The following is a 536,527-nucleotide window of genomic DNA, read 5'->3' on the forward strand; positions in this document are numbered from 1 at the left end:
CTTGTGCAAGATCCTTAGCTAGTGTAAATGATCATCTCCATTGACTTCAATGGATCTATACCAGTTTACACCAGTAGAGAATCTGGCCCCTTACATCCTAACTCCTTACTCTTTCTGTAACCGCCCTGGAATTCTACATGTATTATCATTCGGGTTAGGCTGTAAACATTTACTAGTTGAATTAAAACAACAGTTTTCGACTCACTGAAGCTGTCAGTGATGGTTTAGTGAAAAAGATCCTGAAAAAAAAATGGGTAGGAAATATTTTAACAGTAAATCTTCCTGTCTAGGCAGATTTTGCAGAAACCCATTGCATCCTCTTGCTTACTAGGTTAACTTGTTTTTCAAGAAAGTGGGATATTTTATCCATGGGCGGGGGGAAAAATTCACCTTCTAAAATAAAAGTAAGAAAGGAAATGTAACAATCTGGAGTAGCACAGCAGGCTCAGCAAATGCAGTGTTTATAAAATATAAAATAGCATCAGAATAATCATTTCTGTTGCTAATGAGCTCTGAAGGTAAGAGAATAGTTAATGTATTCATCTGGGACTTAGACCTGTAAATATTTTATGATTTTCAGGGATTGGGAAGCAAACTACCATAAAGCTTGTACCCAGATAGAAAGTAATTTTGATCAGCCAAGGCCTTTGGGTTTTGCAGATGCAGCAACTCAGCCACAATCCTTCTGGCAGGGGAAAAGAACTGCTTACTGGACTCACTATACAGTGTCTGGGGACTTACAACTTAGTCTTTGTGGCCTCCTGGGGTTCTATCACAATTTGGCATCTCCCCCTCTCCAGGGAAAATGAAAGTCCTGTAGTATAACCAATATTTTGCTAACTTGTATTTATCTGCAGAAATTCTGTTATAAATCTAAATTAAGGACAGTTGTGGATGGATCTGTGTGTAAATTGGCAGATAGTAACTATTTTTAGGAAATATTAGTGATATGGGCAGACATTTTTTGTATGTGAATCATTGTAATACTTGGGAGTCTGGAACACTGATTTCTTTTCCCATGGAAACTTCGGGCCCTAAAGTATTTAAATAGCTGAAATAATGTTCAAATATGAAAATTCTTCTGTGCATGTGGTGGTTACTCATTGCTCATGACTTACAAAGCACAGTTAATTTTTCCATTATTACCAGGGTCAAACAGGACTACTGGGTGGGAGAGAGTTCCAGGTTGGCATTGGTGTCCACATTGCCGCTGCCTGTAAACAGGTGATACTTCCAGGCACTAACAGTAAATATCTCAGATATTGCCGTCGTTTCCTGTTCTAAATGTGAGACAGTGACTACAGTTTCTCCAATACCACCAGTATGGAATTATTTATGAATACTGACCTTTTAATAGTGACAATTGTATTTCACAAGAAACGAATCACACACAAAAAGGAAATTACAATAGACCAGAACAGATTGAGTATTTAGGTCCTAAATCTGCAGGGGGAACCACACCAGCATTTGCACATGCAGATCCATTTCACGATTGGAAGTGTAATGATCTCACTTACGTTCCACCTAGATCGTGCTCTACAGCAAGCCCAGCTCTGGGAGGTGGAGTAAGTGTAGCAAAACCACCTAGAGTGAAAGACAGGAAATAGTTTTCTCTTTCTATCTCTAATAGCTTCCTCTTAATTGATCCAGCAGCTCTCTTGTTAATAGGTCACTTCAATCAATCCATCTATTCTTCCCCTTTGGGAACTTTCCTCCATACTTGGCTACCAAGGTAGTACTTCGGAAGAGGTAAAGGATTTTAAGCCCAACAAACATTGTGTGGGCTCTGTGTATTCCACAAACACTGGTTTGTCTTTTTTCTTTCATATTAGGATGATGGTAGAACATCAGCTTCACACATTACATCTTTCCAATCACTACTTATGGTGAGTGGTCTATTTACCTAATGCCCTGAGAAATGGAGATTCTACATTCTGTTTTCCTCTTGGCTCAAAAGGGGTGGTTTTTGTTTTTTTGGTGTAGTCCATCTTTCCCTCTATGGAAAACTAGAGTAACAATTAAGAAAATATCTTGAGCAGCAAATCTGTTCAGGATATAGTAAAATATAGTAGAAATAATTTTACTTGTCTGAAAATAGGGTACAGATTACAATGCACTAAATATTAATTACTAGATATTTCACTGAACTCTCCAAATAAAAGGTATTTGTTTTACTGTAAGATCTCTTCTGAATCATGTTTGATAGTGATTGTTTAAAAAGTCAAGATGCTAAAAGTAAGGATCAATAATCTATCTTGGATTACTCTGAATTGCACACAAATATCTAACATAATTAACTTGTATGGCTAGAGTAGCTTAACACACGCACCTGACAGCAGCTGTCTTTTTGCAAGAGACAGACTGGGGATGAAGAAGACAGAGTCAAATCAGTCCTAACATAAGCAGATGCCAATGCATGATTTCCCAGTGGTGTGTAACCATTTTTGCTACCACAGAAACCTGCTCGCCATCCTCAGGTTCCGTCTAGACAGAAATAGAGGAAGAGCTTCACCTGTGAAGCACCTTCCCTGAAGCTACCCATTTGAGTCCCTCTGAGTGTTTGCTTAGGGCTTGAGGTAAGTCCTCCCCGTTAGGAATCATTTTATTCATGATCCTATGTTGGTGATATACATTTGAGGGGAAATAAATATACGCTTTTCCCTTCTTTTCTTGATCTTGTTGCTGTATAAGGGTCGGGCGAAGGAGAAGAAATGCCACCATGCTGGTCTCAGTTTCAGCTGACCATAGAGGAATTTCTTTTATCCACCATGCTGTGGATTCTGATTCTGGTTGTGTTGGGTGTCGAGATGCAAGTTGTCTTGTGGCTTCTCTGTAAGTCTCTTGTGCCTGATCCAAAACACATTTACTTCAATGGGCTTTGGATCCAGCCATTAGTTAAAGGAGATGCTCATATTTCATCCCTAAAATGGAACTTGTGGAAAGCATTAGAGGGTCTATAGGAGAGTGCAAGATCTATTGCAAAGAGTAAAGAGAGCAAGAAAGCCTAATGAGAATCCTGTGACACTTTTTCAGTCAAAGAATTTGCATAGCTTTCTACTAGGAAAAATAGGACATGTGGGATGATATTTTTGGATTTAAAAATTGTAGTATGCAGTGATAATGTAAGAAAGAAAAGACCACGATGGACGCTGTCTGTACATTTAGCACTTTAGTGGAAACCTGATTTCATGAGTACAAACTTGAATAAAACCATAACACCATAACCTACAGCGAACAACCAAAAAGCATCCAACAACTCCCTCCAATCCTCACCTTTTCTCACTTTTATTGACCATGTTTCCCATATTGTCTCTGTGGAGTCTCACTACTTATAAAATACTTTTATGTGTCAAGTCCAATATATAAGGCATCTCTTTCATTTTAGTACACCTTTAGCGATTTGTTTGTTTAGGGCAATGTGAAAAGGAAATAACGTCTTACATTTATTTAGTGCTTTTCATCCCAAATGTTCTTAGAGAGTTTTACAAACCATACATAGGGATTCCACTGAAATGGAGCCACCTGTGGGCTGAACCCCAGAAAATGTATAATAATAGCTTAGATAGGAAGTGAAAAATACCGTATTGATTTGAAATGGTAGAAGACACTTAGCTGGGCAGTGTGAAACTAGGTATACTGAAATATGGCTAGGGCACTAGGCAACTCATCTCTTGTGGGATCTTTTTTTGACTGGAAGCAGTCAGTACCTCATTCCAAACCTGTTACCTTGTGTGCCTAGATGTTCTGCTAAGGCATTGGTTCAATGCTACTGACTCAGAATGAGGAGAAGTACCTATATAATCACAGTAACTATCTGGCAGCACTCTGGGGCCCTGAATCTCCATTAGTTGCATGTTAGTTAGTCATTTACACTTGAGAAAACTAAATGTAAAGCACTACCAGGTCAGAATGGTGGCATTTTACACCCAGGTGTAAACAGCCACACAAGGTGCAAGGCAGTGGAGAATCAAGTCCAGCCTGTTCCATAGGTCTCAGAATCAAGTACCAAGCTAACTTGACCCTGTTTAACTTGTAAGAGCTGCCTAGGTCAGAGCACAAAGCGGTATACATTCAGACAATATTATTAAAATAATCATTTTTTTAAATATGGGAAACAACTTGAAATGTTATAGCTATAAATCTCTAATCCGCGATTAAGGGTTTTCATTTCAAAGCAATTAAATTAACCATAAGAATATCAATTGCAAAGACATAAAAGAATAAACAACTCATTCTAGTCCATTTCCCAAATAGACTCAAAGCTGGTCAGCATTGCTGTGAGTTAATTTTGTTAAACTTTAACTGGAAGCAGTGCTTACTAAAAGTCAGCTGAAATCATTTAGGGAAATTAAAGTGCTGACAAGCTAATAATGACTATTCTGGTTGTTAAATAGGATTGACTTGGATTTAGCATTAGGAGGTAGGTGATAAATGTCTGGATTTGCAGCTGAAGAATATTTTATTAGAATGACAGCTTCTGGAATCCGGCTGCATCAGAGCATTCAGATGTGGACTAATTACAGCCACGTGAAAAAATCAGTAACCAATGAGAGAGACACTTACTTAGAACACAATATAGTTCTTAGGTACATTCTTCTTCATACTTTAGCAATTACAGATTGCCTTTTATCGCTGCTGGCATTCCTGTGATTCCTCAGCAGCCAAGAGTTATCCATTCTGTTACAGTTTATTTGTTCTGTTTAATCCCCTTGATGCAGTGGATTCTGTACAATTATTATTTAAAATTAATATGCAGTCCAGTGAAGAGAAACACGTTTATAGTGGTTTGAAAGAATTTGCCTGATTAGTCTTGTTAAGCTTTCATCATAAAATCATTTGGATTAATAATGCACTGGCATTCTAGAATTCACATCTGTTCCAACAATAATACATGAGGCAGCACTGTATATCTAGGATACAAAAATCACAGAAAGCTGGGAACAAAATGTATTCTACATAGAAAATCAAAAAGCTGGTGAATATTCAAGGTTTCTTTTTTGTCCAGTTAATTTCTGCAGCTGGGTTATCCTTTCTGTATTGCCAGACAGATGGATTCTGTAGAGGGACTACCCCAATGCAAGAATGAATGTGTGCATGGAACCAAAGTAACACTTTGGCTTTGGATGCCAAAGTCTGAAAGTTTCAAATGTCTTGAGACTGAGATCAGCACTGAAAGAGAGAGGGGAAAATGAGGAGATGGTATTTATTGGATGTGAAAGTTACAGGGTCTGCCATTATGTGTACAGAACCCATATTGAAGTTGGAGTTTTGTGTGCTGATCTGTTACAGGATTGGGTAGTTGACCTTGTTAGTAGCAGCAAAAGCTGTTGCACAAGTTACTTAACCTTTGAGCATAATGGGGACGTTGATCAGAGTCCTAAATGAATGTGGCTGAAGACAGTCTTCCTCACTATGCCTTCTAGGACAGGGAAGGACAAATGATTGAACACTATGGGGGCAAAGTCTGGTGTTCTCTGAAAGGCGCTATATGGAAGTTCATAGAAAAAAGTGACTAGATTATAGCATGTCTGTTGGACTAATAAAGCACAGAAGAGGGACTTAAGAATGAAATAAGAATCTTAACTCCAGATTTTTACCTTCCTCAGTTTGCAGTGTCAATGTTTTTTTAATGTAGCTGTTTGTATTTAATTATGAAACAGTACAATGTGTCCTAAGAAAACCTATGACAAGTTATATGGTAGCCCTGCTTTATAATGTGTCCTTTTCTTGAAGAGACTGTATACTAGTCTTTTCTCATTTAGGTCTCTACAATTCCACAGTCAAAATTCTGAAACCTCTGACACCTTAGTCACCTGCCTTCTCACATGTATGCTTTCATTATCTAGGAAAGCTTGGTCACTGAGTGCACCAAGCAGATATAATGAAAGATAATGGGATGAAATTAAGAGAGGGAAAATTTGGGCTGATTATAAGAAAAATGATTTATTGACAGCGAGAGGTATTAAGCTGTGGAACAAACTCTCAAGGGAGGTGGTGAAAGTTACATCACTTGTGGTATTCTAAAAGTTAGATGGGATAAATAACTAGAAAACACATTGTCAGGCAGAGGCAACATGTAACTGTTGGTAATGGGGGGGGGCACATATTTTGAACCCATTCCTCACAAAAAAATAAATGAAAATCCTGGCAGACATCTGGCAGGGCACATGACCCCGTGTGACCTCCTCCCTTCCACCTCACCTCTGCTGTCGGGAAGAATCCTGAACTCTCAGAATATTTTCCCTATATGAGTCTAATTTTTCTCTTTCTTAGTCATCCACTTCATCACCCCAAATCTCGGTTTCTCATGGGCTTTTATATAGCCTCTCTGGTATTGGTTTCTATCTATCTAGGTACTTACATGGTATGCATCACCCTAATACTGAATACCTCCCACGCGTTTGTGGATTTATCCTCACTACACCCCTGTGAGTTAGGGAATTACTATCCTTTTATATCCTCTCCCTCAAGCATGCACACATACTAAACCTACCTGCAAATGGGCAGCTAATGTGGGTCTGAATCCTATAGGGATTTAGAACCTAAGACCCTGAGCTCCAAAAGCTTTTTTCCTGACTTCTAACCACTAGAGGGCAAAACTGCCATATATAGACCTGCTCCTACATTCAGAAAGGGATATGCTTTCAGCTCATAAATACTTGGTATCTATCCCATTCCAGCAGGCACAAACTAAACAGCACCAAGCTTTACACACACCTGTGCCCACTGCATGTGTTGGAGCCCTCTGCTTCTCCTGGGACTTGAAGCAGGGATTGTTGGATTGAAAATAGACACTCAAGCACTAGAGCTAAAGGAAAATTTTCTGCAAGGCAGTTCAAATATGTTGGTTGGTGTTTATGTGAAAATTCTTTGTTGGGACTGTCTTGCTCCTGTATCAGATATAGACTGACTGCAGAGCTTACTTCTGAGCAAGACACACACCAATGTGTTCATCACAAGACCTTTAATGCACTGCTAGGTATGGCTGAGGTTAGCTTAAATAAGGTATGTTACACACACAGCCCCCTGGTGGATGAACAATGTAATACAGGCAAAGAGTCCTGTGGGACCTTATAGATTAACAGACGTATTGGAGCATAAGCGTAATACCCACTTCGTCAGATGCATGTAGTGGAAATTTCCAGAGGCAGGTATAAATATGCAAGCAAGAATCAGGCTAGGGATAATGAGGTTAGTTCAATCAGATAATACAGTTTAGCATTCCATTACATCTCCCCCTTTAAGTTCTACATTCCTACTATTAAGTACCTTTGAATTGTACTGGTTTTCTCATTACGTGACCCGAATGTGTAACAGTTTGGTCATCTGGCTGTCTGTTAGTTGCAACAACTGGCCATGGTCAGTTTGGAATCTGAGTTGTCGTCATCTTGTTCTGCATCCACCATCTGTAGAATTTGTTTTGTTGATTGTTCTTTCTGAGGAACAAACTGTGGATGTCAACGGTTTCTGTGGAACTCTGCACTGACCATCTCAATCACGTATGATTGAGGCACTGAATTCTTTTTCTTTACAACAGCTGGTGTTGTCCATCCTTTTTCTCCATCCAATTTGTCATGAACACAGAACCAGGTTCTAGACCTGAAAGCTCTCTGAGTGACTTCCGTTGTAAAAGAATCCATAAGCTCTTTTACCCTTTTTTATCCAATTGGGCTACTCTCTCCATGTCTGGCCACTTTGGAGATAGTCTTTTCCAAAACGGGATCAGTAGTTCTGAGCTGTCTCCCCATTACGAGTTGTGCTGGACTGTATCCAGTAGTTGCTACTGGTCTTCATCTGTAGCTCAGAAAAGCAAGGAATGGATCTTTGTGCTATAGGATTTTTGTGGCTGTCTATACAGCTCTCTCAACCCTCTCCATTCACTTGTGGGTAATGCGGGCTGCTAATAATATTAAAATTATATTTCATTCAGAATGATTTAAATTCTGCTGGAGTGGACTGTGGTCCGTTGTCCATCACTAGATGTTCTGGAATACCAGAGTGAGCAAAAATGCACTTCAGTATCTCTATTTCACTGTGACATGTTATGTCTTTCAAGTACATTATTTCCATGTAGCCAGAAAAATAGTCCACTATGACCAAGTAAGGATGTTCTCTCAATTGGCATAAATCTGCAGCTAGTTTCTTCCAAGGTCTGTCTGGTAGGGGTGTTTGGTGTGGTTCAGCATTCTCTCTTAAATTGATTTGTATGGGATCTCCTTTCAAAAGTCCAGTATCCTCAAATCCGCAATCAAATTCTTCACCTTTCTCATTAGTCTCATCATGGCTGCCACACTGCGGCTGAGAAAGTTGTTGGTCTGTGTTCCTTTGATCACATGCATTCTGAATTCAAAGCTTTTGTCTTTGTAAGTTGTTTCTGTAGTGAACTGGCCTATGCAGTTCAGGATATTTCCAAGGCTAGTCAGAACTGTGTTAGGTGACATCAGCTCTGGGAGGGATTGAAGGTGATTGTATGTCCCTTCTGAGATGATTGTGACATCAGCTCCTGAGTCAATTTTAAAGTCAACAGTCTTGCCATGAATATTCAATTTCACTCTTCAGGCAGATTGTGACATCACAAACAATAGCTCCCAAAAATAATAGCTCTTGATTGTCTGTAATATGTCAACTCCCTGATGGTTTTGGTGTGGCAAGCAGCAGCAAAATGTTCATATTTTGTGCATTTATTATACGCTTTTCCTCTGGCTGGAGATGCATCGTCTCTTGGGATATGACTTTTTCAACACCTTGTGAGTATAGGCTGGAATGTGTCCCTTTTAGTCGCAGGGGTCTTATGATAATGACTTTTTAGAGTCATGCTGAGTCTTTCTACTGCTTCTAAGCTAGTTTCTTGTTTTTTTAAGTTTGGCAAGTTGCTCTTGGTTTTGCTGTCTCACCAGCTCAGATTGCTTTGCTATTTGAATAGCTGAGTCTACGGTTAAGTCTGTGTTCAGTGGTGGCTGCTGTGAAAGATTTTTTTATCTGTTTACCCAATAAGCAGTGTCTCTGATATTTTCATGTTCTGCAATGCCAAAATCAGTTTTCAGCCAATGTATGCAGCGCTCTTATAAAACATCCAGCATGTTCTCCTTGTTCTTGAATTATCTGGTGGAAACATGCTCTTTCTTAAACCACATTTCTCTGAAGTACAAAGTATGCTTCAAACATAGCTCAGAATCCTTTCATAATCATCTTAGCGACTGTCTTCAGTAAAGTCAAAGGATTTAAAGATATGTTCTGCTTACTTCCCCACAGCATGAATTAAAGAAGATACCTGTATATCTCCAGTTTCTTTGTGGAGCTTGTTTGCAATTGAAATCTTGCAAAATACTGCTTCCAATCTGTCCATTGTGAAGTTTTGTCATAACTGACAGGTTTCAGAGTAACAGCCATGTTAGTCTATATTCACAAAAAGAAAAGGAGTACTTGTGGCACCTTAGAGACTAACCAATTTATTTGAGCATAAGCTTTCGTGAGCTACAGCTCACTTCAGCGGATGCATACTGTGGAAAGTGTAGAAGATCTTTTATACACACAAGGCACCTTGTGTGTATAAAAGATCTTCTACACTTTCCACAGTATGCATCCGCTGAAGTGAGCTGTAGCTCACGAAAGCTTATGCTCAAATAAATTGGTTAGTCTCTAAGGTGCCACAAGTACTCCTTTTCTTTTTGTCATAACTGAAGTTCTCTGGGGCAGTGGAGGGGGATGTTGATGAGATCCTGCAATCTTTGTTGCTTTGTTTCTTCTGTTTCTGTTCTCCGCTGGCACTAGTTTACTTCTGACACCATATCATGCTCATGTCTATGACTACAGAGCTTACTTCTGAGCAAGATAGACACCAGATGTGTTCATCATAAAATCCTTTAATGCACTGACAAGTATGGCTAAGGTTAGCATAAATAAGGTATGGTATATACAGTGCTACCTTCTGGTGGAACAGTATAATACATGTTAGCATTCCGTTAGAGGGAGTGTAGAAGATTCTCTGATACAAAACCAGTAACTCCTAATCTGAACTAAGAAAATTTCCAATTCCTGTCACTGATATCTTTTTCCAGGCTTCTAATGAACAGAGAGCAAAGAGCTTTGATAAGGTAAATGCATTCTCAAGAACCAGACAGCAAGTAATAAAACAAGCATGTGCGGGAAATGTTCTCAGATATCACAGTCTAAAGTCCCTTAGAAAGAAAAGGAGTAGTTGTGCAAGTGAGCTGTAGCTCACAAAAGCTTATGCTCAGATAAATTGGTTAGTCTCTAAGGTGCCACAAGTACTCCTTTTCTTTTTGCGAATACAGACTAACACGGCTGCTACTCTGAAAAAAGTCCCTTGGGTATCTCTCAAAGGCAACACTCATTTGAATATGAAAAGTACAATACCTCGTTAAACAGATAATCAGGTATCCCTTTCTCAGAACTTGAGGGGACAGCTATGTATCTTTAACAATGAGATCTTTTATCTCATTCACTATTTATCAGGTGATAGCAAAACTGAAGTGTTTTAAACATTGACTAAAAATTCCCTTTCTTTTCCACTGCTCAGATTTTACTCCCCTGGTACTTCTAATTTCTGTATGGAGCAGCATGAGCTGCTCCACAGCTAATGGATAAACCCAGTTTTAAATTCCTTCCCATAACTTCCCCCCAAATAAACCAATTCCTCTGAAATTTCACATGCTGCAGCTTATCCCTGGAACTTCTGGGAATTTTTGTAACGGAGTTTGGAAGATAGAGGTGTTTGCGAAACTTACCTCAGTTCACTTTTGAAAAATTTTCTAATTCTTTTTGGCATTTTGGTTTACAAAATAACTTGACCTATAAATTCCAAACTTGCTTTGCATTGGTGTTGCTTCGAAGAAATTCCTTTCGGTAGTGGAGATTTTGGGGGAGCTAATGGATAAATTACAAAGATGTTCAGTAGAAAAAGCTTGTGATACCCCACACCGAGGGAAGGTGGGAAAGGATTAATTAGAAGCTCATTAAAGCATAGACACTAAGTTTTGTTCTGCTTCATGGGATATTTTATACAGAATGAGTTTGCATATTAATAAATGGTTTGACTATTACCATAAGTTTATGCTTATGGGTAACACCTCCTGTTGTAAACGGTAGAGGGGGCTGGACATGAAGCTGCAGAAAACGGGCAGTTCTGTTGGGGTTGACGGTTGGTTGGGTACTAAAGGGTGTTGCTGTGACTGGGGGAGGAGGTAATTTAATGCGTGGGCAATTCAGGCTGTTGATGGTGCTGGTGGTATAGGAGGAGCTGGGATTGGGGTGACGGATTTTTCCTAAAAGTGGGAGGCCATGAGGCCCAACCGCCTCCATGGCCCTGCCCCCTGGCCAAACCAGAAGCCAGAGCTAGATCGGGGAGCCCCGGTCCCTCCGACCTCCCAGGGTGGGGGGCCATAGAGCAGCCCCCAGCCCATGTCCCTTCCCCACCCGAGCCCCTTGCCCAGGGCAAGTGGAGGATCCGCGGCTCCCCACAGCTGCCCAGACGGCTCTTACTATGGCTCAGCTGCACCTTTTCGGCCCCCAAGGTCCCATCCCCAGGTCAGGGTAAGAGCTGGGTAGGCACATGGGCCAGGGATGCTCTCAGGCCCCCACACCGCAGGCTGGTGGAGGGTCTGTGGCTTCCCCAGCTGCCTGAGCTCCCTGGGCCATTCTTACCTGGGCTGAGCTCCAGCTTCTGGCCTGGGTGGGGGATGGGGGGCAGGGCCTCTGGGAAAGAGGAGGGGCAGGGGGCCGGGCCCGTGGCGAAAAGTGGGAGTACTGTGCCCCCCTGCCACCATTCCCTGCGCCCCTTGCTGGGATTCATGTGGGGTAACAGGATACCCGTGTCGGAGAGGGTGCTGGGACTTTTAGGACTTGGCTGAGACTGGGTTGGTATGGGGCCCTTCACCTAGTGGAGGTGGGGGTAGTGATAGGCTATCCTGCTGTGCCAACTTCTCTGCAGGAATTACTTCGGGGAAGTTCTATGGCCTGTGTTCTGTAGGAGGTCAGGCAAGATGATGGAAATGGTCCCTTCTGGCCTTGGAATTTATGAATCACTTCACCCCCTTTCAGCTGCCTGGTCCTGGTCCAACAGGGGCACAGCAAAAGAGGTGGTGTCTGACCGCCTACTTATCAGATGCCACAGCAAAAGGCAGAAATTCAGACAAATGGCTCTAGCCTTGCCACAGCACAGCTGGCTGTCAATCCATTTGAGATGGAGGGATATGTAACAGAGCTGCCAAATGTGCTTGTGTGACACTCAGCAGACTTATTAAAGCAGAGCTATAAAAAGGAGCCAGTGAAATGCTGAGGAAAGGGCCTCAGAAGGCAAAAGGAAGAGGAGGCACTTGCCTATCTCTGCAAGAAAAGAGGAAGGATTTTATTCATACCATCATTATTGTTTCTAACTGTACCTGCACAACTTGAAATTGCAGATTTTTTTTTTTCGCAGACCTAGGAGAAGACAGTTTTTTCAGTTTTGATAATTATTTTATTCATCATGCTATGCAATTATTATGCAGGCATTACAGTACTCTGTAAATCCAAGATCTGTATTGTTTGTTTGTTTGTTTGACCCGTCTAGTAAAACAGAATCTTGCAATTGTTTGGACTAATTCACTACTGACAGAAGCATATACAGTTCCATTGCAGTCAGTGCCCCTCCACCCAATAGTATTACCAGTGAATTTGCCACATTTAAAAAAATAAAATGTAACAAATAAGTTTCATGACTGTAGATTAATTTAAATTGCCAGGTAAAAATTCCCAAATGGGCAATTAAGGGAGAAACCTTTCCATCAACATCAAAAATTGATGGCATTTGCTAGAAAGACACCTTGCTGGGAAATCTGAATGATTCCACAGTGCAAGTCTGTAACAGATAAACTAATGAGCCTGTCACATTTTCAGTGTAACTGCACCTGTATTCTCCCCCAATCCCCATGGACCTGCAAGGGCATCCACTTAAAGGTTTCTGGCTCCCAGTCATCCCCTCTCTTGGGCAGAGATCCACATTTCACTCTCTCCTAACTGGGGGTTTTAAAGCTGCACAGCTCACTGGATGACACTGTGATATCAAGCCAGACTGCCTACAAGACCAGCTTAGAATCGTAGAAATGTAGGACTGGAAAGGACCTCAATAGGTCATCTAGTCCAATCCTCTACATTGAGGTAGGACTAAGTATCATCTAGACCATCCCTGACAAAGTTTGCTTTGCTTTCCGAAGGCTATGACCAGTGTATTGCTCGTAGTTATAAACTACCACACATCCCTTCTAAGCGAGCACATTTATTCTTAAGATAAAATCATTACAGAGAAAACATTAACAAACAACAAAACAAAGAACCTACATGCATCCTAGAAAGTGTACCAGAGGTCACCCCCTATTCCAGCTCGGGGCTCTGGTAGGTTTCAGTCCTTCAAAACCCACAATTGGTTTTTTCCCTTGTTTACAAGTTCATACATCTTAGAACCAGAACCCCCAAATGGGCAGATCAGGGATTTCTTTGTACAGCTTAGACCTTTAATCTTGGCCTTCTGTAACAGGTACTCAGTGTTGGGTGTTTGCATAACCCAAGTTGGGTAATTTGCATCAACTTCTCCCTAAGGATTCCCTAGGAAATCTACTTAACACTCATTGTCCCCAAAGCCCCCCTTGTCTGGCACATTTTCAATATAGTCTTTTGGACTCCCAGGTCTCACATCTGTAACATCTCCCTCCTAGAGAGGTTACATTCAATCCAGTCCCTTGATGATAGATAAACCTAATACAATTAGGTCTTTCAAGGATATTACAGGAAATTGCCATATCTGTCACATCTCCCCCCTGAAGAAGTGGGTATAACTAGGTTGCTTGACTGGCATCAGAATTTCTTATTTCAGCTACGTGTAGCGCCCCCTCTCCACCTGGTTACCTCCTTTAATGCCAATCTTCTTACAGGTTTTGATGGACAGGCTGGGTTCTTTGGGATCCCGCCACCCACTCAGCAGGGTGTATCTTCTTTCTTTTTTTCCTATGAAATTATTTGGCGGTGCCTCCACCCCCCTCGCTCCTTCCTGGCAGGGTCACCAGGGCAGCTTGGGCGGAAAATTCTAACGACAGAGTAATCCCCAATTACTTGCCAGATAGTTGGAGACTTCCAAGAAATAACACAAACACATAAAAATATATTCAACACAATAATTATATTAAACAGGAGACAAATACAACGTAACAGGGTAAAACACTATTTTTAGAGTCACCTGTGCCCACACTGCAAATACCTGTGACTTGATGTAGCAAATGTAAAATTAGTGTCCCGTTGGTAAGCGTACTTTGCTGGGGCCCTTTATGACCTACAACCACAAAATTCTTCTCTGCAGTGGTTTAGCAGCGTGGCTGACTGGATTCAGTACAGCCCAAAGGACTCACAAGGGGGAGAAGGTGGTAAATCCATCCACAGGTGTAACATGCAGCAGGTTGTAAAATCCTCAAACCCTTACTCCCTGGCTTGAGGACACAGTTCAGGGAGTAGGGGGTCCCCAGAACAAATTCCCTGACTAACTAACTAACTGATGGTGCACTCACAAACTCCATGAATGATCCTCAGGTTCGAAGATGACTCTGGACTCCTCAGTCACTGCAGAGGGGCTGCTCTCTGCTGGCAGGGATCCTCCTCAGGCAGGAATCCAGCTGCGTCGGTCCCAGGATTTCCCCTCACCACAAAGGGGTGCAGGGCTCAAGGTGTAGGTTACACAACTACACTAACATCCAAACGGTCGCCTCCCAGCCCAGCCTCCAGTCACACATTCAGCAGGCGGCTTCCCTGGACTTGCAGACAGAGCAGAGCTGACCACCTGGTGACTGGTCTCACCTAGGGAGCTGGAGGGCGAACTCAGCCTGGCTGGGAAGTTTCCCAGCAAATGCTACAAATTGGGAATCATCAGTGGGGAAGGAAAAAACCCAGCTGAGGGATCTTCTGTCAGGTCCCTAGAGGCCTGTTCTCAGGGGGAGCCCTACATGCAGGCCTGGGACTCACCAGCTCTTCACATAGCCAGTCCTCCCCTTTTCCTGGCTGGCTCCAGACTCACTCCCAAATGGCTTCTCCCTGGGAGGGCCTCTCACTCCCTATTGGTTGCTGGGCGGACTCTGAGTCTGCCTTGGCTCCCCCTCCCTCCCAGGACAGTGTGTCTCTCCCTGAGCTGCCAGCAGACAAAGTCCCAGGAATCTATGTAATCTGCTTGGGGGTTACATATGCTTATGTGGCTCTCTCCTGTTCACTGGCCTAGTATTAGGTTGTTCAAGATAGGGAAAGTCTGCCTTGTGACTTTTTGCACAACTTTGGCAAACTGGGCCTGAAGCTCCTCAATGTGCTTTCTGTTGTGTGTCAGTGTGTGTTCACCTCAGACTAGACCCATTCAGACAAACCACCAGGGACAAGGTTTTATTCTGTAAAGAAACATAGAACGCGTTTACAATCCAGCAGCCTCCTCTCTGCTTTCCTGCCTCGTGCTCCCAGCTCAGTCAGCTCTCAGACTTCTTGCTGGGAGGGCAGAGGGTAGGTCCTGGCAGGAACCAGGAAATTCTCCCAACGTGCCGTAGTTTGTAGTGCACAGCTTGCCATTCCCAAGGCTGCTGTTGAAGCACACTGGAGCTTGGGCTACATATATAATAAACATTCTGCTAGCACGCCAGCATACATCCTTCAGAAACCCCTACAGAGCAGTTCAGCAACTACCCTGTATAATTTCTCCTGGTAGAACCAATGGACTAACCTCTCGCAAACCCTCTTGTACTGTTGTTCACCCCAAATCTTTGTCTGTGAACTTGAGACTTGGTTCTTTCACTCCCACCGCCCTCCGGTTCCTAGGGAGTATGTGTAGTGTCCCTTTGTCACTCAAGGGGTCAGCTGCCCCAACAGTGGTTTGAGGGTCTCCCAGCCCCACTCAAAAAACAAGAAACAAGGCAGGGCTGGCTCCTTGTGAAGCAGCTCATAACCATGTGCTGCTTTTAACATCAGAGGGGGCAAGTAAGGGAGATTCTTCAAGCTTTCCCCATGGCCAAATTTCTTTCTCTTCCCCATCTCCTCAGAGGTTGGGGCCTGGGGATTCTGGTTTCTTAACTTCAGCTTCTCTGAGGGGAGTGGGAGGATGTTGATCCTTCACCGTACTGGGGTGGCCCTTTGATCCACACATACTGAATCAAGGCCCACAGCATTTCTTCTCCCACCAGTCTCAGGCAGTTGTAGACTGGGAGGAGACATTCCCATTTCTTCCTGGCTGTAGTTACTGCTATCCTCTCCCAAGCAGCTGCCGTAGACTGTACTTGGGCGTTCCTCACCTTATGGAGGGTGTTCTAGTTTTGGCAGAGCACCGCAACTGTCTCATTGTCTCTACTTTTGGCTGGAGACACTGCCATCACCCTGCTCTGTATTGCGTTTGGTTCCCTGTTCAGGGTAGGCAGAGAGTTTATTTCCCTGGCCTGGGCTTCAGGACTCAGAGAATTTCCCTTCAAGTCAGGAGGCCCATCTGTGTGCTACATATTCCACTCAATCTGGTGCAAAGTACTAATTTTATTCCATCACTATTAAAACAACAAGAAGATCATAAAGCTGTTTTAAGTAACTCCACAGACCAGAATAGAAACATTATACATAGTCTCTTCACTATGCTGCTAGTTCTAACACTTCTTTGGATGTTCCTTCACACTCTAATTGCCCAGCTGAAAGTGCTCTCATTATAAATTTGTTTATAACACTCAAAATGTTTGGATGCTGAGGGTTATGTATAAAGAGAAGGCAGGATAGTTTAAAAGCTTGTAGTAGTATTTTCTTTCCCCCCTAAGAGCCGCCCCAGAACTCAGCACACTTCTAGGGCCAGATTTTAACCTCTAATATGATGCACATTATTTTGTAACGTGAAAAACTTTGTACTGTGCTTTCATGCACAAACACAGTAACAGATTGTTTCTGGTTTTGCATGCCACTCACTGGAGATTAGAATTTGACTCTGATGCTATGAATGATCATGCAGTCATATCAACTTCCAAGGGCATACTTTGCTCATGTAATTTTCATTGACATCAATTCAAGTTCTATGTACAAACCAAGTGTAGAACATGTCCCGTAATATGTAAGATGTATTCAGTTTCTCTGTCTCCAGTTATTCTCAACATAGTACGAACAAACACACTTATTATAGTGTATACACACACTTCAGTGGAGAATGAGAGAGAAAACAGACCATTGTTCTTAATCCCTCAAGTAACCCCACCTATGGATAAGGTAGTGACACTAATTACTGATATAAATAGTAAACAGAGCAGAGTAACATCAATACAGTAAAATAAAGCCAATCGGTTTTGCTAGTCCAACATCATAGATGAGTTTTAATGTTACATACCATGGGCCACACTAACATGGGCTTACTACCCAAAGAAGTGTGTTTTGTTTTTTTTAAATTTTACTCACTGTCAGTGGGTGACTGGCTCCTTTCTGGGTCGATGGGGCCAGCCAGCCAGCCACACCGGTGCCATAATTAATTAGTTGCTTTCCAGCCTGAGGGTGGGGGCGAGGTAATAGTTTAATGGACATCTGAACCTCATAAAAGGACTGAGACACCTCCGTCTGAGAAGAACCACAGGGAATGGGCAGGTTTCTGTGGAAGTCCCTGAGCCAGGGTCTATAGGAGGTGAGTTTCTCCAGGGGAACCAGCTTGGGAGTCAAGTGCTCTGTCCCAGAGCCAGAAAATTCTCCAGGGTAACCCAAAAAGGGGCTAGGAACAGGGCCCAGATATCAGGCTGAAGAGAAGCCCTGAAGGGCAGAAGAATATTTTTTCCATTGGGACTTATTTGTCCTTTTTGCTACCCCAAAAGGAATTAGGTTTGTTTGTGATTTGTCCAGAAGGCTAAACCACATCTTCACCACAGACTAATGTGAAAAGCCAAGGAGACCCCTCTCGAGGAAAAAGAACTGAGGCAGGGAGTGCCAGCAGTGCCATACTCAACCAGCAGGGGATTCTATGGGGCAGCCAGGCCTTATGACACCCTCTAATAATCCCTGTGCTTTGCTGTGTCATTACGTTGTGAATTCTGTGCGGGGAAAGAAACCTCCTTTTAAAATGCAAATTGAATAGTTTATAGGTTCAAATGAAATGCATTCACTCCAGATCCAATAATAGGATGACACTTCTGTTGCGTGATCAGTGAAATACAGACAGTTGTAATAATATCATGATCATATTTAATGTCAAAGCTTCCATTCAAAGACTGCCACCCAACTAACCATATAATGTGATATATACATGGAGCTAAATGTCTCTGGTGTGACTGTCATTTCCATTGTGTGTACTTTAGTCCCTTTCAGATCAGTTGTGCTGTTGTATATTAAACTGTTTATGACCCCAGGTTTTGTATTCCATTGTTTTGGTTTACATTGCACTTTCTAAACTTCCATAAGAGTTTGTCTTGTTCCACAGATTTCACTTAAACAGCAGCTACTAAAGTTAGACATTTGAAAATCAGCAGGTTCAGATAACTTGCATTCAGGTGTTTTAAAAGTGCTGGCTGTGGAGCTAGCTGGACTCATTGATTTTTCAATAAGTCTTGGAATGCTGGGGAAGTTCCAGAGGACTGGAAGAAAGTTAATGTTTGTGCCAGTATTTAAAAGGGTAAGTGAGAGGATCTGGTTAATTATAGGCTTGTCAGTCTGACATTGATCCCAAACAAGATAGTGGAGCGACTGATAAGGGACTCAATTATTAAAGAATTAAAGGAGGGTAAAATAGTTAATGACAATCAATATGGGTTTATGGAAAATAGATCCTGTCAAACTAATTTGATATCTTTTTTTGTGTGTGGGGGGGTGATATTACAAGTTTGGTTGATAAAGGTAATAGTGTTGATCTAATATTCTTAGATTTCTGTAAGGCATTTGACTAGGTACCACATGACATTTTGATTTAAATGAAACCTCCTTAACATGGCACATTAAGTGGATTAAAAGCTGGCTAACTGATAGGTCTCAGAATGTAATTGTAAACAGGGAATTGTCGCTGAACAGGTGGGTGTGTTTCTGGTATGGTCCCACAGGGAGCAGTTCGTAGCCTTATGCTATTTAACATTTTTATTAATGACATGGAAGAAAACATAAAATCATCACTGATAAAGTTTTCAGATGACAAAAATTGTGGGAATGGTAAATAATGAAGGGGACAGGTCACAAATACAGACTGATCTAGGTCGCTTGATAAGCTGAGTGCAAGCAAACAATATGCATTTAAGAAGGCCAATGGCATTTTGGGATGTATAAGTAGGGGCATAGCGAGCAGATCGAGGGATGTGATCGTCCCCCTCTATTCGACATCGGTGAGGCCTCATCTGGAGTACTGTGTCCAGTTTTGGGCCCCACACTACAAGAAGGATGTGGATAAATTGGAGAGAGTCCAGCGAAGGGCAACGAAAATGATTAGGGGTCTGGAACACATGAGTTATGAGGAGAGGCTGAGGGAACTGGGATTGTTTAGTCTGCAGAAGAGAAGAATGAGGGGGGATTTGATAGCTGCTTTCAACTACCTGAGAGGTAGTTCCAGAGAGGATGGTTCTAGACTATTCTCAGTGGTGGAAGAGGACAGGACAAGGAGTAATGGTCTGAAGTTGCAGTGGGGGTGGTTTAGGTTGGATATTAGGAAAAACTTTTTCACTAGGAGGGTGGTGAAACACTGGAATGCGTTGCCTAGGGAGGTGGTGGAATCTCCTTCCTTAGAAGTTTTTAAGGTCAGGCTTGACAAAGCCCTGGCTGGGATGATTTAATTGGGGATGGGTCCTGCTTTTGAGCAGGGGGTTGGACTAGATGACCTCCTGAGGTCCCTTCCAACCCTGATATTCTATGATTCTATGATTCTATGTCTAAATGTATACATCTAGGAACAAAGAAAGGAAGCCATACTTGCAGGATAGGAAACTGTATCCTGGGAAGTTGAGACCCCGAAAAAGATTTGGGGATTGTAGTGGATAATCTGCTGAACACGAACTCCTAGTGTGATGCTGTGGCCAAAAGGGTTAATGAGATCCCTGGAGGCATAAACCAGGTGTCTTGAGTAGGGATAGAGAGGTTATTTTACCTCTGTATGCGCTACTGCAACTGCTGCTGGAATACTGTGCCCCGTTCTGATGTCAACAGTTCAAAAAGGATGTTGATAAATTGGAGAGGGTTCAGAGAAGAGCCGCAAGAATGATTAAAGGATTAGAAAACCTGCCTTATTGTGATTGAACTCCTTGAGTGTATCTATTTTGTTTATTAAATAAAAGGGTAGGCGTGACTTGATTACAGTCTATAAATAGCTGCATGAGAAATAAATATTTAATAATGGAGTCATCAATCTAGCATGATCCAATGCCTGAAAGTTGAAGCTAGACAAATTCAAACTGGAAATAACTTCCCAAGGGTTGTGGTGGATTCTCCATCATTGACCATTTTAAAATCAAGATTGAATGTTATGCTAAAAACTCTGCTCCAGGCATTATTTGGGGAACTTCTCTGGCCTGTATTATACAGGAAATCAGACTAGATGATCTGAATGGTCCCTTCTGGCCTTGGAATCTGTGAATGCTTCACTTTTTTTGTATTAGTCATTACAGATGCCTCCTGACTTCTCTATTGTTAAATGAAATTCTGTTCTTCTGTACTTATCTGTTTTGCTTGTTTCTTCCATTCTCTTCTGTCGTTATGGTCTCATATTTAAACTTTATCTTAAGCCCGATCTCCAATAGTGGACTTGCAAATGGGACTAGCTCCATGGTTCTACAGCTCCTCTATGTTTACTGAAACATTGATTTTCTTCAAGTATGTGTAGTTGGGGGAAAATGTATATCCCTTTACACAATGCAGAACCAGTAATAAAGGAGCCCCCTGCCAACCTACAACAAAGAGCTGGTGCCCAGAGAGGAATATCGTTGAGTGAAACAGAAACATATACTTCTTAGTCTAAGGCAAAGGAAAGCTTGGTTCTCTGAATTGTGGCACTAAAGCCACCACACATAGAGCCTAAATACTTTCCAACCAACTTGCAAGCAAAGATCCAAAAGAAATCTCCCTCCTTCAACATGCTGTGGAGAAACTGAGGGAATATTACACAACCTACCTGTCACGGCATTTTCAAATAGTAGTGAACACACAGCATGATTCTTTTAAAATAAAATACAAGAGGCGAAATGTAAATCAGTGGGAGTTTTGCCATTGATCTCAGTGGAGCCACATTTTCACCCAGATCTCTTTCATGCAGAAAATAGCTAATTTTCATTTTGGTAAATATATTATCTTCAATCTTTAGAAGAAGAAAAAAAAGTGTGGATGGTATGTGCCATTTTACAAATGTAACTTCATTTTCCATTCTTATGCAGCAGGGATGTGCTTCTTGTGACAGACAGATAACAAGAGATGTTCGCTTTGCATGTTATGTGTTTCAAGCTTCTTTTATACCTCATTCTGTAAAACTTGAAGGAAACATGATGAGCTGCATTTACACGGAGAGTTGATGAAGAAGCGGGGTGGTGCTTTGGTACTGTAATTATAAGCTTTCTCCAGCTCGAGTACCTAGCTGTGTGTGTGTGTTTGTTTTAAGATTAACAATTAAAAGCAATATAAAGAAATGCCTTGTTGGGACTGCAGATGCTATTTCATGTATTATTTTTGGATGGCAACCCCATATAGTGTCTGTCTTATGGCTTGTAAGTAGGTCCTTACAGGTGGAAAAAAAGTCTCAGGTGTTGTGCCAGGCTATTAGTACTGGCAACCTATTAATACAGGCTATTAGTATTGGCAACCCCATATAGTGTCTGTCTCATGGCTTGTAAGTAGGTCCTTACAGGGGAAAAAAAAGTCTCAGGTGTTGTGCCAGGCTATTAGTACTGTGCAGGAGCGGGGAAGACTACAGTGGTATTTTGGAGGAACTATGGATACTTAGAGTGGTGAGGGCCCCAAAAAAGGCTGATGCATTCTCAGGGCTGAGCGTCATTGGGGTTGAGTGACCAGCAAAGTTTTTAAGCTATTGTTGATCATGAAGAAACGTTACAAAGGCAGGTATAAAGGTCTGGGATTAAGCAAACGATGTGAACAGCAAACAGTGGAGTTACTAGAAGAAATTCCAAGAGACAGAAGCTCATTCATGACATGACAGATTCTATGAAGCCAAGTGTTATCTTTGAAGTAATAACATCAACTGGGAACAGAATGACCAACGTGGTTGAATTGTGGAAGTTGTCTGTCTCTCTTTCTGAACTAAGATAAGAAGGTCTAATATATGAAGTGAAAGTTGGTTTTCTTTCTAGAGGGGAAGATGCAGGGGTTCAGACAGCAATCAAAATCACTGAGGAAAAACCAAAGCTAAACAGATGGAATAAGAAGGAAGACATCATAAATCACCAATGCTTTCTTCTCTATCTGATTTTAAATAATTTTATGTGTATTTCCAACAATCAAAGCAAGACAAGTCGTGTTCTGCAACAGAAGAGGTGACATATTTAATATACAAAAATGTATATACAAATGCAAGGAATATGGGAGTTAAACTAGAAATCACACTAAATGATGGATATTATGATCTAGTAAGTGTCACTGAGACCTGATGCAATGTGTCTCGTGAATTGCAATGTCAATATAGATGGTACAATCCATACAGGAGAGACAAAATGCGAAAAGGTGATGAGTTGGCACTATGCCATTTATCCTACAGATCTACAATGCCACTGAGGTACAAAGAAGAGAGGAGGCGTGTCTGTCATTGATGCTTCAGGGCCAGGATGGAGAAATGAACATCCTTCTGAAATGGTCTGATTGTCCACTTTTGCCATAACTGCTCCCTCACACACACCCACACACAAAAGCTTGAAGTATTGAATAGTTATTCAAAAATGCATATGAAGTTAGACAAATAGCTAGTAAATGCACACTGAAGAACCACACGCACAGGCAAAGAGATGGAGTAGATGATTTCCATCTCTGGACTGTAAGATCTAAAGAAAACAGAGTGAACAATGAAAAGTGATTGCTTGGTTTGGTTCAAAAGTTGATGGCAGCCTGACCAATATATGATGGAAGATTGGATTTTTTATGTCAGCCAAACCCTGTATACCTCCTGATCTCTATATGCTTACTAATATGATAAAGAGGGCTGAACAATTTTAAATTTAAACCTTCTCGGTTGTGCTTAGCGAAAATTAGTTTTAGAGTATTTACACTCTTAGTACTGTACTCAGATAGGGGTGAAGTGACTGAGGAGACTGGAGTTGAGACTGAGAAGTTGAAATAATGACTGACAGGTGTTCAATTATTACAGGTTTCAGAGTAGCAGCCATGTTAGTCTGTATTCGCAAAAAGAAAAGGAGTACTTGTGGCACCTTAGAGACTAACAAATTTATTTGAGCATAAGCTTTCGTGAGCTACAGCTCACTTCATCGGATGCATTTAGTGGAAAATACAGTGGGGAGATTTATATACACAGAGAACATGAAACAATGGGTGTTACCATACACACTGTAAGGAGAGTGATCACTTAAGATGAGCTAATACCAGCAGGAGAGTAGGGGTGGGGGGGGAGAAAACCTTTTGTAGTGATAATCAAGGTGGGCCATTTCCAGCAGTTGACAAGAACGTCTGAGGAACAGTGGGGGGGAATAGTTTTACTTTGTGTAATGACCCATCCACTCCCAGTCTCTATTCAAGCCTAAATTAATTGTATCCAGTTTGCAAATTAATTCCAATTCAGCAGTCTCTCGTTGGAGTCTGTTTTTGAAGTTTTTTTGTTGAAGAATTGTCACTTTTAGGTACAGGGATTCACACTGTATAAAGAAGAAAAATGCCCATATTTTCCATGATGGGACAAGGCTATTTCCTCTGCATACAATAACAGACACTCAACTACTCCCTAGTGAGGCCACATTTTTATTTTCTGAAGTTTGCTGCAAGAGAACATTGAAGTGTGGTCTTTGTGGACTCTCAGCAGACATCAAAAGGAATGATCATGTTCTGTGCATCCAGTACTTTCCCACTCAGTGTTTTTGAAATCTATTTGATAAGCAGTAACTATAAGTAAAAGTGAATAGTTAAGGATATAGTTAATCTAAATAGTCTGGTCTAATGCTGTTTTTATATATGCTGGGAAAGCTTTTTGGTTTTATGTTTCCTTTATATAAAACAGTGTTGTGTTATTCGGTCACAAAAGTGTCATGAATAAGACCTCTCAATGGTACTTATCTGGCCCCCATCACTTTAGAAACTGAGCACCTCACAATATTCTTGTGAGGAAGAGAAGAACTATTTTCCCCATGTGACCGGGGTTTCTCAATTAGGGCAAACGGCAAAGAATAGGGCAGAAAATCCCCAAAGCTGGTGGATATTCCAATACTTAGATTTACCAAGCCAGCACAAAACAGCTTCTACAATACCTTACCAGTTGCACAGAATCCAAAACACAGTTCCCTTTTAGTAACCCAGCCTTGATTTTCCACCCAGACACACAAGTCAAATATGATGAAGATTACTGAAAATCTTATTAATTATATAAGAAAGTTCTACCAATCCCAAAGGATTGGACACATTACCTCCCAATTTAATGAATATTTCAGATTTTACCCAAATACACTCCTATAGCCAATTCTTATTAACTAAACTAAAATTTATTAAAAAAGAAAGAGAGAGTATTGGTTAAAAGATCAGTATACATACAGACATGAGTAAAGATCTGAGATCAGTTTCATAGTAGAGATGGTGAGCTTTGGAGTTACAAGAGTTCTAAAATTAGTCCATAGATTCAGTCCAATGTTCATATCCAGGGTGATCCAGGTGGGACAGGAGATCTCAGTCTTACGACTCAAGCTTCCTCTGCATGAAGCATCGAGCAGATCTGAGATTAAAGGATCAGGTCCCAAGAGTCTTTTTGTACAGTTTTCTGGCAGGCTATGATAGCCTTTTCACAGCAGGTGTTCCTTGGATGAAGAATAGCAGCTTTGAAGTAAAACTACCTATTCTCTGGGCATGCCCAAGTAACTAGTTGCATTCATCAGCATAAGGTAATTATTCATTAAGCAGTTTATAGACAGTTTACCACAAACCTTGAAGTGAAATATAGACAGTGACATTATCACACCCATGTTTCATCTAAACGTTAATATTCCCTTTTGTTCTCTAAATCAATAGCTATAGTAATAGACAGGAACTGTTTGTTTACATGGCTAACATCTAACAAGATATAAGTAAACACATACAGTTAGTATCACCTCTAATTTTCTAACAATACAGGTTTGCATTTCAAAGTTCTAGCCTATCTAACATAGTAAATATGGCAGGCGACCAGCTTGGCTTAATGGTGAAATCCTAGCGGATCTTAAACATAAAAAAGAAGCTTACAAGAAGTGGAAGGTTGGACATATGACCAGGGAAGAGTATAAAAATATTGCTCGGGCATGTAGGAATGATATCAGGAGGGCCAAATCGCACCTGGAGCTGCAGCTAGCAAGAGATGTTAAGAGTAACAAGAAGGGTTTCTTCAGGTATGTTGGCAACAAGAAGAAAGCCAAGGAAAGTGTGGGCCCCTTACTGAATGAGGGAGGCAACCTAGTGACAGAGGATGTGGAAAAAGCTAATGTACTCAATGCTTTTTTTGCCTCTGTTTTCACTAACAAGGTCAGCTCCCAGACTGCTGCGCTGGGCATCACAAAATGGGGAAGAGATGGCCAGCCCTCTGTGGAGATAGAGGTGGTTAGGGACTATTTAGAAAAGCTGGACGCGCACAAGTCCATGGGGCCGGATGAGTTGCATCCGAGAGTGCTGAAGCAATTGGCGGCTGTGATTGCAGAGCCATTGGCCATTATCTTTGAAAACTCGTGGCGAACCGGGGAAGTCCCGGATGACTGGAAAAAGGCTAATGTAGTGCCAATCTTTAAAAAAGGGAAGAAGGAGGATCCTGGGAACTACAGGCCAGTCAGCCTCACCTCAATCCCTGGAAAAATCATGGAGCAGGTCCTCAAAGAATCAATCCTGAAGCACTTGCATGAGAGGAAAGTGATCAGGAACAGCCAGCATGGATTCACCAAGGGAAGGTCATGCCTGACTAATCTAATCGCCTTTTATGATGAGATTACTGGTTCTGTGGATGAAGGGAAAGCAGTGGATGTATTGTTTCTTGACTTTAGCAAAGCTTTTGACACGGTCTCCCACAGTATTCTTGTCAGCAAGTTAAGGAAGTATGGGCTGGATGAATGCACTATAAGGTGGGTAGAAAGCTGGCTAGATTGTCGGGCTCAACGGGTAGTGATCAATGGCTCCATGTCTAGTTGACAGCCGGTATCAAGTGGAGTGCCCCAGGGGTCGGTCCTGGGGCCGGTTTTGTTCAATATCTTCATAAATGATCTGGAGGATGGTGTGGATTGCACTCTCAGCAAATTTGCGGATGATACTAAACTGGGAGGAGTGGTAGATACGCTGGAGGGGAGGGATAGGATACAGAAGGACCTAGACAAATTGGAGGATTGGGCCAAAAGAAATCTGATGAGGTTCAACAAGGATAAGTGCAGGGTCCTGCACTTAGGACGGAAGAACCCAATGCACAGCTACAGACTAGGGACCGAATGGCTAGGCAGCAGTTCTGCGGAAAAGGACCTAGGGGTGACAGTGGACGAGAAGCTGGATATGAGCCTGCAGTGTGCCCTTGTTGCCAAGAAGGCCAATGGCATTTTGGGATGTATAAGTAGGGGCATAGCGAGCAGATCGAGGGACGTGATCGTTTCCCTCTATTCGACATTGGTGAGGCCTCATCTGGAGTACTGTGTCCAGTTTTGGGCCCCACACTACAAGAAGGATGTGGATAAATTGGAGAGAGTCCAGCGAAGGGCAACAAAAATGATTAGGGGTCTGGAACACATGACTTATGAGGAGAGGCTGAGGGAGCTGGGATTGTTTAGCCTGCAGAAGAGAAGAATGAGGGGGGATTTGATAGCTGCTTTCAACTACCTGAAAGGGGGTTCCAAAGAGGATGGCTCTAGACTGTTCTCAATGGTAGCAGATGACAGAACGAGGAGTAATGGTCTCAAGTTGCAGTGGGGGAGGTTTAGATTGGATATTAGGAAAAACTTTTTCACTAACAGGGTGGTGAAACACTGGAATGCGTTACCTAGGGAGGTGGTAGAATCTCCTTCCTTAGAGGTTTTTAAGATCAGGCTTGACAAAGCCCTGGCTGGGATGATTTAACTGGGAATTGGTTCTGCTTCAAGCAGGGGGTTGGACTAGATGACCTTCTGAGGTCCCTTCCAACCCTGATATTCTATGATTCTATGATTCTATGAATTACCATTTACATACTTTTCTAACATGTCTCTAAAGGTTGAATCTGGGTCAATTAGCCGGCTAGCTGCTTAACCCTTTCTGGCCAGGTGTCAAATCCCATTTACAGATGGGGAGCAGAGGCAATAAGTGACTAACACAAGGAGGCTGTGCAGACAAGGGAACTGAACCCAGGGCTTCTATCTGCTCGGCCAGTGTCCTGACCATGGGACTGTCCTTTCTCTCTGAGGAAGACCCAGAACCAGCATAATGCACACCCATCCACTCCTGCTAGGTTTCTCAGGCAAGTTAGTAATACCTTATAGTTGACTGTGTCAAATGCTGCTGATAGCAGAATGAAGATGAATGCTGGTCCTTTATATGGATTAGAGATGAGATTCTCCATACACCTGGCCAGCCCAGACTCGGTGCTATAGCTTAGACTGAAACATAACTGTGCCATGTAAGGTATTAGGAGAGGTTAGATGTTGCAGACAGCATCTCACTTTGCTCCAGAATGATAGGTTAGACACCAGAGAGAAGGTGGGTGAGATAATATCTTTTATTGGACCAACTTCTATTGATGAGAGAGAAAGAGAGAGAAGCTTTTATGCCACACGGAGCTCTTCTTCGGGTCACCTAATGTCCTGGGACCGACCAGGCTACAACTACACTGCATACAACAGGTTAAACACCAGTCAGAAACTGGCAGATGGGTTACATCAAAAGGTGTTTTTTAGAGTGCTAGATGAGATATTCTGGGCTTAAGTTGACAAGGAGTTTCGGACGGTAACTGAAGGATAACGCTGTGTCTCCATAAGGATAACACTGAATCTGAAACTTAGGGGGAGGAATTTAGGAAGGCGAAATGTAATTATTCACAGTGGATTAGGTTAGATCACTGAGGTTAATATTAGAACATTTTCAGGCAAATAGTTTATTTGTCAAAAAATGCAATTTCATTTAACCTGAAACTTCTCATGAATTTGTGTCAAATTTGCCAAATACTTTCAGCTCCAAAGATAAAATTCAGGTGCCTTCCAGAAGGTGGCTTAGACACCATTCAGCAAGCGGTGGTGATGCTGCTGCTGCACCCTCCTGTGACCAACAGCCCAGAGGTTAAGGCACTCGCCTGGATGGTGAGAGACCAGCATTTAAGTTCCTGTGTTGGAGCAAGAATTTGAACCCAGATCTCCCACATCCAGGCAAATGTCCTTACAACCTGGCTATTCTGTGATAGGACTTTTGCATTAATTTAGATAGAATATGGGCCAAAGTGTCAAAGGTGTTAACAAAACCCAGTCACTGTCCACCTTTAAACAGTGTTAAACAAGGTTTGGTAGACAGAGATCTCAGTGTGCTTAGTACCGTGACAAACACATCATTAAAAATCCCGTTAACCTTTTATTAAAGATACAGAAAAGAAGGAAAAACAGTTAAAGCATTTGAAATGCAATGTATTAAGGCTTTCATTTTAACAGCATCACTTGTCCCCTTGCCCTTTTAGATGGAGAGAGTTTTTAGAAGGATACCGCCCTCATTCTTGTTTGACAGTCTCTTAGGTAGTATCAAAGATGGTAAAAGCTGTCCTTTTGGGGGAAAAGAGAAGAAGTTAGTTGAGATGGGTTGGAGCTGCTGCTGCTGTTAAAGTCCGATCAAATTTCCTAAAATAAAACAAACATACACAACATGGGAGAGAAAAGAATAATAAACATAGAAAGTGTGGCTTCTGCCGCTGGTCTTGACTTCTGGAGAAACAGAGGCCTGGCACAAGACCAAGACCTGGCAAACTTGTACCAGCATTGGGCTGTTTAGGGCATTACTTTTAGCTGCCTCTGCAGGATTGCAGCAGTTGCTGCAAAATATAAAATCTTGGCTGGCTTACCCAGGCTCTTATTAGACAGAAGGAAAAAGAAGAGAGATCAGAAAGAGAAGAAATAAGGTAGGGGGGAAAAAGGACGCTTCTTGGGGGTGGAATGACAGTCTCACTTTCTAGGTGGTGTTCAGGATTCATCCATTGCTGGTGGAAGTGGCAGTGGCAGCTGGCTCCTTCTTTTTCTGGCCTGGTTTGGTCAGGACATCTCTCAGGAATCCGATTGTGATAAAGACTGTCCAGGGTTCTCACTCTGGATCCCTGGGTCCCAGGAGATGGGGTAGGGGAAGTGGGGGCAGCAGCCATGATGGTTAAGATCGCTCTTTCCCCTTTCAGTCAGCCATTGTTGCCAGTAGCCAGCTTTTCCCCTCTGCTTGTGTTGTTATAGGTTATTGTGGCACTTTGTGAACTGGTCATCCTCTTTTTACAGTAGAACTCACAAATAGGGTAAATTTGTAGGCCCAATTATTGCAACAGGTCTCTCTCAATCTCTTCTCTTGAGATTGTTCCATTTTGTATGAAATACTTAAATATTCATTGGGCCAGTGAAAGAGTGTGAGAGAGACTCTCTAGCCTGGTGGTTTGGGCACTTTCCTGAAGGGGACAAGGGACACCTGGTTTCCAGTCCCTGCTGTAATGACTATTTAATTGTTTATACAAAATAGAACAGCTTTAGCAGAAGAATTGAGAGACCTCCTGTCAAGGTTCCTTCCCCACTCTGAACTCTAGGGTACAGATGTGGGGACCTGCATGAAAACCTCCTAAACTTATTTTTACCAGCTTAGGTTAAAACTTCCCCAAGGTACAAACTATTTTACCTTTTGCCCTTGTACTTTATCGCTGCCACCACCAAATGTCTAACAGATATATAACTGGGAAAGAGCCCGTTTAGAAATGTCTTTCCCCCCAAAATCCTCCCAAACCTTACACCCCCTTTCCTGGGGAAGGTTTGATAAAATCCTCACCAATTTGCATAAGTGAACACAGACCCAAACCCTTGGATTTTAAGAACAATGAAAAAGCAATCAGATTCTTAAAAGAAGAATTTTAATAGAAAAAAAGTAAAAAGAATCACCTCTGTAAAATCAGGATGGTAAATACCTTACAGGGTAATCAGATTCAAAACATAGAGAATCCCTCTAGGCAAAACCTTAAGTTACAAAAAGACCACAAAAACAGGAATCTACATTCCATTCAGCACAGCTTATTTTCTCAGCCATTTAAAGAAAACAGAATCTAACACATATCTAGCTAGATTACTTACTAAGTTCTAAGACTCCATTCCTTTCCTGTTCCCGGCAAACGCATCACACAGACAGAGAGAGAGGCTTTGTTTCTCCCTCCCCCCAGCTTTTGAAAGTATCTTGTCTCTCATTGGTCATTTTGGTCAGGTGCCAGCGAGGTTATCCTAGCTTCTTAACCCTTTACAGGTGAAAGGGTTTTTCCTCTGGCCAGGAGGGATTTTAAAGGTGTTTACCCTTCCCTTTATATTTTATATAATATATTTTATATTTTAAAGGTGTATACCCTTCCCCACTGAAGAATACCCTACAGCTCACAGATTAGAGCTTTCACCTCTAACATTGTTTAAATCCCTGCTCTGCCACATTTGAAGCAGTAACTTGAACTTGGGTCTCCAACATCCCAGGTTAGTGCCTTAACTGTGGGAGGGGCATTGACAGTTCCTCCCCCTGTTCCATGAAAGCCCAAAATCAAAACATTTTTGTTTTGGAATTGAACAAAATGTTTCATTTGACCCAAAACTAATTTTGTTTTCTTTTCTTTACTTTTGCTGAAAAAGTCAAAACATTTTATTTTCGGATTGATCTGAAGCAAAATCTCTCTGTTTTTTTCAGTTCATCCAGTGAACTGTTAACCTCTGAGGACAGGACAATAAGCAATGAGCTTAAATAGCACCAAGGGCAGTTTAGGTTGGACATTAGGGAAAACTTCCTAACTGTCAGGATGGTTAAGCACTGGAATAAATTGCCTAGAGAGGTTGTGGAATCTCTGTCATTGGAGATTTTTAAGAACAGGTTAGACAAACACCTGTCAGGGATGGTCTGGATAATACTTAGTGCTGCTATGAGTGCAGGGGACTGGACTGGAAGACTCTCGAGATCCCTTTCAGTCCTATAATTTTACGAAGCAAAAATGATTATTTGCACAGTTCTAGTTAATATCTCCTACTCAGGGTTATTAAGGATCACTCTTTGTGAAACTGCTCAGGTTTTGTTTTAAGTCTCCTCCAAAAGATGACCCACTCTAACAACATAGTTGCCCCTAACAACACTCTGGGTTGTTTATTCAGTTCAGGATCTTAGAAAAGTGCAGCACACAGATACCTGTTCCAGCCAGGGAGACCCAGCTTAGCTAGTGGAGTCTAATGAGGTCACAGCCCACAGTGTTATAGCTCCAGTAATTGCTGAATAAATAAATCACTAATAACTCTCCAATGTTATAGCGTCAACTTTCTTCATGTAGAAAAACACTGTCTCTCCCTAAGTATGAGATTTTCCAATATCAGTATTAAACTTCCACTATTATTAGGACTACTATATGCCCAAGTTGCAAAATTAACACCTTGTAATTATCTTGTACATTTCATGTCATTCACTGCCAGCATTCTGAATATAAAGAACAATGTGCAAACCCACAAGTATTTTCAAATGACAAAGCCATTATCAGTGCTAAACTCTGTTATCAGCCAGTAGCCAAATGTTTCAGCAGATGCAACCAAATGCGATTAAAGTTTCGAGACCAGAAACATTTAGATGCAAAAAGAACTTTTGCATAAACAGTTTTGCCTGAAAACATTATCTCCCAGTGCATGTACCATAATTTTTCCATCTGTTTACTATTCATCTGAGGAAAGCAAAAACTAGAATATTGTAAAATTATAGTTATCTGATTAATTTATTTTTCAGTTACTGGGTTTTCTTCTAGGTGGGAGATAGAAATTCACTTTTTATTGTGAATGTGGATAATTGTGGGCTCCAGAATATTCCCTGAAATTCAATGGCTGCTTATTTTTTCTTTTCTCTGATTTGAGATTATATTATATAAACACAAATAGCCTAACAATGGATATTCTTTCTATGTGGTTAAATATGGCTGGTTTAGCTACATTCTTAAAATGGCTGGCTGCATTTCAGTGAGACTATGCATTTGCTTTGAAGTGTCCTGTTGTGCCATTTAATTAACTTGTGTCATGTGAAATATGTGAACTAAGAGATTTACTATAAATTCTGAAATCCCAGAGGACATGAGTATGGATGTGTTTCTGTCATGCTCCATTCCCAATATGAGCACAAGTGTTTTTGAGACTGTATTAGAGGAACTTCATTAAATGAGGAAAATCAGTAGGGAAATACTTAGCAAAGTGAGAGAGAAGCTTTATTATAATACAAGCTAGTACACTGCCACTTATTCTTCAGTGCATCCCAGTGAACATAACAGCTACAAATCAGTGATAGGAAATAGATGATGTTTAATATATCTGATGGTGGTCTTCTCGTCCCACAAATCTATACCATCGAACAACTCTGGTGCCCTTGGAACTGAAGCAATTTAAAAAAAAATATTTAGAGTATCTTTCTGGAACGTTGGCAAGTAGTTTATTGGGAATTTTTGTTGGTCAGTTTTGTTATTTGCTAGACTAGGCATTAAATTACAGCATAGTATTTTATTAGATACCCAGAGGCCTTTGGGCATGGAAACCTATAACGTAAACATAATAAATTTCACCAGAGTTTCACCAGTGAGTACATTCAGCCTAACTGTTTTCTTAACTCTCACTGTTACTCCAGATCTCAGGGTTAACATCTGAGGGGTAAATAATGCAAATTTGCTTATTTGTCACATGACTTTTGTAGCCAGTTATGAGACAATATTTTTTCTTCTACATAAACATAGAAAGTGGAGATGGAAGGAACTACAGCTCAACTGTGTTGTGTTAAATGATTAAGTGCCTCATGGATGTATAGAAGGAATGTGTGTTAAGTGTGTGCCTCGTGTGCTTCCTACAGGGATGAGAAGTCCATGTTCTGCCTCTGCAAAATTAAATTATTAACCTCAAATATTCAGTCTCCTGTAATGTACTGAAGGAACCACCCGTTAATATTTAGAAAACCAAAACATTCTTCTGTGTGGTAGTGCATGGAGCTGGAGTTGTAGAACAGATGGTCTTAGGCAAGTGTTGCGTTTATTAATGCAGGTATTGTACCTGCAGAATAAGGACAGTTAGAGGATATGCTGCCCAGGTGCCCAGAACTGTGTGTATTATTCTGTGAGAGGTCCCACCAGTGCTACATGGATAGGAGCTGTCTTTTTTCTGGTCTGGAATCTGATGTCCTTGCATATGCAGCCCAAATTCGCATAGGATTTTTGCCATCGTATTGTATTCTGAGCATATATTTAGTTCATTGTTACAGTGAAGTCTTTCAACATTGCTCCCCTCCCTCTGAAAATTTCTCACCTGTCATTTTTTTTTATTGCCTACAAAGTCTGTATAATGTAGCATTCTCCTATTATCTTTGTTATCTCTTCACCTTGTGGGATACAAGCTCCTTATGCACCAGCTCCTTGTGCGCTGAACCACCATTGCATCATCATCTCCTTTGCTTGCCTCGTGCCTTTTACACCCGGAACATCTTCATGTCCTCATTCATCAACATGCATTCTTTCTTCCTTCAAATTCCATTTTAAAATTCACCTCTTCAGTTGATCCATCCTTCCCTTTTCTTATTGTTCAGGTCATGTCTGTGCTTGGAGCGGAGTGTGTGATTCCCAGCTTGCATAGACATACTCACTCTAGCTCTCATCAAGCTAGTGCGCTAAAAATAGTAGTGTAGTGTAGCCATGATAGCATGGACAGCAGCAAGTGGCACTGCAGGCTAGCTATGCAGAGTACCAACCTGAGTGGGTTTGTACTCTGCACACCCCTGGCTCCAAGTGTAGATATAGCCTTAATACCCTGTAGACCCTGAGCTAGACTAGCGGCTATATGTTTCTTGTCTTGAATGTATGTATTCTTACTTAGATTGTAAGAATTTCGGGTCAGGGAACATGTCTCATCTGTTTTGTAAAGTGCAGAGTAAATTCCCAGATATATGTTTTATTTTCATAATTTCCCCAAAAATATTTTTTCTTTTATTTTTCCTAACTGAATTTCATTTTGTTACATGCTGCCCGTACACCCTGCTCTTAGAGAAGGACTCACAGATCTATTTAGTGAGATTGTTTCCACAGTTACAGAATGTGTTTGAAGAACTACCTGGTTTGTTGAAAGGTATGGCTCAATAGTTTGCCGGTCTCAGAATGGTAGCGACAACATAAGGGTGCTGCTTGTACAAAATGTAACCATTAGCATGGCATTGGTAATGAAAACCATCTGTGGAATTTTTGTCTAATGGTAGGAAGCACTCTGCTAATAATGTAGGACAAGGAGAGGCACAGAGTGGATGCTATCCCCGAGAGTTGGTGGAATGGAGACTTCTTCTCTTTTCAGATAAAAATCAGTGTGAGAATTAGGTCACACATGCCTCTTTAGTTGAAGTAAAAATAAATGTGGGACATAGAATGCAATTCTATTATGTGTGTATTAACCTATTGGGCTTGAGATGGTTTAGAGTGAGTTTCTGTGTTTGTACTGAAGAAACAGATTTTCTGCTGAGGGATTTCTTCTTCGGTTATCTTTTGGCCTCAGTCACTGATGGCTCTTGAAAAACAAAAGCAAAACAAGATTTTTGTGTAGCTGATCTTAAATGGTTGAGAGCTTAATTGCATTGGTTTTTGCGATCTCTCAGAAATTATACACAATCCATATCTACCACAAAGTTCCTTAAATGGTTCTGTGCTGCCCACCATCCTGGTCCCTAGTATGGGGTGAACTAGTACTGTGATGTAGGAAAGTAGGATTGTGACCAGAGTGCTGCTTTGCTCTGGCTAGTGTTGGGTGGTGGATGGCCCATTGGGAGCCAATAAGAACATAAATTAGAGCAGCCTGTCATGAGGCACTGAGGTCCAAACCTGGCGGTACCACCTAGTAGCAATGGTCTGGGCTGTAACACCCAGTGGTGAGAACCCATGGCCGGGGTAGGGGAACCCAGGACCTCCCTATTCCACCAGCTTCCAAACCAGGGCACAATAGTTCAAATATGTGGCCTGGAGCAGATGCCCTTAGGCCTGTTCCCTGGGCCACTTCCTACCCCAGCTTCGGTTCCTCTGTCTGCACAATTGATCAGTTTCTGGATTCTCCCTGGAGTTCTTTCTGATCACACTCCAGCAGGTCTTCCTCTCTCAGCCACGGCCCATCATTCCCTGCCTTCGTAGAGTGAAGGGCCTGTGGCGGTTCGGCAGTGGGGTCTTGTGCATGGAGCCCCAATGCTTCTTTGCAGGAGCTTTCAGTGCATGACTTCTCCCCTGCTCTGTCTGCCCAGACTGAATTAAGCTGCTCCCTTTTGAGCCCAGCCTCCAATGGGAGAATGCCCAGCAGGTGCGACTGGGCAGGGCCTTCTGGGCCCAGAGCTGGTGTCTCTAACCTCACTTCACCATTCTGGGACTTGTACACCCCATCACACACCTCTAATTTACAGTCTGGGCTGAGAATCCAGGGCATTCAAAGGTTGCTTGAAGCCATCTTTTTTCCTTCCTTCCCACCCATTCCCATGCTGACTGAAGATACGGAGAATTGAGGGGTATGTGTGTGTGGTTTCAAATTATGCATATACTATCTAATTGGCAGATGAATATATATTATGTAACTGCTAATCACATTAGAGAGACAAGGTGGGTGAGGTAATATCTTTTATTGGACAGACTTCTGTTGGTGAGAGAGTCTCTAAAATCCTGGGACCAGCATGGCTACAACTCTGCATACAATCATATTAGGAAGATGAAAATAAAATAGAATAAAAAGAACTAGGAATCCATAAGAGGTGAAAAGAAAAAGTGGTTGGCAGATGTATTACTGGCAAGGCAGGAAAGAAGAGGAGAGAAGGAATGGAAAACAGGCTGACAAGCGAGGACCTGCTGGCTTGCTTGTTTTTGGACGATCATTATTCCTGTGGGGCGCATCTGTGTTATGAAACTACCTTGTAGCAGCTCCCAGGATGAGGAGAATAGATCCAGATTGCCTCATATTAAACACATATTGCACAGCCACATTTAATTTGATGTTTGTCTCTTTCAGTTTTCAAATTTAAATACAATCCTAGTGACATAAGGTAAAATCCTTTCTTCTTCCATATGTGTGGAGGGGGGAGGGAGGCTTAAATTCAACAGAGCCTCTGTGATTTCAGTTTGCACGGTGTGAAAGTCTATTTGGGGCACAGTCCATCCCTTGCGGTGGTCATGGAGCAATGGTTTGCAGTGGCTCTCTGCAGCAGCACAAAGGGGATGTTAGGGGCTGGGTTGGGGCAGGACAAGGTAAGGAGAGGATGCAGCTGTGTGGATCGAATGGCTAAATCTCCTAAAGAGGGGTCAGAAAATAATGTTCTGGGAAGGATTCTTTCTTCCCTGTTCTCCATGGAGATACCCAGCACTTAATCTATATGCTTGGGTCTTGCTTATGCTGTGGGTCAAGGACTTGGCAAATTGATCATGTTAAAGTCTTTCTTGTGGCCTGACGAGTCATCTCAGTGAATGGAATTTTGTTTGTTTGTTAAGTGAATGATATTTATTTTTTGTAATGAGGAAACCATTTCAAACTGTATGCTAGCAATGTACCTAGCAGCTTAAAATGCACTATGTTGCTCTGCAGTGTCTAATAGATGGTTTAAAAACAATAAATCATAAAATAAACTGTCTTGTATTTTTTTTAGAAAGTTAATAATTACTATGAATGATACTGAAATTATGCAAGAAGAAGTGAAAGGCAGTCTTCTAATGGAAGTTATGGGGCTTGATTCTGATCTCCATTACAATGGTGTAAATCTAGAGCCAGTGGTATCAATTAAATTACTCTGGGTTTGCACTGACATAACTGAGATCACAATCAAGCCCCATGGGTTCTAATCCTAGTGAGTCTCTATAATCTCTTCCCTGGCATCATGTTGTAAGGAATCAATTGCATTATCAAAATTGTTCAGCTTTTAGATTGTGCTGATATAGTCCGGTTGAACTGTCACATCTACCTCCTAGATGAAGAAAATGTTAAAAGTCCTCTATTGTATAACACACAACTCCAGTGGAGAGCCAATAAATTTTAGTGTAAAAAGGAAAGACCAAGTATTTTGGTTCCAGAAAAGTAGCTGTGTGAAAGTACAACACAGAAGAATTAGTCACTAATAAAAAATGTATTGCCTTTATGATGTACTTAAAGCTACATAAATAGTCTTTGATTGCACACAGCTGGAGAGCTATATATAAAGAGAGCAATAAACATGATACTGTACCAGTGAAATGACTGAGTGAATTAATATAGTTTATATAAAATTTGTACCTAGTTCTGTTGTGTTCCTCTTCCTCCACTTTTTGTATGTTTTATCATAGAATGGTAAGACTGGAAGGGACATCCAGAGGTCATGATTCTAATCCAGTCCCCTGCACTCATGGCAGGACTATATTATCTAGACCATCCCTGACAAGTGTTTGTCTAACCTGATCTTAAGAATCTCCAATGATGGAAATTCCAGAACTTCCCTAGGCAATTTATTTCAGTGCTTAACCACCTTGGCAGTTAGGAAAAACTTCCTAATATCCAACCTAAACAGCCTTTGCTGCAATTTAAGCCCATTGCTACTTGTCCTATCCTCAGAGGTTAAGTAGAACAATTTTTCTCCCTCCTCCTTGTAACAGCCTTTTATGTACTTTAAAAACTGTTATGTCCCCTCTATTTTCTCTTCTCCAGACTAAACAAACCCAGTTTTTTCAATCCTCCTTCATAGGCCATGTTTTCTAGACCTTTAATAATTTTTGTTGCTCTTCTCTGGACTTTCTCCAATTTGTCCACATCTTTCCTGAAACGTGGCACCCAGAACTGGACACTATATTCCAGTTGAGGCCTAATCAGTGCAGAATAGAGTGGAAGAATTACCCTATATACTCCTTCATAAGCCGAATATTTTTGTTAAAAAAGTGACGCATCAAAGAACGGGGGTCGGCTTATAAATGGGTCTACACCAAAATTTGATGATTTTAAACTCTATGGAATCATTGAATTGAATACCTAATACATTGTCATTTTGTTTACATGGAGCTTCTGCAGGCATGGAGTCCTTCGGCTCCCTGTGGCCGCGGTTCGCTGTTCCCAGCCAGAGGGAGCTGCGGGAAGTGGCACATTCCCATTGGCTGGGAACGGCGAACTGCGGCCACAGGGAGCTGAGGGACTCCATGCCTGCAGAAGCTCCACGTAAACAAAACATCCAGGCCCGCTAGTGGCTTACCCTAATGGGCCAGGATCCAAAGTTTGCCAACCCCTGAAATATAGGGTCGGCTTATGAAAGGGTCATACAGTTTTTGCTATTTTTACCTATCCATCTTGGGGGGTCGGCTTATAAATGAATGGGCTAATGAACGAGTATATACAATACTTCTCTTGTCTTGCTTACAACACTCCTGTTAATACAAATCTAAGACTGAAATTTGTAAGGCCATTTTTTCTTTGTGAATAAGAGTGCTTAGCACAATGAGACCTCTAACAGACATTCTAATAGAAATAATAAATAATAATTATCCCTTCTTACATTTTATATTATCAATTTCCATTCTTCCTGTATAGCGTTCTGAAGAGTTAAATAAAGAGAGCAGTAGTGTGATGTTAAGGTCCATATTAAGATATCTCCTACCCAAACCTGGATATTTTAAGAAAGATGTGGATAAATTGGAGAAAGTCCAGAGGAGATCAACAAAAATAAGAGGTTTGGAAAAAATATCCAAGAGGAAAGGCTGAAAGAATTGGGCATGCTTAGTCTGGAGAAGAGAGGAATGAGTGGGGACGTAAGTCTTCAAATATGTGGAAGGTTGTTAAGAAGATTGTTAGAGAATGAGCAGGCTGACCGAAAGGTGTATTGAGTAAACGAGCTTCTTTATTGCGATACTTGTTCCCCTCGATCCAATTGTCGAGTAAGCACTGAGCTAATCACATCACACTCTTTTATCTAAGTTAATATGTAAATACTTACTTTTACTACAATACCCCCTAAACCTTAGAGTAATATGAACACTCATACAATGAATATTAATAGCTATATGCTGAATATATTTATTCCCACCCCTGTTTACTGTTTACAGCATTAAGCATATTCTACAGACATTTTTACCTTGAAGATACATTTCTCTGCAGCAATTGCAGCCACAAATTTCCTTGAGCAGCAGTTCACAGGTAAGGGAGGAAGGGGCCATGACCCCAATGTCGTTTATGTAGCTGGGAAAGGAAGGGAGGGGGCGATAACGCTTCTTTACACAAAGGATATTGTTTAGACACCCACATTCCTTATGCAGCTGCAACGCTTATCAATCCTTAACAAGCAGAAGGGAAGGGACAGGGATGGCACTTTATCTATCAAGCGCAGTAACTGTACCTGCCCGGGTTCTACTCCCTAATACCATATCAGCACATCAGCAGTTTCCCCAGTTTTTACTTAACCCTTACATATCCCAATAAGGATGGTGATCAATTGTTCTCCATATCCACTGAGAGAAGACCAAGAAGGACTCAGTTAATCATCAGCAAGAGAGATTAAGGTTAGATATTAGAAAAACTTTCTAACTAAAAGGATAGTTAAGTATGGGAATAGGCTTCCAAGGGAGGTTATGGAATCCCCATCACTGGGAGGTTTTTAAGAACAGGTAGACAAACATTTGTCAGGGATGGTCTAGGGTACACAATCCTGCTTCAGTGTGGAGGAGATGGATAGATGATCTCTTGAAGTCCCTTCCAGCCCTGCATTTCTATAATTCTATATTCAATGTGCTGATAATTCCAAACTGTATGTCAGTATGACAACTGACCATGTATCACCTAACCTAGTGTAAAACCCATCTGTAATCCTGGACTTTTGTGGAAAGGGGATTATTTTTGGACTTTAGTTGTACAAATTCTATTATATTTTGGGTTGATACCATTAGTTTTGATTTAATTTTATTTGAATTTATATTTTGTGCAGCGTTTTATGGTTTTAATATTTCAAAAGTATGCAAATAATGGTAGCTTATTCAATTTTTAAAATAAATAAATAAATAAATAATGGAAAATATTTCCAGCTTCTCCTGTTCTCATTCCCAGTGATAAGAGAATTAGGCTCATTTGTAATTTGTATTGAATTATTACACAAAAAGCATTTCTCACAAATCTACCACTGTTTAAAAACAGAACTTTTAAAAATGAATAACACCAGTTCATTGGTTTCTGGATCCCAAAATCCTCCAAAGGTGATTAAAAAAATCAATATAATATCCTTGAACTGGAAATTTTAAATTAGGATTTGGATTTTAGTTGAAAGATATACAAAATTATACATAGACAGCTCTCCATTGACTAAGTGTCTGAGATTATATATTGTGCCTGGGTTTTCAGCTAATGTAGAAAATATTGCTGTTAGGAGTTATATACGTGATGCCTTTTATTCTGACACAAGTATGCAAATAGCTTGGGTCCAAATCCTGCATGCCCCCTTCCACAGGTTGTCTGAATAGACATACCTGGGACATTGGAGCTGGATGGGAAACTACTTTCCTGTCCCATGAAAAAAATTGAGATTTAATTGTTTCCACGAAGTGAAACAGTTCTAACAGGAAAGACAGAGAGAACCACCCCGGAATTCCCAATAGCCTGGTGGTGAGGGCACACACCTGGAATGTGGGAGACCCCGGTATAAGTCCCTGATCAAACCTTTGGGCTATTGCCTATTCTGGGGTAGTCTTTTGGCCAGAAATTCCATTCTGGACCCAAGAAGCTATTTCTCGACAAAATTTCACTGAAACAGATATGTTCCTGAGAAAAGTTTGTTTCAATGAGTTGGCATTTGCTGACAATAACAGTTTCATCAAAAAATTTCTGACCGACTGTACTGGACAGCTAGCATAGATACTATTTATTGCTCATACATACCTGTTGTTCTATTTCCAGATGATACTGATGTACACATTGGGATTGAGAATCAGGCCCTTACAGTTTTGGTCTAGACGGCAATTCTTTGCATAAGCTTATCAGAAACAAGTGCACATTTCATGAGCACTGTATATTCTATAATGGAAGAAAACAACAAACGTAGCCTCCTCATAGTCAATGGGGAGCTATCTGCCTCTGTGTGGTTTTTACATATCTCTCAGCTAAATCAGTTACATTAATGCAAATTCTGTCAGTTGGGGATATCCTATAGATTTGGGAGTCTTTGGATCTATATGTAAATGAATGGATTATATTGCCCCAGATATATGGCTGGTCATCTGGTGACAGAAATTAGTAGATATTCTTTATTTTCTAAAGATTACAAGTCAAATTCAATACACATTTACTGATATTTGTTTGGAATACTCTGGACTTTATTAAACTGCTTTTAGAACACCATATGTGAAATAACACACCTGACTGGAAATTGCTTATACAAGCCATGCAGGGTGACTGCTGCATTTGATGGAGAAGTGAAGTGAAAGGCAAACATACTCTGGTTTTTAGGAGGCAAATCACATTCAAGATGATATCCCATGCCTTTCACTTCACTGAGATATGCCACAAAATACTGCAGTCCCAACTCTCAAATTCTGCCATACGAGTTTTTCAGGTAATATTGTGCTATGTATTGTGTAATATATGGTTGCAATGTGAGTGGAAAAATGATAGCCAAATATTATATATTTCTTTGTCATAGATGTGCTGGATATGCTGTTTGGACTCCATAGTTTGAGGCAAAAATGTTGCTTATTTCTGATATTTTAGTTGCTATGTTTTATGTTGATCTAACCCATCATGTAAAGAAATAGCTAGGAAGGCCATTCTGGATTGGACAGTAAGTAATAGACCTAAACTTAAGAAGAAATGCTTATTTGGTTTAAAATTTGCTTGAAAATGACTATTTATCAGACCCAAGATATGGAATCCCCAAATACAGCCAGATCTGGACACGCACATTTGGCAAAATAATGAGATTAATGTGTTGGCACCAGGAATTGTTGGTCCTCTGGATAAATTCATTCTTCATTAAGCAAGTCAAAATGCAACATCAAAAAATGATGATATTTCATGGGACATAGATAATATTTGGGACCCTTTAAATCCTCCAGGCCAGAAAACAGAATCTCTTCACTGAAACGGTGAAGATAAGAGAATATTATGTGTGGCAACTGATAATCTACTTTTCCCACTTATTGCTTTTCACACTTTGATCAGCCTGGTGTATACTTCTGTTAAAAGGTTTTTTTCTTTGCTGGTTGCCTTCTCACTCCCCAAGAGGTAGGGAAAGAATAGGGCTGGATGGAAGGAGTAAATGGGAGGCAGTATGGAATTTGAGAAATGAGGTGTGTTCCAGCAGCACTTTGAGATCATAAATTTATTTCAAATGTTTTCTCAGAGTAACAATAAAAAAGAAAGCACAGCTGAGGACAGGTGTGCAATGTGGACTGAATGTTGATTTTTCTGTGCTTGCCCGCAAAATGTCCCTTTATTCTAGCCTGCTTTGAATATCAAACTGTATTTCTCAGGGAGAATATTCCCACCTTGGGGCATAATACATTAAACCAGGGGTTGGCAAACTTTTTGGCCTGAGGGCCACATCAGGGTTTCCAAATTGTATGGAGGGCTGGGTAGGGAAGACTGTGCCTCCCCAAACAGCCTGGCCCCCGCCCCTATCTGCCCCCTTCCACTTCCCACCCCCTGACTGCGCCCCTCAGAACCCTCAACCCATCCAACCCCCCTACTCCTTGTCCCCTGACTGCATCCTCCCAGGACCCCTGCCACTATCCAACTCCCCCATCCCCTGACAGGCCCCCCGGGACTCCCATGCCTATCCACCCCCCCAGAACCTCTGCCCCATCCAACCTCCCCTTACCCCCTAACCGCCCCCCGGGACCCCAACCCCTATCCAACCACCCCTGCTCCCTGTCCCGACTGCCCCGACCCCTATCCACACCCTCACCTCCGACAGCTCCCCTGGGACTCCCACGCCTATCCAACCGCCCCCTGCTCCCTGTCCCCTGACTGCGCCCCCCCCCCCCCCCAAAACCTCCGCCCCATCCAAGCCCCCTTACAATGCTGCTCGGAGCAGCAGGAGCTTAGAATCATAGAATATCAGGGTTGGAAGGGCCCTCAGGAGGTCATCTAGTCCAACCCCCTGCTCAAAGCAGGACCAGTCCCCAACTAAATCATCCCAGCCAGGGCTTTGTCAAGCCTGACCTTAAAAACCTCAAAGGAAGGAGGTTCCACCACCTCCCTAGGTAACCCATTCCAGTGCTTCACCACCCTCTTAGTGAAAAAGTTTTTCCTAATATCCAACCTAAACCTCCCGCAAACGGAGCCAGCCTCGCTGCGCACGCCGCTAGACAGGAGCAGCGGGCCAGAGCACTGGCGGTGCAGTGCACTGAGGCTGCGGGGAATGGGGAACAGCGGGGGAGGGGTTGGGGGCTAGCCTCCCCAGCCGGTAGCTCAGGGACCAGGCAGGACAGGCCCATGGGCCGGATGTGGCTGGCGGGCTGTAGTTTGCTCACCTCTGCATTAAATATTTGCAAACCACTGATGCCTGGAATGGAGTGCTGCTTAATATCATTAATTCCAGATTTCCAAGACCATGTGTTCCTCCCTCCACATCTCCTGTGTTGCTCCACTCACATCTCCATAGCAATGGTTCTGGAGAAGAGTGTGGGTAAAAGAAGGAGCTGCTCTGATGGGGTTCATTTTTCAAGGGTAGTATGTATGCCACAGGGAAGCTTTCATCATTGCAAGCTGCCTCTATCAACTTGTCATTTCTTTTATGGGCACCATCTTGTGTACATACTAAGCCTGCAGGGGCCCGATGCATTGGCTGTCACAGGACCCCGCCAGTTCCTTTGTCTTGGTTTTTCTTGAACACTAGAGGGATATCCTGACCTGTTGCTTGCACATGAAGGAAGAGAAACATACTGGTACAGCACACAACATGATCTAGCCCTAAATGTAAAGTGCATATTATACGTCTCTCCATTGGTTCAGAGTGAGACATATTTTAAAATAAGAGCCACTCTTATTTATTATTTTTCACTTTTATGTTAATATTTAAAATAATGTTAACCCCTACCTGGGCTTTCCATGGGGGCAACGAAATAAAATCCTGATAAAACCAAGAACTCAGCATTTTGAAATCACAGGTGAGCAATGATTATTATTCCAATGATAAAGAGGATCTGATGGCTGTAGGAGAGGAACAATGTCTCTGATGTGGCAGCAATCCTAAAATAGGGTAATGTAGAAGTTAGATCTGGAACAGACATACGTTATTGGATAGAGAGCCTATTCCCCTCCCACTGTAGGATATTGAGCCCCAGTAAAGGATTTATAAAATAATAACCTGATAATAGATACTTGTTCTGGATACTACACTTTCATGATCTGGAAAATGTACCGGATGCCTTCTAGCCACAGAACCATCACCATTAGCAAAATGTAGTCTATTTTTAAATGATTTTCAGAGTGAAAACGGAGAATCCCTTTCATCTTGACTGTGTTTCATGCTTTGTATTAAATAAGCTAATGTATGTGCTGCAGGCAGCTGTCTGTTTAGAAGCACCTGACTTGTAAGAGCTTACTTTGTCTCGCAAACTCAATAAAACAGTTAACATCGCCCTATCTTGTGTATAATTCTTCAGTTTAGCCAGATAGTGAACACTCTCCAGAATGGACCAAATTATGAAGATTTGGGATATAAATATGCTCATTAGGTCTAATTCTTCTTCATATGCTTAACACTACATATTCTCCTCTATATGACCTTTTGGGCTGTATCTGGTAGTATTTTAATAATTAAAGGGCCAGATTCTTCCACCCTTACATTCAGTAGTACCTCACTCCACAAGTATTTTCATTAAAATCAGTGGGACAACTTGCAGGCACTATGCAGTTTGAGTAAGGGTAGCAGAGTCTGACCATGAAGTAGCTGTACCTCAATCATAAGAAGTGAATGAAATGTCTAGGAGAAGACTTGTCTCCTCTAGGACCTTAATACATGTCTAGCAGCTATATTGACCGTGGCTAATATTTTCAAAGGCACCTAAGGGAGTTAGGCCCCTTTGATAATCCGAGCCCGCATGACTTTCTACATATCTTAGTAACTAGATTTTCCTTGGAAGTTCAGTAGGTTTAAAAAAGAGAAATCTGGATGCTTGCAACTCATCATTTCATGTAAAAACTTAATTGTAATTTTCTCCTTACAATTTTTCACTCACTACTGTAGAATACTGTAAAGAGAAAAGTAACAATAAGATACAGTAATGGTAGGAAAGAATGATAATGACATGAGGTGTGAATTAAAATGATCAAGGGTTCTGTGTCAGAGCACAGCAATAAAAAAAGAAAAGACATTCCCCAAAAAGTCTCAGTCTGAGGGAGATAAAGTATTGGTGTTAGAGATGCAGCTTTGGGGCTGTTGAAGCTTTCATCTAAAACAAAGTGTGGAAGAAGGGAAGGTGGCTGGCTGACTTTCCCTTTCTTCACAGATTCTTATAAAGTTTTTACAGGTGCCCAAACCAATTCTCACTACCTTCTAGACACTAAGATTGGTTGGCTTGTTGTTTTTTTCTTTGCCATTGTAAATTTGAAGGAGAGTTTTACAGAAGAGTCTCTTATTGGCCACCTTGAAAGACAGGGACTGAAGGTATGATATACAGAATAGAACTAGGTTCATATACCACTCATCACCATGGCTTCTGAGCAGCTTCCAGTAGTGCATCAAGTGATGGAACTAACATCCGTCATGTGTGGTTCATTCTCTCTCATCCACATCTCCTGGTAGATGTACTTTTCCCTGAAATTATGTTTCTGACAGTATTCCACTATCTCTACATTTCCTAAATTCAAGGCTATCCTAATTTTATCCCAAGTCTTCTGTGCCAGTCTGGTGGTGATACTGAATAAGGTGTGACAAAGTTCCTCCTCTATCTTGGTGGGTCTTGTGCTTATTGGCGGATTTGCTCGCCTTGGAGCTTCACGGCAGCCCTCAGCTTGGCCGTTTTCGTGAACCCACAGTCCAGGTCAACTCCTCCTATGTCTGACCAGGAGTTGGGAGGTTTGGGGGGAACCTGGGCCCGCCCTCTACTCCGGGTTCCAGCCCAGGGCCCTGTGGAATGCAGCTGTCTAGAGTGCCTCCTGGAACAGCTGTGCGATAGCTACAACTCCCTGGGCTACTTCCCCATGGCCTCCTCCCAACACCTTCTTTATCCTCACCATAGGACCTTCCTCCTGGTGTCTGATAATGCTTGTACTCCTCAGTCCTCCAACAGTATGCGTTCTCACTCTCAGCTCCTAGCGCCTCTTGCTTCCCGCTCCTTCCACGCACACCACAAACTGAAGTGAGCTCCTTTTTAAACCCAGGTGCCCTGATTAGCCTGCCTTAATTGATTCTAGCAGCTTCTTGATTGGCTGCAGGTGTTCTAATCAGCCTGTCTTAATTGTCTCCAGAAGGTTCCTGATTGTTCTGAAATCTTCCCTGTTACCTTACCCAGGGAAAAGGGACCTACTTAACCTGGGGCTAATATATCTGCCTTCTGTTACTCTCCTGTAGCAATCCGGCCCGACCCTGTCACAAAGGGTAGAATTGTAGAAGGTGGCAGAGTTTAAAGCTTTATTTAACTTCCTGTTTCAATTTTTTATTTGAAACAGAGTTGGGGTAAATTTAGGCTGTATTGTGTCAACTTTTCAGCAGTACTCCCCATTGATTTCAAGTGGAGAGTTCTACTTAGAGATTGATAGTATAATATCACTCTGAATTTGGGATATTCCATATTCATATGAAATGAATGATATAACCAGTAATACTTTTGTAAAATATTTTTATATCAAAGTTCATTATACATATACTATTAGACTTTAAAGTTCCAAGTAACATTATATATTCTGAAAAAAACGAACAGCTGAAAATCAATTTCTCCTTCACATACCTGCCAAGACCTGATTTGAGAAGTGAATGTTTTATGCCACTAACATCTCCACCCCTTGAGCTGTGATCTGGTATGTGCCCGGTGCCACCCTTCTTGTGCCATGCACCATCCACTAGATATATAGTGCCAACCTGTGGGGCAACCTGTGGGGATTTTTGCAGGGAAGTGCAGCTCTTTTTATATTAGCCTGCTGATTGGCTGCTTCCCACACAGCTGCTCTAGGCAGTTTGGAGGATCTCCCTACTGCCCTTTTTCTGGGGAGGAGCGTGGCAGGGCCACAAGGCCTCCAGCAGTGGGCCTCAGGGCCTAGTCCACCCCATCACAGGGACCCTCAGAGCTTTTCTTTTCCTTCCTGTGGGTTCCCCTGGGGAAGGCCATCACCTTACCCACAGTTCTGAATAAAGAGTGGCATTTCTGAGCAATCTTCTGCTGGTGTCTGGCATCCTGAAAATTTGCATAATCATTGACATCAGCAATAAAGTAGTACAGTTTAAGAAAATTGTGAACCAGTTATCTACATCAGAAGATTAACACAAACTAGATGTATACACATTACAGTTAAACGCTAATGATTTGCATTAATGCTGAAACAGCTTATGACAGAATTTGATTTGTAATTTTTTCTTAGGATTCCCATACTTCTGGTATGAGAAATGGTGTCATTTTTCACCAAAATGTTTATCAGCAGAAAACATGCCCAGCAGTTATCAAAGCACAACATATTAAAATGTTGGAAGGAGGACAAGTCTGGTCCAGGAAGGCTCCATCAAACCCTATAGCCCTCCCCTCCACTTCCTCAACTGACACTGTCCCACATACAGGCCTAGATTCTTCTCCTTGTTGTATTTTTCTTCTTGAGAGAGAGGAAAAGACTGGCAGCCTATTATCCCTCAGGGGTGGATGTTCTTACTCTCTCAGGGAGGGCCAGGAACCTGCTGCTAGCCCCACCCTTTATAAAGCATTGTTTCTCTTTGTGGGGCAAGCTGCTGGCCCACTCATGCTTTCTGTGGATGTCCTCAAAAAGTAGCATGACCCAGTCCCTCTGCTGGGTTCCACTCATTTGTCATTTTAAACATAAGAACATAAGAATGGCCATACTGGGTCAGACCAAAGGTCTATCCAGCCCAGTATCCTGTCTACCAACAGTGGCCAATGCCAGGTGCCCCAGAGGGAATGAACCTAACAGGTAATGATCAAGTGATCTCTCTTCTGCCATCCATCTCCACCCTTTGACAAACAGAGGCTAGCGACACCATTCCTTACCCATCCTGGCTAATAGCCATTAATGGACTTAACCTCCATGAATTTATCCAGTTCTCTTTTAAACCCTGTTATAGTCCTAGCCTTCACAACCTCCTCAGGCAAGGAGTTCCACAGGTTGACTGTGCGCTGAGTGAAGAAGAACTTCCTTTTATTTGTTTTTTTAACCTGCTACCCATTAATTTCATTTGTGGCCCCTAGTTCTTATATTATGGGAACAAGTAAATAACTTTTCCTTATTCACTTTCTCCACACCACTCATGATTTTATATACCTCTATCATATCTCCTCTTAGTCTCTTGTCCAAGCTGAAAAGTCCTAGCCTCTTTAATCTCTCCTCATATGGGACCCATTCCAAACCCTTAATCATTTTAGTTGCCCTTTTATGAACCTTTTCTAATGCCAGTATATCTTTTTTGAGATGAGGGGACCACATCTGTACACAGTATTCAAGATGTGGGCATACCATGGATTTATATAAGGGCAATAAGATATTTTCCGTCTTATTCTCTATCCCCTTTTTTAATGATTCCCATTTGCTTTTTTGACTGCCGCTGCACACTGCGTGGATGTCTTCAGAAAACTATCCACGATAACTCCAAGATCTTTCTCCTGATTAGTTGTAGCTAAATTAGCCCCCCATCATATTGTATGTATAGTTGAAGTTATTTTTTCCAATGTGCATTACTTTACAATTATCCACATTAAATTTCATTTGCCATTTTGTTACCCAATCACTTAGTTTTGTGAGATCTTTTTGAAGTTCTTCACAGTCTGCTTTGCTCTTAACCATCTTGAGCAGTTTGGTATCGTCTGCAAACTTTGCCATCTCACTGTTTACCCCTTTCTCCAGATCATTTATGAATAAATTGAATAGGATTGGTCCCATGACTGACCCTTGGGGAACACCACTAGTTAGCCCTCTCCATTCTGAAAATTTACCATTTATTCCTACCCTTTGTTCCCTGTCTTTTAATTAGTTCTCAATCCATGAAAGGATCTTCCCTCTTATCCCATGACAACTTAATTTACGTAAGAGCCTTTGGTGAGAGACCTTGTCAAAGGCTTTCTGGAAATCTAAGTACACTTTTACAGTTTTAAAAGGCATTCTGTAACCTGTATCCCAAAGCTCATCCACAGTACTGTGAAATCCCTTCGCACAAGGATAGCAGATCCAGCCTTGGGATCTCAAATCCTCTCCCCCATTCTGAATTAACAATGGAGTCACCTGAGTGGAAGGTATGAGCTCTAGCGGGACAGACTTAAATCAATGGACAGCCTGGCAACTCCTGAAAAAGGACATCCTGAAGCCAGAAAGGATAGCAGGGTCTTCTGAAGAGCAGAAAGATTCACTAAAAAGGACAGTACATTTCTGGTTTCTCCTTATGCAAGAAGAGAACATAGCAGATAACATGCGAGGACTGCAAGGACCACTTTAGATAATCTATCTCTAGTCAGGAGAGGACACGGAATCTGAATGAACCTCAAAAAATGGTTTGTTTGGTTTGAGATCTTTCTCCTACTGATTTCATTAGTTTTCTCATCCCTCTCAGAAATGCCAGTGTTGTTGATTAAAAACGTTGTGGTATAATCTCTTCGTCGAATGCCTTTGTGGACCCTCTTGGTGCGCTGTGAATGTTAATTTACAGCAGAACATTTTTCACAATATGTGTAACAAATAAAAATGGCTTGTTTTTGTTTAAAAGTTTGATCAATGAAAAAAGAATAAAAAGGACTGCACTTTGAATTTTGGTTTCCCTCGAACATCTGTCTCTGCTGCAAGACCTAATTTAATGTGCTGTTTCTGAAGTGCCTCCCAAAGTTGCAAATTAATAAAGGTTGAGAATAACCCTGATTGATGATTACAGAATGCACTGTGAGGCTGGAAGATCGATAGCACTTTACTACCTACTAAAGAAGCTGTTTATTTAAATTGTTACTTCTTATGACATATACCAGTAGATAAACAGTGTGTAACTTAGTAAATTTTGTGTGACTGAATGCTTTGTGACTTGTCCCTTCAGTTCATTTTTATGCCATTCATTTCTGAATTTATTCCACAGTAAACACAGATACTGCCATTCCATAATTTTAAAAAGAATTATGTCTCTTCAACTGAGAGAATCTGTGTGTGTTACATGAATTGCCTATCAAATTTTCATTGTTTTAGTCAATTGAAATTGAAAGTGATAAGTACTTGTTTTCAGTTGGGAAAGTATTGTAAATTCACATAGTAATTCTTCCGTCTAGAAACCCTACTATCTGTTTTACAAAAGATCATAAAGAAACTTTATGCCTGTGCTCCAAATTTTCACCCCTTTCAGAAGTATTTGTGCTCATGATAAAAAAATCACAATTTTTCATATATCAAAACTATTTATTGTACGTGATCTTTTTTCTGTTCCTGTACCAATGGCTGCAGCCCAGCCTCAGTTTGCCTCCACAGCTGCTTATTGTGAAAACTGCCCTCTCTTTTCCGAGAGAGGAGAGCACTTTCTCCTGGAAAAGTGGGCACACAATTGTAAGCAGAGTCTGGCTGAGCTCTCCCCTGATATCTAGTGGTGAGCTGTGGAAAAAGACTTCAGAAGGTGATCTCATTTGCATGGAAACACCCACCCTGCCTATATGCTCAGCATGATGGGACTGCTTGCCCAAATGGTCACTTGTGGCTGGTGTTGGATCCCCAGTCTCTTTGTTATTGGGACAGGAGTAATAAAGGATTGCTGTCCTCGTTGTGTGACCCGAGGGCAGCAGAACTGTACCTGGAATACCCCAATGGAGGGACTCACCCTCAGCTGAACATCACTTGTTAGGCAGGGGACATGGGTTCCAAAGCCCAATGAGTTTAGAGAGGGTGTGGCTTCTGTTTAAGGATCCTAGACACTATTTGACCCTTCCTTGGTATAATAAAAGAGCTAATTTAGACTCACTTGAGAGTCTTGTTACATGCTGCAGAGCTGAAATCACTGATGCCTTGGTCTAAGTTGTAGACCTACTTTGGGACAGTGTCTCTATTGCAAGAGACTGTACAGGGTGCACCATCAGTGAGGCTCCCCCACCAACAACTGAAATCACTGAGAGCTGTGTTAAGTGTGGGGAGGGCCATGAAGACATCTTGGTGAGTGGGCAGCTGGTGGAAAGATGTGGCAAGCGGTTATCAGGGTGGCTGGTAGAGAGGTGCGACCAGCAGTGCGGCTTGGGTAGAGATGTGGCAAGCGGCCTGCAGAGAAGCTGGTGGAGAGGGCCAGAGCAGTGCAGCATATAAGATGCCTCTTTCCACCCCCACCTTCCACACAGGATGGGAGGTGAACTCTGCAGATGAACCTCTGAAGTCTGGGGCTGCACTGGCCAAGGACAGCAACTGTGAGTGGGGTACAGATAAGGGACAGGCACGTTAAAGGGACTTTTGAGTTGCTGGACTTAAGACCCTGAGGGGAAAAGGACACTACCCAACTTACTTGGGGGTGGGTCTTTTGCTCACGGTTTGTGTTTATGAACCCTAGTTTCAGCATTTTCCCAAATTAATGCTGAGTTAATTCCCTCCTTTTATTAAAAGTTTTTGCTACACTCAGACTCTGTGCTTGCAAGAGGGGAAGTATTGCCTCTTAGAGGTGCCCAAAGGGTGGTGTATGATTGTCCCAGGTCATTGGGTGGGGCTTGAGCGGTTTTATATTGTATTGTTGAAAAGGAACCCCTATGTACTGAACCCGGCCCTTGTTGCTGCTGGCTTCACGTGGCAGAAGGGTTCCACAATGCTGGTCTCAGTCCGGTCCCCTGCCTAGATGTGGAATGTGGCATAGGAGTGACATTGGGATGTGCTTCTGGACTGGGGTGGGGGGGTGGGGTGTGGATGTCTCCTAAGCTGACTGATGTCATGGAAGATATGTCACATTTAAAGAGACCCTGTAGCCCAAATAATATTTTTTGCCTGATAGCTCTGAAAGGGAAATCTGTGAGGGGGAGAGTCTTGGCCCACTGAGCTAATGATTCCCACCACCACCAATTGTAATGACAAATGTGGCTTATAGGGAGGAAAAAATGCACAGGATTTCTCTCATTTTCTAACTAGCTCTGCTGTCTATTTTGTTCTCCATATATTTTGTTTCTTTCAGTGACTAATCATTATGGCACTCTGCTCTACACTTTACCACAGGGGTTCCCAAACTTTGCTGGTATGACACCATTTTAATGCATTATTTCCTCCTGGCACCTCAGACAGCATGGAGGACACATTTCTGTAGAGGAAAATGGTATCCTCCACACGGTGTGACCTTGCATGCGCTATATGTGTGGCATTGTCTGCACAGCATGACTTCATACGTAAAAGGCATGCAAGGTCATGCTGTGTGGAGGATGTCATATTGTAGAGCAAAATGGTGTCTTCCCTGCATTGTGTCCTCGCATGCATCATACATGCATGGTTATGCTGTGTGGAGCAAAATGGTGTCTTCGACACACTAGTCTTCACCAGGGTCACTTGGGGTCATGACCAACAGTTGGGGAACTGCTGCTCTCTCCTTCTAGGTTCCAACTGATGGATCCAATGGTCTCAAGTTTATTAATTAGTGAGATCAGTTTCTAATGGCCATCTCAGCTAGGCTGAATAGCTGTTTACTCTGATCAGCTTAATCTGATTGTGATGGGTTGGACCCCCCCGTTCCGGAGTGTCACTTGATGTGCTGGAGTCCCACTGAGCCTACCTGTTCCACCAGCCTGGGCTCCCTCACCCTGTTTCACTGTGCTAGGCCCTCAAGGCTTCTCCAGCACACACACAGGAAGGGACATACCCAGCTGCAAATGGTCACAGAGACACTGAGTTCAGCTCTGTGTGGAAAGAATAAGCTGGGGATTGCCCAGCATTCAAGTGCACACTGCCTTTGGGATGCAAACCCAAAATTATATTATCTTGCATAGAGATCTATAAATTATATTATCTTATGTAGAGATCTATTCAGCAAAAGCTCATAAAAATTGCCCCCTCCCTCAATCCAGACAAAGATATGCACAGCTTTTTGGCAACTCCCTCCCCTAGTTATGAATTGCACAAACTGGATTTTGGAATAAACAAGAAACAAGTTTATTAACTATACAAGGTAAATTTTAAGTGACTAAAAGAGATAGCAAACAGAACAAAGCAGATTACGGAGCAAATAAAACAACATGTGCAAACTAGGCTGGACACATTAAAGAAATAGGTTACAAAAAGTAATTTCTCACCCTAAATGTTGTTTTAATCAGGTTGCAGAGATTCTTGACGGTAAACTGCACTGCTTGCAGCTTAAATCTCCAGGAATTCCTTTTACAGGCTGATCTGTTTCACCTGGACTCAGCCCCCTGCCCACCCCAGGTTAGTTCCCGTGTTTATTCAGGTGTTTTCAGCAGTCTTCCTTCTTGGATGGGGAGGCAATGGAGAAGAGCCTTGATTAATTCACTGCCCACCCTTAAATAGAATTTACATATGGCCAGAACTTTTTGTTTTCCCAGTCTGGCCCCCACCACCTCTTTTAATGGAAAAACACTAGAAGCCCAAGATGGAGGGCCGGGGGAGGGTCTAGTATCAGGTGACACGATCACATGATCCTGCAGTGTCAAAGCAGCAACCCAGGAAGCTTCTCAGGAAGGTAGGAGATTAGTATCTTCAAAGTCTTATTGTTCTTCCTAATGGCCCATTCAGACTGATTGCTTACTGGCTGGTGGATGTTTTCCAGATGCAAACACTTTTGCAATTGTTACAGATCTTATATGCCTAACTTCAGATACAGCAAAGATACATGCATACAAATAGGATAATCGTATTTAGTAAATCATAACCTTTCTAATGATACCTCACATGGCCCCTTTTTCATAAAATACATCTGTTATGCCATTTTCATATCGTAAATATATTTCTATGAAGAATATGGGGCGTAGTATGACACTGATGGCTTTTGAAAATTGCCCTCTGTAGAGACATTTGGTAAGAGCTGAATTCTCCAGCAGTCACTGTGTCTAGTACTGAAACTGAACATGGAGAAGAGAAACACTTTCCTGCAAATTAGTGTGCACTTTTCAGCACCTTTGGGCTATTAGACATGACCATGGAGAGACACCTCCCTTGAGGCCTGAGATTGACTGTGAGCATATGTGAGGGTAGCAGTGGGAGGGGGAGGGATAGCTCAGTGGTTTGAGCATTGGCCTGCTAAACTAAGGGTTGTGAGTTCAATCCTTGAGGGGGCTATTTAGGGATCTGGGGCAAAAATAAGGGTTGGTACTTAGTTCTGCTGTGAAGGCAGGGGACTGGACTCAATGACCTTTCAAGGTCCCTTCCAGCTCTATGAGACAGGTATATCTCCATATTAAAAAGTTAGGCCCCAAGGGACAGATTCCTTTCTTATTACATCTGTGTATGTGAAGTAAGTGGAATTACTTAGGATTTACCCTGGTTTAACTGATTCAGAAAACCTCCTGAAAGAAATAGGAATGTCACTCATAATGTTAACCTGCCTTTGCTTCTTCTGCTTACTATGTGAACTCCCACTTCAGCTTGTATTTTCACAAAGTGGCAATCACCCAAAGGGTCTATCGCAATCATAACCCAATCTTCCAGGTCAACACAGACAATTAATTGCTTAGCGCTTCTCACTTCAATGCCTATTTCTGATGTGCAAAAGCTTTATAGTGATAATGGCAAATAACTCCAGTGTGTTATCCCTGCCTCACAGAACTGACTAATCGGTTTTAGCATTTTGATATCATTAATACACTATACCCCTGGTCAAAAGTAGTGCAAATCATTGCTGTGAGCAATAAAAGAGAGGATTTGAAGGAGAAAAATAATGGAGGAAATATAACTTCTTTTGCATATCAGAGAAATCAATTTGATTTTGCAACTGGAGTATTAATGCATCTGTATGTTGTAGAGTATAGTGCAAGTCATTCTTATGCAGTAATAAGCATTTCTGTCTTGAACAGAAGGTGGGATTTTTGTTGTATCCAAAAACACTTCAATACAAAACATGAAGAGCTTTTTCTTTTCTTTTTTCCTCTCTAGAAAGTCTTTACTTGTGCTTATCTCAATTTTTCCACTGCATGGCTTGACTGAATATTTTTCACATTTCCATGTTTTCTTACTTTTGGGCTAACCAAAAAAGTTAGTTATAAAAAGATTATGCTGTCGACCCTGGTGTGCACAAGGGGTTATTTCTTCTAAAATTTAAAAAATCTTGAACTTCAGGTTCACAAAATAAATGAGCAAAGGAGCAGTTTTTAATGATCAACTCACTGATTGCTTCACTGCTTGAATTGCTCTCTGCTCTCACAAAGAAAACAAACCACACAAAAATATGGCTAATAGTGACAGGATATGTTATGTTAACTGTAACATGCATATTGTTCAAAGGGGAGTTCCAATTATCAAATACTAATGCCCCTCAATATTTTCTTGCAATTAGTATATTATCAGAACTAGTGAATGTTTGGTGTGGAGAACTCATGGCTTACTTTCATTCTCCACAGTCAGGGAACTATAGTTGAAAAATGTGAGCTGCTGTCTAAAAAATTAACTAAGGTTAATTATGTATGAGGTTGTGATTACATTCATGGTGGGAAACATAACAAATATTGATGATAGGATGATTAAACAAGATGCGAGAGAATGAACCACACATATCAGATGTTAGTCGTGTCACAATGCACTTTTGGAAGGCTCTCAGGCCTACAACGACGAAGATGGTATAAGAATCTCTATAAAGTAGTATAGAATTTGCTTCCACTTGTGTACCATGTACCTATCTTGGATTTTCACTTAATTTTCATGAATGAGGAACATAATTATGCCATTGCATGAGGGATTCTGCCTCCCAAATCAACAAACTGAAGATACAATGTGCAACCCCTCACCCCCACCAATGGTCTGCTGCAAACTCGGGGCAGAGTATTACGACTCTAGTCCTGAGTGATTGAAATATTATGATGTGGAATGTGTGGTTCTGAGACAAGAATACCATACATAGATCTTTTCCTTATTCGGATTGGTATGTTTGGGATTACGGAAGCCCCTTTAAGGTTTTAAGACTAGAAAATTGTTTGGGATTTGAACACAACTATGTGGAAATGAGTTAGCTGACAAAATGCTGACTATAACTGGTTAGTGGAGATTAGGCCAAATTGTGTCAGCGAATTGTAGTTAAAACCTGCTGAGGTTATACTGATTCAAAGTATCATGATTTGTTTTCTTCTACACTGGCTGGTCAGACATGATCATCAGCACTGGGTCAGCAAATGTAACTCTAAGTTTGTCGTGTTCAGACATGACTCAGTTTTCAGGTGAAGACAAGCCCTAAGATGGTATTGACTCATAAGGATCCCATTTAAGGGGTCACCTCTGATTGCTCATGTGGCTAAGAGATGTATAAAAGGGCTTACAGTTGGTATTGCTGTTGGCCCTTGATGAAAGCCCATAAGGCCCAAATGTCTGATTTTTTTTTTAAATGAATTGGTTTCCTACCTCTCCCCCCTCCCCGCCCACTGTCTCTCTCTACCTCATTTCCTACCAAGGAATGCAGTCTCCACTAGAGGTAGTGCAAAACCAACTTGCTCTGTCATTTTTAAATTTTTCCTCCTGGGGAAACTTTTATGCCAAATTTTAGCTTGGAACAAATATTTACAACAGAGATGTAGATCACTGCAAACCAGGGTTTGAAATGGTAATTGTTACACAGCTTCAACTGTAACGGTGCTTTTGGCTCCTCTATTGTTTTATCACCAACAGCATCGAGCTTCCTAATGAATTAACGATGGAGCTGTGTAAATGTTCTAGAATTCCTTGATGGGCTACGTTGAATGCCATATACTCTACTCCATTTTATTTTGAAAATCCCATTCTCCTGTTTACTTCCAAACCCCTTGATCTAGCTAGGGGATAAAGAGATGTCATATATAACAGAAGATTCATTATCGTATTCCAGTATCCGTATTTCATATCTGGGCAAATATATGGAGCCAGAGCCGGATTTAGGAGCAGGTGACTGCCTGGGGTGCTGGGCCTGGGGGTGCCAGATTTAGGGTGCTGTTTTTGTTGTTATTGATAAAAGGGAAAACAGAATGTTTTTGAAATAAAATGTTTCAGGTATTCTGTATGTGGATTAATTTTTCACTACCCTTCTAGAATGCTCTGGACCTTTGTAGAATCTTGGGAAATCTTCCAGATTTTCTGAGGAACTACATTTTCCTCGAACCTCCTAGAATGTTGTCATTCATGCCCTCGCAGGTATATAAGGGCAGGGCATCACCAGTCAGTCAGTGAGATATAAGAATGAACTGAAGTGAAGTGAGCCCTGCTATGATATCATGAACCTTTGTTTTATTGTGAAAGTGTACTTGCGTTTTAAGACTTGAAGAGTGTAAATAGCAGCTAATAAAGAACATATTTAATGAGATGCCAGAGTTATCTGTCGAACCCCTCTCTATGCAACAATCTAAAAGAAATACTGTTACTTCTTTTGCCATGCTTAACATGCAGTGTGGATGACTTTCTAACACTGCAGAACATGGACTTTGGCTCTCCCAAACACTGTCTGTTTTTTCCCGCATAGAAAATAAAAGATGCCCCTGAAGATGCCTTCAGGAGCTCAGTATAGGAAGCGAAAAGCTCAATTGCATCTATTTGCAGCAAGGGGCAAATCTGATGGGAAAATATCTGAAACAGAACAACATAGACCGGGTTTAGGCAGTAGCAGTTGTCCCAGTGCAGAAGAAATTAAGGACTTTTTAAAATTAGAAAGTTTCTATAAGCTTAGAGGAAACAATTTTTATTTGCTTATATATGGCATGACGAGATACAGATTTACAGATCCTAGCATGCAAATTTATCATTTTATGTGACAGGGATAAATCATGCATGCAAATTGTGCATAAAAGTCGTGAAAAGGGCTACAAATGCAATAAAAATAAGGTATTCAAAAGTTTAACAAATAGGGCGTGTAACAGGGTGCAGCTGGGTCCCTCTTTGCTTCCAACCCTGCTGCGCCCACAAGCCAGCCAAAGACCTCTGCGTTGGTGTAATCACCTGTGCTCTTTATTTATCTTTTACTTTCCCACCACCTTATAGCTACCAACAGCTTCAGTCTTACAGCCCCAGGGACTGCTAGCTCCTGCAGCCAGCAGGAAAGAGCTCCCACTCCCTCTAAATCTCTGGTTCCTCCCTTTTCTGGCTTCCTTCCTGCCAGCCTTTATGTAGCCCCTGGCTAACGAGGCTGGCAACAGTTCTCCGTTTGCCACTCAGGCCTGTGCTTACTCAGACAGCTCCAATTCCCCTTTCTTGATTGGAGTGGGCAGGACAGAGGCCTGCACCCTGTCACATACGTCCCCCCTTATGAACCACCAGGTTCGTCCTTCCTCATCCTCTCCGCCCACTACTGGGGGGATTCAGCCGGGGGAGTCTCTCCCCTTCTTCTTGGTGATCCTTGGCATCATTTTCATGGGGTTCCTTCATCCCCCACCTGCAGAAAGTACACTGTGTACTCATGGGGACAGGAGATATTGTCTGGTGGCCCAGGTGCCCCTAGAAGTGGGGCAGATTTAAATGGAAGCAGGTTGGGGTAGTAGAGGGGTTACCGTACCCCATTGTGTACGGACTGGGGCCCTCTCACTGGAGGGAAAAGGAAAGGTTCCCCGAAGAAAGGGGCAGAGATCCCTTGACTGAGAAGCCCTGGGGAGGAAGACGAGCAGGGTCCTCAGGGAAATGAACACAGAAACCCCAGAAAAAGAGCCCCGATAGGGTAGGAAGAGGGGAAGGAGGTGCGGGGGAGATGGCCAGCCCAAGCCCCTTAGTGGGAGAAAAGGAGCAACTGGAGCTCCCCACAATGCAGCTCCTGGAGGAGGAGAAGCGGACCCTGCTTGGTGGCTTTGGAGAACCTGAGGCCCGGTGTGTCCTAGAGAAGGTCGGGATTGACCCCGACTCCCTACCGGAAGAAAAGGGGATAAAGGAGAAGGGATGCACTCAGCTTTCCTCAAGTATCACTAGACCAGGGGTTCTCAAACTGGGGGTCATGACCCCTCAGGGGGTTGCGAAGTTATTACCTGGGGGGGTTGCGAGCTGTCAGCCTCCACCCCAAACCCCGCTTCACCTCCAGCATTTATAATAGTTTTAAATATTTTAAGTGTTTTTAATTTATAAGGGGGGTTCGCACTCAGAGGCTTGCTGTGTGAAAGGGGTCACCATTACAAAAGTTTGAGAACCATTGCACTAGACAATCATGGCATGTCTGGTGTATAGTAAAATTTCATACTTGTGAGAACATTCATTATTATGCGAGAATTTTTTTTTAAACCTTAGCACCTTAATAAATTGAATGTGATCAAACAAACAGAACAGTAACCAGAAAATAAGCTTTTAGGGTTAAAAAGACTGTGCACAATTATATTTGTGAGACATCTTTAGCCTGCTATTTTTTTAAAGCAAATATTTGAGTTATGTTTGAAAGTGAATTGCTTCTTCGGATTTTTGAAACATATTGTAAGGGGTTTGGATGCCTGTGAGAATTAAATCACATTTAAAACTTTCAGCACCCAAATCTTGCATTGAATAATATAAAGTATAATGAAATGTTTGACATTTCCTCCAGTGCTGAACCAGCATGATTTTAGCTGACTATCTTTCCTGGCCATCTGGTAAAATAGTGTGAAGGAACTTTACAGGGACTAATTATTTTCTAGATTAATATTGCTGACAAGCACTCCATGGTGTGGTATGAGTGTTTCTGGGGTTTTATGGTATTAGAAATGTCATTAATTATTATGCCTATGATTGCTGTGATTCTGTGTGTTGGCATTCTGCCCCAACATCACCATCTGTGTACAACATTCCTATATTACAGGATATACTATGTAATTTACTTCAGTTTTCTATGGATGTTATTACATTTACAGATCTCAGAAGCTAGATTCTTTCCAAATTCTGTTTGATTGTGGATTTTTTTTCTTTTGAGTATAATGACTGGACAAAAAAACCTTTGCTTTTTTTTTTAAACTTTCCCCTCATAAATTGTGAACGTCTAATAGTTTCTTAACGATAAAGTACTTTTTCTGCATTGGCTGCTTTCAAATGTAGCAATAGAAATTGAGTAATAAAATCTCAGGCATCAGATGATTTCTCTATTTGTGTATAACACATACTGTAACTAACATGGTTTTTATTTGTACAGAAATTAAAATGCTATACTTTATGTACTATGCTGTAATGTAAATACAGAAAATCACTTGTTCTATTTGCTGTTTCAATATTTATGATATGAATAGAGAAGTAGCAGTAATTTGACAAAACACAACAAAATTAATCCTTTTCTGTCAGGGCTTTCATTAAAATGAGGATGGAAATTATGCTAAATCAAAATACAAAAGAATATTTTAAAGTTGTAAACTGATTTTGCTTTCATTAGTTTTGCATACTGCACATTTCTCATTATTTTCTTTCCAAAACACAAACATGGTATAATTCCAAACTTAGTCAAAGACTCAAGAAATCATTGTTCTTTTATGTATAAATTTGTAAAGCCCTCATTAAGAATAATTTCAGTAGTAACATGCCAATAGGTTTTCTTTGACCTTCTCTGTTGTTTACTATAGCTTCAAGGTCTTTTGACACCTAAGGTGTAGAAAAACAGTCTGATGTAGCAAACTCCTGCAGGTTCTTCTGTTGTTAAAACAGATGCCTTGCCTTATGTACTGTACAATGGGACATTCACCCAGTGGAGCAACATACAAATTCAAAAGAGAGATATCCACTGGGTAAAAGAAAATCTCAAGTGAAGATGAGGGGAGGGAAGGGCAGTCACATGGTACTTCAGCAGAGAAAAGACACACATTGACGAGTTCATATAGTGCCAGGGATCGTAAATCAAGAAACCAATTTAAAGATGGGGAACTTGGGATGGGTGAATTAAAGATGTTTAAGAATGTGTACATATGGCAACAAATGGGAGAATGACTTGGGTTTGGGAGGGGCAGGGCAAAAATGTTCAAAGCTTGGTGGGAAAAAATGATAAAAGTTGCCAGAGAACGCCCAGCAATATTTTGTAAAATATAAAGGTATAAGACAAGGGCGTTCTCTTGGCCATGACAATCCCTAACCCATTTTGCCCACTGAGAAGTTTCTCCACCAATCTAGGCAGCTGCATGGGACAGGTTCAAGCAACAAAAGATGGACTTGAGAACAAACTACTCCACCCAGGGAAATGAGATAAATGTATCACATTCCCAAATTTCAGATCCTGGTTAGGTCTTTTAGATCTCTGTTGGAGCTCCTGAAGATTATGTAGGCAGGAGGTTCTCCTTCAGCTTTTGGGCAGTTAAGAGAAAACAGCTATATTACTTGCTGAACCTGCATTAATCATACAGTATCCTATTCTGACATTCATAAAAAGGGCTCGCTTCCTCTCAATGAGAGATACAGTAAAGCCACTGCGGTTGTTCATTATTTATATTACAGTAGCACGTAGAGATCAGGGCTCCATTGTGCAGGGTGCTATACAGAGACATAGCAAGAGACAGCCCTTGACCCCAAAAGGATAAATCTAAACTGACACAATAGACAAAAGGTAAGAGAATGTAGGGCAGTGGGGAACTCTCCATAACTGAAAAAGGGGCTTAGTATGTACCCACAGCATTCATCTGGATTTGATCTTATTTTTGGATCAGCTGTTTATTGGAGGACATCCAGAGGCCAATGCAGATCAAATGAATTCAGGACACCACTTGAGCTGAAGCACGGCATTGAGTTCAGTGGGGCTATGCTGATATACGCCAGCTGAGGATCTGGCCCAAACCGTTATTGAACACATTCACAGATTTGTTTTTCTCCTGTTTAACAAAAGACTCTTGTGTTGCTTGTGGAGAAGTTTCCAGGGCAGGCCCTGGCCTCTCAGAAAGAGGCTTGGCTAATTCTGTTTTTCTACAAGCACTCCAGAAATACTTTCTCACTGTAACTTCAGAGAATACATGGAGAAAAATCTATAAAACTTCTCAGGATGTTCTTCCATTTCCCAAATGGCTCCTGTCACACCTGACCCCTGAAGTCCCTAGAGAGTAACTGGATTAGATTGATTTTTAATGTTGGATATTTCCAAGTGGGTCATACGGCTGCCTTATGTAATTAAAATACACTGTTGGCAATAGCTAGCTCATTTACTAAAACGTGTATGAACTAGATTCTGAAACCTTTACTCGTGGTGAGTAGTATCTTACTCCTGGAACCCGCCCATTGAAATCAGAGGGGCTACTTGTGGTATAAGGTACTGTTCATTGTGAGTAAGGATGTTTCACTTTAGCTCAATATTAATAAATATCTCTATTGGGTGTGTTTTCTTCTCCAGTTTTCTCTCTTTAAATCAGTTGCTTTGTCTTGGGTGTGGTTTCTGTATCAATTTTAAAGGGGACAGAAGAGAGGAAAACATGCTCTATTTTTGCAAGAAAGAGAGTATGATATTTTTGGAGTATATGGACATGTTTGCTTAAATACAGACTCACTTTGTTTTGGGAAAGAGGCAAAATATCTACCTTAAAAACATAAATCAGCTTACAAAGGAGCTACATATAAACTGTACGAGAACTAGGTTCTGTAATGGAAGTAATTTTGGCCCTGATCCTGTATCAGGAGCTGCTAGTGTGGGGTCTAAATGAGACTGTATAGAGGGAAAAAGTCTGCACTAGTGGATCTGAATGCTGAGTTAGGGCCTTCAGAACCAGGTAATGTGGAAAATGGTAGAATTTCTCTTCACAGACCTTGAAAAGCACTAACTAATACAATACCCCTCTTTTGGATCCTTTTGTAAATGAGACAGAAATGTTGTGACCTCCTGAATGCCACAGAGAATCAATCAGGATTAGAACTCAGAATTCCTAGCTCCCAGTCATGTGTTCAGATGCCAGGTTATGTCTTGCTTTCAATATTCTTCAAAACAAAACAAAACAACCCAAAACCCAACAATAAAAGTTAGAACCATGAAAGTAATGGAAATAAATTATTTCATATTTTCCTTTGTCCTTCTACATGAGAACATCCTAGATTTGCATTATAACCAGGAGGAATTTTCAGAACAGCTACATTGCTTATCAGGAGGAATCTATATCATTTCTGTAAGGCACAGCCATTGCTGTTCAACTCATTTGCATTTGTGGTTCTCAAAAATTATCATATCATAATTAAGTTTATAGAAAAGGAAGAATAGTTTTTGATTTTATGCAGAGTTTTCTGACCCAGTGAGGTTACTTGTTCTGGGAGATGAAACTGGCAAATGAGAACCTTTTTTTTTTTTAACCCTTCTGATGGATAATGCCTGTAAAAAAGGTGTATGCACTACCAGTGACAAAAATGAGATGATGATTGGGTAGTTAGAATAGCATGGCAGAATCCAGGCTAAACAATCACACACTTAATTCATATATTAAAGAGCTTAGCACAACCCACCTGTGATCAAACATTTCCTTGGACAAGCCAGACTTTGGCACCCCATAACTGGTGCCAGCAGGGTCAGATCAAAGAAAGCTGCTTCTGAGTCAGTGGCACATGCAGGAGGAAATGTGTTTTGCTGGGGAGGCAGAATGGCATAATGGAGGTAGCCTTATTTAGTTGAGGGGTTAGTCTGGTTATGCCCCTAGTTGGGTCCATTGGCAACGCCCTGGCAGGCAGCAACAGGCTGCCACTGATTCTGAGTGAGACAAAGAGAAGAGAGGATTAAGAGATGGCAAGGAAAGGAGAAGAATTTGCTCTAGGTTTAGATTCTCAGATGTGGGTGGGAGGTGGTAGCTCATGGGCATCCTGTCTTGGAAGAACTTCGAAAAACAGACGCAACTTGGAACCAGTTAGTTGCCAAAGGAAACATGAAATCACTCCTTATCCTTCCTTTCTCTCTCCCCTCCACATCCCCAGTTTTCCTACTGTCTGTCACTTAAATTGTGCTTCTTTCTTATTCCTTCTGTTTCCCAAGCCTGAATTGGGGTTTTTGGAAGCAACAGTTCTGTCTGAGATAGACAAGAGACACTTTTTTCCCACCCAGGGTGTATTTGCTATTACTTTTTCTCTTGTCTATACTGCCTTCCTGTGTCTTTTCTCCTAACCTTATTGTATTTTTCCATTGCTAATCACCACATTTTCTCCCTGCCTTTTAAGTTTTTATCTCCTATAATCTGTTAACTCTTCTCTTCCTTCCTCATGTGTTGGTGTTTCCCCATCTTTCCTCCCCTTCTTGTCTCTGCAAAATTCTTCAGCTCTCTGGTATGTTGTCATGTCGTAGACACTATGCTATCTGCAGACTGAGGTTATTTAATGGAGTGTTTCCTCTTTCTCTGCAGACAGATCCCTTCAGTGTAATGTGAGACACATCAGAAGAGCATAACCAAGAATGGCCCCAACCATATTGCTTACCTGTTCCTGAAGCTCAACATAAAAACTAGAATTGGTCAAATAAATAGTATAATACGTGAACATTTTCAAAAGAAACATTATTGTTCCTTAGAAATTTGAAATGATTTTTTGTGGTAGTTTTTTAAATGACATTTTTCAAAATGTACCTGCTTTTTAAAAAATGTCACTTGATTTGGCAGAAAAAAACAACAACCCTCTCTCACTTTTTTACTCCCCTCCATTTTTCCAGGGGGGAAAAAATAAAAAGAGGGAGTGTCTTTCAATGAAAATTTTTGAAATCTTTTGAAAGATTTTGTTTTAGTGAGTAAAAAAAAAAAAAAACCCAACAACCCTAGACAACCACAAAAAAGTTTTGACAGAAAAATTTTCACCAGCTCTAATAAACATTAATTCCCGATTCCATTGAAGTCCATGGGAATCTTGCCATTATCTTTAGTGAGGCTCGGATTTCACCCAGAGGGTGAAAGTGTGCAGTATTTTATACGTCATGCCGTTCAATTGAAATAAATGCTATTGATTAAGAGCCAGGTGTTGCCCAGGTGTTGTATTACCTTGGTTGTGGTTCTAGGTCTCAACCTTATGCAAGACATAGGGCAATAGAGCCATCCCTGTTCTCTGAGAAATTCTACTGATAATATTTATTTCATTAGGAACAGCAAGTATAATACACATGTATTTTCTATAGCATTTTTTCCTATAAGCTGGATTCCAAAATGTTTTATGGAGTTAAATAAGAGAGTTATAAATTTAAGTATTAAACAATGGAGAGAGAATGAAGAGACTAGAGGAAGAGTGTTCCAGGAGTTAGGAGTGGTAGAGGAACCAGGTTGTGGCACTTGCTTGAGCTTTAGTAAGTAACTTTCCCTATCACTAATCGGAGTGAATGGGCAGCTTCTTTACTTGATAGTCTCAACTCAGGAATAAATTAGATCTTCCACAGGACTCTGAATATTTAAGTGTTCTCAATGCACCGGGTTCACATCAGGCTTATTTAAGTCTCAGTTAAACCTTAACTTGATCAGGCCCTCTGCACAGAGGTGACTTTTACCATATTTGTTTTTTCTGGTGTGTGACTGGTCGCGTGGTGTTTTTGCTTCTTAATTGGATGACTGGAACTCTTAAAATGAGAAGTTGGGAAATCAAAGATTTCAGTGGGATCTCTGTGTCAAGATCTCTCATAACTGCATAAGTGGCTGCATGCAAGTGTATGAATATAATGGATTAGAAATGAGCATGAATTGACTTGATATAGGCTAAACAAACCTGAGGACAAAGATTCATTCCCATGCATTTTAAACTGGTGGGAATGCAAAATGTCTGAAGATAAATTTAGTTATAATTCCACCAGAAAGGAGGAGGAGGAGTTTCTTTGAGCGCCATCTTTTTCCTGCAATTTTAATGCATATTGTCATAAATATAAAGGGAAGGGTAGACCCCTTTGAAATCGCTCCTGGCCAGGGGAAAGCTCCTCTCACCTGTAAAGGGTTAAGAAGCTAAAGGTAACCTCGCTGGCACCTGACCAAAATGACCAATGAGGAGACAAGATACTTTCAAAAGCTGGGAGGAGGGAGAGAAACAAAGGGTCTGTGTCTGTCTGTAGTCGTCTTTGCCAGGGATAGACCAGGAATGGAGTCTTAGAACTTTTAGTAAGTAATCTAGCTCGGTATGTGTTAGATTATGATTTCTTTAAATGGCTGAGAAAAGAATTGTGCTGAATAGAATAACTATTTCTGTCTGTGTATCTTTTTTGTAACTTAAGGTTTTGCCTAGAGGGGTTCTCTATGTTTTTGAATCTAATTACCCTGTAAGATATCTACCATCCTGATTTTACAGGGGGGATTTCTTTATTTCTATTTACTTCTATTTTTTATTAAAAGTCTTCTTGTAAAAAACTGAATGCTTTTTCATTGTTCTCAGATCCAAGGGTTTGGGTCTGTGGTCACCTATGCAAATTGGTGAGGCTTTTTATCCAACATTTCCCAGGAAAGGGGGGGTGCAAGTGTTGGGAGGATTGTTCGTTGTTCTTAAGATCCAAGGGTCTGGGTCTGTAGTCACCTACGCAAATTGGTGAGGCTTTTTACCAAACCTTGTCCAGGAAGTGGGGTGCAGGGTTTTGGGAAGTATTTTGGGGGAAAAGACGCGTCCAAACAGCTCTTCCCCAGTAACCAGTATTAGTTTGGTGGTGGTAGCGGCCAGTCCAAGGACAACGGGGGGAATATTTTGTACCTTGGGGAAGTTTTTGACCTAAGCTGGTAAAGATAAGCTTAGGAGGTTTTTCATGCAGGTCCCCACATCTGTACCCTAGAGTTCAGAGTGGGGGAGGAACCTTGACACATATAAATTCAGGTATCTGTTTCACTGTGTGATCTTTGTTCCGTTTTTATAAATTTTAACATCAAATTATGGGTGGCTAGCCAACCTGTCTTTGGGACTGCTCTATTTTGTGTTCCAGCAGTGTTTGAGATAGGGCCCTTTTATGCTAGGCACTCTACAAATGTGTAATACAAGATGGTCCTTGCTGCACAGCATTTACAGTCTCCATAATCAAGACAGACCGAACAGTGGTAGGGGAAACAGAGAGATGAAGTGTCTTGACCAAGGTTACACAGCAGACCAGTGACAGAACTGGGAATAGAAATCTGGTTTCCTGACTCCGGGTCTAGAGCCCTAATCATGCTCCCTGCTATAAAATACCTTCTTTATACCTTTGTGCATCTGACGAAGTGGGTATTCACCCACGAAAGCTTATGCTCCAATATGTCTGTTAGTCTATAAGGTGCCACAGGACTCTTTGCCACTTCTTTATAGGGCGGAGCAATAATTATTTTCCATGCTCAGCAAGCTGTTTGGAATTGAGTCTTGTGCTTTAACAGAGAATATTCTTGCTAAATCCTAGGGCCAGAGAGAGAACAGCCGAGGAATGTAGCTAAGAACCATGAAGAACACAGTATGCAAAACTTTGGTCTTTGACACACTGTTGCAGAAGTAACAGTGCAGTAATTTACTTTCACTGCATGTTAAGGGTGTGGATTTAATTTTCAGACAGTGCAGAATAGGTCAGATAAGAGCTTCAGTGTCTCAATCTACCTGATTCCTTATGCACTCAGAAGCAGAAGAATTTTTGCCCACTGCTGCAAAATATAATACTGGCTAGTAGTTTTCAATTAATAAAGAGGATATATGCTGGAGGGACTTTGTTACCTCTAGTTGATGCTTTGCACATTCCCTAGGGGTAAGATAAAATAATTTTGCTTGACTTGTGCTCTGAATAGAACATTAGAAAGCAAGAATGTAAGATAGGAGAGAGAGAAGATGAAAGCTGAGACATTATTAGGTATACATGTATTACAGAGGAAGCAATGAAAACCCAGATAGATTTTTACAAGGATTCAGGACCTGCAGAAATATGCCCCACCACTTGTAAAATCCTGATTATGCATTATATCATATTATGGCTATGCCCTCTAGCATTATTATAGTGAAGGGTCTATCACTGTCTCCCTTTTGAAACCCTGTTATCAGTTGTTTAAAACTAATTCATAAAAGATTAGCTCTGGGTCGAAATTTATGATGTAGTCTCTCAGCCCTGAACATTTATTTTATTTTAAAAAATGGGTTGGCATTTTAACTTACAAACGTTCAAACAAAAGAAAAGAGCCTTTTCGAATGGCTACTTGCCACATTTTAAGTTAGTGTGTATATAGCACTTCACATGTTTAAACTGCTACACAAGCAAGAGCTGTTTTGAAAAGCTGTCCATAATTCAGTGCGGTGAAAGAAAAGTGAAAAGACAAAGGTATTTTGAATAGAAGCATGGCTACTGATCATATGCAGTGACTTCTGTTATCAAGCATTTCAAGTAGGATTGCCAACTTTCTACTTGCACAAAACCGAATACCCTTGCCCTGCCCTGTCCCTCCTCTGAGGCCCCGCCCCTTCTCGGAGGCACTGCCCCTGCTCACTCTGTTCCCACCTCCCTCTGTCGCTCGTTCTCCCCACCCTCACTCACTCGCCCATTTTCACCAGGCTGGCTCAGGAGGCCGGGGTATGGGAGGGGGTGAGGGCTCCAGCTGGGGGTGCAGGCTCTGGGGTGAACATAAGAGTGGCCATACTGGGTCAGACCAAAGGTCCATCTAGCCTAGTATCCAGTCTTCCAAGAGTGGCCAATGCCAAGTGCCCCAGAGGGGATGAACAGAACAGGTAATCATCAAGTGATCCATCCCCTGTCGCCCATTGCCAGCTTCTGGGGTGGGACCAGAAATGAGGAGTTCAGAGTGTGGGAAGGGGCTCCAGGCTGAGGCATTGGGTTGGGATGCGAGAGGGGGTGAAGGCTCCGGCTGGAGATGTGGGGCCAGGGATGAGGGGGATGAGGTAGATGAGGCTTTCTTCTGGCAGCTCACAGAAGCTACTAGATCGCATGCCCTGATTCTCATGGGTGACTTTAATTTTCCTGATATCTGCTGGGAGAGCAATACTGCGGTGCATAGACAATCCAGGAAGTTTTTGGAAAGCGTAGGGGACAATTTCCTGGTGCAAGTGCTAGAGGAGCCAACTAGGGGGGGCGCTTTTCTTGACCTGCTGCTCACAAACCGGGTAGAATTAGTGGGGGAAGCAAAAGTGGATGGGAATCTGGGAGGCAGTGACCATGAGTTGGTTGAGTTCAGGATCCTGACGCAGGGAAGAAAGGTAAGCAGCAGGATACGGACCCTGGACTTCAGGAAAGCAGACTTCGACTCCCTCAGGGAACGGATGGCCAGGATCCCCTGGGGGACTAACTTGAAGGGGAAAGGAGTCCAGGAGAGCTGGCTGTATTTCAAGGAATCCCTGTTGAGGTTACAGGGACAAACCATCCCGATGAGTCGAAAGAATAGTAAATATGGCAGGCGTCCGGCTTGGCTTAACGGTGAAATCCTAGCGGATCTTAAACATAAAAAAGAAGCTTACAAGAAGTGGAAGGTTGGACATATGACCAGGGAAGAGTATAAAAATATTGCTCGGGCATGTAGGAATGAAATCAGGAGGGCCAAATCGCACCTGGAGCTGCAGCTAGCGAGAGATGTCAAGAGTAACAAGAAGGGTTTCTTCAGGTATGTTGGCAACAAGAAGAAAGCCAAGGAAAGTGTGGGACCCTTACTGAATGAGGGAGGCAACCTAGTGACAGAGGATGTGGAAAAAGCTAATGTACTCAATGCTTTTTTTGCCTCTGTTTTCACTAACAAGGACAGCTCCCAGACTGCTACGCTGGGCATCACAAAATGGGGAAGAGATGGCCAGCCCTCTGTGGAGATAGAGGTGGTTAGGGACTATTTAGAAAAGCTGGACGTGCACAAGTCCATGGGGCCGGACGAGTTGCATCCGAGAGTGCTGAAGGAATTGGCGGCTGTGATTGCAGAGCCATTGGCCATTATCTTTGAAAACTCGTGGCGAACCGGGGAAGTCCCGGATGACTGGAAAAAGGCTAATGTAGTGCCAATCTTTAAAAAAGGGAAGAAGGAGGATCCTGGGAACTACAGGCCAGTCAGCCTCACCTCAGTCCCTGGAAAAATCATGGAGCAGGTCCTCAAAGAATCAATCTTGAAGTACTTGCATGAAAGGAAAGTGATCAGGAACAGCCAGCATGGATTCACCAAGGGAAGGTCATGCCTGACTAATCTAATCGCCTTTTATCATGAGATTACCGGTTCTGTGGATGAAGGGAAAGCAGTGGATGTATTGTTTCTTGACTTTAGCAAAGCTTTTGACACGGTCTCCCACAGTATTCTTGTCAGCAAGTTAAGGAAGTATGGGCTGGATGAATGCACTATAGGGTGGGTAGAAAGCTGGCTAGATTGTCGGGCTCAACGGGTAGTGATCAATGGCTCCATGTCTAGTTGGCAGCCGGTGTCAAGTGGAGTGCCCCAGGGGTCGGTCCTGGGGCCGGTTTTGTTCAATATCTTCATAAATGATCTGGAGGATGGTGTGGATTGCACTCTCAGCAAATTTGCGGACGATACTAAATTGGGAGGAGTGGTAGATACGCTGGAGGGGAGGGATAGGATACAGAAGGACCTAGACAAATTGGAGGATTGGGCCAAAAGAAATCTGATGAGGTTCAATAAGGATAAGTGCAGGGTCCTGCACTTAGGACGGAAGAATCCAATGCACCGCTACAGACTAGGGACCGAATGGCTAGGCAGCAGTTCTGCGGAAAAGGACCTAGGGGTGACAGTGGACGAGAAGCTGGATATGAGTCAGCAGTGTGCCCTTGTTGCCAAGAAGGCCAATGGCATTTTGGGATGTATACGTAGGGGCATAGCGAGCAGATCGAGGGACGTGATCGTCCCCCTCTATTCGACATTGGTGAGGCCTCATCTGGAGTACTGTGTCCAGTTTTGGGCCCCACACTACAAGAAGGATGTGGATAAATTGGAGAGAGTCCAGCGAAGGGCAACAAAAATGATTAGGGGTCTAGAACACATGACTTATGAGGAGAGGCTGAGGGAGCTGGGATTGTTTAGCCTGCAGAAGAGAAGAATGAGGGGGGATTTGATAGCTGCTTTCAACTACCTGAAAGGGGGTTCCAAAGAGGATGGCTCTAGACTGTTCTCAATGGTAGCAGATGACAGAACGAGGAGTAATGGCTTCAAGTTGCAGTGGGGGAGGTTTAGATTGGATATTAGGAAAAACTTTTTCACTAAGAGGGTGGTGAAACACTGGAATGCGTTGCCTAGGGAGGTGGTGGAATCTCCTTCCTTGGAAGTTTTTAAGGTCAGGCTTGACAAAGCCCTGGCTGGGATGATTTAACTGGGAATTGGTCCTGCTTCAAGCAGGGGGTTGGACTAGATGACCTTCAGGGGTCCCTTCCAACCCTGATATTCTATGATTCTATGATTCTATGATGAGGGGTTTGGGGTGTAGGAGGATGCTCCGGGCTGGGACTGAGGGGTTCAGAGAACAGGAGGTGGCTCCAGGCTGGGGCAGGGGGTTGGGGTGCTGGGGGTGGGATGAGGGGTTTGGGGTACAGGAGGGTGCTCTGGGCAGGGACTGAGGGGTTTGGAGTGCGGGCGGGGGATCAGAGCTGGGACAGGGGGTTGGGGGTGTAGGCTCTGGGGTGAGGCTGGGGATGAGGGGTTTGGGGTGCAAGAAGGTGCTCCAGGCTGGGATCAAGGGGTTTGGAGGGTGGGACGGGGATTAGGGCTGGGGCAGGGGGTTGGGGCGCAGGAGGGGGTCAGGGGTGCAGACTCCCAGCAGCACTTATCTCAAGCAGCTCCCGGAAGCAGCGGCATGTCCCCCCTCCAACTCCTATGTGATGGTGCGGTCAGATGGCTCTGCACGCTGCGCCACCCCTGCAGCTCCCATTGACCATGGTTCCCAGCCAATGGGAGCTGCGGGGGCAGCACTGGGGCAGGGGGCAGCGTGCAGAGCCCCCTGGCTGCCCCATACATAGGAGCTGGAGGCAGGACATGCCTGCTGCTTCCCTGCGCAGTGTCGCCAACTGGACAGTCAACGGCCCGGTCAGCAGTGCTGACCGGAGCCATCAGGATCCCTTTTCTACCAGGTGTTCTGGTCAAACACTGGACATCTGATCACCCTAATTTCAAGATGGATTCTTACTATGTAGATTTCAAGTGTGTATGTTAATTGCACTGAGCCCATTTGCTAGAATGGTTTCAGAGTAACAGCCGTGTTAGTCTGTATTCGCAAAAAGAAAAGGAGTACTTGTGGCACCTTAGAGACTAACCAATTTATTTGAGCAAGTGAGCTGTAGCTCACGAAAGCTTATGCTCAAATAAATGGGTTAGTCTCTAAGGTGCCACAAGTACTCCTTTTCCATTTGCTAGAAATAACTCTGGAGCAGCTGTTCTGACATGTTTTATCAACAGTGTACATATTTGTGCAATAGACAATAGATTCCTCATGTTAACAAGTTCCTAAATACACATTTACAATAAGGACTTTGACATCTCCTCAAATCAGATACGACTACAACACTGTTACCAAGGGGTTTTGGCATCTATTACTTGGCAACCGTTTTTATTGGAAGAAAAATAATTAACGTACAAAGCACAGAGAAGCTATCTATTAAAATGTCCACTTAGTGTTTGTTCTAAACCCAACATTAACACATTAGCTGATTGAGTCCTTGTGAAGCAGTCTAATATAATGGTATAACTGCTTCCTGCAGTCCCCATTGGCCTGGAACGGCAAACTGCAGCCAGTGGGAGCTGTGATAGGCTGAACTTGCAGAAGCTGTAGGGAAACAAACTGTCCCGGCTCACCAGCAGATTTCCCTGATGGGCCACGTGCCAAAGGTTGCCGATCCCTGATCTAGTCTATTCCCTGTGGCCAGGACAGAGTTGTTGCTTACAGTACAGTTTCCAGTACTTTCTCTTAAGCAGTTTTGAATGATTCCAGCAATAGATTTGAACTTGCTCCTATTCAAGGCAATGAAAAACTCCCATTGACTTTGGTGGGCCAAGACAGAGCCCTAATAGAGAAAAAAAATGTTTCCTGATATTAATTTAGCCTAAGTCTTCCTCTGCTCATTTCTATCCCATTCCTACTGTGAACACCCTCTTGGAAAACTCTGAACAGATATGCTCCCTCCATGCTGTACAGTGGGTGGGTATTATGGTCCTGATCCTGTAGATACTTAGGCACGTGCTTAACTTTACTGCTTATATCCCCCTGTAATTATAATTTAGCCAAGTTATACACATTTAGTTCTTTTTCTGTTTCTTCACAACATACGTTAACACCTCCAGCCTTTTAATAATTTCTGTTGCTCTTCTCTTTATGTCCTCTAATTTGTTGCCGAGTTTCTGGTATATGAAGTGCTCAGAACCACACACCTAATTCTAGGCAAAAGTCTTATCTGTATCAATATAAGAGACTTTTACCTTCTTGGTCAGTGATGTGATGCTTCTATGTCTGAAGCGCGAAATAACAAAGGTTAGGAATAAATACTCAGTTTTCTGAATGGAGAGAGGTAAATAGTGGTGTCCCCCAGGGGTCTGTACTGGGACCAGTGCTGTTCAACATATTCATAAATGACCTGGAAAAAGGGGTAAACAGTGAGGTGGCAAAATTTGCAGATGATACAAAACTATTCAAGATAATTAAGTCCAAAGCAGGCTGCAAAGAGTTACAAAAGGATCTCACAAAACTGGGTGACTGGGCAACAAAATGGCAGATGAAATTCGATGTTGATAAATGTAAAGTACTGCACATTGGAAAACATAATCCCAACTATACATATAAAATGATGGGGTCTAAATTAGCTTTTGTCAATCAAGAAATCTGATCTTGGAGTCATTGTGGATAGTTCTCTGAAAACATCCACTCGATGTGCTGCGGCAGTCAAAAAAGCTAACAGAATGTTGGGAATCATTAAGAAAGGGCTAAATAATAAGACAGAAAATATCATATTGCTTCTATATAAATCCATGGTACATCCACATCTTGAATACTGTGTGTAGATGTGGTTGCCCATCTCAAAAAAGATCTATTGGAATTGGAAAAGGTACAGAAAAGGTCAACAAAAATGATTAGGAGTCTGAAACAGCTTCCATATGAGAGGAGATTAATAAGACTGGGACTTTTCAGCTTGGAAAAGAGACGACTAATGGAGGATATGATAGAGGTCTATAAAATCATGACTAGTGTGGAGAAAGTAGATAAGGAAGTGTTATTTACTCCTTCTCATAAAACAAGAACTAGGGGTCACCAAATGAAATTAATAGGCAGCAGGTTTAAAACAAACAAAAGAAAGTTTTTCTTCACACAGCACACAGTCAACCTGTGGGACTCTCTGCCAGAGGATGTTATGAAGGCCAAGATTATAAGAGAGTTCAAAAAAGAACTAGATAAATTTATGGAAGATCGGTCCATCAATGGCTATTAGCCATGATGGGCAGGGGTGCAAAACCATGAACTGAATATCCCTAGCCTCTGTTTTCCAGAAGCTGGGAATGGGCGACAGGGGATGGATCACTTGATGATTATCTGTTCTGGTCATTCCCTCTGAAGCATCTGGCATTGGCCACTATCAGAAGACAGAATACTGGGCTGGATGGACCATTTGTCAGACCCAGTATGGCCGTTCTTATGAAACCTTATTAATACATTTTATTGCCAGAAGGGACCACTGCGATCATCTATTCTGACTTCCAGCATAACACAGGCCATACGACTTGTGTGATCATCTTTATTTAATTTGATTGACACATCTTTAAGAAGTGCCTCTCCAAATGCTTTTGATAACTGTTAAAAAACTCAGTTAAAATAATTTAAAACAATATAGTAGATAAAAATATCAGCATACAGCCTATTTCTGCCATATTTCATTTGCAACTCATACCGTATTTGAAGTTCATTATGATCCTGAGGTCTTTTTTCACACCACTTTCTTCCAGACAGCTACAGTGTCTTTCCAATTAAGTCCAAAATTAAGGTGCACATGGATCATTATTTGATTGTGGTGCATGCATTGGGTGCATTGTGGGCAGAGTGACCAGATGTCCCGATTTTATAGGGACAGTCCCGATATTTGGGGCTTTTTCTTATATAGGCTCCTATTACCCCCCCACCCCCATCACGATTTTTCACACTTGCTATCTGGTCAGCCTAATTGTGGGACATGAGTCTGAAGGCTAAGTAGCTTCAACCAGCTGAGAAGGCACAAATAGCCAAGTAAATGATGACCCTGATGTAGCTTCATTGTTACTAGAGTAATTCAAAAATATGACAGAACCCTTTGAGAGTTAACAATAGATTATTTTTTGAAAAATAAATGAAGTAATCCCATGGAATTTCCATAAGCCAAACTTGCACTGACATCAATGGGAATGTTGTCTGTCGGGGACAGGCCCAAGGACCTTTTGACTATCACTGTGTTGGAAAATAGTTCAGAGAGAAAAAAAATGAACAAATTAAAACTGTTAAGAAGGATGTTGGGGCCCCTCTGCGATGCAACAGATGCACAAAATGGGGAAGTTATGGAAGGAATTGGGTAGATAACAGACTTTTGTCTTCTGTTTTGGGGTCCAGTGCACCACTAGTCAAGGTGGCTCTGAGAAAGACAATGGTGTGATGGTGGAGGTGGCCAGAGGGGACAGATGCTCTGCTGTAGAGCTAGACCAGTGTATAGTTACTGAAGCTGCATATACTATCCCAGCCATGCATTTCTTATTGTGTTGATCATGGCTATGTTCATTTCTGTGTAGTTACATACTTATTCAGATTAATATTTTCTCAAATGCTTTGCAAAGGATTGAAATTATAGTTATTGGAGATGGTTGTGATTTTTGTTTTTTGTTTTTTTCCCTTTTGAAAATTGCCTTCAGGCTTGCTTTATTCCATTTGGCTGGTGCTTCTGGGATTTTCTGATTGCTTTTTTCCCCCTCCCCTCAGAAATAATTGCTGCCAGTTTGGTGAGTTACCATTTTCTTGAGAGTGCGGAAGGCACGGTTCTAATGGAGGTATGCCACTGTATAATTGAAGTAACACAATGATGAATCCGGCCCAGTAGTTTTATGCTGATACTGCTATTAAGTGTTCCCTTATACAATGTACTGACAAGATCATTCATTCGCCTAATTCCTCCTCTTGTTAAAGACTAATTTTAAAAAACATCGGAGAATTGATTTTGAACCAGAGTTGTTTTTCTGTCTCTTCATTTCAGAATCATAGCTCAATTTTTATGGCTTGTTTTCTCTCTAGAGTTTCATATACTCCTGATGTGTTCATAAAGCTATTCTTATACCTCTGAAGACCATGAGCTACTATTAACATATATTGCTTTTTCTGCTGCTCTTATCTTTTCTCTGCAATACTTACCTGACTCTGGATGTTCTTCCTTGATTCCCTCTGCAGTTATCCACTTCCTGCTGTTTTCTTTTGTATTTTTTAACCCATAGGCCTTGGACCAGGTCCTCCTGGGGTCACAGTGACCATTTCTTGTTCCTTATGCTTTTCTACTGTAAGGTTGTGTAGAATGACTATGTTGTTTTTTCAGGATGCTTGAAATCGTACTTTCAAAGTTCAAATTGAAGTAGATATGAGTACAGTCACTTGTAATGAAAGCTGTCCAGAGGACCCCAGAGAAAGGAATGGCAAATGGTGATGTATTGAGTTGTGGAGAGAGATAGAGTAGGGTGGCCAGGGACTGATAGGGCCACTTTTATGTAACACCTTCAGTATTCACTATAAGGCGATTAACAGCAAATTAATTAGGGCAGCAAATTAAATAGGACAGCCCAAATCTGGCAAGTATGTTACTGTCTGAATTTAAAAGAGAGATGCGTATATAGGGAAAAAACCCAAAGCTCCTCTTTTTTTTTTTTAAATGGATTATAGGCCAAGCATGCTAGTGCACATGTAACCCTTCTGCCAGGCCAAGTTGATAGCAGCAAGGGCCGGGTTCAGTACACAGGCGTTCCCTCTCATCAAAGCAAATGCAAAACTGGCTCGAGCCCCCATCCAGTGACCTGGGAAAATCTTACACACCCCCTGGGTGCCTCAAAGAGGCAATACTTCCCCTCTCGCAAGCACAGAGTCTCGGTGTAGCAGAGAATCTTTAATAACATGAGGTAAACGACATCAGCATTAAATTGGGGAAACACCACAACTAGTGTTCATTAACCAAACCATGAGCAAAGACCCACCCCAGAAAATTGGGCCACATCCTTTCCCTCGGGTTCTTGAGTCCCAGAACCCAAACGTCTCTTGAGTCCAGCAATCCACAAATCACCCAAAGTCCAAAAAGTCCAGCCCCAGAGTTCAAAAGTTCATCTGCATAGTGTTACTCCCCAGTCTGGCTAAAATGTGCCTGTGTGTGGGGGAAAGAGGTAAGGGGCACCTTACGTGTCCTGAAGCTGACTGCCCCACAGGGCTCTGCTCTGCTACGCTGTCTCACGAACGGCTCTGCTCCACCACGACCGGCTCCGCTCTGCACAGCTCGCCGTCTCACGAACAGCTCTGCTTAGCTCGCCGTCTCACGAACACACCGCTGTCTCACGACCGGCTCTGCTCTGCACAGCTCGCTGTCTCACGAACAGCTCTGCTCAGCTCGCCATCTCATGAACACACCACTGTCTCACAAACGGCTCCGCTCTACCACGACTGTCTCCGCTCTGCACAGCTCGCCGTCTCACGAACAGCTCTGCTCAGCTCGCCGTCTCATGAACACACCGCTGTCTCACGAACAGCTCCGCTCCACCACGACCAGCTCCGCTTTGCACAGCTCGCCGTCTCACAAACAGCTCTGCTCACCTCGCCGTCTCACGAACACTCCACCAGCCTATCCACGAACAGCACCGCTGCATTCTAGATCTTCCGGCTCCCCACTACTTGACACAGTGCTCAGTGATTTCAGCTCTCAGTGATTTCAGCTCATAGTAGTGGGAGCCTTAGTGCTGGTGCACCATAAGGCCAAAGTGAATGCAGCACAGTACCTGTAGCAAGACTCTTAATAGACTCAAAATTAGCTCTGACATTCCACAGTGGAGAGAGACAGAGGTGCAATTGGTGCTTCAGGACCTCACAAAGGGGCCCACACCACCAGATACTAATACCTGTCTCAAGTCTCTCCCCATTCACAGAGTTTTGGAACCCATGTCCCTTGCCTAGCGACTGCTACTCAGTTGATGGTGAGTCCCTCCATCATAACAAAAGGCCAAGCACAGTTCCCATAATCAGGGTAATAACAATTTATTCTTCCCGTCCCAATAACACAGCACTGGGGATCCCACAACAGCTCTGACATTCCACAGTGGAGAGAGACAGAGGTGCAATTGGTGCCTCAGGGCCTCACAAAGGGGCCCACACCACCAGGTACTAATACCTGTCTCAAATCTCTCTCCATTCACAGAGAATTGGAACCCATGTCCCTTGCCTAGCGAGTGCTACTCAGTTGATGGTGAGTCCCTCCATCATAACAAAAGGCCAAGTACAGTTCCAAGCACAGTTTCCATAATCAGGGTAATAACAATTTATTCTTCCCGCCCCAATAACAGAGACACTGGGGATCCCACAACAGCCAAAGTGACCATTTGGGCAGTTATGGCCTCATTCTAGGCGGGGTGGGTGTGCCTATGCAAATGAGATCAGCCCCTGAAGTTCTTTTCCACAACTTGCCACACCTCACCACCAGATGTCAGGGTGGAGCCCATCCCGACTCTGCTTACACACAAGGCAATAACAGGGTTTGGAGCTCTTCTCTCCTGCAAACTTGCCAACGGAAGGTTTTGTACTGGCTGCACCGTTGGGTTCAGAGGAGCCATGGCAACTGCCATGTGGATAAAGGATTCTGAAGTGCACAACTGCAGATTTGCTATTGGATAGTAGGCATCACTACATATTTAAATTTGGTGCATAATACATCATTTTATCAAGGGGAGACACTACTGTGGTGCCACCTTACTAAACTCCTTGTCTGGTGCCTAAACCTGGCCCAGACAAACTTTGGCTAACATCCTTGCATCAGAGAGGTTTCTGATTTCAGTGTCATCATTTAGGATATCAGTCACTACAGGAACTTAGAAGGGTTTTAATCTTTTTTACAGTATTTATACAGAACCCATTTCAACTTAAAACAGTAGGAGTAGTTCTGTTCCAGCAATAACCCTGAAAAATTCTACTGTACTAAAACACAAGAGCAAGATCACAATCTATAGATTCCCATCGGATAACCCTAACACTGTACAGACCGTATCTTAACATACACAAATTGAGTATATTATGAAACTTTTAATCAGATCAATGGTAGCAGGTTTGTAGTTCAGTAGGCAGTTTTTTCCACCCATATGGTGGAAATGCCCCAAAGTTATAGTGTGGTTCTAGTCTGAAAAGTGACTACAGAAATTATACATTCAAGCACAGCACATCTGGTCCCTGTGTGTATTCAAAGTCATATCTACTTACTTTTGTGATAAAAAAGTAAGTTTTTTTTAGCTGTCCTTTTAAAAAAAAACAACCTCTGTTAGCCCAGCAGAGCTGAGAGTGAGCTATGGATTCTATTCCTATTTATATGTCATCAGTGGGATTATTTATGGAGTTCTAAATAGTTAGACCTGTGTAAACATATTGAAGGCATTGGGACGGCACATATTTTCCATAGGACATAATTTTCTGACAAAGACATGGCACAGGTGTAACTGAGGGAATAATTTGGCCTGCAGAAATATTGTTATTGTTGGTGGTGATGTATGAGAGTAGAGCCAATCAGAAAAATGCAAATTAGTTGCAACTGAAATATTTAGCACAAGAGGTTTGACTTTGACAAACTTCGAACCCTATCCAGGGGATTTTGTTGAGCCTTGAAGCTGCTCTTTCAAGCTATCGGCTCCCTATCACTCCTCTAGGTGGGCTACCCAGGAGCCAAGTTTTCTTGGACTTCCAGGCTCTCCGGGTCCCTGCCAGGTGGGCTGCCATGAAGATGGGGACCCTGAATGGCAGTGGTGAAACTGACCAGCCTAGTCATACTACTCTGGCTGTTTCACCTGCTGTTCCTTGTGGGCAGCAGTGAAACTGACAACTATGTCAATTCAGTCAGCAGCTACTAAGGCTTCCAGGGTTTCTGGCTCCCTGTACCATGCCAGATGGGCAGCCAGGGATCCTGGCAAGCATATTTCATTTTGGAAACACTATATTCTGCAGGATTTTAGTTCAGCAAAAAATTGAGGGTTTTTTGTAATAATTTGGGATGAAAAATATATTTCTGAAAATTCAAAAATTTCCACAGAACTAAAAATCAATTTCCCACTGAGCTCTAATGAGGAAGAAGGAACTCAGTGTAATGTTCAAATTTCAGGTTCAATATACAGTTCTGGTATTTAGAGCTCAGTTCAGATAAAATAGAAGTGATGTTAGTACTATGAAGGAAGCAATCAGAAACTATAGTGAGGATTATCTCTTCCCCTTTCATCAGAGGCGCATACCTGCTGGTTTTATATGAGCTGGTGTAACCCACAGGTCAGTGTGCATTACATGTCCCACTCTGTGCCTGAGCCACGGAGGCATTCAATCTGAAACTCCTCATTTTAACAGAGTGGGGCTGCTGGCAGGCTGTTTTTCATGCAGGGCTGAGTCTTTGGAATTCACTTCCCCACTTTGCCGGAAATAGCCAGAATCTGTTGAGTTTAGGGGCATGCTGCAAAACTCCTATCTTTTCCCAACTTTTGAGAGAGGAGATAAGAATCTCAGGCCAGAAGAAGTGGATTGTTGGAATATTTTGGGCTGGGGTCAGTGACTTGAATGGGGTGTAATTTTCTCCTCTTTGGGGAGGGACTCGACAAGACTGCTGGTTTGCATTTGTGGTGTTTAAGTTGATTTGTATCTCTAATGTCAGAGATACCTTGAGCTTTTGTACAGGTGATTTTTAGGTGAAATTGAAATAATCAAATAAAAAAAAAGAGTGTAAATGTATTTAATCTTCCCACTAGAATCCATGTATTCTTGTTGTTGTAAAGTTTGTATGGAAGAAAAAACTGAAATGAGAATGGTTTTTATTTTGTCTATAAGAATTAGAAATGGTAGGAGGTTAGAAAATGTTAAAGGCACATAAAGAATATCTGCTTGTTTCCCTGTTTTGTGAAAAGGAGAATGCAATTATGTGACAGACAAATTTCAGAAAATGGCTTTAAGATATACATTTTTCTAAGCAGAACAAACATAATTGCTTACAGAGAAGTGATCATTGTGATCTATTTCCCTTGTAGTATTTTCAAGATTAATTAAACAGCAGACTTGTGATGCATTATCTGTGCTTGATATTTCTGAATGACAAGGTTTGGGTTCTGACCTCTGTGATCCTTAATGAGGATTTTCTTTCTTCTCATCCTTGATAGGCCCAAAATCACCCAAACCTGCTTGGGCAAGTGTCACAGGGTCACTCACCACACTGGCACCTCCTGCTGAGTGTTTTGAGAATTAGCTCAGTTCCAGAGAGTGCGCCCTCAGGCAGTGGTAGCTCTCCCATCTTTGCCTCCTCCTGTAGACCCGTTGCAGTTCCATTCTTTCGGCGTCTGCTTCATGGCACAGCCCTCTGGCCATGTCACCATCTGGTTTCCCCCCCTTCCAGGGGACTTCTCCAACAAGATTCCAGCCACTCCTCACAGCAGCTTGGCAGTCCACAGCCGGGCTGCTCCTTCAGCCGCTAGTGGGGAAGGGAGGGAGGCACCGGGCCCGCCCACTACTCTGGGCCCTGGCCAGGGACCCTGCAAACAGTAGCTTCCCGCTGCCTCTTCCTTCCGCTCACTGTCTCTATTCCCCGGGCTACTTCCCCGCAGCCTCGGTTCCTTCTGCCTCTGGCTCCAGCTCCTTTGCCCTCTTCCCAGGGCCTCGAGCCTGCAAGTCCTGGCAGCCCATCAGGATCTCTCCCAAACTCCCCAGGTCCCTGCTAGCACCTGCCCTTCCCTGCAGCCGATACTTGCTCTCATCTGCAGCTTCTTTTATATGAGCCAGCTGGGCCCTGATTGGCTGGTCCAACGGCTGCCCTAATTGTCTACAGCTGCCGCCGTAATTGGCTGTTTCCTCTGCAGCCACTCCTTTGGCTGCCTGCCGCTCAGCCTCCCTAGGCTGGTTTTAACCCTCTCATGGCCAGTGCTGGGCAGGTGCCCCGTCACACCAAGAAAGAGGGGAGGGACTGGATGTTACTTCTTCTGACACACATCAGTTCAGCTTCTTGTTCAGTCACAGGGGTTCCAATGGAACAACACAAAGAGTTCCTTGTTCCCTAATAGCTGAAATTGCTGCTGGTTCTTACTGGGCCTGGGAATCTAACCCATATCCCTTGTAAGATATGGTGATGGAGCATTAACTAAAGAATCAACGAACTGACCTCACTATGCCAGTCAAAGTGGGTTGTTTTAATTTATGGAATCAGGGTCCCATAATTAAGATTGTAATCTAGATTTAACCACTATTTTCATCTCACCCCTTCCCTCCAATTTGTTAAATAAAAACTTTTGACCATTGAGTCTCAGTTCAAGGATAAACAGGTTTTAGAAATTTAGAGCAAATTATCTCCGCTTATTCTGAATTACAGGTTAGTGGAAATGTACGGTATTTTTGACCATGTGTGTGTGTCGTGGTTCTTGTATTTTTTTAACTTATTAACTGGTTCAACATGTCTGCAGTGATATTTTTGATTATTTGACAGTTAACCTAAATTAGCATAGATTCTATAGTGTTAACATTTTCAAACCTGGATGCCTAAAATTAGGCTTCTAAATCCCCACTTAGGGACTGTGACAGGGTCAGGCCAGATGGCTATATGAGAGTAATAGAAGGCAGATATATTAGCCCCAGGCTAAGTAGGTCCCTTTTCCCTGGGTAAGGTAACAGGGAAGTTTCCAGAACAATCAGGAACCTTCTGGAGACAATTAAGACAGGCTGATTAGAACACCTGCAGCCAATCAAGAAGCTGCTAGAATCAATTAAGGCAGGCTAATCAGGGCACCTGGGTTTTAAAAAGGAGCTCACTTCAGTTTGTGGTGTGCGTGTGAGGAGCTGGGAGCAAGAGGGCACTAGGACTGAGAGTGAGAACGTGGACTGTTGGAGGGCTGAGGTATACAAGCATTATCAGGCACCAGGAGGAAGGTCCTATGGTGAGGATAAAGAAGGTGTTGGGAGGAGGCCATGGGGAAGTAGCCCAGGGAGTTGTAGCTGTCGCACAGCTGTTCCAGGAGGCACTCTAGACAGCTGCATTCCACAGGGCCCTGGGCTGGAACCCGGAGTAGAGAGCGGGCCCGGGTTCCCCCCAAATCCTCCCCAACTCCTGGTCAGACACAGGAGGAGTCGACCTGGACTATGAATTCAGAAAAACGGCCAAGCTGAGGGCTGCCGTGAAGCTCCAAGGCGAGCAAATCTGCCAATAAGCACAAGACCCACCAAGGTAGAGCAGGAACTTTGTCACAACTGGTGTTAGCAGTGGGATCTGGTGCCCACAGCACGGCAGAAGAAGGAGGGTGTTGGGGGGGGGGGGGAAGAAAAAAAAGGGAAGAGGGTCTATTTTTATTTTTTTCACCACAATGCGGGAGGTAATTCGGGCACTGATACAAGCCACAGCTGCCCAGCAGGAGGCTACTCGTGTCCAGGCAGCCGCCCAACAGGAGGCTGTGCTGCTGCAGCAAGAGACTAATCGCCTGCTGATGGACCAGGCTGCTCAAGACCGGGCTATGTTGTGGGAACTGGTAAACCAGGTAAAGGCCCTTACAGAGCTGAACCGCGGTCATGATGGGATGCAGATCATGCGGGCCAGCAACTGGCTGCAGAAAATGACGCTGGAGGAGGATGTAGAGGCATACCTCCTGGCCTTTGAGAGACAGCCCTGCGGGAGGCTTGGCCCCGAGAACAGTGGTCTGGCATCCTTACTCCATTCCTGTGTGGGGAGGCCCAGAAGGCCTACTATGATTTGCCTGAAGAGGCTGCGGCAGACTACCCCCAGCTGAAAGCAAAGATCCTGGCCAGATCTGGGGTAACGACCGCAGTGCGGGCCCAGCGATATCATGAGTGGAGGAACCAGGAAAATAAAACCTCGCAGTCCCAATTATATGACCTCATCCATCTCGCACGAAAGTGGTTATGAACTGAGTCCCGGAGTCCAGAGGAGATACTAGAGGTTCTGGTCATCGACTGATACATGAGAGGACTACCGCCAGACCTTCGCGCTTGGGCAAGCCAGAACGAACCTTCCACCTATGATGAGGTTATCGTGCTGGTAGAAAGGCGAAGGACGGCGAGGGAGCTGACCCAACCAGTTAAGGAAGAAGCACCCCGGGTTAAACTAGCAGCACCAGGCCCTAGAGCTCCGGTGACTGGGCCACCAGGAGAGCCCAGGTGGGAAAAGAGAGGGCTGAAGGCCCACCAGAAGCCACAAAGAGTCGGAGCACTGAGGGGGAAGAGGATCATGATGTTAGACTACACAAACCAAGAGACCGGGGAATGCCTAGGGCTCCATACAGATGTTACGCCTGCGAGGAGTGGGAACACATATCTGCACAGTGTCCCAATGCCGAGGAGCCTATGCAGTGTAACCTGGGGAACTGGGCAGACCCATGCTCCCTAATCCACCTTGTGGGGGGTCTCACTAACCCCACATATGTATACTAGACCAGTGAAACTAAATGGGAGACCACAGCACTGGTTGATTCGGGGAGTGCTATCACGCTTGTCTCGGGGAAGCTCGTGAAGCGTAGTCAGCTGCTGTGGGCCAAGCGTACGGGGATAAAATGCGTCCATGGGACAGTTGGTTATTACCCCATCATCCCAGTAAAAATCGAGATTCAGGGGAACACTACTGAGGTAGCAGCAGATGTAGTCCCTAAACTCCCATACACAGTGCTCATAGGGAGGGACTTCCCAGGGTTTGGAGACTTACTCCCGGTAGGGGAATTGGAGAAAGGGGGAAGCCCTGAAAGTAGTGAGGTATCCACAGTAGACTGTCAACCCCCAACCTTCTCTGAAATATCCCCAGATTTGTTCTCCACTCCCAGACAGCGTAGAAAGACGAAAAGGGAAAGAAGGGCAGCTAAGGCCTTGGGAACCCAAATACTGTCCCAAAGCCAGAGGGTCGCTCTCGTAGGTAGGTGGACCTGAGAAGTTGCCCAACCCTGTAGTGTTGAGCGGGGGGGGGGATATGTGACAGGGTCAGGCCAGATGGCTACAGGAGAGTAATAGAAGGCAGATATATTAGCCCCAGGCTAAGTAGGTCCCTTTTCCCTAGGGAAGGTTCCAGAACAATCAGGAACCTTCTGGAGACAATTAAGACAGGATAATTAGAACACCTGCAGCCAATCAAGAAGCTGCTAGAATCAATTAAGGCAGGCTAATCAGGGCACCTGGGTTTTAAAAAGGAGCTCACTTCAGTTTGTGGTTTCAGAGTAGTAGCCGTGTTAGTCTGTATTCGCAAAAAGAAAAGGAGTACTAGTGGCACCTTAAGAGACTAACCAATTTATTTGAGCATAAGTTTTCATGAGCTACAGCTCACTTCATCAGATGAGGTTTGTGATGTGCGTGTGAGGAGCTGGGAGCAAGAGGCACTAGGAGCTGAGAGTGAGAACGTGGACTGTTGGAGGACTGAGATGTACAAGCATTATCAGGCACCAGGAGGAAGGTCCTATGGTGAGGATAAAGAAGGTGTTGGGAGGAGGCCATGGGGAAGTAGCCCAGGGAGTTGTAGCTGTCGCACAGCTGTTCCAGGAGGCACTCTAGACAGCTGCATTCCACAGGGCCCTGGGCTGGTACCCGGAGTAGAGAGCGGGCCCGGGTTCCCCCCAAATCCTCCCCAACTCCTGGTCAGACACAGGAGGAGTCGACCTGGACTGTGAATTCAGAAAAACGGCCAAGTTGAGGGCTGCCGTGAAGCTCCAAGGTGAGCAAATCTGCCAATAAGCGCAAGACCCACCAAGGTAGAGCAGGAACTTTGTCGCAGGACCGATATAAGAGTTCACATATTTTCAGAAGTGCTGAGCACGTTTACCTGCCATTGACTTCAGCAGGATTCAGAAATTGGTGCTGAAGATAGTTTACCCTTGGCTACACTTGCAGTTAAACTGAATTCAGCATTAGTTGTAACTGCATTATCAGCAATGGGTAAACTTGTTAAAATAGACAGGGTTTATGAGTTTCTCATTCTTGCTTCTTAGAAAGCAAAATTCCAAACTTATACGTGCTTAAATTTTGCAACTATATACATTTTCCCCCTTTCTCAGCTGTTTTGCACGAGGGGAATAATTTAGCAATCTTAACAAAATGCATCACTTTTGAAATGTTACACACTTCACAGGTTATGTACAGGTTTGGTACTGTAGAACAATAGATTAAGTAGAAAAGTGAATGGGGGCCCAAAATATCTGATCTTCAGGTGTTAGTAGATTTTATGATAATCCATAGTTTGTGTTTTGTGAGGTGCGTTATATTGATCTGTTCATCTTGCTTTTTATAGAATGGAATGAAGTTGAGAAAGCTGCAGAAAAAGCCCAATAATCAACTTCTAGTGTTTACCTTTTCTCAGAAATCTTCCCTCAACCATCCATGCATCCATTGATCTATTTTAGGATTTTATACTTCTGCCCATTTCTGGAGTGTCTGACCAACTTCTATGTAAAATCTATAGCAATAGTGAAGTCTCTTGTGGATTTCATGGAGTGTCTGGCTCATCTCCCTTTTTAGAGTAAACATTCCGCTTTGGGTATTTTTTATTGTTTGAGGGGTTTGACTTCTTTTTTGCAGGTTGGTTGATTTGTTACAGTTTAAAATATTTGGGTAGAGGTATGGGTAGACGGAGACTCAATGTTGAGAGTATCCTTCTTGCTGTGGTAAAAGGGCTCTAATGAGGAGAGATTTTCAGCATTTCCTAAAGACTCTGGATTAGTGTAATCTCCTCTGGAAGTTTGTTCCATAGCAAGATCCCCTTGATGGAGATGCTTTGTCCCCTGGTCTCCTGTGCATTATCCTGCGCTTTGTGACCAAGACCTTAAACTGGTATTTGAAATTGAGTGGGGGCCAGCAGAGAGACTTGAGCATGGTGCTTATATGCTCCTGGGAGCCAAGACTATGGAGGAAACAGGTGGCTGCATTCTGTACCAGCAGGAGACTGTGCATTGTCTTTACATTCAATATCAGATACAGTGAATCAGAGTAATCAAGCCTGGAGGTGACAAATAAGCAAAGTTTCCTGGAGAGCTGGAGATGAAAGAAGGCATTTTTAGACATTGATGCTATGTGGTCATCCAGTCTTAATGAGGAGTCACACCAGACTGAAGGCCTCACACTGCTTTGACTAATGGGGTCTGTACATCTGTGCAGACAGTATCTCAGCTGGTTTTTTGAAGTGTTTCCCCCTTGCAACTGTAATCCACTCACCTTCTGGATGTGGTGTGCTGTCTGATCTAGTGGCACCGAGACCACTTAGAGAGATAAAATGAGTCTGCTCTACAGCCTTCACGAATAGCCAGTTGGCTTTTGGCTCATGCGGTAGAGGCTCATGCACTAAGCTCCAAAGCCCCAGGTTCGATCCCGCCTGCCAACAACCAGGGTCTGTCAGTGTTACAAGTGGGGGCTCGTCTGGGATTTCAGCTGGGAAGACTCTGAAGATTGGGACGCGCTTTCTCAGCTAGGGGAAGTATGTAACCCACACACCTTCTGGGTGTGGTGCTCTGTCCCATCTAGTAGCACTGAGACCACTTAAAGAGAGAGATAAAATGAGTCTGCTCTACAGCCTTAGCTAATAGCCAATTGGCTTTTGGTTCATGCACTAAGCTCTGGAGTTCCTCGGTTCGATCCTGCCCACCGTTGACAGGGGTCTGTCAGCGTTACACAACCAGCATCAGTTCAGTCTTGCCTGGGTTCAGCTTGAGCCAGCAGGTCTTTATCCAAGGAGGTATTCTGACATCTCAGTTGTGATGGTGCTTGCATCAGCTGAGAATGGGCTAGATAGTTGTGTTGTCTGCATATTGTTGTCAGCTGTACCCATGCTATTTCACTAGCTCTCTCAATGGTCTCATGAGATCAGTGAAGAGAAGCAGATATAATATCAATCCATGTATGATGGTACAGGTGAGGAACTTAAGAGAGGAGCAGTTACCCATTACCATTGTGAGTTCTGCTGGAGAGGAATCATTGGAGCCACTGTAGCGCTTGTTCCATCTACTCCTTCTATGTCATCCAGGCAGGCTAGCAAAACCTTGTGATTTATTGCATCAAGAGCTGTAGTGAGATCCAGCAATGTGAGCATGGAGACAGTGCCTGTGTCTATGGCCATAATGGATTCCTCTTTAAGAGCCTGTAGTTCTGACCCTATGCTTTGCCCTGGTCTGAACTCTGATTGTAACGCACCCGAAATGCTGGCTGATGTCACATTTGTTGGAGCTTGGAAGCTACTAGTACACCTCACTATTCTTTCTTTCTCTACTCCCTACTGCCCTTTAAAGTTCCAGTTCTATTCTCTTTTAGAAAAGTGTGGGGGGGGGGGAGGGCGGGGGGGAATCATTCTACATATATTTAGCATCTCCCTCTAAAAGAAATTCCTTGTCGACTCTTGCTTTTACCATTTTCATATTACTAATTTGGTCTATCTAAATGTGATCAACATTACTTCCTTTATCCGGCTCAAGCTCCTGCCCTCTTTTTACACTTTCTATGTTGCCCTGGCTGCTTGTGGCTATGTGCTACTGTCCTCATTGGTCAGGAACAGTTTGCTGGAATCTCACGTTGCTGACTTGGCTTCACTTCTACTTACCCACTTGCTCTTTTTACCCTTTGGACTGACAATATGCACTCATCTAGCTCTGTATCTCTCCACAGCGGTAAATCCTGGGTTGTCCTGGGTTTTAGTCCTTAACTTGTACTGTATTAAATGGAAAGCTTCAGTTTTCTGATAGTATGCACAAATTCCAATATGTTTAAACAAGCAACCTAATCTGAAACTAAAATAAAAATGAAACTTGTTCAAGAGTAGTTTAAATGATAATCTAATTAGCTTTGTGGTTGACTTTATTCAGAAGATCAGAGACATATGGCTTTTTGGAACCTTATTAATAGGATTGTTTATATTGCACTATGTGAAGTTCTCCAACTGTGAATTTTTTAAAAATTAGGGTTGGAAGTACACAATTATTATGACTTATGCCTTATAGAAACTTGTTTGATGCTAATTATTAAAATAATTTGTCAGTTTTGATAATCAGGATCTTTAATCCTAAAGCCTACATTCTTTTGAAATAACAGAAAGCAGGATTCTTTCCACATAATGTCCTTGGGGATTACAGACTGACAGGTAATAAATTATTAGGTTAGCTCTTCACATTTTTGTTTAAAATATGCTGGTTTTGAAAAGCATTCATAACGTAACTTATGAAAAAAATGTTTGATATATTTTCTCAGAAGTTTTTTGATCTGAGATCTGTTCTCATGTAAAATGCACTGAACCCCAAAGTGTAACTGGGGAAATGTTATTTGAGATATAGAGGGCTTGTTGCCCTCTACACTGCTGTTGCCTCTTCTATGGTATGGTAAGTTGTAGTCCTGTTCCCTAGAAAGCTGTACACTCACAACTCCCATTAGTCAGCCAGACTTGCATGTGGTAGTGGCCATTTCCTCTCAGGAACAGACCTGTGAAATCAGTTACCCCCTTATTGAAAAGGGGTCTCTGGCTGTGAAACATGCATAGTATTGCCAGCCCCAAAAGTTCAAAACTTCTGAGTCAGACGCCCAAAACCATGAGGTTTTAAAAAATATTGTATTTTGGTTTTTGAACCCCCTTCTGCCCATCCCCAGCGTGTGACCATTAGCATTGCCTACTCTCCCAAATTTACTGAGTAAGTTGATTTTGGCTCTCACTACAGGAGCTCTCACGTCCCCATCTGCCAGTCTCCTGCCCAGCAATTAACTTTGCTCCCCAAACCTCCAAATCCTCCCCCACATCTGTTCTATTGGTGTCAGTCCAGGTTTTCCAATGATTGCCCTTTTTTTTTTTTTTTTTTGAGGTAGCTGTCCCAGGACATTAAAAGTGAATTAACTCCTGTTTTTTGTCCGTTGAGTCACCTCTTGGGCTGCTGCTGGGGTGGGGGACTCTCATCTTTCTCCTCCTCGTGCTGCTGCTCCTCCACGCTACTGGCTGCTATGCAGTTGCCGCAAAGAAGCCATTCAGCGGAAGCAGCTGCTTCCTACCTGGCCAACAAGCTTCTCAGAGCAGTAAAAAGAGCTCAAGGAAATAGCCCCACAGTGCCTTGCTTCTCGCCATAGTGGCAGCTATTCCCGCTCAGCAGGGCCCTGATCCACACCCATGAGCCACCTCCTATCTTCCCCTGCACCTTCCCAGCTCAGGGATATCCTGATTTTTGTACTTCAAAGGTGGCAATCCTACAGTCTCCCTAGCCCTATCTGCTCAGCCCCTATTGGTTGTGCCACACCCTCCCTTCCCCTGCCACATTTCTGATCCTCCTGGAGCTCTTCAGCCCCTCTCCAGACCTGGGGGCTACAGTAGAGTCTCCTCTCCCCCTTCCAGTCTGGAGGGGCAGCTCCAGGGGCTCTTCACCCCTTCTCTGCCCCCTTCCCAGGCCAGGTGTTGCAGGCAGCGGGGGGAGGATCAGAGGAGGCGTCTGATTGCTCACAGGAAGGGAGGGAGAAGAGGGAGTGAGCTGTCGGGCCCTGTGCTCCCCCTGCCACCTCCCCTCCTGTGAGAAAGATGGTGTCTCAGGGGAGCAGGAGGGAGTTCTGTCGCTTTATGCAGCAGCCTGGATTGGCTGTTGTATCCCCCGGAGGTGGGCTAGTGGGATAGGCAGCCAGTCAGAGGAGGTCCCATCCCCCTCTGGCAGGTCTGAAATTGGCTAGAGGGTGGGAGCATCTCACCTTGTCATAAGACAAGCTCCAACCCTGGCCAACCTGCTGTCACTCCTGAAAAAATCCCTAGAGTTAGCAGTTCTGAAGGCAACATAATCCCTTTGCTATCCCTCCTGTGCTAGGGCCCCCTTTCTCCCTGCCACCACATGCCATGCACAAGGAAGTTAAACTGTATCAAAATGCTTCTAGTGGGGCAAGTGCTGTTGGTTTTTTACTCAAAAAGGAAAGTGAATTGTAAACTGATCATGCACCCCTTAAATGGACAGAAGCAATGAGAGATCGTAGTGCTGTTACCCAGGGTTTCTGAACCCAGAGCTCTTGGTAACTTTTACTCTTGATGAAGTGGTGGCAGGAAATAAATCACTAGAGACACAGACATTCAACCGATAGATGGCTTGCACAAACAGCACAATACAAGAGTGCTTTCACTGAAAGCTGTACTTTTAGTCTCAAGCACTTATACACCTCCACATAGGGTTGCCAACCCTGACTGAAGCTATTCTGGGAGATTTTTCCCCCCAACATCATGTAATGTCCTTTTCTTAAAATATCCTATTAAAATGTCCCGGATTCCTTTCAATAGTCGCCGGGAAATCTATGCTGATTCTGGAGACTCCAGGCCAATCCTGGAGGGTTGGCAACCCTATCTCCACAACATATTAGTAAAACACCCCCCCAAAAATCTCAGATTTGTATTTACCCAAAGTCTTGAAGAGATCTCGAGTGGATAACTGCAAACGTCCAGTGGCCGGTCTTCTGTCTGCAGGGGACCTTGAGAGGTGTTCAGGTGTCCATAGAGCTCAGATTTCTCCCTCTTTTTATACCCAATTTGTTACTATTACATAGCTTGTTCATCAAAACAAAAAAACCCAGACAAACTGCTGAGCAGAAACTAAGTTAAGTGTGGAGATTTCCAGCTTGTCAGGCAGAGAGTATTCCATCAGTTAACCAGCTGTATAGCAATAGTTAACTATTGTCAGACTTTCAATCTTGCAAAACCGCATGCTTGGGAAAAACAACTCAAGTCAGGAGGGCAGAGGATCATGTTTACTCCTCGAGGTCACTCACTTCCCTCTCCCCTCCTGGTCTGTTAGTTGTGCTAAGGTTTCAGAAGGGCCTTCTTTTAGCTGCTTTCAGCAATAAGCATAACAATTAGTACTGCAGCAACTGGCAGTGGTTTAAACACATTGCTTGGTTCCGGGATATCAAAAATCTGCTCCTACAGTGCCTGCTGGCACAAGATTCTTCAGTTCTGTTCTTTCATGGTGAGTCACAGGTTGTGTAAGGCGCACCGAGATGCTGAGCTTCCCTTCCCCCCCATTGTGGGGTGGGAAGAGTGTGGCTCTCCTGCATTTAATTTTGGCTATTCTTTCAGGAATGCCGTGTGTGACAAGTTGAAGAAATCCCCATTGATTTCCAGCAAACTGGGAATTAATTCACTTCCTAGGTATTCCCTTGAAGCTTAAGGTAGAGAAATAAAATGGAAGGAGGCTGAAGGCTTTTTGGCTTTTTCTGTTTGGGTTCTTTTATTGTATAGGAATTGGGTAGAATCCCTATAAATAGTCAGTGAGCCCTCTGGTGGTGCTCTCTGTGGTCTTAGAAACATGCCAGAGCAGTGGTGTATGTATAGAACTCAGCCTTGCACGTTGCATGTAGTTAGTAAAGATGGTTATTTGACCTCCACTGTGCCATGTGTCTGCTTCATATTACATTTGTTGTGTAAAGAGCGAAAGACACAGCAGTTGGCAGCGAGCATGGGATACTGATCCAGGAATACAGTGGAACAGAGCGTGCCTGCGGAGGCCTGGTACAACTGAAAAGCCCTCCAGCCACTGGGACTGTGAGAACACTGCTGATTTAGGGAGAAAGAAGGCTTAAAGTATGCATCTGTGTAGGGCAAATGGATTTTGGACTTCGATAGCTCAACAGAAAATTGGCTCACCTATACAGAGAGGCCAGAACGTTATATAGTAGGTCATTAGATCACCTAGTCTGACCTCCAGTATAACACAAACATTACATTTTACCCAGCTACCCTATAATAGGGCCCACTGATGTTAGTGAGTCTAAAGCATTTCAGTCCTCAGGAGACAACTGTTCAGTGCCACAGGCAGAGAACAGGAGACCGAGGAGCCATCAATGCCTGAATCCCCTGCAATGTCAGAGGATTCATTAAGTGAGATATGCCCAGATGATCCTAGCAGGTGATCCATGTGCCATGCAGAGGATGGTGAAATCCCGCCAGTGTCCCTGCTAATATGATCTGGGGGAAATTCCTTCCTGGTGCTGAATCTGGTGATTAGTTTGACCCTGAGCATGTGAGCGAGATACAAAGGGTTGCCAACTTTCTAGCTGCACAAAAGCTAACACCCTAGCCCCGCCCCTTCCCGAGACCCTGCCCCTGCCCCAAGGTCCCACCCCCACTCACTACATTTCCTCTCTCTCTGTGGCTTGCTCTCCTTCACCCTCACTCACTTTTACTGGGCTGGGGCAGGGGGTTGGGTTGTGGCAGGGGGTGAGGACTCTAACTGGGGGTGCAGGCTGGGTGGTGGAACCAGAAATGTGGGGTTCAGGGAGCAGGAGGGGGCTCTGGGATGGGGCAGGGAGTTGAGATGCAGGAGAGGGTGAGGACTCCGGCTGGGGTCGACAGTTTTGGGGTGCAGGAGGGGGCTCCAGGAGGGGGCTCCAGGCTGGGGCTGAGGGATTTGGAGTGGAGGAGGGGGCTGTGGGTTGAGGCAGGGGCTTGGGGTGCAGGAGGGGGTGAGGGCTCTGGGGTAGGGCCAGGGATGAGGGGTTCAGGGTGTGGGAGGGGGCTCTGGGCTGGGGCAGGGGGTTGGGTTGCAGTGTGGGTGACAGCTCTGGGCTGGGGGTGCACGCTCTGGGGTGGGGCTGGGGATGAGGGGTTTGCAGTACAGGAGGGGGCTCTGGGTTGAGGGGGCTCAGGGCTGGGGGTGGGGGTTGGTGCTCAGGGTTGGGGCATGGGCTTACCTCGCGTGGCTCCCGGTCAGTGGTGCAGTGCGGGGGACTAAGGCAGGATCCCTGCCTGTCCTGGCACTGCGCTGCACGCACCCCAAAAGCAGCCAGCAGGTCCGGGGCCTAGGCGGGGGGGCCAGGGAGGCTCCATGCGCTTCTCTCACCCGCAGGCAGTCCCCCCCCCACCAGCAGTGCATGGAGCCTTGTGGCCCTCCCGTCTAGGAGCTGAATCTGCTGGCTGCTTCCGGGGCGCAGCGTGGTGCCAGCCAGGACAGGTTGGGACTAGCCTGCCTTAGTGCCGCAGCACTGCCGACCGGACTTTTAACAGCCCGGGTGACCGTGCTGACCTGAGCTGCCAGGGTCCCTGTTCGACTGGGTATTCCAGTGGAAAAACAGACACCTGGTCACCCTAGAGCGGAGGTGGACAAACTACGGCCCGTGGGCCTGATCCTGCCTGGCCCCTGAGCTCCCGGCCAGGGAGGCTAGCCCCTGGCCCCTCCCCCGCTGTCTCCCCTCTCCCATGGCATGCCGCTGCATGGGCAGCGCTCTGGCCCGCTGCTCCTTTCGGGCAGCGCAGCTGGCTCCGGCATGGTAAGGGGGCAGGGAGCAGGGGGGTTGGATAAGGGGCAGGGTGTCCCGAGGGGCAGTCAGGGGACAGGGAGCAGGGGTGGTTGGATGGGGTGGAGATTCTGGGGGCGGTGGCAGTCAGGGGACGGGGAGCAGCGGGAGTTGGATAGGGGATGGGGTCCCGGAGGTGGTTAGGGGCCGGGGTATGGATAGGGGTCGTGGCAGTTAGGGGACAGGGAGCGGGGGGGGGGGCGGGGGGAGTTGGATAGGGGGTGGAGTCCCAGGGGGCGGTTAGGGGCGGGGGGTCCTGGGAGGGGGTGGTCAGGGGTCAAGGAGCAGGGGGGATTGGATGGGTCAGGGGTTCTGAGGGGGGCGGGAAGTCGGAGGGGGTGGATAGGGTGCGGGGGCCAGGCTGTTTGGGGAGGCACAGCCTTCCCTACCCGGCCCTCCATATAGTTGCACAACCCCAATGTGGCCCTCGGGCCAAAAAGTTTGCCCACCCCTGCCCTAGAGACACACCAGCCAGGCATCTGAGAGAGGGGATTCTTTGTACCACCTCAGAGCCCTAATCCACCGTCTGGTGTCCTGTCTCCAGCCATGGCCAATCTGTGATACTTTGGAGAAAGGTAGGGAAAAAACTCCAGAATACATCTGGCCAATTGTGCATGATAGAATGAGATAAATAAATATATCACAATGAGAGAAAAGTGGCAGTTTTGCTTAGTGTCATGGGGGCTAAAACCTGTAACCTGGGGCATGGCTCCTATTAACCAGCAGACAAAGCATTTGCTGAGATTGTGGAAATGCTACAAAAATCACCTGTCCCTAGAGCCACTAGTGCTTGCAGAATGTTTATGCTTTTATAAACAGAATCCAAAAGAAAATTCAACATTTCTGAATGTGGCTGAATTAAGGAAATTAACAGAACATTGCCAGTTTAGAGAGAATTTAAATGATGCATTAAGAGATATATTGGTATGTGGTATGCAAAGTGAAACAATCCAAAACCAGCTATTGACAAGATTAATCTGACCCCACAATGTGCACTAAAATTTGCTGTATCAAGGAAGACAGCTACTAAAGATGTCAGGGAGCAGCATCATTATGTAATCTGTGCAACAAATACACGAGGCGTCATGCAGGAAGCACGACCTGTGCAACACTCCAACACTGCATGCTTTCATTGTGGGAAACAGTCTCACAATGCAAATGGAGGGCAAATCTTGTAAAAACGGCAACAAACAGGTACACACCGAAAATGTGCGGGGTAGTGCAGCAAGTACAACCGCTACCTCTGGAGGGCAATTCCAGAAGATTTCAGATTCAGCAGCTTGCAGATAAATGACAACAGGAAGTCGATCTGTGCACCTGTTTAAATTAAAGGCCAGGACTATGTTACGAAGGGTTTTGTCAGCAAAACTATATCTGATGGGGTGTGAAAAAACACACCCCTTTGGCCAACATAGCTATGCCAGCAAAACCCCCATTGTGGCTACCCTTTTTTTTTTTTTTTGCTTGGGCAGTTGCACTCTCGGAGCTTGGGGTGGCAAATTTTTTGCTTGGGGCAGCAAAAAACCTAGAGCCCGCCAGCCCTGGTTCTTGTAAATCAGAAATCAGAAAGAGCTGTCAGCATAAGCTCTAGGTACTGTACTGTAGCAGCCAATGCATTTTTAGCATCAATTTAACATCATAAATATTTAGTTGATAGAATTGCAGTGCTGGTGATGAGGGAATATTTATGATATTCTATGCTCAGGAAATAGTTTTTATTAGAGCTGGTCAACAATTGCAACCAGCTTCTGGTTTTATTTCTTTGCTTCTAGCTTTTATTTCTTGTAATGTTTCTTGAGCATTCCTCTGTGGCCCTCAAGATTATCGATGCTCTGTTTTTGGTCTCTTATTAAAAACAGAAAAAGCCCCAATAATATGGTGAGGCTTTATCTTTTTTTCTTTTATGTAGCGCCTTCTGAGAATACAGCCAACACATGCCGCCAGTGTTATTCCTAACGTGCCTGTTTTACAATAACAAAGGGAAAAATTGCTACTGTTGTTTCAAATGGACTGTCACCTTCCTGGTCTAGCTGACCCTATTCTGTTAAAAAGGTCCATGTGGTATTATTGTCCCCACAGTGTGTGGTAAGACATAAATCCTCCAGTTCTGCCTTCACTTTCTTCCTTGTGTTGCACGTGGTAGGTTGGAATCAGCTGGTAAGAATGAAGTTTAGGAGAGGCCAGGGCATGTGAGATTAGGGACCTTGTTATAGCTTGAAAGAAATCCTTAGTTAGCTTGATGACCACCTACTGGATTATGGTGACCATATGAGATTTTATAGTGACCAGATTTTATATTTTATTTATTTAAAGTATATTTTTCCTCAGTTATTTTGCCTTGTTTTTAGCTGATCGTTATTTTCTGCTGCTTTTCACTTGGGGTTATGATTTCAAATCTCACTCTCTCATTTTTTAATGTTCTAAAGTAAATTGTTTCTCTCCCCACCCACTGTATTTTTCTTTTTCTCAAATCTTTTTCCCCACCCCTTTTGTTTAATTGTGGTTATGTCCTCTGTGTTCAATCTTTAAAATAATTCCATGCATGGAATCTCCCTTTCAGGTCAGTGGGAATTCGGAGTTTGGATTTGTAATAGCTACATGTTCACAAGCAATCATCATTGTCCTGTGGTTATATACAGAGGTAAACTTTCTTGAAGTCAGACATCTGGGAGGGAAATGGAGGTTGCTGAAACTAACAAAATTACTTAGCAGCGTCTCAGGCTTTTCAGAACTTTTCTCTTCCCTATAGGAACTGCCGGTAATCATAGATTGATGGCTTGTCTTATTCTGCCCACCAGCTTCTCTATTTTGCTTTGTATACTTTGTTCACAGCATACTGAAATTGTATCCTGCCATGATTTCAAGAGCTGTAACATAACGTGAGTTTCCACGCCCACAAATTCAGAAGAAACATTTTCTACCTTGCTTCATATTGTAATATGAGACTTTTACCCACATTGAGACTTTTGTGTATTAAGTCCAATCTTTAAATCTTTCAGTCCTACTCCTTATCTGGGATCTGCACGGCACTGCTTCTAGGGGATGTGATGCCACTGTCTTTGGTATCTAATGTCAGTAGTTTAGGTTTAAAAGGTTGCCTTTTAGGAATTGTTAAGACCTTCCAGAGCTGCAAGAAGTGATGTAAGCTATGTGTGTGTGACCAGTTGCTAACAAGTTGATTTAGAAAGAACTCAGACACATTTATCTCCTTCCTCACTTCCCTCTTGATATTTGTTTCATCCTAATGACTCCCAAACAGCTTATTGAAGCTAGGGTTAGACATGCCACTTAGGGGAAGCTAGGCAGCTCAATCCCCAGTGACATAATTTATTCACATAGAAGTTATCTATATTAGAATGATCAGATGCAGTAGGTGCCTACATTTAATACAAAACTATAAATCATACACTCAAATATATCTGTCATAGTCACCTAAAATATTTATTGTGCTGACTCAAACAAAAAAAATGTTTTAGATTCCTTATCATAGAAGCCTGAATAAACAGTATATTTATTAATCAACATATGGATTCTTATCTCTATTTTATGCATTGGTTCTGCAGAAAACCTACAGCTTTGAGCATATTTTAAGTCAGAGTGGAGCCTTAAGATTTATTCCAGCACCACCGCCGCATTCTTCTGAGTCGATAATCCTGACAGCTATATTTACACTGCATAAGTTTTGATTGTTGAAACAGGGATCATATGGCATAAATCCAACTATTGGTCTATCTAATCAAAGAATGTATGTCATGCTTACAAGATTGGGGACTGTATCTTGAACAACAGTGGCTCTGAAAAGGACATAGGGGTCACGGTGGACAACCGTTTGAACAGGAGTTGATGGTGCAATACTGTGGCTAAACGAGCTAACACATACCTGGGATGTATAAATAGGAGAATATTGGGTAGGAGTAAGGAAGTGGCATTAGTTCTGTATATGGTGTTAGTGAGACCATTACTGGGTGAAATCCTTGTCCCACTGAAGTCAAATGGGAGTCTTGCCATTGATTTCAGTGAAGGCAGGATTTCACTTACTGTGTCTAAATCTAGTGTCCACACATTGAAAAGGATGTTGTAAAACTGGGAAGAGTTCAGAAAAGAGTCATGAGAATGAGTCAGGGTCTGCTTTATAGTGAAAGACTAAAGAATGAATCTCCATCCTTAGAGGTTTTTAAGGCCCGGCTTGACAAAGCCCTGGCTGGGATGATTTAGTGGGTGTTGGTCTTACTTTGAGCAGGGGATTGGACTAGATGACCTCCTGAGGACTCTTCCAACCGTAATATTCTATTTTTAGATTCTATGATTCTAAGCTCAAGCTATGTAGTTTATTAAAGAGAAGGTTAAGAGGTGACTTGATCACCATATATAGGTTCTCTGTGGGGAGAAGATATCTGATACTAAAAGTTTCTTCAACTTAGCCGATGAAGGCATAAAAAAGATCCAATGGCTGGATATTAAAACTAGACAAATTCAAACTAGAAGTAAGGTACACATTTTTAACAGTGAGGGTTATTAACCACTGAAGCAACTTACCAAAAGGATATAGTGGGTTCTCCAATCCTTGGAAGTCTTTAAATCAAGAATGGATGTCTTTCTAAAAGAGATGCTCCAAGTGAGACAGAAGTGATGGATTTGGAATCACTGGCTGAGATTCTCTGACCTATGTTATGCAGAAGGTCAGACTATATGATCTTAGAATCTAGAGGTAGATTGGGTACCTCCCTTGGGAAGTGGCCAACACCTGATGCTGTAAATTAATCAGTGATCAGTTTGTGCCCCAAAACTTGACTTTTGACTACCTCATTTTAGCTCTGAAATGTTCCACTGTAGTGAATGCTCCAGGATAAGCACATGTTCTGTGAAGTGTTTCTAATTTTTTTTTCAAATTTACCTTCCATCAGTTTCATTGAGTGCCCACTTGTATTCACATCATGGAGCAGTGTAAAGAGGGGGTACTAACTAGTGTTTACCTTATCCACCACAATCTTAAATACCTCACTTATTTCCCTTCTAACATTTTGTAAGACATTTATTTAAAAACTATCAACAGGCTACACTAATCGAATTGCACATTTAAAAATGTGTACGATCTAATTGTGCAAGCGGCTTTATTTATTTATTTATTTGTGCTGCTGTAGTGCCTAGATTGTTCTCCCTTGGGCCGAGAATCCATAGGTGGGGAAGGGACAAGGAGTTAGTGGCCCAAGGCCAGAGGGGTCCATCAGCCTTGTGCTATTGAGGAAGAGTATATAACGCAACGTTGGGAATATTGAGTCTTAGCCTTTACCTTCGCAGTGGGGATCCTGTTTAAGGGGGCTCCTTACAGCTGCTGCTAGCTTCAGAGGTACTGTCAGTGTAGCTCCACTGGAGTTCTGCTGCAGGATGCGCCCGAGACCCAGAGGTATGAGGCCTCCGTGTGAATGTACTTGGTCTCCTTTTGGTTCTGGGGATTCATCAGATCCTGGGGATTTCATGGAATTCAGGGGTGGACCCTGCTGCTTGTTGTCTGGGTGGGAGCCCCTCCCTCGGGTGAGCTGACAGAATAACTGGGGAGAATTTCAGTGAGGGAATATCAGAGATTTCCTCCTATTAGTTTCCCTGCAGGAGTGTGTGGGGGGAGAGTGACATTCCCTAGTGATGTCATCCCTACTAATCTGCAGAGAACATGATAAAGTTTTTTTTAAACTAACTTAAATTATTGCAAAATATCTGACACCAAGATCACGCACTACTAAAAAAATAAATAAATAAATTTTATTGTCCTTGTCAGTTTCGCTTTCAGTTTGAGGGAAATACAGTTCTATTTGAAGAACAAAGCCTGAGCACATCTCTTCAGTTTAGTCAGATTGGTCGACTTTCCACTACAGGGAAACCATATGCCCAATAAAATTAATTATGTGCATTCCACATGCTAAGCAAATACAAGTTTTCTTTATTGACTAAGAGGTGAATATATATGGCTTTTGTTTTTTATTTGGTTGAAAAATTGTATTTGGCAAGCACAGTACAAATTTGAGAAAAATATTTCCTTGCGTGTACTTGAAAAGTGTTTTGCATTACTGGTGAGAGTAAAGTGACAAAGAAGAGGTTGGGGTTTTTGTTTTGTTTGTTTGTTTTCTTGTTAAAATACTATTTTGTTCATACATTCTATACAAAAGTAATGGAGCAGAATGCAAATCAGCCTATGACAATAGCATTGCTCCCCTCCCTCCACCCGCTGCCCCCCCCCCCCCAAAAGGCATGGAACACTGAAAACTGAGCACCTGTTCTGAGTAAGCATAGTTCATACCTTTGATTCTGACCATATAAATAAATAAGTCAAATAGTGACTCATAGCATTAACTTGGGTTACGTACCTGGGAACTGTAATTTTTATGATAATCTTCTCTTTATTCTCCCTAACCCCAGGAGGAATGGTGAGGAAAGGAAACCCATTGCTTCATATCAGTTCTGGTTTTCGTTCCTTCTCAGCAATTACACAATGAAAATAAGATTCTGCTAGATAGCCTCTCTATTAATTTCTTTATTAGAGCAATTGTATTATGTATAGTGTTTGAGGTTTTTTGGAGGTGGCAAGATGGAATTAGGAAGAGGGAAGGGATGTTGGGTAGAGGCTGAATTTGAGTTTTCCCATCCTTTTCTAAGCCCTGATGCTCTCCTTGCTGTTCTTTTTGTTTTAAAATCCCTTACCTTTGATGCCATGCACCCTAACCATTGACTGTCTACCAGAGAACCCGAGGGTCGCCATTTAGCAACATGAATCATCCCCTATAGGTTGAGAGTTTAGCCTTCACAATTAATTTGTAAATTCTGGTACTGTAATTCTGCAAAATATTTTAATTGGAGAAAGTCCAAATTTTAAATAAAACCTTTAAATATCTACAATCAGTTCAATAATTTAATCTCTGGGAGTAAGGGCAGAACATAACATTAATTTAAAATTCATATCCTAAAGTGCTCCAAGGATAAGATGTATAATAACACGGTTCTGTGATATTGAAATGGAGGTCTGATATAATGTTCTGTTTCATGAATTAATGTAATTAGTTAATGTTTGTTCTAGAGGGGGAACTGAGCCGGAAGCTGGAATCCAAACCCAACCGTGTGTCTGTCTGTGTGTGTGTGCACACGTGCACAAATCTGGACTTGAACTCTGATCTGAAAGTTAGGATCAGGGCCTTTTTGTATAATGGGCTGAACTGGAACCTTGAGTCTAGAGGGATTTTGAAATTCCATCCTAAACTTGCATCCAGATGTTATAGATAGAGCCTATCTCCAAAATGGGCTGATCCAGTACCTCCTAACTGGAATCTCAATATCTTAGGGTATTAAGGTGGTGGTTTCAAATCTGGGTCTCAGTTTTTCAGCTTTGGCTCATTTCTAGTTTTCGAAATGCACATATTTACTACATGTTAAACATTATTCATATTAATAATTACTTTTGAATTACTTGAGATAAAATGTGAGGACACAAGAGTAGAAAGCTGTCTTCCTGCCATTGCAGTTGACAGAGGATGCCTGCTCCCTTTGAGCACCCTACAAAAAGTCAGGGAGGGCCTGCTTTGATGGCTGTAACATAGCTTACATCTGTACTGTGAACGAAGGGTGTGATTTCCAGCTCGTGTAGACATATTTGTACTAGCTCAGATCTGAGCTAATATGCCAGAAGTAGTGGCCATGGTAGCGGCAGCACGGCTTAGCCATGCCAACTACAAACCTGCCTGACTGGTGGGAACGCACTTGGCACAGCTAAGCCGTGCCTCCACTGCAGCTACCCATGCCACCACGGCTGCTATTTATGCTCACGCCAGCTCTTGTTGAGCTAGCATGGGTATGTGCCTGCAAGCATGGAAGCCCATCCCTAGCTCCTAGAGTAGAGAGAGCCTTAGCGTGTGTATCACTGCCATCCGGGGAAGGGAGGGAAGCCAAGTAAACTTTTCCTGATGTTGCCAGAATTTTGTTCCTCAGGACTTGTGTACACTAGAAAGTGTTGTCATTTTAACTATACTGGGATGGTTAAGTGGCATAACTCTCTCAGTTATATCCGTATACAAGTGCTTATACCAGTGTAGCTTTTTTCTGTATGGGAAGCGAAGAAAGCTATGGTATAATTACATCCACACTAGTGCTTATATGGGTATAACACACACACATCACGCCCCTTTCCAACATAGTTATGATGATACACCTTTTCTGGCATACCCCAAGCCATGGTCTACAAATATTTGTTATTAGCAATAATTGAAAATGTACATAAAGTGTTATGAGACATTAATCTGTGGATGCAACAGTGAGTATTGCTGGTGACATCATTTGAGTTAACAACATGTGTGAGGTTTTTTTAAGCCCCGTGACCTAATGTAACTTTTTTTTCTTCCCTTATAGGTTAAATGGACTAACTGGCTCTCATTCTGAGGGAACCTAATGTCTATATCTTGCTTTAAATAAATCTCTACTGTATGTCAAAAAGATTTCTCAAGTCAGGAAGCTGCTGTGAAAGCCATTGAAGCAGCATAAAAATGTGAATCTAACAAGACTACAAACAGCTTGAGAAAGAATTTTCTACTGATCAGTTTGTAATTTAAATCCTTAACTGAAGCATGCATAATAGCTAAACTGGTTGAAGAGAGAGCTTGCTCCTTAAATAGGACTGTCAAAAAAGCAGTCACCTGAAATTTCAAAATGAGTGCCTCACTGATACCAAGTGAGCCATGTTACACCCAGCTGCAGGACAACAGAAATGAAATAAAAAATAACAATGAAAGCATAATAAGTATGGGAGATACAAATGCCAACCAAATTATGACAAAGGTCAGAAGCACTGAAGGGGAGGTCAAGAGATGTGATTTGACAGCTGATCCTGGAAGTGTGCATACTGGTGGGTCAGAGAACATTACGCAGTTGGATACAGAGCAGAATAAACTTCTGGTCTTTAAGGAATCTCAGATTTGTGACATCAATGCACAAAAATTTAGGTTGCCTCCCACCATAAACAAGGAATTGGATAAAGATTACAGGACTGATGAAGTTAAGGATACTTCAAAGAAAATTCGAATTAGCCGAGGAAAAAGTCTGTCTAATTTGAAGAGCAGTGCAAATGACACCAGTTCAGGGGTTCTTTCAAAAGATGATGATGAATTTACCCGGCATATTTCTAAGGATAAAATGATCAGGACCATGGAAGCTGAAGGAATAAAAAGGCTTTCTTTGGGAAGATCAAGTAAATTTTCTACTAAAACAGAAGCATTTTCAAAAGAACGTGTGTCGTGTAAACGTTCGCTTTCTGCATCACTGGATTCCATTGATACATCACATCATTTGATTGGTGATACTGAGAAATCACAGAAAACACCAGTGGATCATTTTCTAGGTATGGTTTTTCATCCACTTGACAATACCTCAGAGGAAAATACAGTGTTTTATTCAAAGCCATCTACCTCAGAAAACAAGAAAGTAAATATTCCGGAGATCCAAATGGATGTGGAAGATGTACCAAATGTTAACAGTAAAAGCACACTGCATCCTACTCATGTAGATCTAAATTTAAGTGGTAAGCCCAGTGAAGTCTCTAGTAAGTCAGAAGCACAATTAGGTCAGGGTGATAAGAGTAAAAAACTGGAGCTAAAAAATCCACCACTTGTACCATCTAAGAATATTTGTCAACAAAAAATTGAGAGAATTATGTTGGTAGAATTTCTAGGATGTCAAAGAGAAGAAAGTACATTGGTACAAGAGAAGAAAGGATGTGGAGCTGAAGTGTCCAAAATGCAAGCTCCCCAGTTTCAAGACTTTTGTAGTAAAGTAGGGGATCCGCTCTTAAACCAAGTGGTAGCCTATGCTGAGGACAGACTACTAAGTGGTAATAACACCTGCCCTGGGTTAGGAAGAGGAAGTAGTAATGATGAAAACAGGGCAGCTAATCAAGGTCGTCAGGAATACATAACAGACAAAGAAATTGGATCTGTATTTCCTCTTAGTGATGATAGCAAATCCAGTGGCAAACTGACACCTACAAGAAATAGAAACTTACTTGAAGCTGGTACAAGTTGCATTCAGACAGTTGGTGGGCATATATCTTTTCTACACAACGTTAGTCTTCCTTACAGCAAAACCATGAAAGTTAATGAGAATAAACTGATGCTAGTCAAAGGGAACACTGAAAACACCACAATGTCTGCCTCTGATCTCTCAGATCAACACAGAGTGCTTAGTACAGAAACAATGTCAAATGAACAGCCAAACAACCAGAATAATGATGTGGAAACCACAAGCTTTTCAGTTCAGAATAAAAAGACAGCTATTGCAAAGAAATATCTTTCAGATGAAGCATCAGAGAGTTATAAAATTTCAGCAAGGGCTGATGCCTTTTTCTGTGTCCCAACTTCCTTGCACCCAGTGGCAACTGTGAATGTTAATAATCAGCCCACAATTTCAAACAGCAATTTAAAGGATCTTTATTCACTTCATGTTGACAAGCTGTCACCCTCCTCAGTCCTATCTCCCATTGACAGTACCCAGTTGTTAAACATATCCCCTAAAGTGCCTATCAAGACTGCTGCCAACAGTGGAATCCCCAAACCAATCCTTGTCCATTCCAAGGGCTCCCTTACAGCCAAAGGTGATGTGGAGAGTGACGGCAGTGAAAAGCCTGAAGAAAACATCGAGATAAAACCTGCCATACCCAAACCCAAACACGTGAGACCTAAGATCATCACTTACATTAGAAGAAATCCTCAGTCTATAGACCATCTTGACCCTTCCTTTGCCTCAACTGAGCTGCCCTATGGTCCCCCTGTGTGCGGTATGCCCATGGCAAAAGAACAGCAGATACTGAGTGGTGGGGACATTAAACCATCTAACATTCTGTATGACAAATTTAAACCCGACTTGCAAAAGCCAAGAATCTATGGTTCAGGACTCGTGGTATCTGGCATTAAACCCCCAGGGCATCATTTTGGTCAAATGAGTGAAAAGTTTTTACAGGAGGTAAGGAGATAACCACCTCTTTTGTATACCTATTGACGTTTGTTTGTTTGCTTGTTTCTTTGAGGAAAATAGCAGAGATTGGCTGTAAAACCTGAAAACAGTAAATCAATACTGGGATATATGTGGGCATTGTAAACAAATTTTCTTAACTGTTTCGACGAATAGTCTGTTGCTGGAAGCTGTCATTGTACTGTCACAGTGCTTCCCAGAGGCACACAGTCACCCCCTAATATTAGAAAGCTATAAATGGGAACATTGGAGAGAGAGAAAGGCCTGTCTCTTAACTCCATTGACATACATGGGTCTAGGCAAGCCTTTTGAAGAGACAGCTGAAGAAAATGGTCACTATTTGCTGGTAAACAGGGGCTTTTCCTCCTCCAGAGGAAGGGTGGCAGGTATGTCCAAGAGCTCTGGACTGTTGACATGCAGTAGGACTATAAGAGTTTGCCTCTCATTTGGATGAACTGAAAAACAGGGCCTTTCAAAGCTGCTGTAAGACAATTTATAATGTTTAGTAAAATGTTTATGTCTTGGTTCATTTTGCAGTGGACGGGTATATTAACCATTCTCTCAAAATAACAGAATTTTCATTTCCCCAGCTGTTTCTCAATGTAGTCAGAGGATAACTGAATTCCCTATGGCCCATTCAGTACCGCCTTGCCAAGATGTCTGCTTCCAGTTTGGTCACTCTGGGCAAGATCATGGTTCACCTTCTACCCCCATTGTCAGTTACAGACTGCTTCTGTGCCACTACGCCCCCTCCAGTGCAGAAGGGCAGGGGAGTGGGCAAGCAGGGGTCACAGTTGAGTCCCTGGTTAGTTTGTGGGACAGCTACTTACTGCCCCTTACTTGGGACTTGTGGTACATTATGATACAGTCGTTACATGGTCACATACTATTTTTTCCACATTCCCCCACACACACTCCCAGTGCACAGGATGAAAGGTGCTCACTGTCTGAGCAGCTATTCAGTATTTTGTTTTATACTCATTGTTCACTGTGTGGCCCTGGCCTTATTAACCACGTACAATTCAAACCCCTCTTTGAAGATGGAATTATTAATTTCTAATGAGTTTGTTGGTGGCACCCATCACCATGGTATCTGAGTGCTTCACAAATATTAATTTATTTTTGTAATACTCTCTGTCAAGTAAGGTGGTATTTTTTATTCCCATTTTACAGATGGGGAACTGAGGCACAGAAATTAAGGCCTAAGTATCCACTAGTTTCAGGTGCTGTAACAGGGCGGTCTGTCCAGCTAAGGACAGTGGGCCCTGGGGCCAGCCAACCCTGTTCTAGAACATGGCACCTTTAATTCAGTTATTCAGGAAGAATCAGCAGACCAAGCTGGGAAGGGGGGCCAAATGCCAGAATCAGGTGACCACCTCCTGAGCATTATGAAGGACCACTGTTAGCTCAGTGGAGGGGAAGGCCAAGAGTCAGGAGAGATGACTCTGAGGGGGTAGAACCAGAATCTTGATGGGCCAGGGAGGCCTTCCAGGTTTAAAGTACAGCCCCAGGAAAGAAGGGCTGTGGATACACTGTTCACAGGGGAAAGGAATTTTAGCTGAGGATTAGAGCTGAAAAGACTTGAGGAAAAAGACTTTTCAGAGAGGCCAGGCTGGTACGTAGGAAGAAGCTCTAAGAAGGAAAGGTAGAATGAGCTAGAGTTTGAATTACGTAGCATATAGCCCAGTAGTTTAGGGTTCCCAGGGTCAAGAAGCCACAGTAGAGGTTAGGTGTGTGTTCTCCCAATGCTGTCACCCTATGAGGGGATGCAGCTACTCTTGCTAGTAAGGGGAGAGAAAGGGACTGACCAGAGCCCAGGAGGGCTGGAAGCTGAGCCCAAGAGAAGGGCCAAAGACTGTGGTATGGAACAGTCAGACCCTGTGGAGAAGGGCTCTGCCTGGCACAGGTCCGGAGTGGAAATCTGATGTTGGTGTTTTACTTTGGCCTTTTGTTACCTTGGAAGGGGTTGCATTATGTAGCCTAGCCCTAAGGCTAAGTCACCTCTATAACTGAACCTTGCTGAAGGCGTAAAGAACTAATGGAGACAAAGGGAAATCAAGGCAGGGTGACTGCAGTGCCACACCATGGGGATGGGTTCTGGTAGTGCTGCCTGTCAAATTTCAAGTCCTTGCTCCAAAGCATGGAGGCCAATAGAACCTCTCAATGAAAGGGCTATAAGAATCTTATTTTACATGGGTCATATAATATAATTTTCCCTTGTATGCAGTGTAGTTGTAGCCATGTCGGTCCCACCTTTTATTGTCTCTCAGCAACAGAAGTAGGTCCAATAAAAGATATTACCTCACCCACCTTGTCTCCATAATTTTCCCTTATCTCATTCTCAGAAAAGGTTGAACGAAATAAATAAATAAATAAATCGCCAGAGCGCAGACACCCAACAAGGAAAAGCTTGTCCTGAACGTAAAGTTTATTAAATGTAAAGATTGTAAAGTCTTATAATGGAAAATGCTGGGCAATCTTAACTGTAGGTATTGCTACCAGTTCTGTTTAGAATTAGCCGTATTGTGGAAGTTTCAGTTGCTAATTTGCACTTAACTGCTGACTTTTCAAGTGATGGAGGCTTTCTTCAGCACATTGGTTTATACATAGAGTGAGTAGGAGATATTTATTGCATACCATGCATGTGAAATCAGAAGTCTAAAATTACAGGAGTTGGGAGCTTTAACAGGATATATCAGTTCATTCTTTAAAAGCCCCAAACAGCTAATGCAGAATACTATAGGCCAAAATGAGCCTTGTAATCAGGTACAACTCCACTGAAGCCAATCAAATTACACCCTATCTACATTTGTCCCAAAGTACAAACCATAAAAACGGACTCAATCCACAAACAGCAATTTTGTCTCATTCAGAATAGAGCGATTGTGTGTGGATTTTTTTTTTAAACAAACATATTTACTGTATTTGCTGAGAAATGATCAGGCAAGTCCTCCTGGATTCCATCAGAGGATTCATTTTAAATTTGTGATAATCTTTTCATGTTAGGGGGTAACCATACAGCAAGTGTGAAAAATTGGGACGGGGTTGGGGGGTAATAGGAATCTATATAAGAAAAATACCCCAAAATCGGGACTGTCCCTATAAAATTGGGACATCTGGTCACCTTATTTCATGTCTGCAGCCCTGCTGTCTTACCTATAGAGCACTGTCAATAAAGATAACACAAGTAGTTTGAAGCCTTGGCAAAACTAACTCAGCTTATTAAAAATGCATGGTCTCTGTATTCAAAGAATTTCTCTGTTCCTTCTGTTTAGGAATTTGTTGTTGGTCTATTCACTGCCAGTTATAAACAAAATGATAGGAAGTGTATAATGCAATCTGACTGAAATATGCTGATATGAGGAGAAAAGGTAACTAAATCTTATCCAGGAAAAAAATCTCACACCTAAAAGCTTCAGTAAAACTACTACATTGATTAATTTTGAAAAATTAAGATAATTTACTTTTCATACAAGTTAGGCATCAGGAATCAGACATATGTAATGAAAACCTGAATTCTAAAATAGAAAAGTAGGTCATATAAATATAATACAAAGAAAGAAGAATGTTACTGAAGATTTAATGGTGGAAAACGAAGCTACATTTATGGTGAAAAATGTAGAGCAAAGACAAAATGCTCAGGCCTGGTGTACACTAGGAAATTAGGTCGGTATAACTGCATTGCTCCGGGGTGTGAAAAATCCACACCCCGTGAGTGACTCAGTTAAACTGACCTAACCCCTGGTATAGACAGCGCTAGGTCGACAGGAGAATTCTCCCTTCAGTGAGGTGAATTATGCTGACAGAAGAACCCCCTCCTGTTGGCTAGGTTGTTCCTTTGCTGAAGTGCTACAGCAGTGCAGCTGCAGCGTTTTACGTGTGGACAAGCCCTAAATATCTACAGTATCTGTCTTATCAGAATTTCAGTATAAAATATGCAAAACCCTAAAAGATTCTAAACTGATTCTGTAATAGTTTAAGGCCAAACTTATGTATTTTGGAATGTTAAAGATGTGCTTATGAATCTGCTAGGATCAAAGCTCCTATAGTCACTGTTAAAGTGCATCCTCTAAATGCTTATAATTGCTGAAAAGATATGGGCTTGCCATATTAAATACATTGTAATTTACAGCAGAATTAATTAATCAGTAGATATTCTTCTGCATATGTGATGGCCTGAGGCTATTTTTGATTAATTTTTAAAATAAATTTAGCCCTGATTTCCAAGCCACTCCCCCCCCCTCAAATAACCCCAAACCCCTAACTGGGACACACTGGAAAATATTAAAGGGTCCTTAACAGAGAATTATGATTTATATTTTAAAAAAAAAAGTCTACAAAAGTTGGACTCCAACCCAGAGTGCTAATCGGGTCAATAGTGTAAATGTGTCTTAGCAAACTGTGGAGAAGTGAACACCCATAGGTATGTGACATCGCTGTCTTCTTTTATCCCAAGTCATGGAAAGCAGCCACAGCCTGAAGAGGTGGACTCAGGGCAGGTCTACACTTCAAGCGTTGCAGCTGTAGTGCTTAGTGAAGACGCTACCTAAGCTGACGGGACTCACGGGAGAACTTCTCCCATCAGCTTAGGTACTCCACTTCCCTGAGAGTTGGTAGCTATGCCAACAGGAGAAGTCCTCCCATTCACATAGCACTCTCTACACTGGGAGTTTGGTTGGTATTACTACGTCGCTCACGGGGTGGATTTCAGTTAAACTGACATAAGTTTGTAGTGTAGACCAAGCTTCAGCGTGTGTGGAGCTAAGCACATATATAGGTCTTTGCAGGTTCACGGCCTTTATGTGGAGAATTTGCTCTGCTGTTGTTTGTGGGGCTGTGCCTTTCATCAGGATTCAGACAACAGCCCGTTTATTTGGGACATGAATCCTGAAAGTTTATATGAATCCTGAAAGGTTCATATGAATCCTAAAGGTTCATGAATTGGACCACACATTTGTCAAAAATGTTTCCCTCTTTTAAGAAGCTTCAGTTTCAGGGAGCAGAAACAGCACCATGTGATTTAGGTTACCTACTACATACCGACAGGTTTCAGAGTAACAGCCGTGTTAGTCTGTATTCGCAAAAAGAAAAGGAGGACTTGTGGCACCTTAGAGACTAACCAATTTATTTGAGCATGAGCTTTCGTGAGCTACAGCTCACTTCATCAGATGAAGTGAGCTGTAGCTCACGAAAGCTCATGCTCAAATAAATTGGTTAGTCTCTAAGGTGCCACAAGTCCTCCTTTTCTTTTTGCTACTACATACCATGAATAATGAATAACAAAAGCCAAAGTGAACAGTTTGTGATTAGCCTGTATGGTAATGTGATTCATACCAAACTATCTGGCAAATGCTTATGAATAGCAAATAAATTCATAGGACTCAGGGTCATTCTGTGAACAAATAAGGCCAAGTTTCTTTGTATACCTTCATCACAATGAATGTGAACATATTAATCTCAAATGAGATTATTTTTCTGATGAAATTAGCTAAAAGTACTTTTAACTTTGTTTATAATTGTTTCATTCATCATGGTGTAAAAATTAAATTCTCCACATTCCTGTAATAAAAGACAACTTGCTCATCCAAGAAACTTTGCTCGAGATGAGTATCTTTTTTAAAAAAATAGAGCTCTGGTTTATCTTCCAATAAGGAGTATTTTAAATAACATCCAAAAAAATTCCCTTTACTCATTTTCTTGGCACATCATTCTCCATGGTCAAGGAGATTTACCTTTCAGGTGTTAATAGTGTCACTTCATTTTCACTACTTGAGGCTTTTTCTGAGAGCAAGGGTCAGTGGTGTGTTGCATTTGGCTGGGTTGTGAATGAAATTTTTATTCCATGGCTAATGATCAATGTGATCAAACCATCACATTTCGAATCTCCTCCCATGCTGATCTCAAAGCAGCAACCACAAAGAGTAGAAATTAGTCATAGTCTTTACAAGCAAATGTAAGCTCCTGGATGTGTGAGTACACTGCAGTGATATCTGTTTCATTTGTTTCTCTATAGGTTGGGAAAAGGCCTATGAAAGAAGAATTCTGTTCTCCGCCATATACCCACTATGAGGTATCCCCAAGTTTTTATCGATCTGCCATGATACTTAAACCACAGTTAGGACTGGGTGCGGTTTCCAGGTTGCCCTCTGCAAAAAGTAGGATTTTGATTGCAAGTCAAAGGTCCTCAGATAGCTGCCTCCATCAACCAGGACAAATAACAAATGCGTCCAGCCTTTATCATCCTGAGGCTTCAGGTAAACTATAAACACTTCCTTTCTTTTAACTATAATCAGTAATTATTTTTTCAGACAGGCATATGACAAAATGAGCAATACCTTGGCCTGATACCAGAAAGCTCTAATATCACTCTACAAGATGCCTTTATCCAGTCTGAGGTAAGACTCTGCTGACTAAGGAGCCTGGGGCTTGTAGGAAGGTTACTGGGTCTCTTGCCAAGGAGGAAGGATCAGTTTAGTACCAGTCATTACAGTGCTTGTGTACTTGATCCTCCTCCTCCCTGTAGGTGTCTGAAATGTCTTATCCGCAATAGTCAGAGGTAGGTTACCTTTGCTGTTGTACCAGGGAAGTTAATTGAACACTTTTTGCCCCATCACAAAAGTCCTTTTTAGAATTTACTATCTCATTCCACCCCCTCCCCCATAACACTGTGTTCTGTTCTGATGTGCATCACAGTATTAAAATATGCTGGCAGAGAAGTGAAATTTACTACAGTCCTGATCTTCTGAAGGCCTGGCAAGGACCTCTTCTGTGCCAGAACATTGAACACAGCGCAAGATCAAGCAGACTAATATGAAGGGGGAGGGAGAGAACAATAGAAGAATGTGAGGGAAAGAGTCAAACACAGCAGGACAGAAATAGAGAATGAGAATCCTCCTCCTCATCATCAGACCTTACACAATTTATCCATAATGGCTTTCATCCTGAAGGATATCAAAGATTGTTAGAATGTGTATATATAAGATCTGGTTCACAGACCACTGAAATGCAGCCTTCTCTGGAGTGGAACATGGTAGCCACTTAACAGCATACCATACTACATAGAAATGCAGGACAAGAAGTAAAGCTGCAGTTAAAAACTCCCGAAGGTATTTAGGTAGGCAGAATGGAATATGACCCCAACATAGTGCTTAACACCGCCTCTGCCCTTGAAAAGAGTGCCGTTCGATAGTTAAAAGCACAAGTTGTCTGGATCTTAGTTTTGCATCTCATCAGAAAGTCAGTACCTCCAGCAGCACAGTGCCTCCTATTGCCATCTTGGTGAAATTGGTGCTGTATTGCCTCAGTACCTGGATTTTTTTCTCTGTGGTCCTATTTGCAAATATTGGCCAAACCCGTCTCTGCATAACTTCTGAGAATTTACAAGATCACAGAATAAGGTAGTAAAGCTGTAAGTGACACAAGAATATAGGGGGACCCGTGTGGAGGGCTAGGAAGCTAGAAACAATACTGACACTGAGTGGAGATGTAAGAGCTTGAAGGAAGGGAAGGATGAGACAGTCCTTAAAAGGTGGAAACTCAGAGACAATGTAAGTTTATGGGAGAGGAAAACACAGAGAATGGGCATGCTAACATATTTAGTCACTTATCTGATGGTTCAAATGAATGATTTTTATTCACCCTCTTCATAAATAAAATGATTTTATTCACTCTGTACTTTTCATTTTGCAGTCTCTGCTTTTGCCAGTCCATTTCTTTGTTCATTCAAGGACATGCTGTCTTCCATGTATTAGACTTGTCTAGATTATGCATTGTGTCTTACTTCATTAAAGTGGTTAGGTAGCCATGTTGGTCCCAGAATATAAGAGAGAGAAGGTAGGTGAGGTAGACATCAAAAAACATGGACTTTAACAGGGACACTGATTTTATGGCTCATTACAACAGTTTGTACCACACCACATTGCCTGCTACCTTTAATTGCCCAATTAAACAATCTGTGCATAACAATCTAATGCCCAGTTGCCCACTTCATGCAAGTGACTGGCTCCAACACGATATGCCTTCTGCTTAACAATCTATCCCAACTTGTGTTTAGCTCAGACACTCTGGATTGAGCCTCCTCCTCTAGACTGGAAGAAGAGCTCTGTGGAGCTCAAAAGCTTGTACTTTCTACCACAAAAGTTGGTCTGATAAAATATTTTACCTCACCTACCCCATGTCTTACTGTATGGAACACCATCTGGAAATCCAAGCAGTATCTGTCTGTGCCTTGCCTCTGTTTCTTTTCTGTAATGTCATCTTAAAGTTTCTAATTGACGAGATTTATCCCTTATGAAACAGTTGGCCATTAATTATCAAGTCATATTTTTCTAGTTATTTTGTGATCTCATCACTGATTATCTCTAGGATCTTGTCTGCCATCAAGGCCAGATTTAATTCCTTCGCTCCCCATAGCTTCCTTCTTAAAGAATTTCATTACGTTTGCATCTCTCCAGCCCATTGTTATCTCACCAATTTCAAAGGTACTATTAAAAATAACTCTTGTTGGACTGCTTACGGTCTGTTGTGTCATCTCCCTCTGTATCTTGATGTGTAACTCATCTGACCTTGGCATTCCATCTGTTTTTTATTGATTTTTAAATTACACAAAACTTGTTCTGGAATGATTGCCTAATGCCTTGAGTTTTTCATTGTGTTGCCCCAGACACGTTATTTCCATTTCTGTCATCTCACCTCCAATTTCCCTTATGAACAGTGAGATGAAGAACTTGTTTAATTTTTCTGCCATATCTTGTTCCTGTGTTGTTAAGTTCTTTCCACTGTTCTCTGGTGATTCACTGGCTTTCCTTACTGATCTATTCTTTTTATTTGTTACAAGTATCTTCTATTGTTTTCCTTTACTTCCTGGGCAATCCCTCTTTTATTTGCAGTATTTTCTTTCCTTAATACCCATGCAGTATTGGTTAGTATTTTTCTTTGTCATCTTTATAGTTTGTATCCTTAAGTCTTATACAACCCATTTTTCCCTTTGACAGCTTTTTGACTTCTTAAGCCATCTTTATCCGTCTTTTTTTTTTTGAACCGTGTCTCTGAAAAAGGAATATATTGCTTATGAAATATGCCAGAGTGACAGCATTGGAAAATGATGTCCTTTAACCGTGGAACAGGCATAATATAAGCAGTGGCAGTGTAAGCTTCCGCACAGGTTTCTAGCAATATGTTTCGCTCTCTAGAACAAACTGAGGTTCAGTCTACCATTCGTGCCTATTCTACCCTTTGCTTCAATGATTAGACTGCCAATGAAAGTATCAATTCGGAATAATTGTGAAAGTGATTCTTGTCTTGTGGACACCTCTCTATTAGAATCCGTTCTGAAACAAATATCTTCTTTCATCTAAACCGCAAGCCATCATATATAAAAATTGTTTCAATTTACTTGATGGCACATATGATTTGGTAATTTGATACAGAGCTTTTACCTCTCAGTCATTTCTTAGGATCCAGCTCAGGTGAACAGTTGCTGAACCCCATTATTTTCTGATAGCCATTGAACGATTCATGTGAAATGAGCATTTGGAGTGAGTACAGTTCTCACAACTGCCTGTTTGGCTGGCTGGCTTCATTGTCACTGTGCCTCAGTGAATCACAGCTGAGAATACCAAATTCAGGACACACTGCGGAGAAAGAGGGTCCCCCAAACTGGTGGTTATTCTATCATTAGATTAGACCAAACCCAGAACAAAAGTGAACTTGTGTGTCACCACACTGGTTAACTAGAAGTCAAAACCACAGTCTCCTTGAGATTCCAGCCCTTGGCTCACCACCCAGACACTGGACTTTATGATGAGTGGTTACTGAAAACCAGTTTCATCAGAATTAGGCTCCTTCTAATCCAAGGGATCAGCCACTTAGCCAGGTCAATCTGTAACTCAGGTTTTACCCAATAATCACACTGATACCAATCGTTTAGTAACTAAAAACTAAAAAAGGTTTAATTATAAAAGAAAAGTAGAGAGAATTATAAGTGGTTAATAGATCATATACATACAAGTGATTGCGAAGTCCTTATGTCAGGTTTGAAGCAGTTATGGAATAAACTGCAAGCTTGCAAAATTCTCTCTGGAAATGTCAGGAAAACAGATTTCAGTCCTTATTCCTTATTTAGAGTTTAGTTGTTAGAAAACCAGTCCAGGGAAATGAAGCAGGAAAAGAAGTCAAAGGGACCCCTGAAACATCTCCATTTTATATCCTCTGCCATGTGCATGGAATTTTAATGTCCCAAACAAAGCCTACAGCCCAGATACACAGAAAATTACTAGCCCAAGATGGATTCCAGGGTCACATGAGTATATCACCTGCCATTTAGGGTGTCCAAATGTCTGGATTTCGACCAGAACGCCTGGTTGAAAAGGGACCATGGCGGCTCTGGTCAGCACCGCCAACCATTAAAACTCCAGTTGGCCGGGCTGTGGGGCTAAGGCAGGCTAGTCCCTACCTATCCTGGCTCCACTCTGTGCCCCGGAAGCGGCCAGCAGGTCCAACTCCTAGGTGGGAGGGGCCTCATGGGGCTCCATGCATTGCCCCCCCCCCTGAGCCCCGGCTCCATACTCCCATTGGCCGTACTCCGTACTCCCAATGGGAGCTGTGGGGGCGGTGCCTGCGGGCGAGAGCAATGCGCAGATCTGCTTGCTGTGCCTCTGCCTAAGAGCTGGACCTGCTGGCCACTTTAGGGGTTCAGTGCAGTCTGCTGTGCCAGGACAGGCAGGAAGCCTGCCTTAGCCCCCCCACTGCACCACTGACCGGGAGTCTCTGGAGATAAGCCCGTGCCCCAACCGTGAGCACCAATCCCTTTCCCCAGCCCTGAGGCCCTCCGAAACCCAAAGCCCCCTCCTGTATCCTAAACCCCTCATCCCCGGCCCCACCCCAGAGCCTTCACCCCCAGACGGAGCCCTCAACCCCCCTGCACCCCAACTCCCTGCCCCAGCCCAGAACCCCCTCCCACCCCCTGAATCCCTCTTCCCCACCCCCAACCTGGAGCCCCCTCCTGCACCCCAAACCCCTAATCCCTGGCCCCACCCCAGAGCCCACACCCCCAGACAGAGCCCTCACCCCCTCCCACACCCCAACCCCCTGCCTCAACCCATAGGCCTCTCCCACACCCTGAATCCCTCATCCCCACAGCCCCCGCCGAGAGCCCGCACCCCCAGCCAGAGCCCTTGCTCTCTCTCACACCCTAACCCTCTACCCCAGTCCGGAGCCTCCTCCTGCACCCTGAGCCCCTCATTTCAGGCCCTACCCCAGAACCCGCACCCCCAGTTAGAGCTGTCATCCACTCCTGCACCCCAACCCCTTGCCCCAGCCCAGTGAAAGGGAGTGAGTGAGGGTGGGGAAGAGCGAGCCACTGAGGAATGGGGAATGTAGTGAGCGAGGACAGGGCTGTGGAGAAAGGGTGGGGTGGGGGTGTGGCCCTGGGGAAGGGGCGTGGCTAGGGTGTTCAGTTTTGTGGGATTAGAAAATTGGCAACCCTAATATCCGTACATGCTCTGATGACTCACAGAGGCAGCGATCCCATATTCTTCCTGAGGCATCCACAGGAAAGTCATACTGGGTGGGATGAATTTCTTAAAAGGCCCATTGTGAGCTGACTGTCCTTAGTAGGCAATCAACACATAGTTCGTTGGCCCTAATACAAATTCTCTGTGGGGGGTGTTACCCAGAAATAGAACACATATGTAAGATACCAATCCATAGCCAATATTCCTAACTTCAGATACAAAGATGATACATGCATATGAACAGGATAATCATAGTTAGCAAATCATAACTTTTCCATTCACACCTTACATGACTTACTTTGTACAAGATTTGTTGCGACTAGGTAACAGTGGTAGCCTTAATAATACAAATGGTCATATTCAATCCTACAGCATCACTTTAGTGGAGAAGACAAGGAAGGAATGGGCCTGGAACTACTGTCTCAGATCCAGAAGGGTTAAGGCACATTGGCGAAGCAAGATTGGGAAGCTTGCACTGTTGCTGTATGTGTACTGTGAAAAAATAGAGAACTTCGTTGTCTAAGCCTGTCAAGCTGGCACTTTCGCATATGCTGAATCCACTAAAATTTACTCTACCCAGTCTATGTAAATGGTTGCGTTTAGCTCTCACTTTTGCACTGGGAGCGAGGAGTGGAATTCCATTTTGTTTATAATTTTTGAAGCATTGGTTTATGATTTGAAATGAAAAGAGCAATCTAGCAGAACCCATCCCATCCAGAGAACTGAGTATGACATACAGATCTGATAGAGTAATATCAGTATTTGCTTTGTTTGAATCTAACTGTTTTATGGTCAGAACAAACCTATTATGTTTCCAGGAATTTGACACCTTTTATCTCTTGCTGTCAACTTATTTCCCTTAATTTGACAGGCTGTTGTGGTGTTATGTTAAATTATTTCCTTTTATCTGCCTTATTGTTTTGTGTGTGGTATTAGAGCAACAGGATGAACTATAGCTTAGATAAACATAATATAATCAAATGAAACACACAAAACAAAGCCCTTTCCTTGATATAAATGAAGGCAATGTTTTGTTCTTAAAAGTGCACATTTATAGGTTTACTAGATTAAAGCATAATCAGCTGTGGTATCATAAGTGCTTTCCCTTGCTAGGCTACCATTACTACAAGCAAGAAACGTTAGTGAGCACCCACTTGAGGGCTGATCTTGAGCCCTTAGTGCGACAAGCCTTTCACGGATTTCAGTTTTGCAGGATTAGGTGTTCGAGTGGTGGAAATGGAAGGAACTAGCCGGTTCCACAGTGTGATGTTACTACTACATGAATCTGCCTTGCCACAGTACAGGAGCCAGGGCAGAACCAGTGCCTTGTAATGGAGATCTTATTCCTCTCCGCTCTGCCTTCCCTAGCACAGCAAGTCGTTTAACCAGCGTTGGTGTTGCTGTGGCACTGAGTATTTCGGCTCTCAGACAATAACAATAATGAAGACAGTGCTGTCTCTAAAGCAGTTGAGCATTAAATCCCTGAACGCCTGCTATCAGACAAGCCACAGAGCAATGCATTAAGGATCTTGTTAGTTTCAAGCAGTTATAGTCTTCATTGGATTACTGCACTCCAGTAAGGCAGTGTTGTGGAGGGGAAATCTAATAATGAATGGTTCTGTGTATAATGCTGGTAAACATCCCATGATGAGGCTAAAAATGTGATTGAGTTGATTACAGTTCTGTATCTGTTATATATTCAGTCCATGGTGCACTTCTGCATGTGTTATACTGTCATTTTCGTATTTAGTGGTACTGTTCTTTAGAAACGCTTAAATGGATGACTAACTTTAAGAAGAGGATATAAAGTGGGCAGGCAAGGAGTAAGAAAGTGTTATTGTTATGGGGAAAAGTGTTCAACGCTATAGGAGGTATAGTAAGTCAATGAGTTGTGATGTATTCAAAGGAAGTTGGGTGTCATTCTCTCTCTCTCAGAGCTTAACACTCATTTATTGTGCATAAATTTTCCTTACCTCTTCTACAAGAGCCATCAAGTGTTGAACAGGTATTTAATAACACTTTACACTATGTCTGTAATGTATAAGTTGTTAATATGCTTTCCTCTGTTATGAAGACTTTTTGGAGCAAATATGGTAATGTTTGTGTGAAGTGGCTGATTTTGATTGGCAGACTATCTGACTTTGAAAAGTAAAATAGTGATCCCTTGACCATCTTTTCAATTAAATTAAATGTCTGCTACTTTTCCCTGATGCTTATGAATATTTTTTCCTTGTGGAGTGTGAGTTAATTAAATTCTCCCCCTTTTAATTTAGGACGTTTACCATTTAGGATTTTGTGGCAATCTTGAACCAACTCCACACAATGGAAATTGAATCAAAGCAAAATCTGTTACTAATAAAAGGATACTCAAAGCACTTATACTTTTCTCTCTGTTAATGAGTTGGGGCCTAATCCTGACAAGTGCTCAGCACCCCCAGCTAGGTGCTAAGAGTTCCCAAGTCCCACTGGAGATGTATTTTTTTCTTCCAAAAGATAGAAACAGGACTGTATTTTTCTCTCCCACACATGCACACACACACACACACACACACACACATGTAAAGTACATCACTAGTGCCACTATGTCTCTGCAGCTTTCTCCTTCCGTGTCATCTTTATTTTTTATGTTGTCACTCAGGGCTACTGAATATCAAATGAGATTTGAAGATAAGAATTGCACTTTGAAGTTGCTTCCTGTAATTTTGTATTTATGCTATTCAGGCTTCAATTTCATTCATTTGAACTGCAATCTGATAAACCTGGGTCTGGGGGCAGATCTGAGCTGTTGAGCTTCTTAGTTTTTTGAAGAGAGAGATCACACACTCAGAATTCAAGGAGGAATATGTGACACTGCTCTGTTCTGTATCTCCTAGTTACTCCGGCGTAATGATTCTGAACGGCACTGCCTACTTTTTCAGCGGGCGGAATGGTGATTTGTATGTTTTTGTGGAGATTTAGAAGTGTCTCAATATGACCTATCTCTTCAGAAGAATTATATGAAGGACAATTATTGCCACCTTAGAAACCTAGCTCTATTCTCCCTCCCCTCTCTCAGCTAATAGTGCCTGTTTAAAGTAAACAACCTGCAGTAATGTTTTACATGCCACATTCTCTGGGTGTCTCCATTGTTCTGTGTCACGTAATTCTACACCTGGTGCCACAGACATTGTCAGTAACAGTATTGAAATACATTGCATCGATCTGTATTTTTGTACAGTGCAAGGAAAATGCTAAAGTGATTATTAAATACTAAGTGCTTATGTACCGCTTCGATCTCACCCTAGCGTAGAAAATCTGACTGGATGCATTTCCATGGGGAGTTAGGAAACAGAGAGGACTTAACATAATTCCATAATCAGTGTGTAAATGAAATGAAAAGGTGTGAAGGTGAAAGTGGATAATGAAAAAGGAGAAACGTGGAATGAGACAAGAGTGAAAAAAGCAGGTGAGTTAGAGGCAGCCCTTAGTTAAGAAGGGAGGGAGTAGAGGCAGTTGGAAATGGAGAGAGCTATCCATTGTGTGACATAATTGTAAGTGGACTATAGCCATTCTCCAAAATACATTCTAGCCATCTTCTTGAGGATTTCCATTCAGTTAACTCCTAAGGCAGTTTCTCATGAGACTTTGCTTAATATCAACAAGCTTCTGGACACAGTGAGTGTGGAAATCTGTGATCCAGAACAGGCTCCAGGAATAGAATATAGGATCATAGAAATGTAGTACTGGAAGGGACCTTGAGAGGTCTTTTAGTCCAGTCCCACCTCCTTGTAACAACCTTTTATGTCTTTGAAAACTATCATGTGTAACCCTCCCCCCCCCGCCCGCACCCAGTCTTCTCTTTTCCAGACTAAACAAACCCAATTTTTAAAATTTTCCCTTGTAGGTCATGTTTTCTAGACTTTTAATCATGTTTGTTTCTCTTCTCTGGACTTTCTCCAGTTTGTCCACATCTTTCCTGAAATGTGATGCCCAGAACTGGACACAATACTCCAGTTGATGCCAAATCAGTGCAGGGTAGAGTAGAAGAATTACTTCTCATTTCTTGCTTACAACACTCTTGCTAAAACATCCCAGAATGATGTTCACTTTCTTTAGGGCTATCGATTAATCGCAGCTAACTCATGCGATTAACTAAAAAAAAAATTAATCGTGATTAAAAAAATTAATCGTTATTAATCTCACTTTTAATTGCACTGTTAAATAATAGAATAACAATTGAAATTTATTAAATATTTTGGGTGTTTTTCTACATTTTCAAATATATTGATTTTAATTACAACACAGAATACAAAGTGTACAGTGCTCACTTTATATTATTTTTATTACAAATATTTGTACTGTAAAAATGATAAACAAAAGAAATTGTATTTTTCAATTCACCTCATACAAGTACTGTAGTGCAGTCTCTATCATGAAAGTACAATTTACAAATACAGGTTTTTTTTTGTTACATAACTGCACTCAAAAACAAAACAATGTAAAACTTAGAGCCTACAAGTCCACTCAGTCCTACTTCTTGTTCAGCTAATCGCTAAGAGAAATAAGTTTGTTTACATTTACGGGAGATAATGCTGCTCACTTCTTAATTACAATGTCATCTGAAAGTGAGAACACACGTTTGCATGGCTCGGTTGTAGCTGGCGTCGCAAGATATTTAAGTGCCAGATGCGCTAAAGATTCATATGTCCCTTTATGCTTCAACCACCATTCCAGAGAACATGCTTCCATGTTGATGACTCTTGTTAAAAAAATGCACTAATTAAATTTGTGACTGAACTCACTGGGGGGAGAATTGTATGTCTGCTGCTCTGTTTTACCTGCATTCTGCCATATATTTCATGTTATAGCAGTCTTGGATGATGACTCAGTACATGTTGTTCATTTTAAGAACACCTTCACTGCAGATGTGACAAAACGCAGAGAAAGTACCAATGTGAGATTTCTAAAAATAGCTATAGCACTCAACCCAAGGTTTAAGAATCTGAAGTGCCTTCTAAAAATCTGAGAATGTCGAGGTCTGGACTATGCTTTCAGAAGTCTTAAAGGAACAACACTCCGATGTGGAAACTACAGAACCCAAACCACCAAAAAAGAAAATCAACCTTCTGCTGGTGGCATCTGACTCAGATGATGAAAATGAACATGCATCGGTCTGCACTGCTTTGGAATGTTATTGAGCGAAACCTGTCATCAGCATGGACACGTCTTCTGGAATGGTGGTTGAAGCATGAAGTGACATATGAATCTTTAGTGCATCTGGCATGTAAATATCTTGTGACGCGAGCTACAACAGCGCCATGTGATCACCTGTTCTCACTTTCAGGTGACACTGTAAACAAGAATCACAGCATTATCTCCTGCAAAAGTAAACAAACTTGTTTGTCTGAGCGATTGGCTGAACAAGAAGTAGGACTGAGTGGACATGTAGGCTCTAAAGTTTTCCATTGTTTTATTTTTGAATGCAGTTATTTTTTGTACATAATTCTACATTTGTAAGTTCAACTTTCATGATAAAGAGGATGCATTATAGTACTTGTATTAGGTGAATTGAAAAATACTATTTCTTTTATTACAATGTAATAAAATGTACAAATGTACAATGTAATGTTTGTAATAAAAATAAATGTAAAGTGAGCACTGTACACTTTGTATTCTGTGTTGTAATTAAAATCAATATATTTGAAAATGTCAAAAAGACCCAAAATATTTAAATAAATGGTATTCTATTGTTTAACATCATGATTAATTGCACAATTAATCACAATTAATTTTTTTAATCAACCGATTAATCATGATTAATTTTTTTCAGCGCTTGACAGCCCTACTTTTTTTACAACGGTGTTACACTGTTAACTCATATTTAGCTTGTGATCCACTATGACCCTCAGATCCCTTTCTTCAGTACTCCTTCCTAGGCAGCCATTTCCCATTTTGTATGTGTGCAACTGATTGTTTCTTCCTAAGTGGAGTTCTTTTCACTTATCCTTATTCAATTTCATCCTATTTACTTCAGACCATTTCTCCAGTTTGTCCAGATCATTTTGAATTTTAATCCTATCCTCCAAAGCACTTGCAACCCCTCCCAGCATGGTATAGTCCACAAGCTTTATAAGTGTACCCTCTATGCCATTATCTAAATCATTGATGAAGATACTGAAAAAAGTCAGACCCAGAACTGATCCCTGCAGGATCCCACTCGTTATGCCCTTCCAGCTTGACTGTGAAACACGCATAACTACTCTCTGGGAACGGTTTTCCAACCAGTTATGCACCCATCTTATAATGCTCCAGGTAGGTTTTATTTCCCTAGGTTGTTTATGAGAAGGTCATGCGAGTATCAAAAATCTTACTAAAGTCATGATATACCACATCTACCACTTCCCCCCCCATCCACAAGGCTCGTTACCCTGTCAAAGAAAGCTATTAGGTTGGGTTAACATGATTTGTTCTTGACAAATCCATGCTGACTTATCACCTTATTAACTTCTAGGTGTCTGCAAACTGATTGCTTAACTATTTGCTCCATTATCTTTCCAGGTACTGAAGTTGAATTGACTGGTCTGTAATTCCCCAGGTTGTCCTTATTTCCCTCTTTATAGATTGGCGCTATATTTACCCTTTTTCAGTCCTCTGGAATCTCTCCTGTCTTCCATGACTTTTCAAAGACAATCACTAATGGCTCAGAATCTCCTCAGTCAGCTCCTTGAGTATTCTAGGATGTATTTTATCAGGCCCTGGTGACTTGAAGACATTAACTTGTCTAAGTAATCTTTAACTTGTTCTTTCCCTATTTTAGCTTCTGATCCTGCCTCATTTTTACTGGTATTTAATAAATTAGATGTCCAATTGATACTGAACTTCCTGGTGAAAATCGAAACAAAAAGTTCTTCATCACTATGATGGGTGGGTTCGGAGTAGGGGTGGAGTACTGCCTGCTGCCAAAAGTAACCAGCAGCGTCCTCCCTGTGACAGAGCCATATCCCCGTTCCCCAGGGGCATGACAGCAATCCTCTCTAGCTCTCTATCCCATAGCTATCCCACCTGCTTCCTGAGGGATTCCACCAGGAGACACCTTTCACGCTGGACGGTCCTCCCATAGCCTGGATTTGCAGAGAGGCCCAGTCTCTGCAAAGCCACACCAGGAGATGGATAGAGGCATCCATGATTAGCTTCTCTGTCTGGATACAGGTATAGGTGGAGGAGACAGGAGCAGTGTTGGCACTGGCAATGTGGCCCTTCCTAACCATAGCGATTCTATGTTAGTTAACAGCTGACCTTCCTTCCAAAGTAATTCTTTTCATCTAACATGTTAATTCCTGATATTTTTGAGAGAGAGAAGGATTTTAGTGCTAGCTGGAGGGCGAAATGATGAGGAAGAGCAAGAAGTGTGGGAGGGCGGGGGAGCTGAGTGCTTAGAGGATTGGGAATGGAGACTGGTTGACCATCCACCTGTCTCTCAGTATTGTTCTGCTCTTCTGTCAGTTTTCTTATTGAAAGGACAAAGGCAGAGCTGGGGACCAGCTATTCCCTTCACCACAGGAAGGTAGTGGCAGCCATTTTTACTTTCACTTGCTTGTTAGAGCTGGGCACAGTGCCTTGCGGGAGCACACAAGCAGAGGTGGCTGTCTCTCTTGCTGAATATGACGAAATGCCAAGCAGAGTCCCCGCTACATGGAGAGTCCATCTTGTATCAGAGCAGCCGCAACTGGAGGAAGGAAAAGCAGTGTCGACAGACAACTAAGTGGCCTTACCTTTTTCCGGGTGGTATTGCGTTCTCAGTCTGAGGTCAGGGAGTCTCATGGGGAGTGTTATATTATCTGCACTGGCAGCTCCAGCTGAACCTTCCTGATCTGTATACTTCAGTAAATCGCAAACATGGAAATCCAATGTGGATTTGTAATCTAAGTGCAAATTAACAAAGTTCTTCTGTGCAGTGAAAATTTCCTAAGGGAGGCCAATTGGGTTTTGTAGACTGGATTGTTCAGGAGCAGTAACATAGTTGAGGGCAAATGCAGGTAAACAGAGTTTACCCCTTTCTCATTCGGGAAACATGATGTTTGCCACTGCCCAGCCTGGAACAGCAGAAAGGTCAGTTTACCCATTCAATTTTTTTACCATTACACCACTGCTCAGCAGATTGCGAGACACATAGCTTTTTTGACTGGGTCACTGGTTCAAATCCGACCCAGGTTTATTTGATAACTTGTTTCCATTGGCTGGTTGCCATTAATTGATGGTCAGTCCAGTGACTATTGTTTTAATTTTGGAAGCCAAACAGTCCTGGGCCTGGCTAGTACTTGGGTGGGAGAACACCTGGGAATCCAAGGTACTGCATGCAGTCCAGTGACTCTTGTTCATGTACAAGTAGCAAAACATCTTAAGATCCATTTTAAGGTTTTTACTCAGATAAAAACTCCTGGTGACCATAGCAGGAAAATTATCAATCCTTGATTGGAACAATTGTTGGAAGTTCCAGAAGAGATCGAAGATTGAATTACCTTCTGTGTTCATCCAAAATATGCATGCGGCATCATTGATTGCTGTGTGACCTGGGACAGCTCACTTCACCTCTGCCTCAGTTTCTCCATATTTAACATGGGGGTAACCATTAGAGCTAGCTGTAGAACGTCAGTTCCATTTTGTGACCACTTTCAAGTTTTTGACCGTTTTTCCCCCCTCAATGGAATGAAAAAAAAACCTTGAATATTTTCATGAAAATGGAATTGTGTTGAATTTTCAGTTTTTGAAATACAAAACCTGAGGTTTTCATTTCAGTAGGAGGTGTTTGAAAAGAGAGTAAGAGTATGTCTGCCCTGCAAACAATCAGCTGCAGCACTGAAGCTACTCCTCTCTAGCATAGACACTTACTATGAGGATGGAAGAGGGTTTTCCATCACTGTAGTAAATCCATCCACTCAAGCCTATGTCAACAGAAGAACATTTTTGTCGACCGACCGTTGTCTATTCCAGAGCTTAGGTTGGCTTAACTATGTCTTTCAGGGGTGTAAATTTTTCACACCACTGAGTGACATAGCTAGGTTGACCTAAGGTGCAGCCCAGCTGCCTGTGTGTGTTGGGTGAGGAGGTTTGGCTACTGGCCTGGGATGTAGAAAATCCAATTTCAAGTCCCTGTTGAGGGAAAATGGTATCTTTGGGGGAAAATGTGTCACAAAAAACAAAAACTTGAAGGGTCCTGAATTTCAAGGAGGGTTTGAGTTGTTGAGCTACAGATCCCTTTTATGCATACCGAAATGTACTCAGCCATTTTCTTTTACTTATTGTTTGTTTTAGCTGAAACATTTTCAGATTTCACAGAGAGCTCACTTGAAAGTTATTGTTTAGTTATTTGCATCTATGGAGATGTAGTTTACATGCTGCACGAATGCTTACAAAATGATTGCTTGGTAGTTTCCTTGAGGCTTCTAAGGCACGTCTGTCTTGCGTTACCAATGACCACCTGTAAACGCTTTCTCGTTCCCAGATAGAAACAGCTGAAGTCTCACAGAAACTGACTCATGTAATGTACAGGCAACAATTCTTAATTCTATAATTAGCTTCAAGCAGGTAGACAGCTGGAAAATTTTTTGCCAGTTTTTGTTAGCTTATTTTGGCAGATTTTTATTAAAAGGAAAGCTGCTCATTAAAGTAACTTAATTCTTCTTGGAGTGCTTGCATGTGTCCGTTCCACTTCAGGTGTCTGCACACCAGTGCGTTGGAGCCGGAGAACTTTTTCCCATAGAGGTTCCCATCAGAGAAACATCTTTGTGCTGCCAGCCAAGAATAAACAGAATCCAGGGCTTCTCTCCATGGCACTGTGTTACAAGATCTCCATCAAGGCACTGTTCTCTACCCGCTACCATCTTTGGTACCAATATTGGTACCTAACAAAGTATGGATGCTGTCCCTTTCCGTGTCTGACCCTCCTGCTCTAAATGCTGGGTTTCAGAGTAATTCTCACTCTTTACTAGACCAACTAATATTTAATTAAAGTGAAAAAACTTCAGTAAGAGAGATTGAGGAAGATCTACCTCCCATAGTCCAGTGGTTAAGGTACTCAACCAAGAGGTGGTTCAAATCTCTTGTCCTCATCAGGCAAAGAGGGGATTTGAACTAGATGTTTCCCGTGTCCCACATGAGTACCCTAACCGCTGGGCTAAAGGGAGGCCCTCCTCTAGCTGTTTTGCAGCCTCTGAGTTAGGCAGCCTCTGAGCACACTACTGGATTGGGCCTTGCATGTGACTAAGGTGGAGGAACATTTGTCTTCCCCTGTTCGTGGATCACTAGCAGAGATAAGCAAACACTTGCAATCCAAATTTAGGTACCTGTCTGTGAGAGATGGGACGTAGCACACACCCCTCTTGTTGGCATCTCCCATTGGCTAACTTAGGTAGCTCCTTTTGTGGAGTGCAATCTAAGGAATCTGTCTTTCCCCTATTCGTTGTATAGGGAGACAAACTCTTTGTGAATTGCTGTAATTTTCTAGGCATGTAAAGGTTAGATGTTGTGATGTAGTGTCACAAGGCCTAAATCCCTTTGTGAATCCAAGCCTTAGTACTTGAACTGTAAGGCAAGAAAGTTGTGCTTGAAAGCTATTTATGTTTTACCTGTAACAGTCATCATTTGTTCATTGGCTTACAGGAAATGAGTTGGTGATTGCATTCCTGAACCCATTACTCAAATGTCCACATTGCAGAGGCCCATTTGTTTTGCCTGGCCTTTGAAATATTGGCCAATGCATGAAGGTCTTAGTATTTGTATGGATTGCTGCTGTTTACAAAACCAAATACACATTTCAATTTTAAATAACTGGTGGGGTGCATGGAGCCTGTGTTTTGGGCACTTTTTAGTGTTCTTAATTGAAAGAGAATAAATAAAAACAACCAACATGATTTGCATTCATTGCCAACCTTGTTGGCAGTGACAGGAAAATATCAAGACCCAGTTCTCCAGTGCCTTGTCCCTTGTGTAGTCATTTCCATGTAAAGTGAGTGTAAAGTCCCACATGTTGTGTGAGTGAAGAATTCACGTTTGGTAGTTGTAACAGGGTAGTCTGCCCTTTAAGGGTCAGGGGCCCTGGGGCCTGCTAGCCCTGGGCAGATATAAGCCCCATCTGGAAAGGGGTCAAGTAATTATAAAAGCCGGTAAGTGGCTCAGTTGAGAGAGGAGTTGCAGGAGGGAGAGGGTTCCTGCAGTAGACCCTGAAACGGAAGGGTGGGGTGGGATGTGGTGTGTCCACCTTTTAGCACTGAGAGAGACGAGGAGAAAAGCCTTGGGGAGTTGTAGTCCATGCTGGGAAGAAGAACTGTGTTGTTTAGATATTTTTTTTTTTGGCTGAAGTTTTATGTTTGAAGAATAAAACAGACTTGGGACATGGCAGCAAGTCCTTCATGGGCTGGGGAGGCAGGCCAGCACCTAGAGAGGTGTCTCAAGCTCATTTTACACAGGTCTAAATGGCACCTACACATGATGCAAGGCAGGGGAAAATCAGACTCAAAGGATTTAATGGTCAAAAGAGACCAAATTATCCCCTCAGTTTCTAGGGGTGGTCCCTCCAGGTCATGGTCATAGCACCATGGAGGAACAGTGTAGGTAAGCTAGTACCTGAGGGCCCCCCCCCGTTTTTTCCCCAGTTTTTTTCCTTTGTTTAAGTCAAGTAATAGTTGTTGCCACATGTCAGATCAAACACTAGAAAATGCATGAAAGAATTTGTGCTGTATTTTTGTGTAATAATTCGGAGGCAAAAAGATGAGAAAGTAGAGCTCACGTAAAATACACTTGTTAACAAAATAATGCAGAAGTGTAAAAGCAAAAATCTTTTTTGTGCATGTGTGCCCATTGTCATCTGATGGCCTGTGAAAAACTTTACACTCAAACACCTGGCTTCTTAAATGTTAGTACTTATCTAAGATCCTGAGAAGTTATTAAATGTTTTTCTAAGTACAGTTATAAGGGATTACCATGTAAATCCCATTGTTGGCTTAGTGGATAATCTTTTACTCTTATGTCAAGTACTTTAAAGGAAAATCATTTAAAAAAACCGATTGGGGATTTTTTTGCATTTCTGTTACATATATTGTTTTCTTTTAAAAAATATCTGGTTAGTATTATTGTGCTGAAATTCGCAAGTATATGTCAAATTCCAGTATTATTTAAAACTATTTTTCTGTTCAGACAGATAGTTACTTTCGTTTTCCGTAGAGTCTTGTCAAACAGTAATCCCTAATTAAACATAATAAGGCTATGACCTACATAATTTACGGTGGATTTAAATATTGTGATAATACGAATGCTGTATTTGTTTCTATGCAGTTAATTCCCATTTCCCCTATACAATTATGAATATACACTTAATTTGAAATATTCTTCAATTCTAATGTGTAAATTGTTTTCACAAAGTGGGGAGAGGAGTTTGACTGAATAAACGTATAACCTTGCTGGCTTTTAAACATCCCACTACTTTGTTGAAGAACTTCCAGGGCAGATGAAAGTAGGGATAGGTTTAAAAAAAGCATAACTTTCTTACCCCCATGCAGACTCTGAATCTTTCCACATTTCTAGAACCCAATTTTTCAGAAAGTTTTGGAAAATTTTGGTTTTTATTTATTTTTTCTTCTTTGTCACTTTTGTACGCCTTTGCACACCTGGATTCCAACAGGGATGGAAACCCAGAAGTGCCAAAATATCAGGAGAGAACTGCAGTATTCCTAACTGGAGGAAAGAAATAGCAGAAAACTCAGAAGAAAACCTGTTCTTGCAAGCCTTCTAACAAAATTTTGTGTACTAAAGGGGCTTGCATAGTTTAGATCTAATTGGGCTAAGCATCTAGACTTTTTGTGCTTTTCAAACAAAACTCAAACTCCAAACCTTTGGAGGATCATATATCCCTAGTTGAAGATAATTTGGGAAAGTTATGAAATGATATTCCTGAGTTGTCTAGAAAAGTCTGGCTGAGCCATAGCAGTTAACAATAAGGTCAGAGGTAGAGTGGAGAAGAATGGTCAGTTAACGGCTATCAGAGGTACTATAGGTAGATCTGGTGGCAATTTCTATTGCTGAGGTTGCCTAATATTTTCCATTTTAAACTCTAGTTTTCAGTAGTTTATAACTTAGCCAAACATCATCTGCTTCGGTTGAACTTCTGTAGCAGGGAGGAGTCTGACAGTAGAAGTGGTGAATGTGGGATATTAAGGGTGAAGGTGTACTAACTAAGCATACCTTAAGTGTAGGTCACACTTATACAATGGTAGGAACAAAGAATGTAGGCCATACTTACAGGGTGGGGGAAGCAGCAACTCTGAAAAAGCTTTGGCCGTCATGGTGAATAATCAGCTGAACATGAGCTCCCAGTGTGATGTTGTGGCCAAAAGGGCTAATTCAATCCTTGGATGCATAAACAGGGGACTCTTGAGTAGTAGAGAAGTTATTTTACTTCTGTATTTGTCACTGGTACAACCGCTGCTGGAATCCTGTGTCCAGTTCTGGTGTCTATAGTTAAAGAAGGTTGTTGATATATTGGAGATGTTCAGAGAATAGCCATGAGAATGATTAAAGGACTAGAACACTTGCCTTATAGTGATAGACTGAAAGAGCTCAATCTCGTTAGCTTGACAAAGAGAAGGTTAAGGGGTGAGTTGATTACAGTCTATAAGTACCTACATGGGAATAAATACTTAATAAGGGGCCCCTCAATCTAAGAAAGAAAGATATAACACGATCCAATGGCTGGAAGTTGAACCTAGACAAATTCAGACTGGAAATAAGGCATAACTTTTTACCAATTAATGTAATTAACCATTGGAACAACTTCCTAAGGGTTATGGTGGATTCTCCATCACTGGCCATTTTTAATTCAGGATTTGATATTTTTCTGAAAGATAATTATTTTGGAACCGTCTCTGGCCTGTGTTATAGGAGGTCAGAATAAATTATCACAATGATCCTTTCTGGTCTTGGAATCTGATGTGGACATTTCCTTTCTTTTAAGAGTTTAAGTGGGTGGGTGATTTCATTTAGCAACTTTATCTGGTTTTTACAGAATCCTTTTCTTTGTGGGAATACAGCTTTATGCTGCCATTTTTGAAACAATCGTTCTACCATTCCAAAATCATTCATATATATATAATTTTTTTAGCTTGCAGAACTAAAATAGGATTTAACGGTGGAAAGTAATACAATAACTCACTTATAAAAGATTTTATTTGCTTGTTAGTCCATTAGTTGGATGGATTTTTGACTTCATACATTCCGATTCTCAATGTATTTCACCTTTTGCAATCCATTGTGAACTGTACCTGTAATTGTTTTAAATGTATATTTGGCTGAGGAAAGGCGAAGATACCCATGCAGTTTAGGCAGCTTTTAATACTCATGTTCATTTTCATATTACATTAATTTATTGATTTATTTTAAGTACTCTGCGACATGTCCTGGTTTCCTAGTTTTAATACCAAATTGTTTCTTCTTTCAGTTGATCTAAAAAAAGGCCCGTGCCCAAATGCTGCAAAATCCAGTCTCCCCAAGCCATGTCAATCTGGACTTCGTCCTCCTGGCTATTCACGCTTGCCAGCAGCTAAGTTGGCAGCATTTGGTTTTGTCAGGAGCTCGAGTGTATCCTCTGTCTCAAGCAACCAGTCAAATGACAGCGTTCAGAGTGATCAAAGCAGAACAACCAACCGTAAGTCAGAGAAAAAATGTTCTGTATTTTAATATTAAAAAGATGTATCCCAAATATGCTCAAAAGGGAGCCTGGATGGAAGGGTTAGTTTAATCCTCGTGACAACTTAACAGTCTCTTCTGTTCCATAAGGTTGGGGGTTTAGAATTCTGATTTTTCCCATTTGAAAATGTTTAATAAATAATGGTGGATGAATAATTACTAGAGATAAATTGCATAGAGGGGATTGCTCTCCCTGTTGAAGAGGAAATTGCTTTAAAGGATGCACTTAATTCATTTTTGTACTCTACTTTTACTTACTTGGAGAATTTTCCTTCTTTAGTAAATAAATACAATAGATGTATTTGGTCAGCACATTGCAATCATGGACAACAGGCATTTTAGGGGGGGAATTATATGAACTGAATAGTATATTCTTTCTCATTTACTATTTTTCTGCACATCTCTTAATGTGTTGTGTGCTAACCTAGGTTTAGAAAGTTAATCAAATAATGCGAGGGGTACAAAATAGGATCAGAATTGGTTTCTTAGCTGTGGTCTCTTCTCCAGTCTTGGAAAGATCTCTTGGCTGAAATGTCATCTCAAATCCTATTTTCTGCAGCTAATGTTAATTTTATTAAGTACTAAATAATGCAAGCTGGAGTGTGCACTCCTTGTGAAATGCACACATACCATGGGCTCAGAACATAAACGGAGATTGAGGATTTTTAATGCAAGTTTTTCTTTGAAGACTGGTTTCAGCCTGAACCATGTCAATTTCAAAGCAACTATTATCAGTCTTGAAGTGGTTCAAATTGAATGTGCCAGATTGCATAAAATTCCAGCGGCTTTAGGATGCTGTTGGGTCCTAAATCTTTTAGATTTTATATTACCGTAATTTTTAAATAAACTACATTAAATTAAAACAAAAATACACAAAAAATCCTCAGGATTTCTTCTTCTTTGCACTTTTTTATATGGGGTCATTGAAATGCAGGCGATTAATGCATCTAATGAGTTCTGACACACACAATGGTTTTGAAAGCTAAACGTATGTTAGAATCCTTATTACACTGTTGGACTCTTCTTTATTCTTACCTGTCTCATACCTGTCTTTTGTTCTGAAAATTTTTTGTCCCCTCCCTCCCCCCAATTTTGTGTGTTCATAAAATTTGTCTTTTTTCAGGTACTAAGGCCTTTGTAGGGGGGCAAAAAAACTCATGTCACCACTTGTTTAATCCAAGCTACCGTATTTTGGCTAGAAACTGTGTGTGTACAGATGTAATACAACCTTAGTAGATATTGTTGATACCTATAATTCCAACCTCTTCTATTAGAATATTTTAATTTTAGTAAATTCTCTGAGTAAGATTCTCAACTCCAAAATCCAGAGTCTGTTGATTTCAGTGCAGTTACTCTCGATTTACACTGATGCAAATGTGATCAGAATCTAGCCTTGTGTGTATTCCAAGGATTACAAAACCTCATAAACTTTGGAAGAAGTATATAGTCATATGAAAGCCAGGCAGCTGAGTCCAAGTTTTGGTGAGTTTGAAATACAGAAATAGTTTAGTTTGTATGTAGTGATGGACCCGGTCCACAACATCTGGGTCCAAGTTTCCAACACCACAGTTTTTGTGGAGATGTTTGGATCAGAGATTTTGATTCAGGCCACTTGATTAAAGATTGTAACCATTTGTACAAGTCAAACTTAGATTCATGTTAGGATTTCTGAACAACTCTGAAGTTTGTGTGTTTGGAATTGGGGTTTTGGCTGGACCCATCTGTAACTATTGGTGGTTACCTATCACATACTGAGTTTGTGATTTATGAGCAGGACCAAAAATAGAACCTTATCAGCTGCTGTGTCTGCCAGGGCCATGCTGTTGCCCACAATCAGACCACCAGATCACTTTTTGCATTTAAGAAGTGTAAAGAACAGTCTTCTCCTCATTTTAATACATGGAAAAATCCTTTTCTTGAAGGACAGAGAGGTGATTTCGTATTGCCGTAAACATCTTCCAAGCGCTGTGTCTGTACATGAGATGTATAGTAACCAGGAGATTTCTGGACTAGAAGCAAAGCCTATTTTTATTTTGTCTTCAACCCAATATGGATAATTAATCCTTCTCTCCCTATCCCTTAAACTTGGTCAGATGGATTTATTTCTAAATAACTAATAGGAGATATTGCATTTTATTTTCTGACTGTTGAATAATTAACTGTAATATAAATATTATCAAACTGAAACTCCCAACTCCTCCTGAATATACTCTGTAGATCAAGGAAAGTTGAACCAATGGTATCACACCTAGTGTACTCGAATTAGACTAATGTTTGTTCTGTTCCAGTGAGGTTTGTATTCCACCAAGGTCACCGAGGTACCTGAGCATCTATCGCATGGAACAAAATAGAAGGGGCGGGGAGGAAACTATCTAACAAATCTTAACAGGATAAATGATTTATTTTCCCTTGCTGTCCATTGGAAGAGTGGTTTTATTTAATATAAATAGCTGATTCTATAACTTCTAAATTGGATCATAAGATGTAACTAAATCCGATTCATTTGCTGAGCAGGGGGCAGGGTAAATTTTGAATATTTATATCCTGCCTCAGTGGGGTGCAGAGTGCTAAATGATGAATCTTTATAAATCTTTAAAGATAACATGATTTCCTATTCTAGCAGCACCACTGTGTATCAGGAAAACAGAATATTATTGAAACCGCCTTGGCAGTCCAAATATACAGTAAATTGAGGGACATATAGTTGTGGATCTGATCTATGTCATAGTGAAACAAACAAACACAAGCAAATGGTAAAATATTGCTTCTGCAAGCAGATATCTGTAATTGCAGAGTGGGGGGACATATAGTAAAGGACGATATTAGATCCAGATGATCTTTTCCTCAGGTGTTCCTGTCTCTTTTTTCTCTACTCTTGGATGGTTCAAGATGCTAGTTCTTGCAGTGGTACATAATGGTCATATTACTTTCCAAAGCAACTATACTGCTGTTTAGTTTTGGCAAATTAATATGGATTCATTAAATACCGTCTACACAGATAAATGGCTTTGAATTATGGTTGTCTAAGGAGATAGGTAACATTCCTTATTTGGAGAAATTTATTAATGAGGTTGTGGTGAGGCAGCTCTGGGATTACACCAAATTCTCAACTTTTCTTGACCATCCTGAAGGCTTTAAGCGTGGGTATGGCACAGATCCTGTTCTGGTTTCCTTGGTCTACAGTCTCATTATGGCAATGGATAAAGATTGCATGCTTGCTGATTCTCGTACAGAGAATTACATTTGAGTTGCTGTGTTTTTCACTTAGAGAGGACCCAGTGAGGTGATTTCTTGTTTGTTGTGAGTAGAGTGAATAATAGATTGACTTTTTTTTTTTTTTTTAGTACTGTCAGGGAACCAAAAAGATTAGGGAAAATACTTGGTTTGGTTCAGAAAATGTTTGTGATTTGTCAGCCAATTGGAAAAGTCCACATCTTCTCTGCCTGGTTCAGAGGAGGGATTTGAATCCACAACTCCCAGGCGAGTGCCTTAGTCTCCAGGCTGTAGAGTCGTTCTCATTGCTGTTGGTCATTGGCACAATGCGTATTTAAATATTTATAAAACATGCAGCAGTTTCAACAGGAGAAATTGAGAGCGACCCATCCCAGAATAGCCAATGGCCTTGTGGTTAGAGCCCTGGCAGTGAGGAGACCAGAATTTTAGGACCTGCTCCAGAGTGGGGAATCAAACCTGGTCTCCCCCATGCCTGGCAAGCGTCCTACCCTTTGGGATATAGGTTATAAAAGGTCGCACGCACACATAGTTTGCTGGTCCTGAAAAACTTTTCCTTGGGCACAATTGTCAGCTCAAATTCACAAATAGTTTTGGGTCAGCCGACATTGCAGTTTTTGGTAAATAAACTCTTTGGCCAAAAAAAAATCACCCAGCTCTAGCTTTAGTTGTGAGGTCTTTCCCGTGTGGGGTACCACAGCGTTCTATTCTCTCCCCCCTCTGGTGCAGCATGTAAGTTAGGCTGCTATGGGAGATCGTGTGAGAGCTTAGATTGCATTACCCTCAGTAGCTGATGACATTGCTCCCTGGGGCAGATCGAGTTGTAGGGGAGCAGCTCCAGTGTATGCCAGTGGAGGAGCAGGCATGGTGGAGTTATGCTTCCTCATGATCCTGCCGGCTTCTCTGCTGGGGACAGAGAAATGGCTGGAATCAGAGGGGGTAATGGATGTTGAATATAAGAGGCTTGGGGAGGCTAAGCTTCCCCAAATAAGGCTGACCATGCAGGAGGGCAAATGGTACAGATGCGGCGTGGGTCACCTCTCTTTGGAGGTGCACCGGCCCACCACCTTTGGAGCGCTGGAAGCGAAGATCCCTAGAAGTGTGGGGAGGCACTGCCCACTCGGCCTCTTCCCCCATGGTGCCATCCCACCAGCTGCTCGCTTCTCTCTGTGGAGAGGAGCAAGTGGTGGGCAAGGGGGGTCCTCGTGGGAAGAGGGGGAGAGGGGCAGGCAAATGGGGGGGGGGGTCTCGGGGGAGGGAGCAGAGTGGGGGAGGGGCTTGCATGTAAGTCTCCACAAATGGAAGACTCATGTGCCGCCTGTGGGGGAGGTAAAGTCTCTTCACCAGCTTTCTATTGGCAGGAAGTTTCCTTGCACAGGGCAATTCTGCACTGGCCATCTCTGGCCCTTTTAAATCCACTTTGTGCTGCTTACGGGCAAAGTGGATCAAGCACACTGGTGAATCTGGCCCCAGGTCTCCATTAAATCAAACTTGGATGGTGCGATCACACAGCTTTCCCAGTGGCTGGCTGAGACTGGAGCTTGGGTGGGAGCTAGCAGCTATCTGAAGCTCATTCTGGGCAAGACTGAGTTGTTGCTGATTTTGGTGCAACTTCTATCCAGGTTGACTGGGGAAGCTGAGGACTGCAGACAGATCAGGGAGCCACAATACTCTGGTTAGAATGTTCTGCCATGTTCAAATAAAGTTAGTTTAATTGTTAAAGACAAACTCTCTGTGCCTTACTGAGAACAACACAGCTGATGGGTTGGGAAAAACAAGCAGAAGAATGCAGAAAATGATATCTGTCATAAGAACATAAGAATGGCCATACTGGGTCAGACCAAAGGTCCATCAAGCCCAGTATCCTGTCCTCTGACAGTGGCCAATGGCAGGTGCCCCAAAGGGAATGAATAGACAGGTAGTCATCAAGTGATCCATCCCCTCTCGCCCATTCTCAGCTTCTGGCAAACAGAGGCTGGGGACAACATTCCTGCCCATCCTGGCTAATAGCCATTGATGGACCTATCTTCCATGAATCTATCTAGCTCCCTTTTGAACCCTGTTATAGTATTGACCTTCACAACACCCTCTGGCAAGGAGTTCCAGAGGTTGACAGTGCGTTGCGTGAAAAAATACTTTCTTGTGTTTGTTTTAAATCTGCTACCTGTTAATTTCATTTGGTGGCCCCTTGTTCTCGTATTATGAGGAGTAAATAACACTTCCTTATGTACTTTTTCTATACCACTCACAATTTTACAGACCTCTATCATATCCCCCCTTAGTCGCCTCTTTTCCAAGCTAAAAAGTCTGTTTTATTAATCTCTCCTCGTACAGAAGCCGTTCTATACCCCTAATAATTTTTGTTGCCCTTTTCTGAACCTTTTCCAATTCCAATATATCTTTTTTGAGATGGGGCGACCACATCTGCATGCAGTATTCAAGATGTGGGGGTACCATGGATTTATATAAAGGCAATATGATATTTTCTGTCTTATTATCCATCCCTTTCTTGATGATTCCTGACATTTTGTTCGCTTTTTTGACTGCCACTGCACATTGAGTGGATAATTTCATTAGAGTTTACTGGTTTGGCCATCTTCTGTAACTCAGATTTGCTATTTGTGCCTCACTGACTGCTCATCTCTACTTGACAAGGAGGTTGCAACCTTCCCTGTTAGATACAGAGTTCCCACACCAGGGTTATCCAAGTGTTCGTCACCTCCAGGTTGGATTACCACAATGCACTCATCACAGAAGACCAGCTGGAGTCTTCTGCTGGGATAGAATGCGGTTGCTCAATTAAGTCCCAATACTGTAGTGAGATGCTCACAGGCAGACTCCTGCAGTTATACAGAGCCCCACTGAAATGAGTGGGTCTCTGTGGGGGTGTGAGGCCTGTCTTTGAGCACACCTGCAAGATCAGAACCCATATTAGTGTTTCATGCAGGGAACATGTTATCTCTGTGCTATCTAGTCTGCAAGGGTTTCAGATTAGTTTCTGGATGCAGTTAAGATGTTAGTTTTATTCTCCGAGGCCTGGGTATTTTAGGCTAGACTTATAGTCTAAGCGTGTGATTCCCCTGCTCGTGTGCACATACTGACACTAGGTCTCACAGAGCTAATGAGTATAAATAGCAGTGTAGCTGCGATAACATGGGTAGTGGCATGGCTGAGCCATGCCGAGTACAAACCCACTTAAAACCGATGGGTATGTACTTGGGAAGCCTCTGCTGCTACTTGTGCTACTGTGACTACACTGCTATTCGTACTCCCACTAGCTGGATGAGAGGTAGGGCAAGTATGTGTCACAAGCTGGAAAGTCCCACCCTAGCTCATAGTCTAGTCAAAGCCTTAGAGACCACCTCTCTTCTCACAAGAACCCAATTATGCATGAATAAATAAAAACATATTAGATCAGCGTACTCAGACATCTGGCAGACCCTACATTGTTATTTCTAAGATCTGGGGAAGATGTTGGGTGCAATCAGTATCTCACGACCCCCTTGGTCCTGAATTTGTTCACCTTCGAGGCGTGTTGCAAGATCAGCTCATATGCTTACCCTTTTCCTTGGAGGCTGGATGGAGTAGGGAGGGTCTCAATTGAGTTGAGCCATTCTTTCAGAGCTGATTTTGATCATTATGTCCATCTGGATTATTATTGTTGTACTGTAGACTGGATGGCTCCTCCATTTTTTTCCACTCTATAAGAACTGAAGGCCAGAAATAATGGGTGGGCTGAGGTGAGAATGATGGTTTTCTTTATGAAAACCAAAACTGGCATTTTTATATTTATTTTGGTGCTTGACACAAGTTTTTGACTCAGTGTCTGGGATGTTGTATAGGATTAAGTGCAGTGTCCTGTTCCATATTTGTTTATGAAACAATAGTGAGTCAATACATAAAATTCCTGCACCAAAATATTAGTGTTCACTCAGATGCAGTGGACACTGTGTCCAATAATGCTGTACTTTAGTTGTCAGTAAAAATGTGTTTTGTTATAGTGGAACAAACTGTTAAGAATTCTGCTTTCACGGAAGCATGCTTTTAACAACTGGGACAATATAAAACAATTTTAGCATTAAATGTGTGCAATTTGTTGTGGTTTAAGTGTGCTTAATTGTGCAATTAATATTGCAAAACTTGACCTCTAATTTTTTACAATAGATACCTGGTTGCAAAAATGTAAAAGGCCACATCTTTGTGGGTGGAGCAGAATGTTGACTTCCATTAACAGAAGCATTTATTTCTATAAACAATGTAATGCACAATACATTCTAAGTAGATACCGTAGAACCTCATAAATTTACACATGCTAGGAAACACAGATTTATTTCCAAATTCTGCATACTAGTGACTAAGCAGACAACTTCAGAGAAACTTCGCACTCAGGAGGAGGAGGAAACATTTCTCTGGCAGATTGATTTAAAAAAAAAAGGTGTTTTGTTGCTCTGGGGTTTTGGACTGTTAGAACAAGTCATAGGGAGATGGCTTAGTAAGCAAGTGAGATGGTCAAAGGTACACCATATATTAATTAATCACATATTTTTGCAATTTACCACAGGATTCTACAACTTATCACATGGATACTCTGAGTGCATTTGCCCCCCACACACACACACACAGAGGGGTGTGTGTGTGTGTAAAACAAGGTTATAAAGAAATGTGTTAGGCAACCATATGTTGGCTTCAGTGTGGTTACTCATAAATCACACAAGTGTCATAGGGATATCCGGTCCATAAACACACTATGGAGGCACTAGCTGTGACTCTGTAGTAAAGGTTGATTTGTGTTTTGTCTGAGCAGCTTTGTTCTATATGAAGAAGACAGTGCATCATCCCCAAGTTTACAATATTTACTGTGAGTATAGAATGAATTTTCTGAGAAGTTTCAAGTACATATGTTCATCAGTTTAAGTTAAAATTAAGTAAAACTGGGTCCTGTAAGATATATAGCAGTTGTTAGACGTTTCTCGGGAATGATCTCTCTGTGTTTGGATGTATTAAGTTTAAACGTACCTCTGTATTTCCTGGGTTTTTAATACTTGTTTTGGGTTTAACTGCAACAATCTCATGACTGTTTTTGTATTTTCTTTTCTACCCTTAAGTTACAGATCTGTACTCTCAACATTAATTCCAGTTTAACCTAGTGGAGGTTTTTTATCTGGGAAGATAGGTAAGACTTAACAATGACTTTGAAGTTCAGCACTTAATTGCCATTGTACCTTTGAAAGAAGATGTTTAGGATGGAATGGGCATGTCAGCAACAGTAGCAGAATTAGCTTTACATTATAGGGGGAGATTTTCAAGCACCACTTTTTGCTCAAAATTAACCATGAGCTACAAATTTATGCTTGCTTTCAGCCCCGCTGCTTAATATTATGAGGGTTTGAATAAATGTGATGAGCCATTTTCCTTTAATTGAGCATGGGTTTTGAAAGGATTTTTTCACACTGTAGGAAAATTATTAAAATGTTGTGTATACCCAGAATTGGTGAGAATACAGAAGTTAAAATGTGCCATGTGTTTAATTTTCATATTGGGAGATTGAGAATTTTGCCAAGTAAGAGGAAGAGTTGGTTGAGAAATAAAGACGTAATAAGGTAGTGGCTGAAGTCAGTGAGGGTTGCATCTGAGTAGGACTGAGTCCTGCAACAGTTGTGAAATGACTGTTTCTTTCAGAATTTAAGATTTTCAGTTCTTTAGCTCCTCCCATATCTACCTCTCACGTAATTTGTCTTAGTTTTTGACGCTGAATTCCATACAGTATGCTAAAGTTTTCTGTTTGTCGTGTAATTTCTAATTTATACACTTCTATAGTTTATTATATAGCAATATTACAATGTTTGTGATTTTGTTTCAGTTGTATGTGTTATAAGCGTAATTCTCATAATTCTTGGCTTTAATGTTATCTGTGTTGCTTGCATCGGTATTTCTCCTGGTTCATTTAATATAACGTTGATTTAATTTATTTTGTATATTTAATCCAAAGGGATTCCAAAGTGCTGTAAGTACTATACAGAAAACACTTCGCCAAACAGTGTAATACAGCCTCAATTGGGGAGAAATGCAAAAAAGGAAACATTGTTTAGGATGGTATGAATGAGATAACTGGGATGAATTCAAGACATGGAAAATGTAGGTTTTAAATCAGGGAAATACTTGTTAGTCATAAAATCTATTAGTAAAAATAATCTTCCAAGTCAAGTGGTGAAAGCCTTATTGCTTAAGATTGTTAAAATAGAATAACAGCGTAGTGTAAGAAGCAGTTCTCTCTTGGCAAGGGAATTGACTAGAAAAGATAGCACTATTCAGTCTCTACCCAACATTCTAGGAATTAAAGAATTCCTTTAATGTGGGGCAGAGAAAGGAAAGGGTGATGGGTGCTGTTAGAGAGCTTATTCCTTCTCTCTCCCACTTCCCTGGTCCTTCTCGCATGAACAGAGAGCAACAATATCTGAAGTCCAAAGGTGCAAACAATTCGATGTTTATTGGGGTGAACTTCCAGCAAGCATGATTCCAGTTTCCTTCCTTAGTGTCCTCCTTCCCAGCTCTGATACCACAGAGCCTTACACCTATGTTCTTGTTCCCATTCCTGCCCTTAGCCAAACATGATTCCAATTTCCTTACCCCCATTCCCTGTTCCCATCTCCCCCTTTAGCAAAACATGATTCCAATTTCCTTACCCACATTCCCTGTTCCCATTTTCCCCACACACACCCACCCACTCACTTCCTGATTGACTGCAGGCTATATAGTAAAACTTGAGTTCTGCTTTGCTATACCTTAACCAATCATTTTCCTGAAATTTAACTAACCAATCCTAACGTATTGTAACATGATTATGTAACCAATTATATCCCACCACCTTAATTAGTTTACACCCAGCAAAATTAATTATACAGCAGATAGGAACAATCACAGAACCAGACAGAGATTATATAGACAAACAATAGCAAAGTGGAAACTATAATGACAAGACAATACAGAAGTGAGGATTTCACATCCCAGCTATTGATAAGTGAGTTCTTGCCAGACGACAGGATGCTATCAAACTAAGTTTCCTTTTACATTTTCTAGGCACTTCTCTTTCTCTGGAGGCGATAGGCATTATCAGGACAGGATTGTATTCCTAACAGCCCAATAGCACCTTCTTTCAATGTGACTAGTTTGGAATGTGAGGATGTGACTGTTCGCTTCCTAGCTTATGGCTGCCTCTGCTGCTTAGCCAAAGGCCTTAGCCTAAGCACAGGGACTCAGACTGTCACAGTAAGAGAAGGCCCTTACACCAGCAGACAGTGATTTTGATTCTTTCTTTTATACCTCTATAACTAGCCAAGTGATAAGAATACACCTAAATTCTTAGAGTATAGGCCTTTACAGACAGGCCTGAATATCTATATCCTAACAGGTTTCAGAGTAACAGCCGTGTTAGTCTGTATTCGCAAAAAGAAAAGGAGTACTTGTGGCACCTTAGAGACTAACCAATTTATTTGAGCATGAGCTTTCGTGAGCTACAGCTCACTTCATCGGATGCATACCGTGGAAACTGCAGCAGACTTTATATACACACAGAGAATATGAAACAATACCTCCTCCCACCCCACTGTCCTGCTGGCAATAGCTTATCTAAAGTGATCATCAAGTTGGGCCATTTCCAGCACAAATCCAGGTTTTCTCACCCTCCACCCCCGCACACAAATTCACTCTCCTGCTGGTGATAGCCCATCCAAAGTGACAACTCTCTACACAATGTGCATGATAATCAAGTTGGGCCATTTCCTGCACAAATCCAGGTTCTCTCACCCCCCCACCCCCATACACACACAAACTCACTCTCCTGCTGGTAATAGCTCATCCAAACTGACCACTCTCCAAGTATAAATCCAAGTTAAACCAGAACATCTGGGGGGGGGGGGTAGGAAAAACCAAGGGGAAATAGGCTACCTTGCATCCTAACAGGTGCTTCTATAAGCTTCACTAATAATATTTCAGGTCAGCAAATGTTTGATGGTTAAAATTGTTGAAATAGGAAACTCTTCAGTATAATTTTATTTTGGTTTTATCATCTCTTACAACCTACACATTTCACCACACAGCTTCACACTTTTTTGGCCTTTCTTTGCTTGCTTTATTAATATTGGATTTCCATAAGATTAAGCAAAGGTGTCAGAGTAATCAAACATAAGCAGGTGAGTGGAGAGAAGGAGAAATTAGAGTGGACACAGAAATCTTGAATCAACTGCTGATTGCTTCTAGAGAGGTAGAAACATCAGAAGTGTAACTTGGTGCCATGAAATACTCACTCATCTAAAATATGTAATTGTGTAAATCCAGAATGTTTTTTATCTATGAAAAGAATATCTCTGTATATTTTTGTGTATATGTCTTTCTGTTGATTTTTCCAGCCCCCAAATCCAGCTCTTTTTCCTTTCCACTTGTCTTTTTCCCCCTGACTTGAATACTGTGATGTGTCCTCTAGGAGGAAGTACGTTTTCAACTGCATTAGACAGAAATTGTATTAGGCCAGTGTTTCCCAAAGTGTGGGTCACATCCCTTAAGGAGGCACACAAAACAAACCAGGGGAAAACAGGGTCCAGAAAGGCCTCTCAGCCATTCTCCGGAGTCTCAGCTTTCATTAAAAACAAAAAAGTCTAAACCTTCAAAGCATGAAATAACTGATGCAGCATTGTCTGCCTAAGCATGTAGAGAAGCTGAACCAGTAGCTCTGAGGTGTGAGCTGTCCCATTCCTTTTGATGAGCACTGCTAAATCAGGTGCCAGTGATAATATCTTGAAACAAAAAGACTCTTCTGGGGCTTTTTTTAATTTTTTTGGTTGGTTAGTTTTGTTTTTCTTTTGGAGTTACAAAGCTAAATCAGCCTTATCATGTAACCATGGTTTCAATCTTAGCAGTCTCCCATTAGTAAACCAGGTTTCAGAGTAACAGCCGTGTTAGTCTGTATTCGCAAAAAGAAAAGGAGTACTTGTGGCACCTTAGAGACTAACCAATTTATTTGAGCATGAGCTTTCGTGAGCTACAGCTCACTTCATTGGATGCATACCGTGGAAACTGCAGCAGACTTTATATATACACAGAGAATATGAAACAATACCTCCTTAAGCTATTACCAGCAGGACAGTGGGGTGGGAGGAGGTATTGTTTCATATTCTCTGTGTATATATAAAGTCTGCTGCAGTTTCCACGGTATGCATCCGATGAAGTGAGCTGTAGCTCACGAAAGCTCATGCTCAAATAAATTGGTTAGTCTCTAAGGTGCCACAAGTACTCCTTTTCTTTTTATTAGTAAACCACACACCCTGGCAGGGCTGGGCCAAAGACCCTGGTCCTATAGCTCCACAAACAATGCTTTTGCACCCCCCTCTCTCTCTTGCTCACAGCCACATATAGGTCAACCTTTAGAAAGTGTTCACCAGTTGTGGGTGCCTCCGTTTTGGAGTGTCTAAATAGCGTGTCTACTGATTTTCAGAGATGGAACTCTCATTAACTTCAGCTGGAGCTCTGGTGCGGGGTCTGAAATTCAGGCCTGTAGGTGTCCAAAATTAGGCGCACACAAATTGAATGATCCTGAAATGAAAGCCACTGTTGAAAATATAGGCAGTAATGTCCTAGCCTGCACCCACTGAAGTCAATAGCAAAAAAACTTGGTAAAATTGTATGGCCTATGTTGAGTAGGAGGTCAGACTAGATCAGGGGAGGCCAACCTGAGCCTGGGACGGAGCCAGAATTTATTGATGTACATTGCCAAAGAGCCTCGGTAATACGTCGGCACCCCCACCCTCCATCAGCTCCCCCCTCCACTCCCAGTGCCTCCCACCTACCGGCAGCCCCACCAATCAGCACCTCCCCCTTCCTCCCCACACCTCCCGATCAGCTGTTTCGTGGCGTGCAGGGGGCTCTGGGAGGGAGGAGTGAGGGCACTGCAGGCTCAGGGGAGGGGGCAGGAAGGGGTGGAGAGGGGGCAGGGCCCGTGGCAGAGCCGGGGGTTGAGCAGTGAGCCCCCCCCGGCACATTGGAAAGTTGGCGTCTGTAGCTCCAGCCCCGGAGTTGGTGCCTGTACGAGGAGCCGCATGTTAACTTCTGGAGAGCCCCATGTGGCTCCGGAGCCACAGGCTGGCCACCCCTGGACTAGAGGATCAGGGTGGTGCCTTCTGGCTTTAAGGTATATGCCTCTATGAGTGCGCAATCAAACCAAACACTGTCAGTGACAAAAATCATTATGAACTGTGCTGTATTCCTATATATTTTCTTCAAATATAGCTGATGAATAAACATTCAAGGAGATTTAACAGTCCAGAATAGAAAATTTGCCATAGTTGTTTTTTGAGTTAGAGGGAAGCAAAGAAATGCCAGAGAAGTCAAAAATTCAAAGCAGAATAATTTTTAAAATGACGTTTAACTGAAAATGACTTTGATCCAATTTCTTTAAACTTTGTAGAAACTTTCTCCTTTGCCTTCCCAGTAACTCTGGCAATTTTCAGACTAACTGAATTTTGCAAGCTAAAGTTACAGCTAAAATTGCTAAAGTTACAGTAATGGAAGCTGGTTGCAACCCTAACAGGCTGCTACCTCTCTGTCATGTTCCATGTTGATGAAACACATGTTTATTATATGTAGCTTCCCTGTAATGGCAGCAAACTATTGTTTTAAATCACCCAGCACATTTTTCTCAAACAGAACAGGAAACGAAAAAAGCTTTCCCTGCTCTGTATTGGCCAGGAAGAGGAAAGAATAAAATAAAAAGTTAGACATGCTGTTGATCATCTCATTAAGATTATATAGTTAGCATCTGCTGTGGACAACCAAACCTTTGAAGTTTGTCACATGTAGAAATAAAGCACTATGTTCCGTACTAGTAATAACTACATTAAAAAGCCCAAATGATATTGCTCTATGTTCTTGATAGACCTCATTTAGCCCACAGTTATCTGAAAACAGCACTGGCCTCCTTGTACTACATGGTTCACAACTGGTTAAATTAAATCTTACGCCCTTGCAAAATGAATATGGATGATGAGCACAAACAAACAGGGATTTGAAAAATGTGTGTACAATGTCTCTTCTTTTTAAGGAGGGGAAGAGACTGCTTAGTGTAGGGGAACCTTGCTAAATTAGTGAAGGTATGGATTTATAATAGAGCAAAAAAAAGCAAACTTCAAAGCAATTCCAGTCTTTGATCCCCTTATGACTGCCTGTAATAGACTTTTGAATTCTGATTTTGTAACAACAATAGTGAGTATAGCCAAAAAACTCTACATCTTGAACAAACTTTTCCAGCATTATAGGGTGGGTTGGCATCTCCCTTATGATGATTTTCCATCATGTTTGACAAGTCCAAAGAGCATAAAATTAAGGTCAGACCAGTAGCCTCTCCATTTGTTCTTGAGGTTCTCTGCAGTAAAATGCAGAAATCGCATCACTTGATAGTGTCAAAAGTCTGTTAGTTGTGATTTGAGAATGGAGATTGCAGCTTTAACAGCTGCTCTTTCAAGCTTGCTGTTTGGACGTTTTCTAGAGTCTGATCTAAGACTGCATGATGCTGTAAAGAGTTAACAATTTGGTCAATTTCTGCACTGCATTAGGTGCAAGACCACAAGCCATCAATTTCTGCCAGAAATTCTGGTGTCTCAAGATAATTTAGGTGTTAATCAGATGCTGGTTGAGGTCTAAAATAAGTCAAAACAGTAGTGGCAGAAAAAATGACAAATGGAGACCCGCTGACAAAAAACCATAAACCTGAATAAAATAGAAACAGTTGCACATTATTTTCCTTCTGAGTAGCGGTTATAGGAAACGGAGGTAATTGACACACTAGACATCTACAGCACAGCCATCAGCTGCTAACAACCATTTACTCTGCTCCCTTGGATGTGAGGCTGAAAAATGGTAACATGCCTCCCATGCAGTTAGCCTTAATGTGTACCTGTGGTGTCAATATCATTACAGGAAAAGTTGACCGCTGTTAGACTTGTTTGCAAATTACAGTCAAGACTGGACTCCTTTTCTCATGGCAACAATAAGTAAATTAACCAGGATTATGTGGAGTGAATAGGAGTCTGAGTTCTTAATTTACATAGAATAACATCTCATAGGCTGCTGATGTGTTTTCATATCCTTTATCTCAAGTTATCATTCTTTGCAGAAAAGGCTACATTTTCAGAAGCTTGCAAAAAATTGAGCCGCCAGTGTCGGTGAATAAATATCTCAAAGCATAGGCGCATGTTGGGATTTGCATAAGCACATTGCAGTATGTATGCATAAACTTCAATTAAAAGTGTGCATCGTGGAATTTCTGCACATACCCAGTGTGCTTGCATATTTGTAATTACATTTCAGAGTGGCCCTCAATAGTCTCATCTTCAAAAGCAGCTTCTAATTTTGGAAGCCCAGCTTGAGACCTCTAGGGTCTGATTTTCAGAGCTGCTGAGCACCCAAAGTACCCTCTGACTGCAGCTGGAATAGTGGGTGCTCAGCAGTGGCCACTGCACTCGACTCAACTCCACAATGCAGCTCTGCAGCTGCTCACTGGACTTGGTCTGGGGGGAAGGTCCAGGCTCCAGTCTGGCTGCTGGTGTTTTGAGCACCTGGCGAAGGATTTACTCCAAAAACAGCTGCAATTGATTATTAGAAAAAAAAGTCAGGCAAATAGACTCCTAATAACACCAATGCAGCACTTCAGTGCTCCTCCATACCCCGTGAAAGAGGGTTTAGAATACTTGGGTGCATGTACAGTGCACACAATTTACCTCCCTCCTAATCCTGAGAGAGAGAAATCGGGCACTGGCTGATGGGCTATGTTCTGCTTCAGTAATTTATTACTACCAAACACAAAAACATTAATTCTCCATGCTGCTCCCTACTGCAACAATACAGAAACAGAGCAGCTTGCTCCAGTACTTCTGCTCGCCTTCATAGCAACACCAAGGTATTTCTCCCCCAGTACATGGAATCGTTTCTCCTTTTTCATTGTTTTTAAGGCACACAAATTCCAATACACAGACCTATATTTTTTTTAACTATCGAAAAAGAAAGAAGAAAATAGGATTTTAATTGACAAATATGAATTGGAAGTTATTTTTTTTCAATGTAACTGTCAGACTGCAGGGTGTTTCCTTCAGGCGCTTTGCATGTCAGAAGTTTTGTGTGTGTGTGTGTGTGTGTGAGGATTGCCCTGGTAACTTATTTTACTCAATGGTTAAAAAAAGAAAAAATATTTGAATCAAAATCCCACATGTTTTTTGAGTAAGCATTAGGGCTACAGCACCTTCCACCTAGCCATTTCAGGAAAGGTGGGTAAAGCAAAACTGAATGAGGGTGGGTCTTGAATAGAGCACGTGTTGTTCGCAACATCACATGATAGACCAGCAAAGAGAAACCCTTAGTTGCTTTCCTAGTACTGCTACAAACATATGGATATGGGTGGAGATTGAACAAAATCAATTTTAAGTGTTTCGCTGGGATTTCTTGTGCTAAAGGGATGAAAGAATTAATCGAGAACAAGTAGGGTTGCCAACTTTCCAGTTGCAGAAAACCGAACACCCTTGCCCTGCCCCTTCTCCGAGCCCCTGCCCCCAGTTCACTCTATTCCCCCTCCCTCCATTGCTCACTGTCCCCCATCCTTGCTCACTCGCTCATTGTTACCAGGCTGTGCACGGGGTTGGGGTGCGGGAGAGGGTGAGGGCTCCAGCTGGGGGTGTGCACTCCGGGGTGGGGCCAGAAATGAGGGATTTCGAGTGTGGGAGGGGGCTTCGGGCTGGGGCAGGGGGATAGGGTGTAGGAGGGGGTATGGGCTCTGGGCTGAGGGTGCGGGCTCTGGGGTGGGGCCAGAAATGAGGGGTTCAGGGTGCGGAGGGGGGGCTCGGGCTGGGGTAGGGGTAGGGGGCTGGGGTGCGGTGGGGTGAGGTTTCTGGTTGAGGGTGCGGACTCTGGTGTGGGGCTGGAGATGAGGGGTTTGGGGTTCAGGAGGGGGCTCTGGGCTGGGACTGAGGGGTTTGGAGAGCGGGAGGGGTTGCAGGCTCTGGAAGGGTGTTTGGGTGCAGGAGGGGGCTTAGGGTTGGGGCGGGGGGTTGGGGCGCAGGAGGCGGTGTGAGGTGTGGGCCCCAGCTCTGCGCAGTGCGCACTGCCCTGTCCACAGGCACCACCCCCACAGCTCTCATTGGCTGTGGTTCCCGGTGCTGGTGCTCAGGGCAGGAGCAGTGCACGGAGCCCCCATGGCCAAGCCTCTGCCTAGAATCCAGAGGGAAATACCAGCTGCTTCCGGGAGCCGCGCGGAACTGGGTAGGGAGCCCGCCTTAGCCCTGCTGTGCTGCTGACCGGACTTTTAACTGCCTGGTCAGCTCTGCTGACCAGAGCCGCCAGGGTCCCTTTTTGACCAGCCGTTCCGGTCGAAAACTGGATGCCTGGCAACCCCAAGAACAGCGAAAATATTTTATATAATGCATTCATCATTTATTGTAAAACCTTATGATGTATCCCCAGCACAGACCCAATAATGATAGGGAATGATGTGAAAATGAATTTGTAATCTGCAAAAAAGGGGCCTTCCCATTAAACAATATTGCAAAACTATTCTTTAATCAGAAATTTTATTTTGAAACACTTGAAGTGTCTTGGGATAAAACAACCCTGCTCTGATATGTTCCAGTGTTTACTAAATACTTATGTAGTATGGACAGCCCTCAAAGGAATTTTAATTATCTCCTAAGTACACAATAGCTGTTTAGAATTAAGGTATTTATCACTTGTTATAACAGCTTGTAAATGTAGATACAAAACAGACTTGCACACTGTGCAGTGTATGTGAAAGTAAAAACAAGAGAGGTGGTGCTGTGGCTCTCTGTAGGCCTTCCAAACAGATCAATAACGAATGCACGTTTAAAATGTTTAATGCACAACTAAAAGTAAATTCAAATCTACAAGTAAGATGCATAAAAATAAAAATAGTACATATCCCCACCCCCACCCCAGTATACTAGTCATATGTATTCTAGTCATACCAATATCCTGATCCAGGAGCAGCCAGAGTAGCTAGCCCTCTAAATTAGACCTGTATTAGTAATAAATACACTGCCAGAACTCTAGAAGCACATTGGAGCTTGGATCCTTGTGCCAAAAGAAACACTTATGGAAAAGGTGTGCATTATTTAGTGCAGGACTGTTATCTATATGTTGTCTGAACCAGTGTCCACCATATGATAAAAGGCCAAATTAAAAGACAAAAACCCCTCCAGGTACAAAGGCATAATATAGCTATAGGAAAAGTCACAGTAGAAAAGAGCTAGCTATTGAATCAATCAAACTAGACACAATATAATTTCGTACTAATTTGGTCTTTCTTCCCCAGTTCAGAGCTCACTGGCTAAACATGTTAATTTTCCTAAACATCTTCTAAAACAATAATTCATGCAAGTGTAACTTATTTTTAAAACAAAATGATTCTTGTATGAATCCTACCACAGGGAGTTGGTTGAGTTATCTGTAACCATGTCTTGTTTAACCTGATGATTTAAATAGTTAATCTTTTCCTAACATGGATGCTTTTCCAGCTGTCACAGGCCAAATTCTGCTCTCAGTTACTATATACTGGGGTAAATGCTCTCCCCAGTTGAGCTGGGAGGCAAGAGGGATACTACCAGACAGCCCCACCCCTGGCCTTTGATGAACACTGGAAAGTGTCTGGAGGAGGGGGAGGTGCTTCTCTGCCTCCTATTGGTTGGCATGGGGGGGAATAGTGGAGGTGATTGGCTCCAGTGAGAGCAGAATTTGATCTCACATCTTTACATGACTGAACTGTTCTTTTTCTAACTGATTTTTTTGTTTGTTTTTGTTTTTGCATGTGGAATATCTTGGACTAGAATTTGTTTTAGGAAAGTCAGAAAAATTAATTTTGATACCACTTTGAATTGCTACATTAGCCAGTGCCTCCCATCTGCTGGCAGCCCTGCCAATCAACTCCTCCCTGTCCTTCCCCGTGCCTCCCACCCACTGCGATCACCTGTTCCGCGGCGTGCAGGAGGTGGGGGAGGAGGAGCAGGGAGGGGGATGGAACTGAGTGGGATGAGGCGGAGTGGGGGCAGGAAGGGGCGGGGTGAGGGCTTGGAAGAAGGGATGGGGTTGGGGTAAGATGGGGGTGGGGGTTTGGGGAAGGGGTCAGGTAGGGGCGGGGCCTGGGGCAGAGTGTGGGGGGTTGAGCACCGGGGCTTGCCCCTTTTACAGATTCAGAAGCCCGGTCCTTTTACAGAAGTTTGGTCCTTTTACAGATTCAATGGGTGAAGGCTGCCATTCTGATCCAGGTCAAAGAGGGCTCATCTGGGACTAAATGGGGTATAAATACTCCCTCCCTTCTTCTGGTCAGATGTGAGAGCCGTGTGCTTCTTCCCCACGTACCCCTCACCAGGTCCAGTCACTTTATGCTCCTTCCTGTTCTGTCCTGGTAAACTTTCTCCTTCCTTCCCTCCTGCTACTGGCAGCTGGACAAGGATCCACCACATATAGTTGCAGTGATTACATTGCGATAGGCACTGTACAAACACATAGTGAGAGGCAGTCCCTGGCCCAGATGGAGTAGAGACCCATTACTTGAATTTTACCCATGGTTCAAGGTTAAGCCTGCTAATATTAAACAAAACTGCACATTGACAATGAAATCTAAAATGCAGGAAGATGGTGCCTTGCCAAGCAATTTAGAAAAGAAATTAAAAACTAAGCTACTACAGTCTGTAGTACATTTTACCATGTTGTATATATATTATATATACATTCCTGACTCTCAAGTGGTTTTGTGTTTACACCACACAGTTACAGTGGGTAGAAATTATATTTAAATTCAACATCTCTTTAACATTAGCCTAAAAACTTGAGGGGAAAATAAAAATTAACAATAGATTTGCTACAGTTGGCAGCAGTCTTCTGTTGCTCAGCAACCTTAAATGCTGCTTAGTGGATTTTCAAACTAACTGTTCAAGCACAGATGCATTTTAACAAGGATAGCATAAGAAACTACATTATATCGCGCACATTGAGCTGATAGATGTTTTAACTTTCTCTTCTATTCTTACAGATTTGTGCCTGCAGTTAAATAATTGTTTATAGTTAATCGAAGAGAATGGATCAAAGAGGATAGAAAAGTTCCTGACCAATGTTAGACTCTTTTCATATGGATTAAATAGAAAAATGCAGAAAGCAATTAAGGGACCAAATCTGAAAACACTTACAGTACCAGTCTGTACTGCTTACTATCTCAAATAGTTTCATTAACTGACTTCAGTGGGACTGTTGAGTGTAGTGCACATTAGCAAGGTTGGGCCCTAACATAACGCTCTTGCACCAGCTTGGAAATCCATATCATGTGGTGTGCTTACAGAGCAATATGTTCCCACTATATTTACATTTGGGAAGCCCAGTAATATTACGTACTACTTCTCTAGCAGTTGTCATTTAAATGCATATGGCAAACATTACTTTTGTTTCGTAGTACCCATGTGTGGTAAGTACATCTTATCCCAGGTTTTGCAGAAGGGAAAATTGAGGTACAAAGAGACTAATGCCGTGTTTTTCAAAACCTTGCATGGAAGCAAATAACCGTTTAGGAGCCCATTTTCAGGCACAAATTGGGATTGGGTATACATGGAATTTTTAAAAATTGTTCTTGTTTGGGGTAGAGTGCCCTGACCACTCCAGGTCTCTTGTGTTCCATAGAGCCAGGTTTGGGATGTAGTAGTAGGGATGAGAGCTCTAAGAACATCAACAGAATCTGATCAGGGATTGCAGAGACTGACTTGTAAGTAAAGCTTAAAGAGCTGGCTTGGCTAAGTGACGACTGAGGCGGTCATGATAAGAGTGAACATATTTGAAGGACACTTAGTGCTATATTTAGCTACCCACAACACTGAGAGTGGTGTGAAGCTGCACCATGCACCTGCCTGGGGCAAGCTTTGATTGGGATTCTGCCTTAGATAACACATCTACTCCCCCAGGTCCCTCCCAAATACAGGGAGAATGTGCATGGGAAGCACTCCAAGCGAAGGTGCACAACAGTCCTGGCCTTCCATATAGATGGATTTTGAGCTTACCATATCAACATATTAAAAATTATAAGAGAGACGAGGTGGGTGAGGTAATATCTTTTATAGGACTGTTGCCGGGACCAACTTCTGTTGGTGAGAGAGATAAGCTTTTGACCTTACCCAGAGCTGTTCTTCAAGTCTTGGGACCAACCCGGCTACAACAACACTGCATGCTAAAAATTATAAAGCAATTTGTAGGCATTCATTTTTTTCAATGGGTGAATTGTTATGAAATGGGAGAAATGGGGCAGCTTTCATGTTGACAGTAAATAGGGAATTAAGGAACAATTATTTCTTTAACATGGTACTGAAATTAGAATGACTTTCTATGTAAGCTAATCAAAGCAAATATAGAAACAAGTTCAAGACATTTTGCCCTTTCCATGTAGAAACCAAAAGGAGGGGACGGATATATTTACAGAGTGCCTATATTTCTGTATTCAGATAAAGACCTACACTATGGTAATTAGCTGAATACAACAGTCTCCCATGGGAAAAAAGCCAGTCAAAATCTAATAGTTACTTTTCTCAATCAGAATTGATAATGAATAATAGCGGACTATGAAGTATTTTTTATGGATATAGCCTAAAAATTAGCTAGGACTCTCAGTAATGGTAATAACTAACTCTCAAATAGAACTTTTATCCATAGATCTCAAAGTGCTTATTCACCCACGAAAGCTTATGCTCCAATACGTCTGTTAGTCTATAAGGTGCCACAGGACTCTTTGCCGCTTTTACAAAGGAAGTGAGTATCTGTAGCAAGGTGATGACTCACCGGCACGGCGCCTCCTGCTGGTTGTCTTGGGAATTAGCTCTCCAGAATATGGAGTGCCTCCTCCTGGCCGGTGTCTTGCCTGCCACTGGCCCCTGTGTCCCTCCCAGACCCCGGTGCCCCTTTATCTTGGGGTCCTGCCCCTGGCAGTGCCCCCACATTCTGGGTCTCCCCTCACAGGGAAACCCCCAACCCTCTATCCCCACCTTGCCTCAGTAGCTACTGCCAGTCATCATCTATTCCCCACTCATTGGGACAGACTGCAGTCTGTAAACCACTCATCGTTGGCAAGGGGGTTGGACCAGCTGCCTCTGCCTAACCCTGGGCTGCTCCTCCCAGCGCCTGTACCTGCATAGGCCTCTACCAAGGCCTGCAGCCTGGAGGTTTACCAGACTGGAGCTCCCCAGCTCCCTTTGCCCTTTTTCCCAGCACAGCTTTGCTTCAGGTACCTTGCTCCCAGGCAGCTAGCCCTTCCCACTCCAGGGCTAGAGTGAGATTCCCCCATCTCCCGGCTCCCAGCCCTCTTATCAGGGCCAGCTGGGCCTTAATTGAGCTGGCCAACCTGTGGTCAGCTACTCAGGTGCTTTCACTGCTTTTCCCAGTCACAGCCCTCTCCAGGGCTGCTTTTACTGTATCATTGTCCCATTTTACAGCTGGAGAAACTGAGGCATAAAGAGGTGAAGTGACCGCTCAAGGTCAGCCAGCGGGCTAGCAGCAGAAGCAGGAATAGAATCCACATCTTCTGCATCCCTGTCAAATGCTCTCTATTCACTAGGCAACACTACCTCCCATTGCAAAATGGTAATTTATAAGTCTCTCATTAGTGAAATTTAGAATGTATCATTTCTAGAATACTTCCCCCTCCAAATACATATCCAATTTGTGTGTTACTTATTCTCTGTGTAAAGCAATTCTACCTAAATTTCTTTAGTTCTCAGCTTTTTCTCAGTTTAAGTGTGTGCCCCTTCTGCCTGTGTTGACACTATTGCAAATCTGCCTTCATTATTTCTCTGTTTTCTCCAGAACATTATATAAATCAGAGTCATTCCCTCTTAATCTTTCCCATGATAGCACTAGTAAGCCTTCTATTCAAACATTTTATACAATGTCCAAATACGAGCTTCCAAACATTTAAACACTTGTATCAGTAATAGAGGCCAGATGCTGAGCATCTTCTGAATCCATGAGAGTTGAGAACACTAAATATTAGAGCAGAATGGGAAACAGTTTTCCCAACCCCGAAAATTTGAGATTTCAAAAATGTTCCCATCCCAAATTTGGGTGAAAAAGTCATAATCGCAAACTTTCACAGACTGAAAATCCAGACAAAAAATTAGCTAGTGTCAGTCAAAACATTTTGGTTTTGTAATTTGGATTTCAATCCTTATTTTTTTAAAAAATGCTATAAATGAACTTAAATTTCAAAACAAAAAGTTGTTACGATCTGAAAAATGTAACTTTTCATTTTGAAAACATCAGGACAGGATTTTTGATTTTAAGAATTTTTTTTTAATTGATCTCCTTTCCAAAGAAAATTTTCAGTGGTTTCAAGTTAGCAGCTTTCAATAGAAAACAATATTTGAGCGAAAAATTCCCAACCAGCACTATGTTAAACATTGTTCACGATCAAGATCTTAGTCACATTTGGATGTTGAAATGACTGTTTCAGCTCCCAGATGTTGGCTACAGACACTTAATTTGGGCACCATGTTTGATAATATGGTCCACAGATTTTGGAGGTTTGGTATTGCAGCTTTTTAACACATTAATCTTTAACATTGGAAATCTGGGATCTAAGGTTTCCTTAAACTATTCGTTAAAACAAGTTTACTTGTCTCATTCAGAGATGCATTAGTAAAAACAATCCAAGCAATTGAAAGAAACCTGCGTGTAACCTACATGTCCTATTATATCTGGCTCTACAGAACTATTAGACCCTTAATTTCATAATCTATGCAAGTAAAAATACTAATAAGTTAAAAGTAAATTGGAAGAGAAGCTTCTCAACATGGGCTGCACAATGGGCAAAAATATTTCTCCTAGTAGTGAGAATATTGGGTCATTCAGATTTCTCCTCTTAGTTGTGGGCTGTTTGCAGAGCCGCACAGTCAGCTTCTGCTGCATGAGGCAAACATACCCTATTCTATCTGATGAAAAAAATTCTAATTAGTATTCAAATAATTTATACATCAGTGAAATGGCTCAGACGTGTGTTTGCATATTCTTTTTGGCTAAGCTGTATCTGTTCTTCTCAATAAGGCTGGTGTAGTTTAGCTGTGATTTTTAAAAAGCAAGAACCAAGCCTATTTAACACAGTGGAATCCAGTGTGCTCGTTTAATCTTGGGCAATTGTTTAACCTATTGAGTGCCAGAGGGATTCCAGTGCAAGACGAGGGCAATAATTACAGCTTTACGAATGTGCACCGGTTCTGCTGGTGCTCTGCTGATAAAAATAGGTCTATCTCTGGGCATGCAGGAGGCACGTCTTCAAAGGGCTATTAGTATAAGCTCTTGGTGCCATTTTCACACACAGTTAAGGGTGTTTTATTCTCCAGAATACATTTGCTAGACTCATTTAAATTCAAGAGTAATTAAAGCTACACAAGGAATTGATTTTCAGGTGGCTTGTCTTTCACTTAGAACAATTGTGGGAGATATTTTAGTTAATAAATATATCCACATTTAAAATCCTTCAGGATCTGTACAGTCTGCTACTGAATCTTTTAAACCTGTGCATTTATGATTATTTAGAGAGCCAGGCTCAGAATGGTTTAGTGGCCCGGTGGTGCTCTGTGCTGCCATGTGTGAGACTTAGTTTTGATGAATTACTATTTATTATTTCGACAGCTTCATACGCATGCTTGGTGTTTTGCACCTACAAGGCCACAATCTCCCTGCCTTGAACAATTTACAGTCTAAGCCCCCAGTCCTGCGAAGGCACAAGCACAAGCTTAGCTTTATGCACTTCGAGTAGTGGGACTACTTATTGCATAAAGCACATGTGCAGGTCTGTGCAGGATCATGGTCTAAGGCCTCTGCTCTGCTCTCCACACACAGGCCCCTACCCCTTCAGAGTCCCAGTGACTTCAGTGGGGCTCTGCACAGGCACTGGGGGCAGCCTGTACAGAGAAGCTCGAAGGACTGGCATCCAAATTCTATCATATCTCCTGTTCTGACAGCACGTTAGACAGGGGCCCTGAGTTCAGAAGCATTGTGGAGTCGGCCGAATAAGGCCAACATTTCAAAAGTGACCACTGATTTCAGGTGCTTCTGTTTCTGGGTGTCCAACCTGAGACAACTTTGTTTTCTTTTAATTTAGATCAGTGTGATATGGATAATAGTCTTCATGTAATAAAGTAATCTAATTTGAAAGACTTAAATACCCTTTACATTCTTTATAACATCATGTATGAGACAAGGTAAGTAGGAAGGGGGCTTATTCCACTAGCCTGTGCTCTTGTAGACTCAGAACTAGACAGGACAGAGGGGGCCATCACCACCCACGACCCCCAGAGCAAGAAAAACTGGTGCTATGCAATAGAAATGATCTTATCCTCCATCCTTGAAACCTACTGATATAATCAAAGAATAGGCACTGGAAAGCCCACTCCCCACCCCAAACAATGTCAAAATAGGAGACGTTTGTTAGGAACCCCAACATAAGAGCATGGCACAAGTGGAGCGGTAGTGCTCGTAAAGTCATGCAAAGCAGGATAGCCACTGCTACCTATGACATGACAAACCCATACTGGAGAGGATCATGACGTTTGTGTCATAGCATACGAAAAGGGCAGCAGACCTGCAGGGCTCCCCTTTTTAAAAAACAGGCAGCCAGCCAGGCCCATGGAACTAAAAATCCAAAGTGCACGGAATTGTGGATAATCAGGACAAATCATGCCAGTTAATGCCCTCATCCTTCCTTCCCTCCCCCTCTCTCCCCCACACACCCATGTCATGTAGAGAGAACCAAATCCATCCCATGCATTAATATCCTCTCCCTGTTTTTTGCTGTCAATGAGGGAGGAGGAGTGGAAGGTGGGGAACCTGCTTCTCTGGAAAAGCATCCAGAAACCAGGTATTCATAATAGAATTCCCCATCCTGAGAGAATTTCATAAATATAAATGTTTGCATTAGTATCAGTATGGCGAACTGGTCAATGTAGGCCCTTACAACCTTGTATAAAATGAACTGGCTGGGAAGTCTGGTCTGGATTATTCAGACAGAACAAGGCATGTAGTGAACTAAAACCATTCTACTAAAGATCACAGAGATGGTAATACTGCAGGCATAAGGGTTTTAAACATGTGTCAGAAGTCTGGACATGTACAGCCAGATCCTTATATAGGTCGGCCAAAGCAATCAGAGCATAAAAAGTATAAGCTTTGCTGCTGTAAGTAGATATACCTACACTTTCTTGTTTGCTTTTATGAACAAAGCAAAGCATTACACTCCCAGAGCTAGTTAGCTGACCTAGAGTGCCACAAATTGTATGACAATAAAAGATCCTTTTCCAGGGTTTTAGTTTTGGTGAGAGACTTACATGCTGACAGCTGCAGTGATATTAGAAGTATTGTGACAAAGAAACATATTGTATATTTCCTGAAAGATCTGAATCCAAACCAATGTTGTGTTTTAAACCCAAATCTTCCCTGCAATACAAAATGAAACAAATACAATGTTTTGTTTAGAGTGATGATCCTAATCTTAAACTAAATTACATCCTATCTCCCAGTAACCATAATCTATTTATGATTTATCTTATGAGGCTGGCTAGCCATGGAGGACCAGTTTTATGACTGAATACTACTGTTACCTCTGGGTTATTTGCTGTTCCAGAGAGAGAGAGAGAGGTGAAGGCTAGGGGTTTACACAGTGAAAAGCTGTGAAGTGATATAATGCTTATTGCTTCAAGAGACAGCAGTTGCTATACTTGTCTTCACAGTATGAATGCGCAAGTATTTTGTCTTTAAACATACTGTAGTAAACTATTAATAGTTCTGTTACTGGAAAATAACATATTTATCAATAGATGTCAACTTTGCTGAACCGTCAAGATTTTCATTGCATTCATTGGTAACTGCTTATGACAGAATAGCAGTGTGTAGAGGGAGACTGCCATGTTAAAACTGGTATTTTAAAACAATCCTTCTTTGTTAGAAACACCACCTGAGGTTGTTAAAACTAAAAGTGCTCAAAAATAGCCAGTTTGCTTTTATATTGTCTGCTATCTTGGACATTTCACCAACTTGCACAGTGAAATTAGATTAGTCAGTTTTCCTTTTTCCTAGCCTGTTTCTAGTTTCTAGGCTTGAAGTTAAATTGAAGTCAATTTAACTTCAAGCCTCTCCTGCAGCAGCAACCTATGGAGTGTGTTTGTTTTTAACAAGCAATCCATGGGGACTTTTTTATATATATAAAAATGAGCCATGTGTGACCTGGGAGTGTCTCTTTAAACAAAGACTTTCTCTTCACCCTTCCTGTTCTCCTACTGTACCTATTGTGCAGTGCAATCATAGGACCCAACACCACAAGTCAATTTCTCTAACTCAAGATCAGAGTTTGGCCCTTCCAATAGTGATGGGTGGGAGGAGGAGGGCACAAGGACCTTCCTTCTCCTTAGTGCAACCCAAAAGCGGGCAGGGCTGAGGCAGTGTCATTGCTTGGTACCTCCATACATGCTGGCAAGTAAGTTGCACCCCACAGTGGTGCATAGCAGTGGCCACTCCAACTCTGTTTGCTCAAGCGTTTCAGGAGGCTTACTGTCCCACGGAATCAGGCGCAGTGGGTTCACACTGTCCCTTACTGGGGGCTGTGTCTAAATGGCGTAATCGAGCTCAAAAGTATTCTTATTGACTTCAGTGAGACTGTTCTAAGGATCAAACCATTCATTCCTTATTTCTGGCATAATAAACTCTTGTCACTTGAGCTTGGTTTCTGGAATGCCATAAATTCTTCTTTGAGTGATGGTCCCTCTTGTATTCCACTGAGTGTTAGGCACGCGCACCATACACCCAGAGTCAGAGAATTTGACAGTAGTGTCCGTTGGTCTGCGCATACACCCTGGCTCGCCTTGTGCTTCTGTCCAAGGTGATAAATTGCGGAGCGGACCAACTGCGCCGGCAGTTTCTTCTCACCGCCGCATGCTCTGGGTCGGAACTTTCAGTGACCTTGTCTGTGACGCTCCTTTAAATGCATAGTTGTAAAAAGTTTCAAGTTTTGTAGTATTTTTACCAGTTTTATTGTAGTTTTCAGTGCTTAGTTTAGATAGATTGGGGGTTCATTTCTCTTCAATCCCCCATACCCACCTGCAGCTCCAGGACTATGTCCAGGAAGCTCACATCATATCTAGGTGCATAATCTGCCAGTCCTTCCCCAGCCATACCTGAGAAGGTCAGGCTCTCTGCCTCCAGAGGCACCTCATGGAACTCACCATGAGGCCTCACGTGGACCGAAGCCAGGGAACACACATCGCCTGAAACTGCAAGGAGTGCACCTCCTGCTACTGAGTCCAAATCTGATACTGGTGGAACCATCCCTATAGATCCCATGCTGGGCCTAGTCGGGAGGTAAGGAAGCATACCCATAAGCATGGCACTAAGTTTTCCTCAAAGGCAAAGAAAGTAGATTCTTCTTCCATGAGTTCAAGGCATGGAGATGGAGCTTGCGCCGAATCCCATAGACATGAAAAGAAGTGTTACAAACATGGGGATCTGGCAGTTCCAAGCACTGGTCCACGATACCGTCCATACCGGTGCCCCACAAGACATGGGATTCACCTGCTCCGGGGAAGTCCACAGCATCAACATCGGTACTGAGTAAAGGGAGGGTACCTCTGACACCAGGGAGATCAGGAACTGTGTTTGTGCCCCAGGACGTATTCGCCTTAACCAGGGTCACCCTGTCTGTTAGGCCCTTTTACTTCTAGAGAGATTATTTCTCCCCCTCGTGATATGCCCCCACTGTGGGAGCCCTTGCTGCCCGCTCCAATGGTCTACACCCTTCCACCAGCTCCAACGGTACCGCCAGTGGAACTGGAGTCTGCCTTCTCATCCTCCAAAAAATCAGAAGTTGGAGAGGGACTGCTGATGTCTTACCATCCATATGTGCATTTGCATGTCCTGGTCTTGGCAACAACTACCAGTTCAACCACCCTGGAGTCACTGGTCCCGCATGCTGTGGGGACTGCCTCAACATCCCCCAGATCCAGCCTATTGTCTGTACTGGGGACCCTGGTCCCAACACCCTCCCTCAGAACCAGCCTGAACTGCAAGGGAACCTTCACCTGCTTCTCCATTGAGAAGGAAGCACCAAGGAAACAACAGAAAACCCAGAGATCCTACCTCCTGGGACCCCTTTCACAGGCTTTCACCTCACAGCTACAACCTCCTACCAAAAGATATTTCTGAGACAACCTTGAAAGCTGCTAACCACTTTGCCTACCACCTCACAACCTCCCTCCCCCTTTGGGGGTTGTTTAGCACTCTTTCCCCCAGTTTGGAGTGCAATAACAATGGACAAATGGAGAGCTGAACATCATCCACCGTGGCTATCTGATGGAATTCATCATGCTACTTCCTCCAAAACTCCCCTCCCTATCCCTCCTCAGGGACCACTCTCATGACAGCAGTCTCACCCAAGAGGTGAATTCCTTACTACAATGGGGAGTGTAGAACGTGTTCCCCCGGAATATCAAGGAACGGAGTTCTATTTGACTTACTTCCTGATATCTAAGAAGAAAGGTGGGTGGAGACTAATCCTCGATCTCAGCCATCTCATTTGCTTCATCCACAGATTCAAGTTTTGTATGGTCATGTTGGCAGTGATTGTTCCATCCCTATGAAAGGCATGTGGTTTATTGCTCTTGATATGCAGGATGCTTCTTTTCACATCGATATCTATCCACCCCACAGACGTTTCCTGAGATTCACATTGTGCACCCACCATTTCCAGCACAGGATGCTTCCTTTCAGAATAGCCACTGCTCCCAGCATCTTCACAAAGTTTTCTCTGTCGCAGTGGCCCATATCAGACATGAAATGAAAAGCACTCTCACAATGTGAAGCACCTGGCACTCCAGCTGAGTTGCGCACACAGTCTGTATGTAAAACAAAACAGATCCCCTATGGGGTATATAGCCCAACAGGAGCCTATCCCGGTACCCCTCTGTTGGTGTCTCTGTAGTCCTCCCTGTAATTGCTGGAGAGTGATTGTCATCCATGTGTCCCACACCCAAGGACACTTCCTTGCCATTGGGTCACTGTGCTATGTGTTACCAGTATTTCCAAGCCTCTGTTCAAAAACCACATGGCAGAACCCCCAAAATCATGAGACGCTTTTAAAATATCATTAGACTTCAAAAAAAAAAATTAGTCTCATGTTTTTGGTCTGAAATACTTCTGTTTATTTAATTGTGAGAGAAAGCTCCCCCTCTCCTGATCTGTGTGAGATTAATTTAACTTGAAAATTCAACCTGCACAGAAGAGGCGCCTCCTCGCTGGCAGTGTCAATGCATGGCTTCAGGGCAGCCCTGCAAGCAGGGCCGGCTCCAGGCACCAGCTTTCCAAGCAGGTGCTTGGGGTGGCATTTAGAATGGGGCGGCAGTCCGTGTCCCGCGGCGGCAATTCAGCGGCAGCTCCGCTGCTCTTCCTGCTGCAGCAGCTTTCGGCGGCGGCGATTCGGTGGCGACTGCTTGGGGCAGCAAAATTGGTAGAGCCGCCCCTGCCTGCAAGTGGCCCCTCAGTTTCTTTCTTGATTCCTCAAACTCAGGACAGCCTTTGGCATATGTAAGTAGCCCTTTTTGCAGCATTAATTTATTACCAAAAGTCCCCTTACTCTAAATCAGAATCACTCCAGCACAGTCCAAACAGGTTTTGGACCCCAGCAACTCCAGGTACGGCTCCAGTTTCTCTGACCATGCCTCACCCCCACCGCTCTAGCTGGGGTTATAGAGTCTAGAGTTTGAGATCAGAAGGGGCCACCAGATTATCTAGTATTACCTCTTGTATATCACAGGCCACCAACACCACCCAGCACCTATGCAATAACGCCAACAACCAAAAGAGACCGGAGTATTACAGCCCACGGGAGACCAGACTATTATGTCCCGCAGGCTGAGAACAGGAGGGACCAAGGTGCACCAGTGCTCGCGGTACCCGCAAAGGCAGGGAAATGATTGAGAAATACCCAGATAATCCTGCCCTGCCCCCACACAGTGGAGAGGAAGGTGAAAATCCCCCGAGGTCATTGCCAATCTGACCTGAGGGAAAATTCCTTCCCAACCCCACATATGGCAAACAGTTACACATGAGCATATGAGCAAGAGCCAGCCAGCCAAGCACTTGAGAGAGAGAGAGAGAATGCTCCATGTCTCCTCAGAGCCCCAGCCCTCCCTGTTTCTCCACACCTGGCGTTTCTCCACCCCATTTTTCTTCCCAGGTAGAATTCCAGCTCTTGTATGGAGACATCTTCGACTCACCCCATCATCATTCCCCAGCCTTCAGCCCCCTCTGGCGTAATCTCTCTGGCTCAGAGATCCAGCAGACATCTCCCTCTGCTGCTCTGTCTTCAGTCCTTTCCAGCCATCTCAGGCTGCAGCTGTCTGGCCTGGGACAGTTTGTAGGTGACCTCCTGACTGCCTTCCTACCTTCTACTTTCACAAGCCTAATCTGAGTCCACTGCTCAGCCAGGGAACACTGACCACTCCCTCCATCAGGAGTATCCCCTCCTTGAAGCGCTCAGACCAGCTCTGATCTTCCTCTGAGCTCTCTGGCCTCTGTCCCTTTCTAAACACTGAGTTGTAAACTCTCCCTCCAAGTTCTGTCTCTCAGCATTCTGGACTCTCATGTATAACTCCTAGGGGCAGCCCCACCCTCTTCATTACACCAAACTGGGGCGCACCTGAACTGAAACAGGAGAGCTGAGCCCAATTTTAGTTAAGGGGCCAGCTACCCTGTTATAGGCAAGTAGGAGGGAGATTCTACTGGGGTAGGGATAGAGGTGTTGTCACCCCTTCCCTCGCTTGTTCTCGTTCTGTCTCCTGGTCACCTGCCCCCACCCCCTCCTGCCTCTTTCTTGCCCTTTCCTTATCTCATGTCTCCCTTGTGTACCTGCTGCCTCCATTCCCCCTCTGCCAGTCCTGCACCAGTATTATCTTCAGATCTCCCACTTTAAAGCAGTTATGACTTGCTTTAATTTATACTGTCCTCATGATGAATTCCTATGCATGGCCAAGAGCCCCTGCAAATTTGTGTGGTTAGACCCATCTTTCCTGGTGTACATCAGCACTTGGTGCATTATATGCACATTGGAGAGCACTCAACCTGGTGGCACTCCTGTGGGGAGAATTTGATGCACCTATATACTCATTTGCTCCTTCTTGTGTGTTGCACACTTGGAGGGAAGCTAGGAGCTTAAGTTTTGAGAGGATAGTCACATAACAGCTTTCAGGGCAATAATGCCCCTTTAAACCTGAAGAAGAGCTCTGTGGAGCTCGAAAGCTTGTCCTTTTCACAACAGAGTTTGGTCCTTTAAAAGATATCACTTCACCTACCGTGTCTCTCTCAGATCCTGGAACCAACATGGCTACAACAACTCTGCAAACAACCTTCATATCAAAAGTAGTTAATCTAATTGATTATAGGTGGGCAAAGATGTTTAATTAAAATAAAGTTTTGAGTAGTTTAATCCCTTTCAAAACTATAATTTAGGGTTGAAAGTCTGATGACAATGAGTTGCTGTGAGGCATAGTTGTTTGTTGGCTGGTAATTTAATGGTAATAACATAGTACAAGCCTCCTCCTTAATCACCAAGCAACTAATATTACATTTGGATTGTGGCATAGATTATACTACTTTGTAATGACAGAATCCTCTTAATGACACACAAAAGCACTGCATTTCTGAGGCTGCCCACACCCAGTGGATTTGTTCTTTTAAAGACTGTCTCAGAGAAGGATGCCTTTCAAATGCTATGCTGGGAAGTTACAAAGGCACTAGTTCAGTAATCTAAGATTTTGAACCAAAATCAGCTAGCCATGGGATTTGGTTTGCTGGGATGGTTTACAGTCCTGATAAATAATTTTTGGAAATGTGAACTATTTGTTGCAGCTATGAGGATTAAATGATCTGGAATTCTATCTGCTCATAAAGCCACCATCACCATTACTGAGTGCCTAAACAAGGTCTCCTCTCTCTCAGTATCCCAAGAAATGACTGTTGACCTATTTTAGCCCTGCTATTTCCCTTCTGAATTTATAGATTATACAGAAAATGCAGACGTTTAACCAACGTGTTTTTAGGTCTCTCGCTGGCCCCTAGCCAAGTTTACTTCTCTAGTAACCTTTCTTTTCTTCTTGTGCAATATGTTTATATTGGTTGCTAAGCAGATTACTTCCTAGTTGCATGTTTAACAAGGATGAAAATGCTAATATAGAGTTAGGAGGTGCCAGATAGCAGCATGGTATTTTTTAGTTAGGAAACTGTAAATAAGGGACTAAAATAATGATAGCTACCACTGCCTGGGATGGAATTTTTATGCATGAAATACTTGGGATTTTGATATATACTGTGTTTTATGTTGTGTCTTTATTTCCATTAATGTCTGAAAATGTCTGCACAGACAGCAAGAAATTTCAGCTGAGGAAATGTAAGTGGTGTGTATATATTATTATTATTATTATTATTATTATGAAATAGTTTTTGAAAGCTTTAATCTTTTTTTCCAGTCTGTTCTCTTTCAAATCCCATGTGCAATTATGCAAAGTCACATTTAACTCCATCATGTTAACCCTTCTTTGTATAATAAGTAGGGCTGTTGATTAATCGCAGCTAACTCACGCAATTAATTCAAAAAATTAATCGTGATTTAAAAAATTAATTGTGATTAATCGCACTGTTAAACAATAGAATACCAATTGAAATTTATTAAATATTTTGGATTTTTTTCTACATTTTCAAATAGATTTTTGAAATTTGGAAATTTGTTTTCAATTGCAACACAATACAAAGTGTACAGTGGTCACTATATTATTTTTGTTTACAAATATTTGCACTGTAAAAATGATATAAAATAGTATTTCCAATTCACCTCATAAAAGTACTGTAGTGCAATCTCTTTATCATGAAAGTACAACTTACAAACGTAGGGTTTTTTTGTTACATGACTGCACTCAAAAACAAAACAATGTAAAACTTAGAGCCTACAAGTCCACTCAGTCCTACTTCTTGTTCAGCTAATCGCTAAGAGAAATAAGTTTGTTTACATTTACGGGAGATAATGCTGCTCACTTCTTAATTACAATGGCATCTGAAAGTGAGAACACACGTTTGCATGGCTTGGTTGTAGCTGGGATTGCAAGATATTTACGTGCCAGATGTGCTAAAGATTCATATGTCCCTTTATGCTTCAACCACCATTCCAGAGAACATGCTTCCACGTTGATGACTCTTGTTAAAAAAATGCACTAATTAAATTTGTGACTGAACTCACTGGGGGGAGAATTGTATGTCTGATGCTCTGTTTTACCGGCATTCTGCCATATATTTCATGTTATAGCAGTCTCAGATGATGACTCAGTACATGTTGTTCATTTTAAGAACACCTTCACTGCAGATGTGACAAAACCCAGAGAAGGTACCAATGTGAGATTTCTAAAAATAGCTATAGCACTCGACCCAAGATTTAAGAATCTGAAGTGCCTTCCAAAATCTGAGAGGAATGAGGTCTGGAGCATGCTTTCAGAAGTCTTAAAAGAGCAACACTCTGATGCGGAAATTAGAGAACCCAAACCACCAAAAAAGAAAATCAACCTTCTGCTGGTGGAATCTGACTCGGATGATGAAAATGAATATGCATCGGTCTGCATTGCTTTGGATCATTATCGAGCAGAACCCGTCATCAGTATGGATACCTGTTCTCACTTTCAGGTGACATTGTAAACAAGAAACAGACAGCATTATCTTCTGCAAATGTAAACAAACTTGTTTGTCTGAGCGATTGGCTGAACAAGAAATAGGACTGATTGGACTTGTAGGGTCTAAAGTTTTACATTGTTTTGATCTTGATTAATTTTTTTAATTGTGCAATTAATCACGATTAATTTTTTTAATCGCTTGACAGCCCTAATTATAATTTTTTCCCAGTACAGGGTAAATAATGTTTTATTGACAAGCTGTGTTATGTTCCGGGCCTACCAAATCTGAATCAGTGTACACACTCATTTCAGTATGAAAATATGTAAAGAGGAGTTCAGTTTGATTAAACTGATTTTTTTTTCATTTTAGATTATAAAATTGATACAGGCTGTATATCCTGGTATCAAGAGGAAAATTATTGCTTGATCCTTCAGTCCTTACTTGGGTTAATCTCCCCATTGAAGTCTATCTGGAGTTCTGCCTAAGAACTACTGGAGTATGCCCGAGAACAGGAAAATATGGGATGAGTATCGTGGGTAGAGGTGGGAGAGAAACTGTGACTTTGAAAGGTAGTTGGATAAAACATGAAAATATGCTATAGAGAAAAACCCACACTGTCGGGAAGGTAGGCTTGATGACACCATACCTCTTACCAGTTCTCATTGTCGTTACTATAGAAGTCAGTGATCCCACATTTAATCTGTTTTTTTTTTTCAGTGTTCCAGAGTTCTGAATTGTCCATACAATTAGTTTATGCTAAAATATCCCCTTCTTGTTACCCAGTCCACTTGCTTGCTTGTTTCATTAGTCTATTATGCTTTGTCTTTTGAGTCAGGTCTACACTACCAAGTTTTGTTAGCTTAGTTATGTCCATCAGAGGTATGAAAAAAACCACACCCAAGAGCTGAGATAGCTGTGCTGGCAAAAAATCCATGCCATGCCAACAGAAGATTTCTTCCATTGGCATCGCTAATTGTTGTTTGGAGAGTTGGTGTTCGTGCACGGGCAAAAAAACTCCTCCTGTTGTCGTACACTGTGGGTATGTCTACACTGCAACCAAAAGACCACAGTTGGCCCGGGGCAGCTAGCTCGGGTTCATGGGGCTTGGGCTAGGAGCTGTTTAATTGTGTAGATGTTCAGGCTTGGGCTGGAGTCCAAGCTGTCGACCTTGCGAGGTAGGGAGGGTCCCATAGCTTGGGCTGCAGCCTGAGCCCAAACATTTACAGTGCAATTAAACAGCCCCTCAGCCCGAGACAGCTGGCATGGCCCCGTGTCTAACTGAAGTGTAGCCATACCCTGTATTTACATGGGTGGGTCTGTCTGTATAGCTATACCAGTATAGCTGTATCAGCAGAGGTCAGTATATTGTATACTGGCCTTTAGATCGCAAGGTCTTTGAGCCAAGAACTGTTATTCTCTAGCCCAGTAGGACCCCACGCTGGTTGAAGAGGTTGAGAGCTACCACATCGTAAATGCTAAATAACAAGTTAAAATAATCTGAAAAGTTTGGATTAAATTCACATATTTCATCGTTTTTAAAAAGAAGCACAGCTTCCTATGAAGCTATCTTCTGCCAATTAGACACAGCACTGCTTTTTGGGGACGATGTGCGCCCACACTGCCCTACAGGGAGCTCCCACAGGTGAGTGGGGGAGGGTCCGTGTGTACGTGTAATAAACACTTCCTGGGTGTGGTGTTCTGTCCCACCTAACGGCACCGAGACCACTTAGAGATGAGATAAGATGAGTCAACTCTATAGCCTTAGCTAACAGCCAGTTGGCTTTTAGCTCATGCTGTAGGGGCTCATGCAGTAAGCTCCTGAGGTCCACAGATCGATCCAGCACGCCAACAACCAGGGTCTGTCAGCGTTATATACGCACAAGCTACCCCATATTTTAGAATTGTGCATCCTGCTCCCACCCAGTGCATCTAGTCTACTCTGTGAGGCACTGTGGGGAGGTGCGGGACTGTGGCCCTGTCTCCTTCCTGCTCCCTTTCAGGGCGATATACACTTCAGGGGATACATAGACGGGGCAGTCCCTGCTCTCCACTCTTGCCACCAGCACACTCCCACTTCCTCAGTGCTCTCCACTTCTTTTCCTGTCCCGATCTCCTGCACAAACACCAGTCGAGATTTGGCCCACATCATTCCCTAGTACTGCACATACAGCTGACCATGGGTGGTTACATGGTTTTGTCTGTTGAGCCATTAATAATACACATCTAAACACTGATACCTAATACCCTGAAAGGCGGGTTTCTCGCTGCTAGTTAAATTGTAGTTTTTTTCCAGATTAGATAGGAATGTGCTTGAGAATGGCTGAAATATGGAAGCCAGTTAAATGACACCAAATTATTGTTTTTGAAAGTGAAATTGCGGCAAGACATAAAGTGGTCTGTTGGCACCCTTTACATGTGCCAATCGCAGTGTCTGCCTCAAAACTCAAATTATACTGCACTGCATACAATCAGATGGCAATGTGGTGATTTTTATTTTGCAGCAATAGTGGGTAGATCAAAAAGAGGTTCACTTCCACCGCTTGTGGTTTCTTTATGGGCAGGTTAGCCAATCCCAGTGCCTAAAAGAAATGTAGGGAATATATTGATGGCAGCCTCCCTAACAGAGGAGGGCCACAATTGGTTAGCAGCCACCATGCCCCGCCCAAGGATGTGACTGCACATTTTGGCCCCCAACCTGCTATTTGAGATAGCCATAGGGTGCCAGCCCTTGTTTGACATGAGTTTGGAATACCCTCATTCCATCATGTAATGCTTCACTTGCCACAACTTTACAGATCTTGTTTGTCCCACACATTTTAGGGAAAAAGCTATTTTATAAACATTTTATACTTTGTGTGAATTTACTGTTGACATGAGTCATAGACACTAAAGCAATCCAACTACAGGATTTAGAATGAAAGAAACATAAATATCAATATTTTTCTTCAGTGATTTTCCTCTATCATAGCATGGAGCAATATAGACACTGTTGCAGTCATATCTAGCTCTTTTCCCTGAAATATGCTGGCTAATCAGTATTGTTTCTCTTAGTAAGCACTGCCCTACACTTACCTTTATTAAAATACATCTGCCATCCTGTTGCCCAGTCACCAGCTTTGATTAGATCCTTCTGGAATTCCTCACAATCCTCAGTAGTTTCTGTAACCTAAATAATTTTGTTTCTTCAGCAAATTTCAATATCTTGCTGCCTACTTCATCCTCAAGATTATTACTAAATTAGTTGAATAGCACTGTTATTAAGAGCACCCAAATATTCACCCTGACAAAAGACCCTTTAGTTTCTTTCAATGCTTTTTTTCTCTACTTTTAATCCACAAAAGGATTCTGCATTTCTCTGGATATTTACAAAGTATCATTTGTATTTTATTGTGTGCAGTCTCCTCAACAACTTTGTGTAAATCCAAATAAACTGTCTGCTTTAGTATCCCTTTGTCCACATAAAGAGTTCTACCAGGTTTGCCAGGGACAATTTACTCTGACAGAAATTTTGCTGGTTTCTTGCTATTCATTTATATTTAGCCAATTGGTTTTATTAATCTGTCTTTAATAAGCCTATTGAAGTATAGATGATCACATCTATTTTGTAGCACTAAGCAGTAGTAAAAAGAATATTCCAAGATAGAGAGCATATTCATAAGTGCACCTTGGGATGTATGTATCAGAAATACAAAACCACAACGACAGTCTTTCCCATTACATTTTACTGCATGTATGAGACATATCTGTGGATTGTTTGCAATTAAATGAGTTGAAGTGTAAAAGATTCTTAATTGCAAAGCTACCTTGATATCGTTGTTCCTTTCTAGGAGTCTTTTCAGTTTGTCTTCCATTGATTATATGGTCTTTGTTTTTTTGTGTTCTGATAAATATATATTGATAAGAAAAATAGTACAGATTTAACTTACAGGCTATAAAAGGAAAAGATCTGTAAGATTGCATAGGAATGGATGGATATTATGTTCTCCTTATCGTTTTTCTGCATTTAGACTGAGGATTTTGCATCTGCAAAAGAAAAGATCAAAAGTGACCTGCAAATATATTTGTGATAGTCTATCAAGTACAGAAAGACAAAGTAAATATCATGAACACGTCAACTCTCACTGGAGTTTATATTTGTTGATCACTGACCTTTGTAGTATCATTGAACGTTGGGGATTTAAAATCCTATTTTCCACACACAAAAAAACAAAAATAAAAAAAACCTTTCCCATTGTTGCTGATTCCTTTTGTTTATGCTGATCAGTGGGGTGTATCGCAATGGATTTCTGTCATTTTCTTTGATATCTTCAAAGATAGGAAGGAAAGAATTTCATTTCTTTGAATGCTACTGTGCTGCAGATGAAGTGTTACCACTTGTTGGATTGACAGATAGATCCACTACTAACTTGCCCAAACAGCAGTGTCCAGTTACAGATTATCTGGAGGGGTTTGGAGAGGTTGTTAGTGAAACTGGGATTTTGTTCAAATTGTTTTAACTTGTAATGTTAGTGCGTGTACCCAGAGCATCGAAGTGGTGTGTTTTTACAAATTGCAGTAAATAGATTAAAATGCTTATCAGGACACCTTTTGTTGTGATAAAAAGGTGATTTTGCTTCTTTGCGCACATCTAATTTGTGAAGCTCATGCTGAAAAAGGGATGACAGCATTAAATTGATCTTTATAACAGGATTCCCCCATATTTGAGAAGGTTGTACCATGTAAGCATTATTTTATGTGAGCATTTCTGATTTTGACATTGCAGCTAGCACTATGTTGTGTGGTTATTTTTCGAAGAGAAACTCTATTATTGCTTTCCGCTAAGAACGGCTAACTTTTTCCTAGCTGATATATTATGACAAGCAAGTTTCTCAATCTCTTTTCAAGCCCGTAGAAATGACAGAAATGTTACTTCTTCTGAATTTGTTGTGTAACGTATGCCCTCAACAACAGTGTCAGGCTCAACTCATGTATTAGGATCTGAAGAGCGGACTTATTGATTAGCTTTCTTTGGCTCCCATGCTTGTGAACTTTTTTAGAGATCATCTTTAGATGTCTGCAGGCTCATATTATAGCCTTTATAATATGAAAGGGAGAACCCAGCTGAATGCAGTTATGTTTGTTCTTTGCTTTTCATCCCTTAATATTAAAACGAAGCAAATACTGCATGATATTTTCCACTAATTTTCTTTCAACTTCAACAGATTACCTTTTGACTGTGCATGCACCCTTTGTGGGTTCACTTCTGCATATATTCTAATGCAAGGTTTTGAGTTATTGTTAATTTTATAGGATTATATCCACTATATGATTTGTTCAGTCATTTGCCAACCTCATAGATATGTCAAGGTTATTATTTAAATTGCATAACATTGGCTATTACTGCTTGCAAGTGGAAAGTTCCATTATAAAAGCTGATATGAAAGTAAAATCTAACCCTCTGCCAAAATGAATGACAATAACTTCTCAGTAAAAGTCATAACTAGCAAAAAGTAACCTTTTCTTCCTAGTGTCCGCTGTTGAAAGGAAATGATAACACCAACGACAGCAATTCTAATAGGCTTCTCCCACAAACAGTGGATGGTGTGTCTAAAGAGGACAGTTCCCCCCCTAAACTATTTGGTAACATAATCTGTGCAGTGGGAATGGATAGCTCAGTGGTTTGAGCATTAGCCTGCTAAACCCAGGGTTGTAGTTCAATCCTTAAGGGGGCCATTCAGGGCAAAAATTGGGGATTGGTCCTGCTTTGAGCAGGGGGTTGGACTAGATGACTTCCTGAGGTCCCTTCCAGCCCTGATATTCTATGATTGTCTTTCAGTTATCACAAGGTTGAAGATAAATCAGTGAAATAATCACTGTTCTCCACTTAAAGCGACTATGTTGCCTTGTTAGGCCTTTATGTGATCAAGTCTAGTACAGTTTAATATTCCAGTCGATCAGGGCTGACTGTTAGAACAAATTCAGCCTTCCTCTTCTCAGTCCAGGGGAAGAGTGCTTTCTCTCTCACACACATAGCAGCAGTAGGTGTTATTTTTGTATTACTGCCTTGAAATGGCACCCAGAGGCCCCGATCAGAAGTGGGGGCCCCACTGTCCTAGGCATTCTACAGTCACATAAGTAGATTTAGACCTTGTCCCAAAGACTGTAAAATGTTAAAATGCTTATGTAATAGAGTCCTCAGAGGGGCAGGTTACCTAGTGGTTAGGCCTCCCAGCAAGAAGGCCCTTCAGTCCAGTTCCTAACTTTGTATGTGGTTTATCTTCATCTCAGGGGTTTCAACATCTTTACCTACCCTTTACTAGAAGGCGTTGGGGAGAAATGAGGTTTATGCCGCTCCAGTAACAAGGGCAGTTGGTAGGGGAGCCTAGGCCCTCCCACTCCACTGGGCTCTGACTCACCTCAGGGTTTTCAACGTCCTTACCCTTTTCTAGCTAGAGGGGGTGGGGGGTGGAAATGAGGTTTATGCCTAGCCTGCAGCAGGGGCAGTAAGTAAGGGAGCTCAGGCCCTTCCACTCCAGGACCCTATGAGAGACAACAGCATCATGCACTCTGGAGTGCCCCAAAGATACCTCCCTGGATCAGTTCCTACCATCTGTCTACCCCCGTGGCGCCAAGTCCAGTATAAGATAGCAAAAGAAAAGACAACTAAACCTTCAGCCCCAGCTAGGCTCAGCAGATAGCCTTTCCTCCTCACAGGGAGGCTTCTTTGGGACTCTTGTTCCAGGAGCCTTTGGGGTAGGTCTGTCTTCCTCCCCCATCTGAGCTGAGTTGCTCCCTTTTAAGCTTCCTTTCCAGTAGGATCATGCTCTGCAGGTCTGGAGGGATGGGAGTGTTCCCCTGTGCCAAATCTGCTGGCTCCCTAGACACCTTTGAGGAGCAGTGAGCACTGTCCAGGATCCTTCCGGATCCCTGATTTTGAATTTGTGACCCTCACTCCTGACCCTGTTTGCCATTACTTGTCCCCTGACCTTGCTTGAGCCCTGGGTTTGGTAGCTCCTCCCCTTAGTCTGGCGGAGGGGGTCTTCAGATGTGAGTGGGCTTGTGCCTGCCCACCCACCAGAACTCACTCGGCCTGCAGGGGTGGGGCTACCTGGGTCCAGTATTGGCCTTTAACTCCTTCATGCCCTGTGTGGGATTTGTACAGTCCATCACAGTTTACAGTTCTGAACATGAATTTACCAGCTAATCTGGAAAATGCCTGGTTTATCTGCTTTTAATATATCAGCACAGAAATTCTGTTTGAGCCATATTGATGATATACATAGTTCAGAAATAAGTTTAGTGTATAGGCAACACCTTTGCTTACAATTAATGGCTAATCTATTGATGCTGATGTGTCTGTCATTTATGATTCTGGATATTGGTGTGTGAGTCAAAGTATATTTGACGTTTGCTTGCTTTGCAAGTTGTTGATGATAGAGTAGTAAATACAAGTGTCTGATTTCACAGATAAATTTTAAAGCAATTATCTACACAGATATCAATCGTGTATCTTGATCTTGAGCTTCCGTATCATGCATTATACCTGGGTCTCCCCTAAAATTGCTTGTTTTCTTTTGAAGCATTAGATGGCTAGGAAATGCTCAGTAGCATCCCAATCTATGATGACCAAACTTCTTTCTACATACAGATGATATGGATACAGATAATTGGGATTTTATAGTAAAGTTTCATATAAAAAATTACTGACAGTAGAGAATATAATGGTGTCATTCGAATGCTATGGAGCAATGGGTCATACAGAAGGGACAGATGAAATTATAATTAGGGAGGTTCTATGCTATGCTGGGGAATAGGGCCATGCTGTGGAACATGCATATACAGTATGACAAGTCAAAAGAAATTGCCTTGAACATGAACAGTACCTGAACTAAACACAGATTTCTTTGGTACAGCATGGGTAGGACTCAATAAGTGGGGTTGTGGGGAGGAGATTTCAAACCACTCATGTAGTACGGGTCGTCTCTCTAATCGGTGTCTAGTTTCATTTTATTTGAGATCTTAATTCTAATCCAATCCCCTGCCTACCAGTAGCAAAAGGCTAAAGCATTAGACTGCATGCCAAGTCAGAAGGCCTGAAAAGCAGACTAAAATCAAAGAATGTAACTGTATTTAGGCAATAAAACTGGACAAGCACTTCCTCTGTGAACAGAGGACTTCTGACTGCATCGCTGCTGACATGGTGCTTTTCGCCATCATGGCATTGTACAAAGTATTGATTTTGTTTTCGATGAACAACAAGGCTAACACTCAGAATAATACATCAACCGCCTTCATTTCTGTTTTCCCCTTTCTGATGCCAACCCACCTACTCCTATTGGGTACTTGCTTACCGCTGTCAGTGATTCACAGTATTAAATTTAATAAATTATATTAACAAGTTTCTGTGTGAGTAGATCTTGAAGCCTGAACACCTCCTCCTCCTCTTTCTTCTCTTAAGGACTTTGTTGATTTCGTCTGGGTTTCACTCAGTCCACTTACACAGACAAGATTCTTTCCTTGTTGCTTTGAGAGGCATTACTCTGAGTAGTAGGAAAACCCCAAATGTGTGACTCTGCTGCCTTCATGGCCTAGCAGACACAGGACAGGAAAAAAAACCAAAAATATTGCTAAGACGTAGATTGCATGGAAATACAAATATTCAGTGTTGTTTGGTGACTCAGTGAGAGAGCATAACAATTTATAGAGGGACATTTTAGGACTAATACAAAATGTAATTCATTAGTGGAGCTGTGCGAGAATGGGATTTTCCATTCTGTAACAAATTTTCACATTAAAAAAAATCATACTGAATTGAAACAAAATTAAAATCTCAATTTTTTGCAGGGAGGAAAAGCAAAAAAAGTTTGGGGATGTTTTCAGTGTGCCAGCTGCCTGCCTGGTGAGTGAGCACTTGGGCTGGGTAGCTTCCTGAGCTGCCTTCCAGATGAGGAGCAAGGCAGCCCAGGGAACATGGGAGCCCCATGTCTCCACCAGGCAGCCAGCCGGGGATCTCACCTGCTATTCAACTCCTCGGGTAGCCTGGAGGAGATTCAGCCAGCTCAGAGAACCAGTCACCTGCAGAGTCTGAGAGCTGGCTACCCATGGAGCCAGCAAACAAGTGACTGGTTCCCTTTGAACCCACCAGTCAGGATGCTGAGGAGCCAGGAAGCTTGGAAGGCTGGCAGGCATGTGGATGAGCTGGCAGAAAACCAGACAAGGAAGCTGATTGGCTGCCTGCCTGGTTCTGTCAAAAATTCTGACAAAATTGACCCATTCCCACTGAGTGTTTTGATTTTTGTGGAATCAGCATTTTCTGATGGAAAACTCCTCTGTCAGAAGACTTGTGACCAGCTCTATTCATTTGCAGCATTCAGAAATCTAACAGCTACGTTCATATGGCTGGTCTAGTACAGCTCTTACGTTTGAGCCTATCATGTTCAGGTCCTAACTGCAATTGTGTTTCTACTATAAGAATGGTCATACTGGGTCAGACCAATGGTCCATCTAGCCCATTATCCTGTCTTCCGATAGTGGCCGGTGCCAGATGATTCAGTAGGAATGAACAGAACGGGGCAATGATCCATACCCTGTAGTCCAGTCCCAACTTCTGACAGTCAGAGACTTAGGGACACTCAGAGCTTGGGATGCATCCCTGATCATCTTAATAGCCACTGATAGACTTATCCTTCATGAACTTATCTAATTCTTTTAGTTACACTTTTGGCATTTACAACATCCCCTGGCAACGAGTTCCACAGTTTGACTGTGCATTTGTATGAAAAAGTACTTCCTTTTGTTTGTTTTACACCTGTTGCCTATTAATTCAAGGTGTGCCTGTACCATGGATTTATATAGTGGCATTATGATATTTTCTGTCTTGCTATCTACTCCTTTCCTAATGGTTCCTAACATTGTTAGCTTTTTTTGACTGCTGCTGCACATTGAGCAGATGTTTTCAGAGAACTATCCACAATGACTCCAAGACCTTGTTTTGTTTTGTTTTGTTTTTTGAGTGCTAACAGCTAATTTATACCCCATCATTTTGTATGTATAGTTGGGATTATGTGTTCCAGTGTGCATTACTGTGCACTTATCAACATTGAATTTCATCTGCCATTTTGTTGCCCAATAACCCAGTTTTGAGAGATTCCTCTGTACCTCTTCGCAGTCTGCTTTGGACTTAACTATCCTGAGTAATTTTGTTTCTTCTTCAAACTTTGCCAGCTCACTGTTTACCCCTTTTTCCTGATCACTTATGAATATGTTCAACAGCAGATGTTCCAGTACAGATTTTTGGGAGACCCTGCTATTTACCTCTTTCCATTGTGAAAACGGACCATTAATTCCTACTCTTTGTTTTCTATGTTTTATAACCAGTTACTGAACCATGAGACAACTGTCCCTCTTATCCCATGATTGTGTATTTTGCTTAAGAGCATTTGGTAAGAGACCTTGTCAAAGGCTCTCTGAAAGTCCAAGTACACCATGTCCAGTGGCTCCCCATGTTTGTTGACCCCTTCAAGGAATTCTAATGGATTGGTGAGACATGATTTCACTTTACAAAAGCTGTGTTGACTCTTCCCCAACATATCATGTTCAATCTATGTATCCGATAATTCTGTTCTTTACTGTGGTTTCAACCTATTTGCCTGGTACTGAAGTTAGACTTACTGACCTGTAATTGCCGGGATCGCCTCTGGGGCCTTTTAAAAAAATTGACGTCACATTAGCTATCCTTGAGTCATCCGCTACAGGGGATGATTTAAACAGTAGGTTACATACCACAGTTAGTAGTTCTGCAATTTCATGTTTGAGTTCCTTCAGAACTCTTGTGTGAATACCGTCTGGTCCTGGTGACTTCTTATTGTTTAATATATCAATTTGTTCCAACACCTCCTCTGCTGACTCCTCAATCTGGGAAAGTTCCTCAGATTTGTCACCTAAAAAGAATGACTCAGATGTGGAAATCTAGTTTAATCTGTATTATGGCATGCCTCACATCTCATGGAAGCCTTGGTGAATGGTCTTTTTCACTGGATATCCTGGGAACAGTTACACTGATCCCTTACCTAAGGTTTTGTCAACTTGCACCTGCCTTTTAATTGTATCTTAGAAGTCCATATAATGTGCCTTTCTCAGACTGATCCCTGAGCTCCTCATTACTGGAAAGATGTTGCCAAATTGGAGGTAATTCAAAGAGGAGCAAACAAACATGATTAAGTGGCTGGAGGGATTAGATTTACATGAGGAAAGATTAAAAGACTAAATATATACAGCTTGACTGAACAAAAACTAAGGCGAAGAGCAGGGGGACATTATAAAGAATGTACAAGTGTTTGAAAGGGTATAAATAACAATGAGGTAGGAATTTATTTAAGGCAGTACAGTGGAATATAACTAAGGGTAATGGAACAATGTCAAAGGAAGGAAAATGTAGGGTAGATATCAGAGGAGAAAATAATCATTCTGATAGAGAGAACTGTTAAACTGTGTAATAGTCTCCGAAGGGAAGGGTGAAAGCCCCTTGCATGGGAAATTTTAAAACTAGGTTGAACAAAGTTCTCAAGAACATACTATAAGGAGCAGTCTTTGGACTGATCTCCAGGGATTGACTATGTGATCTACAAATTCATTTCCTTCATTATAATTCTGTTCAGTTCTGTGACAATGGCTGATCTGTTGCTATTCAAAACTTTTCTCGGAGCTGAAAGCATCCTGCTGGAATATGGCATGCATTTGACAGTCATATTTAAATTGTGTACACTTGCACAGCAGTTTCCAGATTCAGCAGTTAATAGAAACTAATTGAAATCAGGAACTCTGGGTGTGTGTGTGTGTGTGTGTGTGTGTGTGTGTGTGAGTGAGAGAGAGAATTTTTTCAGATGATAAATGCCAAAAACCAAGGTGGAGATGGTTGGGCCTAGTGGATGGAGCTGGGGCAGTTGGGCCTAGTGGTCAGAAACAGGGGTCAGAGCCGGAATCAGGTGTCTGGAGCGGGGTTGGAGCAAGGCTGGAGTGAGAGCAAGTCTGGAGCAGGACTAAGAAAAGGGCTGGAGCAGGAGCAAAGCTGGAGCAGGCTAAGGTTTGGAGACTGTGGTGCCACTGTCAGGCAGGAGTGAGTTCCAAGCCCTGGAGTGACACTGAACAGACTGAGTTAATGTTACTGCTGTGTGGTTTATATACCTGCCTGGCGAGTCATCAGGTTTATGGATTAGCGGGACCCTAGCGCAGGAGTGACTCGTCACTTTACAAGGAAGTAACAAAAGGGAGCCGTATGTAGTTTTGGCCACCAAGGGGCATAAGGGTAAAGCCCCGGTCCAAAAATTGCTGGCGTGAAAAGGCACTGCAAGTGATTTAAAGACAAGAAGTAGTAGTAGAGATATTGAAAAAAGTTGAATTTACTGTAAATTTTGAATCTGAAATCTGGAAGGGATGGACTGGTGTAGGGCTCCTAAGTGCCATTGTAATATCTTTAAAAAGGGGAGCAAAAATAATATATGGAATTATAGACCAGTCAGCCTAACTTCGATACCTGGAAAGATATTGGAACAAATTATTAACCAATCAGTTTTAAGCACCTAGAGGATAATAGGGTTATAAGGAATAGCCAGCATGGATTTGTCAAGAACAAATCATGCCAAATCAACATAATTTCCTTCTTTGACAGTGTTACTGGCCTAGTGATCTCTCTGCATGTAAAGCACTATTACCGATTATTACTCTTATGTTGTTGAGGCAGTCTTGTACTGTGATTGTGCAGAAGGTAAGGCAGGGATTCTTCACCTCTCTCATAACATCTGCAACAGAAAGCTGGTTTTGGTGCCTCCAATTAGATACTTCTGACTGAAGAACTGTTGTGTTTCTTTGTGGATAAAATTGTTCAGATCCTTACTGATCTTTTTATCATCACTGAGACAGGACAGTGTCTCAAATGCTACATTTTCCCTGCTTGAGTTCCAGCCACCTGTTTGGGCAACAACTTATGAGTTGGACCCACATGCATACTTCATGGTTGGTTGAAGAATTGATGGAAAGTATTGGGGTTGTCGTAAATATAAAGGGAAGGGTAAAGCCCTTTAAAATCCCTCCTGGCCAGAGTAAAAATCCTCTTACCTGTAAAGGGTTAAGAACCTAAAGGTAACCTCGCTGGCACCTGACCAAAATGACCAATGAGGAGACAAGATACTTTCAAAAGCTGGGAGGAGGGAGAAAAACAAAGGGTCTGTGTCTGTCTGTATGCTGCTTTTGCCAGGGACAGAACAGGAATGGAGTCTTAGAACTTTTAGTAAGTAATCTAGCTAGGTATGTGTTAGATTATGATTTCTTTAAATGGCTGAGAAAAGAGCTGTGCTGAATAGAATGACTATTCCTGTCTGTGTGTCTTTTTTGTAACTTAAGGTTTTGCCTTGAGGGATTCTCTATGTTTTGAATCTAATTACCCTGTAAGGTATCTACCATCCTGATTTTACAGAGGTGATTCCTTTACTTCTATTAAAAGTCTTCTTGTAAAAAACTGAATGCTTTTTCATTGTTCTCAGATCCAAGGGTTTGGGTCTGTGGTCACCTATGCAAATTGGTGAGGATTTTTACCAAACCTCCCCCAGGAAGTGGGGTGCAAAGGTTGGGAGGATTTTGTGGGGAAAGACGTGTCCAAACTACGTTTTCCCAGTAAACCCAGATAAAGTTTGGTAGTGTCAGTGGAAATCCAAGAGTAAAATAATTTTGTACCTTGGGGAAGTTTTAACCTAAGCTGGTAAAAGTAAGCTTAGGAGGTTTTCATGCAGGTCCCCACATCTGTACCCTAGAGTTCAGAGTGGGGAAGGAACCTTGACAAGGGTCATTGTTGGTGGAGGTTGTTGTGTCTCACTATGGAGGATCAGTTGCCCGCTATCCTTTCAGTAGCTTTTTTTTGGGCCTCTGCTCAAGAAACTGTCACTGGATGCTGACAAACAATGTCTAATGTTCCATCTTGGGGAAAGGTCTGTAGGAAGGTTGTGTCTAAATAACTGCTAATTTCTGGAGTCTTAGATTTTCTTGGTCCTAGACCAATTAACATAGGTATAGTACTGAAACTGCACTATTTGAATTGGTTGATGTTCTGCTAGTGATAGATGAAGCTCAAGTGTCTGTGTGTCAGCCACCTTTGATGCCGCTGATCTGTGCAGTTTTGTTGACACAGCTTTAGGCCCTAGCAGTAATGGATGGAGTGGTTCCATTCTTTTCTTTCAGAGACCTCTTAAAAGGTGGTTTCAGCCAAGTATGCATCTGCTTAGAGGAATCTTTTATCTAGGATACCTCACCAATCTATTTTGTCATTCTCTCCTGTGCAAGACTGGAAAGGTTAGTGAGAGGAAAAGCAATTTTATTAGTTTATTTTGGAGTTATTGTTTTTATTATATTAGCTGTGCTATAGGTATGATTATATTTTAGTAAAAATATTGTTTGAATTTGTATTAGGTGATACAAAGTAGAAATAAACAAAAAAAATCTCTATACTTACCGTGTTTTCTTTTTCTTTGCTTTCACTTCTCTGTTGTCTCTTCATATCTAATTTATCATATTTTCCCCTTCTTCTATTAACTCTCTTCCTTCTTCTGCCACTATACTTCTCTCTTCTCCAGTAGTTTCTCCTTTTATTTCTCCTGCTGGTGCCTTTTAAAGTTTGTTAACAGTGCTGCATCTGATCTGAATACATGGCTTCATCTCCTAGGCTGTCAGAAACTGCGGTACCCAGCAGAACAATATCACTGTGGTTCAGCAGTGGGACAAGTAGGTCAACTATCCTTGTTTCAGAAGGGCCCAGGCCCTGAAGATCTCCCCTGCGTACAGCATATGCCCAACTGTAATTTTCTGTACAAATGAGTACTATCAATAGTAAGCACTCATACAAAATTGTCATCTCCTTGCTCGCTGGGACTGAACAGTTGCATACCCAAAAGGCACAGTGAATTTCTAAGTTTAGTTTTTAACACTGAAGCATTAAATATTTACTCAACCCAAAGATCATTTTCAATGGTTTAGAAGATTTAAACTTGGAATATAGGGATACTGCCGCTATATTATTTTGTCTGAAAGAAAGGTGAGTGGCTGAGATTATATCATGGAATGCATAATGCATTTCCTCCCTTTTCTGAAGAGGATTTACAATTAAGAGTAATGCTGAGTGCTTTATCAATGAAGAAAGAGTGTATTGATTGGACACCATAATGAATGAAGGGATAATGCATTGTTTGAACACTTCTAAGCAAACTGTTACTTTGCCTTGTTATAATGTAGCAGTTGCAATGCTTGTGTCATGAGACTCAATGGCACCATTTAGACTGAGCCCTGTGTCTGGGTGGTGTGAAGTTGCACCACCACCGGGGGAGTTCACCCCTAAGATCCTGGTGCAAAAGAGGAACATGCTCACTGCTACATCCCTTCAAAGGTGCAGCTTACTTACCCCTGCTGCACCAGTCCTGCTCCTTTTGGGCTGCTCTGAAGAGGGGAGTGGTGAGGAGTGGCCAACACCATAGCTCTCTCGCTTTACGCACTGTGCATTTCCAGGGGGGAATAGAAAGGTATTACCTTGAACAGCTTGCACTGGGGCTGTAGCTATGCATGACCTTTGGGTAGGGTGTATGAAGGGGATTCCATACATGCTCTCTGCCATTGCTAGATTTGGGTGAAGTTTTTCACGATGAACACTTTTCTCCCAAAAAATACAGATTTAAGTCTATTGAAATAGTTTGTGAATTTGGACCAATTTTGACAAATTGTTTCAGTCGGAAACAAAAGAAAAAAATCTCAGCAATATCAAAATGATTCAGTTTGGGCATTTCCAAAACTGCACATTTTGACTTTTTGTTTTGGAGGGATGTGTTGTTTCAGAATGTCCCTAAATGTTGTTGAAAAAACATTTTAAAATGTTCTTAAAACCTCAAAACTGAAACAAAAACAGTTTGTTTAGAGTTGACCGAAGCATTTTGGTTGACATGAAATGAAACTTTTTGACATTGTTTGATGGAAAACTTGGAAACGTTTTCATTTCAGGTTGGCCCCAAATGATTTTTTTATTTTTAATTTTCATTCACACCTGCATCTGCACCAAATATTCAGTTATTTAAAGAGCCCTAGCCATTGCACACCCCTGTAAGGAGCCAGGCAGAATCTGGCTCTAGGCAACAATTCCTCTTTTGTGTTCAGAGTAAAAGCGCCTACATCTGGCCATATGTAGACATCTTCACTTGCTTTATGTTTGGTTTCAGTTTAACAGCCAAAGTCCCTATGGATTCGGAATTCTACATCCAATATATTATATTCTTTTTATATTGGCCACTAAGAAGCTTGAAACTGGTAAAGCAGCAGCAGTTTAAAGTATTATTGAAGTGCTTTCTCCTCCCTCGTGTGTGTTTTCATATTTAGCATTATGCTATTGTGTGCTTAATTGTTGGATTGCTGGCCTGGATTTCCTTTTGGGGTTGACGCACTCTAACCTTGACAAATACCTATTAAATGCATTTAAATTTGTAGTTATGTTAATTTTGAGGGAAAACTAGCTTTCAGGTAAGTCATTGCTTTCCTCCTCTCCTCCTCCTCCCCCTTTAAATCAGCTTATTCTTTACATATTTAGAAAACGTGCTTCATTGATTTCAGTTGTTTTTTCCTGCAGCCTGGAAATCATATAATGACAGGCATGTACCATTTAGTTTGCATAACATGGCACCTTTTCATAGCATATGTTTGGATGCACGCTTCTAATGTATTCTCTTTACCTTTGAGATTATCGGAAACCAATTTCCTGACGACAAAGGAGGGACCCATGGTAGTTTGCACATTTCTATTTACTGTGTTACCCTTGAGAAATCCTTCACACGCTTTAAGCAGCAGTGTTAAAAATAAAATCAGTGAGCTATCAAAAATAGAGCAGCAACTTGCATACTCTGTCATTAGTGTGGTTCATGGCTCTCCATGTTGGATTATGGAACATTAAATATTTGAAACTGTGGAAGGAAAATCTTGGGTTTCATGTTAAATCCTGATGCCATGAGTGATGAATTAAATTATGTAGCATTTTGTGATGCATACATGCTCAGAGTTTGATTAAAAATGCATTATTTTGCATTGTTTCAAACTCACTTCTCATTAAACTAACTCATCCTTGAGAAAACAATTTAATAGGTTTTTCAAGTAGCAAATCTAAAACGGTGTCTTTTGAACGTTTATAGTATCTGGTCCAATTCAGCTACAACCCTGCTTTGTCTTTCCTTATATCATTAATGTAGACAAACTCTTAAATGCATTTGAAGAGTTTTTTCTATTTGCCTGAAATAAATGAACTGTGATACTATCTACTGAACGTTTTATAAGACTAAGTTTTTACTTTTAAAGCTATAACATTTTAAAGCAAAATGTGTCAAATACTATACAATACCTCCTTGTGACCCTCCGAATATCTCAGTATTGATTCTGGTTTATATTTATGACTTTCTGCACTTACAGACTCCATACATAATAATGACTATTGAATATAGTATTGCAAAACTAACATTACATTCTTACTGTAAATACAGACACACAACACAGTCATTGTATAGCATAACTAGTGTATTGGATTATACATCCGTCTTCCAAACTGAGAGAATCTGAATTGAAATATCTATTCTTTGTAAGCAGTCCTACAAAAAAGAGGGTTAAATTCATTTTATTGCTTGTTTGGGATTGGCTGCAGTTGTTATTCCTCATTGCTTAATTGCCAACATTTATTTTTTAATTAGGATCATTTATTACTGCTTGAAAATGTTGTAGGCTCTGACACAGCAAAAACTGACAATAACAATAACCATGGCAATAATTTTTAGCCAATATGTAATTCGTGTTTGATGGGTGTATGTAATTGATTAAAAATTGCTTTCAGCTGGTAACAATAAAAGGATACACCATGCTCCATCTATCTGTCACTACAGCTTCGTATTGACTTTTGATAATCTTAGGGAGCATTACAATAACACAGAATATCAGTGCATCCTTTTAAATGAGTATCCCTATTCTTTTGTGTAATATGAAAGTGTCCTCACTGAAAGCTTCCTTATCAAGTCTCCATTTTTGTGATAGGTTAATGCTGGCATAAAATTTAAGCAGCAATATTGCTTGTTAAATGGAAGATATTTAAACAAATCAGAAAATGGTACGTGTGGAGCTTCCATGATTTTGTATTAATCAGCAAGGATACATCTCCTGTAATAGTTTTGTGACAACATAACCTTTAGTCCTGATTGGAAGCAATCTGCACTTTCCATATATATGCATCTGATTATTGGCTAACTGAAGAGGCCTGTACAAAACACTGTTCATAGCCTTGTCTTGTAGCTAGACCCCATGAACATTCTTAATATCCTTTCCTTTCTATGTGAACCAGGGGTACCCAACAATTGATTCTTATGCATAAATAAGACTGGAATGAAGGCAAACTCAGCTTCCTACTCTCACTTAAGGACACATCTCACTTTACTGATTCAGTTCCTAATCCAAAGCCAATTGAAATCAATAGGTGTCTTTCCAATGACTTCACTAGGCTTTGGATCAGGCCCCTCATGACCTATTCAACCAATTAAAAAGGTCTTAATTCAATAACATTAACCATGGTAAAATATGAATTTTACAGCCAATAAGCAAATGAAGAGTTCTGCTCTCCTAGAATTAGAGCAGGGGTGGCCAACCTGAGCCTGAAAAGGAGCCAGAAATGTACCAATGTACATTGCCAAAGTGCCACAGTAATACGTCAGCAGCCCCCCATTAGCTCACTCCCCCCGCCCCCTGGTGCCTCCCACCCACCGGCAGCTCTGCCGATCAGCGCCTCCTCCTACCTCCCTGCACCTCCCGATCAGCTGTTTTGTGGCATGCAGGAGGCTCTGGGGGGGGAGGAGTGAGGGCACGGCAGGCTCAGGGGCAGGGCCTGTGGCAGAGCCAGGGGTTGAGTGGTGAGCACCCCCGCCAGCACCTTGGAAAGTTGGAGCCTGTAGCTCCAGCCCCGGAGTCAGTGCCTATACAAGGAGCCGCATATTAACTTCTGAAGAGCCGCATGTATACAATTTTATGTATGCTAGTAGACCATTGAAATTATTGAACAGTTACTCACATAAGTAAGTACTCATCAACATAAGAATTACAGAGTCAGGCCTGAATACTTCTAAGTGTTCTAGAAGCATCTCAGCAGCTTTCCTGCTTTGAGTTATAACCATGTATAATAGCCGAGATTATTTTGTCAATATTTTCATTCATCTCTGCTTCCTCAGGCATAATGGAAGCTGCCTACACCAACACAATTTTCTTTTCAAAATTACAAATGTGTCATTATAATTGTAGCTCCGTCCCCTTCATTATTTGTGCCTGGCGTGGAAGTAGTTGCACATTTGTTAACAGTTTTTTTTTAAAATGACGCTGCGTATCTGTTTAACACGACTTGAGCTGTAGAAAACAGCTGCTAATTTTTTGGGCAAGATTTCAAAATAATTGTCGTTCTGCAGGTTTCAACAGGGACAATTTTTCATGCAAACTTTTTGCCAGAATTTTTCAGGGTTTTTTCAACTTTTCATTTCCCCCTCTTTGCTATTGAAAAAGAGGGGAAGAACCAGGGGAAACAAACACAAATGTTGAAAATGAAAATGATAGCAATATTTTTGTAAAAAAAATGGAGAAATATTTTTTGGGTTTTTTGTTTTTGTTTTAAGAGAGGCCATTTTTCATTAAAAAATGTTTCAGAGAAAAATATGTTGGCCAGTTCTACTTGAGAGATTGGAAGACGATATGTATTGACTTTTGCTCTCTTTCCCCGTTTATTCTTGTGTGATATCTAACTGCAGGATGCCATTAAGGGAGTTAGACACTAATTCTGCAAATACTAACTACTACTCTACCTTTGCTACCAGAGTAGCCTAATCAATGGAGTAACTCATGGTAGTAAAGTTAAGCATGTGCTAAGTTTTGGCATGATTGGGAGCTTTGAGTGATACGTTCATGTGGCGTGCAAAGTTTTGGAAATCTGTCTGTCCAGAGTTTTTTTCACTACTGCTCATCACCAGAGTAGCTGAGTGCTTAATGTAAGTACTAAGTTTCAAATTTTCCATTATTAGGTGTTTTCTACAGAGATTTTAGATAAGAAAGGATATAAAAGTTATCATATTTCAGTTGTCTGTGAAGACACTTTTTATGTTTCAGGCACATTAAAATCAAAGGGGTATATATATTCTCACCTCTGTGATAGAGATTTATGTGCATAATAACATTACTAATAAAAACTTACATTTATATAGCCTTATCACCCTGAAGCATCCCCAAGTGTTTTATCAGACTACTGTATACACAATAGAAGAATCACTTAATCTGTCACTGAAATGCAGCCACCTCAGTTGTTAAAAGCAGTTAACCATGTGCATTCTTTCAGAGCAAAAAAAGACTAAAAAGCTAGACTTGTTCAATTGTCAGGGAGAGATATTGTTTGGTAAATGATTTATTGTTAATTCTCTACGGGATAAATTCTGCTTGACCAAAGGATCAGCACAAGGCCCTTGAAGCACTTAAGTGGGATTTCAGTAATGTATAGATTATGTGCTGGTCCTATGCCCCGGGTGTCAGTTTCACTTATTTCATTTATCTTGGTTTCCCAAACACTGAGGACTAAATTCTGCCACCATTACTCCCACTAAGTAGTACCGTATTTGTTTACTAGTCTCTTTGGAATTAATGGGCAAGGTATTTCTCATCATGAGTGAAGATGCAGGATTTGTTCCAGGAAAACAAAGAAACCTCTGTCTGTTGCAGTTGATAACATGGTGTTTTTCTTGCCTTGCTCATGCCTCAAAACATACTGTATTTCAGTAGGTGAGCTATTCCGGTGTAATTTTATTGGAATACCTTGGGCTTGTTTTTCTAATAACATTTTGTCAATTAAAGAAAGAGACTGCATTTTGTGGAGAGAGAACATTTCATAGATAGCTACGGCATACACTCATTTTCAGTACGGGGGCAGAAAACCATTAAGAGTTAAGCTCCAGTACAGTACTGATGACTCCTACAAATGCACTATGTTATTTTGCACTGTTAAATTATTGTCAGGTAAAACATTACTCTGGTTGAACAGCAAAGGTCATCTTGTGGGCTTTTGATCTTTTTTGTTCTCCGTAACATTGTCAGCTGAAGACCCTAGTTTGGGAATCAACTCAGATTTTTTTTTCTTTTTGTCCCAGGCAGATGGAAACTGAATGCATCATGGAAGTTATTTGATTGTTTCAGCTTTTTTCTGTTCAATGTTATCTGCATCACATATGAAACGTAGGTCACATATAAGAGTCACTACATTAAAGATGCCTATAGACGAATAAGACTGAGACTTGTGATTTAACTAATAAATTATTTTTATTTAGTTGAGACCTCCTTTTCTCTCTCTCCCCCCACCCTTGCCCTTAAAATCCCAGTGTGTGTAGATATAAACAATATATTTTACTAATTTATTCTTTAATAAAAGAATTAGGCCATAAGGTGAGTTCTAAATATAGGGGACCCTACAAGGAAGAAGATGCAAAGACTATTCTAGCAGTAAACCTCCAACTAACAAGGGGCTGGAGTTCTCTAATATCCAGATGTTTGTGCAGAAATATGATTCTAATATTAAGAGCTTCTTTGCAAGTCATAAGCGATTTCAAAAAATTGCCTCATGGGCCAATGTCCCACTGACAAAATACAGTGGAGAAAGGCCACCAATGCAGCTATTCGAGAATTCTTGTCTAAAATAAAATCCATGAAGTCTGAGATGCAAACCACCTCCAGGGAATTCATTAAAGAATCAGAAGAACTTGCTGATAGTGACTGATGGCAAGCAGGGTTAAGTGAACTTTCCCATATACTGACTGAATGCTGCTAAGAATCGTCATGTGGCTGAAACCAAAGATTGACTTGGAACTTACAATGGATGATTGGGAGAATAAGGAGGAAAGAAATAACGTAACATTGAAAGCACTTGTGGAAGGGGTAAAAGAAGGGAACCATAAAAATATATGGAGACAACTTCTGGAGCAGGGAAAAGACGCTTGCTCCCTTGCGGTAGTTTTCTACTCTCCCCATGCCTGCCCCCGCTCCTCCCGCACACTTTTGGCATTGTTTTTATTTTTATCTGACTATATACAAACTATTTGTGACTCCAGTGCAGCACACTCAGGGTGCGGTCCTACCATGTACTGAACACTTCTGTGAGGTGCTGAGAGCCCTCCACTCCCACTAACTTCAAAGGAAGTTGAAGGCACTCAGCACCTCACAGGAGTCCTCAGCACCTGGCACCTCAGTGTCCTACATTTCTTGCTTTGTCCTTAAGCTTTCTGCTAGTTTCCTTAGCGTTTTGAAGTCCTCCCTCTGAAAAACTTTGGCCGCACTGTTTTGCCTTTAGGGGACTCAACATGATATCAAACTTAATGGTCCTGTGGAGACTTCTACCATGCATCAGAGTGCCTCCATTTTCCTCTTGTATGATTGCCTTAGAACCACATCTGAAAAAACTGTTAACAACTTGTTTGTGCCAAGGCAAGTGATCTGGAAAGCAATGTGTGCCACCAATAAGTTGCTACTTTAAACTGCGCCCTGGTGTGCCATTCAACCAGTGTAAATATGTAGAATGGTACTTAAAATCACCCATAATAATAACAAAGGTGCACCATAACATTAAAATTCCTGTTTAACCATACCTTGGGTTTAAATAACACAGCAGAGGAAAAGCTGGATGAACTAGTTAGAGTAAGCAGTTCATTTTAAGGCCCAGATTCTGAGCTGTGGCCAAACACAAAAGTGGCTGACTAATCCTACAGGTATCTGGCTGCCAGGCTGACCCCTGGGATAAAGTCGTCCCCCTCAAATCCATGCAGAACACTGCTGCTCTCTTTTTGCCCTTTTAGCCCAGACCTAAAGAAGAGCTCTGTGCATGCTCAAAAGTTTGTCTCTCTCACCAACCCAAATTGGCCCAAAAAAGATATAACCTCACTCACCTTATCTCTTTGTCCTGCCATTCTTACTGTGCCACCCCTTTCTTTGAATCTGTCCACTGAATTTGCCTTCTCAGCCACCTCAAACAGGCCTCATGTCCTTATCTTTAATGACCTTCATACTTCAGCCATGCCTTACCTTACCTATTATAGTGTTGTTGACTGCTGCCTTTAATCCACCAATGGAGCAAGCTTTTATCACTCATTATTCTACTTCTGCCATAAGCATGGTCGTCTTTTCTTCTATTCTAACACTTATTCTTGGAACAAAGTTCCTGAAAAGAACACATAAAATCACTACCTCCTTAAAGTCTCCTCCAACTCTCCAATATACTTCTTCTGTGACTCTGGCAAGTATTAGAAAATAACAATATTTTTGAAATCCAAAAAAACTGAGATCAACAAGACATGAGCTAAACAGCATGGTTCTCTCCCTTGCCTTTATTTACAGCTAACCCCTCATCAATACTTAGATTGTAAATTGTAAAAGGGAAGAATCTTTTTGGCTTATTGTTTATTTGTTTTATGATGCCCACAAGCGTGAAACATGATTCACAGGAAGCAAGCAGAAGACAGGTCCCTGCAAAGTTTCCCAATCCCAAGTGATAGATTTTCTGGTCATGTGAAGAGAATATACTTTGCACCAGAAACTTGAGGGGTGAGGTATTTAATTTCTTACCTTACACATGTGTATATTTACAGTGCCTATCACAGCTGGGTCCTTGAGCTGAATGGGGCCTCTTGGTGCTAGTGCATTGCTATGACAGACAGATATGGCAATTTCCTCCAGTATCTTTGTGAGATCATACTGTAACAAGTTTATGTATCATTATGGGCCAGGAACTGAATGTAATTCCATGGTGGAGGGTGACCCTGGCCCTTCAGGAACTAAGAACAGTCGGGAGGTGATAACACATCCAGAGAAGTACCACCACCTGGAGAAGCTCACATATATTGGTTCAAGACCAACAGACAGAGAAAGGACTTTCGGATAAATAGTCTGAGTTTAAACTGACTCGGAGCCTTCCTTCTGATCCAGCAAACGGACAGGACCGTCTGTCCAAGGGGGGCCCAATTCCTCCTGGGAAGGGTTGGAAAGACTTTGACCTACTGACGCTCCATAAGACTGATGTTGTTGATGTCTGGTGAGCTTTTAGAATGTGTATAGGAACTTCTGTTGTTTTTAATACATTTTCTCTGTCATGCTTTCACCTGAAGAGTAAATGTGCTTGCTTATAAAGAGCTGTGTGGTTGCTCATAACTGCTGGCAATTATGTTATTCACAGCCTTTGAAGAGAAAGCAGAGCACAGACGCTGGTCTGTTTAGGCAGTTTGACCAGCTGGGAGTATCACAGTGTATGCAGGGAGCTGTACAGCCTGGCAAAACCCTGGTTAGGAAGGAAAGACATGCAAGTCTCTACCCTAGAGTGGTGATGACTGAGAAGCCAGAAGCCTAGAATGAGTGCTCCTGGTGGATCACGGAGGAAGATTACAGGTGCAGTTGCCTGAATTGTGACAAATGCTATTAAATAACAGGCAATTTAATAATTTTTTAAAATGCAAAGTGTGGACATAATCATTTTTCCTGTAGGCACTGCTGCAGCAGATAGCATTTAGGAATATTTTTTTAAAATATGTGTTGACCTCTCCTCATATTTGCCTTTAAAACACCTAGCACCAATGCTGTGTAAATAATAGTGGCAGCAAATTAGATATGAACTTTCAGAGATAGATAGATAACGATAGATGTAGATATATTTACAACTACCAGTGTATCAGATATACAACTGAGTAAGTAATAGTTTTCCTTTAGTACAGCTTTGGTTAAGCAAAGTATGTAACAGTGTCTGTTGTTGGTTTTTTTTAAAAATAAGCTTGATAGAATCCAAAGTAGATACAAATGCAAACATTCTAAGGATTAGAGGGAATGATTGAAGGAGGCAGATTAGGGAATTTAAACACATCCACGTCTTCTGGAAAGAAGAAACGAGGCGATATAATAGCAATCTAAGAATACTTAAGGGGTAATAACATAAGAAGGTGAGGCATTATTTTAAATGGGTGAAGTTGTTAGAATAAGGTCTAATGGCCTGAAACTCAAAGGCGTTAGATATTAAGAAAGCATTATTAACAGTGAAGTTATTTAGACAATGAAACCATTTGGCAAAGCAGGTTGTTAAGATGTGTCAACAGAAGCTGTGTGGACTGGTCCCGCATTCTGTAGAGAGCGAGACTACATGATGCAGGCAGCGCTTTCCAGCTCTGTAATTTTTGGTGCCCACACACAGCACCTACAAGGGGTCACAGGATTTGCAATACTAAATAGTGGAGATCTCTATGGCCTGCCGTTGCTAATAGCCACATGTGTATAGTAGCCACAAGATGCTTGGTATTTTTAGACATGCTCCCAAACAAAAATGTGAAGTTGCTCCCTGTCCTCCATCACACAGCTGTTTTCCAACCTTTCCCTTGTTCCACATCTTCTTTCCATCCCCAGTTTCTACCCCTTCTCCCCTCCCATGTGCATCCTCCAGTGCATGCAGATGCCATTCACCTCCATTCCCAGGACCAGCATCACCAGGGGGCAGGCAGGCTGACAGCAGTGTGTTTCTTGGTGTCCATGAAGAACAGGAGAACGAAAGCCGTAAAATGTGAATGGAGGGGCTAGGGCTCCTCTCTCTTATCCAGAGGGTAGCCTGGGGAATGTCTTCCAAAGAGAGCTAATGGAGCGTCGTCTTCGCCCCACCCCACAGTGAAATAGGGTGCATCGGGCTATGTCTTTCCCTCTCCTCTTCCTCAGCTCAGAGACTAGAGCAGGGCCCTTCCTCTCCTCTGCCGGGGGCGGAAGGTAAACTTTGATTTTGGCAGGGTGAGGGAGTTGTGATCTGTGCTCCACTGCTGCTCTCAGTGCTGCTGCTTGCATCTGTCAGGACGCTGTATTGAGTACACCAGCCAGAAGCCATGGACTACGGCTCAAAGTTCACTCTCGGAGCCTAGCCCTGCGGCTTACACAGCCAAGCAGTAGTGCCTCAGGAGCGCAGGTTATACTAAGCGGGTAGCCACCTATTGAAGTCCTTAATTTCCACTGGATAAATCTACCTGTTAATTGGTCAATACCTAAACTGATCAATCCACCTCATAAAACAATCCCCCCTGTAAAACTTTGTTGTATAAGGTGGTGGTGTTTTTGAGATAATTATCACAAGGAGCTGCCTAGAAAGATTCTATTTTGCTTTTATTTTCTTGTGGCACAAAATGAGTGTAAGAAAACTGAACTCTCTCAAAATAACGCTATCTATCTTAGGTTTCTGCCTGAGGAGAATTTTTAGGGCTGAGTTATAAATAAACATGAACTTTATCATGGAAAGGCTTGCAGTCCCATAATGGTGGTGATGTTAGCCGGCACCAGTACAGTATCTTCACAAGGGGGATGCAATGAATTTGCTTCTCTCCTTCGAACACGAGGAGCTGGTAAAATATGTTTGAAGAAAAATCCATTTCTATCTTAATGCTTTTGTGCCTTAATAGATTGTTTTTCCCCATGTTTCAGTTACTTCTCTAGTCAGAAGTACTTAACAGGGACTATATTCTGTAGTGGGTTATTTTTCTTTTTATACACAGAGCTTGGTTTGGTTCCTCTGCAGCTGAAGAGAAACTGTGCAACGGGAGGGCTAAATAATTTATACATCTTTAATACTGGAGTGGTAAATTATTCCTTAAAGGTCAGCATTTCATAACTTTTTTTTTATGCCTGAACTGACTTCTCTTCACGAACTGAGAAGCTTTCATGAAGCACGCAACTCACTATCTCACTTGGGTCTGGTACCACTTAAAACAACATAGGTGAGTGTCATCACTGCCTTCTCTCTCTCTCTCACACATACACATATATATAACTTGGTCACAGAATTCATATTCAATAATACTTTACTAGCACTGGCATATATCAGGATATGGTGTCATCTATATTAAAGTTTCCCATGCTTTCCCATTCTGAAGGATCATTTTTAATTTCTCATCACTTTCTTAATGTTATACTTTTTTGCTTGAAATTTAGTATGCTTGCTTTCAGTTTTATCAAAAGCATACCAAACTGAGCTGTTTTCAAGCATGGAGAGGGTGGGCTTTTGCACTAACAAATAGTATTTGTTTGTAGAGTTGTTTTAGCCATGTTGGTCCCAGGATATTAGAGAGACAAGATGGGTGAGGTGATATATTTTATATGACCAACTTCTACGAGCTTTCGAGCCACGCACAGCTCTTCTTCAGAATAGTATTTGTGGCTTTTTTTTTTAAGTCGTACCTCCCACCTGAGATATTAGAGCTAAAAACATGAAAATGCCCAGATTGTAAATGTGCCTTTTGATGGTTTGACAAAAATAGGTTTTGATTTTGGTCAGGTAACAAGGGTTTAAAAAACATACTTCACATGTGCATGATGATTTTAACGGTATAATACATGACGGTATAATACAAAACCGTCTGCCAACGTTCTCTTGGCTCATGGCTTATGTATGCCTGTATGGATTGACTGAGTGGCTACACCAGATAAAAACTCGTTCATTATTCCATTGGATTTATGCAAGTGTGCATAAGAAAACTGAGTGTAATTTCAGTTTTAAAGTGTAAGAATTGGTTGAATATGGTCCACAAAGATTCTTACAGTGTGGAGAAAAGTGTATCTAGAGGTCTGAAGGTATCCTACCTCCTTCCATTTGGTAAGTGAGGTTGGGAATGAAAGTCTTTCCATATGTTGTGTACAGAAGGTGGGTATAGGCAGGCCTCTCCACCTGCTTTCCCTAGAACTCCTATCCCTAATGCAGGACAGAATACCCTCTTAAAGCCCTCTAAATACTATGGGCCCCATGGTGTGCTGGCTTGCAGATGTGCCCAAAGCAGCACCCTTGCTTGTATGATGTATTTGACAACAGATGCAAGGAGAGTGGAGTTTTCTGTTCCTTTCTGTATCGTCAGTAAGCTTTTATTACAAAGGGCTTCTCATCCAGCCCCTTGGATCATCCTAAACTGTGCCCATCACAACAACGTAGGGCAAGATTTGTCAGCATGTGACATGTGCTCACAGTTTAGTACAGGAGGTAGTGTAAGATTATGTTGATTATAAATTCTGAGATTAAGAGTTTAAGTGACTTGTTAAATTTCCTTGCTTATTAGTAGACACAAAGCAAGGGGATTAGTACTGTGTGACAAATAATTATTCCTAAGAATACTTAGGAAGTTTCCATCTCTTGATGCTCCACATTAGAGTAGGCTACAGCAGGTAGAATATTTCAGTTGAATATTAAATTTGCGGCAAATTTCAGTTTTGGGGCAACAAACTATTTGCAAATCATTTTGGCCAAATTAAAAATAAGTGGGTTTTTTTAAGTCGAAATGATTCATTCTGACATTTTTGAAACAAGCCATTTTGCTATCTTGTTTCTAAACAAACCATTTTGTTTTGATACGTCCCTTTGAAATCTCGTTTGGAAGATAAGCATTTCATTTGCAAATTCAAAACAACCTTGGAAACTTTTGGTTTACTCAAACAAAATGTTTTTGGTTTTCCGTTTTGATGAGGGGAAAAAAGCCCCAAAACTTCAGTTTCAGTTCAGACAAACCAGAAGATCAGTTATATGCTCACCCGTAGCATAACCAAAGTTCTGACCTCCAAACAGCTAATGTTAAGTCTCTTTCTTCAGTACCTTCTTAATGTAATAATACTGGGGTCTATTCTCCCCTGGATGTAATTTAATTGACATTAATGGGAAAAGTGCAGACACGTCATGGGGTGAACGAGTCCATCTGATATCAATGAAACCATACTCAGCACAAATATCCATTTACACCAGTTCAGGATCGGGGCCTTAGATTTTAACAGCATGTGACACTTAATATTTCCCATTCACTTGTTTAATTAAGTTCTTTCATTACTTCAATTCCCACCATTCTACTTCTTTTCACCAGTGATTCCTCATTTACTTCAAGATTTATCTCTCTTCTGCCTTTATGTTACTTCTCTTTTTCTCAGTGTAGGTATCCCGTTAATTGTTTGTCTTGTAGTAGCACTCAAAATGTGCTATAATACATGCACACGAGAAAACTGTCCTTGCCCCTGAAAGGTTTCAGTCTAAGATGACAAGCATGGAGGGTGCTGGTGAAAGATATAGTCAAAATAGGCACATTTTCTGTGTATGTTATGTATATTGGCTGTTTTTTATTAAGTAGTTACATATCAAATATACCCAACTGCCCCCTCAATCATTAATTGTCATTTTGTTGTGGGTGTCACAAAGTGTTAGCACTCACCTCTTTACATATTAGACAAACTCATTGGAGCAGCATTAGTTGGTATCACTCTGTTCAGAACTGGAACACCGATTCCCGTCCATGCAGGGTATCTTGGTGCCCATACTTCCCATTCATCTTTGTAATTTAATTATTTCTAATGAATTGACCTTTAGCTCTTTCCCAAACAGACCATTTGAATATTAAATTCTTCCCTTTCAGCTATTTCCTGTTCTTTCCTGTACTGCCTCCTGTTTCTAAATTAAACATCACCGTCTGCTCCCTTAATCACTCATTTACATCTTACTCCCTGGTCATGTTCACAGCCTTCATTACCTATATGTGTATTTCCTTAACTTCATGTAGATTGCTGAATGAAAGGCCTCTAATTCTAGTCGCTTGTATAGCTGTGTTTCATCACAATACTCTATTAATCTTTGATTAACTCATCTGAAGAAAACCGTGCACAGCAAATTTCTGAGTTTTTCTTCTGCAAGTTTTGGGGAACGTAGAGTGTCCTTTAGGCCTGACTTTTAGGCTGAAGCACAAAATAGTGAACTAATCAGATTCAATCTCTGTCAGTATGATTTAGTAGGCTTACTAGTGTGGAAATATTTACAACCTTCTTAGTTCTTCTAGCTATTGCTTATAGAGTTTTGTGAGCTGGATTACCCTAGATCGAGATAGTGAATAGGCACACTGGGGGCCAAATCTGGAGTGCCAGATGTTTCTGAATGGACCGTGAAGTCTTTTTATTTACTTATTATTATCATCAACATCATCGTTGTTATTTATGTATTATTTTCTCCAGTCTAGACCTTGACAATATCTTGACCAAGAAATTTGGACCTTGACAAAAATAATTGGATTTCTTCTGTCCTAGATACAACAAGGCACGCAGTTTTAGATGACCAGCTATAAAGAAAACTTTTTAAAGTTTATTATATTTTTTATTAAAGATGCAATATGCTTAGTTCCACAGGACCTCCTTATCACTCAACATGGAGGCTACACAACACCTTGAGTGAGCCAGCTGCTCAGTATTTATTTTCATCCTAACTGTTCAATGAGAAGCCCCTCCCCACTATCTCATTCCTTGCACACCATCCAAGATGTGCTTTGGATGAGGCTGCAGAAGAAACAGTATGTGATCATGTAATTAAAGACTGTATCATATGCACATGCACAAAGGGCTAGTTAATATTTCATGGGCAACCTTAACTCTGACATTCTTCACTTTCTAACCTTAAAAGTAATTTAACAATAACAATACCCTAAGTTATTAGCTGGAAAGACTTTTCTTTCCCAAAACTCTATTTTCACAATCAAAAGTGTTGTAAATGTTCATTTAGGGATGACATTTTTCATCCTTTATCTCAGCCGTAAGGTGAATTTCCAGGAGAGGGTTCAACAAAATTCTGCTTTTTTCCCCAAGCTATCTGAGCATGGGGGAAAAAGCACCCGTCTTAAACAAAATGCTTATGGTGCAACCCCCCACCCCCACATCATGCTTTTTGCACTGAGACAATTGAAAGTGGGTTAATTTTCAGATACCTTTGACATAGTCATCAATAAGAGGTGTCTTTGTAAAGTCTGAAGAAAATTCGGTTTACATATAAAAAAGTCTTAAGTGATCAGAAAATAAATACTGACCATACCTACTCCTTAACTGTCATGGGAATGTGCCAATGAGGACAAACACCTGTTACGGTTTGAAAAATGGCTGTCAAAGCAGCAAGTTTATTAAATCAAAATACATTAAAAATGGTAGCCCAGAAGGCAGATGGTTCTGGCAGATGTTGAAAGGTTAGATATGATAGTAAATCCCGTTACTGTTGCAAGCCTCCTTTTCTGTACTCAAAATAATGAACAATGGTGCTAATATTATTTATTTGAATAGTAGTGCCTAGGAATCCTGTGCTAGACACTGTATGAACACGGAACAAAGACAGTTCCTGCCACAAAGAGCTTACCATTTAAGCATAAGACAAGACAACAGATGGATACAGACGGATGGGGTAATACAAGGAAACAACAGTGATCAGCATGAGCATTTGTGGTCTCAGCATACCAGTGGCCTAACAGCTGTCATGTTTTTATAGGCCTCATGGCAAAGGAGAGTTTTGAGGAGAGATCTGAAGGAGGACAAAATGTTAGTTCTGCAGATATCTACAAGGAGCTTCTGCCAAGTGTGAGGAGCAGCATGGGAGAAAGCACGAAGGACATATAGCAAGAGGGTGATAGTGGCTGGTATCATGGGCCGATAGGAGCTGACCTTTAGATACTGAATGAGAAATGGTAGATAGGAATGGGGATAGTCATGAAGGGTCTTGAAAGTTAAGACAAGTAAGCTTATGTTTGATATGAGAGGGAGGAGGGAGCCAGGGAAGAGATGCAAAGAGAAGCTTTGTCAGGAACAAATCAAGGCCCAGAATTTAGCTCCTGCTTCTGGCACATGCTTTTTAAGTTTACAGATGTAGAACTTCTTACCTTGTCAGCATACCACTGATGGACTAATGAACAGATGGAATGGGTAAATCAGTTCTTGGAACCTCCATTGCTTCCTAATGATCAGGATTACTGGGTCTCCATGCTGCCCTTCACAGAATTGGCCTATAGTTATTCAGTCTATGTGTCTACCCAACAGAGCCATTCTCTGTCAGCTACGGCACCACACTTTCACCCAGCATTACCCACAGTTTCCCTGGTCCCTGCAGCAGTGGATCTAGTCACCTATCTGTACCACGTACACGCACAGAACATCTGGAAGCTGCCAAAAAGAAGAACATCTGGAAGCTGCCATAGCTACAAGTGCTATGCCAATCAAGGCCGTCAGGCTGTACCTAACCTTACCATAGGGGACAGGGTCTGGTTGTCTATGAGAAGCCTCCGATCAACCCAACCACCAGCCCAGTTAGACCATCAGTACATAGGTCGGGTCAAGATCATGGAGCAAATCAATCCAGTGACATTCAAACTGCAGCTACTTGAGTCAATGAAAACCCACCTGGTATTCCATGTCTCCTTCCTAAAACCTTTTATAGAAAGCCCATTCCCTGGTCAGTCCAGCCCACCAGCACCACCCATAACAGACCAAGGACAAGAGGAATACTTAGTCCAATGGATTCTGAACTCTAAGCAAGTGTGGGGTAAGCTTCATTGCCTAGTGGATTGGGAAGGCAGTGGACCTGATGTCCAGTCCTGGGAGCCAGTGGGAAATGCTCATGCACCAGATCTACTGCAGGACTTCCACCAAGCTCATCCTGAGATGCCTGGGTCGAGGGCCCCTAGAAGTCACCTCAGATGGGGGTGTGGGTAGTATCATCAGGATGAGCTCCTTCAACTGATCCTGAGGACTAGCCAGCTCAGCCTCCAGGCAGATTAATGAGCTCAGCTGGGTTGTGGTAAACCTGGCTGATTGTCTGGCCTGCCTGATTTGCTGAAGAGATCCAGCAGGTCTGTTTTGAAGCTCAGCAGCAGCTGCAATTGCTCTGTGTCTGCATTGTTCTTAGCTTTGTTCCTGTCTTGCTCCATCCCTGCTTCCCTCTTGCGGCTCTGACCCTTGGCTCTCCTGGTTTCTGACTCCGGCTCTGGCTCTTGGCTCCAGTACCTGACTCCTGCTCCAACCAGTAGGCACGATTGCCCATGCCCCAGTTGTGACAGGCTTGATATGGTCAAAGAGGCAGGCTAAGAAAATGATCTTTGCAGTAGCATTCTGAACAGATATGAGCAGGGCAAGACTGCATTTGTCCAGGCCAGAGAAGATGTTGCGGTAATGGAGGCATGAGATAAGAACCTGGATGAGAGGTTTTAGCTGTGATGGAATCTTCTGCTAACCCACTAATCTGGTATTGCTGCCAATGCCAAAGTCTAAACACAGTGTCATGAAAGTTACTATTCCATGCTCTCACCTTCTTTGGCAAATGGAAAATGACACACTGGCTATTACTGTAGTTCATTCATACCACAATCGTATCCAAGAAATTCAGTTCACAAATTCAAAAAGGCATAAGTGAGTGAGGATAATCGAAATGAAGCAATGCTATGCATGGGCAGCTCAGCATTTTCCAGTCACACTTTTTCTTTATTTGGGAAAAACATTTCTGCAGGCATGACAAAGGAACCTTATGCGTGATTGCGTTTTTTCTTTGCACAACTCTTTCTCTAAGCAGGGACAATTTTTGACAGCAATCTATCATATTCAAGCACTGCTCCTCTGAGTGGCACAACAGCATGGATAAGTATGGCAGCAGAGAACCCCTCTGGAATTGTCGAAATACTACCCTCCACTGAACTACATAAAATCATCAGAAAGGGGGAGTCTGAAATGGTGTGCCTTTCTGCTGCCACACTAATGGTAGCGGAAACATCAAACGCATTTTGTAACTCTCGGCCTCAATTCTGCAATTCCTTCTGAATCTCACATTTTAAGCTTTCCATTTCAGCCAATATTTCAGCCAACATGCTTTAGAATCAAGTGCTTTGTTTACTCCTTTGAAACTGTTCATGTTCTTAACTAAGAAAAACAAGGAAAGGTGCAAGATCTTACTGCGCTGCCTCCTTACAGGAAGTATATGAAAGACTTTCATATATTTAACAAGTTGTTGGTGTTTTTTTCTTTCTGTAAGGAAGAAAAGAGCAATTTACAGAGGGAAACAAACATGGGTTTTTATGAAGTGGAGCTGATAACGAGCACTTCAAGATTTCTGTTTCACTCCCTCAGCTGATATTAAGCAGCGAGTGACTTCCTTTAACTCTGACTGGTACAGTAAATTAATATAGCCAAAAGGCATTATTAATAAAATATTGAAAGAGTTGTGGAATGTTGTCTCATTGAATATGCTTCGCATTGTACTCTAAAAGAAAAATTGAGAATGCAATATCCCAGGCACGTTATTCTAACGAAGACTCTTGCTCCAAGACATGAAAAAATTTTGGGGCAAGAGCAATTTACATTATCTTTTTGTTTAAAAGTTGGAGCTTTGTTTCTTCATTTTTTATTCATTCAATTTATAATTAAGTGCAGGTGTGCACACGAGTACGTGCTCTCTATAAATATACACACATGCACATGCAGACGGTGACAAAAATTATGTTAAAAGAACATTAAGGCTGCAGAATTATGCATTTGAACTGTGCCTCCATATTTTCTTTACTACACACTATTCAAGCCCGGCTCTGCAGACGGAGATATTAACTCTCGTGCTTCACAAACACCAATTAATTTCATTTTCACAACACCCGTTATTCGTCCAAAGCAAAGTTCTCATTGACTTCACTTGTGAATAGAGTCATAGAATTTAAGGCCAGAAGAGACACAAAATGATCTAGTCTGACCTCCTGTATATCACAGACCGCCACCACCACCCAGCACCCACACACTAAACCAAACCACTGAAATGAGACCAAAGTATTACAGCCCACAACAAGGCTAGACTATTATTTGCCACCGGCGGAGGATAGGACCGACAGAAGTGCACCAGTGCCTGAGGCTGCCACAGTGGCTGGGAAAGGATTAAGTGATCAGCAGTTCTGCAAATAAGACCCGAGAGTTTCAAGCAGAACTGGGTGAATAATTGATTTTTTTTTCAGGTTTAACAAACACCCGGCTTGTAGAGTTTCATCCCAAATGGATAAAGTTTGGGAAGTTATAAGCATTGGAAAACAGGATGTTATAATACAAAGTGTCTTATAATACTTTCTGTGCACTGGCTATAATACACACATGTATATAGTGGGGTGGTTCCCCCAAATATACATATACACATATGTAAGTAGTGCTGGACAAATGCTAGATTGCATTTAGCATGCTCCTTCGATAGTCACCTGCATTCTGCCTATTAATTCAGCTCACGTGGAAATTATTCTAATGCCGAAATCCTCTGAGCAGCTTCAAGTAACAATTAAAAAAGAAACTGCCACAGAAATATGTTTTCCTTCCCAAAGTACACTGGTCTAAGTTGCAAGCTTGGCAATAATCAATCCCACACCAGAGACAGAGTTAACCTCCATATCTTGTGACCCTGAGCATCGACAAACTTGAAAATCAGGTAACAAAAGTTGCATCTGCAATGTTCAGTGGCTGAATGGAGATTGGTTTCTGTATCTCATTTTCTGTTCAAATGCAATAGTACTGGCTGGGTTTCAAATGTTTGGAACTTTCAAATATGTATATTGTACATGTACAGTGTGCTAAATGCAGAACGGGGAGTGACACCATTCCAAATGCAAGAAGCAGTGATATTTTCTCCCTAGGGCTATTGAAAAAGGTTTTAGAGCATCACAGTACAAATGCAAAAATATAGTTGTTATTCCTCACTTCCTCTGTAGCAGTCTCCCTGACTGTGAATACTGTAAAATAGAAAAGTTTACCACAGAAACATGGGGAAAGAAATAGAGTACGTGTGTTTTTTCTTCTCAGATGTTTTCTTATCTGTACCCAAAACAAACAAACTATTTTATTTTGTAAAAAGAAAAGGAGGACTTGTGGCACCTTAGAGACTAACAAATTTATTTGAGCATAAGCTTTCGTGAGCTACAGCTCACTTCATCGGATGCATTCAGTGGAAAATACAGTGGGGAGATTTATATACATAGAGAACATGAAACAACGGGTGTAACCAGAGTGATCACTTAAGGTGAGCTATTACCAGCAGGAGAGTGGGGAGGAGGGAGCACCTTTTGTAGTGATAATCAAGGTGGGCCATTTCCAGCAGTTGACAAGAACATCTGAGGAACAGTGGGGGGGTGGGGAAAGGGGGATAAACATGGGGAAATAGTTTTACTTTGTGTAATGACACATCCACTCCCAGTCTCTATTCAAGCCTAAGTTAATTGTATCCAGTTTGCAAATTAATTCCAATTCAGCAGTCTCTCGTTGGAGTCCGTTTTGAAGTTTTTTTGTTGAAGTATTGCCACTTTTAGGTCTGTAATTGAGTGACCAGAGAGACTGAAGTGTTCTCCAACTGGTTTTTGAATGTTACAATTCTTGACGTCTGATTTGTATCCATTTATTCTTTTACATAGAGACTGTCCAGTTTGACCAATGTACATAGCAGAGGGCCATTGCTGGCACATGATGGCATATATGTAGACTCCCTCCTCAGGCCCTGCACTACCAGCACTCCCAGCTATCTTCGAGACACCACTGACTTCCTGAGGAAACTACAATCCATCGGTGATCTTCCTGAAAACACCATCCTGGCCACTATGGATGTAGAAGCCCTCTACACCAACATTCCACACAAAGATGGACTACAAGCCGTCAGGAACACTATCCCCGATAATGTCACGGCTAACCTGGTGGCTGAACTTTGTGACTTTGTCCTCACCCATAACTATTTCACATTTGGGGACAATGTATACCTTCAAATCAGCAGCACTGCTATGGGTACCCTCATGGCCCCACAGTATGCCAACATTCTTATGGCTAACGTAGAACAACGCTTCCTCAGCTCTCGTCCCCTAATGCCCCTACTCTACTTGCGCTACATTGATGACATCTTCATCATCTGGACCCATGGAAAAGAAGCCCTTGAGGAATTCCACCATGATTGCAACAATTTCCATCCCACCATCAACCTCAGCGTGGACCAGTCCACACAACAGATCCACTTCCTGGACACTACAGTGCTAATAAGCGATGGTCACATAAACACCACCCTATACCAGAAACCTACTGACTGCTATTCCTACCTACATGCCTCCAGCTTTCATCCAGACCACACCACATGATCCATTGTCTACAGCCAAGCTCTACGATACAACCGAATTTGCTCCAACCCGTCAGACAGAGATAAACACCTACAAGATCTCTAACTACAATACCCATCTGCTGAAGTGAAGAAACAGATTGACAGAGCCAGAAGAGTACCCAGAAGTCATCTACTACAGGGCAGGCCCAACAAAGAAAACAACAGAACGCCACTAGCCATCACCTTCAGCCCCCAACTAAAACCTCTCCAACGCATCATCAAGGATCTACAACCTATCCTGAAGAACGACCCATCACTCTCACAGATCTTGGGAGACAGACCAGTCCTTGCTTACAGACAGCCCCCTAGCCTGAAGCAAATACTCACCAGCAACCACACACCACACAGCAGAACCACTAACCCAGGAACCTATCCTTGCAACAAAGCCCATTGCCAACTCTGTCCACATATCTATTCAGGGGACACCATCATAGGGCCTAATCACATCAGCCACACTATCAGAGGCTCGTTCACCTGCACATCTACCAATGTGATATATGCCATCATGTGCCAGCAATGCCCCTCTGCTATGTACATTGGTGAAACTGGACAGTCTTGAAAACCTGGACTAAAAGGGGAAAACGGGGCTTTTCAGTAGAGAAAGTCAAGAGAAACAGAATCCGCTGTCCCTTACCTCTTTCCTGGTGTAACGGGGTCATGACTCACCACCGCTAGCACCTCCTGCTGGTTGCTCCGGGAATTAGCTCTTGTCGGCTGTGGAGTGTGGTGTCTCACCCATTGTCTGCTCTGCTGATTTGGGAACCACCTTGCTCTCTGCTCGGCGGTGTCCGCTTCAGGACACTGCCCTCCAGTAGCACCCACTACTCCATTCGCACCCCCTTCCGGGAGAGGGGAAGGTAACAACAGTCCTTCAGCTTGCACCTGCCTCAGTGGCCAACCACAACCCCAAAGTCTAGCCCCTCACCTCAGGGCAAGTTGCAGTCTGTCTCGGCCACACTCCTCTGTGGCCAGGTGCAGTGTAAAGAGGAGAAGAGGGGGACCCAGGCCCACCCACTACTCTGGGTCCCAACCCAGGGACCCTCTAGTGGCAGTTTCTCTCTGCCCTCCCTTCTTTCCCCTCTTGTCTATCTATCTTTCCTGGCCACTTCCCCTTTGGCCCAGTGCACCTTCTTGACCCTTTCTAGCAGGGGCCGCAGCCTGGCAAGTAACTGGGCTGGGCTGGGCTGGGCTGGGCTAGCCAGGGAGAGACTGCCCTCTCCTTTGCTAGGCAGCCTTTATATAGGGCCCAGCCCAGTACCAATTGGCTGCCTCTTCCTTTGCCCTGATTGGCTCTCCAATCTTGACATGAATTAGTATAACATTCAAAAACCAGTCAGAGAACACTTCAATCTCTCTGGTCACTTGATTACAGACCTAAAAGTTGCAATTTACAACAAAAAGACTTCAAAAACAGACTCCAAGGAGAGACTGCTGAATTGGAATTAATTTGCAAACTGGATACAATTAACTTAGGCTTGAATAGAGACTGGGAGTGGATGAGTCATTACACAAAGTAAAACTATTTCCCCATGTTTATTTCCCCCCTCCCCCCCCCACTGTTCCTCAGACGTTCTTGTCAACTGCTGGAAATGGCCCACCTTGATTATCACTACAAAAGGTTTTCTCACCCACCCCCACCCGCCCCCGCTCTCCTGCTCGTATTAGCTCACCTTTCCTGATCACTCTCCTTACAGTGTGTATGGTAACACCCATTGTTTCATGTTCTCTGTGTATATAAATCTCCCCACTGTATTTTCCACTGCATGCATCCGATGAAGTGAGCTGTAGCTCATGGAAGCTGATGCTCAAATAAATTGGTTAGTCTCTAAGGTGCGACAAGTACTCCTTTTGTTTTTGCGAATACTGACTAACACGGCTGCTACTTTGAAATCTGTGAGAATTGTAATATTTATGTAAAATTTATTCAGCCACAAATGGTTCAAAATCTCCAGTAATATTCACAGTGTTGTTAATTTTAAGAGTGGCAGCATATGCACTTTCCCACCTTCTGTATAACAAAAATTCTTTGCAACAATGTAATCTTCCAGTTTTACCTTCTGGTCTGTCATCACATGTTTGCAGAATTGCCACTGTCATTCAACTGATGAATCATATCATGAGCCACCAGCTGAAAGATTATTTCAGGAAGGATGATTGTGAAAGAAGGAACTGAATAGTTTATCTGAGCTTAAAGCCATGGGCATCAGTGATAGGACTTTTCATAGCTGACATTAATTGTTTTTATTAATCTGGAAATCTTAGTAAATTGGTGTCAAAGTTATTGTGGTTTTTGGTGTAGGTAAGCAGGTAGCTTTTTTAGAAAGAGAGCATAATGTATAATGGCTCATAAATTGTGTTTCATTTTAAAATTCAAGTGAAGTTGAATCAAATATGGTTTTCTTATAGCCTGAGATGGGTTTAAGGTTCAGAGAATTTCTTTCAAGATGTATACAATACATTCACTACAATATGCACAGTATTGTAATCACTGGGTCAGATTTTTTCAAATAATTCAAAATGTTGACAAAATGACAATCTAAGGAGTTAACAATTGCTCCCTCTGTTCGTTGCTTTGGATTCATTAATCCATTGCAGGAAGCAATTCATTTGGATTTGATAATTAATTAGCTGCTTTTAAAATGTGAGAGTAGATTTATCCAGTAGGAGGTATTCTGTAATACTTGGTCTTTCACATCTGTGAGATCTGCAGAATTGGATTTCACCCAACAGGCTGCGTAGATTAGCCTTGTTGTGCTTCAAAGGATCGAGATCTCCCTTACTACACACTGGATGTAGGGACCTGTACTGCATTTTGAGTTTTATCCATTTAAGCCACTTGAGTGGTAAGTGTGTGTCTATAGGTCATCCCTGGTTTGTTAACTCAGCTGCAGAAAATGAAATGGTGTTTTGAAAAAAAACAAGAACATGGCTAGTCTAATAAGCAGTTCAACTACATAAAGAATACCTAAACGCGATAAGTCTGAAAGATCTTGTGGCTTGCCCGAATTATGCTAGTGTAACATTGCTAAAACTGAACATTGGGTTTGTAAGTGGTTTTCAGTGCCCTTTTCTGTTCCTTGTAGAGATTGGAAGGACTGAATTTACTCTTTAAATATTAAAGGTCCAGAGCCACAAATCTGCTGTGGTTGAAATATAACATTCTCTGTACAGTTTGCTTAAGTATCAGGCACTTAATTTTTCGAAGCAATTCGGCACCGTACCAACATCTGAATTCATTACATATCTCTTGTTAATTGTATTCCTTACATGAGAAGAATGTTTAATTTAAAAAATACATTTTTGAGAGATTCCCAAGAGAGAGCCATTAATAGGGACCTCCATTGTGCATATTTTATAAAATATGAAAGCACACAAATTGCTTGAATCGCTTATTATTTATTAATGCATATATAATAAATCTTCGCAAAATAACTAACTTTCTTACGGATATCAAAAGAGCACAGATAAATCTCCCGCTCCTACAGAAGGTAGTAAATAGAAAAGACTGCATTAGGATGGAGAGAAATAATTTTGAAAGCAATGACGAAAAGTAAAGACACAATCTGGAGAAAGTAAGCAGTGTTTAATCATTTGGCCTACAGGCTGGGAATTATATGGAAAGAGTTATTGACAGCACCATTTTGAGTAAGCAGGTTTCGTTCTAATCTGTACCCTTTCACGTGTACTGAAAGAATGAGGTAATATGAAGAACAGAGAATCAAGAATTTGTCTGATACAGATGAGAAAGAAAGGCAACTTATTTTTTAATTATTTATTTCCTGTTCTAGGTACATTATAGATATAAAAACTAGCTTTTATTACAGGGTATCAACAACTAAGTAATGGGAAGGAGTGAGATTTTAAAAATTCTCTCTACCCCAGACATCACCTCTGTCTTTCAGCCACAGCTTATTTTTCTCTTCCATCCCTCACCCGGTAAAAGCCCAGAAAACACTGGGTTCTGGGGTTGCGCCTAGAAATCTATTGCATAGGGCTTCGGCACGCCGCAGCAGGAAGTGAGATTTTAAAGCTAAGGGAACTCCTCACCAGCATGCTGCTGCCACCCCCTGTCCCATTCATACCAAGATAGGGCAAAATGGGCTAGGACTTCTGCATTGTTCAGGGGTCATTTGTGTGGTTCCTGATTCAGTTCTCTGCGTGTACATGGCTTATGCCCAAAAACCTGGCAGTGATGGCAATGGTATAAGAACCTAGAGAGAGGCAGGTGAGATATAATGGAGAACATACTACTTCTGTGGTCCAGGGGGAAGGGCCTTGGAAGCCAGATCCACTGACCTTAGATCTATTACTATTATTTGCATTATATACTGTGCATGAGGCTTTTCACAGAGGGCAAAGCAAGACACAGTTCCTTTCCCAAAGAACTTACAATTTACATTTTCCATGGGGCACAGTGAATGGCAGTGACAAACAGTGGGATGGGAATGGGCCAAGAAAGGACTAGGTTTCCAGCAATACAACTACATTGCATGTGCACATCCCAGGGGTTTGATTTTTTTTAATGCATATTATAACATTTAAAGAAAGGCAAAAATCTGTGATGGTGGAGAGCTGTGAAACATGCTGTAGGTCTCTAGGACGTTTGAGTGTAGTCTTCTCATAGTCTTGAGTGCAGGTGTCCAAAGTCTTTGAATAGTTGGATGAATCAGGTAGGCCCCTCAAACTGTCCCTAAGGCATTTGTCACAGTCACCACCAAAAAGACAGAAGACTGAACCATTCTGCCCTCTGTGCATTTTCTGGCAGTATCCATCATGTGAATGAATCTCAGACTTCCCAGTGGGTAGATGCTGGATGATGACTAATGGAGGAAGCAAAGCCATCCTTAGCCAGTGCTGTGAGGGCCTTCTCATGAATCTGGAAAATGGAGTGACTATGTTTGAGAGGCCATTAACTATAATACGCTCAGGAAAAAGTGAACTGTGCTCTGGGTGTGAGATATTGTTGAGCTGACTGCATACACTGTCTCCAGAACCAGGTCTGCACTAGATGCATAAATCACTTCCTGTTGAGAGGAAAGGGAGTGAGACAAGGCAGGTCTAAGCTCAGACTAAGGAGGGAGTTAAAGACCAAGACAATCTGTCCTAATGCTTGCAGGCATCCTTAAAAATGAGCTGTGCTGAAAAAAAAATGCTTTTATTAGTTATCTTTCACTTTACCCTGAAATTGTATCCTTTGTCTCCGTTAAGTGGAATCAGCAAAACTGAAATCCAGCTTGTAGGAGTTTGTCACTGACTATCAGCAATGACGTTCTATGTTAGTTTTATAGCCTCTTGACCGGCAACTGTCCTTGGATGTATTCCTGGGGCTTTCCTAAAATATCATAGACCTAAAATCATTCTCATTTACATTTTACACTATGCTAAAAATGGTGTTTCAAAAAGTCACCAGTAGTTTTAAAAATCCAGACGAAGGGTGTCCCAGAAACGTGTACCTTAGTGCTTTTTATGGCTAAAATATTTGACACTCAAATAAAATGATACAAATGTAAAATCAAGTATCCAGCCAGATTAGAAAGTATTTTAAAGTGAATTTTGAGCAGCTATCAACCCTACACTATTTCTAAAAGAAAAATGTAAGTGGTATTGAGAATCAGTTTGAAAAAGAAATTAAACTATTCAGACATATGGCTATAATAGTGGAATAGAAAGAAAAGAAGCTTATGATGAGATTATCTAGTGTAGTGGGCAAATCCCACTTGGAGTTCTTGTTCAGTTATGCGCTTTTGTGCCTTCTTTATTTAAAGGATAAGTTTGATTTTTAGCCTGTCCTTACAGTTCATTCTTTTAAATCATGGGAATAGCCTTAGTCTTCTTGAGTGCCGCTTTTGTGTATGTGTTTGTGATGTGAAAACCAGAAGTGAAGTGGATAAAATCATAAACAATGTAGTTGTCACTTTAGATTATTTCTTCCATCTCAGCCTGTAAGGTTGTACAAAGACGTACAAATGAAAGTTAAAAAATGTCTGGAACTGGACTTGCTGGAACGTTTTTGACAGGGTCAGATCTAGGAAGCCACAATGGAGAAAGAACATGTCCTATATTTCATCAGCCTTTTCCCTATCAGCAGTGATCTCGAGCCAACTGGTATAATCTGGCATAGCTCCATCAGTGACTTCAATGGAGCTATGATGGTTTACAGCAGCAGAAGATCTTGACCCTGGTATCATCTGCCAACTGAGGCACAGTCTTTATTGTTTTAGAGACCAGCATTTCTGCTGCATTTATCTGAAATAAATTTGCTTCTTCTCTTGCCCAACTAGCCACCTTCCACTGAATGGCTCTGGGATAAGAATGAGAAGAGTCACTGTGTGGTTCCCGTTTCTGGATCAGATTAGCTTGTGGCACAGTCAAGTTTCCTTCCTTGCTATCATTCACATTGGCGTCTTTACTCCTAAAAGGGGACACGCTCAGAAGAAACATAAAAAGATCATTTTTGACAAATAGCTTAAATAAGTACATGGAATGATTGAACCCACCTATGTCTGAGGCAGAGCATTTGGGGGCCTCTTCAAAAAAACAGCGAGCTATCAATGTACTGGGAAGGATTTATGATTAGCATGAATAAGCTCTGATTGGGCTGAACAAACTTTTCCCTCTATATTATGTTTTCAAATCTAAATGCATGTCAGGAATGATACTAAATATATCCACCAGCCTTATTATTAGCATACACATTTATAAACCAAGTATCCTTTCTACTACAGTACCCTGGCAACCTTTGCCTAATTAATACTTTTTTCCATTGAGGGGATTCCGATGTGATGAATAGCACAGTTCATGACAAGACGCTTTAGGAAACGTGCACATGAAATGCTGTTATAAATTGCAATGTCTTTTCAACAAATAGGTTTGACTATCTCTATAAAAGTCCATAGGTTGTCACGTGGGGCAGAGGGAATGTGTTGTGAATTCTTGTCTTGAGCGCCTTCTTTCTAGCTGTACTAATGTTTTTGCATGGTCTGTATTAAGTTACATTAAATTCTGGGCTCTTTCACAGTCACATCATTGAATTGAACCCAGGTCAGTGTAAAGCATGGCTCTACTCTAAAAAGTGACATAAAAATGGCATAGTATGATTACATCTTTGTGTTGTCTCAGGGCCAGCTGCTGTCTGGCCCTTCTGTAGGGATGCAATGGGAGGTGGTAAGGTTAGCCATTTGCATGACAGGGGAATGCAGGAGCCACTTCCTCCCTCATTGCCCCAGGGACATGCTGTGCACCAAAATGGAAGGTCATGCCTCTACCCTTTATGCCCTGACACATCGAGCTGGCTCGCTGGACAGGGAATAATCAGTTGCCCCTTATAAAAAAGATATAACGCTGGATACAAGTCTTCAATGATTTCCATATTAACAACACTCAATTTCCAGGTAAAAGGATGTTTGTTTTTAACTGCTAGCCAGCAAGGTCAGGCTGGGATATAGGAGTCAAAATGGGTCACTTCCCTCCTGCAGAGCACCAGTACTAACCATTCTGCGGGTTCCGCCTGTGTGACTCCATTGCCCTGGATGGGTTTGTATAAGGGTAGCTGGAATTTTGTAAATAATTCTGTTGACGATACACAAAAAAGAAGGAAATCATCTCACTGTCTATTAGTTGTGTTGGCTCTGAGGAAGTAGAAAGCAGTAAAATCTTTACTTTTGTCACTAGAATACACAGGCTCTGTGCTCAGACTCTTAGTGTACTGAGAAAACGGATGTGCTCAGAAAGAATGTAAACATGGCACCTTATCAAAACTACTGAGATTTCTGTATGGTCCACTGCCATACATTTTCCTTGATCTAGGTGCTAAACTCCAGTCAACATCAGTGGTTTCATTTTAAATGGCTTGGCAGTTCTATGAAATATGTTTAGATTTGACAGATTTATTCTTTTCAGGGGTCAATTTTTATTGCACTTTTCTTTTTATTGAAGTGGAAGTTCATTCTTTTAAAAAGTGTATATATAAGCACTATAATCATTTAAAAAGCTTTTGCTATTTTAGTGGGTTCCAGTGAATCAGGTGGGTAATTATCCACCTTTTACCATGCTGCTAGAATTTCAAGCTTGCTTTTTCTGAACAACTTACAGGCAACTTACAACTGTAAGACAATTTACAATGTATAGGCAAAGTGGCCATTGAAGTCAACTCTGCACAGGCTCAGCAGTCTGTGTTGTAAATTTCAAGATTAGGGCCGGTGTGATTTGGTCTCAACTGTCCAATAGTCAAAGTTGCCCTTTACACTTAGTATTTTATCTTGGTATAAGACTGGTTTTCCATCTCAGGTTCAATCTTTGCCATCTGTTTCTAGGAATAGATTGAATTAGACTTTATATTAGCTCATCTGACCACTTTCTGTCCAAGTTAGGCCAGAAAGGAAAAGCATTATTTCATCTCTAAGAGAAATATACATCACTTTAATTTTCCACATGTTAGTCAAATATGTTTTATTGGTATCCTGCCTTCATGATAATTATGACTTGAGGCTAAATTAATGCTTTAATTATTAAAATGAATGCATACAATGAGCGCACTGAAGAACACAATGCTGCTGTGATTAAAATGCACACTACAAGCTATGTACATGAAGATGTTATCACTTTCTTGACATGTATTACTGCATTATGAAGGTTGATCAAACCTATTAACATACCATGCAGGTCATAGGCCTCACTGAGACAGAGCTTCCTAGTTAACTGGGGGCCAGAGCCTGATATTCTTCCTCATATTGAATCAAATTTACTCTACAAGTAGTCCCATTGACTTCAATGGCATTATTCAGTGAGATGAAGAGTATCATAATCTGTCCCTTGAGCATTACATTTTTACTATGTGTAAGGACGATAGGTACATAGGAATTTCTGTACTCAGTCAGACCAGTGGTCCATTTAGTCCAGTATTCTGTCTCCAGGGGTGACCAGTACCTACTGTTCTAGAGGAAGGTGCAAAAAACTCTGCCCTAGGTAGCTATGGGATAACAAATCCCCAGGGAAAGTTTCCTCCTAATTACTAACCATGATCATTTCCTTATTTCGATTTGTACAAAGAGTGCTTACCCAATGTTCTTGGGTGTCCTTGGCATTATTTAAAAAACACAATAAAATAAAGAGGCCCACCCAATTCCCCCAGAGCAACTACAATATCCTCTCTTGTCCAGAATAACAAGAGTGTTTACAGTTTATCCAGAATGTGAAGAAAACTGTCCCAGAATGGAGGAGTCTGACCTGCACAGGGTCCAAGAATATAATGAGTGCAAGAGCATAAGTGGATATATGAGGATTCATTTTATTTCCCAGTCTGTTGAAAAAGCTCCCTGTTGTGTACCACTAGGCAGGCCCATGCACCACTGCACTCAAAGAGAGTCATCGAACAGACAAAGTAAAATGCTGAGCTGAGCAGCAGGTGGAAGATCCTGAAAGCAAAAAAGAAAAATTCCCACTGTGGCTGCAGCCATGGTACCAATGGTTCTGGTGTCACATGCAGGAGAAATTTTCCATCACGATCCTCAGTAATGGCAACAATCCATGGAGTCACAGGGCTGCGCTGGACATGTCCGTTTGGTATCAAAACACAGGGGAGACCAGCCAGAACAGCCTGCAGCATGTTAGGCCCTAAAGGAGGGGTAGCTATGGCCCCATCCACCCTTCCCATCCCCATGAACAGCTGACAAATGCAGAACAACTCTGCAGGAAGCATAGGCTTGCACTTGTAAAACAGGAGTAGCAAGTATCAAAGGCAAGGCCCCTTGGGGCCATTATGCCTGCTCCAGCACTGCACAGGCATAATGCCCAAGAGGAGCTCAGCTCGGGTTTTTTAATTTCACATGATCATTATGGTAGTGCCTAAGGACCAGCCCAGAATGGGGCCCTATTGTGCTAGGCGCTGTACAAACACAGAATAGCAGGCAGTCCCTGTCACAAGAGCTTACAATCTAAATAGACCAGACAGACACAGGGTGGGGGAAGGGATATAAACACACCAACAGAGAGAACAAGGTGATGGCAGCAAATGTCAGGCTAGTTCCATGATTTGGGCGGGGGGGTTAGTTAGGAGGGGATCAGCTAAATGGAGAGAAAAGTGAAGGGCATGGGGGATGAGGATGACAGGGCAGGGAGAAGAGGTTCGGAGAGCTGGTGTAGAGTGCAGCTGAGGTGAAGAGACTGTGTGGGAGGGGCAGGGGGCGAGTTGGAGCAAACAGCCACTTAGCACAGGGCAGAAAAAGTCCAGTTAAAACTGTGGAAAGTTCTTTGAATGATCAGCAGTCCAAAGGTCCCTGCTTTGGCTGCTTCTGCCCCTATTGGCTGGAGGCTCTGTCTGGCTCCTCCCTGCAGCCCACATGGTGGGGATGGGAAGGGACTATCAGGGTTCTGGTGCCCCCCTAGCAAAGTTCTGTGTCCAGGCGGTTATTGGAGGCCCTGTTTTAAGTTCTTACACCCCCCCCCCCCCCCCCCAGTGCAGCAGTCCCTGATTTGGCTACTTCTGCCTTTGCTGCCTGGAGTCTCCAGCTGGATCCTGTCTGTCTAATGCCTGGCTAATGCTCCTCTTCTCACCCCTCCAAGCCTGGCTCAGGTTTGTAGCACTTTCCTACAGATAATAGGTGAATGTAGGTATATTTAAATCTGCCATCTTCCAATTCAGGTAGAATCCAATAATCAAGATGCATAACTTGATTTTTGAATCTTGCATATTGTGAGTACCTGGAACATATTGTCCATACAAATGTATTCCATGAGCATGTTTACCCACAGTTACAGCTTGGTTGCATGAGGCAAGGGGAAGGTAGAATGATATGCCCAGTTTGAGGTCACACTGTCGGACAGGGACACAGATTGAATTAGATCCCAGGACCCTCCAGGCTCCTTGTGCCTGTGCTCTTGCACCACAGACCCTCCTTAAAAATAAAAGCATATCACCTTGGCTTCCCACCTGCTCTGTTAACTGAATCTAAAAGCACTCTGGCAGTGAAGCAGTGCTGGGTTTGGAAATGCTATGGTACAAGATGCTTTGCCTTCTTTGTTTCCATGTTGTAGGGACATTAGCTTTGTTCCAAAATATTCTGAGGTTTTAGTTTGCTAAATATTGATGATTTCTACATAGATATTTACACGATTTCAAAGCCTCTAAGCCCTGACTTTCTGCTCCTGACAGAACATCACTGCTTTGAATCTTACACACAATTTAAGAAATCAAACAAGATTGAAGAGATCTCGCTAATTAGTCACTAGACACAAAGGTGGTTATCATCAAAAGAGACTGTCTCATCTTTCCTGGCTGCAATCTTACATAAATGCCTCACACTTAGATCTTGGATGCGTGGCTATTTAAATGATTCAAGCCAACAAACAAATTATCTCTGGTGTACATGCTATGAGTAGAAAATAGGTAGACATGAAGCCTGAGTTGTGAGAGCTGTTGTAGGCAATGAGGGCAAAAACAAAGGGAATATTCTGTATAGCAATGGTAAAATTATTACCATGCATGATAGGAGTTATCATTTGTATTGCTTTTGAATCTTTGGAAGGCTAACTTTCAGTTCTGAATAGTAATAATTATAAATACTGCCAGGAAAATCTTAAGAATGGAGTGTTCTTTTGAAAGGATATTGTTTTGTGGGTTTTTTTTTTAAAGGTAAGCAGTGGAATGGCTTGCTCTAAGGGAAAAACCCTAAGCCATCATCTAAATTGCATGTGCAAAGCGAGAGACTAGGGATGAAATCCTGGCACCATTGAAAGTTCCCATTCTATTCAAAGGGGCCAGTATTTCTCTCCAGATGTTTGGGTTTTTTAATGGATGCAATGTATCAATTGGGAATGGCATTTGAGGAGTAGTTGTGGGTAACACAAAGGGCACAGGGCTGGGGGAGAGGGAACTGTTCTGTTGACAGCAGCTGGAGATGACTTATGAAGTATAATAAAGAATGTGGTGCCCTCAGCTCATGTTGGGTCTGTATGTCAAAGAAACCTTAGTAATGGCACTGATGTGTAAGCACAGAGCAGTCGGCAATGACAAATTATGGGGAAAAATAGGCAGAGTAACAGAGGAAGAATGTGGCAGTAACGTGACAATGGCCTTTTATAAGACTTTCTTTCCTATCCTTTATTACCTAGTACATCAGCATTAAGTATGTAGGGCTCTTTGCAATATGTTGACTGTACCACAAAGAATAGAAAATCTCCTTTCATCAAGGCACAGGTGCATACAACAGCATCCAAAACAACAAGGACAAGTGCCTATTAGGCAATTGTGTTATGATGCCACTGCAGCTGGGATTCTTCCCTTAATAGATCTGTTCTCAGTAGCATTTGGAAAGGAGACTGAGGGGAGCGGGATACTTGTGAATCTGGGAGATTGTCCCAGGCATAGAGGGAAGCATGAAACAGAGCACATAGACATGTGGAGGCGGAAGAGGAGACAAAGGGAGCCATGGGGAGTGTAACACTCGATAGACCAAAGAGCAGAAGATGAAGACACAGATGTAAATGATTATAGAATTATGGGGAGCGCTGGAAATAAAGTAGAGTTTGAATTTTATATGGAGGAGGAGATGATGCCAATTCAGGGGTTCAAGAAGTGGAAAGCTGGTGGCTCAGCACAAGAATTCTCACTTATCTCATTAGACCTGGCAGCCAATACAGCAGTGTTTTCTAAATCAAATACCACAGCTATGGTGGTGGTATAAGAACCTAAACCAAAGCAGAATGGAATAGGTGGTAAGAGCAGACAAAAAAGACCTTGGTGGCAGGGCTCAGATGGTCTGGAGAAAGAGAGATGAGAGAAAAGTAGGAGGTTGTAGTAATTAAGTAAGAAAGTAACTAAAGCGTGGAATAACATCTAGACAATAGCAAAGTGCTTTGGAGAACTTGTGCCTGATCACACTTCCTCTGACAATCTACCTGTGAAGAAAAAGAAACAGCAGGAAACATTCTAGGAAAGCTGCATGAACAGCAGCCATTAACGTTGATGATCAGCATTCATAATCAACTCATATTAATTTGAAAATGAGTCTGGATCAGCCCTGATATTTAGTCTTCAACATTTTTCACAGAAAATGCATTTTGAGTGGATTTTTATTTGGGAACAAATACAAAACACAGCTCTTGGTGAAAGGAGGTTATTGTACATCTTTTGGGGTCTGCATTAATTGGTATTAAAACTTTTAGGAATGGTTCCATCATCTGGGAACAATTCCCATTCTGCCCTACTGACAACCGTTGTGAGACTGCTAACCAAGGAATACATCCTGCATGGATCCAAAAGAAATAATCCTGCACAGAAATCACAGATGACTAATTCAGAGCACCATTTGCGCAGCAGTTGAGAGCAGGGAGGAATGGCATCTCAGATATGTTGTATAGACTGAATGGCAAAGAGCAGTCCCACTTCATTTTTCTTCTTTCTGTGCTTTCTGTAGTCTTATTCTGTTTTTCAGGCTGGATAGGAAGTGGCCTTTTGTTGCTTGCCTATTGGACATCTTGACCTTTGGGTCAAAATGTTTGTCTGCCCCTTAACCAGAGAAATTTCTAAATGTATTATTAAGTTACATCTTTGCCAAGATCTGTGTTTTTCCTCTGCTCAATTCTAGTTTGCTATGAATGGACTTGATGGCAGATTTCAGCACAATGCATTTCTGATTGCATGAAAAGTGAAAGGCAACTGTTTGCCTTGACTAACCTTTGAAGTCATCTCAATTGTTCCTGATTTTTTTGTGGGGCTGTCTTAACGTTTCACCCAAGATAGTTTTCGTGTTGTCTTACTCAGATAGTGCTGCTTAATGAGATGTGAAATTTGCTAAGTAGAAAATATCTGATTTTAAAAGAATTCACACAATATTTAATTATAGCTTTCTACATTTTCCCTCTTTTCAGCAAATGTCCCTGACTGATCTTTTGCTGTTAATTTTTTTTTAAATTGAATATGTACTTGATAATTTCTCTGCCATAGTGGAACATCATCAGAAATGTATCAAATTATCACTTTCCAAAGAGAGGTTCTTTTTTGGAAGTCGTTCATTAGACACTTTGCTTCCGTCTTCATTTATATTTTTATAGATGTAAGCAGAGTCAGGATGAGCTCCACCCTGACATCTGGTGGTGAGTTGTGGCAAGTTGTGGAAAAGAACTTCAGGGGCTGATCTCATTTGCATAGGCACACCCAACCTGCCTAGCATGAGCCCATAGCTGCCCAAATGGTCACTTTGGCTGCTGTGGGATCCCTAGTTTCTCTGTTATTGGGGCAAGAAGAATAAATTGTTGTTATCCTGATTATGTGAATCAAGGACAGTGGAACTGTACTTGGCCTTTTGTTATGATGGAGGGACTCGCCATCAACTAAGTAGCTCTCGCTAGGCAAGGGACATGGGTTCCAAAACTCAGTGAATTGAGAGAGGTTGGGGATAGGTATTACTACCTGGTGGTATGGGCCCCTGATGAGGGCTCTACATGCTAATTGCACCTCCTTCTTCCTCCACTGTGGAATGTCAGAGCTAATTTTGATTCTATTAGGAGTTATAGGCTGTTGTGCTGAATTCACTTTGGGATAATGGTGCACCAGCACTGAGGCTTCCCTACTACAAGCTGAAATCACTAAGTGTTGTGTTAAGTAGTGGGGGAGCCTGAAGACATATTGCGGAGCAGTTTGCGGGATGGTTGGAGTGGCTCATGGGACAGCTGGCAGAGCGGAGTGGCTGGTGGAGCGGAGCAGCTTGTGGGATGGCTGGAGCGGCTCATGGGACAGCTGGCAGAGCGGAGTGGCTGGTGGAGCGGAGCAGCTTGTGGGATGGCTGGAGCGGCTCATGGGACAGCTGGCAGAGCGGAGTGGCTGGTGGAGCGGAGCAGTTTGTGGAATGGCTGGAGCAGCTCATTCGTGGGGGCTGGCAGAGCAGAGCGATTCGTGGGACGGCTGGTAGAGCGGAGCGGAGCCCCATGGAGAGGTGGGGCAATCGGCTTTGGACCACGTAAGGTGCCCCTTAACCCTCCCATTTCCACCCAGGTTGGGAGGTAAAACTCTGCAGCTAAACTTTCAAATCTCTGGGGCTGCACTGATCAGGGACAGAAACTTTTGGGTTGTTGGACTTTTGGGACTTTGGGTGACTTTTGGGTTGCTGGACTCAAGAACCAAAGGTAAAGGACATGGCCCAATTTGCTTGGGATGGGTTTTGCTCATGGGTTGTGTTATGAATCCTGTTGGTGGTGTTTCCCCAACATAATGCCACATTGTTTATCTCTGTTATTAAAAGGCTTTTGCTACACTCAGAGTCTGTGCTTACGAGAGGGGAAGTATTGCCTCTTAGAGGCGCCTAGCGGGGGTGGTATGTATTTGTCCCAGGTCACTGGGTGGGGGCTGGAGCCAGTTTTGCATTTTGTTATTGAAATGGAACCCCTAGATACTGAACCCGGCCCTTGTTGCTGCCAACTCTGACGAGCAGAAGGGTTACATACATATATATATATTTTTTTTTCAGTGTAAAAAGCCTTTCACAGTCTGTTTCATGTGAATTTTTTCCATAATGGAAGATGTTTGACAGCTTTATAACCCTCACCAGTTCAATGTACATTGAACTTGAACGTTGCTCTCTCTTTATTTCTTAATTGTATATGTTAACTTTACCTGTCTGTGCAGTAAGTTTTGTGCCATGCAATATAAAAATAATAATCATGTAAACTCAAAAGGTAATATCAGGACTCCAGGGCCTTCCAGTAATTTACAAATCAGATAGGATCCTCTGAATGAGTGCCTAATAATGAACAAGTAAATAAAAAACATACTTCTCCCTGATTGTTTTTGAAATCTACTATTATTACAATAGATCAGTATAAAAGAAATATTGCAGGAAAATATTTTCTTAGTTTTACACATTATTTACTTTATACAGCTAATACCATCTTGCACATAGTCAGTTTCACTGTTTCACCTGTATGGTCAATTAAGCAGTTTCCTCTATTTGTGTAGCAAGAGGGGAGAGAGAAAATGTTTGTAAAAACAGAAAAATAGGAAGACCACAAAGTCTAGCAGGGGTTCTCCAGAGCAGGAGTAGTACTTAGAAAACCACTTTGATTCATTTTTTTTTTTGTTAGACTGACTAGTCTTCAAGTTGTGGTGTCCATTTTTTCCACCCTTAAATTACAGAATCTCAGTTCTGATGTGGTAGGGGCATGCTTTCCCCTTCAGTTTGGGCACAGAAAATCTATGTTCATTTCAATACGACTGTTGTCGCATTGAAAGAATATGTTTCTTTAATGTTGTATTGGTTGGATTCTGAATTATTGCAAGTAAATGCTTTTTTGCAATCCCATAACATCCCATTCATTTTATTTAATCTTATACAGCTAAACGTGGAGGGTGTTTTTCCTCATGACTGGGAAATAAAACAGTGCTTTTCAGAAATGTAGAAACACCGACAATCCAAATAAGCATCAATCCATTTCATTCTTTCCCATCTTTTCTCAAATTCTTGGGCTGTTGATCAACAAACATGTACCTGCCAGCTAAGATACCAATCAAACTATTCAATCACAAGTGGCCCACTCTTCACACCCCGGCACTGTGCCTGTTTTCATTGATTTTAATGATGTGACCTTTAGAGCATAACTTTCGTTGTTTTATTGTAGTTCCTGAAATAGTTTTGCTGAATAAAAACTGTACCCTGTGATTTTGGCCAAAAGGCTTCATGCTTTAAAAGAATTAGTCTATGAAATATCCTAGATTTTTAGGATAAGATTGTTTCTTCAGGGTGACTCTTATCTCTTGAAAATTACAATTGAAAAAGTATGTGACTTAGATGGCTTGCTAAATCTTCTGATTTAGAAAGCTATTTTACACTGAGAAAGCTGGCATTATTTGATCCCAGACAAAGAATAATGGATGAAAGACTTCTTTCTGTAAAGTCATGAGTTCCTAGAACTCACTGACATCAAGGCAGTGCACTAATGCAATGGACATTTTCTCTGACTGTACAGTACAAATGCATGAATAAAAATTAACTAATCCACAGTGCTGCTAGTATTAAGTAGTCCTTTCAAAATAAATGTTTTCCTCATGTTGTGCCATTGCACAACTGGCCTCATTCATTATAGGGTTTTTTCTCCTTTCTCTGAAATTGTTCATTTTTAGAGTCAGATACCATACTAGATAGACCACTGATCTGATCCAGTATGAGAAATCCTCTATTCCCATGTAACTCTAATAATCTGAATGCAAATGGTATGGGCTGTGATCCAGCAAAGCACTTAAGGAGGTAATTCTAAGTGCCCGTGAAGTCCCATTAACTTCACTGGGACTCTTCAAACCTGAAGAATTAAGAATGTGCTTAACTGCTCTGCTGGATTGGGGCCTCAAACAGTAAATAATACTTATTTCCAAACCAAGCCCACTGACTAACTATTGAACACTTAGGTGCACTTGCGCCCTTCTTCTACTGTTTCAATGTCTTTGCTGCTTATCAAAACAGTGAAATCAAATAATATATCAGAGGGCTAGCTGTGTTAGTCTGTATCCACAAAAAGAACGAGGAGTCTGGTGGCACCTTAAAAACTAACAGATTTATTTGGGCATAAGCTTTCATGGGTAAGAAACCCCACTTCTTCATGCATCTGAAGAAGTGGGGTTTTTTACCCACAAAAGCATATGCCCAAATAAATCTGTTAGGCCTGGTCTACACTGGGGGGGGGGGGATGGGGGGATCGATCTAAGTTACGCAACTTCAGCTACATGAATAACATAGCTGAAGTCGACGTACTTAGATCTACTTACCGCGGTGTCTTCACTGCGGTAAGTCGACTGCTGACGCTCCCTTGTCGACTCTGCCTACGCTTCTCACTCTGGTGGAGTACCGGAGTTGACGGGAGAGTGCTCAAGCGGTTGATTTATCACGTCTTCACTAGACGCGATAAATCGACCCCTGCTTGATTGATCGCTCTGGAGGTAAGTGTAGACATGCCCATAGTCTTTAAGGTGCCACTGGACATCTTGTTATCAAATAATACAGTACTTCTATTTTAGGATCTCAGAGTATTTTATAAATATTAATTAAGCCTTACAACACCTCCACCTTGCAATATATAGCGAAGTATTGTTATCTTTGTATTATCTACATCATGATCACTGTTGTTGTTATTATACTGCCCCTAGTACTGTTTTGCAGATGTGGAAAATGAGACCCAAGGAGTTTAAGTGACTTGCCCATAGTCACAAAATAAGTTACTTGCCAAGCTGACATTATTAAATAGTTGGGTTTTTTCACTGACAGTCCTGTTCTTAGCTGGTAGAACAGGGCAGCCTCTCTATGTTATGTAGCATGGGGAGTTTGGGGAGTTCAGAAAGTTAAGTGAAAGTTGGAGGAGAGAAATGAATGTTTTGAATATAATAGAAAACAATCCTGATTCAGTGGGGAAATACTTCAACCTTCAGAGGCACTCAAGTCCAAAACATTCTTAGAGATACCACCACCACCATTAACACTAGAAGGTCCAAAATCATTGCTGATAGATGTTAGGATGATCATGGTAGCAAAATCGTAGACTGGCCTGTGAAGGATGTGGAAAATGCCTGTGATTATGAATATTATATGCTCTGTTTGTTTGATTACTGTTGTATTGTTTTCTATATGATTACCAGGGATAATTCCAGCAGGCACTGATGGGTACATAGGCAGGAAAGCGGACAAACTCTTCTGATAGTCACACATTTACCAGTAATTAAAGGATAATGCAGAGAACGAGCCACTTGAACTCCTATCCCTGGCCCCTTAGTGAGCTGCATATACCAGTTTGACCAGGTTCAAGAGACACAGGGGAGACAAAGAACTTGAGGGTGGACATTAAGGGAAACCCTTGAAGAACAGGCAGAGAGAGAGATAGGGACTCTTGGGGTGCAGAGTGGTGCCCTTTTATTATGCTTTGTTCCTGCTGTTAAGATCAAATAACACTTTGTTTTGAAAAAGCTGTTTTGGGTCACTATGTTAGCCACTGGTCACAGCTCTCAAAGACTTGCTGGGTTTGAATCTAATTGGGCCTGCTGAGAAATCACTGTCGGTACACAGAGAACTGTAGCCTTGGTCCTGAGAGTGGAAGAATCCGAGGAGTCCACCTGGAGCGGTGAAGGTGCAGGACATGTCACATGAGTGGGTGCACTTAGAGACTAGAGCAGGGTCAAAGTCGCAGCTAGCTGTAAACCATCCCCTAGAAGTCTCCTGAGATGTTTAAAACTTACTGGGACCATTTGTGCCCTCCACACCCTTCCCTCCCCCCCTCCCACCCCCCCCACCCCCGATAAAACTGTTCTCTCAGCAGTCAGTCAGTACTAGTATGGAACTTTCTGGTTTTATTTGTATTTGCTGGGCTCTTTTTTGTGTTTCATCTAAGTTAACCCATACACTTTTAATATCTAGAGTTGGAAAACAACCAGCAGTTGTTCGCTTGTGAGCACTGTGAGTTGTTTGCCCTGGCGCTTGTGAATTACACAAATCTGGTACTGCCCAAAAGAGAATTCTTGAGTCAGTTGCCACAATGGGTCTTCCAACATGGCAACAGGATAATGAACCAGTGAAGCTCAGTGTTCTCGATTTATCATATTGAGCAGTAAGTCTCAAACTTTGGCAGGTGGAGAACCACTTCTTCATTACATGGGATTGCAGAGAGCCCCAAACAATTACACCCAAAGATGTGACATGTTTGAAACATGACATTTCACAAAAATGGGATGATACATTAATGTGAAGACACTGTGACGCAACATCATCACATATGGAGACAACATCCTCCTCCTCCTCTCTCTCTTATCTCCTGACATCTGGGAGGGTAGGGCAGGGCAGTGCATTTCTATCACCACTTCTTCCACTAGTGGCTGAAAAGGAGAATTGATGGATGTTGTCTTTTCTTTCCCGTTTTTCCCCCATTCCTTCTGGGAGGGAAGCAACGCTCTCACATGTCATGTGATTTGATTAGCTCTTTATCTTTCCCTCCATGAGCGAAGGCAATCTCTGTTCCATTTGCACAGTGCATTCTGCACTCCCTGACAAGCTGCAAGTAGGACAGTGGAGAGCCATGTGTAGCTCTAGAGACATGGGATGAGAAAAGGATCTGAAGTTCTCCTGAAAATGGCACTCCTAGCTTTGCGTCATTTGCACTGTCCCAAACCAACCACCTTATATTTCACATCTGTATTTTATAGTGTGAGAATGCATAGTCCAGGGCTATAATGATCCTACAGAGCTGATGTAAACCATGTAGTTTGTTGACAGTGTTTGTTTCCAAAAAGCCAGTGACTGACCTCTTGTGACTTAATGTGTCATTCCCTGTGTTGTAACAAGTTGGGCTGTGATCTTTGCATTTCTCACAAGGAGCATTTTACGTCTTTAAACGTAACAAAAAGTCTCTTTACAAATAAGCTAAACAGGGTCAGGTTAATAATTTCCTGGGCCAGTGGATCAGAGAGGCTGAACAGATGAATGTGGATTTTCAGTCCGATGTCTCAGAAGTGATTTTTCCCTTCTGTTCTGTTGTTCTCATTATGCAAATTATGTGGATTAATGAGATTGCCTGTGTTAGCTACCCATCATTTCTTGGTAAAATTCCAAAGTTACACTGAAACTTACACTAAGAACCACTTTCAACAGACAAGTCTGTCTTAAGTGACAACTAAAATATCCCCCAATGTGTCTAATGCAATGTAGTTTAGTAGAGACCAGTGTTTGCTGGTCCATTTAGGTGGTGGCTTAAGGTAGACATCACTGTATTTCATATCAGTCTTATTTCAGTTAAAACATTTTAATGTCTTGCTGTACTTGGGAACCGAACCCTCCAACCTCATCAAAAGCTGGATTCAAGTCCACTGAAGACAACGGGAACTGGAGTGTGGCTGAGGTATTTTAGCAAAGTTTACTTTTGCTACATCCAATTAAGTAAGCAAAGTCAAGGTAGGATGATCTGAAGATGTAATCTTGTCAGAGAATCTAAGAAAGAATTTTTATCCTGTCTTTACTGTATGTCAGAGAGACAAGGTGGGTGAGGTAATATCTTTTATTGGACCGACTTCTATTGGTGAGGGAGACAAGCTGTTACAACAAACAGGATAATGACTGACCTCTAGTGGCAGTAAAGGTGAATTACTAATTGATCCTGTTGAGGTCTCTTGGTAACCAGGTGTTTGATTTGCAAACATCTTGGCAATTGTGCAATATACAGTATGGTTGGGAAATGAAAATCAGTAAACTTAATAGAACCTATATTTAATAATAATATCTGGTAACCTGAAATTGATTACATTTGCCACTAAACATCTCAGAGAAGTATGCTACAATAAAAGCTGCTGAGTCAATTATTGATAAACACTGATGTTGCAATAAGTCAATAAAGGGACTGAGGCCCTGAACAGAAAGAAATTTCTCAGAAACTTTGTCCATGCCTCCAGATGTTAGGACAGGATGATACAAGAGGATTTGTACATCTCTATTCAGTCTTGCTGGTTTCCATGCTGTTTTCAATACAGAAGCCTGTTTGTCTTCTGTGTGCTTGAAATCTTTAAATAGTGCACTGTTTTAAATGTAATATAATATAATTATAATTAATATATACATACACCACTTATACATAGTACCAATCCGTAACATATATGTCCATTCAGAGAGATAAGGAAAGAGATAAGGAGAGAGATAAGGAAAGGAAAAAGAAAGTCAGGACTAGCTCACCTACCTCACTCCTGCCTACCAAAAGAACTCCAACCCTCTAGTCACTGTGGCTATGTCTACACTTATGGTGGTGTGTAGAATATATACACTGCATGCCCCCCTACAAAAGGTATAAACAGCAGTGTAGATGATGAAGCGCTGTTTAGATGAACAGAGTAAAGACATACCAGATGAAGTTCTGTGGCCTGCAATGTGCAGGAGGTCAGACTAGATGATTGTTTTGGTCCCTTCTGGCCTTAAGGTCTGGAAGTCTACACTGCTATTTTTAGCAGTGTTTTGTCCTGCTGCCTCAGCCTTTCTCCATTACAAAGAAAGGCTCCAGCAGCAAGGAGAGGCTCTAGCAAGGGGGGCACAGAGGGGAAAGGCTGCAGCATCTCCCTGCTGCCGGAGCCTTTCTCCACTGCCTCTCCCCACCTAAGCCTTTCACTGCCATGTGTAGCTACACACTGCAGTGTGGACACAGCCTGCTTTTCACTGCAGCCTGTAGCTGTACATACCCTACATGCCACCGCAAATGTAGACAAGGCTTAAGACTCTTTATTGGTCTTACTCCAGCTGACCACAAGCCAGTCATCTCTTCTAAGAGAAAGGAAAAGAATCCAGTTCATATGACTCCAAAGCTAAGCAGCTAGACACTTGATATATAAAATATTCATACAATGCTACCTCAGTCATATATACCCTGATAGAGGTACACTAAGGCCAAGATTTTCAAAAATGTCTACTAGTGATTTTGGGTGCCCAAATTATCTCAAATTGAAGGGACCTGATTTTCAGGGGGTGGGTACTGAGAACTTTCTGAAAATCAGACCTCTGAAGGTGTGTCACATTGAAGCACCCAAAATCACTTTTGAAAATCTTGGCCTAAATCTTCAATGTGGAAAAACCCAATCAACTGTTGATGATAACATTTGCTTTATCATCTGTGTCTGTCCATGTATTGTTACTAGGAAGCAGAGCAGGGTAGCAAAATCTGCCCCACAGTGTTAATGCGTAAGTATGCTTAATTGGTTTAACTGTTAAAAAGCATACTTAAAAACCAAGTTAACACTAAACAATACATAATAATCTAATTTAGTTGCAAAATGTCATTAATTTACTTAATTTGGCATAATTTTTTTTTCATGGAAAACTAAAACACATGGTGGAAGAATATAAAAATAAAGGAATAAAGCATATGTGTACATAGTTTACGCAGCTGCTTAGTAATCATTTCAATTTACATTCTACAAAAGGCTGCTAGAATAGCTGCTTAGAAGAGAGATAGGAGAATGAGTTTGGGGAGATCAACTTTCCCACCCCGAATGTTTCAGAGTCAGGAAGGAAGTAATTAATTCAGTTAATATAAGATTCCATTTTATATGTTCACATCTGGAGTAGTATTGTACATAGTTGATGGGATACAAAGTGCTTGTCAAAATTTGTTTGTTATCACACTCTCACACACACACACACACACACACACACATATAGTTGGATTTTGGATAGTCCTGGTTCTAAGAAATGAGCATCAACAGAGTCCAGTCCTCAAGGTTGAAGTAGTCTGACTATGCGAACCACATATTTACATTTTGACAGAGACGTGTTTTTAAAAGTAATCATTTCTTTCTGAAGTGATTGTTTCAAACCATAAAGAGTTTAATAACAATTTTGACAAACCCAAATGGCAAGTTGAAGTTGATTTCAGGTCATAATCAAATTGAACACAGTCAGAAGTGCTTTTACTTAATAAGACATCTATTAAACATTGGCTGAAAGCACTTCCCTTTCGGTAATCCACTCAAAGTCTTTGTTTCTGAAGGATTCATATAGTGGTTAAGTTAATATATTTCACATAAATAGTTCTCATTTTGATATCAAGATTTATGACAGCTGGATTATTGGGAAATGTCCTCATTTAGGGCTGTATTCTTATTTCAATAGGATTTGTGCGCATCTGTCATACCTCCCAAAGCTCACCTTTCAGAGAGACTAAGTATGATTCCAAGGTTACTGCCACACTCCTACAGTAACTCAGAGTTCTGACTTGGGCAACACCTTGACTATCTTGGTGTCTCCCCATTCGCCTATGCAGGGAAAGTCTTCTCTCCTTTCCACTTCTAAACTATGTCATAAAATGCCCCTTTCCCGAGGTGTTTTTTTTTTTTTTTTAACAAAATGATTTCAATAGGGGAGACGCTCAGAGAGGACGCTGGTGTTTAAGCAGAGCAGGATAGTTCTCATAAGCTCATTAAATACAACCATGCAGAAGATCAGCCTGAAAAACAAATACACATCTGTTTTTAGATTCCCTGCACTCAACTAATGGGAAGAACTAAGTGAAATATTCATGAGGAAACCCAAACTTCCTTTTGTCTAGTTGTGCTGCAAACTTGAAACTTTTCCTAGCTCACTGGAATCTTTTGCTAAATCTTTGTGCCATTTCTGGATTCCAGGGAATACAAAGAGAATTCAAAAAGTTTGATTGAAACTCACAAGTAATAAGTGCTAGGATTTCACTATGAAATCTAACAAACTCACTTGTAAATGTCTGGCCTCATCTGATGATGATCGCCATCCACTCTGAGTTTCCCATTATATTTTTGGTTTGTATGAAAAACAAAAGTTAGAGTAAAACCCAGGGGAGCGTTATGCAGCTATGCCAAGTAAATCTAGCAGAAAGCTTTGGCGACATTCATGCAATATGAAGCTGATTGGCTTTATCCAGCTACCAGTATGCTACTGAATATTTTAAAGCCTGGGATCCTGATAGAATGGAGCTCTGTTAACATACTTCTAACAATAGGCATAGTTTACATAGGAGAAGTGGTTTACATTACCAATGTTACCTCCAGCTGTGTCCTACGTGGTCAGCACTATTTCTTCTTTTCAGGCAAAAGACAACAGTGGCCTGGCAAATTTTCTTGGCGTTTCCATTCATGAAAGACCATCTGAGAGCTTGTTGCTGACCTTTCTGTGTTACGCCTCTTCAGATACTAGTCCACGGCTTTTGGTTAAGTGCGTAACATGTTTTGGACTCAACTAGATGCATTTCAGTGATGCTTAGTTCATCCCTTAGTAACATTGTTTGCTATGAGATTGCGCGTACAAACTGCCTATGGTCATTTCCATTCTACCAACCCAAATAGTGATCCTAGGTTTTCCAGGTGTCCACTACAATATATTCTGTCTGAGGATCATCAGAACTGCCCTTGAAGTCTATATCTTCTTTATTTCCCTTCTCCAATATTTTGGTATTGACACAATAGTGTCAAAAGAAAGGATCATGTATTTGGAGGCATTTGAAATTATGCAGTTTCTGTAATGCCACAGCAAAAAGTTGCAGAACAACACTTTTGTCCTTGTAATCTATCGAGAACCCTCATTTCCTGGAACATATAACCAATGGCGAGAATTTGACCAACTGGTAACAAATAACCACTAGGCTAGCCTGACAGTCATACATGATGGTAGGAACTTACACTAAAAGACCAATTGTGCTGATGATGACTTTAAAGAGCAACATTCTGAGTGACTGTCTTCCGCTTCTAGGGATATTCTGAAGAGGGTATGTTATCACTAATCCAGCTTGTATCTGAATTAATAACTTTGACTCCCTATGGAAATTACTAGCAAAGTAGTCAATATGAGCTTTCCCAGCCCCCACAAATCTAGGTCCAAATTCCGCCACCCTCTCATTGAACAGTATGTTGTTCTCCAAGTAATCCCATTGATTTTTCTGTGAGAAAGTAGTATGAAATAGATTGGCCTGGGGTGGAAATCTGATGCCTGAACAGTTGTAAAATGTTTGCCAAAAATAGAGCACTAAGAAAAAAGGGTGTGAAACAAGACACTTTTAACCATTTAGTGCCTATGTAGAGCAATATGCACTAGAGGAGTGTGATTTCTAGCACGCACCAATGTGTTGTGCACTAACTGGCCCTTGAAGACCCTGCTGGCATCAACTAAAAGTTCCCTCATGCATTAATGTAGAACTGAAATCACACTTTATTAATGTGCACTAGGGAACTTTTAGTTCACACCAGCAGGTCTACATGGGCCAGTTAGAGCACAACACATTGGTGCGTGTTAGAAATCACACTTCTCTAGTGTGCATTGCAGCTCGGGGTAGACAAACCCTTAGGGCTAAATTCTGCCTGCCCTTATGTGGGCGGGCACGGTGTTGAGGAAGGGCTCAGAAAGTAAATTCAGCAAATGTAGTACAAGGAAGTTAAAGTCCACCCACATGCCAGTAAATAAAATAATACTTGTTGCAGGTTTTTCCCCTTTCTCCTCCTCCAAAAGGTTCTTTATAAATATTTGCAGGACAGATTTATAACAACATGATTGCTTTCTGCTACTAACCATATATTGATAGCAATAGCAAGTGTGGTTGGTGGAAGGAAGTCATAGATCGGGTGTTTTTACATTTACTAATCTACCTTATTTTATGGGTGACAGAGACTAGAGTGCTGTAGCTTGGTAAAGCCATTGCATTTATGCCCTTACTGCTTCCTTTTCCATTTGACTGTTAGCTTGATGCAAAGATTTCTCTCTCACATATCCAGTGTATAAAATCCATGTGGTGAAACTGCAAACACAGTTAATATATCATGAACACACACACACACATATCTATCCCTATCCTCTGTTGGCCAGAAGCTGGGAATGGGCAACAGGGGGTGGATCACTTGATGATTACCAATCACTCGATGATTACCTTGGAAGCACCTGGCACTGGCCGCTGTTGGAAGACAGGATACTGGGCTAGATGGACCTTTGGGCTGACCCAGTATGGCCGTTCTTATGTTCTTATTATTTCTCTGGGGATGTGAGACTGGAATCCTGGTCCTTTGAATAAAAATCCCACCGGTTTCTACCATTTGAACAAAAGGAAAACTTCTTTAGCTAGCAACAGTAGTAGTAAGTCCCTTATCCTGTCCTCAATTTAGGTCAGCCTCTAGAAAGTAACATCATTCACTGTCACTTTCACACAACAAACCATTTCACTACACTACTATGCAGCTATAACACATGGTTGTGTCCTGAACTCAAGAGATATTTTTCAGAGTGGTAGCCGTATTAGTCTGTATCAGCAAAAAAACCGAGGAGTGCTTGTGGCACGTTAGAGACCAACAAATTTATTTGGGCATAAGCTTTCGTGGGCTAAAACCCACTTCATTGGATGCATGAAGTGGGTTTTAGCCCACGAAAGCTTATGCCCAAATAAATTTGTTAGTCTCTAAGATGCCACAAGTACTCCTCGTTTTTCAAGAGATATTGTTGTTTATTTAGATGTCAGGTTTCTGCTTACTGTAAAGTGAAAAATGCCCCATGTTTAAATGTTTATATAATGTAAATGCCACACACTCGGTGGAGACCCACCACCAACACTCTTAGGGAACCAAGGCATACTTTGGGCAATACTGGTCTGAAAGAGGGTGGCTTCTAGTATGGATTCTAGTCTTCTAAATTGATTATTGTGCAAGCAAAATAGTTTGCCATAGCTCACCTTGTTGTTCCAGGAAATGACTTGGCCAGGAGAATTTTTCATATTTCTACAAGACACACCACCCCAGCATCCTCCACAATCTTTTCTCTATGTTTTTCGTAGATGGGGGATGATAAGATGGCAGGACGATAAGGTCAATCAAGTTGTAGGAATAAGTGCAGGGAGTGCTACTTCTCCATGATACAGCAGTCCAGTTCTACATCATATCTTGTGAAGATCCCTTGCGCCAATTTATTTTCAGAATTTTCTTTCATTTTAAAGCAATATTATTTGTATATTAAAATATTGTTGATCCAATGGTGGAGGTTAGTTTTCATCCAGTTTATGCAGCAATATGACTTTGAAGGCATTTTACTCTGAGAAGTCCTTGGCAGATAGAAACTTACTAGCACTTTATAAATATTTTAAGAAACAATTTATTGCTTTCCTATTAAACCCATGAATTACTCATTGCATAGCATGTCTTCTCTCTAGGCAAACAGCAGTACTTGCCATCCTGTTTAAAAATGAAAGCTGTTCAAGATAAAGTTGGGTTTCATTAACTAATTACCACTGCAATATTACACCTAAGGCTATAGCAGCTTGGCTGGGGGTAATTTGACACACATTTACAAGAATTTGAATGGCACAAATGAAAAATGTCCTCTTATCTGTATCTCCTCTTATTTTTCTCAAATGCTGCTTAATAATAGTACTTTACATTTCCATAGCACCTTTCATCCAGGGACAATAAAGCATTTTACATTAATTAATCCTCTGAGCACTCCTGGGAGATGAGAGGGAATTATCATCGCCATTTGACACAGGAACAAACTGAGACGCCCCAGAAACGAGGCTGACTTGCCCCAGGTCACATAGAGTTAGATTCTCCCACCATTTCTCACACTGAGTAGCCCATTGCTAAGCCCCTATTGATTTCAGTGGAATTGTCACATATGAAGAGAAATTGCTCTTGGCCCTTAAACGCTGAACGTCAATCAAGATACCTTCACTTGAAAATTGTGATCACACTCTGGTAGCCCAGTCCCTAAATTTCTCCTTTAAGGAGAAGGTGGCATCAGGCCAAATCCAATAGCATCTTTGTTTACTTCATTTTGGGGGGCCCCGTCATTCAGGTTTCAAACCTCAGTATGTTATAGAGGCAGCATAGATCTTGCAGTGTCAGAATTTTTTTTTGTCTCCATTTGTCCAATGGATTGTATGCTTTCCCTCCATCACCGCCAGCCTAGGAAAAATTCAACTAGTGCTGAATATGGATCCCCATCTTTGAAGCAGGACAGACTGACAAAAGCACATTGCACTTGTGATTCAGACTCCATACTGGGTTGCTAATTATTAACCATGAAGCCCTAAGTGCTCTAGGACCCAGTAGCCTCTGAAGTCAGTAGTCCCTCTGCACACACAGTTCCTTCTTCCATGTGGAAGGGGCAATCAGTTACCTCTGCTTTTCCTACTCCCCATCGATGCCCACCATTGCTTCAAGGATCTTTGGGGGTTGGGAAAGGACTTGGAAGGGTGGAAGCTGGGGCTGGTGTATATTACCCTCCGTCTGGTCCCATGGAGTTCAAATGGAAAGGAATACAGCCTGAACTTGTTTTATCTTTTCTGAAGTAGGAAACCACTTCCTCCCCATTATAAGGGGCTCCCGGGGCATTGGTTGCCAGGGGAAGCCCCTCATAGCATGGTTCCAGTGCAGCCATGCCAGTAGTGCCAGTCCTAAGCATTTAAATGTCATGAATCAAGACCCAAAAAGTCATGAGATTAACTTAGAAATCATGATTTTTTAAAAAAATTACCTCTCAGAGTAAAATGCCTTTAAAGTCATATTCCTCCCACTATTGTATAAATCATTTTTAATTTAAAAAATCCTCTTCTCCTTTGCCTCCACCTTGTCCTGTCAATCGGGGTTGGTGGCTCTTATAGTTAATCTCGAAGCGTTCTTGTCAAGTGTGTCTTCCAGCCTTCTTCATGTTTTGCTTCAGCCTGTCAAACCACCTTTTTCTAGGTGTTCTTCATGGTCTTTGTCTGTGACTATTAGCTCTTGAACTCCCTGGCCAACATATCCTACATTTTATCATTTCACATGACCCAGCCGTCTCAATCAATATTCCTTCGGGCATTCTGTGATGGGGGCTACCTGCACCATGGCTACATCAAACTTCATTGCATAGTCTATCAGCTCTTGTCTAACCCAGCATCGACCTGAGCATTCTTATTTTGGCTCTGTGAAATAGTTGTTCTTCTCTCTTTCTCTCTGGCCAGCATCATGGCTGGGCTATTCATGATTGCATATTTTGCTCTTTAGTTGGCATATTCTTACTGCAGAGAATTCCCATCAACTACTTCAATTTACCCCAAGCACTCTTCATGTAGCTTCTAACATCCAGATCCACATTTTCATTGTGGTTCAACACTAACCCAACGTATTTACGTTGTTGCACAGACTTTAACTCTGTACCATCTAATTGTACTGGCTTCTGGTTGTCCCTCTCAATGAAACATCACAAGAGTTCTGACTTCTGTCAACTGATTCCTAAACCATTTTCTTCTAATGCAGCCCTCCATAGTCCTAGGTCCCTTTCCAGTTCGTATTTATCTTCATGGTACAATATAACGTCACTGATTAAAAGCATACTCCATGGAGTCCCCTTCTAGTCTCCTGAGTCACGGTGTCCTTACAAATAGTAACAGGTTTAAGGCTGATCCTTGATATAGGCCTACTTTCACATTGAATGACCAACTGTAGCTGCAGCTGCTTCTCAGTACTGTTGTGCTACTTTCCTACATGTCCATGATGGTCTGAACGTATGTCTCCAGTGGATTGTGCGACTGAAGGCAGGACCACAACAACTCTCTGGGAAGTCTGTCATAAGTCTTCTGTAAATCCACAAACATTGACGTATAGTTCCTTATGTTTCTGCTTGTACTTCTCCTGAAATATTCAGACTGCAAGCACCATTGTTGACTTTCTGGGCATAAACCTGAATTGGTTGTCACTTACTTGATACTCCAGTTCCTCCCAAAGTCTTTTCTCAATAATTGTTTCCAGCCATTTCATCGTGTGACTAATTAACTTGATGGATCAGCAATTACCCTACATTCTTGCACATCTCCTTTACACTTGAAGATAGGAACCAATGTGTTTTTCCTCCATTTGTCAGGCAATTTCAAAGATGGAGAATTAAACTGAAAAAGTTTGTCATTATCACCACTCCCTCATGGCCTAATGCTTTAAATGCCTCAATTGGTACATTGTCCAGTCCTACTGCCTTCCCACATTTCATCATCTTTAGCATGTCTGATTCTCCAGCATGATGATAGGTCTTGTAACATTGTTGCTTGCTCATACTTCCCTCAGTGGTTTTTTCACGTTGTTTTCATTGAGGAATTTCTCATAAAATCACTGCCGTCTCCTAAAGATTTCAACATCTGCCATCAATACTCTTCCCTTTTCATCTTTGACACACTTCACAGCCCCCAAGTCCTCTATGCTTCTTTGCCTAATCTTGTCTGAGCTATATATTTCTTTCCCCCATACTTTGCTTAGTAGTCCTGTGTATAAGGCTTCAAATGCCTGACAGTTAGGTTCTGCAACTGCTCTTTTTATGGTTTTCTTTACCAGCTTGTATTCCCTCATAACTTTCTGCCAACGCTTAAAACTTTTCTCTTCTTTACTGCCTCCTGCACATTACTGGACTACTGTCATGTCTCCTTGCCAGGAAATTTCCTTCCTTTCTTTTGGCCACAGACATCTTTTGCTGTTGTGTAATATGTTTAGGTATTTCCCCCCAAACCTTGTTGGCATCGTTTTGGTTTGGTCATTGTCCAACCACCGCAGAACCTCATCCTTCAGTCTCAGACTAACTTTTCCTATCCATAGGCCTCTACCACTTTATTCTGTGTTCCATACTTCGTCTTTGGTCCCCCACTAGCCTTTTCACACACAAATCCATTACAAACCATCTATGTTGCTCTGAAGTCTGCTCTTCCTGGATCACTTTACAGTTTCTTATGGTTTTTTACATCTCTTCCCTTGTCAGGAGGTAATCCTGGAATCTGGGACCTGTTGGCACCACTGTTGTGTGTAATTAAGTGCTCTTCTCTCTTTACAAAGTATATTTTGGCAACAATCAGACCATCGGCTTTGGCTAACTCTAACATTTCTTTATTTCTGATTCCAAAGCTTCATCCTCCATGACAGTCACTATAGCCCTCATTGTGTTCTCCCACATGTCCATTGAGATCTGCTTTGATAATCAAGTACTCTGCTTGTTGTACTTCACCTATTACTTGGTCCAGCGCTATCTGGAATTCCTCCTCCTCAATCATACAACCAACCTGTGGTGTGTCTCCACGTATAACATTAAATATTTGTTCTCTACTCAGTGCTATTCTCACTTGCATCAGCTGGCCACTCTTCCTTTGGATGTTTGCTACCTTGCCTTGTAATATTTCTGCTACGATTATTCCTACTCCATTTCTCCTTGACTGAGCCATGATACATTATCTGGTAACTCTCCCAATATTCATGGATTTTGATCCCTTCCATTTTGCTTCTTGTATGCAGGCAATGTGCACACTCCTTCTTTTAAATAACTCAGCTACTTCACTTGATTTCCAGTCATTGTTTCCACAGTCAGAGAAGCCAAATATAGTTCTCAGACTCATTTCCTTAGCCACATGCACCCAGAATGCAGTAGGCTTTCCCCATTTTCCCGTTTTCCGGGGAAGTGATCATGCACTGCTTCCGGGGACAGCCCTACCATCATACTGATGTATTCCCTGAAGACAAAGACCCATAAAGTGTGTGTGAAAGGTACAACTTTTACAAACTACATGATATTCTTGGTTTGAAATCTGAGTCCCTTCTCCTAGGTGGCCTGTCTGCCATGGCTATTGAGCCCCATCTGTCCAGAATATTTCTTTAAAATGAAGAACCTTAAGGGTGCACTCAAGTCACATTTTTAAGTTTCAGGCCACAGCCATGACTGCTAAACTCCTTACTTTTTTTTAAATGAAAGCTGAGATTCTCATTTAATCACATGCCTCCAGGATCCAGGGATTTAAGGAAAACACCAAATATCATGACACTCATGATAAAATTGCAAGAGTTAGCAACATGCAGTGTTGCTGTGGTCAGATGGCTGCTGCTGCAGAGACTTAGGCCTCCTGCTGATCCCCCAGGATCCATAGGTTTTGGGGCAGGCCTACAGGCCTATTCCATGATGGGGAAGAGGCAATAAAACCCTATCCAACTGACAGAGCAACATAGGGAAATCTATCATGCTGTCTGGAGGGGCTCACAAGCGTGAGTACCAGCCTCAGGGCAGACTGTTAAGCAGGGCACAAACTCCAAACTGGTTGTAAGTTCTATACTTACATTTTACCAACCGAGTATCAAGTGTGAACTCCTCAGGCACTACAACAGCCTAAACATGGAGTCACAGACAGTCCCCTTCGTTGCTCTGGTCTATCTTGCCAGCGAGGCAAGCTTGCCTTTATGATATGACACCAAAAATCACAGCAATATTCAGGTTACTTCCAGTCCCAAAGTATCGGTCACTTACCCAGACCATTTGTACCTCAGATCTCATCCCAAAGACAATGCTTGTAGCCAATCCTATAATAAACTAACTAAATAGTTATTAACTGAGAAAAGAAATGAGAGTTATTTACAAGGTTAAAGCAGGTAAACATACACACACAAATGAGTTACAGTTTTAGGTTCCAAAAGTGTAATAGAATCTGCTATAATATGCAAGCTCTGTATGCCCTTGAGGGATAACCCAGCGAAGCACTGGGGAACTCTTGCTTATGCTTAGAAATCTTCACCCCTCATAGTTCAAGCAGCATAGAAATAACAATTTCTTCTTGACAAGGATTTTTACTCCATTCCCCCAGAGTTCAAGCTGATGGGACAAGTGCTTGTGCACGTCTCCTCTTGATGTGCATGGGGGAGCAATCAGCAAAGTCTTTTGTCCACTGATGTTTCCCAATGGCTTGTCTGAAGTCTGTGGGCCTTTCTTTTGTTGGAGAGGAGATGACATCTCTTATGGTAAACTAGGATTTTTCACTGAGTAATGCTTCTCTCCTGATTGGGTTTAGAGTTTCAGATCAAATATTTTTATAGTTACCAAGCAAACATATAAATATTACTTTATAACGTGGGGCATAGCAGTTATAAGTAAGGTTAATGCATGCAGCATCCTACAAGCATTTTGTAAAGTCTAAACACATTTTTATAAATCTAATCCTTGTTTTAACGATACTAACACACAGGTGAGCCAGACTGATTCCAGCTTATGCATTTGTCAGTGTTCAGGGAAGCCTGGGGCCTTGGCATGAGCTGGCACCTGGTCTGCCAGCATCATAAAGGCAAATCTCCTCAAGGGAATCCTGGCAGAGTCATACTTCCCCAAGACCCCTGGAATAAGCATTTACTGGAATAAGAGCTCTTTGTTAATAGCATCCCCTGATGCTTTGAAGACTTTTCCTGAAGTTGGAATACTTGAATTACAAACATGTATTGAGCGAAGCTTGGTTTTATCATCTCACAATTTCTATTCCTTCGCTGTCATTGACATAGTTAAACAAATCTATGATACCAGGGTTTTTTTATTGGTACAAACCAGTCCAAATTATACTTCTGACTGTTCTTTCTGCTTCCTTTACATAATTTGATCCCCAGTTTTTGATGCTGTTAATAATTGTATGTATCCTAATGAAAAGTTTAGCAGGATTTAACTTGAGCTAAATCGGAAGCTCTTCCATTTTAATAACCCATGTACTAAACGTATGATTAAAAATCTTCCATTAAATAGTCTTCTCAAAGTCTTAACTATTGAAGTATTCATACAGAGTTGAAATTAATTGGATATTCCTGGTTAATACCATACCTCAGTTTTTACATGCTGGAGATGGGCAAGTGGATTTATCAGCAAATATCCTAATTAAGAAAAATAGCTATGGTAAGGATGATTGTAATTACATAGCTGCCTCCTTGGAACATCATTACCTTGTTTTTCAAAGGCAATGGACTTAGAAACTAAATAATTGCAATGGGGAAATGAAATGCTTTTAAAATTATAAATGCAGAAATACTTGCTAAGAAACTAAATCCTCGGCGGGCCCATTTCACTCCTGATGGACTGGATTGGAACAGAACAAGTGGGTAATCTTGAATTTACAAATAAATTATCAAACCAAATTTATTATTTGAAAATCCTTTCCTAATTTTGCAAACACTGAATCCTTCACCAAGCATTTTGTTAGCAGAGAACCTCTGCTTTTGGTAGGAAGAAACCAAAAAATCCTTCCTGCTTGTTTTTTAAAATGCATTTATCAGTCATTTTAAGGCTAACTAAATATTAATGTTAAATCTTAAAAGCTTTTTGAGTTTAGATTTTCGGAAAAGCCTTTCAGTTCACGTCTGTTTATACCATCATAGCAGGGGATTCATAGGGCCATAGTCTACGTGACACTAAAGGAATGTGAAGCTGGCCTAACTGGACAGCTAAGGTTTCCTGGCTAGCTTATAGCCAGATTATCCTGGTCTACATCACCTCTTCCTGACCCCCTCTCCTTCCAGAAGTTATGCCCAAGAGAAGGGAACACACTGTGCTGTCTTGCTGGTGTAAGCAACCCTTGGATTGTTACCCAGCTAGCATAAGATAGAGCAACCTTGAGGCAATTTGAATTTATGTGGAAGGTTGAACTGGCCTCCAGTCCTCCCCAGGATCAAATACATATAAAGGTGACATGCAGTCACTTTTGCCCTCTCCTTCTTGGATGATGCAATGAATGCCACTTGGCCAAGCAACGTGCACATAAACAACAGAAGAATATATCTTTTGAACAAGAAAGGATACCATCCTTACACCTAAAATGGACAGTAATTGGGCAAAGGGAGTATTTACTACAGGCCATATGCTGCCTTCAGTCTACGCTGTGCCTTGTACATTTTGGTTAATATCACAATGTAAACAATAAATTATGAGATGCAACTCACATAGACTTTGAGTCCTGGCTTGAGAGCAGCTTAGGGCCCCTTAATGTTTGTCATTTTATTCTGTTGCATGGTGGGTTTTGTTAGATGCTATTTAAGAGAGTGCATTATTTCCAGCTAGACAGCATGATTGTATGTACGCTAGGCATACTTTCATATTCAGTCTGAGCTTTTAGAGAAATGAGGGAATGTTCTTTTCAGTATATAATTGTATGCTATTTCACCCTACTATTTGATGTTCCATTTGCATTGTCCCTAAGAGGGAAAAATTCCTAACATGTAAACTCAGAGTGACAATACCACCCAAGTTACTAGCAGAATCACCACCAATCTTCACATTTTCTTCTGGCACCATGTAATAAGGATGTGACCCAGAGGAATGACGGAGACAGATTTGTTCAGTTTCAAACCAAATAATGTAAAAACACTGTGACTGAATGCTTGTTGGAATAGGTTGGAGGTTTCCTTATGAACAATAATTGTTTCTAGAGCACAGCATCATCCCTTTATCAGGTTTGAGAGATTTTGTGACATACAGTATTGTAAACTTCATAAAACTCTGCAGCTTTCTGATTGGCTGTCAGTGGGGCTATACCATATCAAAAGTGCCTAGTGAATAAAGGGATTACTCACTGAAGCTTGGCCACAAACTGCTCCATGCAGCAGGATAAGATTAATGGCTGTTCTGTAGATGTTTCATCTGGTCACTGGCTCCAGCAGCCAATGACGATCTTTGGAATTGTGATCTCCTCTCGTACACCAAATATCTCAGTTTTAGGCAGATAATCCGGCAGATAATCCAGCAGATAGGTCAGTGGGGAGAATCTGTGAGTGGACTAAAATTTTCTTGATTTTTGACAGCCTTTTATTTAACAATAAAAGGACTGTTACCGTAAAAGTAGCCCAAGATACAATGATGTATTATATGGGTCCTTTAGGAAAGAAATGCACTCTTACAAAAACCTCAGTGAAACTAATCCACCTGGCAAGACTCTGCCAAACAAAGAGAAACAATAAAAGCTAACAAAACATTAAGAACCATTAGGAAAGAGTTAGATAATAAGACAGAAAATATCATAAGGCCACTATATAAATCCATGGTATGCCCACACCTTGAATACTGTATGCAGTTCTGGTTGCCCCATCTCAAAAAAAGATATCTTAGAATTGGAAAAAGTACAGAGAATGGCAAAAAATGGTATGGAACAGTTTCCATATCAGAAGAGATTATAGAGACTGGGACTGTTCATCTTAGAAAAGAGACAACAAAGGGGTGATATAGAAGTCTATAAAATCGTGAATGGTGTGGAGAAAGCAAATGTGGAAGTGTTATTTCCACTTCACATAAGTAAAGAACCAGGGTTTCACCCAATGAAATTAATAGGCAGCAGGTTCAAAACAAACAAAAGGAAGCACTTCTTTACACAACGCACAGTCAATCTGTGAAACTTATTTGCAGGGGATGTTATGAAGGCCAAAAGTATAACTGGGTTCAAAAAAAGAATTGGATAAGTTCATGGAGGACAGGTCCATCAGTGGCTATGAGCCAAGATGCAACCCCATGCTCTGGGTGTCTGTAAATTTCTGACTGCCAGAAGCTGGGACTGGATGACAGGGGATGGATCACTCAATAAATTAGCCTGTCTTGTTCATTCCCTCTGAACCATCCAGCCCTAGCCAGTCAGAAGACAGGATACTGGGCAGGTGGATCATTGGTCTGACCCAGTTTGGCCATTAATATTTTTCCTTTGGTAGACAGGATTCCTTAGGGTACTTGTAATGAGACACCAAGCCCTTTCAGCTAATGGTAATCTGTTACTGAAAATTGCTAAAAATCATTACTTTCGGGTGGTGCTTCAGTGGCCTGAGTGAACTGAGTTGGTGGCCTCAGTCCATTTTCTTATGGACAGTTTTTGCTATAACAAAAGCCACTACCTGTCTTTGCACAAATTGGCACCCTTGTCTCAGGCTAGAAATGAGGACTGGATGAAAATGAAATAGGTCTCATCCTCTTGGGATGGTCCTTCTAGGTCAGAGTTAAGGTACATTGGGCAGGTAGCGTAAGGAACCTTGCGCTTGGATGTCCGGCTGTACTTGATCTCTGAACAGAGGATTTTAATGCTGGTACCTTTCATATTCAGCAAACCAAACGGGAAAACAATACATCCTTCCTATATAAACTGAACTTTGACATGTTACGTACGCAGTACTCCTTTCCCGACATGACTGGCAGATGTCAGTGCCTTATCATCCACTGTAGGTTTGGAATTGTGTTTTCCCATAGAATAGGCACTAAAACAGTTTTCATCATGTGCTGTGTAAGGGCCTAAAGCTGTCAGTGCCATACATTGGCCGTGAGTTAACTTTTAATTTAAAGATATGTGTGAGTGAAGAAAGTGTAGAGATGTGGAATTACTGTACCAATTTGCTCACAAAGATCGGGAAAATGATTTCTTGATTCAAGTCTTCACTGTTTGCTGTGTTATGCATATAATGCATGAAGAGCGTAGATGTTAAATCCTAAAAAAATGTTAAGCCCAAGAAATCCTACAGTACAGGCTTTAAATTGTTGTTGTCTATCTGAGGATCAGAGGAGGCTATGTAAAGACAAAGCACTGAAGATTTTCTACCAATAGATGAAACCTTGTCCCTCTTCTTTAGGGGTCTGGATGCACCTAAAGACAGTGGAATGTTAGTGGTTTCACTTTTCAGGGAACAGATAGGCCATGCAGGGGAACTACTCCATGTCCCCAGTGCACTATAGAGTACTGCTACCAATGGGTGACTGATTTCTCATGAGTAATGCAGAAAGCAGAAGCAAGGGACTGTCCAGTGAGTCCACAATTACAAAGATAATGACCCACTCTTCAGTTCCCTCATTCCCACCTTGCAGAGGAGGGAAGCATCAGTTGTGGATTCTATGCATTCAGTACCCACACCTAATGCTTGTGTGATGCATGACATGATTCTATGACAGAAATTACCTCTGTTACATGAGAGAGGGGGAGCACGAAGCATGGTTCTCTATTGCTGCAGCTGCAGGACAGTTCTATAATGTGATTTATTATTATGAGCCTTAGTTGGTTTGTATCTGGAATAGAAGGAGTCCATTCTCAACATATACAGAGGACCTTTGCAAAAGCTCAGGTATTCTGACTTTGCACAGGGGATGAAGATAATATATAATATAATATTACTGTTTATGGTACATGGGCAGACAGTGATTTGTGGCAATTACAGCACGGGACTGGAAATCAGGATTCTTGTATCCTATTCCTGTTCCTATGTCCTGTTTCTGGTTCTCCCACTGATTTTGTGTGACATTGTGCAAGTCATTTAGACCCAGCTCCTCAAAGGTATTTATGTGTCTAACTCCCATTGAAATCCTTTATGGCCCAGTCTTGCTTTTCCTATCCAAATGATGCAGGCTGGATTACAATCAGTAGGAGTTAGGCACCTAAATACCTTTGAGCATCTGTGTGCTAATCTCTCTGAGTCTCATTTTGGTGACCCTGCATATTATTATTTATTATTACTATGCATCCGCTAAAGTGAGATGTAGCTTACGAAAGCTTATGCTCAAATAAATGTGTTAGTCTCTAAGGTGCCACAAGTACTCCTTTTCTGTTTACGGATACAGACTAACACGGCTGCTACTCTGAAACCTATTACTATTTTGTAATTTATTAGTGTTTCTTATAATAAAAGGAGTCTACTCATTTCAAGACAATAATCCAGCCTACATCTTTTGAGTAGGAAGAGCAAGACCAGGGCAAAAATAAACAAGTAAATGTTATGTTTGATCTTTGTTTTAAGACGGAGAAAATTTAAGTAATTTTGGTTATAAAAGTGTTAACAACTGAACAATAAATTTAAAAAAAAATCCATTTAACTTCTGTTGTTTAACTGCAAGTTTTATTTCATGTACTTTTAAGAATTGTTGTTTGCAAAGTATCTGCAATTTAACATCTGTTTACTCACTGCAAAATATTATGCATCAAATGTTTTAGATTATTCTAGTTCATAGAAGCACAATTATATCTGTAACAAACTTTGAAAAACTTGTTAAACTGGGTCACAGTGTTTAGAATTGCTGGTTTGCAAAGTAACCAGATCGTGTTCAAAGGAATCTAATTAAAGTAATTGTTTTCAGCAAACATTTGATGGGGCAGATTTTCAATAAGTCCCATGGGAAAGTATATGTTTTCTCCCCATAAATAATAACCATCTAAAGCACCACATTTGCTTTTGTTTTTTATTTTGCAGAGATTTTCAAATTGTAGTTTTCTTCCAAGCACCTCCAAAGTGAAAGAATTTATTAAAAGAAAAATTCAGTTTGATTAAGGAAGTTGAAATGTTTTTTTGTGGGGCGGGGGGAAATGTTGTTTAAACAGCAAAACTCAATAAGCTTAATGTAGTCAGTTTCACTGTTGCAGAACTAAAAGCAGGGTATCTAGCATACGGGAAAATAAAGCTTCCCACAGCTAAATAGGCTGTCTGACAATTTGAGCCCTGGTGCATGACAAGATTTTTATCTACTTTTTATTTTAGTATTGTTGCCTCTATGGACTTTCTCTTAAATGAAATTTTATTCTGTAAGATTGCTAGAGACAGGTAGCTATTACAGATGGGCCTTAACTGTAAAATACAGATTCAGGTTGGGGTTTGGGGCCAGATTCACAAAGGTGTTTAGACACCTAAAGATGAAGATAGGCACGTAGTGGGATTTGCAAAAGCACCTAAGCGAGTTAGGTACCTAACTCCCATTGACTTTCAATGGGAGTTAGGCACCTAACTCACTTAGGCAGTCAGTGAGATTTACTAAAGTGCCCATCTGCATCTTTAATGTCCTAATTACCTTTGTGAATCTGGCCCTGGGACTCTACATGCAAAAGTTGTGGGTCTTTGGACCTGGTTCAGGCTCATCGCTGCCATTTACAGGTTATGGAGGAAAACAGGGTTCCCTGGTGTTTTCAGACATTTCTGCCACTAATGAAACTTGCAGTGTAACAGTTAAACAGGCCGGTCTCTTTCTTTTCTCCATTCTATTTTTTCTCCAATAGGGGCGGAGGGTTAAATACATTTTTCCCCAGCGAAGGGGAGCATGTACACATTACATAAACTCTGCCGCTAAGGGTATGTCTACACTGCAATTAAAAACCCAAGGCTGGCTTATCCAGCTGACTCAGGCAAAGAGGCCATGTACTTGCGGTGTAGACATTTGGGCTCAGGCTGGAACCCAGGCTGTCGGACCTTGCATGGTGGGAGGGTCCCACAGCTCAGGCTCCAGCCTGAGCCTGGCCATCTACACCACAGTTAAACAGCCCGGTGAGCCCAAGTCAGCTGGCATGAGCCAATCGTGAGTGTCCAATTGCAGCGTAGATGTACCCTTAGTGTTCCGGACATGGGTACGTGCTCACATTATGTCTGACATACTCTCGGACAAGGGTGATCTCAGCTCTGACTCTTTATAATACCAGAAAACAGCTGTGTACTCCCGTTCCATCAGCACTCATGCCGCTCTAGCACTTCCTTTTTCATGAGCTATAGCATTGTCCTCTGCTTCAGTCCATGGTCTTCAAGAGCAGGGGATACTTTGCAATTCTGGATCTGACTTAGGTGTCCCTTGATCTTCCCTCTTCCTGCCTCTCTCTTACCCTCTCTTTCTCTCTCCTTTACCCAACAACTGAGGAACAAACAATAGGTTAGGTGACGGCAGCAGCAACCTAGGAAGAGGTGGATGGCTGGCCTCTTGTCTTCCCAAAGTATAGGTGAGATTCTTGTACATTCTGTTTGACTTGGGTGCACTCAGTACTGACTGCCCATTCTCAGCCTCTGGTTCAGAAGCCTCACTGCACACCCAGAGTTAATGAGGCTCCCAAACACAAATGGCAAAATCTGAGGAGGGCTGTACAAAGAGCTCTTGCAATTAAAGTGCATGGAATACCACTCTGTTGCAACGGCCTGTCTACCGTAAGTGGTCAGACCCTGCAATACAGATGAGGAGAAAGAAAGCATGATTGCCACTTTCGGAATGTAATGAGGTCATGGATTTTTCTCAGTGCTTTGTCTGATGCTTTGGTCCAGGCAGTGTCTGAAGACTCATTATTTGCCTCTGAGATCATCCAGATTAATGTAGGGGAAGGAGGAAGATAACTATAATACTTTGCACATATGTAACACAGGGAGTCAGTGGCACAGCCAGGATTAGAATACAGGTCTCCTGATCCCACTCAGAAGTCAGTGCACTATAGCAACATTTTCCTCACTGTGACCTAGCAGCATATCTCTTGTGTTCCTCCCTAAAAGAATAATAAAAAAGAAATGTCATGGTGATAGTGAGGTGCCTGAAAGAAAGTACAGTTTATGGAAGCTTCATTATGGGTAGCTGTCTCAAAAGATGGAATTAATAAAACCCAGTTAATTATCTGAAATCCATTTGTGGAGCCCACCCCACCACTCTTTATGTCCCATGACATCCAGTCTGCCAGCTCCTTTCCCCATAACAATGTAAGAGCATGCACTATTCTGCCTCACAGTGCCAAAGAGTGAAAAGAGACACATGCATGCTTGCTGCGTGATCTAGCAGGGTTCCATGTTTGCTGATATCATCAGCATCATTCTGGGAGCTGGCAGGCAGGAACAGGACTGGATGTTACCGACCTAAAATGCTGACAGTTGGTAAGGTGCTGCTTGGCCCCTGTGGTAGTCTGGTGAGATGCGGCCGCCAGCACACACTGCTAAAACTGATAGAATTTAGTTAACTCCACTGGCAGGTCACCTTTACCAACGTTGTGTCCTTTTAGCTGTACCCTTTCCCCACATCTTAAAATAAGGGATAGAAAGCTCTTTGCCAATTCTCCTGATTATCCCAATTTTTTATTATCCTATCTGGCCCTGGTCCCAAGTAGATCGGATAAACGGGGTTCCACTGTAAATTTAAAACACATTCAAAAATCCACCACAAGAGGGGGAGGTTGTGTGCATTGAATAAGTGACTCTGGTACTTTCAGTAAAATTTAGTTAATTGTTAATATGTTTTTATTTTTTCATAAAATGCAAAAAACTAAAGATTCTCTGTAAAAATGCAAATTCCTCATTTTTCCGCATTTTTTTGGTAGCTAACGGATATCTAGGATCCCTGCTCATCTCCTATTCTGTCAGAAATTCCCACCCATATCCCCAGAAGTTGCATATATATGCAGGTACTCCTCTTTCTTCGCAATTAAAAAAACAAACATTCTCACCCTCACCACATCTGTTTCTTAAAATATCTCATCAGACATTTCTTCATGATGGTAATAACTTGAGGCTGCTTCTTGTCAATTTGACAATAATCGTACATTGGACTGAATAAATTCCTTGGGAAAGATTTTCAAAAGTGACTAGTACGTTTCGGTGCCTCAATTTTTGGGTGCCCAACTTAAGATACTTAAAAGAAGCCAGATTTTCAGAGGATGGGTACTGAACACTTTTTAAAAATCTTTTCCTTCTTCCATGTGGCTTAAAAACAGTAATGTTAGATGATCCAAGCCTAGGTTAGTGATCCAATTGATTGTCTCTGGTGACACAGAGTGGATGGCAGAGATACCACCAGGTTTGATCATTTCTGGAGGAGGTAGGTGCACCTGCTGTGTGGTATGTGGATGCAGTTCAAAGTGGACCATATTTTCCCTGAGAGGGAAAAGCCACTGGGTTCTTTACTTGGGTTCTCCATTAGATGTTTGTTCTGGAAGTAGGCGTCCTTCTGCCTTGCTTGCAATTGGGGTAGATAATGACAATGTTATCATGGTTGAATGCACAATTACAAAATCAGGAGTAACTGACTGGGTGGTAGTACTGTTGAAAAGGAGCTGGATCACAAATTGAATATGAGTCAACAATGTGATGCAATTGCAGAAAAGGTTAATATAATTCTGGATTGTATTAACAGGGGTGTTCAATGTAAGAAACAGCACGTAATTGTCCTGCTCTACTCATTGGGTGAAGCCTCAGCTGGAGTACTGTGTCCAGTTCTCTGTGCCACACTTATGTCTACACTATGGAATTAGGTCAATTTTATAGAAGTTGATTTTTAGAAATTGATTTTATACAGTTGATTGTGCATGTCCCCACTAAGCGCATTAAGTCGGCAGAGTGCATCCTCACTACCGTAGCTAACATCGACTCACAGAGCAGTGCACTGTGGGTAGCTATCCCACAGTTCCTGCAGTCTCCACTGCCCATTGGAATTCTGGGTTAAGCTCCCAATGCCTGATGGGGCAAAAACATTGTTGTGGGTGGTTTGGGGTACATGTTGTCAGTCTCCCCTTCCTCCCTCCCTCCATGAAAGCAACTGCAGACAATCATTTCACGCCTTTTTTCCTGGGTTACCCATGCAGGCGCCATAGCATGGCAAGCATGGAGCCCACTCAGTTCACCGCTGCTGTTGTGAGCATTGTAAACACCTCGCACAATATACTGGAGTATGTCGAGAACCTGGCTAAGAGATGGCAGCATGAGAACGATTGTGATGAAGACATGGACACAGACATTCCTGAAAGCACGGGCTGTGGCAATTGGGACATCATGGCAGCAGTGGGGTGGTTGATACGGTGGAACGCCGATTCTGGGCCTGGCAAACAAGCACAGACTGGTGGGACCTAGTGTTCGAGCATAGTGTTCGAGGTATGGGATGATTCCCAGTGGCTGCGAAACTTTCACATGCATAAGGCCACTTTCCTGGAACTTTGTGAGTTGCTTTCCCCCGCCCTGAAGCGCAGGAATACCAAGATGAGAGCTGCCCTGACAGTTGAGAAGCGAGTAGTGATAGCCCTGTGGAAGCTTGCAACACCTGACTGCTACTGGTCAGTTGGGAATCAATGTGGAGTGGGCAAATCTACTGTAGGGGCTGCTGTGATCCAAGTAGCCAATGCAATCACTGACTTTCTGCTATCAAGGGTAGTGACTCTTGGAAATGTGCAAATCACAGTGGATGGCTTTGCTGCAATGGGTTCCCTAACAGTGGTTGGGGTGATAGACAAAACCCATATCCCTATCTTGGCACCGGACCACCTTGCCAACCAGTACATAAACCGCAAGGGGTACTTCTCAATGGTGCTGCAAGCACTGGTGGATCACAAGGGACGTTTCACCGACATCAGCGTGGGATGGCCGGGAAAGGTGCATGACACTCGCATCTTTAGGAACTCCAGGCTGTTCAAGCAGCTGGTAGAAGGGACTTACTTCCCAGACCAAAAAAATTACTCTTGGGGGTGTTGAAATGCCAAATAGTTATGCTTGGAGACCCAGCCTACCCCTTGCTCCCATGGCTCATGAAGCCATACACAGGCAGCCTGGACAGTAGTGAGGAGCAGTTCAACTATAGGCTGAACAAGTGCAGAATGGTGGTAGAATGTGTCTTTGGACATTTAAAAGCTCGCTGGCGCTGTTTGATGACTAGGTTAGACCTCAGCGCAACCAATATTCCCATTGTTATTGCTGCTTGCTGTGTGCTCCATAATATCTGTGAGAGTAAGGGGGAGACGTTTATGGTGGGGTGGGAGGTTGAGGCAAATCGCCTGGCTGCCAGTTTTGAACAGCCAAACACCAGGGCGATTAGAAGAGCACAGCAAAGCGCGCTGCACATCAGAGAGGCTTTGAAAACCAGTTTCATGTCTGGCCAGGCTATGGTGTAACAGTTGTGTGTGTTTCTCCTTGATGCAAATGTGCCCCCTTTGTTGATTTTAATTCCCTGTAAGCCAATCCCCCTCCCCGCTTCGATCACAGCCCGCAAAGGAAATAAAGTCACTATTGTTTTGAAACCATGCATTTTTTAATTAAATAATAAAAAAAGGGATAAAACTGATAAGGTAGCCCGGGGGGGGGGGCATAGGATGGGGTGGGGGAGGACAAGACCACATTGCTTATTGTAGCCACACTACAAATCAAAACTGTTTGAAAGACAGCCTTCTGTTGCTTGGGCCATCCTCTGGAGTGCAGTGGCTGGGTGCCCAGAGCCTCCCCCTGCCCCCGCATTCTTAGGCATCTGTGGTCAGTTGTTCTCCATGTCCACTGAAGGTAGGACAAGAAGTAAGGGGCTTAATCTGAAACAAGGGAGTTTTAGGTTAAATATTAAGAAAAACTTTCCAACTATAATCTGGAACAGTCTTCCGAGGGAGGTTGTGGAATCCCTGTCGATGAGGGGTTTTAAGAACAGGTTAGACAAACATCTGTTAGGGTAGGGCTAGGTTTATTTGATCCTGCCTCAGCGCAGGGGGCTGGACATGATGACCTCTCGAGGTCCTTTCCAGCCTTACATTTCATAGAATCATAGAATATCAGGGTTGGAAGGGACCTCAGGAGGTCATCTAGTCCAACCCCCTGCTCAAAGCAGGACCTGTCCCCAACTAAATCATTCCAGCTAGGGCTTTGTCAAGCCTGACCTTAAAAACTTCTAAGGAAAGAGATTCCACCACCTCCCTAGGTAATGCATTCCAGTGTTTCACCACCCTCCTAGTGAAAAATATCCAACCTAAACCTTTCCTAATATCCAACCTAAACCTCCCCCACTGCAACTTGAGACCATTACTCCTCGTTCTATCATCTGCTACCACTGAGAACAGTCTACAGCCATCCTCTTTGGAACCCTCTTTCAGGTAGTTGAAAGCAGCTATCAAATCCCCCCTCATTCTTCTCTTCCGCAGACTAAACAATCCCAGTTCCCTCAGCCTCTCCTCATAAGTCATGTGTTCCAGTCCCCTAATCATTTTTGTTGCCCTCCACTGGACGTTTTCCAATTTTTCCACATCCTTCATGTAGTGTGGGGCCCAAAACTGGGCACAGTACTCCAGATGAGGCTTCACCAACATCGAATAGCACACTGTTGACTCATATCCAGCTTCTCGTCCACTGTAACCCCTAGGTCCTTTTCTGCAGAACTGCTGCCTAGCCATTTGGTCCCTAGTCTGTAGCAATGCATGGGATTCTTCTGTCCTAAGTGCAGGACTCTGCACTTGTCCTAGTTGAACCTCATCAGATTTCTTTTGGCCCAATCCTCTAATTTGTCTAGGTCCCTCTGTATCCTGTCCCTACCCTCCAGCGTATCTACCTCTCCTCCCAGTTTAGTGTCATCTGCAAACTTGCTGAGGGTGCAATCCACACCATCCTCCAGATCATTAATGAAGATATTGAACAAAACCGGCCCGAGGACCGACCCTTGGGGCACTCCACTTGATACCGGCTGTCAACTAGACATGGAGCCATTGATCACTACCCGTTGAGCCCGACAATCTAGCCAGCTTTCTATCCACCTTATCGTCCATTCATCCAGCTCATACTTCTTTAACTTGCTGGCAAGAATACTGTGGGAGACCGTGTCAAAAGCTTTGCTAAAGTCAAGGAACAACACGTCCACCGTTTTCCCCTCATCCACAGAGCCAGTTATCGCATCATAGAAGGCAATTAGATTAGTCAGGCATGACTTTCCCTTGGTGAATCCATGCTGACTGTTCCTGATCACTTTCCTCTCCTCTAAGTGCTTCAGAATTGATTCCTTGAGGACCTGCTCCATGACTTTTCCAGGGACTGTGGTGAGGCTGACTGGCCTGTAGTTCCCCGGATCCTCCTTCTTCCCTTTTTTAAAGATGGGTACTACATTAGCCTTTTCGCAGTCGTCCGGGACCTCCCCCGATCGCCATGAGTTTTCAAAGATAATGGCCAATGACTCTGCAGTCACATCCACCAACTCCTTTAGCACTCTCGGATGCAGCGCATCCGGCCCCATTGACTTGTGCTCATCCAGCTTTTCTAAATAGTCCCAAACCACTTCTTTCTCCACAGAGGGCTGGTCATCTCCTGCCCATGCTGTGTTGCCCAGTGCAGTAGTCTGGGAGCTGACCTTGTTCGTGAAGACAGAGGCAAAAAAAGCATTGAGTACATTAGCTTTTTCCACATCCTCTGTCACTAGGTTGCCTCCCTCATTCAGTAAGGGGCCCACACTTTCCTTGACTTTCTTCTTGTTGCTAACATACTTGAAGAAACCCTTCTTGTTACTCTTAACATTTCTATGATTCTACAATTTTATGGTCTGCCTGTTATGGACCACAGCACAACCAATGTCATCTGAACGTCACCCAGCAACATCCCAAGTAGAACAACAGTGGGAATAGTTTCTAAAAAGCAGGCCATTTTACAAAATGTGTAAGTTCCGTTAAATGTGCCACTTGAATTTTAAAGCTCTTCTGTAAAGTATTAAGTTGATTTTATTACATGCCAGATGTGACTTTGTTTTGCCAATTATGTAAATGAGCCCAAATTAAATGTGTTATAGAACTCTGCTGTATGGTCAGCAAGTTGTATGCATCTCTACCACCAAAGTACATAGAAATTTTACTAAGTAATGAAATACTCACCTTGGTCAGCAATGTTTGTAACAATTCAGTAGTGGCAGCATGTAACTCCACTAAAGTATAAAGCTCATTTAGCAAAACAGGTGACACTGTATCTACTGAAAGATATAGTTTAATAGGTAAGGCAAGCTCAAAAATTAAAAGACCATATTGGTGCACAGCACTGCATCAGCACTGGCTGCATTTTTACTAAACAAATACATAAGAAGGACACTGGAGATGGGCCCAAGCCTCAAAATTTGGATCTAGATTTCAAAAACTCAGTGCCCAAAAAACCTTTAGTATGTTTAGGTTGGGGTTTGGTCTTAGACCCATCTGCCATGGGCTATAGACCCCATTGTACCACAGCCACCAAGAGGTTAACAAGTAGGCTAGCTGTTTCCTTAGCTGCTGGTAATTGCTCGGTCAGCAACTGCTGGGCAAAAAGAGGGCTGCAGATTGGGATTGCTTGGTAAAATGGGCTACAGCAAACAATGTTATTTAAAATGGCTCATTGTAAATATATACATCTAGGAACAAAGGATGTAGGCCATACTTACATAATGGGGGACTTTATCCTGGGAAGCAGTGACTCTGAAAAAGATGTAGGAGTCATGGTGGGTAATCAGCTGAACATGAGCTCCTAGTGTGATGCTGTGGCCAAAGGGGCTAATGCGAGCCTTGGATACATAAACAGAGGAATCTTGAGTAGGAGTAGAAAGGTTATTTTACCTCCGTATTTGGCACTGGTGCAACCACTGCTGAAAAACTGTGTCCAGTTCTGGTGTCCACAATTCCAGGACATTGATAAATTTGAGAGGGTTCAGAGAAGAGCCACGAGAATGATTAAAGGATTAGAAAACAGGCCGTATATTGATAGACTCAAGGGTGAAGGGGTGACTTGATTACTGTCTATTAGTAATTACATGGGGAAGAAATATTTAATAATGAGCTCTTCAATCTAGTAGAGAAAGGTATAACAGGATCCAATGGTTAGAAGCTGAAGCTAAATAAATTTAGACTAGAAATGAAGTGTACATTTTTAACTGTGAGAATAATTGACCATTGGAACAATTTATCAAGGGTTGTGGTAGATTCTCCATCACTGGCGATTTTAAAATCAAGATTGGATGCTTTTCTAAATGATCTGCCCTAGGAATTATTTTGGGGAAGTTCTGTGGCCTGTGCTATACAGGAGGTAAGACTAGATGATCACAGTGGTCCCTTCTGGCCTTGTAATCTATGGATCTGTGATCAAAGGAGATCTATGGATTTGTGATCAAAGGAGAGGAGTGGCTATCAGAGTGACTGAGGGACTACTCAGATGAGATTCTTTCAGTAGCAAACAGGCAGGAAGCTAGTTAGGAAGTCAGACAGGGAGAACTGGAGAATATGAGCCTGGAAAAGACCTCCAGAGAGACAAGGTAGGAAGCAGCCCTAGGAGGCAGCAAGGGAATGTAAGGAACTGGTCCCAGCTGCTTAACACAGGTTCCCTGGCTGGACCCCAGAGGAGTGGCAGGCCTGGTTTCCATATGATCCCTAGCAAAGAAGATAGGTACCCCCTTTGGAGCGAAGGGGGTCAGGACTCTGCAGGGGTCTGATATTATCAACTCTTCATTAGGGTCATTGGGCTCCTTTTCTTGCCGACTCTATTGCCTTGGAAGAAAACAGAGTGTAAATGACCCGGCCAGATGGAGGGAAGCTACCCAGCACAGGGCTAAATGACTTGTTGCTGGAGCGGGGAAACTGAGGCAGAGTTGCCATTATACTACCCGCAGCCAGGAGGGGGTGCTGGCTGGCAAAGGCATTGTAGACCTGAATGTATGGGCTTGTTTACTATGGCTCGCCACTGATCTGATCAGGAGATATTTTAGGTTCTTGTCCCAATTCAGGCTACAGGGTTAGAGAACACAGAGAGTTCAATATCGCGAGAGGACTCTCAGGTTGTGCGGCAAGGACACTTACACTGAAGACAATACCAAACTGATAAGATCTTTATTAATATGAATGAAAGAACAATAAATTATATTGAACACCGAGTCACAAAGAAGTAATACCATTCTATGACCCCTGGTGGTAACATCTCTATTCTAAAACAGTACTTAAGCTAGCGTCCTCACACCCTTCCCTGAAGACCTGGTAGTAGGAGACAGAGGACCAGCCTCGTCTCTGGAAATCTTATTTCCTCATCCAAATGAATCTTCGGGTACACTTACTCTATAGGTTAACATGTTATGGCATATATTCTTATGTATTAATATCGATTATCTCATGCCTGAAACCGTTACCCTTGGCCTTACTTATGACTTCCACGTTCTGCAGTGTGCCCTGTGGTTACCGGTCTGTTCCAGACCGATGATAAACATGTTCAGTTCTTTGTTCGGTTCCCCCATTCAGTTCCCCAAAGTGAAGAGAGGTAACCGGTAGGCCATTTATCTATGCCAAAGGTTACAAACACTCATACTGACTTGCTCTAGCTAATCAAACCAGATATATGCCTGTAGGTTGCTTGCGTTACAGCCATGAATAACCATGAATAGCTATTATGAATAGTATATACTGGAATTCAACATAAACAAAACTCAAGAAAATAAGATGACTCAATAATACTAGGATATAATAACAAAATAATATGAATCAAACCAATAAAGAAAACACATTATGCCATATAGCAAACTAGCAAACTGGCCTTATGGTCTACAGCACCCCCAGGCACCATCTGTTTAGTGGTTCTCTAGCTTTTGTAGTGGTGACCCCTTTCACAGAGCAAGCCTCTGAGTGCAACCCCCCTAATAAATTAAAAATACTTTTTTATATATTTAACACCATTATAAATGCTGGAGGCAAAGCGGGGTTTGGGGTGGAGGCTAACAGCTCGTGACCCCCCAGGTAATAAGCTGGCGACCACCTGAGGGGTCCCAACCCCCAGTTTGAGAACCCCTGATATGCCCAATGACCTGTGATGGGATGTTAGATGGGGTGGGATCTGAGTTACTACAGAGAATTCTTTCCTGGGTGTCTGGCTGGTGAGTCTTGCCCACATGCTCAGGGTTTAGCTGATCGCCATATTTGGGGTCGGGAAGGAATTTTCCCCCAGGGCAGATTGGCAGAGGCCCTGGGGGTTTTTTGCCTTCCTCTGCAGCATGGGGCACGGGTCACTTGCTGGAGGATTTTCTGCACCTTGAAGTCTTCAAACCATGATTTGAGGACTTCAATAGCTCAGACATAAGTTAGGGGTTTGTTACAGGAGTTGGTGGGTGAGATTCCGTGACTGGCGTTGTCCAGGAGGTCAGACTAGATGATCATAATGGTCCCTTCTGACCTTAAAGTCTATGATTCTGTATGGAGCTAAAACAATCATTAGGTCAACTTACACCACTCTCATTACTGAACTATTTGCGGGCTTTACAATTTCCATCAAAGAAAGGCCCCAATCCTGCAAGATGGTCTGTGCAGGTGCAGAGGTCCATCTGCACAAACCAATTTGCAGGATCAGCATTTGATACATATGGTCAATGTTTTTCCTTCTTTATTTCTGTGTAGGTCTGTGTTGTGAAAGCCAAATAAAAGATATAAACGTACACATGTAAAAGAGAAATAGAGTAGCTGAAAGTGTTTCTCTTGTTGTCTTGCATTTCAATGGTTTAGAAACATACCAGACTTTTCAGATTAAATTGTGATATGTTTTATTAATGTGGGTCCAAGGTCAGATTTCCAATTGTTCAGGAGCCCCAACTGGGCCTAAATTTTCAAAAAACTCAGCTCCAATTTAGGAACCAAAATTAGCACTAGGTTTTCAAGTGCGCTCAGCACCCCGTTGTGACAGCATGTGCTGAGTGAGAGCTTTTGAAAATTTGGTTCCTTATTTGGTGCCTAAATAGGTTGAGCTCTTTTGAAAATCAGATTCTAATTTTCAATGTTGTGCTCTTTTTAAAATTCCTACCTGTGTGTGTGTGAATATCTGTAGACAAACATTATACTACAGTAATTATATTATACAGTTGCATTGGTAAAATGTTAGTTCGGTTTAATGTGGAACAAAAGTACACTTTGAAGTCAGTAAAATAAAGTGCAATAATAAAAAAATTTTCTACTAGGATAAAGAAAATACTATGAATATCAATCCTCATGCCTCTTGGTATGAACTGATCATGTGCTAGATTGGAAATCTGTCACCTCATCACTACTCTCAATGATCCATTACACAGCTGGCCTGATGCATTGTGGGATTTGCACCTTTTTCTGAAATATCAGATACTGGCTGCTAGCAAAGGTGAATTAGCTGGACTAATAATCCATTCTATAATGGTAACCTTGTGCCAGCATAGTAACCCTTACGGACTAGCATTCATTCATATTATGTTTCTTGATCAATTAAATAGCTTCAGATCAAGTGGAAAAGTATGAAAGTGGATGTGTAAAAGGAATTGTATGCATCAATAATTAAACAAGACTGAACTGAAAAGAAGACTGTGAAATTAATGCAATATGAAAGTGAACTGACTCATTATGCAGCTTATCATTAAAGTATACAAATTGATTGCCAAGGTATCGGGAAGAAATCACAACTAAAGTAGGCAGTTTAATAATTAAAGTACAGGAAAATGATCTAAGCTGGTGAAATATGTTGCTTGTATTTTTGCTTTAAATGTCACTGGCTTATTGACAATGGTTTAGGGATTTTCCTGCTCAGAGTATTACTCAGAGCACCAGACATTGACTGTAAGTTATCATAACATCTTTTCTGTAATCTTTGAAACCTTATTATGTTGTTCCTAGGGACCATCGTTACTTGATAAGAAGTATTGTCCTTCCCATTGAGTTATGCAGCATGTCACAGTACAACCATTTGTTGTTCTCTTACGTGGTCTCAATGGTTTGAGTCTTGCTTTTTTCATTTTCACATCTGCACAGTTTGACACTGTTATTTACTTGTGAAGTCTCAGAGGACATCCTGGTTCTGATCCAGTAACACTGCAGACATACCTTTCATTGGGAGGAGAAGGCTAGATTTTCCAAAGCTAACCACCATTATTCTCCTTGTAATTATTTGCAGGTACAACTTAGGTCAGTAGAGCATCTAAGCACCAGACTGGGTCCACAAATGAAGTGCTTAAATGACCTGAGCTACACCCACAAATAATCATAGATGCAAAACTGCACCTACAAATATTTGTTGTAGCAAAACTGTGGGCACCAAAGTGTAACCTGATAAAGCCCAGATAGAAAATCAGGCCAAAATGTTGCAGGTGAATGTTCATCTTTAAATCATTCTGATGATCATGCTTTTTCTCTGCTCTCTATAGTCATCTCTGCCTTGACCTGCTGTGTGAATTTGAGCAAGTCACTTGACCCCTTTGTGCCTCATTTTCCCTATTTGTAAAGAACTTTGAGATACGTGGATGACAACTGCTAAGTAGTGTTACTATTTATTATGTGGTATCTTGCCTATAACAACTAGAAATACTTTTTATTGTTTTTAAACTTGACATCAAGTAGTGTCTGAGAAACTTGAAAACAGAAAGGTCTCAGGTACTGCTCTGGATGAATGTGAGAGCTTCACTGAACATACATGTATGCAGATGCATTCTCTTTGTTTCCCTCGTGGGTGTGATTATAGCTGCAGTAGGTAACTAACATTTCCCAGCTCACTGCCAAAACAGTTTGATACTTGATCTGCTGTGAAGATCCGGAAACTTACTCAATTTAAGAGGCTTCACGTTGCAGCTCATGAGACACTGAGCCATAGAAGAGGACTGGCTCCAAATGCTCTTGTCCCTTTTCATGTTTTATTTATCAGTAAAACAAAAAAGTTCAAAATATTGCCAGACACAGGCCTCTTTTTGACAGAGCCTGTTCAAGTTCTCTGACAGAAAGAAACTGTAGGACACTAACAAATAGAGATAAAGAAAGCTGTCACTATGCTAGCCCACTCACCATTGGCCAGTCTTGCATGCAAAATCTTCTGTGTCAAAATCTTCTGTACTGTTTACCATTCAAGAATGGAACTCTGCTCATACTTAACATGTGCGCAAAGTGACATGTTCCCTTGGCAAAATGATTGAATTTCTTTCAAGTTAAACAAAGGATTTTTAAAAATTCCCACTGACTTTTTTGCCTAAAAACTGTGTGTAACTATTCGCGCTTTTTAATTTTTTTCATTTGGTATTTGTTAAATTTAAAAAATTAGGAACTACTGGTATGTGCAAAAAAACTTGCCTCTTTTAAAGGCTAACAGACATCTAACCAACCTGCTAACTGTGCCACCAGGATGAGAGTAGGGAGCTGTGAGGTGCACAGCCTGTTGTCTGTGTATCGGGCTGGGAACCTGTTTTTGATTCACCATTTCATTTAAATCCCTAGCCTACAATACTTGGCCCACCTCTGGCCTTTCCATATCTCTACATGCCCTACAGTGTAGAGGATGGGTGGGGTGCAGCCATGGCTCACAAATCTGTTCCTTTTCCACATGTTTTTCCACAGAAAGGGAAGAAGGAATCCTTGGGGATCAACGACTTCCAGTAAGGAGTCGATAACCAGGAGTGTAGCAGAAGGCCCTCAGCCACTCAGCTGGTTGTTAATACTCAGGAAGTGTTATTAAGAACAATATATGTGTATTTGTTTCTTTTATAGCACCCATGAGATGCGCCAGGTGCTTCACAGAAGAGCTTAGGCTCTAAGGCCGTGTCTCCACGAGCACTTACGTCAGCTTATGTTAGCATTAGCACTTATGTCGGGAAAACTTTTGTCGCTCAGGGGTGTGAAAAAACCAGGAGAGCGTCTCCCACTGTTGGGACTAGGACGCAACAGTCTCTCCTGCCAGAGCCTGCTTGTGGGTGAATTCGCCCCCCTCCACCCCCGAGAAAGAGGTGGTGATAAAAGAAGCTATGCGAATTGCTTTAGATGAACAGTCTTCCCTGCGGACCTAGGCCTTGTGGGTGCCCAGGAATTCCCCACACTGGAGCAGCGCCTGCTACGAGCCCTCAAGGACAAGGCAGGAGGGTCTGGGACTGTCTGTAGCAGAAGGGGCATAAGCATTGATTCTTGCTTGCTTGCTGAAAAGCATGTATTTAGTAATGCATGAAGGCTGGGAAGCTTCTTATACTTTGGCAATAAAACTGGTTATACTTATGCACCTGGCATGGCTTCATTGAGTGTATCCTAGGCCCCCTTTGGCCAACATAGCTATTGCCACTCACTGAGCTGGTTTATTATGTCAACGGGAGAGCTTAGCTGTATCGATACAGCTGTTCCACGTAAGCTTTTAAGTGTAGACATGACTTAAGTTTTACACATGACACAACAATTGAGGGCAAAGTATAAAGAGGAGTGGGCAAGGAAGAATGGAGGTTACAGCAATGTAATCCCATGGAAACTCCTTTCATGCATCTGCTCATCTTGCTGTTTCTGTATATTCTTTTTAGTTAAAAAAAAATAAGGAATAGGTAGATTTTAAGAGAGCAAATAATATTGAGTCACTCATGGGCCTGTAACAGGGTGCAGACTCACCCAGCGGCGCCTCCTGCTGGCTGTCTAGGAATTAGCTCTTTTTACCAGCTCTGGAGCGCCCTCTGCCAGTGTCTCGCCATCGCTGGCCCCCGTGTCCCTCCCAGACCCCAGTACCCTTTTGCCTGGGGAGCTGCCCCTCCAGGCAATACCCCACAGATTTGGATCTCCCCTCCCGGGGAACCTCCCACCCTCTATCCCCACCTTGCCTCAGCCTATGGGCTACTGCCAGTCACCATCTAGCCCCCTTTCACTGGGGCCGACTGCAGTCTGTATAAGCCAGTCATCATAGGCAAGGGGGGGTTTGGACCTGCTACCTCTGCCTACCCGTGGGCTGCTCTTTTGCAACCCCAGTACCCTGGCTTAGGCCGTCTGCCAGGCCTGCAGCCTGGGGCTTTTCCAGTTTGGAGCCTCCCAGCTCCTCTTGCCTTCCCCAGCCCTGCTTCACCTCAGGTACCCTGGTACGCTCCCCAGCAGCCAGGCCCGTCCCCCTCCACATCTAGAGGAGACTCTGTCTGCTCCTGGCCCACTGCCCTCTTATAAGGGCCAGCTGGGCCCTGATTAAGCCAGCTGCGGGCTGATTGGGGCATGGCCCCCAGTTGAGGCTGCTTCTCCCAGTCAGCCCCACTTTTCCTTCCCTGCCACAGCCTCTCCCCAGGCTGTTTTAAGCCTTTTAACGCAGGAGCGGGTGACTACCCCGCTACAGGGCCATAGATGGAAAAGTGCTGTCATGACTGACGGAAAATTGTTAAGTGAGGAGTCATCACGTTACCTAATTTGCTTCCGAGAGGTAAGTAGCTGCACTGAGTTAATTGAAACTATTATTCTCCTCTCAGGAGGTGAGGAATAGTGGGTTTTAATTTACTCTCTGCTTCAGAATGTTAGCTTAAAAGAAAAGAAAAATTCCGGAAATGTATGTAGCTAGCTGGAATTCCAGCCCTGCTGCTCGACTGATTGGAACAATGAGGGCCCAATCCTGTCCCCAGTGACATCAGCGGGAACAGCCTTGAGATTATGTAAACATACGTGTGTCTGTGTGCACACATGTATTCCCACACACATTCACATGTGTATAGACTTCATATTTGGGTGAACAAAAAGATGAGATATATTGTCCCTTAAGTAAAACACTGACCTTAGCGTGGTACCTCTTGGATCTATAAATCTTGCTATTCAACTTGACATCTTCAAGAAGTCAATATCTCCTTATTAAAAGATGAATAACGGAACAAATAATTTAAAAAATTCTGAGAGTATTTGTTCCTCTTCTGTTCTATTATCAGCAACACAGTATATGTGACAGGAAATGACCATAGGCTTTAACATCACTCTCCAGGTACTGGGCATTTCTGGATACCTGGTATATGATCACATCACATTTCAGGTGGCTTTCCATTCAGCCTGTAATGATTCTTTAATTATTGGCCCTCTTCTGTTGTGTTTCAAAGGGCAAGGCTTTTTGTTGCCAGCTCCACTTCATACTAAAAAACTGAATTTATTTATTTATTTATTTGTAATGCAAGATCTCTCTCAGAAGAGATTATATAGCTTCCCCGACACCTCATGCTTCAGACAGAAGAATTGCTTCCCTGCTGGAAGCTAGCCAGATTTCTAAATTGAAATATTCTCTGTATAATAAATTTCACATAAGAGAATAAAAGAGAGGCATATGAGCTTTAAATAAAAGGACATTTGATGTGTATATCTCTGCAAATAACAAGAAATATTTCCTCTTGAAGACAGCTCCTATACTTTAAAAAAATCATCCCAGATCAGCTGTGTGAGCACATTTCAAAGAACAGTTAATAATTTTAGCAGCACGTGGTTAAATGATCAAATGAGAGCATGCCCAATAAAATATCACTAACATCCAGGAGAGCCTTCAGCATGCACAACTGCAGTGGACATTACATAGGTTGGGCCAAATTTCCTGGTGGTCTAACTTCATTCAAGTCCATGGAATTCTACCAGCAGAGAATTAGCTCCATAATCTTTAACCTTTGTTAAACTGGTGAAAAATTCCTGTAATTCTGAAGCAACACAACTGTGTAATGCATTTGGGGTGTTATGTGCATGGCAGTGTTAGGATGATACATGCTTGTGGTTTTTCTGCTCCCATTCAAATACAGTAGATGGTTTAATTTGAATTTTTAATGTAGCTTGTTATTTGAATAAAGGTCAAATGAGTTTGTAGTATGCAGGGTAGTTGCAGCTGTGTCAGTCCCAGGATATTAGAGAGACAAGGCACGAGAGGTAATATCTTTTATTGGACCAACTTCTGTTGGTGAGAGAGACAAGCTTTCGAGCTACACAGAGCTCCTTCTATCTTTCCCAGACCTACAAGCTTTCGAGCTACACAGAGCTCCTTCTATCTTTCCCAGACCTGAAGAAGAGCTCTGAGGTCCAATAAAAGATATTACCTCACCCACCTTGTCTTTTAAATGTGTTTGTAGCAATTAATGTAGACTTTAGGCACACTCCTTTAACTTAAGACTGGCACGCAAGGGACAGCAAACCTTAAGGTATTTTTTCAAAGCTGGGTGATACAGTTTTTCCTTTTATCAGAAAAGGTGCTTTTCTTTTTGAAACGTGCACCTTTTTTATAACAGATCCTAAGATGTTCAGAAAGAAAATTAAAAGTCTCTTTATGCATGAATAGAAGCCTACATCTTAAAAAGACTGAGGACTTTGGCATGCTAGCTATTTTAATAATGTTATCATTTCCCTCCAGGCCATACCTAAATAGCATTTTATTCCTCTCTGTTTAAAATAATGAAAATAAAAAATAATAGTCTTTCTGTGAAATTCTGTATCTTTCTTGCCAGTGTCTGTGCTCATTTTTCAAGCAAATGCTTCATATTCCTGCAAATGTTCAAGTCCAAACCTGCTGTAATCTCTCACTCCGCTTAGGCTTTCTACTTAATAGATAAGAAGACACTCCACTGTTTCTTTTTTAAATGTAGAAAAAAACTGATTTCCTTATATCTGCAAGGAGCATAGGATGTGATTATTTCTTAGGTGGCAAATACAGGAAAGCCAAGTGAACATGTACAGGGGTTTTGAAAGGTTTGTATCAAATGGAAACCTTGGCAACCTTAGATTAAGTATGAGAATATGATTGAAAAGTATGTGCTGATTAAAGCAGATTTTTCTTTTCATGTTATCATTCAAATTTCTGTATAAGATCAGAAGAATTGATTGTAACAAACCCTAGCTGATTAAGGACTTGATTCTGCAAGGTGCTAAGCCTTCTGGCCCTGATCTTACATACCAGAGGCAGTGCTTACTGCCATCGGTAGTTCCATGGACAGTAGTCAAGCAAAAATGCTCACAGTAGTAAGCACTAAGGAGACGGTAGTAAGTGCTGTCAGAAAAAGGTCCTAAAAGCAGCCTAGACTTAACATAGTAGAAATCCAGTATTGGGAACCCTTTACCTGTGAATAACCGGTGGCATTGGGAGAAATATACATGTAACAGAGTCAGTCTGAGTAATGAGGAGAATATGCCTTTATAGCTTATAATTGTAAACATGAGCTCAGTCTATGCTCCAGAACTTGCATACATTTTTTATGAAGTTATAATTAGTGCAATTTTGGCCTCCTGCAGGTTCAAACTTTGGCAGTGAAGAGCAAACCCCTCCTAAGGCATCTGTGCCTTCTAAAGATTTACCCAAGGGGACCAGTAGGACTGCACTGCAGGTATCAACCAGCACAGCAACTCCCCGCAGGAGTTTACTTCCAGCACCAAAAACTACCATAACACCTGCTGGTAAGTTTTTCAAGCTTGTGTATTCAAGTCGCCATCTGCATTACCTAAGTTCTGTTTAAATAATATTACTAATATACTTTATTTCTTGTGTAGTTACCTTTCACATGGCTCTGAGACATATTACCAAAACAGATCTGATTTTGATTCCATTTGCCAGTAAGGTGCCATAGTCTATTTGAACCACTGTTAGTGACACAGCGGTAGTCTCATTTTGCAAACTTAAGAATCTCTGGAGTTCAAGGCTTTTAGTGCTGCTGGCTGCACATGCCACAGGTTCGCTGTGTACAGTATTCATGTTCATTAAAATACCCACAAAATGGCCTTTTGAAGACATGAAACTTCTCTAGAGACTGAACGCTTCCTTTGAGAAGATAATTCATTGTGAATTATATTTCCAAGGACAACGACATGGCATTCCAAAACCAAGGAACTCATGACATTTTCACTTGAGGGAGGGAAAGGAAAAAAAGAAATCAACCAGGGTAAAAAGTCCTGGGAATTCTGTTTCCAAATCCTCCCTGTAACTAAATCCTCCTTCAAATCCATCAAGACTGATTTCTTCAAACAGGCCTACAACCACCCCTAGTCTCCCTAACAGTACAGGCCTTAACCCAGAAGAATTTCATGAGTGAGGAGGGAACGAGCAGAAGAGCATGTTCTTAAAATATAATTTCTTTATATATAAATGTGAATTAAATGTTTGATCAAGTATCAAAATGCTCAAAGCAGGAATTAGCCACATTTTAGAAATAAAAAAGAAAAGGCATAAGCTTCTTTATCAAAGTGTTTTTTCTACTATATGTCGTCAGCTTTCCAATGAAATAATCCATGTATCACGGTAATACTGATGACTCTTCTTTCTTTTTAATTCAAAGGCATCAATATTTTTGCATAAGAAATTGGAAAAAAAGATTGTCATGGTTCATACAATGACCTCACTGGGACTCCTTGCATAGAAAGAAGCTGCTCAGTGAGTGTATGGGTGAAAGAATCAGACCCTACATGATTAACTTTTAATATTATGATGCCCTTTCTCATGCCGAATAGTACCTTACTTCATGAGTAACCCCCTAAAGTCAGTGGGGTTACTAAACCAGAGTATAGGTATCAGCATCTGGCCTTAAATGATTCACATTTCTAGGCAAATAAACTGAGGGGGCGGGTAAGTATATACTCACTGGTAACATTTTCTTGTTATTTAACTCACAGGTGGATTTTTCTTTTTCTTTAGTCTTTGTTCATCTAAATGTTTCACATTAAGTTGCAGCTAGTACGGAGCTCTTCTTCAGATGAACCTATTTCTCATCTTTCTGAAAGTACCTCAGCTTAGAGACTAGCCCTGAAATCCCTTACTCACAGGAGTAATCCTTGCTCATAGGACAATGATACCAATGAAGCAGCATGTCAGAATGAGGGTTTATAGGCTCTGGGTCATATTTTGTAATTTTGAGGATGTATTTGATCCAAGCCATTATGAGGGTGTAGCTGAGTCAAAGTAACCCCAAATCTATGGCAGTGAACAAATGTATATGGACAGACCAGGCCTGGAGTTTTCAGCATCTTTATCCCAAAAGCTTTCCTGGGGATGAAAGCAAACTTAATGTTCCAGCCAGTTAAACATTCTTAGGATGGTATATTTTGATGGTGTAACACAGCTAATGTGAGCTAATTCCACTTGAAGTGTACTGGATTTATCCTATTTCAACTGGACAAAAAAAGCCTTTCTCCGAAGCCAAGCAGTTGTTCAGAGCAGCTTGCTTTGCTCACACCCAACCGGAAATTGGAGGTGGGAGATTCTCTAATGGCTCCCCTGCTCCCACTCCTGCCTCTGCTTCTGGACAGATCATACTTCTCATTGCTCACTGCACTCTTGTCCCTTGAACTCCTTACTGATTTCCCTGTTGCCTCCCAAGGAAAAGATGCCTCACTGACTTCCCAATGTTGGGCTCCCACCTCTGCTAAGACTCTCCATTGATTTTCTGATCCCTCTGCTTCTTCCTTCCCTATACCTTCTTCCATCTGTTAACACTGCTTGTTGCTATATTACAGGATTCCTTAAGCCTACCCATGTCACAGCCTCTTCATCCTCTCAGGTATTGCTCCTCCTGATATGTGCTGGGTAGTTGCTTGTAGAGTCAAACGCACAAAGCAATGCACAGATCCAAGACATCCGCTCGGCTACACAACACCAATGCTGAGTCAACTGAAGTCACAACAAAGTTTTCTTGCCACCATTAAACACAAAACATTGTCACCCAACAAAGGTTCAGTTATGGCAAACAAGAGTAGAGAACGACCCTGTAGCTGTGTGCTCTGGCTCCCACCAGTCGAGCACCTACCACCCAGTGCAGATCAACCCTGGACTTCCCTTAATCAATAGTGCACTGGCGTGGGTCTGGTCTAGAGAAGTGATGATCATCTGGGGTTATATCACTGGCCCCAATACCTCTGGCTGCGGCAGAGAGCCTCAAAATACGAAGCATCTCCTGTGATGCCAGCTGCTTGAGTGTGAATGCTCTTCCAGTGACCTGGCGGAGTGCAATGATTAGGCAATGGTATGTGCATGGATGTGTTAGGAAGCAGTATGAGGACATGACAAAACGAATCTCTAAACCTGACTCCCTGTTATCTGTCTGCTTGGAATGGACATTGGCACAGAAGGACAAAATGAGCATTGCCCATTTCGTATTTTCCTTTGGGAAATATGGCTTGATTGGGCCATCTCTTTTATAACATGATCTTATATAAGAGCTAAATATTATAATCCATCACGGCCAAAATAGGAAATACCCTTTATCCATGTGGGAATGTCCATTTTGCCTGGATTAATGATAACGGTCTAGGCCCAATAGCAGAGATTGTTACTTATATTAGAATCCCTGTCCTACAGATTTTGGCCCTGATTCAGCGAAGCACATCTACTTATGTCCCATTGGAATCAATATGACTTAAGCACATGCTTAAAGTTAAGCACGTGGTTAAGTACTTTGACTATTCAAAGCATTTGAGATTATATGTGAAAAATATGGAGCACCAGTTCACCAAAAATCTTTAATTTCCATCAGAGAGACAAGTTGGGTGGGGTCATATCTTTTATTGGAGAAAACTTCTGTTTGTGAAAGAGATGAGCTTTCAAGCTTACACAGAACTCTGGGAAAGGTACTCAGGATGTCACAGCTAAATACAAGGTGGAACAGATTGTTTAGCATAAATAGTTAACACATATTTCAAGAGACCATTCAAGGGGAAGTGGCCAGTTAACACCTCCCCAGTCGTGGGGGTGGGGGTAGGGGGGATGAAGAAGAAAAAACATAGGAGGGGGGTATTAATGGGTTATAGATTGTTGTAATACGCTTTAAATCCAGTGTCTCTATTCAGTCCATGATTTTTAGTGTTATGAATTTAAGCTCCCGGGTTTGTCTTTTGAAGATGTTGTGCAGGTTTCCTTTGAGGATGGGGCCTGAGAGGTCACATATAGAAAGATTGCTTTGTGAAAAGTGTTCCCCCGTAGGTGATACTGTGTTTTTGTCTTTTATCATTTTTCTGTGTGAGCTTATTCAAGAGCATAGTGATTGTCTGGTTTCACCCACATAGTAGTTATTGGGGCATTTAGTGCACTGTATGAGGTATATCTTGTGACGGGTTGGATCACAGAAACCCCCTGGGGGCTGTCAACTGATGTGCCAAGACTACTGCTGCCCCTGCTTTCCCTGCCCTCCTAGCTTGGGACTTCAGTGCCCTGCCTGGTTTAAGCCAGACCCGCTAGCCTGCTGCAAACCCAGACCCAGGTCTGAACCACGTCCCCTAACAGCTGTAGACTTAAACTGAAAGCAGCTTAAGAAGTGTTCCTGTCTTTAACACTCAGATGCCCAACTCCCAATGGGGTCCAAACCCCAAATAAATCCGTTTTACCTTGTATAAAGCTTATACAGGGTAAACGCATAAGTTGTTCGCCCTCTATAACACTGATAGAGAGGTATGCATGATTGTTCCCCCCCCCCCCCCGCCTTGGGTATTAATACATACTTTGGGTTAATTAATAAGTAAAAAGTGATTTTATTAAATACAGAAAGTAGGATTTAAGTGGTTCCAAGTAGTAACAGACAGAACAAAGTGAATTACCAAGCAAAATAAAATAAAACATGCAAGTCTATGTTTAATACAGTAAGAAAACTGAATACAGATAAAACCTCACCCTCAGAGGAGTTCCAGTAAGCTTCCTTTTACAGACTAGTCTCCTTCTAATTTGGGTCCAGGAATCACTTATGCCCCCTGTAGTTACTGTCCTTTGTTCCAGTCTCTTTCTGGTATTCTTGGGGGTGGAGAGGCTATCTCTTGAGCCAGCTGAAGACAAAATGGAGGGGTCTCCCAGGGGTTTAAATAGACTTTCTCTTGTGGGTGGATACCCCTCTCTCCTGTGTAGAATTTCAGCTCCAAGATGGAGTTTTGGAGTCACATGGGCAAGTCACATGCTCATGCATGACTCAGAACTTACAGGTAGCAGCCATGGTTCACATGCTAGCTTGAACGTCCTCATGTAGACTTATGTGGATTGGAGCCTTCCAAGATCCATTGTCTGTTAAGTGCTTCTTCACTGGGCTCTAAACTTGCAAATTCCTTTCTAAAGAAGCTGACCAAGTGCCTTACCAAGGCTATTTAAAATCAAACAAGTATACAGCCAATATTCATAACTTCAAATACAATAATGACACATGCATAAAAATAGGATGAATATATTCAGTAGATCATAACCTTTACATAGATATATTACATGGCATATGTAGCATAAAACATATTCCAGTTATGTCATATATACATTCATAGGCATATTTTCATAAAGCCTTATGGGGTGCACCTTCACATATCGCATATTGTGATAGGCATGTTGCAGGACCTATGGATCTTGAAAGGTGTATTGTGGGGGTGTTGATCATCATAGCAATGGAGATATGTTTACAGGTTTTGCATCTGTTGTCCTGACAGGGTCTGGTGCTGCCTTGAGCTGGTATGTTCTGGTCTCTGGGGAGCTTGCTTCTGATGATGAGATGATGAACTGGGGGGTTGTTTGAAGCCCAGAAAAGGGGGTTCAGAAAATAATTCTTTCAGGATGTGGTCCCCATCAACTATGGGTTGTAACTGTTTGATGATACCTCGTATGGGTTCCCGTGTGGGGTGGTAGGTGACAACTAGGGGTGCGGGGGGGGGGCGGAATTAATTCTGTACTGAAGCAGATTTTCTTGGGATATTTGGGTGGTCTGTTCCATGATGCATTCTACTTCTCTGGTGGCATGTCCTGGTCTGGTGAAACTGGTTTTAAGTGTGTTAAGGTGTATATCCCAGACTTTCTCCTTGGAGCATATTCTGTGGTATCTGAATGCCTAGCTATAGATCACAGATTTCTTAGTGTGTTTACTGCATTTGTGAAGTTAGACCAATTGCCCTCATCAACAGTACGTGCCCAAATCAGTCGCCACCATTACCCAGCTCAAAATCAATCCGTTATCCATCTCCCTCACTGCTTTCTCTCCCTGAAGGACAGACTTACTGTGGTTAATGTTGAGCAGCACTTCCATAGTGCAGTCACTCACACTGCGCCATGGACACAAGGTCTTAGACACAGATAACTGTGCAACTGAAAAGGAGTACTTGTGGCACCTTAGAGACTAACCAATTTATTTGAGCATGAGCTTTCGTGAGCTACAGCTCACTTCATCGGATGCATACCGTGGAAACTGCAGAAAACATTATATACACACAGAGACCATGAAACAATACCTCCTCCTACCCCACTGTCCTGCTGGTAATAGCTTATCTAAAGTGATCATCAAGTTGGGCCATTTCCAGCACAAATCCAGGTTTTCTCACCCTCTGCCCCTCCCCCCCCCCCCACACAAACTCACTCTCCTGCTGGTAATAGCCCATCTAAAGTGACCCCTCTCTTCACAATGTGTATGATAATCAAGCACCTTGGGGTGCTGGGGAAATCCTCCTCCTACATAAGAGGAATGTGTTGCACTCTGGCAATCCCCAACTGCCAGGTGGCCCATTAGAGGCTGGTGCAGTCTAGGTATAGCATAGAGCAGCCCTGATGCTGCTCTAAACTGCTCGGGGCTCCACAGTCGCTTCCCTGACCCCTCCCCGCCCCAGACCAGGGAGCCTAAACCAGCTCCCCCACTTCTGGTTGCATCCAGAAAAGACTGGATACAACAGTGGGTTGAACCCACTATCTCTACCCTAAAGATTTTATATTCTAAATTAGGCAAGGCAGTACAGTTCAAACAATTAACTCTTTCCCCTGTTTTATTTCTGAAGCAAAATAAATGTGCAAAGTGGGAAAAAAAACCAGCTACATTTTGCAAAAAGATAGAAACAGACCCTGCTAAACAGGTGCAGTTGGCAGGTGCTGTATGTTGCTGTTATAGTACGTAACATGGGCAGGAGCAAAAGCAAATATGTGCAGTTTAGTTGTCTTATTTTATTTTTGTAAGAGCCAAAGTACCAGCAGGTGCGTCTATGCATTGGTCATACATTTCTTTTTATGAGAACAGTATTCCGGTTCCTCACAATGCTAAATATTTTATGGAGACAGAGGACAAAATAAACAAAGGACTGAGAAATACAAGTACTTTAGCACAAGTCTGATTCTAGCTCCCATACCAGAATCTATGCATGCTGTCTAGATCCTTATGCAATATGGAGCCACCTACAAGGTAGTCTCCTCCTTTTATGTTCTTAGTTATTGGCACTTCTCTTTGTTCAGTGCACTTAAGCATCTTCTTGTCAGTTCTTCCCGTCTCCTAAATGATAAAGCACTAAAAGACCTTTGTGAAATTAAATTCTTTATTAAATTGGGAGGAAAATGCTAAAGATGACCTAGAAGGGGAAAAGAGGAAAGTGGAGGGTTCATATTACTTTGGGATTTTCTGGTCCCAGACAAACAAAGCTTTGTTACAAATGGTCTTTGCTGTTGTGTCAGGTTTGATATTTTAAACTTGACAGAGGAAAGTGTCTGGGTGTCTAAATGCAGACTGAAAAGGCTATCCTTCAAAAGGACGTCCTATAGTCCAGAGACAGTCTGAAGTTTCAAAGTGTTTATGCCACATTGAGACATTGCAAAGTGCAAAGAATAATGGCTAGCGTGGCTGAAATTCTGCTCTGGGCAAATCTGCATTGGCACTGTAGCTTCACCTCATTTATCAATGGACATCAAAGAATGGCAGACTAAAAAGGATAGGGGAATGCAGAGGTGAAATCAGTGTTTAAAAATGTTGGAAGAAGTCATTAAAGAATAATCTATCCCACCCTCTCACTTTCGGTCACTGACATGTCATAAAGATGAGAAAAGTAATTTCTAGGAGAAATGGTAAGGGAGAATGCCAACCTCATCACTAAAAGAACCCTTACCGGTGCTCCAAGCCAGAGATAAAGTGACATCCAGCAGCCAGTAATGAGTCGGGAAGGAAGGGATGGTTGAGAGCCAGAAGGCTAAAGTGGGAGCCCTTGGTGGACCACAGAGGCAGACTATAGATGCAGTTGCACTGACACTGGGCCCCCTCTAGGCTTAAAGGGCAGCATATCCCATTACATGTCACAAAGACACCGTTCCAGGAACATTGGAACAAAGGCTCATGAAAGGTCCAAAGCTGGAAGAGAGGAAGCGGTCCTAGGGAATTAGTAGTTGAATGAGAAAAACCCAGGAGACTGTTCCTTTAAGGGCCTGGGACCAGGAGCCCTGTACTGTAGGGTGAGGCAGAACTCCCCTCTCTCCCAGCCACCCAGGAGTTGCTCTCTGTAGAAGGGCAATACATAGAGTGACCAGACAGCAAGTCTGAAAAATCGGGACTGGGGGTGGGGGGTAATAGGCGCCTAGATAAGACAAAGCCCCAAATATCAGGATGGTCCTTATAAAATCGGGACATCTGGTCACCCTAAGAGTACATGTGCTGCCTTCTCCCTCCGAACAGGGAGAGTCTGGCAGGAGAAGCAAGCCAGAGCCAGGAGCTGAGAAAGGGCTGGCAGTGGCAGCTTCGAGAGGAGCAGACAGGGACAAAAGGATAGCGCTGTGTATGGTAGCAGAGCCAGAGCTGAGCGTGAACTTTTGTGTTGTGGCGATAGACTTGATTTTGGGAGCCTGCGGATTGTGTTCAGCTCCCTCTGTTATTAAACCAGCCCTGAGTACAGGGGCAGTTAGCTGCGAGAAAGACTGAAGAGAGGAAACAGAGGCAGGGCACGTCTACACTGCAAAAACAAACCCCATGGCAGTGAGTTTCAGAGCCCAGGGCAAGTGGCACTACAGGGCTAAAAATAGCAGTGTAGACATTCCCACTCGAACTGGAGCAAGCCCGAGTTCCAGCCCAAGTGGGGGCAGCTACGCTGCTATTTTTAGCCTCCCTCAAGCCTAAGTCAGTTGGCCTGGGCTCTGAGTCTTGCTGATGCAGGTCTTTTTTTGCAGGGTAGACATGCTCAAAGAGGGTGAGCAGGAGGCAGCTGCCCTTATACAGTGTATTTAAGGTTAGAGTCAGAGCATCTACAATAAATCTCAGAAGGTCTAGACCAGGGGTCGGCAACCTGCGGCACGCATGCCAAAGGCGGCACGTGAGCTGATTTTTAGTGGCACTTTGCTGCCAGCCAGGTTCCTGGCTGCTGGCCCCATTCAGCCCGCTGCCGGCCTGGATGGACGGAACCCCGGGCTGAGCCGGGCCAGCGGCCAGGACCACGGCTGGCAGGGGCCGGCGGACAGAACCCCAGAGCGGCAGCGGGCTCAGTGTGCTGCCGGTCTGGGGTTCCATCTGCCGCCTGGGCTGCTGGTCTGGGGTTCTGGCCGCCGGCCCCTGCCAGCTGGGGTCCTGGCTGTGGGCACCGCTCATCCCGCTGCCAGTCTGGGGTTCTGTTGGGGGGCCCCTGTAAATGTAAACTTTATTACGGGCACGCGAAACCTTAAATTAATGAAGACTTGGCATGCCACTGCTCAAAGGTTGCTGACCCCAGGTTTAGACTTTAGCATAGATCTCCTTCATTTACTGAAGTCTGTCCATCCCAGTCCTCCCTAACAAGACATTTAACAGTGATCAAGATATGCAGTCTTTGGCCTGGTCTACACTGCACAGTTAAGTCGAAGTAAGCTGCTGTGTGTCGAGCTCGCTGTGGAAGTATCTTCACTTAAATTTGTCTCCCGCTGACATAAGTGCCTCTCTACGCTGACTTAATAACACCCCCTCGCCCAGTGGCATAGAGTCACGGTCAGTGTAATTACGTTGATGCAGTGTCAGTATAGACACTTCATTGGTTATGTTGATTGTTGCTGGCTTTTAGGAGCCATCCCATAATGCCCCACTCTGATAATACAATCAATACAAGAACTCCTGGTGAGGACGTGCATCACCGACGTGAGGAGCCAAGTGTACCCACACAGAAGCAATTTAATCACTGTGGTGGCTGTATGCTGATGTAAATTAAGTTGACATAATTTTGTAGTGTAGACATGCCTTCAGGAACCTGTGAGAGCTTTGGAGGGTGAAAGGGGAAGTGATTCACATTCAAGCAAGACTAACCTCTTCTCAGATTAGGATATCATCCCAAGAAGGAAGAGGGCTGTCCAAGGAGTCAGTGGATATGTGACCCTGACCCTGTCTGTTATTGGTCTCCTAATATGGTCTGGAACTGGAGGAAAATACCTATTTGGAGGGTTGGTTGGAAATAGGTCTAGCTTCCATCTCAGTGGTATTTCCAAGTTCCTGCAGAACAGATACACCATCAGACCAGATCAAATGGAGTGAGGGTTGGAAGCAAAGAAATCCACAAGATAGGATTTTTTTCCCAGCCCTTGCAGAGAGACAAGTTGGGCAAATGCTCAGAAGGTTGCACCTAAGGAGAGGAGGGGCTCCTCCATGTGGGGCGTCCAGTGATGAGCATCAGATGAAAAGATCAGCTCTGTCTAGAAGATAAACCTTTATAGACTGAAGAGGAATTCACATTTCTGGCATGAGGGACTTTTAACCATCACTTGACATCATCTTTAAAGGCAGGGTGATTTTCTAGCCATAGAAAAATAATGTGATGTTGTTGTTGGACTCTTGCATTTAGGTACAAACTACAAGCTCCATTCATCACTCACCTGAGCAGTGCCACTAAAGTCAAAGGGTGCAGCAAAGCCCCTAGAATGGTGAAGAAAACTCCACACGGATTCCTTTGTGGATGTTTCCCCATCATTCCATCGGAAGGTTCCCCTTTCACAGAACAGGCTGCAGGACCCCTATGTAGAATGCTCCTGGGGAACCTATTTACCATGCCTCACCTGGCCACAGCTGCCCCCAGAACTCCACTTAAAGGAGGATGCTCATTGTGCAGGATCCATGGGGACGATGAGACAGCTCCATCCAGCTGGCTGTATTGCCTTTCACAGGTAATCCTCTCCTTGGCCTGTGTGGGGATGATGTGTCTTCTAGCCAGTGCTTGCTCCCGTTCCATTTGTGGATCCTTGAACCAATGGAAAAGCCTCCACAGAGTCTGGCAGAGGGATGGTGGTGTTGTGGTGGCAGCTGAGCAGCTCTTTTGGGGCGGAGAGGGCCAAAAGGCAGCAGATCTACATCTAGAGTGTCCTCTCCACATGGGGATTTAAAAGTGGGGTGGAAAATCCCCCCTCCCCATTGGGCCTGTTCACATAAGTAAAGTTACTCACTAAGTGTTTGTAGGACCAAGCCTTGTAGCAGTTATTATAAATATATTTATTTCTTAAGGCTCCTGTGCAACCCACCTCCATTACTAAAGCCAAATAAAGCTTGGAACACTGCACAGGCAGAGTTAAAATATAGCAACACAAACGTTATATAAATTATATACTGCAGCATCACTTTAAATAATGTAGGGGGAGGGGAAGAGTCTTGCACAAAGGTTGGCATTAATTTTAATGCAAAACATTTCTGAGGGAGAGGGTTACGAGGTGAGATTTGAAATGTTTGGATATTTTGAAAACGTACATCATTATAACCATTCTAAGTAGGATTTTATTTGTGAAAGCACACGTCCAAATGTATTAATGAGAAAAAAATAACCAGCAAGCATCGTGTGAAACCTTTCATGTGTTAGATTCTACCTGAAAAAGGACCACCTGAACAGTAAATTCTCATTAAAAATAGTAAGTTCAAGAGAGATTATATTACTGGTATTTCACTAAATCTGCTTGTCAACTAAATTGGACTACAGGGGATAGATCTCCTTGAATTAACGCAAATGGGCTCCTATAGCTGCTGCTCTACAGTAATTCAGGCAGTTAAAAAAAGCGGGGAAGGGGGGGACCTAGCATGGGACAATAACAATAGAAGATCATTGTCATGCAAACTGTTTTGATGACATGAACTGATTGCTTTTCTATCAGTCTGTGAAAGCAATACATTTAATTTGGTTTAATTAATCTTTTTGTACATTGCTTTTTGTGCATTGCATTACTGGACCTCTTTCATTTTTGCATACCTGGCAATGTATGAAAGATTAAAAAAAAGAATTCATTTGAGTAGGAAAACTGGGACACATCCTTTAAATCCACTGAAATACATTAGCCTAGGAGAGTTGTCTTGAGGAATGCAGTGGAAAAATGATTAACATTTCGTTTCTATTTTGTTTTAAACCCTAGAGCCATGCACCTTTGAGCTTTGAGAAGTTCTGATCTGGAAGCTAACTTTGTAGTTCAGAGCCATCCCTTAATTTTTTTTTAATGGATTGTCTTTTTCAATAGGGGTAATTGTCATGTATGGTCTACAAGCCACATAAATACTGGATTTTCTACCGTACATCTCTGAATATGCAGGGACACCTGCAAGAGGAAGTATTGTAAGAATGTGTGCAAGCAGTTTTTCACCCATTTGTGGTCTCATTCTTGCAAGTGGTTTGGGCTTGTCTTCAATGCAAGTTCAAGTTATAACTCAAGTGTAGCCTCTAACTCAAGTCCCATCCGCACACTAAAACCCTTAAGTGTGGTGTTGCTGTTAACTCAAGTTGGCTGGCCCACCAGGGTATAGTTCCAGTTCAAGTTAGAGCGACTCATCAGCTGCTAACATGACCACTGTGTATTATGGGCATAAACTAGTGCCACTCAAGTGCCGCTAGACTGCCAGTGCTTTCCCACAATTCCCTTTGTGCCCAGAAAGGTCAGACAAGTTCCCTCAGGATTCACTGGGAAATAATTCATAAGCGACTCAGCTTCGTGCCGCACTAAAAACAATTAGATGTGCCCTCAGACGTGTTAGTGCCACACACGAGTGAGTACAGCACCAGTGCAAACATATAGACGCAGCAACTCCAGAGTTACTTCACAGTGTGGCCACTCTCACTTCAACTAGGCTAACTTGAGAGGAGTAATTTGAGTGTAGATAACTCAAGTTAACTCTGCAACAAAGACATAGGGCAGGTCTACACTTGTAAAATGCTGCATTGGCACAGCTGCCTTGATGCAGTTGCACCACTGTAGTGCTTTAATGAAGACGCTCTGCACTGAGGGGAGAGAGCTCTCCCCTTGGCGTTGTATCCACCTCCCTGAGAGGCGGAAGGTATGTTGACAGGAGAAGCTCTCCTGCCATCTAGTGCTGTCTACACCAGGGGTTAGGTTGGTATAACTATGTTGTGTGGTGTGTGTGGATGTTTCACACCCCTGAGCAACATAGTTATACCAATGTAAGTCGAAAGTGTAGACAGACCATAGCCTTTGAGTGTGAGACTCCCACAGCAGCCAGCAGGAATTACACACGTGAGGAGGTGAAGGATCGTTATACATTTGAACATAAAAAGAAAAAATGCATTTTAAATCTTTAGGGAGTAGAAGGATTTTCTGTTCTATGCACATACTTTTTGATGGAATAACTATTTCTGCCTGATTATTCTTTTTACTTTGTATTCTCCTCATGGACAAATTCCTGCTGTCCCTCTCTAAGAATGTGCATAATTTGAGTGTAAAGCATCAATGAGAAATTCACAAGTAGTTGGGTTTTCTCTGCTTGCCTAGTGAAGTAATGACAACAAGCATTGCTCTGAAAACTGAATTAACCAAAGAAAGATGTTTCTGTTGCAACTACAATGTAAACAGCATCTCCACGCTTCCACAGGTACTGGTAGATCGTAAATAAGTAGTGTGGGATCTAAAGTGCAATCAGTGTGATGGACAGGAGCCCAGTATACTCACAGATCTCACCATATCACAGTAAAGTACAATTGCACTTCTTTGAATTAGCTTCTTCACAGCCAGAATAAAGCCAGCAACAAAGAAGAGGATGGGGAGGGCAGTGGGGGAAAAGAAATAAAAACTTCTGTGTGTCTGGAGATGTAGGGCGGAAACTTATCCACTGGTTAATTGCGACAATGTTCTCTTTATAAGATGTTCGGGTACTTCGCCATAAAATTGTAAATAGATGAATAGTAAGAAAGTAGCAGATAAAACATGAAGTCAGTTCAAAACTTTAAATACTCATAAGAACAGCCATACTGGATCAGACCAATGATCTATCTAGCCCAGTATCCTGTCTTCTGACAGTGGACAATGCCAGGTGCTTCAGAGAGAATGAACAGAACAGGCAGTCACTGAGTGATCCATCCCCTGTCGCCCATTCCCAGTTTCTGGCAAACAAAGGCTAGGGACACTGAGATCATGGGGTTGCAGCCCCGACCATTCTGGCTAATAGCCACTGATGGACCTATTCTCCATGAACTTACCTAGTTCTTTTTTTAACCCTGTTATAGTTTTGGCCATCACAACATCCCCTAGCAACGATTTCCACAAGTTGACTTTGTGTTGTGTGAAGAAATACTTCCTTTTGTTTGTTTTTAAACCTGCTGCCTATTAATTTCATTGAGTGACCCCTGGTTCTTTTGTTACATGAAGAAGTAAACAGAACTTCCTTATTCACTTTCTCGACACCAGTCAAGATTTTATAGACCTCTATCATACCCCTTCTTTGTCATCGCTTTTCTAAGATGAAAAGTCCCAGTCTTCTTAATCTTTCCTCATACAGAAGCTGTTCCATACCTGTCAAGGTTCTTTTCCCACTCTGAACTCTAGGGTACAGATATGAGGACCTGCATGAAAACCTCCTAAGCTTACTTTTAGCAGCTTAGATTAAAACTTCCCCAAGGTACAAACTATTTTACCCTTTGCCCTTGGACTTCCACTGCCACCACCAAACTTTATCTGGGTTCCTGAGAAAACATAGTTTGGACACGTCTTTCCCCCCCAAATCCTCCCAACCCTTGCACCCCACTTCCTGGGGAAGGTTTGGTAAAAACCCTCACCAATTTGCATAGGTGACCACAGACCCAAACCCTTAGATCTTAGAACAATGAAAAAGCATTCAATTTCCTTACAAGAAGACTTTTAATAGAAGAAAAAATAATCACCTCTGTAAAATCAGGAGGGTAAATACCTTACAGGGTAATTAGATTCAAAACATAGAGAATTCCTCTAGGCAAAACCTTAAGTTACAAAAAAGACACACAGACAGGAATATTCATTCTATTCAGCACAGCTATTTTCTCATCCATTTAAAGAAATCATAATCTAACACATACCTAGCTAGATTACTTACTAAGTTTTAAGACTCCATTCCTGTTCTGTCCCCGCAAAAGCATCACACAGACAGACCCAGACCCTTTGTTTTTCTCCCTCCTCCCAGCTTTTGAAAGTATCTTGTCTCCTCATTGGTCATTTCGGTCAGGTGCCAGCGAGGTTACCTTTAGCTTCTTAACCTTTTACAGGTGAGAGGATTTTTCCTCTGGCCAGGAGGGATTTTAAAGGGGTTTACCCTTCCCTTTATATTTATGACAATACCCCTAACCATTTTTGTTGCCCTTCTCTGTATCTTTTCTAATTCTAATATATCTTTTTTTAAATGCGGCAACCAGATCTGCATAAAGTATTCAAGATGTAGGTGTACCATGGATTTATATAGTGGCATTATGATATTTTCTGCATTATTATCTATCCCTTTCCTAATGATTCCTAATATTCTGATAGCATTTTTTGACTGCCGCTGCACATTGAGTGGATGATTTCAGAGAACTATCCACAATGACTACAAGATCTCTTTCTTGAGTGGTAACAGCTAATTTAGATCCCATCATTTTATATGTGAAGTTGGGATTATGTTTTCCAGTGTTTATTACTTTGCATTTATCAACATTGAATTTCAGCTGCTATTTTGTTGCCCAGTCACCCAGTTTAGTGAGATCCCTTTGTAACTCTTCGCAGTCTGCTTTGGACTTAACTTCTTAAGTAGTTTTGTATCGTCTGCAAATTTTGCCCCCTCACGGTTTTGTCACTTCCTTTTTCCAAATCATTTATAAATGTGTTGAACAGCACTGGTCCCAGTACAGATCCCTGGGGGACACCACTATATACCTGTCTCCATTCTGAAAACTGACCATTCATTCCTACCCTTTGTTTCCTATCTTTTAACCAGTTACTGATCCATAGAGGACCTTCCCTTTTATCCCATGACTGCTTACTTTGCTTAAGAACCTTTTGTGAGGGGCCTTGTTAAAAGTTTTCTGAAAGTCTACATACACAATGTCCAGTGGATCACCCTTGTCCACATGTTTGTTTGACCTCCCTAAAATAATTCTAATAGATTGGTGAGGTAAGATTTCCCTTTACAAAAGCCATGTTGACTATTCCCCAACAAATCGTGTTCATCTGTGTGTCTGTTCATTCTGTTCTATACTGTTGTGGTACTGAAGTTAGGCTTACTGGCCTCGAATTGCCAGGATCACCTCTGGAGCCTTTTTAAAAAATTGGCATCACGTTAGCTATCCTCCAGTCATCTGGTACAGAAGCTGATTTAAATTATAGGTTACATACCACCGTTAGTAGTTCTGCAATTTCATATCTGAGTTCCTTCTGAAATCTTGGGTGAATATCATCTAGTCCTCGTAACTTATTACTATTTAATTTATCAATTTGTTCCAAAACCTCCTCTATTGACACCTCAGTCTGAGAGGTGGAAACTCATATCTGACAAACTAGGGAGCAGTTTATAGTAAGACACTGAGCCTCAACCTTCCCCCAAGAATTTGGCCCAGAGACTCACCCCTCAAAATGGGGAGGATTGTGTATAAGAGGATTACATGAGTCCATGAAATCCACAATATAAGGAAGAGATCAAATTTTTATATTATCTCTGCAATTGAGCTCTGATGTGTTAATAAAGTTACACTGAAATGCTGCACTTATTTCAAGGAACTTTTTAATAAATTTTCCTATATGCCAGACTTTGATTTTGGAGTGATCGTTTAGTATATTTTTGTCTTTTTTCTCTTATTTTTTGTTTTACACCAGCTAATTTATGAAAAACTGTCTCCATTTAAAGAATGTCAGAAAATAATCACCTTCATATATGCGAAGGAAATAGTCTTTGTCCTCTTATCTCTTACCAGGTGACTTCAAACTTGAAAAACACACAAAGGGAAAAACTACAAGCGTTAGCTGTTTCTCGTTCGACAAACGTAGTCTTTCTTCTACATCTACTTATTTATTCACATCCTTTCAGTGTCTCATAGATCACAGGATGTATGGAATCTCTAGAGAGAATTGGATTGTTCTTATTCCAGAGAATCCATCAAACTTCTAACTTTGCTCATTTTGTCTCAAACAATGTGTGCACGGAAGTCTCATTACTCACCATGGACATGACTAGTCATGATTATCACTGAGGGAGAGGAGTAGAAGAAGCTTGGTGTGGTTGTCTGTCAGTTCACGACTGGAAAACACTTCCTTGGCTTTTTTTTTTAACTCACTAAATGCATTATTAACATATATAATACGCCTGAGAACAATTGCAGTCCAAACTCACAGCCAGTGGTTACACTGCATTGTTAATGATATATATAGCATGTTAGGGTTTGTTTATGAATGAATATTCATTACTTATTCGCCAGTATGTTTTCAGTCTGAAGGGTAAATGCAAATTGAACCAATGTTAAAGGCTGTATTATGTGGGCTTTTAAAGACTAGATTGGCAAATACATAGTATGGATCAATGCTGCACTGGCCTCAGGAAAATGGCCTAGATAATATAATAGATGATTTTTATGTCTAATTTCTATTATCAGATTCTATACAGTTTGGGAAAAGACAAACACATTTTGGGGGTTTGCCCATAGCCAAATTCCTGATGAATGACTCAGCACCTCTGTATTGTTTTGATAACATAAGAGCTCCCATTTTTAAGTGCTACATTTGATTTTTATACCTTTATCTTTGCATCTTGTGTACAGTTTGAAGCAAATTACATAGTTCTAATTTGGAAATTTAAATATTTTTAAATACACACACGTGAACAAATGTTCAAAAATTAGCACCTAAATTGCGCAAACTGAACCCATCTTTGCACCCTCTGACAGGTGCTTATGCGTGCAGTTACCTATATTGCAAACAGAAATGCCCATTTCCACATGCAAATACAGGCTTAAAAAGAGCTACAGTACTTAAGCCAAAGCCTTTGGAAAGGTGGTACAGAGATTTATTTTAAATAAATACAACAATGAGTAGCACATGGCTTGGTTCCTGGCTGCCTCAGGGACCACCTCTCTCCACAAGATCTGTCGGTTAAGGTCAGCTGCCACACAGAATCCAACAAACCCTAATGTCTGGGGGCTAGTGGTGAGATGTTCTCATTGAAAAGGCCCTTGATTCATAAATCTGATCCCCCAGCTAGTCAGAGAGAGGCTATATTTTTGACTTTGAGGATACAGTGCCAGGGACAACTCTTTTCTCAAGAATTTGCCTGCGGGTGATGGGCTTGGTGAGAAGGCCAGTGTTTGCTTTTGGGGATTATGCTGCTTTCTTTTGCCTTTCACGGACTTCCTAAATCCCTTCCCTCTAAACATCAGGAGGTCCACAGTGCTACAGTAAGACTACTCTCCCTCCAGAAAGCAAGACCACAGTCATCAACCCCTATCATCATCAGCAGCTCCTTAGCTAACCTCAGATCTAATTAGAAATTGCCCTCCTGGCTTTTAAAATTCTCCAAGGACTTGCTCCATCCTACTCCTCTGACCCTGTATCCACCTGCTCCTCCCCCACTCGCTCTGCTCCACCACTCTCTATCTCCTCTTTCCTCGTCTTCCCAGTTGGGGGTCATTCTGTCGCTGTGCTGCTCCATCTGCTTAGAATTTCCTCTTCACCTCTCCTTGAGTCACTGAGTTGCTTTTCAAATGTGAGGTTACAAACCTTCCCATTCATATAAGCTGAAGGATGTCAACCCACTCCTGTTTCCCTGCTTTGTTACTCATTGTTCTGTTCTTCCCTCACTGCAATATAAAATAAATTACTAAATAGCAATCTGTAGCTTTTCTAGTTGTAGATTTCAGCCTTCATTGCTCTTGCTCTGCTCCAGCTTTGCACAGTACAGTATGTTGTTTTTCCCTTGCAGCCTGCTTCAGAGCTGCTGTCCACCGCTCCGTAAAGAATCATCTCTCTACTACGCTATCCCTTCTTGCAAAATGTTCTTTGATATTTTGTGACATGTATTGCCATCGGTTCTGGGGTATAACTCTGATTGCTATCAGCAAAAGTAATATATGCCCTTACCATAAAGAATGCTACATAAAAAAATTGTGTTTTACTAGTGAGGAGTTGTGTTGGTGGTTGATACCTTTCTTTCCTTGTTGCTTCCTTCATTTAAACTGAGATTTACTTTTTTGGATTTTTGTGCCTGCCTGGTGTGTGGGGTCAAGAGCCTGTACTAATTCCCCTGAGCTCCTTGTTCAAGTCTTCTTAAAAATCAAAATAGTTTTGTACGTCCCTTGTCTCCAGTGAAAGCATTTCCTTTTATTAGTATTACCCTGAGATTCATTTTCTGAGTGTCGTGGCAGATGGCCCACTTGTGCATCACATTTTTATTGGTAAACCACAGAATCCCTCCCCCACCCCACCCCCAGGCATCATTGCCATGAAAAAAATAATTCTAGACTCTGTAACTACATAAATTATAGCTTGTAATATGAGCTCTCTCTTTTGTCTCACAGCTCCCATCACAGGTAGCTTTCACTCAGTCGTTGGCAATGAAATGGCAATATAAACCTGTTTTTATGTTGTGAAGTACTGTATAGCAGGTGCCAGATCCAGAAAATTTATATCCTCAGGCATTTCATTGTGAAATGTGTTAATCACAAATGTGAATCTTGGCCTCAATATTTCCAGTTTACAAATGTCCCAGAATATATTAGAAATGTTCTGAAGTCGTGGTGCTAGGGGGACTGTCCTCATTCCCAGGACTGGGGTTGCATGGAGATTCACTAATAGGCCTTTACCATCCAGTGCTGAATGTTGAGGTGATTAGAACTTATCTGAACTTCTCAGAATGGTGCGACTCTAAGAAGATGTTAGTTCTTCTCTTTGTGTGCCATCCTACCAGCTATTTCAGTTTGTGTTAGGCTATGTCTTCACTAGAAAGGCTGCAGTTACATGGCTGTAGTGCTTCAGTGTTGATACTCACAACATCAACAGGAGGGGTTGTCCTGTTGCTGTAGTTAATTCATCTCCATGAGAGGCAGTAGCTAGGTTGACGGAAGAACTCTTCCATCGACCTAGTGTTGTCTATATCAAGTGTTACGTCTACTTAACTATGTCACTCCGGGGTGTGGATTTTTCACAACTTTGAGTGATGTGAAGACAAGCCCTTTGACTGTGAGTCGCATCCATGGGTATCAGGTGAAACAAAAAATCTATTAACATGTGAGACTTTTACTTATCTATCACTCTAAAAGAGATTCACCATGTCCTTCAAACTCTGTGAACGAAATTCTAACAAGAACCTCAGTCCAAAAGTATTCTTCCCCCTGCCTCCCTTTGGAAACAAACAAAAGAATATATTGTCCTGGTTGTCCTGGTTTGGGGCTAATTCTGCCCCGTCTTTTTTCTGGTCTCTCTAAGGGCACCCCCTCATGCAGCAGCCCTCATGCCTTTTCCTGACCTGAGGTGGAATTTTGCAGTTCTCCCACTCTTAGATTGGGCCCTGGACTCCAGTACCATGTGTGTCAACCTTTCTTACACAGCAAGTCTGACTGAGTTTGGTTACCTGCGGTTCTTCCTTTTGGGAATGTGTGAGCAGCGGTATGCAGTGATCAGAGAGCTTTCTTAGATCAAAGGTATTGTTTGTTTTAACAAGAGGAACAAGCCACGAGAGAAAAAAGGGATTTTAATACAACAAACTGTGTACACACGTCTATCTTACTTAAAGGCTTACCAACCCTGATGATAAACTAGGCAGGCCTAACTTCTTCAGACACATCCAGGGGAGGGTCTCATGTTTCAGTCCAGTTCCCACAAACAACCTCCTGCCTCCCTCTTAACATTGCCAGAGTGGTGTTGTTTTGTGTCTGAGGACCTTTTCTTGTCCTTATCAAAATCAGTTTTGTATGGTAGCTGGAGGTGGAGGCAAAAAGTTCTTACAAAAATCTAAACGTTCTGACATTGTCCCTGAACAAAGCTTAATTGTTTGCTAATGGGTGGTTATTTTGAGACATTTTTTCCTTCCTATTTTTCCAGACAGACTCTTGTTGTATTAAACCAATATAGTCATACAGAAAACAATCCAATAACAAGTTCACATACAATGTTCATAAATTATTACAGAGCAGCTCCAAATCTGTCATATAAAGCAACCCTTCTATTCTGAGTTACAATACTATTAATCTGGAATAATTTCACTGGAATAACTTCAAATTTACACTGGTATAACTGAGAGCAGAATTTAGCTCAGTCTCTGTGTGTGCTGTTACAGGAGTGCTCTATAAAAGAGAGATGTCTGTCTGTATGTAAATGTTTAATTTACAGAGTGCCAGAAGGTGGCACTAAAGAATATGCAGCGTAGTTCATGGTATTGTAGGACTAATAAACTGCTTGTTCACTGAAAATGTCCTCTTGTGTGAGCTAATTTCATGCAGCTATCAAGATATGGTGAAGGGAAGGTGGTGTGTCAAAAAACAGGGCATATCATGGGACCTAACTTGTAACTCTAACTACAGCTTTGAATATTATGAAAACTATGTTAATCCAACAAGAATTTACCGGCAGGATTTTAATCTTAATATAAGATTACCAAATTCTATTGTCCTCTCTCTGTGTGCAGCACACAGACTTGCATGAAGCAAAATGGAATAGGGTCTCAGATGCAGGACTAGATAATTGCAAGATGTTTTTAAATTGTATCAACAGTGGCTTTGTTTTTCTGCTTCAGATATCCTGCAGGGTACACAGTGCAATGTAATTGTTCTATTTGTTATTTCCCTAACGGACATATGAATGTACACATGAAAGATTTGGACGTTTATAATGTGAACATTATTTATATTCTACCAGAAACCATTTTTGTGTTCCCTTTGTTTGCATTTTATTTCCAATAGCTGTTATACAGTCTGAGAACTACAATTTAAAAAAATTGCAAGTATTTAAAAATAAAAAAGGCAATCAAATGGGAAAATATATTTGAATGGTTGGCTTTTAGCTTTTGTTTTCTCATTCTTCATAACTTACGCATGTAAAGAGCTTTTTATCATTGACTGAGTAGAATATTGTGTGTCTGTGTTTGTCACATGGCAGGGAAAGCGGGAGAGCAATGTTTTCACATGACTGTGCTCAGGGTGATTTTTCATTGTACAGTATGTTGATCAGTGAAACTGGAGTTGGACAGCCCATGTTCCCTGGAGGGACTGTTATTGAGGGGACACCAGTAGAATAGGAAGCACAGGGCATTAGGCTGGAAGCAACTCAGCCGTATGGACAGGGTAGTGCATGGGGTTAATAAAATTGTAGGTTTCAGAGTAACAGCCGTGTTAGTCTGTCTTTGCAAAAAGAAAAGGAGTACTTGTGGCACCTTAGAGACTAACCAATTTATTTGAGCATGAGCTTTCGTGAGCTACAGCTCACTTCATCGGATGCATACCGTGGAAACTGCAGTAGACATTATATACACACAGAGACCATGAAACAATACCCCCTCCCACCCCACTGTCCTGCTGATAATAGCTTATCTAAAGTGATCATCAAGTTGGGCCATTTCCAGCACAAATCCAGGTTTTCTCACCCTCCGCCTCCCCCCCCCACACACACAAACTCACTCTTCTGCTGGTAATAGCCCATCCAAAGTGACCACTCTCTTCACAATGTGTATGATAATCAAGGTGGGTCATTTCCAGCACAAATCCAGGTTCTCTCACTCCCTCACCCCCCTCTAAAAACCACACACACAAACTCACTCTCCTGCTGGTAATAGCTTATCCAAAGTGACCACTCTCCCTACAATGTGCATGATAATCAAGGTGGGCCATTTCCAGCACAAATCCAGGTTTTCTCACCCCCCCACCCCCATACACACACAAACTCACTCTCCTGCTGGTAATAGCTTATCTAAAGTGATCATTAAGTTGGGCCATTTCCAGCACAAATCCAGGTTTTCTCACCCTCCGCCCCCCCCCCCCCAAACTCACTCTCCTGCTGGTAATAGCCCATCCAAAGTGACCACTCTCTTCACAATGTGTAGATAATCAAGGTGGGCCATTTCCTGCACAAATCCAGGTTCTCTCACCCCCTCACCCCCCTCCAAAAACCACACACACAAACTCAATCTCCTGCTGGTAATAGCTTATCCAAAGTGACCACTCTCCCTACAATGTAGGGGGCAACTGAACATGCACACTTGTGCTTCCCCGTAGCTCATAAAGAGGGTGCTCTGCCATGGATAGATTTATGACACGGCTGTTTGTGCAAAAGCACTACATCCAGCCCTTTCTCTGATGTATCACACAGGAGTGTCAGTGGCTCTCCTGACTGTTAGTACTACAGGACAGGGGCATCTGTATTCATTTGTTTCAACATGTCAAATGTTCCACAGTATGCATCCGATGAAGTGAGCTGTAGCTCACGAAAGCTTATGCTCAAATAAACTGGTTAGTCTCTAAGGTGCCACAAGTACTCCTTTTCTTTTTTAATAAAATTGTACTGATTCAACTTAAGATGCATTTGGTTTTACGCTTTGTGAATGAAACAATCATGGTGGGCAGAGGTGATAACTCTAGGCTTAGGTGGTCACATAAGCTTCTAAGAGGGAAAGCAGTTCCTCGGTACAGGATCTACCCTCTCTGACTAGGAAACATAGAGGACTGAAGAGCTTTTAAGAACCAGCAGCTGAAAAACTCTGCAGGTTGGAGGAGGCAATAATAAAGGCCATGTTACTTTCTCCTGCTTAAAAATTAATGGAAGGGGCAAAGCCAATACAGAGTTTCCATGGCTTCATAACCAATGAAATCTCCAATGCATCACTATCAGTGGAAGGGCAGGGTGAGGGGGTTAGTGGCTGCACGGGGAAGGGTAAATGTTAGACAGAAGGCATGGAACCTGCAGAGCCAGTGTTGGGTTGGTGAGTGGGCACGTACTGGGCTGCCGGTGCACTAGAACCATATGCTGGCTCAGCCTCGTGGGCAGCAAAGATAATGGCATGGATCCCTTTGGCACCTGGGGCTGCCAGATCAGCTCTTGCACTGATTTGGTTGGCATTAATTTACACTTGCTATCATGGCATCAGCTATTCCGAGGGAAGCCTCTTCCTCCTTCCACTCCTCTTCCCATTCCCTAGCAGACCTGTAGATCTTCAAATTTGTTGAGGAGTTATGCTGGGCACACAGGAGCCTGCCTCAGAGGCTCAGCTCTGTTTCATTCACCGAGTGTGAAGCTGACTGTAGTTTAAATTGAACATGTGAAACTGTATTAGATCCCATGCACTGCTCTGTCCGTGTGGCTGAGTTGCTTCCAGCCTAACTCCCTGCCTTCCTTCTTCCACTGGTGTCGCCTCAGTAACAGTCCCTTCAGGGAACGTTGGCCCTCCAGCTCCACTAATCAGGATATATCTTCCCTATTTTACAAACATTTTAATATAAACATAAAAAACAAATACACGCCCAGACTCCTGCCCAGGTGTATCTTCAGCCAGAGGTTGCTGGCAGGTAGTCATGTTGGAGTCTCATCTTTACCACAGAGTCAGCTGATTACAGTCTTTGAGATAGTTTGCTCTCCTCAACAGGCAACCACACTGGGAAAGACCTAGCCCTATCTCCCTGCCACCTGTCTCCGAGTCAACCAAACTCTCTCTGGCATCTCCTCCCTCCATGTGGGGCTGGCCACTGGATAGGTCTCTGTGTGTCTGTTCTGTGACGATCTCAGTATCTCCACAGGCTCTCTCTGGGTGTTGTCTGCAGACTCACAAGTGCCACCTGTTCCTTTGGATCAGTTGTCCCCTTTGCATAGTCAACTTGTATGATCTGGGTGTCACTGCGCCCCTCACAACTCCTTTAGTCCACTCCTTCTGGTGTCTCTCTAATGGCTGGATCCCCACAGGAGTGCTTGTTTCCAGGGTCAGTGGGTCCTTGGCTGACCTGTCGTACTCTAGTGCCTGCTTTCTCTGATTGTTGGCCATCTCCTCTTAGTGGTATCACCATCCTTATAACTGCAACTGGTCTCCCTTCGTTGGTTAGCAGGGCTTTGGTCCTATGTCCCTTTGTCCCATCTGTTCCTGTCCTGGACTGGTTTGGCACCCCTGGGATGGGATATTCCTGTGGTCCAAGAATGCTAACAAGGGGTCAGAATCAGAAGAAACAGCTTTGAGTAACCGTCTCTTAGCTGTTTTCACAGCTGATTCCACTTTACCAATACTTTGGGGTATGCTGTGGAGGAGGCATGGTGCTCAAACTCTCATTTGCATGCAAAATCCTTGAATTCTTCTGAGGCAAACTGGAGTCCGTTTTCATTGAGTACAGTGTCTGGAATGCCATATCTCACAAAGTGGGCCTTCAGTTTGCCAATCACTGACTTGCTTCTTGTATCAGGCAAGACATGGACCTCCAAAACCTTTGAATAGTAGTACTGTAATTAAGTACTGCTTTTTCATGTAAGGTAAATAAGTCTGTTCCCAGACTTTTCCCGGCGGGGCTGCGGCGGGCATTTAAAGGGCCCCGGAGCTCCAGCTGCCACTACTGCCCTGGGGCCCTTTAAATCCCCGCCTGAGCCCTGCTGCCCGAGCCCTGGGGTAGTGGCAGTGGTGGGGCTCTGGCAGGGATTTAAAAGGCCCTGGAGCTTCAGCCCCGACTACCCTCCTAGGGCCCTTTAAATCCTCGCCTGAGCCCTGCTGCCGAAGCCCTGGGGTAGCGGCGGTGGGGCTCAGGCGGGGAATTAAAGGGCTCGGGGCTCCGGCAGCTGCTACCACAGTGGAGCCCCAGGCCCTTTAAAGCTCTGCCAGAGCCCTGGGGTAGCGGTGGCAGCCAGGAGCCCCCAGGGCTCCTCAGTGATTTAAAGGGCCTGGGGATTTAAGGCCCCTACCTCTTCCGGTTGAGGCCACACCCCCTGCTCAGGACTCTGGCGTACCGGTAAGTCCTCTAACTTACTTTCACCCCGAAGAGAGGCCAATTTCCTCATAGACTTTAAGTTCAGACAGGACCATCATGATCATCTAGTCTGACCTCCTGCACATTGCAGGCCACCAAACCTCAAGATGAAGCTGCTTACAGGTTTTCTTTCTTTTCCTTTATGCTTTTATTTAACCTCGTTTACTGACTGTGGGAACCTGAGATAGGGAAAAATATTGAGAAGGCCTCAGCCAGAGGGTTGAGCAGTGGCCTCACTAGACTCATACACCCTGCATGTCCATGGGGATGGGGGCAACTGAACATGCACACTTGTGCTTCCCCGTAGCTCATGAAGAGGGTGCTCTGCCATGGATAGATTTATGACACGGCTGTTTGTGCAAAAGCACTACATCCAGCCCTTTCTCTGATGTATCACACAGGAGTGTCAGTGGCTCTCCTGACTGTTAGTACTACAGGACAGGGGCATCTGTATTCATTTGTTTCAACATGTCAAATGTTCCACTGAATGCATCCAATGAAGTGAGCTGTAGCTCACGAAAGCTTATGCTCAAATAAATTGGTTAGTCTCTAAGGTGCCACAAGTACTCCTTTTCTCTTTGCGAATACAGACTAACACGGCTGTTACTCTGAAACATATCAAATGTTTGCTGTTGGGGACCTGTCCAGTCCCACTCAACATCCTGCCTTGTGAGCTGACATATGGATTCTGCTGCTGCAGCCAGTTGTGGACAGAACTTGGATGTAAAATTTATCATTCATATGAAGCCCTGTATCCCTTTCACATCCGCTGGAGTTGGCATGTCTCTGACTGCCTTGATCTTATTGGGATCTGCTTTCAGTCCCTCTGTTGTGAGCAGATGTCCAGTGTGTGTCACTGGATACTGTTTCAGTTGTGTTTTATTCTAGGTTGAGTTTTATGTTCTTGTCCCTACGTTGCTGTAGAAAAGCTTATAGTTTTCTGTCATGGTCTCATTCAGCTTCTGTATCATTGCTCCCTTCACCTATAATGAGGATATCATCTGCAATTACTTTCACCCCAGCCAATCCTTGGGTGAGTCTTCTCTGGAACACCTCTGGTGTGCCCAGCAGCATTTTCAGCCATCTGGAGCAACCAAATGGTGTTGCAAAGGTTGTCAGCATGGTGGACTCTTTATCCGGGCTTACGTACCAAAACCTGTTCCCTCACATCACAGACCATAAAAATTCTGGCTTTGGAAAGTTCAGGTAAGATGTAATCAATTGTGGGCTGTGGATAGTGGCATCTTTTCAATGCCCAGTTCCATAGGTGCCGACTTCCCTGCTTTCCCCTGGGTGCTCAACCCTCCCTCTTTCCCCTCCTTGTGGCCCCACCCCTGCCCCGCCCCATTCCAACCCCTTCCCGAAAGTCCCCGCCCCAACTTTGCCCCCTCTCTGCCCCTATTCCAACTCCTTCCCCAAATCCCGCCTCGGCCCCACCTCTTTCCCACCTCCTCCCCTGAGCACACCATGTTCCAGCTCCTCCCCCTCCCTCCCAGCACACCACCAAACAGCTGTTTGGTGGCAGCCGGGGGGAAGCGCTGGGAGGGAGGTGCTCGGGGGGGAGGAGGAGGTGGGGCGGGGGGAGGGAAGCTTGGCTGCCAGTGGGTGCAGAGCACCCACTAATTTTTCCCCATGGGTGCTCCAGCACCTATGCCCAGTTCAGTGGGTTTGGGTCTATGCAGATGTGTAATTTTCCTGATGACTCCTTTACCACCACCATGTTGCTCACCCAGTCCCTACTGGCCTCTACAGGTGCTACAATACCCCTGCCCTGCAGACTTTCAAACTCCTTGTGTACTGGATTATGTAGTGCCGCTGGAATTTTCCTTGGTGGTTGTCATAAATATAAAGGGAAGGGTAACCACCTTTCTGTATACAGTGCTATAAAATCCCTCCTGGCCAGAGGCAAAATCCTTTCACCTGTAAAGGGTTAAGAAGCTAGGGTAACCTCGCTGGCACCTGACCCAAAATGACCAATGAGAGGACAAGATTCTTTCAAATCTGGATGGGGAGGAACAAAGGGTTCTGTCTGTCTGTGTGATGCTTTTGCCAGGAACAGATCAGGAATGCAGCCTTACAACTCCTGTAAACTTAGTAAGTAATCTAGCTAGAAAATGTGTTAGATTTTCTTTTGTTTAATGGCTGGTAAAATAAGCTGTGCTGGAGGGAATGTATATTCCTGTTTTTGTGTCTTTTTGTAACATAAGGTTTTGCCTAGAGGGATTCTCTATGTTTGGAATCTGAATACCCTTTAAAGTATTTACTATCCTAATTTTACAGAGGTGATTCTTTTACCTTTTCTTTATATAAAATTCTTCTTTTAAGAACCTGATTGATTTTTCATTGTTCTTAAGATCCAAGGGTTTGGGTCTGTGTTCACCTGTACCAATTGGTGAGAATATTATTATCAAGCCTTCCCCAGGACAGGGGGAGTAGGGCTTGGGGGGGAAGACGTCTTGGGGGAAGACGTCTCCAAGTGGGCTTTTTCCCTGTTCTTTGTTTGAAACGATTGGTGGTGGCAGCATACTGTTCAAGGCCAAGGCAAAGTTTGTACCTTGGGGAAGTTTTTAACCTAAGCTGGTAAGAATAAGCTTAGGGGGTCTTTCATGCAGGTCCCCACATCTGTGCCCTAGAGTTCAGAGTGGGGAAGGAACCTTGACAGTGGTAAACACAGAGGTTCCTCTATGGGGTCTAGTTCCAGTCACAGCTTTCCTTCAAGGCACGTGTCACCTTTGAAAACATCCCCTCATGATTTTCATTATCCATGGACTCCCCCTTTTGCTTCTTGCAGCTATAAAATTCTGATGCTGCACCCATATCAGATCCATGTCTTGTATGGCTGTATTCTCCAAGAGGGGTCTGTGGTGCTTCCCATCCACCCACAAACTGCAGTTGATGCGGTCTGTGTTTTGGGGGGTTAGTTACTCGGAGATCACAATCTCCTGTGGGCTGCATTATGCTCTGATTGTATGTTATTTGAGTGCACCTGCTCACGTAATAGGAGTGTTTGAGCCCAATTCACCCTGAGGAATCACATTGCAGGAGGCCCTGCTGTTCAGCTGAAATTGCATAGGGCATTTCTCTGCTAACATTGTTGCATGCACGGAGGTTGGTATAGTCTCTTGTTGCTTTCCTGTCATGACAGCCTGAATCTGATTTGCTCTTGGACTCAAGAAGAATAAAGCTGTCATCTGATGTGCCATCCCCCTCTTGTACAGGTCTGACTGAATCTTTCTGGGACTTTCCTCTGCTCTGGCAGAAACTAATAAAGTGGTTCAACTTGCCACGTTCCTTGCAATGCTGTCCTAGTGCGGGGCACTTCTCCTTTACCTGCTCATGTTCTCTCCCACATCACTATAGGTATGGAGCCCTGGCCACCGGCTCTCCCTTGCTGTTGTCTCTCTGCCTGTACTTCTGGGGGTGTTGTGCCTCCTCAGGCTTTCATCCTTTCTCTCAAGGCATCCGCCGCACGCCCCAGAGCTAAGCACCTAATGTGAGATTGTCTTCCTGGAGCAGCTGCTCCTGCACATGGTGATCCCAAGTGCCACAAGTCCTGTCCCAAATCAGGGAGTCCCAAATCAAGGAGTCTGTCAAGTCCCCCACATTGCACGTAGCAGCCAGTGTGTGTAAGGCTGTAGCATGGCGGGTCTACTCTCTCCCCTTTGGATTGGTTGCCAGTGAAAAACCTGCCGCTCCACGGTTTCATTCTGCTTTGGGGAGCACTCATTCTTCAGGGCTCCAAGGAGTTCTGTGATGCTCGAGGCAGTGGCGAGCTGCAGATCTTTCTGCCTTGGTCCCCGGTAAGGTAAGAGTTTTACTTTTGTGCATGGCCAGATCCCTGTACCGCTCAAACTCCTCCATCCACTGGGTCCGTCCCTGAGCTAGGTTTGTGTCTGCAAAATCCAGGCTTCCAGGGACCTTCCATGGCTCACGCTGCCAGATGCTGCACTGCAGCGAACTCACAGCTCAGACGCTGCCGCCATGTTTCACTCACAAAGCGTGACGCTGAATGCAGTTTAAGTTGAACGAGTGAAACTTTCTTAAACCCTGCGGACTCCGTGTATCTGAGGCTGAGTTGCTTCCCTCCTACCTGCCCCCTTTCCCTGTTCCACTGGTGCCCCCTCAATAACAGTCCCTCCAGGGAACATGGACTCTCTGATAATGATACTGGCTTTGCAATTAGTCCACTTTGGGGCTCATTTTATGCAGTTCACGTGGCGTAACCGTGCATTCCATAGTATGGGATGGCAGGGCCCAACTCATACTCTGATTAGAAGCTTTTTATTTCAAACCTGTGTTTCTGTTTGAATTTTTTCCCCAGTAGTCTGATCAATAACAGGGGAAGCTTTAGTTTACAGACAGCCTTGAGCTTTCAGGAGAGAGCGCCACTGTGCACCAAGGTGCCCTGCTAGATGAGTGAGACAACAGTGTACTCATCCTGTCCGGACTCAGAAAGTAAATGCTTGTTGGTAAGAACAGGTAAAGCAACTCACAAATAACATGGTGCTGTAAACCAGAATAGACATCAGGTGCCAGAATTTTAAGGATGTGTGTGTGCATGAGTGAAGTACACCACATGCAGAAGGCCAGAGGATTTGCATAGTGTGCATGGCCTTGTGTTGGCCCTCATTAGTGTGGTGAATTTCACTCCTATTTGTATGTGCAGAGTTCCATATTTGCAGAGGCACATGGTCAGTTAAGTGTCTAACTGGCCATGTGCTCACTGAACTACCCAGCTGGCACACAGCATCATGATATCTTCATACGTGCAAGAGGCATATGTGATCGTGCACGTTCAAAGGCATATGGAAAGCTTTCAGTATCTGGCCCAAAAGTAATATTGAAATCGTATTTGTGTTTTGCCATGCTGTTACTCTTGTTAGAGGCATGCTGCTGTGTGATGGCAAATAAAGTAAAGATTGGGTTTCTTTTTTTAAAGCAGGTGTGAAGAAAGAAGTACCAAAAGATCAAGATGCAAGTAAACCCACTGTGTCATCCCCTAAGAGATTAGCAGTATCAGCCATCAAGCTCCATTCACCAGGTATTTATAAACTGCCAGAGCACTCTTTTGAGGGAAGATTTAAACTTGTCGAATTTGTCTTCCAAAACAGAGTCATTGCTTTTCAATGTTTAAGGGTACAAGGATTATTTTAAAAAATCTTTATTATTTTTACGTTAAAAAAAAAAGAAAACAAATACAGGGACCAAAAACCACATGTAATACAATCACCAACAGTAACAGTACACCACTTGATATCGAAGGTCACTGATGTGCAGAAGTGTTACATTTCCTAGGTTATTTCTGTGGATAACTGGGAAAGAGATGATCTTTAGAAATAACCTTCAGATAGCTATAGCAACACTGTCAACTTAAAAATTAATGTTGTAAACAAACACATTTCTTTACTCGGTATTACCAATAAAACCTTAGATTCTTTACAGCTAAAATAGTTTTTAAAAATCCAAAGTACTTCTTACTATTTATGCTCTTTGGGCCAGATTTACACATGTCTTTAGGCACCTAAAGCGGCAGATCGGTGCCGTAAGTCTGTCCCTTTGGGCCTGAAACAAACACCGTTGAAATCATGAGCCCATTGGCTTCAGTGGGCTTTGGATCAGGCCCTTTGACTTTTCAGGTCAGACCTTTAAAATCACTGACATTAGTTTCACTTTCAGCTTCTCAGTGCAACCGTATTTGGGTTAAGAAGAGTTCAAGGGGAACATTATGTTTTATAACTCTAAATTAATAAGCAAAAGAGCATCTGTCCATTCACTTTAGTCATCACTTACATCACTTAAAACACACACATCAAGATTCCCATTGTTGTAAATAAACTGCAGCAATTCCATCGCATGTGACACCCAGCCAACAAAACCAAGCAAGTGAAATGTTAAAACCAATCTTCCTTTCCCAGTCACTAACCTCAGAATTCCTTCCCTTCTTCAGATGCCAGGGTTAAAAGATGAGCATTCAAGCTATTTTGGCACCATGGCTGGTTAAAAACAATTGTTTCCGTTAGAATTTAAAAAGAAATCACAGGAACATTTCTATTGGCTTTGTAAAGCTGCTGGGTTTTACAAAGGCCTAAATTTCCAAAAATGGCTAATAATTTTCAGTGCCTTAATTTTTGGGTGCCCAGCTTGAGACATCTTAAAGGGCCCTGGTTTGCATAAAGGACTGAGCACTTGTCCTCTGATGATTGGGTCCTTTTAGGGTGTCTCAGGTTGGGGCCCCCAAAATGATGGCACCCTAAAATCATTAGTCACTTTTGAAAATTTGGGCCTAAATCAAAATCTAAATGAAGTCTACATTTCTTCAGTGGCCCTTTGCTTTCTTTAAACAAAAATAATAAAATAAATAGTGACAAAGGAAAATTGTACTGCAAATAGAGTAGTTTTCTATGACAGCATTCTGAAAACTTACCAAACTATTCCAATTAGTTAGATAATGTGCTGTGAAAAATTGCTATTCCTAGTATAACAAGTTTATTTTCCTTCTATTATTGTACTATTCAAATACACCCCCCGTCCCTTACTGTTGTTTTCTGGCTGACATAGAAACCCCTTTTGCTGCCACAGAAGGAGGGATTATCTGGTGTGTTTTATCAATGGGTCTGACCTTCAGAGTTTGGATCAATATCCGGATCTGGATTTCCCCAAAGCTCTCGTGAGAGCGTTTTTTTAAGAATTCAACATTCCTGAACCTCCATTTGATCTATCACTATAACCCTGATCCTACAGTTTGATCTGTGGGGGACTTTGCACAGACACAAGGGTCCACCCACATGAATGTGATTGACAGATTAGAGTCCTTGTCTCTATTTTAGTTATTTCTAAGGTGCCTATCACTGTGGTAGCTAACACTGTCCAATCTGCTTATTATCAGCCTCCTCAAAATTACTTCTTCACTTTCTTTATCTAAATACTGGAAACTGGAGACAAAAATGTATTAGCTCGTGTACCACATCTAAATCTTCATGGATTGTATTAAATATCACTAGGTATTTATTACAATATTTTATTTCAAACAGTTAATTTGAAAAAAGTGCTAAGAATTTTGAAGCTATCAGTGATTCCTGGATTTCCGAGTACAATGGGTGTGGTCCTGCTTTTCCACAGCACCCCATATTCTAATTGACAAGAGGAAGCAGGATCAGGGCCAGCATTGTCAGTGTATTTCCCATCCTGTGCAGAGCAACACAACACAAACATCAATGGGCAGAAGAAGCTTAGTGAGCTGCTTTTCAAACCCAGAGGAATTGAGAAGTTCAGATTTATCCCTGAGGAAAATATCACATTTTAATTTACAAGGACAATTTATGCCATTGACAAGGACAACTTAGAGATGCACACTTCAAATGTTAGAAGGCAGGGGAAATTTAGAATGGAATTAAACAATTTAATAGTTTGTGTTAATTTAATCTTGACTGATTTCAAGGTGATGGTTTTTTCTCTTTGCGTTTATGACTTTTGTTGCATCACCATCTCCATGGTGTCTAAGCAGCGAAAGACTTTTTTATCAAAAAGACAGACAAACACAGTTATTATTAAATATTTTGTATTGTGGTAGCACCTACAGGCCCAGTCAGAAAGGAGCTCCATTGTGTTAGGTGCTGTACAATCATACAGGAAGACACTATTTCCTTAACCGAAGTCAGTCTAAATAGAGAAGACAAACAGCGGTGAGGGAAATGGGTACAAAGTGATGAGTGTCATAGTTGAGCCTGTCTGAAAAGTGATCATCTATTTAACTGTCAGAGTTTTCTGTAGCACCCATCACTACAGTATTTAAGTGCTGCATCATAATTAGGGCCCTATCAAATTCATGGTCATGAAAAATGCCTCACAGACCATGAAATCTGATCTCCCCCATGAAATCTGGTTATTGTAGGGGAGGGGGGCTCCTACCATGCACTGGGCTCCAGCTGCTAGCTCCGGCCGGGCTGGGCAGGGATGGGACTTCCTCTTCCCCTGCCAGGGATGCTCCCAGGGGGGACAGACCCACCTCCAGGAACTTTTCTGGCTGCAGGAAGCTCTGCAGCTGCTGGCTGGGAGCCCAGCTCTGAAGGCAGCGCAGCCACAGAGCTTCCTGCCGCCAGGAGGAGGTTCCCAGAGGTGAGTCTGACTGGCCCCGGATTTTAAAATAGTCAATTTAAAATAGTCAATTTCACAGTTTCAGATGTAAACATCTGAAACTGTGAAATTGACTATTGTAAAATCCTATGGCTGTGAAATTGACCAAAATAGACAGTGAATTTCATAGGGCCCTAATCATAGGGCCCTAATCATAAAGTATTCAGTTATGAAATGTTGCTAAATCTGGCCTCCTTTGCAGCCATATGTTGTAGACACAGTTAATCATGAATGCTGGATTTTTTGTAGCTGTCATTTAAGTCATTTGCAGATCTAAGAACCTGACTGCACACTCAAATAGGGTACTTAAGTATCTACAATATCTGAATCATACTTGCAAATACTTGTGGGTCCCAAAATGTCAATGCTGGCCCATTAAACTATGTAATGTCACTCGTGTGTAGACTGGCTGTCCTACAAAAATTACAGCTATTTTCTAACCCCCACCTGTTGCCATATTGCCAGAAATGAGGTCAGTGAATTCCCTGAGGATTAAAGTTCATGCAGCTTTTGTGTTAAAATTCTGTTTGTTCTTCTTGGCAGTTGTGTGAAATGTAAGATCACTCATTTGTAACATCAGTTCAGAGTTCTGCATTGCTGTATGAGAGAGCTATTTATTCCTTTGTGACTGGGTTAGATTTGTCTTTTCAGTGTAATAGCTACAGAATTAAGGAAGCTTTTCTGTCACACTTAGTGGTGAAGGGTAGTTGGAGATGAATGTCCCGTTTTTATTTTTACATTTGGCAGGGCCATGTAACCTCCTCCCCTTTTCAGCCTTCTCTCACAAATGCATATTCCCTTTTTAGCTTTCCCTTTCACGAATACACACACCCTTCTTCACATTTCCCTTCCATCCACACTCATGATATGCACGTGCACGCACACAAGGAAGTCTATCTTCACCTCTGTCGTCCTCTTAACACCCCCATACACACTCATTTTGGGTATGGTACCTAGGCCAAATCTATCTTCTACTGGAGCACCTATTAACGAGATGTCTGACCCTTTTCTTCTCTCCCCGTTGCTGACTAGAGCCTCTGGGACTAAGGTCTGGGAGGAAAGTTCAACCAATGAGACCCAAGAAGAGATTTAAAGTAGATGAGCTTGTAGGAGCTAAAATGTTCCAGCATGGTGTGCAGGAGGGAGCTAAAAAATATAAAGAGATCAGAGATGAAGAGGGAGACAGTGTCGTAATCCATGCAAGGTGTTGCCCAGTAGAACACAAAGCGTTTGGTATGGAAGCTCCTTAATAAAAATATGAAGCCAGAGCAAATTTCCAAAGCGATGAAGCCAACACCTCCGGAACATCAGCTTTCCTTTTTTCTTCAGTGCGACTGAGTAATAAAACCTAGGGAAATGCTATATGCTAGTCAAGTATCAGAGCAGGATTTGGAACATGACCATATCTTACAGAGGGACCATATAAAGTGGCTCCAGTATGACTGACAGTTCAGACAGAACAGCCATGCGGAGGCTAGGGAATATCAGGTCAACATACTCACAATAAGGCCCTATCTGCTCTATAACTATTAACACGTCTCACAGCCCATTTACAACCCAATAAAAAGATGTAGTGTAGACAGGACTTACTTTTGTCCCGGAATTTCACTAAAGCCATGGACTGTCTGGGGTTTTAACATGTTTATTGGAACATAGAGAAGTCCCATCCATTGTACATTGCAAATTGTAACTGTTTTGTAACTGGGTTCCTGCCTGGTCTCTGTTATAGCTGTAGATGGGATCTAAAAAATGATGGTACTGAAAATGAAGATGGTACCTATGTATATTACGAACCGGTGACCACCAGCGGGGTTTTGTTTTCAGGGAGTGACAACTCAAACCCGATTTGTGGAACGGTGGTAGAAACGTTCTCTGGTGTAAAGTCTCCGGAGCGCAGACGATCCGTAGTTCAGAAAAATGCATCAATGTTTTCAAAAGTCTCAGAGCAGACCTGAACCCATGACGAGCCAGTGGTGCTTTAACCACCACCTGCAGCTTGCTGGTTATGAGTTTTGTCCAGGGTTGCTGTCACTGTGGCTGACTCCCTTAGCACTTCCCTCAGCAACAACATCAGGAAGGCTGCTAATGCTGCACAGGGATAATAGAACCCCCCCCCCCCCCAAAAAAAAAAAAAAAAAAAGAGGGAAGTGATGGTAAAGTTTGAGCACTATATTTCCAAGCTGATGTTTTTTATATAGACCTGCAAAGTAATTCCTTTGGGTTCTGGTGAGTCAGTCAGTCAATGGAGAATTAATTATAACTTCTAGAGATGGAAGAAAGCACTGAAATTTTAAGTTCTGCTCTAAAAACTAACTGTAAAAATAGCATATTGGGGGTTCTGTACGGCTTGTGTCTCAGTGACTCCAGAACAGCTTTTCAAACTGCCAGTCCTGCGAACTCATCCCCAGCACTGCTAGTCAGACTGGTTTATTTCTTCCTCACACATCATCACCAGAGGTAAAGGTTCGACAGCTGAACAGGCTATCAGTGATGGCTTTGCAATCCTATTTTCTTTATACTGCGTCCTCAGTGATACGTGTGCAACTCCGTTGTCCTCAGTTGGGTTGCACAACTATAAGTGATTGGTCCTGTAATTGGAATGTGCTTACATATCTGTTGATGAGGCACAAAAATGAATAGAATCCAGCTTGCTCTCTCTTGGCTGTACTGGCATAGCAGGGTTAACAAGAGCACAATCCTCTGGCAAAATACAGGCAGTGTTGCAGCCCTTGGTGGATGTGGGTATCACTAAATGCTCGTTCAATTTAGAGCAACCCCAAAGCTGTTCTAAATTGCACCAAAAGCTGAATTGGCCATCACCCTGTTCAGAGGAGGGGCAGAAAGGTGAAGTAAAGCTACCTTTAGTGCCCTCCCAGGTGCACCAATCAATTCTTTGGCACACCTGAGGTTTGGGTCCGCTGTCTCCATTTCTGTGCTTAGTCCACTGGATCCCTGTTTCCATGAATTCATTCTTTTAAAGGCAGAATCTCTTCCTGTTCCTCCTCCCCCTTTTCCAATCTCTAGCTACATGGATTCTGAATCAGACTTCGGAAAGCCACTGACCTGTGAGTTTGATTACCTGTGTGCCAGATGGCATAGAGAGTAGTGTATTCAGAGAAGAAGACTAACTTAAATCCATACTCACAAAACAGTTTCACAGCAAGTGAGCGAATATACCTGACAGTCACCCTAATTCTTGTTTAGCTTTTCTAGAAGGATATGACATTTGTCTGACAGAACATGCCTTTCCTTTGATTCTGTGCCCGTCTTGGCTTGTATGTAACTGGAGGGTGTACAGAATACTGAAAAGGGGCACAGGTTTGTTAATGAGAGGAGGACCATTGGGCCCAGTCCTGCACTGCACTGACACCTCCTGTGAGGTGTTGAATGCTCTAAACTATCATTGCATCAGTGGGAGCTCAAGGTGCTCGCCACCACGCAGGACACACTTCGGGTATGTCTACACTGCGATTAAAACCCTGTGGCTGGCCTGTGCCAGCTGACCTGGGCTTGCGGAGCTCGAGCTAAGGAGCTGTTTAACTGCAGTGTAGACGTTCAGGCTTTGGGGCTGGAAGCTGGCCCCTAGGATCCTGCAAAGGGGGAGGGTCCAGTGCTTGGACTCCAGCCCAAGCGTCTACACCGCTGTTAAAAAAGCTCCTTAGCCCGAGCCCCACAAGCCTGCGTCAGCTCCTTGAAGGATTAAGCCCAAAGGAGTAACTTGTGCTTTGATGTGCAAGCACTTTTTACAAGTAAATTCACTAGAAAGCTTGTGTGAATGCAGCAGGCTATTTTTTAGTCAAGTTCCAGGAGCCGTCAAAACATGAGAGGTTGTGTCTATGCATATACAGTAACGGGTTATGGTCTTTGTTTTTATATTTCATCTTGTAGGACACCCTAAACAAAGGGCAGCTGTTCCAAGGAATGGATTTTCCACCAAGGCAGATCTGCAGACTCGAGAGGCCGAACGGCAGTTCATGCAGCAGCTGAAGGAAAAGTGTGACAAGCAGTCCAGGCAATTCAGCTGTATTCAAGAGGAACTTAAAAGGGCCAGTCGTGGCTTCGAGGTCTTCGCTGTAACAACACAGCATTTCTTTCGGAAGGTAAGTGCACCCCATTAGAAGCATTCGTGAGGGTGTTTAATGCTGTGTCGTAATGCTAGTCATCTGCGCGAGCTACTCATTACTCCAGCCCAATTTTAACTCTGTTCTTGGGAGCCAAGTGTATAATTTCATTGTAACGGTTGCTATGAGAAGGGTATTATAATTAGATACTATGTAGCTGGGAATCGAAGATCGGCGCATTGAGCTAGAGGCGAGTGCTGTAACTGATGCCTTTGTAATGAAGGTGGAGGGGTTTTAGAATAGATTTAAGGATGTAAGACATGCAGAAACAAAAGGTGCCAGCCATCTGTACATTAGCGCTGGAATGGACAACTTCACTAAAATTGTGAAAGCTGCAACAAAGGTGCAAACTGGTCATAGACTTAATCTCTCAAAGTGTGGCAGAGGGAGGAAAAGAGACTTTCCTAGTATACCTGTGCACTTCCCATTCACCACAGGCTGGGTAATGCTGACTTGTCATCCAAATTACAGTGATCACTCTTATAAACCTGTCAGTTCCCTTAGATACATGAAATAACGATACCTCAGTATTTGCAGTATCCCTTATAGAAGGAACAGAATAATTAGAAAAGCATATCTGTTTACCAAATCCAGGACAACAATGGGAAGGTTTAAAGGGAAACCACAGTATTCTTGAAGGGTTTTAACTATCACTTTCCTCTAAAGCCACTTGCTGTGGGATGTGGGGCCAGATTCACCAGTCTGTTCTGTTTGCTTTGTACCCCTCCAGGTGAAGCCAGGTTTGTGACTGCTTTGCGTTGCTGGGGCAGTGCAAAGCAGACAGAGGTCTCAGTGGGTCTGGCTCGGGATTTCTGTAACATCCCAGAACTGTCAGTTTGTCTCTAAGTTTGGAAGAGCGAATACTAAACTTTGGGCACGGAGTGGAGAAAAAAAGAGCCCAGCTTTAAACCTTCTAAAACAATTCTGAAACGCTTTACATGCTTTTTTTTTATGTTTGGTTTGTGGTTTTGATGGGGCAGGAGAGAGCTGCCTTAGAGGGGGCACCAGAAGTTCTGTCTTGTTCCCAAGTAGGAGTTGATCTAGCTGGCTGGCTGGGGAATCTGAATGAGGGGAAAAAAATTGGGTGACGGGAAGATTTTGTGAAACACTAAATATTTAAAATATTTTTCTGAGGGTTTCTTTTTCCTTTATTTTTTTTTCCAGCCTTGAGACTTCTGGGCATTTTTGAAGCTCTTTTCTGAGCTGACTGTGGAGTGTTCTTGATTAAAAGCAGAGGGAAATACAAAAAAGTACAGAAGTCCCTGCACAGGCAAAATGGTTGAGGGTTGAGTTAAAAGGCAATATGGCAGGGGAATAGTCCTAATTAAGGAGAGAGACATGGCTTTGTTCCTGAAGAATTTAGTTTTAATTTGTACAAGCAATGAGTGCTTGAAAATTCCATGGTCTGCATGCATGGTGATGTCTTGCTAAGCTCGCAGAGGTCCTGATCCAACACCCATTGACATTAGTGGGAATCTAAATGTGCATGTAAAGAATAATGTGCTGCATACAAGTAAAATGCTATCTTTTCTGCTGTGCCTCAGAGTTGCTCCCATCTGCTTCAGATAAATGTCCAGATTTTGGGGGAAAGCCAGGATCTTATAAAAGATCCTCTCCCCCCTCCCTCCTGTTGCTCTGTTCCCAGTCAAAATGCTCCCTTGAGGTTGAGGAAAATACACAGGCCTGGGAGCCAGTTCCTGAGTTCCAGTCTCACCTCTTTCATGAACAAACATTCTGGAGGGCTTGACTGTGCACCTGTTACTCAAGTTGAGTAGTAGTCACCCTTGGGAGTAGTCCCATTCAGTTCAATGGTACTATCTGCACAATTGCTGCAGTTTTCACACAGCCCTGCATTGGGGATGGTATAGAACTGCACCCCCTCACAGGTGGGAAGCACCAGAATAGATCATGTGTGAGGAGGCACCCTACAAATTCCCCAATGCACTAGTCCTATCCTACAGGACAGTAGAGAGGACAGGGCCATGGTCACTTCCTCCCTATCTTTGAGTAATTTGCTCAGTGAAGGGATGAGCAGTCCCTGCTTACGGTGATGGCTATTGTGATTAAGCATTTGTGCAGCCATGCAAAGGGAGAGGCAAGTTTTCTTGCATGCTTTCACACTAACATTTGTGCAGATTTACCCTTACCAAGGTAAAGATCTTCTTCAGACAAAAACTATACAGTTAATTTAGTTACATGGCAGTATTCAATTTCTCCTTTAGATAAAGACTGTATTGCAGTGTGTACACCAACAGGGATAGAGTTAAGGTTACATGTGCAACCTTAACTTTAGTATGTCCTACCTTTTAAGTGACTAACTTTGCAACCTTAAAGTTTCATGAGTTTTTTCCATTTAATCTATACTAATATGTCTTGACAGCCATTCGGAGAGAAATTTGACTGTTCATTGATATCTCAGAACGAATGTTCCTTTCTCCTCCTCCACTGAACAAATCCTTTAAAAAAAAAAAAGATTAAAAACTGTTGTAAAACCAATACGTACCAAGGAATTTGAAATACAAAGTAATGCTTACGACCCATCAAATTGCAACTAAAACAGACTGCCACCTTGTTATCTAGAAGGATAGATAACAAATGAGGTGCTGACTCAGAGTCAGAAAGCAAAGGAAAATGAAAGCAGTGGTTCTTACACAGGCCATTAGCCAGTTATGAAGGGTAATGATTGGTATGCCTGTGGACAGCTATATTTTAATTAATAATTAATTAGCAGATTAATTAGCTAGGGTCAAATTTTGCCCTCAGATATATAAGCATAACTCCTATTGACTTCAGTGGGAATTTCAGACTTATCTGAAACAGGATAGTTCTTGCTTAATGTTTCACATTCATAATGCTTAATTCTATCCTCAGCTTATGTGCTGAAGATACCAATTGTGATGGTATATTACGTGAAGTGAGGAAACTGTCCACGAGGAATTGAACTAAGATTATCCAATCATTTCACACAATACAATATAAACAGACTTCTGTGACTTTGGTCACTACTGACCTCCACCAGCTAGTTTAGCCTGATAATCCAAGAAATTTCTGGCCCAATTTCAAGCCCTGTGTTAAAGCCAAAGGATTTTCTTGTGTTGCAGATTGCCTCTTAGAAGTGGCAATAGTGCCATCTACAGGAGAGTAGCCCCAAGTGACATGTTTTGGAAAGGTTTCAGAGTAGCAGCCGTGTTAGTCTGTATCCGCAAAAAGAAAAGGAGTACTTGTGGCACCTTAGAGACTAACCAATTTATTTGAGCATAAGCTTTCGTGAGCTACAGCTCACTTCATCGGATGCATGTTTTGGAAAGGAATCCCTTATTTAAATAAAAAGTAGACAAACTATATGTAAATATTTCTGTCGTATTTATAGATAGAGCTTTTTCTGCTGAACACTAGCATGGCCACACCACCCCACTGCACTGGGCAGCTCTGTGATAATGGCATCACCTCCTCTTCTGCCAGTTCCAGCTTAGATGTAAGTTTGAAAAACAGTGGAGATACCTTGTTAACAAGCTCCTGATTCTTTGGGTAAATGAGGAGCCTATATAAGTAGGTACAGAGCTTCCCAACCTTTCTCAAATAAAATTGTTGCAAGAAATTGCTCTTTATATAATGTGTAGGGATGTTGTTATTGGAACTTTCATTTCACTGAGGATCTGACATTTCTTTTATTCCAATTAGGAACGAAACATGAACATTTTGAAATTGACTGAAAGAAAGTTCCAAAAAAAGTTCCATTTCATTTCAATTATGACTTTTAAAAATTGAACATTCTGTCATAATATACACTATAATACAAAATAAAACCTTTTTAAACAAAGGGTCATTTTGAAAAGAAAAAACTAAGTGTTTTGGAACTTTTCCCCAAAAATAAAATTTCAGCAAAATCAACATGATTTCATGAAGCATTTCAATTTCAGCAGAACTGCATTCTCAGATGGGAAGTGGGTCCATCAAAGATTTTCTAGCCAGCTCTAATTATTATTATTATTATTATTTATACATTGTCATAAATATTAATGGAGCTTTACAGAGAAATCTTTATACCTAAGGAGGGATATGTGTGCATTTGCAGTACCCTAGGTGTTCCTTGTTGTGCTGACAGGGAAATACAGGGATACTGCAAATACTAATGTAACCATATCAAAGGCAAAATTGGTATATTAATAAGGGTGGCCATTGTTTGAGAATATGTAAAATACTTCATTTACAGATCTTTGAATCAGATAAGTAGTCATAGACAGGAAACTTTCACTGTGTCCAGAGAAATATAACAAAGCCAAGGAAAGTGCCCCTATCCTCTCCGTTCAAACACTGTTCTCTGTATATGTCTGAAGAGTAGTGGTTTTGTCCTTTGAATGAACCCTATTGCACCAATGTAATGTGTTCTCCCAGGGGGAGCATACAAACCTTGGAACACTACATTCCCCGCAAACAATGTAGAGAAAACCCATGGGAGGGGGCTAAAGGGGAGCAAGTCCCAGGGAGGTTGTACCTGAGATTCCTTCCTTATTGTTCAGATGGAGTTTGCTGTCTTGCAGAACAAGCCATAGGGCCAGACTCCATGGATTCCTCCGGACCTGCATAAATCTCAGGGGCTTCAGCAGGAGACCAGGGCCAGATAGAGGCTCCATGCTACAGCAGCAGTCACGGCAACCCTCCTTGGCAGCATGGCTCCAACAGTGCCACATTGCCAGGAACTCCCCTGGCTGCAGTTGCCTCCAGGATCCTCACTTGTTCATTGGCAAATGCTGGCAGCTGAACAGCTCCAGAACCAGGAAACTAGCATTTTGCAACTTAGCTGCTTTGTTTCTGCTGGGTATGAGACTCCAGAAGGTGTCATGGAGCATGAGATGACATCACGAGCTGTACTATGAAACAAAACATTACAGAAGATGAGGTCAGGCCATGAGCAACGTGTGGTGGGGAAGAGGCATGCGGGGTCAAGTGACTCCCCCTCTACTCCCCAGAGATTTCTGCTTGGCCTACAGGGTGGAGAGGGAGAGGGGCTCTGTCCTTCTCCTGCTGGGCCCGCCCCCCAGCATGCTCAGCCCCTGTCCCTGGCAGCTGGGCCCAGGTGGGAAGTGGCAGGGGCAGGACAGACACTTCTCACACCGGCCGCTCCAAGAGAGCCTGGCCAGGGAAGTGGCGGCAGGTCGCCCTCCGACCCAGCTCAACTGCCAGGGACAGGGGCTGAGCGAGCCAGGGTCCCCTCTCCCACTCTCCCCTTCCCGGCACATTTCCAGATTGCTCTGCCCCTGTCCCCAGCAGCCAGGCCTGGGTGTGGGGACAGCCCCCCACCTCCTCCCCAGCCAGGCTGTCTCAGACAGCTTGCACTGCACTGAGCAGCGACCCGAAGCATCCAGCTTCAGCCATGTGAGAAGCAGCCTCATCACGCTCCACCCAGGCCTGGCTGCCAGGGAGAGCGGCTGAACATGCCAGAGGTGCAGCGGGGGAAGGACAGAGCCCTCCCCCACATAGATAAAGTGGGGCGGCAGAGCACCGTAGCTCTGGACTAGGCACAGGGTCGGGGGAAGGTTGTTGGGCAGAGGAGATGTGGGGCAGTCACATGTCCTCCCCTTTAGATTATGCCATACACACACACCCCAGAATGGAGAGGCACAAGACATCTACGGGTCAGGCATAGAAATCTAAACACAGTATGTCCATCGCTTTTACTGCAGTAAAGTCTCCAGAGCTTCCCAGGGTTAGTATTCCAGAAGAAGAGGGATTTCTTGTGGATCAAATGTGAAAAATGCGTCTTTCCATCCTGCGCTTTATATCTGCCTCCTGTTTTCCATTCACAACCATTCTGCATCTCCACATTGGAGTCTCTTCTTCACACCCTCTTCCTTTCCATCCCTGCTGATCTCTCACCCATTGCTGTTCGTATTATTTCCATCCAATTTAGACGTTAGTGCCGTGGGCCATATCTAACCTATGCATTTTGTAAAGTGCTGCACGTCGGTGGCACTGTGTAAGTAACAAATAGTGAGTATTGCACATTGCTAGGTAACCGCTGTGACAAATAGGAACTCTGGGGTTGAGGGGCAGGGGGAGGCTTGGGAAGCATACACAATATTTCCTACTTTCCGAGCCAGATTTGTAAAGGTGGCTGTCCAAGCTCAGGTTTCAGAGTAGCAGCCGTGTTAGTCTGTATCCGCAAAAAGAAAAGGAGTACTTGTGGCACCTTAGAGACTTTTTGTCCAAGCTCAGTGTGCACAGATGTGGACAGCGCAGAGCTTGTGCTCTTAGGAAAAACAAGTCAGGGAGAGAACGAAATTCCTAACCCAACTCTCTCACACCTGTTTTCCCTGGTTCTCCTCTCTTTTTCCTCTCCCCAGCCCTGAACATCTGGCCGCCCATTGCTTGATGAAGATAATTAGTCTTCAATTAACACCAGATACATTTTTTTACCTGTTCCACTTGCAAATCCCTAGGCCTCCAAACTTGTCTAATTAGCATGTTCAGAGGCATCTCCTTCTGGCACAGAGCAAGAAAGCAGCCTTTCATTAAGCGATTAACTCTTCATCTGCCACTTTTCTAGGTATGTCTCAGTCTGAATGAGACCAAACAGACCCGAGTACTTGTCATTAAGTGCAGTTCTGTTCAGGGCCTCGGCATACTTACCATTTGAGACAGGGAAATCAGCTTGATGCTGCCTACTTCATGCTCTCTTTAAATGCCATTGCTGCTGGGCCCTCCTCACACCTGTAGCTAGTGATAAGTCCTTCCTTCTTCCTATTTCCTCCTGGTGGGTGACTCTGGTGAGAGGAGGGGCTGCCACAGAGGACATAGTAGGTCCTGCTGGAATAGTTCTTCTGTGGAGACTGAGAGGCCAGAACAGAGGAATAGTTTTCTGCCTCCATTTCTTTCTTCATTTCCATTTCTGGTACATGTTTTTCTTTCCCCTTTGCCCTGCTGCTCAGTGTAGCAGGACCTCTCTTGCTGACAGACATATTTTAGAGCTAAACTAGGGAGAAGGAGCGGGGCCCATTAGGCTGAAGATGACTCCTGTTTCTCTGCTATTGGAAGGAGGAAAACACCATTTAGTTCTCTTGGCAATTAGGGGGAGTTCTCTGTACTGTGGCAGTGAGGTTCCCCAGCATCATAACTGCAGTGATGGGGAAGAGGACATGCTCGCCATATCCTTGGATGATGGTGGACAGAAGTCACCACCCCATTTCCGCTTCCATGTCCCCTCTGACAGATTCCATGGGCTACATGTCCCCAGTGAAGAGATATAGATAGACCCAGGACAGGCAGTTGTGCAGCTCACAGGGTGAGACTATGTACCTGTGTTCACCTCTCTGTGAGCCCCTTTCACCAGAGTTTGTCAGATTTGGTTTATGGGGGATGAACCTTTTTCCACGTGCCATGAAGGCAGTATCCAGGGCCACAGCCAAAATTTACAGGGCCTGGTGAGTCCACCCTGCCCCTCCAGTGACTGCATTGTTATCATCTTCTGCAACTTTATACCCTCCCACCAGAGGGCTCACCTCCATCTCCTCTCTACCTTGCCCCAGTGTTCTTATATCCCTGCATTACCCACCCAGCAACCCCCACTTTGCTCCAGCCAGCCCACCCACATGTAGACTTACTTTTCTTTCTTCATATACATTGATAATTACATTAAAAAATAACTATATTCAAAGAACACTACAGTTGCAAAGTCAAGCACTCATAAGTTAGGAAATGCAAGAATAGTTCATCCCCTCTGTGTGTATGAATTATGATATAACCTTTAATTACGTGGTAACATGGCATTTTTGTACAGCACTCTTGCTTTATTCGGTGAATGGCAGTGGTCCAGTCCTTCCCTTTGTGATAAAAAAAATACAAGTAAAAATCCAAAAACAAAAGATCCTTCTACCCTGTCTTGGGCTGTTCCTTTTACCTCTCCTTTAGTCTCAGTCTTCAGCCCCACTCTGGGCTCAAAAGTATTTAGATCAGATTTCTGTGCTCCTGCCTTGGGGCTGTTATGGGAACCCACTTGCATTTGGTGCTCTGGGATCTGGCGCAGGGATGATATATTGAGCAGGTGGGTCTTGTCCTTCAAGATGTGCTGCTGTTTCCCTGGGCCACTTGCTACCTCTGAGCCCCATGTGCTGCTTCCCTGTAGCAGGTGCTTAAATACAGCTTCTCCTCTGATTCTTAGTCCTGTGACTTCTCCCTAGGTCCTCCCAGCTCTTTTCTCTGGTGGAACATTGACCCTCAGGACTTCTTCTCCACGCCTTGTCCCCTTTCTGGGGCCCAGGATTAATTCTGTCCCTGTGGTCGTCTTCAGTCTGCCTCACCCAGGCCCTTCCCGAAGAGAGGGAACTCCCTACCTCCTCTCTCCTGGGTTTCTCTACTCTCTCTTTTTCAATAGCTCTTGGAGCACTAGGGAAGACAGGAAGAACGCCAACGTTGTGACAATTTTTTAAAAACGGAAAAGAGATGACCTGGGTAATTATAGGCCTGTCAGCCTGACATCAATCCCCGGCAAAATAATGGAGCAGCTGATATGAGACTTGATTAATAAAATGTTAAAGGAGGATGATATAATTAATGCCAATCAACATGGGTTTATGGAAAATAGATCCTGGCAAACTGACTTGATATCTTTTTTTGATGAGATTACAAGTTTGGTTGCTAAAGGTAAGAGTGTTGATATAATATACTTACGTAAACTTCTGTAAAGTGTTTGACTTGGTACCACATGGCATTTTGATTAAAAAACTAGAACAATATAAAATTAACACAGCACTTATTAAATGGATTAAAAACTGGCTAACTGATAGGTCTCAAAATGTAACTAAATGGGAATTGTCGTCAAGTGGGTATGTTTCCAGTAGCATCTGACAGGGTTTAGTTCTTGGCCCTATGCAATTTAACATTTATTTCAGGTCGCTGATAAAAAACTTCAAATGACTAGGGATAAAGTTTGCAGAGGACACAAAAATTGGGGCAGTGGTAAATAAGGAAGAGGACAGGTCACTCATACAGAGTGATCTGGATTGCCTGGTAAACTGGGCTCAAACAAACAGTGTGCATTTTAATGTGCCTAAATGTAAATGTATACATCTAGGAACAAAGAATGTAGGCCATATTTGTAGAATGAGGACTCTATCCTGGGAAAGCAGTGAATCTGAAAAAGATTTGGGGGTTGTGGTGGATAAACAGCTGAACGTGAGCTCCCAGCAGATATTTTGGCCAAAAGAGCTAATGTGATCCTGGGATGCATAAACGGGAATCTCAAGTAGGACTAGAGAGGTTATTTTATCTCCGTATTTGGCACTGGAGCAACTGCTGCTGGAATATTGTGTCCAGTTCTGGTGCCCACTATTCAAGAAGGATGTTGATAAATTGGAGAAGGTTCAGAGATGAGCCACAAGAATAATTAAAGAGCTAGAAAACCTGCCTTTAGTGATGGAAACAAAATGTAACTATTCATGAAATGGTGTTGGATTGGAAGGAGGTCTCAAGTGGGGTTCCACAGGGTTTTGTTCTGGGTCCAGTGTTATTTAACATCTGTATTAATGACCTGGCTGTAGAGCACACTGATCAAGTTTACAGATGACACAAAGGTGGTGAGGGGGTTGCCAATACTTTTGAAGACAGAGCTAATATTCAGAAGGATCTTGATAAATTGGAGAACTGAGCTATAGACAACAAAAAGAAATTCAACAAAGACAAATGTAGGGTGCAATATGTAGGGAAGAAAAAACAAATGCACAAACAGAATGGGGGTTAACCGGCTTGGCAGTAGCACTGCTGAAAAGGATCTGGGAGTTATGGTGGATCACAACCTCAACATGAGTCACCAATGCGATGCTGTTGCTAAAAAAGCAAATTCAATTTTAGGTGGCATTAACAGAGGCATAGCATGCAAGTCATGGGAGGTGATAGTACCACTCTGGTACTGTTTCCAGTTTTGGTCACCAATGTATAGAAAAGATGTAGAGAAACTGGAAAATATTCAGAGGCAAATGACAAAGACGATCAAAGGGACGGAATGAAAGCCATATGAGCAAAGGCTGAAGGAACAGGTATGTTTAGTCTGGAAAAGAAGAGGTTAAGGGGGCGGGGGGTCATGATAGCTGTCTTAAGATACTTGAAAGGCTGCTACAAAAAAAGATGGAGAAAAGTTGTTCTTTTTTGTCAGAGAGGACAGGACAAGAGGCAGTGGGTTCAAACTGCAGCATAGCAGATTTAGATTAAATCTCAAGAAAAACTTCCTAAGAACTAAGAACAGCAGGGCAAAGGAACAGACTGTCTCGAGAGGTTGTGGAAGCTCCTTCACTGTAGGTTTTAAAAAAAAAAGCTGGAAAACCATCTGTCTTGGATGGTTTAGATACAACAAATACTGTATCTTGGTAGGTGGTTAGACTAGAGGGATGACCCTTGCAGTCCCTTCTCACCCTATGTTTCTATAGACACAAAGAGCTCAATATATTTAGATTAACAAAGAGAAGGTTAAGGGGTATTTGATTAGTCTTTAAATATCTACATGAGGAGCAAATATTTATTAATGGGCTCTTCAATCTAGCAAAGAAAGGTGTAATGTGATCCAACAGCTGGAAGTTGAAGCTAGACACATTCAGGAAGCTAGATAAATTCAGAATGGAAATAAGGCATAGATTTTTGACAGTGAAGATAATTAACCACTGGAACAATTTACCAAGGGTCATGGTGGATTCTCCATCGCTGACATTTTTAAATCAAGATTGGATATGCTCTAGGAGTTATTCTGGGGAGTGTTATGCAGGAGGTCAGACTACTTGATAACAATGGTCCCTTCTGGGTTTGGAATCTCTGACTCTAGCCCCAGAGAGTGACTGCAGAATCCTTCCCTACATCCCTCTTCTGCTCTCAACTCCCTCTGTTTATAGTCCTCTCCCAGCCCCTCTCTAGCTGGGCTTCATCCTCAGTTAAACATGGCTCTCCCTCCAGGTGCAGCCTGGTATGTTAATTGATCTCCTTATTAACCCTTTTGGAGCCTATGTGGGGGACACATCACATGACAGGGTCCCACGGCCAACAGCCTCCTTCACGGCACAACTCTGATTCAACCTGTGCACTGAGTGAAGTAGGAGTCCCATGGGAAAAAATGTATATGAGCACATTATTAAAGACCATCATAATGCATAAACACAAGGACAACAAATTAAAATTTGCACAGGCAACTTTAATTCTGACACTACACAACCTTTGAGTCCTTGATTTTGCAACTTTACATTCTGTTAAGTCGTTTTTGTATGTACTTTCCTACGTTAATTTTAAAAAACAATTTAAAATAGAAAATCAATCTTTTGGAACCATACTGACCTCCAGCTTGGATCATCATCAGGGCTTAGCCTTTAGATCCAAAGCACAGAGCTCTACCACTTGAACTAACAGTAACAGGTAGCCAGTAGTAGGCTGTTATCCTCCATATGGACCAGTCACTAGATGGAGGATGAGACACACCTTGCAAATGGGTTTCACATCTATTTACTGATAGCACAGAAATGAAAAGCCCTGGGTTCAATTCCAAGTTCTTTAGGGAATTCTGTACTTGTGGTATAGGCTCTTCTGCCCCAAGCCTGTGTCTGTCCCCCAGCTGTTCCTATCCAACCCACCTCCTCTGGCTACTGCAACCCCTTCTTCCCCTCCCCCACTCCATTTCTCACTCCTTTGCATTCCAGTATAGCATCTTCCTCCTCCCCAACACTGTCTGGGCCCCAAAAGTAGGAGCACTGAGAGCACAAGGGAAACAGTCTCTCTGCAGCCAGTTCCGATGCCCAGCATCACAGTAGCCCCTGGCAACTGGGTGAACAATTGCAGAGAAAGTTCAGATCAGCCCCTACAGCCCAGGATGGGGCATGCTCAGTCAACATGGTGGCCACCTGGGCACAGTTAGTGGTTGTGAGGGGCTGGAGTATGCTCAGGGCCAATGGAATCTTCAGCGAATTTAGCTGCCAAACGCTAACCTCTCTACTGATCATGCGCAACCTGCCATTTTTCTGAGGCTTTTAGCCTGGACAAATTTGAATGAATTTTCATGACAGTGACAACAGGCACATCCTTAACACAATTTCTGAAAAATCATTTAGAGCCTGCTCCAGCTCCCAATTAAAGTCAATGGAAAGACTCCCATTGACTTCAGAGGGCTTTGGGTCAGCCCTTTGCTGCGTTAGTGCCACGTCTTTTATGTCAGAAATATCACGGTAACTTCTGTTGTGCATATAAACACATGCCATGTTACAGTCTCTAATTGAAATGAGGCTTTAAAAAGTCCTTCACAGATAATGTGCACATCCAGCCTTGAGACCCGTGGTAGAGCAATTGTGTAAATATGATGTGCATTAAATATACATATAACATCAGTCTCTATTCACCAGATAAATGGCAATGATTACACAATAGTTGTTCTCGTCTATTGAATTAATAATCTATGGATTTTAAATTGCCTTAATGCCAACTGTAACATTAGACCTCATCAACTAACCACCTTTACCATAAAGTGTTCCATTCCAGACTGTGCAAACATCAGCACTTTACTAATGGCATTGACCTAGTACCCATCTCCCACACTTAGCAGTAAAATGCATTAACTGGAGCTGGGCAAAACCTGCAAAAACACTTTCTACCCATGTTCCTTCAGATCTTTAAAAGAACTGGCTCTGGCTGGGTCTGCCCCACTCTTGTGTTTGTTTTCCACACCTATTGTAGCAAACGAGTTTTCGGGCAGGAATATATGGGGAAATGAAATCATTTTATATTAACCCATTATTCACACCCGAAACCTAAGTCTAAGAATTATACTCACCCAATCAGGGAACACAAACATACCATATGAACTACATGTCCAATAAAAAGAGATTGAATTTCTGATATTGAATGTTCACAGTGGGACTGCATGCTAGCATTTTTGGCTAAATGAACTGTTGTTGAAATGTTTTGAGGAGACACATCTGTTTTGATGAAGTTTTTATTGGGGGTGTTGGGAAAGGAAGACTCGGGCTTTATAGTATTGCTGGGTGGTTAGGGCACTGCTCAGAGAAGTAGGAACCCCAGGTTCAAGTTCCTGATTCAGATTTATCTGGAATGGAAAACCTCTGTCTTGAGTAAGGCAGAGCAGAGTCTTGAACCTGGGTCTCTCACATTCCAGGCCAGTGCCCTGAGCACCCAGATACATACACCCCTGAATCATAAAGTTCAGGTTTTGATCTGAAAATGGGCATTTCTGCACAATTGCATTTTCCTGAAAACATTCAATAGGTTTTGATTTGGTTCCAGTGCAGAACACAACCAAATTTTGAAACCTTGACAGTTACCAAGAAACAGAATTGTCATTCTCCAGTCGGCTCTGCGGCTCACATACAAACTACCAAAAATGATTTCGTGAAAAATTCTGAAAAATAAATGATATCAAGAAAATCATGATTAGCCCTGTGAAAGGGGCAAATAATGTATTTGTTATGAATTCTCCACCAGCAACAACTATCGAGTTATTTGACAACTACTTATGTTATACAATAGGTATTATCTCCAGGGGATAGTTATGATGGCATTGCTGTGGCAGGACTCGGCACAAGAATAACAGAACTTTCACACTCTTGTGTATTCAGCCGGGAAACCGCAGCGTAGCTCTGGTGCTGTGGGAATTTCTCCATGGTCTGGCCTGCCCTCACATATACACTTATCCTTTCCACGTGCTACTCAGGGCAGCTGCCTGACGAGTCAGACATGTGCATATACACGTATCCCCCGGCTCCACCTGCCCATGTACTGCTTTCGTGGGCTTTTTTTAAAACGATGCTTTTGCACAAGTGAGAATTGACGTATCCACCTGCCTACAAATGTACCTGTAGCGTTTAGCTTCCTCGCCTCTCACGGTAATGCAGGCTGCCTGTCCCGCCAGTACCGTGGAGGGTGAGCAGGTGGAGGCTGTGATTTTATCAGCAGCGCTTTACAGGTGGGACGCACTGCAGGTGCCCCTGAGGCCACGTAGAGCCAGGTTGCCTCACGGCCACACCTGTCCCCTGTTCGTATCACATCACAACTGACTTCTCAAGGGCATGCACAGTGACGCTGTGATTGTGGCATTCAGTGCCAGTGCCATGGTGCTGCCTGCTTATAGTTACTTCTCATGAGGAGTTAGGGGCAGGGAATTCTTTAGTTCCAATTTGTCACCATATTCATGTGTTTGTATGTTGTATCCCCATCCCTTATGTTTTATCTGTAGATTTTGATTGTAGGTCCCTCCTAGGCAGGGATTATCTCTCTTTCTGTGTCTATACATCACCCAGTGCAATGGGGCCCTGATCCCCACCCCCCATAATAGAAATATTTAAAAATAACGAAAGTTGGTTTGTTTAGGGCTTTTTATTGTTACTTTTGTAACATAGCAAGAGGAACAACTTATTACCGATAACAAAGGGTAATGGGACCACAATATTAAGTGTCCATCGAGCCATTTACACTTTTCAACGGCAGAAACAGCAGGCTCAGCACACAATTGCCTTGATTTGTTTTTAACCGTCACAAACCAGGAACTTTAGCTTTATTTCAAACATCCGTTTTTACCCACGTGTTTCCCAGTGCAATAACATCACTATAAATAACGTTTGCATGTTTTGTTTAATTTAATTATGTGGAGAAAGGGGTAAACATGCATTCTGGACTGGAATTAGATGAGTTAAAAGAAAAGGAAAAAATATGACTAACTGAGGGCTTGTCTATATGACAGGTTATGTTGCTCACGCCGACCTAAGCGCCGGTGTGGACAGCACTATATAAGCAGGAGAGCTTCTGACTATGTCAGCGGGAGGACCTGAAGGCCGTGGTTGCTTGTGTGGCTTGACTGAAATACAGGCAACAAGGGTGGGTGTTGGTGCATGCCGCACATATGAAATATGGAAGTGGCTACATTAAGTGCTGTTTACCTTTTCTGTCGACAGGGATGTTGTTGGTGTTCACATTAATTTACACCGAATGAATGTGATTAATATTTGGCGTCCCACAACATGTTCCTTCTGTAGTGCTGGAATTCCTTCGGAATCACTCAGGTTATAAGATGCCACGGCTGTACACCTCTTTCCCTTTGTTGTGTTTTAAGCCCGCAGTGTGTGGCCAGAGCTTTACAGAAATGAGCACTGTAACATTTCGTAGGCAATATTCCATAGTGACGGCCTCACTGGAGAGGCATCACTGGAGATACGGTTAGTTTCTGGGGCATTCTAATTGCCTCACTCTGGTTTCACTGGTGGGGAAGTGAAATATTTTGAATAGAATCCTTGGGGGGATTGCCTAAGAAACTGAAGAGGGGGAGCAGCTGTGAATTATATAATATGAAACATGATAACTGAAGGGAAATGAAACAGAAGATATACAGGAAATAAAACAGAAAACCTGTAAACACTGGATGCTGATCTAACAAAATGTGATTGGCTAATGTTGATAGAGGGTATGTTTGCCATAGATATGAAGATCCATATTTTGACACTAACATTAATCGGACAGTGGTGCGATTTCTATAGTGCACTAGTAATGACATAGTCATAGGATGATGATGAGGAAAGGCTAGCAATCTTTATGGAACAAAGAGCAAAACTTTAAGGAGCCGTCGTGTTTGAAGCAACGATCAGGATGAGGTGATCCAAGAAGTTCTTGAAGTAAGGACCAAACCCTGCTCACCTGACTGACCTGAGGAGTCCCATTGGCCAGAGAGTAAGGCTGGTCGTGCGGTCAGAGTGCAGACCAGGAGACCCAGGTTCAGTTCCCTGTTCCACCACAGACTTTCTGTGTGACCTTCGGTGAGTCCCTTAGAATATGTCTACATAGCAGTTGGGAGTGTGCTTCCCAGTGCAAATAGAGAGATGTGCTAATTCTGCTCGAGCTAGTGTGCTAAAAATAGCAGCATGGCACAGTCAGCAGCTCGGGCTAGCCACCTGAGTACGTACCTGGTGGGTGGGGCAGGATTGTACTCAACTGGTGCCACTATGACCACACTGCTATTTTTAGTGCGCTAACTCAAGCAGAGCTAGCAGGTGCCTGTCTACCTATGCTGGGAAGCATACTCTCAGCTGCTGTGTAGACATACCCTTAGTCTCTCTGTGCCTCAGTTCCCCATCTGTGAAATGGGGTTAATAGTCTCCAAGTGATGTGAGGGTGAATTATTAAATATTGTGAGGTGCTCAGGTACTACAGTAATGGGGGGCCATATTAGTACCCTAGATGGAATAAATTCATCCCTGGTGTCTTGAATGGGGTGGCACAGGAATTAATTTGGCCTGACAGAACACGTTTCTGAGTCTTTTCAACACAGTAAACCCATGTCACAACAGAAAAAAAGGTTCAGGAACCCCCTTCCGTCTAAAAGAGTGGGTGGTTGTGGTCCCCAAGTTGAGAACCCATACAATAGAACCTGACATGTGTGAAGAACTATAAAACATCGGATTTATTTTTATGGGAGGCGGGGGGAAATGTATGATCCAGTTCAGAACTGTCACCCAGTGGGTGTGAAGCGGCGAAGTTCATTATGGAAACAGGACAGGCAATGCTATGACAGGGGTGGAAATCACATAAGCATGTATAAACTGCCAAGGACTGTCAACCTATGAACTGAGCTATAGAATCATAGACTATTCAAAATCCAGTGTAGCGTTATGCGGAGAGATACTGGTGACTGTATGGATCACAATCCTCCTTGAGACTGATGAGAGTTAACCTTCAGTTAAAATATCTGTAAGGATAAATTAATCACAAGCCCCCACCTAAGACAAAAGTGGTATGTGGACCCACTCAGGAGTTTAGGAGTGAGTAGGCAGAGGGACTTTGCTAAGTATTATCTGGGTAAGGAGTGGGGGGAGAGGAGGCAGAACACAGAGAACCACACAGACAACCTGAAGGAGCAGCTAAAAGTCCAGTGTCTGACCATGGAAGGAACCTGGGGAGAGGTTTTTGGGTCAGGATGCGGGTTGAAAAAGGTGTTCTTGGTGCTGCGAGCAAAAGAAGCTATTTCCTGGCCGTGGATTCCTTCTGTGTTCAGAAGACTTCGGGCATTCTTTGTAATCAAAACTGCATCCGAGAAATACCTATCACCAATTTCTCCTAACTAGAACAACCTAGTAGACTGAAATTTTGGGCTAGCTGCAGGGATCAAAAGGAGTAACAGTACTCACTTCGATGAAGTGAGCTGTAGCTCAGGAAAGCTTATGCTCAAATAAATTTGTTAGTCTCTAAGGTGCCACAAGTCCTCCTTCACTTTATAAATGTTATATATATCTGTATGGCCTGGGGGCGGTGAGGGAGTTACTGGAATTTCCTGCAGGAACTAAAATCGCTGGAGGAGGTAGGCTATTAATATAAATTCCTAGGCGAGTAAACAAGTCAGGAGAGAAACCTCACCCCCTGGGAGGAAAATGCATATACCAGTTGAAACTGCTTAAAGGAGGCTACCCAAACAAAGCAGGTAAGAAATGAATAAACCCAAATGACCAGCCTGCTACAGAGGAGTGGTCACACTCACTGGGATCCAAGAACTGATGCAACACTGTGACAAAGAGGGATAGGCCCTGCAGAAAGGGTTTGAAGGACTTTGATATCTGCTAGGGTTCTAGGGGTAGACAGGTATTGTTGGTAAGCATGCAAGCAAGCTGTTCATTGTTTTATATGTTTTTTTCTGTAAATAAATATTTTGCTCTATGAAGGCTGGCTGGTTGCTGGTTAACCCTCTCTTTTCCCCTGGGAGAGAAGAGAATAGCAAGGGCTGGCGTGAACTCAGACTTGCTAAGGTGATCGCACTGAAAGGCAGAAGCAATTGCAACCTAAATCCCTGGTCTTGGCGGAGGGGAATGTGGGTCCCATGCTGAGAGAGGTGATGGGTAGAGGCCTCAGATCTGAGTAGTGGAAGGCCTCCAAGGAGGTCACGAAGGGGTGAAAGGCGCAGTCAACCCAGGAGCTGTGACAGCATGCACAAGGCCATCAAGATTTGTGCCTAGATTGGTGATCGGATTCCAAATATTTGGCCAGAAGTTTTGTCTTTGCAACAGGAATCTCTAAGTTCAGTCATACGGTACAACAGTACAGGCTGCTCAGAAAGAAAATAACTATAGACACATTACAGTTCTGAGTGTAATTAATAAACACAGAACTTTTGAATATATTCCAGTTGCCTAGGTTCTTCAGATCTTGGGGCACGGGGGAGAAGCTTTTCCCCCAAACAATTTTAATCACCAGTTGCAGAAGGAAAGAGTTTGGAGGATCATTTACCATCTTCCCTCGCTAACGCATATAGTTAAATAAATTAATAAATAAATAAATGCCCTCCTGGTATAACTCACTGTCTCTCCTAAATTACTGTTGCAGTCCCAGAGGACAGGAATGTTAATAACATAACTCTTCTCATGAGAATCCATCAATCCATGAACAGAGCTATTGTATGTTACGGATTTTTGCAGCACGATAGTTGCACAGATGTAGCTACACTGCTGCAAATTCTCAGTGTAGATGGGTTGCTCCAGTGTCAACCAGGGCTTGAAACTGGGGTAAGTCACACCAGTCCAAGCCATGCTTTAAACAACATTCAGGGGTTTGCATTGGTTTGGCTACACTGGTGCAAACATCCCTAATATAGACAAGCTCTTGAGCAACATTATTCACTTTTTTCAGTCAAGCTTAGTCAAGAGTAATTAACCATTGGAACAATTTACCAAGGGATGTGGTCAATTTTCCATCACAAACTATTTTTAAATAAAGGTTGGGTGCCTTTCTAAAAGACCTGCTCTAGGAATTGTTTTGGGTAAGTTCTGTGGTCTGTGTTATATAGGTCAGACTAGATGATCACAATGGTCCCTTCTGGCTTTGGAGTCCGTCAATCTAGGAAAGTTTCAATATGACCTCTGATTTCCTGGGTGCAGTTTTGTATCTACATTCAGAATGGATTGTCATTGCAAATTTTAGCAGTTAAATGTCCAAAGGCTGGATTTGGAGGCATAGATCCAAGTGGTTGGGTCATCTAAGTACTATTATTTATGCCCTCAATTATTGTAGGTGCAAATCTGAAGGGGAATTGTCTTGCAGGAGCAAAAGTGTTGTTACATCAAAGAAAATCGCATCCATTTTTTAAGTCATACATTTAGTCATACACTTTCAGAAAGCAAGAGCAAATTAATAAAATGTCGAGGAGTCCGTGGCACCTTAAAGACTAACAGATTTATTTGGGCATAAGCTTTCATGCATCTGAAGAAGTGGGTTTTTTACCCATGAAAGCTTATGCCCAAATAAATTTGTTAGTCTTTAAGGTGCCAGCAGACTCCTCTTTGTTTTTGTGGATACAGACTAACATGGCTACCCCTCTGATACTTAATAAAATGTGTTTGCTTTTTTCATTTATTTGAAATACTGTCTTTTCTAGATTGACTGGAGTACATTGTAAGGCTATTATGAAAAGATTCTCTCCAAACTGTGAAAGAAAAATTCTATGATTGTCACTCTCAAAAGCCAAAGACTCTGAAGAGATTCTCGGATTGAGTAAGATCATATATCAGACCTTTGCTTGCAACATGAAACAGACCATGGCAAATTGAAAATACCATTAAGAGTTGGTTACACTCCCCAGGCTCTTGCCTGGTTATTACAAGATACTTCAAAACCCCACATGACAACAATTTGAACATCAGCCTTAATTCTGCTGTTGTCCGATAAATTGCTCTTGCCTAATAGGTTGCATAAACACAAATAATCTGACAAAGACCACCTGCATATCCCCAAGCCTCACATCACACATAACTGGAGTTGCTATGAAAAGCCGGCTGAAAAGACATTAGGGTGAAGAGGAATAAGGATTCCATACAATCACTTTTCCACGATCTCAGAAAGTAGGCATTGCTGGATCTCAGTCTTTCCTGTTGTGTTTATTATCCTTATCAGTAATTGCAACCTTCTGCACACAAGAAACCTTCCAAATAAACTCTAAAATATCTCACTCTTAACGTGTGGCTTGAATAACAGCTTCATTCTACCCAGACTCCAGCTACCTTAGACAACAAGCTTCCATCCCCTGCTAAAGGTGGTACTGCTGGGCCATCGTGGAACACTAGTGCCACAATCTTCAAATGTGGATCCCTCAGGTTAGGCACTGAAATAAGTGGTCTGATTTTGACATGAGCTTGGGCACTCACAATTTTCCCTAAAGTTAATGAGAGCTGGGGATGATTAATAAACATGAAAATCAGTCCTTCACCCCCACCCCCACCTATATGTGCCTATATGTGGGTTAAGATGCCTAACATTAGGCACCCAGGTTTGGCTTATATTGTATTTATTCAAAGCATCTCAGTGTGCCAGGATGCACTGATGAATTCCCTGGCCGGAAGAGTTCTAGCCTAATAGCAGAACAATGCAACAAGTGGGAGCGATCAACAACAAGCGAGGAAATGAGAGGCTGGGCAGATGAGAGATACAGCAATAAGGTCACACTGTTAGTTAGTAGCCATGTATATGTCCCATTCAAAACATGTTCCACTTCCTTACTTATATGTTGCCTTTAGTACTGCAGCCCCCTGCTCTCTGATCTCCCTCTCTGCCATCTTACTCTATGCCCTCCAAAAGAGTGCCTCCGAAAGCCTTTTCCTTTCCTGCCGTGTGTCATCCCCCTCCTTGAATGTGTGTGCTGGTTTCCCCTCTTCTAAACAGCAAGGTCAGGCTCCTCCTCTTCATCTTCAAGATTCTCTGCAATTCAGCCCCAGCTTCACATCTCTGTCCTTATCCTCTCCGATATTCTTCCTGCTTTCGTCAGTCTTCTTGAGCATCATTTCTAACCTCTCCCTTTGTCTCCTTCCCAGTTTTATTTCTTCCCTAACAAATGGAATAACTTCCTACTTAACATATCTCAGGACCATACGCTCTCCCTCCAAACAACTCCTTAAAACCCACGTGTTCCCTGAGGCATTCCACCTTTGTGCTTCATTGTATTGTTCTTTACTGCACTTGAAACAGCTTGTGTCCTTGGACCATTATCCATTCAGCATAGGTTTAATATTTATTTGATATACTTCTTCTGTGCCAATCAGTGTGCACTTACAGTGCATAATAAAAGTTCAATAATAATACACAGTTTACATAAGGAAACCCCTGCTCAGTGATATAGATATTGCACCAGGATACTACCTTTATTTCCTTTCACATGGGGTGTATTTAGTAAGTCTGTTCCCAGCGGTATCATCTCTGCGGTGAGCTGTCTCTTGTCTTCCGTTCAGGCTATTTGCTCTCCCTCCCAGCAGCAGAGTGTTTACTAAAACTCACTTGAGCTCAGACTGGCACTTTGAGGAAGTTCATGAAAAGCACAATCTGTCTGCTGTGGATATTAGCCAGCATCCACGAGGTGAAGTAGACATAGTGTACCGGCTTATGATTAGCAGCCCAAAGTTTATTATGTATATTTCTTGTGTTAGAAAAAGGATTGGCCACAGTTCTGCCAGCACAGAAAAGAGAAATTATCCTACATAGCAACATAGTCTGATTTTCCTCTTGCACTAATGTAAATCAAGAATAACCCCGCTGAAGTCAATGGAGTTACACCATTGTAAATCTGGTGTGAGTTAAATGAGAATCAGACCTCCAGGATATTGCGTTTTAGGGGCCATTGCATAAGTAGACCAGCTATGAACATACTCCTTATGTAACAGAAGCACAAAACAATAATGAGTGATAGACAGCACACATTATCCCTCATGTGTCTATTCTGAGGTTTCTTGCAGGTCCCGAAGCATCTGGCACTGGCCAAAGTCAGAGACTGGCCACTGGACTAGATGGACTATAGGTTTGATCTAATCTGACAATTCCCATGTTCCTGTATTGATCAGATTGGTTTGTAGCCACTGTCAGGTTAAGCAGCAAGTCCAGTTTCTCCCCTTGATAGGTTGGACCAACCAGTGAGATGTGATGTGGGCACAGTCCATGGTCTTCATAGGGCAGGGGAATGTGTTCAGCAAAGTATACCCTGCATGTTTCTTCAGTAACACTGTTAAAAGAGTCTGGAGTAGGGGGCTCCTAGTGGTTGTACCCACTGTTTGTCTTGTCAGCAACTAAAAATTAAGACCCAGGGTGGTGCATGAACTGAAAAGCAGCAAGCACCAGCAAAGACTTTCAGTCTACCAAAAACGTCACAGCTGAGATTATTGTCCCATTCCATCATTTTGACCTCATCAACCCTCCCTAAATACTTGTGCTTGCTTCCTCTTTCCTTTCACATTAAGTTCAAACTCCTCATCCTCACTTTAAAGCTCTACACATCTCAGCTTCTGCCTACAATTCTGCAATGATTTCTTCCTACCCCCTTCTCGCTACCTGTGCCCCTCTATTCTGTCTCTCTACTACTCCCATAGCATCAGATCCCAGTAGTTTTACTCATGTTAATTGGTATCCTACTCCTCCAATCAGAGGTGCTGGAACAATTTGTATAGTGGGGGTGCTGAGAGACATTGGACCAAACTGCAAACCCTGTATATGGTGGAAACCCCTTTAAACCAGGGGATGTGGTAGCACCCCTAGTTCTAGCACATATGCCTCCCATTGATGTAATGGGGCCCACTAGAGGGGTAAGGCACTACTCCGGCTGTGTAGGGGTATCAGAATCTGGTCCTAATCATCTTCTTCCACTCCCCGCTTCATACTTTCACTCATGCATCCCACCCCCACCTCCCTCAATGCTTGGAACAGTCTCCTATCTGTTGCTCATCAGACGTCCTCCCTTTCCTTGTTCAGAGCCTTCCCCAAGGCTTGTGGTTCTACTCTGACAAGAGATTCTTTTAAGAACAGATCAGACAAACGCCTGTCAAGATAGTTATTACATAGTCCTGCCTTGAGTGCAGGGGACTGGACCAGATGGCCTCTCGAGGTCCCTTCCAGTCCTACGCTTCTATGATTCTATAGGGATGCTCACACACCCAGTCCTGTGCCCTGAGCACTGGACCACACAGTTTTATTTTCAGATGAATTAAAAGGGAGCATTACTCTGACTAGTAGAACAGGTTTATCTCTGACCTTGTCCAGAGCTGCAGTGTGGGGACTTCTGGAGAGAGAGACTGCTTCTTTCTTCTGGTTCATGGTGGAAGAGGACTAAGAGATTGTAACCTGAACAATGCATGTGTATTATCAGTGGGCCAGAACCTTGGTCCTGAGCCTCCCTCCCCTCTCCTGAACTTTGTGAAAACTTGGAGTTATTTGAATCTTAGCTTGACAGATGGCTTTGTTTTTTGTCTTTGTCTTTTCTTTTATGTTTGTACAGCACCATAAGGCTCCTGTGCTAGCTGCAGCCCCTTGGCACTACTATAGTACAACTAGTGCAGGTTAATAATGCTGAGACGCAAACTGTTCGGCTCATATTACTAACACGCTGGGAAGGCCCCGCTTTTTCCTTGGAGCTGTTATTGCAGCACTTCTTTTATTGCACATTTGTAAAGTTTTGTTTCCAATACAGACTTTTTGCATGTTTTATTCAATGCTCCATCTGCATGTGAAGCATTATAATAAAGAACAGTCCCTATCAAAACTCAGCTCCATCTCCAATATGTCATGAGGACTGAAGAGAGCTGTTTACTTAGGAGTACCATGAATGAGGGATAGAGCCTTCTGCTCTAGAAGAGAGGAAGGATGGTTTTGTGGAGAAGGCACTGGAATGGGACTCTGGGCAATTGGCTTCTCTTCCTGCCTTTGATGCAGATTTTCATAGATTCCAAGGCTAGAAGGGACAATTGTGATCATCTAGTCTGACCTCCTGTATAGCACAGGCCATAGGACTTCCCCAAAATAATTCCTTGAGCAGATCTGTTAGAAAAACATCCCAGCTTGATTTAAAATTTGTCGGTGATGGACTTTCTTGTGTGCCGCTGGACAAGGCACCTCATCTCTCTGTGCCTCCATTTCTCATCTGTGAAATGGGAATAAAGGTACGTCTACACAGAAAAGAAAAAGTCTGAGCCAGCCGACTAGGGCTTGTGGGGCTCGGGCCGCGGGGCTGTTTCATTGCTGTGTAGACTTCTGGGCTCAGGCTGGAGCCCGAGGTCTGGGGCTCTCCCACCCCACCAAATCCTAGAGCCCAGGCTGCAGCCTGACCCCGGAAGTCTACACAGCAAAGAAACAGCCCCGCAGCCCAAGCCTCATAAGCCCGAGTCAGCTGGCCTGGGGCGGCCATGGGTGTCTAGTTGCTGTGTAAAAATACCCTTACTGTGCATTATACAGATATTGTAAGAATAAATTTGTTCATGTTTGTTAGGCACCTCAATGTTATGGTGATGAAGGCCATAGGAAAGCCTTCAAGTGCATAAATAATAAAACATGTTTTTATATAGGAAGTGGCACCATCTAATGCAGACTTAAGAGAAGACACATATCATAGTTCTTGCACTTTTTGTGTTGTTGCTAAAAGAATAAAGCTAGAGCATGAGAATATTTTAAGTAGGAGACTTAAATGCTTCTTGCATGGAAATCCTGTAAATAAAATAACCTCACAGTTACAGGTCTTTTATGTAAAGATCCTCCTCAAAACTGTAAAATATATGGTATGTTCTGTACTATTTTTAATCTTCTGAATCTCTGCTGCAGTATTTTTAAATCCAGTAAAGATGTTTGCAGAGCACCCATTATCTCTGTGGAGAGCACATTAGCTTTTGAACTTGCTCAGACTATAAATCATTCCGTTCGAAGGGGACCATGGGCCAGATGAGGTAAATTGGCCTAGCTCCAATCTGGCCTTGTGTGTTTCACGCACTGCTTTCACAATACCCCTGGTACCTATTTAAAATGTTTGGGGGACAAATCCTGTGATCCTTACTTATGCCATACTCCCACTGATTTCATCCTAGAGAAATTATTGTGGTCTGATCTTGCACCATTGAAGTCCAAGAGAATGTTGCCATTGACTTCAGTGGGAGAAGAGCAGATCCGTAAGTTTATTTCATAGAATCATAGAATATTAGAGTTGGAAGGGACCTCAGGAGGTCATCTAGTCCAACCCCCTGCCCAGAGCAGGACCAATCCCCAAATAAATCATCCCAGCCAGGGCTTTGTCAAGCCTGACCTTAAAAACTTCTAAGGAAGGGGATTCCATCACCTCCCTAGGTAACGCATTCCAGTGTTTCACCACCCTTCTAGTGAAAAATTATTTCCTAATATCCAACCTAAATCTCCCCCACTGCAACTTGAGACCATTACTCCTTGTCCTGTCATCTGCTATCACTGAGAATAGTCTAGATCCATCCTCTTTGGATCCACCTTTCAGGTAGTTAAAAGCAGCTATCAAATCCCCCCTCATTCTTCTCTTCCGTAGACTAAACAATCCCAGTTCCCTCAGCCTCTCCTCATAAGTCATGTGTTCCAGACCCCTAATCATTTTTGTTGCCCTTCGCTGGACTCTCTCCAATTTCTCCACATCCTTCTTGTAGCGTGGGGCCCAAAACTGGACACAGTATTCCAGATGAGGCCTCACAAATGTCGAATAGAGGGGAATGATCACGTCCTTCGATCTGCTGGCAATGCCCCTACTTATACACCCCAAAATGCCATTGGCCTTCTTGGCAACAAGGGCACACTGCTGACTCATATCCAGCTTCTCGTCCACTGTCACCCCTAGGTCCTTCTCTGCAGAACTGCTGCCTAGCCATTCGGTCCCTAGTCTGTAGTGGTGCATTGGATTCTTCTGTCCTAAGTGCAGGACTCTGCACTTGTCCTTGTTGAACCTTTTTCTTTTGGCCCAATCCTCCAATTTGTCTATGTCCCTCTGTAACCTATCCCTACCCTCCAGCGTATCTACCACTCCTCCCAGTTCAGTGTCATCCGCAAACTTGCTGAGGGTGCAATCCACACCATCCTCCAGATCATTAATGAAGATATTGAACAAAACTGGCCCCAGGACCTACCCTTGGGGCACTCCGCTAGATACCGGCTGCCAACTAGACATGGAGCCATTGATCACTACCCGTTGAGCCCGACAATCTAGCCAACTTTCAACCCACCTTGTAGTGCATCCATCCAGCCCATACTTCTTTAACTTGCTGACAGGAATACTGTGGGAGACTGTGTCAAAAGCTTTGTAAAAGTCAAGGAATAACATGTCCACTGCTTTCCCTTCATCCACAGAACCAGTTATCTCATCATAAAAGGCAATTAGATTAGTCAGGCATGACTTTCCCTTGATGAATCCCTCCTGACTGTTCCTGATCACTTTCCTCTCCTCTAAGTGCTTCAGAATTGATTCCTTGAGGACATGCTCCATGATTTTTCCAGGGACTGAGGTGAGGCTGACTGGCCTGTAGTTCCCAGGATCCTCCTTCTTCCCTTTTTTAAAGATTGGCACTACATTAGCCTTTTTTCCAGTCTTCCGGGACTTCCCCCGATCGCCATGAGTTTTCAAAGATAATGGCCAATGGCTCTGCAGTCACATCCGCCAATTCTTTTAGCACTCTCGGATACAATGCATCCGTCCCCATGGACTTGTGCATGTCCAGCTTTTCTAAATAGTCCCGAACTACTTCTTTCTCCACAGAGGGCTGGTCACCTCCTCCCCATGCTGTACTGCCCAGTGCAGTAGTCTGGGAGCTGACCTTGTTCGTGAAGACAGAGGCAAAAAAAGCATTGAGTACATTAGCTTTTTCCACATTCTCTGTCACTAGGTTGCCTCCCTCATTCAGTAAGGGGCCCACACTTTCCTTGAGTTTCTTCTTGTTGCCAACATACCTGAAGAAACCCTTCTTGTTACTCTTAACATCTCTCGCTAGCTGCAACTCCTGGTGTGATTTAGCCTTCCTGGCTGCTGGTGCCTTAGCAGTATCTGTAGGGTCGGCTGTGGCACCCCTCTGAGTCCCGCACTCATGCATCGGTACACTAGGCGCCGCCAACCCTATGCCCTCTAGGTTCCTTCTTGCTGACAGCTCCGACAGAGGGGCAGGAGGGCGGGTAATGGAATGGACATGAGCAACACATCTTGAAGAAAAAAGTTACGAAAGGTAGCGAACTGTTTTTTCTTCTTCGAGTGCTTACTCATGTCGATTCCATTCTAAGTGACTCACAAGCAGCATCCCTGGAGGTGGGCTCGGAGTTCACGGCCATGCGGCCTGCAACACTGCCTTACCGAAGCCAGCATCGGCTTGGGCCTGCAGGGTAAGTGCATAATGAGACATAAACGTGTGGATGGATGGATGACGAGGTAGCAGACATGCAGATGGGCACTTGGGCCAGGAATGCCACCGCCACGGCGTGCGCCCTAGTTGAGTGGGTGGTTGCCATTGTTGGTGGAGGCACTTTCGCCAGACCATAGCAGAAACGGATGTAGGAAGTGAACCAGGATGAAATTCTCTGGCCAGACACTGGAAGACCTTTCATCCTGTCCGCCACCACGACGAACGACTGCGTCAGCTTATAGAATAGCTTGGTCCTTTCGATGTAAAAGGCCAGGGCTGTCCTGATGTCCAGAGAGTGCAATTTGTGCTCCTCTTCTGACTTACGAGATTTTGGAAAGAAGGAAGGAGAGAACTGCTAACCACTTGCTGGGCAACGGGAAAAAGGTGCTCCAACCAACCGTCACTGGCGGTAAGAAGGAACTGAGAGGGCGCAGGCCGGCTGGCACCCAATATACCGACGCATGAGCGCGACACTCCAGAGGGCCCCGCTGTGGAACCTACCGATACCGCTAAGGCAAAAATCTCTAACAGCTGTGCACGTGGGCGCACATGTACCTCAAACGGAATCGACATGAGCAAGCATTCAAAGAACAAGCTTTGTAATTTTAACTGTTAACTGCAGCGCCAGCACCTTTGTAGCCTGACAAATTTCCAGAGTGCTAATCTACATGACAGCAGTGCTTTGCCTCTGTCATAAATATAAAGGGAAGGGTAAACCCCTTTGAAATCCCTCCTGGCCAGGGGAAAGCTCCTCTCACCTGTAAAGGGTTAAGAAGCTAAAGGTAACCTCGCTGGCACCTGACCAAAATGACCAATGAGGAGACAAGATACTTTCAAAAGCTGGGAGGAGGGAGAGAAACAAAGGGTCTGTGTCTGTCTATATGCTGGGTTTTCTGCCGGGGATAGACCAGGAATGGAGTCTTAGAACTTTTAGTAAGTAATCTAGCTAGGTATGTGTTAGATTATGATTTCTTTAAATGGCTGAGAAAAGAATTGTGCTGAATAGAATAACTATTTCTGTCTGTGTATCTTTTTTGTAACTTAAGGTTTTGCCTAGAGGGGTTCTCTATGTTTTTGAATCTAATTACCCTGTAAGATATCTACCATCCTGATTTTACAGGGGGGATTTCTTTATTTCTGTTTACTTCTATTTTTTATTAAAAGTCTTCTTGTAAGAAACTGAATGCTTTTTCATTGTTCTCAGATCCAAGGGTTTGGGTCTGTGGTCACCTATGCAAATTGGTGAGGCTTTTTATCCAACATTTCCCAGGAAAGGGGGGGTGCAAGTGTTGGGAGGATTGTTCATTGTTCTTAAGATCCAAGGGTCTGGGTCTGTAGTCACCTAGGCAAATTGGTGAGGCTTTTTACCAAACCTTGTCCAGGAAGTGGGGTGCAAGGTTTTGGGAAATATTTTGGGGGGAAAGACGCGTCCAAACAGCTCTTCCCCAGTAACCAGTATTAGTTTGGTGGTGGTAGCGGCCAATCCAAGGACGACGGGTGGAATATTTTGTACCTTGGGGAAGTTTTGACCTAAGCTGGTAAAGATAAGCTTAGGAGGTTTTTCATGCAGGTCCCCACATCTGTACCCTAGAGTTCAGAGTGGGGGAGGAACCTTGACAGCCTCTAACCTCACCAGCATTTCCTGACCCATTTGTTATACTCATAGGAGAGAGTAAAAGATGGAGAAGAGAAAGACCTACCTTTCCTCTGTATCTGATGAATGTACACAGTAGACTGATCTGCTCTTAGGAACCTTCAGAGAAGGCATTTCTTTAGATGAAGAGGATTCTGACTTTGGTGTCACGATTCTCTCTTTCTTAACAGAGTATAGTGCACTGTCACAGGGAGGCTTGAAGTTTCCCAGTTCTGTGGCGGTTGATTGGTAACTGAGAACGAGTTGTGCTTTGGACTTACATTTATATAGACCTAGAAGCAGAAGCATGTAAAAAAGAAATGGGAAAAGCTATCTTGTGTGTATGGATAAAATTTACAAAGCATCATTAAAAACAGCAGTATACAACACTGACCTAAAATTAAGAGGTATCGGACTTTATATTTATAATGAAATACTGCGATAATGTTGTCTGTAGAAGGCGTTTTACAGAATGTTTTACAAATAAAGCAAGGAGATGTTGGTTTAAGGCCTGATCTTGCAAGGTGCAGAGCTCCACTTCTGAGTGGACTGGAAATTCATAATAACAGGCTTCTCATGGTATCTCCACCACGGCCTATATTCTGTTGGGCTGAAAAAATCATGAGAATGGGTTTTTTAAGGGTATTTTAGAGGGATGGACGAATAATCTGATCGCTGGATGATATTCACAGTCAGAGGTTTAATTGGTTGGATGATACTCTAGGATGTTTGAAATCAGAAATGTTCATAATAATTATGGAATAATTTAGAATATCTTGGTAGAATATATCGAATAATATAGAATTTAGAACAATAACATGCTCCATTGGAGGATCTCAAAGCATTTTACAAACAGATGATTAAACCTTACTAATAATCTTTCCCAGTTTAGTTTAGACCGAGATCAATGAAATGTATTGGAACTGACCTGTAAGTAAGAACTGTATTGGGCCTGAGTGGAGGAAAGAATTGATTCTGTCAATGCAGGAATGAATTAATGCCCACAATGCCTCTTTACCATTAAAAAGGTTGTTTATAGAGTAAGCTCCCCTGGGACATTTGAGAAAATATAGAAGTCCTTCTCGAGGCTTTAATTACCCTGAGGCTTCAGCCTGAGATGGGCTGAGCAGATTCAGCTTCCACTGAAGTCAGTAGGTTTCAGAGCACTCAGTGCCATGCAGAACTAGACCATTAGTTTGCATGGTAAGTGACAATAGCATCCTACACTTTTGTGAGAGGGGCTTTATTATCCTTATATGACCAATGGGGAAACTGAGGCACAGAGCCTGTAAGTGACTTGTTCAAGCTCCCACAGGGAGTTTGGGGCAGAGAACCCAGATTGTCCTGATTCTTATTCCTCTGGGCCTTTTTTCTGCAAGACTCTCCTTTCTGCCCTTACTTCCAGTCTTGTATTGGATCTGCCAGCATGGACCCCTATATGATGCAGTCTTGGCAGAGAGACACATGCAGTTTGGGTGCGTACAAGCAGCAAGTGGGAACAGAATATGCAGCAAGTATTGGTGGTGGTGAGGACACAGGCAGGTGGAGTTCAGCACATAGGGTGGAATTCATCCCAGGACAGAGGAGCAACCCAAGGCCTTTGCCCAAATTAAGTCCTAACTCTCAATTTATTATCAGGGTTTAAGTGGTGCATAGGCCTTCATTAATTTTCTGCACTTAGATGAACATCATAAATAGAGAAAATACATCACTAAATGGGAAGTACTTCACTTCCGCATCAGGGGACGTTTAGGTGAGCTATTAGAAGAAACTTTCTATCTATCAGAATAGTTAAGTTCTGGAATAAGCTTTTAAGGGACATTGTGGGAATCCCCATCATTGTAGGCTTGTAAGAACAGGTTAGACAAACACCTGTCAGGGGTGGTCTAAGATTACTTGTTCCTGCCTCAGCACAGGGGACTGGACTAGATGACCTCTCGATCCCTGTCCAGCCCTATATTTCCATGATTCTGTGAAAAGCAGACAAAGAGGAGAACTGAGAGTTTGGGTTTTTTTTATTCTGAATGTCAGACAGGGTGATCTAAACATTATAATCTTAATGGCCAAGTCTCTCTCACAATTCTTGTGGAAATTTGACCTCAGCAGGATTTTTTTCTTCTCCAGCACTGAGAGCAGCAATCTGGCTCCAGTCCTTCCAGGACCCAAATCGAGTCAACAATGACTGCAAAATCCCCAAATGCTTACATAGGGCATTAGATGGGGAGGGCTCTGAGTTACTACAGGGAATTCTGGTGGGTCTTGCCCACATGCTCAGGGTCTAACTGATCACCATATTTGGGGCTGGGGAGGAATTTTCCCCAAGGTCAGATTGGCAGAGACCTGGGGAGTTTTTCATCTTCCTCTGCAGCATGGGGCACGGGTCACTTGCAGGTTTAAACTAGTGTAAATGGTGGAGTCTCTGTAACTTGAAGTCTTTAAACCATGATTTGAGGACTTCAGTCATTCAGCCAGAGGTTAGGGGTCTCTTTCGGGAGTGGGCGAGGTTCTGTGGCCTGCAATGTGCAGGAAATCAGACTAGATGATCATGATGGTACCTTCTGACCTTAAAGTCTATGAGTCAAATCACAGATTTGAGGGGCTGGGGCTGTGTCTGCACTATAAGTTAGGGATGCGATTCCCCTGCTAGTGTGCACATTCTTGGCCAGCTGTGCTGAGTATAAACCCTGCTGAAACCGCTGGGTATGTGCTCAGCGTAGCTCAATCGTGCTTCTAATGTCTCTATCCGGGCTACCATGCCTACGCTGCTATTTATATTTGCACCAGCTCAATGAGAGCTAGCATGAGTATGGGTACCCAAGCAGGGGAATCACACCCCCAGCTTGTAGTGTAGGCATAGCCTGAGTCACGTGACAAAGTCTAAATCCTCCCACTGAGGATGAAATGCTTTGGCATTGCCTTCTAACCTTACCCTCTTGCTCCTGAATATCCAGCAGCTCAATAACTTCCAGGTGCTATGTGGAAAACTTTGATTCTCTGAATGGGATTGTTAAAACTCAGGGCCACAGAGTGGGATTATTCCTTTATTTTTCAAATTCACCCATCCCTGATAGTCTGACACTTTGCTCCAGCCCTCACTGGACCCAGGAAGAACAGAGGTTCACAGAAACGAAAGCTAATATGGGCCAGGGAGTTATCTGAACCTTTAGATTTGGTTTGGCTTAAATTTTGACCAAAGGTTCTTTGTTGGTTCCTCTTTTATCCAAGACACTGCACACATCCCTGAACAGACTGAAAACAAAAAAACTGTGCCTACTTGGGGACACCCAGAACTGAGATATGCTCAGGCTTGCCGATGGGGGGGTCGCAAAGGAGGCAATTGCCCAGGGCCCCAGGTGATTTAAAAGGGCCTGGGGGCCCGCGGCTGGGAACCCTGGGCCCTTTTAAATTGCCCGGGCGGGCAGCCCTGCGCTTTGGGGGGCCGGCATGGTCAGTCCCAGAAGTGGCGTATTCGTCACTTGCGCCCTGGGCCCTGCCCACCCTAGGGACGGCCCTGGCCCTGGCCCTGGCCCTGGGGCCCGGAATTTCTGCCATCTGGGCTGGCTCTGCTAGCATGACACTTGAGTAGTTCCCCCACAGTGAGAGTTGTTCTGGGTTAATTGAAAGGCAGTATAAATGTATTGTATGTTTGACTGGTTTGAGATTAGGCTTGTGGAAAAATAGTGCCCGTAACTTTTCTGTTTCTACTCCTTTAACATTTACAGTACACATGTTTCCTAAAAATAGGGAAGGGGTGGGGTGTGAATCAACAGGCTCTCTTGTCTATTTTCAGCTTTATAAAAAAACAAAGGTCTAGTCTCTCTCTCTCTCTATATATATATAGGGTCTCTGAAGAGGACTCCCCTAATGTGGGTCTTTTTACCCTATGAAAAGTGCTAAATCACTTATAAATAGTTGCCCATTTAAGGTATTTCAGCAGAAGGATGCCTGGAGGGTACAAAGCCTTTTATAAACACAGGGTGAATTATACAAGCACTCTAATGGATTGTACTAACCCAGCCACAAGCAGTCACAGACTCAATTATGTATTTAGCATCAAAATCTCATCTAACACCAGTAATTAACTAAATAAAAATTCACAAGCAGTCACAGACTCAATTATGTATTTAGTGTAAAAATCTCATGTAACACCAGTAACTAACTAGCGAAATAAATGAAAATTCACAGTCTACAAATCTAAAAAGCAGCAATTAGAGTTTCAGGCTTGGGCGAGGAATTCTGAAAGGCAGAAAAAGGCAAACCAAACACATTCATACCATAATAATAATACTTAGTGCCTATATGTCATGTTTCATCCCTCAATCTCTTAAATGCTTTACAAAGGAGAAGAGGTAATATTATTCCCATTCTATAGATGCAGAGAGTGAGGCATGCAGAGGTGAAGTCACTTACTCAAGATCACCAGGGCTGGATTTACACTTTGGGTGCCCCTAGGAGCAGGGAGTTGGAGCTCCCCTCCAAACTGCCTGTGGCAGCAGGGAGCTGTGGGGTCACCCCGCCGCCCTCAGCGATTCAGAGCTCCGGGGACCGCTGCCACTCGGAAGCAGCTGGGAGCTGCGGGGGAGCTCAGAGTTCCTAACCACCGCGAGTGGCCTGGGTACCCTGCCACTTTTAAATTTAGGCATCCCACCGCCCAGCACTCCCCTGCCCACAGACCCCCCACTGCCCAGCGCTCCCCTCTCAGCCCCACCACAACTTCCCAGTGCCCCACACAGACTCCCACGGCCCAGCGTCCCCTGCCCTCTCACTGCCCAGAGTGCCCCCACAAACTCCCCCTCCAGAGACCCACTTTCCCAAGCCCTGCCTCCTGGCCCTGCTGGGAGGTGACGCTGTCCGCCGGGCTGAGCGAGGCGTGCTCCAGCAGGGCTATGTGGGGCTGTCTCTCGCTCAGCCAGCCCCACCCCCTGCCAGGACTGAGGAGCAGCAACATTTGAATTTTTTAGTGCCCCTAAAATGCTGGCATCCCTAGGCATGGGCCTGCTGTGCCTAATGGGAAATCTGGCCCTGAAGAGCACACTGCAAGTCAGTCTCAGAGTCAGGAACAGAACCCAGGTCTCCCAATCCCAAGCCACGGTCGTATACACTGCATCATGCTACCCGCACAGAGGGCTTAGTGGTTAAAGCAATTGATTGGGAGTCCAAAAGTCTTCTGTTCCTGTCTCTGCCGTTGACTTGCTGTCAGTGTGTCACTGAGCATAGCACAACAGCGTGCCTCAGTTTACCCAGCCATAAAACAGGGCAAATCTTAGGGTGGTCAACTTTCTAATTACACAAAACCAAACACCCCTGCTCCACCCCTTCCCTGAGGCCCTGCGCCTACCCCCCTTCTCCAATGCCCTGCTCCGCTCATTCACTCCATCCCCCTTCCCTCAACTGCTCAGTCTCCCCACCCACACTCACTTTCACCAGACTAGGGCAGGGGTTTGGGCTGCAGGAGGTGGGTGAGGGCTCCGGCTGGGGGTGTGGGCACTGGGGTGGGGCTGGGGATGAGGGGTTTGGAGTGCAGGGGAGCTCTGGGCTGGGGTTGGGCTGCAAGGGTGTGAGGGCTCCAGCTGGGGGTGTGGACTCTGGGGTGGGGCTGGGGATGAGGGGGCCGGGGTTTGGGGTGTTGGGGTGTTGGGGAGGTGCAGAATGCAGGCTCTGGGAGGGAGTTTGGGTGTGGGAAGGGACTCCGGGCTGGGGCAGAGGGTTGGGGTATGGGAGAGGTTTCAGGGTACAGGATCCCGGCGGCACTTACCATGGCTCCTGGGAAGTGGCTGCCAGGTCCTTACAGCCCCCTAGACTCATGAGCAGCCAGGGAGGCTCCATGTGCTGCCCTCATGCCCGCAGGCGTCGCCCCCACAGCTCCCATTGGTCACAGTTCCCGGCCAATGGGAGCTGTGGAGCCGGCTCTAAGGCAGGGACAACACGCGGAGCCTCTCTGGCTGCTCATGCGTCTAGGGGCTGCAGGGACTGGTGGCCAGTTCCAGGAGCTGCGCGGAGCTAGGGCAGGCAGGGAGCCTGCCATAACCCAGGGCCCCCGCTGCGCTGCTGACCGGACTTTTAATGGCCCAGTTGGTGAGCCGCCAGGGTTCCTTTTCAACTGGGTGTTCCAGTTGAAATATGGACGCCCAACAACCCTACAAATAGTGCGTCCTTCTGGTACAGCAATGTTGTAAGAAAGAATGAATCTTGCCCATATGCTCAGGGTTTAGCTTATTGCCATATTTGGGGTCGGGAAGGAATTTTCCTCCAGGGCAGATTGGAAGAGGCCCTGGAGGTTTTTCGCCTTCCTCTGTAGCATGGAGCAGAGGTCACTTGCTGGAGGATTCTCTGCTCCTTGAAGTCTTTAAACTACGATTTGAGGACTTCAATAGCACAGATATAGTTGTGAGGATTTTTACAGGAGTGGTGGGTGAAATTCTGTGGCCTGCGTTGTGCAGGAGGTCAGACTAGATGATCATAATGGACCCTTCTGACCTAAATATCTATGAATCTATAAAGAATTTGCAGATGTTTGGATTAAAGGCAGTATATAATTGCACAGTATTATTATTATCATCATTGCAAATAACTCAATGTAACTTTGAGGACCAGGACAATAAAGACCCACCTTTTATGGGGAACATGGATCCGCAGCTAGATTCCACTGTATTTTGTGCTTACTCTGTTAAGTTTCAAAATATTTTTCCTTTTTTGCTTTGCTTGTATACATTCATGTTATTGTGTTCTTCGTTACTGTCTTTTGTGGGCAAACGTGTCAGATAAACCAGATCATAATGCTGAAGAGGCTTGAGTAGGGCAAGCTGATGGCCATTAGTTTGCAGGGAAAGTCTGGCTGTCCTCGGAGGGTGATGAAATTCATAAAGGCTCTATTATTGTGTCTCTATTGATCTGCCTCACTCTGAACCTTCTAGTGGCAAAGTGACTCTCCCTTCTTACATCAGGATGCTGACACGCTGCTCACTCTCTGCATGCTCCGCCTCCTCTTCCTATACCTCCTTCTTCTGGATTCCCGAAGTTATTAAGAGAAATAAGGTAGCTGAGGGGACCACATGCAAGTTGTGGCAGCCTGCAGCAGTGTGCACCTGCCTTTTGTGACATTACTGCTGCCTGGGAATTTCACTCTGAATGAAGCTGGTTTCCTTTTCAGCAAGCCTGCCAGGATGGGCCAGTGCTGCTGCAAGCTTTATTACTGCCTTCAGTGCCTGGACAAGACGGTACTTTGCATCTTCCTTTTTATGCTTCATTGAAAGGGCAGAGAGCTAGCCGTTACGCTGATTAAATCTGTGCTCCTTCCTCTAGCTAATGTAGGTAATGTGCCTGGCGTAACTAAAATGGGTGTAATGCTCATCTTATTTAGAATGTGCTGACTTCTCATTCATTAGTATCAAATCAAACCATTGGTTTCACATACACTGCAGTGCCTTACATAATTTTATCCTGCAGTCTCAAAGTGACAATTGCATTTTCATAAAACAATAAGGTACCAGGGACATGGGCTCTAGTTACAGCTGCCTTGATTTGTCGTTATGATTTTCATACATTTTTCATAGACCTTCAGAGCTCGAGTTATGCAGGATCCCTGCATGGAGTTTTAAAGTTAGCTTTTCACTTGCAGAGATTATTCATTCTCATGCTGTCCTAAGATTTTACCTCTCTATTGTTCCTCCTTTTCTGACATTATAGAATCCATTAGAAAAGAAACAAGGCAAACTATATATTTTCCTTTGTCAGGGTGAATCTGTAGACAAGCAAAACCTTGAACACTGATCTGAACTGTGTTACATGTGTCAATACCAAGAGCAAGATCATAGCCACAGGTAGTTAGAGGATAGCATGTGGGAGAGAATTTGTATGTCAGTTCTAACATGTAGCTCGTCATACTATTCTTTTGGACACTTGCCTAGATTTCTGAGCATATACAGAACAGGAAGGGAATGTACATATGATTTTAATTTGCTTAATAGAAAATATCTTGGCAGGAACACTTGCTGGTACAGTATATTTCATAAAAGGCTGGATTTTTGAAAGATCCGTATAATAGGTCTAATGAAAAGCTCTCCCTGCCTCCCATTTATTTAATATACATTCAAATATAGCTTGAGGTATGTTGCCTGCCAGGTTAAGGAAAATATATGGTTTAATATAAAACTCATTAAAATATAGTCACCGGGGAACATCCTGGTGATCAGTTCTGCTTGGGAACTTTAACCTAAGGGGAATTATGGGGGGAGGTTGCCTGCTATCTAGTATGATTAAAATGGCACTTTTAAAGTCACCCCTTTTTGGAAAGGAAGATAGTCCTTATGAACATCAGTTGCAATGGGATTTCATTATTGCGTCTTCAAGAATCAGCTGAAATATTTATTGCTGTAAGAGTATTATGAATGTGTCTGCTTGCCCTTCCAATGATAATATAAGACCTTGCTCCAAGTGACTGTGACTCAAGCACAATGGTGACTAAGCACCATTTCCACACTAAAACATTCTGAAATATTTTCAAAGCAATAGGTGCAGAGGGGTGACGTAAAACAGTGGCTATAATCACAAATGCTATAGAGCATCTGTGTGCAATGCATGTTTGTACTAGGTATAGTTCAAATGGAAGAAATGCTCAGGGTGGTACTACATGTATGGTTATAACTTGGAATATAACACACCAAAAGTGTCCTTCTTAAAGACCTTGTGGCGGAAGGGAGTATGGTCTGAGGAAAGAGCACAGACAGGGTGTCAGGACTCCCATATTCAGTTCCCAGCTGCTGCTGACTTCCCAAGTAGCACCTGGCAATTCTCTACACCTCTCTCTGGGTAATTTTACCCATCCGTAAAGTGGGAACAATAATATTTACCAACCTGACAAGGTGCAGTGAGATTTAATAATTAGTATTTCTCTGAGATCCTCAGATAAGAGGCTCTCCAGGGCAAATCCCTTTGGAAGTCAACACTTCTGCCTGAATAAGGACTAAGGGTCACAGGATACAGACCAATATTGGTAAATATAATAATAATGATTATTATTACTCCAGTTTACGTCTACATCTTGACCATATTTTTAGTTTGCACTAGTCCATAATATGTGCAATGTAACTATGTGCATTACTTCATAGGATGTAGCTGCAAATGCTTCTGAGCAATACAAATACAATTATCAAAAACAAAAATCACACTTGATAAGGCTGCGTGAATACAAGGGAGTCAGAGGCTGCTTCCATGGAGAGCCTGTTTCTCCAGTGGGTCTCTTCAGCTTTACCCTGGTGTAACTCTGTTGAAATCAGTGCAGTTACACTGGTGTAAAACAGGCTCCATAAGCTTTGGTCCCAATCCTGCCTGCCTTAACGAGGCAAATTTCCAATTGCCCAGTGTCTCATTTCATTGTCCCTGGTATAAATATAGTGCATCTCTTTGTCTGTCATATCAAGGCATTTTAAAAATGCCCAGTCATCCTGGTACCTGGATGCAGAATTGAGCTTGCAAGTCACTTAACCACAGATGGTGACATAACCTATCACTGTGATTAGCCGCTGTTATTTATTTGGATGAATTGTTTTTTTCTTTTTTGTCACTCTGTTGGAGTTACTCTGGATTTACAGCAATGTAAGTGAGGTCGGAATCTGTGCAAAGGGAGTTTTGATTGAGTGAGGAATGTACAATCAGGCTCATAGTTTTATTCCCTTCTCATCTAGTGGAAATGGAAACACCGTGAGATGTGGCACTGGCTTCACTGGAGTTGGGCCTTTTTACACTGGAGCTTTTTACACTGGAGCTGAATTTGGCCCTTGGCCGCTGTCACCGGGGGGGGGGGGGGGGGCTGGGTTCAAACTGGTGACCTGGAGAAGAAAAGGCTACAGATCCCTTTAATCCCTTGAGCCCTCTAGTCATGAAGCTTGATTATTAAGGCTCAGGGCTAGGGAGCATGATTGTTCCTTTGTCTTCTGTTACATATTCTTTGTTGCTATAAATATTAATGGGGTGGATTAATTCAGTGGTCTGTCATGTTCATTTTGATGCTTACACATTTATTGTGGCAGACGTTAGCTTTTGTTTTGGGGAGTTATGTAAAAGTAGTGATGTTTTTGACACTAGACCCAACTGAACCTCAGCACTGGATGTGATGATGCTGTGTTTTCTCATCGGATTCAGTTTGACTTTGCAGTCCTGTTTTGTTTAACTGGTGCTAGAATCTCTGATTTGCTGGCTTTATTTACCAGGATTGAAGTAGTGGCTCTGAGTAGAGTCGTGTTGATGAAGATGAAGAGAGGCTTTTTCATTTCATATTAGTGTAGTATTTACACTGGTCTCACAAATATCTCCAGTCCAAACACATAATGTACCACGGACAAAGCAAATTAAGATAATAGAACATGTCAGGGATTTGTGAGTTCACTGCACATCCAGGATATTCTTGGTTGTTATGAAGATTAGCTAATGCCATACCTATCTCCTCTGTCAGAGAGAGAAACCAAAGGCGAATCTCTAAACCATCAGTTAAAGGGTCAAAGGAAATCAAGGGCTATTTCTCAAGGATGTTTATAAAGAATTGGAAAATTGAATGTATGTGGCATTGTTCTAATAAAGAGAAAAAAAACTTTTTCAAAGAGGGGTATTTTAAAATTTGGCACTGAATTTAATCTACACATCTCACATCCAGCAAACAGCTAAACAAGATCCAGGAAGGCAGTCAGAAATCTCTGGCCAATAAATAAACTGGGCTGTTACTGACAGTGCAGAGCCCAGGGGATGCTAAGAGTGGTAGCACTGTGGTCTTTATATGGGTGAACCCAGTGTCTAGTTATTGCACATCCTCTGTACTCAGAGAGCATAACACATTCAGAGAAAACGTTTTTATTTTGGAAAGAGTAATCAATATATCAGTCATCTCCAAGAGTAGGATAAGCCTTTCAATAGGAATAGTGGGGGCAAACAACACAACTAGTTTTAAGATGGAGTTTGATAAATTCATGAACAGGACCATATGACAGGGTTGCCTGTGGTAGCAGGGGTCTGGACTCGATGACCCAAGAGGTCCCTTCCAGTCCTATGTCTTCTATGCCTAGCACTCTAGTAGTAGCAGGCGTCTTTCAATCTCGAGAGACTATGGATATGTTCCCCTGAGAGGTAAAGAATTTACTCAGTTGGTGTTATGGCATCTGTGGCTGAAGAGACCCACTCAAGAGACACAATCTCTGCCGTATCTGTCACGTTTAAAGGTGATGTTTTGACCCTTTGGGCTCTGCCTTCTGCAAGCTCTTTTCCCCTCTGCTAAGCTGGACGGCTTCCTCTCATAACTCCGGAGACCTTTGTTAAGCTCTTGTTTCCAAAGGCTGCAGTCTTGAGTGTGATCTTCCCAGTTGTTCACATCCATGTCCATTTCTTTGAAGTCTTGCTTGCACATGACCTTGAAATGCAATTTGGGGCATCCTTTGGGTCTTTTTGCAAATGCCAATTGGCCATAGAGGATGCCCTTTGCGATGCACCCATCATTCATTTGGCACACATGCCCAAGCCAGTGGAGGTGTCTCTGTATGAGGAGTGTTTGCATGCTGGGTGTGCTGGCCCGCTTGAGCACCTCAGTGTTGGTGACTCTGTCCTTCCAGGAGATTCCAAAGATTCAACGAAGGCAACGCACATGAAACCTGTTGAGTCTTTTTTCCTGATGAGCGTAAAAGGCCATGTCTCACTCCTATACAAAAGTGTGCTGATAACCCATGCACAATACACATAGATCTTTGTGTGTTCTGTCAATTTGTTATTTTGCCAGACCCTTTTGTTCAGTCTAGACATTGTTGTGGTGACTTTTCCAATGCAAACGTTGAGTTCCATTTCAAGTGAAAGGTTGACTGCGATTGTGGACCCCAGGTATGTGAACTCCTTCACCACTTCAAGTTATAAGTTAGCATAAAATGATCCTATGAAGAGAGCTTATGCATTCATTCATGCTGGGTTTCATCACGGGATTTTATTTTAGTTTTGTTAATTTTAACTGTAAGATAAATAACTTGGCAGAAATTTGTTGAAGTTCCATTTTTAACACTCTCTCTTTTTTTTGCAAAAACGTCATAATTATTTACTTATTTTTCAGTGTCTTCATTTAAGTAGAATAATAACAAGTGTCGGTCTGACTTTGGTATGTATGTATGTATGTGTTTATCATTGGTTTATGTAGTTCTTCCTTGCATTAAATAGATTTTGTTTGAAAAGGTGAGAGCTGGTGAGACAAGTAAGTGCTGCCCAGCTTCAGCAGTGTACCTGGCAATAAAATAGCCAGTGTACCCCCTCACACTCTGCCTGCAGCCCTGCCCCTCCAGCCCCCACAAATCTATTACATCTCTATTGACTGTATCACCATTAAAATTCTTCTTAAAATGACCCCACTGTGTTAGTCAACCGGTATTGGCTATTGCTGTGATGTTCTGCATAAAGGGGATCCTGTTCAGGGCTGCTGCTTTGGGAAACAGCACTCAAGATTGCCAGTATACTGTCACCAACAGAGAGCGCTTGGCGGAAGCAGAGGAGCATTGAACATACCCATACACTTCTCAACCAGTTCAGCTCACCTCTTTGTGTGTTTTATTCAACAAAACTTTGCACGCTGCCTAGTGTAGTGGGGTCTCCAGTCCTGACTCAGGCCTCCAGGCATTACTGCAAAACAAATATCATGTAACAATGCTGATGGGTTTACTGTTCACTCTAGTAAACAAAAGTGGTGTAAAAAGAACAGGAGGACTTGTGGCACCTTAGAGACTAACAAATTTATTTGAGCATAAGCTTTCGTGGGCTATAGCCCACTTCATCGGATGCATGGAATGGAACATATAGTAAGAAGATATTTATACGCACAGAGAACGTGAAACAATGGGTGTTACCGTACACACTGTAAGGAGAGTGATCAGTTAAGGTGAACTATTACCAGCCGGGGGGAGGGGAGGGGACAAAAAACCCAACCTTTTTGTAGTGATAATCAAGGTGGGCCATTTCCAGCAGTTGACAAGAACGTGTGAGGAACAGTGGGGGCGGGGGGGAAACAAACATGGGGAAATAGTTTTACTTTGTGTAATGACACTTTGCAGGGTTAACCAAGATATTTGGAGTGAATCACTGTCGCCTGCTTGCAGCAGGAGGGAGCCTTGTCTATGCCCACCAGGGGAAAATATCCCCAGCTACTAGCTGCTGGCAGCACAAGTATGCCACTCTGGGCTTCACAAGCCTCACTTTTTCCCTCTGCAGGTTAGCTACACACCCCACCTTTCAGAGTAGCAGCCATGTTAGTCTGTATCCGCAAAAAGAAAAGGAGGACTTGTGGCACCTTAGAGCCTAACAAATTTATTTGAGCATATGCTATCGTGAGCTACAGCTCACTTCATCAGATGCATGCAGTGGAAAATACAGTGGTGAGATTTATATACACAGAGAACATGAAACAATGGGTGTTACCAAACACACTGTAAGGAGAGTGATCAGGTAAGGTGAGATATTACCAGCAGGAGAGCGAGGGGGTGGGGGGAGTGGGAGGGAACCTTTTGTAGTGCTAATCAAGGTAGGCCATTTCCAGCAGTTGACAAGAACCTATAAGGAACAGTGGGGTGGGGGGAGGGAAATAAGCATGGGGAAATAGTTTTACTTTGTGTAATGACACATCCATGTCCAGTCTTTATTCAAGCCTAAATTAATTGTATCCAGTTTGCAAATTAATTCCAATTCAGCAGTCTCTTGTTGGAGTCTGTTTTTGAAGTTTTTTTGTTGAAGAATTGCCACATTTAGGTCTGTAATCGAGTGACCAAAGAGATTGAAGTGTTCTCCAACTGGTTTTTGTATGTTATAATTCTTGACGTCTGATTTGTGTCCATTTATTCTTTTACGTAGAGACTGTCCAGTTTGGCCAATGTACATGGCAGAGGGACATTGCTGGCACATGATGGCATATATCACATTGGTAGATGTGCAGGTGAACGAGCCTCTGATAGTGTGGCTGATGTGATTAGGCCCTATGATGGTGTCCCCTGAATAGATATGTGGACAGAGTTGGCAATGGGCTTTGTTGCAAGGATAGGTTCCTGGGTTAGTGGTTCTGCTGTGTGGTGTGTGGTTGCTGGTGAGTATTTGCTTCAGGCTAGGGGGCTGTCTGTAAGCAAGGACTGGCCTGTCTCCCAAGATCTGTGAGAGTGATGGGTCGTTCTTCAGGATAGGTTGTAGATCCTTGATGATGCGTTGGAGAGGTTTTAGTTGGGGGCTGAAGGTGATGGCTAGTGGCGTTCTGTTACTTTCTTTGTTGGGCCTGTCCTGTAGTAGGTAAGTTCTGGGTACTCTTCTGGCTCTGTCAGTCTGTTTCTTCACTTCAACAGGTGGGTACTGTAGTTGTAAGAACGCTTGATAGAGATCTTATAGGTGTTTGTCTCTGTCTGAGGGGTTAGAGCAAATGCGGTTGTATCGTAGAGCTTGGCTGTAGACAACAGATCTTGTGGTGTGGTCTGGATGAAAGCTGGAGGCATGTAGGTAAGTATAGCGGTCAGTAGGTTTCCGGTATAGGGTGGTGTTTATGTGACCATCACTTATTAACACTGTAGTGTCCAGGAAGTGGATCTCTTGTGTGGACAGGTCCAGGCTGAGGTTGATGGTGGGATGGAAATTGTTGCAATCATGGTGGAATTCCTCAAGGGCTTCTTTCCCTGGGTCCAGTTGATGAAGATGTCATCAATGCAGCACAAGTAGAGTAGGAGCATTAGGGGATGAAAGCTGAGGAAGCGTTGTTCTAAGTCAGCCATAAAAATGTTGGCACACTGTGGGGCCATTCGGGTACCCATAGCAGTGCCGCTGATTAGAAGGTATACATTGTCCCCAAATGTGAAATAGTTATGGGTGAGGACAAAGTCACAAAGTTCAGCCACCAGGTTTGCTGTGACATTATCGAGGATACTTTTCCTGATGACTTGTAGTTCATCTTTGTGTGGAATGTTGGTGTAGAGGGCTTCTACATCCATAGTGGCTAGGCTCCCCAGGGCCGCTTGTGCTGGCCGCTTCCGGGAGCGGAACGGAGCTGGGACAGGTAGGAAGCGTGTTCCCCGACATGCTGGGAGGCAGGGGGAGGAGTTGAGGGATGGGGAGGAGTTTCTCAGCAGGGCCCACGGACCCCCTGGAGTACCCTCAGGGACCCACAGGGGTCCGCGGACCCCAGTTTGAGAAACGCTGCCCTATGGCATAAACTGACCTTAACAGCTATAGAAGTTTAGCCAGTAAATATTGTCCTTTCATTCACATAGTGTTTAGAACATTATTTTTTTTTTAAGTACCACTCAGTCCAAGTCTGGTGCAGGACATAGGCAGGGCAGGTCACAAATCTCAACTCACTTGGTCTCCCCACTTCCAGAAACCTTCACTGATACCCAGTGTAGCGTGCCCAGTGCCACCTGCTTACCTGCTGCTGGTTCCCAACCCAAAAACTGAGGAACAAACTAGAAGAGGAGGAGGAAGGTTGGGTTGGAACATACACCGGTTGGTGTATGAAAGCACTGGTTGGAAGCCGAAGTGGGTGGTAACAGAGAGCCTGGCAGCAGTGGATAGACAAGTGAGTGTGGTGACAGTATCACACTCACTGACTAATGGTTGGAACATATTTGATAGCAGATATATAATATATTCTGATAAATTGGACCTTCTAATTCTTGTTGATTGTGTTGGATATTTTATGATATCGCCATCACATTTACTAAGAGTTTAAACCAGCTGAATTATTTAAGTTAAGGCCATTTTACACTGCTGTAGTCAAGTAAAAAGGACCTTTAAGTGGATGTAAATATAAATCACTCCCACTTTGAGGCCCCTCCACACTGCCAGAGTGGTGTAAAGTGACCTAAGTGTGAATGGAAATCAGGCCCTGGATTTCTTAGGGACTGTGGTGCTCTGCAGTTCTGTGGCAATGAAAAGGGGCTGCAGAATCACCCCGACTACAGTCTGCTCCCAACCATAAAATAGCACATTTAAAATTATTTCTAGCTCTTTTCTAAGACTATAAATCATTTGTATGTTTGTGTATGTACATGTGGTTTCTACTCTAAAATATGGCCTAGATTTTAGAACAATATATATTTTCCTTTTTTCTTTCTTCTCAAAATGCTTGCTACAGTTCATCCAAGATGGCCTAAAACCAGTCAAATGGTGTAGTGTCATAGAGACAAGCACCGGGTGGGAGAGGCTTTGCTGAGACATGCTGATTACAGAGGCAGTGTGAGAGCAGAACACACAGGAGCACAGGAAGGTTGCAAAGGGATTGTGCTCACTGCAGGCTAAAGAAGAAACAACAGGGACAGGAGGGGGAGTCTATTAATCTTTTTTTTTTTTTATCGGTATTTCTGCCCTTTTTATAGAAAGTTCCTTCTCTAGCTCTTAATTTTATCTTTTTTTTCATGTATTTCTGTTAAAATTTTTGTTCAGTTAACTGTTGGACTGCAGGGAAATAAAAATCGGTTACAGAATCACCAGCTTTCTGCCATATGTTTCATAGTGCCTGCTGCTGAGCTGGTCTTAAAGTGCCTGGATTCCCTTCAGCCCTGCATAGTGCTGACCAGTTTACTTGCTGGGATTCCTTTCCATTGAATTTGCTACTACCTTGCATGTTCCCCTGAATATGATTTTTCTGTAGTGCCTTTTAAAGACTCTGGTTCTCTCCTTGCTGGGGGCATATTTATATAGTAGCTTGATTTAGTTTTCCTAATCATTGGTGACGTTCCCAGTAGGATATGTTCCTTTGTCTCCTCCCTAATGTATCACAGGGTACATTCCAATTTAAAAGTGGCTTTATGTGCATGCTGTTACTCTGGGATCACTTGTACTAAATCACTCTCCTGTGGATTTCCCTGCAGATAGCTTTCTCTCATGATTCATTCAGCTCTTATGAAATATCTGCTACCAAAATCCTTACTCTTTAGTAGAGACATCTTAGTATTGCCAATATAAATATGTTTTATATTCTTCCGGCTAAATGTCTGTCTTAATTCTTTGTTGTATGTTAAAAGAATTCAGGGGTTCCTTCTTTGAGGTGGTCTTTTTTCTTCTGGTCTAATTAAAATGTACCATATCCATGCATAAAGCTGGAAATATAGACTTGAAAGTCGGGTTATTACTGGTATTTGTGTGTGTACTGTGTATACTATACACATAATGCTATAAATATATTAATATACACAGTCCAATTTATGTGTATGTGTATATTGCACTATCTAGATCTAGCTGTATTGCTATATGCAGGGACACAAATATGTTTGTCTATGTGAATATCATTAATACCATTTTATATGTGCTGTGCACACAAACTGGAACACAGATACGCACAAACACTGACTTGCAAATACAGATGTGTGTGTAAATATAATATTGTATTCCTTAGTCTTCCGTGAAACATGATTGTGTCAATGCTGGCTTCCACAGTTGGTTTTAAAAGAGAGGTTTCAGAGTAACAGCCTTGTTAATCTGTATTTGCAAAAAGAAAAGGAGTACTTGTGGCACCTTAGAGACTAACCAATTTATTTGAGCATAAGCTTTCGTGAGCTACATCCGATGAAGTGAGCTGTAGCTCACGAAAGCTTATGCTCAAATAAATTGGTTAGTCTCTAAGGTGCCACAAGTACTCCTTTTCTTTTTAAAAGAGAATTAGTTCATAATAATTACAAAACTAGATCTGAAGAATTTACCTAATCCAGCTTAGTAAATAAACATGTGAAAGTGCTTATCTGGGATAAATCTAGATGTTAGAGATCTTATTCCTTCACTCTCCCACTTCCCTGGTCCTTCTCGCATGAACAGAGAGCAACAATACCAGAAGGTACAAACAATTCAGTGTTTATTGGGTGAACTTCCAGCAAGCTTAAATCCAAGTTCCTTTTTCCTTATTTTCGAATCCCAATTTACTTCCTGTTTGCCCCTAATTTATATAGTAATATTCTTAGCTATGCCTTAACCAATCATTCTACTGAAATTTACCTAACCAATCCTAACATATTGTAACATGATTAGCTAACCAGTTATATCCCACCATTTTAATTAGTTTACACCCAACAAAATTAATTATACATCAGACAGAAACAATCACAGAACCAGACAGAGACCATGCAAATAAACAATCATAAAGGGGAAACTATAATGACAAAACAATACAGAAGTGAGGATTTCACAACTACATCTGTAAAGACATAAGTGTTTCCCAGCTGTGTCTATTGATAAGTGAGTTCTTACCAAACAGAAAACTATCAAACTAAATTTCCTTTTACATCTTCTAGGCTCTTCCCTTTCTCTGGAGATGATAGATCGGATCACCTTCCTAACAGCCACAGATTGCCTTATTTTAAGATGACTAGTTTGGAATGTGAGGATGTGACCGTTCGCTTCCCAACTTATGGCTGCCTCTGCAGCTTAGCCAAAGGCCTTAGCCTAAGACCAGGGCCTCAGACGTCACAGTGAGAGAAGGCCCTTACATAGGCAGACAGTGATTTTGATTCTTTCTTTTATACCTCTATAACTAGCTAAATGATAAATGTATACCTAAATTCTTAAAGTATAGGCCTTTACAGACAGGACTGAATATCTATATCCTAACACTATACATATACTTTTATTTTTTTTAACAGAATGAAAGTGCCCTTGTGAAAGAAAAGGAGTTGTCAGTTGAGCTTGCAAACATCAGGGATGAAGTTGGTAAGTAGGGCTTCAGATACTAACATATGTGAAAAATGTCCTTTCTCACATGTAACAAAAGCAATTATTCCTTGTCGTGTGGTACAAGGAAACCTGCAGAGCTGTAATAAAGTATCTTCCTAAGCCCAGTGGTGAATTTTTGTGGCCTTGCAGGGAACAATAATTTTACCTCGTTGTTGTGGAGACAGGTTCATAACCATACACACTGGAGCTAATCCTGCATTATCTTTATTATTCACAGACGGTGAACTATAAATCTGTATCCTCTGTTCTCAAACAAAAAGAACAGGAGTACTTGTGGCACCTTAGAGACTAACCAATTTATTAGAGCATAAGCTTTCATGGGCTACAGCCCACTTCATCAAATGATTAGAATGGAACATATAGTAAGAAGATATATATGTATATATATATATATACACATATAGATAAGTTGGAAGTTGCCATACGAACTATGAGAGACTAATTAGTTAAGATGAGCTATTATCAGCAGGAGAAAAAAACTTTTGTAGTGATAATCCCATTTATCTAAGCCCATGTAGACAATTGACAAGGTGTGAGGATGCTTAACATAGGGAAATAGATTCAATATGTGTAATGACCCAGCCACTCCCAGTCTCTATTCAAACCCAAGTTAATGGTATCTACTTTGCATATTAATTCAAGCTCAGCAGTTTCTCCTTGGAGTCTGTTTTTGAAGCTTTTCTGTTATAAAATTGCCACCCTTAAATCTTCTACTGAGTGGCCAGAGAGGTTGAAGTGTTCTACCAGTTTTTGAATGTTATGATTCCTGATGTCAGATTTGTGTCCATTTGTTCTTTTGCATAGAGACTGTCCAGTTTGGCCAATGTACACGGCAGAGGGGCATTGTTCTCAAACAGCATCTGAACATGCCACCCAGCTCAGAAAGCCTTCCGCTCTGGCAGTGCACTGTTAGCTAGGAATTCATTACTTTGCTTGTGTGAGTTTACACGTACTGCACTCCCGGTTACAAATGGAAGAGCACCAAGATCAAAACCCAAAATCAATGTTTTACAAAAACTAACACTTAGTAAATTGGTTATAATCTCTACATGCCTTGAAAGGCAGGGACTAACTCAACTGGTGCCACTCATCCCATTTATTCTATGTACATCTGGGTGAGCACATTTCCCTTTTTTGTTCTGTTCTGGAAGCTGATAGGAAAGGCAGTGACCATTAGAACATTGATTGCATCTCTAGGGAGAGGAAAATGGGTCCTCCTCAGGACCCAGACATCAGGCTGAATTCTTTGTACCTGAATCATCCCAGCATAGGTGGGGTGTGTTATGCTTACCATAGAGCAAAAAATGATTAACGGAACCAGGGTGCTGGGTGCAGGAACAACTGAACGCGTATCAATGAAAGCATGGCTGTACAGCTTCCACACTACTCCTGCTTAATGGCAAGACTAAGGGTAGCTAAGAGCCTCATTAACTTGGTTGCATTTGATATGAAGGTTCCATTTTAAAATGGTTCATAAAGGGTTAATAAATGGTCAATAGGTGTTTTATATAAATTGTTATAGAGTCCGTTAGGTTAAGTGATTGCTTATAACAATGGTTTATAATCATTGATAACCCATACTCCAACATGCTTATAACATATAGTAACCATTTGGTAACCCTATATAAACAGAACCTTAATATGAAGTCTGATTATTAGCTTGATCAGGCTTGGGAAAAAGCCTTGTCTCCCCAGAACCTGCCATCCTGAGTCCCCCACATCCAGTTCCTTTTTAACCCACACCCTGGAGAGTCAGAGAGCAGGCATTCAAGAGCATGAGACACCCACTGAATGCAGAGGACTTTACTTCGGGCTTAACTTTATTTGTCTTCTTCCATTTTTAAAAACCCTTACACCACCCTTCCCTGACACTTGTGCTGGAGCTCAATAACTTGGGCTCCCTGCTGTGCCCTCAAAGGGATTTGCATTACCAAGGCCTACTGTTGATGTAGGAATTTTCAGACTGTGGTAGGGCTTCGCTTCTCCATCCCCACAGAATGGTCCAACGGGGGCCGAGATCACATTTGCAATATCACTTTTATCTCTGTTTTCATCTCTGCTGTGTATTCCCCTTCCCCTTCCAAAGGAATTGCTGTGCTGCTTTTGCTTTTCAGGCAGGGAGGGAACACTTGAAGGGCTCTGCTGTGGTTCAAAGACCTATTCCCTGTTTTCAAATTCTGTGTATCACTAACAGTCTGGCTTTGATCCTGCCTGTCTCTGAGTCTGAAGAGTGCACGGTAGGGAGCACAAGGTTGTTGCACTCCAATGCATTTGTGAGTGCCGGCGCAAGGAAAGAGAAGCACTGGCTAGGGCCAGATTCTGCTCCCAGTTACTCCAGCTTTATGCCAGTGTAAATCCACTGAAGTCAATAGAGCTCCTTCCAGGTTTACACCAGTGTTGCTGGGAGCTGAAGGTGTAATCCACTGTACACAGTCTAGAGGTCACACTGCAGCATTCTCAATAATGCAGGCTCAGGTTCCTCTTTGCTTCCTGCCCTACTCATCACTATTTACCTGGCACTTACGTACACAACAATAGACACCTTTGCTGTGCAGGATCCAATCCCAGATGAGGAACATAGGCAGCTGTTTTAAGTGCTTGCCCAAGGAAATAAAATGCACCTGAAATGGTCTCTGCTTCTAGGCCCAGCTATAGCCAGGAGCACCAGGTGCCTGCTGTCTCCATCCAAAGGAAGCGTAAGAGATCATTTACTGACCATCAACTTTCCCATTCAGAGATGGAAGGGATCTTGTGAGGCAGCTCAGCCCTTTCCTCGGGTCACAGGAGGGACATCTGAGAGGAGGCCACTGCTGGCCTGTGATGCCCCTTAACAAAGCACCTTTCTTGGAGACAGCAAGGGTTTGAGTAGAGGCTGCAGTTCGGCCATGCCTCCCACCAAAGATAGCAGGTGACCTGCTCTTACTCCCCAGAGACAGCAATCACTGAATAAATAACACTACTGAGGGCACACCTTGGGCTGGTAGAAGGACCCTCACTCACTTGAATAGGCCTTGGACTGGGGCTTTAAACAGCAGGGGCAAAACAGCCATATATAAAGATATTAAAAATAATTATTCTAACTTGTAAACAACAGATCGGTGGCAAACAACTGTAATCGGACTCCACTGACTCCTTATATAACCATGTGCAGACTGGGCCAGACTCAGGCTCAGGATAAGTGGGCGGGACTCCCTTGCAGTACCAGAATGGCACTCACTTTACCAGGGCTGAATTTAGCCCTGTTCTTTACTCTAGACACATCGGTTTTGCAAACAGAGATAACAGAAAAAGTCATTTGCTCCCATGTGTGTGCTTGGAAAAGATCCGTGTCAGTTAGTCATCAGGCCCACCTGCAGGACCCCTTGGAATGACTAGAAAGGGTGTTCCCATCCTCCTGTGTGCTTTCTGTAGAAAACTTGCAATAGAAAGATTGCAAAGTTGTCTATACAAGGCCAGATTCTATGAAGCGCTCCCACGGGTGCACAGGGGCAGAGGGACGTGCAAGAAGACTCCCCTCATCTACCTCCTTGCATGCCTGTGCAAGGTCCTCTCACAGCAGCAGTCCCTTCGCTCCCTGAGTTCTGGGGAGTGAAGACGTTGTTCATTCCATTTCCCCACTGGGGAGCGAGATGCCTAAAAGTGGGAGGATAAATAACTGGATCATTGCTTTGCCCCGCCCCCTTCCCACTCCATCCTGTCTATATCAGGGCACATGGTTGATTAATCTGTTATCCCTGTGCACCAGGAGCAGTGCCAGGAGAGAAGGTGTCCCCCTACGCAGGGCAGAGCCTGTCACAATTTAGCTGTGTTATTCAGACAGACAGTTACACGCCATGTGCACTAACAAGGGTTTGCCTTGCTGTTTTAAAATGAAATAATAGATATATTATTTACATAATAAAAAATGCAGGATGCACTTGAATGACTAGTTGGATTTTTTTCTTAATCATCAAAGCCAACTTCACCCTTACGCCTGGTGTACAAATGGTCTTTAAACATATCACAGGCCCAAATGGGGAGGTGAAGGCATCTAATAAAAAGCAGTATTGCCTACTGAAAATATCCTCCAAAGAGCTGGGGGTGTGCCCTAGCCAAAGGCTCAGGATTTCATACAATCTGTCCAATTCGAAAGGCCAATTAACAACACAATTGCTGCAGCCATATACGATATATATACTTTTCCTCTGCATCTTTAGTCAAATAGTGACCAAGCCACAACTTAGCGAAGGCAGGGTATATCAATGTACACTTTGCACCCAGCTTCCAGCACAGAGGGATTCTAACCTAATGATCCTAACCTGTGTCCATCCACTTTCTTAATGTACCTGTCATCATGCTTCTCATCCCCAGCCAGAGGGGTTTCCTAACTCGTGTCAGTGAAGTAGTCTGTTAAAGGGAAGGAATGCTGGGAAAGAGACAACCTATGAGAGTAGTTTGTAAAGACTGGATTGGAAAAAGTGGTATGCTTTAAAATGGAGACAACTATTTTCCCTGCTTATAATTCTTCTTATCAGAATGTGTTCCAAAGACCAGCAAACAGTAGCTGTACAGGGCCAGATCCTCAGCACTGACCAAGAGGCACACAGGGCACCTCAAGAGGGCATCACAAAGGTGGCTTTAGAGTAGTGCACTGATCTTGTCCCCTGTGTGAGATAGAGCAGTCTGAGGTGTGAGCTAACTTGCACTGGCTGCCAAAAGTCAAAATGGGCCAACATAGAAGCCAGGAAACAATAGGTCACAAGAACACCTTGGCCTCATCCCCTTAACCCAGACCAGACCAGACCTCTTACTACTACCTTGGCTCCATGCCCCTGGAGGGGTCCCCCTACACTGGGGTAACCCTCCCATGGTCTGCTAGAAGTCTACAGGGTCCCTTTGTGCCAGCAGGTCAACACAAAATGGCTGCAGTACAGCTAAGGATCTGGGCCATATTACAGTATTTTTCTGTTTAAACATCTGAGTAACTTCTGCCATCCCTGCTGCCCAAACAAAGAACTCTCCTTAACATAGTATTGGTTTTGCCTTAGAAAGTTTCTGCCTTCTCTTCTTAACATTCAAAGTGAGACAAGGACTTGTAACATACTTACAGAGCTCAAATACTTGAGAAGGAGATATCTTCTGGGCACACAGGGCCCCTAACCCAGTGGCCACTGAATTCAAAAGGGACGCTCTCCGTTCACTTCAATGGGTTTTAAATCAGGCTCCTATTTTGGAGGATTACTATTGCTCCTTGTATGCTTATAAAACAAGATGTTTTTTAAAAAGTAGACATCCTACACTGGAATCGGGTTCTGAGGAGGCCTGAGGCAGTACAACAGAGCTCTGAACCGTGGATTTTTAGTTTTTATTAAAAATACTTGTAAAAAGTCAGGAGGAAGGAGATCTTGGTAGGACATTTTCCAGTCATGGATTGAAGGACAAAAGTGTGCAGGCATTTCACAAGGGCAGAGAGTATTAAAAAAACTGATCAGCAGGGCACTTTTTGGTATATATCCATCCATATGAAATATGAACTTCTCTGCTTTTTAATGGGTTTTTAAGGAAGACATATTTTACAATAAGCTGACTTATTTAATATTTTTTTCATTACAAAAGCTGTTCTACACAGCTTATTTTTAGCCTTTTCTTCAATAAAAGAAAAGAATTTGTGTTTTAAATCTGTGGGCCAGGGGAATGATGAGTGCAAAGATTTATGATATCTCTTCACTTTCACACAAGCTTTTGCTTTTTTTTTTTAATAGTAGTGGTGCAAAACAGGAGCTACATATATCTTGATGAAGAAGAAATGCATAAACTCCTTATCTCAGGGCATGTGTAACTCAGGGAGCAGTAAGGGAAGGTCTGACACTTTGCAGGGTTAACCAAGATATTTGGAGTGAATCACTATCACCTGCTTGCAGCAGGAGGGAGCCTTGTCTTTGCCCACCAGGGGAAAATATCCCCAGCTACTAGCCGCTGGCAGTACAAGTATGCCACTCTGGGCTTCACAAGCCCCACATTTTCCCTCTGCAGGTTAGGTACACACCCCATTTTGTTACACTCAAGTGCCCAGTCCCTTGCCCTCTGGACACATGCAGTATGCACCATTGCGCTGCCTCTGTGGAAGGAGTGCAATCCAATTTACTGGCTTCATGACTGTTCAGCACATCTTTAACGAGAACAGATTTAATAATTTTATTAAGATGATGTTGAAGTAAAAAGAAAACGGTACAGAGTTTAAGCATAGAAGTTTCTGGTTATCAGGGAATAAGGTACAGATTATCAAGGGGTGCGAAATTCGGTTTAGGAGTGGGTGGCGTAAGGAATACATAATCTGCAATCTCCCCAATTGGGGCTAAAAGTTTAACGGGTCAAAGTACAGACACTGGGATATGGGGATATGTTGTTCGTATAATGGCTATGTTCAGGTGTGGAGTATAATGAGTGGATACAATGATGAGGATGTATTTACCCTCATTTGGTGGGATTTAATGTTCAGTGAGTTTATGGTTCCAGTTCATATGGTCCAATGAAAAAAGTCTCTCAGTCCCTTTCCCATAGTGGATGCATGATGTCGTACCAGCTCACACCTCCTGGTACTGTCGGTGGCCGGTGATGTGTTCAATGTAGATGTCCCTGGACCATCGGATGGTGTGTGAGACCATGAGGCGCCGCATGAGCTGTGCGTAGCTTCGACCGATCCCACAGGTCTGCAGCACACGCTTGTTGCAGGGGTCCCAAGCATCCAGGGCTCCGACAATCAGGGCATCCATCTGCACCTCGTAGCCCTTCGCTCTCAGGGTGTCAGCCAGGGGGGTGTATTTGTCCAGCTTATGAGCTTGGGCTTCGCAGAAGGCCAGGGTCCTGTTCTCAAAGGAGACCGTGACGTCGACAAGGATGATCAGTCAGAAATAAGGTTCAGGAAAAGAGAGCCCATATGTAATTAAAGATGTGTGGATCATAATCTCTGAACAATAACTGTAGAGCCAGCCTTCTGATCAGAAACAGATAAACTCTGAAGGAGACAAGGTGGGTGAGGTAATATCTTTTATTTGACCAACTTCTGTTGGTGAGAGAGACAAGCTTTCGAGCAGCTACACAGAACTCTTCTTCGGGTCTGGGAAAGGTACTCAGAACTCACAGCTAAACACAAGGTGAAACAGATTGTTTAGCATAAACAGTTAACATATATTGTAAGGGAACATTCAAGGTGAAATGGCCAGTTAGCAACTCTGCAATCATAGGACAAAAAATTGTGGGGGTTTAGTGGGTTACAGATTGTTGTAATAAGCCAAAAATCCAGGGTCCTTTTTAAAACCAGGATTTTTAGTGTCCAGCAAAGTTATGAATTTGAGTTCCCAGGCTCCTCTTTGGAAGGCATTGGGCAAGTTTCCTTTGAGGATGAGGACTGAGAGGTCAGATATAGTGATAGTTTTGTGAAAACTCTTTGCCCTCGGATAATATGGTGTTTTTGTTTTTTATCATTTTCCTGTGTGAATTCATGCGAGAGCGTACTGATTGTCTGGCTTCACCCACATAGTTGTTATTGGGGCATTTAATTAACTGGATGAGGTATACTGCATGTTGTGATAGGCATGTGCAGGACCCATGGATAGGGTTGCCAATTTTAGTTACACATACTCATGGAAAAAGAAAAGGAGTACTTGTGGCACCTTAGAGACTAACCAATTTATTTGAGCATAAGCTTTCGTGAGCTACAGCTCACTTCATCGGATGCATCACATTGGATGAAGTGAGCTGTAGCTCACGAAAGCTCATGCTCAAATAAATTGGTTAGTCTCTAAGGTGCCACAAGTACTCCTTTTCTTTTTGCGAATAGTCTATAGGTCATTCACCAAGGGAAATAACATCAGCTTGGTGCTAGGAAAGCTGAGGAGCAGTGATGTCAACTCTGTGATTTAATCTGGAGCAGGTTGTCATCCTAGTAAATGTCATTTTATATCAAAGTCCCTTCCAGCCTGGAAAGCACAAGTGAAATATCTGCGGGGGAAAATATCCAGCGTGAAATCCTCCTGATAGGATGTAGATTTTGTTTTGTTACTATGTCAGTGACTGTAGCAACTTCCAACAGCACCTACGTTTTTGAAATTTTGCATTTGTTTGGGCACATGTGGACTTTCTGTTTATTAGCAATAAACACTGCCTTCATCCTGACTTTGGCCTTGTGCCGTTGCACCATATGCATTGTGCTTTGGACTCTCCTCTGAAGCTTTGTACTATAAAATGAAGCCCACGTCTGTTTCCAAAAGTGGGGGCTAGGGCATTCATTTTCATAGTGAAGAACTGACTATTAAATATAGGTTAACATGTTATACCAATAAAATAAAAACCAGCAGGATCTTATTGAAAGGGAAAAGGCAAAATGCCACATTTATTGTGAATACAGAAAGAATCATAGTAAGCAGTTAGTTATAGCTATAACATTCCATTCAATTTCATATTTATTCACAGATTCATTCATACACACACACACAGGTTCTGCAAGGTTGTTATCATAGTTACCAGCCTTAGAGTTGCTCGTGCCAAGCCACTGGCCAGGTGGCCTGGACACGAGGAGGAAGCAGGGCCTTGTCAGATGCTCATCTGATGCTCCTGGAAGTTGGTTTCCAGAATCAGACCCCAAAGTTCTCAATTTCTAGAGTCCATTTTTATAGGAATTTATTCCTATGCCAGTCTATGGGAATTGCTTCATTATGCTGTTGCTGAATCAATCAGCAGATGGCACATTCCTGATGGCTCTGTGCTGCCAGATGTTATCTTGTTCTTCGGTTCTCCCATCCTTGAGGCTGTTGGGTGGGTTCCAGTCTGCCCTCTAGGGGTCCTCTGGTTGTTTCCACTTGATGCCTTCTTCCGCCGATCGACGCTGGCACCTACCTCCCTGATCATTCAGTTATTATCCACACCAAGCATTCATCCACATACATCCTCTATCTCTATTTTAATCACAATTGTTTACAAAGTGAGATGAATACAACAAAAGGGCAGGGAGTCTCTGTGTGCTGTTTCTGTTGTTACAAAGTATCGCTTTGAGTCTCTCTCTGTGTGAGTAGTTGTTGTTACAAAGTATTGCTTTGAGAACAGACTCTGTCTTAGGATGTACTAACACAATTAGCAGCTTGCAAGTTTCACACAGAGGGAGAGAAACAGTAAAAATAAGAGCCCAAAAGCCAAGAGACCTCTTAATTAGTAATACCCTGGGGAATCAAACTCATTTGTGATTTTAATACAGAACTTCTTTAATATGATCCAACAAACAGACCAACCCATAAGCAAGGCCATTCTGGCCATAAATTACTGGTTATTATTGTCTTCTTTTCATTAAATATATGTAGGGCCCCATTGTGAGTTTGATGCCAGGACCCAGGCTGCACGAGGAGCCCCCAGGAATAATTCTCAGACAGAATTCTTCCTGAAGACTCCCAGAGAGCACATGATACAGCACCAGCTCTGCCACCCCTTCAGTGCATGCCACATGGATGCTCCTCTCCATGCCCAGAAAGCTGTGGTAACCAGTGCAAAGGAGATAAGAGAGATGGCCCCACCATACCCTCTGAGCTACCTCCCTAGGTTAGTTAGCACCTGCAGGGGCAGTAGCAGAGAGCAATGCCTGTATTCCCCAGTAGTTTTGTGTCTGGACAGTAGGATTGTGTCTGGACAGTAGGATTGTGTCTGGAGCCTACAGAGAGGTACAAGGGAGGGAAAGAGAACTCCTTGTGTTCTCTGCACTTTCCTCTTCATAATATGCTCCAAGCTCTAACCAAATCACAGATGGTTCTTTTTAAATAATAAGTATCAAATCTGTCCCAGGTGAACTTCAAATAATGCTGGGCCAAATTATTTCCACGTAATGTTAACTAGGAATCCTTTTTCATTGCCTGAAAAGCCAAGATGTGACAACAAGGAAAATGCAAAAATGTAGGGTTACACATGCATTAAATATGGACCTTATTTAAAAGGGGTTTTGATCTGATGATGCTATATGCTCAAGAACAGATCCAGAAAAATCAAAGAGCATAATTATGATCTCAGTTCTATTGCTCCTACTGCACACAAAGATCCAACAATATTTTGAAGTTATGGGGTGTGGATCTTCTAAAGAGCAGAATGGAGCTCCTAAATTAAAATTCTCATTTTACCTGTTGTATTTAATCTTTCTGTCTATCTCACCTAATCTATATCTGTGGGCATGTAGAGCATCTAATCTAAAAGGTCAAGTTCTCAGCTTGTGTAAATCACTATAGCTCCACTGACTTGCTCCATCTGAGAAACATTATATTTTTTAATTTGCCATCTGTCACCGTGACAGTGAAGCTCTGGGGTTTCAGGCATTTATTTCACATTGCTACTGCATTGTGTTGCAATTTCTCTATGTTAAGAAAAGCAAAAGCTCAGTGTCACAATACCAGTGACTCACTAGCTCAGGGGTGGGCAAACTTTTTGGACCGAGTGCTACATCAGTGTTGTGAAACTGTATGGAGGGCCGGGTAGGGAAGGCTGTACCTCCCCAAACAGCCTGGCCCCTGCTCCCTGTCCGCCCCCTCCCACTTTCCACCCCCTGACTGCCCCCTTCAGAACCCCCGACCCATCCAACCCCCCCGCTCCTTGTCCCCTCACCACCCCCTCCCAGGATCCCCACCCCAATCGCCCCCCCCATGGGACCCCACCCCCTATCCAACCCTCCGTCCTCCCTGTCCCCTGATTGCCTCGACCCCTATCCACACCCCCACCCCCTGACAGCCCCCCTGGGACTCCCATGCCAATCCAACCCCCCAGTTCCCTGTCCCCTGACTGCTTCCCCAAAACCTCCACCCCATCCAACCCCCACCTGCACCCTGCCTCCTTACCATGCTGCTCAGAGCAGCAGGAGCTCGCAGCCCTGCTGCCTGGCCGGAGGCAGCCATGCCACTCATGCTGCCCGACAGGAGCGACGGGCCAGAGAGCTGGCGGCGCGGTGCACTGAGGCTGTGGGGGACAGGGTACAGCGGGGGAGGGAGCTCAGGGGCCGGGCAGGATGGTCCCGCGGGCCGCAGTTTGCCCACCTCTGCACTAGCTGATAGCAAGATCCATTATTATAAGAACAGCCGTACTGGGTCAGACCAAAGGTCCATCAAGCCCAGTATCTTGTCCTCTGACAATGGCCAATGGCAGGTGGCCCAGAGGGAATGAACAGAACAGGTAATCATCAAGTGATCCATCCCCCATCCCCCATTAGCAAAATTAGTGGGCTTTCTATTCAGACCTCTACAATTGCTTTGTATTTGAAGGATTTTGTTACCATTTTTAACATGTTGGTTTATGGTTTGTGTTTGAGAGTTACTTTCTTCTAGTTCAAAAAGTGTCATTTCGTAGCCTTGGCCTGTGTGTTGAGCAATCTCATTAAAGAGACTGCTGAAGGACAGGTTTCATTATAATTCCAATATAAAGCTTGAGTAGGTTTCAATTATAATGAATACAGAGCTTGAAGCTTGATCTCATTGTACTTTGGCTCTTTGATAGTTTCACACAGCAATGGAAGCTAATACAAAATGTCAGGTTTCAGAGTAACAGCCGTGTTAGTCTGTATTCGCAAAAAGAAAAGGAGTACTTGTGGCACCTTAGAGACTAACCAATTTATTTTAGCATGAGCTTTCGTGAGCTACAGCTCACTTCATCAGATACATACCGTGGAAACTGCAGCAGACTTTATATATACACAGAGAATATGAAACAATACCTCCTCCCACCCCACTGTCCTGCTGGTAGCTCTGCATAGTCACGCAACAAAATAATAAGAGAACATTTAAAATTATAACACAAAACCGCAAGAGGAAAGAAACTTCATCTAATGTCCATATAAATTGCTGATCTTCTACTTCACATACAAGGCAAGTAATAGGACTTCATACATTGCGTATATTGATCTTGCAGAATTATTGGTTTTTCCCTCCCTCTGTAAGGTGCAGAAGACATGGGAAGGGCAGAAACTCCATTTCAGTGCTCTCAAAACTATCAGATGGTGGGAAACACACCCAGAGAAGCAGCATCCAACTGTTCCCTCCAGTCCTGTGAAACCTCATCTGTGCAAAAACCAATGGTCAGGGCCCTGGGTTTTGATAGGGGCATGGCTGAGTGAAGGTAGTGGCACTGGGTGATCAGCTGCTGTGCATCACATCATTCCTCCAGGAAACCTGCTGGCAAATACTTATGGAAGTTAATAGCGACCCTGAAATCATTAACTTCCACAAGTTCCATTCCATGCTGTCAGCCCCCTCAAAAGGGGTTCCAGGGCTCAGAGGCGGGTGGCAGGCATGGCAGCCTGGCTGCTGATCAGCCATGGTGCCGTGGAAGAGGAGAGTCCGAAGAGTAGTGCAGAGGGGCAGATCACCTGTGTAGCTGCTTCAAGATCCATGAATCTTAGAACATCAATGGATTTGGGCCCTACTGAAATCAGTAGAAAGATTCCCAGGGACTTCACTGGGAGCTGAATTACACCTGGTAGGGCCATGCCTCCAGGCGTCTCTGCAATTGCCATCCCACCAGCAGGACTAGGCCTCAGGAATTCAGGAAGTACAAACACACATATTTCCCTGGATCATTTTCCCCTTTCCATGGTTTTTCTGCAGGAAGGGATGATGGGAGGTTGTGGAATCCTCATCATTGCAGGATTTTAAGAGCAGGTTAGACACAAACTTGTCAGGGATGGTCTAGGTTTACTTGCTTGTGCCTAGTTGCAAGGGGCTGGATTGATGACTTCTCGAGGTCCTGTCCAGCCCTACATTTCTATGACTCCATGAATTATGAGGGGATTTCTAGAATATATAAACTAAACAGGTTTCAGAGTAGCAGCCGTGTTAGTCTGTATTCGCAAAAAGAAAAGGAGTACTAGTGACACCTTAGAGACTAACCAATTTATTTGAGCATAAGCTTTTGTGAGCTACAGCTCTCTTCATCGGATGCACAATCTGTTTATAGCTATGTTTGTACTGTATGTACTCTGCAGGCCGCTGAAAGTAGTACACAGTGTAGATGTACCTTATTTGACAAACTAGTGCTACCATGGCAGCTTCTGCATGAAGAATGGCTCAGACTGAAGACACAGCAAAAAGGAGAAAAGAGCATGACCAGTGATAAAAGTAGTAACCACTGGCTTTGGCAAGTAAGCTGAGTGAATGTGACATGGAAATTATAGAGCAAGTGTGTTTATGAAACGATATGAACCTTGTTCACCGAGAGTTGCAACAGCATCCACCATTCTAATTTATGCCATTATTCTGGTCAGCAATCTCGAGATTTGAAATGGGGGGGGGGGCAATCTGAAATGGGAAGGCAGGAGGGGTAACTAATTGGTGCAGCCAGTCTCCTCAGAAAGCTGCTTCTTCTTCCAAACAAGCTATGTCTATGGGTGGAGGATCTCAGACAGAGGAATGCCATAGTACAGTTCAAAACACATCTGTTTCCTTGCTTTACTAATTTTTTTCTCACTTTAAATTTCCTGTTGATTTCAATCTTCCCCTACTTGAAAGATCTCAAAAAAGTTAGCAAACTTGCTCTCTCAGTGGGTTCTCTCCAACTTCACTCAGCTTGAACCCAGACATGGATTTTGAAACTCTCTGGCGCAGATGGGTGAAGAAAACAAAGAACCGTCCACACCATTGACGTACTCAGAGTTTTGGAACAATATCTGTATGCTCCTACAGCCAAATTCAGGCCTGGTGGAAGCAGGTTAAACTTCACTGACTTCACCGGCACTTCTGTTGGGGTTGCACCCAGTTACACCAGTTCTAGGGTGACCAGACGTCCCGATAAAATCGGCACTATCCCAATTTTTAGTTCTTTGTCCCGCATCTCGACCGATGTATGGTTGGGATGCCATTTAACGGCTTTGGCCGCTCCAGCGGTGGTTTTTTTTTTTCACTTTGGCAACTCCGTCCGCTTTTTTTTTCTTTTTTTTTCTTGCTTCCCCCATGTGTCCCAATATTTTGTCCCTTACATCTGGTCACCCTAACCAGTTCTGATATTGTCCCTTAACTCAGAGGAATAATAATAATGATGGATCATGAGAGTGTAAATCCCACCATCGCTTGTTGCCTTAAATGTTACTCTTACATTTATATTCCTTAGGTCCATGAAACACACAAACCACATAATACAAAAACAACTTTAAAAAGTGGGCATTTATTTCTTCAAGGTCTTCTTTTTATATGTGATTTGTTGCTGAACCAGGACTGTGCTATTTAGTTTCTTTCCAGGCTCCAGTTTTTCATGTAGATAGAATGATTTTTCACTGTGTCTCAACAGAGAGCAGTGGAAATCCACTTCTTTCCTATTAATTATTGTTAAACAAAGCATTAAATCAGAATCAGAAAACAGAAATAAAAAGTATGGCATCAGAAATCTAGACTCATATTCTAGATCCAGGGTAACACCTATGACGTCAATAGAATTGCCTTCCCTAAGGCAACGTATAATGCCTTGTTAAATCTGTATTGTGAGTTGAAGTGTCTGTGTGTGCGTGTCTGTGGTAATCATTTCTGTAGCCACTGCAACGTTGTTATTATTTGTTTAATACAGATAGTATTGTGGTGGTGTCCAAGAGCCCCAGTCATGGACCAGGACTCCACTGTGCGAGGCACAGTACAAATACAGACCAAAAAGATGGTCCCTGCCCTATAGAAATTACTATCTCAGACCTTACCAATTGTGCTTTCTTCTCTCCACAGCCCTCAACACAGCAAGATGTGAGAAATTACAAAAAGAGAAGGAGGAACTGGAGAGAAGGTTTGAGGAGGAGGTGAGGAAGCTGCATTGGCAACAGCAAGAAGAGCTGCGTGCACTTGAGGAGAGGTTGCAGTTACAGTACAGGGGCGAAATGGACCTCTTGCAAGAGGAACACAGTCTTCAACTTGTGAGGATCAAGTGTCAGCACCAGGAACAGGTCAGCCATAAGTTATTCATGTTAGGGGGATAGAGCAATGCAATTACAGTGCAGGTTACTGGCCAGCTGAATGTCGTGAGCTTCTCCAGAACGAAGACATTGGTAACAAGCTGATAACTAATAGAAGATCCAGGTTTCCTACCCTTCCTAGTCTAAAGAAAAGCACATGCTTCTGACTGTACAATGGCTTTCATTCACACATCCTAAAGTGCTTTACATTTAACTCACTTGTGTGGTACCAAATATAAATATTGGGCCCTGTCCACCACCCTTACTCGCAATGAGCAGTACCTTACTCCCATTGATTTGAATGACTCTACATGTAAGTAAGATACTTCTCAACACAAATAAGGGCAGCAGAAGCTTGCCTGGTTATATTTCAAATTACAGATAAAGTGGGGCAAGAGCGGTGAAGTGACTTACCCAATGGCACATGTTTTGTCAATGACAAAGGATAAAATCCAGGTTTTCTGTCTTCTGTTGTTCAACCATTTGACGTTATTGCCTCTAACCGAGCACATAACTTTGACTATGAGCCTCAAAATTTCTCCTGCTTTTCTTTCCTAAATAAATTGAATTACACAGTATTTTTAGCCTCATTTTTTAATAAGTTAACTGAAGGGCCATTTTAACTCACATATGGGCCTATTACTGTACTCGTGTGTAGACTGTGGTAGAATCGGATGTGCTAGCAGGATGCTCTGCTGTGGTTTATGGAAATGACTCCTTCCATTGACTTTGAATAATTATTCATATTGCACACAATTAACCATTGATACGATTAAAAAGATTTCAGCCCTGACAGACTCTACCCGAAGACTAAAGGCAAATCGACACTACAGCGCTACATTGGCACAGCTGCACCACTGTAGCACATCTGGTGAAGACACACTATGCCGGTGAGAGAGCACTCGCCTGTCGGCATAATTACGCCACCTCAACAAGAAACAGAAGCTATGTTGGCGGGAGAGCGTCTCCCACTGACAGCGCTGGCATGGACAGCACAAAACTTGTGTTTCTCAAGGAGGAAGGTTTATTGCACCCCTGAACAACGTAAGTTAGATGGACTTACGCAGTAGTGTAGACCTGCCCTACCAAATGCTATTCGTGGAAGGCTCTTCTCATTTTAATTTCTGTATCTTCATCATATCTGGGTGGAATCTAACCCTGAAACCTAAGAGACAGCCTAGTCCTGTTGCCTGCAGGGTCTCCTGGCTGAAATTTCACAGTACTTGGATTCTTTAATATGTACCTCATAGTTTAGTGTTTGGATCAAAAGCCTGAGACTCAGAATTCCAGGGTTCTTCTATTCTTGGCTTTGCCTCTGAAACACTGAGTGATCTTGGGCAAGACACCTAACTTTTCTGTCCCTGATCCTTGTATGTAGTCATTTGCAATTGTGTGAAGTGGATGTAAAGCACTAATCAGTCAAAATGACCTTAACTTTGCACAACGGTAAATGACTACATATGGTGCAAGATATGGAGAAGGAGACACAATGTCTCTGAGTTCATCTGTCTGTGAAATGGGTAGGATATTATTCACGTTCTGTACCAAGTGTGTTGTAAAACACTTTGAGATCCTGGGAAGAGAGTACAAGTACAAAGTGGGGAGATGTTGATTTTATTTTTATCAAATGGTTCCTTATGGAGGCTTAGAGTGTTGGCCTGGAAGAGATGGGGTGCTGCACCACGTTATGTTGCTATCTACTGTCTTATCGTCTGGATGGTATGCAGAGAAGGAAAATGGTGGAAAACGTGCATCTAGGACTCACAACCAGAGGGGCTAGCACTAGAGTTGCCAGGATTAAAATTGGGCAGGAAACAGTCTTCCCGTCCTGCGAAAATTGTCAAGATTTCAAAGCATCGGGTTGAAAATGAGACCTTCCAAAATTAGGGAGAAAGACAGAAAGAGAGACATCCTAAAATAGCCTATAGCCCAGTGGCTAGGACATGCCCATGGGACATGGGTGACATAAGATCCTGCTCTGAATCCTGACTAGCTCTAGCCAGGATAACTGCATAACTGCACGAAAGCTCATGCTCAAATAAATTGGTTAGTGTCTAAGGTGCCACAAGTACTCCTTTTCTTTTTGCATAGCCACAAGCTCTCCAATGTAGCTTCATGCTGAAAAGGGAGTTGTTGGCAAAAGGAGGCTTTTTGTCTGGGAATGTACATAGAGAATATCCGTGCTCCTCCATTTCTAGCCTGAAGGCGTCTGTTCACATGTTGTTGGGTTTTTTTTCCTCACAGCCGATGAACTGATAATCTCTTATGGCAGATTCTAGTTAATGTCTTTATCAAGGATGTTTTCCTTCAGTCTGCTATGTAAGGTTTGATTCCTTTGTGGCAGGGATGGGAGTGCTCTTGCTGGGTTTTGACCATTCTGAATTGCTAAATCCTTTTGTAGCTATTGATCTTAAATCCTTCCCAACTGTGCTTGTTTTACCCAATGCTTCTGTCTGAGCATTGATTTCCTAGTATGTGGTGGGAAGTGTTGTGAAAGTTTGAGTCAAAGGGTCTTTGTGTTTTAAGCTAGAGAGTTTCCTTATCTTCGTTCTTAATCTTTTACTATCTATACTGAAACGTACTTCTTGTTGTTTTTACCCCTTTATGTTGAGTCATTTTTGTTGGTTAAAGATGTCTTGTTGTGAAGTCTATATACTATCAGACATTACTAATTGTTCAAGAACTCATAGGGGAGGTTTTCAGTTGCTGAGGATTTAAGCTTTGGGGGTTTTTTTGTTTTTTGTTCTTTGTTTTCTTTGCAGTGCTGTGTTTCTATTTATTTCTTGGGCAGCTTTTAGAGATATTGGGCAGGATGGTGCTTTGCTCTTACTCAGGTCAGACAGGTTGTTCTGGGATTGGACTATTAGCATCTTTATCTTGCTCATTTCTCAGTCTGTTATGGTTTAATCCTCCACACTATTGCCATCTGAAGTAATGGAAGTAAGTCTGTCTGTCTGTCTCTTTGCCAGACACTCCTCTTTGCTCCCTGCTCTGGACCTTTTCCCTCCCACGATCGCTAAAGATACTCAAAGCCTCTAGCTCTGCTGTTCTGAAAATAGCATTATCATTTAGCCTCACTTCTTCAGTTTAACCCTTCTAATGTCTTATCCATTCCCCTCATTCTTCTAGTACTGTGGGTTCTGACTGGTCTATCTGGTGCTCTCTGAAGAAAGATTGCCATTGACTATTCAAGCTTTCCTTTCCCACTCCCCTTTTTATGTTCTAGGAGCCCTGTAAAGGGCTCCCTGTGGCGCTTTCCAATGTGTTTTCCCCCCATTCATGCTCCACTGTGTGCTCCCCCATCCCCAAACACAGCAGGGCTCTCTCTCTCCCCACCACCTATGTGTTTTGGTAGGGACTCAGAGTTGGGAGGAGATGGCAGTATAGAGGGCAGCTGCTCTCTTAACAGAAGGATTTTCAGTGGAAAAGATGCCTAGAGTTACTGCTTCTTGGACTAGCTTTAACTCCCTCGCATGTGTCTTCTGTCAGGGTAGGATGCAGGGATGGTGGGGGTTAGCTTACAGGAGTAGTGCTGCCCGAGTGGGAGCTGAGACCCTCTGGAGTCCATGAGGTCCACTTTTGCTGTCCTCATTCATCTTAGGCGTCCACTGGGTTTGTAGACCTCAGCCCCTACCCTCTCTTCCACCCCCAAACCTTCCCACAAAAGGGTACGATCCTCCAGGAAGTAAAGGAGTGTCAAACTACTGGTGGGGTTTGCTGCCATTTTAGTAGAGTTGGTCAAAACATGTTCCAGAAAATATATATTCATTGAAGTACCATGTTTTGTCCAGGTTGAAAAATTCCCTAGAGATTTCTTGATTTTGACTTAAGTTCTTGACTGGAAGTTTTTTGAGGCCCATGGATCTCTGGTCATTTCTGACCAGGGAGAGAGAGACCCCAGTCCAGAACCTGACCTCTTTAGTCTGAAAATGGGCGTTTTGACACATGCCCAAAAACATTGGAAAGGTTTTGGTTTCATTCTAAAGTGGAATGAAAACAAACTTTGAAACCTCAAAAGTTGTCGTGAAACAGAATTGTTGTCCTCCTGCCTGCTCTAGATTTTGTCTGCCTGTGGGCTTTCTCCTGGAAGTGTGAACGTGGGCCAGTACCACCGCGGGGGTGGGAAGCGGGGTTGACACTGTGTATGTGTACACAGCAAAAGCTGTACTTGGTCTAGCTTACCCCAGATAGCTTGAATGAAGCTAGCATAGGTAAGAATAGTGCTGAAGACAGCTCAGCATGGGCTTCAGAGTGGGCTAGCGAGCTGAGTATGTACCCAGGGTCTATGCCAGGCTCATATTATCCACACTGAAGCCCACACTACGCTGTCTTCACTGCTGTTGTTACCCGCAATAGGTGGATTCAAGCTAGCTTGGGTAGGCTAGCCTGCATGCAGTTTTTGCTAGGTACACATATGTGACTGGGGTCCCAGTGCGGGCCAGCTGTGGTCACACAATTAGGGTGAACTGCAAAGAATGGGGCAGACAATCCCCAAAAATCTGGTGGATATTCCAATATTTAGATTTACCAAGCCAGCATAAAACAACTTCTTTTTTGCCGTACTGGTTACTCAGAAGTCCCAACAACACAGTTCCCTTAAAGTGATCCAGCCTCAGGCCTCCATCCAGGTACCCATGTCAAATATGATGATTTCTGAAAACCTTATTTCATCATATAAAAGAAAAGGTTCTACCAATCCCAAAGGATCAGACACGTTACCTCCCAGGTTAATGAATATTCCAGATCTTACCCAAAATCACGCTTACAGCCAATTCTTATTACCTAAACTAAACTTTATTAAAAAACAAAAGAGAGAGAGCATGGTTAAAAGATCAATATATATACAAACATGAGTTCAGTTCATTGAGGTGCAGATTCATAGCAGAGATGGTGAGCTTTGTAGTTGCAAAGAGTTCTTTCAGAAATGTCCATAGGTTATAGTCCAATGTTCAAGTATCATATTCAGGGCGTACCAGCGTAACTGGGACCTCAGTCTTGCGACTCAAATTTTCCCTGATGAAGCCTAAGCAGCTCTGAGATGAACAGGATCGGGACCCAAGGATCTTTTATACAATTTGATGTCCTTTTTGACAAGTTGGAGTTCCTGGGGCGGGGGGGGGGAAGGGTAATTAGGATGACTTTGAAGGAGGTCCATCACCGGTACTTAGCTATACGAATTAACATAAGGCAATTTGCTTGTTCCTCCACCATTCACAGTACATTTCAAAGAGAGATGAATACCAAGATATCCTGTTTTTAAGGGGACAGTCCCATATTTAAGCCTTCCTGCAAGTGTCCCAGAGGTGAAAGTAATCCTGTACGCCCAAGTACGGTGTATTGGCAAGAGCCGGTGCACCGTACCGGGACCGGCTTTCCCAGACGGCAATTTAAAGTCCTGGGGTAGCGGCGGCAGGGCTCCGGCAGGGATTTAAAGGTCCCCAGAGCTCCAGCCGCCGCTACCGCCCCGGCCCTTTAAATCCCCGCCGGAGCCCTGCTGCCAAAGCCTTAGGGTAGTGGCAGCAGGGCTGCGGAGGGGATTTAAAGAGCTGGGGTGGTAGCGGTGGCTGGAGCCCCGGGGCCCTTTAAAGAAAAAGTTGGGAAGAGGCAGGGCCTTAAATCCCCGGGCCCTTTACATCTTGATTTAAAGGGCCCGGGGCTCCAGCTGTGGTAGTGGCGGCTGGGAGCCCCGGGCCCTTTAAATCACCCCCGACCTACCAGCTGCAGAGGCGGCTGGGAGCCCCGGGGCTCGGGGGCGATTTAAAGGGCCCAGGCTCCAGCTGCCGCTACCGCAGCGGAGCCCCGGGCCCTTTAAATTACTGAGGAGACTGCTGCCCAAGCCCTGGGGTAGCGGCAGCTGGGCTCCATCGGGGATTTAAAGGGCCCTGGGGCTCCAGCCGCCGTTACCACCCCTGCCTTTTAAATTCCCTCTGGAGCCCCGCCGCCACTATCCTAGGGCTTCGGTAGCAGGGCACTACCCTAGGGCTTCTTCACCTGTGCCTCCTCCCCGCCAGGAGTGTGGGGCTGCTCCGTCCCCCAGGCACCCTCCCCTGCTGAGCCACCTGTCTGGCTCAGTTTGCTGAAGCCCCTGCAGTCTGGTTCCCTAGGCCCTGGTGCACAATGCTAGGGCTTAACCCCTTCCTGCCCATGCTGTAGCCAAGGGACAGGAGGCGGCTGGGTTATGTCGGTGGCCAGCTGCAGGCTGGAGGTGTTAGCTGCCTTTCCACACTGTATGGGCAGGAATGGACAAGCTGTTTCCAGCCACAGGGTAGCTGCAGTGGGTGGGGAGAGAAAGAGATGAGCTCTGCAAAGACATGGGCCAGATCAAACCACCTCTCCCCTCCCCCCACGGCTGGAAGCAGCTCCTGTCCCTTCCTTCCCACACAGTGCTGAAAGGCTGCTACAGTCCACATTCTGGTTTGAACCCTGGCTGAAATCTGGGGACTGGGAGCATGTGACCTGGCATGCCCCACACGTGTTCCCTCGGGAAGATGCGGCACCCGGTACTAGGAGAGGCGGCTCCATCTCAGAGGCCCAGCCAAGCATGGAGGGCAGAGGGCACAGGCAGGGAGGGTCAGGAAGGGTCAGGTCGGTGGGTCACCCCCACAACCCCGTGTAAGAGAGGTGTATGGGAGTGTGTGGGTGTCACCTCTCTCCGTGTGAACCATAAAGCCTTAAAAATAAGAAGGTAAATAAAAAGAATCCAAGTACGCAGTATTTCTTTTAACAGGGGCTCAATCAACTTGATGTTAATTTGAACATTTGTACTGCATAGTTCTGGCTGATTGCCATTGAACTCTCTTGAATACAAGTAATTTTACCAGATGTCCTGTATTCAGCATAGGAAATATGGTCACCGTGGTCAAGGTTGCGACCCAGTGGACTGGGTGTCCCTAAGCCTCTGACAGCTAGAAGCTGGGACTGGATGACAGGGGATGGATCACTCGACAGTTGCCATCTTCTGTTCAATCCCTCTGAAGCATCTGGCATTGGCAGCTGTCAGAAGACAGGTCTTCTGAACCACTGATCTGGCCCCACATGGCCATTCTTATGTTCTTACGGCTTATAACTCCTTTGGGAGGTAGTTGTTACAGATGGAAAAACGAGGTTAGGTGACTTTGTCAAGATTAATGAGTGAGTCAGTGGTAGACCTGAGATTAGAACCCAGGAGATCTGATGCCATGTGCGAAAGAATCGACCTACTATGAAAAGGGGCAGAGGAGGCCACAGTGGGAGAACAACGGGAGCCAGAAGGAAAATGGGTATGGAGTCAGAAGTGTAGGCTGTGCAAATCCGTGGAGAAATTTTTGAAAACTAGCTTTTTGGCTTCATTGAGCGGGAACCTGCCGGTGAAGCTGGTGGTGAGAGGAACTCTGCTCCTGTTTCCTAGATCTCAAAAGATTAGGGATTTAGCATCGTCATTCCGATGGAGTGTTGTTCATACAGAAAGCAAGTAAGGCATGAAAAAAGATTTAAGCAAGCACAAGGTAAAGAATTCTGGCAGTGCTTCAGAGGTGTTGATAGGCTGACATACAAACAAAGAGAATATACATACTAGGGGAAGGGGTTGATGGTATTCATACACATTACCAGCCAGGGCCTGCTCCAGGCACCAGCTTTCCAAGCAGGTGCTTGGGGTGGCATTGAGAATGGGGCAGCAGTCCGTGTCCCGCGGCGGCAATTCAGCAGCAGCTCTGCCGCGTGCAGCGGCAATTCGGCGGCGACTGCTTGGGGCAGCAAAATTGGTAGAGCTGCCCCTGTTACCAGCTCACTAAGCCACCCAGCCCTCTACTCACTCACACTTTAGAGCTCATCTCAGCAACTAAATCCCACTTTGTTTTCTGAATAATTCTTAACTATAGCACCGTCTCTTCTTGTTATCATTTAAGACAAGTTTGTATAATTTCAAATTCCAAACTAAATGTATATTTTTCATTCTAAATGTAAATTTATCTAATTTAATTAGAAATGTGGCAGCTAATGGCTGAGCTAACTTAGATATTTTGAATGATTAAATGTAGTAAAACATTTATTCTTATCTACACTAGTTCTGTGGCTCTGTCTTTGTTCTCTAATCTAACATTGTGTAAATAAAACAGCTGTGTGCATGAAGCAACTTCACAGTGAACAGCTGTTTCACTCTAAAAAATACAATTGGTATACCACATTACAAAACAACACAAGAGAATATGTTTGATTAGGGAATGTGATCATTATAACTCACAAAGCCCAGAAGAGCAAGTGACTTATATAGTCCTTTATATATGGCAATCAGAAAATTACTCTGAAGGAGCCTGGAGGGCCCAGGAAATTGGAAATGGGATACAGATCTTTTCAGCATTAGGTCATTGGGTCAATAGTGGCAAGGACTCATTCCCATCTGATGTTTTTGCATTGGCCTGCTCCGATGTGAGTTGATGGTTCTAGTCCATTTCTATTAGGACAGTTGTCCAAATCAACAGAAACCACCACCGCAACTGATACTACATGGCACCATTGTAGACTAAGATTTGAGCAAGCATGGAGACCAAACAAAGAGGCAGTTCCTCCAGCTCCAGGTTGGAACGATTTGGAGAAGTTTATCTTGTCACAGCCTGTGATGTGTCTGTTCCATAGAGATGCCAGGTGCATCAGTCTCCAGGGGTGCCAACCTGGCACCTTTCAAGAACACTAACTGTACTCAAAATATAAAGTGGAGGGGAAAGCCACCTGTAAAAGAGATTGAAATGATTCCAGTGTCTTATGTGGTAGATTAATTGTCTGATCAGCGCTGTCACAAGAAACAATGTAGTTGTAGAATCTTTGCGATAGTTAATCAGAATGAGAGAGTGACTATTTGTCACCGGACAAGTATGAATGAATATTCAAAAGGCTGAGGCTGTTTTACGTGATTTTTTTATGAGCATTGTGTTTTGATAACAGCTACATGACACAATTCCATTATATTTGACTTGATGCCCATCTCTGGTGCTAAGAATGAATCTCAGCTAAATTAAGAGGTTTTAATCCTATGTGATTTATTCAGACAAAACTCCCATTAGTCTTATTTATATATATTTATTCTTTATTGTCATTATCATATCAAAAATAAACCAGTGTGTGATCCACCAATGGGAGCTGAAGAATAAAGTGCACTTTGTTGAACCACTTCTTAATATATTCACCTCCTTGCCTATTTAGCAACTGGATTGGCCTAATGTTGCAGTCAAGTAATTCTATATTCTCACTCCTGGGTCTCATGGACATAACAAGAAAAATTTGGAATCTGGCTATATCTTACCCACAAGCCCTATAATAAAAGATGTGAAGGAACGATCCATTGTCACGCCTTACACAAAACCAGCAGTTGTGTTATCTGAATGTAGGCAGTGGAAAGGTTTGCTGGTCTATATATTATCATGTAGCTTTTGTCATTGTTTGCATCTGACTGAAATAACAGGAAAGCTTTCAGTGATCAGTAAGAGAAGAAGAAGGGAAACTTTCTGATTTGAGGGGCATCTCAATCATTTATTTTTGCACCAAGTTGAAAATGCGTGTGCTTATATTAACAGAGTGTATCAGTGATTTACTGGGATTGGATTAATAAGCATATGAGCATTTTAGCTGGGAATAGGAGTTTGTAATGATGATTCTCTAAATAATTATTGTTCAATTAACAAATTATATTTGCCGTTAGCTATTATTTTCGCTGTTTTTCTATAAATAAATGCTAAATCTTTTTGGCATCTTCCATTGAGGTTAATTCAAGGTCTTAAAATAAAAATAATTGTAGTAGAATACTATGAAGGGCAATAAACCCAGGATATCTTGGAATTGGATCTGTTTATCAGATCATATGGGAGAGTCTGATTTGTTAATAACATTTCAGTTTATGGGCTGCTGAGGTTTCCGAACACATAAATGGCCTTGACAAATGAAAGGTTTTCAGCCTGTGTTTTTTTTTTTTTAATTACTACTATTGTTACCATTAAGTTGCAAGAGCGGCAAAGCAGGCTGCAGTGGCCACATGCCGTCACTCGGGGAGTCATAACACACTTTCTGCAATTAATCATTACACTCGGTAACGTAAGAACTGTTGCACTCAATCCATGTCATCTGTAATTTTCCACGTCCCTGGTGTTTTCTGATAGTTCCTCCTGTTGGTGCTTCATAGCACTAATATTTTTCTGTCCATAACTTCATTTTGTTGTCTTTTGAACAGGTGGAAGATATTTCAGCCACTCACGAAGCTGCAATGTTAGAGATAGAAAACAATCATACAGTTGCCATTGCAGTACTCCAGGATGAGCATGGCAACAAAGTTCAAGGTAATCCTGAGACACTTATACATACGGAACCATCCTAGTCCTAAAGTTGGGAATGCTGTGAGATAGGCTTGAAGCTCCTCAATCCCCATCAGATGACAAAATCACAGTTGACCGATAACCCTGGCCCTCTAACTTTGGACTGAATTCTCTCTATGTAGTTGCACTGTAGGGAGGTGATAAAGGGAGGAAACAATATTCCACAATGAAACCCTATAAACCTTCATCGGCTGTCTTTGCTGCCAAGGACGAGAGCAGAAAAGCACCTCAGTACATGCATAATGCTTAAGATAGGGGTTGACTAGAAAAGGCAGAACCCATGCCTTTTGATTGCTTAGTATACCCCGACATCCACTCCAGAACACAGGAGGACTCCAGTCACTCTTAATGGAAACATCATTGTTGTACACATTTAAAATTAGACTGAACTCACTCATAAATACAGGGCAGGGAATAACTCTGCACTTTAGAGTCAGTGCTGCAATGGGCAGAGGTTTGATTTTGCCAGGTGTAAGTTAAGGGCTATTGCTATGGGCGCCAGCGTTGTAGAATGGCTGCTCCCCAACACCTTCCCCTTCCTGGTCAACCACTATTGAAATGCAGACCTTACGCACACATTGTCACTGCAGAGAGGCTCCCGGCAGGCACATAGAATCCAGCCCAGTGTAGTCACCAATTCCTGCCCTTCGTTTTGTAAAACTGCGTGCCAGCTTTTCTATTACACCAGGGGCTTTGATGAGAATAATATCATAAGCCTACATTAGTGGCCAGTTCTAGGGAATTTATACTGATTGATGCGGCGTATAATAGGTACCTACAGTATGTGCAAATGATTTTGACCCCTGAATAATGAAAGGACAGTTGTTTTTATGGCAGCATGGTTACAGCCTTAAACTAGACATGTCACTGCTAATGTCAAGCTGGACCCTGCAAGGTGACACCTGCCCTCTGCTCTCTGGGGGTTAGTGAGAATTGAGAGGTACTGGGGACCATGCACAGTCAGGCCCTTCGTGAAATGAAATGTTAGTTTTAGCCAATAGTCTTAGGCTGTGAAGGATGGTGAGCATTAACCGTGGAGACAAAAGAAATTAAACGGCTGCGTTGGAGAGTGCAGCCGTGATATGATTTAAAATGAAGACCCTGGTGCTAATGGTGTTGTATATAAGCCCACCAGTGAGTAGCGTTAAACACCTATAAAGGGAGCTAAAAAAGGAAGCGGTTAGTGCTCCAGTGCATTTCAGACCGAAATACTGCATGGGAGGAACCCTTCACTCAGATTGGAAGGAACTGTCATGCTGTGATCAGCAAACTGTGAACAACTTCAGGCCTGATCCCACCAGGTGCTGAGCACTCAACTTCCCATAGCTTCACTTGGCGGCTCTCTGCACCACTCAGGATCTCACAGTATGAGAAGTCTGCATTATGCCAAATGAGATTCAAATGCATGACTCCCTTTGAAGTCACAGGGAGCTGCATAGTTGCAATTGAGAGCTGAATTCTGTCTGTATTGGTGATATTCCCAGGTAATGGAGATCCAGAACTTAGGGTAAAATTTTCAAAAATGTTCATTGTCTTAGAAGCCTACATCCCATTGTCAGGAAAGATATAGATACTTTGAAGCCTAAACTTCATTGAAAGTCAATAGGAATTAGGTTTCCGAGACCTGCATTTTAAAGATATGTAGATGTTGCTCCGATCAGCACTGTAATACCTTGAGACTTAGGAACCAAAGTCTCATTTTCAAAAGTGACTGAGGCATTTAGGAACTTAAGTCCCCTTGACTTTCACTTTTGAAAATGAGATTTAAGCTCCAAAATAACTTAGGCCTTGCAGTGCTGAGCAGAGCAACACCTAAATACCTTTTAAAATCTGGACCTAAATCTCTTTGGAAAATAGACATATGCTTCTTAGTCACTTAGACACTTATGAAAATTTTACCCTCAATCCTATGCCTTATTGTTGTGTGTCCATGTGATCTGATCAGACAATCAGAACACAGGCACTTCAGAATAAAACACAAAACACATCAATTTTCTTGTGTGGATTGATATGCAGTGGGTACCACTCTCTCTTACACACACACAAACAAACACCGGATGCCTAATATTTAAATAACTATGTAACGGCATGGCACCCCACCTCTCTCAAGCACCCCTTCTGATTGGGTGTGTCTGCTGTCTTTAAATAGTCCTGGCCCTAGTATCAGGCCGTACCCCCAGGGCTTCCTGCCTGGAGGCAATAGTTTCGCCCTCATAGTCTATTCTGGTTCCTAGCTCCCCAGCTGGGCCACTAAGTAGTTCAGTTCCCCTTCTGGGGGTTTATTGCTGTCCGATTGTAGGCCAGTTCCACAGTAGCTATGGGTGGGGAATGTCTGGTCCACCCGCTACTCCGGGTCCCAGCCCAGGGACCATAAGAATAGCATACACATGCCATCATGTCTCTTTAATTACACTGCTTTCAGTTCCCTGGGCCACTTCCCCACAACCCCAGCCTTCACCAAAGCTTCATCCTTACCTCATGACTCATCTAATTTCAGGCCCAGCAGCCAGGCAGGAGCTTTTCCTCGCTCCCCTGGTCCCTGCAAGCACTGAGCTGTCTATGGTATTGCAGTTCCCTCTGACCAGCCAGGAACAACATCTGCACTTCTGTATCTCCCTGGTTCTCAGCCAGGGTTCGCATACCCCTGGGGGGCATGCAGACATCTTCCAGAGGGTACATCAGCTCATCTAGATATTTGCCTGTGTTACAGCAGGCTACATAAAAAGCACTAGCGAAGTCAGTACAAACTAAAATTTCGTACGGACAATGAGTTGTTTATACTGCTCTATATACTGTACACTGAGATATACATACAATATTTATATTTCAATTGATTTATTTTATAATTCTATGTAAGAAAATAATTCTATGTAAGACTATGATTTAGTCATGGGTATTTTTAGTAAAAGTCAGGGACAGGTCACGGGCAATAAGCAAAAATTCATGGCCTGTGACCTGTCCATGACTTATACTAAAAGTACCTGTGATTAAATCTTGGGGGGGGGGTGCTGCTGGGGGACATCCATGGGGGCCACTGCTAGGGGGGAGCCGGAAGGGCTGCTGGTGGGGAAAGGGGGGGCACCCAGGGCCTGCAACACCAGCTGTCCGGGACCGTGGACTGCAGCTGCTCCAGATGGCCAGCCAGGGACCGCTGCTGGGGGCCACGGACCATGGCTGCTCTGTCCAGCTGCCCGGGGACCGCTGCTGTGGCCAGTGGACCATGGCTGCTCCAGGACTGCTGCCGGGGGCCACAGTAGCAGCAGCTGATATGGGTGTTCCCAGGGCTGCTCCAGCAGCAGCTGATGTGGCCCTGGGGCCACACTGGCCCCTGAAGAAGTCACAGAGATCATGCAAAGTCTTGGATTCCATGACTTCCATGACCTCTCTGTGACAGACACAGAGTCAAATTATATGGTAAAAATGAGAAAGTAAGCAATTTTTCAGTGATAGTGTTCTGTGACACTTTTGTATTTTTGTCTGATTTTGTAAGCAAGTAGTTTTTAAGAGAGGTGAAACTTGGGGGTACGCAAGACAAATCAGACTCTTGAAAGGGGTAGTCGCCTGGAACGGCTGAGAGCCACTGCTCTAGCTCCAGCAAGGAACTGTCTCTGGAGCGTCTTTTATATGGCCCTTTTATATGGCTTCTTTTATATTCTGATTGGCTGTTTCCCCTGCAGCCATTCTAGGCTGCTTGGAGGAGTCCTCTACTGCTCCTTTCCTGGGATGGGTGTGGCAGGACGCCGAAGCCTCTAGCAAGGGATGTCTTGGCCTAGTGCACCCTATACCACTGTACTAGATTTTTCTATTACATTCCTGAATTAAGTAATATTGCTTAGGTTTGTGCTCAGCCTTTTAGAAACACAATTCAGAATCTACTCTATGTTAGTTGAACTCTGCAACCTGTTTCCTCATCCTATAGACAGAAAATAATTTGATATCTTTTAAAATTATTATTCCTTTTGAAAACAAAACTCTTCCCTGACTGAGGATATTTTTAACTACTCAACTACTTTATTTTTCAGTGATGGAACTCCAGTGTTACTGTTGAGGCATGTGCTGTCAGAATTTTTGTGGGTTCTTCTCATAGCACAGGTTTCAAGTACCCTCTTGTGGATGAAAATGGCATTGCACCAGTTAAATTGTAATGTACTCCAAGCATTCATGAACAAGGCTGATCGGAGAGAGCTGATTTTATTTATTCAATCACAGTTTGCTACAATTGGTTTAGTTCTTAAACTTTAATCTACTTCTGATTATTAAATCATAGTTGGGTGACTTATTCCAATAATTATAAAAAGAATCATATAATACTTATATAGTACTTTATGATCTTCAAAGTACAACATGCTCATTAATTAATTAACCCTCCCAGTATTTCTGTGAAGAATCCTAGGTAAATATTCTTACACACATTTTTGCAGATGGGGACCTGGACACATACAAGAGATTTAAGGCCCAAACTTAATATTGTCCATTCATTCAGTGTACCTCAGTTTTTGATGCATGCCTAGAAATATTAAGGGCCTGGTTTTCAGAGGTCTGAGCGCCCACCATTCCAGTCAGACTCAGTGAGAGCTGTGTGTTCTCAGTACCTCTGATTACAAGGCCCTCAGAAATGGAGGCACGCAAAATCAGTGGATGCTTTTGAAAATTTAGGCTTTTGTGATTTGCCCATGGCCATGAAGTGAGTTATTGCCTGGCTCCTAGGCCCTGCTCAGTCCACTAGAGCTGCCTTCCTAATAAAGTTTGGTTCATGATAGGGAAGATAAATGTACTCGCTGTCCATGATTCATACTGTTTCTTAGAGCCATTTAGCAATGTAATGTTTGTGGATTTTCCCTAGAACTGATGTCTGCCCACGAACTGGAAAAGAAAGAATTGGAAGAGAGTTTTGAAAAACTGCGGCTGTCACTCCAGGTTAATACTTTTGTTATGTCCAAAGCCCAATGATGCTGCAAAACTGGTCATTATGATAGCACTTTAGTGACATGGAATTCTTTCAGCCGGTCTAAGGGCTGCTGTATAGTTACTGCCCCCTAACTGTACAGCATTTTCTCAGTAAGGCAGTCCCCCCCACACGGATGGGTTCTGGATGTCTGATTTGCAACATGACCATGCCAATAGTTCTCAATAACTATAGTATGTGAATCCCGGCACTCTGATTGGCTAATTGCTGTTATTAGTCAATCCGAGTTTAGGGATTTGCATAATTACTGTATGATGATTTTTAAAGGACTGTCCAGCAATTATGCACATTTTATCTGTGCTGATTGGCTAACCCCTCTGCTCTGCTTGGCTCTTGTGCTCATTCTTTTCAAGCTGTATGCTAGCTACAAAGATGCCTCCTCAGCTTCTCTCCCTCCAGTGGAAGCAGCAAAATGCTAAATGTGCCTGAAGGAGAAGAGGGAAAACCCCAAAAGCAAAGAAATTGCAGCTGGGGAAATAGATTTTAAGAATTTTTTTAAAAAATGTTTTGATTCATTTGCCTTCTTCAGGCCCATCTTGCTCCCAGCCAAGTGAATGGGAGCAAAATCTAGCTTTCCTCATCCATCCCAGCTGGACTCTTGTCCTCACAATAGTTTTATATACCAATTTGTAAAATCTCCCCTTTGGGTTCTGCAGCTCTAATCTGTCACTTGCACTGTCCTGTCTCTGTTTGCCTGGCACAATTTCTCCCCATAATGACCAGCTGAAAATCAGATCAACTTGGAATGGGTATAGCGAAATTCAGCTTTCTGTTCTCTAGACTGAGATCGAAATCCACCAGGAGAAAGTGTGTCCCTGTGATGCATGCTAAATGTGCAGCTCTTGTATGAACAAGTAAAGGTGCCATGTTAAATGGTGTTAGCGCTGCTTGTTTATCTAGTCAAAGACTAATTTTGCTTTTCAAAAAACAAGTAACTTGCACGATTCCACACAGCTATTGCAGCAGCATTGACTGTGTAGCTATAGAATTGAAAATTCTATCAGTGGTTCTATTATTCGGTGCAATAAACTACATTAATGGAAGGTTATGGTTAAGATTTTACGCAGACAAAAGACAGAACTTCAAAATGATTGGCCTCCACAGCAACTGCAGCTTTTGCAGATGCTGTACGTAAGGTAGGAATATTAAAATCTTGACCTATTAATGCGCCATTTTAATACAATCACTTTTCTGATCAGATTGTTTCTCAAATCATTGGTCCCCTCCTGTGTATCTTGCTCACTTACAAAAACAAGATTTCCTTGCTATCGTGCAAAGTTATCCACAGGCCACAATCAGGAACTCTGTGCTCATCTTGAGGCAGAGCTATAACTGTTAAATAATGCACCTGCATGAGTACTGAAACTTCCAAGACAGTGGTTCCCTGAGGTTAACATTTAAAATCCTTTATTCCATAAAGTAATTAAAGAGACTAGCTACAGCAGTAGGATCAATAGCACCTACATGTTTCAGTCTGAAGCCTTCACCAGGATCAAAAGTACATTGAGTGTCTCTTGAATCCCATCACTGGGCTAGGTGAGTTGTTTTATAAACTGTAGTATTGTTTTAGTGCTGCAGAGCTAATGCCGTGATGAAAGAGTAAGCTGGATTCTGTTCTGCCTCATACATCATCATCAAAAGAGTTACCTACATTCTGACTGCAGAATCTCTGTCACTGATAATGATGCAAGAGGCAAAAAGAACACAGCGTAGTTTTCAGATCCCAAGTTAAATTTTCTAGCAAGGCAAAGGAAGAAGAGTTGCAAGCAGATCCTTTGTTACTTGACTCCACAATCCTTAATTCTCCACCTCATCGTTTTCCTCACGAAGATGGCGGAGATCCCAGATGCTGCTAAAGCTGATGGATAGCAGCTCTGCAACTATTCTGAACCAAGCTGCTGGGCTGAGAGGGAATTATTTTCCCCTAACCCATCTGATGCCTCCTAGCAAAGCCCATTTATTTGGGCTTTAGCATTTGGTCCTTAGAGTGCTGTGAACAACCCCCTTTCATCTTAGTGGAGTGTTAACTCTGAAACATAATGATGACAGTCCAAAGTCAATCATGTTAGCTCTTTCCAGAGGTGGCACTGGGGGGAGGGAGGCTTGCAAGGGCTATAGCCACCCCAAAATTTGTCTTAGCCTCCTACAGCCACCCCTCCCAGGGCAAAGGTTAAATGTTATGCAGCTACTTCTCAGCTGCTGCTGGCAGCAGTGCTGCCTTCAGAGCTGGGTGCCCGGCCAACAGCCACCACTCTCTGGCCACCCAGCTCTGAAGGTAGTGCCGTCACCAGCAGCAGTGCAGAAGTAAGCCCAGACAGGAGGCCGGGAGGCCTGAGAGCAGCCCCTGGCCTGTGTCCCCGTCTGCCGGGGCACGCCACTCAGGGCAGGTGGAGGATCCACGGTTCCCCACAGCGGCCTGGACTGACCCACTCCATCCCATGCTCCTGGGCCCTGCCACCATGGTTGCTGCTCTCTGAGGGCTCTGCCAGCCCTGGAGCCAGGTCGGCTGCAAGCAGTCGAAGGGTGGTGGGGAGCTGAGGAAGAGCTGCAACCCTGGGGCCCCAAGCAACAACAGCAAGAGGAGAAGAGGGGGGAGTGGCATGGCCCCTCAAACCATGGCACCAGCCAGCGCATCAGCTGCTTTGCACTGCCTGGCTCTGGCTTCCGGCCTCCGACCTGGCCTGGGGAACGGGGCCCCAAGGGGGAAGGAGGAGGGGGGACCAGAACTTACCTGAGGAGGAACAGGGGGTGTGGCCTTGTGGTGATGTGGGGTGCAGCCCCACAATTTTCTGTGTAGCCCACCTCAGCCTCCCCACTGGGAAGAAACTGGCACCGCTCCTGACTCTTTCACTGCTTATCATTTTAGCCGAGGCTTCTAGCTGCTCTGAAGCTTGGGATTGTGAGCAGTATTTGAGTACCTCCCCACGCTGATCCCTGAGGAGCACTAACCTTGTAGAGGTTATCTGCTTCATGTGTATGATACAAACATGCCTGTCCTTCAAAGCAAGTGGACTGGGTCTCACAGAGCCAAAAGGGCTGGGATGTCTTAGCTTGATACAGTTTTAGAAGCAGCTGTTGGTGGCCAATTTAAGCTAACCAGATGATTAATCTCCGGTTCTCCACGTGAAATCCTGATTCTGTTAGTTACCAAGTTATCAAAATCTCCACTGTGAGTTTGAGTGATTTCATGTAAAAATGTCCCCTCGCAGTAGCTTCTAAGCCCTTCTACTCAGTTCCCCCATGTACTTTGGCAGTGGTGGGAAATGATTTGCATCATTAGAGCCTAATGGTTTTTTTATTTGTCATTAATTGCAGGACCAAGTAGATACGCTCACCTTCCAGAGCCATTCTCTGAGGGACAAGGCAAAGCGATTTGAAGAGGCTTTAAAGAAAAACACTGAAGAGCAACTAGAGGTAGCTAACAACCTTAATATACATTTTAAAAACAGCAGGACCTGCTTGTATAATGGCCCACATTTGTATTGGTAGATTATTAGCAAAGGAAATCTCAGCTCAAATGGGCCCAAACCAAAGCTCTGGATCCTGAGCTTTGTAGGGGGGATTGGAATCTACATGTGGCTCTGGATACAAAGCTCTCCCACTCTCTCTTATTACTGGGTCATTTTATCCATCCATTTCTGGTTTTGCTTCATTTTGTCTATTTCTCACTTGCTTCTGTAGTTCTGTTTCTTGGGCTTTTTCTCTGGCTCCCTCCATTACTTTTTAGTACCCCCAATCCTCTCTCTCTTCTCCCCTCTGTGGTGTTTCTCCTACCTCTTCACATCTTTTCATATTAATGTGTCTCTCCCCCTCACCCTGCTGGGATTCTTTGCTATCCGTCCTCATTTTTCCTGTAATGGACTGTCTGGCCCAGGGGATATCACAGGAGAGGTTTATTCCATCAACATCCTGTTCAAAATATGACAAAGCGGTAGAATCCCTAAAGCTGGTGGTCGAAATGAAGTCCATTATTAGCAGACTCTGTAGGAAATTGGACCTAATGAAGACCATTTTCTAACGTTGGGCCCCACATACCTTTTGAGAATGCAGAACTCCCTGCTTTCTAGCGTCTTTCTAGAACTTTCCATGGGCTAGATTGAGGTCAGCGCCTGCTTTTGTCCATCCGAGCAGCCAAACAACTGGGGTATGAGGGTGAACTTGCCCTCTTAGAGCAAAATGTGTGTAAAGGATCAGATTCTGTTCTGAGGTACACTGCTGTAAATCCGGAGTATTGACACCAGCGACAGTGGAGCGAGTTGTACCTTTGTAAAGTCGAAGTAACTGAAGTCATTGGTGTTACTCTGGATTCCATTCAGTGTAACTGAGAAAAAAGTGTGGGCCAATACTGCTTTGGTAAATTGAACCCTAGCCCCCGAACTTCAGAGATATTAAGCTGGAAAGGGGAGTATCTTTGTGTCCCGATTCACTGTCTTTCTCCCCTCTGGGACTTTAATCTTTATGAATAGTTCACCTGTTTTGCCACATACACCACAGACAGCGTGATCCGTTATTGTTCTAACCTGCAAACACCCAGCCCCCATCTCCGAATTTTGTTGCTACTTCACACTTGAGCTCTTCTCCGGAAAGAGTAAAGCTCTGCACAGACATAAACAATTCTGTATATTTGGAGACCTAGCAGTGGGTTGGGTCATGGGTACTGAGTAACATTCAGACTTCTTTCACCTACTGCAAGTACCTCACCCACCGTGTATCTCTTATGAAGTTAGGTATATAGCTAAAATGATTGAATGGTGATAGTGGGTAACATTTTCAAAACACCCCCAGTGATTTCAGAGCCGGCATCCCCTTGGCTTTCATGGGAGTTAGGCTCTAAATCAGTTGGGTGTTTGGGAAAATTTTACCAAGTGGCTGAATACATGATTACAGTTGGAAAACTTAGAATTCACTGTCATCCTTCTTTTCCTAGGTTGCACTAGCTCCATATCAGCACTTAGAAGAAGATATGAATAGCCTGAAGCAGGTTTTGGAAATGAAAAATCAGCTAATTCATCAACAGGAAAAGAGGATCATGGAACTGGAAAAGCTGGTCAGTTATCATTTTCCCCTCCCAGAACAGGGAGATAGGAAGCTAGGAGCTAAACTGGAGTGGGAGGAGGCTGGGACTGGAAAAACACAATGAAGGGATCACAGAGGGCTAAATACTGTTTTCTGCCCCCTGCACTTTCCTGTGAAGTGTCCCAGTTTTTCATTCTGAAAGGGAGAGTGGGAAGAGGGTGCTTCTTTTTATCTACTTCCCCACCAGCCTCCATCATCCCCCATAACATCTCCCAAAACCTCTCCATGATTCCCTGTGCTGGTCTCTCTGGTTTTCACTTTGAAATCTGCTCCGCTTGCAGTGGGAGGTTAGCTAGGGGAGGAGACAGTGGAGGAGGGGGGCCGCTGTGATTCCTGCATCCCTATAGCTAAGTATGGAGCACCAGCTGTCCCTGTTCCCTGCCTCCAAAGTCAGGAATAGGGGCAGCCAACAAGGCTGGAGCAACATGGGTGGAAGATGGAGAGGACACTTGTGCCGTGTGGCTCCTTAATTCAGTAATTGGTGAGAAGTCTTGCTCAGCAGTGTAAATTAGCGAGGGTGCAACCAGAAATCCCAGGTTAGGGTCATGCTGCGAGTGCTTTGAATTATAGCTCCCCACCATAAAGATAACACTGCCTCCTAGCCACTCTATTCTCTCTCTATTTGTGTTTTGGTCTCGTCAGGTATGAACTTTTCAGTTAACCAGGAGTTATGTTTTCATTGTAAAGTGAAGCCATTTTGTGAGACTTGACCTGTGTGAACTACAGCAGGCTTCTAACACAGTGACAGGATGAGCCATTGCCACAGTGGGGCAGCTGGGCTGGCTGCTTTAGCACAGCACTTAGCAAGCTTTGTTTCTATTTATGGGGAAGTTTGGGAACCCAGTTGATTGAACAGATAGAGGGTGAAATAGACCTTCGCAGCTCAGACTTCTTAACAACATTCTCTAACCTGCTGCTTCCTTAAGCTAAAGCTGAATGTGGAAACAGCTGATACAGTGGCATGCCCTGGCCTAGGTGGTCTCCAGTCATTCTGTTTGTGCTGTTTCTCAGCCATGCCAGACAGTAGGGTTCTGCTTCCACGAGGGATATGATTTATATAACCCTGTTACAGGAGGTCTCAATGTGGGGTGTGTGACCCCAGCAGATGTCAGGGGACCATGACTCCCCTGCCCTTTGGGAGAGGGAACTCAGACACATGTTCGGGAGGTTCTGCGGGCGGAGCAGAGAGGTCCAGTATGGATAACAGGGGTACTGGGGAGGAAAGGTTGACTCTCTTGACTCAGAACATTGTACCTAATTCACCGCTGCCTCACTCCTGTGCCATACCAGTGTCACCCCACTGATTTCATGGGAGTGACGTGCTGGTGAACCATTCACAACCTAAAATCGCATCTGCAGCCAGGATAATCTACCTTCCCCTGACAAGGATTGTTAGCTCTTACTGTAAGGAAAAGAGAGCTTCTTCCTAGGGATTAAACCCCAAATTCCCCCGCATCAAGTGCTGCGACTGCTGCAAACTCAGCAAGCCCTTCTCGTGTTGCAGGCTGAAAAAAACACAATACTGGAAGAAAAATTGCAGGTCCTGCAACAGCAGAACGAAGACATGAGAGTCCGGATTGATCGGAATACCCTTGTGACCAGGTTCGTGCAGAGACTTGGGAACCACCCTGAGTTTTACAGGAACCAGTAACACTACAACTACCCGGGGCTAACAGCTCCTTCGGGAGCAGTCTCACTAAGCATCCTCCCCCGGAAACTCCCTTCTGCTTATTTTTGCATAAAGGAGGTTGGCTACATAACCGTGTTACATTAAGCTCCCGGCCTCACCACTGAGAACAAAAGTCCCAGTTGCCTCTGAGTTCGGAGTCAATACCACACTATTAGTCAGCAGCTACCGGGTGCGGGAGAGCTAGCAGTTTGCACTGTAATATACTAACTGTGCTGGTAGCGTCACTGTACCTAAGGCTGCTTAAGCGTTTTCTATTCTATTCTATACTGCAGTAGAAACTTTTGTGCTAGGCGCCGTATAAACAGAGAAGAAAAAGACAATCTCTGCCCCAAAGAGCTTACAATCTAAGTGCAAGACACCAGACGGATACAGCGAGACGGCGGAGTACCAGGAAACAGTGAGACAATATTGATATTGTGGGCCAAGCACAACAACAACCTAACCACTGTCAAATTTTTTGTAGGCATTGTGGCCCAACAAATGGTATCACATCTCGAGCATTTCCAGGCTCACCAGGTTAACACTCAATGTCAGTTAGATACAGTTATTTTCTACACATATTTGCAGAAAGGATGCTGCTAAGTTAAAAGAGTGTTTTTTCCTTAGTGGCTGGGTTTCCTTATGGGTCTTAACTTCAGGAGTTCCCTAATATATATATGAACCAAAGCTTTCTGAACATAGACATTTAAAAGCAAATATGCCCCATCAGCATTCATCGAGGACTGTGGTTTTCAATCTGTGGTCGCAGACTCCTGCAGGTCTGCAAATTGTCTAAGATTTCCAAAGGGGTCCGCACCTCCATTTGAAATTTTTTAGGGATCCACAAATGAAAAAAGGTTGAAAACTATGGCTCTAGGAGATAGGTCACCACAGTCACTTGTAGGTGTTGTGTTTTGTTTCTTTTATATACATTTCTCAATGTGGGGAATGTTGCTTTAAAAATAAACTATTCAGAGAGGATCCTGAACTTAAGATCTACCTGGAAAGTCAACTTTAAAGCAAATCATTTTTCAGCCTTGTTAGATCATAGAATATCAGGGTTTGAAGGGACCTCAGGAGGTCATCTAGTCCAACCCCCTGCTCAAAGCAGGACAAGTCTCCAACTAAATCATCCCAGCCAGGGCTTTGTCAATCCTGACCTTAAAAACCTCTAAGGAAGGATATGGGTATAGGGAGGGGTTAACATAAGATTTTTCACACAGAGGCAATCTAATGACATCCAGTAATTTGTCTCCAACAGTGGTTAATGCCTGATGCTTCAGAGGAAAATATAAAACTCCCACAATTCACCCCGTTATGTATGGAGTGAAATGTCGTCTTGCCCTCAGTTGGTGGTCAGGTTGAACAACAGACAGGAGGATAACCCATATCATTTTATCTTAGCTAGTGTAACAGCAGGGGCTATTCTCATTCACAGAAATGTGTAATCCTTTAAAATAATCTATGACGCTGCTTGCCTCCTTTAACAAGGGCTCTGTCCAATCCACAGCATAAACCTCTAAGAGTCTCGTAGCTCAGCCCTGCACTAGGCCAGCTCCAGAAAGCCATCTGCCACTCTGGTGGGTAACACAAGCCAAACCCTAAGCTCAGCAGTGTACAGGCATGGAGCAACTCGGGCAGGTTGGTGGGCTCATGTACTGGGCAATCTAAGATCATGTAGTGAGCAGTACCCAAGCCCCCTGTTCCTTTGGCGCCTTCTGGGCAGATGCAGGGAATAGGAGTGACCCCTGCTGCTTGACCTCACTAGGACGGAGAGAGGCAGCCCCACTCTGAGGTGGGGACATGAAAAGATCTGCATATACAGGCATCAGCATAACTGTAGGGGTGGGCCCAATCAGATGGCCCAATCAGATGGCGTGGTGGGGGGCTCCCACAGTGGAAGGCGGGAATCAGCATACAGTAGATAGTGTTAAAATAGGTGGCTGATGATGGAGACAGTGAGGAGATAATATTTGATTCTAATCCTTTCTACATCCTCCTCCTCCTTCTTGAGAATTCCAGGGGTTTTAGCAATCAGAGGAGAGGGCTGGTCTCCCAAGGAGGAAGAATTGTTTGCAGTTAAATTGTTGGTGATCCATGTTCAGTTCCCAGTTCTGCCATAGATTCCTATGTGGTGTTGGGTAAATCACTTAACCTCTCTATGCCTCTGATTCCCATCTATAGAATCATAGACTATTAGGGTTGGAAGGGACCTCAGAAGGTCATCTAGTCCAACCCCCTTCTCAAAGCAGGACCAATCCCCAGCTAAATCATCCCAGCCAGGGCTTTGTCAAACCTCACCTTAAAGGAAGAAGATTCGACCACCTCCCTAGGAACCCATTCCAGTGCCTCACCATTCTCCTAATGACATTTTTTTTCCTAATGTCCAACCTAAACCTCCCCTTTGAGACCATTACTCCTTGTTCTGTCATCTGCTACCACTGAGAACAGTCTATATCCATCCTCTTTGGAACCCCGTTTCAGGTAGTTGAAAGCAGCTATCAAATCCCCCTCATTCTTCTCTTCTGCAGACTAAACAATCCCAGTTCCCTCAGCCTCTCCTCATAAGTCATGTGCTCCAGCCCCTTAATCATTTTTGTTGCCCTCCGCTGGACTCTTTCCAATATTTCCACATCCTTCTTGTAATGTGGGGCCCAAAACTGGACACAGTACTCCAGATGAGGCCTCACCAGTGCCGAACAGAGGGGAATGATCACATCCCTCGATCTGCTGGCAATGCTCCTACAATGTCTTTAGTCTTCTTGGCAACAAGGGCACACTGTTGACTCATATCCAGCTTCTCATCCACTGTAGCCCCTAAATCCTTTGCTATAGAATGGGAATAGTAATCCTTCCTTCCCCCCACTCTGTGTCTGTCCTGGCTCTGTAAACTGTGAGCTCTTCAGGGGAGTGTGTCTTACCTCTGCTGATACAGTGACTAGTACAGTGGAGTCCTGATCTCAACTGGGGGGGGTCTCTAGATGATACAAGAATAATAATTGGTTTTTTTTCCATAGCACCCATGACAAATCCTACTTGAAAGATGGAAAAGAGCTAGTTGGGGCATGTGTCTTCATAGGCAGCATGTGTATTGTTAATGTGCAATCACTTTGCATCTGTTCATACGCCATCAACACTGATAAATTTCAAATCAGCACTGATAAATTTTGCAGATGACACAAAAATTGGGGAAGTGGTAAATAATGAAGAGGACAGGTCACTGATTCAGAACAATCTGGATCACTCAGTAAGCTGGGTGCAAGCACACAGTGTGCATTTTAATACGACTAACTCCAAATGTATTCAGCTAGGAACAAAGAATGTAGGCCATCCTTACACAATGGGGGACTTTGTCTTGGAAAGCACAGACTCTGAAAAGGATTTCTGGGTTGTGGTGGATAATCAGCTGAATGTGAGCTCCCAGTGTGATGCTGTGGCCAAAAGAGCGAAGGCAATCCTAGGATCCATAAACAAGGGAATCACAAGTAGGAGTAGAGAGGTTATTTTACTTCTGTATTTGGCAGTGGTGCGACTGCTGCTGGAATTCTGTGTCAGTTCAGGAAGGCTGGTGATAAATTGGAGAAGGTTCAGAGAAGATCCATGAGAATGATTAAAGGATTAGAAACCAATCCTTAGAAAATGATTAGAAACCAATCCAGTGGGGGAGATTTAGGTTGGATATTAGGAAAAACTTTTTCACTAGGAGGGTGGTGAAACACTGGAATGGGTTACCTAGGGAGGTGGTAGAATCTCCTTCCTTAGAAGTTTTTAAGGTCAGGCTTGACAAAGCCCTGGCTGGGATGATTTAATTGGGGATTGGTCCTGCTTTGAGCAGGGGGTTGGACTAGATGACCTCCTGAGGTCCCTTCCAACCCTGATATTCTATGATTCTATGATTCTATAGTGACAGACTCAAGGAGCTCATCAGTCAATTTAGCCTAACAAAGGGAAGGTTAAGAGGTGACTTGATTACAGTCTATAAATACCTACATGGAGAACAAATATTTAATAATGAGCTCTTCAGACTGGAATTAAGGTGTAAATTGTTAACAGGGAGAGTAATTAACCATTGGAACAATTTATCAGTGGTCCTGGTGGATTCTTCATCATTGGCAATTTTTAAGTCAAGATTGGATATTTTTCTAAAAGATTTGCTCTGGGAATTATTTTGGGGAGGTTCTATGGCCTTTGCCATGCAGGAGGTCAGACTTGATGATCACAGTGGACCCTTCCGGCCTTGGAATCCATGATTCTGTGAATAAAATGACACAGGCAAGGCTGGCATAACGTGACCAAGCACGTGGCAGGGTTGCTGGAGTACGTGGCAAAACACAGGCAGCAGGAGCACTGTATTCTACCTAGGAGGGAAAAGCCACCTCAATCTCCAATGCAATGTGACGCTTGTTTCTCCTTGTGTCTGGTTACATGACATCAGATGACACAGCAGAAACGGCGCTATCCTGACACAGCATGTGGGAGATGAAACAAGCAGTGTAACAAGCCAGGGCTCTTTTCCCTATCTGCATGCTAAAGCAGGTTGTCTTCTGAGGACATGTCTATATTGCACAACCTATTCACAGGTGCTTGGCTATGAAGGCACTATTCTACTCAAATGTCTCTCTAAATTACCTGTAGGTTGTGCATATAACTCACAGCCCTCCTCCCCGCCGCCAGCTCCGGTGTTTATTAGTGTCATAGAAGAGAGTATATTGGCTGACAGTCTACCAAGTTCACTGTAATACTGGATATCACCCTGTGTAGCTGGCAAGCAGTATTACATGTAAAAGAGGCTAATATGTTCTGAGGGCCTGATTCTCCAGCTGCTGCATGCGTATTTCTGCTTCTGAGGGCAGCCCCATTGCCTTCACTGGCTTTGAGAATCATTCACGGTAGTAAGATCTGTAGGGTTACTCCCTAAATGTGCTCAATGAGCATCCTGCTAAACTGTTCTCAGAAACCAGGCAGGCACATATTGGTTGGTTGTTGGCCTATCTGGGCTTGCATAAAAGCTTTACGGCCCACATTGCTGTGCGGTGGCAGGGGAAGAGGAAAGTAATACAGTCTTTTAAGAAAAATCAAAACCCCTCCCCCAAGCTGACCCTGAAAAAGGAGCCGTGTCAGAGACTCCATGAGGTCCCCTAAGAACTTCGCTGTTGCTGTGGATTTACAGGGCAGGTGCTCAGATACTGCAGTGATGGGCAGCAGTATAAAACGAATTCATGGGTAGATTGGTAGTCTCCTTAGACACACTCTCCTCTCGCAGCTCAGAGTATACATGGAAAAGTTAAAAAAGAGTTGGGTAGAAATCTTTCCAAAAACGTTCAGTTTGATATTTAATAAATGTTGTAAACATGAAGCCAAATTAATTTCTGAATAGAGCATGGGCAGCACGTGAACCATCTATTTGGGGAGGCTAGCCCCTGGTCCCGCCCTGCCCCCACTGGAGCCCCGAGATCCCCACCGTGGCCCCAGCTGCCCCCCTCAGCCCCGGACTGCCCGAGCACCCCTAGCCCCAGGGTGCCAGTCGGCGCAGCCTCAATGCCCTCAGTGCCGGGCAGCGAGGCCCCAGCACCCCCATTGCCAGGTGGCGTGCCCCAGTGCCCCCATCCCAGCTCCAGAGAGCCCGGTGGGTGGCCCGAGCACCCCCAGCACCCAGCCCCAGCACCCCCAGCCCCAGAGCACCTGGCGGCCAGCCCCAGCACCCCCGGTTCCAGAGAGCCCGGCGGGTGGCCCGAGCACCCCCAGCGGGCAGCCCCAGCGCCCCCAGCCCCAGAGTGCCTGGCGGGCAGCCCGAGCACCCCTAGCCCTGGAGTGCCAGGTGGTCATCCCCAGCATCGGGCAGCCTGAGCACCGGCCCCAGCCGCCCCGAGCCCCTGGTGGCAGGCCAGCCCTGCCTAGCCCCAGCCCCAACCCTGGCCCACGGGAGGGGAGAGCGGGAAGTAGGAGGGCCCTCAGGGCAGATCATGTGCAGGACCATGCCTGGCTGTTTGGGGAGGCTCAGCCTCCCCTGGCCTGCAATACCTGACATCCATGGCATTGAGCTAAGTGGCCCATTGTGCTCATGATCAGTGTTAGCTTGACCACCCTAGAGATTGAACATGTCCTATGCATTCATAGAAAAGGAACAGCATGTTACACAGTGCCCCACCAACATGCTTTAAGCCTGACCCGAAGGGAGCATCAATTTAGTCTTCATGTTCTTTTCATCCTGGCTGCATATGCTGTGACTGCCATCAAGGATACCAGGAAGAGCCAATAGTAATTCGGGGAGTGTTTTGTTTTGCAGTGTGGACACCTGTCCACTAGGAATCAGACTAATTTTACCCGATATTTCATGTGGTCCTCCAAACACCCATCGGATGGCAACAACTTTGAGTCACTCCCAACCTGGACCTAATTCAGACCCCAGTGACAAAGACTTGAAAGGCTCCAATCCCATTACGTGCCCCTGAGCCATCCAGTCCCGTCCCTGTTTCTGTGATTTGTTTACAATTTATTGTTTTTTGTGTCATCTGGGAAAAAATACACAATTCTAAAGTATTCAGAATAACTGATTTGCTTAATAACAAACTCAAGAGGGTTTGCCCTCACGCTCACATGCAGTACACGTGGTGTCAAAAATGAGAGCAAATGGAATACAAAGGGCTGGGAATTTTCTGTCAGGTTGCATTAGGTCACTGTGATCTGACTCAGCATCGTGCGATGGAAACACTGTGTCAGGAACTGCAGGTGTATTACCTGAAATACTCTGCTTGGCTTCATCAGGAGCGAACCATTGCTATGCCAGCATGGCTCTGGTATGAAGCTGTCACAGGGGTTGACTTTAACAGCTGTGTGGGGTAGTGGCCTCAGCAGCTGTCATATTTGCTTTAATGACAGTCCAGCACTGTTTAGACTTGTGAAATGTTAACTGGTGCATTATTTCCCTCTGCAGGCAGTTATCTGAGGAAAATGCTAATCTTCAAGACTACGTGGAGAAAGAAACCAAGGAAAAGAAGAGGTTAAGCAGGACTAATGAAGAGCTACTTTGGAAGCTCCAGACAGCGGAGCCCATGAGCCCGGTTAAACTGTCTCCTACGTCTCCTACACCAATTTATCGCTGTTCATCAGGGCCTCCTACTCCCGCAAAAGTCAGCACGGTGCCAAGATGACCGCTCCACGCGGCTGCAGAAGTTAACTGGGCTTTTACACATTTTTCCAATCGGCTGAATGTGATCATCCAAGAAAGTATTACCAACCGTAGATACCCAGGGTTGGTTACTGCAAGCATGCTCTGTAGCTGCATAAGTGTAAGCTAGGCAGTGTACTATTATCAGTGTACTATTATCATAGAAGCTCCCGGTACTGGCACACTGATGTTGTAGAGTAGTATAACCAGTGTAGTCTGATGTGTAAACATTTTGCCATGGTTAGAGCCAAAAGAAAGAAAATCCTACTACTAATGGTTCATGAAAATGAACCTTTGCTGCAGTGTTTCAGGTTAGTTACAAACAGTACATGTTTTGAATATCTATATATGTATGTGTGTTTATATATATGTATGTATTCATCCTAAATAGGTGTATATATTGACACACGCAACATATATGGAGTTGAAGATGTTCTGAATTGCATTTTTTTATATTGTTGGATACACTACTAAGTGCTGATATATTTTCATTATGGTCAGCAGTTTTGTAACTTGTGCCTAAGACTTATAGCTAAATGAAATGCATTTCTGTCAAGCCTCCCAGGAATATTTCTACCCAAAATAGAAGAAAGTTACTTAGAAATAGAAGCGCCTTCCAAACTACCACCAAGTGGTACACTATATACCGTGAACACCAGCGACAATGAGATTCTAAAATAGTACTGCCTTCAAAACCATCACCTTCATACTCAATGCCAGATAAGGCCACGCATTCCAGTCTCCAATTTTCAATTATTATTAGCATCAATGTTGTGAGTGGATGTAGGATAGAGACCGAAACCCAGAGGGCTTTAGCACATTCCATACAGTTTATTTGAAAGAGTAACTCCATTTTACTCTCTCAAATCCTAGTTATCCTTTTTTTTTTTTTTTTTTAACTGAACACTTTTGGAAGCACTCCAAATCTATAACAAATCCAGTCCCACATTATTTTGTTGCAAGCCCTAGAAAGAAGGAAAAAAATATTTGCTGTGAGCTTGACATTTGGCCAAAAGCATTAAACCCCTAGTGGGATGTTCTAAGAATTTAGATCCAGTTTGCCTCAGGATATAGGGGATCCTGCACATACTAGGCTCTTGTTTGCCCTTGTTAATGGCCAGGAGAACCCCAGGGAAGATCTATGGGGCTTCATGGATCCAGCTGAGGCCAGAATTTTGTCCCACGACATATAACCCATATATTTTGAGGCCAAACTACCTTAAACCTCTGCCTTCCAGGCAAAATGCAAATACTCTTAGGTTTCCCTGTTATATTAACCCCCTTTGCTGCACCTGTTAACCATGCATGTGTTGCAGCGGTAACTTTCAGTGCAGTGCCTGTCTAGACCAGGTGGAATGTCACACCATGCTGAGTGAACATGCTGGTTTCCAAGGGGTACAGCACCTCAAACAGCAGTTAGAATGAGAAGGGGTTAACAGTATTTGATCTGGATCCTGGGTACAGGAAGGGAACTGCACAAAGCCAGGCGAGGTCCTGTTGTCTTTCATGTTCTCTAAATGTGGGTCCCATCATTTGTATCAGAATTGTTTGGATTAGACTGTGAAAACATTTGATGTAGGCAGGGTAGGCGTGTGAGTCACCCACACAAAAGCAAAAACAATTTTTTAAATTATATGATGCTTTTATTTTCAGTTTGTCGCAAAGACCCTGCACTTTTTCCTGCCTATTCACAGAGCACGCTGTGTGCTCCAGGACCTGACCAAGTTACAGCCAGGATGTAAATACGTACAGAAAATATTCCAGGGTCATGAAGCAATGTGAAAGAGTTGTTGTCACAAGGTGGGTAAACAGCTAATGACGTGCATGGAAGCAGGCAGGAAGGCATTTACTCCAGCAAACATGCGCATTGTTTGCACTTGAAATATGCTTCAGCTTTCCTGTGATGTATTCAGAATGCTCAGGCTGCAGCTTAGGTACAGCCAGCTTCAATTTAAGTGTCTTTGGCCCATCCCAAGGTGTAAAAATTAGGTTAATTTTTTTTTTTAGAGAAATTTATTTTTGTAGCAGGTTTGCATGATATTATGATACTGAGTATGTTGAACATCTTATTAGACTAGACCAGGCCATATTTGACTAACACCATTGAAATACATGACTAGATTGTATGTGTTCAGCAAGTACACCCTGAAAGTAGGAGAGTTGTTAAAGAATAAAAACCACTATCACTATAATTTTAGTCACTTTCATACTGCACTTGCTCAATGCACAGGTACTCTGCAATACCTACTTCATTGTTATGTTCCAGTCTAGTGCAATGTGTTCTATTACAGTATGAGTTGTTACCATGATGTTAATCTAAATTATCCCATGTGCTACTCACTAAAACGTTTTACTGTCCTGATCTGAGCTGACTAAGCCAGTCTGTTTTGCTTCGTCATTTCTCTGTTTACGGTGCTTTACTCATCCTTTTATCAGCTAAATGCACATGCAATGGATGCTCCTAGCAATGAATTGGGAGTTGGGGCTTTAGTGGTGGGTAGATTGGGCTGCCAGCGACCCCAACATCATTTGGTGTCGTTTCTATTCTCCCTGTCTTATAATAGTCATTTCCTGATGGTGTTTGACACTGGATGCTGATGCTTCTATTCATGTGACTGCAGTTGGTTGTCCGGGGTTTCTCTTCCCCATTCCCTGTAGGGGGAAGCCACCTGGGATTTCTCTTCCCGGTTCCCTACAGGAGAGGGGGGAGCTGCCTGGGGCTTCCCCTCTCCCCCCTCCCAGAGCTGGGAAGCCTTGTCAATTTCACAGCTCAGCTATGAAATTGACAAGCCTGCCCAACTCCTGGCAGGGAGCTGGTGGGGAGGGGGGCCCGCTGGGGCTTCTCACCCTGGCTGCTGGCTGGGAGCAGGGTCTGAAGCCCTCCCCCGCACACACTCCAGCTTCTAGCCCAGGCTCTAAGTCAGGGGCGGGGTCCAGCCACCCAGCAGAGTGACACAGCTGAGCTCTAGCTGCCCAGCTTTCTTGTCAATTTCAGGGCTCCTGCCATGAAATTGACAAGACAGCCAACAGTAGATGTAAAGGACGCAGTGTCTGTCACCCTAATTACACCAACATAAGCCTTACGCCTCTCGTGGGGGTGGAGTTATGATGTTGGTGTAGTAGGGCACTTACAGCAGTGGGGGGAAGGCTGTAGTGTAGACACTGACATAATTAGGTTGACGTAAGCTGCCTTATGTCGACTTAACTGTGTAGTATAGACCAGCCCTCAGCAGCAGTATTACCACTAGTGAGCCTTTCCCTGACAAGTGGTAAGCATATCACCCTCCAGTATAATCCATAAACCAAGCTTTTTTAAATGGCAGTGGAGAGCACTGTCATATAATCTTGTTTCCTAACCTAGCACCCATCCCCCCTCCTCTTTCCCTGCCCACACTTCCACTTACAAACGCTAACATCTGCTGGCATGAAGTGGTTGGTCAGGGAGATGTAACTGTCTGGCGCAAGAATGGCATTGAAGTGAATGCAGTAAGAGCCAAACCTGTTTTCCTTGTGCACCAGAATTCCCACTAAAATTTCACTGGGAGTCACAGGTGCACTAGGAAGCTAGTACCCAGGTCTGTAGGTTGAGGGAAAGATTTTGTTTTCAGGACCTGGGTTTGTTTACTGGCTGGACTTCAGGCAGCAACACATTTGTGGCTGACTTGGCTGATCTTTCATCTACCATCGTTAGGGTGTTGGCTGAAATGACAGGAACTGTACTGGGCTCTAGATAGGGTTTTAAAAAGCAGAAGCAGCAGGATTTTGATAACTCATCACTATCTATTCAGAGGAAAAGTCAGTGGGGGCCTATCCTCTATACCAAGCCACAAGAAAAGAGCAAATATGTTAGGGGGGAAATTTGCTCAGAGCCCTGTAAACTCATGTAAGACCCATGGAAGAGCTACTGGGTGAAGAGCGGCCAAGGACAGTCCTGCTGTACAGGAGTTCTTTAAGCACACTGAAACTGTGGGTGCCCAGAGATCTGTGACTCCATGGATTCAGTGACTCTAACAACCCTATTTTAGCCCTTGGGTTTAAATAGCAACCACAATGGGGCACTGCTACAGATCCCCAGGTTGCCTGTGGGCTGGGTTGGTAAGATGCATCGCCTCTAACTCCACAACACAGGCATCCGATGAAGAGAGCTGTAGCTCACGAAAGCTTATGCTCAAATAAATTTGTTAGTCTCTAAGGTGCCACAAGTCCTCCTTTTCTTTTTGCGGATACAGACTAACACGGCTGCTACTCTGAATCCAGGAGAGATGAATCTCACCCTGATACAGTAGCATTTCCTGATGGCATGAGTGCAGGCCTGCGGAAGACACTTGGGGAGGATTACAGTTTTTTGGCTGAATTTATCTATGTTTTGCAGCCAATGTAAATAGCAGGATTTTCAAGCACATAACTATGGTGCATCGTATGTCCTAGACCGTAACAATGTGGGGATTCACTGTCAAAACAAATGTCCTTATATTATACCAAAACAGCAGCAGGCTAGCAAAGCATTGTGATTGTAGCTGGAGTTCTCACCCTGTCAGCACATGCTCTTAACGTTGGTTAGCATGGGGCTGTTCATGCATTGTGCCTCAATACCAGAACAGTAAATGATCCACTTACAAATAAACCCTACCGGCTAGTGAAGGCTGAATAAGGATTGTGGGGAGAGGGACTATCTTTTACAAGGCAAGTGCTCCTGAGACTTAATTATGGAGGAACCCTATCAATTCCTCCGCTTGGTCTCCTCATTAACCCACACTGTGAGAATACAAAGGCTGCCAAACCACTCTTTGATTTAGCCAGCCCTGTACCCACTAATCATTAGAGTTTCTGCATCTCTCAAAGGGCTACAGAGTGTATGCTTTTCCTCCACAGCAAATGTCCACAAAGGCAGCTATTTAGCTACTAAAAGTGACTTTATTGTTATATTGGAAGCCATCCAATAGAAAGTGAAATAACAATTTTACAATAAAGGAACCAGAATACATGCCTGAGCTTCAGTGGGCTTTGTGGATGCTCAACAATTCTCCTAATCAGGCTAGTTTAACTTAGATGCTTAAGTGTGGGTTTTACTAACTTTAGGCATCCAGGTTTGAACATTTTGGCCTAAGTTTGTAATTCAATGCACATAATTATGGCTGTGCTGTAAACCTCTGTAAAACCACATTTTATAATGGAAATGCCTTTAACTGTGGAAGGATACAATAAATCCCTCTTTTCCTCCACCTCCACTGCAAACTCAAACTGTCCAGTAGCTAAAGCAGAATTACCTTCACTTCTATAGGTCACTAGGTCCTGCTTTCATTAATACAACTAAGGCACAGGGCTAGCATCTGAAATGAGGTTCTGTCCAAATGTTGCTGGAGGGGGGGAAGAGGGTGGTCAGAAGGCAGGTTTTGGTTCAGTCCATTTCTAGGACATAGCAAGGGGAAGTTGGCAAGAGTAGTCGGATTGCTCCCATTCATGGCACATCACTTGAGCACCAAGTTCGTGACTGGTTTATGAATAGCATTCGACTTTAGTTTTCATTTAGTTTGTAAGTATTGAGCAGGTGAAATGATCAGTGTTGGGCTCAGCAATGGGTAGGGCGGGGGGAGGGTGTGTGTGTAACGTTGGTGGCCCAGGGCCTGTAGGTAGCACACGTTATGTGATTATTCTTCCACTCCCTTTCCCTTACAGAGATGACTCAGCCAGGCAGGTCAATGATACTTGATTATTGCTATTACCTTTTAGATAGCAAAAGAGTGCAGGTGACATATACATAGGGAATAATTACTCCTGGGGACCATTGGATGTCACAGTTGCTCTATAAAAATACAACCGCAAGCTTATTTGGGGGCCTGGCCTTAAGCATATGTATTATCTCTACTGCAGCAGCACCCAAAGGACCCTATCAGACTGAAGGCTCCATTGCAGTTGCTGTACAAACACAAATTAAACCATGGCCTCTGCCCCAAGGATGGTCCCTGGAGAGAGTTTTTAAAGAGCCCATCCGCCCCCAACCACCTTCAAATTCCTCCCACCCAACAAGTGTCTTCCTCAGAAAGAATGAGCATATGAAGCAGAGCCTCCTTGAGACCACAGCCAGCTGGTGGGCAGCCTTACTTAGGGCTTGTCTACACTTCTGGCTAAATCAGCACTGCTGCAAGCGATTTAGCGGGTCAGGTGAAGACAAGCTAAGTCGATGGCAGAGCACTCTCCCATTGATGTCTGTACTCCACCTCCCCAAGAGGCGGAAGGTTAGTTGGCAGGCGAGCATCTCCCATTGACACAGAACTGTGTAGACACTGCTGTCAGTCTACGTAAGTTCCGTCAACTTCAATTACTTAACTGAAGTCTCATAACTTAGGTCGACTGACAGCTTTAGTGTAGACCAGCTATTAGAGGCAAATGATGAAAAAGAGTCAGAGAGCAACAAATTCTTTCTTGTCTCTTTTTTTCTTCACATCTGTCTGTGGGACATGAGCAGTGTTTGAATTCTTGCAACTAAGAAATTTACATAAATCAGATCAGTAGTTAAGTTCCTGCATTTCACTGAAATAATTTGCTTACGATAAATCAGCAGGTACCTAATGGTTACGTTAATTTTTTGGCGAGAAAAACAAACTAACAAAATCAGGTATTTTATGTCTCTGCACTGATTGCATTTGTGTCCCATGGACACACTGGGGATCCTTCTGTAAAGTTTTTCCCACGCAGTAGGAGTTCTGTAGTCTGATTTAATACGTGGTTAATGAATTACAGGAAAAGTTTGTATTATTTCTGTTATGATGTACAGATGAGTGTAATATATTCCTGATAATAAATTCATGCTCCAGCAAAAATATGGATGGAAGCATGCAAACTGGTGTGTCTTGCTGTGTTTTCTTTATGGCTGTGTATGTATGGCTGGAGGGAGAGCATGGGGGGAAATAGGTCTGGTTGATTAGGTACATGACTGCATTTCCCATGCTATAAATTAGATTAAAATCTTAATGACTAAATTTCTCCAAAGTCTAAATGCAGTAAATATATTTTCCTTATTCTTGATCCTCTCCTGAAATTAGGAACTGTACATGTGAAATAGATGGGTGGCACTCACTCAAGAGACATGGATCCTGGGCAACATAATGGAGCAGCTGATATGGGACTCGATTGACAAAGAATTAAAGAAGGGTAATGTAATTAAGGCCAATCAGCATGAGTTTATGGAAAATAGATCCTGTCAAACTAACTTGATATCTGTTTTTGATTAGATTACTAGTTTGGTTGATAAAGGTGAGAGTGTAGATGGAATATACTTAGACTACTGTAAGACATTTAACACATGATATTTTAATTCAAAAACTAGAAACATAAAATTAAGATGGCACACATTAAGTGGCTTAAAAGCTGGCTAACTGATAGATTTCACAATGTAATTGAAAATGGGGACTCATCATTCAACAGATGTGTTTCTAGTTGGGTCCTGCAGGGGTCAACCTTGGCCCTGTTTGTTTTCTTCCAGGTCATTAATAAAAATGTAAACTATCATCACTAACAACATTTGCCGGTGACACAAAAATTGGGAGCACAGTAAATTATGAAGAGGATATGTCACTGATACCGCGCGATCTGGATCACTTGGTAACTTGGGTGCAAGCAAACAATATGCATTTTAATACGGCTAAACATAAATGTATTCCTCTAGGAACAAAGCATGTAGGCCATACTTACAGGATGGGAGATTCTCCTGGGAAGCAGTGACTCTGAAAAAGATTGATGGATAATCAGCTGAACATGAGCTGCCAGTGCCATGCTGTGGCCAAAAGTGCTAATGCAATCCTGGGATGCATAGACAGGGGAATCTTGAGAAGTAGAGAGGTTATTTTACCTCTGGATTTAGCACTGGCGTGACCGCTGCTGGAATACTGTGTCCAGTTCTGGTGCCCACAATTTAGGAAGGCTGTTAATAAATTGGAGAGGGTTCAGAAAAGAGCCAGGAGAATGATGAAATAATTAGAAACCATTCCTTATACTGATAAACTCAAGGAGCTCAATCTATTTAGCTTAACAAAATAGTTACAGTGTGACTTGATCACAGTCTATATGTACCTATATGGGGAACAAATACTTTTCAGTCTCGCAGAGAATGCTCCAATGGCTGGAAGGTGAAGTTAGGCTGGAAATATGTTGTATATTTTTAGCAGTGAGAGTAATTAACCATTGGAAGAACTTACACAAGGTCCTGGTGGATTTTCCATCACTGCCAATTTTCAAATCAAGCTGCGAGGTTTTTCTAAAAGCTCTGCTCTAGGAATTATTGTGGAGCAGTTCTGTGACCTCTGTTATGCAAGAGGGCAAACTAGATGATCACAGTTGTTCCCTGCTGGCTTTGGAATCTGTGACCCTATGAGTTAGTCAGAGCCTTACAATGACTTCTATAGGAGTTTAGACTTCCTGGACATGTCCATTATCTAGCAGGATAAAGCCTTTAGACAATATGACATATATTCCCAATGCTAATTCTCCTATAGTTTGCTAGTGCAAAGAAACACACAGGGAACCTGCACTTACTGGACTGAGTCACCTCAAATTAGGATTGCCTGACACTTATCATCATAAGAAAGGCCCTATTTTCGCGTATAACTTTGCTGAACAACCATTTCAGGCTGTAATTTTGCATGCCCGATTGGCTGCCTGCAGATGAAATTCTTTGAAAATGTCAGCAAAACTGCTCAGCCATTTCACAGACTGAGATTAGGGGAACCTATGTTGCTTGCAAATGTTAAAAAAATTCTTACAATCTTTTAACTGAGAAGCTCTAGCACCTCTGTGCTTTGAAATTTGGCAGTGGTGCTGGGGATGTGCCTTTTCCATTCCCTGTGAAAATTTGCCAGAATGTAGCCAATTTATAAGCCTCTGAACGCCTGTTTTCACATATTTAATAGAGACTTGTTAGCAAGGAGGAAAAGGAGGTGGGCCTGGTGAGGGAGAGAGATTGGGATGACCAGCTGGGGGGAACTGGGATGTGGGATTGAGGGGGACAGGGGATAGAAGAGGGCAGGGGGAGAAGGGACAAGGACAGACAGGCTGGAGGGGCTAGCAGCAGAAGGGTCTATAACCACTACAATACAATCTCATAGCTTGGAAGAGAACCCAGGGGTCCTGCACCACTTGCCTCCTGTTAGCAAATACTTGTGACACTCACTGGCAAAGTGCATGTCTCATCCTGCCTCTAAAGCAACAAATGCAGCCACCATGGCCACATGCGGCCACCAGGGGCTTTTCTTGCAGCCATAGCCTCCTGGGCTCTGATTTGGTTCCCCATAGAGGTACATATAGACTGTGATAAAGTCCCTGGTGCGCCTGGATGCACTGCCTTGGTTTTGGTTGCTGGGGCCACCAGCAGGATTTGGGACCTGTCCCTGCCCCCCTCTGGACACACCTGGGCACAACGCTGGAGGAGTAGGCAGCAGGTGAGTTTCCCACCTTCCCAGGGGCAGTGGGGCTCAGGCTTTGGGCTTCAGCCCCAGGCTCCAGCCTTATGGCTTTGGGCTCTGTCCCTGTGCCCCATCCTCCAGCCGCAGGGCTTCGGGCTCTGGCTCCCCACTGCCTCCCCCACCCACCTCTGGCCCCTGCTGCCTCCCTGACCCTCCATCCTGTTCTCACTTTCAGGTGACATTGTAAATAAGAAACAGGCAGCGTTATCTCCCGTAAATGTAAACAAACTTATTTGTCTTAGCAATTGGCTGAACAAGAAGTAGGACTGAGTGGACTTGTAGGCTCTGAAGTTTTACATTGTTTTATATTTGTAGGTACATAAAAAAATCTACATGTCTAAGTTACACTTTCATGATAAAGAGATTGCACTACAGTACTTCTACGAGGTGAATTGAAAAATACTATTTTTTATCTTTTTATAGTGCAAATATTTGTAATCAAAACTAATATAAAGTGAGCACTGTACTCTTTGTATTCTGTGTTGTAATTGAAATCAATAGATTTGAAAATGTAGAAAAACATCCAAAAATATTTAAAATACATTTAAATTGGTATTCTGTTACTGTTTAACAATGCGCTTAAAACTGCGATTAATCGCAACTATTTTTTTTTAGTCTTGTGATTAATTGCAATTAATTGTTTTAATCAGTTGACCATCTGAATGATAACCTACTACGGCTATAAGTTACTGAAGTGGCAGAGGTCTGTGCTGTGGGTCAAAAGTTCTAACCCTACTGCTGAACCACGTGGGTCCACATCATGGAATTTCTATTTGTGTGGTTCGTGTTTGTTTTCAGTTTACTTTTATAAAATTTAGACAATTATATTTACAAAAGTTACATTAAAAGACCCCCCCCACCCTTGCCTGATTCAGTGCACTTGATGGCCCATGCTCTGGGAATTGAGCAGGTTTGTGTCATAAAGGAGGCTGTTGTCTGCAGGACCCCCTGATTCATTTGTTGCAGAAGTTAGAAGGTCTGTAGTGAATGAGGCAGGAAACTGCAGGAGAAAGGATGGGCTCATGGTTAAGGCAATTGAATGATGGCCTGGAGAACTGGATTCTATCCCTGTCTCTGCCAGTGAGCTTCTTATACCAAACTTAAGGAAGTGTAGCGTAGTGATTAGTTCATTGGACTAGGATGCAGGAAACCTGGGTTCAACACCTAGCTTTAGCACTGGTTTGTTGGGTGACCTTGGGCAAGTTATTTCACCTCCCTATGCCTCAGTTTTCCCATCTATAAAATGGGAATAATAGTACTGCCCTCCTTTTTAAAGCACTTTGAGATCCACGGGTGAAAAGTGTTGTATAAGAGCTAGGAATTATTATTGGTTGTTCCTTATTTCCTGGGTAACCAACTTTTGAGCCACTTAGACTGCTAAATACTTTTGAGGCTCTGGGGCCAAGTCCACGCTGAGGTGCCACTGACATTTGCATAGCTGTCACCTACTCCAGTCCCCTTAGGGGAATGAAAGTTGCCACTGGTCAGCATTTGCAAAATTGAGCTGCCCAGGAGCTGTGGGATATATGTAATTAGGGTTCAGGCAGAGTCCGGCTGAAACCCCACAGCCCCCAAACTGAGATTCTCAAGCTAAGTGGGGGTAATATCTTTCTCACCAGTGGGGCTCAGCCCTAATCATGCCTAACACCTACCACCTGTCAGACCCCACAGCAGGCAGGCTGCAGGCAGGCCACCCATAGGTTTAAGGGCAGCATGTCATCCACACGAAAATGGAGGCACAGGGTGAGCAGGAGCAAAGTAACAAGCATGAGCAGGAGACAGATTGTTTCAACTGCTGAGGCATGGGCTGCCTTCATGGCTGTCCTGACTACAGTGCCTAACTCCAGGAGAGGGCTCATGGCTGAGGTTCCCACATGGAGCAATGCACTGAGCCATGTGCACAAAGTCAGCCCCCGAGGTGCCTCACCACCTCTCCTAGCCCCTCCCCTTTCCTCAGCAGATCACTCTTGACTCAATCAGGCAGCTGCTGCTGGCTTCCGAGAACCCCTTTCTGAGGCACCTGTCTCTCCCCAGGCACTTTATAGGGAAGCTGGTCAGGGAGCTCAGGGCTGGGAATTCCACTGGGTGGCAGAGCACCTCGATGTTGCAACACTTAAGTACATGTAAGGCTCTAGGCCCTGGTGCCTGATCTGCAGAAGTGCTGAACCCTCGCAGCTGCAACTGAAGTCAATGGGAGCTGTGTTTGAAGATACACAGTGCTACATAATGCCACATACTCTGAGCAATCAGGGTTCAGGTGTCTCAAATTGGGGATGAAAAATTACCGGACACGTCTGACCTTAAACTCTTGGTGCCTTTGTTCCCCATCTGTAAAATGGGAATAATACAGGGATGTTGTGCAGATAAATTCATGAATATTTGTGATGCACACACATTCTGTAATGATAAGCACTATAGAAAAATTCATGAGGAAATTAATACCGGTGGTTGAATGGGGTGCAGTGAACAAGGCATGGGTGCCACACCTCTAATGGAGCTAAAACGAAATATTAAATAGCTGCTGGTTAAGTGAGCAATGACCATCCAGAGCACTGAGTGAGGCAGGGGACCTGTAGAAAAAAACTGTATGGGATGAATTAAAGACTGTACCATAATTCATATGCACAAGGGGGATGAACTAAGGTTGCATGGGCAGCCTTCATTCTGGCATTTCTTAACTTTTGAGTTCTTGACTTTGCATTCTTTTAATGGAGTTCATAGAATATCAGGGTTGGAAGGGACCTCAGGAGGTCATCTAGTCCAACCCCCTGCTCAAAGCAGGACCAATCCCCAATTTTTGCCCCAGATCCCTAAATGGCCCCCTCAAGGGTTGAACTCACAACCTTGGGTTTAGCAGGCCAATGCTCAGACCACTGAGCTATCCCTTCCCCCATTATGTAATATATAGGTGAGATCAAAAAGAGAAGGTTTCTGTGAGGCACTTGAGTGGTTCATGATGTGACTGAAAAATGCAAAAATAGAAAGGAAATAGTAGGGAAGAAAAAAAAAAGCTTATTACTGCAGTATTGGGGGTCATATAAGCACTTAGACAAATAATACCAAGGAGAGTGCAATACATAATTCTTGGCACATTATATAGACCTTATCAGCCAAAGTACTCTACAAAAGTGGGTGAGCATCAGTAACTTCCACTGGCTCATGGATTAGTAAACACAAAGAAGTTAAGGGCCAATCCTTAGGAGTGGAGGAGTGCCTCACTAGAAGTACAGGGCCCTGAGCAACTCACAGAAGCAGGGCCTTACACTAATAAAAATGGACCCACCCTAGGACAACTGCACCCCAAAAATCTTAAAGACTGTGAAGTAATAAGAGAAATAGGAAAGTCTTTGTCAGGCCCAATTAAATGAAGATGCAGCTTCTGGATTGTTGCTAGAGCAGTTAAGAAAGGAGAATCTATTAAACTACAGACCGATCAACAGTTGAGGAGAAAGATCCCAGGAGTGTGGGTAAGGGACAGAATTATATTGGGAATCAGATTAACAATAGACTTCTGAAGGATGGATTTATACACGTAAGACCATGTCTGACAGATCTGGTGAAACAAGTGGGAATATAAAAACCAGAATGGAAAATAAGGATGAATCAGTAATTTGTCTGAATTTCATGAAAACATTTTAATACTGTGCCATTTAATTACAAGTCGATTTCCAAAGTCAAAAAGCACAGTCCAGGGGAGATTTATTTACAGTGTTGTCTGTTGAAAAGTGTCTGTCTGCCCGTGCTGTGCTCTGGGTGAAAGTTTCACATTTTTAAAACGTAATTCTATGGTCTAAACAGTACACAGTTTAAAAAAGAATTTATAACGAAACAACCAAACCCCACACAGAGACAAAAACTAGATTTGCAGAGCTAGGACTAGGAGTCTAACCATTTATCATAATTGTAAGAAATTCTGAGAAATCATTAGAAATATTGAACAAACCAAACAACAGAAACGTATGTACATTTTGATGAATAAAAAAAGTAGGTAAACTCTTCCATGGCTTCTTGGTCAGTAAAAGCAACTTCACCGAAGAAACCCCCCCGTTTTGGGTAGGTTTGTGATACATAAACCGACCCAAAGTTGTCATCAGTCTTTGTGCTCCTACGATCAATTGAAGCTGAAAGGCACAATGTAAACATGTGTCACAGCCATCCCATCATCTGGAAACACCGATGTTACTATGCCAAAGACTTGCTGTAAGTTATCAGTGGGGAAAAGATGCCCTGTTGCTTAGAAGTTTCCACGTCTTGGCCTAACCTCACTTCTTGGAGCATGAGCTAAGAGCAAATACCCTGAGGAAACCGTGGCTTGGAGTTTCATAACAAGCGCTTTCTTACACCATTTGGTTTCCAGTTTGGTTATCAGACATGTTTAATATGATAAAAATCAGCTAGTAACTGACTAAACATGAAGGGTTCAGAAAACAACAGAGGCCTTTTCATGTCCCTTTTCTCCATGTCAAATGCCTGGAAGTTTTTGTATGATACATTTGTGTATGTAACATGCTCTGAACCCCATTCGTCATTAAAAGCAGTGAATTATCTACCCCTCCCACTGCTGAAACAGGAATAGTGTGAATAGGGGCAAACCTTTAAAATTGCATCAGGCATCATGGTTACAGTGATGAAATGCTGAACAGAACATGGCTTCTCATACCAGCATGTCAATAAACATTCCACTAGAAATTCCAACTATCCTGGTAAAACAGAGTCCCCTCCTTTATGCCTATGAAGTGCCTACCACCCATGCCTCCCCCAACTATTCCATCCCACCATAATCAAGTACACACAAAAATAGACATTATTTGTACACAATTCTGCCTTTACACGATTTCAATAAGACTTGGGTAATGCAGTTAAAAAACTAGAACGTGCTTTTGGATCTTCCGACAGTCCCCCCAAGTCTGGGAACGCATCACCCAGCTACCCTGTCAATAGCGTGTGTGCAAGCAAAGAATGATGAGAGTCCACAGAAGGCAGTGTTAAAATAAATTCTACAGCAAGGGTGAACTGCAACCTTGCACAAAGGCCTATGCACCTCTTAAAAAAACTTAACACAAGTGGTGCCAAGTCTCTAGGGGCTTCTACTTGAGTGGGAGGCTGGGGATGGGGTTGAATTTCATCCAAGTGAATGATGTACCAAATCTGTGGCACTCTCCAGTCCAGTGAAGTATATCCTGATGTGGATTTGACAGTTGGGTGGTGGGGAGCGGGAAATACTATTGCACTTACATGACACCCCCCCACTCCAGTAGCCTCAAACACATCAGAGTTTTGGCTTCAACTAAGAAACGGCCACCCACTGGCTTCCAATGAGTAGGAGGATGCAGTGAGTTGTAAAGAGGAAGTCATGGGGCCCCTAATGCAGGTGTGGTCAGTAAACCCACATCTACAATGGAGAACAAAAGGGATTTTTTAAAACAACACACTTAACACGAAGTACATTTTTGGCTAAAAAGGATTTAGACGTTTCACTGAAACGTCCCAGTAAATATATGTCCAATAATCAAGCTCATGATGCTGAAAGTGTATCCACCTCAAGGCCTAAGAAACAAATATGCTCTTGTGCTAAAGGGGATAGCAGCCACTCTCTTAAAATAGAAGACTGGCTCAATATTCATTCTGAAGTGAAGGCGAGAGAGAAACCAGCAGACCTCTCTGCTAGTAAGCACATTGGTGTGCTTGGAACACATTCCCCGTGCATAGGATTGGAAGGATCAGGTTTTGATTGTCTTGATTACTTTTGACAGATGATACGGGTGAGCATTTCTCACTATCTTTTTCAGTAAAAAGAAAAGGAGTCCTTGTGGCAACTTAGAGACTAACCAATTTATTTGAGCATGAGCTTTCGTGAACTACAGCTCACTTCATCAGATGCATACTGTGGAAACTGCAGCAGACTTTATCAGTGTTCATGAGTGGAAATTTTTGTACTAACAGGAATTTAAAAATTTTAAATCAAGGCAATATTTGTATAAACTGTAGTGACCGATTGTCCAAAATATAACCATAATAGTTCACATTGCTGTCTGTTAATTGAACTGACAGCAACAGAGGAGGAAGATAGATATCTACAAGAGCAACATATCATATGATATGTTCTTAACTTTCCCTCTCTGTACATTTTTTATTGTTAGTGATGGAATTTCTTTTCACCCATTTCAGCTAAAGGGCAAAAATGACAGTTGTAAACATTTGCTAATTAAAACCTAACCTTTCCAACACTAACTCTAAACAGATGGTCACTAAAACCAGCAAAACAGAGCACTGAAGCCATTTGGGACTTCAGTCTGCTAACCATCTGCAGAGTTTTCATCATGGATCCATCCCTCCTTGCACTGAAGTCAATGGGTCACATTCATCCCTGGAAGAAAATTCATCCGTCCAACTCACCAGGGATGAATTTAGCCAAATAAGTTAACGGACATTTTGTCACTGACTTCAACAGAAACAATCAAATCGTCTATCTGCCTTTCCTTCAAAGGATAGTTGAAGACCCACCCCGGAAATCATCTGAAAATTTACTTGCGATAGTTTTTGAAGCAAGCTGATGTTTTATTTTTCTAAATTTTTCCACTGCATTTTTTTAAATCAGTAGTTTTCAAAAGTGATTTATATTTTAATTTGGAAAAAAAAAATCCCACTAAGCAACTAAGGTGATCAATCAATAGTGGCAAGTAAGAAATAAAAATCAACAACTCAGGATGATAAAGACTGCAAAGAGTAACAAGAAGAAATCAGCACCTCACCACATACATAAGGAACTCAACAGTAATGGAAAACAAAGAGGAAAAATGAAGACAAAACCCAACAGGTTACATTTTTCATTTACCATTTTCAAAGAAAAAATATTTTTAAAAAAATCTAATAGGTTTCGCACATAAAAATACCTCTTTTTGAAACAGACCATTTTTTGACCTAAGTTTTCATTTGAAAAATGTTAAGAGGCTCTAGTGACTATACCTAAAAATAAACATCTACAGGTCTCCCCTAGAAGGCACCTTCCCTCAGATATGTATGAGCAAATAGAGTTCAAATGAGATCAAATTCCTGAGGGAAGAGGCTGCCTTGAAAATTCCGACTGGCCACATTTGCCACGGCCTCTCCTTTGAAAAAAAGTGGCCAATTCTTCTTGCTTTCGTTATCCCAAAGAAGGCATCATTTCTACACCCAACTTTATATACAGAGAAAAGCTCTGGCAGCTATACAAAATACTCTTATAAACATAGAATAATTACTGAACTATTTACAAAAAGCAGCTCAACTCAATGCAGGCATGTTCTTCACAACAGCAAGATTACAGCAGTATTTGCATGTCTTCCCTGATACGCAGCTTGAGCTATGGTACATTTGGACATCAGAGGGGGAAAAAAGGGCTTCATATATTTAGCACAATCAGTGTCATTATCCTAGAAAGTTTTTGGTGGAACTTTGCCTTTCAACTTGTGAAAGAAAACTTTGGACATGTGTACATAAGAGATAATTTAACTGCCGGTTATAATTAAATAGGATTTTTTTTCCTCTGAACTTTCTCACAGAAAAGGAAATGAAAGAAAAATGATCTCCCACCAAAAATTTCCTTTTTCTTCTAAGTGCTGCTATTTTCGACACTTTATGTGTAATTCGCTGAGCTAAAGCAGTGGAACATGAAGGCCAAGCAGGTCCCAAATACGACAAAAAATGCAAGACAAAAAAAAATAAGTTAACATTTATCAAAACATTTTTACAGCAAGCAATCTGCCTAAATTTAAATAGTTTTCCTTTCAAAACCCACCTTTCAGCCAGCGCTCACCCCTTTCAGATAGTCATGCAGTGCTAAATTTAACAACTGCTTAAAAGCTGTAGCCCAAGTTGAAGAAAGCACTCAGCTGTTTTTGGTACCACAGGAAACGTTCCCTTCTCTGACATCAGTGGTTTTCTCTGACATCAGTGCTTTTTTTGAGCATGTGAAGTGTACTAAGAGTGTCTCCGTTTAGGATAAAAGGATGAGAACTGCACAGTCTGACATTCTTCCTTCTCGCTTGAGTGGAACTCTTGGAATTTCACATGTCTGAGGAAAGAAGAGACCTGACCGACAGTCAAGAGCCATTGTATAGCTCCAAGAGTAGGACGTGGTCTTTATTTCGTACAATAAGCAGCACATGGAACAGTGTTAAAATGATCCGTGTGTCACTGAAGTCCCACCAACTGTTATCACTGAAATGGCACTAGACAAATTCTGAACCTGTGGCAGATCAGCAGTGTCCTACAAAAAAGGGCTATGGGTTAAATTCACTCCTGTGCAGAAAGCCAGGACAAAGTCTCTACACCAGGGGTCTCCAAACTATGGCCCGCGGGCCGGATCCTGCCCGGGGCTTCCATTTGTCTGGCCCTCCAACCAACAAGGGACAAGCGAACAGCTGAGTAGGCATGCCGAGCAGCCAAGGGGAGGGGCCGCCGGCAGCAGCTCGCACCGGTGGAGGGGGTCTCAGCTGAGCTGTGCGGAGGGGTGAGTGCTCCCAGCAGCCAGTGTCCCCCCAAAAGGGGAGCCAACTTAGGGGAGAGTTGCTGCTGCAGCTGAGCAGGCACGGACCCCTGCCTTAGAGTAAAAATACAAGCCAGATGCTTAATTACGTCTCCAATAAATGGAGTAAAAAAGATAGAAATTAACAAATTTCATAATGGTTAAATTTTAACTACAGCACTAATAGAACCAAACAGTCCCAACCAACAATGGGAACCTGGAGCTTCTCTTACCAAAGTGCAGCCAAACTTTCAGTCCTGTGTCATTTTCTCCAGCAGAGCAGGCATGCCGAGCAGGCACAGGGAGAAGGGAGCAGGCCCGGGGCAGAGCAGACCCAAAAAGGGGAGCCTGATTTACAATTCAAAGCAATACTGACAATTTTTTTAACGGTTTTGCATATATTTCATTTCTTTCACAGTCGCTTCGGCCCGTGAAGCCCCTTCAAAAAGCTAATATGGCCCTCGGTTCATAAAGTTTGGAGACCGCTGCTCTACACCATTTAAGCCCTACTTGGTGTAACAGGTGGAAGGATGGTCAAGTGGTTAGGTCACTAGCGGGAGACCTGGGTTCTATTCCATGCTGCATGCCAAACTGCCTGTATGGTCTTTGGGACAGCTACACTGTGAGCTGGGGGTTTGCTTCTCAGCTTGAGGAGCCATACCTGTGGCTAGCTCTCAGTATAGCTGAAGTGGCAGGAGGTGCTAGCTGCCTGAATACAATCCCATGCAAAACCCTAAGGCACATCCTTTGGGTGACTAACCCCTCACACCGCTGTAGCTACATTCAGGCTAGCACATGTGTGTCTCCTGGAGCTGCTGGGAATCACAGCCCCAGCTTGAGGTATAAACAGGTATAGGTTTAGTATCCACTCTGGGGATAACATAGGGGCATTATAAGGACCAACACATTAAAGTTTGTGGAGTGCTCAGACATTATAGTAATGGGGCCCTTATAGATACCTGAGATACCTAGACAGAGCTCTGCTCAGGGTGGGAGAGAAGACTTTCACCATAAGGGACTGTCCACTCCCGGAAAGTTTTTTCAGCAAAAGCGAAGGAGTGAATGTAACCCGATATAATTACACAAGTATAACTCCTGTGGGAACACACTTACTCTGGCATAGGAGTCCCTTTTTTTCATTTTAGTGTACGTTGCTTGGGAAGGGATGTAAGCACAACCAAAAAGAGTCACTTGTATACCAGAATAAGCGTGTCCACACACTGGGTTTAACTGCTTACACTTACCAGCGTTGATCAGGCCTTTCAGCTTACCTCAGCCTTGCTGGGCAGGAGGTGCCATGCTCCATTGTGTGAATGGCTAAGGGGACATTTTACATTGCACACGGGGGTTGCTTGGGAGAGCTGGCAGGAGCCAGGAGAGTCTCAGATACTTTCCCCCACAGAATTTTGAGTACCGTGAGACTCTTTTGTGCGTCATTTTCTACAGGCTTCAACCTGTTGTGTCCATTGAAGTCAAAAGCAAACTCCCAGGGTCAGCTTCTCTTCTAACTCTGACGGGCATAAATCAGGATTATCTCCATTGACTTTAACGGAGGGCTCTTTGGAGACACCTGCGCCTAGCACCACTGAACTACTTACACCGAGCAGATTTACAGCTACAGCTGGAGGCCCCTCTAGTGAGCGATGGGGTCTGTTATTCACAGAAGCATTTGTCTGTACTAGATGCATGAAGGAAAAGGGAATTCAGCCTAAGAGCAGCTCCCCTAAACATCATGGCAAAGCTGCATTTTAAAGTATACAAGTACCTATTCAGAAGTTAAATACAATTAAAATAAAGCCACTGGATGCTTTTCTTTAACATGTAACTCACTGTAGGCACTTCGTAACCAGATGGGAGATTATTTTTGGTGAGAGGCTTTTTTTTTTTTTTTTTTTGTGATACAGCCCACATCACTTGATCCAAGGATCTGATCTAGGAACGACATTAGCATTGCAGAGTCTGCTCCATTTACAAACAAGTACCTAGGGAGTTAATTCACAGGGCTACTGAAAGAAGGACTTTCAGGAGGCCTAGTCTAATAGCAGCATTGAAGGTTAACTGGTACACAGAGGAGCGGTTTTCTTTCTATACATTTAAAATAGAAGAGAGAGCGAGCGCCGGCAGCCTCAGGGAACAGTGTTGTTGGGTGTATGCCAGAGGTGCAGCGTTTTTCTTGGGATCCCTTTTAACTGCATCATCAAAGTAAAGCGAGCTTCAAGTTGCAGCAAGCAGGGCTGGGAATCCCATGCTCTGCTGCACGCATTGACTGAGGAAGTAGTTCAGGGTCCCCGAGATGAAGCTTCCTCATCTGAAGCGATGGTTGGGTTGCTCGTCAGCCGAACACGCTATCATTTACCGCTGTCCGAGTTGGTGTCCGTGTTTCTTTCTGGATCTGACGGTGCTGAATATGGAGCTTCCACGCTGTGCCCCATTCCATACGCAAAGTAAATGATAAAGCCTGTGGGAGCGAAGGTGGGGAAACGTCAGCACTATAACCAAGCGAAAGCTATTTTTCACACTTATGGGCCGCTTAGTCTCAATAAAAAGTTTTGGCAGCTAACACTAATCTTGCTAACGCTTGAGATCGTAGCAATATCCAGCATTGCAACTAAAAGTCAATGAGGTTAACCCCTTAAAGACACACGGGAGGGCAGAATTTGGCCGTACACATTTAAAATAAGTTTGGTTTCTCAACCTCAAATGGCTAAAAAGACACATTTTTAAACTCACCCACAAACATCCAGACAGCAAACCGTATCCAGGTCCCTTTATCCAGCTGCATCATGAGATAAACATTCACAAAAATACTCAGAATAGGAAGTAAAGGCAAAAGAGGTACCTGAAAAGAAAGAGAGGCCAGTGACGTCCACAGGTCATGATACCACAGAGACATGAATGTCCCTTGTAAGCTGGAAGCTGTGCTAACGTCCAAGCCTCATCTGCCAGAGGCTCCTGGAGAAGCGATGAGTCTGTCAAAACGCAGCTCTCCATTCTCCAAGGTGAGGACCACCATGAGCACCAGCCCCGTGTGCGCAGAAAGCCCTTTGGCTTGGATTTTCCCTCCAGGTGACGCCACAAACTAATCATCTTCCTTCCAAAGCCCTTTCCACTATCCTGCTCTGATACTGTTAGCTGCACTGTCTTCATCCTCCCCTACCTGGGAGTCAGCTTTGGTTCCTCGCTGTCTTTTTCATCTCACATCCAGGACCCCACCTAATCCTGCTCCTCCTACAATTCATCCCCCTCCTCTGTGGCCTCCCTCTCTACCCGCTCTCCTTATCCCAGTCCACCCAAAGAGCTGCTGCCAAAACCATCTCCCTTCACTGCTGCTCTGCCCACATCATCCTATTTCTTGACTCTCTGCAAAAGATTCCTCTATTCCAGCCGCTCCTCTTCACCTCCTGGGCTCTGCGCTCCCACTTACATTTCAGCCCTCCTCTCTTCCACTTCCCCCTCCTGCTTCCTCTGTTCTGCCCCAAGTGCCACTCTTCTCACGCTCTCCTAACTTAGTGCCTCCCTGTCCACAGGACAGCCTCACAGTTAACATATGCAAAGCTCCTTCATTCTCCTACGTCAAAACCCTACCCATTCCATGGCACATTCCAGCTTCAGTGACCACCTGTTGCTTCCTTTCTGTACTGCACCGACTATTTGTTCTGAACTGAACCAGTTTGTGCTCACAGAACGTAAGCCCCTCAGGGTTTTGATCTGTGATTTGCTTGGCTCAGCTTCTCTTGCTGCGCAGCACTCTGCTAGATAATACGAGAGAATGAAATCTGTCTCCAGGGGCTTGGTAGAGGGGCAGTCAGTTGTTAACACACTAATCTTTTGCTTTTGGGAATCTGGGTTTAATTTTGGTTTGGATCACAAGAGGAAAGTGAGTTTGGCGATCTCTGCCTCGCTCCCGCAGGACATCTCTCTACATATTCGAGGGCTAGTGCTGGAACGACAGGAGTGCTCGCAGTCAGGTTGGAGCTGCACGGGCAGTGGTGTGGGATGGCTTGCCCAGTGTCCCTGCCTGAACTAGGCCCACCTTTAGCCAAGAAGATCAGCCCCTCACTAATATGCACCACAATTCCCTCTCTCTTTTTTCCTCTCACACACATGCACAGCCAGCTCCCAAACAGCTCTTTGCCATTCCTTCCTCACAGGCTGCTTACCTTAAACGAGAGCTTGGTTTTGCTTTCAGGTTGTCTCCAAATAATTAAACTGACAATGAGGCAAAGGAGAACGAGCACGGCAATCATGATGATAGCCCCCGCAGTCCCTTTTATCAGCAGGTCTTTGCCAAGGACAGTAAAGCTACAGCAGCTGACAATAAGTAAACCTGAGAACAAGACGGGCCAATGTTTATTGAATTGTGACTGAGCAAAACATTTGTAATTTCTGAGCCAGCCTCTGCATGTTCAACTTCACTGTTTGAGGGATTTATTTTTAAACCAGTCATTTAATCTATGGTTTTCTATGTCTGTTTTGTTGCCTCAGGCAAGCGTTTGGGCTCCAAAACAGTTAATCAAACGTATTAATTATCGATTAAGATGCCAAGAAGACTTTGAATGAGCTTCCCTAGACTGGCAGCTGGCTCACGGCAAGAGAGATGCCAGGTCACAGTACTCACCTATGATACAAGATGAGATGTTCACCACCAAACCAGAGAGTCTGGAGGGATCTGAGTTTGGGGGAAACAGAATGCCTTTTATGGAATATTTCTCCTCCTCTTCAGGCAGAAACGCAGCCTGCGATTCACTGGTGCTTGCAGACTCGTTGGCGTCTGGCTCCTCCGTTGTACTAGCCATCTGGTAGGCCAGGTTAGGCTGCTCTGGCTGGTACCTTGGAGAAGGAAAACAAAACCAAAAGAGCACTGCCTTGGTAGAGGGTACAGTAAACTGTCATCCAGAATTAGAAGAAAGCTTGCTCAGAGCTCTCCACATGGCTACGGACACCTGCAAGACTTCAGAAGACATGCTGTGGCCAAAATTTACTGAAATGGGAGCCACTCTGGCTACCTGTCTGGAGCCGAAGGGAACCATCTGGTATGCACAGTTGGAGGACACTGCTCAGGGATTAAGCAACTGGGGGTTGGAGCACACAAATGGGGGCTGGAGTATAGAATACATACTGTAGGCAGCAATCCTGGATTTGGGAGGAGCACGGACTAGATGTCCTAATAGGTCCTTTCCCACACTCTTGTGTTATCGTCCCAGAATTCAATGCTCTGTCCTTCAGCTGAGCAGAAGCTGCTCAGATCTAGATGGAGGATTGCACGTTGGGTCACATAGGCCCTGATTCTTGGGTGTGTCTGAGCTGTGCTCAGCAGAGGAACCAGGGATGGGAGACAAAGGTGGCTTTTATGTCACCTTTGAACGCTCCCAAATCCCTTGGGCAGCTGGAGACCAGTTCACCCCCTTGAGCAATTTAGAACAGCCTCAGGGCAGCTCTGTCACACCAGCTTCTAACAGACCCCCACAGGGCCATCACCCCAGTGGAGTAGCACCAAAACACAGTACCTAAGCAATGGGTTGTGACAGTGAGTAATGGATATGGCAGTAGGGAACTGGCTGGCTCTTTTAATCATTCATTTCCAGACTTTCTAATGTTTGGGAGTTAATTTTGAAGGAACAGCTATTTCGGTCTGGAGGCAGGATAGCTGGACTAACAGCTAGACAGCTGGCATGCTGTAGCTGCTGTTTATTATACAAAACTTGATCATCTCACAGTTGCCTTGTCCTTGTTCCTCCCCCACCCCATCTATCTATTTGCTATATCTGCCTATTGTCTCATGTCATATGTTAAGATGGTAAGCTGTCTGCAGCAGGGACTGGTTTTTATTACATGTGTCCAGTATCTAGTACAATGGGGCCTTGATGCCTGATCAGGTCCTACCACAACAGAAAGAAAAACTCCTCTAACACACGCTTTCACCCTTAACTCTCTTTTAACCAAGAGCCTTACTGGTGAATCTCCGTAGGTTTATAGCACCAGCTTCAATTAAAGGAACAGGCCATTTCAAAGGGCCCCTTTTAAATCTCTTCTTGCAGATGTATTTTAAATGAAGATGCATGTGGGATTTTGTAGATGTGCAAGCTCAGCAAGATTGCACCAGCAGTGAGAACCTCTAACAACTTATGCAGCAACTCAAACGCTGCAACATCAGGCAGCGAAGTGGGAAACTGAAGCTCAGCTGAACTCAGGCTTCCATTCTTCAGGCCTGTAGGCAGCTGTGGCTTACAACACTAACTCTACCGGGATACGGCTGAGGCCTTGTGAGTGCAGCACTGCATGCCAGATGAAACGCACAGCAGCTTGTAGCAGCAGACAAGGGAGCCACCTGCCCATCTGAAGGACTGGAAGGGAGCTGCTATTTTGCAGTTGCTACACAGGAGAGGAGATTGGGAAATAAAATGAAAACACAGGGGTGCCTGGACAGGGGAAATCCAGCGAGGAATAAATCCAGGCTTTGAATAAATGATAAATACTTTAAAGTCACCTGGCACCTTTCAACTCCGAGCTTTTTACAAACATGAGGGGCGTGGAATTTATAATTGCTCTGTGGAGCAGGAAAATATTATCATCCCCCTGGTAGCTGAGTAAACTGAGACACAAAGCAGCTAGAGACTCAGCTTTCAGACGTGCTGACCATGAGCAATGGGAGGTGTGGGTGTTCAGCACTTCTTTTTTTTTTTAAAAAAAAGGCATTAAGGCCCCAATTCTGCAAACACTTATGCACATGCTTAACTTTACCACTATTACTTTCCTTAGCTTTACTATTTATTTACAGTACTGAAGTTCAGCACAGCATAAGTGTTTGCAGGATCAGGGCCTTAGTGACTTACCCAAGGTCTGTGGAAGAGTCAGAAATAGAACACAGGAGCCCTGTGATCAGTTCTTGCTCTAATCATTGGACCCCATAGCCCCTAATCTCCTGAAGCACACGCTTTTCTACAGGTGGGAAGAAGGACAGAGGAAAACTACATAGTTCCTCCTCTAGCAACGTTTCCAAAAGACCCTGGGGCAGGATTTCTTCCCCCATCTCAAGGGATTTGTCTCCCTGACCTCTGCAGCTCATCCCGTCCCCTCTCTTAGCAAGGCTCCACTGATAGGCATCCCCATACTGGCTTTTCCCCCCAGATCCCCACCTAACCAACGGCAGGGTTCCTGGGCATGCAGTGAATCCTTGCACAAGGCAATGTGGCTTTACCACTGGAGTGGATTCCTTGGTCGTTCATGTAGGGGGAGCTGTGGCAGCAGAGCCCGGGTGCATCAGGCATGTACAATGACTTGAAGTCTGGAATAGGTGTTCAGTGACCCCTTTCACCAATGCAGGAAAATTGGCTTTCTGGGTTTAAAACAGCTGACATTTAAACTGAGGCCAAAAGGAAAAATCTCCACACAAAAAAAGGCTTACGATGAAATGACAGCCTTGGTCCTGCAGCGTCCTCGTCTTACCTCCCCCTTGGTGTCAGTGGTGGGTGTTGCAAAAGGGTGGGGGCAAGGGGGGGATGGAAAAAAAAAGAGGCAGATGATCTTGCACATTGTACTTTACTGAGCACCTGCCCGCTTGTCCCCCAAGGCTGGCTTAAGCCTCCACAGCCACCCTGTGCCTGCAGGCAGCTGAATGCCACTGGCTGCCTTGGGATCTCTTGGATATTATTAACGAGCCAAACCAAACCAAACCACACCTGGGGAGGAGAAAGAGTGAGGAGAGAGCGGCTTAAGGCATTGGGCACGAAAAGCCCCTTGGCTCTTTGTTCTTTGCAAGGAGAATTAGGTCCAATTCCCTTTGCAAAGAAATAATAATAATAAAAAAGAAAGAATGCAAAATCTGAGCTGTGCACCCGCCACCCAGAGCAGGTGGGGAAAGGAGGCACTTTGCTGAGGGGGTGGGAGGGATTTGGGTTGTAACTGCACCAATGACGTGCCTATTCAGTGCTTTGCGTGGAGAGCGAAGGAGGAGGCTGGCTGCCTTTAGGACTTTGTATCGCACCCCTTTTGAACAGAGTTGTATCAATTCAGGGTTGCCAGCGCATTTTATTTTGTAGCAGATGCTAATAAGGAAGGAGGATCTAGACAGCGAGGTTTGCAAGCCCACCCTGGACAAAAAGGAAAGTCATTATGGAGGGTTCAGTCCAAGGTGTCGAACGGATTCTGTGTTGTGCAAATAATAACTGCCCGGTGGGGACAGGGTTGTGAGTCCCCGATGAGCGCTGCCCAGAGGAGGCAGATTGCAAAGTAAATAAACACAGGAGATCTCCCACAGCACTGCACTCCTGCTCAGATTTGGGTTGGGCTGGATGCTAAGTGGGTGGGCCGCAGCCCACCCATGGCTATGCCCCTGTCATGTGTTGGCACGTGTGCTACATTTGAGGATATTTTGTGTTCCCAAGACATGATTCTTTGTGCAGGGTTCCAGGATATCATACGAACATAAGAGCAGCCACACTGGGTCAGACCAAAGGTCCATCTAGCCCAGTATCCTGTCTTCCAACAGTGGCCAATGGCAGGTGCCCCAGAGGGAATGAACAGAACAGGGAATCATCAAGTGATCCATCCCCTGTCACTCGTTCCCAGGCTCTGGCAAACAGCTTGTCACATTAATCCATACCTCAGTACCAATACACAGGCAGCCACCATGGAATAAGCCAGCAGGGTCCCGATGGACATAAGATCCACAAGATCTTTCAGGTCGAAAAGAAAGGCCATGGCAGCTGAGGAACGTGGAAAACAGAAACTGATAAGCTTGCAGAAGAGTCACATTATGGGAGTGTCAAATTCAATACAGTTGAAGCAAGACCATTGCTCTGTCTTCAGATCTGCACTGAGAGAAACCCCAAGGACACATTGGGCTTTTCAGTGTCTCTTGTGAAAGGAGAGATGTGACTCAGGTGTAATGAATACATACTAAACTCTTTATTGCTGCTGATTGCCACAGACAGATCCTGTATTTCTCTCTGGTTCCCACACTGACGCAGCCTAGAGTGACTCTAAGAGCTTTGTTTGGTCTCCAAAACACTTCCCTCCCACCTTATAATCTGGAAACAAGAACCAGACCGTGGCAGAATGGCCCTCTTCTAATCAGGCAGGGAACAGAACAGACCCAAAGGGCATTCCAGGAGGAATTAGTCAAAGCTCAGTAACTTGTTAACAAATGCTAAGGCCACAGGGCAGATTCCTGACACAGTTACCTACTAGTATCTCCCCACCTCAGGCTGCTAGGTAAAGGCTGTATACAGCTCAAGAGGAGGTGGGGTGCGTAACACAGGAAAGAAACATTCCAGTCTCTTTCTGTCTGTGACCCTTCTCTGCCTGTAATGTTTGCTCAAGTTGACAAACCCCACAGAGGTTTTATTATCACGTTGGTAAAAACGTGTGGAAAAGACATGACCGGAGTCCCTGGGACTAATCACATCAGGAAGGGGAGCAGGCCTTGGCCGTGCATTGCAAACTCATTTTTGGGAGGTGTCACAGGGTAAGTTGGGCCTTAAAAAAGAGCTCAGGCCCCAGCTCCTGCTTTTCCTCCCAGATCAGGTGACTTCAGGCCACAGCAAGGCCTGATGGGGAAGAAGGCAGGACAATATAAGGCTCCTTTCTGGTCCAGGAGTGAGCAAGCTGGGGAAGGATTACTGATTTTGTGTGATGAAGGTTGATTGGTGGAGACCCACTGAGAAGAGATACTCTGGTCCCAGTGGGGGGGGGGGAGGGCGGTGAAGGGGGGTGAGGGAGGACTGTTAAACCCTGCACCAGGGCAGGATTAAGACATAGGGGCACTACAGGCCTGTGCTTAGGGCCCGAGCTCCTAGGGTCACATGATCATGTTAGAGCAAAGCATCATGCCACCCATCCAGCTGGAGGATGGCTATTTCTACCGGCCATGCATCTTGATCAGAAAGTTAAACCAATGCCCCCACAGGAGGCTTTAAAAAGAGCCATATGGAGCTTTAGAAAGGAGACCAGCTAAACACTTGGAAGACACTAAAGAAAAATATTATAAAAATAACCTTAAAGCTGAGACACAGGCTCAGCCCCCACAACGAAGGTCAGAGTTTCATAAGAGCTGAAACGACCGCAGCAGCCACATGTGGGGCATCCAGCACCAATTGCCAGCCCCAGCTCTGGGGCTGGGGGTAACGCGGAGACGCATGCACAGAGTTAGTTGTTAACTATTTAGGGAGTTTCTGCTTTTCTCTGATAGCCGGGAGGCTAAACTTCTCAGATTTGTGAGGGTCGGGAGGCAATCTTACCAGCTGTAAGAAACTGGTTAACAAATGCGTAGGCCACAGAGCAGATACCCGACACAGTTACCTACTCTGATCTGCCCAGCTCTGGCTGCTAGGTAAAGGCTTTATACAGTGTCTGTGGCCATGGTACATAGGCATAGGCAAGTCTACAGCCACAGGGACCCTGAGTTGGGCTTGTTCACCTTCTGCACGAAGCTAGTTTTTGTTAAAACCCACAGCGGTGCTCTGGGACAGGAACAGTGAGTGGAGTACGGTGCTACTTGGCGTGAGTAAGGAAGGCAGTAGTGGGTTCTGAGAGAGACCCCATGAGAAAGATCTATATCCACATACAAAGATATTTTGTGTTTCCCTAGTCCTGGGCTATTCAGACTTTGGGAACCCAGAACTAAGCTCAGGAAGCCATGCTGTGGAAATACAGAACACAATATGGAGAACTAGAGCTGAGTTGCTGTATTTTCCCAATAGAGGACCATATTTTTGCTTTCTGTGGATTCATGCAACTCTTGGCACTTACCTGCCACAGCCCCTGAAGTTACCGTAGCTATTGCTGGGGTTTTGGTCCTCTTGCTGACCGTAGCCAAACATCTAAACAGCAGTCCGTCTTCTGCCATAGCATAAATTACTCGAGGCATCGGAAACATGGAGCCAAGAAGGCTAAGGAGAGAAAAAGGCATTATCTACTAGTACAGCTCTCATAGTACACACGGGCCGAAGGCAGAAAAATGGAAGTGCGTTCATCGCAGCCCAATAGCGGAATGGCTTTAGTTAACAACGCTTCAATTCCAAGGTCTTCCCCAGTGCTGCCCCCACTACACAGACATACTACTTACTACTGGGAACAAGACGTCGGGTGTGCAAATTTGGATACCTAAAGCTAGCCACTTAGGCCCAGATCCTTAAAAGGTCCTTAACTTAACTCTCATTGATTTCAATGGCGTTAGGTGCCTACGACCTTGGAGGATCTGTGCCCTACATCCAGATTTCGACTCCTGCATGGAAGTGGCCTGATTTTCAGAGGTGAGGAACACCCAAAAACCCCACTGGTTCCATGGAGCTGCTCCCACTTACATCTGGTCTGTCTGAGTCAGTCGTGTCTTGTTTCCCCAGGGCTACTGGTAAAGGAGTGCTTCTTTTTTATGTATTCAAGAGATACACTGTTTCAGATGGTCCTTAAGATGGAGATTTCCTGAGTCACAAATGGGAGCTTGCAGCTCTGAAACCAATTCTAAGAATTTGTTTGAACCCTTTGACACAGGGTGAAATCCTGACCCTTTTGAAGTCAGTGGGGCCCGGATTTGACCCAAAGGGCCTGAATCCTCTGGCACTTACCCCAGCATAGATCCAAGTCACATCACTGAAGTCAATGGAGTTACACCAGTGTAAGGGACATAGGACTAAGGCCCTTAGCTCATAACACACAGAAAGAGGAGACAATGGAAATACAAATCTGCACTGAGAAGGGTACAAGACAATAGCATCTCACCTAGTAGAAAGGGCACAAAGTGAACCAACGGCCACTGCATAGTTGGCACCCTCCCAGCCCACGTATTGGAATGCATTGGGTAAAGGACTGTTTGGATCAAGCAAGTAGTAGGGCATCATGAGCGTGAGAGCAGCTGACACGCCAAAGTAAGCAACGAAGCAGATCAGGAGTGAGGCGACGATGCCAATGGGAATCGCTTTCTGAGGGTTTTTCACTTCTTCGCCTAGAACAAAGACAGTTAAGTTACAGCCACAGAAAACAAAGAGACTAATTCAATAAGACTCACAGGCGAGGAGGGGCTTTCAAAGGAGCCAGGGAGAGTAAGGTGGCCAGGTACTAATGACAGTCAAGAGGAGCCAGGTGCCTGCCTGCCATTTATGTCCCTGGAGATCTTCCTCATAATCATTTCCTTAAAGGGAACGGCCAACACTTTGTGTGACAAGTTTTAGAGTTGAATGTTTGAAAAGAATCATTATCACTACAATTCAGGTAGCCAGCATTCGTTCCAAAAGAGGGCTGTGTGCTTCAACCCCGATACAGCTGCTCTCATCTTTAATTCAGAGGGGCATCGGGCACTCTGAATCAGGTTCATCTCTGGTGTAAATTCAGTGAGTTCAGAGAAGACTTTGGTCCTAGGTGCCCCAGCAGGTCAAAGGGAATGGAAGGTGCTCTGCTCCTATCAGGAAGCACTTGAGCTAATTGGAAAAATGGACCAAAAAAATTCTCTGTGGAAACTATCAGTCGCTTTCCTTCCACAGGTTCCAAAGAGGGGGGCTGGATTTTCATGTATTCAAAATTCTGTGAAAATGTATCCATTTTGGTTTTGACACGTCATAGATTCATAAAGTCCAAGGCCAGGAGGGATCACTGTGATCATCTAGTCTGACCTCCTGTATAGCACAGGCCATAGAAGTTCCCCAAAATAATTCCTAGAGCAGATCTGTTAGGAAAACATCCCAGCTTGATTTAAAAATCGCCAGTGATGGAGAATCCACCATGATCCTTGGTAGGTTGTTCCATGAAGAATTATCCTTACCGTTACAAATGTATGCCTTATTTCTAATCTGAATTTGTATAGCTTCAACTTCCAGCCATTGGATCAGGTTATACCTTGCTCTGCTAGATTGAAAAGACCATTATTAAACGTTTGTTCCCCATGTAGCTACCTACAGACTGTGATAAAGTCACTCCTTAACCTTCCTTTTGTTAAGCTAAATCGACTAAGCTCCTGGAATCTAATAATATAAGGCAGGTTTTCTAATCCTTTAATCATTCTCAAAGCTCTTCTCTGAACCCTCTCCAATTTATCACCATTCTTTTTTTCCATTCTTTCTCCTCTCTAGCCCCCATCTCAGTTTCTTTTATTCATTTTATTCTGGGGGAAATAAAGAGGAGAAAACTCCACAAAACCTACGTTTCCATATTATGAAACCGAAAATTTTGAAAACAAATGTTTTGCCAGAATTTCTAAATTTTGAAAAAAGGCCATTTTTCTAGCCCCAACCCAAAAAAAACCCCAAAAACCCCACCATTAAAACCTGTGACTAGCCAGCTCTCTTGAGCACCTTGTAGATCAGGACCAATGAGGCCAAGAGCCTGTCTCAAGGACACACAAGGTGACCGTATCAGAGCTGGGGACAGAATCCTGTCTCCTGACTCCCAATCCTGTACTTAGCCCAAGATCATTTCTCCCCACTGCCCCACACTTCAGCATAGCGCACTGCTGCATTTCCTGGTTTCAGCTAGGACTCAGTGCAGTGGAAGCCTATTCTTGAAGTTTTACAAACCAACAGAAAATGGGAAGTCCTGGAATTTCACAAGAATAAAGAATGGAAGGGCACCATCTGGATGTGCTGTTCAGTGAACGAAATCAGAAATATTATTTAGTTGCATTGTAGTAGCAACTAGAGGCTCCCAGTCAGGATCAGGGGCTCAGTGTGCTGGCAACGGTACAAATCCAGAATAAAGGATATTCCCTGTCTCAGAGTGTATAATGCAAGTCTTAAATTTAGAAAAAATAGGCAAGAGAAGAAGATGGATGGGTGACCCTAAAACTGAAAAGATGAAGTGATCCCACAGGACAGCCAGTGCACAGCATGATTTCCTGATTCAGCTGAAAAGAGGTTTGAGTTATTTGTAAATTGTGTCATGTGAGGTTACTGAGGGCAGCCAAGCTCATAATGGGAAACAAGTGTTCTCTCACAATGAGAGCTTTCTGCTTACCTGTGGTGGCAATACAGTCAAATCCTACGAAGGCGTAAAAGCATGTGGCCGCCCCCGAGAGGACTCCACTGAATCCAAAGGGCATAAAGCCCCCAACGCCACGCTCCAGATCTCCTACCTGTGTTTGACTGAAAAGAACAAGAGATCAGGATAGGTTCTGCCTCGGTACAGACACCTATCTGAAGTGCGTTCCTGTAACAGAATCCACCATAACTGGAGCTGGAGGGAGTGTGGTTTCAGGTACACATGGTCAACAGACCTATAGAGGACAGGATGGCATGTACTACAGCTTACACTACATAGAGATTTGAGTCAGCCTGTGACCGGCTCGGGAACCCTTTGAACACTCAGCATTTAAGGCTTGTTCAGATCGTCCATGGTTTTCTAGGGTTTATTAACATGGCTGAGGTGGGAGGAGGAGTGAGGAGGAAAGACTGAACTTGGTCTCCTAACATCTCAACCTGGCAAAAAGTTTAAACTTATTGAATTCTGAACATGGTGAATGGATACAAATGCTCAAATGAAGTTTACCCACTTTCAGGTCCTCCGCTGATCTTCTATTTTAAACAAAAGTTTATTTTAAATAACTCTGGCCAAAATATGGCCTCATCAGATTTTTATTTTCAAATATTACATCATCTGCTTACTATTATAAAGATTTTTAGGTAGGCCCTAAATCCTGAACAGACTTAAACCCGTGCTGCATTCTGAGCAGTCCCATTGTAGTAAACAGGGCTACTCTCAGAGTGTGAGTTAAGCACATGCATAGATTGCAAGTGATCAGGGCGCAAAGGATGTGGCCTACAAATGCAATCATGAGCCACATGTTCTCACACTGGCCTCCAGTTTTGGTTGTGTAAATAACTGTGGGCACAACTTTGCGCCTATAATTAAGGCATTAATAAAAATTAAATTAGGGCCATTAAATAATCTAAACCCTGGATCTGTCAATTCAGCTATATAGACAGCTAAGTCCCCTAAGCTTTGGAAGCCCCATTACATGTGAAAATAATTTAGACAGTCCAATGTTGATGTTTCTGGAGATGCAGCTAAACTATGCACAAACCCCAGCTCCTCTGGCACATGTCACCAAAATGCAAATCTAATGGGTTAAAAAGCTATAACTAAAGTGAATAATTATCACGACATGCAGGGCAATGCTGGTGCTGAGTCATGCTGTGTCCTTTTCTACAGAGGGAATTATTTACCAGAGAATAAGTCCACTATGGGCTGAATCCTGAAAACCGAATGAGGCCCATTAAAGGCCCTACATGCATCTGAATCAAATGGTTGCAGTGCAGAGGGGTGGTCAGGATGTGGGGAACCCAGGCCAGGGGCCTGCACCACTCCAGCTTGCTGTAGAGCTATGCTTTTTGGGATTTCCCTGCACTCCAGCACAAGGGGCTTAGGTAGAAAGCCAGGTGATCAGTCCCAGGTTTAGGAAAAGAGAGGGATAACTTGATAGTGCTGAAGTGTGCACAGCGATGACAGCGTTACTAGAAGTGGAACGAGCCATTAGCTTCACAGAAAATCTCCTCGTAAATGTACGGGTTTAAATGACTCAAGCTGGACAACGACCATTTAAATGCCTTCCAGTACTGTATATATGCCCAAGCTATGGTGGAAAACAACTAAAAAACATTTCACTGCTCAAATGATTTCAGAAACTGTAGGATTCATCCAATGTAAGCACTTAGGAGATGTTGTTACAGAAACAGAGCTCAACCTTAAATTCCTTATTCAGAGCCAGACTGTGTCCATGTCCCTCTCACCCTCCTAGCAAATAGATCCTCACAGGGGTTTTCTCCCACAGGGCCTCCCAGCTGTGTTTTTTAAACCTGGGTGATCTAGTTCTAGTCCCAAGTGTCTAGTCAACCCTCCCTCATGCAGAGCTCCCACTGACACTCATGGAATTTCTGCCTGAGTGCAGACCGAGTGACCACTTGGCAAAGCCGTGAAATTTGGCCCATAATGACTACACTTGTTTTCAAGTTGCAGTGGGGGAGGTTTAGATTGGATATTAGGAAAAACTTTTTCACTAAGAGGGTGGTGAAACACTGGAATGCGTTACCTAGGGAGGTGGTAGAATCTCCTTCCTTAGAGGTTTTTAAGGTCAGGCTTGACAAAGCCCTGGCTGGGATGATTTAACTGGGAATTGGTCCTGCTTCGAGCAGGGGGTTGGACTAGATGACCTTCAGGAGTCCCTTCCAACCCTGATATTCTATGATTCTATGATTCTACACGTGAATCTCTGAGGTGGTCCCTGAAAACAGATCGACTTGACTACGCAAACCTGAGAAGAGAAGAAATGCTGTGACATACTTGTTTCTAGGTGAATCATTGGTCGTGTTATAGATGTCGTCAATGGTGAGGTGCCAGTTTTTGACTGATCCCTTCACAAAACCTGACACCATAACAAAGCCGAGGACGAGAACGTTGATGCAGGTGAATATTTTGTTAACCATTGCAGATTCTTTCACTCCACAAGTTAAAAGGCCTGGAAAAATTACAAAGAACAATCATCAAAGGGGTAGTCGTGTTAGCCTGGATCTGTAAAAGTGGCAAAGAGTCCTGTGGCACAGGACTCTTTGCTGCTTTTAAAGAACAATCAGACATTCCTTCAACAACAGCACATGGCCCAGCCACAGCAGAGCAAAGGGAAGCCCTCACTTTTTGTGCATGTCTCTCTCACTGCATTATTGTGCTAATAAAATACCATTTAAGTGGTCTCTCTACACTGGAAAGCTGCTAGGTTGAGTAAAAGTCTAATACAAAAAGATAGGGCCCAATCCTGCAAACCGTATTTTTCATTAAAACAGTCTTATTAAAGTCAATAGGACTGAGCCCTTAGTAAATACAAACTTCATCCAGAGACCACAGATCAGATTAGCTCTAAGCCTTGGAGAAAGCATCACTGGTGGTTTTTGTGAAGTAGCTCTTTGTGGTCATGCAGTCCCTGACTAAAGAGTAGAAGTCAGCAATACCAGCCATCTTCAACACTTCCTTGGGAAGATGGGCAGGTATCATGCCAGTGTAGGGATCAGACAAAGCAGGTCAGTTATCTGACACTTAAATTGAATGAATCATAAGAACGGCCCTACGGGGTCAGACCAAAGATCCATCTAGCCCAGTATCCTGTCTTCCGACAATGGCCAATGCCAGGTGCCCCAGAGGGAATGAACAGAACAGGTAATCATCAAGTGATCCATCCCCTGTCACTCATTCCCAGCTTCTGACAAACAGAGGCTAAGGACACCATTCCTGCCCATCCTGGCTAATAGCCATTGATGGACCTATCCTCCAAGAATTTATCTAGTTTTTTTTTTTTACCCTATTATGGTCTTGGCCTTCACAACATCCTCTGGCAAGGAGTTCCACAGGTTGACTCTATATTGTGTGAAGAAATATTTCCTTTTGTTTGTTTTAAACCTGCTGCCTATTAATATGGTGACCTCTAGTTCTTGTGTTATAAATCACAGAGGAAGAAGCCATGGGGAAAATCCTGACCCCACTGTAGCCAAGGGAAGTTCTGGCATTGACTTCGCTGTGAGCAAGTTTTCAGCCCATTTCTTAAAAAACTTTCATCTTGAGGAATAGCATGTTTTTAAAAGTGTGAGCAATAACGACAATGAGTCAGCACTCTACATTCAGAATAACAGATTTTGTTTCTCTTTTTCGATCTTTAGCTAATAACTAGAATTCCTACTCCCTTGCTTGCTGTTTAAGAAAGAGGTTACCTGTGTAACCAAAATCTAACATGTAGTCTTAGTGATAAACACCAACGTGAGGTGTGAGCAGTGCTTAATTTCTAATGGAAGAGGCGCTGAGGCTCAAGCAATTAGGTGCCAGGGCTCAAGCAATTTTTTCACATTCATAACTGATGCCGCAAACCGAGAGGTGCCGGGGCTCTGAACTGCCAAGGCTAGAGGTGCCAGGGCTCAGCCCTGGCACAAATTAAGCACTGGGTGTGAGGAGGGGGAGGGAAACACTGTGATGGGGACCAGGATTTGGCCAACAGTGAGTTTATTTCACTCACAAATGTGGAATTCATAGATTATATGGTGAGAAAGGACCGTTGTGATTGTCTGGTCTGACCTCCTATACAACAAATGCCCAAGTTTGTCTTGTTTAAATAAGGAAATAAGCCATGAAATAGGCGGTGGACATAGCAGAAGGTCTAGATAAAGCAGGGTGGGCAACCAGAAAATAAGAAATCAAGCACCAAAAAGGAGGTGATTTCGAGAGCTGAGACAGGCATAAACTACAGGGCATATATACAGTGGCAGAGCTAATAGAAGGGCGGGGGGGCGGGGAGGGAGGGACCACGGGCTTTAGGTGCATGTGTAGCACCTTTTTCACAGGGCTGGAGCGAGAGTCTGCCCTGCGCTCACCTGGCAGCAGCAGATGGGACCAGCTCCTTGCTCCAGGCATTGTGACATGAAGCAGAGGGTCATAGTGCTACGTGACCCTGTGTGCCAACACCACTCAGTCAGATTTGACCCGGCCGCCCCTCTGTCATGCCGGGCCAAACCTGAATGTTGCTGTGAGCTCGTGCGCCACGTTACAACGTCAGGAGTGAGGAGCCAGTCCCAGCCTGGGAGCCACCACGGCTGCGTGGTGTGGAGTGGGCTTGTTCTCCAGCCTGCCACCAATGGCCCAGTTGCAAAACCTAGCTCTGCCACTGCTTACATGTGGCAATAAAGCTGCTTATTCTGAAGCTTCCTGAAGCTGCCAAGGTTTAGCCTGTTTGCAAAGTTTTCAAAATCAGAAGAGTTTTCCCATGCAGCAGGAAAACGCTGCTGACTCAGTTTTACTCTCAAATAGCAGTGAGTGAAACTCTACAGATAAAGAAATGGAAGTAAGCACATGCGTTTGAATACTGATCCAAAACAAACCCAAATGGAACCTCAGGAGGCAAATTCTGATCAGTCAGACCACTTTATATCGAGATTAACAGAGTACAGAATGTGTCCTCACATCTTCTAACTCAGAGCTCAACACTTCAAGTCCTGTACAGGAGGGGTTCCGATGGACTCCATAGGAGTTCCACACTCATCAAAGGGCTTGCTAGTTCAGGGCTCTCGGCTGGGAACCTCATAAGAACATGGTTCCTTGTGAGAGTTCTGACACTTCCTGCTTCTGATTAGGCCTAAAGTATTGCAAGAAGAGCCTCTGTTGTGGTATCATGATATCGCCTACCCGCTAGGAAGCATACAGGTGCAGGAAAATGATTTTCTTTTAATTAATATGAAGTTTGACAACGTTTTGAAAGGTTCAGCTGATACCTGGGTGAAAGTTCAGCTGGGTTTTCGTTTTAATTCCTGCTCTTGTACAAAATACTCCCTGCATTCCGATCAAAAACCAAAGACATATTTTGCATGTTATGGAAAGAGAGAAACCAGTTTATTTTTCATGCAGAATTATTTCTCTTGAGTCCTGCAATCACTGCTGCAAATTGAAGTCCACATATTTTAAAATAAACAGTCATGCACCAGGGTGTTACTTAGTTCTGTCCTTTCCCCCCACATTTTCCTGGCCAGTGTGCTATATAAACTGGCAGATCATCAGAGTGGGAGTTAGAGTAATAGAACAGAGTCCCTCTGCGTTAGTTTAAAAAAAATAAAAGCCCTCCATACCTGTCTCAGGGTAACAACTCTCCCTGTCTTACTCTACATGGTATAAAGATTGATTGTTTCCAAGTTTTCCTGTAAACACCTTGGACGCTCCCCTAATGAAAGAGCTTGCAAACAGGATGTGCAGAGTCTGAACTCCAGAGCTGCTAAATAGGTCAATCCGACACTTTGGGCAGACAAAGGAGCCTTTAATAAATTGTCCAAAATAAATGAGGGCGTTTGCTTGTCCACCAAAAGCAAAGAATGAAATTACAGAAAAGGAACGTATTGTCCCAGCAACCTTCCCAAAGGTTTTACCTGTTAAGATGAAGATGATGAACACGGAGAAGATGTCTGGATATTCTGCTAGCACCCCCGGAGCGTTCATGGTCATGTGCTTTTGGCAGAAGCGCTCGATGTGCTTGCCTGTGAGTTCATCAAACGTCGCGCTCCATGCTCTGGCCACGCTTGATGTTCCTACCAGAAAACAGGAAGGACGCAGAGCACTTTTCATGACTAGAAAATATTTCTAAATGAGCAGCACTACGTAGGGCAGAGCTGACCCCTGCTATTCAGTTAGAAGGGGCAAACAGTGAACCCTCCCCCACAGGTCCACTTGGAGGTTCGGCTTCTCTACAAACCCAAATCTCAGAAGACAACCCCTCCTGCAGAAGACCTAGCCTAGCAATTGCTTACCCTCCCCCCAGCAGCCTTCATGCCCCCAAGACCCCTTGTGCAGAAACCGCTTCTCACACTGGAGTAAACCACTGACTTCAAAGGCATTCCGCTAGTGTAGACGTTGGTGTGAGAGGAGAAAGAGGCACTAAGACGGGAAAAGGGGGATGAGCAGGTTAGCAGGAAAAGCAAATCACAGGAGGGTATAAGATATACCAGGCCTCCTCCTTTTAAGTCACAGTGTTTCCCCAGTGCTGCCCATCCCTCCCGTGAGCAGGAACAGCTCCCACTGACTGAATGGGAGTTGAAGGAAAATACAAACTGATCCCTGCTCTGCAATTCAAACCTAGGTTTACAGGGAGATAAAATCTGCTCAGTCACACTGCTGAAAATCCAGAAAGACTCTACTGATTCCGGCTGACTCAATGGGAGCCAGGTCAGTCCTTTACCGAGAGCAAAGCAGGCCCCATGTATTTCAAACCCAATTCTTGAGCAACTCAGCCACCCCCCAGCTTGAAGCATTGCCTAGGAAATAGAAGCTATCATACAAAATAAGAGAAATCCTGGAGTGCTGGGTAAATTCATATTCAAGTTCTACAGCAGGGACAGAAAAACACCGCACTGCAAGACAAATGCTGAAATGCAGTTCGCAAATTCGGAAAAGATGTAAATAACTTTGGGGCTTTTGAAGATTAAAAATCCCTCAACACTCTTTCAACATTGACACTTCCTTTCCTTCTCCTGACTGTCTAACCTCTTCAAGTGCATGCATGTAATGCACATCCAAGGAGCCACAGAACAGACCAGCATTCAAACTGGGTTTTATCTAGGGTTTTTTTGTTTTGTTTTGTTTTTTAAATATATATCCTCAAAACTGTGGTTTAGGCTCCAGAAGTTCCCCATTGCTGACAACAGGTGCAGCTGATCCAATGCTGACCACGCTTCAGATGCAAGCGTAGTAGACAGGGACCAACATCGTTCAGTGCCATTCCAGTAGCTGTAGCCAAAACCTCCTGAGACACGATGTAGTCCCAGTGACTTCAACAGGATGAAGTGTAGCAGTAGGTGTTACTCCAAGGAGTGAGCACTGGCAGGGTTAGGCCCCACCAATGACCCCTTGTGACTATCTAGTACCATTTTTTATAAAACTTTTCACCCTAACAACTGTAATTTTTTCACTGTTAACACTGATGTGAAATCGCTCTTACAACTGAAAATGCAATTAATACCAAGAACGAGAATTCTAATTGAAAATACGGGCTGACAAACTAATTCTCACAGATCCACTATTTAGCCAAAAAGACCTGAGTGAAGGTCTTGTGATCATTATAAACTAATACAGCTGTGCAGGAAAAGATAGGGCATAACTGAGTCCTGCAGGGCTTGCCTATATCTCAAGTCCAAGCACAAGGGGCTAGAGGAAAGCAAGCTCCCTTATCATCTTTCCCTGTTTTCTCAGACCCATTTAGCAGGGCATCACCCCCCTCTAACAGACATTGATGAGCTATAGCCTTGGCCTAGGCCAACATAGGTAGGTCTTTTTGCTCAGGCAGTAAAGGCTCAAGCCACAGGGCCCCAGTTCAATCCCCACAAAGGTGTTGTGTTACAAGTCACTACTCCCTCTTGTGAGCAAGCTGGCAAAGAAGGGAATGGAGTAGGGTGACCACCCATCCAGAATTGAGCAGGACAATGCTGAAATGCAGAGTTCAAGTCTTAGTCCTGGGCTGCATGACTCTGGGATAGGGTTGCCAATTTTGGTTGGATGTATCCCCGGAGATTTCATCACATGACATAATCTTTAATTAAAGATTAATCTTTTAATTCCTGGAGACTCCAGGCCAATCCTGGAGGGTTGGCAACCCAACTCTGGGACAGCACTTGTCCCAGATTCCCTGCAGTGCTGCTTTGTGCCCAAGGCTCAGGGGTGGTGCCAGACTTTTCCCGGTGGGGTGGGCTGAGGCGGGCCCCCTCTTGCCATGAGGCTCTGCCCCCTGCTCCACCCGCCCCATGTCCTGCCTCTGCCCAAGCCAGAAGCTAGAGCTGGACAGTAATAAGAGCTGCCCAGGGAGTTCAGGCCACTGTGGGAAGCCCTGGAACTTCCACCTGCCCTAGGCGGTGCACCTTGGCAGGCGGGGACAGGCCCATCTAAGCCCAGATCCTATGATTAACTTTGCTCAAGTGAATGTGTTTGCAGGATCAGGACCATGAGACCCTATCTAGCCCTAAATCCCCCAGACAGCTTCTGCTTTACTGGTGCTCTCATACCGTGGTGATAAAGGCCATATAAGTACAGTATCTAGATAAACGAGAACTGCTGGACTACAGAAGTCTTCTGTTTATTGCCACAATTAAACCCTGGAGGATGCATCTGTAAGAGGTAATTAACATTTTTTTATAGAACAAAACACCTTGAGAGGAACCTATTTTGGATATCGGGGCGGGGGGGGGGAAGAGGAGGATCAGTTTGTTTGGAGTTTTTTTAAACTACATGTTATCCCCTTCCTGACATCAACCCAATTCAAAAAGAATATCCGAACACTAACTTCTGGGCATCTTACCTGTCACTCTCTCATTTTATACACAAAATCTAGAATGTAAAGAGGTTTCATGTAACATACAGAATGGAATCAATACTAGCCAAGACAAGCAGCACTTATGTTACCAAGCAAGTCTTTATCTGATCTCCTGCCAGGCACCCTGGAAATCAATCTCAGTTTTAATGGTAATATTTCCCATAAAGTGAAATTTAACCCCCCCCCACCCCCCCAATAATATAATAGCAATTTGTTTGTCATTGTAGCTAGTGGAGTTCTTCCCTTAACTGGTATGGTGATTTCAGCCTGAGCTCTGGTGCCATGACAAGTGGCACCATAATACACTTGAAATGTTTGATAATTTGATTAAATGGACGAATCTTTAACTAACCAAAACGGTTTCTTTTTAAACCTTAGAAGTGTGAACTGAGTTGTCCACTTACTCAGGGCCTGAGCCAAAGCCCATTGTAGTCAACCAGAGATTTTTCCATTGACTTCAAAGGGCTTTGGATTGGGCACTGGACTGAAATCAGCAGAAGTTAGGCACCTAAATATCTGTGAAAATTTGAGCCTAAGTGCTGCAACCCACACTGAGCCCAATCCTGCACCCAGTAAAGTCAATGCAAAATACCTACTGATTTCAATGGAAGCAGAACTGGGTCCTTAATCAGCAAACACCATAGATGCTGAAGCAGTGAGAAGCTGACCCCCCTGCCAGCTGAACATCAGATTTTTCTTCCATAGCAGAAGGAAAACTCCTGATTCCTGGTAGATAGCTAGCAGGGCCTCAAGCCAAAATTGCATAAATCCGTTTAAACTAAAGGAAGCGGGAGTGGCAACCTGGCATTGATCCAAACTGTTAACCTATAATATTTACCAAGTTCACTGAATTTCCAGAAAAAGCTCTGAAATGCTCAGATCTGGAGGCTGCTGTAGGTGCAAGGTATTCTGTAGTTTCTATTTTTATAACAATCTGACTGTGCAAGTGAAAGTTAGTGTACAAATAAGACAGGCATTCTGGATGAATGCTACAGTATTTCTGCATGCCCCTCAGTACTTACCAATCACATAAGAAAGAATTAAATTCCATCCAGTGATGAATGCCCACAGCTCACCCACAGTCACATAGCTATAGAGATAAGCAGACCCAGTCTTTGGAACTCTAGCACCAAATTCTCCATAACAAAGTCCAGCCAACACAGAAGCCAATGCGGCAATCAAGAAAGAGATAACAATCGCAGGTCCCGCGTTTTCTCGTGCCACTGCTCCAGCCAGTACATAGACACCCGCACCAAGTGTGCTACCTACACCAAGAGCTACCAAGTCAAAAGTGTTGAGGCATCGTGACAGCTGGCTCTCATCTCTGGTCCAGTCCACAACTTTCCGGCGAAGCAGCTTCTTTCCAAAACTGAGAAGTCCTTGGCAACCCATCCTTTTGTGGAGACCTGTTAGAAAGATGCTGCATAATTAGTTAAATCAGCGGTAACTCAGGAAACGTCATCTCTGCATAGTAATACCATACTGCTCTTGTATTTAAAGAACAAAACCTTTTCACTTTACACCTTTTGACTCTACAAACTGGCTGCCTGGGTCTTCAGAGTTTTATCTGCTTAGTGCACAGTCAAATCACTCCTGCTCATAGAACAACATATATGTATAAAATACTAAATAAAATTTACAATAAGGCCATGTGAAATTTACATTTCGGATGTTAGGTTATACACAATATAAAAGGTGATATAACACTTAACTGAAATACATTTATATTACAAAACTGAACTCATTGTACCAGCTATGAAATCTATAATATCAACCCATGGAACAGAGACATTAGCTGAAGGAACAAACAAATTCATTATTCAGAAGACACTAGCCACACACCCTGGCTTAACCCCGTGATATAAATCAATGGCTCTTACTCAGTAAAAATCATTATTACAACTGCAGGAAGAAAGTTTAGGATTTCATACACCCCCCTGTTTAGTGTTTAGGAAAATATCTAAGTCAACGCTAACAGTAAAGCTTTTCATGAGCTACATGAATTCAAACAAGCAGCAAGGCAAATCTCAGAAAAATCTGCTGAACTGTAGGCGTTCCAAAGCACACAGGGTGAGGAAAGTATTTTCTCCTTTCATATAGAAGGCAGAACTCTTTAACTGTATTAGCATGTCAACACCCTCTGACAATTCTCTGAGTTAGGACCAAATGCAAAGATAATCTGCTAGATTTTTCTTCAGACAGATGGCCGTTCACTCCCAAAAACCAGAAGTACCAGAGAACTATAAACTTCAGATTGGTACAGTAACCCCTCGCTTAACGTTGTAGTTATGTTCCTGAAAAATGCTACTTTAAGCGAAATGTTTTTAAGCAAATCCAATTTCCCCATAAGAATTAATGTAAATAGAAGGGTTAGGTTCCAGGGAAATTTTTCACTCAGCTGGGCCCTCAAGGGTTAACACACTACTGTTAATGTAGCCTCACACTCTACAAGGCATCACAAATGGAGGAAGGAGACACAATAGACGCATGGCAGCGGCTGCAAACATTCCCTGCCAAAACTGAACAGGATGAACTGAACCCATGCTATCCCACTGTAATGCACCACTCCCTCCACTTGCCACAGTGCCGCGGGGTGCATGTGTGTGTGTGTGTGTGTTTGTGTGTGAGAGAGAGATGCTCATTGCCCCTTTAAATACGCTAACCCCACTCTAAGTGCATTGCCTTTTTAAGTAGATCAGCAAGTTGAGACATCAGCTGCTGCCAGCAAGCTCCTTCTGTCCTGAGCCCTGTCTCTGTGGAGATGGGGCACAGGAGCAGGGGTGCAGAAGCAGGGGGAGGGGGACACTGACATCAGCACCCCTCTTCCCCCCACCCCCTGCACAGCAAGCAGGAGGCTCCTCGGAGTAGCTCCAAGGCAGAGGGCAGGAGCAGCACTTGGCAGTGGGGTGAGGGACACCTGAACTGTCCAGCAATTGATAGCCTGCTGGGAAGCTGCCGCACAGGGAACTTAGGGGAACTGATGGGGGGCTGCTGGTCCATCCTGGTTCCAAACCCCCACCAGCTAGTCCAACGGACTGCTCCTCCTGCAAGCAGTGGACAAAGCAGGTGGTTGCCAAACAACGTTATAAGGAAGCATTGTGCGACTTTAAACAAGCATGTTCCCTAATTGATCAGCGACGTAACAACAAAACAACGTTAACCGGGAAGACGTTAAATGAGGAGTTACTGTATATGATAGCAACAGCCTGAGTATGAAACTCACCCCTGTGCAGAAGGTTAGCACACTCATAGACTTTAAGGTCAGAATCTAGTCGGACCTCCTGCACACTGCAGGCCACAGAACCGCACCCACCCACTCCTGTGACATTCCCAGGCCAGTTCTTCAACTAAAACTCACTAGAGCTCCAGTGTATCCAACAGAGCTACGTGGATTAAAGCCAGACAAGGATCAGCCCCAGAATCCCTTTTAGACTATGCAATAGCATCTCAGGGAAGTGGTGGAAACCCCTTGCTTGGGATTTTTGCATTTTACATCACTTCAGTCCCACTGGCCTTAAGTTGCGTAGGCCTTGTGCTGCCCTGCATTCACAATGGATAGTGATGGGCTGACCCAGTCGGCTAGAGGCACAGCTATCCACTCCCAAAGAGGGATCCAAGTTGGAGCTGACCTAGCACTGCACTCCCTGTATTCGCAGCACTTGCTTAGCACTCCCCATTGTCACATCCTAGTGACTTCACCAATCAATTACAGAGGGAACAGTGTCTGCCTGCGGGAAGGTTGACAGAGAGCAGGGCCTTTATGGGGAAAAGGAAGGAAATGGGAAAGATGGAGTGCCACCTTAGGGGAAAGAAATACGTATGTTGACTTTGCACCAGCAGGTTCTTTATACCTTAGCCATTTTGTTCAGACTCTGCAAAGCTGCTGTGTAACATAGAGTAGTCTTCACTCTGCTTTACATTTCGGCAGGGGGATGGGCTAAAACCTGGTGGCCCCAGGATCAGAAGGAACACAAAGGGATTTAAATTAATCTTCACCCCCATTTCCCTTCCCCCAAAAGCTGTGTTAGACCCATGGAGCTGGCCATCAGTCTTCCGATCCATGCTTTTTACAAGAGACACTAGCTTAGGCTCCTGCTTCCCTCACATTTGAAATGCTTGATCCACAAGAGGGGCTGGTCCCTGAGCCTTTGGCATACAGAAGTCTGACAACCTCTTTCACTGACTTCACTGGAATCAGAATTCCACCCACGGGTCTCAAACTCCCGGCCCGTGGGCCATCTGTGGCCCTAGAACCTCCCCAATGTGGCCCGCAGGGCTCCAGCAATTCTGGGGACGGGTCTCTCCCTCGGCCCCGCCTACCGCCCCCAAGCACTCCCCGCACCGTGTGTTCCCCAGGCGATCTACAGTGGGCCAGGACCCCGCCCACCACCAGCAGCGCAGCAGAGCTGAGCGGCTTTCTGCATGCTCGCTCCATGTGTCTTCTGGCCCCTCCCTGCAGCCCCAGGGCAGGGCTGTGCCTCTGTGCGCTGCCCCAGCCCCGAGCACCCCTGTGGCCAATGGGAATCTATGGGGGCGGTGCCTGGGGGGCAGCAGCGCTCGGAGGCCTCCCACCCCTCCCCGCCTTGGAGCCCCAGGTAAGCGCAGCATCCCACAACCCCCTCACAGAGCCTGCACCTCCTCCCCAGCTCCCAACCTCCCTCGCAGAGCCTGCAACCCCACCTCCTGCCCCAGCCCAGAGCCTGCACCCAGCACCCAAACTCCATCCCAGAGCCCAACCTCTCACCCCTTCTGCACCCAAACTCCCTCCCAGAGTCTGCACCCCAATCCCCTACCCCAGCCCTCCTCCCCCACCCAAACTCCCTCCCAGAGCCTTAGGCAGGTGGGGGGTGGAGTTTGGGGGGGGGCGGAGTTTTGCAGGGTGGGTTCTGGGCTGCATGAGTGATATTATTGGCCCGCTGGGAGCATATGAGGACTGGCACTGGCCCTAAGGTAAAGTGAGTTTGAGACCCCTGATTCCACCCATTCTTATTGGTTTATGTCTTTGCTTTATTATTAGAACAACTTTTTAATGCATTTTGCCTTTGTTTCTTTGTGTTCAAAATCAAGTGCATGATTATATTTATGATAAAACAAAGTTCCTGCATTCTTCCTCCCATTACATTGTGGTTAACATACCTACTGTATCAGGTTTCCCCATTAATAGCATTTAAGAAAGAAACATCTTTCAGAACAATGCAGTAAGAAGGTGAGAAAATTCACATCTGATTAATAGGAAAAAGGAAAATGTAACAAGCATCTGTCCTGCTAAATATAAAACTCCACATCTAAAATAAGCTGATAAGGTACAAATTTACATAAACAGTGCTATCTCTTCCTAAATCATTACATTTTGTTTCACTTCTGGAAACAATTTCTTATCTCCAGAGCTTTGAAATAGTTCTTGAGAATTTGCTCTCAGAAGTAAACTTCAGTGTGTGTATGAGCCTAAATCAAAGTGGATTACGCAGAAGGTGGAATGATCTACAGAGCAAGAGAAAAACTGCATTCATGTATAATAAAGTCACCAAGCACACTTTAGCTAAATCTTCAGGCACCTCTTTTAAGGAAAGAGACAATGAGCAACAGAAGATCCCGTGGATCATTCTATATTTGCTGTTGAAGAAGGATAACGGGAGCAGAAGGTTTAGACTTGAATTTATTTTACTATAATGCATTATACAAAAGAAGAGTTTGAGAGTTATCTGCACTCAGTGCCATCTCTCATCATACTAGAGTGCAATCCAATGAGCAGTTTCAGTTCTCCCTCAATGTCCTTTTATCTTCATCAAATGACTCCCCCAACATAGCTATAAACATGAAAAGATATCACTGGGATTCATTACTAATATACAAGTAGAACAATCAGCTTTACTTGTGCAAAACAATTCTTTTTGACAAACAGTGGCATTACACCTAGGCTAAGTTTGGCCTTTAGTCTTTTAAAAATAGGCCTGCTTCTTGGGCCTGGTCTACACTGGGGTGGGGAGAGAGAGGGGAGGATCGATCTAAGATATGCAACTTCAGCTATGAGAATAGCATAGCTGAAGTCGATTGTATCTTAGGTCAACTTAGAATCACTTACTTCGCGTCCACGTGGCACGGGATTGACGGTCGCCGCTCCCCTGTCGACTCCGCTTCCGCCTCTTGCCATGGTGGAGTTCCGGAGTCGATGGCAGAGCGATCGGGGATCGATTTATTGGGTCTACACTAAGCGTGATAAATCGATGCCTGACAGATCAATCACTACCCACCGATCCGGTGGGTAGTGTAGACTTGGCCTTGAACAAGCACTCATTAAAGAAGCATAGTTTGATGTGGCACTCAAATAATTACTCCTGGTGGAATACTGGACCAAAAAAATTAAAAGTTCTGCGCACAATATTTTAAAATTCTTCAAATTTTATTTGTCAAAATAACACAATATAATCACACCAGTTTCAATTATTTTTGGTCATTTATTTCAAAATACCTGTCAGCAAGTATGTCTGTAACAATACAGACAATAAAAATTCAGGAAATGTTTTTTGACAAATAGATTCCTTACTAGGCATATTAATACAGAACTCAGAGTAACAATTTATTTAAACTACAATACAGAACCACGCCTCAGAAGCAGTGTAAAACCTTTGGGGAGACAGGGGTAACAGAGGAGCTGAGGGAGAGGGAAGTAAATTGCTGGGAAGGAGCCTGGGTGTGAACTTGGAGGGTTGTTAGGTATGGGTGGGAAAAGTTGGGGGACAGGGAGCAATTGTTAGGGAGCTTCCCCCATGCAGACCCTGGCTGACCCCTAGCCTCTCCCATTCAGTCAGGCTCATCTACCCCTGTCCCCATGTGTCTCTGTACCCTCACCCAGCCTCTCCTTTGTCCCTATGTCTCCCTGTACCCCCTCCCCAGGCTTCATGTGTTTCTTTGCCCCCTCCCATCCACTCCCATCCCTATGTAGCTCTGCACCCTCTCCCTGTCCCCATGTGTCTCTGCACCTCCCTCCCCCTGTAGCTCTGTGCTTCCACTCCCATTCAGCCCCTGCCCCAGTCTGTCCTCCCCCACTAGCCCTTATGAGCCCCTGTCTGACCCCCCCCATGCAGTCTGTCTCCTGACCTGGCTCTGCAGGCTCTCTCTCTTCCTTAGCTGGCTGTGAGCTGCAGCTTTGTTCTATTGCCACAGAGTCCTCTGGTGGGAAAAATGCAGAACTGCAGCAACATTTTGGCAGAAGCTTTTTTCTGTGCAAAAAACCAGAAATCTGCAGGGCTCATTAATTATGCATGCGTGCAGTAGTGCAGAATTCCCTGAGCACTAAAATAATGTATTTATTTGACAGAACTGTTCTTAAAAGGCCAATTCTACCATCTTTACTTGTGTTGAGTAGCACCTGTTGAGGGCCCATTCACAAGAAAGAAAGGTGCTATTCAAAAGGTGTATGGGTGGCAGAATCAAGCCCTTAGCATTTCCATTAGCCCCACAGATGTACACTAGGCACTGTACAAAAGACAGGTGTGCCAGATAAATAGTGGAATACATGCCTCAGACAGGTTAAAGTCTAAGACCACAAACTGGAGCCACACAAGGCCTAGAGACCTATACCACTCAGCAATAGAGTGACTAGGGATCATTGTCATTGGAACAGGTCAGTAACATTTGGAATTTAAGATGTTTGGCCTCCCTGGATTCCTGTGTGAAGTATGTCTGCTTGGTTCAAAGAATATGTTTCCCTTCAAGAATTCTAGCTTTTGAAAGACTTAAGGGGCTCTATGTAGTTAATACACTGGTCAACAAATCACACAGGTGTGGAGAGAGACAATGGAAGAGAATTTCTACCATGTCAATCTATTGCAATTGAAAGTATTTCTCTGGATCTTTCAGTAGAACAACAAATAAAGAGGTCCCACAGATTTTAAGTTTTGCATTATGTCCCCAGAGTGTCCTTTGAACAACCACACGACAGGTATCATTGGCAACTCATCCAGTATAGTAGGTGATCCCCCAGCCCATGTTAAGAGTTGGCTAAGACAAAATTTTGGTACCAGCACACAGGCGCATGCCAATGGAGAAAAAAGTTTATATCCCAATAAAAATACAGTCACGGCCATTTGCTAAAGAGGTTTCTTGGAAGACATCCCAGCATGGCAGCCGTCATGAGGCAGGGCCCAATCCAACTCCCACTGACGAGACAGAGTCTTTCCATTGACTTTAGTGGGAGCTGGCTCGGGCCATAAATGCATCCCAATTACACATTTAGCTGGTGCAAAGACAGTGTGTCAGTATGCTTGTTAAAATCTTTAACCTCCTGGTTCACACACACAAAACCACTATATTATTTGAGGGAAAAAAATCTAAAATGTCTTATTAGACACCTCAGCAAGAGATCAGTGCACACGTGTGTCTGGTGCAGTGACATCCTTCCCTCCTCTTTGTCTCTCTGCAGTCCATCAACCTTTCAAGCTACTTTGATCTGCTTCCTGTGATCTCACCTACAAAGGTATTTACCCAGCTATACCACCCTTCAAGGAGCAGAAGACAGCCCCTTGCAATACCGTCCATTCTATGTAGCCCAATCTATTCAAGATGGCATTTATTGCTTTGGATGAATGTCCCGGGGGGCTGATTTTTTTTCCCCTGTATCATTTTTAACAACACACAAAGTCATTTTGATAGTTTTCTCTCAGCCCAGGTTGGAATTTTATTTCCTTAATAAGCATCCCTTACTCCAAAGAGCACCTGTTCTTTATTCTGGCCTAATGACCATGATTTTTGTATGTTAATTGACATGACTGTAGGTGCCCATCTGAAACTAAGTAAATCCTTGTCATCTTTTTATCTGAGCTTTAAGATACAGAAGAAGCACACATGCTTAATGTCATTTCACAGAACACAGAGTTAATCTACTCCATATCAAATAAAAAGGCAATCTGTCACAGGCTCTCATTTGTCCAGTCTAATTACCAACAGAGTTCCCCTCAGATTTTAGGACACACTGTGTGAGCTAAACCATGAAATAGTCTTGCAGTGTGTTTTGCCAAAACAGAAGAAGTAATTTTAAAAGGTGTTCAGAACAACAGCAAAGGGGGCGATTCAGTAAAGAGCAGTCAGGTGAGGTCCATCGTCCCATACAGCTGTCTGGGACTCTGCAAGCAGCACCAGAGTCTTGGGCCACGTCTACACTGCAGACTTCTGTCAGCACAGCTTTCAGTCAGGGGTATGAAAAGGGATGATCCCTGACTGACATAGCTGTGCCAACATCCAGCGTAGATGAAGTTATACCAACAAAAGCACAGTTGTGCCACTATAAACTGTATCCACAGAGGGAGTGCTTTGCCAGAGTAGTACATTGGTATAGTCATACCAGCAGGTTGCTCTTAGTGCACGCCTGGCCATACTGAATTCTTCATTTTGAACTGTTCTGCCTAATTCAAGCTTCCTCTTTCACTATGCAGCTGCTTGCAAGGGGAATGCAATTTGGAAGAGAGGGCAGGACACCAGGCTTTCCTACAAACTAAAGGAATTCCCCCTTCCACCCTTGAGCTGTAGGGTAAATGGAGAATACATAACTGACACATCGTCCCAGCCTTTCATAGCTCTGGGAACAGAAACCTGCGTAGTTCCCAAAAGTGTGTGGCAGATCTATGTGCTGGTATCCAAGCAACGCATTTCTCATCTAATTAAAAAAACGATTGTGATCAAAAGAAAAATGTAACATTGTTGACAGTTTCTATTGCTCAGCAGTATCTCTTTAATCACGAATAACATAATAGGTTTTTTTGCACACACTCTCTCTAAGTGCAATAAGAAAAAAGTCATTCTCAGAAGAATGTAAAAATGGCCACACTGGGTCAGATCAAAGATCCATCTAGCATCCTGTCTTCCGACAGTGGCCAATGCCAGGTGCCCCAAAGGGAATGAACAGAACAGGTAATCATCAAGTGATCCATCTCCTGTTGTCCATTCCCAGCTTCCGGCAAACAGAGGCTAGGGACACCATCTCTGCCCATCCTGGTTAATAGTCACTGATGGACCTATCCTCTGTGAATTTATCTAATTCTTTTTTGAACCCTGTTTGTGTCTTGGCCTTCACAACATCCTACGGCAAGGAGTTCCACAGGCTGACTGTGCACTGCGTGAAGAAATACTTCCTCTTATTTGTTTTAAACCTGCTGCCTATTAATTTCATTTGGTGACCCCTAGTTCTTGGGTTATGAGGAGGAGTAAATAACACTTCCTAATTTACTTTCTCCACACCAGTCATGATTTTATAGACCTCTATCATATCCCCCGTTAGTCATCTCTTTTCCAAGCTGAAAAGTCCCAGTCTTATTAATCTCTCCTCATACGAAAGCTGTTCCGTACTCCTAATCATTTTTGTTGCCCTTTTCTGTACCAGAATACGATACATTCCGTAAGCTTTAAATTCTTAAAATGTGCATGTACTTTATAATCCCAACATTTTCTGAGTGGCACAAAACACTTTCATATATAGGTACAACATCAGCAGTCTCTCCCCTTATAAAGTTGCTACCCTCAGGGCCGGCACTCGTCTTTCCGCGGCAGCGGCAATTCGGCGGCAGCTTCTGTCTTCAGACATCCTGCTTGGAGCGGCAAAAACAGTAGAGCCGGCCCTGGTTACACTACTAACCATGTAGATTATTTTAGTTTTCTCACAGAGGTTTCCTGAGGCTTCACTCAGGTTGCCTTGCTCAGGTGTTGGTCCTGCTTTGAGCAGGGGATTGGACTGGATAACCTCCTGAGGTCTCTTCCAACCCGAATATTCTATGAATTTTTATTAAAGATTCACATCCATCTTACTCATCTGTACAGAGTAAATGTCTTTGATTCTCCTTCCGCTTTTCTAAATCCAGACATTGAAAATCCACATGCACCCTCCAGCATACTGTAGACTATTGGTAAATATCATTTTTATTTAAGGCAGTTCTGCAATACAACAAGTTTTTTCTTCCAGAGCCAAACCCCTCAGCCAGGCTGGCATTATAGCGCTGTTCCAGAGGAAAGCGTTTTAAGGTACTTCAGACAGCACGTTCAGAGTTTACTGAATGGGGCAGTGAGACCAAGAGACATAATGTTCTCAGCCAGACTTAAGACCTTTTACTAAACAAATAAGAAGAGGAAAAGACAGGATGTAGTCATGGCTTTATATTTTCTGACATTGTATTTCACCTCCCACTTCCAAAGCACCGTGGGTTAATGGGTACTTTATAGAAAGGTTAGCCACTGAAATGTATCCTAGGGCAGGGGTCGGCAACCTATGGCACGTGTGCCAAAGATGGCAAGCGAGCCGATTTTTAATGGCACGCTCAGCCCTCTGCTGAACCCAGGCCGGCAGCAGGCTGAGCGGGGCCTGCGGCTGGGACCCTGGCAGGCAGCAGCATGCCATTAAAAATCCTGCCCACCCCAGCCCGCTCTTCTCCGCCCCCCTGCGAGGGCAGGGTGAAGAAGCTTGGTCCTGCTGGCTGCTGCTGCAGGGCAGGCAAGCTCCCTCCTCCCTGGCCTCTTCCTCCAGCGTGCTGGGTTCCTGCCCCTCCTTCTCTCCCTCCCTCCCTGACACTGAGATCAGCTGATGGCCGTTGTGAGGAAGGGGGAGCGCGCTGGGGGGAGGAGGTGGAGAAGAGGTGGGGACAGGCCCTTGCAGAAGACGGGTGGAATCAGGGCATATCCCCTCCAGCCCCTGCCGTAAGCCGTTCTGGGCAGGGGGCTGGGAGCACCCCCATGACCCTAGCCCACACCCCCAGCCCCCTGCCCTGATCCCTGCACTCCCCCCACACACTCCCAGCCCTCTGCCCTGATCCCTGCACTCCCCCCACACACTCCCAGCCCTCTGCCCTGACCCCTGCACCCCCCTCACACACACCCAGCCCTCTGCCCTGACCCCTGCACCCCCCTCACACACACCCAGCCCTCTGCCCTGACCCCTGCACCCCCCTCACACACACCCAGCCCTCTGCCCTGACCCCTGCACCCCCACACACACACTTCCAGCCCCCTTCCCTGACCCCTGCACCCCCCACGACCCCAGCCCTGACTCCAGCACCCCCCCACCCCATGCCCTGACTCCTGCAACCCCCTCACATGCCCCCAGCCCTCTGCCCTGACTCCTGCACCCCCCACACACATACCCAGCCCCCGCACACCCCATGCCCTGACTCTTGCACCCCCCACATTCCCACCCCCACCCTGAGCACCAAACGGGAGCTCCCGCACACACATACCCACATTCCCACCTGCACCCCTGGCACCAAATGGGAGCTGCCCAGGTAAGCACTCTACACCCAAACCTCCTGCCCCAACCCTGAGCCCTCATTCTAGCTCCTGGCCAGACCCTACACCCCAACCCCCAGCTTGCTCCTTCACCCCCAGCCCTGTGCTCAGTGCACTCCCACCCTCAGCTCAGTGCAGTGAAAGAGAAGCAGAGAATGGGCTAGAACCAGGGAGAAGGTAGGTATCCACTCTATGTGGGCAGGGCCGGGATCCCAGACCGGCAGCGGGGCTGAGCGGGGCCCTCAGCCGGGACCCTGGCTGGCAGGAGCCGGCGGACGGAACCCCAGACCAGCAGCGGGCTGAGTGGCAGCAGGCTGAGCTGCCAGTTTGGGGTCCCGGCCGCCGACCCGCTCAGCCCGCTGCTGGTCTGCGGTTCTGGCTGCCGGCCCCTTGCCAGCCGGGGTCCGAGCCGCAGGACCCGCTCAGCCTGCTGCCGGCCTAGGTGAACGGAACCCCAGGCTAGCAGCGGGCTGGCGGCATAAGATCAGCATTTTAATTTAATTTTAAATGAAGCGTCTTAAACATTTTGAAAACCTTGTTTAGTTTACATATGACAATAGTTTAGTTATATAATATATAGACTTACAGAGAGAGACCTTCTAAAAAACATTAAAATGTATTACTGGCATGCGAAACCTTAAATTAAAGTGAATAAATGAAGACTTGGCACACCACTTCTGAAAGGTTGCCGACCCCTGTCCTAGGAGAATGGTGCATCTGATAGTTTTGGACATCTGTAGCTGGTATTTTTAATGTTAACACATCTTCAATTTGCTTTCACCCCCAGTGACCGAAGGAGACCTCAGAACTCTTCTGATCCTGTCTGTTCCTTCCCCATCCAGCAGAGGAAGACTAGATGTGGCTTTCTCCATGGGACATCAGCAATTTTCCTTGAGTTAGACAGATGGGGCCTGGAAAACACATCATCATGGGGTGCTTCCAACATATCGTGGTAAAGTATGAGCTTTGTATCTCTGCAGTCTGCTTTGGTACGTATGTATCAGAAGGCAAAGAACTCAGAATTCCCCAAATCTACTTTCTCCATATGCAGGCGGAAAAACTAGGCATAACCTTGCGGGTTTACCTGTATACACCTGCCATGATAATCCAGGGGTGAAAATACCCATAACTGAATTACTTCCAAATAATTGTGCTACTGGATAAAATCCACCTCCCCATCCCAGGCACATCCAATAAGGCCACAGTGCAGCATCTGTGCGGGCAATATACTAACTAGCTAATAGACTGGAATAGCATCTGCAGCTCCTCCACAACCTTTACATGAGGATTCGTGAATCCACATAACCCAGCACCCAGTAGCCTAAACTCCTCTGCTCAAACATGCCCCTCCCACCCCGATTACAATGATTCAGAATTCGCCTGGAGCTCACTCTGCAGCACACAAGTGATATGGATACCCTTTATGCCCGCCCCGCCCCTGCACATCCCTCCCAGGGGGCAGAGGGTCTGGAGCCAGCTGTCCTCAGCTCAGTTCACTCACCCATATGGAACTCTTACACTCTGCAAGTTGGTGTGTATACCTACAATGTAACGGGTGGTCTCATGGCTAATTGTTTATCATTAATAGTTTGGGGGGTGGTTACAGGTATGCGAAAACACAAATACAGTGCATCAGGGCTACATACAGACACTAAAACATGGGTGGCATAAATGTTAGCACAACAGTTCAGCTGTTAGGCTTTAAAAAGGGCAGGAAAGGGAAAGTTTTATCCACAGCAAATGTAAACGAGCCCCTAGAAAATATGTTCTGTACATGTGGTGTTAACTTCTGTGCTCTACTATCCAGTATTTGCAATCGGACCAAAAGCTATTGCTCACCACAGATAGTAGCAATGGCTCCATTGATGCTCTGTGGCATTTGTGGGGGGGGTGGGGGAAATTTCTCCCCCTTCAGGCCTCACACAAATGCCTTATCCTAAACCAGCTACTCGGGATTGGCACCAGGGGGAGGATTTAGCCCTTAGTGAATAAATAATGCAATTGGCGGGGAGAAAAGATATTACTGCAGCTCCAAGGGGCCGAGTCCACCAGAGTGTCAGAACAGATTGACTATACATTGACTATACATTTTCAAGACAGATTTTACCATCTTCCCAATAGAACAGCATCTTCTGATACTGAATTACACTAGACCTGCTAAAAAAATTAATTGGGATAAATGGGATTACAATGCATACCAAATCAATTAATTAGAAATGGCTTTCCTTAATCCAGGAATGTTTCCACTGATTTTGAGGCCATTCCTGCAAGCCATCCATGCACGGAGTTCTGAATCAGGTCAGGGTGAGCCCTAGACCTATATTCAGTTTCATCAGATTTGCAAATGATTTGACACAATGGAAGTTTTTTTTTTTTTTTAAACTGCTCCCTTTCTATACTGAGTGAAGTTAATTTCTCCTATAAGCAACTAAGCTGCATTCCAAACTATATTACTAACTTCCAAGGGCATTATGACTATGAATCTAATACTGTTGCATTCCTGTGATTTTAATTAATACAGCATATAAAAGAAACCTATAGTGAAAATAACTAAAAAGGTTGGCTTTGGCACTAGCATTCCTACAGGTGATTTAGAATTTGACGAAAAAAAGTGCTAGATTTTTCAAAGCATCTTCCAAAGTCTGACATGCAATTGTTGCATATACACATGAGGATTTGTATGTGTAAATCAAGTAATTAAGTGCACAGTTACTGGTCTGGACTCTCATATCCTCTTGTACACACATAGATATACACTCATATTGCGTGTGTACAGTCGCAGAGGTTGTGCTTGCACAAGTCACCCCACGTAGCTAAATAATCTCCACTGAAGTACTATTCAATAAGACACTAAGAATCATAGAATATCAGGATTGGAAGGGACCTCAGGAGGTCATCTCGTGCAACCCCCTGCTCAAAGCAGGACCAATCCCCAACTAAATCATCCCAGCCAGGGCTTTGTCAAGCCTGACTTTAAAAACCTCAAAGGAAGGAGATTCCACCACCTCCCTAGGTAACGCATTCCAGTGTTTCACCACCCTCCTAGTGAAAAAGATTTTCCTAATATCCAACCTAAACCTCCCCCACTGCAACTTGAGACCATTACTCCTTGTTCTGTCATCTGCTACCACTGAGAACAGTCTAGATCCATCCTCATTGGAACCCCCTTTCAGGTAGTTGAAAGCAGCTATCAAATCCCCCCTCATTCTTCTCTTCTGCAGACTAAACAATCCCAGTTCCCTCAGCCTCTCATCATAAGTCATGTGTTCTAGTCCCCTAATCATTTTTGTTGCCCTCTGCTGGACACTTTCCAATTTTTCCACATCCTCCTTGTAGTGTGGGGCCCAAAACTGGACACAGTACTCCAGGTGAGGCCTCACCAATGCCAAATAGAGGGAAACGATCACGTCCCTCGATCTGCTGGCAATGCCCCTACTTATACACCCCAAAATGCCATTTGCCTTCTGGGCAACAAGGGCACACTGTTGACTCATATCCAGCTTCTCGTCCGCTGTAACCCCTAGGTCCTTTTCTGCAGAACTGCTGCCTAGCCATTCGGTCCCTAGTCCGTAGCGGTGCATGGGATTCTTCCATCCTAAGTGCAGGACTCTGCACTTGTCCTTGTTGAACCTCATCAGATTTCTTTTGGGCCAGTCCTCTAGTTTGTCTAGGTCCCTCTTCTCTGCTTGACCATACATGAGCATACATCAAACACCTTCAGGCTATAACAAAATGAACAGATGCCATAAATTGAATGAATTGTTGAAATACTGTATGAAATACTGAAGAAAACACAGTTCCTGCCTTAGAGCATAAACGCCTAAGTGCTGGGCTAACTGCTGACACCATAGGGAATTTACGGTGTTTAGCATCTCACAGGATCAGGCCCTAAATTAGAAAGGCAATATAATTCAGATAAAATAGGGCCCTAGTCCATGACAGTGGCTTCTAAGAGAATATAAATAATAATTAATAATGCATTGGAATAATCATGAGAATCTAGAGGTGGTGCCTTTTTTAAGTATGCATGTAGGCTAACCATATATGTGGCTTATTGTTAACAGACTACTGTACAGATATATGTTCTAAGGCGGGATTTGAAAGAGGAGATGGTGGCCATTTAGCACACATGGAACAGGAGGGAGTTCCTAGCACAAATAAGGAGCAGTATGGAAGAAGGCACAAAGACTGGGAGTGGAAGGAAGATACAAAAGGAGCAGTAAGTAGAGTAGAGATCAGGCAGCGTTAGAGAAGTAAAAAGAAATGAGAGCAGAGATGTAGGCAGGGGAAAATAATGTGACACCCATTCTGTCCTGAATCACTTAGAGGGGGTGTAGTGGGACTGGAGCGACCCTCCTAATCCCTGTGATTGTCTACAGAGAAGAACTACAACGTCACCTGGCTTTCTGATCATTGTTCCCCTCCTCATTCGTCATTCAGCTCCCACATGAGGCAGTGGGTGGGAGCAGGCAGCTGACCAGAGTAGGCTACATTGCTGCTGCAGAAACATGAGTGCCCCCCTAAACCACAAGTGAGAAGTATCAAGATCATGGAAGTGACCATAAACTTAAAGTGCCTTGAGGCAGACACTATGTACTGAGCATAGTACATTACACTATTATTATTATTAACTATGGTATATCTCCCTTAACAGTAGATTGTACTAATAATTTTTACTTGGAGGGTGACTCTTTTGGGAGGAGCAACCACGGAGAAATAGATGGAAAGAAGGCCCTAGAGGACCAGATCTTCAGTTGGGGGAAATACAGTGGTGCTGACTTTATTAGCAAACGTGGTGTAACTAAGAGAGCTACAGCAGAATAAAGGGGAGAAAAGAAGAAATAAGAAGGTAGGGAAAAATGCTGGGGGAAGAGGAAATAAAGAATGGGGCTGTGCAAGGGGGTAGATGACGGGACGGAAGTAGGGGTCCTTTCCACTATTCTGTTTGCATAACAACCCTGACTAAATGCACCCAAGCTCCCCTGCTGCAGAGACCCCACCCCCAGTGCTTAATTTGTGCTGGGGCTTGCCAGAGCTGAGCCCCTGCACCTCTGAGCTTGCCGCATCAGTTATGAAAGTAAAATAATTGCTGGAGCCCCAGGACCTCTTTCATTACAAATTAAGCACTGCCCACCCCCACCCTGCACACAAACTGAGCACAGCACAGCTATAGACTTTCCCCATTTTTTCTCAACTCTCCTGAAACACTTTGTAAGAGATACAGAGAATGGACAATGGATACTATTGTTTTGTTCCAGGTTCCTGAGTGAGTACTATCCCTCTGACCTCCACCCGCTATGACAGGGATACCGAGGAGTCATTTCTAATTTGGGATTAAAAAGGTCAGGTTTCAATCATTCTGACCATATTTTTCTTCAAACCCCACACTCTTGCTGTCACTTCTCAGTAATGCTGCTATCCTGCACTGACTGCCAAACTTGCAATGAACCTCTTGAATTGCATCATCCCCTCTACCTCACTCCTCTCCACCCCCCCAGGCCAGCCTCTCCTGTGCTCCCAGCTACCATGAGTAAAAAGCACCTGCCATTTTAACAGCGTCCTAGTAATCAATAATATCAACACTGTACAGCTTGGCAGTTCCCAGGCACGTTAAAAGCCATTGCCATGGCAGCCTCGCCCACAGACTGATCCACTTTCAGTTAAAATTTTACATTATACAAAAGTCACTCATGTTTGCTTCTGGGCAGGATCCTGTAAGGCACTCTGCTCCTTCAACTCCCATTCACTTAAGTGGAGAAAGCTCAGCACTCTGTGGGAAGGGAGTCCTGGCTAATATAACAAGCAACCCTCTGAAATAGGGTCATTGGTCTGTTGTTCAAAAAATGTCAAAACAAAAAAGTCTTACACAAAAGAAAACCACAACATATAACACAGCACGCTGTCACGGTCAAATTTAGCACTCAGTAACACTTCAGCTCTTCAAAGTGCACCTTTTATACGCATTAGCGAATTCATCTGCACAGCACCCATGAAAATTAGGGCCTCCATTTTCAAACCTAAAGTTAGACTCCTAAACCCACAGCTCAGCACCTACCTGATTTTTCAAATGTCCTCAGTCCCAATGGGACTTGTAGCTGCTCGAGGATCCTGAACTCAGGCCACTTAGATTGAGGTGCCTAAATATAGATTTAGGAGCCTAACTGAAAATCTTGGCCAGTCAGTAACATCATCCTTCCCATTTTACAGAGGGTAAAATAGAGTTAAACATCACAGAACAGTGGATGTAAAATCAGTTCTCATGTAATGAATACTGTATTCGTAGCTACTGAATTATTTGTAGTAACAGTTGTAGCATTTGCTCATCTTTCTGTACTGTGTTTACTATGCATGAAGCAGAACGAGAGCAAATGCCGTGTTTTTAACTTGACTCTCTGTATGTTGCATCTCAAAGCCCGGCCCTGATGCGGAACAGAATAGTTTGGCTCAGGACTGGGGCTTCTCTGAACAATATCTTTGCTACTACATACAGAATAAAATTGTTTAAAAAATGATATTAAGGTCCCAAAGTCAGGTTGTTCATTGCAACTTTAATTCAGCCCCCTGGAGCATATGCAGTATGATAGAGTCTTCAATTACATGTTCACTCTCTATTTTTTTCACAAGGCCCTCTGCTTCATTCAGTTCACAGGATGGCCAGTGCTCAGTGAATCAATTAAGACCGCGTGGTGAATGAGGCTACAGTCTAGGAGAAAGAAGACTATCAATTTCGTCTGTGTCCTACCCCAAAGTTCTAGTCTGTGTGGTTGCTTCAGAAGGCTCAGTGGGGCTGGGGAATATGCTCAGTGAACATATTCAGAGATTTTAGAAACAAGCCTCTAGCATATTCTACTGCACATAGGAAAATGGTGATTTACTGTCATTTATAACTTGGCCATATCTAGCAAGATTTTCACAGGAGCAGCACAAGGTAATACTCGGATCCCAGGACTACATCCCTGCCAGATTTCAAGTTCTTGCTCCAACCTCTGGAGGTGCAAGAGCTCTTTAAAAAAAATGGGACACAAAAATTAGTCAACATATATTTTAAACCAGCCTGCTCCTTGGGGGGGGGGGGGAGGGGTGAGAGAAAGCCCTCTTTCAGCTAAAACTCCCCAAAAATGCAACCTAAGGCAGAGACCGGGCATAGAAAATTTCAGCCTCAGTGGCTGAAGCTTAGCAAAATTATAATCAGTTGAAATCGGGTGATTATATTGGAGCAGGGGTGGGCAAACTTTTTGGGCAGAGGGTCACATCTGGGTGGGGAAATTGTATGAAGGGCCGGGGCAGGGGTTTGGAGTGTGGGAGGGAGTGCGGTGTGCAGGAACGGCCTCAGGGCAAGGGACTGGGGCAGAGGAGGGCTGTGGGGTGTATGAGGGGGCTCAGGGAAGGGGTTTGGGGTGCAGGAGGGGTGCGGACTGCGGGAGGGAACTCAAGGCAGGGGGTTGGGTGCAGGAGGGGTGCAGGGTGCGACAGGGGGCTATGGGCAAGGAGTTGCGGTGCGGGGTGCAGGAGGGGTTCGGGCTGCGGCCTGGTGCCGCTTACCTAAAGCAGCTCCGGGGTGGCAGCGGCGTGCACTCCCCACCTGCCTGCCCTGGCCCCACACGATGCCACTCCAGGAAGCAGCTGGCACAACATCCCTGTGCAGCCCCTGGGGAAGGGGGGGCACAGGGCTCCATGCGCTGCCCTTGCCACACCTCCAGGTACCTCCCCCAAAGCTCCCATTGGCCACGGTTCCCTGTTCCCAGCCAATGGGAACTGCAGGGGGTGGTGCCTGGAGGCAAGGGCAACGCATGGAGCCCTCTACCCCACCCCCGGGCCCCAGGAATGTGGCGCTGGCCACTTCTGAGAGCGGTGTGGGCCTGCAGCACCACAGGGGGCAATCCCGTGGGCCGGATCCAAAGCCCTGAGAGGCCGGATCTGGCCCACGAGCCGTAGTTTGCCTACCCCTGTAATGGAGAGTAAGAGGCAACCTTAATAATAGGGTCATAATTAGCACCCTCTATAACAAGAAAAAGATTCCTGGGAGATGGTGATTAAACCTGGACTTTTAGCCAATTGTGAGGGAGAAGTGTGAACTACTATTGCAGTGTTGTCATAGAAACCAGGCACGCAAGTTCCAAAGGCATCTTCTACAAACTTACCTGACAGTTCTGTTGGAGCTGTAGAAGAGAGGGTGTGTGCTCCAACTCACGAAGAAATTTGTGAGGGAAAAACTTAGACTGGCTAATAAGCCTCTAGGAAAGGAGGGTATAATACCAGCAGGCAAAAAACCCCAGAGGATGCTATAAAAGGAGCTTATAAAAAGCCTCTATGAAAGGAGGCAGAATACAAATATTCCTGTTATGCCAATGCAAGGGGCAGGCCAGATAGGGTAACCTCCCTGAAGAATGATCATAGCTGTCTTAGCTATTTCTAAAAGGCACTTATGTGGTATATAAGGAGGAGCACTACAGGGTGGGTTGAGAGACTGTCGTGCTATTTTAGTTTTACTTAAAGATCAGTAAGAGTTTATTTAGGACTTATTTTTCAGAGACGTTTCTGTATATAAAGTGCTTCCTTCTGTGGTAAGTGCACACTGCATTCACTTTCACATAGAATGAAATTCATAAGGCCATTTAAGTCCCACATAAAGCACAACCCAGCTAGTCCCCTAACTACATGTGTCAGGTCCATTGATACAATTAGCCATATTGAGCTTAGAGAAATGGAGGAAGCAATCATCATTCTGCAAATCCCGTCACCTGAAAACTCCTGCCTTGTTGCTCGGAGTGTAATAGGTTGGCCTTGCCAGGGACCATTCAAGATGAAAGTCCATTCTTCATGGCTACATCTCAGCCACATGAACCTTCTGCTGCTGTGAAGTTCGCCCAGCAACATAGGGACGGTGGACAGTGCAGCTGAACTGCTGCTGTTCCACCCAAAAGAAGAATAGGTGATGGCAAAGCATGAGTGCAGCAGGACCCGGCACACCCTATGGAAGTGGAGCTGGACTCCATGTTGACCAGCATAGAAGGGGATTAAAGGAAAGGCAGGGTCATGGTTAGTGTGTCTGAAATCATGCAGATCCAGGTCCACAAATCACCACCGAGGAGGGGTGTTAAGGTATTTAAAGCCTATGGACTGGGGTAGCAATTATAGAGGGGTTGTGACGCTGCCTTATTCCTTGTCATAAACTGGGAATGGATTCCATCCACCTACCCCCCATGTAGTTTATCAGTCAATTTCTTGTAATCTCTCTACAAGAGTCAGGTACACGGCACACACAGCCTTTCAATCATCTCTCCACATCACAGCACATAACAAAAGCTGCATCCCAGTTCCAACTCATCTGGAATACTGTGTGCAATTCTGGTCTCCCATGTTCAAGAAAGATTAATTCAAACTGGAACAAGTGCAGAGATGGGCTACTAGGATGATCGAGGAATGGAAAACTTACCTTATGAGAGGAGACTCAAAGAGCTTGTCTCATTTAAACCTAACCAAAAGAAGGCTGAGGGGAGGTATGATTGCTCTCTATAAATATATCAGAGGGATAAATACTGGGGAGGGAGAGGAGTTATTTAAGTTAAGTGCCAATAGGCTTGAAATTAGATGAAGGTTTCTAACCATCAGACAAGTGAAGATCTGGAACAGCCTTCCAAGAGGAGCAGTGGGGACAAAAAACTAAACTTGCTTCAAGGCTGAGATTGATAAATGGAAGGCATGGTATGAGACTGCTATGAGACTGCCTATGAGACATGTGGCCCATCTGCAACTGCGAGCAACAAATATCTCCAATGGCCAGCAATGGAACACTGGATGGGGAGGCTCTGAGTTACTATAGAGAATTCTTTCTCAGGTGTCTGGCTGGTGGGTCTTGCCCAAATGCTTAGGGTCTAACTGATCACCATATTTGGGGTTGGGAAGGAATTTTCCCCCGGTCAGATTGGCAGAAACCCTGGGGGTTTTTTGCATTCCTCTGCAGCATGGGGCACAGGTCGCCTGCAGGTTTAAACCAGTGTAATGGTGGATTCTCTGTAACTTGAAGTCTTTAAATCATGATTTGAAGATTTCAGTAACTCAGCCAGAGGTTATGGGTCTATTACAGCAGTGGGTGGGTGAGGTTCTGTGGCCTGCAATGTGCAGGAAGTCAGACTAGATGATCATGATGGTCCCTTCTGGCCTTAAAGTCTTTGAGTCTAAATAATCACAATGCACTGCTGATGTGTTTCAATCCAGTCAGTGAGTTCTCATTAGGTTTAACATAATGTTACTGATACTTAAAAAATAAAGTGCTTTAGATTTTCCTGTGTCATTGATTTTTAGATTGAGGCTTCACATCTTTCCCCATGCCTGCATGCCAAGGGCCAGATTTATCAGTGGCCAACACTGCCTGTAAGTGCCTCTCATAGAATTCTCCTCATACAGGGACCGTCCCTAACAGATGAAGAGTCAGTGTGGCTGCCTCTGGGTGGTGACACAAAAGTCCGGGGTGCAGAAGCATGCCAAAGATGTTCCTAGAATGGCCAGGAACCTTTCTACACCCCAGTTATTCCCAGTTTCTACAACCTGAGGCTTCTCTAACCTGCACAAAGTGCTGAACCAGCCCCCAAACACCTCCAGCATAGGGTGCAGTGCAAAACCACCTTTGTCCCCCTCCCTCCTCTGCCCCCAGGATTTGGTAGCCTTTTGGTCCCACTTGGCACAGATGTAATTGACTCCACAAAGCACGGGGAAATCGAGTCTCAGGCCCTTGCCCTTTGGGTGACAGGACATTTGATTTTTATGCACTGCTGTGTTACCTTCACTGGCATTCAGGCAGCTGAATCACTGCATTTTTAAACCAAGCACAGATCTTATTTATTTGTTATGTTCTGCTCCGATTTAATGGGAGTTAATGTACTTAGAAATGTATTTAGAAAGCTCATTAAAGTCCCTCTGTCAGAAATTTTCTACGTAAGACCTCTACTTGTATAGTAATCAGGAAACTCTGAGGGGGTAAGGAGACTGTGAGATAATTGGTCCACTAAGTTTTCCTTTCCTCTGCAGTTCTTTATTATTAAATAGCGTGTGACCAGTAAGCAAAGCCCAAATGAAAGCCACACGGAGGAGCACTGAAATGATTTTATCTCTAGTGTCATGTATGCTCAAACTATAGAAGTTTGGGGAAAAATCCAGGGAGAATTACAGGATTCCGGAAGCAGAGGGGATGACTCAGTAAGCTAAACATGTGTGTGAAATAAGTAGGCCCCGTGTAATACAGATTCAAATCTCACCAGGATTAGCTCCGCCCCTCATTTTTAGGCCGGTAGATGAATTTGATGCAGTTTATGAAAGGGTTGTATGTGGAGTAGTTTCTTCTATGAAACCCTAACTACTGAGATCCTGGCTGCTCTGGATAGTCATTGAACATCCCATGGCACTTTCTGTTTCAACAAGGCTTTATTCCACTATCATTGGCTAAAAATCCTCCCACCCCTTCCCTGCTTTATGGCTTCTGACTTCCATCCCAAGGCTGGCTGTATTTCAGTGATGCTGTATGTGTATCACTGCCCCAAAATTTCACTAATCCAGAGCAGAGGTTGCCCATCGCTGCCTCGTACCCTTCCAGATCATCAATTGCACTAATACTAGAACCTCTGAAAACTACAGCATACAGAGTTACATTGGTTCTGAGTGTGAGCACGTGATAAAGAGAGAAAACCACTGAATAGTCAAACTCCCAGGCTTGGAGGAGATTGGTCAATAATCACTCCCTCCTCTCCTTCCCCCTCCCCTCCAACCAGTTTGACAGAAGACAGAAATGGAGAAGGGCTGTTCACTGTTTTCTATCCCTATTGCATATTTAGCACTCCCTCTGTCTCATTCTTTAATCTGCATTAGTACATCTGACATTCTCCTGTTTTCATAAGCTTTGAATAGCTTTTTAAATATCACTTCCTGAAAGGGGCAGTGGATGTCAGACATTAGCTAAGATAATTACCAAGAGGGTGTTATCAGCTCGGGAAGGCTCAGAGTCACAGTTTGAGCTCCAGGTGTGTGCAAAAAAAAGTTACAAGAACTATACAATTTTGATGTAACGTGATTTGTTATGGGGGCTGACTCTCAGGAACCCCTGGCTTGAACAACCTCACGTTTGGACCACTTGCCTTATCTCAGCTTTCCATCTGTCACAATAATTTTCAAGTCAATCCAAGTAAGCATGTGGATTTTAGAGCACTTAAAAAATCAGTTGTTCAATAGTAAGGCAAACTCAACCTTAACTATAGTGGTGCTACCATTCCACTCTAATAAAACCGAACTATGGCTGCTCTAATGTAAGTGTGTTGGAATGGACCAAAAGGGTGCACAGAACTCCTTCCTCTCTCACTGCTCCAGTGTAGAAAGCAGCCATAATTTGGTTACTTGCATGCCCCACATGCAGAGTATGGGCAGCTAACATTATTGGCAGGGCAGAATGACCTGTAGGGGGCATGTCTGGGCAGAGTGGGCCCCTACCCATGCTATGCACTGTAGACAGCAAGCAGAGAGCCCACTGAGTTGGAGCCCTTCCAAATGGTATAATAGGGGCTTTCAATAGCATGCTTAATAATGCAGGTATACTACCTCTAAAGACTGATCCTTTTGAGGTGACCTTCTTTTCCTTTATCGGAGCCTTAACTTGGACCACAGTTTGTAAAGTGCTCTAGGATTCTTCCTCAGTGTTGAGAGATGGGTTAGAATTAGATGACCTCTTGAGGTCCCTTCTTGCCCTACATTTCTATTATGAGAGTCATTGTACAACACCATTAAACTTTATTCTGTTTGCATTCTGATTTTGCTTTCTAATTCGCTCTGTGGGAATCTAGTTCTTACAGTCTTATCATGTCTCCACCATGGAAGTTAATTTTGACTCATTCTAAAACGGAAGTCCAGTTATACAAGAGATGGACTCTGAAAAAGTTTAACTGATTTTCCATAACTCCTTTTACAATCCTGGCAGACTGCACATTGTCTGCTTTGCTATAATAAAACCTTACTCAGTCTTTTTGCTTCTATAGCAATCTACATTCACATCTGCCTACATCAATGGTTATTTCTGTGGAAGTCAGGTCTGGACAAAAGCCTGCTTCCTATCCCTTAAAAGTCACTCATTCAACTGTACTTAGTTTTGAGAACATGCTTTGACAATATTATCACTGGGCCTCTCACGTTACTGATGTGGAACTCCACAATAGAAATAAGTGAAATCACTTAGTACCCAATATTATCGGAGATGACTATATTTATATCCACAACAAGATAACATCCTCATCAACCAAATGATGTTTTATGAAGCAAGTACACATTTTCCTTGAGAAAAATTTGTCAAATGGTGTTTTAAGACCAAAATAGTGGTTTTTTTTTGCATTGTCATCAACACCCACATTTTTCAAGGAAAACACCATTTAATTTTGTTTCATCTTTGTCATCATATTTTAAAACAGCAGATTTCAGCCAATATCTGGATATATTGTTGAGTTATATATTTCAACATACCTTCCTCCTAGAATCACCCCATTGGACATCCCGTCTTATCCCTACAGAGCAGTTACGCAGAATCAGATACTGAAGGCACTGTATGTCAGACATATACAATAAGTGCTAATACTATCAGAGCCTTTAAATGACAGCCAGTGGTAACATTTTAGTTTCATCCCAGGCTTTAGGGGGGGAAAGGAGGGGTTTAAAATAACACTGGATAGTTTAAAACAAGATGAATTATTGGGAAAAAATGTTAATTACTGTTATCACCAAAAGTTTGGACCATGGGATGAAAATGAAAGCTGTTGCTGTATTTTGTTATTTTCTTGGAAGATAAGGCACGAAGAAAAGGATACTATCATCAGTTAGTGGTTCTACTAGAACAGTAAAGATCTTTCCACACCACAGCATTGTGCAGTCTGTATATATACATATGTTAAAAAAAAAAAACTATTTCAGGAGTTTTTAGAGAGTTTCTAGAAGTCTTATTAGGAATCTTTTCTGTATTACTCCACCAGCAAGCCAGGTTCCTTCAATACCAGGGCTCAGAGAGAGCTATGAAAACCTCTAGCAACCACCACTTTAAATAGATTTTCTAGAAAACTAGCGCAGCCATAAAGCCACTGAGAGCACATCACTCTGAGGATCCACTCACTACAATGGCTACCCAAAGACCGATCAATTTCAAAGTCTCAGGCTTCATCTTCAAGGCCCAGTCTATTCCACAGACCACATTTCTCCCAACAAGAATGCCTTCCTGCAACAGGGACATTCCTCAAGAACTACTAAACTATAACCCTCAAGGGGGAAAACTCATGGGAGTAGGTTCCTTCCTACACAAGGCTTTGGAACTCCCTACTGAAGGAGTATAAAGGACCACAGTCTCAATCCCTTTTACATAGGCCACCAAATAGTAGGTTAGATTTTAATAAGCAATGCGGAGATGGAAGACTCCATATTCTGTTACTAAAGCCATCAAATCCCATGTACTTAGAATAATTTTTAAAGATGCATAATACTATTAACGTTTCTAATTGGAACCTCTTAACAAGTAAGATAAGACCCACTTCCATAAAATAAACCCAGTCCTACAACTGACAAGTCCGTGAACCCAATTTTCAAATTCACAGTTGAGTCTCTTGCTTCTAATTAAAAAGAAAAGGAGTACTTGTGGCACCTTAGAGACTAACCAATTTATTTGAGCATGAGCTTTCGTGAGCTACAGCTCACTTCGTCGGATGCATACCGTGGAAACTGCAGAAGACATTATATACACAGAGACCATGAAACAATACCTCCTCCCACCCAACTCTCCTGCTGGTAATAGCTTATCTAAAGTGATCATCAAGTTGGGCCATTTCCAGCACAAATCCAGGTTTTCTCACCCTCCGTCCCCCCCCACACAAACTCACTCTCCTGCTGGTAATAGCCCATCCAAAGTGACCACTCATTTAAAGAGAGTGCTGCATACATTTCAGACAGATGGTTAATATACTTAGATTTTCAATTGATCTTTTGATATCTTTTTCTTGGGACACAGAGGACCAGATGCTATGATCCATCAAAGCTGTACTCAGAGCAAAAGAAGGGGGGGGTGGGCAAAGGAGCCAGGAGAGGAATCAAAGATGGCTAGCTCCCAGATCCTCCAACAGGACCACTCTGGTATGTGAGAATCATCAGGGTGTAGATATAGTCCATGACGTTATCTCAGTCATATCCTCTATGCTGGGGGAAGGAAGGTACGGACTTAGGCTTTGTGTACTCTACACACCTTTTAGCGACGCGGTTGTGGCGCTGCAGCCGTGCCACTAAAAGGTGTGCAGTGCAGCTGCTGTTTGTCAGCAGGAAAGAGATTTCCCGCCGACAAAAAACTTCTACCCCCAACGAGCAGCGGTAGCTTTGTCGCAAAGCGCTGTTCCCACCAGCGCTTTTTGTCTGCAAAACTTTTGTCATTCGGGGGAGGGTGGGGTTTTTTCACACCCCTGAACGACAAAAGTTTTGTCATTCTGTTTCCAGTGTAGACAAAGCCTTAGGTGCCACTACCATGGCTATATGCCACCTGATGACTTCCCAAAGCAAGGAAATCCTCAAGGGTCTAGAACAGCCCGATTTAGGTCTGTTTTGTCCCACTGAAGCCGCACAAAGCAGCCGGCGCAGGGTTAAGGATTCCAGAGTTGCCAAAACGATGTTTTTCTCAAATTACTGATCAAAGACACAGCTGAGGAGAGTATGTATGCAAAATAGTTACCCAGGTCTCAAACCAACAAACAAAAGGTTATCCACTTCTTTTTTGTGTGTGATGGTGTCAGCATCTACCTAAGTAGACAAAAACATTATTTTCACTAATCTTTGTTCAATTATAGTAATCTCAGGTGTTCCTTGTGACAACAGCAGGTAAAAAATGTCAGACATAGTGTGATTTTTAAGTTGATGGTGTTCCTTTAAAAATTAAGCAACAAATAGCTGCATTCCAGCATTACCAAACTTCCCTCGCAATTGATAGAGAGAGAAAAGAAACATGGCATTGCAATCATGCTTGAATGATGTTAGGCAACTAAAGAGAACTAGCTACTTCAAGAAAAAGAAGCGACAGATTCTCCACGCATTCAACTAGAAAGTACTCACAGGACCTCCTTTCCAGTACGTGGCTTAATGGCTTTTACTCCACCACTCAGCTCGCACAGGGGGGTGAACAATGACAAAATGTGATTGATTGAAAAAAGTCACAAGGGAATCTGACCAAATTCACAAGTCCAGCTTCCCCTCACCTCTTACCCAAAAAGGGGGGGGAAAGCACCGGCCATAGCAGCCACTGTAGTCATTATCAGACTTCGCACGTGGGTTTGAGCGGATTCATCGGCCGCTTTTTTCTATTCTAATCAAGAGAGATTAGCTGCCTATAAACGTGGGATCTGATGCCTATAAATGTGGGATCGCCATTACCTCTGCTAAAGGCATGCCAGGCCATTTCCCTCCCACAAGCAGGTAGCTCGCCAGCTCTGACTTTGCATTCAGCGCCCCACCCCGCCAGCCAGGACAGCCAGTTACAAGCATCACTGCGAGGTGGGAGAAGCCAGCAGCGTGGCACTACCTCGGCAAGGAGGAGAGGGCGATAAGCGGCGACTCATTACAACCAGAAGCACCATGTAAGGCGAGGTTCCCAGGACGCAGCCGTAGATCTGGCCGGCTGTCTCTGCATGTGGGGCGTGAGCAGGGATCTTGCTCCCCAGAAACTCGTTGTAAGAGCGTTTTGGGGACAGGGAGGGGGGGGTTAAGTCCGTCTACAAGAGGGGACCCCCCCCCCGCGCGCGCACTGACCGACTCAATGAAGCCGGCGCTGCTTCCTCTCGCCATAGTATAAATATTGCATCATGCACCATGCCGCGTAGTAAAATGGATCCCCGCGCTGCGAGAGTGAATTAAAGCAGCCCCCGCAGCGAGAGGACACCACATGCCTGCGGCAGGGCGAGCAGGCCAGCACCCCCGGGCGGATCACACGTGGGCACAGCCGCCGGGAGAAAGCCGCGTGGAGCCCGCACGGCCATGGCTTCTCCGCATTCGCGCCAGCCCCGCCTGTCCCCGGGGCGCGCGGCAAGGTCCGCGGGGCAGAGCAAGGGCAGCGCATCACACTCACCCTGCCTGTGCCCGGCTGGAAGGGCGGCTGCAGCAGCAGATGGGCCAGGCTTGTGCCAAGGGCGCTGAGACCGGCGCAGGGGCCCGAGGGAGAGAGGCGCAGTCCCCGGCCGGCGCCCACAGGAAGAGACGATGCAGGTGCCGCTGCGGGAGGGGGGCGGCTACGTGCGGGGCGCACGGGCTTAGTTTCCGGCTCTCTGCACACCTCGCCTCCTGTCCGGTCCGCGGCAGCCCTGCCGGGTGGTAGGCTCGGCGGCTCCTCCTTCCTGGATGAAAGAGAAGGGGATGGGCGGGCTTGCGAAGAGCCGACCGGGGAGCCCCCTGCCTCCTCCCTTTTCGCAGACAGCAGCATTGTGGGAGCTCGGCTCACCTCCTGCGAGCGCCTCGCCGCCTGCCCGCCCGGGAAAAGACTGCGCGCAAAAGTAGCAGGAGGCCGGAAGGGGGGCGCGCCTAGGAGTGGGGCTAAGTAAGGAGAGGGTCTCCGCCAGGGCTGGGAACAAAGGCCGGATCGGGCTGGTCAGCGCGGAGGCTAGGTAAGGGCCGGGTCTGGGCGGTCAGGGCTGAGGGCAGCGCTGTAGGGAGCAGGCACCGGGGTGTGAGCGCAGGCTCAGCCCGCGCATACAAAGGGATCCAGCCCGCGTGGCCCGGGCCGCCCCCCCGTGCGCGCCTCGCCGGGCTGGGTGGGCTGCCGGCGCTGTCCGGATGTGCAGGGCGGGCTGCCAGCCGCGGGGAGCCGGGGTGGGGGGCAGGCGAGGACAGGTAATTGCATAACGTCTCCGCCTAATGGGGCCCCCGAGGGGCTTCTGCGGCCTGGCGAGGAGGAGAGCTGGAGAAACGCAGAGAGCGAGGCTGCCCCTTTAGAAGGGCCACTGCCTGCATTTTAACGATAAAAATGTAACCACCCCCCCTTCGATGGTGCCCCCCCAGGAAAACTCATCTGCCACCAAAGCTACCTCCAAACCTCCCTGCAGCTATTAGCACCTGCTGAACACACACACGTACACACCCCCTCCCTTCCTCCCTCCAAAGCGTGTCTGTCTCATCAACAGAAATTAATCTAATATATTACCTCCCCGACCTTATCTCTCTCTCGCACACATGCATTCTCTCCCACTCTCCTTCCCTTCTGCGTGCTGGCAGCTTCTGTTCTCCGCTCCAGGGGCCAAATTCTGCTCTCAGTTTTGTGTCCGCAATCCCATTAACTGCAGTGAGGTGGTACATGGACAACTGGGAACAACTGACTGGACACAGTGCAATGCTGTGGCATAAGGGGCCAATGCAATTCTTGGCTGTATAAACCGGAAGTAGAGAGTAGGAGTTGGTGATTTTGTTTCGAAAGGGCATTGGTGAGATGGATATTCGAATACTTTGTTCATTTTGGGGTCCATAGTTTTAAATGGATGTTGTAAAGTTGGAGAAGATGCAGGAAAAAGTCACAAAAATGATTTGAGGGCTAGAGAACATGCCTTACAGTAAAAGCGGCAAAGAGTCCTGTGGCACCTTCTAGACTAACAGACGTATTGGAGCATAAACTTTCATGGGTGAATACCCACTTCGTTGGATGCATGTCTTACAGTGAGACACTTAAAGAGCTGGAGCTGGTTAGTTTACCGAAAAGATGATTGACAGTTGACTTGATTAGTGTCTAAGTACCTTCAGGGGGAGAAAATACCAGATATTAAAAGGCTCTTCAGTCTAGCAGAGGAAGGCATAACAAGAACCAATAGCTGGAAGCTGAAGCCGGATACTCAAATTAGAAATTGGTCCCAACGGTTAAAAGTATTGTGCCTAACTACCAAGGGAAGTGATTGATTCTCCATCTCTTCATGCCTTCTGATCAAGACTGATGCCTTTCTGGAAGTTATGCTTTAGTGAACACACAAGTGTTTGGGCTTAGTACAGGACTAACTGGTGAAATACGGGAGGTCTGACTAGATGATCTAATGGTCCCTTCTGGCCTTAAACTCTTTGAATCTATGAATTTGACCATGCCATTTTTATGATTGGCTACGGATTAGACTGAGCTGGTACGTGGTTGAATGAGCCTGTACTCAGTCGTATGCCATACGCTGGTGTTCCTGTTTGTTTCTGCAGAATGTGAGCTTTCATTTACTGAAAAATATTAAATATCTAACCTTTATGGCTGTTAAGAAACTCTTGGAATGTGGACTTGCTGTATGCACAGACAGCCTGAAACTGTAGCTCTGAAATGTGAATTGTACACATTAATTTCCAGGCAGTGTTAATTCAGAAGCCTAATGATGACCATTAAAATGTTGCCATTGTGAACAATTTCATCACCAATCACTTTAGCAAACAAACTGTCTGAAATCAATGGAGCTGTGTTGCCAATTTACACTAACTGAGGATCTTTGTTTTGAAAGTTCTTTGTCAAACAGAAAGCAAACAGCAAAAATATAATTCTTGCTTTAAAATCTTCTCTGTGCTTTGGGTCGCTGGTGCTGATGTAATCTGGAATGCCCCATTAAATGCATATAGAATAAATACCAGGAAAATCTGAATAATTTCATGAGAGTTCTGTTCTATAAAACAGGATAACAGAGCTTCTGATGGGATTGTGGCACCATAATGCAAAATGTTCCTATTTGATGATATACTAATTTAAAGCAATCCTTCCTCTCAAAATCTTTAACCTTCTCTTCTCGTGTCTCTCTCTCAGGTGGAGCAGCTCCCTTGGGAACACTACCCAAAAGCCCGCTTTGAAGAAGTACTCGAGTGACCATCTGTGAAGTGCTATCTGAGCAAATCATTCTGAAACCTGCTTGCGCCTCCCCTTTTAAAGTGCTTCCTAAACTGCAATCCCACAATGTTAAGATGTTTACCTTTGGTGGGCAAAGTAGCTCGCTGTGGATTTTTCATTTATATTCGGCTACTTTTTATAAAGGAGTTCCAGTGTATGTAAAGCTACAGTCCATTTTGCTCCATATAGATCATTGTTACAAAGGACCAATTCACTTTCCTCACACACAACTCAGTGGGACTGGTCACATCACTAAGGTTGGCAACGGCTTGAGAAAATAGCCCTCAATATAGACTTTTTAAGAAATGGTCTGAGAAATTCTCTTTTGTTGCAGGTTTCAGAGTAGTAGCCGTGTTAGTCTATATCAGCAAAAAGAATGAGGAGTACCTGTGGCACCTTAGACTAACAAATTTATTTGGGCATAAGCTTTCGTGGGCTAAAACCCACTTCATCAGATGCATGCAGTGGAAAATACAGGAGGGAGAGAGAGAGAGAGAGATAGATCTCTCTCTCTCTAATATATATATAGAGAGAGAACATGAAAAAATGGGTGTTGCCATACCATCTCTAACAAGACTAATCAATTAAGGTGAGCTATTATCAGCAGGAGAAAAAAACTTTTGTAGTGATAATCAGGATGGCCCATTTCAAACAGCTGACAGGAAGATGTGAGTAACAGTAGGGGGGAAAAAAGTCTTAATGCAAAAGAATAAATGTACACAAATCAGACGTCAAGAATTATAACATTCAAAAAACAGTTGGAGAACACTTCAACCTCCCTGATCACTCAATTACAGACCTAAAAGTGGCAATTCTTCAACAAAAAAACTTCAAAAACAGACTCCAGCAAGAAACTGCAGAACTGGAATTAATTTGCAAACTGGACACCATTAAATTAGGCTTGAATAAAGAGTGGGAGTGGATGGGTCATTACACAAAGTAAAAACTATTTCTCCATGCTAATTTTTCCCCTACTGTTACTCACACCTTCTTGTCAACTGTTTGAAATGGGCCATCCTGATTATCACTACAAAAAAGTTTTTTTTCTCCTGCTGATAATAGCCCACCTTAATTAATTAGTCTCATTGAGTTGGTATGGCAACACCCTTTTTTTTTTTTCATGGTGTGTGTCTGTCTGTCTGTCTTCCTACTGTATTTTCCACTGCATGCATCCGATGAAGAGAGCTGTAGCTCACGAAAGCTTATGCCCAAATAAATCTGTTAGTCTGTATCAGCAAAAAGAAGGAGGAGTACTTGTGGCACCGTAGAGACTAACCCGGCTACCCCTCTGAAACCTGTCATAGTTTTACAAGTTCTTTTCTGTTCAGCCTTTGAAACAATGCTGTAGTATTAATTTTGCACAGCAGGCTCTTGGGCAAGCTGTGGCAAACACCAGGAGAATACGATCTTTGCCTTAATCTCTCACTAGAGAGAGCAATTTTTGGTACACAGTTGCTTTCTGATAACCAGGCATTGCTGCTGGGGCTGAGATTTCTGAAAGAGGGTTTGCCTGCTTGCCCCTTGTGATGACCTTTGATCTAGGATTGCTGTAAGTGTGTAAATAAAACAAAATGCACTAGGAATATACCCAGACTCCATAACAATGATTTATCTTCCACTAGGAGACTGACTTGTAAGGCCCTGAAATCTGCTAACACTCAAATGAGGAGCAATATTATAAACCAGCTTTGGAATTTTTATTACATATGTACATAAGTTATTTCCTGCAGAGAAAAGGACTAGATGGGGCCGAACCCTGTGCAGAAGTACAACAGAGGAGAAGGCACAAGGGTTGGGATTTGAAAAAGCACTCAACTGCACAGGGCCCAGGCCCCACCTTAGTCCTTGCACTCCAGACCATACTAAATTTGGGAGAGTCTAGTAGCAACAGCAGCTATAGCCTCTGTGGAAAATGCACACAAACATGCACACAAGCCAACAGATCTTGGCTAGAGCAAGGGAGTATACATTGCAACCCCATTAAAGGCTGTATCAATATCCACTGTTGTATGCATGTATCAGATCCAGAGCCATTGGTAAGGAACTACAACCTGAAAAGAGCCCAGGGGCTGCACCCCTCTTCCAGCTCGTGGGCTGGAGTTGTAGCTGTGGAGAGGCTACATTGCATCCCCACAGGCTGCCCATGGGTTGAAGGTTTGATTTCCATTCCCTCCACTACACCTTTGGAGTTCTCCGCACAAAGCCCGGTTACTCAGGCTTTGTGAGAGAAAGGCGAATTGCACCCTAGCAGCACTTTAAATCATCTCTACCTTTTTAATTAAAAGCGGAATCACTGATTTGTTTTAGTTACAGGTAAGATAAATCCATCTATCTAAGCCTTTATACCACGCTCAACACCCTAATATTTGAGTGCTTGTACCCAATACATCAAATAAGCCTTTGATTTCATTTGTCTTTGTCCTGTCCCCTTGTTTCTTGGAAATAGAATCAGAGAAATGTAGGGCTCGAAGGGATCTCGAGAGGTCATCAAGTCCAACCCCCTGTGCTAAAGTAGGGCCCAGTAAACCTAGACCATCCCTGACAGGTGTTTGTCTAACCAGTTCTTAAAAACTTCCAATGATGGGGATTCCATAACCTTCCATGGAAGCCTATTTCAGAGCTTAATTACCCTTATAGTTACAAAGTTTTTAATATCTAACATAAATCTCCCTTGTGGATTAAGCCCATTACTTCTTGTCCTTCCTTCAGTGAGCATGTAGAACAACTGAATACTCATCCTCTTTATAACAGCCTTTAATATATTTGAAGACTGTTAACAAGTCCCCCCTTTAGTCTTCTTTTCTCAAGACTAAACATGCCCTGTTTTTTTAACCTTTCCTCATAGGTCAGGTTTTCTAAACCTTTTATCATTTTTGTGGTTCTCTGGACTCTTTCCAATTTGTCCACATCTTTCCTAAAGTGTGGCACCCAAACCATGTGAGGCCTCACTAGTGCCAAGAAGGGTGGGACAATTACCTCCCATGTCTTGCATATAACACTCTCGGTTAATACAGAGTGATATTAGCCTTTTTCATAACTACAACGTATTGTTGACTTCTATTCAATTTGTGATCCACTATAACCCCTCAAATCCTTTTCAGTGATACTACAGCTTAGCTAGGTGTTCCCCATTTTGAAATTATGCAATTGATTTTTTTCCTTCTTAAGTGTAGTATTTTGCACTTATCTTTTTTTTTAATTTCATCTTGTTGATTTTAAGCCAATTTTCCAATTTGTCATGGTTGTTTTGAATTCTAATCCTATCCTCTACAGCAGTAGTTCTCAACCAGGGGGTACACAGAGGTCTTCCAGGGGGTACATCAATTCATCTAGATAATTGCCTAGTTTTACAACAGACTACATAAAAAGTACTAGTGAAGTCAGTACAAACTAAATTTTCATAGACAATGACTTGTTTGTACTGCTCTGTATACTATACACTGAAAAGTAAGTACAATATTTATATTCCAATTGATTTATTTTTATATGGTAAAAATGAGAAAGGAAGCCATTTTTCAGTATTAGTGGGCTGTGACACTTCTGAATTTTTATGTCTGATTTTGTATGCAAGTAGTTTTTAAGTGAGGTGAAACTTGTGGGTATGCAGACAAATCAGACTCCTGAAAAGGGTACAGTAGTCTGGAAAGGTTGAGCCACTGCTCTAAAGTGCTTGCAACCCTGCCCAGGTTGGTGTCTTCTGAAAATTTTATAAGAATATTGTCCACTCCATTATCCAAGTCATTAATGAAAATATTAAATAGTATTGGACCCAGGACAGACCCTCCCAGTTTGACAGCAAACCACTGATAACTACTCTTTGAGTACGATTTTTCAACCAGTTGCGGACCCACCTTACAGTAATTTCATCTAGACCACATTTCCCTAGTTTGCTTATGAGAATGTCATGTTTCAAAAGCCTTTCTAAAATCAAGATATATCACATCTATTGGTTCCCTACTATCCACTGACAAAGAAGGAAATTTGGTTTGGAATGATTTGTTTTTGATAGGGTTATAAGGAATAGCCAGCATGGCTCTATTATCCTCTAGGTGCTTACCTAAACTGATAGTTTAATAATTTGTTCCGCTATCTTTTCAGGTATCAAAGTTAGGATGACCAGTCTATAATTCCCCAGGTCTTTTTTGTTCCCATTTTTAAAGATAGATACCATGTTTGTCCTTTTCCAGCCCTCTTGAGTTAGGTGTTTTTATTTTACCTCTCTCCAAGCTAGCAACCCTTGTAGAAATAACCTCTCGCAAATAAGGTTATTGGAAAATAATTTGGAGATGGGGAATTTCCATTTCAGTAAAAAGATCTTTCCTGCTTTGACTGCAACCAGTATTCTCATGTTTCACTGTTTCTGGTTTATTCCATTTCTTTTGCTTTGCTCCTGGTTTGGTGAAAGCAAGAATTCAGTAACAGTTAAAGAATCCAGAGATAAAAGGTAAATAAAAGCTGATGTAACTAGAAGTGAGCTAATGGACACCTTTAATTCCGACAAGGGATTTTAACCCTTGGAGGTCAAATTCTGTTCTCCTAGCACTGTAAATGTGGAGTGCCTCCATTGAAGTTCATGGAATTACTCCATATTTATAGCAGTAGAAGTAAAAGAAGAATCATGCCCTATGCATTTACATAATTTTCTCATCAGGATAAAGAGATTCCTAGAATGTGCTCAGCCAAGGCAGTTTTGTGGGGTATTGTGATATGAACCCTTTTGTACTGCTTTAGAACTGTGATTTATTTATTTATTTATTTCCCCCCTGAAATGACCATCTACAGTCCCATCCTTTTGTCATCCTGTAAACTTCTCTTAAAACAACTGGAGCTAAAATCTTGGTACTATTTTGGGCTGGCCAGATTATTAACAACATTGTTCTTTTACCATCCTTTCCCAATCAGATCCTTTCACCTGTTGAATGAGAACTTGTCTAAGTACTTCATCATCTTACAACATGACTTTGTTCTCCAGTTAAGATTTATTGGGCTGTTGTGGATGGATGCCTGTGTTTATCTGGGGGGAAATAAAATGATGACTTTACTGGAAAATATTTGTGTAGTTCACGTTTCATGCTTTATAAAAATTACTACCAATGAAAAAATATTTTGTTCCTTTTGCTCTTGAAAAATTATAGTTCTGGGCAAAGCTGCATTGCTTGTTCCCAGCTATGAAGTGATGGGAGTTAACAGTCCAAAAAGCCCCACACCTAGCAGTGCTGAGAGAAAGTTTGAAATGCTTTAGGACAAGTTGATAGGATCCACTGTGGAAGCTGTATTTTCACAATCCTCACCCAGCAGGGTGCTGTAGCTGTGAGGCCAATATCCTGGCGAAGTCATCATCACTGCTTGTGGCTGAGTTGCCTGTAGAAAGTGATGAGTGGCCTCCTCTTTGCTTCCAGTTCCTGCTTTCACAGGTACCTGTGAGGGATAGCTCAGTGGTTTGAGCATTGGCCTGCTTAAACCCAGGGTTGTGAGTTCAATCCTTGAGGGGGTCATTTGGGGCAAAAATTGGGGATTGGTCCTGTTTTGAGCAGGAGGTTGGACTAGACTGACCTCCTGAGGTCCCTTCCAACCGTGATATTCTATGATTCTCAGAAGGGAACTTACTGCTGAAGAAGCAGTCACTTGTGGGTCATCTTCTGCATGTAGAACTCAGGTGGCTGGAGACGAGAATACTATTATGTTGGGTTTGGAGCCACTAGATACAGCAGCTTTCTCCAGGTTTCAGAGTAGCAGCTGCGTTAGTCTGTATTCACAAAAAGAAAAGGAGTACTTGTGGCACCTTAAAGACTAACAGCTTTCTCCAACAAGTTATCATCCCTGTGTGGGGATTGAGGCCCCTAGATGATGTCACACCCCACCTTATATAGCTTTAACATATGGGAGGAAAAAACAGTTCCCAGCCCAGTTTGTGGAAAAATACAAATACCCAAAATGGAGTTCATTGTCATTCGGTTTGATCTCATGCTTTTGCTGAGTCATAGCAGCCATTACTTACAGGCTTGCTGAAATGTTTACAGGAGGGCTAAGCTTTTCCATATTCCATTGTCTTTGCTGATGGGTCATTAGTACTATCTAGCTTCACCACAGTTGTACCTGAAAGGCTGGCTGTGGGTGTTTTCCAGAGTAAACCCATTTGAAATACAGATCCAGAGTCAATATTCATAACTTCAGATCCAAAAATGATACATGCATACAAATAGGATAATCATATTCAGCAAATCACAATGGGGTTGTCTGTCTATCGAATATGCTAACATATTAATATGTCCCCCATCATCATGGTATCTGAGCACCTCACAATCTTCAGTTTATTTTTTCTCACAACACCTCTGAGAGGTAGGGAAGGACACAGAGGGTTAAAGTCACAGAGACACAATTCCTAGGTGCCCTGCTGCCTACTGGAAGTCACAGCCTGAAGCGAGGTACCCAGGTTCTCCATGCGCTGTACTGGGAGAGTTAGACGTCTAAGTAAGGGATTCTCCATGCATGCTGAGTGGAGAGCTGCCTAAGCTAATCAGGAGTGAAATGCAGAGAAAAGGGTTAAGGGACCAGATCCTCAAAGGTACTTAGACACCTAACTCCCATTGAAATAAGTGGAAGTTAGGAGCCAAAATACCTTTGAGTATCTGGGCCTAAATGACATGCCCAAGGTCATACAGAAAGTATCTCTATGTAAATACCTAGATAGACAGATCTATTTACTAATAAAACACAAAGCAGGAATAATTTCTTTGAAGTCAATGGAGTTACACAGCAATAAAGTAGAAGTGAGAGAAAATTAGTCCTAGAGTCTCTATTATTCACTGATTAGAGCAGCATAAAGTATATTCTGTGAATAAAATGGAAGCAATCATCTTAAGTCACAAGGATATCAAATGAACCTTTCTCCAATGACAGATTTAGCTCACATTTCCTTTCATCACAAAAGGGATAATTACTCTGCCCTTCAGGTTCCTCCTTCAGACCAGTCACATATTTACAGTATTTTAACAAGCAAGTTACACTGGGAAGGTAAAAGGACACTGATCTCAAATGTATGGCTGAACTTGGCCTGCTACTGAGTCCTATTAGCTCAGTGTAACATCAGTTTCAACAAAATTTTCTCAGTCATGGTATTTTTGATTCATTAATTGGTCATTGAAGACACCGCTCATAGGATTCCCCCTAGCATCAGACAGGTGGGAACTATCCAAGCTCTCTGGGTTTTCAGCTCACAGAGGTACTGGCATTTTGGCCTAGCCCCGTGCATCCCCATCACCCTCAGCATGTTCCAGTCCAACTACAGCTGACTCAGCTCCCTCCCAGTGCGTAGCATCTTCTCAGTCAGTCCCTTTCGGTCTGCGGTCAGCTCCCCACAGAAGCTATGCACCAGTGTTATGGCAGGCCTGTGCTGCAATCAGGAGGTGTGATGGCAGCAGATGTAAACATACATGAGCTAGCTTCGGTGTACCTACTATTAGTCAACTTGGGATGTTCTCTTTACTTCAGACAGATATGCAGTATCCTTTATTGGTGTCTCCCTCCTCAGTCATTCCAGTGCAATTATTTATCGATTGGTGTTGAGCTTCTGCTCTAAGTAGTGGCTTCCCTTCAAAGCAGTGGTTGTTTTCCTCTGAGGAGTGATGGCTCTGGGGGTTTGTGGCAGCTGTGTGCTAGCCTTCCTGCCTGTGGAAGCTTGGAGATATTGTTTTTTCTAGGGCGATTTTTCTTAACTGTGATACCTTAGGGTGGTTGCTCTGTCCTCAGGACTTCTATCTGCGTAGCCAGTCTGTGCTGACTATTTCCTGGCAGGGTTTGGAGAGCTTACCTCTAATGTTCGTCCTGGTTTCTGACAGGACCTGGCCAATGTGGAGATCTCTCCCATCTGTGACTCACTGAAGAGCCCTTGGGATGTTCCCTTGGGATGATCTGGAGGTGGCACCCCCGGTGCAGGCTTTTGGAACTTACAGCTCTAGCCTCTGGAGTTGTTAAGAAACATTCCCCTATCTGTGAGTAGAGAAAGATGCTAGAGCAGTTTCTCCAGCCTCTGGACAATGTGGCCATTGAGGCTTAAACTGTGGCCCTCAAGGCCAATCATTATGGACATTTGTGTTTGATTGGGAATTGAAAATGTGTTCCCTGTGTGTCACCCTGTGATTTTTAAACCAAGTGTTTGAATCAACCCTGAGAAGACGGAAGGAGGCACCAGTGGCCCTCCAGCCCAGGAGCAGGTCTGACGTGAGCTGGGAGCACGCTGAGCAGCTGCTGTCCCTTCCCGGCTTCAGCTGTTCAGCAGCTCCCTGATGACTGCCTGCTGCATGACAGAGAAGGAAACAAAGAGTAATTGGCTGCTCCATTGCCTGCTTCCCTTCCATGCTGTGGGAGCTCCAGGGAGAACAGAGTAAGAGCTCAGCTTGCTTTGCCATCACCTAAAGACACAGCCACTCAAGGCAGCCCAGCAGAGGGCGAAAAGAAGAGAAGCTAAGGACTTACAGCCAGTGACAGCTGCCAGTTCTCAGCCCTATCCTGTCCCTGGCACAGGCTGAGCAGCCTGAGGGCTGTTCTAACTTGCACCAGCGGGCGGTTTCTCCAGGGACAAAGTGACCACATGTCCCATTTCTACCAGAACAGTCTCTGTTTTTTCATATGGTGTCTTGGTGGCCCAGGAACTTCTTTTGGGACACCTAAAATGTCTTCTTTTTTTAACATCAATCAAAATATTGTTTACAGCTATAAATGCTTGTTCAACGGGTAGTGATCAATGGCTCCATGTCTAGTTGGCAGCCGGTGTCAAGTGGAGTGCCCCAGGGGTCGGTCCTGGGGCCAGTTTTGTTCAATATCTTCATAAATGATCTGGAAGATGGTGTGGATTGCACTCTCAGCAAATTTGCGGATGATACTAAACTGGGAGGAGTGGTAGATATGCTGGAGGGCAGGGATAGGATACAGAGGGACCTAGACAAATTGGAGGATTGGGCCAAAAGAAATCTGATGAGGTTCAATAAGGATAAGTGCAGGGTCTTGCACTTAGGACGGAAGAACCCAATGCACAGCTACAGACTAGGGACCAAATGGCTAGGCAGCAGTTCTGCGGAAAAGGACCTAGGGGTGACAGTGGACGAGAAGCTGAATATGAGTCAGCAGTGTGCCCTTGTTGCCAAGAAGGCCAATGGCATTTTGGGATGTATAAGTAGGGGCATAGCGAGCAGATCGAGGGACGTGATCGTCCCCCTCTATTCGACATTGGTGAGGCCTCATCTGGAGTACTGTGTCCAGTTTTGGGCCCCACACTACAAGGAGGATGTGGATAAATTGGAGAGAGTCCAGCGAAGGGCAACAAAAATGATTAGGGGTCTGGAACACATGACTTATGAGGAGAGGCTGAGGGAACTGGGGTTGTTTAGTCTGCAGAAGAGAAGAATGAGGGGGGATTTGATAGCTGCTTTCAACTACCTGAGAGGTGGTTCCAGAAAGGATGGTTCTAGACTATTCTCAGTGGTAGAAGAGGACAGGACAAGGAGTAATGGTCTCAAGTTGCAGTGGGGGAGGTTTAGGTTGGCTATTAGGAAAAACTTTTTCACTAGGAGGGTGGTAAAACACTGGAATGCGTTACCTAGGGAGGTGGTAGAATCTCCTTCCTTAGAAGTTTTTAAGGTCAGGCTTGACAAAGCCCTGGCTGGGATGATTTAATTGGGGATTGGTCCTGCTTTGAGCAGGGGGTTGGACTAGATGACCTCCTGAGGTCCCTTCCAACCCTGATATTCTATGATTCAAGTTGTATTGCTGTGCCAAATAAAATTTTCTCTGTTTACCAGGAACAGAGTCTACACACCACTGCAAATGTAGACATACATTTAGAGTACAGACACTGCGGGCTCAGCTAGGTATAAATAGCAGTGTAGATGGCAGAGTAGAGTTCCCTACGTGCATAGGGCATATGAACCCTAGGGCATATACCCTACTCTACACACCCATGTAGTGCCTCCCAAGGCTACACTGCTATTTTTAGAGGCACAGTGTCCTCCTGTTGATGGATTTTCCCCTGCTGCCTCCCCACTGCATGAGCCTTTCACTGCCGTATGTGTGGACACAGCCTGCCTTTCGCCGTGGCATGTAACTGCAGGTTCCCTACGCACCGCCGCAAGTGTAGACACAATCTAAGTGGACGGGTGGACAGGGTTTGGGGTAAACAGAAAAGTTGACTGAACATCAAAGCTGTTCTTTTGCTCCAAGTGACTGCTAATGACATTTGTTCAGTGTTTCATGACAAATTAGTTCAGAACACTCTGTTACTGGAAGAATCCTCCACTTTGAGAAATATGTTTGTGCGGCTGTTTAGTCTGAAATTGGCAGTAGTGACACCAGCCCGTATTTTTAAAAGTGCACTCCTGTCTTTCGTCTGACTGCTAAGAAATGTCAGCACAGACGTGGCTGGTTTTTCATTTTAAAAATATGGTCACCTAACCAAGGGGTCATAGGTCAGCTGGAGCAAAACCCATTGCTGCCACTCCACCAACATGCCCCCTGTACCAGGAGCTGCAGGGAGAGAGGCCTAGGAGCCAGCTCTGCCAGCTGTATGCCTGCTCCCCCAAATCAAAGGGCTTATGATGGTTTCTGCTCTTTTTCCACTGCTCGAGGGTGCAGATGAAGTAGAATAGGGCAAAGAAACTTCCCCAAAATATTGGTTGTGGCTTCATGACCTTTTAGAAATAATAGGTTTGGCCCTCAGGATGAAAAAAGTTGGACTATCACTGCAGTGGAGGTTACAGGGCTCATTTATCTGACCTCAGGGCAGGGTGTTAATGTCAAAGTGTGCACAAGCACTTGACCCAAGGAACATGGAGGGCTGGGGATCCAGCAAGGAGATGACACTGTGGCCTGAAGAGATGGTTCACCAGTGCCTTAGCCATGGCACACAAGCACCTGGCAGAAGAAGCTTTACAGCATGGGATCTCTAATTTGGAGCATCAGCATCTGGGAGAAGAAATGGTTCCGGCCTGCTTCCACCTCTATTTTCCTCCAGTGAAATGGTGCTTGGCGAAGAGATGCAGTCCAGTGGATGGGTACCTCCACCGCCTTACATCACTACCAGGCAAGAGGTATGTTGTCCTGTCTGCATTAGCTGGTTGGTGAAGCATAAAGCCAGGCAACTCAATGCCCACAGGAGACTGAGGATATGTCTACACTGCAGCTGGGAGCGTGCCTCCCATCCCAGGTAGACAGACACGCACTAACTCTGCTCAAGCTAGTATGCTAAAGATAGCAGTGTGGACAATGTGGCCTGGGAAGTCCACAAGCCAGCCACTCCAGTATGGGCCCAAGGGGCTTTCCAGGGCTTCTACCTTGGGCCACTAGCCTGTGCTGCGACGTCCACACTGCTGTTTTTAGCACACTAACTCAAGCAGAGCTAGCGTGTGTCTGTTACCCAGGCTGGGAGGCACACTCCCAGCTGCAGTGCAGACATACCCTTATTCTTACTTTTGGTCTGCCCATTAGCCTGCTTGGTTTGCCCAATTTTGCCCTCAGTAATTCCCAGATCAAGGGTAATTTACCCTCCATCTGTACATTACTGGGAGTTGGGATACCTAGCCAGGCAGCCAAGAAGAGACTCCCTCAAACAGACTTCAAAGAGAAACTGCAGAACTAAAATTCATTTGCAAATTTAACACCATTAATTTGGGCTTGAATAGGGACTGGGAGTGGCTGGCTCATTACAGAAGCAGCTTGGCCTCTCCTGGAATTGATACCTCCTCATCCATTATTGGGAGTGGACTACATCCACCCTGATTGAATTGGCCTTGTCAGCACTGGTTCTCCACTTGTGAAGTAACGTCCATCTCTTCATGTGTCAGTATATAATGCCTGCATCTGTAATTTTCACTCCATGTATCTGAAGAAGTGGTTTTTTACCCACAAAAGCTTATGGCCCAAATAAATCTGTTAGTCTTTAAGGTGCCACCAGGCTCCTTGTTTCTGTGGATACAGACTAACACGGCTATCCCCTGATACTTTCCCCTCAAATATAGTCAGTTTATAACCGGGAATTCCTAACTTTTCGTCATTGGTACCTTAAAGTTCAGCCCATTGTCTACAAATCCTTTTCCTTCTGCTTAGTTTAGCCTCATAACAGCTAAATCTTCTGGAGTCTGTAGTCCCCTGACTGGACATTGACACACAAACCATCACAGAAGGCAGCTGCAGTGTGGAAACATCTTTCTGCAAATACCGTAAGAGTAAAATATTATCACTGCTGGGACATTAAACCTGTATGATTCAGAAGCCACACCGAACCCAAATTTCAAAGACAGTATAGCTTTCATTGAACGTCCAAATACCTAGTGGTAACAGCATGGAACTGGGAAGTGGGGCTCAATTCCAAGTTTGCCAGTCTTCCCATGCAGCCTTAGACATATGTGATACAGCCTCACTGTATCACAGCTGCCTCATCTGTTTGCATTATACTAAAACTCTTGTACCTCATAGGTGTGTTGGGAGGTAAAATTGATGTTTTTGAGGTGCTCAGTTACTATAGTCATGAGCACCAAGAATAGCCTATTAATATAGTCCCAGATAAAAACACTGCATTAAGATGGCAGTAAAGTGGAGTGTATGAAAACATGCAGCCTCAAAAGCTTTGAACAGCATTGACAGACTAAGTAATTTACTAATGAGAACTTTTGACATACGTATCCAGTCTCTTTCACACCCCTGATTCATCACAACCAATACAACTGTAGCATGCAAATTAACTATAGATAAAGGTTGGTGATTGATTGAATTACCTGAGCTGTTGGTTTGACCCTGTCTGTAGCCTGTATAATGATAACAATTAGATACAACAATCATTAATAACTTAGCTTAATTACAACTTAATTTGTTTCAAATATAGCCTATACACAACATTTCTATTATTTTTAACTGTAAGGAAAATTTGAAGGGTCTGCATTATTCCACTGTTAAGATCATTCAGGACAAAGAAAAGACTGTCACAAATGCTAGATTTCTTAAAGGGCCCAATATTTAATAATTTTAAGTTATATATTAGTTAACAGATTTACTTGTAACTTTTCAGAAAATTCATTCTGTACTCTGGGAGTAAGTGCTGTAAGTTTGGGGAGGATACACTGTATTTTTCATACAAAACAGAGGGATGGGATCCTTGTTTTAAATGCGAAACAGAATTCAATCTTAATTATGATGAGTGCCCCCTTATTTACTGCGAACATAATGACAATGAGAGTGTAAAATTTAGAGGCCTTTATTTTTTGAAGTTTGCATCAATATCCATATAGGCAGTATACTAAAAAATTGAGCTCTTCATTCTTTGAAGTGTGCCTATTTTTCTGCTTGTATAATATCCAAGAGCACGATTCCCTTGGGTCAATCTGTTTTCAGATTTATTCTTTTTGTATTAGTCACATCCTGGATTCATCACAAATATGCACAGGCCTTGATTATGCCTGTAGGCATAGCCCAGAGCAAGGGATGTACATAAGCTATGCCTCCCCAAGACTAGCACTGGGAGGCACTGGGACTTAGAAACACAATGCTCAGTCACAATTCTTCATCTGCTTCTTTACCTCCAGGTAGTAGTAACTGATTGCTGCCCTGTACCAACAGCAGTGAATTACTATTATTCTGGCCAGTCAGGGGAGGTGGAGGGGATTTTGAACAAAGTCTTCCCTCTCCCCACCTATTCCTCATCCTACTCAGGGGATGGAGTCAGTGAGCAAGTAGCCCTCCTTACTCTTACACACCTGTACCCAAGGTCTAGGTAGCCCACTAGAGGTGCCTGAGAAGTTCTTAATAGCGTTCTGTGACTGGTCAGGTATAGCGGTCACCCTGAAGTTCTTTCTAATTTTGCATTTGATAACTAAACAAGATTACCCCAGTGCTCACTCAGATCCCTCAGCACTCAATACAGTGAATGTGCCGGGAGCACTGCTGACACTGAAATCACACAGTATAGCTACATGGTAATTGAAAGTTTTGTCTGGGTGACTGCTTTAAGTTACATGGCATTGTTACCCTTAGCTGGATGGACCAGTGAGCAAGAGTTCCAGCTCAGATAGTCCACAGCAGGAACTGTAGAATGGCTTAACATAAAAACTTGCCGTAATGACTTCGCCAGCTGTTTTCTAGGGTATGTCTACACTAGAGCTGGAAGGTGTAAATCTGAGCTCAAGGAGACATACCTGCTCTAGCTCTGATCAAGCTAACATACTAAAAATAGATGTGTAGCCGTGTCAACATGAGTGGCAGGAGAGGGCAAACTCTCCAAGGACAATGCCATTCCAGACACTAGGCATACACTTGAGGCAGCTAAACCCTCCCACTGCTTGTGCCACCACAGTGGCACTTCTATTTTTAGCATTCTTGCTTGCTCAAAGCTAGCACAGATGTGTCTCCTCAAATTGGAATTGACACCTTCCAGCGCGAGTGTAGACATACCCCTAGAGACATCAATACAACGCCACCTACCAAAGTCTGATGGAGACTGAACACAAAAGGGCATTCATATAAAAACTCAAGGAATACTTGCAGACTTTTTTTTTTTTATTGTATCGTTAACTAATCTCTAGTCAAAACGGACAACCTCCATGTCCTTTGCATAGAATCATAGAAATGTATGACTGGAAAGGACTTCAAAGGTCATCTAATCCATCCCTTCACAGTGAGGCACGATTAAGTATACCTAGGCCATCCTTGACAGATGTTTGTCTAACTTGGAAAACCTCCAATGATGGGGATTCCACAACCTCCCTATGTAACTGTTCCATTGCTTACCTATCCTTATAATTAGAAAGCTTTTCTTAATATCCAGCCTAAATCTGCTTTGCTGCAAACTAAGCTGATTACTTCTTGTCCTACCATCAGTGGACACTGAGAAAAATTTACCACTATCCTTTCCAGGCTGCGCAGGCTAATTCTGCCCTGTCCCTGCAGTTCAGCGCAGCAGCAGTTTCCCATTCTCATGAGTGAACACTGGGACATCTTCATCGACTCTGTGGAGCAATTGTAGGAATGTTTCTTCAATTGATATGAGGCTATGCAGTTGCTGGGGGGAGGGGGTGGTGGGCAGTGAGCACCAATGGATCTGACACTGGGCTTGGGAACAATAGACAGATCTCTCCGTGGCTTTGCCACTATCCTGCTGTATGACCTTGGGCAGTCACTTTGCCTTTCTGTAATATGGAGATAATGATGCTTACCTTCCTTTGTAAAATGCTTTGAGATCAACAGACAAAAGTAACAACCTATAGTAACAGGTAAGTATTATTATTATTACTGTGGTGTTTCCCTTGCCTGCTTGTGGGCCAATGCTGCAGATAAGGCACTCCCTACTAACAGCTGGGGAGACTGTAGTTGGCATAGATTCCCCAAGACATGTGTCTACACTGGAGCTGATGGTGTAATTTCCAGCTTGAGTAGACATACACTAGTTCTGATTGAGCTAGAATGCTAAAAATAGAAGTGTAGCCACTACCATCTTGTCTTTTTCCTAAAAGGGAGAAGACATCAAGGTATCCAAGTGGGAGTAGTCAGTCTTAGCCATGGTAAATCCTGCGTTACTTCAACAACGGACTTGGAAGGGTTAAGTCCTAGACAGAGGTACACTATGGGAACAATTTCATAAAAATGGCAGAGGATCAGTTATGCATGGAAGAAGTCAGGGACCTAAAAGGGTTGTGATAACATTTTTTCCCTCCTTCACCCAAATTCTCTGTGGGTTGCATGAGGCTTCTTTGTCCAAGCTAATTGGTGGTGAATCATGTTTCTACTACCTCGTTTCTCAAACACTCTGTACAACACCACCTTTCTGGGGATTGGATCTCACAGAGACTTAAACTGATCAATTATAGTGCAAATTGATATACGGCAAGGATTTTTAAAAGTTACACCTACACTACCAGATAAAAAGTCTTTGCACTATTCAAAAATAGAATTCTCTCTCCATTACAATAATTATCTTGTAGAAATGCAGCATTTAAGAAAGGTAATAGACTGTGAGCTGTCAGCCTGTGTGTTATATATTTGATTGATTATAGGGGATCCATTTTCCAGTTACAGCAAAACCTTACTGGCCACCTTTCTTAAAAGGCCTCTAAAGATAGTTGTAAAAGTCCCGAGTACAATTCTCCTCCACAGTTTTTTAGGAAACTCTGCTCAGCAACCAGGTTTTGTTGACTTGTTGCTTTAGACATGTTTCACTCGACTTGTTCTTTATGCATGGCAAGCATTGCACAGTATTTTTGGTAATAGCTTCAAAATCAGAATTGAGAGCCATCTTTCAAAGGACCCTTCCCAATACGTGGGGCAAACTAACCACAGACAAGAGGGTGGAATGACTCAGCATTAAAAACAAACACAGCTGCAGTTGCCCTTAAAGAATCATGCTCATAATAGGGGGAAACCAAAATAACTCAACAAAAGCAAAAATAGAGAGAACAGAATATTCCCCAATTTGCAGGTCATCACAGTCCCGTGAGCCCTAGGTGTGCAGTTGCAATGTCATATTCCTATCTCTGTCTCCCCACTATCCACCCGCACAGCTCTCCTGAGCGCCCATGGAAGAGGAAGGGGAAGCTGGGGAAAACCCTATACCCCATCACCAGGTGCTGCTGCTTTTAGGAGCGAGGTTGTTCACCTTCTGCACTTAGCACTTAACTGTCTCTGAAATCAAACTCCTTTTCATTAGGCACCTCTGGTTCTTCCTGCTCATATATATCCCCTTTCCATTGCATTAGCTGCACATCTCTAATAAAGCCTTTCCTCATTTGATAGGTAAACGGTCGGGGCCTGGCATTTAGCCTTCTCTCCTGCCGACTGTTGAAAGGGTGACTGGTAACTAGGAACTGGGGAGGCTATGCCCCAGCAGGCAGCCCCACAATAAATACTGATGAGTGGCTGTTGTGCTTCAGAGCACAGCACACCACCACAATAAATAACATGTTCCTTTGGGTCAACAACTCTCTGTGGACCCACACCATCCCAGTTCCCACACCCCAACACAACCGTCACACCACACAAAAATAACTCACCTGTTGGCCCTCACATCTTCTTTCACACCAATCTACCACCCCCACATTACCCCTGGGCTTTAAACTTCCCGCACCTGTAATAAAGATCAAACAATATCTATTACAGGCCCTGAATTTTTCTTCTCCCCCACCCCCCATATCATCCCCATCAGTAGGGTACATGTACCTCTGCATTATGTGACTCAGATTGGAGGTCAGTCTGGCAGTGAGACTCAGGTCCAGATCTTCATCAAAGGGATAGGACTCTCAATATGAGCCAGCATCTGATTCTGGTCTTTCACCCAGTAATACTGCACTGACATTGAATCATAGAATCATAGAATATCAGGGTTGGAAGGGACCTCAGGAGGTCATCTAGTCCAACCCCCTATCCAACTTCTCGTCCACTGTAACCCCTAGGTCCTTTTCTGCAGAACTGCTGCCGAGCCATTCGGTCCCTAGTCTGTAGCGGTGCATTGGATTCTTCTGTCCTAAGTGCAGGACTCTGCACTTGTCCTTGTTGAACCTCATCAGATTTCTTTTGGCCCAATCCTCCAATTTGTCTAGGGCCCTCTGTATCCTATCCCTACCCTCCAGCGTATCTACCACTCCTCCCAGTGGAGGAGTGCCTTGATTTTTCATGGGCTCTCCAGTCCAACTTGACACGAGGTGAGATACACTCACTGGTTTTTAGCCAACTCAGGATCTGCCTAGATGTTCTCCTCAGACCAGGGTACTGACCTCAGTGTCAGACCACATGCTCAGCCATGGCTTCTCCCATTCAGCACAGTCACTGTGGGCAGCGGCTAGCATGAGAGAATTCAGCTAACCAGCAGACATCAATACTCTTCTCCCATTCCTTGCTTTTCATCTCCATGCTATCACAGCAAAAGTAGCCAAAATATTAGTTAAGTTTTTCACAGCGGTCCAGAGAATTTACATATACATCTTCCTTTAATTTTAATGGAAAATGTGTCTAAACCCCCTACACAGCCTTCATTTCATAGATTTGATCTCAGTCACAGTCAAGGGCCTGATCTCACAAGCTGTCTGTATGCAGAACTGCCACTGGAGTGAACCAAGGATTGCAGGACTAAGCCCTTAATAAAATAAATTCTACACAAAAATGGGAAGTAATTGCCAAGACAGAGAAAACCAGTCGCAGACAATTCCAACAGTAACACTCCAGGATCTTGGCTCAGCTGGAAAGTAATTAAGATATTTTGGAAATCAGATTCAAGGCTGCGCACACAAGAATAGATCCTGCTGCTAACAGCAACAGCCTTGTAGTGTAGAGTATGCATACCATCCATTACAAGGTAACAAAGAACAGTTTGATCGTAACTGATAATTCCTCTCTTGTGTTAATCAATAAAGTCTGTATTAGCACCCACGCCTCTTACACAGCTTTTCTTTTCTTCTTGCTGCTTCTGCTGTTTAATACATTTCTTTGTGGAAAATAATGCTCTGCAGGAACACATAAGGCCAAGTCCTGAAGTTCTGACTCCATTTTTACCCAGCCAAAACTTCAGGATTTTGCCAGCTGCAAATAAAAGCAGACCAAGACTCTGTAGCAGACTAAAATGGATACTTTAGTATCTCCTTTTTTCATAAAAAGAAAATAAACTAAACGAGGGATCCAAAGTTTCTTGATCAACTCAGGAGTCATGTCACTATTTTCTTTTTGATGCTGAGCTACACTTTTCCATCTTACTCCTCTTCTCCTCATTTATGGACCTGGTCCAACTCCTATTGATTTCAGTGGGAGTTCAATCAAGCTCTCTCACTGTTACCCTGTTCTCAATTACCTTTATGTCTCTCCTTGCCGTGCTTATGCTCTTCTTGTTTTACTTAGAGAAAAGAAAAAAATTTGGTCTTATGTCAATTTCAGTGTAAGCATCGTTTATCACTTACCCCCTGGAATCACAATGAAATTGTGAAATCACAATCTCCGATAATATTTGATTGAGGCATTTGAAGGTAAGACAAAAAAGTCAATAAAGTCTAATTCGTACAGAATCTCCGTGGTGCTCTTTTCTCATATTTGCCCTGTGGGATATTTGGCAACTTTGCCCACAGTGGCCATAACAAAGTTGACTTATTACATACTTTACAATAGTACAAAAGGAATTCAAGTGTTCTGCTTAACAAAATATCACGAAGAAATGATTCAAGTTTCTATTTGCATTTGCTACAATTTCTTAATCCCCCAGATATGCAGCCAAACCATAAGTAAGGATTAAATTATAAAACACTGAGGAAATAATCTGATGTTTTAGTGATGAAATCTGAGCTTCTCTATTTGAGGTTGCTAGGTTTTTTTTTTTTTAAGAACCCTTTTCAACACCAATGCTATTTAGTTAGATAAATCCATCTGGGAAAGCCTAGACCCTCATTTACACTACGACTCCTTTACACGCTTGAGCCACGTAAAAAGGCCTAAAATGGGTGCACATGAAGGCCTTTTTACACTGTCAGAGCAAGGCCTTTACGTAAATGAGATTGGCACTTGAAAGTTATTGCTTGTCAGTGCAAGCAGGCACATGTTCTTCATCATCATGGTTGGTGGTATACATAGACCACAGTACCATTTCAATTTAGGTTGATTTCCCTTTGTTGTACAGGACAATTATAAGAGACTAAGAACTCAGTCCTACAACCCTGCCATGTAGCAAATTATCATTGACTAGTTTCATTAGGGATAAATTCAATGGGACTTCAAAGGAAGCTTTGTGTGCAATAGGATTGTAGGGTCAGGGCCTAACTGTCCTGCCTCTTATTACGTTCATTCCACACTAGTCACACTTCCCTTTTATGGTCCTGCCCAGATTTACTGTTCCCAGAGCCAATGCATCAATACTTCATGTCTCCCATGAATCCTTTAAGACATGCTGCATGTTCTCCCAGACTGGAGGGTGGGGGGAAGCAGGTTGTTTGGGGAAGTGATTATTTGATTACATTGGTCATCGTTACTGTATTTTGATTGTCATAGTGATTTTACTAGGCCAAATCCTGAGGTCTTTACTCAGTTTCTACTCAGTCCTTACTTAGGTAAATGTCTGATGTTAATCTCTGTAAAGAATGACCACAAGGTTCAAGATTTGGTCCATTGTTTATACTGTAAATGCACCTGGCTGCTGACAATAGGTGCATCTTATAAATGGAAGCATAAACTAAAATAAATAAATGGAAAAGTTCTTAACTAAACTTGAACCCCAAACACCAGCCCGAAACGTCTCTTGTGCTACGACATTCTGCAGCGAGAAAGATGCAGCGTGGGAGGGATATGGGCAGCACCAACACACTTCAGCCCCTGTACTGATAAAACTTGTAGTGGCAGATATTGTCATGTGCCTTGACCCTGTTTGAGAAGGCCCATGTCCAGGGATGAGGGTATTTCAGGTTCCATGCTCATCCCAAAGCCTGGTCTTTTCTGTTGAGATCACCTGGGGTTATGATATAATGTAAACAGCTGGCCATAAGGAACTGGATTGAGGCCACCAATTCCTGCCTTATAAGCTACTGAAGAGCTGTCAGAAAATAATGCTCCTTTTGGTCATATCACCTATGCTAGATTCAGTTGGTAACCTAGACATCAAAGGCGCTCTGTTCATTTGCCAGTGTCTTGACCCTAAACAATTCGGAGAACTGCAATAGCCATGCACTGTCGAGAGAAGGTAAATTTCTGAAGTTCACTTCTAACTAGGAAGCAAAAATATGGGTCACTAAATCCCGCTCTGATTTATACCTGTCTGAACCCAGAATAATGCCACTGACGTCAAGGGTTAAGCACCAGCAGGGTGTTTCTCCAGAAAGCTGTTATCTAGTGCATATTCTAAAAATTCCAGCTTTTAAGCTGCAGACTTGTCTGACTCCATCCTAACCATACTTTTTTACAGCCAGTTTTTACTTCTCTCAAGAATGTCTCAGTGCTGATGCAATCCAGTAATATAATAATAGAGGCCTCAATATTAATTTTATTCATTATGAAAACTTTAGAACACTGTATCTCTTCAAGAATATATCAATTATGTAACTGACAATGTTCTGAAATGAGTCAGTCTATGAATCATGGAAGATAAAACGAGAAACCAAGCCACATTATGCTCTGTTCTTTAATAATACAGAATTATTTTTTTCTGGCACATCAGATGAACTTATGCCTTTACTCCACTGTTCAGATTTTTAACCATATTTTTTTCACTGAACAGAGCAATGTCTGATATGAATGTGTTCCTAGTCAATTTGTACTGTAACTTGATGTTGCAAATTATATAGAAAATTGAACAGATTGCATACAGACTCTAACATAGATTCTATGTAAATATATTAAGAAGATCAGTTTTATTTTATTTATTTTATTTACCATTTATATTGGAGTGGTTCTTAGAGACCTTGATCAGATTTGGGTCCCTTTGTAGCAGGTACTGTGCAAACATTTAATAAATAACAGTTATTGCCTCAAGGAGCTGCAGTCTGAAAGATTTGATAGTGGCTTTCACCAGGAGTGCCTTGTTTTCATCTGTTTTCTCATTTATGGGAAATGGCAATCCAGCTCAAGTCTTGCTATGAGGAAACTGAAATGCACTGGAAAATAAAGAGCGTGGGTTTCAATGAGCAACTGCACACACATATTAGTGAGCCTGTAATGTGCACATACCAGTCTAATATTAAATATTCCTGCATGCTCACTTCAGGTATTCACATGCATAAGTGAGGTACACACAAATGTATGCTTGTAATTACAAATGCCTAACTCTGATAACTTGTCCTAGCCCTCGTAACAGCAGAAAGCGTTTTGGAGCTTCTGTGGTTGACGGTTTTGGTGGAAAGCGCTATAATTTGTGATACTGCCAGATAGAAGCCTAATGTAAAATAAAGGCATGAATTAATGTTGTGAAAAATTTTCCATGACTATTTCATCAAATTCTAAATAATTTTTCAGTTCATCCCTTTTTGTTCTGGTTTCGCACAAACCTGGTTTTCATTTCATAAATGTTTGGAGAGGAGCTTTTCCTTTGGTATTGAAGTGTATTCATGTATGAATGTGAGTGTACTCATGATGGAAATGCTGACCTAGCCTACTTATGTATATCAAAATCTCTGCCCCACTCCCTCCTGTCCTGGGGACAGACAACAGGAGAAAAAAGCTGGGTTTATTTTCCCTGCTGGGAATTCTTCTAGTTTCAATTTTTTGTTTTGTTTCAAGTTTGCCTTAAAAAACTTGTAATATAAAATAAATTTCAAAACAAACCAAAAAATCAAAATGTTCCATTCTGAAAATGTCGAAATGTAACATTACAACCTCACCAAAAGTCTTCTTTTCCATTTTATTGTTTAAGTGAAATTTAATCAGAATTGACACATTTCTGCTGAACGTTTCAGTTTCAGCAAAATGGCATTTTCTGATGGAAAATTTCCAACACACTCTAATAATAATAGTAACAGCACTGAGCAGCACCAGCCCTCCACCCCCAGCATGTCAGCCTCTGGTGTGTATTAGGTGCTGCCCTCTGAGCTGCTATTGTCCATCACGCTAAAGACAGCACTGTACAAATCATCAGCACCTCTACCGGGCCCTCCTGCTTCTTTTATTCCACTGGCTTCCTCTTGCCTCCCTGATGGTCCTCCAGTCAGGGAACAGAAACAATACCATGTGACATAGGTGACCAATCCTGCATCACAAATAGTACATTGCAAGTATCAAGCCTTTACTGTGAATGGTTCCTGAGCATAGGCTGAAATATGTTTGTAAAAACTGCGCATTACATAAGAACATAAGAATGGCCACACTGGGTCAGACCAAAGGTCCATCCAGCCCAGGATCCTGTCTACTGACAGTTTCCACGGTATGCATCCGATGAAGTGAGCTGTAGCTCACGAAAGCTCATGCTCAAATAAATTGGTTAGTCTCTAAGGTGCCACAAGTACTCCTTTTCTTTTTGCGAATACAGACTAACACGGCTGTTACTCTGAAACCTGTCTACTGACAGTGGCCAATGCCAGTGCATTGAACAGGTTTGAATAATAAATCAGGATGGAAATTTGACATACAGAAAAAAAGGTCTAAAGTCTATAAATAAACAAACTGGTTTCAACAAGTAAGGTGAACAGTTCTGCTCAGAGATAATATTATAGTAGTTCCCTAGAGGCTCCAGTCAAGAATCAGGGCTGCATTGTGCTGGGCACTATACAAAGAAGTAATAAGAACAAGATTGCTCCCAAGCCAGCTTTGTGACAAGACATGACAGGCGAACGAAACAGACAAATCAGCTGGGGTGTGACACCGAGACAAAAGTGAAAAAGCACATTTGGCATAGGCACAGTAGTCTCAGCTCACCACCTGCCTACAGTCAGGAAATCCCGCATTCAGACAGCAGGACTGGGGACGACACTGCAACAGGCTTTCCTTGGGGTGAAGGCGACAGGGCGATTGAGATGTTGCATAAGAACATCACATAAGAACAGCCACGCTGGGTCAGACCAAAGGTCCATCTAACTCAGTGTCCTTTCTTCTGACAGTGGCCAGAGGGAATGACCAGAACAGGCAATCATCAAGTGATCCATCCCCTGTCGCCCATTCCCAGCTTCTGGGACACAGAATGAACCCTGGGTGTCTGTAAAATGCGCAGCTTAGGCTTTGAGGATCACTTGTCCTAATCCTCCAGAGCTGACAGCTTCCTGCTTCACCTCTCTGGAAAGTGTTGGAGTCCTGCCTGGGGATAAGCCACTGGATGCCACTGCTATACCAACACTGTTCTGGTTCAATAGCCTTTGAGGTAATTTAGAATAATAGACAGAGAGAGAGAGAGACAGTGATGCTGTGCTCCCGAGGGAGAGCACGAGGCTTTTCTTATTCCTCTCACACAGGTGACACAGATTCTCTAGCAACACTAGTCAAAAAACATCACATGCAGGTACTCCCACAAAGGGAGGGAAAGGAGCTGGCTGCAGCCGGGTTTGCTAATCGATCACATCAGCCTTTGGCTGGGATTTACAGAGCAGTGATTAACACAAAGGAGAGCAGACAGAATCAGCATGTGACTGTCTGAGTTTAACTAACTGACAGTTAAAGCCTGGGAAAGAGACTGACCTGATGGAGCTATTGATCAAACCTGCGATGGCCACTTCATATTTTCAGCTACAATCTTTCCTAAGGAAAAAAAAATGTTTAATCTGTGCCTGTAATTTTCTATAAATCATTTTTCATGCCCTAATAAACCTCATTCTCTTAGGAGACACTGGAAGCTCAGAGTGCCACTGTGATCTTCTTTATAAGGTTGCTTGAGCCTGGGGGTGGTGGCAGGCTAGGCTGAGTGACTGGAGGGGGTTTTCATTTCCATGATGTCTGCTGGAGAGTGCTTATTAGAGTGGGATGCACAGCCTATTATATGGATTTTTGAATGCTGTTTGTTATTGTGAATTTTAAACAGTGATGTTCCAACTAGAAAAGTTGATTCCCGCCTCCATGATTTTTTTTTTAAAATAGCTGCAGTACTTTCTACTGCTGCCCAAAGGTGCAGCATGTTGCTTCTATGAGCATCTGAGACAATGCAAATTGGGACACCCTTACAATGGAGGATACATTTTTTAAAAACAACTTCATCAATATAAAAAATCCGTATTTTTTTCTACTTGGGCTTCATTTATGACTTTTACTTAATCTAATATACATGCCTAAAAAGCTAGAAAGTCTATTGTCCTTTGAGCAGTACAAAAATGGGTAGTGTTTTGTCTTGAGCTGTGTAGAGAATGGACATTCTGTTTCTCAGAGGATTCTGAAATTTGGTTTAATTCCAATTTGGAATTTGGAATTAAACCTGAAAATTTCAAAATTCTGCATGAAAGAAAATTTGGAAAAAAAATTCATTTAGAATCAAAATGTTTTGTTTCAATTTTGACTTTTTAAAATTTTATTATATAAAATATAATAAATAATTGAAAATGAAAAGTGATTTTGAAAGGAAAAATCAAACTGTTTCATTCCAAAAATCTAGAAATGTGGCATTGACATTGTTAAAACTTTCCCCCATTTTTTTCTCTAAAATGAAATTTGAGCAAAATCATGTTGATTTCAAAGCGTTTGGATTTTGACAAAACTCCATTTTCCAATGGAAAATTGTTCCATCCAAGGTTTTTCCAACAAGATCTAGTTTTGTCTTTATGTGAATAGCTGTTGTACACCATTTTGTGTCCATATTTACTGTTGTAGGATTATTCATTTCAATACTTGCTTCTGTTTGCTACCATGCAAAAATTCATTTAAAAACACCAACACATGAAAGAGATGCAAAGGGATTTTCTTACACATCAAGACAAAGAGGAAACCCAAAAAGCTACTGAAGCTTCAGTGCATGACTTCCTGCCATGGCCTTTCTCTCAGAAGGCTGCAGCTGTGATCTACTACTCTGCTTAGGGTGACCAGATGTCCCAATTTTATAGGGACAGTCCTGATTTTGGGGTCTTTTTCTTATATAGGCTTCTATTACCCCCCACCGCCTGACAGGCCACATGCCAAAAGTTGCCGATCCCTGAGCTAAAGGATTACAAAACAAAGAAGCTGTACAGAGCCGAACTACCATTGCAGGGGACTAGTGTGGAGCACGATATTTCCAATATACCAGGGGTCGGCAACCTTTCAGAAGTGGTGTGCTGAGTCTTCATTCATTCACTCTAATTTAAGGTTTCGCATGCTAGCAATAAATGTTAACGTTTTTAGAAGGTCTCTTTCTATAAGTCTATAATATATAACTAAACCATTGTTGTATGTAAAGTAAATAAGACTTTAAAATGTTTAAGAAGCTTCATTTAAAATTAAAATGCAGATCTTATCAGTTTAATGTGATCCTTGCCCTTGCTTTTCCTTGCTGAGTTTTCCAATTTCTGGCACGTATTTGGATACGTTAAGCTGCACACAGGCTTCTGAGTGATCAGTTGTTACCTGGCTCCAAGAGAGACAGAGGACAGATTTCATGTGTGAAAACACCTGTTCACATAGTTATGTGGATCCAGATGCTGAAAGCATTGCAAACACAATTTTCTTCAACCAATTAAATTTCACGGGCAGGGAAGTCCAGAATGGAGGCCCATGATCTCTCTTAGTAACTTCAAGTGCACTCCACAGATCTCTAACTTTGATGCCCACAATTCAAAGCTTTTTACTGAATGAGCTGCATTTCGAAATCTTCAACACCCATCCACTGAAATAAAGTCGCTTTCGTTGAACTTTTCAGCTTTAATTAGAAAAGAAAGCATTGGGGCAGATTGCTGGAAACCTTGAAATCTGTCAGAAAATTCAGATTCCAGTTCTTGCATGTACATTCTAATCTCAACGTCAAACAGTGCGCTGGTCCACGTGGCAGGATAATGATGTAAGCAGCAAATCAGGTCTTAAAAATATCCCAGCACAGTGGTGCTGGAACAATTTTTAAGGCGGGGGTGCTGAGCTGTGTCCCCCTCTTGCCTCTGTCTGCACCCCTCACTGCCCCAGGCTGCCAGTGGGCCACCGCTGGGAGTGGCTGCAGAGCCCCGGGCCGGCAGCCGGGACCCCAGGCCAGCAAGAGCCCCCCAGACCGGTGGCCAGGACCCGGGGCCGGCAGCGGGCTGAGCGGGGCCAGCGGACGGAACCCCGGCTGCCAGGGAGCCGGCGGCTGGTACCCCAGACCAGCAGCGGAGCCCCCGGGACCAGTGGCCAGACATCAGCTCATGTGCCGCCTTTGGCACCCGTGTTTTAGACAGTCTGTCAGGGGAGTGGGGTCTCTTACATTTCGTTGCCTTCTGTGAGATTGAAATTGTCCCTTGGTTTCTGGAGGTCGGAGCCAATGAAGTCTCTGGATAATTCTCCGTGGCTGAGCCCAATGTAGAGGCAGAGGACTCTGACCACACAGGTCTAAGGGAGCGTTCCATGAGAAGCAGTTTCCAGCAGTCTTCCAAGATAGAAACTGGCCACCAGGAAATTTAGACTAGAAATTAGACGAAGGTTTCTAACTATCAGAGGAGTGAAGTTTTGGAATAGCCTTCCAAGGGAAGCAGTGGGGGCAAAAGATCTATCTGGCTTTAAGATTAAACTCAATAACTTTATCGAGGAGATGGTATGATGGGATAACATGGTTTTGGTAATTAAATATTCATGGTAAATAGGCCCAATGGCCTGTTGTAGCCAGACAGCCAGCCCCCCCCCCTCCCCCCCCAGACCAGCATTGCTGGAAACACAGGAGGAAGCTGGAACAGGGCACTTAACATATATTCCAGCACAGCCTTTGAAGCTGTGAAAAGCACAGGTGTGCTGCTACAATGTGCCTCTGGGAACATATACAACGATTAAGTTCACAGCAGGCAGAGGCCCTGTGACAGACATGGCTCTTAGCCCCTACTAAATAGCGTGATGCACACACACCAACATCCTAGGTGGGAAAATATTTACCCTGATAAAAGAAATGTTCAGTAGTCGAAACTTATTGTTTCTCTCCCTTGCAAGTGTAAACTACTCTTGTGAAAGCTGGCATCACCCAGACAGACCAGCCTCAATTTGGCATAAGAAAGGAGAAAGAGAATAAAGGAATACAGAGGTATAAGTAGGGGACCTACAGCACCATGATTTTTGAGTGCTGTTCACTATCTATCTGCTGGTCAGATAAGTGACAGCCTCCCAAGGCTTCTGCAGCTAAGAGGGTCCCTAAGCCTTGTCCCTTATTCGTCTTTCCGCGGAATTGAGTGACCGATCCTGGCTTGGCACCCCTGGAATCGAGAGATGCAAGGAGGGTAAGAAGCACCCACACCTGATCTCCTATCTTTAGTGTACACATATTTTGAAATAGAGCTCTATACTTTGTTTTCTTTCTTTGGGATTGTGGCTTCAGTTTTGTAACTTGTTTGTGTGTGTAACATCTCTACATTTAAATAAGTAGGCACTAGCAATGATTCTAACATGATTAGAATCTAGCTTAATAAATTTTGGTAACCATTTGTGCATAAGCCTGACTTGTTTTCTCTGGTTTACTGTAAAGCAGCCAACACAATTAAAGAACCTCAGCTGTTTTGGCTCTAAAGCCTGGCCATTAGGTGAGAGTACTAAGAGCCTAGCGTTGAGTTGTGCCGCCTCCACGGGGCAAACTCTTGGGGCACCTGTCAGTCAATCCTGGCTGCCCGCTGCGAAGGAGCTCTGAGCTCTAGCAGTTAAAGTCACGGGTGTGGAGAGGCTCTTAGTGCTGCCATTGGGGCACCTGTCCGTCAGTATTGACTGCCCGCTGCGAAGGAGCTCTGAGCTCTAGCAGTTAAAGTCACGGGTGGTTAGGACCTTGGGGCATCCATCAGCCTAGCCCGGGCTGCCCGCCGCGAAGGGACAGTGCGTCCTAGCGGTTAAAGTCACGGATGATATAAACGGGCATAGCTGGCACCTCACCAAACATCCTTGGCCGTCGGCTAACACCTGTGATGGGATATTAGATGGGGTGGGATCCGAGTTACCCAGGAAAGAATTTTCTGTAGTATCTGGCTGATGAATTTTGCCCATATGCTCAGGGTTTAGCTGATCGCCATATTTCGGGTCGGGAAGGAATTTTCCTCCACGGCAGATTGGAAGAGGCCCTGGAGGTTTTTCGCCTTCCTCTGTAGCATGGGGCACAGGTCAGTTGCTGGAGGATTCTCTGCTCCTTGAAGTCTTTAAACTACGATTTGAGGACTTCAATAGCACAGATATAGGTGTGAGGTTTATTGCAGGAGTGGTGGGTGAAATTCTGTGGCCTGCGTTGTGCAGGAGGTCAGACTCGATGATCATAGTGGTCCCTTCTGACCTAAATATCTATGAATCTAGAAGATCTGTCTCAAGGTTTTTGAGATCTGCTCTTGAAGCCAGAGCAGATCTTACACTTGGATGGGGCACAAACCTCTCCAAGGCAGTTGAGGCAGCTGGAGTGCCCGTCACTGAGTGGAAAAGACCCGTGGCAGGTCTGACACTTGAATTCTTGGGTCTTGAGCATTCCCTCCCAGAATGTCACCAATCAAGAAGGCTTGAGAGAAAAGGGGGGCCTCAAAGAAAGAGGTAGAAAAAGGTTGGGGAGTGTGACAGGTTGCTCCCTTTAAGGTGCCACTGATGTACTGGGATACCACGGTGCCCACCTGGCTCCCTTTACCCTGTCTTACTGAGCCAGGCTCCTAAGCCTCCTCTAGCACACACAGAGGCAGGGCCACACCCAGCTGCAGACCCCAAGGTATACTGTCTTGCGCTGTATAGAAAAATCTGCACAGCGCAAACTCATAAAAATTCGCCCTCTCCCTCAATGTGAAGAGAGATATGCACAGCTTCTTGCTCCCACCCCCAGATATGGATTGCACAAACTGGGTTATGTTATAAACAAGAAATAAGTTTATTAACTACAAAAGAATGATTTTAAGTGATTATAAGGGAAAGCAAACAGAACAAAGCAGATTATTAAGCAAATAAAACAAAACACACAAACTAAGCTTGATTCACTAAGGAAACAGGTTACAAAATGTAATTTCTCATCCTAAATGTTGAATAAGGCAGGATGCAGAGTTTCTGTAGCTTAGAGTTCCAGGTCTCTCTTCTTATCCCTGTCTCAGTCTAGACTCACCCCTGCCTTTCCCCTCAGGAACTTTCAGCAGTCTTTCTTCTTGGTTAGGCAATGGAGGGGAGACAAGACCAACTCCTTCCCCAGCCTTAAAATGCATCCACCTATGGTGGGAAACCTTTCTTTGATCCTCATCCCTCTACAGAGAAAAAGTACCAGCAGTGTCCAAGATGGTATTCTGCATCAGGTGACATTATCACCTGACCAATGTAGCATCCCAGGAAACTCCTCAAGAAGGTGGGAGATTAGTATATTCAGAGTTCTATTGTCCTTCTTAAATGGCTTATTCAGGATGATTGCTTACTGTCTGGTGGGCATTTTCCCAAGTACACACACAGTTGTAATTGTTACATAGTCAATATTCCTAAGTTCAGATACAGAAATGATACGTGCATACAAATTGGATAACCACATTCAGTAAATCATGACCTTTCCAATGATATCTTACATGAGTCATCTTGCATAAAGTATATCTTAGTTATGCCATATTCATATCATAACCAGATTTCTATGAAGGATACGGGGTGTAACGTCACAGGGAGAATCCCCTTCAAGGCACAAACTGTGCTGGAAAGGTAAATTAAAAACAAAATAGCTAAGGAACTAATTATAAAACAAAAATTAAAAGTAAAAGGGGCAGAAGAAAAATTGCTTCAGCTAGGTGGCGGGTGCCACACAACTCCATCTCGAGCTGCAGGTGGCTGAGAAGCAACTGGAGTGGCATGGGTCCGCATCTCTCTGTATGCCCTCATATAGGAGCACAAGGAGCCGTACAGCATAGATACAGGGCCACAGGCACTACGAGCAGAAAAATCTCAGACAGAGTGCAGAAGTGTGCTCCCATTCTCACATGGAGCACCCAGAGGGACAACAACTTGAAGAAGAATCTCAAAATGTATTAGTTAAAAAAAAAATTAGGTAAGACAAAATGCTCCTAAGGCATTTCTACCAGGGGTCATCACTTTACAGAGTTTTATAGAGATTAAAAACAGCCTGGAAAATAGTTGACTCCATTCATGGTTTGCGCTGACCTAGTATACGTAAGGATCACCATTTCTAGCTATGTCTCAAGGCTGCGTGGGGACAGGGCTAAGCAAAAACTAGCAGGATGTATCTGTGCTCTAACATAGTCCCAGTGTTGTGAAGGTCCTTTCTAACTATGTCTATCTCAGTGGTTCAACCAGGGGTCTGGAGGGCTGAAAGCAGGTTTCAGGGGGAGAGCCAAGCAGGGCTAGCATTAGACTTGCTGGGGCTCAGGGCAGAAAGCCGAAGCCACACTGCCTGGGGCTGAAGTCCGGGGCTCCAAGCTCTGCCACCCGGGGCTGAAGCTAAAGCCTGAGCAACTTAGCTTCGCAGGGCCCCGAGCAACTGCCCTGCTTGCTAGCCCATAACACCGGCCCTGGCTTTTATATGCAGAAAAACAGTTGTGGCACAGATGGGCCATGGAGTTTTTATAGCTTGTCGGAGCAGGGGGGTCTCAAAAAGAAAGAGGTTGAGAACCTCTGGTCTATCTTACCTGCTTAGCCTCCTACTTCCCTGCTGTCATTGTAGGAAGCCATCCCAAAGTGCATTGGCCTTTCAAGGAGTGTTTCAAGGAATGCTTTCTAACCAAGTCCTCTCAACACTCTAATAGCCCCTTCATACTTTGTGGAAGGTTGCTGACACATGTCTGTCTCTCCCAATGCCCAGCTTCTCCTCGGGATTAATGTAAACTTTGTACTAAGTCTGGGTAATGCTCAGCGCTGAACCAAAAAAAAATCTGCAATGAAGAATTTAGATAACAAATTAGCCTCTTTTTGTGTCCATGGAATATCCATGAACAGCTTGTGTTTTCCTGGAATGCATTCAAGAATCAGTCACGTTTTTAAAAACTCTGTTAATTGCAGCCTGTTCGGTATTTGCCCCCATTGTAGCAGAGCACTAACTCTGCCATACTTAAGGGTAAGACCAACTTTTTATTCAAAGCTTGACAGTTCAAAGTGTTCTAAAATCCATACACTTAGCCCTGGTCTACACTAGGACTTTAGGTCAAATTTAGCAGCATTAAATCGATGTAAACCTGCACCCGTCCACACGATGAAGCCCTTTATTTCGACTTAAAGGGCTCTTAAAATCGATTTCCTTACTCCACCCCTGACAAGTGGATTAGCGCTTAAATCGGCCTTGCTGGCTCGAATTTGGGGTACTGTGGACACAATTCGACGGTATTGGCCTCCGGGAGCTATCCCAGAGTGCTCCATTGTGACCGCTCTGGACAGCACTCTCAACTCAGATGCACTGGCCAGGTAGATAGGAAAAGAACCGCGAACTTTTGAATCTCATTTCCTGTTTGGCTAGCGTGGCAAGCTGCAGGTGACCATGCAGAGCTCATCAGCAGAGGTGACCATGATGGAGTCCCAGAATCGCAAAAGAGCTCCAGCATGGACCGAACGGGAGGTACGGGATCTGATCGTTGTTTGGGGAGAGGAATCCGTGCTATCAGAACTCCGTTCCAGTTTTCAAAATGCCAAAACCTTTGTCAAAATCTCCCAGGGCATGAAGGACAGAGGCCATAACAGAGACCTGAAGCAGTACCGCGTGAAACTGGAGCTGAGGCAAGCCTACCAGAAAACCAGAGAGGCGAACGGACGCTCCGGGTCAGAGCCCCAAACATGCCGCTTCTATGATGAGCTGCATGCCATTTTAGGGGGTTCAGCCACCACTACCCCAGCCGTGTTGTTTGACTCCTTCAATGGGGATGGAGGCAATACGGAAGCAGGTTTTGGGGACGAAGAAGATGATGATGATGATGATGAGGTTGTAGATAGCTCACAGCAAGCAAGCGGAGAAACCGGTTTTCCCGACAGCCAGGAACTGTTTCTCACCCTGGACCTGGAGCCAGTACCCCCCGAACCCACCCAAGGCTGCCTCCTGGACCCAGCAGGCGGAGAAGGGACCTCCGGTGAGTGTACCTTTTAAAATACTATACATGGTTTAAAAGCAAGCATGTGAAAGGATTACTTTGCCCTGGCATTCGCGGTTCTCCTGGATGGACTCCCAAAGCCTTTGCAAAAGGTTTCTGGGGAGGGCAGCCTTATTGCGTCCTTCATGGTAGGACACTTTACCACTCCAGGCCAGTAACACGTACTCGGGAATCTTTGTACAACAAAGCATTGCAGTGTATGTTTGCTGGCGTTCAAACAACATCCGTTCTTTATCTCTCTGTGTTATCCTCAGGAGAGTGAGATATAATTCATGGTCACCTGGTTGAAATAGAGTGCTTTTCTTCAGGGGACACTCAGAGGAGCCTATTCCTGCTGGGCTGTTTGCCTGTGGCTAAACAGAAATGTTCCCCGCTGTTAGCCACAGGGAGGGGGGAAGGTTGAGGGGGTAGCCACGCGGTGGGGGGAGGCAAAATGCGACCTTGTAACGAAAGCACATGTGCTATGTATGTAATGTTAACAGCAAGGTTTACCCTGAAAGAGTGTAGCCACTGTTTTATAAAATGTGTCTTTTTAAATACCGCTGTCCCTTTTTTTTTCTCCACCAGCTGCATGTGTTTCAATGATCACAGGATCTTCTCCTTCCCAGAGGCTAGTGAAGCTTAGAAAGAAAAAAAAATGCACTCGCGATGAAATGTTCTCCGAGCTCAAGCTGTCCTCCCACACAGACAGAGCAGAGACGAATGCGTGGAGGCAAATAATGTCAGAGTGCAGGAAAGCACAAAATGACCAGGAGGAGAGGTGGCGGGCTGAAGAGAGTAAGTGGCGGGCTGAAGACAGGGCTGAAGCTCAAATGTGGTGGCAGCGTGATGAGAGGAGGCAGGATTCAATGCTGAGGCTGCTGGAGGACCAAACCAGTATGCTCCAGTGTATGGCTGAGCTGCAGCAAAGGCAGCTGGAGCACAGACTGTCACTACAGCCCCTGTGTAAACAACCGCCCTCCTCCCCAAGTTCCATAGCCTCCACACCCAGACGCCCAAGAACGCGGAGGGGGGGCCTCCGTCCAACCAGCCACTCCACCACAGAGGATTGCCCAAAAAAAAGAAGGCTGTCATTCAATAAATTTTAAAGTTGTAAACTTTTAAAGTGCTGTGTGGCATTTTCCTTCCCTCCTCCACCACCCCTCCTGGGCTACCTTGGTAGTCATCCCCCTATTTGTGTGATGAATGAATAAAGAATGCATGAATGTGAAGCAACAATGACTTTATTGCCTCTGCAAGCGGTGATTGAAGGGAGGAGGGGAGGGTGGTTAGCTTACAGGGAAGTAGAGTGAACCAAGGGGCGGGGGGTTTCATCAAGGAGAAACAAACAGAACTTTCACACCGTAGCCTGGCCAGTCATGAAACTGGTTTTCAAAGCTTCTCTGATGCGTACCGCGCCCTCCTGTGCTCTTCTAACCGCCCTGGTGTCTGGCTGCGCGTAACCAGCAGCCAGGCGATTTGCCTCAACCTCCCACCCCGCCATAAACGTCTCCCCCTTACTCTCACAGATATTGTGGAGCACACAGCAAGCAGTAATAACAGTGGGAATATTGGTTTCGCTGAGGTCTAAGCGAGTCAGTAAACTGCGCCAGCGCGCCTTTAAACGTCCAAATGCACATTCTACCACCATTCTGCACTTGCTCAGCCTGTAGTTGAACAGCTCCTGACTACTGTCCAGGCTGTCTGTGTACAGCTTCATGAGCCATGGCATTAAGGGGTAGGCTGGGTCCCCAAGGATACATATAGGCATTTCAACATCCCCAACAGTTATTTTCTGGTCTGGAAATAAAGTCCCTTCCTGCAGCTTTTGAAACAGACCAGAGTTCCTGAAGATGCGAGCGTCATGTACCTTTCCCGGCCATCCCACGTTGATGTTGGTGAAACATCCCTTGTGATCCACCAGAGCTTGCAGCACTATCGAAAAGTACCCCTTGCGGTTTATGTAGTCGGCGGCTTGGTGCTCCGGTGCCAAAATAGGGATATGGGTTCCGTCTATGGCCCCACCACAGTTAGGGAATCCCATTGCAGCAAAGCCATCCATTATGACCTGCACATTTCCCAGGGTCACTACCCTTGATATCAGCAGATCTTTGATTGCATGGGCTACTTGCATCACAGCAGCCCCAACAGTAGATTTGCCCACTCCAAATTGATTCCCAACTGACCGATAGCTGTCTGGCGTTGCAAGCTTCCACAGGGCTATCACCACTCACTTCTCAACTGTGAGAGCTGCTCTCATCTTGGTATTCATGCGCCTTAGGGCAAGGGAAAGCAAGTCACAAAGTTCCATGAAAGTGCCCTTACGCATGCGAAAGTTTCGCAGCCACTGGGAATTGTCCCAGACCTGCAACATTATGCGGTCCCATCAGTCTGTGCTTGTTTCCCGAGCCCAGAATCGGCGTTCCACAGCATGAACCTGCCCCATTAGCACCATGATGCATGCATTGGCAGGGCCCATGCTTTCAGAGAAATCTGTGTCCATGTCCTGATCACTCACGTGACCGCGCTGACGTCGCCTCCTCGCCCGGTATCACTTTGCCAGGTTCTGGTGCTGCATATACTGCTGGATAATGCGTGTGGTGTTTAATGTGCTCCTAATTGCCAAAGTGAGCTGAGCGGCCTCCATGCTTGCCTTGGTATGGCGTCCGCACAGAAAAAAGGCACGGAATGATTGTCTGCCGTTGCTCTGACGGAGGGAGGGGCAACTGATGACACGGCTTACAGGGTTGGCTTCAGGGAGCTAAAATCAACAAAGGGGGTGTCTTTACATCAAGGAGCATTTCAGGCAGGATTTCACGGAGGGTTCCAATAAGAAATGGTGCACCTAAGTTATTGTTCTTATTGGAACAAGGAGGTTAGCCTGGCCTCTGATTGATACATGGCTAGATTTACCTCGCTGCACCTTCTCTGTGAGTGACTGCAGTGTGACCTAGAGGAATGAGTCCCCTAGACAGGGGAGGAGGCAAATGAGTACAAAACAAATCTGGTCTATTTCTTGTTTTGATCCACTCCATCTATCTTTTACATCTTTGGCTGGCAGCAGACGGTGCAGAATGACTGCATGCCATCCACATCTCATGGCTGCTCGGCAGAAGATGGTACAATACGACTGCTAGCCATCCTCATCTCTTGCCTGCCCGGCAGAAGATGGTACAGTACAACTGCTAGCAATCCGTATCGCCTGCCTGCTCACCATAAGACGGTTCAATAGGACTGACTGCAGGACTAAAGAGAATGACCTGGTCAAGTCACTCCAAATTTAGTCCCTGCGCCCATGTCTGCCCAGGCGCTGCCAGCTGACGTGGCCAGGAGCACCTCGGACACGACAATGACAGCTACCAGTCGTATTGTACCATCTGCTGCCACAAGGCAAGGAGTTGCTGCTACTGTGTAGCAATGCCGTACCGCGTCTGCCAGCACCCAGGAGACATATGGTGACGGTTACCTGAGCAGGCTCCATGCTTGCCGTGGTATGGCGTCTGCACAGGTAACTCAGGAAAAAAGGCGCGAAACGATTGTCTGCCCTTGCTTTCACGGAGGGAGGGAGGGAAGGGGGGCCTGACGATATGTACCCAGAACCACCCGCGACAATGTTTTAGCCCCATCAGGCATTGGGATCTCAACCCAGAATTCCAATGGGCAGTGGAGACTGCGGGAACTGTGGGATAGCCACCCACAGTGCAATGCTCCGGAAGTCGACTCTAGCCTCGGTACTGTGGAAGCACTCTGCCGAGTTAATGCACTTAATGCACTTAGAGCATCTTCTGTGGGGACACACACACTCGAATATATAAAACCGATTTCTAAAAACCCGACTTCTATAAATTCGACCTTATTCCGTAGTGTAGACATACCCTTCCTCAGATTGCCTGGAAAGTGGGCGTGCCTCATAAGGCACGCAATTAGGTCGGTGATTTAAATTTGGGGGTCTTTTAAACAAGGGGTTCCTGAGATACAGCCCTCCAAATAAAACAGCTTTTCTTACAATTCAAGTGTGCCAGGAACACATTTTTGCACACAGATAGCGATCAAACCAGGGCTGCCGGAGATCATCACACCAGACTTTTGAGAGTTACCCCAGCAGAGTGCATGCCACCAATTAGGCCTTTGGGGAAAATCAAATTACAGTGTCATAGCCAAAGACTTGAGTTCTTCCGTCATGGGCAGCAGCCTTTGAAGCACTTAGTATCACTCGCTGATGGATATGTAGGACCCCTTCCTCCACTGTCCGTCTGATTTCACACAATATTACCAAGGAGCTGCACCACAGCAAAGTCCTTGTGAGTGGATTTTCATGGAAACGGTTTTGCCGGGTTCATTGAGTTCTAGTTATAACTCAGACACATTCCTTATGTAAGTACCTATTGAACAGCAACCTGAACTGAGAGGTAATTTTTAAATTTAAATTCAGCATGGCTTCAGCAATTAAGAAAGGCTGAAGGAGAGCAAAGCAGCAGGGTAAGATCTCCAGCTCTCCGAAATGACAAGGATTAGTTGGTGAAACCTGTGCAAGGGATGTTTGCTTTCAAGTAATCGCTTTAGATTATGCAACCATTTTTCATTAAATACAGCCCTTCCCCGACCCTTTAACTTGAGAGAGAGAGATCTCTGTGCTTCTATAATGGATTGTTTGAGTTTTTGCTTGGCTGGGACCAGATGACTCCCCTTTATAAGTGTCTCATACTCTGTTTGCATAGTGGGCTACCATTATGATTAATAGGAGAAAGGAGCATAAGGACCCAATCCAAAGCCCATCAAAGTAAGTGAGAAGCTCCCCCTTCACTGCAGTGGGCATTGGATCAGGCCCTAAGTCTCCAGAGTGATGAGAACGGACAGCTTTGTGGTTGGCTTGTAGAGCTGTCACTTGGAAAGCTGGGATGGGGAGGGGGTAGGTGCAGCGATGAGCTGCCAAAGTCTTAACAACCGGTTCCCTGTAAAAAGTTCTGATGTAAGGGATGTGCCCCAGTATGTATTTTTTGTACCAACAGGGTTACCAACCATATGCCTGTATTTTCCCGGGAGGAATTTTTAAAATTTGCCCCATTGTAGCAGAGCACTAACTCTGTATGGAGGAATTTAAAAATTCCTCCCGGGACGGCGATTTAAGAACCAAAAAGCCTGACCTGTCAGGAAAATACGGGTGTGCGTTCACCCTGCCTAAACTTCTTTTTTAAAAAGATGGGCCTGAACTAGAAATGAGCTTCCTTTCACAGGTGTGGGTCCCTGCCACTCCCTGGGGGTGCACTAGGGTGACCAGATGACCTGATTTTATAGGGACAGTCCCAATATTTGGGGCTTTTTTCTATATAGGCTCCTATTACCCCCCACCCCCTGTCCTGATTTTTCACACTTGCTGTCTGGTCACCCTAGGGTGTGCACATGTGTGGGTCCCAGCTGCTCCCTGCCCCCCTCATTGAAGCAGGTGTGCAGGGTTACTGCCCTGGGAACTGCAGGGCACCAGTGGACATGGGGCCAGCTGCAGACAGGGGCGTGGGGCAGGGCTAGCTGGAGGCAGGGGGTGCGGGGCTGGCTGCGGGCAGGGCAGGGGGTGCGGAGCTGGCTGGAGACAGGAGGGCGTGGGGCTGGCTGGAGACAGGGCAGGGGGTGCGGAGCTGGCTGGAGACAGGAGGGCGTGGGGCTGGCTGGAGACAGGGCAGGGGGTGCGTGCGGCAGGGCTGGCTGCGGGCAGCGCAGGTGGTGTGGCAGGGGCTGGCTACAGGCAGGGGGTGCTGGGGTGGCTGGAGACAGGGGCTGGCTGCGGGCAGGGTCCTGGGTACTCGTGGGGAAAGTGGCTCGGAGCAGCCCGAGCAGCAGGACGCTGCCCAGGCCCAGCAGAGCAGCCGGGGACCCACCAGGCAGCAGCGGGAGCCCCAGGGCCAGGGGACGGGGGAGCAGCAGCAGCAACAGGGCTCGTGCCCAGGGCCAGGTGGCAGCCCACATGGCTCCCGCAGCCCAGCGCCCCCGGCGGCCGGAGGAGGAATTACATCACTTCCCGGCCGGAGCCCATCAAAGCCTCAGCGCCCCCTGCAGGGAAGCGGGTTAACAACCGGTTCTAAAACTGCTTCAAAATTTAACAACCGCTTTGCGCGAACCAGTGCGAACCAGCTCCGGCTCACCACTGGGTAGGTGTCCCTGGGGCTAACGGAACCTCACCCTTTTGGACAATCGGGGGCGGCAGCCTGGCAGAGCTCCCAACAACCCCTCAAACCTCCCATCAACTAACTTTTCTGGGAGCTCCCAATAAGCACTCTAACCCCCAGACCCCTGTCTTCCCCCGCTGGCTGCTCCACGTGGGGCAACCGACAGCCTCAAGACCTGCACAAAGGAGTCAGAGTGTCAGGATCTGCAGCTAAATGACAGACAGTGGGGAGTTCACTTGCAGGAGCTCCCCTTAATCCATTTCAGGGTCCCACAAAATAAGTAGCTGCTCAACACCCAATATTACACCAGTCTGGCCATCCCCAGGATTGCTTAGGCTGGCACAAAGGAACTCCCCTTAATGGGAGCAATGATCCTGGATGGACCATAGGCTTCAGCCCCAGTGTATTGTGGTCTTGTGCTTAAGGCTCCAGACAGGGACTTAAGAGAACTGGGTTCAGCTCCTGGCTCTTCCATGGACTTATTGTGTGATCTTGGGCCAGTCACTTACTCAGCGTATGTTTCAGCTCTGCATCTGCAAAGTGGGGATAATCATACTTCTGTGCCCTCCTGAAAGCCATTGAGAGGCTGTATTCATTAATGACTGCGGGGGTCTCAGAAGTGACATGGACCACAGAGATACCTAGATAGTAAATATGAGGGTCTCAGTGCACTTATTCTGGCACATGCCTCCTGGTATCTAATACACAGTTACTACTCAATAAAGAGCTTGGTAAATAATCAGATTGTATTTAAAGTGCAATAGCTGTAGCTGTCTTTGGGAATCTAAATTAAACCCGCTTCATAATTCTTTGAAATAGTAAAGTGACTATGTCAAGAGGGGACTTTACTTACGGCTAACATCATTACACTCCCAATCAGTTTTAAACTGTGTGCTTTAAAAGGGGAGATTTTCAAAGGCACAAATGGGAATTAGGCACCTAACTGCTATTGACTTTCAAGGCGAGTTTGGCACTTAACTGTCCTTTATCCTTTGAAAATATCCATCTCTAAGGTGCTGCTCCGCTGGAAGTTCGGTGAAACTGCATTGAAGCTGGAAGTGCATGACAGCTACCCATCGTTCAGCATAAATGTAAGAAGCAATGAAGTTCCTTTATAGAGTAGAGAGCTGAAACAATAGGAGCCACCGCCCAAAATACGGGCCATGTGCCAGGCTGGTGAGGACCTGAGCTATGTGGGCATAGGGGTTTCACTGGCTAATGTTTGATGGAGGTAGGTGTGCATCAGAGAGCAGAAGCCCACAGCAGCTGCCAGAGAACAGGCAGGAGAAGCAACCAAAAAAGCCAAACAGACAGCAAGAGAAGCTTTGGAGACACGGTGTGACAGATATAACAATATCCTGGCCAAACCTTACAGAATTAAGATAAACATTATTGAATTTAAGTTGAATAGATTTGGGGTCCATTATGTTAAAAATGCAATTGTGTATGTGCTATTATGGGATTGTATCTAACCTCTCTAGACGACTGACTCAGGCAATCTCTGGGTACGAGCCTGAGTCAGCTGACCCTGGCCAGCTACGGCAGGCAGTGCAGCAGGTCTTTTCTGGCAGTCTAAATGTGCATCGAGTCTACCCTTTTGCAGCTGTGCGGCGTGACAGACCCATAGTTTACTGACCACCTGCTTCTGGAAACTCCAGATCGAAGACCCCTAAACTGCATAAAGGACGGACTAAGCTGTTCCTGAGGGTGCTGGTTCTGAGCTGGGACTGTCACAAACTAGTGACTCCAAAACTGACTCCTTTGGCAGGATTGGAGGACCAGACCAGAGCCCATTTTGCAGACAGTTGGACAGGATCTCTGGTGAGCTTATTAGCATGCATGTAGGTTCATTTATTGTTTTTAATGCTTTCTCTGCAATGCTTCTACCCTAAGAATAAATATGCTTACCTAGAAAGTGCTGAGTGGTAATTTATAACTGTTGGCAATTACTTTGTTATGAGCCTCTGAAGAGAAAAAAGCAGGCCTGCTTAGTCAGACTGTCTTTTGCTGGGAATAATACAGTGAAGGCAAGGAACTGTTCAGCCCAGAAATACCCCTGTCAGAAGGGAGAGAGATGTGGGTCTCCACCCAAAAGAGGCAATGGGTGGGGAACTGGAAACTTAGAGTGGGTGCCTTTGCTGGACCACAGAGGGGGAGTACAGGTGCAGTTGTCCTGTACTGTGACACAGAAGCCTGAGAGAAAGCCAAGAGAGGGAGTTTTTGGGGCAGAGTGCAGGATGCAAAGAGGCTTAGATCAGGGGTCTCAAAGTCCCAGCCCGCAGGCCATCTGCAGCCCGAGAACCTCCCCACTGAGGCCTGTGGAGGAGAGACGTATGCAGATACGCTGCCGGCAAAGTCTGCTGCAGGCGCTGCCCCCCACAGTTCCCACAGGCTGGGGGAGAGGGACAGAGATACCATCATTAGTTGCCGGGCAGAGTCAGCCATGGAGGCAGCATCATTAGTTGCCGGGCAGCGTCACTTTTTTCCACAATCAATATAAACATGTCAAAATATTGAACACAACTATCTGATGCCCACCTTGCTGCAATCCTGAAGGTTTCAACTGCTCAGTCACTGAGGCCAAACATCAACAAACTGACAGAACTAAAGCGTTGCCAGGTGTCTGGCAAACACTAAAAACTCGCTGGCAGGTGAAGAATTGTACAAAGTTGTAGGACAGTTTTATTATTTCTAAGAAATTCGAAATAAAAAATACAATATAAACATTTTCTTTTCTGAACACCATCTTCAGTGACATTATTGGCCCACTGGGAGGATTTGAGGACGGGCACTGGCCCTAAGGTAAATTGAGTTTGAGACCCCTGGCTTAGATCTACGAGCAAAGAAACTGCCTCTTGTTTGATTCCAACTGTGTTCAGGGGAAACAGAACTTTGGGCACAGTCTGTGTAAATACACTGAATTGCACCAAAGAAATACCTGACTCTATTATCAATTTCTCTTCCTGACCGAAACAACCCGTAAGACCTCAAATATTGGCTGACTGGTCAGGTCAAAAGGGGTAACATTATCAATGATAGAAGAATGTCCTACATTACACATGAGATTTACTAAAGTGCTTTAACAGTCAAAGGAAAGTTACAAGTCTTACATCACTGTCTACTAGATTTCAGTGCAATATGCTTGCAAAGCAAGTCTTTATGAACAAGGGAGCATGTTAGAGCTAATCACTGAAGAATGGTATTATCCTCCTGGGAGTTTTAAATGGTCACACTGTTTGCGTTCAGACTCCGTTTCACTGTGCTGGCATTGTGTTCGCAGACAATGGCAATGGTATCAGGTATAAATATGTGTAGTTTCAAGTTATATTGATTTACACCAGTTGAGGAGCTGGTCCAGTATCTCTTGCTACTAGAATACTTTGCAGAATACAGACAGATTTAGTCAGTCTACAGAAGTTTGCAAACATCATTCTTATATAGCTGTAAATGACTTCAAATTATCAAGTGTGTTTTATCTGCATAAAAAACAGACAACATGGCCTAACAGGTCAATGGTAGGGTATATACTGCCTTCCCCCTGAAGCATGACCAAGGTACTCGCAGTGCTAAAGAAGTTGCCAAACTCTTTTAAAATCAGTTTTTACTTAAGAAATCGAATTTGGAGCTGATTCAGAGCACCTAGTGCAGTCTTTTAAAGAAACCATAAATGTTTAAAAGAAGATGAGGGCTGACGGGGGAGGGGAGGAAGACAAGAGAAAAGGGAAAAGATGATGCTTACGGAATCTAAGTGGTAATTCTACAATGGTGCCACTCCCTTCATCCCATTAGCCCGCTGCCCTTCCAACAGCAGCCTTTGTGGGCCAATAGCCACTTTGAATCCACTTTATTATAAAACGGAATTGGGAGCATTTCTTCAATAGCGCCTGGTTGAGTTTAGATAATAGGAAGTGAATTAAAGTGACAGTTAGGCCACAGAGTGCTACTAAAAGGCTGGCACACTGCTGGGAGTTATGGAGACGGATGGAGGAATCTGACACACCCATGGAACCTCACAGTAAGATTGAAAACATGAACCGATTGTGTCAACTGTGTCAAGGATCTGGCCCAACAGAACCTTTGCTCTGTTTATTTTCCTCTTATCCTTCTAACATAAAGTCTTTTTTCCACCGTGAAGGGATATTTTACTTTAAAAGGTCTGTACTCTAATAGCAAAAATCCATATCAGGCTGTGCCATGATGTAGCTATTGGTCATCTGCACTTATTGGGTGACTGAGGTCAAAGGACATACAGAGCAGACCATAAAACCTGCCTGCTAATGCACACTCTCTTGTGGCTTATTGCTAATATTAGGTGAAATCCATTCCTGTGGAGAGGGCCAGAACAAGGTCTATGCACCACTTAAGTGAGGCCTAAGTGGTATATAGATTTTGCACTGGCCCTCTGCACAGGAGTGACTTTCATCTCCTCAGAATTTACAGCCTTATCGTCCTATCCAAGGAACAGAGTATCAAGAATGACAGGTATATCCCACCTCGCAGGATGAAGGCATTAGGGAGATGTTTCTGATAAGATAGCGAGGATGAAATAGTTAACATTCCACTGACCTCCGCGGAAGTGGTAAGTGCACCATTCTCTTGGTGCTATCATTTCTCTCTGGCAGCAGCTGCAACAAAACAGGGGAAAAGCAGATTTCAGAGAGTACACTCAAATCTGCAGGTGGCCCCCGAATTCTCAGAAGTGATGGATTTTCTGCAGCTGTAGATTTCTATTACTCCAATTAATACTCTGTGTACCAGATCAATCATACATAACAATTATGAAAGAGAGCCGGCCTCTCTACTATCATACCTGAAGCCTTATGTCACAAGCTGAAAACGAGGGCTTACATATAGACCCAGGTCTGCTGAGGGATCCCAGCTGTATGAATTATCTCCATTAGATAATCATTAGACCGCAGTGTTAAGGAGCTGGAAACAACCAAAGAAAATAGTCAAATGGAACTTACGAATGGCCAGGATAGCATAGTGCATGTCAGTATCTTCTGTGTTAAACTGTGTATTCCGGTAGGTCTGGTGAGATACTAGTATGCTGTAGTAGTAGGCAGACACTCCCACAATCTTATCCATACAACTAGAAATGCTGAAGAAGAAAGGCAGATCAGAGGAGAAGTCATTAGACTTAGTTCTGCCACCTGATATAGATGCAAAACTCCCTTTAATTGCAGTGGGATTGGTGCAGAGACCCAACCCAGAATGCAGGACAGAACGCAACTGGTCAGTTAAAGCTAGGTGCTCAGATACCATAACGATACGCACAGCACATATGCCACAGACAGCGTGTATGCAGTAGTGTTGGAGCTGTGCCAGTCTCAGGATATTAGAGTACAAGGTGGGTGCAGTAATGCCTTTTATTGGACCAACTTCGGCTGGTGAGAGACAAGCTTTCGAGCCACACAGAGCTCTTCTTCAGGTCTGGGGAACATACTCAGGGCTTGTCTACACTTAAAACACTGTGGAGCCACTCCTGTAGCACTTCGGTGCGGTCCGTATAGGTACTCCAACTCCCTGAGATGTGGTAGCTAGGATGACAGGAGAATTCTCCGGTTGACTTAGCGCTGTCTGCATTGGGGGTTAGGTTGGTTTAACTGCCTCACCCAGAGGGTTGGATTTTTCACACCCCTGAGTGACATAATTATACCAACCTAATTTCCTAGTGTAGACCAGGCCTCAGAATGCCACAGCTAAATACAAGATGGAACTGATTGTTTAACATAAGTCGTTGACAAGTATTTCAAGAGGCCATTTCAAGGTACAATGGCCCGTTAACACCCCTCCACTCATAGGGGGGGAAGGAAGGGAGGGGGAATAATACAGATGGGGGGAGTTATTTGTGGGTTATAGATTGTTGTAAAAAGTCATAAATCCAGTGTCTCTAGTCAGTCCATGATTTTTTGTGTACAGCAGAGTTATGAATTTTAGCTCCCAAACTCATCTTGTTGTGCTGATGTTCTTTGAGAATAAGGAGTGGGAGGTCAGAAAGAGAGTGATCATTTTGTGAAAAGTGTTCACCCACAGGCAACAGTGTGTTTTTGTCTTGTTATTGTCCTGTGTGAGTTTATTCAAGAGTGTAGTGATGGTCTGGTTTCACCCACATAGTTGTTATTCGGACAGAATGAGGAAGAATTTTTGGACGAATGCACCACAAAACCAATAATATACTCAAGATACATTGATGATATTTTCATCCTCTGGACAGATAACCTAAGCTCCCTCATAGATTTCTACAACTTCAACAACCATCACCCATCCATTAACTCTCTCTGAAACACTCCCACACTTGCATCAACTTCCTGGATACTACAATTGGCTTCAACAGTGGGATCCTACAGTCAACTATACTGTGTACAAGAAATCCACAGATCACCACGCTTATCTTCACAGATACAGTAACCACCCCAAACACACCAAGCAATCTGTTTTCTATAAAGCCAGGCACTCAGATACCACAGAATGACCTGACGAGAAAGTCTGGGATATATACCTTAACACACTCAAAACCACCTTCACCAAACAAGGACACTCCAGCAGAGAAGTAGATCGCATCATGGAATGGGCCACCCAAATACCCTGACACACCCTGCTTCAATATGGAAATAAAACCACCTCCAACCGCACCCCCCCAGTTGTCACCTACCACCCTGCACTGGAACTGATATGGGGTGTCATTAAATTAAAACCCATACTCCCTGGGGACCCTGTCCTAAAAAAATATTTCCTGAATCTTCAACCCCCCAGCCTCTCCAAGCTCCCCACAGACCAGGATATACCTACTCAAAGTGGCACCAGAGCCTACCAGAACAGATGTAAAATCTGTAGACATCTCGCCACTGTTATGATGATCAACAACGCCCACCAAACACACCTTTTAAGATCCAGAGGTCCTCCATGTGCCTACTATGTGTGTTGTACCTCGTCCAGTGCACTAAATGCCCCAACAACAACTGCTCTATATGGGTGAAACCAGACAATCACTGCGCTCTCGCATGGACGCACACAATAAAATAATATAAGACAAAGACACCCTATCACCTGTGGGTGAACACTTTTCACAAAACCATCACTCTCTATCTGACTTCTGTCCTCATTCCAAAGGAAGACTTTACATCAGCATACCTGTAATGATTTCAGCAGAGTGTCTCTGGATTTACACTGATGTGACAGAAGAGAATCAGAATCAATGGTCATGATTCTCATTCACACTAGGAACCCGTTGCACCACTCTAATGTCTGGTTCCTAGCTCTGCCACTGCTCTGCTTTGTGATCTTTGGTAGGTCACGTAGTGTCTCTGTGCCTCAGTTTCCCCATCTGTAAAATGAGGATGGTATTATTCATCTTCCTCACAGGATGATATAAGGCTTAATTATGGAGGAGATGGTATGATGGGATAACATGATTTTGGCAATTAATTGATCTTTAAATATTCATGGTAAATAGGCCCAATGGCCTGTGATGGGATGTTAGATGGGGTGGGATCTGAGTTACCCAGGAAAGAATTCTCTGTAGTATCTGGCTGGTGAATCTTGCCCATATGCTCAGGGTTTAGCTGATCACCATATTTGGGGTCGGGAAGGAATTTTCCTCCAGGGCAGATTGGCAGAGGCCCTGGGGGTTTTTCGCCTTCCTCTGTAGCATGGGACAGGGGTCAGTTGCTGGAGGATTCTCTGCTCCTTGAAGTCTTTAAACCATGATTTGAGGACTTCAATAGCTCAGACATAGGTGAGAGGTTTTTCGCAGGAGTGGGTGGGTGAGATTCTGTGGCCTGCATCGTGCAGGAGGTCAGACTAGATGATCATAATGGTCCCTTCTGACCTTATTATCTATGAATCTATGAAACCTGCTCAACACCTTCAAAAGACGAGCCTGGGAACTTAAATTCATAACTTTACTAGATACTAAAAATCACGGTCTTAATAAAGACACTGGGTTTATGGCTTATTACAACAATCTATAACCCACTAACAACCCTCTCCAGCTGCCTTTTTCCCCACTCCCTTCTTTCCCCGCCTATGACTTGAGGGGTGTTAACAGGCCACTGCATTTTGAATGGTCCCTTGAAATACGTGTTAATTACTTATGCTAAACAATCCATTCTGCCTTTTATTTAGCTGTGACACTCTGAGTCCCTTTCCCAGACCTGAAAAAGCAGAGCTCTGTGTAAGCTCGAAAGCTAGTCTCTCTCACCAACAGACGCTGGTTCAATAAAAGGTATTACGGCAACCACCATGTCTCGCTAATAGAAAGATTGGGCAGATAGGAGTAGATAAAGCCAACAATACCTAGATTTCTATAAAAAGAAAAGAAGGATTTGTGGCACCTTAGAGACTAACCAATTTATTTGAGCATAAGCTTTCGTGAGCTACAGCCCACTTCATCGGATGCATCCAATGAAGTGAGCTGCAGCTCACGAAAGCTTATGTTCAAATAAATTGGTTAGTCTCTAAGGTGCCACAAGTCCTTCTTTTCTTTTTTGCGGATACAGACTAACACGGCTGCTACTCTGAAACCTAGATTTCTATAGTAAACTCTATGAATAGAAGGCAGAGAGGTTTTTCATTGGTTGATAATTCTTCACTGCATTGCCCCACCATGATATTTTAAAGTTAGATAAGAGATCAAGGAGACTAAATGCTCCTTAATTGTGGGAGGGCACTACACCCAAGTGGATGGCTGCTGGATGGTTATTGTAAGCATAATTACAGTCGATGCACCTAGAGGACATTCTCTTTTTATGTTAAATCTAAAGAAATAACAGCCTCAGACTGGGCTTTTTAATTGGATAGCTGTACCCCGCCTCCCCGTCTTCACTGGACATGGAAAATTGCTTCATAAAACAGGAATCCATGCTGAATTTGATGAATGCCATCAGTATCATTTTTCTACTTAAAACCAAAGGATCCTGAAAATGCAAATACTGTTATATTTGATCAGAAATAAATGCCAAAATTATAACCAGCCATTTATTAGGTCATGTGAGGTCACCCTATTAAACCAGATTGTAAGCGAATAAACTGCTGTACGCTATGCAGTTAACGAGTCTGATGACCTGTGTGACGGATTGGACTCCTCCCACCCCGGGATGCCACCTGATGTACTGGGATTTCACTGAACCTCTCCTGCTCCACCAGCCTGGGTTCCCACTCTCTGTTTTGCTGAATTAGGCTCTCCAGCCTCTTGCAGCACACACGCACACACACACACACACACGTAGGGCCACACCCCGCTGCCTCTCACAGACTGAAGTCAGCTCTGTGTGAGAGGATTCCCCCAGCACTCACATGCACACCCCTTTTGGGAGTTAAACCCAAATTAATACTGTCTTGCACTATATAGAAAAATCTGCACAGCACAAGCTCATAAAAATCCACCCTCTTCCTCAATGTGAAGAGAGATGTGCACAACTTTTTCCTCCCCACACCCCGTTACCCCCATTAGAAATTACATAAACTGGGTTTAATAATAAACAAAATAAATTTATTAACTACAAAAAGTAGATTTTAAGTGATTAAAGGGATAGCAAACAGAACAAAGGAGATTACTTCAGTAAATAAACAAAAGCCGCAAACTGAGATTAACACACTAGATAGGTAGGATACAAATTAACAAATTCTCACCCTGAGTGATAAACAGGCTGGCAGATTCTTAAGGCACCAGTTGCCTTGGCTTTCCCTGGTTTTCATACACAGGTTAAAGATCTTAGCTTGGGACCATCACTTGTCACAGTTCAGTCTTTGTTCCTCAGGTGTTTTCAGGTGTGTTGTTGTAGGGAGAGTGAGGACCCTCATGTTGTCATTGTCACTCCATTATATCTTCCCCCCACTTCCTGGAAAGCTTTTTTGCTGTGACCTGAGGACATCTTCCCATGAACATGTTCCCAAGAACATCTCAAAATGACGATATCATCACAACTATTACAGGCCCCAGCTACAGAGCCTTGCCTCTAAGTCAGTGCAGCTCATGCTTTTAGTTCTGGTCGTCTGCGGTTCAATCCCTAGCATGTAGATAAAATGGTGGCCATCACACTGGTATCCCCCTCAAGATACCATAACATTGGAGGTACAGGTAATAGACAGTAATTGTGATCATTCAATGTTACATGTTGTGGGGAACGTCAAAAGAGTTACAGAATACAGAACAGTGTTTCCGTTTATGGTCACTGACACCATTCCTGAATTCTTTCCTGGGATAGATAATAGGGTCTTAATTTGGTACATTTCATCAGATTATTTTAGCACAGGTATGTTCAGGTAGGTCTGATATCAAAACTTGGAGGCCACTAGCCCTGGAATCCTCTTGTTCTTATAAGAGAAGGAAAGAATAAAGAGTCAGGACACAGGCATCCTGAGATAATTTTTTTCATGTTTCTGACAAGAAACTATCACTAAGAAATTCTTAACAGCTATTGTAATGCACTGAACAGTCAAGTCAAACAGTACTTACTAATAAGCCATTTTATACATATAATTCATAATTCTCCTGGAAAATCTGCATCATTACAATATGGAGAGATTAGATAACATGTACCGCACAGCACGGAAAGAGACATCTCTCTCCTGCAAACTTTTCACACCCCTGTCTCCCCAAAGGCAGCACACTAAAATGGGAGATGGATCTGCAAAATGCTCTCTGGGACTATGGTGCTTTGAGTATAGCAAGGAGTAAAAGGCACACGTGTGTATTAGCACCTTTGCATGCTAGTTTTATTGAGCAAAAAATGTGATCCACATTATGATACATGTGCAAAAAGGAAGACTGAAAAAGGATAGTTTATTTTCTTCATTGGTTTGGCAATGTCTTCAATGCATATTGTTCCACCAAAAACACACACAGTGAATAAGTACGATGGAGTCCATTTCCTGTGCAGCTCATCCTTTCCTGTTGGCAGATCTCTCACTGCTTGGAAGAATTCTACAGCTTCAGCTAAAACAATCGGACTTTCCTTTGCATCTTACTGCACCAACATGATTTTGAACCCATTCGACCAATATAACCCCCTTCATTACTTTGGTTCCTTATCTTCAGGGATGGGCCAGGCTTGGATTCACCTTTGATTTGTACGTGAATTTGTTCATATTGAGTGTTTTCAGATTAGTTGAATCTCAGTCTAAAAATCAGCAGGCTAGATTGTCCCATCCAGCCAAGCCGCACAATGCACCATACCAGAGTAGGAAGTAGAGGTAGCTTTAAAACACCAAAAAGATGGACAGCAGGGATTAGGGGAGAGGAAGTGAGAGAGCTACGAGAGAGATGTTGGCAGGAATCACTGTTGGGCTGAAGAACCTCAAAGGGCTTCCAACTGAGCCAATTCACTGGTGTGAACTGGCTGCTCTCAGCATCTCTCTAGCTAGCAATAATCTGATCAATCCATTGTAGATTCTCAATTTAGGTTCCCATACAGCTGGCATTGCTGCAGTATCTGTGTTGGGATGGGGATGCCTAAAGGCTGCCCTTGTCCTCACCATAGAGCTATACATGAGGACACTGCCATCAAGAGGCTGTTCTTTGCCTTCCTACCCATCTTCCCTATTATTCTTTTGACACGTGATGTTGACAATTTGTGTTTTAATGGTTATAAAGCTTTGACTTTTGAATCTCAACAACTACTGTCATTAAGAGATTGTTGTCTGACCCTGGCTCCATAGTTTCCCACAAGTGTGAAAACTTGAGATATAAAAGAAAAAAGTGCTTTAAAACACACCATTTTGCTCCAGTCCATCGGTGATCTTCCTGATAACACCATCCTGGCCACTATGGATGTAGAAGCCCTCTACACCAACATTCCACACAAAGATGGACTACAAGCCGTCAAGAACACTATCCCCGATAATGTCACGGCTAACCTGGTGGCTGAACTTTGTGACTTTGTCCTTACCCATAACTATTTTACATTTGGGGACAATGTATACCTTCAAATCATCGGCACTGCTATGGGTACCCGCATGGCCCCACAGTATGCCAACATTTTTATGGCTGACTTAGAACAACGCTTCCTCAGCTCTCGTCCCCTAAAGCCCCTACTCTACTTGTGCTATATTGATGACATCTTCATCATCTGGACCCATAGAAAAGAAGCCCTTGAGGAATTCCACCATGATTTCAACAATTTCCATCCCAACATCAACCTCAGCCTGGACCAGTCCACACAAGAGATCCATCTTCCTGGACACTACAGTGCTACTAAACGATGGTCACATAAACACCACCCTATATCGGAAACCTACTGACCGCTATTCCTACCTACATGCCTCCAGCTTTCACCTTGACCACACCACACGATCCACTGTCTACAGCCAAGCCCTGCGATACAACTGCATTTGCTCCTATCCCTCAGACAGAGACAAACACCTACAAGATCTCTATCAAGCATTCTTACAACTACAATACCCACATGCGGAAGTGAAGAAACAGATTGATAGAGCCAGAAGAGTTCCCAGAAGTCACCTACTACAGGACAGGCCTAACAAAGAAAATAACAGAACGCCACTAGCCGTCACCTTCAGCCCCCAACTAAAACCCCTCCAACGCATTATTAAGGATCTACAACCTATCCTGAAGGATGACCCAACACTCTCACAAATCTTGAGAGACAGGCCAGTCCTTGCCTACAGACAGCCCCCCAACCTGAAGCAAATACTCACCAGCAACCACATACCACACAGCAGAACCACTAACCCAGGAACCTATCCTTGCAACAAAGCCCGTTGCCAACTGTGCCCACATATCCATTCGGGGATACCATCACAGGGACTAATAACATCAGCCACACAATCAGAGGCTCGTTCACCTGCACATCCACCAATGTGATATATGCCATCATGTGCCAGCAATGCCCCTCTGCCATGCACATTGGTCAAACTGGACAGTCTCTACGTAAAAGAATAAATGGACACAAATCAGATGTCAAGAATTATAACATTCATAAACCAGTCGGAGAACACTTCAATCTCTCTGGTCATGCGATTACAGACATGAAAGTTGCAATATTAGAACAAAAAAACTTCAAAACCAGACTCCAGCGAGAGACTGTTGAATTGGAATTCATTTGCAAATTGGATACAATTAACTTAGGCTTGAATAGAGACTGGGAGTGGCTAAGTCATTATGCAAGGTAATCTCCCTCCCCCCGACGTTCTTGTTAAACCCTGGATTTGTGCTGGAAATGGCCCACCTTGATTATCATACACATTGTAAGGAGAGTGATCACTTTACATAAGCTATTACCAGCAGGAGAGTGGGGTGGGGGGAGAGAAAACCTTTTGTAGTGGTAAACACCCATTTTTTCATGCTTTGTGTGTATAAAAAGATCTTCTATACTTTCCACAGCATGCATCCGATGAAGTGAGCTGTAGCTCACGAAAGCTTATGCTCAAATAAATTGGTTAGTCTCTAAGGTGCCACAAGTACTCCTTTTCATTTTGCTCCACTGTGAGCATTTTAATCTATACAAATTTTAAACGCTGATCAAAAATAAATATCCATATTAGCCGTTGAAATTGCAGGAAAAAAACATTGAATTCTGCCAAGCCTGCTAATAACTATGACTCAGTTAAGACCTCCGGTGAGATTACCCACTCTCCCTTCTGGCCCCTCCATGTGCTACACTTGGCCAAAGGGCTGGAACAGGGCTAAAGAGGGCCTAGAAACCCCATAACTGGCACAGGGGGCATTCCCCTGGCAAATGCACTGCAGATGTCTGTCTCCTGAGGACCCCTTTGCAAGCCCTGGAGTAGGTAATGTGCCAGAGATGAGGCTAAGAGCAGCAGGGGCATTTTGGGGGTGGGGCCACTGCACTGCGGAGATTCCAGACAGGAATCTCTTAGACAGGGCTGTCTACATTACGCAGTGGATGTCATCCCCTGGAGCAGCCCAGGATTGGGAAAGTGCTCAAAGGTGGTTTAAAGCCATGTCAGCCCCTGCATTTCCTGGGGCTACGTGGGACATGCTAGACAGACAGGGCCATGCTGGCCCTGTGCCCTGGGATGAATTGCACTCATAGTGAGGAAGAGCTTACAATACCAGGAACATTTACCTATGGAGAGCTGCTAGCCCAGGGGTGGGCAAACTTTTTGGCCCCAGGGCCACATCGGGTACAGAAATCGTATGGAGGGCCAGGGTAGGGAAGGCTGGGGGAGGCGATGCCTCCACAATGGACCCTGCCCCCATTCCAGCCCCCCAGAACTCCCACCCCCATCCAACCCCCCCCCACTCCCCACCCCTGATTGCGCCCTGGGACTCCTGCATCCTATCCAATCCCCCCCTACTCCCCACCCCCTGACCGCCCCCCCCATCCCTTACCCAACCCTCCCTGCTCTCCCCACCCCACATTAACCTGTGGGGTGGGGGAAGGGGGGCTCAGTCATTTCCCTGTGCATTTCCCCTGCTCCTTTGGCTGGTCTCCCTGGCAGTCGGGCAGGGCTCGCTCCCTGTCTGGGCTTGGCTGCTGGGGACAGGGGCCAAGCATGCTGGAAGTGGGGGGGGGGGCCCTGGTTTGCTCTGCCCCTATCCCTGGCAGGAGGGCCCAGGCCCCTTAACCATCCACCTGCAACTCCCTCTGTTCCTCACCTCCCCCCCCCCAGAACTCCCCCTGACCGCCCTGCCCTGGGGCACCAGGTTGGGCCGTGCTATAGCCGTGCCACCTGGCCGGAGCTGCAGCCAGGCTGCCCAGGTGCTGCGGGAACTGTGACTGCGAGGGAGGCAGGGGAACAGAAGGGGAGGACCAGGGGCTAGCCTCCGCCCCGCTCACCACACCGCTGCCGGGGAGTTGGGCTGGCTCCTCTGCAAGCCTGTCCTGACCCCACTCCCTGGCAGGAGCTCGGGGGCCAGAGGGAAGGGTCCTGCGGGCCGGATGTGGTCTGTGGGCCGGAGTTTTCCCCTCTCTGTGCTAGCCTGTCAGAGGCCTCGTCAACATCCAGAAATTGTAACAAAATCACCCCCCAGCCGACATTAAAACTCCAGTACAAAAACTGTTTCTAGACGAGACCCTGGCTGAAGAGAAGCCGGGGAGGTTTACCTCCTTTGGTGGAATTTTGGCTAAAAACCAGCACAGCTTCTCCTAGCCTAGGGTGAGGAGGAAACTTCCCTGGTCTCTGCAGTTCAGTTAATCCATTTCCCATTCACTGGCATCTGTATTTGTCAACAGACATACCTGGAGGCCTGCCTCAGGTGTGCTATTATTTAGCTACATTTCAGTGTATGAACATAAAAGCTCAGCAGAAGATAATGCAAAATGTGACATTACTAGCTGTCCAGATGGAGACCTGCTAGCCAACAAGATGGCAGCTGATATTTGGTATTCAGAGCATTAGGAAGACTATGGTGGTATGCGGGTGGTAGTATTCATTTAACTCTCATTAGCATTAACACCCAGAGAAATTCAAGTCTGGGCAGCTTTTGACAATGAGAAGTGCTGTTGTTCATTATTGGCAATCCATCTGTGAAACTTGCTGTACAAAGACATAGGTGCTTAGGGCGGTCGGCTAGCTGCTAATGCTGATCCGGAATCATCCATCCTCCAAAGTGGTTTAACTACATTATTAACTGGACCAGAAGGAGAATATATACTTGTGGACTGGCCTTTCCTTCCCCTCCCAACCCCCGCCCCCGTTCTGCTTCCTGTGATAAACTCTGATGGGAAATCCATCATGGCAATAGATCTTATCTATGGGCAGCACTTGTCTCTCTTATGGACTTAGTCCTTAGTGACTAGGACAGCACCTAATTAGAATCTGTGCTGTGTGTTTCTTCTTTTTTCCTCTACAGAAATCAGGAGCAATACCTTCAAATGCTCACCAGAACAAAAGCAGCCTGCAGACTTAATGTTTCGTCTGTACCCTGGGCATTGCAATAAAACAAAACCAGACAGTTGTGGAAACACGTGAGATCAATGCACAAGATCCTCAGCTGGCGTAAATTGGCTTAGCCCTATTCCAGTCTATGCCCATTTATACCAGCTGAGGATCTGGCCCAAGGTTTTTATTACTACATGATTAAAGCACAAATTACCAGCCTTTAGATGTACATAGTCGCGCCAAGCTGCAGCTGATTCTTTAATGTGTTCCTTGTTCCCAGGTGAGTAGAATGGCAGAGTTCCCAAGGCTGACAGGTTCTGTTTGGTGGCCCCCATTACAAAATAAACACACCTTAGGAAGGTATTGTATCTACCACAATAGTTCCCCTGCCTGGGGGATGAGATTTGCAAAAGTACTCGGTGCTGGATTAATTCTGCTCCTATTTAAGTAAGTTAATGGCAAAATTCCCATTGACCTCAATGGGAGCAGCATTAGACCAGTACAGAGCACTTATGAAAGTCTCCTTCAGAGCACATGCTGCAGCAAGGTGTGGATGCTGCAAGAAAGCTTTCAGTGTGACTTTCAGTCACAGCCTGCACTGGGGATAGGGTTGTGTAGTAACAGGAGGGTTCAGAGACATTCTAGCTGACTCAGTGATCATAACAAAAAGGATCACATTCCACACACACACACACCTCTCAACCCCCAAATATAATGGCCTGTTGCATTGAAAACCAGAGAAACACCAAAGTGAATTAAGATAAACTGAATTTAATTTTGAATGAAAGTGTCCACACAGAGATTTAATGCAGTTTAACTAATGCACTTGTAATTCAACCTTTAGTTAATTTGGATTAACTTTCCCAAGTACCCCTGTGTAAACAAGCCCCAGGTTTCAGGACAATCTTTCTGAGCAATATGTTGCCCTCCCCTCCCACTTTAACTTGACCCAGCAGGAGAGATGTCTGGAGACATGGGCATTAAAAAGCTTCTTTCAGTTCTATAAAGTGCATTTTCAGTCATTTCTGTAGCTCTCAGGCACACAGATTTTCCATGAGAATATTGGGAAGTGCACAAGAACTGGAGCGCAGCTGGCCTTTTACAGAATGCAGGATCTGATCCAACCAAAGTGGTAGAGGAGGCCCATTCAACCCCCTTTGGGATGGTGGCACTAGATTCATGGACTCAAAGTAGGGGAGTGCAACTAGGGAGACTGGCTGCCCCCACATAGGATGTATAGAATCATAGACGATTAGGCTTGGAAGAGACCTCAGGAGGTCATCTAGTCCAACCCTCTGCTCAAAGCAGGACCAACCCCAACTAAATCATCCCAGCCACGGCTTTGTCAAGCCAGCCCTTAAGGTAGTTGAAGGTTGCTATCAAATCCCCCCTCACTCTTCTCTTCTGCAGGCTAAACAAGCCCAGTTCCCTCAGCCTTTCCTCATGAGTCATGTGCCCCAGCCCACTAATCATTTTCAGTGCCCTCCGCTGGACTCTCTCCAATTTATCCAAATCCTTTCTGTAGTGGGGGGCCCAAAACTGGATGCCGCCAGGGTTTAGGGTGGGAAAGCTCCTTGACATCCTCTTCCCTGTCCTTCCCCCACTTCTGTGAACCTATGAACCACCCGCCACAATCTGGCCCGGTTTACTTTTTAAAGGTGCTCATGATGTGCTGTATCCAAAGCCTATGAAGCCAGTAGGAGACTTTCCATTGACTATCATGGGCATCGGAAGAGGCTTATAAGTGCTTTTGTCAGTACCTTTTCCTTTTTATTCTTCTTTCTAGGCGATCCTAGAGATGGTTACAAAGCAAAATATTAGTCCCCTTACCTTGCTCCTAATTTGTTAGTGTATTCAGAAAATCAATATCCTTGCACTGGCTATTTGTGCTAGCACATTGTTGGAGTTCCCCTGAGACCTCTTCCACTTGCTTCCCCAAGAACTCAGCCTGACTCCAGCCTCGTCACTCACGTTCCTCTGTTTGGCATACAGCCAAGCTACATGGAGTTGCTCAGACTCACGTGCAGGGGGCAGGTATATGATATACCACGCATCCAAAGTTACACAACAAAACTCTCCCTTTATATTAGGGCTGTCGATTAATCGCAGTTGACTCATGCGATTAACTCAAAAAAAATTAATCGCGATTGATTGCAGTTTTAATCGCACTGTTAAATAATAGACTACCAACTGAAATTTCTTAATTACAATGTTACCAGAAAGTGAGAACAGGCATTTGCTTGGCACTTTTGTAGCCGGTATTGCAAGGTATGTACGTGCCAGATATGCTAAACAGAAGTCTTAAAAGATCAACACTCTGATGCGGAAACTACAGAACCCGAACCACCAAAAAAGAGAAACAACCTTCTGCCAGTGACATCTGACTCAGATAATGAAAATGAACATGTGTCGGTCCGCACTGCTTTGGATTGTTATCAAGCTGAACCCGTCAACAGCGTGGACCAATGGCCCCTGGAATGGTGGTTGAAGCATGAAGGGACATATGAATCTTTAGTGCATCTGGCATGTAAATATCTTGCGATGCTGGCTACAACAGTGCCATGAGAACGCCTGTTCTCACTTTCAGGTGACACTGTAAACAAGAAGCGGACAGCATTATCTCCTGCAAACGTAAACAAACTTGTTCGTCTGAGCAGCTGAACAAGAAGTAAGACTGAGTGGACTTGCAGCCTCTAAAATTTTACATTGTTTTATTTTCGAATGCAGTTTTTTTGGTACAGAATTTGTAAGTTCAACTTTCATGATTAAGTGATTGCAATACAGTACTTGTATTAGGTGAACTGAAAAAATACTTTTTTTTGTTTTTTTACAGTGCAAATACTTGTAATCAAAAATATAAAATGAGCACTGTACACTTTGTATTCTGTGTTGTAATTGAAATCAATATATTTGAAAAATGTAGAAAACATCCAAAAATATTTAAATAAATGGCATTCTATTAATATTTAACAGTGCGATTAATAGAGATTAATTTTTTTAATTGCTTAACAGCACTACGTTATATACATTTACCCATTACATTGAATTTACCGTATATTGCATCAACACATTTTGGGATTGGTTTGGTCACTTGGTAGGAACCAATCCCTGTACTGCATGCACTGTCCATGCACGGCTTACTCTTTACCTCATCTTACGTTCCAGGTTTATCTAATCCATTGTTATCTTGCTCTTTGTAAATGGTTCCCTGGGTGTTCTCCCTTATCTTAGCTAGCACAGACATTCTATGTCCAGCCTGCCGAGTCATTTACCTCCCTAATCCTCCATTTCTCCCAAGAAATGAGCCTCAACTGTGTCCAATTACTCATGTGAAGCCAGGCCTAGACACATCACTGTTTCCCATAACAAGGATCATTTGACAAAATAAAGTGTAATCTAATTAAAGTTTACAGAGTAACTCTGTTGATATTGGTTCTCTCATGGTCGGGATTATGTTTCATACAGTTTCTTCTTGGGAAGATCACAAAAGTCTTTATTAGTTCTTTTCAAGAAGTTATCCTCTCTCCTTACTTTCAGAATACACTCTAGGTTCACAGTATCCAGTCCACAAATCCAGGATAACACTTAATTTTGAATATAGGAGGAGAATTCTAGACTTTATGAGCCTGATTCTCATTTACACTAAAGCCTCTTTACATCACTTTGTCAGCATAACAGGGCCTTAAAATGTGTGAAACTGACATATACCCCCACTTAAAAACCCCTTTATGCTATCACAGAGGCATAAAGGAGCTTTGATAATCAAGCTCTGTATCATCACACAGCAAAAGAAGCTCGAAGAACAGAAATTTTAGTCAGATCAGATTCCGATCTATTGTTTCTGTTTATCATTTCAATTTTTAATTTAAGTTCAATATCTGCCCATTAACATATTGTGTATTGTCTTTTCAGTCTTTCAAAAGATGCTACAGCTTTCATGTCCAGATTATGAATTTTAAGGTACCACATGACTCGACACTTCAGGCTGATTTATAATTTACCACATCCATGTTAATTATTTGACAGCAATTCTGTTGGTCATATTTAAGCCCTTACTTTAATATTATTATAATCTTCTTAGTACTCAAAAGCAGACATAGCACTAGATCTGCAGCTGGATCCAGGGGATGGAGCTATGCCAAATTACACCAGCTACATGGATCCACTGGATAGAGCTAGGCTGATTTACACCAGGTGAGGTTCTGGTTCATAGTTCACACTTCTAAGCAATGCAGCAGAATCTGGCTAGTGCATATTACAAAGTTACAGCCATTACCTCTGCTACATGCTTCTTTACACTGGTCACATTCGCATTTTGCAGTGTAGTCAAATCAGCTATCGAGTACCAGTTCTTATTGCGAAGGTGTAATTTCTAGGCACTCATGGCATTTCCCATTTTATAGAAGTAGTAAAAATTCATAAGAATAAATTTCAGGGACTAGACATTACCGTGAGTGCTTCTGATAAATGCCAGAGTTTGAATTATTTATAAAAGTGCTCCTATGATAAATGATAAACAGCCTTTAGTTATGATTTTGGTGCTCAGAAACTGGGATACACCTGCTTCATCCAGACTTGATGAAACGGTGGCGTGTGTGCAATGTTGTTTCAATGGGATGCTCTCTATGGTATGTTCTGCATGGCTAAGTTGATTAACTCTTGGTATTGGATTTTATTACTAACATCCTGCCTCAGCAAATGAATAAATATAATACATGTGACTCTGATTTCTCTATGAATATTTGGCTTCTAATTCAGCTTTGGCCGAATACCACTTTGAGATGTTTGGCCAAACACGACAAGAGGAGATTCCATACACCACAAATTTAAACCTCATCATATGTTTTAGAAAATCCAAGGATGGCTGCACCTTGCAACATTGTCGGAGAGGATGCTGTGCCCATCCGCCCCCACCCTTCCCTGGTTCCAACATGTCTGGGAAGGAAGGAACTCTCTTTGGTCTACTGGGGTTGTGAGGCACTTAAGGGCTATCGAGTTTCAGTGGCTTCTCACCCAGCAGATAATAGGTTTCAGACTGTATTTTTATAACTCCCAGTACCTTTCTGGAGGGAGAGGGAGAGAGGAATGCTTTGAGCCTTTAGAATCCAGTGTAAATATTGGGGCTGCTGGAGTACACCAACCCCCTAGGGTGCTGGTAGTGTGCCTGGTGTACTTGGATTTGGAGGCAAGCACTACAAGTGTTTCAGCAGCTAGGCTTTGCAGGCACCAGCCCTGGTGGGTCCCTAATAACCCATCAGACCCATGGCTGAGTTAAAGGGTATTTTTCTGGGACTGGCAGGAGAGGGAAAGGTTGCAAATATGCTTGGTACAGAGATTTAAACCGTTAGAGAGAAAAGTAAGCATGACAGTGATTCCTGTTTGGGACCCTACGGCAGGCCAATCATCAGGCCTAGTGCCTGGGGTGTCATCTCCAGTGCAGTTGCTATTCAAGCAAATAGGACGTTGCAGATTTCCAGGCCAGGCTCAGTTAGTCTTTCACTGGGGCCCCTCTGCACTGGCTTCCTGCCCAGCTGCTGCTGCTCCCCATAAGTCCCACACAGACCTGCATGCAGCTGTGATGTCCAGCCATCTCAGCCTGTTCCACACATGGCTCTGCATACAGTTCCCGAGGGTTACACTCTGCACCTGCCTTCTCTGCAACTCCTAGCTTGCCATGTGACTGTTGCTTCTCAACAGAGCCCAGCCACTTCCCGGTTCAGGACCCTTCCCTGGCCAGGGGAAAGGGAAGTTCTGGGCAGAAGGGGTGGGTGGGAGTTGTAATCCTCTGTTTAGCTAATCAGCTCTTGTGTCCTGTAGGTTGTATATGAGAGTTCTCCAATATATTCCAGATATAACAACCTGTCCAGTATTCCAAAGATATGCAATTTGAACCTGCAGCTTGTTAAAAAAGATATGTAACAGGCCATCAGCTGGAAAGGGGAGTTACATATAAGCTCTCAGTTATATTTTAATTACAGTGGCTTCATTTGGCTCCAGTCCCTCATGATTTCTGTGACTCACAAAGGTAGGAATGGATTTCCATCTCTTTTCTTTTTCACCGTGCAATAGAGGATGGTTCACTAAGTGCTGAAACAAGCGTGCAGTATCAGGAGGGTGTGACATTCTATACCTTGGGGGACCACACTGTAACCCCCATATTCCTCATTTTCATATAGTCGTGATCTTAAATATAAAGCATGCCTTGTAAGGTGTCAGGGGAAAGGTTATGATCTGCTGAAAGTCATTTCTCTATCCATGTATGTGTATCATTAATGCATGTGAAGTTATGAGAATTGTGTTGTATGGTGGTCACTAAAACATGCTGTAAGTTGAGGAATCAGCCAGATATTAGCTTCCCAGAGGCAACAGCAAGGAAAGTAACCAACGCCCGGGTGGGGTGTCAAACAACCCATCAACAACCATTGTCCAGCAAGGGAGCTACAATGCAATGACTCACCTGCATGAGACCACACCAGGGGAATTGCTGAGTCTCTCCAAGCAAGGTTGAGCAATGACCCCCAGACATGCCTGGACTCGTGCTCCCCAAGCACATGGACTAAGGGTATAAAAACAGACAGAGTGGACACATACTGGGCCCTTCTCCTGCCCCTACCTTCGCTGCAAGCAGCTAAGACACTGAGAAGAAGAAAACAGAGGAGATTGGTCCAGGTTTAAGGAACAAACCTGTATATTAAGGACTGCAATATCCAGTGGGGTGAGAAAAACTGCTTAATCTAGATGTTGCCCAGTCTAATAGGGTTGAGAGTTTAGACTGCGTGCTTATATTTTATTCTGGTAACCACTCTGACTTTTTGCCTATCACTTAATATCATTTAAAATCTGTCTTTGTAGTTAATAAATCTGTTTGCTTCAGGTAGAGTAAACAGTGCATTTGGTTGTAAGCGTGTCAGAGACTCCCCTTGGGTTAACAAGCCTGGTACATATCAATTTCTTTGTTAAATTGATGAACTCATATAAGCTTGCAGCATCCAGCAGGCATAACTGGACACTGCAAGACAGAGGTTCCCAGGGTTGTGTCTGGGATCAGAGATATTGGCTAGTGTCATTTGCTTGCAAGTAGCTGGGAGCAGCTCACATGCCAGAGGCTGTGCGTGAACAGCCCAGGAGTGGGGGTTCTCACAGCAGAGCAGGGTAAGGCTGGCTCCAAAAGTCAAGGATTGGAGTGACCTAGCAGATCACCGGTCCAGATAACACCAGGGGAACATCACAGAGGGTTCATTCAGAGTTTTAATCTGAGTTGTTGCTGGATTTTGTACATTAAGTTTACATTAGGTAGTAAGGAGAGAGGTCTAATGTGGCTTCTTATTTGACCAATGCTCTCCTGTGGGGGCATGCACAGAAAAGTAGACTATTGAATCTCACCCTTCAGCCAAGAGATCTTCAGGCAAACTGTCAGCCAATCAAAAACAAGGGGAACAAGATGGGGCAATGGTGCAAATTGTTTACCTTTTCCATAAAGCAAAGACTCTGTTCTCTCACAGTAGGACTAAGGATTTCTCAACAACCAACTAAACCCATCAGTCTTCAGGTCCACATTTTTTCATGCAACCCTTAAATAGTGCCTGCAATCTTTGACATTGTGACACAGGGCCAGAAAGGTTAAGCAACTTGCAGGCTAATTGACCCAGATTCAACCTTCAGAGACCTATTAGTAAATAATTATGGTGTTTTTGTGTGTTTACATATATATTGTTAGAGGTTGACGGTGTAACCAAACAGCTCCTGTCTATCACTGTATTCTGTTAATTCAGAGCTCAAAAGGAGATAAAATTTAAATGAACCGTGAATGTAGTGATATCACTGTCTTAATTTCTCTTTGAAGTTTGTGGTAAATTATCTGTAAGTGGCTGGAGACAGGCAAGTGCCTTATGTTAATCCATGTCGCTAATTACCGGTGATGCTTAGGAAATAGGAGGCTACTTCAAAAGCCTATTGTTCACCCAAGGACTGCATGCTGTCAAAAGGCTGCAAAAAAAAAAAAAAAAACCTATAAAAGGAATTCTTGGGCCCTGATCCTTTTATCTCAGATCTGCTTAAGCTTTATCAGGGGAAGTTTGAGCCGAAAGACTGAGGTCTCCAGTCCCATCTGGATCGCCCTGATACTGGACATTGGACTGAATCTATGGACTAATTCTGAAAGAACTCTTTGCAACTCTAAAGCTCACCATCTCTACTTTGAAACTGATGTAAGAATTCGTTTCAAATCGGTATCTATAATGATCTTTTAACCAATACTCTCTTTTATTTTTTAAAAAAGTTTAGTTTAGTTAATGAGAATTGGCTGTAAGTGTATTTGTGAAAGATCTGAAATATTCATTGACCTGGCAGGTAATGTGTCTGATCCGTTGGGGTTGGTAGAATTTTTTATAGGGGAACAAGATTTTCAGTAATTCTCATCATATTTGACTTGGCTGTCTGGGAGGAAGCCCAAGGCTGGGCCGCTTTAAGTCAACTGTGTTTTTGGCTTCTGGGTAACCAATAAGGTATTACGGAAGCTGTTTTGTTGCTGGCTTGGTGAATCTATGTATTAGAATAACCACCAGTATTGGGGATTGTCTGCCCCATTCTTTGCAGTTTGCCCTAACTGAGCAATCTCAGTGTGGCTCCCCTAGGACTCTGGTCACAGATATATTCAGATTGTTCCCACATACACACAAACTGCAGGGGCAAACACGGACAAGGCAGACCTCTCTTCCAAGGTAGTTTGTGTTACAAATGCACGCACAAAAGGAATTTCCTTTTAACTGTGGAGCATTATGCACAAACGCCTGCAATTAGAGTGGCCAAGCTGAGCCCAAATGTACACTGGGGAATTTAACCATTATTAATTTTCAGTGGATGAAATGGGGCCGATTCAAGGCACATGCACAGTATTTCAGAGAAAAAAGCAGTTACTCACCTTCTCGAATCTGGTGTTCTTCGAGATGTGTTGTTCACGTCCATTCCAATCAGGTGTGTGGTAGCCGGAAGATAGCAGTATCCATAGGGTCGGCCTGGGCCCCCCCGGAGTCGCACCTACATGGCGTCCAATATAGGACCCTGCCGATCCGCCGCCTCCTCAGTTCCTTCTTGCCGGAGGGTATTGGAATGGACATGAGCAACACATCTCAAAGAACAACAGTTACGAGAAGGTTAGTAACCATTTTTTCTTCTTCGAATGATTGCTCATGTCAATTCCAGTTAGGTGATTCCCACGCCTAAATTTTAGAGGCAGGGTCGGAGCTTAAATGTCCGCTGATTGGAGTACCTCTCTACCATCGTCTCTGGCCTGCTGGGTAATCACTGTGGCAGAGCTCCGACCTTGTCCCCGTGGATCCCACACTTCCAGGTGGTTTATACTAGCCTCAGAGGCTCACTGCGACCCTCCATATAGCCCTTCTCTCTCTAGGGTCAGGGTTTCAGTCTACTGAGCCCTTTTCATCATAAGCCAGCAAGGAGGTTGGTGAGAGAACTCCCAGTCTCTGTTGTCTCTATAAGCTTATTCCAGAACAGTTTAGCCTCCTATCCTGACAGGGGCCTGTCTTCCCCTCCCAGGAGGTGTTTCTGTAGTGGCGGGTTGGGGGGAACCCGGGCCCACCCTCTACTCTGGGTTCCAGCTCAGGGACCCTAATGGCAGCAGCTGTTGGCAGATGACCTTTCACTGCTACATTTCCCTGGCCACTTCCCCACAGCTCTCCCGCTTCTTTCTCAATGCCTTCTTCACCATTACCTTAGGGCTCCCTTTCCAGTGGCTTGAGGGTGTCTTCATTACCCAGCCCTTCAGCCACACTTCCTCTCCTCTGGCTCCCTGGCTCTCCTCAGCCTGACTGGAGTGAGCCCTTTTATAATATCAGAGGGGCCTTAATTAGAGTCAGGTGTTCACATTAGTTTAACGGCCTCACCTGACTCTTTGCAGGTTAATTGGAGTCAGGTGTTCTCAGTCTAAAGGCTTCAACTGCCTCTTTGCAGGCTAATTGGAGTCATGTGTCCATCCTAGCCTGGAGCAGCCCCTGCTCTGGTCAGTCAGGGAACAGAAAACTGCTTATCCAGTGGCCAGTATATCTGCCTTCTAATACTCTGCTGTACCCAACTGGCCCGGGTCTAGCACATCGGATAACACGAGGTGAAAGTGTGTTTTGATGACCACGCCACTGCTCTACATATTTCCTAGGTTGGAACATGCACCAGCAATGCCACTGACAAAGCCTGCACCTTGGTGGAGTGCACTATGAGCAGAGGGGCAAGCACCCCTGCCAGGTTGTAGCATTCCTGGATACAGGACGTGATCCATGACAAGATCCTCTGGGAGGAGACTGGAAGATCTTTCATCCTGTCTGCTACAGCAACAAACAGTTGGATGGACTCCTGGAACGGTTTCGTTCACTCCATGTAAAAGGCCAATGCCCGGTGAACGACCAAGTGAAGTTTTTGCTCCCTGCTGCTGAGTGCGGCTTAGGGTAGAAAACTGGAAGAAAGATGTCCTGGTTGATGCAAAACTGGGAGACAATCTTAGGAAGGAATGTAGGATGTGGCCTTTGAGCTGAACTTTGTCCTTATAGAACACAGTGTAAGGAGGTTCCGAGGTTAACGTGTTAAGCTCAGACACCCTCCTAGCTGACGTTATCGCTAGCAGAAACGCCACCTTGTATGAGAGGTAGAGCAGAGAACATGTCGCCAGCACTTCGAAAAGTGGTCCCATCAGTCTGGAAAGGACCAAATTAAGGACCCAGGCTGGCACCGGCTGTCAGACATGCGGATATAGCCTGTCGAGACCTTTCAGGAAACGGCCGACCATGGGGTTGGCAAAGACCGACTGGCCCTCTATGCCTGGATGGAAGGCAGAAATGGTGGCCAAGTGAACCTTTATTGATGACATGGACAAACCTGCTGCTTAAGGTGAAGAAGGTAGTTCAGTATAAAGGGTATGGACACAAGCGTTGGAGACGGATGGTGTTGTGCTGACCAGATCAAAAACCTCTTCCACTTGGCCAGGTAGGTAGCCCTCGTGGAAGGCTTTCTACTGCCAAGGAGGACTTGTCTGACCAGGTCTGAACAAGTGAGCTCTGTTGGGTTCAGCCATGGAGCTTCCATGCTGTGAGGTGCAAGGACTCGAGGTTCGGGTGCTGGGGATGGCTGTGATCCTGAGTTAGCAGGTCTGGAAAGAGCAGCAAGGTGATTGGAACCTCCACCGACATTTCAAGGAGAGATGTGTACCAGTGTTGATGGGGCCAGGCTGGAGCTATCAATATCACCGAGGCCTCGTCCCTCCGAACTTTGAGGAGCACCTTGTGAACAAAGGGGATGGGAGGGAATGTGTAGAAGAGGTGGCCCTCCCAAAGAAGGAGGGACACATCCATGATGGAGCCTGGGTTCTGGTTCAGGAAAGAGCAAAACTGCTGGCACTTCCTGTTGCATCATGTGGCAAATGGGTCTATCTGGGGAAACCCACACCGATGGAAGATGAAATTCATGACGTCCAGGTACAGGGACCATTCGTGGCTGTGAAACAACCTGCTGAAATAGTCCGCCAACTTATTCTGTACTCTGGGGAGGTACAATGTTTCCAGGTGTATCGAATGAGCTACACAGAAGTGCCACAGCATAAAAGCTTCCTGGCAAAGGGGAAAGGAGTGTGCACTCCCCCGTTTATTTATATAAAACATCGCTGTGGTGTTGTCAGTCATGACCGATACACATTTCTCTGCCAGGTGGACACAGAAGGTCTGGCATGCCAGGTGCACCGCTCTCAGCTCTCTGACGTTGATGTGGAGAGCGAATTCCGCTTAAGACCAGAGACCTTGTGTCCTGAGGTCTCCCAAATGTGCGCCCTAACCCAAGGCTGACGTACCCATCAGCAGCGAGAGGGATGGCTGAGGTCTGGTGAATGGAACCCCCCCCACACACTACCAGTGGGTCGAGCCACGACAGGAGGGAGTCGAGGACTGGGCGAGGCAGTGTGATGAGCCTGTCCAAATTGTCCCAAACCGGCTGATGCACCAAGGCTAGGCAAGCTTGGAGCAGCCGAAGTCTGAGCCTGGTGTGCTGCACCATATAGGTACAAGCGGCCATATATCCCAGGAGTTTCAGGCAATTCCTTGCCATGGTGGTAGGGAACTGCCCAAGACCTGGAATAACATCACCCAGGGCCCAGAACCTCGCTTCCAGGAGGTATGCCCTGACCTGTGTCGAGTCCAGTACTGCTCCTATAAATTCTATCCGCTGAACAAGGGACAGAGTTGATTTCCCCATGTTCAAGAGAAGCCCAGTTCATCGAAAGTTGCCCTTATGAAGTCGACTTGTGCCTCCACTTGCTCTCTGGAGCTGCTCTTGATCAGCCAATCATCGAGATATGGAAACACCTGTACCTGTTGCCTGCGCAGGAATGCAGCCATGACTGCCATACACTTGGTAAACACGCAAGGCACCGCTGAGAGGCCAAGCAGGAGGACTCTGAACTGGTAATGAATGTGGTTTACCACAAACTTGAGGTACTTCCTGTGGGATGGAGTGATTGCGATATGAAAATAAGCGTCTTTTAGGTCGAGGGCAGCATACCAGTCCCCTGGATCCAAGGAAGGGATGATGGAGGCCAAGGAGACCATGTGACACTTCAGTTTCTTCATGAACTTGTTGAGATCTCCCAGGTCTAGGATGGGCCTGAGCCCACCTTTGGCTTTTGGTATTAGGAAATACTGGGAATAGATGCCTCTGCCCCTTAGCTCCTGAGGAACCTTTTCCACTGCCCCTAGCGATAGGAGTGAGTACACCTTCTGTATGAAGAGTTGCTCATGAGAAGGGTCCCAGAAGAGGGACTGGGAAGGGGGTGGGAGGGCAGTAGGGTTGAGAATTGGAGGGCATATCCCCTTTCTACTGTGTGGAGCACCCAATGTCTGATGTAATACGGGCCCATGCAGGGTAGAAAGGGCATAGTCAGAACAAGAAGGTAAGACAGGGTGGATCCAGTGTTCATACTGGTGAACTGTCCTCGAGCGCACCTTCAAAAGGCCTGGTTTTGGCCTGAGGAAGACTTCGCCTGGCCAGAGACCTGGTCTGAAGAAGGGTGAGGTCTCTTTCTGGAGTTCCTGTTCCTCCACCGGGAGCCGTCTTGCCCGTTATGCAGCTGGTAGAACCACAACATGACCCTTGGTAACTGTACTGAGGTGGCATGGCCTGACGGGAGCTTCCCAATCGACTGGTCCTTGGACTTGGCTGGGGAACGACCCCTCTCTGGTCTCCTCCTCTTCTGGGGCATTGGGGATTGAGACCGGTGCCTCATAGAGGTGCGTGCCGGGGCTCTGTGGGCGGAGTCATGGTGATGCCGAGGGTCTCTGGATGAGTCCTTCCTTGGGGCCAGCGCACTATGCACTGTGGAGGAGGTGCTTGGGGCCGGCTCCGCCGAGCCAGGGTCTGATTGAGGATGGAGCATGGCCTCCATCAGGAGGATACAAAGGCACTGGTCCCAGTCCTTTAGGGTCCTGGGGCGGAAACCTCTACAAATCTTGCAGCACTCCTTGAGAGGACTCTCTCCCAGACACTTCAAACATGAAGTGTAGGGGGTCACTCTTGGGCATAGTCCTCACAGGCTTTAAAACCCTGGTGCTGGGAGAGAACAGAGGGGTCGGGGGGGGGGAACCCCCAACTAAACCTATAGACCACTAAATAATGAATACTAACTTCTAACTATATACAGAAACAGGAAAAAGTTCACTGCTAAAAGTGGGGAAGCTTGCTGAAGCAAGAGAATGAGCGTTCCAGCGAGCCATCACTGGCGGTAAGAAGGAACGGAGGAGGTGGCAGGTTGGCAGGGCCCTATATTGAGTAACATGAAGGCGTGACTCCAGGGGGCACTCAGGCCGACCCGATGGATACTGCTAGGGGAAAAATCTTCCAGCTGTTGTGCACGCAAGGCACGCACAGACACCTGATTGGAACTCACAGGAGCAATCACTTGAAGAAGAACAATAGAATTCTCACTACTTTTAACCAGCAATCAAAAAGAAACTAGCCGTCACCCCCAAACTCCCCCTGCAGGTAAACACTTGAGTAAAGGGTCGAGTCTTGCAATAGACTCTTGCTCTGTTGGATCTGTGAGGCAAGTGAAGCTAATATAGAGTCAAGGGCTCTCTTCTGGGAGAGCTTTCTCTGATGTTACAAGGCATTTTAGGTGGTATCCTGGCATCCTCTGAAGCCAACAGCAAAACTCCCATTTACTTCAATGTGGTCAGGATTTCACCTTTAAATCTACCACTCAAGAATCTCAGCTGATTTCAGGGGCCATAAGAGTTTGTACGGAGAGAGACCATTGCTCAGGAAGCCAGGACCAAAGTCCTATAGAACATTATAAATCAAGGCCAACAGCGTCCATTGCAGCCAGAATCAAACAAGCCAGAGTTTTATAATGTCTGACAACATGTGCTCTGTGGCTAAAAACACCAAGCAGGCAGGCAGCTGCTTTCTGCCCCAGTGGTAGTTTCCAGGTGGTCTCCCAGGGTAGCCCTGTGTAGACTGCATTGCAACAAGCCAGTGCAAAAGTCCTGAAGATATGGATTATTGTAGCAAGGTCCGGATCCAAAAGAAACAGTGGCAATCACCTTCCCTGAGTCAAATAAAGGTGCTTTCCAGTGATGCCAATTGGGATTTCCTGGCCAGCAGGGGATTATAAAGCATCCCCACACTGCGGACCCTTTGGAGTGGAGCGCACTATGTCAGTAGTGGTGGCAGGATCCAGTTCTGCCACTCACTCCAGAGCCTTGTATCAACCCCATTAGCATTACCTCTGTGTCTTGTCTGGTTTGATCTTCAGCCAGTTTGTTCTCTCATTCGCAGCCAGCCCCTGAAAAAAGCAGACACACCAGACAATTGGGGTCAGACAAAAATGACGCATGCTGTAGAGGTGCTGATGGCATTGCAGCCCAAATCATTGTGCTCTCTCCCTCAGCAGCCGTGCCTGCCCATCAGACAGGAGACTTGCAGAACCCCTCACAAGAGATTCCCTAAGGCAGGATGAGCATTTGCCCCAAACTCTTGGGGATCTCTCAATGAGAGAAGAATGGAAGAACTCAGGGGTGATACTGGCAACACCAGTTATGGTCAATCCAGTCTGCAGTCTAGCAGTGCCCCTGGGTTCCTCACTGCCAGTAAGCTCCATCTGTCAGCAACATTTTGTACCATCTCTGGTTGGCTAGGAGACTCCATCCCACCCCGGTGGACTATAGCCTGGTGATGGTCCTAGCTCAAGGGTTGGTTGGTAGGGTAGTGTCGCCTAGTGGGCAGGGCTTAGGCCTGTGACTTGCCAAGGGGGTTGTTGGTAGGGGAACCTGGGGCCTCCTGCTCCAGCAGGCTCCCACCCAGAGTCCTTTGAGAGCTATCAGTGATCTGACAGCCAGTGGCTGCTTAAAGCTGCTCTCCCTGGGCCACTTCCTATCACCCCCCAACCCTCTGCAATTGTTCAAAGTCGCCATCTGGGTCCAGGTGGTATGAAGGGTGTCACCTCACCACCCAGCACCTTCTGGTGGCTGCACGTAGCGGGATAGCTCTCTTCCTTTCTAGGGTAGCAACTGTCTCCTTCTGCAGTATGGCCCACCCTCTTAGACCAGATCGGTCCCAGGGCTTTCCCTGGCTGGGGAATTAACAGAACTAGGAGTCCATATGAGAGGGAGAAGGGATGCTTCCTTCTCAGGTCCTCACTTCCCTCAGGGAGGGACTTTTGGGCCGTTGTCGTGGGGAGAAGTCCTACCTTTCCCTCAGCTTTCCTCTGCTGGAGCTGCAGGTCTGCTTTCTTCCCTGGTCTGCCACCAGGTAAGCTGCTCCCCTACCTTTTAACTCCTCCTCCAGGTGAGGGGAAAAGGGGGGCTGACTGAGGCTAGAGCGGCTCCTTAACCCCTGGCTGCCCAACGTGGGGTTTGTACACCCCATCACACCTGGCCTCAGTTATTCACCCCTCCATCATCTCGCTGCTGGAACACGGCAATGTGATATACCTGGGAATGAAGCCCTCAGTATTAGGAAAGGCCACCTAATACTGAACTTTGCAGTGTCTCCCCTCAGCAACACTGGCTGCTGCAACCACCTCACAGCTTGAATAGCTCCCTGGGGTGAGAATCCCCAGTAGCAATGGTGGAGAAAACGCCTCCTTTATACTTGTAGCACAAGACTTGAAAAGAAACTCCGTCACAAGTGATCACCATTGGTGAGCAATTTCTGCCATGGGTGCGCTGACCACTATCCCATGGTTCAGCTGCTTGTAATATCCTATTACCACCCAGCCTCCAACTGAGCAGAACACTAACAGAGCAGTCTCTGTTATAACGGTCTACAATCACTAGTTTCCATGGGCAGCCGAATTAAACATGCTCTGATCAAATAGCAGCGGTGTTTTCACCTCAAATGGCAGCAGGTGGTTGTCAGACAATGACAAAGGTATAACTGACAAATGACAATTATATAAATGACAACGCCAAGATACCCAACTCTCTCCAAGTCAGCTCCGAAAAAGCACTCAAGCACAGAACAGCTGCAATACATATGCCTTAATCCCTAAATTAGTATGGAACGAACATAACATTCGTTGCCATCATGCTGTTCATTCTGCTGGTGTGTTATGCCCCTTCCCCCATTTATGTGGATAACAAGAATATCCAGACTTATAATTAATAACAAACATTTTGGAAGGGATATTAAACCTCATGCTTCAGGGGTTAAAACCAATCTGTCTTGTAAGCTCTTTGAGAGAAGGCCTATCTGCTACCCTGTTTGTACAGTGCCTAGGACGATGGAGCCCCACTCTTGGTTGGTCTTTAGGCACTACTGTAAGAAACATGATTAATTATATAACGGCATCAACTTGTTATCCTATTTCTCCACAATTGTCTGTTGCTACTGCCTGTTGGATCAGGCCTACTTTTAGGTTGTAAGATCTTTGGGACATGGGCTGTGCTTTCTTTATGTTCAGTAGACATCAGCACATTT

At 43.5% G+C, this 536,527-nt stretch overlaps 2 protein-coding genes across 2 annotated transcripts; one reads left to right on the forward strand and one right to left on the reverse strand.

Moving 5' to 3' along the window:
- The first annotated feature begins 103,472 nt into the window (after positions 1 to 103,472).
- On the forward strand, positions 103,473 to 392,135 carry MTUS2 (microtubule associated scaffold protein 2). The gene is made up of 14 exons (XM_077806292.1): positions 103,473 to 105,776; positions 111,799 to 112,039; positions 131,766 to 131,972; positions 262,698 to 262,859; positions 293,212 to 293,313; positions 300,294 to 300,505; positions 347,920 to 347,986; positions 362,710 to 362,924; positions 373,132 to 373,237; positions 378,117 to 378,190; positions 381,555 to 381,653; positions 383,167 to 383,286; positions 384,820 to 384,917; positions 391,919 to 392,135. Exons 1-14 carry the CDS (start codon positions 103,473 to 103,475, stop codon positions 392,133 to 392,135), a joined length of 4,224 nt encoding a protein of 1,407 aa, XP_077662418.1.
- Positions 392,136 to 405,230: 13,095 nt separating this feature from the next.
- On the reverse strand, positions 405,231 to 462,429 carry SLC7A1 (solute carrier family 7 member 1). Its single transcript, XM_077809909.1, has 12 exons — positions 462,298 to 462,429; positions 433,940 to 434,323; positions 429,988 to 430,146; positions 426,380 to 426,554; positions 424,058 to 424,185; positions 421,835 to 422,057; positions 420,866 to 421,005; positions 418,719 to 418,821; positions 414,735 to 414,946; positions 414,277 to 414,443; positions 412,847 to 412,955; positions 405,231 to 412,574 (listed from the first exon to the last, which is right to left on the reverse strand). Exons 2-12 carry the CDS (start codon positions 434,307 to 434,309, stop codon positions 412,465 to 412,467), a joined length of 1,896 nt encoding a protein of 631 aa, XP_077666035.1. The 5' UTR covers positions 434,310 to 434,323; positions 462,298 to 462,429; the 3' UTR covers positions 405,231 to 412,464.
- Positions 462,430 to 536,527: the final 74,098 nt, after the last annotated feature.

The sequence above is a fragment of the Eretmochelys imbricata genome, chromosome 1, assembly GCF_965152235.1.
Source record: "Eretmochelys imbricata isolate rEreImb1 chromosome 1, rEreImb1.hap1, whole genome shotgun sequence".
NCBI lineage: Eukaryota > Metazoa > Chordata > Testudines > Cheloniidae > Eretmochelys > Eretmochelys imbricata.

What these genes read in the sequence shown, in the direction of transcription:
- MTUS2 (XM_077806292.1), top strand. Translation starts at nt 103,473, where the DNA reads ATGAGTGCCTCACTGATACCAAGTGAGCCATGTTACACCCAGCTGCAG. An exon ending in AACTGCGGCTGTCACTCCAG is followed by an intron (nt 378,191 to 381,554) that starts GTTAATACTTTT and finishes CATTAATTGCAG; the next exon opens with GACCAAGTAGATACGCTCAC. An exon ending in CGGAATACCCTTGTGACCAG is followed by an intron (nt 384,918 to 391,918) that starts GTTCGTGCAGAG and finishes TTCCCTCTGCAG; the next exon opens with GCAGTTATCTGAGGAAAATG.
- SLC7A1 (XM_077809909.1), bottom strand. Translation starts at nt 434,309, where the DNA reads ATGGGTTGCCAAGGACTTCTCAGTTTTGGAAAGAAGCTGCTTCGCCGG. An exon ending in TGACTGTATTGCCACCACAG is followed by an intron (nt 422,058 to 424,057) that starts GTAAGCAGAAAG and finishes TCTTTGTTCTAG; the next exon opens with GCGAAGAAGTGAAAAACCCT. An exon ending in AAACCAAGCTCTCGTTTAAG is followed by an intron (nt 412,956 to 414,276) that starts GTAAGCAGCCTG and finishes CTTTCTTTTCAG; the next exon opens with GTACCTCTTTTGCCTTTACT.